This window comes from Hypanus sabinus, chromosome 6 (assembly GCF_030144855.1).
Source record: "Hypanus sabinus isolate sHypSab1 chromosome 6, sHypSab1.hap1, whole genome shotgun sequence".
NCBI classification, from domain to species: Eukaryota; Metazoa; Chordata; class Chondrichthyes; order Myliobatiformes; family Dasyatidae; genus Hypanus; species Hypanus sabinus.
This window is the reverse complement of record NC_082711.1, coordinates 148461468-148953509: the sequence shown is the minus strand read 5'-3', so window position 1 is coordinate 148953509 and position 492042 is coordinate 148461468. Positions and strand designations below refer to the sequence as shown.

At 40.9% G+C, this 492042-nt stretch overlaps 1 protein-coding gene across 2 annotated transcripts; it reads right to left on the bottom strand.

Annotated features, from left to right (window-relative positions):
• Positions 1–12284: 12284 nt before the first annotated feature.
• On the bottom strand, positions 12285–456378 carry caln1 (calneuron 1). Of its 2 annotated transcripts, XM_059971403.1 has the most exons (6): positions 456261–456378; positions 407877–408020; positions 370029–370141; positions 38161–38314; positions 23386–23388; positions 12285–12412 (listed from the first exon to the last, which is right to left on the bottom strand). In XM_059971403.1, exons 1-6 carry the CDS (start codon positions 456376–456378, stop codon positions 12285–12287), a joined length of 660 nt encoding a protein of 219 aa, XP_059827386.1. The 2 variants fall into 2 exon arrangements, with proteins under 2 accessions (XP_059827386.1, XP_059827387.1); XM_059971404.1 differs by lacking the exon at positions 23386–23388.
• Positions 456379–492042: the final 35664 nt, after the last annotated feature.

The following is a 492042-nucleotide window of genomic DNA, read 5'->3' as shown; positions in this document are numbered from 1 at the left end:
TTAATGGTACACAATGTATTGTCACGATCATCAATGTGACAAAATATTTGCATTTTTGATGGTTGAAGAAAGCATGACTGTTTGCCAAGAAGGGTCTTTCATCTTCTAGTGAGATGCCTGAGGTATTTGTTTCCTGAGCGAAAGAAGAAAAGAAAGGCCTTTGTTTAAAATTTCATCTGAAATCAGATATTCTTGAATGCCACAGTCTTGTTCTAAAACCACAGATAATTTTGCACACTCTACCATCTTGACCCAGTAGGAAAAGTGAGAGTCAATCTATCAGATAACAGATTGCCACAAACTGCACATTCAGCTTTGTAAACCATACAGACAGCACGAACCCTAACAGCAAATCAGAGTTTCACATCATGACAATATTTCCTTAAATGAAAAAATAGGCTGTTGTTATAGATAGTAGAAGGATTATGGAAAGTGTGATCATTCCTTTAATACTGTATAATGTAGCAAAATATATGGGCTAATAACTATAAATAAATCTGGTAAAGTATTTCTGAATTGAAATAGAAATCTCAGACCTAGAACATCAGATGTGTTAACAGCCCTGAACATGAATTAATTCTTCATGAATTTGACTTTGGTTATCTGTGTTGGCCTTATGCTCTACAAGAGAGAAATATACTGTAACAGCATAAAATTTGACAGCATTTTCTGAATTAACATGTCAACCTAAGCTGCTCTAAGTTTAAAAACCGTTGAAAAAATATTCAGTTGTACTGCACCAACGCAGTAGAGAGTTGTAAAGTGACATCCCGCCATTTGTTATTCAGAACACCATAATGGGTTTATCATAGACAAGAGATTACAGACGCCAGAATCTGGAGCAACAAACAAGAAACTACAGCAACTCAACAGGGCAGGCAGCATCTGTGGATGGAACTGGACAGTTGACTCCCAAGTCCAGATGAAGATTTTGACCAAACATTGGTTGTCAATTTCCCTCCATAAATACTGCTTGATCCATTCCTACAGCTTCTTGTTCATCGTAAGGAGTTGATTGTAATTGCTTAGTTGGCAGAAAGTAGGCAACAAATGTGGGCTAGCTTTTTTCCACCTTATATTGGTAGAATGCCATTGCTGATAACTTCTTTGAAGGTTCCATTCAGGATGATGTGATATTTATGGATCTAGTCTGAGAAATGAAACAATACATAGAAAAGAATGAGGGGAGATTTGATAGAGGTGTATAAAATTATGGTGGGTATAGATAGAATGAATGCAAGCAGGCTTTTTCCACTGAGGCTAGGAGAGAAAAAAACCAGAGGCATGGGTTAAGGGTGAAAAGGGAAAAGTTTAAAGGAAACATTAAGGGGAGCTTCTTCACACAGAGAGTAGTGGGAGTGTGGAATGAGCTGCCGGTTTAAGTGGTGAATGCAGGCTCACTTTTAACATTTAAGAAAAACTTGGACAGGTACATGGATGAGAGGTATATGGAGGGATATGGTCCAGGTGCAGGTCAGTGGGACTAGGCAGAAAAATGGTTTGGCACAACCAAGAAGGGTCAAAAGGCCTGTTTCTGTGGTGTGATGTTCTATGGTTCTAATGCCACAATCATACATGTCTGGAAATCACAATATAAAATGATTCCAGCATATTGGTTGTTTTAACTGTTATGTTCCCATTTTGATATTTTGATTTTATGTTCCCTTACTATTTCATGTTTCATCTTCCATCTATTCTATTCACCTTGACATTGTATTTTGCAAGAAGCAACTGTATGTATTCTAAACACATGTGCAATTATCTTGGAACAGTTTTCTGTGTTAAAAACAGTGCATAAATGCAAACTTTCTATCAACAAAAAATGTGTTTAAGGATGAGGTGAATGGTACTTGAGTGATCTGTTTGTAATTGGCAAAAACTTGGAAAATACTCAAGGGGCATACTGATAGACTGTAGGATGAGGCCAGATGGTTGACCATTCTTTCCAATCCAGAAACTCTGCTTGTTCCAACGTCAATAATCTTTCCTTAAATGTTATTTCATTAGTTCTGCTTGGGTTAATTTTTGCCTCACTCCATCTGCTGCTGAAACCCTCCTCCTTACCTTAGCTGTCTCCAGACTTGACCACTCCTCCCTGGGCTTCTGACCACAACTCTATAAACTATGTCCTAATTCACACCAAGTGAGGACAAACCTAGAAAATGCCTCAAACCTCCTGTTGACATAATTGGGTCATCAGAACTAACTTCCCTCTCACATAGGTAATCAGAAACACATAGAAGACAGAGGCCAAGGGAATGGTTAAGGGCATTTCATACACCAGTTCTGGTTCATAATTATTTTGAAATGTTTATTTTCCGTTGTCCTTTTTTCTGACCTTGTAGCCAAATAAGTCCAATGCAGTGAATGACTGAAATAGTGAAAGAAGCAGAAATTTGGATGAAGCCCAGATTTACAAAAGATGGACAAGAGGGATCCATTCAGGGACATAGCTGGGAGTGGAATCGTCTCAAATGTTTTGAGGCAAGGGAGGAGTAGTGCAATACACAGTAAAATTAAGTAAACTTATCCACAAGGAAAACAAAAAAAATGCAAATTTAAAGCTTGAGCTAGGCTGAGAGGAAAATTTAAAGAGTTGCCTGGTTCATGGAACATCAGAAGCTGCAGAATGAATGGTCCCAACATTAGTGTCAAAACTAGTCACGGCAGGATGAATTGTAATTCAAGGTTTACAATCAGTCTGCTTCAATTTCAGGCCAGTGCCAAGGAAAACAAGAGTAGAAAATGGCCTCAGACTTTTTAGTTTAACTGGGGGTCATTTCTGCTCTAGATGCTGGATAACAGTCAGACAATTCGGTTATACTGAGGTAGTGTGGATAACTTCATAACTCTGAACTGATTCTTAACTTAGGGACTCACTTTCAAGGACTCTACAACTCATGTTCTCAGTATTATTTATTTTTTAATTGCACTATGTGTCTTCTTGTGCGCACTGGTTGTTTGTTAGTCTTCGATTTTTGTTCATAAATCCATTATATCTCTATTTTCTTATAAATGCCCGCAAGAAAATAAATCTCAAGGTATTATAGGAAACATATGTGTACTTTGATATAAATTTATTTTGAGTTTGACATTAGATAAGTAAACAAAAAAGATGATCAAAGGGAAGAGTTAGGTATGAGAAAAGTGAAGTGTATTTTCATAAGATATCATGTAGATAAAAAATAGAAGAGTACAAGGTTAGATCCTAAGAGACCAGGGTAAATAGTAGTTGAATTTGATTGAGTAAAAATATAATCAGGAAAATTTAGCTCTGTCCAAGTTGCACAACAACGTAGGGAAAAGATAGCATGAGCAATCGACTGTGTCAAGAGTTGAAAATTATTCGAAAGCAAAGACAAGAAGAGTTAAGCACTTTCAAGGACTTCAGAAAGAAAAGGGGAGTTGGAAATGGAAGGGTTCTTCACTGCAAGGAGCAAAACATCAGGCTTGAGGTGAAGCTCTAACGCCTCGGGATGCTCACTTGTGGGTTGGAAGATAGATGCGTGCTCTCAAGTTCACTGAGATTGGGACTGAGGTGGCATGTTTCACTGACAATTATTGCACAAAGCAGACAAAAGACAACTATGTAAATTTGGGACTGGGGTAAAGCGGCTCCTTAGACATTTGGCCTAATTGATAGAAGAAGTTCAGCAGGTGAAGTATGAATGGTCTTGCCATTAGTGATGAAACAAGAAAAGGAGACACAGGCAGGATATTTAACAAGGTGGTTTCCTGATTTCAAGAGTTTCCTGAAGCAGAGAGCAGTTTTGGCAGATTTAGGTCTCCTAATCCTCTGTCATTCAACTCCTGTTGCTGATCACTACCCCTGTAGTGACCCTATTGAATATCATCTGTGCATTGAGGTCCAATGATGGCAGGATAAAATCATCTCAGATAGCTATGATAACCAATTAGCCTGTTGACAATCTCAGTCCCATAAAGAAAGAAAGACATTCATATTTAATTCCAGAGGTGGAGTAAATTTTACAAAATTTGCCAACAGTAAAATAAGTAATTCTCTGTGTAAAATTTCTTAATAATGTCAGACAATCTTAAAATCAAATGAAGCTTCTGATTATTTTATTAACATAAATAATTTGACAAAACCCTGAGAAATATTATTAAAAACAAAAACAAAAATGAACAAATGCATAAACGGGTTTGTTTTACAGATTTGCACGATACAGTTGTTGGCATGCTCAGCAGGTTAATCCAAACAACAATTAGGACATTTAGTATGATCTGAGAACAATAGCACATAGAAAGACATTTTGTGTTGTAAGCCTTAATTTATTCAGTTGACAAGTGCTTTCCAATCCCCTGGAGCAAATGGGAAATCAACACATTGAGGCATGCACAGTATGCTGTGAGAGGTTATATTTTCTTAGTAAACCAGATGCAAACGATATATGTTTTCCAGTTTTCTATATTTTTTGGTGGTCAGAATACATTTAGATTAATAAGCTTTAAAAGCAGGACTAACGATGTTTTTCAAATTGCTCTATTTATACTGCAGCTGCAATGATATCTTAGATGGTTAGAATCAGCATGGACTGACCAGAATCAACGATTGTTACTAGAATTACTTCAGTTTGGGTTATACACAAATGCAGTACACTGACAGCCTACACCGGTTTTGCCTACTCCCACCAGTCTGGCTTGAGTCTCCAGCATATAACATGTCAGCCTTGAGATTGAATGTGAGTACAGCCAATTCTATCATTTCTAATCCGTTAAACCAGCTCACAGCATTAATACCCCAACCATTTACCAGCGGTCAACATCAGCTGCAGATTCAAAGTAGCCAACTAAAGTAGAAGCTCCACTATAAACTGATTCTATCCTAACTTGTAATAGAGGTAGATTCTGACTTCATTGAAACATTTGCCAGACAACTGCCCATTTTACATCATACCCTTCATCATTAAATGTGCTTCACATTATTTCACAAAACCACATCAGCAAATTGAATCCTGTGTCTGTAGCATAGGTTAATTATGCCATAGCTCCTAGGATTCTCAGGCTGCTTCAGGTAGTTGGTAACAAAAGTGAGTTATCTTAGCATGCCCCTACCTTCACTAGTGATTTAGATCACACAATTATTAACAATTTTGACTTCCGTTGCTCATAATTATAACAAGTCGGAGTTTTGTGTTCCAGCAATGTAATGGAAATATTTTATTACTATTATGGTCAGCTCTTAAACATAATATTAATATTGCCCTTGTTCACTCAATTTCCCAGTATTCCACTCATAGATTCCTTAACAATATCTTTGCTTTGTAGGATTTTCTGTTTGGGGAGGAAAAAGCCTTTGCTCTACGGAGGGATTGCTCGATTCACATGCTTTCTCATCTTTAATTGTATAATGCTGAATTTTTAAAAATATAATTTTATATGTGCCCTTATGATTCTCCTCCTAGGTTCAAAATATTACTTTTTAGATCCAGGATAACCTTGGAAGGTTGTCAATACAAATACGCAGCATTATGTTCCACCCTTTCAAAACCTTCATTGTTTCAAAATCATCAGGTGTCTGGAGGAACTACACTTGACTTTGCCCCTCAGTCGACACCAGTACTGGAGCTGAACATAGCGCAACATATGAAAGGATTCACTTGCCAAAGTCCCTGCATTTGGTCGGGAGAAGGAAATGAGAAACTTTCTTAAAATCACAACTCAGAGCATTAAGACAAACACACCTGCACAAACTATTGAGGATCAATGACTGCTGGTATCTAGGTCTAAAGTGTAGAGTTGGGATTGGGAAGGGTGAGGGAGTTGGGAAGTGGAATCCTCTCAGAATAGCACTGAGCCCATTAAGTCACATCAAGATTCAGTATTCGTTAAACATTCTAATAAACTATTTTGGCCCTTTAAGGGCCACCTTCATCTCGTTACAGAAACTGCTCTGCACAAGTTTTACTTAACTTGGAGCTGAGAAAATAAAGAAGATATAGGGAGACTGGATTTATAAATGGGGAGGGAGATGACTACTTCTAACATTCTGCAATTTCCACCGAAATCTCACCAGGAGAACACACAACAATGAAAATTTGTGGAGAGTCACTTGTGGTCTTGCACAACACAAGAGGTAGGACAGGATGGAAACAAGAAAATAGTGAATTTTAACACAAATATATATGAGCATCTTCATCCATTGGTAAAGAACATATAGCTCTTACAATCATAAGACTGCAGCATATCCAAATTAATATAAAAATAATTTAAATTTCACATCAAAATTAGAATAAAAAAGCAGTTGCTTTAAGTGCTTTCATTCTGAAAAATGAAGGGTGGACGCTTTCATTGCTGGAAGTGTTAGAATGGCACATCATGTGATTGGGAAGGAACGTATATATTTATATAAGTCAGAATGAATAAATAGTATTCTCTCACATTATTTATTTAGTAAAGCATGCCAAAATTTACTATATATCTAATATTTACAACATTTAAACACTGTTTTGTCCTTTATTTTTCTTTTACTGAAACATAGAAGTACTTTGTAACTATTCTAAAACAGAAGTTCTGAATTATAGCCACCTTTGAGAATGGTGGAGTTTAGTTTGACAGTTCACAATGAAATTCCACCTTCAGTTCACAGTGATGATAGAGGTTTTTTTTGCTAACTTTCAACTGTCATAACATCATTGAATGCTACAGCAAAACAGTTTCACTGTATTCTATCCAGTACGTGCACATTCCCAGTTTCTGCTTAGCAAATTAATGGTGACTGTGGTAGATTGAGAGCACAGATGTAAAGTTATTCCATTGAAAATTAAACATCACTTTCTGCTGTGTGGAGATAAGAATGAATGGCAGAACTGCAGAGTTTATTTATGGGGGTCAAGGTAACATCGCCTGCTATTCTCTGCACTGTGCATACTAGATGTTTTTAAGCTTTCCTGTCTGACCACTACATCTCCTTTGTCATCTCCTGGAATTCTGTTCAAGGTGACCTATTTAGTGCTCTCCTTCATTTTGGGCCACCACAGAGAGAACCTAGGCTGAACCCCTGAGAATGCAGAGTTAGCCGATGACTGCAGTAGTAACTGTATATTGTGGGGAGAAAGATTAAGTGAGGTCATTAATCCCAATTTTCACTCCCTTCTGGAACATTTGCACTGTGGTCCATGAATACCCAATGTGCCTCATTAATTTGTATCATCAAAGGAGATGCCAATGCTTATGGACCTAATGAGCAAATTGCTTCAGTGGAGAAAGTGAAGACTACATGAGAATGCCTTCCTTGTTGCTTCCCAGCATTTGAATACAAAGAACTGGGAGCTAAAGTTGTGTAGCTTTTTAACTCGGGGAACAGTACAGAACTAACTTAGTCATTACATACTATAATTCATATGGGAAAGTTATTCAAAGAAAGACGATGAAAAATTCTTTGTTGGCTTGACCAAGATTCCAAAAATTTTCCTGTACTGGGCCTATATCAGAGAACCTAGACCAAGATCAGAAAGTTATAGCACAAGGGACTGCATTACTGGATTCCAATGGAGGCATCAACTTCAAACAAATAGACCTCAAACAACTATTTTTCATTCATAGGGTGGCATTCATATGCTTTGCAGTACAGGTGACCCAGATTCAATTCACACCCCTGCCTGTAAGGGATTTGTAAATGTCCCCAGTGACCATGTGTGTTTCCTTCAGGTGCTCCGGTTTTTTCTCACAGGCCTAAAATGTACCGATTGGTAGGTTAATTGGTCATTGTAAATTGTTCCATGATGAGGCTAGGATTGAATCGGGATGGCATGGCTCGAAGGTCCAATTCAGCGCTGTATCTCAAAAAATATATATTTTATTTGAAACGTGAAGGCCAAGCCCTCTTCTTTATAACAAAGAAGTAAATCTGCTAAGTGACCACAAATGCCTATCTGTCATTTTATTCTTAATGTCCAGTGGGAAATGTAGACATCTACAGTAGATATGAACAAATGGGGGTGTTGATGCTGGTCATTTTACATGTTTTCCAGAAATCCAACTGAGAACTGTATCAGCTGAACCAAATAACGTGTTGTGTAAAGGCTAGAGGAGGAATTGGGAATGAAAGAAAATTATGACAAGCAAAATGGAGACGACATCATTTAACCCAATTGGTATCATGACTGAAATGTGTAATATGTTGAATGAAGCTGAAACAGAAACAGGAGATGCTGTAAATACTTAGCAAATCAGGCACCTCCTGTGGAAATCAACTGAGTGAATCTTCCAGGAGACACGAGGGATGCTGCAGTCTAGAGCAACACACAAAATGCTGGAGGAACTCAGCACCTTAGGTAGCATCTATGGAGGGAAATAGGTGGTGAATGTTTCATGTCAAGGCCTTGCATTTGATAATTGAGTCAACAGATGCTGCCTGTCCTGCTGAGTTCCTCCGGCATCTTGTGTGAATCTTTTATTTTCTGTTTTTATTCATATTTCCAACAAGTTGGAGTGAAGCTAATTGTTTTTGACATATCTGGTGTGGTGGCAATGCATGCTGCCCTATAGGCACCACCCAACAAGGAATATAAGGTGCTTATGCCTCCAAGGTATCTTGCAGTATGACTGGGATGGTATAAATTATATCTGCCCTTACCTGAACACTAGATGGGGCACTTCACCAAGGCATTGGTTTACATCACAGTGAATACAGCTGAGGGTTGGATCTGTGTCTCACAGCTAAGAGTATTTTCGACCTTAGCAAGCGCAGCATAAAATTGAGCCTGTCCCTAGAGCTACAGCATATTAATCTTGCCTAGATTAGTCACCAGGCTCTTAATAATCTATTGATAATCACTGGGTAAAGGAAGATGAATAGGTCCCAAATGTTAAACAACTTTGTGAGTTTTATACAGAAAAAAACATTCAAACACCCTTATTTCTGTAGTACATTAAAATATGTTAAATAATAAATTATAAGCCATTTTTCAGATCTGTCATGAATCTTGAGTAATGTTACGTACAGCAAATTCACTGCTTCAAGTCTGATGAATTTTAAGTTAACAAAATATGTCATTGACAATAATCTGACTAACCTAATTCTTAACAAAGTGAAAATCTAGGTTTTTCAACAATATTCCACAATTTTGGAACAGCCTCAAAAGCTCACAGAGTCTTACTGAGTGACAGGAAGAAGGGTACTTTGGGAGAGGAGGGGAGAAGGAGAAAAGCATAACTGGAAGATGGTGGGATTAGTCTGGTAGCAATGCATTGTCCCCAGCAGGCTCCTCTCAACCAGGAATATAAGGGGTTTATGCCTCCGAGGTATCTTGCAGTGTGATTGGTGTGATAGTTGAGTTCTTTAAAGGATGAAAAATGAAGAAGAATCTGCAGAGCAATTGCAAATGGATGGAAATGAAAGAAATGCATTCCGTTCCAATGAAAGAAAACTGAAGAGTGATGAGAGACACACATCGGGATCAGAGAACACTGAACAGCACAGCTTTGGTGAAGATTGGGGATCTTTGGACTAGTGAAGCACTTGACGTACAAGAAGCTGTGGAATGGTGAAGGACGAAGCACACTGGAGTTGCTAAGCTATTGTTGCTCTCATGGTTGGTGTAAGTGGAAGAACCAGACATTTCACCTCTCCTGCAGAATACTGAATCTGCCTTGGATGTTCTTAGGAGCCTAATGCTCTATAAAAATTAGCCATGTCAGTCCTGGATGGAACCAATTGACACAATCCAATGATGTAATTTCAGTTCAAATATGAATAGGTAGAACTAGCAAGCAGGTAGCTGTTGCATAATACAATAGATTAGTATATCAAATAAGCATAAGTACATTCATCCAGCAATGAGTATACCAGTCTTATTTCATAGGGCAGGAAAAGCCCTGAGATAATAAGTCTGTCAATCTACAGGGTGGCTTTCTATGAAACCAAGTAGAGTAATGTGTTATACAGTAAATCAAAATGACAGATTTAATAGATAGGTTAATGCGATGGGCATCCTGATTTGGAACTCATTACCATAGCTATACATCGTAACATTGAGTACTTTTCATTTGTGAAGCTGGTGGCCATGTCGTCTGTTGTCTGCATGGAGGAATATTCACTGTGTTTTGGAAGATTGAAGACAGAGTCTGATTTTGGATGAATTACATTTATCTTCTACAGCTGGCTAGTGAGCTTTTACCCTTCCTATGGACATTGGCAGCACAATACCAGGAAGGTTAGCATGATTTTAAATGGTTTTGTGGTGCTGAAGAATGGGAGCTTAGCATCCGTGAAAACTATCAATATATATGCTATGTGAGCCAACCAGTGAGGATTCCAGTGAACAAGCATAATAGGCATTGAACATGGCAATGAATGGACCTTCTAAGCAGCATGTCTACAAATGAGTAGACACATGTAAAAAGATACCAAGGCCCAATAATCAATTATTTTTCCAATAGGTAACACTACCAGGAAATGAGTAAATCAATGATCACTGTCCCTCTAAGCTGCATGAGTGTGAGGGTGCCCAGTAACTGAAATGCTCCCATATACTTCACTTTTCTTGCCACGTAGCTGGAATTTTCTTTTCTATAATTGGGGTGCCATGGTAGCATAGTGTTTAGTACAATGCTTTACAGTACCAATAAGCTGGGTTAAATTCCCGCCACTGCCTGTAAGGAGTTTGTACGTTCTCCCTATTTCTGCATGCACTTCCTCTTTGTGGTTCAGTTTCCTCCTACAGTCCAAAGACATACTGATTTGCTGGGTAATTGTAAACTGTTCCATGATTAAGCTAAGGTTAAATTGGGGGATTGTTGGGTGACGCAGTTCAAAGGACTGGAAGGGCCTACTCCACACTGTATCTCCAAAAAAATTAATATGATTTTGAAATTATGTTAATATAATTTGAAATCTATGTTAACATAATCGTGAAATGTGTTGTAATTAATTATGTTTGTGAATGTAATCCATAAATTTTCTAAATAATAAACATTCCACAACCTTTAAAACAGTTCAGAGCTTCAATGTATTTACATTGACAGTTCTTCAAGTTTCAATTCCATTACAAATTGTAACAATAAACACAGAATGGAAGTCAGTAGCTCATTGGTAATAAACAGCTGGCTTGCAGAATGCTGATGCTATCTAGTCAAAACATTTTATTTTTGTCATTGTGTCTCAGCTATTTAGACTGCCTGACATTGTTTACTTGTGTTGTGAATTGTCACTTCTGTTTATTTGATTGTGCATATTACAAAAAAAAATAAAGTGCCATAAAGTTTTCAAGCCGTGTAAAAATTTCCACTCAGAGCCATGGTTTATCCATGCAGCTGTCAAAAAAAAAATACAGAGAATGTTGTCAATGATTGAGTATGGCACCAGATAAATTTAAATATGATTGATCTGTACTGAAAATAAATAATTTTACATTTACTGCTAGTTTATTTAGTTAGCTTGAATTAGGGGCACTGTTTTGTTTGCACATGTCACTGATAACAGCACTGATATTAGCAGCAGCACCATAAAGTAAATCAGGTAATACTGATTTTTCTGGAGGCAGCTTGAGCTATTGCTAAACACTGGCACTGTTTTAGGCAGTAAAGAAACACACTCTTCTTTGTGAATCAGATGAACCTACACATTTTTGCTCCATTTTTAGCCCCACTAGGTTTACTATTGCATCAATGGAGGACAGTGGTTGTCCAGTTCTATCCACTGGCAGGCGTCCAAGTCATGACATGAATGATGATACAAATCATTACTTCAATCTTTGTATCACTCCCAACATTAGTCTAGGGTCTCCTCAGCACCAGAAACTTGAATTGTATCTATTGCTTCTCCTAGTAGTTCGTTATTGGAAAACATGCACCAGATCCAATCGCAATCCAAAATTCAACAGAAATTGGCTGGAGACCATTATGAAGCTTAATTTTCATTTGTGGAATAATGTTGGAGAAAAAGTCTACATCAACACTCCGTAGTTACAATGACTGTATCTCCAACTTTGGAGAAAAATCCTAGGATCATGATGGATCCCACCTCCCTCATTTTGCTACTCCCAACCAATACTATAATTCAGAACTTCTGTATCTTATTGCATTATCAAAAGCAAGTCTTTTAATAATTCAGCCCTTTTATAAAAGAATGATCCCTGTCTGTGGGACCGCATGTTTGTAGAGTTAAAAGGAATCACTTCCATTTGGGCTCCGTGTTCCTGGTATAAATATGTTCCTCTATTTACATTTCACTGCGTTCCCAATCCAGGAGTCCACTGGAATTTACCCAGTGTTGCAACAATGTGCTGCCAGCTCACACCAGCAGTTGGTGAATTAGGAAGTTACTCCATGCCATTCCTGAGTATCTGATTGGCTGCAATCAACATGACACTTATGATGAAAGCCACTCCAAACGCACAGATCAGGCTCTTCCTCACACACGTCTGTCTATTCTTCTTTTGTGAATGCACTATCAGGAGAAAAGAAAAAATCTGTGAGGACCAGACAATTTCATCACAAGTCAAAAATAACTGACAATTGCCAGAAATTCAAAGAAATAAAACAGAAAACTGCGGAGGAACTCAACAGGATCGGTGGAGTGAGAAATTGGGTTAACATTTGTTCAGTGATCTTTCATCAAACATTCTAAGTAGCAGAGAAAGGTTAATGACAGTTTGAACATAGGGAATGTCTGTGATAGAGTGGAGACCAAAAGACACTGAATGGCTTTGACACTGAGTTGTGCAATGCTGCTGGATGGGACAGGCTGGTGGGGGTTCATTTATCACAGGTGATTACTCTAAAGGGGATGTAAATGAATGAATGAAAACTGAGATAAGGAGTAAAAGGAAGAACACAATGCGGGGCAAATCCCATGCCATTTTCTGAACGCAACATGTAGTAATACCCTGTTAATCGCTGTTAATCTCTGTTACTTTGCTTAGAAATACAGCACAGAATAGATCCTTCCAGCCCTTCAAGTCATTCTGCCCAGCCATCCCCAAAATTAATCCTAGCCTAATCACAGGACAATTTACATTGAGTAATTAACCTCCCAACCAGCGTGCCTTTTTCGACTGTGGGAGGAAACCAGAGCGCCCAGAGAAATATTCTAGACATTAATGCTCTAAAACAAGCATAGTTCACTTTTAATTGAAAATGTCACACAGTACCAGAAAAAATTGTCCGTTGAATGTGCTAAGTGTAAAGGGAGCACTGGAATCAGGGCTCTAGAGTGTTGAAGTGTGGCCAGGAACCAGCACCTGGGGGAGCCAGATGCCAAAATATCAGGATTTATGAGCACAGAGCAGATTGGTGAGGTTCTACGCTGCTTCTGTGTCACTGTAACAAAAGCAGACAATTACATTCAGTCCTTTGTGGGTGCAATCCTGGCTTTGTGCAGGCTGTGGTAAAAACCCCTGGATATCATCTGCTACAACCAGAGTGAATCACATAATAAGTGTACTGCCTGATGATGAGGAAATGAGTCAAACTGCTACAATAGGTCTCTGGCTTTGACCCATTCTGCTCTGAGCTAGAGCCATTAAATGAGGCAGTAAATTGTCTGCTTGCTTTGATGCTCATTAATGATCTCAAATCTGTATTTTGAAAGAGAAAAATGTGGTTCTATACAATGTCTCTCCATTATATATCTCCTAATCAACATTGTAAAACTCTCTGGTCATTATTAAGGGAGCTAGGGCTTTACTCTTTGGAGAGAAGGAGGATGAGAGGAGACATGATAGAGGTGTACAAGATATTAAGAGGAATAGACAGAGTGGACAGCCAGTGCCTCTTCCCCAGGGCACCACTGCTCAGTACAAGAGGACATGGCTTTATGGTAAGGGGAGGGAAGTTCAAGGGGGATATTAGAGGAAGGTTTTTCACTCAGAGAGTGGTTGGTGCGTGGAATGCACTGCCTGAGTCAGTGGTGGAGGCAGATACACTAGTGAAGTTTAAGAGACTATTAGACAGGTATATGGAGGAATTTAAGGTGGGGGGTTATATGGGAGGCTGGGTTTGAGGGTCGGCACAACATTGTGGGCCGAAGGGCCTGTAATGTGCTGTCCTGTTCTATGTTCTATTATCTAATGTGGGAGTCTGCTATGCATAGATTACTGTTGCCTTTCTTACATTACAGCAGTTACTAAAATCTATTTCATTGGCTCTGAAGCATTTGAGATATATTGAGAGTGCAAATAGCACAACGTAAATGCACAGTTTTGATTAAGTGCAAAGAATGTAAAGCTATTGACTGGAAATATTCAGCTCTCACAGATGCTGGCTGGCTCGCAGAATATTTTCAACATTTTCTGTTTTGATTTCGTACTGCCTGCTCTGGTGCTTCTGCATTCCACAGATCCAGGTATCGCCAGAAGAAGTGAAATCAGTGGAAATGCTTCAGGTGGTTACAAAGAGTTTCCACCCATATTAGAGAGCTGGTCTTGAATGTCATCATCTAGCAGTTGAATAACTTGACAACAGCTATGATGTCAGCTAGAAAGAATGGTTGTTTAAATAAAAAAAATTGGGTCCACTTGCATCCCTCCATTTAGCTCACTGATTCTGCTCAATGTTTGTTTCCAGTAAGGTAGGGATATCACAGCCTCATTCTACATGATCTACAAGTAAACTGAGATTTATTTTAATTTGGCTTCAACAAGTTCCAACTTCTAACTTGATTTAAGTGAAAGATCTTGGGGCTAAATATTATTGAAGCAGTAATAATCTTCTATTTTGTTGAAGATACAACTGTAAGCTTTTAGAAACTAGACACACACCTTGTTTTATTACAAAGGGGCAGTACCAGTAAATATGTTCATTTTATTTCAAGAGCAGAGCCGAGCTCCTTAACTCGTCCAGTTTCTAAAGGGGAGAACATTTTACATTTATTTAAGTTTTTAGTCAGGAACATAGCAAAACAAGCTTCTACTTTATTTTCAAACAATTGCAAGACTAAAGTGAATATCAATGGTGTGTAACGCTACACTTGAAATGCTTTGCTATTAAGAAATGGATGTTGTCAAATTCCAGAATTCATTGCAAAATAACAACTTCTCAGGATTGAAGACAATTTGTTTTCAGTCCTGTTCTGTAACTTCTGAGGTGGCCAATGAGACCAAGTGTAAAGCCTTAAATTTCTATGCTTCAGTGAAAGTGTTGGAGCCTGACCTCCGAAGGGACATAAACATGTTTGTCAACTGCATACTGCAGTCTAGTTTCTGAGGTTTAGTATGGGACTGCACTTTGCACAAAAAAAAAGCACAGATTGAATGAATACCTTGCTCAGTGCTCATAGCGAGAAAAATGTTTTTAAGTGGTACAAAAGTTCTGAGAGTTCAGTTCAGTTGTGAAATGTAAGAGGGAGCTAGAAAAGATAAGAAACACGAAGAAAGGAATAGATGACTGGTGTTATGTTCTCTTGGCCTGACCCCCATCTATGTTGTTGCGTTCCGTATACATACCGTGGGTTACTAAGAACAAACTATATTCTGGAATAACATGACTAGAACTTTTATTTACAACAGCAAACAGCAACCACATTTAACATACAAGCTTCTGGATCATTTTGTCAGTTCTGTGCATGCTCATAGCTCCATCCGATCACGTTCTTACACGTGACATGTGATACCACATCTTTCTTTCCTTAAAAAGAAAAACAATTAGCAACATTAATCAAAACAAATGTATAATTTAACATGTCTCTATCAGTCTCTCTGGGGGTTTACAAACACGAGTCGACCTTCTAAGTGGTTCACACAGTTCTAGTGTTTTGTTGTTATTTTCATGTTTTGTCTGATCTGCATCAGTTAACTGACACTCTGATGTTAGCTCTTTCTTGAGGTCTTTGCAATTTCTTCTTAACACTGCTCTTTCTTCTATTTGGACCATGTCCGATCAGGGTCATACTTCTTCAAGTACTGTAGCTCTCTGTGTCCATGTGTTCATTCTGTCTTGTATCCTAACTTCATCTCCTTGGTGCAGTTCAGATAATGGACAAGAACATCTGTCAAAGTATGTTTTCTGCTTTGCTTTGTGTTCATCTTTCCATCTTTTCACTTGTTCACCTCCCTCTGTTCTCAGAAGGCTCTCATCCGTTGGCAGATTGGATCCCATCAGGAGCTAAGCAGGTGAAAGTCCACATTCAAGTGGAGTACTATGGTAGGCTAACAAAGCTTTATAAAAATCATCCCCACTATCTTCTGCTTTGTGCATCAATTTCTTGATAATTCCTACCGACTTCTCAACTAATCCATTGGACTGAGGGAAAAATGGACTAGATGTTGTATGAACAAAGCGCCATTCATGAGCAAAATGTCTCATACATTCACCATTGAATTGTGGACCATTGTCTGTGAAAACTTCATCAGGTACACCATGTCTGGAAAAACCTGATTTCATGCATGTAATTACATTCTCTGCCATTGTTCTGCTCAAACCACACACTTCAGGATACAAGGAGCAGTAATCTGTTATTAATAGATAATATTTGTTGTCAGTTACAAACAGATCAACGCCTATTTTCTGATAAGGTCTGTGAGGTCTAAGATGTGGATGCAATGGCTCCTTAGGGTTGCTGGGTTGGTATTTAAAGCATATTCTGCAATTTCTTGATTCATTCTGGGCCAAAACGTCACTTCCCATGCCCTTCTCTTACACTTTTCAATTCCTAGGTGGCCGTTATCAATTTTCCCAAGAATTTCCCAAGAATTCAGAGACTTTTAGAAATTACAATTCTGCTACCTTTGTACAATATCCCATCCACAACAGAAAGTTCTGATCTGTCATTAGAATATTCTTGTATTTCTGAGGTACAGTCATGTCTATTACCTGGCCATCCATCCATTACTACTTGTATTACTTGACTGAGAATTTTGTCCTTCTCTGTCTCAAGACACAGTAGTTCCAACTTTTCGGGAGCAACAGGTACAGTTTCTATGACCATATCAATAAATACCTGAACATCAATAATGTTCCTGTGATTGTCTTTTGTTGTTGGATCCACATCTCTGGAAAGTGTGTCTGCCGTGTACATGTATTTTCCAGATATGTATGACACATTCAATGCATATCTTTGCAATTTGATCATCATTCATTGAATTCGCAAAGGACAGCCACTTAAAGGTTTGTTAAACAATGCAATCAAAGGCTTATGATTGGTTTCAACATCAATAGATTTCCCTGACACAAAATGATGAAATCTCTCGCAAACAAACATAATACTGAGCAATTCTTTTTCAATTTGGGCACACCTTGTTTCTGGATCGGATAACGCACGAAATGCATATGCCACTGGTAGCCATTCCTGATCATCTTTTTTCAGTAATGCTGCCCCCAAGCCTGCTTGAGATGCATCACAAGAGATTTTGATAGGTCTCAGCATCATAGAATTTTAACACAGGTTCTTTGGTGAGCATTTTCTTGAGATTTTGCCATGCATTCTCCTGTTCATGATTCCAGCTCCATTCATTTTCCTTTTCTGTTAGCTGCCTCAATGGAGCAAGCTGTTCTGAGAGATTGGGTATGAATTTTCCCATGTAGTTGACCATTCCCAGAAACCTTTGAACATCCTTTTTACATTTCAGTCTTGGAATGTTCTCAATAGCAGAAACCTTCAATGGATCAGGATGCACACCCTCTTTGCTGATTATATCACCCACAAAGGTAAGTTCAGTCACTCCTAGCTGACATTGATCTTTATTCAACTTCAGGTTTGCCTTGCGTGTTGCCTCTAAGATTTGTCTGAGTCTTGCATCATGCTCTTGTTTAGATGATCTTCAAACAATAATATCGTCCATGGAAGTATCTACGCCCTCAATGTGCTCATTGAATGGTTTTATGGTACACTTCAGGAGTTGTTGCAGTTCCAAATGGAAGCCTAAAAAAATGGAATCTGGCAAAAAGAGTGTTAAAGGTACACTACTTTGAACTTGGTTCATCTAGTTTAAATTGCCAGAATCTAGAGGATGCATCTAATTTACTAAAGTACTTTGCATTAGCAAACTGTAACATAATTTCTTCATGAGTAGGCAATTTGAAATGCTCTCTTTTAATAGTTCAATTCAAGGCTCTTGGATCTAAGCAAATCCTCAGTTTTCCATTTTTCTTATCAACAATGACAAGCGAATTGACCCATTCAGTCAGTTCATCAATTTTTTGCAAGACTCCTAACTGTTCCATTCTGTTAAGCTTTGTTTTCAGTTGATCACGTAATGCAAAAGGCACTTTTCTACATGGATGTACTACAGGTGGCACTGTGTTGTCAATTTTAATCGTGTGCTCTCCTGGAAGACAATCAAGCCCTTTGAACAAGTCCTCATACTCTTTTATCAAGTCACTGTATTCTGACTTTGTGTCACTGTCCAGGACTAATATTCTTTTCACCAAATTCAGTCTCTCACAAGCAGATAAACCCAATAATGACTGTACATTTTTTGGCACTACTACAAATAAAAACACGTGCTCAATATTTTTGGGTGATACTTTTGCCACACATGTTCCTTTAACTGGAATGTCTGCACCTGAATACCCAGTCACTTTTATATTTGTCTGATGCAACTCTGGTCTTGGCTTTAACGCATTAAACTCAGATTCTGCAAGAACATTTACTTGTGCTCCAGTATCCAATTTAAACAGAATAATGTTTTGGTTCACTTGCAATGGCATACTCAGGTCATTCTTACTTTGTTTGTTTTCACAAAGCAAAGCAAATCAATATAAAACAAGTACTGCATTTACATGTTTCATTTCCTTTCTACTTCTGCAACAGCGTGAAAAATGATTACTCTTACCACAGTTGTTGCACACTTTTGATATGCTGGACACATTTTAGGTCGGTGCTTCCACCCACAGTGATCACAAAGATTTTTTCTTTCAGACGACGCCTTGCTTCTCTGTTGGTTTTGCTGCCATTTCATTATTTTTTCTAACATGTTCGCAGTTACTCACAGCGTGTACGCCGCAGTTCTCAATAAAAAGCTCTTTAGCCTGTGACTTTACAGACTCCGAAGCTTTGCAGAGGATCAAAGCTTTTCCCAAATTTATATCTGGTTCTCTTAAGAGTCTTTCTCTCAGACCATTATCCAGAACGCCACAAACAATTCTGTCTTTAACAAGAGAGTCTGTCAGCTCTGCATACTCACATGTTTCAGTGTGATTTCTCAATTCCATAACAAATTGATCAATTGTTTGACCAGCTTTCTTCTTGCATGTAAAGAATTTGTACCATTCCCACGTCACATTGCGCTTCAGTATACAAAATGTGTCAAACTTGTCAATTATCGCTTATAAATTCAAATTATCTCCATGCTCAAAAGTAAAATGGTTATATACCTCAAGTGCATCATCACCAATCACGTGGAGTAGAATCGCAGCTCTCATTTATTCCAATTTATTTTCTGCTCCAATCACCAATAAATAAATTTTAAAATGCTGCTTAAATCTTTTCCATTTTTCGGCTACATTCCCATTCAGCTGAAGTATTTTCTGAGGTTGCAAAACTTCCATTCTTAAAGCTGTTAGCAAGCAACGGAGAAGATTGCGCTTTTTTTTTTGATTATCTTCCCTTCTCCCGTGTTAGTGAAACAAATTATTCTTCCAGACCAACTTCTGACACCATGTTGTGTTCTTTATTTGTACCATGGGTTACTAAGAACAAACCATATTCTGGAAGAACATAGCTAGAACTTTTATTTACAACAGTAAACAGCAACAACGTTTAACGTACAAGCTTCTAGATCATTCTGTCAGTTCTGTGCATGTTAATAGCTCCATCCAATCATGTTCTTACACGTGACATGTGATATCACCACATATATAATCATGTGCTCATCTGAATTTGACTTCTCACACTGTAGCCATCGTTCTGGTGTACATCAACCTGCATTGAGTTCTGGGCTAGTAATGCTGCAGTTGTAAAATGTTCATCTATTTCTCAACTGTCTCATAAATTGTACCCTCCCTGACCTTGACGTTCATTTCTTATCTAAGGTGGTGTTTTAGAAGAGTGCTTGCTAGGAGGTGATAAGTGGAGAAGGTAAAGGGCTGAGGAAGACGAAATCTCAGTGGACAGGAGTGTAGATGATGGGAGAAAGTGGAGGAGGGTTACCAGAGGGAGATGTTGGGCAGGTGAAGAGAAGGTATGGGGGTAAGAGGGGAGCTTGCCTTAGTTCTGGAATTCTCTCCATAAAACACCCCTCATTTCCTCCATTATTTCTATTTCTTCTTTGAGGCCCCATTAAAAATCGAAACATTTTTGGCCAAGCTTTTAGTCAACTACTCAAGTGTTTCATTATTTCAATTGTCAATATTTTTTCTGTAAATGCTCTTTCAAAGCACTTTGGGCAATTGTTCTTTGTTAGATGCATGGCAGCAGTGTAAGTGATTGTTGTTGATTTTTCAGTGAATGCACAGGCAGCTTGGTTAATGAAGAGTTCAATGGGATTGTTAAACAATAGATTTAAGAATCCCTCAATAGGAACTTTGTTGTTGGGAAAAGTGCAAGGAAATTAAATAGTGGGATGAGGGAAGGGCTAATTAAGTTTTAATGGATGTAAAAGCTCTTGGCAAACCAAGAGAGAAGAGTTATCTGTTGTGCATTACTAACTTTGCAAACAACACAGATAACTTTCCTTAATTATTGCTAGTGGAGTTAAAAGACTTTTGAAAAGGAGATTAACTCAGTAAGCTGATCTTTGAAACAGGAGGAATACATTCATCACATCATCTACTGTTCTGTTCATGTTAATAACGAAGCTCCCTGCATTTTAGAAAGGGATTTCTAGCATGGCCTGGTGACCAATTGCATTTAAAACAAGAGGGTGAATCATTAAATGATTTAAGTCAGTGTCCAATGATATTAGGAAAACCCATTGCAATCTATAGTTATCAACAGTCTTGTTAGTCAGTGATGACAACCTAACCAATAGATGTAAAAGGGATTAGTGCTGTTCATTTGATTTATTTTTGATATTAGAGAACCAGTTCAGTAAAACTTGCGTAACCCTCACTATTCAACTGCTCGGAAATCCCAAATGATACAGCACCTGGTTCACTTTCCCATTTTCCTTGTAAACACATCAGGCTTTTAAACTCGCAGGGGCCTTACTTAATCAGGGCAGTTGTACCCGATGTCTGAATGGAGATTTAAGCGCAGAGCTGAATTAGAAAGGTTGGGTACAGGCTCCGGGCCAGGACCCCCGGAGCGTACCAAGATAATCAAATCTGATGTTTGGACATCAATTTAGGCGCTGAGCTGGTTGAAAAGATCAGGGTGTTAGGGCCCATTCAGATCGCTGCTCCATGGCTTGGCTCTGCGCAGAAGTACGGGACTCTCTTTGCAGACTCTAGTTCAGAATGCTTTTTGCTTGTGGTTCTTGTTTGCATGATTTATTTCTTTATTTTCTCTGCACATTGGGTGTTCGATGGCCTTCTGTTTTTAATGGGTCCTTTTGGGTTTCATTGATCTTGGCTGCCTGTTAGGAGACAAATCTCAAGGTTGTAGAATGCATAGGTACTTTGATAATACATATGCTTTCAACTTTGAACTCCTCATGCTCTCTTTAAGCGCACCTAGCGCTACTTCCAGTGCTCTGTTAAGACTCTTTTTCCTCACTCCCTTTTAACTTTCTGGGGACTTGTTTCTTGTCCATTTAAACTCTCCTGGTTTTGCTTCCTACACTTACTTTAAACTTATCAAATTCACTGAAAAATTCATAATACTGTTATGTATCATCTTAAAAAAAAGTTAATTATTTTCATTGCATCATCATGCCTGAGGCCTGACATTGTTATTCTGTCAGAAACCTCGAAGTAGGTGGTCATGGTAGAACTGACAATGCCTTGGGAAGACTGGATTGTGTGGTGATATCACGTGTCAGAACGTGATTGGACAGAGTTATGAGCATGCACAGAAATGTTAGAATGATCTGGAAGCATGGCAGTGTTAAAACATGGCTGCTGTTTGCTGTTGTAAATTTAAGTTCTAGTTCTAATCTTCCAGAATATGTTTTGTTACTAGAAACCCATGGTACGTATAAAGAACAAAGGTTTGAATGTAAGAAAGCCAAATACCATGAGCTGGTAGAGCAGTGGCAGAGAAAGGGGAGGTGGGCACGACATGGGCCTATAGAAGTAGGGTGTAGAGACTTTGCAGAATCTACTCTCTCCTTGGTTTTAGTGGAGCTGCAAAGAAAAGAACCATCAGGACCATCACAAAGGCTGCTGAGCAAGTCTCCTGATGGCTATGGAGCAAGAGGTGTGACCCGTGTATTAATGCTGCTGGGACACAAGCCAGGGCTTGATCAACACTGGCTGGGTCACTTGGGTGAGAGTGCCGATGTTGAAAGACCCGAAACGACCTAAGGTTACATCATTGATGATGTGTCCCAGTGTATCCTGGGATGTATCTCAGCATCATAGACGAATGGGGTATTACAATGCAGAAAATCTGTATGGCCCCAGTAAAGTGCCATAGGGTGATGAATAATCAGAGATTTACACTATTAATCTTTTAGCTCCATTAAATTTGAACTGTACTTTGCCTTCCATTTTACAACAAATTTCATGCCATATAAGACACGTTTATTATGGTATCAGTGGAGGCTTGGCAAAAGTGAAGGGAATAAGTTCCATACTCTTGCTTATTTCCTGGCAGTTTGTAGCCTGGGACCATCAGCGGGCATATCTTTGTTGACCAATAATGGCACTTACTATCACTTCAGGATTACATGTTTGTTAGTTGCTCCTGGGTCGCCTCAGGCTTGCTCAGCTCATTCTCGTCTCGTCTAGGGGAAGCAGCCTTCGGCCCCGCCAAACTGGGTAATCAGCTGGTGTGGATGCTGTGTGATGTCCCCGCCTCGCCCAAAATCAGACAGTACACCATATGTGATTAAATGAGTACAATTTATAAAGGTTACTATAATTAAGTGATTAATAACAATACAGTATATATGAAGAAAAAAATAAAGAAAAGACGCCAAACTTATCAAAGTCCAAACCACTTCGTGCACAACCGTTGGAGCTCAATTACTGAAGTCTTCTGGCCACCATTCGATCCCCTCCGAACTCCTCGACTCTCAGCTCAGGACCCTCCGAAGTGGTCAACCAAGCACATCTAGCTTCATCCCCCCTCCTCGGAGTACCTCCTGGCCTCGGACCCCCACTTGGGGTCTGTTCCTCGCCCAGTTTACAGCATTGCGTCCTCTCTCTCGACCCCCTCACGCCGATCTGCCCAAAAGCCCGTCAACAACCGCTTACAAACTCAGAAGAAAGAACAACATTAATCCCCATTTGGTTTACAAAGGAATACAATTCTCGTTATCAGTAAATTTTAACCGAAACAAGCTTCCAGCACTCTCTCGCAACAAAGGAGCATTCCTGCTTTTAACAAAACAAAGAAGCCCTTTTGATTACATACACAGTAACAAAGAAAAAAGAAGAAACCCCCTTTACAATGGTAACTCAGTGGAGGCATGGTAAAAGTGAAGGGAATAAGTTCCATACTCTTGCTTATTTCCTGGCAGTTTGTAGCCTGGGACTAACAGCAGGCATATCTTTGTTGACCACTTAATGGCACTTACTATCACTTCAGGATTGCATGTTTGTTAGTTGCTAATAAAGGATCAAAATAAGGGATTTGACTCCTTCAAACATTCACTTCATTGGAGCTGAGGGGCGCAACTCTGAGGTCGCAATTGTTTTGTTTTGATTGTAGATTAGTATTTTTATCACCACACACCTGATTCTGAATCTGAATTGTGAATCTTCAATATTTGCATCTTTGTGCCCCTTCAGCAGAGTTGCTGTCCAACATTCACATCAGTTCACCCTGCTCCCCACCCCCAAGTCACTTTCCACCCTCAGTTAAAACGTTCAACTCTTGATCAGCAACATACTATCACCGGGAGTCTGCCTATTTAATTTGGTCATTATCACTTGCTAGCAGTACCAGGTGTACAGAACCAGTGGGTATACAATGATTATCAGCAAAACCAGATATTGGCCCATAAGTGTTCACAAGCTGTATTTCCCAACTTTTGACCTTTCAGCAGATGTCCACAACAATGAAAGCACAAAGATCTCACACGGCTCAGAAACCCCATTCCCTTTTACCTCATTAAAAATGAATTTGCAACATCAGGTTGGCAATTTTTTCATAGATTCACAAATAGCGTTATGAGTACAATACCACTGTGCTGCTGAATTAGGGTTGCAGAGATCATGGTGCTAAATAAACAGGTCAGCATCCAACAGCTGAAACTCACATCTTTCCCTTGAGGGCCTGGATAGTGGGCTTTAAATAAAGCACAGATGCTACTATATAAGACAGTTGAATGAGAGATCTGGAGCTCTGTTGTGATATTTCTGTATCTTAGTTATTGCCAAATTGTCTTCACGAACGCACTGAGACAATAATACGACAAAAGAAGAAAGGTTTATTGACAAGATAGCATCCTTGAATTATTTACACACATTGAGTCTTTCAGCTGACAGACTGAATTCCTGTGACAATGTTACATTGTTAAGAAGCAGACACACCACATGACTCTTCTGTCTAAACAGAATCACAGCTTGAAGACATACATGGGCACTCAAGAAAGTAGCAATTCCACGCTAAAGGATATGTTACACTTTGCTGCCCTTCTCCTAAAGCAAATAACATTGATGTATACATGTAATCAAACATTTATAAATATGAACTAGTTTCAATGGAGTTTTAAATTTCCTTTTGGCATTTTGGACTTTCATTCTGGATGTAAGATGGATAAAAGTTTTACTACTTAGTCAGAATTCCTTGAAACTGATACTTTCTGAAATCTACATAGGATTCAACTGAACCAATACTTTACGCTTCACCATCCCAAATAACACACACACAATGCTGGAGGAACTCAGCAGGTGTCTATGGAGTGGAATAAAGAGCCAATATTGTAGGCTGAGATCCTTTATCAGGACCGCAGCATCCTGTGGTTATGATTTGCTTCACCATCCTGACTTGCTTTATCTCTAGCAGTTCATCTATATGAACTTTGTAGAATCCATCACCAATTTCAAACAAATATCTACAAATCTTTACTGTGGCTCTTACCTCCCACTTTACTGAACTTAACTTGAAAGTTGGATTAGACCACAAGATGATATAACACAGAAGCAGAATTATGTCCATTGTGTCTGCCCTGCCATTTGATCATGGCTGATTTTTTGCATCCTCTTAACCCCATTCTCTTGTCTTCAGATGAAGGGCCCAAACCTGAAATATCTTCTGTCCATTTCCCTACACTGAAGCTGTCTGAGTTCCTCCAGTTTCATGTCTGTTGCTCCAGATTCCAATATCTCCAGTCTCCTGTGTCTAATCAACTCCTTACAGTGTTCTGATTGAACACTGGAGGAAAGTCACAGTACATCTCTCTACTGTCTTGGCACTGTACATTTCTTTCCATAACTGATATGCTTAGTAATCAAGAACCAACAGACTTCTGCCTCAAGTATATCCATTGACTTGGCCTCCACAGCCATCTGTGGCAATGAATTACACAGACTCACCACCCTCTGAATAATAAAAAAAAATGCCTTTTCATATCTGTTTGAAAGAGATACCCTTTTATTTTGAGCCTGTGTCCTCTCGCCTTGTGATGGATATTCACTGCTTTTTTGCAAGGGAGCCTTGCTTTTTCACTAAGCTCAGCTTTCTAAATGCAGCAGCTGACTCTTTTGAAGATCAAAATGTTGTTTTTGAATAAGTTTAACTTCCAACTAATATTGTTTGTTTAGCCGCTTGCTGTAAATGGGAGTCAGTCTTCAATACATAAAATGTAGACTGCAGGCAGTAATCAGTTCAAATATGAAAGGGCAGCATTGCAAAAATACACTATCTATGACAGAGGATGCCCCACAGCACCTGGCCTAATGCTGAAGAGATACAGTTTAAAACAACGGACTATTTAATTTGGTTTGTTTCAAACTAGACGCCACTGGCTGAGTTGGTTAGTTCAAGGAAGCTTGCAGACCAGATAGATAATATTACTTAGCATATCAACAGCTGATTTATTAATAAGATGGAAGATTTGTGTATTCAGGGAGTCAACTTCATGGCATTAATTGTGGGTACCTGGGATCTCTGTCTCCAGAAGCTTTTAGACAGTTTGTGTTAAAAAGTATCTGAAAGAATATCACATGTGTATGAAGTCATTGATGTAGCAATAAAAAGTATAAAGTTAGAGAGCAGTTCAGGCTTTTTAAGAATGTTCTAGGAAGGTGAAGAAGAATGAAAGAAACACGGAGTGAATTTGAATCTATTCCTTTGCCTTTGATTCCTGTGACAGACGATTGTTTCATCTGTAACTCATGGGTATGTCTATTTAGCTTATAGGAACTGCACCTGTGTTTTGGAAATGCTTTGCTTAGAAATGGCATGCAATTTTAAAATCGTATATAAGACAGAAATCCTCCGTGAGTTTTAAACTTGTTTTAAGAATGTTTGAATTTAAATGTGTACCACTGAAAATAAATTAACTGTGTTTATACAGCTCTGTTAGATGGAACTATCTTCTCCTTGGTAGGGAGGGGACACACACTGTTTAACTAGGGTATTGGCAGCTAAACTTGCTGTGGAGAATAAAGAGGGAAATGAACTAGTCTTTCAAAATTGGGTAGTTCCCTTTATTGATGGTACTTGTGACTATTCATATCGGTTAGGGTTTCAGGTTTTCATTTGAATTTAAAATGTCAAGGTCTGCAAACCCGATACCATCACAATCAATCTTGCACTCTCCCACTACTGGAAAAATCCTCTCTTCATCCACTAAATCTTTCAATATTTGATAAATTTTAAAAAGATCCCCCCTCATTCTTCTAAGCTTCAGAGAGTACGGGCCCAGAAACATCAAACACTCCTCATACGTTGACCTTTTTTCATAAGGTCAACGTATCATTTTCATAAACCTTTGCCAGTACACCTTTCTTTAGATATGGGGCTCACAGCTGCTCACAATGTTCCAAATGTGGTCCGACTAACTGATTATAAAGCTTCAGCATTGTGTCTTTCCTTTGATTCTACTCCCCTCAAAATCAATGCTGACATTGCATTTGCTTTGCTAACTACCGGCACAACCTGCAAGTTAGCCTTTAGAGAATCCTGCACTAGGACTCCCAAGTCCCTTTGCACCTCCGATTTCTCATATCTCTTCCCATTTAGAAAACAGTTTGTCTTTATTCTTTCAACCAAAGTGCACGACCATACACTTGCCTAGGCTGTATTCCATCTATCACTTGTTTTTCCCATTCTCCCAACCTAAGTCCTGCAGCATACTCCCTCTTTCCTCAACACTATCTAACCTCCACCTGTGTTTGTATCAGACTTGGCTACAAAGCCACCAATTTTGTCATTTATATCGTTAACATATAACAAAAAAAGAAGTACATTCAAAAAAGACCCCTGGTGAACATTACTAGTTAGTAGCAGTCAACCAACAAAGACCCACTTAATTCCTATTCTTTGCCTTCTGCCAGAGCATAGGAGTCCATAGCCAGTCTTCTGTCCCTGCTATAGACTCCTATCTTGTTAACAGCCTCATGTGCGGCACCTTATCAAAGGTCTTCTGAAAATTGTAGTAAACAACATGCATTGACTCTCCTTTGTCAACCTTGCTTATTGTTCCAACAGATTTAGCAGGTAAGATTTTCCCTGAAGAAAATTATACTGATTTCGGCCTATTCATCACCTGCATCCAAGTACCCCAAAACCTCATCCTTAAATATGGACTCTAACATCTTGTCAACACTGAAATCAGGTCAATAGGCCTATAATTTTCAATTTTTGCCTCCCTCCCATTTGCGATTTTCCATTTCACTGGAACCATTCCAAAATCTAGTGATTCTTGAAAGATCACTATTAATACTTCTATAATCTTTTTAGTGATCTCTTTCAGAACCTTTGGATTTAGTATGTCCAGCCCAGGGTCCTTATCCACCTCCAGACCTTTCCAATAACTAAGCACCTTCTGCTTAGTAATATCGACTACACTTAACTCCTGCCCCTGACTCTTGCTTTTCTTGAAACAGTTTTTTTTTCAAATTAGTGTTATGCTGACATATTTAATTAACTGTGTAGGTTCATCTCCAGAAGTTAATTCTGGTTGAACAAAGTGCAAGTGTTTTTGAAATCATTTCTTCATCCGGAGTTCTGTTGTGTTATACCCTGTGGCATGTACAAAGTTGTCCTATACTACAGCAGGAGACTGTCTAACAAATGCTTCATGCTGAATTTTGAATATCCATGAAACATGGGCTTCTTGAAAGCTTTGTCAACCAATCTGACAAACCTCTCAACATTTTCATTTGAAACAGAATACTTTGAAATTTATAATTATTCCACTGCAGAAAATCTGCTACTGTGGGGTTGTTAGCTGGAAATCCTCTTCAAGCAAGCTTCTCATAATAAATCAGAGCTCTGCTTGCTTCACCTTTCCTGTATTCATTGTCTGTCCTTGCCTCTTGCTCTACATCCATTTCATGTTCTTTTTCTAATACGATACGGTGACTAGAGCTGGAAAGAATTACTTATGACCCGGCACCATCCTTGGCAATCATCTGAGCTCATGCTGAGGTCACTATGTCTTCCTTCACCAGTTGGAATGCTATCCCTCAACCATTCTGACAAATGCCGCCACTTTTCCATTTGAAACGGAATGCTTTGAAATGTATTACCATTCCATTTCAGGGCCGTTGGCAGGAAAACCTTGTTAAGCTTAAAATAATGAACAAGGAGAATGTCACTTTTCTTGTATTCAATGTTTGTCCTTACTTCTTCTTCCAAATCCATTTCATGTTCTTTTTCTACAAATAATATATTGGCTGAAGCACCATTACCTGAATTGGAAAGAATTGCGTATAATCTGGCACCATCCCTGGGAATGGTCTGAGCTCAAGCTTTTGCATGAAATTGGCTTCAGCATCAAGATCTACTCATAGCTATATCTGTCTGCTGCTGTTTCATACTGTGACATAGATACTATACAGTACCACGCTGACTGACAAATGGTCATTAACCTAAAACATTAACTTCATTTCCACAGTTGCCAGCTGTTTTCTTTAAGGTTATTGTAACTGGGGGTGGTAGTGGAGATAAGCTCACACAATCTATTAAATACTGCCAATGGTTTGCACCTCAAATAGCCGCTGACAATCAATTCCTGCTCCTGGCCTTCATCTGTGGCTTAGCTACTAAGCCCTGGCAGAACCATTTCTACCGACAGGAGAAGGGGCAAAGACGGGTTACTGGCGCCTTAAAACCAGTCCCTTCAGGCAGATGGGGCTCATCAGCCGTGGCTGGCAGCTCATCGAGGAGAAGGAAAATTCTGATCTCAAACCTCCACTGCCTAGTGGCTATACCCACTCATGGGGAAGGCTTCGGGAATAAACCCTGAGGAGAAATCTGGAGCCATAGTCCCTAGACAGTCCTACGTTGAGTTCAATGCTGACTGGCATTGCCTGCGACACCGCTGCTGCCAAACTCTTATTGGTCACTGCCGTTCCTTTGGATTCATCAGCTGTGTAGAGGTGAAATCCTGCTACATGGGCAACAGCTTGCTCTCTGTATCATTCTGCCTTGGCTTGTTTATCATGTAGACAGCTGGAACACAACATTCATGGTTTACTCCTGCCAACAGGGGGGCCTCATCTGACCTGCAGAATGTTTTCACCAATCTCTGTTCTTACCTCATTCACTAACTGTTGAAATGAACTTCCTGTAGCAGTGTGCTACATGCAGCGCTGAAATAACGACATGGAGTCAGTAAACTGTGGTTAAAAAAAGATTTTATTTGAACTTCGCGGCCTCGCTTTAAAGCCTCCCTGATCCCGCCCTCCCTGGGCGCGGATGCTGTAGGGGGCACATATTCACAGTCCTGTCCCATGCATGGATGCTGTAGGGGGCACGTATTTACAGTCCCGCGCGGGCTTTTCCCTTTGTTGGTGAAGCAGACCTGGCGCCCTTTTGGGACTGGCCTTTATGCCGGCGCGCTGGCTATTTGTGAGCCGGTTCGAGTGCCCTAGGAAGTGGGTCGCCACATTCAAAGCCTTAAGGTTTACCTTTCTGTTGTCTTTTTCAATTGGCATTGAAAACCCTTTTTGTTTTTGTTTTTCTTGGCCTTGGATCTGCAAGCTGTAAAAGTTGTCCTTTCTTTGAGCAAATTAAGCACCATGGCAAGTAATAATTGCCACTGCAGAAATAACAACTGACCAAGCAGTATGTTTGAAGTATATTTACCTTTTGACTTCACTGCAGCTCCCAGAATATGGTCTTCAGCCATACCAGGCACTTGCACTGGAAAAACTAGTGGGTGCCTGTGGTAAACTATGTATACCTGTCCGGACACACTCCTCTGCTGACTGCTCCTGTGGCTCCTCCCACAGACCCCTGTATAAAGGGGATTGGGGCACTGCTCCTCCCTCAGTCTTCGAGATGTCATGCTCCCTTTTGCTGCTAATAAAAGCCTATCGTTCACTTCCAGTCTCCGGGAGTGATTGATGGTGCATCAGTGCCACAATAATGTAGTGGTTAGCACAGCATTATTACAGCTCAAGATGTCAGAGTTTGGAGTTCAATTGCGGTGCTGCCTGTAAGGAGTCTCTGTATATCCTTCCTGTGGAATGCATGGGCTTTTCCCGGGTAATGCAATTTCCTTCCACAGTTCATTGACCTACTGAGTAGGTTATCTGGTCATTGTAAGTTGACCCGTAATTAGGTTAGAGTTAATTGGGGTTGTTGCGGGTTGCTGAGTCAACATGGCTCAAAGGGCCCAATGGGTTTATTCTATGCTGTATTGGTAAATAAAGAAATAAACAAATTTCTGTTGCACTTTTGGACACCTTTTTTATTCACACAAGAATCTCCAAATGTGAATATCAGGCTTTGCATGCTTCTCAGCTTTTCCTGAATGTGTTTGTTTACCGGTCGACACACAAAAACAATTGTGTAAGGCATGATCTAGCAGGCATCAGAATTGCAATGCATCAATATCTTCTCAAATAAAACATTTAAAACACAATCTCACCTGATTTCTGGCTCCTTGGACCAGTCTCACAGTATTCAGACTCAGATTCAAGTAATTGTCATATTGTTCTGCATAGGGACATAGAGTCATAGAACTCTACAGCACAGAAACAGGTCCTTCGATCCATCTAGTTTGTGCCTAACTATTATTCTGCCTAGTCTCATTGACCTGCACTCCATAATAGTCCTCCATACCTCTCCCATCCATGTACTAATTCAAATTTCTCTTAAATGTTGAAATTGAACCTGTATCCAGCATTCCACTGGCAGCTTGTTTCACACTCTCACTACCCTCTCCCCCTCATGTTCCCCTTTCACCCTTAACCCATGGCCTCTAATTCTAGGCTCACTCAACCTCAGTGGAAAAAGCCTGTTTGCATTTACCATATCTATACCTGTCATAATTTTATATTATGTACCTCTATCAAATCTCCCCTCATTCTCTTACACTCCAGGGGAAAAAAATATCCAAGCCTATTCAACCTTTCTCTGTAACTCAGGTTCTCAAATCCCAGCAACATCCTTGTTCATTTTCTCTGCACTCTTTCAATCTTATTGCTAACTTTCCTGTAGGTAGGTGACTAGAACTGCACATTTGACTCCAAATTAGGCCTCACCGACATCTCATACAAATTCACCGGAACATCCCAACTCCTGTATTCAGTTCTTTGAATTATGGTCAAGGTGCTAAAAGCTGTCTTTATAGCTCTATCCACCATTTTCAAGCAATTATAGATCAATATTCCCAGATTCTTGTGTCCTACCACAGTCCTCAGAGTCATACCGCTCTCTGTGTAAGTCCTACCCAGGTTTGTCCTTCCAAAGTGCACCCCTCACACTTGTCTGTATTAAATTCCAACTGTCATTTTTCAACCCATACATCCAAAGCACACTTCACCCTGTGTGGTGTGAGCAGATTTGAGAGTGTGCCACCAGAAATATTGCTTTTTAACATATCAAATCATTTGAGCTCTCACAATGTCGTTTAATTAAATTTTGGCTAATACTGGCAAGGTCAGCATTTATTGCGGCCATATAAATGCTACGTTCTTGAACAGCTAGTTCTTTTTGTGAACATACTTACACCGTGTTGCTGGGGAGGGATTTCCAGGATTTAGACCCAGTGACAACGAGGAGTCAAAATTCCAACTGAGGGCAAGCAAACTGTGCAACTTGGAGAGAAACCAGGAGGAGGGTGGTTTTCACCTGCACCTGCTGCCCTTTTCTTTCTTGCCGGTAGTGGTCATGAGTCCATCAGATGCCATTGGGGTAGCCTTGGCATGTATTGTTGACAGTACACAAGGATGCTTATCTAGTTGGTTGCATTGGTCTGGATGATGTTGAGCTTCATGGAAGTTGTTGTAACTGGGCTCATCCATGGAAGTGGAGATTATTCCATCTTGCAGTGGGGAAAGTGTAGGGATCAGGAGGTGAGTCACTCAATGCAAGATACTCAAGCTCTGATCTTCTCTTGTAACCACAGTGGTTACATGGCTGGTCTAGTTTATGGTCAGTGGTGACCCACAGGATATTAATGATGGGTGACTGCTTGATGGTATTACTACTTATGTTAAGAGTAGGTTGTTATGCTCTGTAGTTGGTGATGGCCATTGTGTGGCACTTTAGTGGCATTTATTTCCTTTGCCACTTAGTATATAACAAGACTTTGAACAGGTCATGTTGCAGAGCTGCCATAGCCTGCTTCACCTACCAATGAGTGCAAATTCAGTTGACCATTGTATAATTATTGGCGACCATCCCCACTCAGATCTTATGATCTAGAAAGGTCATTGATGATGCTACATAAGTTTGTTGGGTCTAGTACTCTGCCCTATGGAACTCCTGAGGTGATGAGTTCAGATTCAGATTCAGTTTATTGTCATTTAGAAACCACAAATGCAATGCAGTTAAAAAATGAGACAATGTTCCTCCAAAATGATATCACAAAAGCACATGACAAAACAGACTACACCAGAAAATCCACATAATGTTTGGCAATCACCAATCCAGAGTCCGGAGAGGCTGCTGGATATTAATATCGTGCTACAATCTTAGCGCGTTCCCCGGAAAGGAGCTCCAATCCCACCAGACAAAACAAGACCAAAAACTAAAGCTGCAAGACCTGCACAAAACCACATAATTACAACATATAGTTACAACAGTGCAAACAATAACATAATTGATAAAAAAAAGACCATGGGCACAGTAAAAATAGTCCAAAGATGTTAAAAGACTATAAGTTCAAAAGAAACCACCACACAGTTTCCACAAGTCCTCAGGGTCCCGAAAGACTCATCATCCCACGCAGTCGGCAGAAGGGAGTACCCCTGCTATGGACTTACATGGCACTGCCCGACTCAGCCTCGCAGAGGCAGCACACACTGAAAGTACTCCGACCGCAGCAGACTCTGAGTCCGTCGAACCTCTGAGCCTCCAACCATCCCCTCCAGCACAGCTTCTCCGAGCACCATCCTCTGCCGAGCATATTAAGACGCCCCCGCAAACGGCCATCGGCGACACAATCCCAAGGACTGGGGGCCTGTTCTTCCCAGCAGAGACCCGGACCTCACAGCAGCAGCAGCAACGAAGAAGGTCTTCCTGGAGATTTCCAGATGTTCCTCCGTGCTCCCACGTCCATCATCTGATTATGATTGCGCACGGCACCCCCCTTCACAAATAACAGATAATCAGCTCTGGAGTGGCCGCTGTAAGCTGCGTCGTGCTGCCATCTTGGATTCTTGGAGTTGGGACTGGAATAATTGATCCCTGACAAATACACCATCTTCCTTTTGTAGTATAACACTAACTATATTTTCCAGTTGATATTATTTGATAGTAACAGTATCAGACTTCCTTATTGCCACACTTGGTCAAACGCTGCCTTGATCTTATGAGCAGTCACTCTCTGTCACAACCACAGATTCGGCAGCGCAGCAGATACAGCAATTGCTCTCCTGAATATGCGCAGTATCATTTCATTGTGAGAGCATTTAACTTCATTCATTCCATCGTAGTATTTGTCGAGACTTGGACACAGCAATGCTTCGTTGCCTAGTTGCATTCTGCCTTGCTTGAGAAATTGGACTGTCGAGTCAGTTGACTCTGAAGACTAGCAGCATTCATTTTATTCTTAGTTGCTCTTTTCAGCCGCAGTGTAGGCTTCATTTTCTATTTGAGAGTTTTATTTAACGGCCCTGTTTGGCCTAGCATTTATTGTTTTCTTTTCCCTTTTACACAGTTCGCATTAAAGTCTGTGAACTATCGGCCTGCTTCGGTGTCTCACATTCTGCACTTGGGCCATGTCCAAACCTGGCGACACTCTCACCTCACCTCTGGGATTCAACTCTGTACCCGTCTGGACTGGGCTATGGTGAGAGCTGGAGCTCAGTGTTCCTGGAGCATGGATAGCTTCATTCACTTCAACACTAAACTGATTCCACAACCAATTAGACTCCTCAATTCCTAGAGTCTAGTCTGACACCAACTTACACACAAACATACACTCAACTGAGCACCACTCCACTCCCTCTACAATATTTGCCCATTTCCTTCTCAATTCCTGTTAAAATATTGTTTACATTGTTTACATTTACATAATTTATTATTATATTGTAATTTGCCCTTTACTATGCCTATTGTCTTGTTTATTAATTATTGCACTGTTATGTGCATTTTATGTAGCCCCGTGTAGGTCTGAAGTTTAATGTAGTTTTGTGTTGTTTTACATAGTCTAGTGTAGTTTTGTATTGTTTCATGTAGCACCATGGTCCTGGAGGAATATTGTTTCGTTTTTACTGTGTACTGTACCAGCAGTTTGGTTGAAATGACAATAAAAGCAACTTGACTTAAGTTGACTTGAATAGGCTCACTTTCAAGGAATCTACCTTATTTTCCCAATATTAATTATTATTTTAATTCTTTTGTATTTCCACAGTTTGTCTTCTTTTGCCTAATGGCTGTTTGCCCATCTTTGTGTACAATTTTTCATGGTTTCCATTGTATTTCTGTGTATCAACTGTGAATGCCTGCAAGAAAGTAAATCTCAGGATGGTATATGGTGGTATGCTGTACACTGTTGTGTACTTTGATAATTACTTTGCTTTGAACTTTGAATTGGTGAAGGCCAGTAAATATCCTGTTAATTACTTATCTATCAGGCTATGCAGCTTTGACTTCTGCAAACTTTAGCCAAGTTTACAGACAACACAAAGATAGGTGGAGGTGGTGTTGAGGAGCCAGAAAGTCTGCAGAAGGACTTCGACAATTTGGGAGAATGGGCAAAGACGTGGCAGATGGATTGTAATGTAGGCAAGTGGATAATCATGCACTTTGGTAGAAGGAATAAGAGCATAGACTATTTTCCAAATGGGGAGAAAATTCAAAAATCAGAGGTGCAAAGAGTCTTGGGAGTTGTTGTGCAAGATTCCCTAGAAGTTAACTTGAGGTTGAGTTGGTGGTAAGGAAGATAAATGCAATGCTAGCATTCATTTTGAGAGGACTGGGATATAAGAGCAAGGATGTAATGCTACAGCTTTATAAGGGATTGGTCAGACTGCACTTGGAATATTGGGAACAGTGTTGGGCCCCTTGTCTAAGAAATACTGTGCTGCCATTGGACAGAGTATAGAGGAGATTCACAAGAATGATTCCAGGAATGAAAATGTTAAATGTATGAGGAGCATTTGATGTCTCTGGACTAGTACTCACTGGAGTTTAGAAGAATGGGGAAGGGGTGATGATCTCATTGAGACATATCGAACATTGAATGGCCTAGATAGAGTGGCTGTGGAGAGGAGGTGTTTCCTATATTGGGTGAGTCTAGCACCAGAGGACACAGCTTCGGTATAGAGGAAAGTCCATTTAGAATAGAGATGAGAAAAAATTTCTTTAGTAAAGGGTGTTGAATCTATGGAATTCATTGTTGCAGATGGCTCAGGAGGTCAAGTCCTTGAGTATAATTAAAGTGGTGGCTGATACGTTCTTGACTAGTCAGGGAGTCAAAGGTTATGGGGAGAAGGCAGGAGACAGCGATTGAGAGGGATGACGTGTCAGCCATGGTGGAATGGTTGGACAACTAGTGATGAGTGTTATTGATTCAAAATTGTTGGTGAGTCATGAGATAATTTCCTATACAGAGAATGTCTGGAATAGGGAATGCTTTGGCACAGGGAATATCTCAACTCACGATATTTGCATATTTATAGGTAACACCCGAGAAAAAAGAAAATTGGTCTTTGAAGATAAGAGAGGTAAAGTTCGACATGTCAGATTAGGGAGGATACAGACTTGCTTCTGAAAGCTACTGTTTTGGTGTGCACCCAAGCGGAGATTCGCCATTAGATTACACAAACCTAGCAAAGACAAATCGGTTTGGTTGTGATGCCTTACATGATAGAAGATCACACTGATAGTCACTATGCAATTATGCACATGATGAGTTCCCAGCAGGTAGATGTCGCATTAAAATTTCACACCAGCTAGAGTCTACAAGGTGATGCATAATGAACAGTTTTCACAATAGCTAGTGTCAACATGCCTAAATACAAGGTTATGCATATGGAACAGTATGAAGACTGGTAGTATACAAACAGACAGCAGATTTTTGGGGGTAATTGTAACTTTTTCTCCATCCCTATTGTTTTCTCTTTATGCTTCTATTTTCAGTTCCCCAGGCTGACACATCCCAGCCTCACCAACGGATTTATATACATGATTGGGTCATAAACAGCTCTGATCAGCTCAATCTCAACTTCTTTCTCTTTTTCTCTTCCACTCTGAAGCCAAGGCTTAGCTTTGTATATTTTTAGGTTTTATATACGTAGAAACAAAAAGGAAGATACTGGTATTGAATTTCCTCAGGGAAATGAGAAGGGATGAACTCTCCCAAATGCCAATGTGAAACAAGACTTCGCAGAACCCTACTAGCATTACAATCCCATCAAGATCATAAAATCTCAGGGTCCCAACAGGACCAGAATTCATAGTGGTATGGTTGCTATATTTATTTTTAAATTCACTGAGTGTGTGCACTTGGACTGCTTTACATCAACTTGGTTAAATTTTGATTTAACATCCTTTAGAAGTCACTACAGAAGACTTCAAACTAATTAAAACTTAAAGGCAACACTTGAGTTAGCAACAGAGAGAACTGGCTAAAAATCAGCATTACTTAACTGTCAATATCAGAGTGTATTAAAGCCATGGAAGTGCATAATCCTACAGCTTGAGGCAGTGTGTGTAGGACAGTTCCAAGTAATTGAGGGGCTTCTTGCATTCGTTCTTCCTAAACTCAAATGGATGGCAGCAATTTTAATTAATTTTGTAACTCATCATTATTTTCAAGCATTAATTCATTAATGAGTGAGCTACATGCAGTAAAGATCTGCCATTCCAGAAACCCACATGAGTTGTATATATTTTTTCATGTATCTTGCAATTCAATTTGGAGGTACACAGTTGAATCAATTCATCGGCAGACTCTATAGTCACAGAGGAGCTCTGAATCATTTCCCAGCTGTTAATGAAACCAAAGTTTCAACAAGAGTTGATTTCTTTGAGGGGAGTTTATTCAAACAAAATTGTTGATTTAACAACAGACTATGTTCTATCAAATGTCTCAATTGAATTGTTTATGGAAAATCGAGCTTGTGTGGTAAAGCTGGGATGTGATTGTAAAGTACCTTTTCTGTAATAAAATAGCTCAATGCACAAAATCAATACTTATTGAGGATACAGTATACAGGTAAGTCAAAAGCTATAGGCAGAATGAAAATTATGAAGGACAGGAATTGTAATGTGGTCGTGCTAAGAAACAGGTCAGCTACCAAAAAGCTGATGCTATCTGTGAAGTGATACCTCAAATTCAAATCTATTCTGAAGTTAGGTGATAGGAAGGAGAATAAACCATTCTTGTTTTGATTGAAGTATAAAGAACAACCTTGTAAGCAATCGTGCAGCACTGAATAGAAAGTGGCTGACAGCATTGAAGAAAATAAGCAGGATCTGTGACTCTGTCCAGTTACAAAATATCAAGGAAACCTAACTCATGTAAAATTTGTGGTGACCTTAATGTGATTTATTTTTATTCTTCTTTAGCTGAAAGTGACTCAAGCTAACTTTAAAATAATTAACTCAGTTTCTCTGTTCTGAATGTACAATGAGCTTACCTTCAAATTCAGTATGACAATTACTCGAACTTTCATTCAGGCTCTCCTCCTCTGTAATGATGATGTTCTCAATGTCTTTCATTGTCAAATGGTCCCGAAATGCATGAAATAATATGTGCTTCAATTCTTCCAGTGTAATCCTCTGCATATCAAACTGGTGGAAAAAAACACAAATCAATCAACGTCCACAACAAAATAACCTTTACTTAGTTTGATGAGAGAATGTTCAATAGTTGAAAGAAATTGTAACTGAATTATATTATTAATTGTCTTTTTTAATGTCATTTTCAATCTTATTTATTGCCTCCCTAGGTAGAAAGATCCCTGTCACGTTTCTGCACAGACTCTGCCATTGCAATCTTTGTGAGCTGGCCAACAGGATTCAATGCAAATCCCTCTCATGCTCATTAAAATTTGAGCTAGAAACCTAAACTGAAAATCAAACATATACCCTGTTTATGAGAAAAAAGGTTATTCATTTGAGTGTGTTGAAATTTACTTCAATATTTATACGGAAGGTGTATTTGTCCTTGGTCCCTGCAGGAAACTCCATTTCCTATGCATAACCAGGTTGGCTGGACTGGCAATCAGATTGCTAATCATATTAATATTACATTTAATTCTGAGATAAGATTTGCACTCTGCTTCCGCTCTCAGCAAACTTGTTTATTTCCTCCTTAATAACATCACTAATTTTACTCGTTTTGCCAAAACCTTCCACCATTTTGTCCAGGTTCAGCTAATCTCCTGGTCTTCCTCTCATCTGTCCTTACTCTGACCTTTTACTTCTTCTCACCTGTCTATTACTTCCCCCTGAGTCTCCTCCTCCTTCCCTTTCTCCTATGGCCCACTCTCCTCTTCTATCAGATTCTTTCACCAGCCCTTGATATTTTCCCACTAACCTGGTTTCACCTATCACCTTCCAGCTAGTCTCTTTCCCCTCCTCATCCCCTCCACCCCTTCCCTCAAACTTTTATTCTGGCATCTTCCTCCTTCCGTCTCAGTCTGAAGAAGGTTCTCAGCCTGAAACGCCGACAGTTTGCTCTTTTCCACAGATGCCGCCTGACTTTCTGACATCCTCCAGCATTTTGTATATGCTGCTTTGCATTTCCAGCATCTGCAGACTTTCTCGTGTTTTCAATCTACTAATCTCTGTAAAGTATCTTAGCAGTCCTACCATAATACAATACAGGAGTATTGTGAACAAAGCGGATGAGCTTAGAGCGTGGATCAGTACTTGGAACTATGTTGTGGTGGTCATTACAGAGACTTGGATGGCTCAGGGGCAGGAATGGTTGCTTCAAGTGCCGGGTTTTCAATGTTTCAGAAAGGACAGGGAGGGAGGCAAAAGAGGTGGAGGACTGGCACTGTTGATCAGAGGTAGTGTCACGGCTGCAGAAAAGGTGGACGCCATGGAGGGATTGTCTACAGAGTTTCTGTGGGTGGAGGTTAGGAACAGGAAGAGGTCAATAACTCTACTGGGTGTTTTTAATAGGCCACCCAATAGTAACACGGACATTGAGGAGCAGATAGGGAAACAGATCCTGGAAAGGTGTAATAATAACAGAGTTGCCGTGGTGGGAGATTTTACTTTCCCAAATATCGATTGGTATCTCCCTAGAGCAAGGGGTTTAGATGGGGTGGAGTTTGTTACATATGTTCAGGAAGGTTTCTTGACACAATATGTAGATAAGCCTACAAGAGGAGAGACTGTACTTGATTTGGTATTGGGAAATGAACCTGGTCAGGTGTCAGATCTCTCAGTGGGAGAGCATTTTGGAGATAGTGATCATAATTCTATACAATAGTATTAGAGACAGATGGGAAAAGACAAGTTAGAAAAATGTTTATTTGGAGTAAGGGGAATTATGAGGCTATCAGGCAGGAACCTAGAAGCTTAAAATGGGAACAGATGTTTTCAGGGAAAAGTACAGAAGAAATGTGGCAAATGTTCAGGGGATATTTGTATGGGGTTCTGCATAGGTATGTTCTAATGAGACTGGGAAGTTATGGTAGGGTACAGGAACCATGGTGTACAAAGGCTGTAGTAAATCTAGTCAAGAAGAAAAGAAAAGCTTAAAAAGGTTCAGAGAGCTAGGTAATGTTAGAGAACTAGAAGATTTTAAGGCTAACAGGAAGGAGTTTAAGAAGGAAATTAGGAGAGCCAGAAGGCACCATGAGAAGGCCTTGGGAGGCAGAATTAAGGAAAACCCCAAGGCATTCTACAAGTATGTGAAGAGCAAGAGGATAAGATGTGAGAGAATAGGACCTATCAAGTGTGACAGTGGGAAAGTGTGTATGGAACGGGAGGGAAAAGCAGAGGTACTTAATGAATACTTTACTTAAGTATTCACTATGGAAAAGGATCTTGGTGATTGTAGTGATGACTTGCAGTGGAATGAAAAGCTTGAGCAACTAGATATTAAGAAAGTGGATGTGCTGGAGCTTTTGGAAAGCATCAAGTTGGATAAGTCGCCAGGACCTGATGAGATCTACCCCTGGCTACTGTGGGAGGCGAGGGAGGAGATTGCTGAGCATCTGGTGTTGATCCTTGGATCATCAATGGGGACAGGAGAAGTTTTGGAGGATTGGAAGGTTGTGGATGTTATTCCTTTATTCAAGAAATGGAGTAGACATAGCCCAGGAAATTATCGACCAGTGAGTCTTAACTTTGGTGGTCGGTAAGTTGATGGAGAAGATCCTGACAGGCAGGATTTATGAACATTTGGAGAGGCATAATATGATTAGGAATAGTCAGCATGGCTTTGTCAAGGGCAGGTCGTGCCTTGTGAGCTTGACTGAATTTTTTGAGGATGTGACTAAACACATTGATGAAGGAAGAGCAGTAGAGGTAGTGTATATGGATTTCAGCAAGGCATTTGATAAGGTACCCTATGCAAGGCTTATTGAGAAAGTAAGGAGGCATGGGATCCGAGGGGACATTGCTTTGTGGATCCAGAACTGGCTTGCCCACAGAAGACGAAGAGTGGTTATAGATGGGTCATATTCTACATGGAGGTCGGTGACCAGTGGTGTGCCTCAGGGATCTGTTCTGGGACATTAACTCTTTGTGATTTTTATAAATGACCTGGATGAGGAATTGGAGGGATGGGTTAGTAAGTCTGCCGATGACACAAAGGTTGGGGGTTTTGTGGATAGTGTGGAGGGCTGTCAGAGGTTATTGGTCAGAGGTATGTCAGAGGACATTGATAGGAAGCAAAACTGGGCTGAGAAGTGGCAGATGGAGTTCAACCCAGCTAAGTGTGAAATGATTTATTTTCGTAGGTCAAATATGATGGCAGAATATAGTATTAATGGTAAGACTCTTGGCAGTGTGGAGGATCAGAGTGATCTTGGGATCCAAGCCCATAGGACACTCAAAAATAGGTGTGCAGGTTGACTCTGTGGTTAAGAAAGCATATGGTGTATTAATCATGGAATTGAATTTAGAGCCAAGAGGTAATGTTGCAGCTATATAGGACCCTGGTCATACCCTACTTGGAGTACTGTGCTCAGTTCTGGTCTCCTCACTACAGGAAGGATGTAGAAACCATAGGAGGGGTGCAGAGGAGATTTACAAGAATGTTGCCTGGACTGGGGAGCATACCTTATGAGAATATGTTGAGTGAACTCGGCCTTTTCTCCTTGGAGATGAGAGGATGAGAGGTAACCTGATAGAGGTGTATAAGATGATGAGAGGCATTGATCGTGTGGATAGTCAGAGGCTTTTTCCCAGGGATGAAATGGTTGCCGCAACAGGGCACAGGTTTAAGGAACTGGGGAGTGGGTACAGAGGAGATGTCAGGGATAAGTATTTTACGCAGAGAGTGGTCAGTGCATGGAATGGGCTTCTGGCAACAGTGGTGGAGGCCGATATGATAGGGTCTTTTAAGAGACTTTTGGATAGAGCTTAGAAGCATGGAGCTTAGAAAAATAGAGGGCTATGGGTAACCCTAGCAACTTCTAAGGTAGAGACATGTTTGGCACAACTTTGTGGGCCGAAGGGCCTGTGTAGTGCTGCAGGTGTTCTATGGTTCTATCAAAACCTATTTCTCTGTAATTCACTGACCTGCATTGTGTCTTTACAATTTTAAAATTCTCATCCACATTTTCAAGTCTCACCATGTCCTTAACCTTTTCTCTTTTTGCTCTTCCATCCTAACAGCATTCTGAGAAAACTCTCTTTCTCCTCTTTGACATCCAATATTAATCACTACCTTCCACTGCCAAAAGCTTAAGTTTTGTAAATTTCTCCATAAAACTCTCATTCTCTCTCTTTTCTTTCTAAACAACCCATAAAATCTTCATCGAGTGAGCTTTTAATCATATTTCCTTACATAGTTCAATCTCAATTTTTTTTTTATAAAACTCATATGAAGATCTTTGGGTTGTTTCACGTTAAAATACTTCTTAAATGTGTAGTTCTTGTTATGTTTCTCCATTATAGTGTGTACACTTAACTGAAAAAATATAAACATGAAATCGAGGCCCACAGACAAAATAACTGATTCAATTATTTATTATTTTTATTAATCAGTTTAGTTTCTCTTCATCACTTTGTTTAATGGCATTATCACTAGTTTTCTTTGCCTCAGAAAAAAAAAATTCCTTCACTTCAAGTTTCAGCTTTAAATTACCGGGTGTTAACATATCAGAAAACTTGTGCTCGGTCCAGCAGTCAGATACAATCAAAAGGAAGGCACATCAGCAGCTTTACTTTTGTAGAAGATTAAAGGAGATTCAACTTGTCAGCAAGCACAGTAACAAACTTGTACAGATTCGATAAAGTTTTCTGACTGGTTGCATCCTGATCTGGCACAGTCTTTCGAATATATAGGAATGTAAGAAGCTGTTGAAAACAGCCCAACTCAGCCCAATTCGGCGCTGGCACATCTTTCCCCACTGTCGGAAGTATCTACATGAAGCACTGCCACAAGAAGGCAGCATCTATCATCAAACATCACTGCCATCTGTGCCATGCAATCTTCCTGCAGTTACTATTGTGCAGGAGGAACAGAAACCTTAAGACACAGTCCATTAGGTTCAAGAACAGCTACTTCCCTTCAGCCATTCAGTTCTTGCACTAAACTGCACTCCCCTAATCATTTCCAGTACAGCAGCGCTATGACCGCTTTCCCTACAAAAGATATTTTTTTGTTCTAATTGCATTCATCCGTGTATAATTTTAAAAAATTCACAACTGAGGTCGATTCCCCAGTGTCGTACAGTCTACCGTGAGAGTACATCATGGAAGTTCCCTGCTTTCGAAGCTGATAAAATATTTTGGGTCCCACCTGATTATGTAAATATGAACAGATTTTCTGGCACAATTTTTGAAGAACATCGCCTTCTTGTGTTCTTCCAAAAGAAATATCTTCCCCAGACAACAGCAATGAAGTCAGATTGTAGAGCAATGATCTCGTGCTGCTTAGGCTAACATGCTGTGCACAAATTGACTCCCACATTTCCTAGGTTATAGCTGTGACTATACTTCTAAATACTCTGTCACACAGTGAGCATGAAAGGCATAACAGAAATGTTTATCTCTCTGCCTTCCGTGTACCTCAATTGCTTGTGGCACTTAGCTGACCATTAATTGAATTAAACTTTTACTGTAACATAGTCCTTCCACTTCAACAATAATTCATTTATTGTGGAAGTCTGTCCTTTTCATTCAGCATTTTGAGTGAAGAATTGAGTGTCTCTGCTGCCTTATTCATCAATGATAATGGAACCACTGAGATGGAAAAAAGACACTTCAGATGCATTAGCTTTGAGCAGTGCAGCCAAGACATTGGAGTTTTCAGTCTCAGGCATGTACCTAGGAGATATGCCAAATGCAGGCAGTCTTTTCCTCAGTAGCTGAACAGAATTCAGAAGATGGTCTGTTTTCCAGGTGTGAGTTTACAACAATAAAAGGTAAAGACCTGTCAACAGGTGACAGATCTGTTCATTTTTTTGATATGAATGATGCTAAATAACAAGGGCAAAAAGGAGACACAGGGCTGAATATCCTAGTGAGAATCTGGCTTGACAACTGTTCTGTGCAAGATATAAGAGTCCATTAAAATGAAGAAAATCAGCAGCACATGATGACAGAGAAGACTGAAAAAATCCCAGGCAACGGAGGTTCTATACCACAGGTTGGACCTAATAAAGACACTGGAATTCTTTAGCAATGCAACACATTATAAATGAGCAAAATTTTATACATTTTGACATTCAAAAAGCCCTTGACTTGGTCTTTCACAGGAGAGTTATGACTACTGTAAAACCTCTCAGGATCCAAGATTGTAAATTGGATAATTAGTTGGCTAGATAATAGGAACAGAAGGTAGACATTGATAGTAGTTCTAATTACAAGTTGTGTGCAGTGTAATCCCTTGGTAATGATCATATGACCTTTATTGATGACCTTTGTGACTGATTTGTAAATACAATATCTTACTTTATAGGTGATACACATGGAGAAAGTGGAATTTTCCAAGGTGAAGAATTATTCAGGGAGCAGTGTCGGCACTTAGCAATTGTGAGATCAATATTCTCTCTTAATGCTCAGTAATCTAATGCACAGCAGGAATACACGGGAGACATGCTGTTGAGTCGAGAACATCAGAACAAGGATTTCTATGTAATATTGAATCATATAGAAAGTGTTTGAAAGCAAAAATATCAGACTTGATAACAACAGCTGTCAAATGAAATCTAGAAAGTGAAGAAGATAATGCATGTTAAATCTGCACGCCATTATTAAAGTGTAAACAATCCAGATAAAGAAGAGATATGCATCAGGTTGCGAGTCACTGCAAATTGCTAAATTATTCACACAGTAATAATCGTTTCCCCATTTAACTTGATGCAGAACTTAGGTATGTACTTAATGATATAAAAACATCGGTATTAGTGAGGTGTTGGTTCTCGCTATGCCACTCAAACTCTAATCTGCTCAAAAGAATGAAATGGCTTTTCCAATCCTACAATGTACCTAGGGCCCTGCGGACCTGGATTCCTCTCTCAGTCCATAAGACAAAAAAAACATAAGACATAGAAGCAGAATTGGCCATTTTGCCCATTGAGTCTGCTCCACCATTTCATCATGGCTAATCCATTTTCTCTCAGCCCAGATCCCTGCCTTCATGCCCAAATCAAGAAACTATCAACCTCTGACTTAAATATACCCGACGACTTGCCTCCACAGCCACCTGCAGCAACAAATTCTACAGATTCACCACCCTCTGGCTAAAGAAATTCCTCCTCACCTCTATTCTAAATGGACGTCCCTCTGTCCTGAGGCTGTGCCCTCTGGTCTTAGAGTCCCTCACCACAGAACACATTCCCTCCACATCCACTCTATCAAGGCCTTTCAATATTTAATAGGTTTGTAAATCGTGTGTCAGTCCTCTGTCACAGAAAAATTTTGACTGTGTTCAAGTCTTGGGAGTTAATAATAACAGCAGGGTAGCAGCTTGAAATACGAATTATCCCCTTGCCTCCACAGATGCACCCTGACTCGCTGAGCTCCTCCTGCAGTTTGTTTTTTCACTCCAGATTCCAGCATCAGTGTTCTCTTGCATTTCTGTCTTAAACAGAGCACCCTGCTGATGCTGTTCCTTCATCATTCCTGGAACTCACTACACAAAAGCATTTTGGAAATAATTCCATCAGAAGATTGGCGAGGTCCAAGGAAGCAGCCCACTATCAACTCAAGTGTTTCAGGGTTGGACGGTAGATGCTGGCTTTGCCAGGCACTAGCCAGAAGTTGAAAGATTATTTTTTTCACTAAGTCAATGGGAGGTGTTGTTGTACCAATGACACACAAGTATTCTTTTAGATCAAAGTTGATTTGTTTCCTTTCTGGGTCTGGGATGATTAATGTGGTACCAGTTAGGGCAGGTGGTGTCATTTGTGGTGGGTGGGTGAATCACTTGTGATGTGTTGTACTCCTTCCCCTTTGGTGTAGTGCTCTCTGTGCTCCCAAAGCATGTGTTGAGGTTTTCAAAGGCTCCTTGAGTGCTCCTTCTCCACTCTTAATGATTATAGGTCAGATATCCTTGGAATCAGTGAAGTTGTTGCATTTCTACAGGGAGGCTTTGAGCAGATCCTTGTGTCTTTTCCTCTCTCCATTGCTAACTTCCTTCCTTGGCACAGCTTCTGTTTCAGGACTCTGGTGAGGGGGCATAGAGTGGTGTGGCCAGCTCAGAATAGGGACTGATTGTATCTGGGGCTTCAGTGCTATGAATCCTATCCTGGGGGAGGGGATTTATGTTAGCTTGTTCATCCTTCAAGAAAGCTTGGAAGATGTTGCAGAGACAATTGATTAAATATTGCACAGACACAACTGAAGCTGATAGTGATGTTTCCCATGGTGTCACTATAATCCTTTATTATCGGAAGGCAGTGTGATGCAGAAGTACTAAATTCTAAGAGTTGCTTCAGTTCCCAAATACGTTCTTGTTGTGATATATAATATTGTCATCAGACAATGCACATAGAGTTTCAGCATCAAACATCAAAAGTTTTTAATGATGAAACAAATATTTCACCTCAAATTTGATTTTATGGTGTTTTTCTAGGTACTGGGAGAATTTAAAACTTTAGAACATTATATTCTAAAATATAATGGCTCAAAACAATGGTCATTTTCAGGGTCTAGACATATGGTGAAAAGAAAGAGTGAGACAATGGTTGACACTACCAATATCTAGTAATGCGCAATTACTTCAGGGCTGATGAGTTCTGGAAGATTACATCAGAAATTTACACTCATGCCTTTCTGTCGTGATATCAGCAATTAGTGTGCTGCTGCTGGTTTTGAGGGTCATATGTGCATGTCAGTGGAATGGCTTGAAGCTTTCAGTACATGTAAAGAAATAAGTCAATTTCCCACCTTAGCAACCATCTCCCTTCTAGCCAAGTACATCAACACCATACAATATATTGTAAACTTGTTCAAACAAAAGCAGGATTCAGAAATACTGTGAATCATACCATCACACATACTGGCCCAGCAGTAACACCCACATCTCGGAATTACTCAAACTGCCAGCTATTCAACAAGGACAGGCTTCCCTCTCCCTCTCAGTGCAAACTAACACACAGTGTCAGCTAATGCCACCATCTGTGTCTACATATCCTCTGTGGTCTGATGAAGAGGGTGCTTTTAATCACTGAAGCTGCTGCTGCTGCAGAATCCACAGGCAAAGATGAAAGCATGGAGGCTGACAGCAGGCTCATGACTAATACTCCTCTGCACATTCCCACTTCACCATCGTCCCACACTCCATTCTCATTTACAAAGTGCAGCTGATGCTGGCTTCCCACCTCCGCACTCCTTCCCTCACCCATCATACTGCCTTTAGTCAAGCTCTATCTACAACCTTCATATTTCTTGTTTGGGGCAGATATTTATTGCTCCCATTCCTTCTCAGGACAGTCCAGACAGAGTGAAGTGTTATCAGTTTTGTTCGTGTGTTTTCCAGTATGTTTAGGAGTAGACCCCAGTGCCCCAGCAATTTAAAGCCCTTCCTTCTGTATCATCTCTAGCCACAATTTTATCTATGTTACCCTCTCAGCTTATGGCAAAGTGTTTGCATATCACTCTTTGGGACCATCTTTTGTCTAAAGCTTTAAAATCTGCCTGAATGCTATCAGGAGCTTTCTATTTAAATAGGTTAAGGGATGTGAAGAATGGCGAACAATTGTCCTGCTGGAAAGCTGAGAAGAACAGCAACATCCAACTCCAACTTTGTACAATGCTTCGTGTAGACCTAAGCATCTATCCATTCTCACCAGCATAGAAGTGCTGCTGAGCTTCACTTCAACATTATGCAGTTCTGAATGTAGTGTCACTGCAGCACGAGCAGACAATACCCAAAATCTGAGTGCAGTGAGGAAGATCAGATTGCTGCATTCCTCACTTGCAGCACACTATTGAATGTGGGTGTTGAGCCATGTCCTCCAGGTTAGCAGAATGATCCCTGGAGAAAGCTCATGCTGTCCTCTCTCAGGATTTCAGTTTCTTTCTGCCTATTCCTACAAGTCTACCAGTGACTCTTCAGTAAGTCAGCCACTTTCCAAATTGCTCCTGTTGACAGTGAGGCAGCACGATCTGGAACCAGCCATTCTCGGCCCTGTGTTCATCGCTGTCTTTGGAAAGAGCAAGAAAAATTTCTTCACTCAAAGGGCGATATACTTCTGGAATCCACCATGGCAGAGGGCTGAGGTGGACTTAGAAACCCAAAAGATTTCGAGTGGTCTGGAGAGAAGGAGAATCGAAGACTTGTAGAGACATATAACCTACGGAATCGAGCCATGTCCTTGCCAATCTTATTTCCTACTTACAGTTCATTAATAAAGTCCATGTTGTGCCGATCTTAAATTTCTGTCTAAATGCCTCTTAAATATAGTAGTTGTGTTTGATTCTACTACCCCCTCTGTCAGCATTTCAAATATCAATCACTCTCAAAGTAAAACTCCTACCCTTCAGATTCTCTTTACAGTTCCTTTCTCTCACCTTAAACCTATGCCCTTTGCTTCTAGTAACGAAACTTGTGGAAGGACAGAAAATGAAGAAGTGTTACAAAAAGCCGGAATAAGAAGACAGCTGATATCATCAGTCAAGAAACTACCACTGGAATTTCTGAGGCATGACCCAAGGAAAGAGAAGCTTGAATATCTTGCAGTGACAGGAAAAATTGATAGAAGAAAAAGCTGTGATCGACAGCACATAACATTAATGAGTTACATCAAGAGATGGACAAGCAAAAGTTTTGAAGAGTTTATGAGAATTTATCAGATCAAAGACAGATGGAAGACCATGATTGCCTATGGAAAGGCACATAATGAATGAAAGAGCTATGGAAAAAGATTTAGACCCTCTACCCTATCTATGTATCTCTTAATCATACCTACCAAGTCTGCCTTCAGCCTCAATCACTCGAGGGAAAACAAACCCAGCCTAATTGGCCTTTTACCGTAACTAAAGCCCTTCAATCCAGGTAAAGTACTGCTGAGTCTCTTCCACAATCGCTCCTGAGCAATCTCTTTTTTCTATAGTGTGTTTACCAGAATTTCACATAATTTTTCAAGTGTGGCATAACTGATGTCTATAAAGACATAACGTAAAATCTCAGTTTTTATATTCTATGCTCTGACCTGTGAAGGAAAGCATGCAATATTCCTTCTTTACCACACTATCGATGTGTATTAACTTTTTCAAGAAACTATGGACTTGGACTCCTTGGTCTCTTTGTTCACCAACATTCCTACCTTTTAGTGCCTAATCCCTACCCCTATCTGACATCCCAACATGCGTCACCTTGCACTTATCAGGAATGTGTAGTGAAACAGATGATCATCTATGATCAGTTCCAGTGGAACAGGATCTAAGAACCAAATAGCCTTCTTCGGCTCCTATTTCAATGTTTCTCCAAAGCTCTTTATAAGTACTGGTTCTTTCTTCTTTCAAAGGAAGAAGGAGATGAACTCAGTTCTCCTGGTGAACTGTGTGCACTGGACTCCAGATGGATTTCTTGCCTGCAAATTTCAAGGAGTCCACAGCTGCAGCCAGATAGTGCGTTAATCTGTGGAAAAGATTACCTCTTCTGCAATTGGATCCTCTGTTTCCTCACTTGCAGATCCCAGTCAGTTCAAATGGCAACGACATCTCCTCCACAATCTCCATCAGCACAGATGCACCACAAGGCTATGCGCTCAGCCCCTGCTCTACTCACTTTACATTTATGACTGCGCGGCTAATCACAGCTCCAAAGTCACATTCAAGTTTGCTGACAACTGAGCTGTCATAGATGAATCAGATCTAGTGACAGATCAGCATATAGGAGGGAGATCAAAAATCTAGCTGAGTGGTGCCACAATAACAACCTCTTTCTTATTTAATGTCAGCAACATCAAGGAGCTGATTATTCACTTCTGGAGGTGGAAACCAGATGTCCATGAGCCAGTCCTCACCAGAGGAATAGAAGTGGAGAGGGTCAGCAACTTTAAATTCTTCAGTATTATCACTTCAGAGGACCTGTCCTGTGCCCTGCACATAAGTACAATTACAAAGAAAGCACAGCAGCACCTCTGCTTCCTGGGGAGTTTGTGAAGATTTGGCATGACATCTAAAACTTTGACCAGCTCTTATAGCTGTGTGGTGGAGAGTATATTGACAGGCTTCATTACAGCTTGGTATAGAAACACCAATGCCCTTGAACAAAAAATCCTAAAAAAGGTAGTGGATATGGCCGAGTCCATCACCAGTAAAGCCCTCCCCACCATTGAGCATATCTACACCAAGTGTTATCGCAGGAAAGTAGCATCCATTATCAGGGACCCCCACCACCCAGGTCATACTCTCTTTTTGCTACTGCCATCATGAAGAAGGTACAGGAGCCTCAGGACTCTCACCACCTGATTCAGGAACAGTTAGTACCCCTCAAGCACAGGCCCTTTAAACCAAGGGGATAGCTTCATTCAACTTCACTTTCCCCTCACTGAAATTTTCCCACAACCTATGGATTTGCTTTCAAGGACTCTTAAACTCACCTTCATGATATTTGTCACTTACGTACTTATTATTATTATTATTTTCTTTTTGTATTTGCACAATTTATTGCCTTTTGACACACTGATTGAATGCCCAGTTGTTGCAGTCATTCAATAATTCTATTCTATTGAACATTTTAATGAGTATGCCCACAAGAAAATGAATCTCAGGGTTGTATATGGTGACAAGCAAGTACTTTGGTAATAAATTTACTTTGAACTTTGAATTTTGACATTCTGGGGCACTATCATCTTCAGAGCAGTGTAGTTCTGCCATTAATCTATGGCTATCACTTGTCTGCTCAAGAGGCTCCTGAGACACTACTCAACAAATATAAACCTAGAATTATTTCAGAAGTCCGTGAGTGGATATGGTCACCACTTTAGAGCTCTTCTCCCTTTCCTCTTCTCTTTGTAGTTTACCAGGCCCTCACATTAGCACCTGGTCATGAGCAACTCCATGCGCCATGCCCACTAGCAAACCCTTATTGGTTGCCGCAGTCTCTGAAGGTTCCAATAGAAGTAATTACCCTCTTACAACTTACCATTTACACATCTGTAAGTCAGTGAAACTCAAGTAATTAGGAATCTCTTTAAAAATATATAGGTCGGGGGAAGGAGGCGAAGAGAGGAACTTCTGCTAAATATCAGGTTCCATGTGCATGCTTAACACTGGTTAAAATTGGTGCAATGCTTTGTGGGAGTGCTGGCATGAAGTCAGCCTTGCGTGAGAGCTGGCATCTTCAATAGCCTGTTCTTCAGATATTACCTTGCTATTGATGTGTCTGGATGTTGCAGCCACATTGAGTTGCAAGTTATAGGAACTTCACTGCTCGGAATGCTGACAAGAAGGATCCTACTTTCTTTAATAAGTTTTTGAATTCTCAGTCATCTTTCAGGATAGCTGAGGCAGATCTAAAATATGAAGTAGGAAGGTGTTACAATAAGGTCTTTTTTGACTCTTGATACTGGGAACTTGAACTGAAGGAGCTCTCATATAAAAGTAATCCTGACATTGACCACTATGTTTCATTTCATCAACAATAAAGGTATTGGAAAACATTCCATCTCCTTATAACACTGCATCCGTCAAATCTATGCTAGCTCTCAGAGCAATCTGGTTTATCCCCTTTCACCTCATCCTTCCTTGTATTCTCAACTATGTCTGTTGTGTATTTAATATTTCAGTAATATAGCAAATATATTGTTTGATGAAGCATTCTTGTTCATTTAAATAATTAATCAAGGGTTATATGTAAAAATACATGAATTGCATATGTTATGACATTACCACATGATTGTGCGCTTCTTACTTAAAGTAAAAATAAAACTGTGACCCCCTTCTCCAGGGCTACCATCTTTTATTTGTAATTAGTTGTAGGTTTCCGCAGTTACAAAACATAACAGTGGCAATGAGGTAATTTTAAAACAAAGTCCAGATGTCTACCTACCTGTTGAAGCATAGCAAGATATTTGAACTTCTTAAAAAGCTCAGTGAGAAACAGTTTAAGTAAAAAAAAGCTAGTACAACACGTACTTCTTTGTAAAAGGAAAGATGGTCGAGTGAAAAAAAATGTACAATTACACAGGCTCGCAAACAGAGAATATAAGGTGATAGTTACAATTCAGAGTGGACTGTACACACTGGCCGGTGGCAAAAAAAGCATAACAGCACCTCTTCCACCTCAGGTGACTGAAGAAGATCGGCACGAGCCCCCAAATCCTCAAGTCTTTCTACCGGAACACCATTAAGACCATCCTGACTGGCTGTATCACCGCCTTGTAGAGGAACTGCACCAACCTTGATCACTGGTCACTGCAGAGAGTAGTACAGACAGCCAAGCACATCTGCGGATATGAACTTCCCTCCATTGAGGACAGCAGCAGGTGCGTGAAGGAGGCCTGGAAGATCGCGGGGACTTCAGTCACCCCAACCATAAGCTGTTTCAGCTGCTTCCGTCTGGCAAACGATACCGCAGCGTTAAAGCCTGGATCAACAGGCTCCGGGGACAGCTTCTTTCTACAAGCCATTAGACCTATAAATTCACATGTCTGTACATTGCGATGGAGTCATAATGCAAAGATTTTTACTCCCTCACGTTGTGGGATGGATGTAAGATTTTAAAAAATTCAAATTCATAGCATAAAAAAGAGCAAACATGGCTGGCCGCATCGGAAATATTGATGTGTTTGATTACTCAACAGATAACTAGATACTGTATATGGAGCAAGTTGAGCAGCAGATTAAAGTAAATGGAATGGCCAAGGTGAAATCAGTACCAGTTTAGCTGAGTGCATTGGTGCCGGTGCTGTATTGGCATCCACACCGGACTTCGAGGCAAGTGGTCTCGGGTTCAAATCCGGCCAGCTCCTTGCATGCTTTCCATCCATGCAGGGTTGAGCATTGAGCTAGCAACTTGGCCTCATAAAAAGCAGATGCTAAGGAAGTGGCAAAGGTTGCCACCAGATGCACACAAGGTGTGGAGGGGAACAACAATTGGGTTTAAATTGGGTTTAACAATTTGCTTAGAAATTTGGCTACTCCAACCAAACCAGCCAAAGTACCATTAAGGTAATGCAGGGACATTTACAACCAAAACCAGTCTTGACTGCAGAATGCTTTAACTTTCATAAGCAGAATCAAAAAGAAGGGGGGTCATCACAGAATACGTGGCTGAATTGAAGAGATTGTGTGAGCAGTAATGGGCTTATTGATGCACTGAGAGATCATTTATTTTGTGGAATCTTCCAAGGAAACATTCAAAAGCGGCTCCCAATAGAAGCAGAATTTACATTTAAAAGAACAGTTGAAATAGCTGTATCAATGGAAACAGTATACAGACACAATAAGTTACAGTTAGGAATGAAAGTGAGTATGAACAAAATTGCAGCATCTAAGCAGAAACCACCCTGGCTGAATAACTTGTGTTGTTGTTGTGGCAGGGGCTCACAAACATCGGACCAATGCAGTTTTAAAGGTGAACACAGAAAATATAAAGGTCACGTACAAAGATCACGTTAGGCATACAAAAATAAGCACAGGAAAGTTAAAAAGTTAAGAAGTCAAGTTGCAGATTCTAAAAGAGCACTAATCTGGATGCTGTTAATGAAAAACCTGATAATGATGAAAGTGATAAAGGACTGAGTAGCCTTGAGATTATAATGTAAAAATTAACAATAAACAAGCAATATGACTTACATCAGAAGTAAACTGCGCATTAACTGAAATGGAATTGAACACTGGTTCAGCTCTTTCAATCATTTCATAAGATGAGTTTGAATGGCATTTCAACTATCCAACTAAGAACTTATACTGGAGAAAAGACAATTTCTGTGGCAATGACACTTGTAACAGTGAAATACAACAAGCAACAAGCCAAACTGGGCTTGTATGTGGTTGCAAGAACAGGAGGAACATGAGGGCCAGCATTGCAGGGCTGTGACTGGTTGAGAAATCTACAACTTGATTGGAGATCCATCCACTATTTCCTTGCCACATCCCCTGTAATAGAATCAACTGAAAGCAAATGAAGAAAAGCACTGGATGATGCAACAACTGTTCCCATGCTGAACACATGTACCATTGCCCAACAGACGACAAGTGGTTGTTGGTACCAACCTCTGTCTGGAAAACATAATGGACCAAGGAAAGACTATGCTGCCTAGAGAATTCATGAAAGTGACGAAGGAAATGGTCTGAAAACAACTGTTTTTGTAACATATCTGAGAAAGCTTCTGATATGTTAATCAAACAGTTAATTGTGAAATGTGCTTTGGTTTAAGCTGGGAGAGAGTTCAAGCCAATTCAGGAAAGTTGCAAGCATTCAGTTTTTGTGATATAAGGAATAAGAATCTACTCCAAGTGCATTATTGAATGAATTTCAAATAAGAGACAAAAAGCTGCTGGTAAAAATAATTGCAAAGACCAAAAACCAAGGCCCAGCTGGATGAATGGTAGGTCAAAAAAAAAAGCAGGGAGTGAACGGAGGTACAAAACCAGAGGATTCGTCAGATGATGTTGTGAATGAGGAAACCAAGAGGAGAGATCAGAATGGTAATGGAAGCAAAGAAGGATTAATAAGAGAATACTCCAATAAACTAAAATCACCTTCCCAAGATCAAGATGCAATAAGCTGAAACGCAGAGAAAAGAAAGGATGTGAGCAAGAAAGAAAAAGGCATGAGAGAGAAGGCACATGAGAAAGAAAAAGAAGTGGGAATGAGAGCATGAGCAGGATTGAAATCATGAGCAAGACCATTTTAGTGATCATAAGAGAAGCAAGGATCTATGTAGATCTAGAGAAAAACCGAGAAAAGGAAAAGAAAGGCATCTGGAGTTGTTAGAACCTCTTCCTGCAGTCTCAGTCAACTCCTACAAACACAATGCAAGAGGCCCCATAACCTGAGATTGTTTCACTAACACAAGTTTCACCTGCCCCTTGTCAGGAAAGAAGTTATCCCACAAATATAAGAAAGCCTCCACAATGATTAATCTTTAGACCTGAATAGGACAATTTAAAATTTACAATGCTGTGACTGTCTGTATATAGAAGATACATTATATAGTATACTGTATATATAGTTGAGATGCATTCTCTATTGTGTTTCAGTTTATAGCTAAGCAGGGAAGAGTGTCGTATATTTAATATTTCAATAATATTCAAGTAATATTGTAAATATAATTGATAAAGCATTCTTGATTGCTTAAGTAATTTATTATGGGTTATAAATAAATTGCATACATCATGATGCTACCTTGTGATATGTGCACACCATATGTGTAAAACTGAAACTAAAACCTATTAGGAGTTTGAAGAGAATTGGTATGTCAATAAATACACTCAAAAACTTCTATAGTTGTACCATGGAGAGCATTCTGACAGGCTGCATCACTGTCTGGTATGGAGGGGCTACTGCACAGGACTGGAAGAAGCTGCAGAAGGTTGTAAATTTAGTCAACTCCATCTCGGGTACTAGCCTACAAAGTACCCAGGACATCTTCAAGGAGCGGTGAATCAGATAGGCAGCATCCATTATTAAAGACCTCCAGCACCCAGAGCATGGCCTTTTCTCACTGTTTTCCATCAGGTAAGAGGTACAGAAGCCTGAAGGCACACATTCAGTGATTCAGGAACAGCTTCTTCCCCACTGCTACATGATTCCCAAATGGACATTGAACCCGTGGATACAGCCTCTCTTCTTCATATATATTATTTCTGTATATTGCATGATTTTTAATGTATTAAATATGCATATACTGTAATTGATCTACTTATTTATTATTACATTATTATTATTATTATTATTATTATTATTATTTTCCTTCTTCTTCTACATTATGTATTGCATTGAACTGCTGCTGCTAAGTTGACATATTTCATGACACATGCCGGTGATAATAAACCTGATTCTGATTCTGATTCTGCTGGGCTCCTGTCTTTTTTTTAATTTTGCAATTAGTTTAATGTTTTTGGAGTTACAAAACACAGCAATAGTCACCAACGCTCCTCGATCTTCCCACTTGCCACCTAATCAAGAGGTAATATACAATGGCCAATTAACCTTACAACCAACAGAAACTTGGACATTGGAGGAAATTGGAGTGCGTGGAGGAAACACACACAAGACCAGAGTGAAGAATCAAATCCCTGTCACTAGAGATGTCTGAATATAAACAGCATAGCTTGACCTTTGTGATCTGTGTCCAAATTAATACGTCGTCTGAATATTCATAGTAAAATTGTTCAAGCTGGGATTTCTCTGGCACTAAACCTTCAACATATTAGTCTCCCCCAAGAATGAAACTGTGCTCTAAAATAATGAGTTTCAAACACAGGTCACAAAAAACTGAGACCAATAATAGAAAGGACAAAGGTTAGTGTTGTCTGGAAACTTGCTGAGATCTAGGGAATTCAAGAATATGAAAGTAAAGCTTTCCGGTGAAAACTGTGAGCAGTACAACTGAATTTTCCGATGGAAACTTAATGACCAGTTATACTGTACATTTAAAAAAGTTAAGAAAATACATTTATAATGAAGGACTTGTCAGGTTCAGTAGGAAGGGATGCAAGAGTGAAATTTCTGATCTCAGTTCATCAGCATGGTAATAAATGTAATGATGAGCACAACACTCTACAGTACAGACAACCTGGGTTCAGTTCCACAGCTGCCTGTAAAGAGTTTAAACGTTCTCCCCATGATTGCATGGGTTTTCTCCGGGTGTTCTGGTTTCCTCCCAGAGTCCAAAGACGTACTAGATAGTAGGTTAATTGGTCATTCTACATTGTGCAGTAATTAGGATAGGATAAAACTGGGGGATTGCTGTGCAGCACAGCTCAAATGCCTAGAAGAGTCCATTCCACGCTGTATGTCATTAAGCATTAAATAAAATAGACACACATAGTTTGGAAACAACTGGAATTAAAAATCTCTATTAGATTGAATATATAAATGTGTGGAATGCTGCCTGAGTAGCTGATCCAAATCAAATCAGTTCAAAATGACTCAAGGTAAATCACAGGCTGAAATGTGTAGAAATCTATCTTTTTGAAACACCTTTCCTAATTTTAGGGTGTCCCTGTCACCTGACAGCTGATGTAGTCCATACGAGCAGTGTCACATAGTAAAATGCAGCAGCTTATCTGCACACACACAGCAAGATCCAACAAAAAGCACTGACATGAATGACCAAATTAGTCAGGAAGACTGAATGATAAAAGTTAAGTTTGATTCTCTAGGTCATACTCACACTTAGTTCTGCTGGAATTGTTACAACGATCTGTAAAAGCTGACAAAGTATTTTAAGATTACAGAGGAATGATAGCATTAACATCAGTGTGGCACTGTCAGACCCTATTATTTAATCTCATTTCTATCGAAGAATACATAAAAAGCTAACTGAACCATACTTAGGAGAATTACTATTAAAACTAGGTACAATGAATATACATGTAACATTGGCCAGTTTATATAAGATGTTCCAAATGACCATAATTGGAAAATTATTTTGAACAGCACAAATAACCAGTCAAGTCAGTTGAATAGTTTGAAGGGGGAAAAAGGTCATATTTTTGAACAAGGATTTAAAAAAATACTGTACTTTTATCATTACAACAGATAAGGTACAGAAGCTAAGATAATGGTGGAAGTCAGAAACACATCAAAGGCTGAGCTCTGACAAGGAGTCTTTGACATGAAAAATTAACATACATGCAGTAGATACTGCCTGACTTGCTGACTATTTTCAACATGTTCTGGTTCTAATCACATTTCAATGTTCTAACGTTTTCTAAGAACTAAGGGGTGCATTAGAAGATCTATTTTTCATCTAAGAACATGAAGAAACATCAATTTAAGTAGAAACCATAATGATATTTCTCAACAAAAATGAAGAAGATTTTTGGAAAAGAATGGGAAAATATGTATAAATAAAGTGCAGAAAGAAGCATTAAACCAACAGTTTCAGTTAAAGACACAAAGCACAATTAACACTCTGGACCCATCTTTGCGTAAGCTTTATATCTTTTCTTAATCTGTTTGGTTGGCTGATTGAGTGCATCTTATTCTCTCTGCCAGACCGAAGTATAAAAAAACTCTACCTGTAAAATCCTTCAAAATGTTTATTTTAAAATAATTGGAGAAAACTCAGTGAAGAATTTAAAGCAGTTGCGACCGAGCTTGACAATCACTTCAGCAAAACCAGTCACATAAAATCTTTAACATACCTCAACCAGTGTTACCCTGAAGCCATCTGTGTGATTGCCTTGAGTGAGAATAGCAAGAGTTGAATGTTTCATTTTGAGATCCCAATGTGAAAATAGCATGAACATCCTCAGTTGCAACTCATGTTATAAATTGAGGTTTGGTTAACAGATTATAATGTTTTATGATGCAGAAAGAATTACAAATGAACACAATAAACTGATTAGAAAGGCTGGCTCTGTTATAGGTGTCAAACTGGAGACTGTGGCAGAACAAAGGACTCTACGGAAAATCTTGCAATTCTGGACAATGTTTCTCACCCTCTGCATGCCACCTTGGCTGAATGGAGGAGCACTTTTAGTAACAGACTAAGACAACTGCACTGCTCCAAAGAGTGCTATATGAGGTCATTCTTACCCTCGTCTATTAGCCTCTATAATGAGCCAACCTAGAGCTGGGGAAATGATGACCCACTCCTGCTAGACTGTTTGAGGTAACCCTTTTTATTCTTTCTTACTTCTCTTCTGATATTTGTATATTTTATATATTTGTGCACTTGTAATGCTACTGTGATACTGTAATTTCCTTTGGGATCAATAAAATGTCTGTCTATCTATCTTCCAAGATGTAGTTTTAATTAGGCTGATTTCATTATTAGCATGTTCTCCTGGTTGATTTTCTGCCTGGGTTTTAAAGATTAATTATTTTCAAAACTTCTTTGCATATTTTCACTGGGATGTATGCTTTCCCTTTATTTAAATGGATAGCATCCAAGAATGAATTTGCTAGTATATAAGCAAATTTGAGTAAAACTGATATGACAATGACTTTGGACATCAACATTTTTACCAAGGAAGCACAAAAGATCTGAGAGGCATGAACTTCTCCATAACTGCCAATATTATGCTCCCAGCTGCTTCTCTATAGATTTGCATGTGCTATGGAAGATTCAAGGTGGATAATGCAAAGGAGATAGTTGAATGAGTTGGTGTAACAGAAAACAAGTAAAAAGTTAAGTGACAAGTAACATTAGAGCAAGAAATTACCAAGCTTCCAACAATAACCGACTTAACCGACTCACCATCACTTATGTCCCTCACCATCAAAGTTCTGAGGGTTAAAGTAATGAGAAAATTACATGCAATTATCCAGTGGTCAGAAGGTAGGGCTGCTACCTTGATGATCTAATGATCTACTTTGGACCTGGTGCTGCAGGTTTGGATTTTGAATATTCCCTGCGAGTTAGGAAATTTCCAAGTACTCTGGTTTCCTTTCACATAAGGACATACTGGTTGGTAGACTAGTTGATTGTTGTAAGTTATGCCTAGGGTGGCATAATGGCATGTGACTGAGAATAGGGCACAGGGAAATTAGTGGGGGAATGGGATTGCTTTAAGAGCTGGCATTGACTCAGTGGAGTGAATGGACTTCCTCACTAGGAAATACGAGAAACATGGCAGCAGATCAGAAACTGAGTATCCCATCCTGAACAACATTTTAACCAACCCCAAAGCACGTCAGGAGTTTTCTTACTTGGTTTAGTCCTGGTTCTAAGTTCCCCTTTGGTCTCTGTGGAAATGAGTAACCACATCACGCTTGATGTAGTCAGTATGGAGCTAGTCCCAGATGTGAGTAGCAAATAGTGACAACAATAAACTCAGAAGGTTCAAAGTTCAAAGTGAATTTATTATCAAAGTACACATATGTCACCATATAAAACACTGACATTCATTTGCTTGCAGGCGTACTCAATAAAACTGTTATGTTTTGTAACTTCAAAATATTAAACTAATTCAAAAGACACAGGAGTTCAAAAATGCATTGCAGCTTTGCCTTTACTTTAAGCGAGATGTGCATATACCATATCAGGTGGTAGCACGATGATGTATGCAATTAATGTATTTTTACATATATCCTGTAATTATGTGAATGAACAAAAATGCTTAATCAACCAATATATATGTAAACACGATTACTAAAATATTAAATGCACAACAAAGCCCGTAATAAATAATAACCATAAGTGAGGAAGATCAGGCAGCATCTATGAAAATCAATAAACAGTCAACATTTCAGGCCAAGACCCTTCTTCAGGACTGGAAAGGAAAGGGGAAGACCCCAGAAGAAAATGATGCAGGTAAGGGAAGGAGAGTAGCTAGAAGGTGAGAGGTGAATCGAGCTGGGTTGGAAAGATAAAGGGCTGGAGAAGAAGGAATCTAATAGGAGAGGACAGAGGACCATGGGAGAAAGGGAAGGAGGAGGTATCTATCTATACCTGTTACCATCTAATATTCTCCATTGATTGTCTGCAAGGATAAAGCAAGGACAAAGCATTCATTTTGTAATTAGATTTATTTCATGGTGGATAAATATCACTGGTCTATTTATATTTCCTCAATTATACACCAGAAAATTTTCCCTGTTTAATCCTAAAGCCATTTTGACTTTGCTGATCTCAATTTGTAAGTCTAAAATCAGCCACATTGTCTTTAGTTTGAGAGCCAGTAATTATCTGGCGTTCCAACTCTTCCCTGAGATTCTGCAGGAGATGAGTTGATGCTGGGTGATGATAAAGCACAAGCAAAGTCCTACTGGAATAGTGAAATTAAAGGGATTTTAATAGTTTTCAACTATTGTAAATAGTGACTAAATTGAGCAGCTCAGTGAAGGCCAAGTTGCATCATTGAGAAACAGAAGTAACTTTTCCAGGAAATATTTGCATGCTTACAATTCCCAAAAATATTTGACACTCTAGTCACTCCAAATATTTCACAATCTGTTAACAGTACCATAATTTGGGGTCCTGGCCAAATATTTAACCCGGAGATAGAATGAATTTATACAGCACAGGCCCAGTTACAAGGCTTTTCATTCTACACTCATTAATTTACCAGTTTCATCAGTACAAGCAAAAGAGGTGATTCAGTTTAACACTTAATGAGCTAGGGAAAGTAAGCAGAACTCCAGCAGGCAAAAAGAACTAATTCAAAAAATGTGTTGCTCGGGCGGTTGAAGTTCTCTGATCCTGGCAACACAAGGTACTGTCTACTTAGGGTTTGCGTGTTCTCTCTGTGGCCCTCCAGCTACTCCAGTTTCCACCCAAAACACAAGATCCTATTGTGTACGTGTAGTCAAATCTGGGAATAATTGGTGGGAATGTGGGGAAAAATAAAATATAGGATCAGTGTAAATTGGTGCTTGAACAGTCCCATGGATTCTGTGTGCCTTCTCACTATGGTAGAACCATTGTCCTAAAATTCTAAAAGGGTCTTGATGGATGAAAGGCAGAACAGAATAAATAACTAAAGCGATGATGGCGCAGACTAAAAAGTAGCTGGTAATGGGAAATGTAAAACAAAAAGAAAAGTTATCCCAAAGGGACATACACATGATAACAGCAAAGCAGTGGCCTACATTTCGAACGAGAGCAGTAGAACTCTGAATTTGTGGAATTCAGAATTGAGTGTGGAAGACTGCGACGGGTTTAATTGAAAAAGGAAGTTTGGTTCACTGAGCTGCTTAACTTACTCACTATTTTCAATAGTTGTTGTTTCTTTTGCAGTACATCCAACAGTGATGCCCTTTTGTAATCAAATAAGATGAGATGGCATGTGAAACAATATTCCAGTCAAGTATCAATCACGGAACCCATTAAATGACCATATCTAACAGCCGGCCCTGCACCTCTGGTAAGGAATGCAAATATTCCACTTTAAAAAAAATCTCATAGGTGACATAAAGTAAATCCATGTTAGTTTTCATTGAATATGTTTGGAGAAGAAAGTCTCGATGGAAGATACTACCCTGTATAGCTTAAGACTGATTTCTACAATATTTACAATGCTGAAGAAGTTGTAAAGTGAGAAACTTAAACAAGCTTTATGACAAAGCTGTTGAGCAAACTGTATGAGGCTTGTCCCTTCCTTTATTTGTAGAGCTCAATTCCCAAATATGGAAGATGGCCAAATTCTTCTGAGAAGAGATCAAAGGAAATTCAGAAATTTTCCAGAAACTGTTTGCATGCTTACAATTCCTCACAATATTTGACAGTAGCTAGTCACTCTAAATATTTCAAATACTGCTAACAGTACAATCATCGTGGTCCTGGACAAATCTTTAACCCAAAAACAGAAAGATTTTATACAACGTAGGCCCTGTTACAAGGCCACACACACAAAATGCTGGTGGAAGGCAGCAGGCCAGGTAGCATCTATAGGGAGAAGCACTGTCGATGTTTCGGGCTGAGACCCTTCATCAGGACTAACCAAAAGGAAAGATAGTAAGAGATTTGAAAGTGTTGGGGGGGGTGGGTGGGGGAGATGCGAAATGATAGGAGAAGGCCGGAGGGGGTGGGATGAAGCTAAGAGCTGGAAAGGTGATTGGTGAAAGTGATACAGAGCTGGAGAAGGGAAAGGATCATGGGACGGGAGGCCTAGGGAGAAAGAAAGGGGGAGGGAGCACCAGAGGGAGATGGAGAACAGGCAGAGAGAGACCAAAAAGGTGGGGGGGAACTAAATATATCAGAGGAGGGGTAAGAAGGGGAGGAGGGGCATTAATGGGTTAGAAAAGTCGATGTTCATGCCATCAGGTTAGAGGCTACCCAGACTGGTGCTCCCCTCCTCCTTTCTTTCTCCCTAGGCCTCCCGTCCCATGATCTTTTTGCTTGTCCAGCTCTGTATCCCTTTTGCCAATCACCTTTCCAGCTCTCAGCTTCACCCTACCCCTCCAGTATTCTCCTATCATTTTGCATATCCCCCTCCCCCTCCTACTTTCAAATCTCTTACTATCTTTCCTTTCAGTTAGTCCTGACAAAGGGTCTCCACCCGTAACGTCGACAGTGCTTCTCACTATAGATGCTGCCTGGCCTGTTGTGTTCCACTAGCATTTTGTGTGTGTTGCTTGAATTTCCAGCATCTGCAGATTCCCCTTGGTACAAGGCTTTTAATTCCACACTCATAAATTTACCAGTAATAAACAATATTCTGTAGTAAATTTTATCTTTGCAGTTGAAACCAAACTCACTCATTTCATATCAGGAGAAGAATCTATCTTTGTCAGTATATTTGTTTAGGGTTTAGTATTTCAACTGTAAAATTTACCACTTCAAAAACAAATCTGACTCAGAATCAGAATCACGGTTATTGTCGCTGATATATGTCATGAAATTTGCTGCTTTGTTACAGCAGCACAGTGCAGGGTGTAAAAGTTATATAAGTTGTGAATAAATAAATAGTCCAAAACTGGAAAGGTAAGGTAGGGTTCATGGGTTCATGCACCATTCAGAAATCTGATGGCTGAGGGAAAGAATCTGTTCCTAAGATATTTAGCGTGGATCTTCAAAACGTTGAGTGTGGAGCAATAGAACAAACTTTGACAGCTATAATAATTCATGGATGAATGAACCTTGTCTAGACTAGACAGCACATAAAGAGTAGAAATGAACGGAGCCAGCAGAGCTGCTACCTCACAACTTCAGTAACTTTGACTTGTTCCTGACCTCTGGTACTTTCTGTCTGGCATGTTCTCCCTATGTTCTGACTATGTGAGATTTTCCTGAGTTCTCTGCTCCCCTCATACATCCAAAGAGATGTAAATGGGTAGGTTGTCCCCAGTGCTTACGTGAGAGGTGGAATCTAGGGGAAATAGATAACAATGCGAGGAGAATTTCAGGTAAAATTAGTGGGGAAATGGGATTATTCTCATGAGCTGGCATAAATGAGGGGTAGAAATGTCCTCTGATAATGTCGTAAAGAAACTGCAGTGTTGTTTTCATCTATCCTGATCGCCTTTCTGACAGACAACTCAGGTAACATTACTCAAATAAGATACTGTATCTGTTCCCCCAGATTGCTATGAAAGAACCTTGGTACATATTTAAAGAAAAGCAAGGGAAATCTGATTAATATTTATCCCTCAATCAGTTTCACTGAATAAAAAATTGTTTAGTCAGCATTGCATTACTGTTCATACACCTTGATGTTTGTAAATCAGCTGTTATGCTTCCTATTTTCTTACTTTACAAATGTACTTTACATACTGCCCACGACCATTTAGAGCAGCAATGAAGTTCTTCTACTCTGTCTGTCCTTGACCATCTTCTCTATTGTGTCCCAGGTGGGTTCAGGGTCCTCAGTCACACTCAGATGTAGAAGGATTCTTCATTGCTGTTTCTGTAACAATCTTGTTTGACCAGTTGGGGTTGTTAGCCCTGAGCCGAACCCCCAAACCTGGAGGACCTGTGGACCACTTTTAATCTGACCTCTACCCTTTGACCTGTTTGGCCTGGGTGACCTTACCAAGGCCTTGACTCCAGCCAACATAACTCTCCAGGTGATTTAGGCACGCGAGCCTCCAAAACCTATGCAAGGTTGTGGTCCTCTTGGAGGTTCCCAAAAGTGGTGACACATTAAGAGTAATCCATTGATTCCTTCGGCACAGGGTCACAGCCAGCAGGGCTGCTGCTTCACCACTCCAGTGTCCCGGGTTCAATCCTGAGCTCTGGTGCTGTCTGCATAGAGTTAATATGTTCTCCACGTGAACGCATGTGTTTCCTCCAGACCTCCATTTTCCTTCCAATCATCCCAAAGAAGAGAATTTCAATGATTTCCTACCTTCTGTTCTCCCCCTCATCTCAGTCCTACGTGGCCTCCTCCATTCCAACGTCTAACAACTGCAGGCACCTCAGCCTGAGGAAGCCTCTGCTTTGCATTCAGCAGGTCAAGTCCTGTAAGAATCCTGTCAGTTTTAATGTGACCTTCACCTGCTTTCTAATCTTTAGAGAATACAGTCTACTCATTGTGTTAGGTTTACTTTCATTAATTTATTACAAGTACATTGAAACATACAGTACTTGTTTACATTAACAACCAACACAAGGATGGATGTAGAAGCATTGGAAAGGGTACAGAGGAGATTTACCAGGATGCTGCCTGGTTTAGAGAGTATGGATTATGATCAGAGATTAAGGGAGCTAGGGCTTTACTCTTTGGAGAGAAAGAGGATGAGAGGAGACATGATAGAGGTATACAAGATATTAAGAGGAATAGATAGAGTGGACAGCCAGCGCCTCTTCCCCAGAGCACCACTGCTCAATACAAGAGGACATGGCTTTAAGGTAAGGGGAGCAAAGTTCAAGGGGGATATTAGAGGAAGGTTTTTTACTCAGAGTGGTTGGTGTGTGAAATGCACTGCCCAAGTCAGTGGTGGAGGCAGATACACTAGTGAAGTTTAAGAGACTGCTAGCCAGGTATATGGAGGAATTTAAGGTGGGGGGTTATATGGGAAGCTGGGATTGAGGGTCGGCACAACATTGTGGGCTGAAGGGCCTGTACTTTGTTGTGCTATTCTGTGATCTATGTACAACATTAAGTTGTGCTGGGTTATGTGTCACAGACAACTCAGCACCAACATTTCATGCCAACAAAGTTCAGCAGAACACTCAGAACACAGCAAGGCAAAGCACAACAGCAAAACAAACCCTTTCCTCCCTCATTCTCACACACCCACCCATACATCCACACAGGTCTTCCAACCCCAAGACAGCCTCTGGGCCTCTAGTGGACTGCCAATCTACATCCCTGGAACCAGTCAATCTATTTTTTTGTCTGCCCTCTATGGAAAAATTTCCCTTCTTTCGGAACAATATTCCAGATGCAGTCTCAAGCTGCCAGATGTAATTGTAATAAAATATCTTTTCTATTATACTAAAAGCCTACCATAATAATAGTCAATATACTATTCTCCTTGCTAATAATAGCTGCACCAACTATTTCCTTTTGTATCCCTTACTGTGCCGGCCCATGCACTTCCAAACAAGATCGCACATAATGCAGTACATTATAATGTCCATACATTATACTGTCTTCTAAGAGATCCACAACCTGCTGTATGGTTTGAAGGCTTGCCTGCCTCAATATGAGGACAGCTATGTTGGTTGGAGAGCTTTGCCTTTTGGTAGGGTCACCCATGCTAAACAGGTCAAAGGGTAGATGGCAGACTAAGAGTGATCCACCAGTCCTCCAGGTTTGGGAGTTCAGCTCAGGGTTACCAACCCTGACTGGTAAAATAAAACTGTTATGGAAAGATCAACGAAGAATCCTTCTACATCTGAGCGTGACAGTATTCCTGAGTCTCCACCCGGGACTTGCATGACTGACGGTAGTGAAAACCGATTGACTGACATGATGAAGGAAGCCCTGAACACCACCAGAAATGAAGGACCTTCATTGCTGCCCTAAACACTAGCGGCGTTACCGGGCAGTAGGTACTTTAAACTGCCCTTTTTATTCATTCCACTAAAACAAATACTTCAATAAAATGAACTTCAGTGGCAGAGAACAATCTGTTGCTATTATAGGACAGTAATTTTAGTTCTACCAGCAGAAGTTCAGTTTCCAAGGCACACAAGCCTAAGGCACCCATTGAGTTCCTTCACTCATCCTAAGACCAAAATAACACCCATATTCTTCACCATACCTGCCTGGAGTAATTCAATAAATATAAAGCATCTTTCCATTAACTTTATTCAAAAGACTTTAACTTTTTTTCATGACTTGGTAAATTTCCAACTGATTTGCGTTTGGCTAAAACAAAACAACCCTCAGCAATATCCATTTGTGAATGCAGACGGAGGTATGTGACAGGAATCTTCCACTGTCAAATCAGAGCAGGCTGCAAAAAGTCAATACTTGTGAATGATTAGTGGGTAAAATTCTATGAACTGCAATCTCAATTCATATCAGTTTTTAAACATGCCAGCCATTTATTTTTATCTGTTAAGGGTATAGTTATATATCATTTTTTTTTCTATATATAAGAAATAAATTATCCAAAATTTCCTATCATTTTTCAAGATTATTTGGCACAATGATATAAAACATAAAAATATTAAATCTGCAGAAATACATTATTAGCACATTTGCTTCCACATATGATCCAGACCTGCGGCAATACTCAAACTGAGCATTAAACAGACAATTGCCTCTGCAGGATTTGTCTGACTCGTGTTCCTGTTGATTACAGCTTCCATTAGGCAAATTTATTCTTAAAAATTTATTCTTAAATTTGCCATTCAACAGAAAAAAATGAGCCCAGCAGTTCTGGGTTGATGAAACATAGCCAGTTCCAGTGATAGCCAGTGGCTCTTTGCCTCAGGTTATCGTTCTTGCCTAAAATCTTGGCTTAAAACCCATCCCATCCTATCAGAATTAACTTCAGAAGCTGGAAATGGCTTTGATGTACAAAAAAAAACTCAGATGAACTAAAGTAATGTTAAGTGGTAATCTTCACTGGTTATCACTGTAGAAGGAGATTGAAAAAAATCAATACAAGGACAAGAGTTGGTGATCGAACAGAATCTCAAACAAAATTTTGAGGAATATGAGATGACTAGTATATAAGGGAGAACAGTTTCCAGTGGCAGCTATGCCTGCTCCTACAGAAAATCATGCAGTTAACAATAACTTCTTCAGAACAAATACAAGAAGTAATGGCAACAATTCTAATCCACTGGTATTTTTTAGATTATGAGCCAGGGACCACGAAGAACAGATTCTTGGTTGCTGTACCAAGGAAATCCATGAGAAGTTTAATAAGAATGACAAAGGGATTGAGGAACCAATCAACCACAAATATCAGGGGCTCCTGGACTGGAAGCTATACCTTTCCTCAAGGTATTGCCTGCTTTACAGGCAGCTGCAGGCAGAAGACCCTTGACCTAATGAACAAATAGTGCAGGGGATGAGGAGTGATTCAGCAGCTCTCCAAACGTCCTGACAGATGTAGATTATACTGTGCTTTCAACTACAGCCAGAACACACAAAACACCAAACCACTGAGAAGCAGGAGCTGGGTGGAACTCAACCAGGACAGACAGGCAATCCTTAACCTATGACAGAGCACACGCAATGCTGGAGGAACTCAGCATTTGCTTGTTTATTTATTTACTTATTGAGATACAACAAAGATTAGACCCTAATGGGCTTTTAAGCCACACCACCTCGCAATGCCCAAATTTAATCTGAGCCTAATCATGGAACAATTTACTATTTCCAATTAACCTACCGACCGGTAGGTCTTTGTACTGTGGGAGGAAACCCACGTGGTCATGGGAGAACATGCAAACTCCTTACAGGCAGTGGCAGGAATTGAACCCAGGTTGCCTGTGCTGTAAAGTGTTGTGCTAACTGCTATGCTACCATGCCGCCATGGAAGGAAGTGAAAAGCTGCTGTTCTTGACCTAGACCCTTCATCAGGTCCTGACGTCTGTTCTCAACCTGTAATGTTGGCTGTTCACTTCTCTGCATAGATGCTGCCTGACCGGCATCTGCAGAATCTCATGTCTCCTTAACCCAACAGATTCTGTCCCTGATGCAAGCACCGTGAATGCCATCCTACAACAGCCATTTGGAGGGACTAGTGAAGACAAAGAATAAACAGGAACACAGAAACAATGGAACATGAATGTGCCATCTAGGACCTTCAGCCTCTTCAACCATGCACTCAGGTCATACTTGTCAGATGATCGGTAACCTAACTCCATTAATCTGCTTTATATGCATTGTAAAACCACATATGCCTTTACCATAGTGCTGTGGCCAACCACGTTTAATAAAGAGAATTGTCCCAATAAGTATTGTTTAATGAATAATGACAGGTGGTGTGATGTATGAAAGCCACTACATCGCTATAAATTAATATCTAAACTGGAAGAAGATGAAGCAATTTCTGTACCCGATGCCACTTGTATTGGAAAGAGAAACAGTTCTCTGCTTTTCCAATTATATAGTTTATACACAGCATATACAGTAATTACAAGTGTGTTATTCACTGAGTTGATGATCTTCAAACAGCAGTTGATAACTGTCTCAGTATGAGTCCCTGGAAACAGCCAATAGATCATAGAGTCCTCTGTTCCACAGTTGCTCAGGGCAAAACTCTACAAAGATTAGTATTTTGTGTGTGTTGCTCTGGATTTTCAGCATCTCTTGTATGTATCCTTTTCCAGAACTTCTTGGCAAATACACAGTCCACAAGGAGGTGGACAATCATCTCGTCTGCACTGCAGCCACTACGAGGGCTGAGACTCTGACCGGGCACAGGGTGCAGCCCATTCACTGCCAGCCAAGTGAGAACTTTGTGCTTGTTTCTGAGTTCTGGCACTGTGCATTCTGTCAACTGATGCCAACAGTCTACTTCGGAAACCATCCCACAGCATCCTTTGTATCCTTCTCCAATGAGACTTGCAAGATATTCCATGGAGTCCAATGGACCTGTGGTCAAAGATGGGCTTTTTTTTGTGGAAACTTTTCTACAGAAATCAGGCAGTGTGATAAGATCGAACTGAATGACACATGGTATAGCAACAACACCAGACCCGTCCTTCAAAACACTAAACCTTGGTGTTTGCTTACTCAGGATCTATATAACTGCTCACAAAGGTAGTTGTCAGGATGAAGGCTATTTTGGGAAACAAACATCCAGTTAAAACAAGAGACTGAAGAAAACCATTCCTTCCTGTTCAACTCAGTCACGTATAGGACGTCCACACTGCCATTCACCACATGTTTATGCTGGCTCATTAACAGGGCTGTCAATTTGGTCCTTGTCCCTTGACCTTCCCTCACAAATTTGCATTTATTTCCTTTTTAGTTAGAAGTCCAGATCCACCAAAAAAAATTGCTGACAAGGATTTTAATTTATTTTCCAACGCTTTCTGTGCATGCTAAGCATTTTCAGAAAACGTACTGAAGTTCGTTCTGCACATCTTTGTCAGCTGCTGTTCTTTTGACCTAGGTGTCAAATTTCACCCTCCCTTCAACAAAGAGGCAGTCTGTTCTACTTTGCATGTAGTATTAATGGTAATTTTTCTCTACCTTCGTGATTTTATGGCCCATACCAATGAATATTGAAGAGATAGCTAATGATCTCCATTTTCACATCTGCAAATCCTGATCTCCTACTGCTCATAGATCACTTTAATGTTTCATTATTCACTGATGACAATAGCCGTTAATGTAAATGTCAGACCCTTCAATTCGTTCAATTATTGTGAGCAAAAAGCTCTTTGCAAAATATTTTTTGCTAACAGTGTATTTATAATTTATTTTAAGTTAATTTCTCATGTAATAAAATATAAACAAAAGGGATAGAATTTTGCTGGCTACTCTCAGCAGTTCCAAACAGAACTGGTTGTTAGGAACTGTTTAGAAAAATAGAGGGCTATGGGTAACGCAAGGTAATTTCTAAAATAAGTACATGCTTGGCACTGCATTGTGGGCTGAAGGGCCTGTATTGTGCTGTAGGTTTTTCTATGTTTCTATGTAGAGGAGGCTTGACACAAAAGCAGAGCAACGGAGACAATTCAGCAGTAAATGATATTTTACAGCAAAATAGCAAACCATAAGGGGCCATGGCACAAGAGAAAGCAGATACAACAAGACAACATGGTAACTGAACCAACTGGTTGAGGCTAGCTGGTTCGACGAATGAACAAGGACTATGGATGAGAACTGAGTTTAAATAGGCTGCAGGTGATGAGTTGGAAACAGATAGCAGCTAACTCCTGTTACCTGGGTGCAGGCTGGAGGTGCCTACTTGTGCAGGTAGACACTGGCAGTATTCAACTGTTGAAAGTGCAGCATGCACCAGGCCAGCAAAATAGGAATTTCCATTTTGCATAAGTTATGTGCAGGTTTGTAGTCAGGTGCAGCAAATTAAGGTGAGAGGTCACTGGGGAGAGGGTTTGGTACCAAGCTGCTCTTAGTGGGCTCAAAATTGAAGAGCTATCCATTAGAGTAACTGGTTAAGAAGCAGAAATCCCAAACATCTATAAATTTCTTGGTTCTTTCATAGTGCTTCATTTATTTTCAATATTTGTTCCACCAATCCCCATCAACAATCACCACCCCACACACACACACACACACACACACACACACACACACACACACACACATACATACACACACGCGCACGCTCACACACACACACACGCGCACACGCACACATACAGAGACACACAAATGCAGAGTAAATGCTCAATAATGTGATTACTGTCCATCACTCGGCAGACTAAATGACCATAAGACATAAGATCAGAATTAGGCCATTCAGTCCATCAAACCTGCTCTGACTTACTATCCCTCTCAACCCCATTCTTCTGCTTTATGCTTACAACCTTTCATATCCTTAATAATCAAGAATATATCCTCTGTTTTAAATATACCTAATGATTTGTCTCCACAATAATCTGTGGCATTGAATTCCATCCTTGGACTAAAAAAATGCTTATTTATCTCTATTCTAAAAGGATGTCCTCTGATCCTAACCCCCCCCCCCCCCCAACATTAGGAAGCATCCTCTCCACATTCACTCAATTTGGGATTTTCAATTTTTGATAGGTTTCAATGAGGTCCCCCCTCATTATTCTAAACCAGTGAGTACAGGCCCGGAGCCATCAAATGTTCCTCACATGTCAACCCTTTCATTCCCAAGATCATTCTTGTGAACCTCCTCTGGGCCTTCTCCAATGCCAGCACATCTTTTCTTAGATAAGGGGCCCAAAGCTGCTCACAGTGCTCCAAGTGAGGCCTCACCAGTGCCTTTTAAAGCCTCAACACTACATCCTTGCTTTTATATACTAGTCCTTTCAAAATGAATGCTAACATTGCATTTGCCTTCCTCACCACTGACTCAACAAGCAAGTTAACCTTTACGGAATCCTGCACAAGGATGTCCAAGTCTCTTTGGACCTTTGATTTCTAAAATTTTTCCCCTGTTTAGGAAATAGACTACAGCTTTATTTCTTCTACCAAAGTGCCTGACCATGCACTTCCCCCCACACTAAATTGCATCAGCCACTTCCTTGCCCATGCTCCTAATCTGTCTAAGTCCTTCTGCAGACTCCCTGCTTCCTCAACACGACTTGCCCCTCAATCTATCTTTGTACCTTCGGCAAAATGGCCACAAAGCCATTAATTCTGTCATCCAAATCATGACAGAAAGGAAGTGGTCCCAATAATGACCCTAGTGAAGCACCACTAGTCACAGGCATCAACACAAAAAAGGCCACCCACCTTTATTATCACTCTTTGCTTCCGGCCAAACAGTCAATCTTCTATCCATACTATTATCTTTCCTGAAATGCCATGGGCCCTTGTTTATCAACCTCATTAGTGGTGAACAAGTGTGGCACCATTTCAATGACCTTCTGAAGATCCAAGTAAATAACTTCCACAAACTTTCCATAGTCTTAGTCTAACCTGCCTGTTATTTCCTCAAAGGATTCCAACAGAATTTTCACACAAAATTTCTCCTTGAGGAAACTATGCTGACTTCACCCTAATTTACTGTGTGCTTCCAAGTACCCCAAAATATCATCCTTAATAATACACTCCAACATCTTCCCAACCACTGATTTCAAGCTAACTGGCCGATAATTTCCTGTCGTTTGCTTCCCTCCCTTCTTAAGGAGTGGAGTGACATTGGCAATTTTCCAGTCCTCTGGGACCATTCCACAATCCAGTGATTCTTGAAAGATTACTACTAATGTGTCCACAATCTCTTCAGCTAACTCATTCAGAACCTAGGGGTGAGGTATATTTGGTCCATTCAGATTACTTATCTAATATCTGACCTTTCAGCTTCCCAAGCACCTTGGTAATAGCAACTACACCCACCTCTAACCTCTGCCACTCAAATTTCTGTCACATTGCTAGTCTTTTCCAACATGAAGACTGATGCAAAATATTTATTGAGTTTGTCCACCATTTCTGCGCCTCCAATTACTACCTCTTGAGCATCATTTTCAAATGATCCAGTATCCATTATCGTTTCTCTTTCACTCTTTATATATCTGAAAATTCTTGGTACCCTCTTTTGTATTATTGGCTAGTTTATCTTCATATTTCATCTTATCTCTTCCTTATTGCCTTTTTAGCTATTTTCTGTTAGTTTTTAAAGCTTCCCAATCCTTTGGCTTCCCATTAATTTTTGCTGTATTATATGCCCTTTCTTTTGCTTTTATGCTGTTCCTTACTTCTCTACCCTCATCCTCCCTTGGAAATATTTTTTTCTTTTTTGGGCAAATCTACTTGGAGCCTTCCAGATTGCTTCCAAAAACATCAACCATTGCTGTTCTGCTATCAACCCTGATAGTGACCAGCTCCTCTTCCCTACATCTATACTCCACTTTACTCCACTGTAATACTGATCTACCTGATTTTAGCTTCTCCCTCTCAAACTGCAGGGTGTATTCTATCATATTATGATCACTGCTTCCTAAGGGTTCCTTTACCTTAAACTCCCTAATCAAATCTGAACAGATAATCACTGACTGTATGATGGTTTAGCATCTGATATTAAACTTTGCCAAAGGAAAAAGCTCATAAATTGTAGGCACCTGAATGCCAATAATCTCCCAAAGCTTCTGTTTGTAGGGACTTATGGCCCTTTTACTCTTTCATGGACATTTTCCAATCTCACTGGAACAGAGGGGCACCAGTAATTGTTTTAATGTGTATCTGTAGAAAATGTGAGTGGTATTCCTCTATAACAGGCTCTTTGGTTTGAGAATGACTTGCTTGTAGTTCAGTTATGACATGGCTAATGGAGCCAACGTGAAACCCACTGACCTCAAAGCAGATCAGCGAGATTGATGATAGGGTGTGAAGCCAGTGAAGTGGTGTGTGCCTTCCACCACTTATGCAGAGTCTCTGCAAATCCCCAGTACATGGCCTCCAGGTTCTCAATACCACCATGAATGTTCCTTCTCTATTTCGGATGGTGGAGGACAATAGTGTTCCTAAGCATCACTGAGAACGGTGTATGTCTTTCGGACGGCTTTGAGCACATCCTTGATTTTTTTTCTTTTTGTCTCCCTGTTCATATACAGTGTCTGGAAGTTCCAGTACATTCTTTAGGAATGTAATGTGCCAATCATTTTCAAAAGCAGAACTTAAATGCTTGATTGGATCATAAGCAAAAAATATACCCTTTCCTCTAGTGTGATGTCTTGTAAAATGTGCTGGGATCTCAGCTGAGGTATAGAGCATGAATCATACTTCAACTATAACTATAATTATCACTGGGCAGCATACTGTCTACAAATGGGACCTTGAAGATATACTTTAGTCTTAAGCACTGAGACAGCAGAATCACTATCATCTCACTACAAGAATATTGGCCTGTGGAAACACAGACCAAACGATACCCCGAGGATAGTGAAAGCTTGGCTGGTATCTATCACCAAGTTGCCAAATATGGACAGTCTTCACCGATCGACAGTTCCTCACCCAATAAGTGAGCTGCCAAGCGAGTGATCCGTCCTTCTTCACGAGCCCGTGTGGAGCTGTGTGATGCTTTGAAGCTGTCCCTGATGGTGAGATGCTCTTATGTTCAGAGTTCACCTAAAAGTTAATGCTTCCTAAGAGGGTTGACCTTCCATTCAGAAATATTAAATTTCAAATAATTCTATTTCAGTAACTTTCCACCTATGAAAAAAATTACATACATTATCACATTATCTAAAGGCTACTCCCACTCCACTAGAAGATACTTGGCTTGTGTCTTGTACTTGGAAGAGACAGACTGAGGTATGTGGTTAAAGAGAATTTCAAAACTGGTTGGGACTATAGCAAAGGTTCCCCAGCTATTTTTTTTTGCATTTTCATCTGGTTTGTTGTGTAGTGTGAGATTAGGATGATTAGTGTCGCATCAGAGTTTTCTCAATGCATTTGAGAAGATGCTGTGGAACACAGCCAGTCAGGGGAAGATATAGGCCCTCCACTGACAGTGCATGGAAAACATATGATATCAATACTCAATTTCCACCTTGCTTCCTTCAATCTCAATGGAACTCAATTTTTCACCTCATAGAAGATCAGAGACCAGTAAGTTGTTAGTACCACACTCTATGGTCTGCCTCTGCATCGGAAAAGAATCTCAAAAGGTATAAATGGTTTCTTCCTGGCCGTACAAGCAGTGCTGCTGAATGTTCCAAAGGCCACAACTTCTGGGAACTCTGCCAGAATCAGTGCCAATCATGATGGTAGAGGAGAATGTGGCTGAAGGCATTGGAGAATCTGTTTCTAAATGATTGTCATAGAGCCATGCAGAACAAAACAGGCCTTTCCGCCCACCAACAATCAAGGACCATCTGTGCCAAGGGATCCCAACCTTTTTTATGTCATGGGCCTTCTATAGTTCAAGGGTCAGACAGGCGATTCTGTGGACACAGGAAAGAAGCACGGATAGTAGTTTGCCTCCCAGGTGCCAGGGTCCAAGATGTTTCTGATCGCGTCCACAATATCCTGAAGTGGGTAGGAGAACAGCCAGAGGTCATGGTTCATATTGGAACCAACAACATAGGCAGGAGAAGGGAGGAGGTCCTGAGAGAAGACTACAGGGAGTTAGGAAGGAAGTTGAGAAGCAGGACCACAAAGGTAGTCACCTCAGGATTACTGCCTGTGCCATGTGACAGTGAGTATAGGAATAGAGTGAGGTGAGGATAAATGCATGGCTGAGGGATTGAAGTAGGAGTAGGGATTCAGATTTCTGGATCATTGGTACCTCTTTTGGGGCAGGAGGGACCTGTACAAAAAAGATGTGTTGCACTTGAATCCCAATGGGAACCAATATCCTGGCGGGAAGGTTTGCTAAGGCGATTGGGAAGAGTTTAAACTAGGATTGTTGGGGGGGGGGTGGTGGGAACCAAACTGAAGAGATGGAGGAAGAGGCGCTTGGCTCACAAATAGAGAAAGCTTGGAGACAGTGTGAGAGGGAGAATAGACAGGTGATAGAGAAGTGACGTGCTCAGAAGGTCGGTTTTAGATGTGTCTATTTTAATTCGAGGAGTATTATGAACAACACAGATGAACTTGGAGCATGGATCAGCATTTGGAGCTATGATGTTGTGACTATTACAGAGACTTGGATGGCTCAGGGGCAGGAATGGTTACTTTGGGTGCCAGACTTCATATGTTTCAGAAAGCACAGGGAGGGAGGCAAAAGAGGTGGGGGTGTGGCACTGTTGATCAGAGATAGTGTCACGGCTGCAGAAAAGGAGGAAGATATGGAGGGATTGTTTATGGAGTCTCAATGGTGGACATAAGGAACAGGAAGGGGTCAATAACTCTACTGGGTGTTTTTTATAGACTACCCAATAGTAACAGGGACATCAAGGGGCAGATAGGGAGACAGATTCTGGAAACGTGTAATAATTACAAGGTTGTCATGGTGAGAGATTTTAATTTCCCAAATATTGATTGGCATGTCCCGAGAGTGAGGGGTTTAGATGGGGTGGAGTTTGTTACGTGTGTTCAAGAAGGTTTCTTGACACAATATGTAGATAAGCCTACAAGAGGAGAGGCTGGATTGATCTGGTATTGGGAAATGAACCTGGTCAAGTGTCTCAGTGAGAGATTATTTTGGAGATAGTGATCATAGTTCTATCTCCTTTACCATAGTATTGGAGAGGGATAGGAACAGACAAGTTAGGAAAGTGTTTAATTGGAGTAAGGCGAAATATGAAGCTATCAGGCAGGAACTTGGAAGCATAAATTGGGAACAGATGTTCTCAGGGAAATGTACAGAAGAAATGTAGCAAATGGTCAAGGCATATTTGCATGGAGTTCTGCATAAGTATGTTCCAATGAGACAAGGAAAGGATGATAGGGTACAGAAACCGTGGTGTACAAAGGCTGTTGTAAATCTAGTCAAGAAGAAATGAAGAGCTTACAAAAGGTTCAAAAATCTAGGTAATGATAGAGATCTAGAAGATTATAAGGCTGGCAGGAAGGAGCTTAAGAAAGAATTTAGGGGACGTCACGTGATGATGTAGGATTGAGACGCTGGAACCCAGCTCTCCCGTAAAAAATCAATAAATTAATGTTTAAGTGAAGAAAAGTTAATCAATACTTTCTAAAAGTTACTTATAAACTACTCCGGATTGATTCAAGTTATGCCTCACAAACAGAAGACGAAGAAAACTACTACCGTGAAGACAACGCAAGTTGGAACAGAATCAAGGCCCACTTCTGCCAAAGAACTGCGGGCTTAGGTACATTACACCTCCAGCGATACAGAACAGGAAACTGCGGCAACATCGATCAATCCTAAAGAAAAAGACCAACGAGAACTGCGCAAACGTGAAGGAAGGAGCATGCGCAAACGAGAGCAACCAGAACTACAAATCCCAGTTACGACTGAAACCGAAAGTGAAAGTGAATCTGAGGGAGAGTCAGATTCTCTGGAAAAATTAGAGGAAGATGGAGGTAAAAGTTTTTCTGGAAATATAGAAAAGACTTTGATGCAAGTAATGCATAAATTAGGCGCATTAAAAGTAATCAAAAGAAATATGACAAATATGGAGATTATGTTTGATAAAATGACAAAAAGACAGGAAAAAATGGAAAAGAGAATTATAGATTTGGAAACTACAATGGAAGACATGGTTGAAAGAATGAATAAAATGGAAGATGATATTACTGCCTGGACATCAGAAAGAAAACAATTTAAGGAAAAAATTGATAAGCTTGAAAATTTTAGTAGACGAAACAATATTAAAATTGTTGGACTTAAAGAAGATATAGAAGGGGAAGATCCAATAATTTTTTTTCAAAAATGGATCCCTGAAAAATTGGAAATGGAAGGAGAAACTCTAATTGAGATTGAAAGGGCTCATAGAGCCTTAAGGTCAAGACCTTAAGCTGCTCAAAATCCACGATCAATTTTGATAAAATGCTTAAGATACCAAGATAAAGAAAAGATCCTGAAGGCAGCTGCCCAATGTGCCAAAAAGAGAAACGGGCCATTGATGATAGCAGGGAAGGCAGTTCTTTTTTATCCTGATATAAGTTATAACCTTTTGAAGAGAAAGAAGGAATTTAACCCAGCGAAAAAAGTCTTATGGGAAAAGGGTTATAAATTTATAATGCGTCACCCAGCAACACTGATAATTTTTTTGGAGGAGGGATTAAGAAGATTTTTTACCGATTATCGAGAAGCCAAGGAGTTCGCACAAAAACTTCCATCTACTCACTAATTACACATAGAGATTTCCAAGCATAATGGATTAAAGATGAAGATAGAGACAGTGAACGGAAGTGATGGATATTTAAGGATGATACAAGGGAGAAAAGCAAAATTTCAGAAATACTAATTGAGAATAGGTTTTTTTCCTTCTTATATATATACTTTTTTATGTTGCGGGGGGGGCTGGGGAGCTTTGGATCGGTTACTGTGGAATTCACGTGTGTAATCATGGCGATCGCCATGACCTGTACAACAGAGGGGGGTAATGTTGTGTTCTTTTTTTTCACAACATTAGTAGGGGGTATTTTGTTTTTTTCTTTATACTCTATTTTTCTTCTATCTTTCTGCCTGGATGATTGGAGGGGACACACATAGCAACATGGAGAATTTTAAAAAGATTTCCCAAGATACCACGAAAGTTGAAAGATTAGGTATTATTATAGATTGGAGTAACATACTTAAAAATAATGACTAACTTACTGAATTTTTAAAGTTTTAATGTTAATGGGCTTAATGGACCGATGAAAAGAAAAAGAATTTTAACATACATTAAAAAAATGAAAACAGATATAGCTTTTTCACAAGAAACACATTTAACAGACGGAGCATCAAAAATTAAAAAGAGACTGGGTTGGAAATGTTATTGCAGCTTCATTTAATTCAAAGGCGAGAGGAGTTGCAATTATGGTTAATAAAAATTTACCAATTAAAATAAAAATGTATTAATTGATTCGGCAGGGAGATATGTAATTATACATTGTCAAATTTTTTCAGAACTATGGACTCTTATGAATATTTATGCACCAAATGAAAATGATGTAAAATTTATACAAGAGGTCTTTTTGAATTTGGCTAACACACATGACAAAATATTAATAGGCGGAGATTTTAACTTTTGTCTAGATCCAGTTTTAGATAGATCAACAAAGGTTGTCACAAAATCAAAAGTAGTAAAATTAACTCTATCGTTGATGTAAGACTTAAATTTGATTGATAGATGGAGAATTAATCCTAAAGAAAGAGATTATTCATTTTATTCAAATAGACATAAAACATATTCAAGGATAGATTTTTTCCTATTATCAACAAATATTCTAGAGTGAAAAATGTGGAATATAAAGCGAGAATATTGTCAGATCATTCTCCTTTGATAATGATAGATAAAGAGGAATCAATTTATAGATGGAGATTTAATTCAATATTACTAAAATGTCAAGATTTTTGTGATTTTATGAAAAAGCAGATTCAGTTCTTTTTAGATACAAATTCACATTCAGTTGATGATAAATTTATATTGTGGGAAGCAATGAAGGCATATTTGAGAGGTCAGTTAATAAGTTATACTTCTAAAATTAAGAAGGAATATATGATAGAAATAGATCAATTGGAAAAAGAGATTACAAAATTAGAAAAAGAATCTCAAGGAAATATGACAGAAGAAAAACAAAGACAACTTATTAATAAGAAGTTACAATATAATACACTTCAGACATATTGAACAGAAAAAGCAATTATGAGAACTAAACAGAGATATTATGAACTAGGTGAAAGATCACATAAGGTCCTTGCATGGCAGTTAAAAACAGACCAGACTTCTAAAACAATAAATGCAATTCGAACAAGAGTAAATAAAATTACTTATAAGCCTTTAGAAATTAATGAAACTTTTAAGAATTTTTATTCTGAGTTGTATTAATCAGAATCACAAAATAATAATGTCAAGATAGAAAGGTTTTTATCACAAATAACTCTTACAAAATTAAATACGGAAGAACAGAAGGGATTAGATATGCCTTCTACATTGAAAGAGGTCGAAGAAGCCCTAGGATCACTTCAAAGTAATAAATCTCCAGGAGAAGATGGTTTTCCACCTGAATTTTATAAAAAGTTTAAAGATTTATTAATTCCTCCTTTTATGGAGTTAATACATCAAGCAGAAAGAACACATAAACTTCCAGAATCTTTTTCGACAGCTATTTTAATAGTATTGTCAAAAAAAGATAGAGATCTTTTAAAGCCAGCATCATATAGATCATATATCTTTATTAAACTCTGTTTATAAAATAATAGCAAAAATCTTATCTAACAGATTATCTAAATACTTACCAAAATTAGTACATATGGAGCAAACAGGATTTATTAAAAATAGACAATTGGCAGATAATGTAACTCGGTTATTTAGTATAATTCATTTGGCGCAAAAGAGGGAGGAAATGAGTGTGGCAGTTGCTTTAGATGCAGAAAAAGCATTTGATAGATTGGAATGGGATTTTTTATTTAAGGTATTGAAAAATATGGATTAGGAGTATCTTTTATAAAATGGATTAAAACCTTAAATACTAATCCCAAAGCTCAAGTAGTGACAAATGGTCAAATTTCAACACCATTTCAGTTAACAAGGTCAACTAGGCAAGGTTGTCCATTATCACCTGCTTTATTTATGTTGGCGATAGAGCCATTAGCTGAATTAATTAGAATGGACCCAGATATTAAGGGTTTCAGAGTTAATCAGGAAGAATACAAGATTAACTTATTTGCTGATGATGTTCTGCTTTATTTAACAAACCCATTGCACTCATTGCATAAATTATCCTATAGATTAGAAGAATATGGGAAAATATCAGATTATAAAATAAATTGGGATAAAAGTGAAATTTTACCTCTTACTAAAGGAGATTATAGTCAATGTCGATTAATAACTCAATTTAGATGGCCGGCAAATGGTATAAAATATTTAGGTATAAGAGTTGATAATGATATAAAGAGCTTATATAAATTAAATTACTTACCATTATTGAAAAAAATTCAAGAAGATCTTGATAAATGGATGGTATTACCAATAACATTAGTAGGTAGAGTAAATACCATAAAAATGAACATATTCCCTAGAATACAATACTTATTTCAATCACTACCAATACAACTACCCCAGAAGTTTTTTCAAGAGTTAAACAAATATGTGAGGAAGTTTCTTTGGAAAGGTAAGATGTCAAGAATATCGTTGGAAAAATTGATATGGAAATTTGATCTAGGAGGGTTACAACTTCCAAATTTTAAGAATTATTATAAACCAAATCAACTTAGATTTATTGTATCTTTTTTTGAGAGAGATAGACCAGCATGGATTAGAATAGAATTAGATAAAATAGAAAATACACCAGAAGATTTTATATATAAATGGGAATCTAAATGGATACGGGAAAAGAAAGAATCTCCTATATTAAAACATTTGATTGACTTATGGAATAAGATAAATGTTGATGATGAGACAAAGAAATCTTTATTAGCAAAGAGATCTTTAATTCAAAATAGATTTATTCCTTTTACAATGGATAATCAACTTTTATATAATTGGTTTCAAAAAGGAATTAGATATATAGGAGATTGTTTGAAAGGAGGTATATTAATGTCATTTGATCAAATAAAGAATAAATATAAAGTATCAAACAACACTTTTTTGTTACTTCCAACTAAGGGCTTATTTAAGAGAAAAATTAGGTTAAACAATGTTATTGCCGAAATCTAATGAAACAGAAACTTTAATTCAAAAAGGAAAGATTAAAAAATTTATTTCTTGTATGTATAACTTGATTCAAAAACAGGCAATTAAACAAGGAGTCCATAAGTCAAGACAAAAATGGGAAAGTGACTTGAATATTAAAATTGTAGAAACAAATTGGTCAAGACTATGTCTTGATAGTATGACAAATACAATAAACCTCGGTTAAGATTAGTGCAATATAATTTTTTACATCAATTATATATTACACCACAAAAAATAAATAAATTAAACCCAAATTTATCTGATCAGTGTTTCTGATATAACCAAAAAATCGGTACTTTTTTACATTCTACTCGGTCTTGTTCTAAAATTCAACGTTTTTGGACAAATTTAAAAGTTTTATTGGAACAAATTAGTGGAACACAACTTCCACATAATCCAATATTATTTTTACTAGGCGATATTGAAGGGATAAAACTGAAACCCAAATTGAATAAATATCAGAAAGAATTTATAAAAGTTGCACTGGCTATTGCAGTTACTTGGAAACTGGGTACATACTTAAGTATAGATCGTTGGAAGAAGGAAATTTATGGCTGTTGTAATGGGGGTTTCTTCTTTTTTCTTTGTTACTGTGTATGTAATCAAAAGGGCTTCTTTGTTTTGTTAACTAGCAGGAATGCTTCTTTGTTGCGAGAGAGTGCTGGAAGCTTGTTTGGGTTAAAATTTACTGATAACGAGAATTGTATTCCTTTGTAAACCAAATGGAGATTAATGTTCTTTCTTCTGAGTCTGTAAGCTTTTGTTGACGGGCTTTTGGGGAGATCGGCGCAAGGGGGTTGAGAGAGAGGACGCAATACTGTAAGCTGGGCGAGGAACGGACCCCAAGCGGGGGTCCGAGGCCAGGAGGTACTCCAAGGAGGGGGGATGAAGCTAGATGTGCTTGGTTGACCACTTCGGTGGGACCTGAGCTGAGAGTCGAGGAGCTCAGAGGGGATCGAATGGTGGCCAGAAGACTTCAGTAATTGAGCTCCAATGGTTGTGCATGAAGTGGTTTGGACTTTGATAAGTTTGGTGCCTTTTCTTTAATTTTTCTCTTCATATATACTGTATCGTTATTAATCACTTAGTTATAGTAACCTTTATAAATTGTACTCATTTAATCGCATATGGTGTACTGTCTGGTTTTGGGCGAGGCGGGGACATCACACAGCATCCACACCAGCTGATTACCCAGTTTGGCGGGGCCGAAGGCTGCTCCCCCCTAGACAAGAATGAGCTGAGCGAGCCTGAGGCGACCCAGGGGGTTACACTGTATTCCACTTGAAAAAATTACTTATAATTTAAGAGATAAATATGAAACATTTTTGAAAATTTGGCGCCTTTATTTACAAAAGACAGTATTAAATATATAGGTGCTCCGAAGATGAAATAATTGGTTATTTGGGGAAAGAAATAAATATATATACTAAAGTTATTACGAACTCCGTGGAGCATGTGGGGATCTTCTGATATCCAGGCACTCTTTCTTTTTTTTCTTTCTTTTTTTTTCTATAGGGATGTTAGGGGGAGGGGTTAAGGGGGGAGAAGGGTATTATATATTTTTTTTCATATGTTTATTTTATTTCTGTAATTATTTGAAAACACAATAAAAAAGTTTAAAAAAAAGAAAGAAAGAAAGCAAGAAAGAAATTAGGAGGACCAGAAGGGGCCATGAGAATGCCTTGGCGGACAGGATTAATAAAAACCCCAAGGCATTGTACAGGTATGAGAAGGGCAAGAGGATAAGATGTAAGAGAATAGGACCAATCAAGTGTGACAGTGGAAAAGTGTGTATGGAAACAGAGGAGATAGCAGAGGTATTTAATGAGTACTTGGTTTCAGTATTCACAACGGAAGAGGATCTTGGCGATTGTAAATATGACTTATAGTGGACTGAAAAGCTGGAGTATGTAGATATTATGAAAGAGGATATGCTGGAGCTTTTGGAAAGCATCAAGTTGGATAAGTCACCAGGACTGGACGAGATGTACCCTAGGCTACTCTGGGAGGTGAGGGAGGAGATTGCTGAACTTCTGGCGATGATCATCAATGGGGATGGGAGAGGTTCCAGAGGAATGGATGTTGCAGATGTTGTTCTATTATTCAAGAAAGGAAGTGGAGATAGCCCACGAAATTATAGACCAGTGAGTCTTACTTCAGTGGTTGGTAAGTTGATGGAGAAGGTCCTGAGAGGCAGGATTTATGAACATTTGGAGAGGCATAATATGATTAGGAATAGTCAGCATAGTTTTGTGAAAGGTAGGACGTGTCTTATGAGCCTGACTGAATTTTTTTGAGGATGTGACTAAACAGATTGATGAAGGAAGAGCAGTAGATGTATTGTATATGAATTTCAGCAAGGCATTTCACAATGTACCCCATGCAAGGCTTATTGAGAAATTAAGGAGGCATGGTTTCCAAGGGGACATTGCTTTGTGGGTCTAGAACTGGCTTGCCCACAGAAGACAAAGAGTGCTTGAAGACAGGTCACATTCTGCATGGAGGTCGGTCATTAGTGGTGTGTCTCAGACACCCCTACTCTTCATGATTTTTAGAAATGACCTAGATGAAGAAGTGGGTTAGTAAATTTGCTGATGACACAAAGGTTGGAAGTGTTGTGGATAGTGTGCAGGGCTGTCAGAAGTTACAATGGGACATTGATAGAATGCAAAACTGGGTTGAGAAGTGGCAGATGGAGTTCATCCCAGATAAGTGTGAAGTGGTTCATTTTGGTAGGTCAAATATAATGGCAGAATATAGTATTAATGGTAAGACTCTTAGCAGTGTGGAGGATCAGAGGGATCTTGGATCCGAGTCCATAGGACACTCAAAGCAGCTGCGCAGGTTGACTCTGTGGTTAGAAGGCATATGGTGTATTGGCCTTCATCAATTGTGGGATTGAGTTTAAGAGCCAACAGGTAATGTTGCAGCTATATAGAACCCTGGTCAGACCCCACTTGGAGTACTGTGCTCAGTTCTGGTTGCCTTACTATAGGAAGGATGGGGAAACCATAGAAAGGGTGCAGTGGAGATTTACAAGGATGTTGCCTGGAATGAGGAACATGCCTTATGAAAATAGATTGAGTGAACTCAGCCTTTTCTCCTTGGAGCGACAGAGCAACAGGTGAGCTGATAGAGGTGTATAAGATGATGAGAGGCATCGATCATGTGGATAATCAGACACTTTTTCTCAGGGCTGAAATTGCTAACATGAGAGGGGACAGTTTTAAGGTGCTTGGAAGTAGGTACAGAGGAGATGTCAGGGGTAAGTTTTATACTCAGGGGCGAGTGCGTGGAATGGGCTGCCAGTGATGATTCAGGTGGATACGATAGGATCTTTTAAGAGATTCCTGGACAGGTATATGGAGCTCAGAAAAGTAGAGGGGTATGGGTAACCCTAGGTAATTTCTAAGGTAAGGAGATGTTCGGCACAGCAATGTGAGCTGAAGGGCCTGTATTATGCTGTAGGCTCTCTATGTTTCTATATTTCTAATTAAGCAAGGGATCCGTGGACCCCAGTTTGGGAAATCTAATCTACTCTAATTCCTTTACCAGCAACTTAATCTGTAAGCTACTATGTCATGGTAATTCAAGTTCTCGCCTAGATATATTTTAAATGTTATGAGAGTGTCCGCCTCTACCATCATCTAAGTTTTAGCTTCAACCCATCTTTGTGTGAAAAACTCTTCTTCAGATTATTTCTAACGCTTGTATTCCTTACCTGCAATCTAATCCCTTTGGGTTTGTACATCTCTGCTCAGGGGAAAAGTTTCCTGCTCCCTCCCATAGGATCTGCTCTATGACTGCAGGTACAAGAGTTCATCCCGGGATTCCTGTTTCAACAATCCTCTCTCGCAACACCTGCCTGTACCCACAGTCACCACCAAATTCCCTCTGTCTAATTCTAAAGAAATAAATACCTGCTGGGCATAAATTGCAGCAATATCAACACTGTTCATGTGGATGGACTCGATTTATCAGAATTGATATGATTATGGTTAACAGTTCTGTTCTTCAACACTTTACCAAAGAACCTGAAGAAAATGTCCATAATCTCACAAAAAAAATCACTGCAAGAAGTAATGTTAAGGGACCAACAAATACACAAAAAATATCAAAAATCTGGTGATGAACTGATAGAAACTGAGAGAACTTGTAAATCATTTCAGAATGTTGGTATGTTGAGGGCCTTAGCTTGATTTTTAAAAATCCAGATGTTTTCATTATTCCTCCTTTCACATGAAAACAACACTTTTGGTTGGATTTTAATTCAGGGCTAGAAATTCATTCCCTCAACTCCTAAAATGCAGTGTGGTGCATTTGAAAAATCAGGTAAACACAGCAATTTTGTCCACATTGCTGGGTGTCTTAACAACCCATTGGGAAATCGATATTGCAATTGTTCATGGGAGTTTGATTCTCCCCTGTAATTTTTGTTCCAGCATAAAACTCACCTAAATGATGTCAACAATAGTACAACACAAATTTGCCTGGGGCAACATTTCCAATCTCACTGCTCTGAAAAATGACAGGACAATCAGCTTTCACTAACCCAGTTTTCTCTTCAGCCATGCTACTTAAAGGGCTAGTACCATAAATGCACTTGTGGCCACATTGGAATCTCTGATTCCTTCGACCTCAAATGCATCCTCCTTGCTTTTCCCAGGGAGGTGAGGGTCACAGCCATCTCAGCTTCCTGGCCCCAGTATTATTCCAGGCGGCTGCTGTTGTACTGTGACACATCTTAGTTTGCTTCCCCCAAACTTCATACTCAAGTAAAGAAAACATCATCCATTTCCCCTCAGTTTACAAGAGCAAGAAGAGCAGGCATAAACATTTGCTAGCCTTATGTAGTACTCAGCATGGGCTAAAGAGCATGTACTGTGTTCTATGTCCTAAAAGTGCAGGGACTCAGAGACTGTGCTCAAGTTATTTCAGACTCCTCACTGACAACTTACTGCCAGCCGTACCTGTTAGGCTCACAATCACCTCATGCCATGCTTCACGAACGTACTGTGCTTCATCCTCTTTAAGTTCCTCTGATCCCCATCAAGAACACAACCCCCATCTACGCTTACTAACATTCGCAGTCTGTTTATGTCCCTTTAACAGTGCTCTGCAAAGATTTCACATGCAGTAGCTGCACAATAGGAGGAACAAGTGCTAAAACCGACCAAGGCTCCCCGTGACGCTCCACAGGAAAACCCAACAACACTGTTCAGTTCCTGCTCTTCACTTAATATTTTCAATCAATATTGAGATAAGCTCACAATGCCATTTTAAAGGACAAACAGAAAATGGCTTGGAGCAGTTTCTATGCCCATGCTGCAAAATGGCGCAGAATTCAGTGTGACGGTCTTGAAACACTAGGTACCCGGATTCGATCCTGACAGTGTGAAGTTTCCACCTTCGCTGTTATAACATGGGTTCAGGTACTCTGGGTCTCTCCAGCATCCCAAAGACATGCTGGCAGGTTAAGTGACTGCTGTAAATTATCCCACAGCATAGGCTGATGGTAAAGGAATTAAGGGAGAGCTGGTAGGCATGTACTGTATGTGTCAAGGGTACAGTGACATAAAAATAAAGAGACAGAATGAAATGAATGGGACTGTTTCCCTTCATATACGGTAACAATGGATACAATGGGTCAAATCAGCTCCTTCTGAAATAAAGCAAATTACACAAGGAATTACACTCCTGATGAAGGGTTTCAGCCTGAAACGTCGTCACTAACTCCTCCCATAGGTGCTGTCTGGCCTGCTGAGTTCTGCTAGCATTTTGTGTTTTTACACAAGGAATGTTTTGTGATCTGCTGCACCATTTACGACTGAGCAAACATTGTGCAGACTTCATCAGACCCTCTGGATAAGAAAGGAAGAAATGATAACATGTTATCAAAAAGAAACTAAAGACGCTGCTCTCATTTAGTGATTTCATCCCTCTCTTACACAGCTGGTTCCTTAAAGTATCTTGATTCCTCCCCTTTGACTTGTAATCTCAGTCTGACGCACACATTCTCTTGCATTTGCTCTCGATTTGTCCTCACAGGGGCAAGAGAGAATCACAGAAAGATCACAGAAAGGGAGGGAGGGAGAGAGAGAGAGAGAGAGAGAGAGAGGAGGGAGGGGAGGGTTGTGTGGGGGATGGAAGAGAGGGAAAGAGAGAGAGGGTGGAGAGGGGTTGAGGGGTGGCAGAGAGGGGGAGGGGAGAAGGATTGAGGGAAAGGGGAGCAGGAAAGAGGGGGAGAGGGGGATGGGAGAGACAGGAAGGGGGAGGAGGAGGGGGAGAAAGGGAGACAGTGAGAGAGGGAGAGTGGGAAAGAGGCAGGGAGGAGGGGGAAGGGGACAGGAAAGGGGGGAGGGAGGGAGAGAGGGAGAAAGAAAAGGAGTGGAGAGAGATATAGAAATAGTGAATTTCAAAGGCACTCCAGAATGAAAGAGAACTAATAACAGAACCAGATTCATATTCCTATAGTAAATAAACAAACAGAATATTTGAAAGTACTAGATAAGGGCCTGGAAAATGGTGCATCAGTGAATTGATGCAGCTCCCTGATGAGAACACAATATGCTACATTCCAGACTTGGCTGACCATCAATGTTAATCTCACTTACACAGAATGTGTGAGCGCTTAAATTAGATGCTCAATTTTATGCAAATTGCCTTCTAATAATCCATTTCTATGCGGGGATTGTAAAGTCTGTCCACATTTATAAATCTTCAAAGACCATTTCTGTTTTAACCTTTTAAGAAGTGCTTGCTGAAATGTAAATAGTTGTAATTTGGTTACAACAACTCAAATTTAAAATAAGGGATGGTGCAGTAAGTACATCCTTCTGTTTTGAGTTTGATGAGGATGAGAGATTTTAATACAAGGGAGATTTGTTTCTACTAGAGGTGAATGGCTCACAGCCAACAGCTCGCATGGTTATAGAGGTAGATAAAAAGCGATTTTGACAAAAAAAAAGACATTGTTGACTTAGCTCAAGAGCAAGAGTTCAGAGTTGCACGAATTGCTGCATTCCGACTGAAGCAGCATCCTGCATTAAACATAGCATCTTTTACACTGTTACGTGCTATAATATTAACTTCAGCCTGACTAATGCCTTTACACAATAATGCTGCCACCATGCAGAGTGCCAATCCCTTGTGAGGGCTTCCATCCTACAAATAAAAGCTTCTCAATCAGTTGCTCATTAAAAGAAAATGAAAATCTGATGGAACCTCACTCTCACTGCAGTGCTTTCACCAAGTTCACCAAGTACAAACACGTACACCAGGTGCAACACCGCGGCATTCATCCATCTCCATTCAGCTCCGTGTGATTAGTGGTGAACAGCATAGCGTGAAGCAGGTTTAAGAACGACTTTAAGCAGGATTTATTAGGTATTTTAAGGTGCAGTTTTATTTAAAAGGGAACACCATTTAGGCCAGTTTCCATCAGTAGGGCTCCAAGTAGGGTCGCAATCACATAGTGCAGAAGTCAGGGATAGGTTATTAATGACAGTGGCATTAGTATTTCTGTTCCTGATACACCTCCTAACCCTCCCTCCTGCCTTCTCCCATCTCCATATCCTTCATTTCTCCTTCCTCACTCGTGCCCTTCGCTCTCCAACCCTGCTTCCTTCCCTTTTTCAGCCGTTCTTCCCTCCTTTCTCTCTATTCACCTTCATCCATCCATAATTACTCTTCAACCCACCCCCTCCCCAACCATTTCATCTGTTTGAAAGCAGGCCTGTGTGAAGAACTCAAATTCTAGATTGAGTGCCCTGGCAGGAAATATAGTGGGTATAAAATGCTTCAACCCTAATTTGCTACCCAACCTCCATTAGGAAATTCACCAGTGCTATGCCAAAAGATATGGTGTTGTTAAGTACCTTCTTAGAAGTTTGCAAAGATTCGGCCTGTCATTTAAACCTTTGACAAAATTCTATAGATGTGTAGTGGAGAATATATTGACTGGTTGCATCACAGCCTGGTATGGAACTGCCATTGCCCTTGAATGGAAAAGCCTACAAAGAGCAGGTGGATATGGCCCAGTCCATCAAGGGTACAGCACTCCCCGCCATTGAGCACTCTACACTGAGTGCTTTCACAGAAAAGCAGCTTCCATCATCAAGGACCCCCACCACCCAGGCCATGCTCTCTTCTTGCTGCTGCCATCAGGAAGGAGGTACAGGAGGCTCAGGACTCACACCGCCAATTTCAGCAACAGTTATTACCCCTCAACCAGCAGGCTCTTTAACCAAACTTCACTTGCTCCTCACTGAACTGTTCCCACAATCTATGAAGTCACTTTCAAGGACTCTTCATCTCATGTTCTCAATATTTATTGCTTTTTTATTTATTATTTTTCATTTTTTCTTTCTTTTTTTATTTGCGCATTTTGTTGTCTTATGCACATTGGTTGTTTGCCCCTCCCGTTGGGTGCAGTCTTTCATTGCTTGAATTGTGTTTCTTTTATTTACTGTGAATGCCCACAAGAAAATGAATCTCAGGGTTGTGGTTTGATAATGAATTTACTTTGAACTGTTGAACTTTAATATTCAACTGGGGTGAAGAAATGTTGTGAGCATTGCGGTGTATACTGATCACTCGCTAACATGATGTCCTCATTTTTGGACAAGAATAGTATATTTGCAAGCCCTGTTTTACCATAATCAGAAACATCTAATGACAAAATGGTGAAATATCCAAAATGCATCACTAATGGGATGTCATTGGACTGAAAAATAACAAAAAATGTTCACTTACAAAACTATCAGCTGTTATTAATATAGATGCTCAGGAGCAATGATATTTAAAAGGCCAATCTTGAGCAACTTGCATTCAAACCCAGATTAATGCCCATGCTCGCAGATGACCACACACACAACTCTCACTGGACTGAGATTTCCTTAAACCTCCAAACCTTGTGTGGTGAACTACATATACCTGTCTGGACACGCCCCCTGCTGCCTGCTCCTGTGGCTCCTCCCACAGACCCCTGTATAAAGGAGATGGAGGTCTGAGCCCGGCCTCTCAGTCTCCAGGATGTAGTATGGTGGTCACTCACTGCTTGTTCCTTCTTCCAGTCAATAAAAGCCGATATCTTGCCTTTACATCTCAGAGTGAGTTATTGATGGTGCATCACCTTGTTGCAGGCAGAACTGATTTAAAATGGGCATTTGCCCACACCTAACACTCCTCAACATGATGTTATTGTACAGCTACACAATTTCTGAGAAAATTTTGCCTCTGCAGAAAATCACCACTCTAAGCCTTTAAGCTATCTGCAAGAGTCCACTGTTACTGGAAGAAGCATTGTGCTGTTTCGGAGCCTGGTGATAATGGGCTGCTGTTGGCAGCATTGATTATTTTTCCGAGGCCAGACATGGGTAACAATTAGCTAGAGTTGTTCTCTCGACATGGCACCCTAGACTGGCCTCAAGCAACTCCATTCATTGTCCTTTGAATGATCACTGGAAGGTTATCTGGGGAATGGACAAGCATCGCCTAAAAGTTGGAGTTTAAATGCTTGCAGTGCATGTATCTATTTACACAGGCATTCATCTTGCGCCCTGAACTGACAGCTGCACAGACAGTCCACGGGTAAGGAACTGAAGGAAAAGAAAAGGTATTAAAAAAAATCAACGGCCAGTTATATTCGATGTTTTCATTCAGCTAGAGCGGCTCAAAAAGACGAACAACTTCAGTAGAAAAAGATATTTGGTTGTAAAGGAAATTCGTGAAGAGAATGAATCAAAATCTATTTGGCACTATTGTCTCCTAATTTTAGCCCTGCAGCAACGTTCACTATATTGCAGTGCTTCCCCCCGTGGCTGCAGAAGACTGGCTACATCATTTGCTTTTAGATCCCAGGATGCCCACAATCAATGTGTTCCAGACTGTAGGGGGCCATGTTGCATGCCTGGACGTCAGGGAAGCAGACTTGGGCGCACTGACAAGGCCAGTGCCTGACAGCCAGCAGCAGCAGAGATGCCCCAGGCACTCACAAGTTGGTGCCTCGGGGAACCAGTTTGCTCACTTGTTCAGAGTCAACAGAGCTCTGGAGGACTGGAACTGGGCCTCCACCGAGGCAGAAACCTGCTCACTCAGCCTTGGTACCACCATTGCTTGACACAGGGGAACAAATCACATTCAAGCTGGAAGTTGGGTTCTGGTGCTTTCCCAGCTAAAGAGTATGTGGACAAAAAGTCCTCCTATCTCCTGGAAATACATTCAGTCCCACTTTCCATTCCACTATTCACTGAGATTCACTGAGTAGTTTTCACTCAATATCAGTTTCCTAGACTAGGCCTACGTCAATTAATTCCTTTACTATTGAAGAATGTATTGATTTCTGCTGGGGATATACTCAGCAACTAATCATCCACAGCCCACTTCTGTATAGATTTTCAAAAATGCCTATACGCTAAGTGAACAAATTTCTTCTCATCCCTTAAGGACCTATTAAGTTTTTTCAATGCTACAGTTTTACTTATGCTAAATTGATTCAGCCCCTCAATAGTTCTCTACTATTTCTTGCTGGTTTTCTATGCATTCTCCCATAAAGAGTGACAGAAAAAATGTGTTTAATTTCATAGTGCTTTCCTAATCTCCTAAACAACTTCTCCCATTTCAGTTTATTAACTTATAACTTTCTTTATTCTAAACCTTTCCTTTTCAACTTCCAAAAGATGCGTTCAGAGTCTGTTCTTTTTTGGCATCTGCCACACTCATATTTTACTTCACTTTATCTAGGTTTTAACTTCCTTTCCTGAATTCTGAATTTCCCAATCCTCAAGCCTACTGGTGTTTTCTAACAACATTATAAGCCTATTCCTTTAATCTAATATTATCCGTAACTTCCAATTAACAAGGCTAACACACGTTTCCTGTCGGGCTTTTTTTGTTGCAAACAAAAAAATATAAATATTTGTTACAAACTAAATATTAACTCTTTAAATATTATCTATATTTTGCTTCCTTTCAATCTACCATAGCCAACTCATATCTCATAACTTTATTTTATTTTCAGATTGAAATAATTTTCAATCATTATATAAAGAATTTTATATACAGTTGTTTAGACAGTTATTCAAGTTGATTACCATTCAGCCATATACATGAATACCACCAAATGAAGCAATGATCTTCCATACCAAGGTGTGCAACACAGTACATATAACTCATACCCAACACATAAAGTAATATTACCACAAATAAATTAACAAAGAATAAAACTGGAGTAATGTCCTTGTTGCAATGGTCTCTAATTTCATGATTTATCCTATGATCTACTTTATAGTTAGTGCTTGGGTGGTTTATTCTGTTGCAGTTTCTGAGCTACAAGCAAACTGTTTCCACTTAAGACTTAAGAACAATTCTCCCAGCTGCTTTTATTCCAACCTTGGTGTTTTGGCAATCCCTCATCCTTTTCCATATTACTTAACTCTTCCGAAAAAACGAAGAATTTCATGGAATAATTAATTCACAAACTTAGTCACTTTGCAACAATATGATTAAGGTTGGCTGATCCTTTGGATTATATTTGAAAATAACCCATGGTTTGAAACTTATCATCTATCTGCCTAACAATGCAATCCTCTATCACTAGCAATATATCCAATAAAGTATCATTCAATATAGCTCTCTTATTTTGAATGGCTCCTTGTACAACAGTGAGTTCTTCAGTCTCTCATCAACAGAGACTTCAAGAACTGTGTACCTTTGGACAAGTGCAAGAGCTGGTTTCCGGATCTAAATTCCTGCCTCACTCATAATTATGGTCTCCAGCACCTACTGACACACAGTTCTGCGGCACGTAATCTAAAGGCATGACTGACCGGGCAAATGGGACTAACTTGCACAGGCATTTTGCTGGATAACCTGTTTCTGTGCAGTATGACTCTATGACTATGACTGCTTCCACAAAAGAAGTATCACCATCCCCAAGCTCATCGCTTCTTTTGTAAATATTAGCTTCCCCCTTCCTTCATGGTATACCATTTGAGTATCAAACTCTTGAGTTGAAATTCACTAAGCCTCCCACGATAGATGTGGCCTTTGTGGATCCCAGTGGCTTCTATTAACATGCTACAGCTGTAACACATCGCCTACCCCATATCTTGTACATTTTATTTGCTCACATATTTAGCTTCCCAAGTAGCATTACTTCTTTGTCAGGACTGAAGAGGGAGGGGGCAGGGACCCTATAAAGAAGGTGGGAGGAGGGTGGCAAGGAGAAGGCTGGTAGGTGACAGGTGAAAAACCAATCAGAGGAAAGATCAAGGGGTGGGGGAGGGGAAGCAGGGAGGGGATAGGCAGGAACGGTGAAGAAGGAATGTAAGGGGAAAGCACTATGGGTAGTAGAAGAAGACAGAATCATGAGGGAGGTGATAGACAACTGGAAGAGGAGGCAGAGTGAAACTGGGATGGGGGAAGGGAGAGGGAGGGAATTACGAGAAGTTGGAGAATTCAACGTTCATACCAAGGGGCTAGAGACGACCCAGACAGTATATGAGGTGTTGCTCCTCCAACCTGAGTTTGGCCTCATCATGGCAGTAGAGGAGGCCAGGTATGGACTCATCTGAATGAAAATGTGAAGCAGAGTTGAAGTGGGTGGCAACCGGGAGATCCTGTCTGTTGTGGCAGACAGAGTGTAGGTGCTCGACGAAGCGGTTCCCCAATCTGCGTCGGGTCTCGTCGATGTAGAGGAGGCCGCTTCGGGGGATGCAATAGATGACCCCAACAGACTCACAAGTGAAGAGTTGCCTCACCTGGAAGGACTGTTTGGGGCCCTGAATGGTGGCAAGAGAGGAGGTGTAGGGACAAGTGTAGCACTTGCAGGGATAAGAGTCAGGTGGGAGATCTGTGGGGAGGACGTATGGACCAAGGAGTCCCACACCCCGCACTGCTTGGTTTTACCTCCCCCCCAAGATCCACAAGCCTGACTGTCCTGGTAGGCCCATAGTTTCGGCCTGCTCCTGCCCCACAGAACTTATATCTGCCTACCTGGACTCCATTTTGTCACCCATAGTTCAGTCCCTCCCCACCTACATCCGGGATACATCCCATGTCCTCCACCTCTTCAATAACTTCCAGATCCCCGGTCCCGATCCCTTCATTTTCACTATGGAAGTCCAATCCTTATACACTTCAATTCCTTCTTCAATCAAAAAGGCCTCAAAGCCCTCTGCTACTTTCTGGACAATAGACCTCACCAGTTCCCCAACACCAGCACACTCCTCCGGTTGGTGGAAATGGTTACTCACACTTAATAACTTCTCTTTTGGCTCTTCCCACTTTCTTCAGACCAAGAGTGTAGCTATGGGCACTCGCATGGGCCCCAGCTGTGCCTGCCTCTTCGTGGGTTATGTGGAACAGTCTATGCTCCAAATCTATACTGGTACTGCTCCCCAACTTTTCCTCTGCTACATTGACGACTACATTGGTGCTGCTTCCTGCACCCATGCTGAGCTTGTCAATTTCATTGACTTTGCCTCTAACTTTCACCCAGCCCTCAAATTCACTTGGTCCATCTCGGACACTTCTCTCCCCTTTCTTGACCTCTCGGTCTCCATCTCTGGAGACAGACTGTCCACTGACATCTTCTATAAACCCACTGACTCTCTTAACTACCTCAACTATACCTCTTCCCAGCCTGCCATAAAAATGCTATTCCCAATTCCCAGTTCCTCCGTCTCCACCGCATCTACTCCCAGGATGAGGCTTTCCGTTCCAGGACATCTCAAATGTCCTCTTTCTTTAAGAATCGTGGTTTCCCTTTTGCGGTCATCAATGATGCCCTCACCCGCATCTCCTCCATTTCCCGCATTTCGGCCCTCACCCCATCCTCCCGTCACCACAACAGGGACCCTGTTCCCCTTGTCCTCACCTACCACCCCACCAGCCTCTGGATCCAGCACATTATCCTCCGCAACTTCTGCGACCTTCAACAGGACCCCACCACCAAACTTTCCCTCTCTACCCCTCTCCGCTTTTCACAGGAATCATTCCCTCCGTGACTGCCTGGTCCACACATCCCTCCCCACAGAACTCCCACCTGGCACTTATCCCTGCAAGTGTAAGTGCCACACCTCCTCCCTTCCAACATTCAGGGCCCCAAACAGTCCTTCCAGGTGAGGCAACATTTCACTTGTGAATCCATTGGGGTCACCTATTGCATCTGGTGCTCCCGGTGTGGCCTCCTCTACATCGGCGGGACCCGACGCAGATTGGGGGGACCGCTTCATCGAGCACCTCCACTCTGTCCGCCACAATAGACAGGATCTCCCGGTTGCCACCCACTTCAACTCTGCTTCACATTCCCATTCAGATATGTCCATACATGGCCTCCTCTACTGCCATGATGAGGTCAAACTCAGGTTAGAGGAGCAACACCTCATATACTGTCTGGGTAGTCTCCAGCCCCTTGGTATGAACATCGAATTCTCCAACTTCTAGCAATTCCCTCCCTCTCCCTTCCCCCACCCCACTTTCACTCTGCCTCCTCTTCTAGCTGCCTAACACCTCTCGCATGATTCTGTCTTCTTCTACTACCCATAGTACTTTCTCCTTACATTCCTTCTTCACCTCTCCGGCCTATCCCCTCTCTGCTTCCCCTTGATATTTCCTTTGATTGGTTTTTCACCTGGCACCCACTAGCCTTCTCCTTTCCACCCCCCACCTTTTTATAAGGCTCCTGTCCCCTCTCTCTTCAGTCCTGACGAAGGGTCTCAGCCTGAAACGTTGACTGCTCATTTCAACGGATGCTGCCCGACCTGCTGAGTTCCTCCAGCTTGTTTGTATGCATTGATTTGACCACAGTATTTGTAGTGTACGTTGTGCTTACTAGCATTACTTCTTAATGGCCTGATTTCAACTCACAAATTCTGTTTGGCTACTCATTTACCCAGGAGACTAAAGACTACTTGTTCATCACTTTATATCATCCCATTTTGAAACCACAAAGAAAACTTAACCATAAAGCAGGAGAGCAATTATTCAGCCCAAGAACATCACAGCAGGAGTTTTTTGAGGCATTGGTTAGGACCTAGCCATTTCAACTGCCCCATCAGCATTCAGTTGATGAAATGGTCAGTGCCTGGGTCCTCAGTGCACATGTGGAATCAGTCACTATGCTTTCAAATGATGTTCTCAAAGATATGCATGCAGGTGGGAATTAGAAGGGGGCCGGGATAGGTCCAAGCTTTCACCGGCACCTCCTCCCAAATGTGTTACCTCCAATGTTCCCAGCTGTAAGTACTGTTCCAATTCACAGAACAACCTGTGCTGGAAATACATGTTGGCTCCTTCATTGCACCAGCTCAAGATGACCACACTGAGGCATTGAGTGATAAGTGGCAAGTAATAATCCCGTAACACAACTCCCACACAGTGATGTCACCAGCAAGCACACCACTTCATCTGGCATTCAATGACAGTAGCATTGCAGAATCCTTCAAGGCAGTCAACAACCTAATGTCTCTAATGTCCAGAAACTTAACTAGACCACAAATGTAAATATTGTAGCCAGAGGAGAAATTAGCAACTGGGTGTCCTATGGTGAATAATTTGCCTCCCGGCCTTTCTGTGATATGCACAATGATGCTCTCTCTCCACTTGGCTGGGCAGTTGCTATTCCAGCAACACACGATATGTGATGCAGGATAAATAAGCTTCCTTGACTGATAATCTGTCTGCTACCCTAAAGATTCATTCCTGCAGGATGCACCATTTAGAAAAGCAGCAATTCAAAACAACTTACATTCATATAAGCTGAAATGTGATATATTTTAAAGAGGCAAAATGACACCAGGCCATATAAATGATAGATAACCAAAGACATGGTCAAGGAAAAAGGTTCTGAGGAAGACAGACATCCCACCTTGCAAAAACTCATTTCAGGGAGGTAGCACCCGCACCACCATCCCCCACCCCCCCATCAACCTCCAAGGGTGTATGTATACAGGACATTTGATTATGAAAGAACACAACTTATTTGATCATATATTGAAACTATTTACACACACACACACACACACACACACACACATATATATATACCGAAGGGCCAGTAATGTGCTGTACTATTCTATGTTCTATACATATATTCCTTGTTGAGTATTTTGCTAGCAGTTTCAATGCTAATAGCTAAATGCTAATACAAATAACTTTTCTATGTATTTCTAAAAGAAATAAAAGCATAAGCTGTATCCTTATTATATTGTCTTATGCAGAAAATGTGACATTAAAATATGTACTTTATTATATTATATTATCATGGAGTTATTTTTTTACTCTATTACAACTTTAAGCAAGTCTACAGGGAGTTTGGCCTCATCACATAGGACATCAATAGAGTGGCTCCTTAGCAGCCAGCCAGCTAGATTAAATAACGTTAGCTATGCTAATGAACGAATGACACCTGTTAAACTCACCTCAACATGTCTTTTACAGTCATTTAACCCACCATGGGCAATAGAAAAGACACTATTGCTAACAGTGCAGCGAGCAACACTGTCATTATTTCTGACCCTATTAGGCAGGGGTACACTGTAGTGTAGTCTGGGGTGAAGTACGTTTTATATTTTCTCTTTTTGGAACACTCTGCTGTGGCACTGCAGGACACTAAACTGAACTGATGGACAATGAAAGAGAGAGGTCGACTGTAAAGCCCGCCCACAGAGAAAAGTGATAGGTCTACTTAGCACAAAGAGAGACCAATCAGGATGCTCTCTCTCGCTATGTCTGTCACTTGCTCTCTCTGTCTCTCTCTCTCTGGGAAGAAAGTGATGCAGAGAGTCACAGGTATCTTTTAATTCTTGAAAGGTGTGAAGGCAGAGTGATTAGATATGCTGAAGAATAAGAATCTCCGGATGAAGTATCAAAGGTATTGAGGACTAATGAAGATTACCAACAAGGGTGGGTCAAGATCATGGAAAAAAAAGTGTCGTTTAACTGGGAATCAGCATATGGGGTACAGGAGGCATAGTATAGCCATAGTCCTGACGAAGGGTCTCGGCCCGAAACGTCGACAGCACTTCTCCCTATAGATGCTGCCTGGCCTGCTGTGTTCCACCAGCATTTTGTGTGTGTTGCATGATAGTACAGCCTTAGGCTTGTGGAAATTAAAACAAGGGAGATTGCCCAAAATAACTTGTTGGGTTACTGAGTCTGGATGAGGGATTAACTAAAGTTCAATGTAAAGTTTATAATCAAAGTACATATATAAAACCATATACAACCCTGAGATTCACTTTCTTATGGGTACACACAACAAATCAATGATTTTCTACAGCCCACAGAACGTCGGTGGTGATCACCTGCACCATCATGAAACAGCGAGAGTGAAATAACATCAGGGCCCACCTTGGAGGTGACACAGATACAAAGTTTAAAATTCAATTCTGAATCAAACATGACACCAAAGTTCCGATCAAGGTTTAGGGCTTTAGGGACAGAAATAGGGCAGAAGGCAAGTTAACAGAGCTTGTGACAGGTGCAGAAGGAGTTTTTACAAATATTTACAATAATTGTGGCAAATTTAGGCTAATCCACTCCTTTATGCAGAACAGCAGCCTGACAACTTAACGACAGAGGACCAGTCAGGAGAGGTGGTGGAGAGCCTGTGCTGGGGGTGGGGGTTCACCAGTGCACATGTAGAACCAGACACTACACTTTTAAATGATGTTCTCAAAGCAATGCATGAAGTTGAGAATTAGAAGGGGGATGGGATAGGTCCAAACTTTCATAAACACCTCTTCCCAAATATGCTACATTTAATGTTCCCAGCAGCAAATACTACTCCAATTCACAGAACAACCTGTGCTGGAAACAAATCCCTGGCTCCTTCATCACCACTGGGGTTGCAACAGCTCAAGATGATGGTGACTGCTGCTTTTCGAAGGTGTGTTTAGGAATGAGCATTATATGACAGAGTTGTCAACAACTGACACACCACAGAAATGAATAAATATAAGGTACTGCATGCTTAACAGTCTTTATTGACAGTGGACATGTTACTCATCACTTTCAGGAGTATAGTGTATAATGCATGAAAACATTGTATCTATTGATTATTGATGAATACCATAATCATGTGGCATTCAGCCAAAGTAAAAGCCAATTTCAAAAGTCAGTGGAAGGATCAGAACAGAAAGTACTGGATTATCCAGCAAGTGCTCTGAGAAAAGTGAAGAAGATATTATGCCTGAGGTGACAAAACGTCCCTCTGCAACATTCAGGATGCAAGGTAAAAGATTCTTATGATTATTAACTGATAATCAAGTGTTCAAAACTTTGGCAACAAATACTCTGCTAGAAGAACTCAGCAGGTTAAGCAGCATCTATGGGATAAAATGAATAGGTGACATTTTGGGTCAAAACCCTTCATTAGGATTGACTTTGCAACATACAATTTGTTCAGAAAGAAACTGCAGAATGAACAGAGAACAGGAAACATTTTCTGTAAGAACTCGTTTATGGTAGTGCAATTTTTAAAACTCAATAAAACATTCACTGCGATGGCACAGATAGGATTAGGGACCTTTCTATTGCAGAATGATGTATAGTGTGCCTTCAGTTCGCTTGTTATTGATGTCTGTTGCACATGTACTTCCAGGTGTGTGGAGAATATATTCACAGATTAAGGCTACACATTACAAACAACAAGCATCGAAGCCGCTCAGGGGCACCTTTTACATAGTAAACCCAGCTTTATCTAACTTTCCAGTTGTTAGCACTTATTCTACTTCAAATATATCAACAATAGCAAATTGAAAATATCCTGTATTTACTGAAAAGATGCAACCATGTATTAATCTTCCATGCCAGGATGCACAAGTTTGTCATACAATAACTAATCAAAATTATTTAAAAAGTCTAAAATGGTTGTGGACAAGGACCTTCTGCTCCATGTATTGAAGAGTCTTCAATTCCCAAACGGACTTTATCATTCACCTCAGAACTTACTGAGGTGTTTGGAACTCACCCTCCACTGAAAGGGACTACCTGTGAAGAATATCGAGGTCCTTCAGAGTAACTATCAGATGACTACAAAAGGAACGTTGCTCCATGAGGTATCAGGTTTTCCTTCATGCTCCATTGTAGTTTTTATTGTACTGATTGCTTTGAGAACAATGTGAAAAAAAAAATTGGAGCTGCTGAGGGAAGGAATGTCCTCAACATCTTGAAAGTGCAGACACAAAATCTTGAAGTTGAAGTAAAATTTATATCTGCAAGTAAGCCTATTAGGAGCCGATACACAAGTCCTTCATGTAGTGTCATCTTAGATGCATTACATTACAAGGGACGTATTTATGTATTTTTATCATTCACCAGTCAGAAGTCTCCTTCCTGAGCAATGGCTAAAGAAACCTCTTCTATCAGATGCAGATTTGCTTGTCATTTGTGCATAAGCCATTACTCAGGTACACGTAATGGTTCAGTAAGTGATTGTGGGCTTGAGGTGTGGCCAGACAAAGTCTGGTCATGCCACGAGCAATATGAGCCTTGTCAAAAGTATATATCAGAGAGTGGTTGAAGGAATAAGTAGAAAATGGAGATTCCAATTGAAAATATTAATTCAAGTGTGGAGTGAAGCCAAGCAACAAGATCCAAAGAGTGTGGATGATGGAGGTTGTTAACTTTGGAGGATCCTGAAAGGACACCAAATGATTGAATTGGTTATGGTCAGAGTATGAGTAGTAATAGGAGTAGAATACCAGTGAACAACTGCTCCAGTGAGATAAGCAGCCAGCCTGAATTGCAGAGCCAGCATTGCAAGTGGCATTTAAGGTCAGTTTGGAATCAGATTCAGAAACAGATCTATTATCGCTGACTTATATGATTTGACACTTGTTGTAGTGCAGCAGCAGCAGAGTACAAAAACATAAAAGTTACTATAAACTACAAAACAAAATAAATAGTTCAAAAAAGGAAACAGTGAGTTGATGTTCATGGGCTCATGGACCATTCAGAAATCTGATGGCAGAAGGGAAGAAACTCATTTTGAATCATTGAGTGTGGGTCTTCAGGCTCTGTTTCTCCCCCCAGCGTTAGTAATGAGAAGGGGACATGTCTTGGATGGACAGCGTCCTGAGTGATGGATGTTGCCTTCGTGAGGCACTATTTCCTGAAGATGTCCTCGATGATGGGGAGGGTTACATCAACCACCCTCTGCAGCCTATTGCGATCTTATGCTGTGATGCAACCAGTCAGAATGCTCTCCAGCATACATCTATATGAATTTGGAGGAGTTTTTGGCGACATCTCAGTAGCAAACATTCTTAAATGCCTAACTAAGTAGAGCGTGCCTTCTTCATGATTGCCTCAATATGTTGAGCCCACAACAGATCCTGTAAAATGTTGAACACCCTGGAAACTGAACCTGCTCACTCTTTCCATCACGGACTCCTCATTGAGGACTGGTGTGTGTTCACGTGCGGGTGATGTCTCCTGCCAAGTAGGCTACATTTCTTTCCTTTGACTAGAGTCCCTAAACGACAGTGTATCCTCATACCCCTTTCTTGTTGCAGCAACTGTACAGTGCCAGCTTCCCAACGACCGGACTGGGTGCTGCCTGATGCCGTCAGTCACCACAGAACACTCCATGCTTCCACATTGATCATTCCAGCGATTAGATCCTTTGTGCACTTTCATTGCCTTTCCGAACGCTGGAATTTCAATTTAGAATCTGCAGTGTTTGAGAAGTTATGATAGATTATTTGCCCCATTCTATGCTTAAGGTATTTTATGCACTTAAATTGGCCTGCTTTGCAATACCCACTTCCTCCAAGCTTGTTCTCCTTGCCCTACCTCAAGCTTCTGGCAGCAGTTAGCTTTGAAACATGGGTCATTCATTGTTCATGCTGCATTAACGCCCATTCCGGGAAACCCATGATGTATATCCAGATCTTCAACACAATCATCCCTCAGAAACTGATTGGAAAACTGAGCCTACAGGGCCTGAGCACCTCCCTCTGCAACTGGATCCTAGACTTCCTGACTGGGAGACCTCAGTCAGTCTGGATCGGAGGTAGCATCTCCAGCACCATCACACTGAGCACGGGGGCTCCCCAGGGCTGCGTGCTCAGTCCACTGCTGTTCACTCTGCTGATCCATGACTGTGCTGCAACACATAGCTCGAACCACATCATCAAGTTCGCCGATAACATGACCATGGTGGGTCTCATCAGCAAGAACGATGAGTCAGCATACAAAGAGGAGGTGCAGTGGCTAATGGACTGGTGCAGAGCCAACAACCTGTCTCTTAATGTGAACAAAACAAAAGAGATGATTGTTGACTTCAAGAGGGCACGGAACAACCACTCCCCGCTGAACATCGAGTGCTCCTCGGTAGAGATCGTTAAGAGCACCAAATTTCCTGGTGTTCACCTGATGGAGAATCTCACCTGGTCCCTCAACACCAGCTCCATAGCAAAGAAAGCCCAGCAGCGTCTCTGCTTTCTGCAGATGTTGAGTAAAGTCCATCTCCCATCCCCTCATCCTTATCACATTCTACAGGGGTTGCGTTGAGAGCATCCTGAGCAGCTGCATCACTGCCTGGTTTGGAAATTGCACCAGCTCAGATCGCAAGACTCTGCAGTGGATAGTGAGGTCAGCTGAGAAGATCATCGGGGTCTCTCTTCCCGCCATTACAGACATTTACACTACTTGCTACATCCACAAAGCAAGCAGCATTATGAAGGACCCCACGCACCCCTCATACAAACTCTTCTCCCTCCTGCCATCTGGGAAAAGGCACCAAAGCAATCGGGGCTCTCACGACCAGACTATGTAACAGTTTCTTCCCCCAAACCATCAGACTCCTCAATACCCAGAGCCTGGACTGACACCTCACTGCCATATTGTCTTGTTTATTATTTATTGTAATGGCTGCACTGTTTTGTGCACTTTATGCAGTCCTGGGTAGGTCCGTAGTCTGGTGTAGTTTTTTTTCTGTGTTGCTTTTTACATAGTTCAGTCTAGTTTTTGTACTGTTTCATGTAACACAATGGTCCTGAAAAATGTTGTCTCATTTTTACTGTGTACTGTACCAGCAGTTATGGTCGAAATGACAATAAAAAGCGACTTGGCTTGACTTGACAGATGAAACATATAAAGCTTTCATCTCCTTTGCAAGCCAACTTTTTAGTCTGTAATTTTAGCATAGTGGTCAATTTACAGGACCAGAATCCAGAAGCCTTGACTATTAATTAATCTGAAGGCAAGACTTTGAATTTAAATTCACATAATTAAACACTAATATCACACTAATAGAACACTAGTAGCTGCAATAATGACTGTAGAACTTATGGTCTGTAAATCTAATATCACAGAAGGAAGAAAACTTGAACCCTTTGTCCAGACTGAAATATGTTCATCTCCAAATCCATAATTGACTCTTAACTGCCTTTCTGAAATGGCCTACCAAACCATCAGATATTTGTGCAATAGGGAAAAGCAATAAGGTCTGCTCTAGACAATGGATTTCATATCCTGTGACACTGGAGCTGTGTTGAATACCAGGATAGCCCAGTAAAAACAATAACTGGCCAATGAGTAGTGTCCATTTCAAGGGGTGGACAACTTGGTCAGCACGGATGAGTTGGACTGAAGAGCTTGCTTCCATGCTGTATAACTCTATGACCTAAGTTGAGATTCCTCTAATATTCTATGTGTAAGGCTTTCTACAGATTATACTGGTTATTCAATTGCAAATGTCCAGCAACACACAATTTGCTAAAATATGTTTTGGTAACACACTTTCATCTGGTACCCTTCCAAGACTGAAAATCATTACTGGGGACAAACTGTGATGGATTTTAATGCATTAGTACTTTGCTTCAGTTTTGGAGACCTCTTACACTTTCACTGAATGCTAAAAACCGCAGATGCTGGAAATGTGAAACAAAAACAGAAAATACTGGAAACACTCAATAGGTCAGCCAGCGTCTATGGAGGACAAGCTGAGCTAACATTAGCATCACAGACCTTCTTGTGTTTATAACATTAGAGACTGATGTCATTTTTCATCAGTCAGAAACATTAAGTCTGTTTCTCTCCACAGATACAGCCTCAGCTACTGAGTACCTCCAGTATGTTTTCTGTTTTCCAGTTCTCCAATTGTGTGAATTTTATTTGCTCTTTGGTTAAAGGAGAAAACATCATGAGAAATGTAACAATAAATGAAATAATACTTGAAATATAATATCATTTTGATGATGGTCAGGAATTTCTACCTAATCTTTTAGACAGCACAGACAGAGAGGTGAAGAAGGCATACAGCTTGTTTGCCAGCATAGCTCAGGGCAATCAATATAAAAGATGGGATGGTATGATGAAACTACAAACACTGGCTAGACTCTGTTTGATGTATTATGTGCAAGTCTGGTCACCATATTGTAAGAAAAATATGGCTGCACTGGAGAGCGTACAGAAGAGGTTTACCAGCATGTTGTCTGGATGGGAGGAATTTTGTTATAAGGAGAGAATAGATAGGCTGGTTACTCATGAAACAAAGAAAGCTGTCTTATAGAGGTATATAGAGATAGAATATTTTCTGAAGACAGGAGAATCAAGACAAGGTAGGTCTCCGTTAGTCTCGATAGACCATGGATTTGCACCTTGGAAAGTTTCCAGGGCGCAAGCCTCCGCAAGGTTTTTTTTATGGAAGACCGGCAGTCACCCAAGCTGCAAGTCTCCCCTCTCCACACCACCAATGTTGTCCAAGGGAAGGGCATTAGAATCAAGATAAGAGGGCATAGCTGAAGGCATTAAGGAAGATGTTTTGAAGGGAAATTAGGAAGAAAGTTTATTACACATAGAGTTGGCTGGTTTCTGTAACTCGCTGTCAGAAGGGGTGGTGGAATCAGATACAAGCACATTTCTGAGACATTTAGACAGGTTCTTGTATAAGCAAGTCATAGAAATATATGGACCTAATGTGGGTAAATGGAATGAGTGAGATGGGGAAAAAGTCAGCATTGGCGGAAGGACCCATATCTATGACTCTATACTGTCCTACAGAATGAATGTGGCTTGACATGGTGGAAGTCCCTATGGGCCATGAAAATTTCATGCTGCTGGACAAGACTAGTCCATTATCTAGGGCAGAAGCAAGAGGGTTGCCTTTATTCCATCACACTTCCACCTTTGTTCAGCCAACAGCCAGCATAGATCCACCACTCTCACTGGAGAATCACATGGAAATAGCCCTGGAATATTTTGAACAATGAGGAAGCAGTGATCGAAGACAAGACTATTGTTCACTTTTATGGAATAAGGCTGACAACATTAGTATAACTTTGTTCTGAGTGTTCCGTTTTCATGATGTGGGTAAGGTAGAGATAGATGGAAGAATGAGCCAAGAATAGTGTAAAGGTAGGATAAATTATTACTATAGGTGCAGCCATCTTCTTTAGACAACACAAAGGACATTTAAGATACTCTTAGATAAGCATATGAATGAAAGAGAGAAGAAGGACGACGAGGGAGGGAAGGGTTAGATTGAAATTAGAGTAGGTTAAGGTGGGACCCGTACAGAAGGGATGGATTGCATCTGAACTAGGGCAGGAGGGAGACCTAATATCTTAGTGGGAAGGTTTGCTAGTGCTGCATGGGGGAGGGAGATGGGAATCAGAGTGCTAGAACAGATAGTGGAGTGCTTGCAGAGAAAGATGTAAAGCCCACATACAAAGTCAGGAATCGAAAGGCTCTGAGCTGAGTATATTTCAATGTAAAGAGTATTACAGGAAAGGTAGATGAGCTTAGGGCATGGATCAGTATGTGGAACTGTGACATCGTAGTCAATTGCAAATCTTGTTTGCAGGAGGGGCAAAACCGGCCACTCAGTGTCCTGGGGTTCCATTATTTTAGACACGATAGAGCCGGAGAGATTAAAGCTGGAGAGGTGGCATTACTAGTCAAGGAAAATGTCACAGCAGTGTTAAGCAGACCACCCAACAGTCCGTGGGATTTAAAGGAGCAAATTTGTAGAGAGTTCGCAGACTGTTGCAAGAAACAAGGTTGTGATAGTAGATGAGAGCTGATTTTAACTTTCCACATATTGACTGGGACTCTCATACTCTGAAAAGGATGGATGGAGAAGAATTTGTCAAATGTGTTCAAGAAAGTTCCCTTGATCAGATTCCAACTAGAAGGAATGTGATACCAGATCTCCTATTAGGGAATGAGACAGGGCAGGTGACAGAGGTTTGTGTAGATGAACACTTTGCCTCTAGTGATCATAATGCCATTCATTTCAAGGTAATTATGGAAAATGATAGGTCTGGTCCTTGGGTTGAGTTTCTAAATGGGACAAGCCCCACTTTAATGGTATCAGAAAGGATCTGGCTAATGTGGATTGGAGCAGGTTGTTTTCTGGCAAAGGCTTACTTAGAAGCCTTCAAAAGTGAAATTTGGAGACTCTAGTGTTTTTATATTCCTGTCAGAATAAAAGCCAGGGATATCAGCTTTCGGCAACCTTGGATTTGAAGAGATATTGAGACCCTGGTTAAGAAAAAGGAGGTAGATAACAGGTATAGGCAGGTAGGAACAAATGCATTACTTGAGGAGTATAAGAAATGCAAACAAACATTTGAAGGATATCAGGAGAGCTAAAAGAAGACATGAGGTTGCTCATGGTAAAGGAGAATCTTAAGGGCTTCTACAGATCTATTAAGAGCAAAACGAAAGCTAGGAACACAACTGGTCATTTGGAAGATCAGAGTGGTAATCTCTGCATGGAGCCAAAAAAAGATGGGGGAGATATTAAATAAATTTTTTGCATCTGTATTTATCCAGAAGATGGAAATAGAATTTATAGAAGTGAGGCAAAGCAGCAGTGAGGCCATGAACTCAATACAGATTACAGAGAAGGGTGTGTTTGCTGTCCTGAGGCAAAATGTGGTGGGTAAATTCCCAGGGCCTGACAAGGGATTCCCTTGGACCCTGTGGGAGGCTAATGCAGAAATTGCAGAGGACCTAACAGAGATATTTCAAGTAAAGAGTAAACAGTCAATTATTTGGGCCAAGACCCTTCATCCGGACCTGTATCTTCAGATTTTTTCATGTTAGAGATATTTCAAACATCTTTAGCTATGGGTGAGGAGCTAAGAAGGATAGAAGGATAGCTAATGTTGTTTTGTTGTTTAAGACAGTCTCTAAAAATAAGCCAGGAAATTATAAGACAGTGACCCTGATGTTAGCTGTGGTAAAGTTATTGGAAGGTGACCTAAGGGACTGGATATTGGATAAATATTTGGATACACATGGGCTGATTAAGGATAGTCAACATGGCTTGTGCATGGTAGGTCATGTCTAACCAAACTTATAGTTTTTGAAGAAATTACCAGGAAATTTGATGAAGACAAGGCAGTGGATGTTATCTGTATAGACTTTAGCAAGGCCTTTGACAAGGTTCACTCACTTGGCATTCAAGATGAGATAGTAAATTGAATGAGACATTGGCGTTGCAGAAGAAGCCAGAGAGTGGTTGTCAATGGTTGCCTCTCTGACTGGAGGTCTGTGACTAACAGTGTGCCACAGGCACTGGTGGTGGGTCCATTTTTGTTTGTCAGCTATACCAACACTCTGGATGATAATGTGGTAAACTGGATCAGCAAATTTGCGGATGATACCAAGATCAGGAATGTAGTGGACAGCAAAGCCAAGAATCAAAGCTTGCAGTGGATCTGAACCAGATAGAAAAACGGGTTGAAAAATGACAGGTGGAATTAAATGCAAACAAATGTGATGTGTTGCACTTTAAGAGGACCAACCAGGGTAGGTATTACACAGTGAGCTGTAGGGTACTAAGGAGTGCAGTAGAACAGAGGGATCTGGGAATACAGACCTATAATTCATTGAAAGTGGTGGCACTGGCAGATGGTACCACGAAGAAAGCTTTTGGCACATTGGCCTTCATTAATAAATGTATAGAGTACAGGAGTTGGGATGTTATATTGAGATGGTATAAGACATTGGTGAGGCCTAGGTTGGAGTATTGAGTCCAGCTTTGGTCACCCATCTACAGGTAAGATGTAAATAAGTTTGAAAGAGTACAAGAAAATTTACAAGGATGTTGCTCGGACTTGAGGATCTGAGTTATAGGGAAAGGTTGAATAGATTGAGACTTTATTTCCTAGAACATAGAACAACAAAGAGAGATTTGATAGTAATATACAAAATTATGAGGGGTATAGATAGGGTAAATGCAAGCAGGCTTTTTATAATGAGGTTGGCTGAAACTATAATTAGAGATCATGGGTTAAGGGTGAAAGGAGAAATGTTTAAGGGGAACATAAGGGGAACTTCTTCACTTAAAGGATGGTGAGTGTGTGGAAAGAGCTTCCAGCAATAGCGGTGGATGCAGTTTCAATTTCAACATTTATGATAAATTTGGATAGGTATGTGGATGGGAGAAGTATGGAGGACTATGGTACAGGTGCATATAAAAGGGACAAGATAGATTAATGGTTCTGCATAGACTAGATAGGCCAAAGGGCCTGTGGCTATGTTGTGGTAGTGTTTATGACTCTAAACAATCAGTACAACATAGTGGGTCAAAGGGCCTGTATAGTTCTATTCTGTTCTATGTTCTAGCACAGAATTTGGCAGGAAAATACACATTCCTAGCAATTTATGTAAATGTGTCATGAATAAAACACCCAACACATTGATCTTCTTAATTGAAACTAATTTCCAATTTCACTTTCTTTAGCTTCACCTTCACCGTAATGTCTGGTCCTTGTCTATAGCTCGTTGCACCCGGTTTGCATAGATACTTGTCAAACTGACCAAGAATCTGAGATTCTCCTTTATGTTGATCATGCTTCATGAAGGACCAGAAGGAGGCCTGGCCTCCTAATGCGAGGAGTCTGCCACTGGACAGCACAGTCCCTGGCAGATCAGGACGACATTAGAGACAAAAGTATTCTGGAAGTACAAAGCAGGCCCACTTATATCAATGATGTACTTCTGGGTTACAAAGGAACAAAGTAACCCTTTGCTCTTAAAATACCGGTAGCACAAAAGAGACTTTGACTGATACCAGGAGACGTGCATTCATTTGCATTGTTCATTCCCTATGTCCACGGCTCACAATTCTCACATGATGCCCCCTTTGTGTTCTTGGATAGCGGCCCAACTAGTGACATGAAATCCTACTGACTTTCCCTGGTGAGTGAATCAAGAGAGCACTGTGGAGTGAAGAATACTTGAATTAGTTCTTCAAGCATCAGTGTATCATAGACTTGGCAGAGATCACTGGCGCTAGAGTCAGTGAGGCTTCCAAAGCTTTTTCTTATAAATAATATTTGTTGGAAGTCTCACCATGAAGACATAGAGTCAGCTAGTGATTGGCTCCTCTATCACACTGCACCTCTTCTGACCACACCAGGAATCACTGCCTAGCTCCCCAAATCAGATCAAATCAAGATTGGAACCGTAAAATCTATAGATGCTGGAAATCTAGTGAAAACAGAAAATGCTGAATACACCCAGCAGGTCAGACAGCATGTAGAGAAAAAAAAACTGAGCTAATGTTTAACGTCCAAATCCCATCGTTAGAACTATTGCTGTGTTTATATCATACATAATCAAATTTCCATCACACGTGTTTTCCTCCTCCTCTAAATGAGGATATGAGGACCACACAGGAGAATTCATATTTTCAGACCATTACAGGTCCTCAATATATGAACACTAACACTAATACATGAACACCTGACTTACATACAGCCTGTAAATACGAACAAGCATTTAGCGGGATGGTTTTGCTGGATGCTGGATGCTGTGGGGCTGCAGGCATCTCCTGCTGTGCGGGAACTTGGTCTGTAGCCACACTTCCAACATGTGAAAAGTTCTGGTTATGGACAGTTAATAAGAATGGAACCCTATAGTAGCCTGGGGAGGATCTGCACATCATTGCAATTAAAAATTGCTTTCAGTAGTGATAGTATGGTGGAGAAACCAGAAAAGATAGTAACATTTCAACTATGAACAAGTCAAATGCAATGATTAATGATGAGGTCAGGTAATAAAGGAAACCAACCCAAAGCAGTTCTGAGCAATGGCAACACCAAATGGTACAATTCATCTTTAAGTATTCACTAATCAAAGGCAACAATTAGTTTCATTTTCTATGAATCTGTAAAGTTGCCTGTTTGTTTCTTGTGTGAATTCACAATAAATCAAAATTGACAGCTATTAGTGTTAATTTGCATTAATTCCTTTCTTTAATGACTTTGATGTGCTGTGCAGCTAATTCTCCTACTTGTAAATGTGCGGCATTTGAAACAGGTGAAGAACTAGCCTCCAGTCTTCTCGCTGACACTTTAATCTCTCCAGCTTCCTACCAGCGTCAGAACAAACCAGTGTAGCTGACTGGATGATCAATCTAGGATGAGAAGTGAATGCAAATGACAGCTAAAGTTATTTTACCAGTTTGATCATTTTAGCTGGTTCTTCCTAAATTTACAGAAAGATGGGAAGGTACAGTAAATCGGCAAAGAGGAGAAGAAGTTTGTGAGGATTGATTAAATACTAACTAAATTTATGGCAGTGAGATGACCAAGTAATACAATTAACAGGTTAGCAGATTCCCCATCTTGCCAACTTGATATTGGAGGGAACAAAGAGACAACAGAGTGGCACATAGTAATTTTACATCCAGGTTCATAACTGATAATATAAAATTATGTCTTAGATCCTTTGATGGTTCCTACATTGACACCAATGATATATTGAATAACAATCCAGAGAAGATGACTGGGTTTTGAGATGGTTATAGACCATATGGAGGCAGATGATATTAATTAGATTGGCTGCATGGTCAGCACAATAAAGTCGGCAGAAGGGCCTCTTCCTCTGTTGTACTGTTCTATGTTCATTCTTCTTTTCCAAGCAATGTCAAAAGTCTTCTCTGAGTTGATTGGCTGGCAACGAAAGCATACAGTGTACTTGCCAGTCTCTGGTTATTGCATTCAATTCTGGTCTCCCCATTATAGGAAGGATGCAGGGGTTTTGGAGAAGGGGGCAAAAGACGCTACCTCGGTTAGAGGACGTTCTATATGGAGAGAGTTGTTTTCTCTTGAGCAAAAAGACACCATGTTTCCTTTGCTGTTTTGATTAATTTTTGGAAATTCGTGGAGATTGAGAGGTGAGTTTGTAGCTTCAATAGATACAAGCCTAGAAATGGAATGTAATGAAGTGGGTATGGTTCAGTCCTCCTTTGCTAAATGTCTGTCATTGATTCAAAGAAGTGCCTGCACATAGCAGCTGCTGGAAAGCTCATGGCTGTCCTCAGCACTGGGCCTGTCCAAGTTATCAGAGCAGCCGAATAAAATTAAGATAAAGGACAAAGAGACAAAGGACAAAGTGTCCTCTACTGGCCTGAGATATATTTTATATTCCACATGTAAGGCTTTCTATTAGATTACACTTGTTATTCCATTTCTAGTGTCCAGAGCACATTTTTCTAGCATACGTTTCAATTACATTAGCATCTACAGTATACTTACATGAAACTCAGCATGTACAGGTCGAGTACATTTGAACCCACTCTCCGCCCAGTTCCCTGACAAGGCAGAGATACAATGCTGAAGCAAAATGTGATGGATCCATTTGCACCTCACTATAAATCTAGAGACCAATTGCACTTCTTTCATTGAAAAATTAAAAACTATAGATGCTGGAAGTCTGAAATAAAAACAGTGAACAATCTGAAGATGTTTAGAAGGTCAGGCAACATCTGTGGATATAGAGACATTCCTTTGCTATACACCAGAAGCATTAGATCTGCTCCTATCCACACACAGGGCACAACTAACTCCGTGTTTTCAGCCATTTCTATTTCGATTTCCATTTCAGCACTTTTTATTTCCCATTTCCTCAATTGTGTGAATTTCGATTGTTGTTTGTTAAAGGATATAAGAGTTTGAGAAAAATAACAGGAAATGAAATAATATTCACAGCACAACATTTATAATAATAATTCTCACAGTTATATGTTTCACTTCAAGGAGTCAGTAAACTTGCAAGGTCTATGAAACCTAATAATTATGATAGAACTATTGTAGCTGTCAGCTTTTTCCACAAACATCATTCTCAGAATTACGTCTACACATACAGATTGTTCCTTGTTGCAGAATAGAGATTAAACAATGGATTCACAACACAGATTTAACATCTGTGCAAACTAGATAGGCTTTCCACTCACAGTCAAATGATGAAGTGAAGGACTCCTGGACTAAGATTGATATTGACCCTAAACTGCATTGATATTCCTTTTTTCAAGACATCCATCTTTGCTTTGTTCTGAGATCTGCATTGAGTACTAAACTTCTTTTCATTGACAATGCAGATCTAGGAGGTGTGCTGATGGTAAGAGTGATTTGCAACAAGTTCAAGTTCTTGTTTCTGAGTTTTTGCTCTAGCGCACTAACACTACAGTGAAACAAGGCACACCAAAGTGACAAAAGTGGCATAGTTGTGTAGCGGTTGGCACAACTCTCGGCAGTACAGGTGATCTGGGTTCAATTCCATCCACTGCCTGTCAGGAACTTGTACATTCTCCTCGTGAAAGTGTGGATTTCCTCCTTGTCCACTGTTTCCCTCCCACAGTCCAAAGACGTACTGGTTGGTAGGTTAATTGGTCATTGTAAACTATTCTGTGATTAGGCTAGAATTAAATTCAGGATAGCTGGGTGGCATGGCGTGAAGGTCTGGAAGGGTCTATTCCATGCTGTATCTTAATAAAATAAAATAGAAATAAAAATAACATTAAGCTTGACTCTTAGTATGCGTTGCTTTCTAACTGGGTTTTAGCTGCAATGTGACATAGTATAGATGTTCTTTTAAAAATGGTTAGGACATTATGTAATGGGTAGTGATTACAAATATTCTACTGTAGCCTAAATAGCTAAGCACAGTGATTTAAGCATCAGTGAGCACTTCAATATCAATTAATAGTCAGCAAACGTCACAGAGATGTGATAAAAAATGGTTTATAAAAGCAGGGGATTTCACTTCCCCAATATTAACTGGCAATGTCTTTGTGCAAAAAGCTCAGAAGGAGTAGAAATTTTGAAGGGCATCCAGGAGAGCCTTTTGACACAGTATGCAGAGAGAAAAGGGAAGGAATATTATGGGACATGGACTTCCACAATGTAGCCAGTCAGCTGGAACGAGTGCCAGAGGGGAAGCATTTAGAAGATAGTAAACATGACCCAGCATATTTCAAAGTGATTATGAAGAAAAAATTCAGGCTAAACCTGAACTAAATATCTCAAATTGTGTTTTAATTAAAGTAAGACAGGAATTCGGAAGGGATGACTGACAGTAACTTCTTGCAGGTAGTTCTGCATCTGCACAGCAGGAAGCATACAAGAGAAAGAACTTCGTCACTCAGAGAGTGGTGAGTACCTGAAATGTATTGGTTTGAATTGATAAAAACACAAAATGCTGGCAGAACTCAGCAGGCCGGACAGCATCTATGGGAGGAGATGCCCCTGATGAAGGATTTCGGCCCGAAACGTCATCACTACCTCCTCCCATAGATGCTGCCTGGCCTGCTGAGTTCTGCCAGCATTTTGTGTTTTTATTTATTTCCAGCATCTGCAGATTCACTCGTGTTGCCTTTGAATTAAATTGACTTTATTTCTTACATCCTTTATATACACGAGCAGTAAAAATCTTTACGTTACATCTCCATTCAAATGTGCAATGTGCATGGATAGGAATTTATAATAAATATTATGTCCTACAGGACAGTCAATATAACATAGAAATACAACTGCATCAGCATGAGTTAAGCAGTCTGATGGCCTGGTGGAAGAAGCTGTCCCAGAGCCTGTTGGTCCTGGCTTTTATGCTACGGTGCCGTTTCCTGGATGGGAACAGCGGGTACTGTTTGTGGTTGGGGTGACTTGGGTCTCCAATGATCCTATGGGCCCTTTTAACACACCTGTCTTTGTAAGTGTCCTGAATAGTGGGAAGTTCACACCTACAGATGCACTGGGCTGTCCTCACCACTCTCTGCAGACTCCTGCAATTGAGGGAAGTACAGTTCCCATACCCGGCAGTGACGCAGCCAGTCAGAATGCTCCCAATCATGCCTCTATAGAAAGTTCTTGCAATTTGGGGGCCCATACCAAACTTCTTCAACTATATGAGGTGAAAGAGGCGCTGCTGTGTCTTTTTCACAACACAGCCAGAATGTACAGACCATGTGAGATCCTCAGTGATGTTTATGCCAAGGAATTTAAAGCTGTTCACCCTCTCAACCTAAGATTCATTGATGTCTATAGGGGTTATCCTGTCTCCATTCCTCCTGTAGTCCTTACAACATATACGGAGAGATTGTTTTCTTGACAGCACTGTGTCAGGGTGATGACTTCATCTCTGTAGGCTGCCTTGTTATTATCTGAAATTAAGTCAATCGGTGTAGGGTTGTCAGCAAATTTGATTAGCAGTTTGGAGCAGCAGGTGGTGACACAGTCATGGGTAAATAGAGAGTAAAGAAAGGGGTTTAGTCTTGTTGGGGAGGGTGGTAGAAGCAGAGGAGCTAACAGCGTTTAAGAGGTGCCAAGACGAGCACTTGAATCATTTGGCATTGAAAGATAAAAGTCCAAGTTCTGGGAGATGGAACCCACTGGCTGATTGTGAATGGGATTAGCTGATTGCCCATTTCTGTACTTTACGACTCTATGAGTCTGTGACCCTATAAGAAATAAACTAACCTGCTTTGCTCCACTAGACTGGGTGAGATAGTAACATTAACAATTGGTTAAAGTTTGATGAATGAACCAAACTTCAAGTTCCTTTTTGTTGGTTTAGAAATATCTTACATTGTTAGTGAAAATCCGCCCCTGCTAGCCTCAGGCACTTACTGTATTACAGCCGTACTGATATTTCCCATATGAGGATGATAACACAAATTATAATTCCATTGACCTTTTGAACAGTAAGAAAATATCTATGATCGATGCTGAGATATATAAAATATAGCATTCTGCAAGCAGTTCTGACTTCAGAGAGCAAGATAGTGAATAATTTGTTATATTACAGTCTGAAGGTGACCCCAAACACTGGAGCTGTTACATTACAGGCTCCAGGAGAGTTAAACATCGCTTTTTTTAAAAGATGTTCTTTCTCCTGTGGTAGAAAGGTACAACAGAATCTTATTGCCTGTGCCTATGAATAGTAAGTATCCTGTAACCAACAGGGTAATGGGGTCAAATAACTAGCGTTGACTCTCTTTTCTGAATGCTTTAATTCAGTGATGCCTCTCATTCAGGATGTCTACAGACACCTGACATAGGTTGGCCTTGTGATGTTGCAATGAGGATCTCCTAAGAAGTCAGAGTTTTATCTTTTAAATGCAATGTTCAATCGGAACTGCATCCACCCTCTTTGACAGACATAAAAGATTATATTCTGCATTTTGAAGAGTAGGGGAGTATTCTTAAGATCCAGACTAAAATCCATTCATTTTGCTTTCAACTTATTTCATCTAATTCTATCATCATTTCAGTCAATGTATTCCAGATCAAAGCCACTTACTCTATACTTATTTTTCTTTGCATCATCTTGGTTCACTTGTCGATTAGCTTAAATCTATGTTCTCATTATTGCTATTTCTGTCATTGGAATCAGTTTCTCTTTATTTACAGTTAAAACTAGTATTTGTGATTTTGAACACGGCATTCATTTCTTCTAATAAAAATTGTGGTTTCTCCACTCTCTCTCCCCTTTCTACTATACAGTCACATAGCATGAAAACAGGCCAATCAGCCCAACTCATCCATGCTAACTGTATTTGACAACTAAGGCAGACCCGTCTGCCTGTGATTGGCCCATAGCCCTCTAAACCACTCATATCCATGTATTTATCTAGATTGCTTTGAAATGTTGCTAATGTGCCTACTATTTCTGGCAGTTCTTTCCAAATATGCACTACCCCTGGCATGAAGCTGTCCCCGATGTCCCTTTTAAATCTCTCACTTCAGATATTAAATCTACACTCTCTTGATTTTAGCACCTCCTCTCTGTGAAAAAAAGACTACATGCTTTCACTCTGCCTATGCCCCCCATGACTTATATACCTCTATCAGGTCATCCAATCTTACATTCCAGGGAATAAATTTCTAGTCCACTCTCCTTGTATCTCAGGCTCCACAAGTCTGGACACAAGCCTGAAAAGTCTTCCTCTGCAACCTTCCAGTTTAATAACATCCTTGCTACGACAGGGTGACCAAAACTGTACACAGCACACCAACATCTTATATTACTGTATAATAACTTTCCAACTAGAATACTCAATGTTTTGATTGATGAAGGCCATCTTGATTGATGCTTTCTTCAAAAACTTATTTAATTATTTATTGGGACACAGCGTGGAACCGACCCTTCGAGTAGCACAGGCCCAGCAACCCCCAATTTCACCCTAGCCAAACTGCAGGACAACTTCCAATCAACAATTATCCTACCAAAGGATACCCGGACGTTCTCTCCAGCACTCATTGTTTGAGCATGAACAGACTATTTTTTCTTGTCATTATTCCCTAAACAATACATTATAACAACTATTTACATAGAATTTACATTGTATTAGGTATTATAAGTAAGCTAGAAATGACTTAAAAGTACAGGCAGTCCCTGGGTTATGAACGAGTTCCGTTCCTGAGTCCGTCTTTAAGTCGGATTTGAAGTCGGAACAGGTACATCCGGTATTATTTAGCATCAGTTAGTCAAAACTTTTTCTTAGTATATAGTACATATTTTACTTTTCTATGCATATAAAGCACTTGAGAAACATACGTATTTCAATAATTAAACCACTGCATTGCTTAGTAATAATTGTAGCTTTCATCGGGGCAGGGCCTTTCACATACTCCATTAAAATTGTTCCGATGTTGACCGACTGTAGCCTAACGCTTTTCCAATGACTGATGGTGTTTCACCTCTTTCTGATCGCTTTATTACTTCCACCTTATTCTCAATCGCGATCGTGATTATTTTCATGAACAGAAACACCACAGATTCAGAGCTACACCGGGTCCTAATGTCCACCGCACTGATTCAGGTTAAATAAGGGACTTGAGCATCCGCGCTTTTTGGTATCCATGGGGGGGATGGTCTCGGAACCAATCCCCCGTGGATAAGGAGGGCTGTCTGGTTGTCTGTACTTCACATTTATCTGGACTGAATGCTATTTTCCAGTCTTCAGTCCACATACAATACCTTGCTGTAATTTTTCATTATCTTCCACACTATCTACAACAGCACCTATTTTAGTATCATCTGTGAACTCACTAACCATGCTTTGCACATTCACATCTAAACTGTTTATTTAAATTACAAACAAAGGTTCCGGCACAGAGCCCTGTGGTACACCTCGAGACACAGACCTCCAATCTGAGAAACAATCCTTAACCATTACCCTCTGTTTCCTACCACTGAACCAATTATAAATCCAATTTGCTGTCAGATTCTTCCATCACTTGCCCCACCTCATTCCCCAGCAGGAGGCCCAGTGTTGCACCTTCTCTACTGGGTCCCTTCTTATATTGATCAAGGAAGCTTTCTTGAACACACTTTACAAACTATACTTCATCTCAGCCTTTCACGCTATAGTTGGCTCAGTCCATATGAGGAGAGTTTAAATTTCCCGCTAATGCTACTCTATTATGTTTACAATTAGCTGCAATCTCTCTAGATATTTGCTCTTTCAATTCCCACTGAGTATTTGGGGCCTGTAATACAGTTCTGTTAGTAAGCATCTGCTTCTTTTTCTAAGATCTACTCAAATTCCCCAAATATATCCTCATTACGATCATTGTTATGTCCTCCTTCATCAAGAAAGTAACTTCCCCTCCTCTCTTACCTGCATCTCAGACATGCCTCTAGCATCATTGAACTGCCAATCCAGCCCTTCCCTCATCAATGTTTCTGCTATGGCTGTGATAACTCAGTCCTCAGAACCAAGTTCATCCCCTGCCTGTCAAGCCACTTGCATTAAAATAAATGCAGCTTAAAGCAATGGTCTTTCCTCTCCATTTACTGCAGTGCCTGACAACTAGATTTGATCTCATTAGCTATGGTATTATCCCTTGATTTCTCATCAGCCATTCTACAGCTCAATACCACACCACAGTGCCAATCTACTTGAAATCCCCTGGAGTAAAACTAGTAAATCACCCAGCCAGGATATTGGTCACCCTCCAGTTCAGGTTCAACACTTCTCTCTTGTACAGGTCACTTTTACCACAGAAGAGATCTCAGTAATCCAAGAACTTGAATCACCTCCACCTGCTCCGCAACCACACATTCATCTGAATTTTTTTTTCTCGTTCTATTTTCACTAGCCTGTGGTATTGGAAGTAATCCTAGGATTACTACCCTTAAGCGGCTGCTTTTTAGTTTCTCCCCAGATGCCCTACATTCACTGTACAGCACCTCAGTCCTCTTTCTACAAGCCAAGGTTTCTACTGTGCTTCCCCAGTTAAGATATTCCCTTCAGCCATGTGCTCCTGCATCCCAGACTTCTCTGTAATTGCACATTTCATTTATTGTTTATACTGTCACTCAGTACTCAGCAGCTCAGGTAGCACTTGAGGAAAGAGAAGTGCAGTTGGCATTTCAGATCATTCCACTCCACAGAAGTGAGCGTTTGTAGCTTTTTGAATTTGTATTTCTTCACACATTTCCTTGCATTCAATTTCATCTGCTGTACGCCTATCTAGTTCAACAGTCATGTAACTTACAGGAAGATTGAATGCATAATGATCCACTGTGACTGAATTGCTCTTTCTATCCCATTTAAGGCTCTATGCATTATGTGCAACGAATACATTTTCCACAAGACTTAACAGCTTAAATTCTGCCCAGCTTCCATTCTCTCCATCTAAGGAATACTGGGGCTAATTATAGTGCCCTATCCTGACTAACCAATTCAATTATGACCTGGGATTAGATCTCAAATCTGTTCAGTCAAAATGGCTCAGAACAATTTTTTAGGTGTTTAATGGTGCTCAATTTAATTAATGTTTTAAATAAAATCATTACATCTGCACATCTTGCTTAATTATACATACAATAATACAACTTACTAAGTATAATTTTCCATATGGAAATTATTCTACAACAGGAAAAATAAAAACAATGAATAATCTAATTTTCTTAATAGTGTGAGAACATTCAGCATTAAATTGCACATAATGGGCTAGATCATGCTTAATCCAGTTCACCCCTGGCATTCATCCCCAGAGAAACTATTACACTTGAGGCAGAGCAGGCCACAGTCAGTGACATAGCCTCAGGCTGTATTGCTTGATTAAATGCTCTGATGACCTTTGACAGCTCTGATAGATACAGAATGATTTAAGTAACATCTAAAATCATTGAAAATGTAAAATGAATTAAGTTACATAAAATACATTGAACAAATGTAAATTAATTTCAAAAGATTAATATAAAGAAAAATAAACAACAAAACCAAACTAGAACTTCAATGAAGATTGACTGCCTTATTCAATAAATGGCTGTGTTAAAGCTGAGGGACCATGTGTGAAGTGCATCCTATTCCTTACTCCAGTATGATCAGCTATCAGCAATATTGATTGTTAGAGAAGATCAGATATCCAGGTAACAGATCCCCACCATATTCCTGACTTTAGTGTTCCTGTGCACAGCTCTAGAGGATGAAGATGCAATGAACATCAGAGGGAAAATGGATGGATAGTAAATCCCTGTGGAACTAGTACCCAATTCAGAGCTTGATCTATTCCAGTGTTTGAAACACTTGACCTTCAGAAATACCTTATGCTATCATCAAAATAAATATTTTATGAAAGCTAAGAGGATGGAATTAAAAGATAGGATTAGATTAAAAAAATATCCATCGTCCTAAGAATAAAAAAATTGCAGCAGTGAAGGACGCTCCCAATCTTTTGAGAGACTCCATTTTTTACCCCATTTTCTACATAACATCATTATACTTTTAAAATCTTTCACTGATTAAAACATTATTTAGAATGTTTGAGCTTATGAAGATGCAACATAAATATAAGTTCTTTGCTCATAGTCTCCCACATTCCTGAACTGTAGAACCAAACAACAGACAGATGTGTAAGTAGCAAGGCAGCAACTGGTATGAAAGAAGCAAAAACTGCCTTGTGGACTAACAAAAGAGGGAGATTGATAATCAAGCACCTTGGATCAATCTCTGAGGAAGGAAAATTCCCATACGGCCACAGTCAGGGTGGGGAGCTGAGAAGAGAAGCAGTGTGTTCATAATAGCAAACGGTCAGAAAAGAACCAATTCCTAGAAATTATTTGGCCTTATAGTTCGCAAACACAAGAAAATCTGCAGATGCTAGAAATTCAAGCAACACGCACAAAATGCTGGTGGAACACAGCAGGCCAGGCAGCAGCTATAGGGAGAAGTACAGTCTTCTTTCACTTCTTCCTATAGATGCTGCTTGGCCTGTTGCATTCCACCAGCATTTTGTGTGTGTTGGCCTATTCAGTGCTACAGTCACTATTGTGTTTCACATTGTGTTGGCAAAGCTTGGCATGAAATAAGAATCATTATATCATTAGCAAATTCATTTACAGTACATATGGCCCCTTCAGCCAAATTAATATAGATTACGCATATCTACATCCCCACTACTGATTACTGTGGCACTCCACTAGCTACTGATTGCTTATCCTAAAGATAACCCATTTATCCCAATTCCTCATTTGCTGTTAGACAGCCAGTCTTTTGTTCATATTGTTAAAGCCAACCTCATAAGCTTTAATCTTGTGCCATAACCTTATTGAATTCATTATGAAAATCCATGTACACCAGATAAAGCCATTCTCATTTCTCCACCATGTTTGTTACATTCTCAACAACTCTAGGAAATACTTCAGACACAACTTTACTTCCATCAAAAACATGTTGACTGTTTGCTTGTGTTGTAATTTTCCAAATATCCTCAATAACTTGCCTGCCATTTCGTCAGTAGTGCTTCTAGCAGACTAGCTCTTTGATACAATAAAAAACCAAAGGTCATAACAGAAGGGACAAAAGCTGACAACTTAACAACCCTGATCTTGAGACATTGATGGGTTTAATGTGGCTTTGCTTGGTGAAATCCAGGAATATGCAGAAAAAAAAGCTACTGTGAGATAGAGCCAGAGCCATGAGGAGTGTATTGCCAAAGACATATTTCAGATGCTAAATTGATTGTAAGATCAGAAAAGCGATGATAAACTCACCTGGTTAGGCAATGTAAGAACGCTGTGAACTGCCACACGATGTGCTGCTACTTTGGTAGCTGCATTCTGGTGTCAGATTAGTTACATTCACTTATAAGGCAGAAGGTTTTACAGTCCTGCTCGTAGATCTGAGCACTATGATCTTGATTGATAATTATTACACTGGCGCTTAATATCTTTTTTTTTTTTTTTTTTTTTTTTTTTTTTTTTTTTTTTGTATCCAAATTTACTGCTGAATATCCCACATTACAGTGAAGGGTGATCCATGTTTTTTTTCATACGCACAGCAGTTTAGTATGTTTTACAGCTGCTGAACAGCAATTCTTTGATTTTATTTTTATATAACCTGAAAATCCACAACTCAAAACATACATATACCAAATGCTGGGTAAACTCAGCAAGTCAGGCAGCATCTCAGCCCAACACATTGACTGTTTATTCTACTCCATAGCTGCTGAGTTCCTCCCAGCATTTTGTATGTGTAGCTCTAAATTTCCAGCATCTGCAGAATCTTTTGTGCTTATGAGCTGGAGATACTATTTGGAAATCCATTCACCAGTTTTTGATGTGCATTAGGCTTTAAAATTGCAGCCTCTCACTTCACATAGTCCCTTAGCAATCAGCTCTCTGCTGCCACCTGGGAAATTCATCTAATAATCCTGCTCTTGTTCATTGAGCTCGTTCCAGCCAGTTGAGAAGAAAGTTCATTTGAAGCCAAAACAGCCATGATGACTGCTTTATACACTAGGTCTCCGTTAATTCAGCTGTGCATCTCATTAAATATGGCCAGATACTAAACAGAGAGGGAAGGATAGTAGTTCATTCTTACACTCAGAACCATCCTGTCAGGTTGCAAGAGTCCTTTCAGCAATTAGAATCCAATTCATTTGCTTACCTAAGAGAAAACAATTCAAAAGGCACTAATACCTGCGTACTGAGGCCCCTCCTTTATTCCTTGTACACCCATGACGTATCACCACCCACCGCTCCAATCTGCTAATTAAATTTGCTGACAATACTACATTGATTGGCCTAATCTCAATCAATAACAAGGTGGCCTACAGGGAAGAAGTCATCTCTCTGACACAGTGGTATCAAGAAAACAACCTCTCCCTTAATGTCACAAAAACAAAGGACCTGTTTGTGGATTACAGGAGAAATGGAGACGGTCTAGCCCCTATCGACATCAATGGATCTGGGGTTGAGAGGGTGAACAGCTTCAAGTTCTTCAGCATCCACATCACCGAGACCCTCACATAGTCTGTACATACCGGCTGTGTGGTGAAAAAGGCACAACAGCTCCTCTTTCACCTCAGACAGTTGAGGAAGTTTTATATTGGCCCCCAAATCTTACATCACTGCCTGGAATGGGAACTGTACATCCCTTGCAATTGCAAGACTCTGCAAAGAGTGGTGCAGACAGCCCAGTGCATCTGTAGCTGTGAATTTCCCATGATTCAGGATATTTTCAAGGACAGGTGTGTAAAAAGGACCCATAGAATCACTGGGGACCCAAACTATCCCAACCACAATCTATCCAGCTGCTACCATCCGGGAAGCAGTACCGCAGCATAAAAGCAAGGACCAAAAGGCACCAGGACAGCTTCTTCCACCGGGCCATCAGACTGATGAACTCACGCTGATCTGAGTGTACTCTATATTATGTTGACTGTTCTATATATTATAAATTATTATAAATTACTATGATTGCACTTTGCACATTTAGATGGGGACGTAACGTAAAGATTTTTACTCCTCATGTACATGAAGGATGTAAGAAATAAAGTCAATTCAATGTATTTCCAGGAATGAGAGAGCTAGTGGAATCATAGATCATTTTACTATTAAAAGAGAGGCGTTGCTAGGACCACCTCAATGCAAGCAACCTACTGCAAATGAGTACCTTCCTTGTCAGGGCTTCATGAGTTGATGTGTCGCTCACAGACGTTGGTCTCTCTCACACAACACTGTCAGATATAGTGAAGGCTATTATCTCACCAGGATATATTGACTTCGGAGGCAGTGCAGAGTTGATTCCAGAGATAAGGGGGTTAGGCTACGAGGAGAGGTTGAGTCGCCTGGGACTGTACTTGCTGGAATTCAGAAGAATGACATGAGTTCTTATAGGAACATATCAAATTATGAAAGGGATAGTTAAGGCAGAGGCAGGAAGGTTGGTTCCACTGGTAGGCGAGACTAGAACTGGGGGACATTGCCTCAAGATATGGGGGAGTAGATTTAGGATGGAGATGAGGAGGAATTGCTTTTCCCAGAGAGTGGTAAATCTGTAGAATTCTCTACCTAATGAAGCAGTGGAGGCTATCTCAATAAATATAGTTAAAACAAGGTAGGATAGATTTTTCCACAGAAGGGAGATTAAAGGTTATGGGGAAAAGAGAGGTAGATGGAGATGAGTCCACGGCCAGATCAGCCACGATCTTATTGAATGGCGGAGCAGGCTCGACAGGCCAGATGGCCTACTCCTGCTATTTATTATGTTCTTATGTTCCCCACCATTTGTTTGGCATCAAATCTCTCCCCAGCCCAGGGACTTCTCTATAAAATCATGCTCAATGGCCAAGAGATCATCCATCAATTTGTTACCACTGAGACATCTCCAGGCTGGGGAGAGCTGTGCAGTGTACAAAGAGAAGGAGAAAGGCAGTTTCCAACAAGAAGTGATGAGAGAAACCATAGGACCTGAGTAGTCTGCCAACCCATGGAGTCACTGTTAGTTCCAAGTGAGGGCAAGATGCAGCCACACATTCCAATTCCAAGTGGCTGCAAAGATCATTCCAACCAACACAGTATCAGCCTTCATAGGCAGCCCTTGCACATTGTCCTGGAGGTTTGATATTTGTGATAGGTATAATCCACTTGGGTAAATTAGATAGGTGGGTAAGTTTGCAGATAACACAGAGACTGGTGGAGTTGTGCACAGTGAAGGAAGTCAGAGGATACAGCAAGATATAGATAGGTGCAGAGAAATGGCAGATAGAGTTTAATCCAGGCAAGTGGCAGATGGTACACTTTGGGCAGTCAGATGTAAAGGGAAAGTATAAAGTTGTAGCATTAATGAGCAGATAGATCTTGGGGGTGCAGGTCCATAGATCCCTGAAAGTGGCCATCATAGATAAAGTGGTAAAGAAAGTATATGATATGCTTGCCTGCATTGGTTGGGGGCATTGAAATGGAAAAAGGAAATAATGTTGCAGTTATATAATCTTTGGTTAAGGTGCACCTGGACTGATTGCCACATTACAGGAAAGATGTGGAGGTTTTGGAAAGAGGGGAGAAAAGGTTTACCAGGTTGTTTCTGAATTAGAGTATATGAGCTGCAGGGAAAGGTCGAATTCTGGAGCAGCGGAACCTAAGCAAAGACCTGGTAGACGTTTAGTAGATTTTGAGCGGTAGAGGTAGATGAGACAGTGAGAATCTTTTCCCAGTGTAGGAATGTCAAGTATTACAGCACATGCACTTAAGGAGAGAGAGGGAAAGTTTAAAGGAGATAAGTAAGGCAATTTTTCTTACAAAAAGAGTGGTGGGTGCCTAAAATGATCTGCCTAAAAGAGTAGTGGTGGAAGCAGATTTGACAGCGGCATTTAAGGGGCAGGGACTGGAGGGATAAGGATGATGTGAAGGTGAAAGGAATTTAGGTTAATTTGGTATTATATTCAGCACAGGCATTGTGAACCAGATTGCCTGATCCTGTGCTGTACTATTCTGTCCAATTCCATTCCCATTGAGATGTTCTGTGACATGGCCTCCATTTCATTACAGTCACACACCATCAGCTGAGGTGTTAGGTACTTGACAAGTTCCCTGTGCAATCCAAAGCGATATTTCTCTCAACGTATTGGTGGAACATATTATGAATGTTCAGACACCATAACCAAATACAGTGTGACTAATCAGCATTCTTGGGAGTAATGTTAGAGGATGTACCAGTCCTGAGAAACAGCCAAACTTCTCCGAGCAGTGAGCTCAGTATTTTTCCCTGGAGCAGCTTACACTGATAGACATAACCTCTTCTTTGTCGTCATACTTCATACAATACAGTCAGAATGTTAATGATAGGAATTTGCATATAAAATATTGTCCAGTAATAATAATACCCTTTAAATAATAACAATTTTAAAGGGCAGGTGGAGGAAATGTCTCACTATACAATTAGCAAAAACTGCATTAACATTCAGACATTAATTGTACATTAAACTCCCCGCAGAAACTTATTTAGCAATTATCAGCACAAGTACCCTTTTAATGACAGAATAATTGTTAATTACTGCCAATCAGCCTCTTTCACAGAAATTAAACAATTATGTGTTTCAGTTCTTCAGGTTGTGAATTATTTTAGGATATTTTAAAAATGTCAAATTTTCCTTTCTCTTAATCGCTCCTTTCTTGGCCCCATGACATTTCTCTCTCAGTATACAGTTGAACATCGAATTTGTTATGTTTTGTAACTTCAAAACTGATCAAAAGAAAAACATGCAGAGCCCAGGGATAAATGTGTGTATTCCGTTTCTCCTTTTAGCAAGGTCCGCACATTTGACGTGGTGGCGTGACAATGTATACCATTCACATACTTTTACATATAACTTGTAACGAATTATGTAAATAACCAAGATTGCTTCGTCAAACAATATATTTACAATATTACCTTAAATATTACTGAAATACTGAATACACAACATTCATCCTCACAAGTTATCCATTCTCATTTCTGTATATTTTTCTTCAGTTTTCAATGGGTCTGGGGATTAACTCATTGATACCTTTGGAGTCAAAGATGCACAGTTGTTCTTTGTAAACAACTTACAAATAATATTTCCCGCACCTTCTTATTCAATTGCAAATTTAAATAATAAGTGTGGTCTAGAGTCTTGTGGTTCTTCAACAAAGCCAGCCACATCAACATTGATCATCACCTGGTCACTTCCAGCAATAATCCCCCACCCAGTGCTCCTGCCAGTACCTACAATACAGGCAGTTCATTATGCTCAATTAATCTACCAACCAGCTCATCTTTAGGATGCAGGAGGAAACAGGGCCATCCAGCAAAATTGGAACATTAAAAGGGTGCAAACTGCGTGTAGTTACCGCCTTATATCAGCATCAAATGGTGGTCTGCAGAGCTGTGAAAGAGTAGCACTAGCTGCTGTGTCACTATGTCACCTCAGCAAGATAAGGTTCGATGAAGTTGTAGTTTAGTTTAGGCATTCAGTAGTATAATATAAAGATTGCTGAATTAGTAATTTAGAGACATAGACGGACTAGTGACATTAGCAAATTCAAACAGCTAGTTAAGAAAATTAATCTAGAATGTGCAAACAAAGCTAACTGTAAAATGATGACCATGAATCTATTAGATAATTGTGAAATTCATCAAAGAAGGAACTCTCCCATATCTACCTGCTTTGGGCTACATTTGACTGGAGTCATAAAGCACTGCAGATGACTCTTTGCACATCTGTGAAACAACCAAGCAAGCCATTTTATTCAAAGATAATTAGCATGGGAAATAAATCTTGGCCTTAGCAGCAACATGTGCATTAAAGAACAAATAAAAAAATTAAGTAGAATCTTAATGTACCCTTGTGGTGACTTGAGATGTCATACTTTATAACTGAATGACTTCTTAAATGTCATTGCTGTTCTTAGAAGTTGCCAATGTAACTTTGTGAAGGTTTTTTAGAGGAATTAACATTCATCAGCTTAAAGTAAAACATTCCAAAGACTTTTCTGTTTGTGAGTCCATCGTCATTCATCCGTGCCTCTTTAGGGATATTTTGTATTTTTAGGAGGATGAAAATGGATCTTCTTGTTAAAGGTAGGCAGAGAAAAGTGATGGGCTGTACACATCACTCATGGAGAGGTGAGGCAAGGAGACGACAGACGTTCTTAGTGTCAGTGTCAAGGGTATATGCAGGTGAGACAAACAATAAGTGTATAAGCACCACCACAATCCTACCCTCTAATCATTAAACGTGTTACATACACATATTGTGGGTATGTGTATGATATGTTTATATAAATTTTATAAATTACAGATGCTGGAAATCTAAAATAAAAACTAAAAAATGCTGGAAATACTCAGCAGGTGAAGCTCCAGCGTTAATATTTCAGTTCATAGACTCATCATCAGAATGGATTCAACGTTTTCCATTTTTGTTATACAGTACCTGTTTATGTTAATGCTTAACATGCCCTCCAAAGTCAGTCACGTTAAAATTCTTGCACAACCTCTAGCTAAAATCAAAGAAAAGATTCAGGAATAGGTTAAAGGGTGATTTTATTTCCAATAATTTCATTACAAAATTTCGGTGAAACAGAGTTCTCAGATTACATTTGTTGTGATTTACATGTTTAAAATTAAATGCTCTGTCATAAGCACTTAACTCAGTATAAATGGTCCAGGGCAGTTAACTGAGAGGAGAGAGTATTGCAAGGAACAGGCTGTTGTGTGGGATATGCTTTTATCTGCATGGTTACCAGAACACATCACCAGTCTTAGCTAGGGCAAACAGAATGGGTAACAAGTATACCTAATACCACTTACATCTCTAATTGCAAAAAGAACATGCCAACAATGAAGGTTCTTGTTCCAAAATATAGCTTGTGCCATGTTCATAGCTACCAGGATCAAGTACTAATGGCTAGTGGTACTTGTGGAGAAGAGATTTGCTTAAGTGGTTATATGTTTAAGAAACAAACAGCCAATTCTCTTGGTTTCTAGGCTGCTGTACAGTGACTTTCCTTAGAATATACCGTACATATCTTCAGAGATTTGGAATCCAGTTGTGCTGGAATGCTCACATGCACCTACATCAATTCAGTGTTTTATGCTGACAGTATTATGACTGTTATTACTGCTTCACCTTATACTGAAGACAATCACTCTCAGCCAGTCAAGTCAGTTGAACCATGGGCTGGAAACCTGTCGGAAGTTAATGGGATTAAAAGACTTAAGTTAATAATGACCCACTGTGAACTAGCCCAGTGTCAGTACTATCCCAACCCATCTTTTCAACTTGTAAGCAATCTATCATTATGCATTACCACTTTTCCTCATTGTTACTCTAATCCCTCTGAAATACTCAACTCAACTACAGACACTTGGACAGATACATGGGTAGGAAAGATCTGTGGGAATATGGGCCAAACAAGGGCGAATAGGACTCACTCAGATGGCAGCTTGCTTGGCATGGATAGTTGACCCAAAGGATCTGTTTCTGTGCTGGCTTTACCACTCTAGAACTATTTGAGAATATAAGAGATAGCTGCAGGCATGGACCACTTAGTTACTCAAGGCCTGAAAATTAGATTTCGTGTGCTGTTTTCCCTTAATATATGGCAAGTTCTCACAGCTGCCTGCATTTGCCAAAGCATTCACGATTTGTAGTACATCAAGTTGCAAACAACACTTAATAGTGGAAAGGTGTCCCCAGGAGATCTGAGTGGCATGGATAGGCTGATGAAGAACAGTACCTGGGGGGCTGGGGGGGGTGGAGGGTGGTAAGAGATCAAATAATTGGCTGTGTTGTTTTCACAGTTCTGCTTCAAAAACCAGAAAAAGCTGCAAAATCCTTTAGCACAGTGTCCAAAACAACATTAATGAACTTCCATTTATGATGTTGTGCCATTTCAGGAATAGTAAACATTAATGGTTGAATTACCAGGATTAGTAACTGCTTTCTTCATCACTTTGAACTCAGGAAGGAACTTCTAAAGGGCCAGACCATAACAGCACTTGACCAGTTGGATTACTCTTGAATTCAGCAGTGCAGAAGTGAGCAACAAAGTGTCATGTGTTGCATGTCACAGCAGAGACAACCTATTTGGATCATGAAGAGTGTTGGGGGCCTTGACTTTGGGCTTGTTTACTTCCTTATCGCTACTTTGCAGAAATCAAAGTGCACACTGGCAAAATGGGAAAACTTGCACTTTTTGAAATCTGTGGTGTTTGCATTCACATCTGAACTAGATATCTGAAGAACTCCCAAAAGTGCAGGGATTCACTGGGGATATCTATATGCTCTTATAGATTCTTCCCTGACAACATTCTGCCAATAGTGCCTTTTGCACGAGGAGATAGTCTCTTGTATACACTATTCTTCAGAAGCGTATGTCTTCAGAAGATTCGACTACTTCTTCCCAGCTTCATGGAAAGATTTGTTGTTTGCCAGCTTTTACCAGTAGCATAAAGGGTGCTGGTTGTATTATGGCCTAACCCTTTAAGTGTTACCTCCAGAATGCTGAAGAAAGGACAAAAAGGTCTTTAGTGCCAACTCTTCTGTCGCACATCTTTCTCTAAATTCTATTCATTTCTGATCTGATGAACTTGGAATTACTTCTTTTGTGTAAGAACTGATTCTGGAATTTTGGGACACTTATATTTGAGTTAGACTATTTGAGGTTGGAGTCCCCAGGTTGGACTGTGAGAGAAATGCGGTTGACCCAGTAAAAATTTGCTTCCTGTGATGGAGCGGCTTGATTTAGATCAATGTGGCTGGGGGTTTCACCAAGAGCAAACTTTGGGAACCACACTGCCATTGGCCTTGGTGAGCACTGCAAATCAAGGTGAGACTACACAAATTTCTCACACCAAGAAATCCTTGCTATTAAGAGGGATACAGGCCTAATGCATGCAAGTGAAATTAGCACAGATTACCACCATGTTCAGCATGGATGAGATGAACTGAAAAGGCTTGGTTCTGTGCTGTACAATCCTACAATACATTCAGGAATACTGGTTATTGCAGAATAGGTTAATGCAGTCTTCAATGGCTTAATGTCTGCTTTTTGTATGCCGCACTGACAAACTTCTAGGCTATGTTCTTTGAGATGAGGAGGTCATGGAAACCATCGATTCCTACCAACAGGGCGGCTGGTAGGAAGATGCGTGAGTTATAAGTAATATGATAACTAGTCAGCGGAAGCCTGCAACATAGGCAATTGCCTGTACCTGTTCTGCCTGCTCCTGTCAAGGATGAGAAATGTAGATGTTGACTTCCCTCCCCATATATGGGCTTTGGGCGTCCCTTCTAATGCAGTAGTGGGAAATGCACTGTGAGATATGACAGAGATCTCAAGCAGAAGACTAGAATGACCCTGAGGCTGGGAATCTGCAAATAACTTTGACGCTGATCTAGGGAAGAACACAGTTTAGAAACACTGGTGAAGCTGCATTGGAAGCCAAAGGAGGTCACTGAGCTCAGTAAAAAGAACAGAGCTTGAGTGCTGATTCATTAAATGGCATGGTTTCAAGGGCAGGAGGGTTTGTAAAAGTTGCTTGTTCTGTGAGCATACTAGAGCAGCTCTCTTTCAGAGAAGTGAGGGTGACAATCTCACTGTGGATCAATGTTTGCATGCCTCATCATTTGAGGGAAATGTTGCTTTGGTGAAACGGGGAAAATAATTCTGCAAAAAAAAAACGGTGGCTATTTTGGTCAGAGGCATAAAGGAACTACCTGCTATGCCTGCAAAGTCTGCAAATTTGGTCTATCCCAAATTAAATTAATTCTCACATTAGAGTTGTGTGAATAGTTTTCTCATCTTCCATTGCCTAGAAATTTTATTTCACCAGTCTTTGCAGCACTTAAATATCATGACAAATCAGGTGCCAAATCAGGAACTTCTCAAGGAATTTATAAAATAGGTCAAAATCCAGTGAGTGAGCTTCCAGGTTGTTTATGACCAAAGTCCAGGCCTTTGTGTCAGTCATGATAAGACATCACTCAGTTTGGCACAGTTCCTGATACTTGGCTGAACAGCAATCAGCACACAGAGTGGTGAGTGTATAGAATAAGCTACCAGAAATGTGGAAACAAGTACAATTCTGACAATTAAAATACATTTGATTGGGTACATGGGTATGAAAGCTTTAGAGGGATATAGGCTAAAAGCAGACAGTTCAGTTAGGGAATAGTTGATAATGACTAGAAGGACAGAAGCAAGAGAAAATCTACAGATGCTGGAAATCCAAGCAACACGGACAAAATGCTGGGGGAGCTCAGCAGGCTAGGCAGCATCTATGGAAAAGAGTAAACAATGGACATTTCAGGCCGAGACCCTTCCTGACTCTACTCTTTTCCATAGATGCTGCCTGTCCTGTTGAGTTCCTCCAGCATTTTGTGTTTGTAGATACAACAAAGGGCCCATTTTTCTTATCTCTCCAAGGCTCAATGACTCTACTGATACCAGGCAACAGAAACCTACATTACAGCCAGCTTGGTTCGGACAGAGGGAGCAGCAGAGAGGGAGAAAACTCATAAATACAAGGAAAGCATTGGACACCTTAGCGGCAAGAATGCCTGATACATTTTCATGATACTTCCATCCAGAAATGTCTGCTCAGATGAATTTTAACTCCTATAACTCAAAACAAAAGCAGCTAAAACCTTTGAAGTAAGTTCTTCTTTTGATCTCTGTCATTCTGAGTTAATAACTATTCCTGTGGGTATTTTTAAAAAATTCTTATATGGCAGTTGAAATCACTGGATGTGGTCCTTCTGATCTTGCTTTACCAGCTAAGATGTCCAAGGTGTGAACCCTGACCTTCATTGCTAAAAATAAAATGAAGACAGGTAGCTTCCTTTGATTTTTCAGCGACTGCGCCTCCTCTGAAATATGGATGTGCTTCCATTAAAACATAAGTTAGATGGGATTTCAGGTGGATTATTTTATCCCATCCTCCCATCCTCTTCAATTACCATCTCTCCTTTGGAGTTAAGTCTTAACGTCAATGACATCTGCTTCCTGTAATTTAGTATGATCATCGTGTCTTTGAGACGAAAGCATCATATCAATACCAGGCTATCTGCTTGAGGAGAGCCAAGCTATGACGTTTAAGTCAGGTCAAAAGCAATTGACTCACATCTGCTTTGGGAAGTCTTCAAGGTCACATTCCCTCTGCCTGAAAGGTAAAATTGATTATTAAAGTGCTTTATCTGCCAAGAGCAAGAGGACAGCTCTTAGGGGAGGCTGTCAAAAGATCGTGTGCATCAGTGTGGTTCTGGAAATTCTTTATTCTGCAGTTCAACAGTTTAACTATTTTTTTCCAAACTGCAGCAAGAGTGGGAATCCAGAGAGAACAATTGTGCATATTAGGTTCATCAAAGTCTTGATTAAAAGCCCTTCCAAAAGTCAACAAAGTTTGATGTTATGCCTAGAATTTCATAAACCTGCTTGTGAGTGTCGAATGTTTCGTATTGCCATTGACTGATCCTGTGCCCCAGTCTCACAGCCCTGATAGCAATCAGAGCCTAGTCACAGGTTCTTAACCCCAACGGCAGTGCAGATTCTGGCATTAACTTCATCCAGAGGCAAGCAGGTGAAGGAAGCCTCCTTCCAGTACTGCATCAGAAGAGGTGGAATACATCACTTAAGTTGCAAAGACACTGTCAACTTTACACATGGCATTGGAAAGAATCAAGAGTTAGCATGCCTTAGATTGGGAACTGTTAAAGACCAGGAGAAGATAACTAATAAGGGGGTACTGGTGGTGGGGTGGGGGGGGGTAAGAGGGTGTTTCCAGGTATGATATAGCAGGAGTGGCAGGAGAAGAAATCAAATAGTGTCCTGGATCTTGCCACCATCACAAACAAGATTTACATTCCGCAGGGGAGGGAGAAGGTGCCAGTGGTTATTGTGGGGAGCTGATGGAGGGGTTAGAATGGCTACTGAGGACTGTTCTCAATATTTTACCTGTTCATTGAAGTACCAGCTGATGTGAAAAAAATGGGACCAGTAAATCCAGGCTTCCCGGGATTGATGAAGCAAAGGATGTTACGCAATATATTCCTGCTCATACTGCATCCTGGTTATAATCCTAGTCAGTATAATTGACTTGTATCTTTGTCCTGAAGTACACTGCTTGAGGGGAAAAATGACACAACGATTAGATCTGCTACCTCTCAGCTTCAGCCATCTTGGTTCAATCTGGACCTCCGGTGGTCTCTGCGTGGCGTTTGCACAGGCTCACTGTGACCACATGGGTTCCCCCAGGTGCCCGGTTTCCTCCCCCGTCCCAAAGTCATGCAGGTTGGTAAACTAATCATTCACTTCAAATTTCCCATATGTGCTCAGGTGAGGAGAAGAATCAGGGAGAGTTGATAGAAATACAGGGATAATAAAACCTCGGCTCGTGTAGAATGAGATTAAGTTGGAGCTGAATGGTCAGTGGGGACTCCATGGGCAGAAGGGCTTGTTTCAGTGCTGTATTACTCTATCATTGTCTACCTTTAGGAGCAGACAGGCTTGCAAGCAGGCATCAGTGTGTATGTTATGGATCAGAACTGTCGAAGTCACAGATGGAACATTGAGAGTCTGAATTGTAATGGCAAGCTGTTGCTTTGCATGAAAGGCCATAACTTGGACCCACATTCTTCCTAGGATATGGGAGATGTGAGAATGCATCATTGGGCTTTATCTGAACATTCATCTTATGATGATGGCTTAGGAAGAGAAGGAAGGAGTGCTGATTAAATATGAAGTGTCATTTTCAATTTAAAAGTAATTCACTCCCATGTTTGGGATTTAATTACAGGAAATTGCTCTGATACATGCTGCAGATCATTAACTGTTTTGTTAGTGGGTTACAGCTAATTACTCTCTATAACCTTGGAACCAATTTTCAACCTACACACCGGTGGAGGTAGTCCATTGGTGGTTGCCACACTTAGCCACATTGCCTGCATTAGATTTTATAACAACTCCAGTGAAACACCAGAGGAGTGAGGATCAATATACGTATAATAGGTTATACGTTAGGAAGCCATGTTCACCTGAGGACAAAATGCCACCTCCCTCCAATCAGATTTGTATGTGTCAATGGTTATTTTAGTGAATACAGAACCAGGAAAATAAAAGTTTCCTAACAGTGACATTGATACAAGAAATTAATGTTGGTCATTATAGTGAACGAGCCCTTTGCAATTATTTGCCGTTAATCGAGGAATTAACTAGTTTATTCTAAGTGGATTAAGATCTCCGTTTAAGTCAGGGCACCAACACAAACACATCTTTAACTCTCGCTGCCAATGCAAATATTATTCTAGTCATTTCTCAATAGTCTTCACATAATTATCAATTCATTGAGCAATAAGATCTGTACATCTGTCCACATTTGAACATATCACAAGCTTAGTGTCAACTCAATTCAACATCATAGATCAGGAGGACTGTCAATTAATTGCTATTTACACGTAAGGAATATGCTACAAAATAACAAATTTGAACACATTAATGATGAAAAAGTGCACTGGTGTTCTAAACCAAATTGGTTTCACTTGAATTTTTACAGGCTGGATGTGACCACACTTGTTGCATCAGATGTCAGACACCTGTACCAGCCCACCGCTAATTCCCACTTATCAGCCATCCACTCCCTCCCCTCTCTTTCAGTCACTACTGCTAAATTCCTCCTGTTAATACTTGCTCCCACCCTCAATGTCACACAAAGGCGCCTATTCCTCCATGTCAAGCATCCAGTCCAAACTTACACCTGTCAATCACCCACTCCTATCCTCCCTCTCTCCATCTCTCTTCCTCTCCCCATATCCCCCCTCTGGGTTTGGAGTGGATAAATAAGCAGAATTCCAGACCTCAGTGCACAGAGCTCACCACGCAACTAATCAGCAACGAGATTCCCTCCCTATCTCACAACTGAGTTTCCATAACGATAACCAATCAGCTAATTGATAAGTACATAAAGGCCATGCATGCAGAGGACACACCTGATGATGATGTCACAAAACATTTGCAAACAGATTGCCAAGATAGAGAACAACTCAACCCAACCATCAACCACCCGAGCTACATGTTTTCCGAGTTATTTCCAACATCCCCCTCTGTTCCTATCTCTTTCTTTCACCTTCTCTCCCTTCCTCTGCTGTTTCAACATCCCACAGTGCTGGCATTTTCCCCTCTCTCTCCCTTCATCATCCCTTCTATCTTATCATCACTGTTTTCCCATTCTTTCCTAGTATCTCCCTCTCTTTCCCCACCCCTTCTTTCTGTCTACATCCCTTTTACTACCTCCCAAATTCCACAATTTATAACAATAAACCCTCAGCAACTCAAGGACTTGAAGGCAGGAAATCAAGCAGCTGTCCAATTACTTCTCTCACAAACTGCAATTAGAGTAAAGAAAGTTTTGCAACAGGAATGGGGAAGCAGTATTGAAGGACATCAGGCAGCAGAAGTCAATGGCAACAATACACCAGAAACACACAATGTCTTTAAATCTCTTTGTTATCCACAGCTGAGATGCTAAAAAATTGGACTATACTCGAGGTAATGCTGTTATCTTTTCCAAGAAGAGCAGCAGGTATGGGTTAGGTTACGATAGGCCGGTGACTTTGCATCCATGGTAGAGAAAGTATAAGATTCATGTACATTTGGGAAGGCAGGATTGATCAGGCCTGGCTTTGTATGGGAGAAATCCCATCTCAATAATTTGAGTATTTTGAAGAGATAACAAAGAAGATTGATAAAAGCATGACAGTCGTTGATGTCCACTTGATCCTTTATGATAGTCTGGTCCAGAAAGTTAAGGCATATTGTATCCAAGGTAAGCTGGTCAATTGGATGTGAAATGGGCTCTGTGATAGGAGGAATACAGTAGTACTATAAAGATCTTCTACTGATTGGAAGTCTGTCACTAGTAGTGTACCTCAGCAATCGGTGCTGGTGCTTGTTATTTGTGATACATATCAAGGGCTTCAATATGAATATATAAGTTATAACTAGAAAGTTTGGGGACGACACAATGTTGTGGGCGATGAGGAAGCTTGTTCAAAGCGACAAACAGGACATAGATCAGATGAGAATTTGGGCAGAGCTTTACAAGATCATATTTAATCCTGACAAGTGCAGTTTAATGCATTTTAGGAAGACTAAATGGTAAGATACTAAGAAATGTGGAAAACAGAGGCATCTTGGGGTCCAAGGCCACAGTTCCCTGAAAGTGGCCACAGGAATAGACAGGGTGGTGAAGGAGACATGATTCCCTTTATTAATTAGGGCACAGAATACAGTATAAAAGCTGGGATATTATCTTACAATTTTATAAAACATTGACTAAGCAGTTTGCTGTATTGTCCACTGTTATGCTTACAACACTATAGACAGGATGTTGCCTGGATTGAAGGACTATAGTTATGGTGAGATTTTGGATAGGTTGTACTTGTTTTTCCTGGAACAAAGGATACTGAGGGGTAATCTGAAGGAAGAGATATCTATAAGAGAGAGTCAAAATCTTTTTCTGGTATTTATTTATTTATTTATTGTTTTATTTATTGAGATAGGCACGGAATAGGCCCTTCCAGCCCTTTCAGCTGCACCATCCAACAATCCCCCAATTTAATCCTAGTTTAATCACAGGTCAATTTACAATGAGCAATTAACCTACCAACTGTACCTCTTTGGACTGTGGGAGGAAACCCTACACGGTCATGAGAAGACCCACAGCAGGGGTGGGAACTGAATCCCGGTCGCTTGTACTGTAAACCATTGTGCTAACTACTACACTACCATAGCAGGGATATCAAAGCAAGGAAGGTGTAGATTTAAGGCAAAAGAAAAGAGCATTAGAAGGGGATTTGAGGAGAGAGATTTTTTGACATGGTGAATATTTGATGTCTGGAATTCACTGGTGTAATCGGATTCAATCACAATGTTCAAGAGACCTTTAGACACTTAAATAGGCAAGGCGAAGGAGGATATGGATTTAGTGCAGGCAAGTCGGATTAATATGGATGGACACAAAGGTTAGCATGAACGTGGTGGGCCAAAGGTCTAGTTTCTCTGATATAGAACTCTGTGACTCTATGACACTGTGAGTTTATGAGACCCCGGGAATACCATTAAGCCAACCCCCCTCTTGACAGTCTGCCAACACATACAACCAAGGGTTAGCGAGCAGAAACAGTAAATGCTTATTTTCCTCCCATGCTCACTTACACACATTCACGAGGCTCCCATCTGTTTTGAAAAGATATCTTCCTCCTCCAGGACTCGTGGTTGCTGAGGAATCAGCAGAGTGAACTGCAAAGCTCCGGCAGTGACTTAACGCTGGCTCCGCTATCGGCCCCTTCTTTGAGGGTGGACATACAGATCGCAAAGCAGCCGCAAGCCAAGGAAGACAGAATTTGGACTTTTTAGGGGGCTGCTACCCTGTAATCTTCCTTGGGATAAACTTCATCCCTGGCAAACACAGTACAAACTGTTATCATTCAGGTGAGTAACAACTAAAGATTACTATAAGCAATGTTCCATACAGTTGCACTTCATTCTAATTCTTTGTCTTCATGCATCATAAGGCCCACATTTAGAAAGATGACTGCAGCTGTCAGATTTTTCAAGCTGCATCAGTCATCGTGAAATTGTTGGAACATGCTGTCCAGTTTATTGGACATATGGTCAAACAGCCATCAGGCATTAGATTAAAGAAGCTAAAGTACCAAGGGGTACTTCCACAGAAATGGAGACAACATTACAGAATTACTTATGGAAATAGTAAAACAGAAGTGAAGTTACAAGAGCAAGTCAAATATGTTGGGAGAATTATTAAATCCTTACGTCTGTGGTGGGAAAGCTGTTGGAAAAGATTCTTAGAGATAGGATCTTTGGGCATTTAGAGAATCATGGTCTGATCAGGGACAGTCAGCATGGCTTTGTGAAGGGCAGATCATGCCTAACAAGCCTGATAAGAGTTCTTTGAGGAGGTGACCAGGCATATAGATGAGGGTAGTGCAGTGGATGTGATCTACATGGATTTTAGTGAGGCATTTGACAAGGTTCCACATAGTAGGCTTATTCAGAAAGTCAGAAGGCATGGGATCCAGGGAAGTTTGGCCTGGTGGATTCAGAATTGGCTTGCCTGCAGAAGGCAAAGGGTCGTGGTGGAGGGAGTACATTCAGATTGGAGGGTTGTGACTAGTGGTGTCCCACAAGGATCTGTTCTGGGACCTCTACTTTTATGATTTTTATTAATGACCTGGACATGGGGGTAGAAGGGTGGGTTTGCAAGTTTGCAGACAACAAAAAGGTTGATGGTGTTGTAGATAGTGTATAGGATTGTCGAAGATTGGAGAGCGACATTGATAGGATGCAGAAATGGACTGAGAAGTGACAGATGGAGTTCAACCCAGAGAAGTGTGAGGTGGTAAACTTTGGAAGAACAAACTCCAAGGCAGAGTACAAAGTAAATGGCAGGATACTTGGAAGTGTGGAGGTGCAGAGGGATCTGGGGTTACATGTCCACGGATCCTGGAAAGTTGCCTCACAGGTAGATAGGGTTGTTAAGAAAGCTTATGGAGTGTTAGCTTTTATAAGTCGAAGGATAGAGTTTAAGAGACGCAATGTAATGAAGCAACTCTAAAAAACTCTAGTTAGGCCACATTTGGAGTACTGTGTCCAGTTCTGGTCGCCTCACTATAGGAAGGATGTGGATGCATTGGAAAGGGTACAGAGGAGATTTACCAGGATGCTGCCTGGTTTAGAGAGTATGGATTATGATCAGAGATTAAGGGAGCTAGGGCTTTACTCTTTGGAGAGAAGGAGGATGAGAGGAGACATGATAGAGGTGTACAAGATATTAAGAGGAATAGACAGAGTGGACAGCCAGTGCCTCTTCCCCAGGGCACCACTGCTCAGTACAAGAGGACATGGCTTTTAGGTAAGGGGAGGGAAGTTCAAAGGGGATATTAGAGGAAGGTTTTTCACTCAGAGAGTGGTTGGTGCGTGGAATGCCCTGCCTAAGTCAGTGGTGCAGGCAGATACACTAGTGAAGTTTAAGAAACTACTAGATATGTATATGGAGGAATTTAAGGTGGGGGGTTATATGGGAGGCAGGGTTTGAGGGTCGGCAAAACATTGTGGGCCAAAGGGCCTGTAATGTGCTGTACTATTCTATGTTCTATGTTCTATCCTATCATGAGCAATGAAGATCTGGTACAAGTAGAACTATCTACACTAGAAATGGCTGTAGTGGAATTAAAACACTTCTGAGGTTACAATACACTGTAGATCATAACTATGTCTTTTAAAATATACGTTACCTCACAGCAATGATAAAAGCATAAAGCTATATAGGAATTACTAGGTTACAATTGCTACATTTTACTAGCATGTTTGAATGGGCAATAAGTCTAAAAGCACAGGCAATGCTCTTAAAAAGACTAATAAAATTGTGCTAATATTTAAGTATAAACTAATTTGCCTGTTTTTGATGGGCATTTATTCTAAAGGGTCCATATAATAAGTTGGCAAATGTATTTATATCCAGTCTGTACTTCATTGGGAGTTTGAAGAGATTTGGCATGTCAACAAAAGCACTCACAAACTTCTATAGATGTACCATGGAGAGCATTCTGACAGGCTGCATCACTGTCTGGTATAGGGTGGGGGGGTGCTACTGCTCATGACTAAAAGAATCTGCTGAGGGTCATAAATTTAGTCAGCTCCATCTTGGGCACTGGCCTACAAAGTTCCCAGGACATCTTCAAGGAGCAGTGTCTCAGAAAGGCAGCGTCCATCATTAAGGACCTCCAGCACCCAGGGCATGCCACTTTCTCACTGTTACCATCAGGTAGGAGGTACAGAAGCCTGAAGGCACACACTCAGTGATTGGACATCGATCGCATGAATATTATCTCACTTTTTAAATATATATTATTGCTATTTTTGCATGATTTTTAATCAAGCATTAGTTGGTATATCTCGCTGCTGTACGCCCTCTTGTCACCACCTGAGATTCTACTAACAATGGTTGCATCATCAGCAAATTTATAGATGATATTTGAGCTATGCCTAGCCACACATTCAGGGATATAAAGAGAGTAGAGCAGTGGGCTAAGCACACATCCCTGAGGTGCGCCAGTGTTGATCATCAGCGAGGAGGAGATGTTATCACCAATCCGCACAGATTGTGGTCTTTCAGTTAGCAAGTGGAGGATCCGATTGCAGAGGGAGGTACAGAAGCCCAGGTTCTGCAACTTCTCAGTCAGGATTGTGGGAATGATGGTGTTAAATGCTGAGCTATAGTGGATGAACAGCATCCTGACATTGTTTGTGTTGTCCAGGTGGTCTAAAGCCACGTGAACAGCCATCGATATTGCCTCTGCCATTGACCTATTGTGACGATAGGCAAATTGCAATGGGTCCAGGTCTTTGCTGAGACAGGAGTTCAGTCTGGTCACGACCAATCTCTCAAAGCATTTCATCACTGTCGATGTGAGTGCTCCTCTCCACATCTACTCTATTAAGGCCCTTCACCATTTGATAGGTTTCAATGAGGTCACCCCTCATTCTTCTGAGTTCTAGTAAATAGATTGTTTTGTACATATCTCCAGATAATAATATACATTAAAAAATAAACTCAATTTAGTGGTACCAAAACATTTTAAGGTTATTCATGAGTGTAAAATGATCAAAACTGATATCAAGTCAGAGAAGATACTTGAATAACTCATTCAATGTTCTGTCAGAAAAAAACAATAATAGAAAATACATTTCTGATTGACTCAGCATATATTTTTGGCACTGCTACCTCCATTATTTTTCCTATGTTGCTGTTTTAAGAGAACAATAACTGTCTTAGTGATAAGACCAGAAAACAACATTAATTCCACATTACCGTTTAGTAACCATTTTCTAATATTAGTCAAAATGACTGCAGAAGATGATGTGATTAATTTTGACCTTTGAATGATCATGGCAAACAGACAAATGCAAGCTACTGAATAAAATCCTGTGCACCTCGCCATAATGGCAACATGATTAAGTGAGCAGGCAATAGAAATTAGAGAGTGGGTGCTTTTCCAGGAAAGTAACCACAGCTTTGCCACAGCTATATACCTGCTACAGCGTATACTCCTGCCTCCACCAAACAGAAATAACAGTGTTAGTGCCATCACTTGAGTTGAGTTTGCTGTGCTCCTAAGTCAAGTCAAGTCAAGTCACTTTTTATTGTCATTTCATTCACAACTGCTGGTACAGTACACGGTAAAAATGAGACAACGTTTTTCAAGACCACGGTGCTACATGAACAGTACAAAAACTACACTGAACTATGTAAACCAATACAAAAACTACACCAGACTACAGGCCTACCCAGAAGTGCACAAAGTACACAGAACAGTGCAGGCATTACAATAAATAATAAACAAGACAATAGGCAGAGCAGAGGGCAGTAGGTTGGTAGTCCGATGGCTTGGGGCAAAAACTGTTACTTAAATAAACAGCTGAATGGCAGCATCTGGGATTCCGTCCGCTTCTGTACTCCTGCCGAGTATTTCAGTGCCAAAGATGTAGTCCAATTTAATGTCCATTGGAAAGCAGAGTGGATGGAAGAGCTGGCCAGGTAGGGCTTACTTTTCTCCTGGCATGGACTACTGCCCACTCGCCTCGCTTCTGCTTCCTCGCACACCGCTTACGATGTCACCAACTCCGGCCACCAGCGTCAGGCGACTCCGAGGACTGCAGGCCCGATTCCCTCAGCAAGCCGAGGTCGCGCAATCTAACCAGCAGATTTTCATGAAGATTTGTATTTGGGCGATCTCTGTGCTGTAGCAGTATCTGGCAATGGTAGACAGTCGCTCTGTTATCCATTGCCCTAAACCAGGGGTCAGCAACCTTTACCACTGAAAGAGCCATTTGGACCCGTTTCCCACAGAAAAGAAAACACTGGGAGCCACAAAACCCATTTGACATTTAAAATGAAATAACACTGCATGCAACGTTTTTTTTGCCTTTATGCAATGTATAAACAAACTATAATGTGTTGCATTTATGAAATCGATGAATTCCTGCAGAGAAAACAAAATTACATTTCTGCATGCAACAAAAACATTTTGAACTCCAAAAAAAAGATGTTGGGTTGAAGGTTACTTTTAAGTAAAATACTCAATGTCTATTTGAGTCCTTCTTGTATTTATGAAAAACGCCAAACTTAAATTTTCTGCCAGCAGCAAACCAAAAATAACGTCAGCCAGCTGTCAACCTGAAAAATAAAAGGACTATTTCACTGAACAATGAAAAAATATGAATATACATAAAATAATAGGCAATTAAAATATTTATCATACTTGGTTAATGGGATTTCTGCTCCTGGACCTCAGCGCTCAGCGTCTGCACATCAGGGCTGTATGACGTCACTTCATCTTTACACAGGATCGCAGGCTGTCATCTATGAGGCGTGCGCGATGTTTGTTTTTAATGAAGTTCATGTTGGAGAACACCTGCTCACATACATATGTGGATCCAAAGATCGACAGGACTCCAAGCGCATACTTTTTAATGTTTACATAAATGTCGGGGATAGCATTCCATGTTTCGAACACAAGTTTGTCCGTTTGGGGAGGTTTTCAATATCACTCCATTTGTGATTCTGAGCAAGAACGGCCTTCTGATGGGCAACATCTTCAAGGTCTGCTGTCAAGCGTCTAAACTTGGACACCCATATGTCTTTGTCGGCTATGTCGGCCAGTTCCATCTCAAGATCAGATTGACTCACACCTGCCAATGCAGTCGTATTCAGTAGGGATGGATCGATGCTTAGGGGAGTGACTGGGAAGGATAATGTGTTTTTTTCCTCTCTGAAATCACAGAAGCATTTCCCATACGATGTTTGCATTGCGATGATTGCAGAATGTAAATACTCCGAATTTATCATGTCGTGACCTTGTTTGAACTCTCTCAAATTGGGGAAGTGAGACAATGTGCCTTTCTGTAAATCTCTGGCAAGCACTGTCAACTTGCGCTCGAATGCCAAAACATCCTCCAACGTGTGTACGTCCTTTCCCCTGAAGAGCTGTGTTCAGCGTGTTCAGGTGCGCTGTCATGTCTACCATGAAGTGTAGATTTTCCAGCTACTTTGGCTGTTCCAGCTCAGGAAAGGTGAGCCCTTTGCTGCCCAGGAAAGTTTTCACTTCTTCCAGACACGCAACAAAGCTTTTCAGCACCTCCCCTCTGGACAGCCAGCGATAAAAACACGTTGTAGCGGTGTGCTACACGCAGTCAGTAAAATGCAGTCAAAGATAACTTTATTCGAACTAAACAGCCTTGCTTTTAAGCCTCCCTCAACCCACGCCCCATGGGCGCAGATGCTCCAAAAGACACGTACTCACAAACCCCCATAGGCTATCTCCCTTAGCCTGAACGCTGGCTAATTGTGAGCCGGTTCGGATGTGCCAGGAAATGGATCGGCACAACGTTTTATTTAGATTGTACAAGATCACCATAATCTTCAAATTTAGAATTACATTTCAAAAACTAACAAACTAACATAAAATACATTTTAATTAAATACTGACCATTTATTTTCCAAAGCCACAGGGAGCCGCAGCACAGAGATGAAAGAGTCGCATGCGGCTCCGGAGCCGCGGGTTGCCGACCCCCACCCTAAACCCTAATTGTGCCTTAAAATTAAATTAAACTAGAATCAAAATTAAATTAAAAAACCAAATTAAAGAAGCACCAGATCTGAAAGGCTGCTGCAGCCGTGTGCCGCGCCACCTACAGGAAGTAGGCACCTAACGGGTTATCGATTGCTGGGTCCTGTAGAGGCCAATACAGGATATGCATATTCGGCCTCCTTAATGGAGAACACCTGTGTGTGACTTTGTATAACATGGGAAAGCAGATTCACAGGCAGCCACCACAGGGTCAGTTTCCAGAGGCTTGGAATGCAAGATGACCGGACCCTTCACAACTGCAGCCTCTCTCCCCCTCCACTGGCATTGCAGTGCATCACCATCTGCTGTGAGCTCCACCAATGAGATCGCTCTTTCATTGGAGCCTCCTCCCTTGACCTTACCTTTATAGGCGACCCTACCAGGCACTAAGTGAGCACCAAATGGATAAACTCCAGACAGCATCGCTCTCAAGATCTCAGGAACTCACAAGTCTCTCCATCACTACAAGGTGACAATCTGTGTAGAAGAGAACTAACAGAGAACTGCTATCAAAACTAAAATCGGAACTTGTGGATCACAATTTTGAATGCATCTGCAGCAAACTCATCAACTGATATAGGGTTACCAATTCTACTTTGAACCCACGGTTTTAATGCCAGCTAAAAAATAGGCACCAACCACCCCCTCATCATGTAGATGATCCACTTGTGGATAAATAAGCCTGCCAGCCTGGAGCATTTGATATAGGTCCTGAGACCAAAGCATATCCGAAGCATTGTATTCGATCTTCAAGTGCATTTTATCTGCACTTTCCAGAGAGTGCAGCAGTTGTACAGCAACAATGAGTATCTGTTGATCTGGTTTCTTGCATCTGATGCACACTTTAAATTCATGCACCAACAGGGTGCAGAATCAAATAAACCTCAGCTTAAAGGACCATAAACGCTTGTGCTTATTTCTCAAAAAAGATTGTGGCAATTGAAATAGATTCCAGTTAGGATCCAAACCAGTAAACTTGGATGCTGTTGCGATGGGATGTGAGGCCTAACTTTGTTCTTCCCCTTTTCTTACATTCTCATGGAAGACTCCCTGGTTTTAGTGTCTCATCCTGTGTTTCATGTTCTTCATGAACAGCTCTTGTGATCCCCATCCCTTAGAATTGCCATGTATCAGCATGCATGATTCTGCTGATGCACTTAAGCTATATAATAAGGTAGTTCACAGTTAATATACCAGTACTGAACATTCAAAAGAAAGAACAACAGAAAAAGCTGGAAACACACATCATGGTAGCTTCCGTGAAAACTGAAGCAAGTCTATGATTTGAAAAGTTAGGCTCATTCACAGATGCTGCCTCACCTGCTGTTTCCAGCATTTTCTGTTTTTATTTCACATTTCCAGTGTATGCAATTTTAATTTCAAAGGAAATATTCCCGTTTCCCTCTGCCTCACCTCATTGTACAAGAGACAGATAAAATTGCCCAAGAGCAATATGCATCTGCAGACTGTACTTCACTGTACCTGTCAGCCAGAATAATGATGAAGTTGATCAGTAGCTTCTGACAGCACCAGTCCAGAAGGAACAGACGAGAGGACACAGGTTCCAGTCTACTTCAATACAACAGCACTGCAACCAGAGTCCCTCGAGTATAAATACTTGCCCTGACTCCAGAATCAAACCTACAGCTATTTTCCACTAGATTTTTTGAAGGCAGCCAGAATTAACATCTTCAACGTGATGTGCTAAACCAAGGATTGGAGTTCTTAGGGATGGATTCTATATCTTCCTTTTTCAATCACTAAGGCTCCGTCCACACTAGACCAGATAATTTTGAAAATGCCGATTTCGTGTAAAAACAATAGGCGTCCACACCAAGCATTTTTGAAAATACCCCTGTCCACATTAAAATGGGTATTTGGGCGAATCTCCTCCTACTGGGTATGCGCAGGACACATCTACAGAAGGCAAACGACATGTTTGGTATCAAATCTTGCTGTGGAAGTCCACGTTTGTGCAGTTACAGACTAGAAAAACTTAAAAGGAAATAGCCAAATGATGGACAGCTGTTGGCTCTCGCGCAGGAGGACTTAAAAGTAAAAAAAAACAAACACTGGAGCATATGGAGGCAACTGACAGGGAGTTCACGGATAGTATGACCCAGCTGACGACGAACATTGAAAAACTGACAAACTCTGTTGCATTAATAAAGCACCTTGTTAAATGTATAAAACATGTCTGCATCAGTGTTATCTTGTATTTCCATACAATGTTACATTAGGCTGTTACACATCTATTGTCAGAGAAGTACTTGCATAAATAGGTAAACCACCTTCCTACAAGCAAGGACAGAAAACAGGCCAAAGTGAGTATACTTATTTATTCAATAAGTTATGGGTCAAAGTATTTGGTGAGTACATTTCTAACTCTTCTGGCTTCAGTCTCATTGCCTTCTGTTCTGAAATTGTTAGGTTGTGTGGGGGGTTGCGTTCAGGAAACTATGAGATGCCGCCATCTGTTCCGGCACATCATGACAGCGTTTCTAGAAATCTCCAGTTACCCCGTCCACACTACTCTTGCCCAAGCAACATTTTCAAATTTACACACTCTGGAAGGCATTTTAGAAAAGCTCCATTTTCGGGGGAGGAAAACACTGTTTCAGTGTGGACGGAGGGTCAAAAAGAGAAAGAGAAGAAAAAAAGCTTCGGTTACGGATTTATCTGGTCTAGTGTGGACATAGCCTAAGCTTCTTCTCAGAATCAGGTTTATTATCATAGACATATGTTGTGAAATTTGTTGATTTCTAGCTGCAGTACAGTGCTAGACATAAAAAAAAGTGTCTGTCGCAAGAAAAATAAACAAGAAATACAAAAGTGAAATAACAAGGTAGTGACCATGGGTTCATGGACTGTTCAGAAATCTGATGGCAGAGGGGAAAAAGCTGTTCCTAAAACATTAAACGTGGATCTTCAGGCCTCTGTACCTCTTCCCTGATGTTTGCAATGAGAAGAAGGCACGTCCTGGATGGCGTCACCTTCTTGGAGGGGGTTCTAGAAATGCCCTTTCCATTCTTACTCCAGAGTCCATCAATCTGTTCTTATATACATAGGGTTATGTCTGGAGTTGTTTCACTACTCACAACCGTGAGTTGAACTCAAAATCTTTCAGCTCTTCATTTATCAAAAATAAATGATCAAACTCTGAAATTATAAAATTTTCAGAAACTGGTTCCACCACCCGGTACAAAGAAAGTTCAAAATTTTCATAAGAACAGAACTATCTCATTTTGATCTTAAAATTTTTTAACAGTAATTCCTAGTTCAAGAATCTCCCACAAGAGGAAACACATTCATCCTGTCGAGGCCTCGCAGGTACTTAATTATTTCAAACAAGTTCACCTTCACCCTTCTAAACTCCAATGGATATAAGTCCAGCCTGTTCAAACTTTCATCATAATACTTTCAGCTATTCCAGTTATCAGTCTGGTAAACCATCTCTAAAATTCTTCTGACTCTCCTCTTTAAATAAGGAGATCATTAGTGTACTGAATACTCCTAGACCTGGGACTCAACACCTCTCTTTGCAACTGGATCCTTGACTTCCTGACTAACAGACCACTATCTATAAGTATAAGCAGCAACATCTCTGCCATAATTATTTTCAACACCGGTGTCTCATAAGACTGTATCTTCATTTCTCTACTTTACTCCCTGTACATTCACTATCGCAAGGGTAGATTTTGCTTAACCCCACTTACAAGTTTGCAGATGATAAAATAACAATCAAGTGGAGACAGAAGGAGATTAGTGATGTGTCTACAAAAAGGAAGAGCTGTCTTTGACTTCAGGAAGAGGGCAGTGGACATGTACCCTGTTGACAGTAACGGCATGAGAGGTTGAGCCAGGAGTGAATATGACCAATAGTCTAATCATGTAGACACTGTGGCCAAAAAATCCTCAACAGCTCCTCAGTTTCCTCAGGAGATTTAAGGAATTTACATGTTCCTCTTGATCCTGACAAATTCTTTGGTGATGCACCATTGAAAGCATCCTATCTGGAGGCATCATAGCTTGGCATGGCAACTGCTCTGCCCATGACTGAAAGAAGCTGCACAGAATTGTGGGCACAGCTCAGCACATCACAAAGACCAGCCCTGCACTCTTTTCAGTGCCTCAGTAAAGCAGCCAACATAATCAAAGACTGCACCCAGCCAGACATTCCCTCTTCTCCCCCTCCCATTGAGCAGAAGATCCAAAAGTCTAACAACATACCCTGCCAGACTCAAGATAATTGCTCACCATAGTGCAATAGTCTTGTAACAAAGTGGGTTAGAAGTTGTTATAATAACTATTATAACAAGCTTCAAACTCAATATTAGAAAACTACTGCATTGACGCGTAGGACAATATGCTACACTCTTGACCTCATAATCTATATCATTATGGCCTTGCACATTTTCAGTAACTCTCTTCTGCATTCTGCTATTGTTTTACAGTAAGTTTTTCACTGTAACTTGATACGTGCAAAAGGGAACTAATATCCCAATATTGTCTTTTCAATGTTCTCTGCAACTGAAGCATAAGCTCTTTATTTTGCATTCAATTTCTCAAGAAAGGAGCAATAACATTCTGTTTGCTTTCTTAGTAACTTTATTGTACTTGCATATTAGCCTTTTGTGAGATATTCGCTTGGACATAATGATCTTTCTGCAGTTTAGTACTCTGCCATCTCTCATCACTCTAATAACATGCTCATTCTTACATTTTTTCTACAAAATAAATAACTTCGTGTTTTCCCATATTATACCTCACTTTTCATATATTTGGCCATTCCTTTAACCTATCCATATCCTTTTATAGCCCCCTGTGACTATGTCAATAGCTGACCCAATTTAATAGATTAAAGTGAAACTAGAAGATGTGAAGCTAGATCATTGAAAGTGGGCCCTTTGGTCCATCTCGTCTAAGCTGAAAATCAAGTGCCAAGAGTAGGATTAGACTTACCTTAAGTCCATCCATCCACCTTGGTTATTTAGATCTTCTGAAATAAACTGTCAATCCCAGGTTTACAATAATTTATTGAGCTGAGATCTATATATCTCTTATAGGAAAAAAAAACTTCTGAATGATCTGGTTCTGTTTATATGGTTATATCTGCCTGAGCCAAACTTGTTTACTAAGAAAAAGAGTTCCCAGTTAATCACATAACTTTCAAAATCCTAAAACCAATCAAGTCACTAATTCTCCTTTCAAGCGAATACAACAGAATTCTTTGCTGATAAACTAACATTTGGGACTCTGGTAATAACTTCATGTATAAGAGAGCTGCACTCCTTTCAAGACCAAAATGCCTTACATAAGTGTCCAAGATGTGATCAAACAGTTTGATCAGTTTGTACAGCAGTAATAAAACTTCCTTCTCTTTTTAATCAAGTCTCCAGTTATAAACCTTAACATTCCAAGTGTTGGTGCATGGCCAAGTGGTTGAGGCTTTGGGCTAGCGATCTGAAGGCCTCAAATGAAGCAGTGTGTCTCCTTGAGCAAGGCACTTAGCCACACTGCTCCTGTATGATTATAGCCCAGTGGTGGCGGTTGGTGCAGTATGGACAAGACAAGACAATTGCCTTTATGATTATTTTTATAGCTGACTACTACACTTTATTGACCTGTATAAATGAACCCTATAATTCTTTTTGGACATGTTAGCTTTTTTGAAAGTGATGACAGCTTTTCATCATTTAAAGAAGATTTAAATTTATTCTTTTTTGTTTCAGAGTGGATGACCTCATATCTGGTCCAATTTTGCCATCTAATTTAATCAATCAATGGCACTTCGTAAATTCATGCTTCTGTCAATATTACTTACTCTGCCACCAATCTTTGTGTCATCAATAAAATGGACCTTAAGAACCTGAGGTGAGGAGATTTAGGGAGATAGTTCCAGAGTTTATGGCACAGACAGCTGAATGCACAACTGCACAAGGATGTGCAGGAGCCTGGAATTCAATCAGTTTAACAATTAGCAATTTGCATTCACAGCAACCCAAGGTTGTAGCCCCATAATATAGTACATAAGGGAAGAATTAGCAAGTGCAAATAGGCCTCCCTTCTTCTACTCTCTGTAAAGCCAACCTCCCATGTCCTTACCCTCATTATTCCCATCAACCACAGAACTGACCTTCACGGGCAAAGTCTCAAATTTAAAAGCCTCATCCTGGTTTCCAAATCCCTCCATGGCATCACACTTCATGAGTTCTGTAATCTTGTCCAGCACTGCATTCTACAAGAGACCTGCATTCCATTAATTCTGGTTTCTCAGTCATTCCCTGCTTTAATCACACTGTCAATTTGCCACACCCCTAAACTCTAGAACTTCTTCTTTGCCCCGTAGTTACCTCTTCCCCTTTAAACTTTGGCAAAGCTTTATCATTCATTCTAAGGTAATTTGCCACCAAGTTTTCTTTGGCAAGTTTACGGTTAGGTGTCTTGGGTTAATCTGGTTCATTATAGGTGCTATACAATAGGAAGCTGGCGGGATTCTGGTTGTTACTGCATCACACAATGTCTAGACTGTACTGCCCAAAGCTACTCCCTTAAAAAACAACAATCTAGCAGCTTGTGACAACCACATTCATGCTATTATCTTCCTGCAGCCCTTGATTCTGATATTCTTGGTAAAGTAAATGGTAACTTTACTAATGCATTTCATTTTATTTTATTAGTAGAGGGCCTGTCACATTATTTATGTTCTCATTCATCATCTGACTACTCCAGAAAGCTGCCAGTGTGTAGTCCATATAACACAATGTTGCTTATGGTAATTCAGATGATGTGACATTTGATGGAGTGAGGTGCATTAAGCCAAGTGTTCGTCTGTTACAAAAATGTAAGTGCCTATAGCTAGACCTTTCCCGTTAGATTTGGAGGCTCTGAAATTCTGAAATGTAGCTCTACCATCAGAAAACCTCTCATTACCAGAGCGGAATCAGAAAATCAGGTTTAATATCTCCGGCGTATGTCATGAAATTTGCTGTTATGTGACAGCAGTACATTGCAATATAAAAAGGTTTTTAAAAACATGAATTACAGTAAGTATATGTATTTGTATTTGTATAATATATATTTGCTGTATTAAAAAGTTAAATTAAATAAGTAGTGCAAAAAATGCAGTGAGTTCATGGGTTCAATATCCATTCAGAAATTTGATGGCAGAAGGAAGAAAGCTGCTCCTGAATTGTTGACTGTACCCATTTCTGGGACAAAACATAAAAGGCTGGATATTTGATTAAACACAAACTAGCCACTTCCACTTGAGTATTTCCAAAGCACTTTCAAACACAAGTCTGGGCACTTCCAAGTACAAATCGCTCTTACATCAACAGCATAATTTTAATGTCTGTGCTACAGAGGACAATATCATTCCATACAAAAATGTTCTTTTTCAAGATTGCCGAGGTAATTATGCTGTATTATGCTAAGGACGCCCTATCACTAGTCAAAAACACAACAACCAAAGCACTGTGTCTCATTTACCATTTTAAAGGGTCCAGCCTCACACTAGAAACCCAAATGATTAGATCATTCATAACTACTTACAAAATTATCAGCTCACCTCACTAATTATGTTAATCCTACAAAATCTTCTAAAGATCTACCCAGCCACTGACCTCATGAGCGAGACCCTTTATTTTATTGAATTGTGAAGCAGTGGACCCACAATGGAAACTCTGCTGGGCTATGGAACATTCGACCTGCATGAGTCTAGCAGCACACATCAATTTTCTAGAACAGAAGGACATCACTTTAATATCCTAGAAAACTCATCACAATCAATAGCCTGGAACTTCCCTCTCAACTTGGAGGGTATTCAATGTGGCAGAACTGAGGCAAGGCAAGGCAGCAGGCCCATCGCCAAGAGTAAGGAAGGCCCGAGTTTCGATCAATTTAAGCGCTAGGCCAAATTGGAAAGTTCAGTACAGACCGAATTGAGGCTAGGGGTCCAGACTCCAGATCATATCAAAGTAACTGTACTCAATGCATGGATGACAATTTAGGTGCTGGGCCAGATTGAAAAGGTCAGGGTGTCAGGGCTTAAGGAGAAGGTTGAGCCAATTCAGCTCACTGATCCACTATGCGCTGAATAGGGGTCTATGGACAGGACTGTCTTTGTGAACTTCAGTTCATAATGCTATTTGCTTGTATTTATTGTTTGCATGATTTGTTTTTTTTTTCTCTGCACATTTGAGCATTTGAATCTTTCTTAACATTTTTAGGGATTTCTTTGTTTCGTGGCTGCCTATTAGGAGACAAATCTCAAAGCTGTATAACGTATACATACTTGGAATGTACTTGGAACTTCAAACACGAGGTTAATAGTCATGAACAAGAAAACTGCTGAATTACAGGAATTTTGGATGGTAAGTGTACAAAAGATATCAAATAACAACACACACAAAATGCTGATGGGATGCAGCAGGCCAGGCAGCATCTATAGGGAGAAGTGCTGTCAACATTTCGGGCCAAGACCCTTCGTCAGGACTAACCGAAAAGAAAGATAGTAAGAGATTTGAAAGTAGTGGGGGAAGGGGGAAATGCGAAATGATAGGAGAAGACCGGAGGGGGTGGGATGAAGCTAAGAGCTGGAAAGGTGATTGGTGAAAGTGATACAGAGCTGGAGAAGGGAAAGGATCATGGGACAGGAGGTCTAGGGAGAAAGAAAGGGGGAGGGGAGCACCAGAGGGAGATGGAGAACAGGCAAACAACTAAATATATCAGGGATGGGGTAAGAAGGGGAGGAGGGGCATTAACGGAAGTTAGAGAAGTCAGTGTTCATGCCATCAGGTTGGAGGCTACCCAGCCGGTATATAAGGTGTTGTTCCTCCAACCTGAATTTGGATTCATTTTGACAATAGAGGAGGCCATGGATAGACATAACAGAATGGGAATGGGATGTGGAATTAAAATGTGTGGCCACTGGGAGATCCAGCTTTTTCTGGTGGACCGAGCATAGGTGTTCAGCAAAACGGTCTCCCAGTCTGTGTCGGGTCTCACCAATATATAAAAGGCCACACTGGGAGCACCGGACACAGTATACCACACCAACTGACTCACAGGTGAAGTGTCGCCTCACCTGGAAGGACTGTCGGGGGCCCTGAATTGTGGTGAGGGAGGAAGTTTAAGGGCAGGTGTAGCACTTGTTCCGTTTACAAGTATAAGTGCGGGGAGGGAGATCAGTGGGAAGGGATGGGGGGGGATGAGTGGACAAGGGAGTTGCGTAGGGAGCGATCTCTGCAGATGGGGGGAGGGAAAAATGAGTTTGGTAGTGGGACCCCGTTGGAGGTGGCGGAAGTTACAGAGAATTATACGTTGGACCTGAAGGCTGGTGGGGTGGTAGGTAAGGACAAAGGGAACCCTTTCCTAGTGGGGTGGCGGGTGGATGGGGTGAGGGCAGATGTGCGGGAAATGGGAGAGATGCATTTGAGAGCAGAGTTGATGGTGGACGAAGGGAAGCCCCTTTGTTTAAAAAAGGAAGACATCTCCTTCGTCCTGGAATGAAAAGCCTTACCTTGAGAGCAGATGCGGCGGAGATGGAGGAATTGTGAGAAGGGGATAGCCTTTTTGCAAGAGACAGGGTGGGAAGAGGAATAGTCCAGGTAGCAGTGAGAATCTGTAGGCTTATAGTAGATATCTGTAGATAGGCCATCTCCAGAGATGGAGACAGAAAGATCAGAAAGGGGAGGGAGTTGTCGGAAATGGACCAGGTAAATTTGAGGGCAGGGTGAAAGTTGGAGGCAAAGTTAATGAAGTCAACGAGCTCAGCATGCGTGCAAGAGGCAGCGCCAATGCGGTTGTCAATGTAGTGAAGGAAAAGAGGAGGTTGGATACCGGTATAGACTTGGAACATGGACTGTTCCACAATGCCAACAAAAAGGCAGGCATAACTGGGACCCATACGGGTGCCCATGGCTACACACTTGGTTTGGAGGAAGTGGGAGGAGCCAAAGGAGAAATTATTGAGAGTAAGAACTAATTTTGCTAGACGGAGGAGAGTGGTGGTAGAGGGGAATTGGTTAGGTTTGGAATCCAAAAAAAGTGAAGAGCTTCGAGACCATCTCGGTGGGGGATGGAGGTATATAGGGACTGGATGTCCATGGTGAAAATAAGACGGTGGGGGCCAGGGAACTTAAAATCATTGAAAAAGTTCAAAGCATGAGAAGTGTCACGAACATAGGTGGGAAGAGATTGAACAAGGGGGGATAAGACAGTGTCAAGGTATGCAGAAATGAGTTCAGTGGTGCAGGAGCAAGCTGAGACAATGGGTCTACCTGGACAGGCAGGTTTGTGGATCTTGGGTAGGAGGTAGAAACGGGAAGTGCGGGGTGTGGGAACTATGAGGTTGGTGGCAGTGGATGGGAGATCTCCAGAGCTGAAAAGGTTGGTGATGGTATAGGAGACATTGGCCTGGTGCTCCTTAGTGGGGTCATGATCAAGGGGTAAATAAGAGGAGGTATCAGAGAGTTGTCGCTGTGCCTCGGCCAGGTAGAGGTCAGTATGCCAGACAACAGCTCTTCCCTTATCAGCAGGTTTTATAGTGAGGTTGGGATTGGTGCGGAGGGAGCGGAGAGCAGAGCTTTCGGAAGGAGTGAGGTTGGAATTGGAACAGGGTGTGGTGAAGTCAAGATATCAAATATATCAAATGACAGCTTTCCCTCTTTTAGAAATGTTATCATTTTGATATGAAACAAGGTCATTGTGAATTAAAGTGTCATTACTATTATTATATAGGCTATCGGGTATTATCACAGTAGATACATCACACTACATATAGCACTGGTATGTTACTTCTTGGTCAATCGATCTATGTCTCTTCGTAACTAGCTACCAAATAAAATTGTTTTTCTAAATAGAAATAGGTAAGGGTAGCTACTTGGTTCTAATATGCGCAAAAGTTTTTCATTTGGACTTTCCAATTTGTCTTCTCTTCTGCACTTTCCCGATGAGCTAGTAGAGTTTTGTTTTTTTAACATATGTAATAGCCTGGTTTAAGACCATGCTTTATTTTATTACTACAGTTATGCTATTGGGTATTTTATTTTCTGCTGATTTTCTCAAAATACAATGAGTTACTTTAATTACATTAAATAATCGAGTATTTCATTTCTGCTGTAATGAAAATTCAGTTGATTGACAAGTTAGACTTGTGGAATTAGCAAAAGGATTTGTCTTGGGAATACTCTAGAGAGAGCACAGGAAAAGAGTGTGGTAGTCTTTTTCTAGAGCAAGAGAATGGGATTGAAAGAGAAAGAAGGAAAATAGAAACAGAAGAATATGTTGAAACACTCACACAATCCATTTTGAAGGGCAGATGCCGCTGTTGGAAAGTACTCATGCAGACAATGATCTCACAGAGAATGTGCAGATAACTTTTAGTTACCTAGTTAGCACACGAGGTTGGAGAGAGTTCAACGCCTTTTCCTTGGACGTTGCAGGAATATTTTTTTCCTGGGACAAGTTCTTCAGCAAAAAGCTGTTTCAGTACTGTGAGTAAATGAAGTGAAGCCAACTGGATTGATAATGAAACATAGAGTGTATATATATTTAGTATTACTGTGTTTGCTATAGTTCAATATAGGTTGTCAGTACAATTCTGATCTAAATTTATACTGGTGTGAGTTAGATTGTTGCATCCTGGCAAACAGTAAATTTGCATGGGTATGTCAGTATTCATACAAGTGACAGTCTTACTTTCTCTTAAAGGGACATTCAAACTTTTATGTTTGTGTTAAACCAAATCATATTTACCCTAATTGTGTTTATTTACTGCAAATGGCCTTTTATCTTTATTGCCATGCATTATCAAGTTATGTTGCTTTTAGCTTGTATTCACAATAATAATGAATTCATTACAAGCCTACAGTGAGAGGGTACACATATAGTTATTTTAAGGTGATTGGCAAAGGAAACATACCGACCCTTTGTGATCTAGAATGCACTCATTAAGTGTATTCAGAAAAGAAATGGTTCACTTGGAATGAAATAGAGAACTGTGGAGAAGAAGTGGGTAGTGGTGATGAAAGTTTAGAGTTATAGAAATACAGAAATATGGAAAAAGAGCATTTAGGCCAGATCTGCTGATCAGTGGGCACCCTTCTATATTAATCCTATCAACCAACTCTTAGTCCTTAACAAAGTGACTCAGAGTACGAAACTACCCCCCCTCCCCGGATAGGATGCCAGTCTGTCATGAGGTTAACCCCCAGCATTTTGCCGGTACCCATTTTCAGCTGGGTGGACTGGAGCAATGTGTGGTTAAGTGCCTTGCTCAAGGACACAACATGCCACCTCAACTGAGGCTCGAACTCTCGACCTTCAGATCGATAGTCCAATGCCTTAACCACTTGGCCAATTCAAGTGCTCACATAAATATTTCTTGATTGCTGTTATTAAACCAGCTTCAATATTTTCTCAGGTGGTTCATTTCAAATGAAGGTCCATTTCATATACTACATAAATCTAAGTCCTCTAGTTTTACCTACCTCTGATAAGAGAAATAATTTCCTGCAGTATACCCTATCGATATCACACATAATTTTACATAGCTCAACCATATCTCCTTTCAATCTCTTCAATCCAAGAAGAACAGACCTAGCTTCTCCAGTCTCTCTGCATGAATGAATTGCTCCATCCCAGGCAACACCCTGGCAAAACTCCTTTGCATCAATGTGGCCCTTCTGCTGTAGATGCCTCTACATTACTGCTGAGAAAGGATTCTGGGATTTATACCCAGTGACAATCAAGATGCAGTAACACTTTTCCAAGTCAGGATGGTGTTTGACTTGGAGGGGAAACTGCAGATGTCTACATTCCTGTCTTCAGACAGAATAAACTAGGTAAGTAACTGCAATTCGTGTAGGAATTTAAGGTGGGGGGGGGGGGTTATGTGGGAGGCAGGGTTTGAGGGTCGGCACAACATTGTGGGCCGAAGGGCCTGTAATGTGCTGTACTATTCTATGTTCTATTACATGCTGGAGGCTGCTTTACACTGGATAGTACTGAACTTCTTGTCAGAGCAGCTTTCACCTAGGCAAATGGAGAGCTTCTATCATTTTCACAACTTGTGCCTTAAGAAGCTGAAAATGTTCTGTGATGTCAAGATCTGACTTGTTCTGATTGTCAAGTATACAGTACTTAAATGAAAAAAAAATCAAATCTTTGATAGAACTCATTGGGTTAAGTAGCACCTGTAGGGTGAACGGATTTGGTCCAAATGAAGGATCTTGACCCAAAATATCTACTTGTCCATTTACCTCCACACAACCTCCAAGAACAACTGAGACACTCCAACAACACACACAAAATGCTGGTGGAACACAGCAAGCCAGGCAGCATCTGTAGGAAGAGTACAGTCGATGTTTCCAACAGCTCTTAGCTTCATCCCTCCCCCTCCTGTCTTCTCCTATCATTTCGGATTTCCCCCTCCCCCTCCCACTTTCAAATCTCTTACTATCTTTTCTTTCAGTTAGTCTTGACAAAGGGTCTCAGCCCGAAACATCGACAGTGCTTCTCCCTATAGATGCTGCCTGGCCTGCTGTGTTCCACCAGCATTTTGTGTGTGTTGTTGTTTGAATTTCCAGCATCTGCAGATTTCCTCATGTTTGAGATCCTCCAACAGTTCATTTTTTGGCTTCAGATGCCAGCATTGGCATCCTTCTCTATCTAGATTTTTTTCTTTTGTTTTAATGTGCTGGTTAAGCTTTTGATTTCATCCTAAAGGCCACAGAAACCACTTGATTTTCATAAGTACCAAACAAAATCATCTAACAGATAATTAAAAGGTCTTCAAAATATGACTGTTCCAGTATATTAAACATTATGTCAAATGAATTATATTATACTGTTTATTGTTTGTGCTATTATTTTAACAAATCAATTTACTTTTCACATTCATCCAGTGAAATTTTGTCAAATTACTAACAGTTCCAGCAAACATAATTTTCCACTATTTTGCACTACAAAGCAAAATTGAAAATAGAAACAGTTGTGATTAGCATGGATAGCAGTTAAATCAGAATATTCCAAGGAACAGTCAGCAACTCACATCCTGCCTGGAATATATACTGTAAACTGAGATATAATACAAAAACGCACATTTTCAGTAGTGAAAAATAAACATTTCTATGTTGGTATTGTAACTACAGTAATTAATATTGTTGATTTATGCAGTATGATTAAACACAGAAAGTTGTCTTATTGTATTCTGCAAATGTTTCCAGGAAAAAAGACGGAAATCTGAGACAGGTTTTACTTACTCATCTTTTGGAGCATAGATAACGCCAACAAGCATAATCTTTACTGCCCACCACTAACTGCCCTGGAATCGAATAGCTTGTTAAGTCACTTCAGAGAGCATTTTAAGAGAAAACCATGTTGATACATTTGAAGGCAAATATCAGACAAGCAAATGAGGATGCAAGTTCCTCTCCTGAAGGCATTAGTAAACCAGACGTGTTTTTCCAAGAGTGCGGTAGATTTGTGACTGTCATTATTGGAATCTTTTCCAAAACAAAACTTTGATTATTGGATTTGAACTCCTGCCTTACATTAAGAGAAAGAGAGCTGCATAGTTGTAAGTATTCAGTGGAAAGTATTTGAGGCATGAAAAGGCTGTGCAACTTGTGCTGAAAACAATGAACCAGACTCATCAAGAAAGTTCTTAGTAGAGTTCCACATGAAAGAACGTCAGCAAAAAAAAAAGAGTATGAGGCTGGCCTAGACCTGTTAGTTATTTGTTGTTCATATTCAAATTATTAAAATCACAAGTTCACAAATTTACATTTTATTTTATAACAGATGAATTTCAAGCTATAACAAAAATAATTTGGAAGAAAAGTTAAAGTAACATTCTACACAAAATCTCCAATGGGTCATGTGCAGTCCAATATAACCATAGAGTCTTTGCCACTCTCTGTCTCAGGTATATCTGCCAGCTGCAAATTGTTGGACCTCTGCATCAGAAACATTCACCACTTTTTCCATTTAACTGTCAGATAAGGGTGAAGACCATTGGACTGAAATTAAAGGCAAAATACATGATTGCACAGCATTTACTTCCACTTCCTCAGTGATAATTTCAAAAGCTAACACTTTCTACACCATTGAATGGACAAAAAATAGACGTAAATTTTTGACACAGGTCATGAGTAAGGGCCATAGATAAATTCAGTAATTGGTATGATGAAACTATCTGAAAGAACAAAAACCTTTACAGTGACGTTTACTGTTATCACAAAGTAGATGGCAAAATGGGCAATGTTGATGGGTGCAAAACGCTGAGAAGAGGCATTAATAGATTGTTACCATGCAACACTATGACAAATAGTCCAAAACAGAGAAGTATAACAAAAGTAGAACTCACTTCCAGAATTGTGTGATACAAGGAGGACAGAGGTAATCCATTCAAGGGGAAGCAAGATAAGCATATGAGAGAGAAGGGAGTAGAGTATTTGTCTGATCGATGTGAGATTATAGTCTCTTGTGAATGACTCAAAGGGCTGAGTCAGAACCAAGATGCATTCCAGCATGCAGAACCAACTCATTTAAGTAGCAATGGCTCTGGAAAATTCTGTAAATGAGACAGGAATTAGAGCTGCTTTTTTATAAATACCTACTGTGAGAACAGTTTTGAGGTTGGTTCTGCAGCATTGGGACAGAAACAAAAAACAGTAATACATCTAAGCTTGTTTATCAGAAAAAAAAGCTTTGGAATTTGGTCAAATAAGAACCATTGTGGTGATATTATTGTTTTTGGCTGAATTAAGGATGCTTTGCTGATGATGGAAGATCCAATTATAATAACAATAATTAGCTTGGTGACTACCAACAGCATAGAGAGGCTCTTCAATTGATCCTCAAAGCCTAATAAAATTATTTCCTATCCATTGTCTAAAGTTTGAGAATGATTACTAAAGATTCGTTCTTCCCTTTAGCTAATTGAACTATTTCTCACCTCTAAATCATTTTCATTATTTATCAAGTATTCAGGATACACTATAATTTATGCAATTACTCTAGATTTTCCAATTACCCCTCTGAATGTTTGTCCTCTCAAGATAATTATATTTGCCCATTAGTATGAAAAAATAATTTTTTATTGAACACTTAACAACCTCATTTTAAGTCACTATTCTTAACGATCGAAGATCCGCTGTCTTAGTATGGCTTTAGTGTAACGTTTTATAATATAGTTCATGCTATGTTATTCCAAATCTGAACAAAATTCCCCACAGGAATTTATAACAGTCATTAGATGCAATCTAAAATGTATTTATGTTTATCTCAATAACCTCTTCATGTCCTACAGCACTCTCAAGTCTTCGGCTCTTCCAGTACCGGTCTCTTGTACATCTTCAGTTTTAATCACTCCACCACTGGCAAATGTGTCTTCAGCTGATAAGACTCTGGAATTCTTTCTCCAGAGCTTACCAACTTTATTTCTCTTTCCTCTTTTAATGTGATCTTTTGCAATTTGCTGTTGTGGAGACAAAATCATTTAAACGCAGGGGCTTAAGCCCATACCCTCCACCGAAATTCGGCACAGCAGTGGACTCTGCAGTACATCATCAGCCCTCCCTGCCCGCCATCAATATGATCTACGGGAGATGCTGCTCATCAAAGATCCCCACCATCCCCGCCATGCCATCTTCCAGCAAGCAGGAGGTACAGAAGTTTGGAGTCTAATGCCGCCAAGTTCGAGGACAGTTATTTTATACATTCGGTTCTTGACCACAATCATGTGGGTTTCTTCTGGGTGCTCTGGTTTCCTCCCACATTCCAAAGATATATGGGCTAGGTTAGCAGGTTGTGGGCATGCTACTTTAGCACCAGAAACATTGTGACACGTGCAGGCTCTCAGCATATATTTGGAATGTTTAGGTCGTTGTTGCAAATGACACATTTCAATCTATGTATCAATTTTTCAATGTGCACATGACATATAAAGCTAACTATTAACCTTAATCTTTAATCTATCTGACAGTGCTGTTGCTGTAAGTTCTTCATTGCATGCGTGTATACATGTACTTGTGCATTTGACAATGAACTTGACTTTTAACTTTGATTGAAATCTCTACCCAAGGCAGATTGTATTGTAAGAGCACAAAATCCAAACCTCACAGAAGAAAGCAGATTTGCTCAGTACAACATACTGTATAGTAATACAATATCATCTGCATCATTGCTGCGAGTCTCTACAGCCAGCCAGCAAAATAATGGGCCAGATTTCTGCTAGTTCTTCTGGTTTGGCTTTTTTCCAGGACAAGGCCTGGTGTTCGGCTTTGCTGGCACAATCTACAAATTATCACATTATAACAGATCATTAGCTCTATCTGTCATAAAATTCAGGCAAACAATTCACCCCAGATTTCCCTCGAGCATCTGGAAGCAAACATTGTGGAGAAATGCCAATCTGGGACCAAGGTGCAAACCACGGTACCAGCAGTCACACACAACACATATAGTTACAATAATAGAAAAGCATGCAGTTACAAAAACTGTGACTTCGTGTGTGTATATATATCTGAAGTCCCTGAGAGTCATGGCTAGTAGATTGTTGGTCCAGCAGTCTTCATCACGTGATAGTCCAAATGCAGAAAAAAAAAGCACAATGCAAATTCACTGAGTGAACACTGGAGGACCGGGCACACTGTCAGCTCCCAACCCAGGCAGACTCCAGGCCCCTCACACACACAGGCTCTGGCGACTCCTTCCCTGAGTGGTTCTGACAGGCGATCCACAGCATGAGGGTCTGGACTGCACAGCAAGCGGAGCCACACAGCTTCCCCCGCCGTCGGTTTCACCAATGAACAACTGGAATGGTAGTATTCTACGTTAACAGGGTCTTGGAGATCACAAGGAAAATGTTTGTTGGACTGCGCACCGTCTCGGACGCCTTCCTCCTGGGGTAGCTGTGGCCGCCAACAACACAGTGCGTGTCAAGTCCAGCTCCACCACGGTCGAGCAACACACCACTGGGGCAGTCCTGTGGCATTTGATGTTCTTAATATCCAGCAATCTCTCGCATGAAACACGCAAATGATAAACCTTCACTTGGACTCAGAGAAGCGCTGTGACCGAGCATGCTGTCATCTTGCCATAAGTAACAGGCCATAAAGACAGTTGATAACATTACAATCATTTGAGGGTGTAAGCTAATAATAATATGACGTGCCGAGGTAGATAGTTGCCTCTAACCTCATGTTAATAATATCTACCCAACTAAGAGAAACACAGATTTTGATATGTTGTATACTGCAAATCAAGTTAAACAATGTTTCAACTCTCAATAATATTCACCTCAGTCTGTTCCAATACAACAGCCTTCCACAAGGGATATTTATCAGCTCTGAGCATTTTCTAGAGGTCAGTGCATTGTCTGATGCAAAGTCTATTAGCTATCATATGATAGCCAGATTTGAGTTTGGAAAGATTGGGCATGGACACAAGAAAATCCATAAAGTATATCTTATTGATTTTACCAAGGAGGAGCATGGCTCAGGAAAGAGGATTAAGCATTTGCTCAGTTCTCAGGATGAGGTAGTAAACTGGAATAGACATTGGCTTCATGGGAGAAGCCAGAGAGTGGCAGTAGAGGGTTACCTCTCTGACTCGAGGCCTGTGACTAGCAGTGTACTGCAGGAATTGGTGCTGAGTCCTTTGCTTGTCATCTGTATCAATGATCTGGGTGGTAATGTGATTACGTGGATCAGCAAATTTGCAGATGACACCAAGACTTGGGGTGTAGTGGACAGCAAGGAAAGCTATTGCGGCTTGCAGAGGGATCTGTATCTGTTGGAAAACATGGACTGAAAATTGGCAGACGGAACTTAATGCAGACAAGTGAGAGGTTTTGCACTTAGGTAGGGCCAACCAGAGTAGATCTTACACAGTGAACATCAGGGAACTGAGGAGCATGGTAGAACAATGGGAACTAGGATACAGGAAGATAATTTGTTGAAAAGGGCATCACCAGTATATAGAGTCACAAAGAAAGCTTTTGGCACATTGGACTTCATATATCAATGTATTGAGTGTAGGAGATGGGATGTTATGTTGAAGCTGTATAAGACATTGGTGAGGCCTAATTTGGAGTATTGTGTACAGTTTTGGTCAACTACCTACAGGAAAGATGTAAACAAGGTTGAAAGAGTTCAGAGAAAATTTACAAGGATGTTGCCAGGTCTGGAGGACCTGAGTTATAAGGAAAGATTGAACAGGTTAGGACTGTATTCTTTAGAATGTAGAAGATTGAAGTAAACAAAATTATATGGGGTAAAAGTAGAGTAAATGCAAGCAGGCTTTTTCCACTGAGGTTGGGTGGGACAACAACCAGAGGTCATGGGTAAAGGGAGAAAGGTGAGAAGTTTAAGCTGAACATGAGGGAAATTTCTTCACTCAGAGGGTAGTGAGGAGTGTGGAATGAGCTGCCAAATCAAGTGGTGCATGTGAGCTTGATTTCAACATTTAAGAGAAGTTTGGGTCGGTACATGGATAGTAGGGATATGGAGGGCTGTGGTCCTGGTGCAGGTCAATGGAAGTAGGCAGTTTAAATGGTTTCCACATGGACTATATGGGGGCATAGGGTCTGTGCTGTGCTGTATTTTTCTATGACTCAAAGACAAGTATATATTTGCTGCCTCAGCAGTTGCTTACTTTCATTATTAAATAGATGTTGATGAAGCAGTATGTATAGTCAAAACGGTAAGATACACCTAGTCTAACCAGCTTAGAAACAATAAAGACCCATCTAAGGTCTCTCAACATAATGAGCTAAAGCCATCTTTAAGGAAAACGACAACACACACAAAATGCTGGTGGAACACAGCAGGCCAGGCAGCATCTATAGGGAGAAACGAAATGTTAGTTTTTCTTCACATGTCACAGACAATATGAAGTTGAGTTCTAGGACTCGAACGGTTGCTATTGATGTTGTTCCTCTCTCTGCCTTGTGGCAAATCAGGCAAAAACCTGACCATTTCTGTAACTTTCGTCTGTTTTTTAAAAGGCCAAGATGCTAGCTTGATGCTCAACCCAGCATGGATGGATAGCGTGCAAGGAGAAGGCCGGATTCGAACCTGGGACCACTCACCTCAAAGTCCAGTGCAGATGCCACTAAACCACTCGCTGGCAGTTACTATTGAGTCCATGGGTTTCTCATTCATTATAATCCGGTGAGTTCTCAATATTGTCCCACAAGGAATCAGCTTCCAGCTTTATTATAGTTTTGTCACATCATGTGGAGAATAGAGATGAACAAACAATTGATGATGCAACAAAACCTCCATCCAAAGCAGAGCAATGACCAGTCTAATTTGTAATTATCTGTGAAGTGATGGAAGTCTACTAGTACTTGTGTAACCTGAACATTAAAAATCATAATCCTCAAGGGAGATTTTTTCATAAGTACAAGGGCATCTCTCAGATGGCCTTACTCAGAGTGCAGAGATGGATGCTAACGTCTGCATATGACTATGTACTCTACTAGAGTACAAGAGTGACCATTGAAATCAGAATGCAGTTGCATAGCTGCAACACCCATACTGGGTGAGATTGTGATATTGTTGAATTATAAATGAGCTATTCCAGTCACAGCCCAACAACTTTCCAATACCAGCCCCACCCCCCACTCTCAGGCTAATTATCCAGAATGGAATGAAGCCTTTGAATTTGAACTGGTGCATGTCAAAATAATCACGTCGCCGTCATCTGCTTGTCTAAACCCGTCACCCTGGCCAAACAAACAACGACAGAGGATATAGTGAATGCTGTAGGTCCACTTACGATCAATGTTATCATGATCGTTGTATATGCACATTCATAAATACAGTTTCTATGAACCTTCCTCCATATCAGCCAATAATTTGAGAATGAACTTCACTGCACAGGGTTAATTATGATTGGTTACTAACTAATAAAGTGAATACTCCATTGTTAAAGTAATTTCTACTCTGTATGGAATCTGTTCAAGGGACCATTATATTAGTGTACCAATTTAATGCAGCATGAACTTCTGTGCCAAATTGTTTTTTTATGCAGGACAATAGAGAAGAAAGGTCATAAAGGCTGAAAATAATATAGAGGGGTCTTCATCAAATGTCTGTTCGGTGTTGCTACTTGTTGTATTCGAAGTGAAAAATCACTGCCAGGTCTCTATTGATTGCAGTAATAACACTGTTACAAGATCAATGAATATTGATCTGTCAACCTGTGCAATGATGTTGTAACTTGATTGAATGGATGGCTGTCTACAATGGGAATGTGACTGGCTCTTTATTAAAGCAAAAGCTGGAATTTTTGAAACACTGACAATAGACATGATTCTTAGCTGATTCTTTCTTAATGCATAATCTTTTAAAAATGAGATGCAGAGTGGAAGATGTATATCAACTGCATAGCCTGCATTGAGAGAACCTACATGAGATCAGCTAGCCTAGCTGAAGGGACTTTTGATGAATAGGTGATTTCACTCAGAGCAGATGGAGTGAGACCATGTCAGGCGCATCAATTGTTTAAACTGAACAGATATTTAGCAGGCTGATCAAACTTCAGCGAGAATGGATTTGTTCCACCATCTGCTGGCCTGGTACCACAGTCTAGACAGGGTTAATATCCCAGACGACATCAGAGAGTGCATATCAAATATTCGGCCACCCACTGCCAGCAACAGCAGGTCGAGAAACATCCCCTAGTGGAAGTGATCCGAAGCTGGCGGCATTACAAATGGCCTAGGCAATGTCGGAAACTGAAAACAATGCCACAGCAGTTTGCAGCACTCAACCAAACCCCTGCTCCTGAGAGCCATGGTCTCACTGCAAATGGTATTTTTCTATCCATCACAGTTCACTGAAAGAATTTTAATAAACCCAGGCCCACTCTCTTTTGCTGGTAGTCAATACCACAGCAGAAGTTAATGGGCTGCGTATAATTTGTGTTGTTGATATAATATTCACACAGAAAGTTGAGGGACCATGGTTATTAGTGTAAATTAACTGGGTGACAATCTGAATCTTCTGCTCCAACGTATTCTTGCCCAAGACCCCTGAACTCTGCAAATCCTTATCTTTTCCAGTTTTCTTTTCATCTGACTATGTTTTAAGGAAAAACTTTGCATTTCTGTAATGTCTTTAACAATTATCTGAATGATACCCCGAATAGCTTTAGAACAAAGAAAATACTCCTGAAGTGCAGTGCTGGGGAATGTATTGATCTGCTAGTGAATAGCAGTAAATGACTAGCAAAGGTACAAGGTAAAAGTTTGTGGAGAGGACATGGAGGAAGGAGAAGCAAGAAGAAGTAAAGAATCACATACACACAGGACCGATGCCTCAGAATCAATGCCCACGAAGTGGGTAAGGCTGTTCCCCTTTAAGAAGCTCAGAATTAGAACTATGCTGCCTTGCCATAATCTGGTTCTGTCGGAGTGGCCCACACCACTTAAAGGCTTCAGACGCACAAAGAAGCTTTGCCCATGTGGCAGAGATGTATATTTAATCTCTCATCTCAAAGAAAGCACCTAGAACTTTATAGCACCTCCTGGGTACTGCTCCGGTAGTACACTGTGGGATAGCTTTGAAGGCAAGACTTCAAGCTACAACTTACTCCATAAAAAGAAAACTTCATTTTAAAATACATGCCCAGCATTACTTACTTTCCCATTTTCACCTAAGGTGCTCAAATGTTGTTTTTGCCAAGACAGAGATTCAAATGCCCATAATGAAATTTTCCTCTCTAAAAGGTGACAAATAAATTTCCCAGGTACTTAAGAAATATTGCAATTCCGATAAGTAATTCAGGATATCCTCTGGTTGTTAAAAATGTTATATAACATAAGATAAATAAGATAAATGCAGACTGGAAGGAATACAGGGTAGGATATGGAATGACAGAAATCCAAGGTGCTGGGTAAGATTCTGTTGCTAAGTGACCACGTTTCTGCATCTTTCCACATGTATACTATATCTATAGCATATACTGCATTACTGTATATCGAGGTCGTTAATTTCTGCCATAGAAAAATGTTACTCACAGTCCACATTCTGAGTGTTATCCTACATTGCATAATAAACTACAGCTGTCTGGATCCCAGCTCAGAACTAAGTCAGCTTGACCAGGGCACCCTGCATCTTTGGGCATTTTGCTGGCATAAATATGCCTTTTGATGTATAACCTTGCCTGGTGCCGTATTCACCTTGATATTTAAATGTGCATGTTGCAGAAGGCAAGGAAGTTCCATTATCTGGTCTAATAAATTCATCTGAATGATACTGGTTTGCCAGCATAAATAATAATAAGGGTTTGGTACAATGGCTAGTGCAGAATAAGAAGAATTTTATTAAACATAGAATCCCATTTGTCCTTTGTGAAAATGAAACCACATTGTTTTTGATGTTGGTAGGTTACACAATGAATACTAATGAAGAATCATGGGTGATCCCTATTTCACTGACGCAGTCAACACCTTCAAAAGAGAGGGAGAGCAGATGAAAGAAAAAGAGATTTGATCAGGTGATCAGTGTGACAAAGAAAATTGTTCGGGTAATGCCACAGCCTTGCACTGGCTTCCATTGTGACTGATTTTGTTGTAGATCCATTAGGTAACGTCACAACTTGCATGCCATCATGGAATAGACACAAACACATTTCTATGGGCAGTTGAATTAGTGTAGGGTGGTCCACTTTCAATTGATGGAATCAACAGATTTAATGAGATTGGAAGAGGATATGTATAATGGTTGGTGCTGTTTATTCAACGCTGCAACACCTGGACATACATCAGGATGTTCTTTATCGGCAAAGCTCGACAATCAATACCATCATCCCCTCAAAACTAATACATTTCAAGACCTAGGGCTCAATACCTCCCTGTGCAATTATGTCTTCGATTTCTTCACTTGCAGATCCCATTCACTTCGGACTGGCAAATGCATCTCTTCTACAATCTCCATCAGCACAGGTGGATCACAGGGCATTTTGCTTAGCCCCCTGCTCTTCTCGCTTTACAGTCATGACTGTGTGGCTAAGCACAGCTTCAGTGCCATATTTATGTTTGCTGATGACACCACTGTGTAGGCCAAATCAAAGGTGGTGTCAAATCAGCATACAGGAGGGACAACAACAACCTGTCATTCCATGTCAGCAAAACCATGGAGCTGACTATTGATCAGGAGGAGGAAACCAGAGGCCCATGCGCCAGTTCTTATCCGAAGATCACAGTTGGAGAGGGTTAGCAACTTTAAATTCCTTGGTGTTATCATTTCAGAGGCACTGTCCTGGGCCTAGCATGTTAAGTGTAATTACATAGAAAGCAAGGTAGCGCCTCTACTTGCTTAGGAGTTTGCAAAGATTTGGCATGGCATCTAAAACTTGGACAAACTTCGACAGATGTGTGGTGGAGAGTATATTGACAGGCTGCATCACAGCCTGATATGGAAATTGGAAAAACATAGATTAAGAGACTGCTTTAGCAAGCACCTACCAGAGAAAGTGGGATCTCCCAGTGGCGGCCAATCTTAATTCCACCTATTCCTATTCCGACATGTCAGTCCATAGCCTCCTCTACTGTCAGGATGAGGTCACACATGGGTTGGAGGAGCAGCATTTTGTATTCCATCTGGGTAGCCTCTGACCTGATGGTATGAACATCAATTTCTCGAACTTCCAGTTATTTCTCCCCCTCAACATTCCCCATTCCCATTTCTCTCTCTCACCCTATCTCCTTGCTGCCCACCATCTTCCTCTGGTTCTTCTCCCCCTTTTCTTTCTTCTGTGGCCTTCTGTCCTCTCCTATCTTATTCCCCCTTCTCCAGCCTTTATTTCTTTCACTATTCAACTTCTCAGCTCTTTACTTCACCCCTCCCCTCCTTCCTCCCTTCCCTCCTCCTTCTTTCTCTGACTGCTCATTTTTTTTCTCCAGTCCTGATGAATGGTCTTACCCCAAAACATCAACTATACTCTTTTCCATAGATGCTGCCTGGCCTGCTGAGTTCCTCCAGCATTTTGTGTGTGTTGCTTGGATTTCCAGCGCCTGCAGATTTTCTCTTGTTTGTGAATGGAAACACCAATGGTCTTAATGGAATGCCTACAAAAAAGTGGCCCAATTCATCACAGGTAAAGCCTGCCCCACATCGACATGGAGCATTGTCATAGGAAAGCAGCATCCATCATGGGACACCCACCACTCAGGTCATGCTCTCTTCTTGCTGCTGCCATCAGAAAGAAAGTACAGGAGCTTCAGTACACACACCACCAGGTTCAGGAATAGATATTACCCATCAGCTACCAGGTTCTTGAACCAAAGGGGATAACTTCACTCAACTTCACTTCCCCCATCATCTCATGGTCATAAGCTTTATTGGTTATTTATTTTATTATTATTTCTTTAGTTTGTGTGTTTGCAGTTTGTTGTCTTTTGAACACTGGTTGAGTGCCCAAGTTGGTGCTGTCTTTCCTTGATTCTATTATGGTTATATTGAGTACGCTCACAAGAAAATGATTCTCAGGGTTGTATATAGTGACATGTATGTACTTTGATAATAAATTTACTTTCAACTATGAAGAACCCAACATCTGCCACTGACTTCCAGGGATCACTGACCCATGAACACACAAAGTGACTAAAGGGCACTTTTGATAATGTGGAGAATCTCAGGACAGGTGCACATAGAGGCCCTACATAAGCACAAAGGAACAGACCATCTTGCAATCTATCAAGCTGCATACCCTGATAGCCACTGTGTGTGAAACAATCCATGGTTTCCGCATTGGCCTCATTAGCCATCTCAGAGACATAGAAGCCAAGCGGGAAGTAAGTCATCCTTGACTGGAGGTTCTGACAAAGAAGATGAAACCTAAACAATTCAGATTTATTTTAACAAACCACCAAAATCTTGTATCATTTTACAAGCAACACATGTATCAATTTTCTTTCCTTTATTTTCACACCAAATTGTAAAGCTGCTTAAATGCAGCTATGGTACATAAGCAGGAGGAGTCTTATCTACTAAAGAGCAATGATGAGCTCTGGTACTCTATCACAGGCAGGATGTCAATTGGCTTCTCTGTTACTGGTAATGAAAGTATTACGATTAAAATGCTGAGCAAAAGTATTAACAAGATTTTGGGCTGGACTCACTCTTTAGAGATAAAAAATTTAGAAAATTTAAACCAAGATTCAAGATTATTTATCATATGTACATCAAAACATACAGTGAAATGTGTCATTTGTATTAACAACCAACACACCCATGGGGCAATTTGTAAGTGTTGTCACACATTCTGGCTCCAACATGAAAAAAATATTTTTTTTTGGGTATGGATGTTAACATGAAATAAAAATTTTCTTAAAGATGCAAACCATTCCTTTTTGTGGTCCAATCCAGTTCCTCTTATAAACTTTACACCCATTCATTCTCCTGAATTCACCTTCAGTACCTTTCTAATTCTCAGTTACAGTTCATCCATGGAAAATAGAAATTTAGAGCAACAGGTAAGATGCTGGAAGAACTCAGCAAGTCAGGCAGAATCCATGGAGGGAAATGGACGATAGATATTTCAGGTGGAGGCCCTTCCTCTGGCCATTTCAAGTGTTAAGAAGCAGTTCAAATGCAGTACATCATAACATACAAAATGAGAGCAGACATTGTACGTGCAGCCTCTCGAGATGATATAACCACTGAACTGGCCCCTCTTACCCTTGGCTGTCTTAAATTCCAAAACCCTTCTCAAGTTTGAATATACTGAATGATTCGACATCCATAGCTCTAGAGTGGAGAGTCCCAAAGATTCACAACCATCAGAGACAAGAACCATCTTAAATTCTGAGGTACTGCCTCATCCTAAAACAATTGAAGATTCTCAATTCAAGATTGTTTATTGTCATTCTTCAGTACACGAGTGTAAAAGAGAAATGCTTCCATATTTTCAATCTCTCCAAAAGAATATTATTTGGGGATACTTACGATTTTATAAGTATGAGATTAGATAGCTTTAAGAACACAAAATTAGTCAATTCTATATGTTTGAATAAATTAAACAAATAATTTATTTTTATTTCCACCCTGTGAAAATGGTATAAAGCTGATTTCATGATAAATGATATGCAGAAAACAATTACGATACAGTATTTTGGAGGTAATTTGTGTAAAATGCCTGGAGTTCAATCAAATAAGTGCTGTTATAGCTGCCATTAAGTTTCCCATTTATTGCTAACGGCACTAATGTCAACATCAGAATACTAATGTATGTAGCCTAGTGTGTAAAAAAATGGTGACACGAGCTACTCTAATATTGCCCTGGTTAATGTCACCTGTCCTTCATTTCTGTCTGACACAGTGGGGGGAGGGGGGGGAACTAATCAAGAGAAAGGAAGAGTTTATAGAAAGCACCAGGCTACGATCTTGAGGTAATTTAATCTTTCTTTAATTTGGGCATATGAAATTGTAATTTGAGAATGAAGTTCTAAGATATGCCTGGGACAGTTTCCTGGAACAATACAATATGAAAACAAGTAGGAAAGCTGTGAGCTTATATCTTACAAGCAGTCCCTTAGATTAGGGAGCTGGGAATCAGTGAAAGTTAGTCGTAGTCTAGTGGATGATCCAAAATCCACAAATCAGTTGGAGCAGACATTCATTTTGAGCTGAAAGCACAAGAGGCTGCAGATGGTGGAATCTGGAGCCATGAACAAAATGCTGGAAGAACACAGCAGGTCAGGCAACATCTATGGAAAAGAGTAAACAATAGAAGTTTCAGGCCAAGACCCTTCATCTCTCATTTATCTACGGAGGGAAGTGGACAGTTGATCTTTCAAGTCAAGACACTTCATTCAGTTTGACTTCACCAGTAATGATACTATGATAATAGTTGTTAATGATCGCAAAGTAGCTCTATCGAAAAAGGATTAAATAATGATTAAATGCTTAATATAAGTATTAGCCGCAGAAAAAGAAGCAATAGAGAGACAGACTGGATGAAATCTACATTTCCTGCCTCTACCTTATTTGGACAGTCACAGCAGGAGTATAAATAACCCTCATTAGCTCCACCCTAGTGGTCAACAGTGGGGAACTTCAACAGCATCCAGCAAAGCCAGCAAGGACAACAGTCAGTGAAGGCCGACAGCTACAAGCAAGGAAGCGAAGATGGTACTTGAGGCCAACCTTTGTGAAGAACAGAGAACCTGAGCCCAGTGGAGATGCCCGTGTCCAGCCCCAAGCATTACAAAGAGTGTTTCAGGTAATTAGACATTAAGTTAAGTATTTGTGTTTGTGTGTTTGTGTTTGTGAGAGAGAGTGAATAAAGCTGTGTTTGCACCAAGATCCAGATGGTGTCCATTTGTTTGCCTTGGAAGTAAAACATACTTTAAAAATATTGTTGAAGTGTTCAAACATGTTAGGAGCAACATTACTTTGTATAATAAATCAGAATTAGCAATCTGTTTTCAAGGGATGCTCCAGGGAAAAATAAGCACAATATGATGCAATTGTTTATTGTACTCAAGCGAGAGTAAAAGAATCAATAGACAATAAACAATAGACAGTAGGTGCAGGAGTAGGCCATTTGGCCCTTCTAGCCAGCACCGCCATTCACTGTGATCATGGCTGATCATCCACAATCAGTACCCCGTTCCTGCCCTCTCCCCATATCCCTTGACCCCGCTATCTATAAGAGCTCTATCTAACTCTCTCTTGAATGCATCCAGAGACTTGGCCTCCACTGCCTTCTGGGGCAGAGCATTCCACATATCCACCACTCTCTGGGTGAAAAAGTTTTTCCGCGTCTCTGTTCTAAATGGCCTACCCCTTATTCTTAAACTGTGGCCTCTAGTTCTGGACTCACCCCTCAGCAGGAACATGCTTCCTGCCTCCAGTGTGTCCAATCCCTTAATAATCTTATATGTTTCAATCAGATCCCCTCTCATCCTTCTAAATTCCAGTGTATACAAGCCCAGTCGCTCCAATCTTTCAACATGTGACAGTCCTGCCATTCCGGGAATTAACCTTGTGAACCTACGCTGTACTCCCTCAATAGCAAGAATGTCCTTCCTCAAATTTGGAGACCAAAACTGCACACAATACTCCAGGTGGGGTCTCACCAAGGCCCCAGAAGCAGAAGGACCTCTTTACTCCTATACTCAATTCCTCTTGTTATAAAGGCCAGCATGCCATTAGCTTTCTTCACTAATTCCCCACTAATCAGTCAGGAACTACCCATTTACATAGGCATAGGGGAGAATTGATTACAGTGGATCAGGAAATCTGATTAAAGGGCTTATCAGTAGTTAAACATTAGGAACACTTACAGAAGCACTTCATTGTGCTCAACAAGAAATAAACGCTTGATCTCTTGCTGATTAAAGAAGCTACAGTTAGTCCCAAGCGTAACTAGTCAGCTACTTAGCCCCAAGATGAGTTGAAATTTATTTAGGGCGGTTGTAAATCATTGCAATTCTCTCTGCAAAGTATTGTGCATATTCGGTTTCCGAATATAGTTAAGGCAGAAAAACAAAGGAAAAAACATAATCAAGTACCATTTCCACCTAGATATTCTCACTTCACCCCTTCCCATCGAGCAGAAGATACAAAAGCCAGAGAACACAGAGTACCAGGCTCAAGAACAGCTTCTATCCCACTTTTGTCAGACACTAAAACAGCCTTCTTATAAGTTAAGTAATGAATACTTGATCTCCCAATCTACCTTGTCATGATTCCTACACTTTCTTTGCCTATCTGCATTGTACTTTCTCTGCTACTGTAGCACTACATTCTCCATCACAGACAAACTGCTAGAAGGGCTCCTGATGAAGGGTCTCGGCCTGAAGCGCCGACAGTTTCTTCATTTCCATAGATGCTGCCTGACCTGCCGAGTTCCTCCAGCATTGTGTGTGCGTTTTGTGCCTTCCAGCATGTGCAAAATTTCTTGTGTTCACAATATTCTGCATTCTGTTTTCTTTTTACTTCTGTGACGCAATTACGTGTGGCATAAACTGTCTGGATGGCACGCAAAACAAAAGCTTTTCACTGTATTTCAGGGCATGTGAGAGAAATAGATGAATTAGTAATGAAACAAAAACCCTCCCTCTCACTCGATACTGCCAGAGGATTGTGCTGGTCATGGCAAGGTTTAATCAACGTGGTTTGTGGATTGGACTCTGTGCTACTCTCTGCCCCAGAAGGCAGTGGAGGCCAAGTCTCTGGATGCATTCAAGAGAGAGTTAGATAGAGCTCTTATAGCTCTTAGTTTCTTACTGTGTACTAAACTGGGGGTGGGGTGGGGTTTGGTGTTTTTATTTGAATGGGTTCCAGGGTTTTCTTTGTTTTCTGACTGCCTTTGGGAAGGCAAATCTCAAGGTTGTACACTGCAGACGTACTTTGATAATAGATGTACTTTGATGTACTTTTAAGTCTTTGAATACATGGATTAAGCAAGAAAATAACTGGAAAACAGGGTCAGCTACGATGCTACCGAGTGGCAGAGCATGCATTAAGGCAGAAGGACACCTCCAGCTTGTTTTCCTCATGTATGATATATTCTTCATAGCCTGATTTTCTTTAGTTCTCTCTTCTCCTTTGTCTCAAGTTTGTAATTTTCATACTCACATTTAAACCCATCCATGGATTGTTCCATCTCTTTAGCCCCACAGCTTTTCCATCCCACTCCATCTTCTAATTCCATTCCAAGCATGTTATTCACTGTTTTGCCTCCCTCCCTCTGTTCCATCATTGAAATCTGTGCTTTCAATGGCCATGTCCCAAGCTGGAATTCTCTACCTCTTCACTCCTCTCTTCCTTTTGGAAAATCTTATCATCCATTTTTCAATACTTAGTCTCGGTGACAAATTGCTTTCCTCACACCTGGAGATATGTTAAAGGAACCATATAAATTCAATTTATTGCTTTAGTTGTTGTTGGTTGTGGAAACAGACAGTTGAATGACCACATTAAATGGCATATCACTGGCAACACAATTATAATGTCTAGACTTAGCATGCATAGATTCTCTGCTGTTACGTTAAGATGTGACACATTGCATCTGTCCGTGAAAACTGCAGTTATGAGGCTCCTGTGATTGGGTAACCTGCTCCAAGTCAGACTAATAGCAAGTTTGCAGAAGGTTTTAACAACATGTATTGTACCACTGGACTTCACTGCATTCCCCAGGGCACCAGGTTAAGACTGAAATCTTGCCAGAACTTCTTTTTCAGAATGTTCCCCTGACACTAGTTGTCTAAATTTCTAGCTGAAGAGTAGTGAACAAGGATTGAAAGAATTTCCAGCAGCACAGCACTGTCTCCATGAAGGATTCAGCACCTGGAGCAAAAGATGATTGAAAATGACTTCTTAAAAGTAGGACAGCAAGAGAAGAACTGAGCAGGGATTCAGACAGATACCAACAGTCCCATAAGACTCACTGAATTCAACATCAGGATCCAATTAGAATTCTTAAACTTTTTCTTGGATGTAGCCAAGAGAAGGGAGAAGGTTATTAGTCACAAATTCAAAGATCAAAGTTCAAAGAAATTTATGTCACTATATATTACCCAGAGATTCATTTTCTTGTGAGCATTCACAGAAACACAATAAACCAATGAAAATCTTCTTTCACAAACTGCCAATGAGTAAAAAACAAGCTGTTCAAATGCAAAAATAAAAACAAATAATAACAATAACAAAAATAATAATAATAATCCCCACAATCTGAGCACACAGGTAGTGTCGAACGTCTAGCTCAGAGTTGGAGACCTCTTCCCAGAATCCGAGGGGTTCCTGGTGGCAATACAGGACCAGGTGGTTAACACAAAAAAGTTATCAAAAATACATAGCAAAGGACCAAGATGATAAATGCAGGGAATGCCAAGAGAAACCAGAAACAATCTAACACATTACAGGATCCTTCAACAGTTTAACTCAACCTGATTACATACACAACCACAATCAAGTGGCGAACATCATTCACCAAAATCTTGCTTTAAAATACAAACTCATAAAAGACACCATACCTTACTATAAATACAAGCCTGGTCCAGTTTTAGAGTCAGAGTCCTACAAATGATATTATGACTAATACTTATTACAGTTAACATATTAGATGTAATATTACAGGATAAACAAGAAAGAATAATTACTTAATACAGCTATTCCAAATACATGTAACATACAGAAATCAATAGGTGAAAAGCATTAGAAATATGCTGAATTAAAATAGGAAATTGAAAGACAATGGAACATGAACAGGGTATACATTGTCCCAATAGTAATATCTACGATTGGTATCATCCCAAAGTCACCACACAGTAACATTAAACAATTAGGTCTACTCAGCAATATTTATGTATACCTTCAGAAAGTCACAATGCTAACCACCACTAGAATAGTCCAAAAGTTCCAAGCAATTGAGAAATGTGTGTACTTGGCTATGTCTGCACCTCAGTCTTTACCAGCTTGTGCTAAGAAAAAAACAAAAGATGCAATGATAAGTAAGTAATATTGAGACCATGAGTTGTAAAGTCCTTGAAATTGAGCCCATAAGTTGTAGAATCAGTTCAGTGTTGAGGTGAATGAAATTATGCACTCTGGATCTGGAGCCTGATGGCTGAAGGGTAATAATTGTTCCTGAACCTGTTGGTGTGGGACCTAAGGCTTCTGTACCTCTTTCCCAATGGCAGAAGTGAGAAGAGAGCATAGCCTGGAGATTGGGTTCTTTGATAATTGATGGTGCTTTCCTGTGGCAGTACTCCTTGTAGATCTGCTCAACAGAGGGGAAAGCTTTTCCTGGGATGGTCTGCGTGCCAGGCCTCCCAGTCTCTACACAGCTAACAAGAGTCACCTGACATTTATTTCCAATTCATCACCTACAGCTATTTTAAACCCAGCTCTCATTCACCCCTTGAACCAGCCTGCTTCAACCAGTTGCTCCTAATCTTCAATTATTTTTGTTGCCTGTTGTGTTAAGTATCCATTCTCTTTTGTGGCCCATCATAGCTTGTCATTTTGCAGTTTATTTGTAAAGTGGCATTTACTACTAAATCATCTCTGCTTCTCTACTCTTGTGTCAAACCTTCTCTGCAGTTCCTGCCGGGATAAGTGAATCAGCGATTTAGCCAGTGGAGTTTGCTTGCCTAAAAGAGGTCATCTGTTGACTTGAGCACACGATCAACAGCAACAAGACACCTTTGACCATCTGCTCACCACTCTCAACCAACCCTCCATCTCAACTGAGCAACCCTGAGCCAGTCAGCATCTTCCCTCAAAGCCCCAGAATCTGGTACTAGAAAGCTTCAATGGATCTCCAATCCAATGTCGCAACTTCTTGTCCCAGTGTGTCTTGCACTTTGAGCTCCAGCCATCTCTCTATTTTATGGACTGAGCCAAGTTTGCCTTTGTCATCTCTCTCAGGGTGAGCTCTGACCTGGGCCATCGCTAAATGGGACAACAAGATCCCTACTTGCAACAGATATGAGGACTTCACCACAGAGATGCACTAGGTTTTTGATCATCCAGGAAGTGGAAAGGAGTCAGCAGATCAGATACTTTGCCTATGACTAGGCTCAACCTTGGCATTGGATTACACCATGGAAATCAGGACACTCGTGCCGGAGTGCAGCTGGAAAGTGGAAGTGCTGCTGGCCCATTACCATCACGACCTCCCAGAGAGCATGAAAGGTGAGTGGTCTACATGTGATATGCCCACTGACCTCAAAAGCCTCATCACTCTGGCTCTCTGTATTGACAAGCATCTTATTGAACGACACTCTCGGGGGGTGGGGGAGGGGGGTTCCCAACCTTTTTTATGCCATAGACCAATACCATTAAGTAAGGGGTCCAAGAACATTGCAGCTGCAAGATCTATTCCCAGAACCAGTTCAAGCCATGGGATCCTCATCAGCAATGCCTTTAGAACCCATGCTGTTAGGGGGAGCTCCTTTAACCCCCAAGAGCACGTGCATCGTAGGAGAAACAACTTGTTTGCTTACTGTGGAGCCGCCATTCACCCATGCATCAAATGCCCACTGTGTACGGGAAATGACACCACCAGGTAGAGGAGAAGGGCTTTCTATCTGGTAAGCTGCCCCCAACCAGAACCTTCTTCCAGCACCATAGCCTGACTCACACTCCCTGTCCTCCTCCATACCCCAACGGCTCAGCATGCACAGGAGTCTCTGGCAGATTCTGGTGCAGAAGACAATTTTCTGGACTGGACTCTGGGTGTGCAGCTTGCATACCCTACAAAGCCTATCTCTCGCCCTTTTTGCATCATGACCATTGATGGATGTCCCATGGGGTCTGGGATGATCAGAGCACGCATACGGCCTATGCACATGAGCATCAGGGAAAACTGTGATCCATCTAATTTCTCCTGATCGATTCACTCAACATTCCTCACATCTTGGGTTAGCCTTGGCTCTCCAGTCATGACCTTCACTTCGCCTGGTAATCTGGTTCACAGATGAATTGGGAACCCACCTGCCTGTAACCTCAGTTGACTTCACCTGTAAATCTGTGGAGACAGATGAGACTCTCAGCCTCACCCACAGAAAAACCAGAACTTAGCCATTTTCTTCAGTAAAAGGGAAGCCAGCATCCTGCCACCTCAAAGAGCACACAACTGTGTGATTGACCACCTCCAGGGCACCACCCCTCTCCAAGGTCATCTGTTCACCTTACCCCTCCTGACAACCAAGTCAAGAATGACTATGTTACCAAAGTGCTACAGCACGGCTTTATTTGATTGTGTCAGTCTGCTGCCAGTGCTGGAATTTTCTTTGCCAAAATGAAAGCTGGGGGTCTCCAGCCCTGCAACAACTACAGTAGATGGAATAAAATCACCATTAAAACTCACTATTCTTTCCCGTTGAAGGATCACGCATAGAAGCACTCCCAGTGTCCTAGATCTTCACCAAATCTGATCAATGGAGCACATTCAATGTGATCCTCATCCGCTGGGGGATGAGTGAAATATGGCATTCATGTCACCACTGGCCGCAATGAATAATTAGTGATACCTTTTGTTCTTTCCAGTAGTCCAACCATTTTACAAACCTTCATTAACAAGATCTGCTGAGACATGCTACACAGATATGTGCTTGTCTACCTTGACAACATCCTCATCTTCTCCAAGGAACCCAAGACCAGATGATATCTGTTCAATCCTTCAGCACCTCCTCGAAGACCAACTGTACTGAAAAGTAGAGATTTGGCCGATCCTCACCCCAGTCACTTCCGTCCTGGGTTACATCCTTTTGCCCCATGCTTAACCATGGACCTGGAGAAAGTGTGCACCATCGCTGAATGGGTCTGCGCGCACTCCCTCAAACAGCTACAGCACTTATTAGCCTTCTTCAACTTCTGTCCCCATTTCTTCACAAACTACATCCAAATCACTGCTCCTCTCATCTCCCTCACTAAGTCACCTACGTCATGGATAACCTGGTCTGCTGCTGCACACCACACTTTCAAGGTGTTCAAGAAACGCTTCTCACCACTTCCATTCTCCGCCATCTGAACCCCTCTGGACATCTGGTGTGGAGGTGGACATATCGAACATGGGCACCTGGGCCATCCTCTCCCAGTGAGGACTGGACATGGAAGAGACACCTTTGAGCCTTCTTCTCGAGCAAACTTAAGTCTGCACAGCACTGTTATGGAGCAGGAGACCAGGAGCTACTCAACATTAAATGGTCCTTGGAGGAATGGAGACATTGTCTGATGGGAAACATTGAGCCCTTCCTGATCTAGATTGACCACCAAATCCTCATATTCATTCAACAGACCTGTTAACTCAACCCTCTTCAGGCTTGCTGGACTCTCTTCTTCGAGCAATTCAACTTCTCCGTCTCCTATTGACCCAGCTTCAAGAATACTAAGACAAATACCCTGTTGCGATAGTTCGACCCAGCAGAAATGGAGATTGACCTTCAGCCCATCATTTTTTCCTCTCAATTCCTTGCCCAATCACCTGAGACTTGAGAACCAGATCCACCAGGCCCTATAGCATGAGCCTGCTCTGGCCTACCCATCTAATAACTGCATGTATATGCTTGCAGCTGTACATTCTGAGGCACTCCAGAGGGCCCAGTCCTCACCTCTCCTCGGCCATCCAGGTGCACGATGGACTCTGGATTTTCTGCAAAACACTGGTTCCGGTGGCCCTTTACAATTGCAGATGTGTGTTAGTTGTTGATACCTGACCTCAATGTGCCCATTCACATTATTCTGAATGGGGTGTGCAGTACTTGGTCAACTGGAAGGGTGCCACCCAGATTCATATTCAATCCATTACTCATCAATGAGTTCCACCAGACCCGTCCAAATCATCCTGGGCCATTGATTGTTGTCTGTGTGGGGGAGAGGGTCCTCTCAGGCCTACACAGGTAGGTACCTCCCAGTCTCCCAGTCTCCATCCAGCTAACAAGTTACCAGCCACTTATCTCTAACTCATCACCTGCAGCCTATTTAAACCCAGCTCTTGTCCAAAGTTCTTTGTTCACTCGTTGAAACAGCCAGCCCCAGTCAATTGCTGCTAGCCTTCAATTATCTTGTTGCCTGTTATGTTTAGTATCCAATCTCTTGTTCTGTGGCTTTTCGTGCCTTGTTATTTTGCAGTTTATTAGTAAAATGCTGTTTATTGCTAATCATCTCCGCTGCTCTGCTTTTGGGTCAAGCCTCCTCTACAATTCCTGACATGGGTCTGGATCCACTATTTTTCACAGTCTTTACCATTCATGGGTATTGGTGTTTCCATACCAAACAGTGATGCAACCAGTCAGGATACTCTCGATTGTGCATCTATGTGCAGATGGGGAGAAAGAAAAAAGCAGACAGAAAATAGAAAGAACAAGATGATGGCAAAAGGGAGCCTGGGGTCTCAAAAGAGAGATTAGAGGCAAAATGGGAGATTAGAAGCATAATGATCGGGAAGGCCAGGAGCTAGAAGGAGGCTTCAGAAGCTGAAGCCTGGGTAGGTACAAGAAAGCATAAGTGTTGGGACGAGAAACAAAAGATGGAAACGAGGAAGGTGAGGTAGGAGATGAGCGAAGCAACTAAACCAAATCCAGCAGTCCTATTAGGTTCCTGAGCTCAGAAATTTCAACAAAGCCATGTCAAATTTAGTTGTTGATTAATTATAAATTTTTGGATGTTATGACATTTATATTATCATAATCATTTAATGTGGAGTGGTTGACTACCTGTCAGACTCCATTAACCACAGAAGAAGAGAGTCTGGGTTACGAGTCAGATTTTAAACACAAACTCCCTCTATTCATTTCTGGGTGTTAATATTACAACTATTGTTCTTTTTATTGCTAGATTATAATTTTTTGGTAAGAAAAATTGAGCCACCTTGAAAAGAAATGTGAAGCAAGCAATCAGTGATTGACATGTGGTTGCGCTTAATATATTGCCATGGCCTCTATGACATTTTCCTCATTGGCAAAATAACCAAATCAAATTTTTATATTTTCTTTCACAGCAACTATCCCTCACCACCACCCTGGGGCCTAAACAGCTCTTCCAGGAGAGGCAGAGTTCATTGCACTTCATTACTACATTTGGTACTCTCAAGGTGGCTTCTACATTAGACAGAGGAAAGCGTGGATCAGGGAATTGCTTTGCAGAGCACCTGCAAATGTCTACCCTGGCTTTTTGAGCTCCCATTTGCATCTCATTTCAACCACTCCCCACACCCATTCTACCCAGTCTGTCCTCAGTCTTCACTGCCATGATGAGACCAAACACAAACTAGAAGAACAGTACTTATTTTCCAGTTAACACACATAAAATGCTGGTGGAACACAGCAGGCCAAGCAGCATCTATGAGGAGAAGCACTGTCGACGTTTCGGGCCGAGACCCTTCATCTGGACGAAGGGTGCTGGCCCGAAACATCGACAGTGCTTCTCCCTATAGATGCTGCCTGGCCTGCTGTGTTCCACCAGCATTTTGTGTGTGTTGTTTGAATTTCCAGCATCTGCAGATTTCCTTGTGTTTGCTCTTATTTTCCAGTTTGTGTTTTGCGTCAAGCACTGGGGAGAAATGCCCAAGGTATGAAGGTATGTTCACTCTGAAGAAGTTTTTCCTTCCAATCCGGATGACAGGTCAACCTGAAAAACTGATTGTCCACTTCCCCCACAAATGTTGCCTGACCCGCTGAGTACTTCCACTGTTTATTTCCATCTGGATACCAGCAGTTGCAGACTCGTGTGTCTTGACCTCATATTCCAATTGGGTGGCCAACAACCCAGTGATATGAATATTGAATGTTCCATTTTCACATAATTCCCACTATCTGTGCTAAATTTTTACCTACTGGTCCAGCCATGTTCTCCCTTTGTTCACCTTTTCCACTTTCTATCCCCACCTTGTTACCTGGATCCATTACACTCAATAATCTGGTTCCATCTACCTATCACCCACCACAGCTGAGTTTCTTCCATCTTTTGTTTTAAATGCTTCTGAACACCCAACAGCTTGTGTCTCTAAACTCCTCTTCTTGCTCACTAACTGGTCTCCACTTCACTCAATTCCATTTATCACCTCCCTCTCTACTCTCAGTCCTGATACAGGATCTCAGCCCCAAACATCAATCATCCCTTCACCTCCACTGTGAAAAGTTGCTCCTGCAATTTTTTTTAACTCATTTTTATTATCAATGCTGCTTTGCCACCAATTTTCAATTAATGTAGAATATTCAGCAAATCATCAAGAATTTCCCCATTTCCAAGAGGAAAAGCAGCATTGCCCATCCACTTTTATTTATTTCCACTTTATGAATTTCAACATAACCAGTGAAGTTAAAATTACTTTGACCAATATGATATATACCCCACAATATTGTTTTGGCTTTTAAACATTAATTAGTATTTGTTTCACATTTCTGATTAAAGTACATCTAAAGGGTTCTATAAAATTCTGGGTACAACTTCATGCCTTGCTTCAGCATTGACACAAGATGTTTTCCTTTCAATCAAGAGGAAAATATCAGTTTAACTAAAAGTCTCCTCAGTTATATTCTGAATACAGGGAAATGCTCCCACAGGCATCAGTAGTCTGTCTTATCTGACAGTAAATGTTGTAAGGATTATGTTTGTGAAAGGGTTGACAACTGAAACCAAACCTTTTCAATCTTAAAAGTAAACTTCAGCAAAAGGCATCAGATAAATTCAAGAACAAGCAGCATTCATGGTTTTTCCCCATCTATCTCTGTTAACTTGGCTACATAAGAATGTAAAAATAATAGAACACCAGAGGAGACACAATGAGCATTGAGACTCGTCCAATATTCAAAGAGATCACAACCGATCTTAACATTGTTTTTAACTCCATTTTCCTATTTGTCGCCCAGAGCCCTCAATTCCTCTTTAGTCCTAAATTCTGTAGCCTGACAGTGCATATACTTAATGACTGACTATCCTCCATTGTCTGGAATGGCGAATTCTGAAGATGACCATACACGGAGGCACAGCAGTTGGTACTGCTGCCTCATAGTTCCAGGGACCTGTTTACATCCTAACCATAGTGCTTTCCATGAGAGTCTGCACATTCTCCCCAAGGGTGTATGTTCCAGTTTCCTCCAACATGTGCCAGTAGGTTAGTTTGCTACTGGAATGGCCTCCTCATAGGCAGGTATCGAAAGAATCAAAGGAGAGCTATTGAGAAAGGAAAAACTGCCGAGCTCCAGTTTAAGATAGCATGGGTGAACATCAGCGACTATTTGCCAACAGCAAAAACACCGAAGAAAAATACCAACCACTTTATTAATCACACTTTTTCTAGTAAATAATTCCTAGCATCAATAGCCTATAACTTCTATTCTGGAGTTCAGCTTTAGAATCGCTTGTGTGACCTGGCAGTTTTGCGTTGTGAACTGTAGTCTTGAAAGTGCAGGATGGTTGTGGCATGGTGTGGAGGAAATGAATTGAGGCAGCTTGGTCCAGGCACGAGTGCGGGGAATAAGTCAAATGTCTGGCTGTTGCTGGGGTAGACTTGGTAGCAGTCCGATGAAGTAGAACAGAGACGAGGCAAAGCCTAAGCCTGAGAGTGAGGAAAGACCCAATTTTTTTTTATTGATTTAAGCACTGGGCCAAATTGGCAAGGTCAGGTAAGGCCGAATCGAGGTTCCAGGGCCCGGGCCCAGAGTGTATTGAAGTAGCAGGGCCCAAGTCCGAGAGTGAGGGATGACCAAATGTTTGAATAATTTGGTCACCAGGCCAGATTAAAAAGGTTAAGGTGTTAGGGCTGGAGGCAAAGGAAAGGCTGGTTCAGCTCACTGCTTCGTGAGGTTTACTCGTCTCTGCGCTGGACTGAGGCTGTGGCCTGCAACTAACAGGCTACTGGATTGGCTGCTGGTTTCGTGTCTTTGTCGTGAACTTCAGTTTTGAATGCAATTTGCTTACTTTTATTGTTTCCATGATCTGTTTGTTTTTTCTTTGCTCGTTGGGTGTTCGATGCTTTTTTTTAAATGGGTTCACTTGTGGTTGCCTGTAAAGGAGACGAATCTCGAGGTTGTATATAATATACATACCTTAATAATAAATGTACTTTGAACTTTGAAATAAAGAGAGGGGGAATGGAACTGACGGGATTGCTTTGCTAGGGCCCAGCATTGGACTGAATGGTCTCTTTCATTTTGTTGCAAGTAAGGTTCACAAACCCCTGGGAAGGAAATCTCCTCATCACAATTTAAAGTGGTCATGACCTCCAGTTCTAAGACTCCTCTATAAAGTGAAACATCTTCAAGCCTGCCAAGACCCCTTCTGAATACTGTATGTTACAATGCAGCCACCTCTAATTCTTCCAAACTCCAGGGTATACTGACCTAATCCATTGAACTTTCATAACGTTCTTCTTCCATAAATAAGGAAATCAGGACCATTAATACTCCAGATTTATCTGCTGCAATACTTTCTCTGTCATCTACACCATCCATCCAACACCGACATGCCAAGATGCCCATCATTTTCTTCATTACACTAACATTGCTCATAATTTGGAGACTTGAAACAATCCATATTAAAGAATCTGTAGAATTAATGTAAACTAGCACCTGATAGAATTTTACTAGGTTTCAGTTTTCCTTCATAATAGGATAAATCCAAGTTCTAACCTTTATAAACTTCAGTCTAAGATCCCGATATATTCACCTAAAAAGACATTAGTTTTCCTTATTTAATGCAACACATTTTATTCTTGACATCTTAAAAGATCACCTCATTGCTAAAAAAATTGAATATATTTTTGCGATACATATGTTTACACATCAGATTTTACAAATCTACAACATGATCTATCTTCTGCAAGGAAGTTTTAAATGTTCAGATAGGGTAAATATTCATATAACCTGAATGTATACATGGCCTTCATTACTGCAACAGCAGCGCTGGAGGAACTCAGCAGAGCTGTCAGCATCTATGGAAAAAAGTAAACAGTCAACGTTTTGGGCTGAGACCCTTCATCAGGACTGAAATACTCTTTTCCAATAGAAGCTGCCTGGCCTGCTGAGTTCCTCTAGCATTTTGTGCATGTTGGTTTTATTTCCAGCATCTGGAAATCCAGATTTTCCTGGCCTTCATTACAGTTCAGTTAAAAGGTCAATATCTGTGCTTTTAGGACTGTTAATCATTAGACAAACTTGTATCTCATTATGCTTTTGTTATAAAATATTACCATGGGCTCTTATTTTGCAATACTGCAGCACAATGATCACTGTTCACCATTTCCTCTTTACCATCCATAGCAAATAATAATCAAGCACCCATAAACTAATACAGATATCTGGTCATTATCACATTGTTGTTTGTGAAAGCCTCATTTCCTAATTACACTATGACTACACTATTAAAGTACTTCATTGGCTACAAAGCCTGATGAGGCATACTGTTGTTGTGAAAGGCGTTTTATAGACAGGCTAACAGCTGTGCTTGAAGGCTCAATGCGGTAGCATTCAGTGAAGCATAGTGCCCAAATCATCATGTGCTTTCGAACTAGCCCTACAAAATCTTTCCTTCATAAGCTCTTCTAGTGTGGAGTCAGAGGTCAAGGTAGGAGAAAATTTAAATTCTGCCCTTCCCCTCAGTCCTTTTCTCCCCTCATCATAAAGGGAGATGCAGAAAGCGTGTTTCCATGGTTCTGTATGAGTTTATGTGCAAAGCCCATGTTGCTGAATCTAGTATACCAGATATCTCAATACAAATTTTTTCTTCACGCACTGTAGAATTTTGAGGCAGTTACTTTATAATTGTATTTCTTCCATTAACATCTAAATTAGAAATTGTATCCATTATTTTTATTGGTAAATCTGTCCTGTCTTCTACTCTACCACTGAATATTTTCTCCCTTCCCCCACACATTTAAGTTTATGTTTATAGATGTACTGTATAAACTCAATGAAATATAGCTTTTTGCAGCAGCACAGTACATTAGGTCCTTTAACATCTGCTGGACGACGCTGAGGATGTTCTACAAGTCTGTGGTGGCCAGTGCTATCATGTTTGCTGTTGTGTGCTGGGGCAGCAGGCTGAGGGTAGCAGACACCAATAGAATCAACAAACTCATTCGTAAGGCCAGTGATGTTGTGGGGGTGGAACTGGATCCTCTGATGGTGGTGTCTGAAAAGAGGATGCTGTCCAAGTTGCATGCCATCTTGGACAATGTCTCCCATCCACTCCATAATGTACTGGTTAGGCACAGGAGTACATTCAGCCAGCGACTCATTCCACCGAGATGCAACAAAGAGCGTCATAGGGAGTCATTCCTACCTGTGGCCATCAAAATTTACAACTCCTCCCTCGGAGTGTCAGACACCCTGAGTCAATAGGCTGGTCCTGGACTTATTTCCACTTGGCATGATTAACTTATTATTGTTTAATTATTTATGGTTTTATATTGCTATATTTCTTCACTATTCTTGGTGAGTAAAGTATCAATAAAGTATGTCTGTCTGTCATTACAAACTTGACAACATAGACTTAAATTAACATAAATTATATTTGATTAAAACCTGCTGCATTCCTGATTTTTGCCAGGTCTGATAAAGGGCTACTGAATCTGTGCAGTAAATCTGCTTCCCTCTCCATGGATGCTTACAGACCTACTGAACATTCCCAGCATTTTCTGCGTTACCGTTAGATTTCTAGTATTAACATTGTATTGTATTATACATAATTGCCTTTGGCTGTCTTTCCTTCAGTTCCAGCTGGGTGTAATTACATGTCCCAAAACAGCATAATTTGGATACTGATTGGTTTTACGTGACAATCTCACTCAAAGCTCCCCATGAGTCCCAGAGTATTAAACGTAAGATATTGTCAAAGATTAAGAACTGATAGTTTTCTCTAACTAGTAATAAGGTGCACTGTGAGGACTTCATTTTCCAGCTGGCTGACATTTCACATGAACTGAGGAAGTTTGATATTGATATTAGGTAAATGAAAATTCAGTGTAAGAAATGGTAAATGCGAGTCATCTAGATGTGATTAGTCTTCTGAGACCAACTATTCTAAGTATTATTCCCCAACTCAAGTAGCTCCAACTACCTTCTAATTATAAGTGTATTACAGTAGCAGTTTAAATCCCAGATCGCTAGAATTTCTCTATCTTACTTTTTTTTATAACACAAAGCCTGAAAAATTTGGAAATGCCCAATTTCAGTTTCATTTTCTCCTACTAATCCTAATACATCCCTGTTTTGTACTCTAATTAGCAATAGTGAATAAAAATTCATATCTGATTGCACCTCCTTTTGAACACATGAATTGTGAGCAAGATAAGTCTATTATTCCATTATTTAATAAGATGGCTGATCCAATAACCTCAGTTACAAACACCTATTGCTACCCTTCACCCTCCGGCTTATCAAGAATCCATCTACCTCTGCTTCAAAAGACACTGCTTCCCCCACCATTTAGGGAAAAATTGTTCGAAAGACCTACAGACCTCAGAGAGAAAAAATCCACATCTCTCTTTAAATGAATACCACCTAAATTTTAAGCAGCAGCACCTAAATGTGGTGGCTTTGACAAGAGGAAAGATCTTCTCCATGTGACATCTCCTAAGGAATTTACATCTTTCAATCAATCCCTCTCACTCGACTAAACTCCAGCAGATACAAGGCTAGTCTCTTCAATGTCTCATCATAAGATCACCTATTCCAGTTATTAACTGATAAAACATTCTCTAAGCTGCCCCCCAATGCAGCTATCTCTATTCCTTAAATAAAGAGATCAGCTCAGAACATAGTATACCTGATGTGTGATCAGTGATACCTATACATTCCGTAGCCACTTTATTAGGTACATCTCTACACCTGCACACCTGCTTGTTAATGCAATGATCTGATGAGCCAATCATGTTGCAGTAACTCAAAACAAACACGGTGAAGAGGTTCAGTTGTTATTCAGACCAAATATCAGAAAAGGGAAGAAAAGTTACATTGACATGGAATGATTGTACAAATAGTATTTGGGGTACTGCAAGTCTGTGTCTTTGCTGAAGCTTTGCTGCACACTCGAGTGCTCGGTGGTGGGTGCTGATACTATTTTTTCCTGGTGGGGGAATTGTTGCTTTGCTGCTGGTTAGGTGTGCGAGAGGGCAGCTGGGAGGGGTGCTTTGGGGTTCTAACATTTAACTGGCATTTATTCTTTCGAGGTACTCTTCTGTTTTCGTGGATGGTTGCAAAGAAAAAAGCATTTCAGGTTGTATATTGTATACATTTCTCTGACATTAAATGTACCTTTGAAACCTTTGAATGATTTGTTGATGCCAGACAGGGTGGTTTGAGTATCTCAGAAACTGCTGATCTCAGGGGATTTTCAGGGACAACAGTCCCTATAGATTACAATGAATGGTGGGAAAAAAAGTAAAATAAAAATTAGTGAGCAGCAGTTCTGAGGGCAAAAATGGCTGGAGGAAAATAGCCAGAGTGGTTGAAGCTGACAGGAAGGTAACAGTAACTCAAATAGCCACATGTTACAACAGTGCTGTGCAGCACAGCATCTCTGAATGCACAAAGCATGTCAAACCTTGAAGTGGATTGGATACAGCAGCAAAACATGAACATACAATCAGTGGCCACTATGTGTATTTGCCTACTGGCCATCTTTGTATCTTCCATTTAGATATCCAGATCTATCTGTGTCTCACAGCTCTGCAATTTCTCTCCATTAACAGAGACATTAACATGCCCATCATGTTGAACACTTGCTAACTGTTCACCTTCCTACCCACCTTTGTCCTACCATTTCTTCATCCAAGTCAATTACATAAATTGTAAAATGTTGGGCCCCAGCAATGGGTCACTTTCTGCATGACATGCAACTCATGTTGCCAACCAGAAAATTACCCATTTATATTTACTTTCTATTCACTACTAGACCGTAAGAGCATAAGATATAGGAGAAGAAGTAGGCCATTTGATTCATCGAGTCTGCTCCACCATTTCATTGTCCATTTCCCGCTCAGCCCTCATCTCCTGCCTTCTCTCCATATCCCGATCAACCAAACCTCCTGAAAAACACCAATATATTAATTTCTACAAATTAGAAAATCTTCAGCTTTTATTTCCTAGAATAATTTTTGGATTTAGTATTTCAAAATATAGAAAACCAAAATAGTGATTAAGTGACCTCAACAAGAAGCAGAATCCAAAGAGAATACAGTCCATCAGTATTGGGCACACATCCTGAATAAATAGTATATTATGTGTTGATCATATCAGATTTCCAAAGATATATTAAATAATGATTCCAAACAGGGTGAAAGGGATATGTCCATTGAAATGCAATGAATGTGTGTTACAATTACCAACATATTAGGTTGCTATGTGCTGATTTTACTTGTTAATTTTTAATTGTATGTTCATAGATTTGTTTAACACTGCACAAGTCCAGACACAAGGGACTGTAGGTGCTGGAATCTGGATGAACTACAAAAGGTCTGAATGGATGAGTGTGTGCCTTTGAGAAAATACCAGTCATACCCAAAACAAAAGTTATGGAAGGACGAGGAGATTCGTAGACTGCTGAGGGCTGGATCTGAGCTATTCAAGACTGGTGACCCAGAACTATACAAGAAGACCAGGTACGACCTACAGAAGGCTATTTTAAGATTGAAAAAACAACTCCGATCAAAGTAGAGACAAAATCAGATGCAGTCAGATCTGGTAAGGTGTCCAGGCCATTACTCCCTACAAAGTAAAACCTAACATCGTGATTGGCTTGGATGCTTCATCGTAGATGAGCTCAATGCCTTCTATGCACACTTTGAAAGGGGAAATTAAACTACGCCTGTGCATGTTCCTGCAGCATCTGGTGACCCTGTGATCTCTGTCTCAGAGACAGATGTCAGAACATCTTTCAAGAGGGTGAATGCTGGCAAGGTGCCAGACCCTGATGGTGTATCTAGTAGGCCACTGAAAACCTGCTTCAACCAAATTGGTTGGAGTATTCAATAACATTTTCTATCTTACTACTGCAGTCACATTTTCCCACCTGCTTCAAATGGGTGATAATCATACCAGTGCCCAAGAAGAGCAGGGTCCCTGACCATCAACGACAATCACCCTGTGACACTGACACCTACTGTGATGAAGTGCTTTGAGGGGTTTGTCAACTCCTGCAAAGCACCTGGCCCCTCTGCAGTTTGCCTATCATAACAATAGGTCTACAGTGGACGCAATTTTATTGGCTCTCCACCTGGCCTTGGATCACCTGAACAATAGGACTATCTATGTCAGGTTGCTGTGCATTGACTACAGCTCAGCACTCAACACGATCATACCCTCAGTTCTAAGCCTGGCCTCTGTACCTCCTTTGCAACTGAATCCTTGACTTTCTCACTGGGAGAAAACAGTCTGTGTGAACAGAAATAACATCTCCTCCTTGCTGACAGTCAACACTGGCACACCTCAAAGATGAGTACTTAACGCACTACTCTACCCTCTCTGCACCCACGATAATGTGGCTAGGCACAGCTCCAATGCCATCTATAAATTTGCTGATGGTACAACTATTGTTGGCAGAATCACAGATGGTGACGAGAAGACGTACAAGAGCGAGCTAGATCAGCTGGTTGACTGGTGTCCTAGCAACAACCTTGCACTCAACATCAGTAAGACCAAAGAGTTGATTGTGGACTTCAGGAAGGCGAAGTCGAAGGAACACACACCAGTTTTCATCAAGGGATCAGAAGTGGAAAGTGTGAGCAGTTTCAAGTTCCCGGGTGTCAACATCTCTGAAGTTCTATCCCAGGTCAACATGTTGATACAATTACCAAAAAAACAGCATGACAACAGCTACATTGGGAATTTGAAGAGAATTGGTATATCACCAAAGGCACTCGCAAATTTCTGCAAATGTACCATTGGAGAGGGGCGACTGCACTAGATCAGAAATAGCTGCAGAAAGTTGTAAACTCAGACCACTTCATCCTGGGCACCAGCTCCCCAGCATCCAGGATATCTTCAATGGTATTGTAATCTATAGTTTTCATTATTATGTATTTAAATGTATTGCTGCTCCAAAACAACAAAGTTCATGACGTATGCCAGTGATATTAAACCAGATTCTAATTCTGTATGACAACAGGTCAGTAGGACGAACCATATTGGATCATTTGCGAGAATGTGGCAAGTGCACAAGTGGACGAGTCAGGATTTTGTCTGAATTAAAAACAGATAAAGATGAAAGTGTGAGAAATAAAAAGGCTTGGGTTTTGTAAAGTTCTTGTAGAGACTGCTGCAGTGTTTGACATAGAGATAAGAGAAACAGTGCATTGCATTTTAAAAATTATACCTGAGTGTTTGGTTCATCTTTTCCAGACACACTCTGTCAGCTCAATTTTATATTGCATCACAGGACAGATAAAAGGCAGTATTCAGTTGATGGGAACTAGGAGATGTTGAAAACAAGAAGAGGGCAAAAAGAAACCAATCAAATAATAAATTTGCCCAAATTTTGCAGCCTTGATATTATTTTGACATTGAGTTCATTTGAACCTTTAAATGTTTGGATTTTCAGAATCACCTGTGGCAACAACAACATCCTTTTCACTACATACCACAATTAGCTGGCTAGGTCTTATCAGTTTGAATTTGTACTCGTATAGCATTCGATAAAGCCATCAATACCTACTAAAATGCAGCCGAAACCTCAGATACTATATTGTGGCATTTTGTAACAATTTATGTTGTGAGAAGAATAGAACTATAGCTAAAGAATAGAAGAATAGAACTATTCTAAAGAAGTTGAGAGGTGCATTGAATTTGACAGAGCAAGTAAAGCATAGAGTAGGGTTGAAAGGTTGCTTTTTTAAACTGTGGAAGAGAAATCAGTAAACGTACCTTTTTTTTGTTGAATCCAACTGCTCTTTTTGAGATACAATGCAGAATGTAAATTCTAATTCTGACTAAAATGGGTAGTAATAGACTTCACGGGTGCAAAATTGGCCAATAGAAAGGGAATAGATATGGAATCTAATACAGAGATGTGTGAAGTGAGGAGAGGTCATGTTAATTGGTGCCCTAATAAAAGAGTTACAGGAACAGCCATGGCTGTATATTATAAAACTTTTAAGTGGGTATGAAATATATTGATTAGGATTGAGATCAGGATGTATGAAGAATAATTAAACAGACTGAGCTTATACTCTCATAGAAAAATGATAAGTGATTTTATTTTCACATACTTGACAGGGTAGATATGGAGTTGATGATTCCCCTAGCTGCTGTGTTTAAAAATAAAGAGTGGTGAACCTGTGAAATTCATTCCCACAGATGGCTGTGGAGCCAAGTCATTAGGTATATTTAAGGCAAAGGGTGATAGATTCTTGATTGGTCAGGACATGAAGGGAAATGGGAAGAGGCAGGTGATTAGGGCAGAGTGGAGAAGACTAGATGGGCAAAATGGCCTAATTCTACTCCTATATCTTATAGTCTAATTCAGAATCAGAACCAGGTTTAATATCACTGGCATATGATGTGAAGTTTATTGTTTTGCAGCAGCAGTACATTGCAATACATAATAATAAAAATTGTAAACTCCAATAAGTATATATAAAAAGAAGAGCATTAACTTAAATAAGCAGTGCAAAAAGAGAAGAAAGAATTACTGAGGTAGTGCTCATGGGTTCATTGTCCATTCAGAAATCTGATGGCAGAGAGGAAGAAGCTGTTCCTGAGTGTGTGTCTTCAGGCTCCTGTGCCCTCTCCTTGATGGCAGTAATGAGACAAAGGCAAGTCCTGTGTGATGGGGGTCCACGATAGATGCTGCCTTTTTGAGGCAGTGCCTTTTGAAGGTGTCCTGCATGCTGGGGAGGCTAGCGCCCACCATGGAGCTGGCTGAGTTTACTATTTTCTGCAGCTTTTCCTGACACTTTGCAGTGTCCCTCTATACCAGACGTAACAGATGCAATCAGTTAGAATGCTCTCCATGGTATTTCTCTAGAAATTTGTGAGTATCTTTGGTGACATATCAATTCTCATCAAACTCCTCCAAATCCGTCTTCCCATACAAAAAAAACGAACAAAATGGATCAGGCACATCGACCTCAAATCCCCCTCCCTGCACAAAAAAAACAAGAAGATTCAGCAAAAAAAACACAGAATATAAAAACTATAAGGCGGGGGAAAAATGTCTATACTCCAAGTCCACACACAAAAACGTAGAAAAAACCTGAGCAGCACTCCCCAGGCACAGCAGCAGGCTCTCCCCACTCTGGTACAGAGGGATCGATCAAAGAGCAAGCATCCAGTGCTCACCCTTTGCACTCGCTTCGGTGCTTCAATCTCGCTCATCGCACAAACAATTGATGAAATGGAGCCAAACATTGGCTCGCATGCCATCCTGCAGCCTGCCCGCTATGAGGTTCATGCACACTACCACTGCCTCCTAGAATACTCTCGGAGACTGCAGAGTGCTAGACCACCGAAACGATCTTCAAACTTCTACACTCGCCTTGATGTGTTAATCACTTTAGTCAGCAAACAATGTAAGCTATAATTAGCAAAACTGGGTCAAACATCGGCTCGTGTGCCACCCTGCAGCCCTTTCACCATGAGGATCACTCATGCGACCTCTGCCTCCCAGAATCCTCTTGGAGACTGCAGAGCACTGAAGCATCCAAACAATCTACAAACAGCAAAACATGGGCTCCAACAGTTCCAGGATCACATTCAAGATGAGAAACAAATGTAAAAGACATAAAAGAAGTGAAACAGATGGTTTCGTGATCTATCCAGAAGATGTCGACCAAAGGAGCATTGTACGTAGGCACCATCTTGACCAGGACCATTGATTATGTTGAAAACAGACAGCAAAAGAGTTTTGAATACTAAGTGATTCAAAAATGTGTGATTAGTGCAAGAAATTAGTGCTAAGGTAAATTTGGGACTTACTGTTTCCACAACAGGAGGGTGCAGAATCAACATTGATTTAAGATGTCAAATAATCAGGGGAGCAAAGTCTTTCAACAGCAAGCTATTATAATGTGAAAATTGTTGTCTCAAATGGCAAAGGAAGCTTTTGCAACTTTGAAGAGGGTTGGATATGACAATAGATAGCACTTTTCACCCAGGGAACCTGTTCATATTCTATATCTTCACAGTATGGTCCGGGTCAATTTTGACCTGGCCCAAGAATCCCCTCATAACAAGTGTCTATACCAAATTTTGAACCACAGATCTATTTAGAATGTATAAGTAGCCTATCTGACATTAATAAATGGGTGATTAATCCTTAATTAATGTTTCAGAGATCTTAAATCCATTTCAATAGATACGGGTCAAATTTGACCAGGAACAGCCTCAATGTATGAAAATTTGCAGCACCTGTACAAAAGTATAAATTTTTTAAATATTTTCATTTTTGTGCATTTTGGGTCAGTTGAGGAAAAGTCCTCAAATTTCAGCTAAAAAAATTGGCATTTAGGGTGTTTTTGCTGCTGTCAAATATCAAAACGGGTCAAATTTGACCCGCACAGTATGTAAGGGTTAAAATTGGTGAGTGCCCAGGGACCAACTAGTCTCCATGTGTGTTCACTGCAATCAATTCAGAAATCTCAATATGCTTTTATGCTGGTCAATGCAGAGTGAAGAGGTACTGCAGTTGTTTCTCTGAGTCCTTGTATTTAATTGGTTTAAATCAATGACTATCTGTCAATGGCTTAGTGAATGAATGAGATGCTGAAACATGTTTGAGGAGACAATGTAATCTGGATACCATGGGTGAATCAAAAGACATAATTTCAGGTCTGGTCTCTCCCAAATGAAGCAACTCGGGGACATGAGCCAATAGAAGATGAACTGTGTGAGATGGGATATAATGATAATATATATGATGAAACAAATAAAGCTACCAAATTCACTGCATTTCCACGCAAGTGATCAATCAGCCTGTTTCTTTACTGTGGTGCTCTACGACTCGAAGGGTGCAGACGATGAAGCGATCATTTATATTATATATTGAGCCAGCAATGCCAGATTAAACCAAAACAGATCAGAGTAAATGTGTTACCATATCTCACTGATCACAAGGGATGAAAATGCACTTCCAAAGTGCACTCATTTGACCCAGAAGAATGTGAGATGGGTCTCATTGAAACCTACCGAATGCTGGAAGGACTAAACAGTGTGAATGTGGGGAGGATGCTTCCTGTGGTGAGGGTATCCAGAACTGGAGGGCACAGACTCAAAACTGAGGGGCGACCCTTTAGAACAGAGGTAAGGAGAGTAGCTAAAGAGTAGTAAATATGTGGAATGCTCTGCCACAGACTGCAGTGGAGGCCAATTCCGTGTGTATATTTAAGGCGGAAGTTGATTAATTCCTGATTGATCAGGGCATCAAAGTATATGGTGAGAAGGTAGGTGTATAGGGTTGAGTGGGATCCAGGATCATTTCTGCTCCTATGTCTTATGGTCTTATGGTCTAAGAAAACATTAAATACATTACAATTACATTGTAACCAACCCAAAAATTAAATAGTTGACTGCAGATAGTTCTTTACAAGCAACCAAAAGCAAGAAGAATCCTTTCCTAATAGGGTAAAGTTCTTCCCAAACAATTGGAGTTTCACATACTTAAAGGATTCACTCATTAGAAGGTGGGCTTTTTGTGGAATTTGGGAGTCCAGTCTGAGGGATTGGATACTATATCAGACCGAGTTAAATAGCAGAAAAGTGCAGAGGGTTATGCAAAACTGAAGCCATACTAGAAGAGAGTACAGGGGTGGGATAAAAGGAGTAGGGGAGGGTTAACACAGCCAAATTGGCCAACAAGTGCAAAGCTTTCTGGAGAGCAATGTGCGCAGTTGAAAAGAAAGCCCCCACATGTGAGAAAATTGAGTGAACGTGGATGATTTCAACATACAGTGCACATCAAAAGTTTATGGGATAGATATGGTCCAAAAAATAATCAGAATCACATTTCAGGTCTCAGTGGAAAACAATGTATCTGGTGCCAAAGGAGGCCAGTTCAATGGAGGAATTATCCACTGGATATATTAGCAAGGGCAACCAGTGAAATGTCAATGTTGCTTAGCAGCAAGATGTAACATCTTCCAGGAGCATGCAGTCAATCTCAAGCTGAAACCAACAAGTTTTATGCTATTAATTAATTTAAATTAGTAAGTTGCTTTCTTATTGCCAGATGTACACTGACAATGTACAGCGAATCACAAAGATTGCTTCAATGTAAGCAATCAATTTATCAATGGACGCAGACTCATTTGACACGGAACGAAGAAAACAGAGGTTTGTGGACGCACACTGATACCACGCAGGTGTTGAAGAGATGCCTCTGTCAGGGGATAGAGAAATAATGAGGATGAGGCAGCAGAAAGTATCAGTGACTCAACACACAACACAGGACAGGTTGCAAAAGATCATGACTGAGGAAGAGGGTCCAATTAATTAAATTATTATTTTTATTTAGAGATACAGCACAACAGGCCCTTCCGGCCTACGGGCCCGCCACACCAAATTATACCCATGCAACCAAATAGCCTACTAACCTGTACATCTTTGGAATATGGGAGTCAATCAGAGCATAGGGTCACAGACAAATTCCTTACAGACTGCAGTGGGAGTTGAACCCAGATCGCTGACACTGTAATAGTGTTGTTCTAATTGCTACCATGCTGACCTATGGCAACCTATAATTAGAGTCTGGGAGATTTTGTGCTAAAGTAAACTACACAGCGATTGTGCAACTACTTTGGATGGTCCCATTTTCCAGCACCTGACCCATAGTTACCTGTGATTTGGCAATCAAGTGGCCATCTAGACACTTCTCAAATACTGTGAGAGACCCTGCCTCCACCAGCTCTTCAGGGAATTCATTCCTGACCCCAATCATCCTCTCACCAGAACACGCTGAACCTCCTATCCCCTGATCCTAAACAGTGTCATAGACCCATAAAGCACCACAGCACAGAAACAGGTCATTCAGCCCATCTCGTCCTTGCTGAACTAATATTCTGCATTGTCCCATTGACCGCCACATGGATGATTGCCCTCCATACACTTCCCTTCCATGTACATATTCAAATTTCTCTTAAATGTTAAAATAGAACCTGCAACCACCAATTCCACTGGCAGCTCGTTCCACACTCTCACCACCCTCCGAGTGAAGAAGTTTCCCCTCAGGTTCCTATTAAATATTTCACCTTTCACCCTTAATCTATGACCTCTAGTTCTAGTCTCACACAAATTCAGTGGGGGAAAAACCTACTTGCATTTAACCTATCTATAGGTACCACAATTTTGTATACCTCTAGCAAATCTCCCCTCCTTCTGCTATTTTCCAGGGAATAAATTCGTAATCTAGTCAACCTTTCTCTATAGCTCAAGTCCTCATGTCCCAGCAACAGTCTTGTAAATCTTCTCTTTCAATCTTATTGATGTCTCTCCTCTAGGTAGGTGACCACAATGCTCCAAATTAGGCCACACCAATGTCTTATTCAACTTCAACATAATACCCCAGTTCCTGTACTCAATACTTTGTCTTATGGAAGCCAATGAGCCAATATGTTCATGCTTTAGACTATGCAGAAAGATTTTTTGACTATCTACACTATCTCTAGAACATAGAATATAAAACAGAACAAGCCCTTCGGCCCATTATATTGTGCCAACCTTTTAAGTTACTCAAAGATCAATCTAACAAAGCCTCTCACAAAGCCCTCCATTTTTCTTTCTGCCTCTACCACCTTCTTTAGCAGCGGGTTCCATGCACCCACCAATGTCTATGTTAAAACCTACCTCTGACATCCCCTTATACTATCCTCCAATCACGTTAAAATTATGCCTTCTCATACTAGCCATTTTCCATTCTGGGAAAAAGGTTATCAACATCCCTTATCATTTTACAAACCTCTATCAAGACCTCTATCCTCTTTCGCTCCAAAGAAAAATGTCCGAGCTTGCTCAGCCTTTTCTCAATGGCATACTTCCAAATTGAGGCAGTCTCCTCTGTACCACCTCTAAAACTTCTACATCGTTCTTACAACGAAGTAACCAGAACTGTATGTAATGCTCTAAGTGTGGTCTAACCAGTGTTTTATAGGTCTGTAATGTTACCTCACAGCTCTTGAACACTTCCTCTCGGCTAATGAAGGCCATCACACCATACACCTTCTTAACCACACTATGAACTTTGAGGGATCTATGGATGTGGATCCCAAGATCTCCCTGTTCTTCCACACTGCTGAGAATCCTTACATTAATTCTGCACTCTTCCTTGAAGTTCAGCCTTCCAAACTGTATCACTTCTCACTTCTCTTGATTGAGCTCCATCTGCCACTTCTCAGCCCAGCTCTGCATTCTGTTTTCACCTATCCTTTTACAACTTCTTTTACTGTCTACAACACCACCAACCTCTGTGTCATTTGACAGTTTACTAATCCACCCTTCCTCATCCGAAGGCATTTATAAAAGAATATATGCCTAAATAATTTTGTATGCCTCAATCTGGTCCTTTCTCCACCTCCTCTACCTGTTTTGTGGTGGAGAAGTAGGAAAAGAGCTAAGTCTGAGAATAACCATAAACTCCTTCAAGACCTTCTACTTTCATGGAGCACCAGAAACCAATGGGATAGGTCCACATTATCCCACAACAAAAGGAGAAAGGGTCAGCTCAAAATCTTTTTGCCGCCAATACCTCATTCCACACAAACTTCAAAAAAATCACTTAACAATAGTAGATGAGTGTGCATAGAACAGTGGCAAAGAGCACACTTTCCTGTATATATCCTTGCCCTGTCCTAGCTTCAATCCTTTGAATTTGAGATGCCGAAAACTATTAAGCCTACAACAAACCTAACTCTTCCTCTGGACCCAAGCAATATGTGCACAGCACATAACTAGAAGCTCAAGGAACCTCCACTGCTTCCAGAATTAGTGACTGAACACTACAGAACCAGCCTCCTGGCCTCCTGCAGTTCAGTCACACTCCTCTCCCCTCCACGCAGCAAGAAGGTGACAGGCCATTGCCACATCAGTCACAATGCCTGGTCCGAAATGAGTCAAACAGACAAGCAACGTTCACACCATTTTTACTGAGAAAATTCATATCTAAAAAATACAATCAAATTTCATTCAGGATCACTAACATGGTGCTTTAAAATAGGTGTTTAAAAAAGAGTGAAAAGAGTGCTTAAATCTTTCAAAATTATATAGCCTTGCGATTTAAACACAATCTTTATGCTGACTAAAACCTGACACTCAGTGAATAATGAAGCATCAAAATGGCATGATAGTGCCCAATGAGTGACTGGCATTTATGGCAATTATGGGCATCATTCTGCTGTCTAAGTACATCTCAAGTGTCTGAACTGTAGGTTCTGACTGTGGGCTATCATTACCATGACTACCTCTGGGAGAAAAAAAAGTATAAAGCAAATGTCATTTTTAACCACAGCTTTTCAACAGCTTTATATAATTTTTTTTTAAAACAAGCAATAGTGATAACATAATTAGTGGTCACTGGCTTGGAAATTATTGCACCACACGGTGCATGGGAATTAAGTTAACAAAGACACTTAAATTTTAAGAACCAGGGGTTAGCAAGTTAGTAAGCTCTTCGATAAGTCAAATAAGCAATCTTGCTAAATCAACCAGAAAATAATTTAATGAAGGGTTTATTGCCCATCACAAATCTCACAGCACAACAGAATCCATTTTACCTGTATCAAAGTTAGTCTTCAACTGGGACTACTATAAATTCACTTCCCTGTAAGCTATTGCATTCTGCTTTCAAATACTGATGCCCTTCAAATTCGACATTCGTGCTGCAGAAATTCAGTCCAAATATCAGTGGCATGAGACTTAGGGACATATAACTCCCATTTCTCATGTATAATATTCCTGTCACTCATGCTGGTGATAAAGTAAGTCAGAAAAATTCACTGCGGATGCGGAGACAATGTTGAGCAAGAGGGATTTCAGGTTATGTCTTATAAGAATTACCATGACCCTTACATCTGTGACAATGTTGATGTGGAGGAGTGTTGGGTGCACAGAGAGGAGTCCTGTTCAAATTCAGATTCATTTATTTATCAGGTGTATATTGACACATAGGAAAATGTTCAAAGTTCAAAGTACATTCATTATCAAAATATGTATACATTTATACAACCTTGAGATTCATCTCCTTACAGCCAGCCACAAGACAAAAAAAATGCAAAACAACCCATTTTAAAAAGACTGTCAAACACCCAAAGCGCAGAAAAAAACAAAAAAAAATGATGCAAATAATAAAGCAAGCAAATAGCGTTCGGAACTGAAATTCACGAAAGACAGTCCATCCACAGACCCGAAGCTACAGCGTCAGGACAGCGCAGAGCCAACTAAACGTCATGGAGCAGCGAGATAGACCGGCCCAACCCACATCTCAGGCCCTGACATCCTGACCTTTTCAATCTCGCTGGCGTTTAAATTGTCATCCAAACATTGCGCTCTGTTGCTTCGGTACGCTCCGGCACCTGGAGCATGCCAGCTCGATTCAGCCTGTACCCTGCCGTATCAAGTCCAAAAGGGAAGTTACAGGCTATCGTTTGCGGTGATCGTTTAGCGGAAAAAAAGTGCGATTAACAAATTATTTAGCTGAAAAAGGATCTAGTGCTTTCCTGGCGTATATGACAAATAAACTCTTCTAGGGGTTCCAGCCGGGTACAGATATTAATTAAAACCGACATTTTGATGGCCAACTCTGCCATCTTCATTAGACATCATCCCTTATGAAGATGGTAGAGCTGGTTATCGAAACATCGGTTATCATCAATACCTGTAGCCAGCTGGAAGCCCAAGAAGTGTTTATTCGTCAAAGTTTTCAGTTGTTTTCCTTGTTTCCTTGGCCACCAGCAAGTAGTCACCGAGTTTCACCAGCACCGTCTTAAACCAGAATGTATTGTTTGTGTTAAAAACCAACACAACCTAAGGATGTGCTATACTTCTTGAGATGGCTAGTTAGTGCATTTCTGCTGCTCCTGACATATAAGGAATCCTTTGTTATGGAAACCTCTCTCTTTAGGTATATTTCCCCAGGTTCCACTTTTCACTAGGTTTTATTCAGGTTAAAAAAACTGAACTAACATCTGCCAGGTCAACCTGAGGTTAAAGAAGCCGTCACACTCCAATAACATGATTGGAGCCCAATATGCATGCTTAAAGAAAAGTTGCATCAGTTTTCAGGTTTGGCCTCATATGCTCGGAAGACCAAGTTAAAATCGGAGCTGCAGATATAGAACAAGATCTTGAGCGGATTCCACAGTGGAGTTTAGCTGTCTGGCCACTCAGTTCAGAATGTGAATCAGATTTATTATCACTAACTTATGACATAAAATTTGTTATTTTCTGGCGGTGCAAAAAATAAATCTCTATAAATTTAAAAAATAAATAAATAGTGTAAAAAAAGGAATAATGAGTTACACTTCCTCCCTCACCATCATTCAGGGCCCCAGACAGTCCTTCCAGGTGAGGCCACACTTCATCTGTGATTCAGCTGGTGTGGTATACTGTGTCCGGTGCTCCCGATGTGGCCTTTTATATATTGGTGAGACCCGACGCAGACTGGGAGACCGTTTCGCAGAACACCTACGCTCGGTCTGCCAGAAAAAGTAGGATCTCCCAGCAGCCACACATTTTAATTCCACGTCCCATTCCCATTCTGATATGTCTATCCATGGCCTCCTCTATTGTCAAAATGAATCCAAACTCAGGCTGGAGGAACAACACCTTATATACCGGCTGGGTAGCCTCCAACCTGATGGCATGAACATTGACTTCTCTAACTTCCGTTAATGCCCCTCCTCCCCTTCTTACCCCATCCCTGACATATTTAGTTGTTTGCCTGCTCTCCATCTCCCTCTGGTGCTTCCCCCCCTCCTTTATTTCTCCTGAGGCCTCCCATCCCATGATCCTTTCCCTTCTCCTGCTCTGTATCACTTTCGCCAATCACCCTTCCAGCTCTTAGCTTCATCCCACCCCCTCCAGTCTACTCCTATCATTTCACATTTCCCCCTCCCCCTTCTACTTTCAAATCTCTTACTATCTTTCCTTTTGGTTAATCCTGACGAAGGGTCTCGGCCCGAAACGTCGACAGCGCTTCTCCCTATAGATGTTGCCTAGCCTGCTGTGTTCTACCAGCATTTTGTATGTGTTGTTGTTTAATAATGAGTTGGTGTTCATGGGTTCATGGGTTGTTCAGAAATTTGAAGGAAGAAAGGAGGAAGCTGTTCCTGAATCAGCATGTGTGGGTCATCAGGCTATTTTACTTCCTCTTTGATGGTAGAAACAGGAAGAGGACACGTCCTGGATGGTGAGGGTCTGTCATGATGGATGCAACTTTCTCAACGTGCCGTCTCTTGAAGATGTCCTAGATTTTGGAGAGGCTTGTGCCTGAGTGGAGCTGGGTGAGGCTATAACCCTCTGCAGTATCTTGAAATCCTGTACACCAGGCTGAATGCCCTCCGCCATCCCTCTAGAGAAATTTGTAAGAGTCTTTGGTGACACACCACATCTCCCAAATTCCTAAGGAAGCTGGCATGCCTTCTTTGTGATTCCCTTTAACAGTAACCACCAATACAGTCACTATCTGTGTGACTTGTTGTCCAATTCATAATTTCGTTCCTTTGGTGAAAATCTTGAGTCTATTCCCCATCAGTCTATTGCTATTGCGATTAATGAAAGTCATCTTTCACAGAACTCTCAAAATCTTTCAAAATTTTGGAAATCATGTAAGATACCATTTTAGCCACATTTGGATCCCAGTTTTTAGTGCCTTTTAATAAATACAACCTTTATCATTCTGATAAAATGATTTTTCATTGCTCTGATGATAATAAATAAAGTATACAAAACCACATCTCGACCATTTAAGACAGTCCACTCCAAAGATTTATTTATTATACCCCATGATTTGCTTTTCTCTAACTTCATCAGCCAATTTTCCACTTACAAATATAAGCACTGGCTCAAAAAAATCAATTTTTTTATTATTTCAAGGAACTATCACTGAAGTCAAAGTACAATGAAGCATTCACTTAGAAGCACTATACTGAAAAGATTTAATGTGTAAAATGGCACCCCGTGAGATGTACGGCACTGTGATCTGACACACAATTTGTGCTATCTCAAAGATCACAGTTATATATGTTAAATAGTACACAGTATGTTAGCTTTGATTCCATCAGACACAGTCACAGATTGTGGTCACAGATCTTCCATAATGCAACTCATAATGGGATTTCTATGGGCACAGCATCAATTTTTAATAAACTAACTTTCTTTTAAATAGTCGAATCTTTGTTCTGACTTTAATGTTGCCAATCCTCCCTGTGTGAAAGAATTGAATTCATGGCATACTCTTATTTACTATGCTTTTCCCATAAATAAACATTTTTGTTGCATCTGCTGTGTATTTCCCTGCCCTATTAATCTGCAGTTTGCCGAATTCTTCTCAGAATGAACAAAACCTGTGATGTTTTATCTTACATCCAAATCACTTACAAATAGGGAACAGGTATGGAAAATCAGTTCCTACCTATGTGAACAAAAATTTCACTTCTGCATGAAAATTCCATCTTACTTCTTATTCGTGAGCAAAAATATGATTTGCTCTCAGTTGGACAAACTGGACCCAACTTGTTCCTTTCTCCTCCCTCTGAAAATAGCCAGCATGTAAGGTTATCTCTTAGTGAGCCTCTTGAGCTTAATTTCTTCATTCTATACTCTCAGCTTTGAGATCATTGTAGGTCGATTGAATAAGTCTGCGTCTACTACATGAGGCAGCTAGGATTAGTTTCCCACTGAAAGGCATTGTACCGTGTAAGCACTGAAACAAATTAGAATTATCATAAACCTTTCTAGGATGAATTATTTTTTACTTAAAAGGCTGACTTCTAGGTCTGAAATGCTGGGACAAGAAGTTGAAGATACAAAAGCTGATTTTTCTGGGATGGTAGCAAAAACCATCAGTAACTCTCGTGTTAATTAGGTCTAAATTTAATACCACTGTAGACAGTACTGTTATGTATTTCATCTTCCCTCAATGCACAAAAAATGAGCAATGTTTGTAAGTCCATTAGCTGTGAGCTGTTGCCCTGCTGAATTTTCAATCCTGAGGTTTTGCTTATGTGTTAGGTGAGGCCCATATTCAATTCTGTGATTCATCTCTCAGCTTCTGAGCTGTGTCTTATACACATCCAACAAGCAATTTGTCAGTTTTTTTCTCATTTTTAGGATTGCGGCTTATTCTAAGTTAAGAGGAGAACTAATATTTAATAGCATTTTTTAATCGCTTTGCTCCTGATCAGTGGTCTGAAACCTCATTGAGTTACTGCAACATTGTTCCCTGACATATCCCCAGCACTCCCCTCTCCCTTTCTGGCCATTACAAAATTTATGAAGAATGTGGATTTATGATGCACAGTGAAAGAAAACAGGATCTGCAAATTCAAAGCAGTGAAAAATAATTGCATAAATTATACAAATCCATTTAAAGCTACAAATAATTTTTTTCCTGTATTTGATTACAGTTAAAAACTGTTATGTTTTGCAATTTCAAAACATTAAACTAATTTAAAGGAAGACAATGGAGTCTGGGAATGCGAGTCTAACTTTGAGCTTACTTTAAGCAAAGGCACACACACAGCCCATGGTAACGTGATGACATATGCAATGTATAGATTTATACATATAACTCATAATTGATTATTTGAATGAACAAGAAAGATTATTAAATGAATATATAAAAGATTACTCAAATAATTAATACACAATACTTCTCCCTGCTTAGCTGTGAACTCCAACTCAATAGAGAATGCATCTCAACTATATACACAGCAGTATATTATATAATTCAACTATTATATACAGACACCCATAGCATAGTAAATTTTAAATTATCCTATTCAAGCCTAAAGATTTAATCACTGTGTAGAATCTCTTACTCTTGTGGGATAATGTCTTTGCTGATAAGGGAATCACTCTGCTTGGCAGGTGAGATTTGTGGCTGCGAAACAATCTCAGGTTCTGCAACCTCCTCTGTGGTGGTTGTAGGAGTTGACTCTTAGATTGCAGGAAGTGGTTCTGACAGCTGAGGATACCTTTCCTTGCCTTTTTCTTCTTTCTAGGGTGTGCATCGTGATCTTGGGAAGGTGCATTTAGTTCACTGGAATATTCTTTTATTAATCCTTCCATTGTTCCCTTTACGATCGGATCTCTCCTTTTGATTTCCTTATTCACGATATAATCTGATGAATCCGCTGTTCTCATACCTCCACTGACTCTTTTCTTTTTTTGCCTTCCATTCATCCAGCTTGGTTTTGGTCTTTGCATCTACTGTTACATCTTTTGTCTTCCTCTTAAAGTTCATTCAATAGCCTTAAAGCATGCAGAGTAGATTCTGGTCCTTAATACTCAAAAAAATCGAATGCTTGCAACCTTCCTGAAGCTCCTTCAACTCTCTTCCAGATTAAAACCAAGCCAAAATTCACACGTAACTGCCTGATTAACATATTAGAAGCTTTCTCAGGTATCCTGCCTAGAAAAACTATTGTAGTCGGACCACTGATTTCGTCACTTTCACACTCCCGCTGAGTAGCATGGTCCTTCCTCGGTCCAATATGTTTTCCAACCAGAGGTGCAGACGTTTGTTCCAACACCTTTTCACCCTCTGTTGGGGAACAGTGCATGGTCCATAGCATGGAGACAGTTGTAGTATCATTCAGTATCTTTTTTAATTCGCTTTCAGTTGACTATTACTGTATAGGGGATGTAGCAAGCAAATGGTGGATGGATCTACTGCCCCACAATGCTGGTCCTCCTGTTTTTAACCAACTACAAGCCCAGTATGGCTTGTTGATTGTTGTATTTCACTTTTGTGAATGTCATTCCCACAGGAAGTATCTTTGCTCCGTTCTTAGTTCTTTGCTCCGTTCAAGTTCTTAGTTGGCTATCAGTAGGTTTCAGTTCAGTATTTTGAAATGCCATTCAAACTGTTTTTTGTGGATTGACTGAAACAGCCAAAGCAGAGTCGCATTCTATTTTAATTAATTTGCCTTTCACTTCTGGTGTAAGCCATATTGCTAGTCTATTGTTAGTTTTCACATTATACATTACAGTCTGTGGCATTCTCATCATTATCAGATTTTTCATCAACAGCATGCAGATTAGTGCTCTTTTTGAAATGCAACTTGACTTTTGAGCTTTTTCTCTTCCCTGTGCAGTCCATTTATTTTTGTCTGCCTTACATGGTCTTTGCATGAGTCCTACTTTGCTGCATTTTCTGCAAGTTTTGCCTTTAAATTGGCTTTGGTCTGGTGTATGTGAGCCCCTGCCACAAAGGCAACACAGTTTGTTTGACCAGGCCATTTTCTGTTTAGATGTTGCAATTTTGTTCACACTCATTTATATTCCTGCCTGCGGCTTCCATTGAAACATAAAGTTCAACTGCTCTTTTAAATGTAAGTTGTCCTTCAAGGAGCTGTTTTTGAGTGCTTTTTAGTGAGTTTTCACAAACTAAATGATCACTCATCGCATCACTAAGACCATTACCAAACTGGCAAGGCTCAATTCACCATGTATGCAAAAATAGACTCCCCTTCTTTTAGATTCCACTTATGAAGCTCACAGTGTTCTGCAAACATCAGTGGCTTTGGTCCTAAATGTTCCTCCATTTCTTTGACAATATCAGCAAAGCTTATTTCTGCTGGTTTGGTTGGAACAGTTAAACCTTGAAGCAAACTGTATGCCTTTAAACCCAATGCACTCAGCAAAATTAGTATTTGTTTCCCATTGGCTATTTAATTTGCTTCAAAATGCTGTTGAATTTGCTCAATATATAAAATCCAATTATCTGTTGTCTAATCAAATGTGTCTATCTTTCCAACATAGCCAGCTATTTATGCTTTTTTTATGATCACTATCACCCGGTACTTATTCTTTATGAACCCATGAATTCTTCCATTTTCTGACTTTTCTTTAATACTCAATTATGTCTTCTCTTCTGAAGAACACATGCTGAGCTGCTTTTATTTTTAACTCAAACAGCTCTGTACTCAATACGTTTTTTTTAGTTTGAATGTCTTGCTGTGCTTCAACAGGTCAACAGCAGTGTCTGGTTCATTTTTAAAATACCTCATCGCCAATGTTTTATAAATTCAGGACATTAAACTAATTCAAAAGGACACATGGGAGTCCAGGAATGCAAGTCTAATTTTGAGTTTAGTTTTAGCAAGGCACACATTTATCACCTGGTAATGTGATAACCTATGCAATTCACATATTTATACATATAATCCATAATGAATAAATAAATAAATAAATACAGTATATACATACAAGATTACTCAAGGTTACTCAAGTATTACTGAAACATTAAATACACAATAAAAACACTTTTCATCAACGATTTTAAAGCATACATTAGTAGTCCAACTATTCACTACTTCTTATGAAGTCCTGACGAAGGGTCTCAGCCCAAAACATCGACAGCGCTTCTCCTTATAGATGCTGCCTGGTCTGCTGTGTTCCACCGGCATTTTGTGTGTGTTATTCACTACTTCAGTGCTTAATCACCTTTCAATGGATGGATAGGCTTGGTGCAATGATACCAACTTCTCAATATCAGGCTGAATGTCACACAGAAGTTCAGATTCCCAAGTTCAGTCATTTGTAGTCTGTTTCATTGCTTTGAAAGAGGTTGGGTGACTGCACCGAAACCATGCTCCACTAAATATGATGTTGCAAAGGCAATAAAGAACATTTTGACCTTTTTCCATAATACAGGATAGCACTCAGAGATTTCTTTCTTGATATGATTTTTTGACCCTTGGCTTCAACTCAAAGTCGTTCTATAGGGGGATCAGTTCTTCCTCCATCCGTCCTGTTAATTACAAGTGTAATTAACATTATAAGCGCTCAGGTATGGATTTATTACCCCACCTGGAATTTGGATCAAGAGAAGATCCTGAGATATCTCTGACACACCTTTATGCAGCTCACCCAAGTGAGCACAGTTTACTTGAAGATGGTCATCTGGTATTATATCTTTCTCTTCCAACTCAGAGAGGAACAGATATTAGAAAAGGTTATGATGGTCAATGTTGCACTTAAATAGGACTTGGACAGAAATGCAGTGATGACTGATTTGACTTTGATAGGATTCATTATATTTCCTTGTATTTGAAGGCTGATTTCATTAAATTTTGCAAATAATTCTGACAAATAAGCATGCCTAATATTCTCAAGTCAATAACTGCATGGAACAATCAAGTATTCAACGCAGTTTCTAAAACTGCATGTAAGCATATTAGGCAGTTTCCTTTTAAGAGCCATCTGACTTCTGTGTGCAACAGGAAGTGTTCAAACAGCTCATTATTCCCAAACCAATGCTCAAAATAGTCAAAGATTTGGAGCATGGAACCTCACTTTATTTACTGCTGTAATAACAGTATTTAATGATTTATGCAATCAATTACTTACGTTTTTGCTATTAAGATGTTGTCTCTGAATTACACAGTGACTGTTAGGTACAGCTTATTTCAAGAAAGTAATAACCCTGTGAAGACATCCTGTCATTGATGGTGCCCCAACCATTGCAGAAGCAAGAATGTTGGTGAGCAGAATGTCTTTCTCTTTGAAAAATTGCTCAACAACCTGAAATATTGACTCCCACTTCACATCTGTTTTTAGTCCCCTTGCAAATAACAACCCTTAAAACATGCTTTCATCTTTTATTAAACAAACATGTAAAAGATCTGTTGCCTGGCAAAGCTGACTCATCCAACTGCAGAACAAACTTTGTTTTTCTCATTACGTTGCACAATGTGTTCTTCCAAGTTCTCAGACATTTCAACTATTCATCTTTGAACAGAGTTGTCTCTGTATTTGGTCTGGTGATTTATGCAAAACTATAGTCAGCACCTCCCTTACTGCTGGCAGAATTAGTTCTTCCCCAATTGTAATAAGCAATGAAATGTTTTATGAAGCAGAGAAACCATCACTGTTTTGTTGTGAGTTGCTGACAAACATGTTTTAAAGTGTTTTCCATTTCTGGATGATTTCACAATGTGACTGAAAAATGCCTAGTTCTTGTTTGCTTTATCAGAGTGTAGTCTTTTCAAATGTTCAAGTAGCTTTCAAATGTGTACTACTGCAGTAGTGAACAGCAATAATGCACAAGGCCGGGCCTGGAAATACCATTATTTCTTCAGCCCAGATTTCGCATGACATGCCAGACAGAGAAATATCACATTGCTTTCCAACAACAATAACACGCTTCGAGCAAAGTCTAAGAGAATGGTGGGTTAGCAAGTGATAAGTTGATTAAGTGATCATTGCAATCAATTATGATCAAATGCTTATAATAAGTAATTGATGTCTTAAATTAAGCCCTCAGCTACCCCCCTTGCTACTGAGCACCCCCATCAACACTTTAACTTTATTGGCCCCTTAGAAACTCCCACCACACACATAGGGGCAATATCGCCCAATTTGGGAAACACAGCTCGAGATGGTCCTGTGGTTTTATAAGGCTCCTTCATTCACCATGGAAACTAAGATTCTGGGAAAACTGCAGTGCCTCCTATCGCAAATACAGAAGGAGGATCTATCAGTGTCATTTAAAATTATCAAACGGTTCAGCAGATAAATACAGAGAAGATTATTTTTTTATTAATTTTATCCTATATATAAATCACTGGCAAGTCAGCATATATTGCTGATTTCTGACAGCCCATAAGAAAATATATTATAAAGTCAGAGAGACATAGAGCAATACAGCACAGATAAAGGCCCATTTGCCCAACCAATCCATGCCAACAATGGCTCCCACACAGCTATTCCCACATTTGGCCCTATCCCTCCATCTACCTATCCAAGTGCTTTTTAAATAATACTTTTGTACCTGACTCAACCACTTTATCTGTTTCCATATATAGACCAGACTCTGCATGAAAAAGTTGCCTCTCATGCCCCTTTTATATCTTTCCCAAAGCAATGCCCCTGCTTTTGGTCTCCCCTATCCTGTAGAAAAGACTGTTACCATCCACCTTATCTATGCCTCTCATAATTTTAAACATTTCTATAAGGTCACCCATTATTCTTCTACACTCTAAGAAATACAGACCTAGCCTGACCAACCTCTCCCTCTAACTCAGGCCAGGTCATCCTGGCAATATTCTGTAAACTATTTTGCACTTTTTCCAGTTTAACCACATCTTCTCTATAATGGGCTGACCAATACTATACACAGTCCTCCAAGTGTGACTGCTGTGACTTATGCAACTGCAACAAAGAGTCCCAACACCTATGCTCAGTGCTATGACTGATGAAGATCAGCGTGTTAAATGCCATTTTCACCACTCTGTTTACTTGCAACTCCATTTTCAAATAACTATGCACTTGTACCCCTATGTCCTTCTGTCCAATTACACTCCCTAGTGCACTACCATTCAGAGTATAATTCCAACACTGTTTTGGCTTTCCAAAACGCATCACTTCACACTTACCTGTATTGAAATCCATTAGCCAATTCTCCAACTGATCAAGGTCCCTCTGTAATCTATGACAACCTTCTTCACTATCAAACACCTCCTAATTTGTGTCATCCACAAACAGACTAATCAAGCTTTGTACATTTGAGGTCCAAATAATTTACTGTATCTAAATAATGAATAACAAGGTCCCAACATGACCTTTGTTGCATACTGTGAACTTCCATTCTGAGAAACAACCCTTAACCAGCACCAGCCAGTTTTTGCAGACCTTGGCAACTTCTTCTAATTCATCCATGAAACAGCTTACTCTTCTACTCTTGTGTCTTTCTTTTCTTTTCAAGGTGGTTTTGGTCCTGTCAGAGCTCGTGATCTACAGTTCAATCTACTGTTCTTCGCATGCAGTGGGTTTTTGGACCAGCTGTGCAGCCTGGCACTTTGCCACTTCAAGGGACAGCCTGACAGACGTGTGCCTTCAGGGAGCTGCCCCGTAGATTACCCAATTCCTTACCAATTTTGCTGACTGAAGCATCGTGAGTTTCTGAAACATCACAACACTAGGTGGTGTGTGCTGCTGCTGGAAGAAAGCCTCTGTACTCAAGCAATCCCTCACTCTCTCCCTAATTTGATGTGAGTGTGAGCCTGCCATTGTCCAAGATGGGAGCTTAGAGAATCAACGCGGAAGATTCTAACATCAGAACAACGAGTAGCTGGTCTTGGCTCTCTTTGTTGCAGGAACAACCTCACACTCCCTCAATAAAGAGAGAGAGCACCTATTTGAGATATTGAAGTGCTAGGTTAAGGACTATAGAACTCAAAAAGGTTTGTCAAGGAAAATGTTACATGTATAAAGTCATGCTGATGCCTTTGAATTAGACTCAGTCTGTTCAAATGCTGATAAATCCTGTTCCTCAGAATTCCCTCCACAACTTCACCACTGCTGATGTCAGGCTGACTGGCCTGTAGTTCCCTGGCTATTTCTTGGTGCCTTTTTTAAACAATGGAACAACATTAGCCACCTCCTAATCAATGAGCTCCAAGGGTTAGGCCTCAATACCTCATTTTCTAACTGGATCCTTAATGTCAACACTTGTAGATGCCTGTCAGTATGGATTGGCAACAACATCTCCTCCATACCACAAGGTTGTGCGCCCAGCCCCTTGCTCCATTCGCTTTAAACTTATGATTGTGAAGCTAAGTAGAACTCCAATGATGTTGTCTAACTCAAAGGTGGCGACAAATTGGCATATAGGAAAGAGTTTGAAAATCTAGTTGAATGGTGCCTCAACAACAATCTTACACTCAATATCAGCAAAACCTAACAGTGATTATTGTGTACAAGATGAAGAAACAGCTGATCCATGAGCCAGTCCTTATTAGGGGATTGGAGGTGGACAGGGCCAGTAACTTTAAATTCCTGGTGTTATCATATCAAAGGATCTATTCAGAAACCAGCATGCAAGTGCCATTTTAAAGAAGGCTCACAGTGTCCATAAACTCTTAGACGTTTGTGCAGAGTCAACATGTCATCCAAAACTTTGACAAACTTCTATAAAAGCACAGTAGAGAGAATCCTGACAGTTGCATCGTGGCCTGATATTGAAACACCAATGTCCAAGAATGGAAAATCCTACAAGAAGTGGTGGATACAGTCCAGTATATCAGAGGAAAATGTCTCCCAACCATTGGGCACATCTACACGGAAAACTGCCACAAGAAAGCAGCACTCATCATTAAGGATCCCTACCATCCACACCACGCTTTGTTCTTGCTGCTCCCATCAAGAAGGAGGTACAGAAGCCTTAGCTCCCACATCATCAGATCAGCCATAGTTATTACCCTTCAACCATCAGGCTCCTAAAGCAGCTTAGATAATTTCACTCACCTCAACACAGAACTGATTTCACAACCTATGGACTCGTTTTCAAGGACTCTACAATTCATATTCTCCATAGTATTGATTTATTTATTTATTTATTATTTGTTCTTTTGTATTTGCATAGCTTGCTTTTGTTTGCTTCTTTGTCGTGCTTTATTGGGGTGTGGTTTTTTATTCAAGTCAAGTCACTTTTTATTGTCATTTTGACCATAAACTGCTGGTGCAGTACACAGTAAAAATGAAGCAACGTTCCTCCAGGACCATGGAGGAAACATTGATTCTCTTGTATTTCTTTGATCTACTATGAATGCCTGGATGGGAATAAATCTCATAAGTAACATACACATAATTTGATAATAATTTTACTTTGAACTTTACCACTGACAAATAAAAAGAAAGCATCCTGCAAGGCCTCTGCAATTTCTTCTCTAGCCTCCCAAGCATGCTCTCCATCAGGCCCTGGGATTTATCCACCTGAATATGCTGTAAAGCTGCACATACTTCCTCTCAGGAAATATCCTAATCTCTTGAGCAACCATGGCTATTTCCTCAATAAACACTGAGGAGAAATATGTGCTAAATCCCATCCACCTCATGCGACTCAAGAAAAAGACAGCCTTGCTGATCTCTAAGGGGACCTTCTCTCTCCTTAGCAACTCTTTTACGCTGAATATTGGGAGATGCATCTTTATAAGAGCTGCAGTCTCAGTGACAAAATGCTGTTATGCAGTAACATTTGTTATTTGTATCCAGTGCCAATATTTGGTATTTAGTTACAGTGATATCTGACATGGAAGGGAAATTGTATGCGATGATATCCTTGTGCATCTGCTAAATTTGACCTCATAAGTGGTAAAGATCCTGAGATCGACTCTGAGGTTGTGGTGAGTTGTTCTTGGTGAATAACGCTCTTAATGAATGATATCTATTGTAGCCACTGGGCTGGTGGTGAATATTGGTAGCTCGGGTTGAGGCATTCGATGTTGGGGTGTTTACCGAGCTTGACGTTCTCAATGCGCAGTCATTGGTGGTTCTCTCTGGGAGTGTTCACGTTTATATAGGCAAGCGAATGGGAGTCTATATAAACAGAAGCGCTCCCAGAGAACAATAGCAACAACTGCACACTGAGGATGTCACCTCGTCTGGTGACAAAACATCTGCAATCTAATTGCCAAGCTCATCAAACACCGCAACATCAAATTACAGCCTCTATTTGAGATAGATCAGGAATGTGGTCAATTGGGTGCCAATCAAGTGGGCAGTTTTGTCCTGGATAGTATCAAACTTTTGAGAGTCATGAGTGTTCTGTTTCATTTCTGATGCACTTTGTAGATAAATGGATAAGCCTTGAGCAGTCAGGAGATGAATCACTCCTCTCAGGTCACAGAGACACAGTATTAGTTTGGCTGCTTGGTTAAGTTTTTGGTCATTACTGAAACTCAGGATACTGATCAGAATCTAGATGATGCTGCTGTTGACTGTCAGAGAGAGATGATCATCTTCTGACAATGGCGCAGAATGAATACTACCTCCTACATTTAATCCATGCATAAATAACATCCAATCTTTCTGTCTGCAGGCATGGTCTGTGTCATTACTACGGAGCTGCAACACTGAACACTGTTCAATCATCAGAAAAATAATCTGCATCTCTGACCTTATAATGGATGGATCACTGATGAAGCTACTGAAGACTATTTGGGCCAGAACATTCCACTGAGGAAAGTGCCGCTCTGAAAATAAATGAGCAGGCATTAACAACTACCTTCTTCTGTGCTGCTTAACATTCCAGCCTGTGAAGATTACCCCTTCTTCCCGATGGCCTCAATTTTATCAGTGCATATTAACGTTCATGAATGCCTTTGACCTTCAGTCAAGTGCTGCCTTAATGTCAAAGGCATTCAGCCTCACCTTGCCTTAATATTCAACTTTCTTACCCGTGCCTGGAGTCAAATTGTCCTGCTGGGCCTTAAAGTGTAACAATAATAAAATAAGTGCCATTTACTTGGGATATCGTGTGCAGTTCTGTCACCACACTTTAGGAAGAATGTGATTAAGCTAGAAAGGGTGACGAGAAGATTCAGAAGGATATTGCCTGGGCCGCAGGGCTTGAATTATTCAGAGAGATGGATAGTCTGTGTCTGCTTTCTCTGGAGCAAAGAAGGCTGAGTGGTGACTGCATAGAAGCTTATAAAATTGTGAAGAATATTGATAGAATAGTCAGAGTCTTTGGCCCAGATTAAGGGAGCTTAAAACTAGAGGGCATAGTGAGAGGGGAAAGATTTGAAGAAGATTGGAGGGGCAGGTTTTCCACACAGAGAGTGGTGGATATATAGAGTGAGCTTCTAGAGGAAGTAGTAGAGACAGGAGCAGTTACGTTTAAAAAATATTTGGACAAGGACATGGATAAGAAAGGTATCTCTCTAAACTTTTCTTATCCATGACAGCACAGTCAAATAACAATTACAGTACAGAAACAGGCCATCTCGGCCCTTCTAATGTGATGAACATATACAGGCATCTTATCCAGTATGGATGAGCTGTGCCAAAAGGGGCTGTTTCTATAAGTAGGTCTTACATATGAACATACATAGATGAGCGCACAGGCTGAATGTAACCAGAAGGGGGTGAGGAGATTTGTTTAGTGAACACCAGGAAAGGACACTTGACTCAAATGATTTGCTTCTATGCTGTAAGTTGTTATGTATTTCAGTGCAGAAACGTAAACAGAGCAAAGATTAGATTGATGTGAGGTTTTATTTACAAGGTGTGCAGATGGGAAAGAAAAATATTAGAACAGGAGTCACATGTATGTTTCTTCAACAAAAGGAAATCATTGTTTCTAGAGGGGTTTTTGGTTTATAATTTTAAAAGGTTAAATGTTTTAGTATTTTACGCCCTGTTAGCATGGAAAGATGTCACCTTGACAGCCGACAGACATTGCATCTAGAGGCATGAAGACAGCTTTTCTTTCCCCATACAACTCTCATCATCACCTCAATCACAGTACAGTGCAAAAGTCTGAGGCACATATATATAGCTGGGGTGCCTAAACGTTTGCACTGTACTGTAGTAATTTAATGTATCGCACTGTACTGCTGGTGCCAAAAAAATTCATGTCCTATTTGGGTGAAGATAAACCTGATTTTGATATGGGTCTCTATTGTGGACTGAGAGTGGGAAGGGGGCTGGGAGAGGGAATCATGGTTGCTCAAAGGGGAAGGGAGATGAGAGGGAGTGGGAGGCACCAGAGAGACATTGATCAATAAACCAATTGTTCGGAATCAAATAACCTTGCCTGGTGGCTTAGAGCTGCGTACATCTACACACGTGCCTCCTCATGCCACTAGTACGGCTTCTCTGCCACTGCCCCACACACCTCCCATGGCGTTCCACCCTCGTCATTCCCAATATTCTTTACTCCTGCTAGATTTCCAAGCTCGCTCTCCGTTCCAAGTTGACAAAAACAATCCTGTGCAAAAGTCTTAGGCACCCTGCCTTTATGGTTATGTCCAAGTGACCACATATAGAGACAAGTGTAAAAAAAAATGTAATATCATCTTGTACCCTGCAGTCAGCAAAGCGTATTTGATTTAATCCTTACACCATTAAGTGAAGTTGCATGTGTTACTACATGTCGAACGCATCTTCTTGACATTTTTTTCTATTGAGTTCAAATTGCCTAGGGTTTAAAGCTGAGGGAGGTTTTTCTGCATGAGACTAATTAGTTCCATAAGAAAACTTCTAAAATTCTGGTTCGGGTCTGTAATTTCATACTTTTGTTTTTGTTCCTTTTCTACCATTTTTATGACTTAAAGCTGTTAACTGCTTATTGGGAAACTAAACATCCGTTTAATATCTTAACTGAAAAGCCATTCTTCAGTGTAAGTCTTATGCTGATGAGGTTAAAAGACAGTTCAAACACAGGGTGTGTATAACTAACAAAATATCATTTTGTACTTTGCCTCATAGCCATTCTCCAGTCAGGGTTTATGAACAGAGCTTTGTTGGCAGTGGGAATCTTGGTCACTGCAAGCTGTTTATAGTCGTCCTAACACTACTGTTACAGTCACCATGAACGCAGAACAAGAATTGCATGGGCGACTCTGTAACTCAGCATGGCTTCACTACTGGCTTGCTTATGCACACAGCTGGAATGGTTTTAATGTAATTCAGTGGGGGATAGAAATCTATAATAACTCAGAAGCCGCTGGACTCGGCAGGTCAAGTAGCATCTGTGGAGAGTGAAACACAGTTCACGGTTCAGAACTCTGCTTCATTCTCTACAGATTAGAACATGGAGAAGTCACAGATTAAACAAGCTTTAAGATACAGAGAAATAAGAGAGGGGAAAGAGGAAAGAACACAAGGGAGAATAAATAAGAATGATAACATGGGGTGAGGAAGGCTGGGAAAGGATGCAGTGCATTTGAATCATGGTCTTACAGTGGTGTAAATAAGAGAAACCAAATAACACTCCCGAGAATAAAATTACAAAAGCTGGTAATGCATATGCTAGAATTGTTGATAATTTGAAATTGCTGAATTAATTGCTGGAAAACAATGGTTGCTCAGCAAAAAGATGGCGCATAGTTTCACAAATATGCAGAATTAACATTACATACACCAAAATTTAAATGTTAAGATTTAAATAAATTCTAATTCTAAACCTTAGATTTTTAATTACGCTATTTAATTTATAATCACTGATAGATTGGAAGTTTAATGAATCTAGAGATTGTCAATTATCTGTGAGAGATTTAAACCTGTAGACTGATCCATCCAGTTCCTACTCAGTGCTTCTACTGCTCTTGGGCAGAGACTTGGTCTGATAACAACACTCAGACAGCGAACTGAGTTTTAAAGCTCTCCAACTCTGTATGGTTCTAAGCATAAACTGTGACCTGCTCAACAACTGGCATTTCAACATCGGCTTGCAGCAGATGAAAATAAAGCAACATGAGTTTAAAGCAATGTGAAAGGGAGCTGAAACTCAGAAATGCAATGGTGAGATACACGCCAGGGTCTCTCAGCATGCACGCAGAATACTACATGGGTCACCCAAAGAACAAAGAGAAAGCAGCACCTCAGTGAATGATACCGTGCCTTCAGTAAAGCCTCTGCAGCAACTTTTCCTATTTCATTAAAATCAAGGCACGCTCATTAAAGGAGTTTGAAATTTAGAATGAATTTATGTACAGTTCACTCATAGATGAAGCAGCAGTTCTTTTTTCACAGCCACTTAAACATCAAATATATTATTCTCTAGAATATGGGTTTTCACTTGCACATTGAGACAGAATTCCTGCAACCTGAAAGTATGAGAGACATTTCTAAAGATGCACTGCCCTTCTAAGCATGTCTGCCTGCAATTAAGTACAGGTCCACAATCCCTTAGTGGAAATTCTGAAATCCAAGAAGCGGCTCTGAAAACTGAAGTTTTTTCCACCAACAGCTGACGTCACTCAGGTGTGATATAGCAGCACTAGCAGATGCCGCCAGACATCAGTTGTGGCTCAGCGCTCGTATTGGTTACACGTGCATTTGCTGTTCGCTGATATTTTGTGTTCACTGTTGACTGTGTGTTTAATTTCACCGTGAAAATGTCAAAAAGAGCTGCAGATACCCCTATGGGTAACAATAAGAAAAAGAGAAGGAAGCATCTATCATTATCAATAACACAGAAAGTGGAGGTTTTGCAGAAGCTTGATCATGGTGTGTCTGTGAGGCGTCTTACTGAAGACTATGGTATTGGAACTATCACTGTATATGACTTAAGGAAACAGAAAGGCAAGTTACCGAAGTTTTATAGTGACAGTGACGTTCTACATTTATTCCAATAAGTCATTTACCATGTGTTTGATTAGGTTCATTTGAAGCAGTATATTTTTATGTTTTATTGAATGTTTTTGTTGTAAATAAAATATTTTTTGTCATTATTCCCTATACAATACAGTATAACAACTATTTACATAGCATTTACATTGTATTAGGTATTATAAGTAATCTAGAGATGATTTAAAGTACAGGAGGATGTGCGTAAGGTCAGGAGCTCCACCGGGTCCTAAAGTCCACCAGCACTGAGACAGGTTAAATAAGAGACTTGAGCATACATGTTTTTTGGTATCCACGGGGTGGGGGGGGGGGGGTCCCAGAACCAATAAACAAGGATTCTGAAATCCGAAAAACTCTGAATTCCAAAATGCAACTGGCCCCAAGGATTTCGGATAAGGAATTGTGGACCTGTATTTTAACTATTCTGTGACTATATCTAATTAGTCTGTTAACTTATACCCAATTAGTCTGATCAAGTTTCTCGATAAGTCTGCAACTACTGACCTATCAGAGAGCTCATCACTAACGGTGCTCACTCAGGGAATGAGCCAGATGTGAGAACATCTTCCCCACTGCTATCACCATCAAGTATGGGGGAGGGGGAGGTGGTTGCTGCTACACAGGATCGGAATAAGCTGCAGAGTGTTGTAAACTTAGTCAGCTCCATCATGGGCACTGGCCCCTGGTCCCCATAGTATCCAGGACATCTTCAAGGAGCGATGCCTCAAAAACGCAGCATCCATTATTAAGAACCCACATCACCCAGGTCATGCCTTGTTTTCATGCTATCATCAGGAAGGAGGTACAGAAGCCTGAAGGCATGCACTCAACAACTCAGTAACAACTTCTTCCCCTCTGCTACCTGATTTCTGAATGGATACAGAACCCATGAACACAACCTACTCCTTTTTTATTTCCATTTTTGCACTATGTAATTATTTAACTATTTATATATGCTTACTTGCGGTAATTCAAACTTTCTTTAAACCTATTATTTTGTATGCATTAAACTGCTGCCGCAAAGTCATCAAATTTCGCAACATCTGCCAGTGATATTAAACCTGATTCTGATTCTTATTCTATCAGACTTTTGAACCAATCATCTCTTTCACACCCACTTCCCAGCAGTGCTGCCATGCTCTCAGATTTCTAATTCTACCTCTCTTGGTTAGCTCATAAATCATAAGACATAGGAACAAAATCAGGCCATTCAGCTCGTCGAGTTTGTTCCGCCATTCCATCATGGTTGCTTTATTATCCCTCCCAACCCCATTCTCTTGCCTTCTCCCCTTAATAATAAAGAAAAGATCAACCTCTGCTTTAAATATACCCAAATACTTGGCCTCCATAGCCATCTGTGACAATGATTTCTGTGGATTCAGCACCCTCTAACTAAAGAAATTCCTCACATCATTCCATTATTGTCACTTTAGCATTTATTTTTGTTAAGAAGCATGAAGGAAACATGGGGTGAACTAGAGTCCATTCCTCTGCCTTCAGTTTCAGCAATGGACAACTGGTTTGTCGGCATCATTGGTATGCCTTTTTAACTTATAGGAATTGTACCTGTGTTTTGCAAATCCTTTGTGTGTCAGAAATGGTTTGAAATTTGGAAGTATTTTGTAAGATAGACTCCTCTGAGAGTTTTAAATGTGTCTTAAGATTGGTATTTGTATTTAAATGTGTATCACTGAAAATAAATGGTCTGTGTGGAAACTTCTTTGTTAGCCGGAACTATCTTTTCCTTGGTGGGATGGAGGACGCAATGGTCAAAGGTGGCAGCTAAACACAGCATGCAAAATAAACAGAGAAGTGAACTAATCTTTGAAGATTGAGTAGTTACAGGATAACATCCCTTTACTGAGGATATTCTTGGCTATTTATATACAATAGGGCTGAATGTCTTTATGTGAGTTTAGAACTTTGTTGTCAGTGAACCCAATACTTACACAGTTAGAGCCTGAAGTCTCATTTTACCAGAAGTAATATTTTAGAAAGAATTACTACTTAGCAGTAGTCCAACTCGGAGCATGTTCGACAAATGCCAAGCCAAGTACTACAAAATGGCTGATATCCTGGTTCCAATTGTTGCACAGGCAAATGCTGGTCAGTATTAAGAATGTGTAAATAGTATAGCAGAAATATGGGATAATACCTCAACTGCTCCTCATCTTGAACATGACAAATGTTTTATTTTCCAGGCCAGAGACTGGAATGATGAAAGGATAGGACATATAGTGGGATGTAGATTAGACAGACTAACCCCTATGTATGACACTGCCATTTTGATGTAGGCACAGACATTTCAAAGATATTATTCAAGGCAATATACTAGGGGAGCCAACAGTGAAATTAAAATTGTAGCCATACATGGAAAGAGAGTAGAGTGCCCAACTTATAATGTTCCTGTACATATATATGGGAATAAACAAGCAATAAAAGTAGCTGTAAAGTTTTTACACCAGTTTGTCTGAAATATATTGGCATAGATCTGGCCACACCCACTTCTTGAAGATGACAGACATTACACAGCCTTTACAGCACCTGATTGCTGACAGGTGGATCTTGGAATAGCCGACAAATATTTATTTCAGGAGTCATTCAGACTCTATAATAAGTGTCTTTACTGATGCTTTGCTGCATCCTTGAGTGCTCGGTGGAGGGTGCCAATGCTCTTTGCTGGTGGGGGAGGGGCTGTTGTTGCTTTGCTGTTGTTTACGTGTGGGAGGGGGAAGTTTGGGGCGACTGAGGTTCTAACATTTAATTGCCATTCATTCTTTGTGGCACTCCTCTGCTTTTGGTGGATGTTTGTGAAGAAAAAGATTTTCAGGATACATATTGTATGCACTTCTCTGACATTAAATGTACCTATTGAAACAAGGAATACCAGACAGTTGTGTGTAAGCTGATGATGTATATTGCACAACTGACACACTGGATCAGCACTTAACACAGGCTTAGACTATCATTAAAGTGATTGCAGATAGAGGTTATGTAATTAACATTAAGAAAATCTCAACTCTGTCATACAGTAGTTAATTTCCTAGTGTTTGACAATCACCAATCAGGATCATGGTTTAAGCCCAGAATTTAGACCAGAAGTTGCTCGAGTAGGATATTCTAAGACCTTAAAACCATTACAATCAACTCTAGGCCAGTTGAATTATGCTAGAGCTTTCATACTTGACAATGCTCAATTGTCAAAACTATTATACAACAGATGTACAGTGAAAAATAAAAATCCTTTTGTTTTTACCTCAGAAGATGATGCACTAGAGAAATCAATGAATGCAGTTCCGCCAGTAATAGACCTCCTGACAAGAGACTAAATAAAAGCTCTTGTTCTGTGAATTTGTGTTTCTACAAAAATGCTGTAGCTGTCTGTTTTGAGGGAGAAAAAAAACAGATCCTATACCCTATGCCTCAAACACCTCCAAGAATAGAAATTTACTGCCTTAGAACAATGTGTTACCATGTTATTCCATACACTTATTGCAATAAGACCACTGCAGGGGACAAATCAATTTTTATACAGAGTTTGTGGCTTTGAAAAATGATAGCAGATTACCAACAAATGAATGGAGAGCTACCATAACTGGATATGGGAAGTAGCAAATACAAGGTCACACCTTACAATATTATTACATTCCTGAGAGCTAAGACTTACAATCCTTACCTTTCATAGAAGATGCAGAACTAGCTTCTCCATGACTCAATGTAACTTGCTTTCCATTGAAACACTATTATTCTTAATCATGGCACTGTTATGGATCAGCAAAGAAAATCCAGAAAGATGGATCCACTCAATTATAATCCCAGCTATTGAGTATAAAAGGAATTTTTTTTCAGAGACGAAAGTTGCAAGTGCATCCTTTAGGGAATCAGACAGCTCAATCTGCAGAGCATAAAGCCCTAAAATAATGTCTAAAACAATTACAACAGAGTCAGACTTGATATGCAGTGACTCGAATTATGTTAGGAACACAGTAGAAAGAGATCTTTTCATCTAGTCAACTACCACATGGAGAACACACAGAAGAAAAATGCTGCCTTATTTGTCCAAGTGAAAGAATATTTATGAATTATTACTCAACCATTAATAGTTACACATCCCAGGACATACTGCTGACCTCTTACACAGCTGTGCTAATATAATAGATAACAGACATGCAAAACAAGCTGTTGGAATGGACCCCCCCCCCCCTATGGTAAGGGAGACAAGGGTTTTGCTAGTAACTAAGTAGCAAATAAAAAATAACCAGGATGACATTTTGAGAATTCTCCTAGATACTACTGAACCCAATTCTAAAGGATTTCCAACACAGTACAAATGTGAAGCTGATGGTGGAAGGTAAATTTTGGGAATACTGCCGGATAAAAGATAAGGAAGTCCTGCCCACAAGTAGGAAGCGCTGATTCAAGAAGCCCTACCAAGAATTTGAATACAATAGTGGTGGCGGACAAGCCACTCATGCAAGATTAGCCATGATATACTGGTGGCCTTATATGTTGAGTGGTAGTTGCAAGTTGTAAAGAATGACTGGTCGATAATAATGGAGCAGTCACTGGACCACCTTCTGTAAGAAAAACAAAACCAACTGTACCCGTACAGGTATGGTAAATTGACTATCTGGGCCTATTTCTGGTATCACAAGGCAACCCACCTTCTCTGAAATTCAGTATTGTTGTGATAATTGATCTTTGTATGGGATAAACATGACTTCTTGTAGTGAGACCACAACCACCACAGCATTTCAAAACTCCATACTCCCATATGCTGGCACCCCCGCCTACATACATTATGACAGAGGGCTTTCCTTCAGCGGTAAAGGCCTTCAAGCCATGAGTGAACAAACAGGCAAACAAGGGGAGTACAGCAATTCACTCTGCCCTCAATCAAGTAGCATGGTGGACCGATTGAGAAATTAAGGAGGTCTGGCAAAACTGTTCTACTTGAGAGGCTAAAAGCAGGCTACACTTGTCCCTGAAGTGCAACTGTCAGTAAACTGTCAGTAAAGTGCCAAATGCAAAAACTGGAGTGCACAAGAATATTGCACCTTATTTCTTAATGTATATGGCCACCTAAGCACACCTCTAATCACTAACTCAAGCCAACCATCACCTACCGATACTCGCTACAACTCTCCTCTAGGAATTGAGTGAGGTTATGACATGGATCTTTCTACACTTGGAGAAAAGCATAAACAACTGTTGTATCATTGAATGATCTCACTCATGGCACCATGACATTGAAACCATTAGACTAGAATTTTGTGAAAAAATATTTTTAATGAAGACATATATTAGACAGATATCTCATTGCACTTTCCCTTTATGGGCAACAAGTATATGAACACAATTATTACAAAGATTTTAGATGTTTGCATTTCTCCAACTATGGCCATCATTCCACTCCATTGTTAAGTGTTAAGGGAACACGATAATTTTCAACATTTCTGAGTTATGTTCTAAATGGTTCAGCAAAGCCTTTGATCTGGGATCTTGCATGGAAAGATAAGACAGAAAGAAGCAGAATGTATGATAATTGATTGGCATCTCCCTAGAGCAAAGGGTTTAGATGGGGTGGAGTTTGTTAGGTGTGTCAGGAAGGTTTCTTGACACAATATGTAGATAAGCCTACAAGAGGAGAGTCTGCACTTGATCTGGTATTGGGAAATAAACCTGGTCAGGTGTCAGATCTGGTGATGATCTTTGCATCATCAATGGGGACAGGAGAGGTTCTGGAGGTTTGGAGGGTTGCAGATGTTATTCCTTTATTCAAGAAAGGGAGTAGAGATAGTCCAGGAAATTATCGACCAGTGAGTCTTACTTCTGTGATTGGTACGTTATTAGAAAATTCCTGAAAGGCAGGATTTATGAACATTTGGAGAGGTATATCATGATTAGGAATAGTCAAAATGACTTTGTCAACGCAGATCATGCCTTACGAGCCTGAATGAAATTTTTAAGGATGTGACTAAACGCATTGATGGAAGTAGAGCAGTAGATGTATCGTATATGGATTTCAGCAAGGCACTTCACAAAGTATCCCATGCAAGGCTTATTGAGAAAGTAAGGAGGCATGGGATCCAAGGGGTCATTGTTTTGTGGATCCAGAACTGGCTTGCCCACAGAAGTCAAAGAGTAATTTTAGACAGGTCATATTCTACATGGAGTTCGGTGTTCTATGGTGTGCCTCAGGGATCTTTTCTGGGATCCCTACTCTTTGTGATTTTTATAAATGACCTGGATGAGGAAGAGGAGGTAAGGGTTAGTAAATTTGCTGATGACACAAAGGTTGGGGGTGTTGTGGATAGTGTGGAGGGCTATCAGAGGTGACAGTGGGACATTGATAGGATGCAAAACTGGGCTGAGAAGTGGCAGATGGAGTTCAACCCAGTTAAATACGAGGTGCAACACACACAAAATGCTGGTGGAACACAGCAGGCCTGGCAGCATCTATAGGGAGAAACACTGTCGATGTTTCAGGCCAAGACCCTTCTCAGGATGCTGCCTGGCCTGCTGTGTTCCACCAGCAGTTTGTGTGTGTTGCTTGAGTTTCCAGCGTTTGCAGATTTCCTCCTGTTTGTTTTTTAAATATGAGGTGGTTCATTTTGTAGGTCAAATATGATGGCATAGTATTAATGGTAAGACTCTTGGCAGTGTGGAAGATTAGAGGGATCTTGGGGTCTGAGCCCACAGGACACTCAAGTCTTCTGCACAGGTTGATTCTGTGGTTACGACAACATATGATGCATTGGCCTTCATCAAGTGGGAACAAGTTTAGGAGCCGAGAGGTAATGTTGCAGCTAAGTAGGACCCTGGTCAGACTCCACTTGGCTCAGTTCTGGTCGCTTCAGATGTGGAAACCATAGAAGGGGTGCAGAGGAGATGAGCTCAGCCTTTTCTCCTTGGAGTGTCTGAGGTTGAGAGGTGACCTGATAGAGGTATATAAGATGATGAGAGGCATTGATTGTGTGGATAGTCAGAGGCTTTTTCCCAGGGTTGAAATGGCTAGCACATGAGGGCACAGTTTTAAGGTGCTTGGAAGTAGGTACAGAGGAGATGTCAGGGGTAAGATTTTTACTCAGAGTGGTGAGTGCATGGAATAGGCTGCTGGCAACAGTGGTGGAGGTGGATACGATAGGGTCTTTTAAGAGACTCCTGGACAGGTACATGGAGCTTAGAAAGATACGGGGCTGTTGGCAACCCTAGGTCATTTCTAAGGTAAGGACATGATTGGCACAGCTTTGTGGTCCGAAGGGCCTGTATTGTGCTGTAGGTTTTCTATGTTCTGTGTTCTATAACATGAAAATATTTTCCTCCTTGGTCAACTGAAGCTGATAAGTCTAATAGGGTAATTGATAAGTTCATGGCCTAAGGTAGAAGGAATCAATTTTAGAAAACCTAGCACATTTATTTTTCAACATAGTCCCCTCCTACATATACACACTTAGTCCAGCGGTCGTGGAGCATATGGATCCCTTCTTTGTAGAAGTTGGCATCTTGGACCTGCAGAAGTGGTCCACAGCAGGGGTGACTGATAAGTTCACGGCCTAAGGTAGAAGGAGATGAGTTATACAGCTCTCATTACATGCACGTGCAGTTACCATTTTCACCAAAATGCAGAAAGTTTGGTTAATAACTCATCTCCTTCTACCTTAGGCCACAAACTTATCAATCCCCCCCTGTTGTGGACCACTTCTGGAGTTCCAAGATACCAACTTCTACAAAGAAGGGATCCGTATGCTCCACAACTGCTGGACTAAGTGTGTAGATGTAGGAAAAATAAATGAGCTAGGTTTTCTAAAATTGACTCCTTCTACCGTAGGCCTCAAACTTATCAATCACCCCTTGAAAACCTTTTAGAGATTTTAGTCCCATGAACCATTGTATCTACCCAGGTTTTCTATTTGCCCTTAATCAAACAGTTGTGAATAGTTCATACCATAGTGCGAATAATACCTTGCAACAAAAAATTAGTTCATAAGTATTGATGTCTGTACAAATTCAATTATATTTCAGATAGACTTCAACTACAATTTGGAAAATGGGGAAACAAGCCAATGTTAGAGATCAATTAATAATGTTTAATTCTGGAGTTATACTGATAATATTACTCCTCAAATAGACTATGTTGCATATACAGGCAAACTGTCAATATATAGCTGTGTATTCATTTGGATGGTGTTATCATCAACAGGTGAAAAATAAACTATTTGGCTCTTACAAATTTCATGATTTTTTTTCAATATTAGAGTAAAACAACCATGCTTTAACAGCACTCACTGTCATAACAGCCCTGAAATGATCAGAAGTTCACTCAGAAGTTTGAACTTTCTCATAACAAAGTTGTTCAAACACATTGCTATCAACAGATCACCTATGTTTTAAAGTTTATAGAGAAGTGACTCCTGGAGTAATTGGATTATTTTATCTATTTTACATATCTGAAGACAGAAATGCAAATCCAGGTTTAAGGAACTATTTATGATGGATACAACAAAGATTATTAAATTCATCAACAATGAGTAGAAAAAAACTCAGACTAATTAAAAGAATATTTTTCTTTACGTTCACTACAAGAGTAACTGAACTGACACAATTATATGAGCGAGGCACATCCTTTCACAAGTTTCCTTTGCAGACCCATACTAAGCCCTGACTGGCTTAAAAATAGCTAAGACCTTTCTAGTTGTTGCAAACTTAACTTTCACAGCAGCAATTACAGTTTCCAGGTAGATTAGCACTACTTTAATTTTTTTTTGCAATTTTCCTAGCCATTGGAATTATTATTTTTATAAAGCTCCTTCTGTTGAGACATTGAGGCCTGCAAGGACTAAAATTTGCAGACTTCTGCTTTTTGTCTAATGGCTCCACTCTTAAGACTCCGCTAACTCCCATACCTGTGGTGTGCCTCAGGGATCTGTTTTGCATCCCTTACTCTTCATGATTTTTATAAATGACCTGGATGAGGAAGTGGAGGGATGGGGTAGTAAGTTTGCTGATGACACAAAGGTTGGGGGTGTTGTGGATAGTGTGGAGGTCTGTCAGAGGTTACAATGGGACATTGATAGGATACACAACTGGGCTGAGAAGTGGCAGATGGAATTCAAACCAGATAAGTTTGGTAGGTCAAATATGATGGCAGAATATAGTATTAATGTTAAGACTCTTGGCAGTGTGGAGGATCAGAGGGATCTTTGGGTCCAAGTCCATAGGGCACTCAAAGCAGCTGCGCAGGTTGACTCTGTGGTTAAGAAGCGTATGCTGTATTGGCCTTCATCAATTGTGGAATTGAATTTAGGAGCCGAGCGGTAATGTTGCAGCTATATAGGATCCTGGTCAGACCCCACTTGGAGTACTGTGCTCGGTTCTGGTCGCCTCACTACGAGAAGGATGTGGAAGCCATAGAAAGGGTGCAGAGGAGATTTACAAGGATGTTGCCTGGATTGGGGAGCATGTCTTATGAGAATAGGTTGAGAGAACTTGGCCTTTTCTCCTTGGAGTGACAGAGGATGAGAGGTGACCTGATGGAGGTGTATAAGATGCTAAGGGCCTGTATTGTGCTGTAGGTTTTCTATGTTTCTATAAACATATTTTTGTTTAATGGTTGATAAAATCCCATGATTTGACAGAATAGACGGGTAGCCCTTGCTCAGTTAAAGTTTTCTGGGAAAACATAGATGTTGTTAAGATGTGTCAATTCTTCTCAGTTAGGCTCAGTCCTTAACAAAGTAAAGGGGGAAGAGCTGGACAACCATACAGAACCCAGAATCACAAAAATGGAAAGAGACTTAAGCAGATATTATGGTTGGTATCAGAATGCTAAGCTATGACATACTGATGGGTGTTCACTCCCACTGGAGGGTCATCACCAACACCCATGTTGAGACATCTTGTTCTGGAAGCTCAGAATTAAAAGCTAAGACATAAATTTTCAACAGAACTATACTTTTCCTTACCTCATTATACATATCGAGGTAGGTTATTTTTATAACTGTATCATTTTCTAAGTATATTATTATATTGTGAAATCATGTAACCGATGGATATAATTTTCTGCAACTAAAATTTTGGAGTACTAATCCTTAGGCAAAAGAAGGCAGCAACACACTATAAGTAGCTTATTTACAAGGCTCATTTTCAGAAAACCTGAGTAGCTGTGCCCTGCATTGAAAGCAAAGCAAGAACCTCTGTGAAAGAGATGAACTCTCTCGTGCTCATCGAAGGACGTTGCCATCTGACCTCATGAACTAACAGTGACTAAACTTGTTCCAAAGAAATAGTAAGAACTGCTTCTGAGGAAGGAAATCTTAATGGTGGGGTAATATGGTCTTATAATATGGACATTGATGCTTTATTGCTGCGTGTTTATGGAGAACTGTAATGGTGACAATCCTTTGAGATTTGGAAAATTCATGTAGCTGAGGTTGAGGAAGTGAATACTCTTAAAGAAAAATCACACAGAAATTCCTACATTGGGAAGTAGTCAGTGATTTCTTTGAGTTTGGATTGAAGAGAGCTTTTCTTGCACTAGTAACATACTGGAATGGTTGGTGCAGTGATAGTCTGTCCCCAAGAGAAGTCTTGGCAGCAATTTTATCTTGAAACTGATATCCATAGGAAGAAGCTGGGTTAGAAATCTTCGCTTAGCAAGAGGGGGTATGATAGATATTTGCTTCCTGGGCCATGGGGCTTCTAATTTTTTGTCAAGCACAACAGCTGCCATGTATTGTATAAAGGTCAAACAGTTGTAAGTTAAACTTCCAGTTAATGCTCATTGTTTAGCTTCTGGTCATAAACAGGAGCCAGACTTCAGTTCCTGAAATGTAAATGGCAAGCAGTAATCAGCTTGAAATTGGGGGGAGAAAAACATAGCTTTCCAAATATGCACTGTGTATAGTGCAGGATGCTGTCCATAGAACATGCCTTATTTCTCAAGAGGTGCAACATAAGACAATAAGTTATTTAATTGGTTTTGTTTCCAAGCAGACAATGTTGGCTAAGTTGATTAGTTCAATGATGCTTGAGTGTCAGATGGAGGCAATCACTAAGCACATCAATAACTGATCTATTAATAAGTTAGAAGGTTTATGTGCATAGGGAAGTTAGTTTCACAGTATTAATTGTGGATACGTGGGATCAGTGTCTCCAAGAAGCTTTTAGATCAATTGTGTTAAAAGTAATCTGAAAGAATATCACATACTGTACATGCAAAGTCACCCAAGTGGGAAAGAAACAGCATAAATGAACAGAGCTTATCAGGATTGGGGTAAGGAACATCAAGAAGCATTAAAGAAACATAAGGTGAACAAGAGTCCATTCCCCTGCGTTCGATTTTTTTATATATGGACAACTGGTTCATCTGCATCTTTGGTATGCCTTCTTAGCTTTTGTACTTATGTTTTGGAAATCCTTTGCATGTTAGAAATGGTTTATTATTTGGAAGTTTTTTATAAGATAGAAATCCTGTGTGGATGAGTGTGTGCCTTCAAGAACATACCAGTCATACCCAAACCAAAAGCTATGGATAACCAGGAGATTTGAAGTCTGTTGAAGGCTACATCTTTGGCACTCAAGTGATCCAAAACTACACAAGAAGTCCAGGTACGATCTACGGAAGGCTCTTTTAAGAGCAAAACAACAATTCTGATTGAAGTTAAAGACAGACTCGGATGAAGTCAACTCTGGCAGGGTTATTTGCAGGCCATTACATGCTACAAAGTGAAACTTAACACCATGAATGGCTGGGATGCTTCACTCCCAGAAGAGTTTACTGCCTTTTGTGCAAGATTTGAATGGGATAATAAATCCCATGCGGCATCTAATGACCCTGTGACCTCAGTCTCGGAAGCAAACATCAAAACATCTTTCAAAAATGTGAACTCCTGCAAAGCATCAGGACACTGAAAACCTGTGTTAATCAACTGGTAGGAGTGTTCAAAGATACCTTTAATCTTTCTGAGCTCCAGTGGGAGATTCACATCTGCTTCAAAATGACAACAATTATACCACTGCCCAAAAAGAACAGGGTGAGCTGTCTCAATGAATATCACCCAGTTGCACTCACATCTTCTGTGATGAAATGCTTTGAGAGGTTGCTAATGGCCAGAATCAACTCTTGCCTAAGTAAGGACCTGGACCCACTGGAATTTGCCTATCGCCACAATAGATTCAATCTCATTGGCTCTCCACTTGGCCTTGGATCACTTGGACAGAAGCAATACTTACATCAGCATCCAAAACAATCATACCCTCAGTTCTAATCAATGAGCTCCAAAATCTGTACCTTTGTCTACAATTGGATCCTTGACTTCCTCACTGGAAGACCACAGTCTGTGGAGATCAGAAATAACACGTCCTCCTTGCTGACAATCAACTCAAGCACACCGCAAGGATGTTTGACTAGCCCATTGCTGTGTGGCTAGCCACAGCTCAAATGTCTTCTATATATTTGCTGATGATACAATTCTTGTTGGCAGAATTTCAGATGGTGATGAGGAGGCATATAGGGGCAAGATGGATAGGCTGGTTGAGTGGTGTCACAACAACAATCTTGCACACAATGTCAGTAAGACCAAGGAACTGGCTTTGGACTTCAAGAAGGGGTGGTCAAGGGAACATACACCAGTGCTCATCGAGGCATCAACAGTGAGCAGTTTCAAGTTCCTGGGTGTCAACATCTCTGAAGATCTATCCTGAGCCCAACATATTGATGCAGTTATAAAGAATGCACAACTGTATTTCATTAAATGTTTGAATACACTTGCTGTGTTTTCAAAGACTCCCACAGATTTCTACAGTTGTACTGTGAAAAGCATTCTAACTGGTTGCATCACCATCGAGTGTAGTGGGACCATCGCAAAGGATGAGAAAAAATGGCAGGAAGTTGTAAGGTCAGCCAGCTCCATTACGGGCACTAGCCTTGCCAACACTGAAGACACCTTCTAAAGGTGATGCGTCAAAAAGGCAGCATCATCCAGGACATATCCTCTTCTCATTGCAACCACCAAGGAGGAGATAATAAAGCCTGAAGACACACACTCAATATTTCAGAAACAGCTTCTTCCCATCTGGCATCAGATTTCTGATGGACAATGAACCCATGAACACTACTCCGCTATATTTTCTCTCGTTTTGTACTACTTATTTAATTTATTATATCTATCTATCTATATCTGTATCTATATCTACAGTTCCTATAAAAATACTGAATCACAGTGGATTTAATTTGGATTTTTTTGACACTGATCAACAGAAAAAGACTTGTGGCAAAGTGAAAATAGATTTCTACAAAGTGATCTAAATTAATTACAAATATAAAACACAAAATAATTGATTGCACAAGTATTCACCCTCTTCAAGTCAATATTTAGTAGATGCACCTTCGCAGCAATTCTGTGCAGATAGGTTTCTATCAGCTTTGCACATCAACATTGCAATTTTTCCCTATTCTTATTTACAAAGCTGCTCACACTATGTCAAGATAACATGTGGATCGTGAGTGACAGCCCTTTTTAAGTCCAGCCACAAATTCTCAATTGGATTGTGGACTGGGCTCTGACATTGCCACCCCAGGACATTAACTTTTCATGGAGTTGCCCAGAGTATTCTTTTGTCTTCATGGTGTAGCTTTTGCTTTTGACTCACCAGCAGATGGACTTTCCAGATACAGATGTACAAACATTTGTATTTTTACTACAAGCACTTGAAACACCTTGACTGCACACTGTAATCTCTATTTAACTAATTCATAGGGAGGGGGGCCCACAGCTCAAATAGTGGGTATTAGCAGCTAAATTCGCTGAGGAGAACAAACCAGGATGTGAGTTAGTCTTCGAAGACTGGGTAGTTATAGTATAACCAGACTTTAGTGAGGGTACCCGTGTTATTTATATATGATCGGGCTGAATGTTTTTGACTGAGCTTAGAACCCTGTGGTCAGCAAATCCATTTCCATCACACTGCAGGGCAAGAGCTGAAAAGTGAGAGGGCATGGTACTTAAAGAAATAAATACATGAATTAATTCTGCATACCTTTCTCAGGGTGCCCCAAAGTATTTTATAGCCAACAGGGTACTCTTTAAGTATAGTCACAGCTGTAAAATAGAATTTAAAGCAGAAATTTGGGCCCAGCAAGAACCCATGAACAGCAAATGGATAATATGTTTTAGAAAAAACGATTAAGGGGCAATGACTGTCTATGACACCGGAATAACTCCTTTTTCCTCTCATAATCTGCATCTTTTTACATCCAACTGAGAGAGATGGCAGAGCCTTGGTTCAACATCTCCCAGAAAAAAATATCACTTCTGAAAGTATAAGACTCACTCCAAACAATGCAACTCATATATTGTAACACTGTATAAACTTGATCTGTCTACACTTTGCTGCCTTGAAAAGTTGGCCAACACAAAGACCCCTTGCATCCTGAACATTCTTCCTTATTTCCCCTTCCGTTGGGCATGAAAAAATCTGCAGATGCTGGAAACCCAAAGCAACACACACAACACTGAAGGAACTCAGCAGTTCAGGCGGCATCTTTGAAAAAGAGTAAACAGTTGACATTCAGGCCGAGACCATTCTTCAGGACTGTAAAAGAAGGGGGGAGATGCCAGAATAAAATGATGGTGGGAGGGGAAAAAGGCTAGCTGGCAGATGATAGGTGAAGCCAGGTGGGTGGGAAAGGTCAAGGGCTGGAGAAGAAAGAATCTGATAGGACAGAAGAGTGGGCAATAGGAGAAAGGGAGGGAGGAGGATGCCCAGGGGGAAGTAATAGGCAGGTGAGAAGAAGTGAAAGGTCAGAGTGGAGAATACAGGAAGGGGTGGGGGGGGGTGGATGAAGGAGAAATCATCCCCCAGAAGGGGAAATCAATGTTTATGCCATCAGGTTGAAAAGCACCCGGACAGAATATAAGGTATTGCTCCTCACAAGATCTTGACACAAGAGGAGGCCATGGATCAACATGTTGTCCACTCCCTCTATCAGATCCTTCCTTCTCAATTTCGATACCAACATTGAATAGACTTCTTGTAAATTAAAGATGAAGTCACAAATAACTTCTTCACAGCCTTGCCCCTTCTTGCACTGCACTTTCTCTGCAACAGTAACTGTAGTACTAGATTCTACATTCTGTTACTGTTTATTTCTTGAAAGTTGTTTCGTGACACCCTGACACAGTGGTGTCAAGAAAACAACCCCTCCCTCAAAGTCACAAAAACTAAGGAGCTGGTTGTAGATTACAGGAGCAATGGAGACAGGCTCACCCCTATTGACATCAATGGATCTGGGGCTGAGAGAGTAAGTAATTTTAAGTTTCTTGGCATAAACATCACTGAAAAGCTCATGTGGTCTGTATATACTGGCTGTGTGGTGAAAAAAGTATAACAGCACCTCTTTCACCTCAGACGGTTAAAGAAATTTGGTATGTGCCCTCAGATCCTAAGAACTTTCTACAGGAGCACAACTGAGAGCATCCTGCCTGGCAGCATCACTGCCTGGTATGGGAACTGTACTTCCTTCAATTGCAGGACTCTGCAGAGAGTGGTGCGGTCAGCCCAGCGCATCTGTAGATGCAAACTTCCCACTGTTCAGAATATTTACAAGACAGGTGCATAAAAGGGGCCGAAGGATCATTGGGGATCCCAGACACCCCAAGTACAAAATGTTCCAGCTGCTACTATCTGGGAAAACACTTTGAGCTTCTGCATGACAGGAACTTTGCAGCATAAAAGCCAGGATCAACAGGCTCCGGCACAGCTTCTTCCACCAGGCCATCAGACTGATGAATTCATGCTGATAGAATTGTATTTCTATTTACAAACGTATATTGACTGTCCTGTTGTACATAATATTTATTATAAATTACCATAAATCGCACATTGCACATTTAAACGGAGATGTAACGGAAAGATTTTTTCTCCTTGTGTCTATGAAGGATGTAACAAATAAAGTCAATTCAATTCAATTCAATTATCTGTAATGAAGATTTTTCATTGTATCTTGATAGACGTGACAATGAGAAATCAATTTCAATCTCAGTTTCCTCATTAACTACTAGACAGGCCAAGAGAAGTTGCAATTATACAAATTAGGGCAAGGTAGGGATGCAGCTGCCCTTCCCCCCCTCCCCCACCCAAGTACAGCTATCACGTCATTGACAATCCCGGAATGGCTACGGCCTTGGATGATTCATTACTTCCACTCTCTCTGGCCATTTTACAGATGCTGGAAGAACTATTAAAAAAGGTTTCTCCTTACAGCAGCGATGCTTAAGGAAGAAATGTTCCCTAGACTGAACACCAGTAATAAACATCCAGAATGCCAGGCCGATGTTGATCAAAACAATTAACAGCCCCATAAGGACGTGCCAGTTAATGAGAGTCAGCACTGCACTATATAAAAAATAGACCTCCATTTAAAAGATACTTTTCCTAACCTAGGATGTCCCAAAGCCCTTTACAGACAATTAATTAGCTTTCAATTTTAGTCTCTCTTGTCCTGAAGACAGCTCACTGATATATTCTCAACCTCCTTCTTGTGAGAACACAGGCAATTTACATAATTTATAATCATTTTCTCCTTAGGAAATGTGAAGTCAACATTGAATGCACTGAGTTCCATCTTCCTGGTTCTATTCAATACAGCCGCTTCAGTGATGAGCTATAATTCAACCCATACCACATGGAATTGGCCATGTAGTTTCTGGAAGTGGTTGCATTAAGCAGTAAACAACTTGGGAAAGGATTTATTAAAGTATTTTAGATCTTCAAGGGGCAGATAGAATATATGGTGGAATGATATGTACCGGAAAGATAATAGCCAGGCCAGGAGCAAATGAAATTATTCTTAGGAAATGGGTGAATAATTGTTAGAGCTATTTGCACAATCTTAGTCAGCCCCAACATGGGCACTTGCCTCTGGAGAATCCAAGACATCTTCAAGGAGCAATGACTAAAAAAAGGCAGCTGCCATCATTAAGGACCCCCAACAACCAAGACATGCCCTGTTCTCATTGCTATCAGCAGGAAGTGGGTACAGGGGGTACAGAAAGCACACACTCAATGATTCAAGGACAGCTTCTTCCCTTCTGCCATCTAATTTCTAAATGGACATTGAAACCTTAAACACCACCTCACTACTTTATTTGTACTTTTGTATTACTTACTTAATTTAACGAAAGAGAGGGGTGAGAGAGATAAAGACAAAGAGAGGGAGAGACATATGTACTTACTGCAATTCAGTATTCACATTTTTCTCTATTATTATGTATTGCATTGTACTGCTGCTGCAAAGATTAATAAACTTCACAACATATGCTGGTGACATTAAACATGATTCTGATTCTGATCCCACGATAACAGTCCCACACCAAACACATGGTGAGTCTTGGAATAATTCTGAAGCAAGATTAAAGATTATAAAACTGTGAACAAACAACACATCTGAGGATGTGCTGGGGGCAGCCTGAAAATGTCGCCATGCATTCCACTGCCAACGTGGCATACCCACAATGCTTGGCAAGACAACACACAACTAAAGAGAAAACAACAAGCAATAAAACCGGCAGCAAAACAAGGCCCATTCCTCCCTCCCTCACACCCACAAACATAATCAGGACAGGCTGTCTCCTTCAGCCTCCAGTGGACTCGGGCTCACAGACACTGGCCCTTTGAATACCCCAGTAGCCACCCGGTGGCAAAAGCACCGGACTTTGAGGTGAATGGTTCTGGGTTCAAATCCAGCTGGCTCTTTGCATGTTTTCCATCCGTGCTAGGTTGAGCATCTAGCTAGCAACACAGCCTTGTAAAAAAACACAGACAAATGCTAAGAAAACAGCAAGGTTGCCACCCAATGCGCTACAAGGCGTGGAAAGGAACAACAAACACCCCAGTGGGCTCACAGAGAGTCACAGACTCAGGGCTCAGGTTAAATGTCTTCAACTTAAACAATCATTAAACTTAGATTCTGTAACCATGTACTGTAAGGTGAAACTGCACAGTCATAAAGAGGTTGGGAAACAGTGGCGTAAAACAGGGCTGTGTTTTAGCTCCTACGCTGTTTGGACTATTCTTCACTGCTGTTCTTCAGGATGCCACATCAGACCTGAAATCAGGGGTCTTCCTACAAATGAGGGTTGATAGCGGTCTCCTCAACCTCACAAGACTGAAAGCAACAACAAAAGTCAGGGACATTGTGGCACATGAGCTACAGTTTACTGATGACTGTGCACTGGTTGCCCACTTTCTCGAAGACATACAGGAGATCACCAGTCGCTTTGCCAGTGCAGCCAAAAGCTTCGGACTGACAATCAGCCTGAAAGAGACGGAAGTTTTGTACCAACTGTCTCCTGGCTCAAGCTATGAAGAACCAACCGTCCTCATTGATGACACTCGTCTCAATGCTGTCAGCAAGTTTTGCTACCTGGGCAGCATAATAACATCCTCAGCTTCTCTGGATGGAGAGATTGAGTCAAGAACCAGAAAACCCTGCTTTGCCTTTGGTCAGCTGAAAGATCGAGTTTGGTCACAGAACATCAGGTTGGCCAGCAAATGCAAGGTATGCGGGGCTAGTTTCATATCAGCCTTGCTATATGGGTGTGAGACGTGGTGCCCATATCAGAGTCACTTATGCCAGCTTGTCCAACTGCAGCAGCGTCACCTACATTCTCTGATGAAGACCACCTGGCGAGACAAGGTCTCCAATACCAAGGTCCTCTCTCGAGCTGGATTGCTAGCAGTTTCAACTTTGGTGATGTCAGCCCAACTGCGCTGGGCAGGATATGATGTCAGAATGCCTGATGGAAGACTGCCCAAGGACATCTTGTACGGCCACGAGGAGGCCAGCGACTAAGGTACAAGGGTGTTTTGCAAGGGAGCCTCAGGAAAGCTGACATTGCCCCATCAACATCTGGCTCAAGATCACTCACGGTGACGCCATCAGAAAAGAGGTGGACACTGCTGAGAACAAGCTCATAGAGGCAACAGAGGAAAGGCACAGGAAGCGCCACAGCAGAGCTTCTGCCCCTGTTGCCCCTCCAGGCTTCACCTGCCAAGTATGTGACAAGCACTGTACAGCCACTCCAGGATGCACATAGCAAACCCCACTAACTGACTGAAAGGAACCATCATCATCCTATGTGATGGTTAGCCCGAGAGTGAAATGACAAACAAAACTAATAGGAAATGAAAGTGTTATTACCCATTTTAATGGCTATTGAATGCACAGAGTAGAACTTCGTTGCTATTTGCCAGATTTAGCATTTTGAACACTATTCGGACCTGGGGAGGATGGAATACAAGATTGCATTGGTGTAGTGAATCACACATATGGAACGTTTGTCATTAGGAGTCAATAAACTAGAAATTCAATCAGAGAAGGCTTTTTTTTTTAATCACAAGATGCATAAAAGTCAATATTTTCTCCAGAATGGGACACAGTTACAGGTTTTTTTTTGAGATAGAACGTCTTACCAGAGAATTGAACATGCAATTCCAGTCGCAAATTGTTCTTGTATAGATAGGACTTTTTTTCCATGTCAGGTAATCATGTAATTCAGCAATTTCTCATGAAATACTATTTTAGAGTACCATTGGTAGAAATGTGGCTACAAGGACCTGAAGGTTGTGGACAGATTCTGTGGACAGTCTCTTTCCCCACCCAGAGAGATTCTGCTTGATCCATTGAGTTCCTCCAGCAGATATTTTGTTGTTCCATATTCCATCACCTGCAGTCTCTTGTGTATACAGAAGTACATCTATTGTTGGACAGCCAAAGACCAGCAACAGGGCAATTTAAAGAACACTGCAAAGAGTGCAACACAGTCCTTAAATATTGAAGATCCAATATTTGTTATTTTTAAAATTATTAATATGCAGCCTCTCTTACCCTATCCTCAGCCTGCTCCGTTGTTTAGATCTGCAGTCATCCCTTCAACTTTCTGACCATTCCCCAGTCCTTCCAAATTGCAGCTCTGATCTCTGCACAGTCAGGCCCATATTAACCCTCAGGCTCCAATCTCCTGTAAGTGTACTGCCGAGGCTCTGTTAGGCATTGGATAGACTATATTTGGAACATTGGGCCCTGATCTAAGGACAGATGCACTGACACTGGAGAGGAATGATTTTGGGAATGCAAGGATTCACCTATGAAGAACTGTCAAAGGCTCAAGGCCCGTACTCGATGGAGTTCAAAAGGATGAAGGGAGTATCTCATTGAAATGTACTGAGTACTGAAAGGCCTGGAGAGAGTGGAAGTGGAGAAACTGTTTCCTTAGAAGGAGAGCCTAAGCTCTGAGGATACAGCCCCAGAATAAAAGGACATCCCTATAAAACTGAGTTTGAAGTAATTTCTTCAGTCAGAGGGTGGCAAATCTGTGGAATTCAGCGAGCAATGGAGGCCAGTCATTGGCTGAATTTAAAGCAGTGATTGATGGGTTCTTGTTTAGGAAGAGTGTTAAGGCTTACAGGGAGAAGCTGGGAGAATTCAGTTGCAAAAAGAAAAGAAAATGGTGGTGCAGAACTGATGACTGAACATCTTATGGTCTGTGATCTTACAGTTCTGATGTCAAGCCAGGTATTTCAACCATCAGAACCAATCTCTCAAAGACTAGGACCAGACCTCCTGATCACTCCCCCCTCCCCAAACCCGGACTTCCGATCTGCAGACTCATGTTTCCCAAATCCCACCCCCAATTTCTTGATCACAGATTGTCAGATCCCTTGTCTCCCAGTACCTAACCACTGGATCTGCAGTCCATGTTTATACAAAGTCAATTATAAGGGCACTAATGCAAAACCAGCAGAAGCAATTTCAAATCAGTTAAAGGCTCAGCAAATAGAGATTCAGCAGCAAGCACTTGAAGAAGATCTTTCGTAATTCACAAATCTGACACAATCCTATGGGAACAAAACAAAATCCAAGGGAAGCACACACTGTGTTAGTTAAAAGAAGTTGTTACAGGTAATATCTCTTTAAAGGAAAGGTACAGTATATAATTGTGCAAAAGATATGTGGCAGATCAGGAGATTAGGCAAAATATAATAAAAATGCTATGGATTTCTGAAAGAATAATAAGGTAAACTATAGGTACAAGAAAGCACTGGCCATAAAAATAAAATCAAGTGTTATGAGTTGGAACATAGAACATAAAAGAGTACAGCACAGTAAAGGCTCTTCAACTCATGTTGTGCCAACATTTTAACCTACTCAAAGTTCAATCTAACCCTTCCCTTACATATACTGTAACTCTCTATTCTTCTTTCATCCATGTGCCAACTTAAGAATCTCTTTAATGTCCCTAATGTGTGTCTCTAGCACCACCTCAAGCAGAGTGTTCCATTCACTTATCACTCTGTGTAAAATAAACTACCCCTAATAGTTCCTCCATATTTTAATTTAATTACCTTAATTTATATATTCTTTTCTCTCTCTGCAACTTGTGGAGCAATGGGCGGCAACTTTGCCATTTCTTTGGAATTTAACTGTTTCTCTTACGAGGCCAAGTTGCTAGCTCAACGCTCAACCCTGCATGGATGGAAAGCATGCAAGGAGCCGGCCGGATTTGAACCCGGGACCACTCACCTCGAAGTCCGGTGTGGATGCCACTACACCACCAGCGGGCCAACCATAAATTTACGCCTTCTCATATTAGCCTTGCCGCCTTGGGGAAAGGCGCTAGTTATCCACCCTATCAATGTCTCTTATCATCTAATGCACCTCTACCAAGTTATCTCTCATCCTCCTTTGCTCCAAAGAGAAGAGCCCTAACTCATTCTACCATTTCTCATAAGGCCATGTTCCCTAATCCAGACACTGTATCGGTAAATCTCCTCTACACCCTCTCTAAAGCTTCCACATCTTTCCTATAATGAGCTGAGCAGAACTGAACACAATACTCCAGGTGCGGTCCAACCAGAGTTTTACAGATCTGGTACATTACCCTGTGGCTCTTGAACTCAATCCCCCAACTAATGAAAGCCAACACACTATGCTTTCTTAATCACCTTGGGAACGTCAAGGGATCTATGGATATGGACTCCAAGATCCCTCTGTTTCTCTGCACTTCAAAGAATCCTGCTATTAACCTTGTACTCTGCTGTCAATTCAACCTTCCAAAAGATATCACTTCACACTGTTTCTGGGTTGAACCCCATTTGCCACTTTTCAGCCCAATTCTGTATCCCATCAATGTCCCATTGTAACCTAAGTCAAGCTAACACCACCACCTTTGTGTTATCTGCAAACTTACTAGCCCACCCTTCCTCTAAATCATTTATAAAGAAAATCACGAAGAGCTGGGGTCCCATACAGATCCCTGGAGGACATCAATAGTCACAGATCCAGGCTTAACACACTATACTATGAGCCTTTGCCATCTGTGGGCAAGTCAATTCTGAAAACACACAGCCAAGTCTTCCTGGACCTCATGCTTCCTGACTTTCTGAATAAGCCTACTTTAGAGAACCGTGTCCAATACTTTACTATAATCCATAAAATGTACATCACATCCACCACTCTATCTTCATCAGTTTGTTTTGTTCCTATTGGTTATTTAAAAAGAAGCTAACAAAGTTAGGAAGTAAAGGTCTGGAGATTATGGTGACTTTAAAGAGATGTTGGATGAATTAGACCATAAAACCATAAGACATAGGAACAGAATTAGGCCATCCAACCCATCGAGTCTGCTCTGCCATTCTATTATGGCCGATTTGTTATTCCTCTCAACCTAATTCTCCTGTCTTCTCCATTAACTAGGTCTTTTAATATTCGATCGGTTTCAAGAAAACTCGCCTGATTCTTGTAAATTCCAATGAGTACTGGCTCAGCGCCATCAAACATGCCTCATATGTTAACCCTTTCATTCCCACAATAGTTTTTGTGAACCTTCTCTGGACCCTCTCCAATTTCAATACATTATTCCTCAGGTAAAAGTCTCAAAGCTGTTCACAATACTCCAAGAGCAGTCTGATCAATAACTTTTAAAGCCTCAGTATTACATCTTTGCTTTTAGATTCTTGACCTCTCAAAATGAATGCGGATGTTGCATGCATTTGCCCTCCTTACCACAACTCAAACTGCAAACTAATTTTTAAGGTGTCTTGCACAAGGAGTCCCAAGTCCCTTTACACCTCTGATTTCTGAATTTGCTCCTCAGTTAAAAATAAGTCCACATCTTCATTACTTCTACCAAAGTGCATGACCATACACTTCCCTACACAGCATCCCATCTGCCACTTCTCTGGCCATTCTCCTAAAAAGCCAAAGTCCTCCTGCAGACTTTCTTCTTCCTCAACATTACCTATCCCTCCACCTAACCTTCTATTGTCCACAAACATAATCAAAAACACAGCTATTCTGTCGTTTAAATCATTGATGTAAAATGAGAAAAGAAACGGTCCTATCACTAACCCCTGCAGAACATCACTAGCCACCAGCAGGGCAACCAGAAAAGACCCCCTTTATTCCCACTCTTGTCTCCTGCCAGTCAGCCAATCTTCTATCGGTGCTAGTACCTTTCCTGTCATACCATGGGCTCTAATCCTGTTTAGCAGCCTCATGGGTGACACCTTGAAAATCCATGCAAACAGCATGGTCAATGGTGGGTAAATTAATGGAAAGTATTTTTAGAGCTGGCATATATAATTACCATGATAGACAGGGCCTGATTAGGAACAGTCAACATGGATTTGTGCATGGAAGATCATGATTGACAAATCTTATTGAACTTTTTTAAAGATGTTACTAGGAAAGTTGACGAGGGTAAAGCAGTGGATGTTGTCTATATGGACTTCAGTAAGGCCTTTGACAAGGTTCTGCACAGAAGGTTAGTCAGGAAGGTTCAATCGTTAGGTATTAATATTGAAGTAGTAAAATAGATCCAACAGTGGCTGGATGTGAGATGCCAGAGAGTAGTGGTGGATAACTGTTTGTCAGGTTGGATGCCGGTGACTAGTGGTGTGCCTCAAGGATCTGTACTGAGTCCAATGTTGTTTGTCATATACGTTAATGATCTGGATGATGGGGTGGTAAATTGGATTAGTAAGTATGCAGATGATACCAAGATAGGTGGCGTTGTGAATAATGAAGTAGGTTTTCAAAGTTTGCAGAGAGATTTAGGCCAGCTAGAAGAGTGGGCTGAAAGATGGCAGATGGAGTTTAATGCTGATAAGTGTGAGGTGCTACATTTTGGTAGGAATAATCCAAATAGGACATACATGGTAAATGGTAGGGCATTGAAGAATGCAGTAGAACAGAGTGATCTAGGAATAATGGTGCATAGTTCCCTGAAGGTGGAATCTCATGTGGATAGGGTGGTGAAGAAAGCTTTTGGTATGCTGGCCTTTATAAATCAGAGCATTGAGTATAGGAGTTGGGATGTAATGTTAAAATTGTACAAGGCATTGGTGAGACCAAATTTGGAGTATTGTGTACAGTTCTGGTCACCGAATTATAGGAAAGATGTCAACAAAATAGAGAGAGTACAGAGGAGATTTACTAGAATGTTACCTGGGTTTCTGCACCTAAGTTACACAGAAAGGTTGAACAAGTTAGGTCTTTGGAGCATAGAAGGTTGAGGGGGGACTTGATAGAGGTATTTAAAATTATGAGGGGGATAGATAGAGTTGACGTGGATAGGCTTTTTCCATTGAGAGTAGGGGAGATTCAAACAAGAGGACATGAGTTGAGAGTTAGGGGGCAAAAGTTTAGGGGTAACACAAGGGGGAATTTCTTTACTCAGAGAGTGGCAGCTGTGTGGAATGAGCTTCCTGTAGAAGTGGTAGAAGCAGGTTCGGTATTGTCATTTAAAGTAAAATTGGATAGGTATATGGACAGGAAAGGAAAGGAGGGTTATGGGCTGAGTGCAGGTAGGTGGGACTAGGTGAGAGTACGCCTTCGGCACGGACTAGAAGGTCTGAGATGGCCTGTTTCCGTGCTGTAATTGTTATATGGTTATAACATCCACCTTCTCCTTTCCTTTCTCTATTCTACCCATTATTTCCACAAAGGTGGTTAACGGGTATGTTTTGTCCATTTAGTGAATAGGGAAATCAGGAAACATCCCAAAAACAGAAATCCGAAGGGAAGGACAAAATTTGGAATAAAATATAATCAGCAGGGACATGATACCAAGTAAATTAATAGAGCTGTCGGCTGACAAGTGTCCAGCTCTTCACCCATGGGTTCAACTGGCTAGTAGGTGTGTTGGCTTTAATTTTTGAAAGTTTTGTTAGACTGCAAAATAGCTAATATAACTCCATTGTTCAAAAAGGGAGGGGAAACAGAAATCAAGAAACACCAGACAAGTTAGATTTACATCTGCCATGATGAAAATGTGAGAAGCTATTTTTAAAGATGTTATAGAGAGACACTTGGAAGCTGGAAGGTAATCAGGCAATTAGTATCATTTAGTGAAAGAGAAATCATGTACATTGGAATTATTTGAAAAGAAACATGTGCTGCGCTAAAGGTGAACTGGTGGAGGTCTTATGCTTAAGTTTCCAGAAGGCAGTTGACAAGATACAGTGTAAAGGGGGTTTCTTTTTTTTTCTTTGTTACTGTTGCGAAAGGGTTTTCTTTTGTTAACTAGCAGGAATGCTAATTTACTGATAACGAGAATGGTATTCCTTTGTAAACCAAATGGGGATTAATGTTCTTTCTTCTGAGTCTGTAAGCTTTTGTTGACGGGCTTTTGGGGAGATCGGCGCGAGGGGGTCGAGAGAGAGGACGCAATGCTCTAAGCTGGGCGAGGATCGGACCCCAAAGGGGGGTCCGAGGCCGGGAGATTCTCCGAGGATGAAGCTAGATGTGCTTGGTTGACCACTCGGAGGGTCCTGAGCTGTTTGGAGAGTCGAGGAGTTCGGAGGGTCCTGAGCTGCGAATCGAGGAGTTCGGAGGGTCTTGAGCTGCGAGTCGAGGAGTTCGGAAGGTCCTGAGCTGCGAGTCGAGGAGTTCGGAGGGTCCTGAGCTGCGAGTCGAGGAGTTCGGAGGGGATCGAATGGTGGCCAGAAGACTTCAGTAATTGAGCTCCAATGGCTGTGCACGAAGTGGTTTGGACTTTGATAAGTTTGGCGCCTTTTCTTTATTTTTCTCTTCATATATACTGTATCGTTATTAATCACTTAGTTATAGTAACCTTTATAAATTGTACTCATTTAATCGCATATGGTGTACTGTCTGTTTTTGGGCGAGGCGGGGACATCACACAGCATCCACACCAGCTGATTACCCAGTTTGGCGGGGCAGAAGGCAGCTCCCCCTAGACGAGAACGAGCTGAGCGAGCCTGAGGCGACCCAGGGTGTTACAACAGCATCGAAGGTTATGGCAGAAAAGCTACAGGGTGTATCATACAGGTGTATCAGATTGATTTTTTTTTAAATCAGCTAACAGGAAATAGCATTGACATGAATTAAGATTTTTCTTGTTGACAAGCTGTATCAAGTGGTTTACCACAGGGATATATGCTGGAGCCTCATCTTGCTTACACAGAACATAGAAAATGAGGCATGTAGAAATTTACAGCATATTACAGGCCCTTCAGCCTACAATGTTGTGCCGACCATGTAACCTACTCTAGAAACTGCCTAGAATTTCCCTAGCGCATAACCCTCTATTTTTCTAAGCTCCATGTACCTATCTAAGGGGGTCTTAAAAGACCCTATGGTATCCCCTTCCACCACCGTAGCCAGAAGTGCATTCCACTAACCCACCACTCTCAGTGTGAAAAACTTAGCCCTGGCATCCCCTCGGTACTTATTTCCAAGCACCTTAAAACTATGCCCCCTTGTGCTAGCCATTTCAGCCCTGGGAAAAAGCCTCTGACTATCCACATGACCAATGCCACTCACCATCTTATACACCTCTATCAGGTCACCTCTCATCCTCCGTCACTCCAAGGAGAAAAGTCCAAGTACACTCAACTTATCCTCATAATGTATGCCCTCCAATCCATGCAACCTCCTTGTAAATCTCCTCTGCACTCTCTCTATAGTATCCACATCTTTCCTGTAGTGAGGTGACTGGAACTGAACACAGTATTCCAAGTGGGGTCTGATCAGGGTCTTATATAGCTGTAACATTACTTCACAGCTCTTAAACTCAATCCCATGGTTGATGAATGCCAACACAGCATACACCTTCTTAACAACACTGTCAACCTGAGCAGCAGCTTTGAGTGTCATATCAACATGGACCCCAAGGTCTCTCAGATCATCCACATTGCCAATAGTCTTACCATTTATATTATATGCTGACTTCAAATTGGATCTATCAAAATGAACCATTTCACACTTATCTGGGTTGAAGTCCATCTGCCAATTCTCAGCCCAGTTCTGCATCATATCATTGTCCCTCTGTAACCTCTGACAACCCTCCATGTTATCCACAATACCCCCAACCTTTGTGTCATCAACAAACTTGCTAACCCACCCTTCTACTTCTTCATTCAGATCATTTGTAAAAATCACAAAAAGGAGCAGTCCAGAACAGATCCCGGAGGCACACCACTGGTCACCAACCTCCATGCAAAATACAAACCATCTACAACCACCCTTTGCCTTCTGTGTGCAAGCCAATTCTGGATCCACAAAACAAGGTCTCCTTGGATCCCATGCCTCCTTATTTTTCTTACTTGCATGGGGAACCTTATCAAATGCCTTTCTGAAATTCATATACACTACATCCACAGCTCTATCTTCAACAATGTGCTTTGTTACATCCTCATTGAATTCATAAAATAGTAGTTAGCACAAACATGGTAACATCGTAGTTAGCGCACGCCTTACAGTACACTCGACCAGAGTTCAATTCCCGCTGCTGCCTGCAAGGAGTTTGTACATTCTTCCTGTCACCAAGTGGGTTTCCTCTGGGTGTTCCTCGCACACTCCAAAGACCTACTGGTTGGTAGGTTAGTTGGTTATTGTAATTGTCCCGTGATTAGACTAGGATTAAATCGGGGGATTGCTGGGCAGCGAGGCTTGAAGGGCCGGAAGGGTCTATTCCATGCTGTATATCAAAAAGTAAATAATAAATAAATAAAATATCCAACCATAGCAATCTGCTAATTTGCATGCTACAATAAAGAATATCATGAAATCATGAAATTATGCTAAGTAAATATAGCACGCTTGAGTACACATTGTGAGAACCTGAAGATAATACTCCAACAAAAAAGCCAGGTGTTCACTGGGTTGTGAATATTTTTTTAGTTCTTAAAGAGCTGTCGGACATTAAGCAAATTATCTTCCCTCGTTTTTACATTACATCTATAACCATTGGGAAGTGTTTTAACTACATCACAAAATGGGAACAATCCTACTTCATCTCAATTAACCTTCTTACTTCATCAGAAACAATGCATTTCCAGAGTTGAGCACGAAGAAAAGGGGAAAAAATGACAAGGATCTTTGAATTCATTAAAACAAAAATATTTTGCACTTTAGAAATTAGTTCAAAGCCTGACCAAAAACTTGCTTGTAATCTGCAAAATACTGCAGGATCAGGAACATGACTTGACCCAAATAAAATTAGATTAGATGAGATTATCTTTATTTGTCACATGTACATCAAAACAACAAACACACGGGTGAAATGCCTTGCTGGTGACAACCAACACAGCCTGAAGATCCTTCCAGTACCAACCTACTAACCGCAACTCATTTATCTTACTCAGGATGTGGTAGGAACCGGGGAACCTGGGTAAAATCTATGCGGACTTAGGGAGAAGGTGCAAATCCCTTACAGACAGCAGGGGTTGAACCCCAATCTTCTGATCGGTGGCACTGTGAAGTATTACACTATTACACTACTCGGCCATATGTTTATATTTAGAGCAACAGTTTTAGCACATTTCCACAAGGTACATGTGGGTGCAGATTTATTGACATGACATTGTCATGCCAAAAAAAATGTTAATTTCCTGATAGGTTTTATCTTTGAATTAATTTGTACATAAAATTTAAAAATGTGCCGCTTCCATGCATGTCACCCTTGTGAATGTTCTCCTTTTCTGGGAATGTACAAGTCATTCTAAATTACAACACCCTGATGAAATATCATAGACCTGAAACATTTCTTCTTATTCTGTCCCCACAGTTTCAGATTGACTTGCTGAGCATTTCCAGATTTTCAAGTTTAATTTATTGCAATTCAATTGTATACATGTACACTGCCAAATGAGACACAATTCCTCCAGAGTAAGGAGCACACAACACATAAAGCAATATCACCACAAATAAATTAACAAACAATAAGGTGCATTTACGACAAGTTATAAAAAAAGTAAATGGTTTAACGCTACTGGTGCTTCATACATAATGAGACATGTATGGTGGCAGGGAGTTCAGTCGTCTTACTGCCTGGGGAAGAAGCTGTTTCTCGCTCTAACAGTTCTTGTCCTAATGCTACAGTACCTCCTGCCTGATGGTAGGGGGTTCAAAGAGATTGATGGACAGAAGGGAAGAATCATTGACAACGCTAAGGGCCCTGCATACTTTCACTAAGGAATTCACTAAGGAATGTCCTTAAGAAAAGATTTTGCTTCAGAAAAGGTAACTATTCTACCTACTGCTTTCTCTCCAACTCCACTCCTCTGCATTACACTTCTTAAGCCAAAAGAAGCCCTTTTTCATCCAGAGAGTGATGAGTAAATGAAATACGCTACTTGAATAAGCAGTGAAAGCAAAGTCACTGACACCAACTAAGCAATCTCCAGACAAACACCTGAATTGCCTTGACATGGATTATAGTCCAAGTCTGGATCACAGGATTAAAATGGGTGTCCACTGGATAGCATGGATTTGATGGGCTGAATGACCTGTTTCCCTGCTCTGTAACTCTGTGGTTCAATGATTTTAAGGCATCATTTTCATCATTTGGGTTCGAATTCTTCAGGATAGGAGTTGCATCCTATGCCTCATTCAAGCAGTCCCTGAATCACCCAAACTATTCAACTCCACGCCACCCTTAAAGGGAAAGTTCCCATTCCTGATGTTTGCAAAGCTGCAGTGAGCAGCACAGAAACATGTCAACAGTGACAGCCTGTAAGATTCCAGAAGCAAACTTTCTGTCGGTAAAGGTTACTCTGATTTTGGGAGGAGTACAGGCACTTGCTTTTCGCTGGTCAAGGCTCTAGCAATTTCACGCAGGTGAGGCCACTGCCCCTCAAGTCAAAGTTAAGGTCAACCTTGCTCTTTAGAAACCTTGTTTCAGGACACATATAGGCCCTCTCTGTTTGAACATGCCACTTTGCTACTTATTGTTGTAACACAGAAGCCAGGATTAGTTTTACCAGCAAAGCAGGGAACCTTTGATTTTTGATCAATGTAATATTTATGTTCTCATCTGGAAGAACCATTTGCTGCACTGTTTGATTACAGAACGTACAGCTGCTTACAGAGAACATTCCAGCTCTGACAGCCATTTCCCTGGGAACTTTCTGTCAAGAGTTCCCTTCACTCCGGGATGCTGCCTTCTCTGTACACTGTCCTTTAGACATCCATGCAGGTTCCTCTGTTCTCTCGGAACACTTTGTCACTCCTAAACACTGCTCCAGCATGTACTTACTTTTTGCCATCTATCAACGGTTTTAAGAATACTGATTGCTTTATGATGTTAAGAAGTACCTTCTGTGAGTAAAGGTGCAGGAAATCCAGGCACTATCACCTGTTGTTCTAAAAGTAGGTTAGTATGACATGAGGCAGCTCACTAGCACTGTTTCGGGACTGACATTACTCAGTTTCATGGATTTTAAAGACATGATTAAAAGCATGACTGGGACCGCTGATATTACTCTGAAGCCATAAAAGCATCATGAATAAATTTCAAATCCTACCCCTGGTTCCCTCTCCATAGTTATTTCTTCACCTACTGAGTGCTTCTATCATCATCTGTTTTATTACAGCACATACCTGGAACTGAGTCTTTTCAGCAAAGTTCTGTAATAGAAACATTGCCCCCAAATTAGTGGGATGGACATAATAAGAAGTTTAACTGTTTCATGCAGTGCACAATTGAATCATTTCTCCCCGGTCTTTAAGTTATTAAATCATACACCAACTTCTTCTCCAAATGACAGCTATATTTAGGCCTAAATCAAATAGGTCCACAACAGGAAAATCTCTCCACTAAGCAGGGTATGTGCCTAATTATCTTTGGGGCACCAAACATTTTAGTGTACTGCGTATGTTAATCAAAATGGCTTCTTTGTTTGATAAAGTAAAACTGCTTCTTTGTTATGCTAACTGGTGAGGGAGTGTTTTCTTGCAGAGCATTCTCGAAGCTTGTTTAGGTTAAAAGTTGTTGATAACGGGGATTGTGTTCATTTGTTAACCAATTGGGTTGGATGTTATTTTCTCTTGTGGATCTGACAGCTGGGATTGCGCGGTCTTTTCAGGAGTCGGGAGAAGACGGCGAGGAAGGTGGACGGGTGCGGCACTGTTGGTCAGTCACCAAGGGTGGTCCCAGGTGCACCGGCCGTGCAGGTCGGAGAGGAGCGAAGCGTGGTCGCAGGGTCGAGGATTGAGCTCCAACGATGTGCACAAATTGGCTGAACTTTGATAAGCTTTGGCGCCTTTTCTTTATTTTCTTTCCCTTCATATATATTGTATCGTTATTAATCACTTAGTTCTAGTAAGATTTATAAAGTGTATTCTGTAAACGTACCTGGTGTGAGCTTGATATTGTGTGTGCGACGTTACATTAGCGTGTATTCACAGCATCCACGTATACAGGAGGCGGGATTTGGCGGGTGGCTAGAATTTTCCCCTAGACATACACAAGCCTGTCGCATAAGTGTTATATTAGAAACTTAATGAAGTTTGTTTTTCCCTATTAATTTTGGAATGTTCAGCATCCTGAAATAGGGCAACTAATGCAAGAAAGAGACACACCATCTTTTACGTCACCAGAAAGTTTCAAACCCTTCCCAAGGCAACAGAATGTTTTTAAAGTAAAGTCTGTGAATAAGTGGGATAACCAATCTGAGCACAGCAAAATTTTACAAAATTCAACAAGACTAACAACTAATTAATCAGAGTAAAGCCCTTCTCCATTCATCCCTCCACCCCCGCAAGCAGTCAAAGTGCTATACTTGCCTGTATTCTTCCTCCCACTCCTCCTTTCAGAGCCTATAAACAGTCCTTTCAAATGAGACAACTCCACCCACAAATCTGCTGGGGGCATCTATTGTATCTGCTGTTCCCGATGTGGCCTCCTCTACAGTGGTGAGACCCGTCGTAAAGTCAGGGACTGCTTCTTCGAGCACCTCCATTCCATCCGCCAAAAGAGGAACTTCCCGGTAGCCATACATTTTAACTCTGATTCCCATTCCAACAAGTCAGCCCACGGCCTCCTCTTGTGCCACAATGAGGTCACCCTCAGAGCGGAGGATCAACACCTCACATTCCATTTGGTTCGCCGCCAACCTGATAGCCTGAATTCCTCCTTCCAGTAGAAAATATTCCTCACCCTCCCCTCTTCTTCTATTCCCCACACTGGCCTCTTACCTCTTCTTATCTGCCTATCACCTTTCCCTGGTTCCCCTCTTCTTTCAATGTCCACTCTCCTCTCCTATCCGATTCCATCCTCTCCAGCCCTTTACTTTTCCTATGCGTCTGGCTTCACCTATCACATTCTAGCTATCCTCCTTTCCCTCCCCCCCCCCCCCCACCTTTTTATTCTGGCATCTTCCGCCTTCCTTTCTAGTCCTGAAGTAGGCTCTCAGCCCTAAACGTTGACAGTTTATTCATTGCCATGGATGCTGCCTGACCTGCCGAGTTCCTCCAGCATTTTGTGTGTGTTGCTTTGGTTTTCCAGTGCCTGCAGAATGTCTCATGTTTATAAATAATCTGCTTGCTATTGTTAGCTGAAGGGAAGATATTGGGCGTAAACTCTTCATTTTGTTTAAACTCTGAATAACACTGTGATCATTTTCAGATTGTATTAGAATGATAAACAGTGGGATGTGGTGCATCTCTGTTCAATATGAGGTGAGGGACAAACAAGGAAATCACTGATTGAATTGTCTTATAAATACCAACAGCAGTTATTAGAGGCTGTAATTAAAGATACAATAGAGACAAAGACAGACATCAGCAAATGATCTAATAGAAATTATAAGCAGAGGCAAGGCAAGAGATTCAATTTAGATGGACTTTTGGAAAGCATTTGATGAGGTACTGCAGAAGCAATTAATTGAGAATCTTGTAGCCTATGACATAAAATAAAATTCAACAATGTGGATAAAGGAAATGACAGATAACAAAAGGTCACTTGCAAAAGGATGGTTCTCAATACTTCATATTGTGCCTGTGGGCTATTCTGGAGTTTGATTTTGGCACCAATAATGTTCTCCTGGCCTTTGTGTGAGGTGATGAATATCAGCATTAGCCAATTTAGTGCTCTGCAAGAAGAAATAAACCACTCAGAGAAACATCGATGGGGACAGGCTAGAAAGAGGCAGCTCAATGGGTGGCTTTGTATCCAACAGTAAAATCAAGGTCATATGTTTTCAGAATAATAAAGGAAGGAAGTATGGCTATCTTGTCAATTTCCCTTTGCAGCAGAGCCAATACTGAAGGTAAAACATGAACAGATTTTCCAGAAATGCAAAGGTCATAGCCATAGACCATAAGACCATAATAAGTAGGAGCAGAATTAAGCCATCTGGCCCATCCAGTCTGCTGCACCATTCAATCGTGGCTGATCCTTTACATCCATTCCATTACATTCAGCCAGATACTCATTCCACTGAGATGTAACACTGAGTGTCATAGGAAGTCATTCCTACCTGTGGCCATCAAACTTTACAACTCCTCCCTCGGAGTGTCAGACACCCTGAGCCAATAGGCTGGTCCTGAACTTATTTCCACTTGGCATGATTAACTTATTATTATTTAATTATTTATAGTTTTATATTGCTATATTTCTTCACTATTCTTAGTTGGTGAGGCTGTAACGAAACCTAATTTCCCTCGGGATCAATAAAGTATGTCTGTTTGTCTGTCTGTCTGTTCTTCTTCTTCTTCTCCTCAACCCCAGTTCCCGGTCTTCTTCCCATAACCTTTGATGCCATGTCCAATCAAGAACCTATCAATCTCTGCCTTAAATACACCCGAAGACCTGGCTTCCACAGCTGCATGTGGCAACAAATTCCACAAATTCACCACCCTCTGGCTAAAGAAATTTCTCCGCATCTCTGTTTCGAAAGGGCACCCCTCTATCCTGAGGCTGTGCCCTCTTGTCCTAGACTCTCCCTCCATGGGAAACTCCTTTTCCACATCTACTCTATCCAGGCCTTTCAATATTCAAAAGGTTTCAATGAGATCCCCTCCATCCTTTTGAATTCCAACAAGTACAGACCCAGAGCCATCAAACGTTCCTCGCATGATAACCCTTTCATTCCTGGAATCTTCCTTGTGAACCTCCTCTGGACCCTCTCCAATGCCAGCACATCTCCTCTAAGATGAGGGGCCCAAAACTGTTCACAAAACTCAAGGTGAGACCTCACCAGTGCCATAGCATCACAACCTTGCTCTTGAATTCTAGGCATCTTGAAATGGTGGGGGTAGCTCACTAATCCAAGTATGCTGACTGACCTACAGGGTGTTTTGGGGGTTTTCTGTTTGTCTTGGCATTTCAAACATTTGAAATGATGAAAATTCATACGGCAGTGGAAAGAGAGCAACCTGGTTAAAAAGAAACGCTTAAATGGGAAATGGATTTTGAACTACAATCCTGGTTGTCATAGAGTCATACAGCATGCAAGCAGGACCTTCTGCCCAACTGGACCATGCCAACCAAAATGTCCAGCTAAGCTAGTCCCATTGTTTGGCCTATAACCTTCTAAATCTCTCCTATTCATGTATCTGTCCAACTGTTTTTAAAAGTTGTTATTTTAACTCCCTCAATCACTTCTTTTGGTAACTCAATCCAAATACATACAGCCCCCTGTGTAAGCAAGTTGGCCCTTAAGTCCCTATTAAACTGTTCCCCTCTCTCCTTAAATATATCTGCTCTAGTTCTTGATTTCCAAGCTTAGCAAAAAGTCTGAGTGGATTCACCCTATCTATGTACATTGTAATTTCATAAACTTCCAATGCTCCTGTCCATATACAAGCCTTCAAACAGTCCAAAGATGTAATGGTTGGTAGCTTAATTGGTCATTGTAAATTGTCCCATGATTAGGCTAGGGTTAAGTTGGGGGATTGCTGGGTAGTGGAGCTTGAGGGTCTGGAACGGCCTATTCTGTGCTGTATCTTAATCAATCATGAACAGATGAGTAAATAAGTAAACCTCACCTTTAGCTGACATTATCATATTGAGATTATCTAATTGTTTAACTTGCTGGTGTGTGGCATCTTAGGTCTTGTTTTTTTCTTTTCACAGGTGAACTCCTTCCTACCTAACTTTCTAACCATTATTTATCATGGCGCTTGAAGCAGTTAGAAAATTAATTTATCAAAGGTAGAATTTTGGCATGAGCCATATATTTGAGGCACGGAGAGAGGAAGCAAAAATACAGTACCATTAGGGAAACAGAAGATAAGGTATGTTATCTCTCAGTGTTAAAGTTCATTCATTGGGCTTTCTAGCAACTGCCTTTAAAACCTATTCTTTCAGCAGAGAAACTGACCGAAGGAGATTGATGAGGCTGTTCAGCTACTGGGTATAGTGGCCCTTTACGGACTAGTGACAAGGAGTCTTATTCGGTATCAGTTGTTAGTGACAGATTGTGTGGCCTTGGGCTGCATTTATCTAGTATTCATATGGGAGGAGGCTGGTAAAATTCCTAAATGCAGCCATATGTTTGGGAATTTTAGGAAGGGAGGGCTAAAGAGAGAAAGGAAATGGGAAATTAATTGATGTGCAGGATATCAGGATGTTCAAAATGTTTTACAGGCAATTGAATGTTTTTGTAGGGTAGTTACAAACGTGTGGAAAAATTTAGCTGTCAGTTTAAACATAGCAAGAGTACAATAATAACCACATACACATTTTGAGTGATGCTTATTTATCAGTCACTCATTACCTGGGATCTGGGATACTGGCAAGGCCAGTAATTATTGCCCAAAGCTATTTGCCTTTGTGAACCTTTAGTCCTTGTGTTGAAAGTGCTCCCGAAGCACTGCCTGGGCTATTGTACATTTGCGTTAGAGGGAATGAAGACTTAGGATGGTGTCGAGGTGTCTTAACTTGAGTTTGGTTGATGAGAATTTTCTTGAGAATGATCGCAACTACAACCATTCAAGCAAATGGAGAGAATTCCATTGCATTCTTATTGTGACTCGTTGATAGCAGCGAGTCAGTCGGTGAAACAATTGTCACGGAATACCCAAATTCTGTACTGTCCGTGAAGGCCTGGTATTTATGTGGCTGGTCTCCTGTCAATGGCTGCATCAGGATGTTGATCGGGACTTAGCGATGGTAATGGCACTGAATGTCGAGGGTAAATATTAGACCTTTCCTTGTTGGAGTGACCATTGCCTGGTTGCATACAGGCAAGGATTGGTTCATCTGCAGAGGAAGTGACCAACCACACTTCTCAATTTTATGATGGAAAAAAAGTAATTGTTGAAGCAATTTAAGTTGGTTGGGTTTGGACTTTACCCTGAGAACGTCTGCACAGATACATTGAGGCTGGCAGAATTTATTTGCCATAACTACAAAAACACTCCTTTGTGTGAAATTTGACATGGAGCATGAGAACGTCTTCCTTTCAATGCCCATTGGACTTAAATTATACCAGAGCTCCTTGATGGCATTGTCACCTCGCCTCTATATCTCAATTTTTTTATTACGTATTTAAATATTTGTGTGGACCTTCAAAAAATTGCCATGGAGCCACACATGACCACACAAGATTGAGTCTCAGTTTAGTGACTTATCCAAAAAAAATCCCTTTACTGATGCTATGTTTACACTGGTGAGATCTGTTCTGGATACAACAAAAACACAAAGTGCTTGCGATATTTAGTGCTAAGTATTACTCCATTTAGAAGATTTGGAAAAAATAAAGCTCACATGGGAATGAACAAGTGCGTAAGGTAACACTATAAGTTGAAGTAGGGAGAAATATTTCTGAAAGTGACTCAAAAGATTTGGCACCAGCGAGGAATTTATTCTTATAAATATCAGGGACACCACTACAAATGTCAGGTCTCCTCATCAAAATGCCATTAGCAATGCTTTCTTGAATGATTTTTGATATGGCACACCTTCCTATGATCAGGAGTATTAATCAAAGAAGAAACCATTATTGCAACAAATCTAGTAACTTGAACTATGTAGGAGAATTTCAGCTTCGGGGTTTTCAACACAGACAGTGCATGTTGGGATATAGCAAACTAGCCATGAATTCCTGTTCCTTTAAATACATTAATGGAAAAGCTTGAATTGGCTATGTCCATTGCTTATGATGCATGTTCCTTTTTGGAGTCTTGACATTCAATGTAGAAAAACTCTCTTATAATTTGCTCCTAGCACCTCATTCACTTACCACCTAGTTTCCCATTACCCTCTAATTCTCTTCTTCCTTCCTATCATTTTTTTTCAGGTCCAGCTCTTGTAAGGCTCTAATTTCATGGGGATTGAAACCAGTGGATTTTTTTTTTTGCTATTACCGAATAGCCATTAAACCGTCAAAGTTTTGTTCTTCTCCCTGCCAACAGTGAACAACTATGTTTGTCCAATTCTAATTGCCACCCTGCATAAAATACATGAACTAGCTGTTCTATCCAGACCTCAGTAAGCCTCTGTTCTCTAACATGTATCCTGTAGTTCCGCCAGAAGTAGTGTCTATGAGCATCGATTCAGCTGGGTGTCAATGCATGAACACTAATCCAGGGGCCTGCAGTGAAACTCTTAAGTCTTTGCAAATAAATTATCAATTAAATCACAACCCAAAGCAGCAGGGTCTCACATTATCTCTTCCAGTTTAGATGGTTCTAATTAATATTTTGTACAGGAATATTCCTATTTATGCCAGAGGACACTGCTGCACATGCCAGTGACTCATAAAAGATGTTCTTAGTGCATAACAGATAAATTGAAAAAAAGGATAATGATCCATGTAAGACTGCCCATTCAGAAAAAGAAAATCATTATACTCTCCACATTGCAGCATTCACCTGTTTTATTTATTTATTTTGCTTTTATTTACAAATACAGAATGGTACAGTCTCTTCTGGCCCATGAGCCCATGCTGCCCAATTATACCCCTGTGACAAATAACTTACGAACCATAGATCTTTGGAGTGTGGGAGAAAGCTTGATCACCCAGAGGAAACACACACGGTCACAGAGAGAACATACAGATTCCTTACAGACAGTGGTGGGAATTGAACCCAGACTGCTGATGATGATTTTATGCTAACCACTATGCTACGATCATTTTCAAAGGCAAAAGCAATGTTACTGTGCCTCAGCTCACACAAGCCAATGAAAGGGTTTCATCTACTGCAGATGGAAAAATAAGGCATGTGCAGTCTCACACAACCCGCCCACCAATCCCACTCATTATCTGTTTACCTCCATCAGGTGCCCCCCTCGGCCTCCTTGAAAAACCCAACCTATGCAATCTCTCCTCATAGCTCAAAGAAACTATTCCAGCCAATGTCCTGGTAAACTTCCTCTGCACTTTCTTCACATCTCTCCTACAGTGAGGCAACCAGAACTATACACAATATTCCAGGCACAAACAAGAGAAAATCTGCAGATGCTGGAAATCTAAGCAGCACACACAAAATGCTGGAGGAACTCAGCAGGCCAGGCAGCATCTATGGAAAAAAGCACAGTCAATATTTTGGGCCGGAACCCTTTGGCAGGACTGGAGACAAAAATGCTGAGGAGTAGATTTGAAAGGTGACAGGAGGGGAGGTAGAAACACCAGGTGATAGGTGAAACTTGGAGGGGGAGGGTTGAAGCAAAGAGCTAGGAAGTTCAAACAGGACCTCAGTGAGAAACACCAGACCATTGTCCCCCACACCATCACCAACCTTATTGACTCTGGGGATCTTCCATTCACTGCCACCAAAATCATAGTTCCTGCACCTTACACCTCCCACCCAAAATTCACAAACCTGCTTGTCCAGGTAGGCCCATTGTTTCACCTTGTTCCTGCCGCACTGAACTCATACCTGCATATCTTGACTCTGTTTTATCCCCGCTGGTTCAGACCCTACATCAGTGACACCTCACAAGCTCTTGATCTTTTCAAGGATTTCAGTTTCCTGACCCCATCATCTTATTTTTACTATGGATGTCCAGTCCCTGTACACCTCCATCCCCCACCAGGAAGGTCTCAAAGCTCCCCATTTTCTTTTCTGGACACCAGACTCAACCAGTTCCCCCCCACCACCCCCACTCTCCTCTGTTTAGTGGAATTTGTCCTCACTCTAAACAATTTCTCCTTTGGATCCTCCCACTTCCTTCAAACAAAAGGTGTAGCTATGGGCACTCTCATGGGTCCCTGTTTGTTGGCTACATGAAACAGTTTATGTTCCTGGTTTACATTAGTGACCATCCCGCAATTTTCCTACACTACTTCGACAACTGCATTGGTGCTGCTTCCTGCACCCATGCTGAACTCGTTGATTTCATCCACTTTGCCTCCAACTTCCACCTGACCCTCAAATACACCTGGTCCATTTCCGACACTTCCCTTCCCTCTCTCGATCTCACTGTCTCTATCTCCATTGACACCGATGTCTATTATAGACCAGCGGACTCTCACAGCTACCTGGACTATACCTTGTCCCACCCTGCTGCTCGTAAGAATGCCATCCCCTTCTCTCAATTCCTCCATCTTGGCTGCATCTGCTGTCAGGATGAGGTTTTTCATTCTAGAACGAAGGAAATGTCCTCCTTTTTCAAAGAAAGTGGCTTCCCTCCTCCACCATTAACGCTGCCCTCAACCACATTTCTTCTATTTCATGCACGTCTGCACTTACCCCGTCCTCCTACCACATTACCAGGGATAGGGTTCCTCTTGCCCTCACCTAGTATCCCACCAGCTTCTGCATCCAGCACATCAATCTCTGAAGCTTCCGCCACCTCCAACGGGATCCCATCACCAGACACATCTTTCCCTCTCCGCCACTTTCTGCTTTCCCCAGGGATTGCTCTCTATGCAACTCCCTTGTCCATTCGTCCCTCCCCACTGATCTTCCTCCTGGCACTTATCCTTGCTACACCTGCCCCTACACCTCCTTCCTCACTACCATTCAGGGCCCCAAACAGCCCTTCCAGCTGAGGCGACATTTCACCTGTAAGTCTGCTGGGGCCATCTACTATGTTTGGTGCTCCCGGTATGGCCTCTTGTTTATTGGTGAGACCCAATGCAGATTGGGAGACTGCTTTGTCGAGCAACTATGCTCCATCTGCCAGAACAAGCAGGATATCCCAGTAGCCACCCATCTTAATTCCACTTCCCATTCCCATTCCTATATGTTCATTCATAGCCTCCTCCACTGTTGTGATGAGGCCCCATTTAGGTTGGAGGAACAACACCTAATATTCCATTTGGGTAGCCTCCAACCTGATGGCATGAAGATCGATTTCTCAAACTTCCAGTAATGCCTCCAACCCCTTTCACCATTTTCCATCCCCTTGCCCCTCTCTCATGTTATCTCCTTGCCCGCCCATTGCCTCCCTCTAGTGGTCTTTCCCACCCCCTTTCTTTCTTCCATGGCTTTCTGTCTCTTTCACCAATCAACTTCCCAGCTCTTTGTTTCATCCCTCCCCCTCCAGGCTTCACCTATCACCTGGTGTTTCTCTCTCTCCTCCCCCCACCTTTCAAATCTACTACTCAGCTTTTTTGCTCCAGTCCTGCCAAAAGGTTTTGGCCTGAAAATTTTTTCCATATAGAGGCTGCCTGGCCTGCTGCATTCCTCCAGCATTTTGTGTGACTTGCGCAACATTTCAGGAGTGGTCTAACTAACATTTTACAAATTTGTACCCAGTCTCAATGCTCATGTATTCTATCCTTGAAAAATGGCAAACATTCCATATCACAACACACACAAAATGCTGGTGGAACACAGCAGGCCAGGCAGCATCTATAGGGAGCAGCACGGTCGACATTTCGGGCCGAGACCCTTCGTCAGGACTAAATGAAAGGAAAGATAGTAAGAGGTCTTACCTGCCTGGCCTGCTGTGTTCCACCAGCATTTTGTGTATGTTGTTGTTTGAATTTCCAGCATCTGCAGATTTCCTCGTGTTTGCTCTTTAAAAACATCCATATGCCTTGTTTACTATCCCAGCTACCTCTACTGCCTCTTTAGGGATGTAGATTGTACAAAGCTCCTTCTGTTTTTTAGCACTCCCACCGTGCTACCATTCATGGTATATATCCTACAGATATTAGAGTTCCCAAAATACATCACCTCACAATTTTGGAATTAAATTCTGTTCCCAACCTATCGTCTGATCAATCACATTCTGACACTATCCTGCAATCCCACTGATTTTCAAGTGATCTACAAACCGCACAACCTACATTTGGTCCTGATTATTAATGTATATGACAAAGAACAGGGATCCCAGCACCAAAACTCCATGGTACACCATGAACTCCATGACATCCAAACACAAACGTAACCTTACCACACTATCTATTGCCAAGCCATCTAAATTCTGAATTTGCCAAAGTGTCTGAGATCCCACGGAGTCTAACTGTTTGAATCAGCCTGACATATAGGGCCTTGTCAAAGATGATTAAAACCAAAGCAAGTCGCACCAACCACATTGCCCTGATCAATATATTTTGTTACTTTTTGAAAAAAAGCTCAAGCTAATTACTCAGAACGGATCTCCCACCAACAAGCAATACTGCCTCTCCCTGATCAAACTCTGCCTTTCCATTAGTTATGTGCCTCAAACTCTTTCCAATACCTTCCTTACCACCAGTGTTAGATCCACTTGCTTATTCCTGTTGTCTGTTGTGAATAAAGTTACCATATTTGCTGTCCTCCAGTTATCTGGCATCTCACCAGTGAAAATGTACAGACCCCACCTTCCCCAGAAATGGTCCTGGTGATTTCAACATCCAAAGCCCTCTCTCCTATACTTTGAGCCATACATTTATCTGAAAAATTCCTGTACTTGGGAGCATGGGCCATGGGAAGAAATCCAGTGATTACAACCTTACAGATCCTGATTGTTGAGCAATTACCTAGCTATCTAAATTCATCCTTTCTTTCACCTATAGCTTGTCAGAGAATGCTCAAAGTTCAATGTACAAAGCAATTTTATAATCAAAGCACATATATGTCACCATACACTAATCTGAGATTCATTTTCTTGCAGGCATTTGCAGTGGAACAAAAAGAAATACCACAAAGTGTGCGAAAGGGGAGAAACCAGCTTTTTAGGTTATCCAGCAGCCATTCTATAGTCATCCCTAACTCTGGCACTAGGGGGAAGCAACATATCAATGGCAAATCTTCTTGGCGGTCAAAAGATACCTGACTGTCCCCCCGCCCCACCACAATCAAAGCTCTTCTCACAATAGAGACACAACAGATTCTGCAGCTGCTAGAAATTTTCAGCACGACACAGAAAATGCGGGAGGAACTCATCAACTCAGTCAGCATCTATAGTGGGAAATAAATATTCATTCGCTTATTTCCCTCCATAGATGCTGCCTGACTTGCTGATTTTCTCCAGCATTTTGTGTGTCCTTCTCACTGTAGCTCTCTTGGCCTTTACTTGCACCACCGCCCAACCCCTGTGCAGTACAGCCACAAACTTAGCTATTGCTGCTTTACCCTGACAAGCCATTCCTCCTCCCCCAAAAGCACCCAGCAGGGTATATCTGCTTGAGAAGGAGATGCTCATCTGCACTACCTATCTTTGACAAATTTTCTCCCTTGTCTTGAAATCTCATCTCTAAAAAATGTAGCACAACTCCAATAGCAGGCACAATGCTTTACAGTACAGGTGACCTGGTTTCAAATCTGGCTGTTGTCTGTAAGGAGTTTGTACATTCTCCCCTTGACCACTATGGTTTCCTCCACTTTCCTCCCACAGTCCAAAGACATGCAGTTGACAGGTTAATTGGTCATTGTAACTTGTCCTGTGAACAGGCAGGATTAAATCAGGACATTGCTGTGTGACGTATCTCAATAAATACACAAAGCATACTGGGTATTTATGCTGCTGTTCTTTGATGAACAGAATAGCTTGTCGTTATATGTATTTTATGTTTCTAGGTAAAGCAAACTAACTGAAAGAAGTATCATTAAATATATGTTGAGCTACAATTATAATTATTTTTTAATGAAATTGTTTGAACTTAATGATTTTGCTGTCTTCCACAGATAAGGTTTTCTTATCTGCAAGTCAGTCTGAGAAACTGGTATTATCTGAACAGGCTTCTTTTATTCAATATTAAATCTATAAAAAGATTGAAATCACTCCCTGTTGTGTAAAGAAATGAGTTCAAGACAACTTGAAACAAACAAACCAATAATATATTTTGTGAAAATAGGAAAAGAAATAGATGCAAAAATCAAAGAGGTGTTCATAAGCACCAGAAAGTCTGCAGATGTGGAAATCGGAAACAACACACACAAAACACTGGAGGAACTCAGCAGGTCAGGCAGCATCTATGGAAATGAATAGATTATCAACGTTCAGGGCCGAGACCCTTCATCAGGACTGGGAAGGAAGGGAGAAGATGCCAGAATGAAAAGGTGTGGATAGGAGAAGGAGACTAGCTGGAAGGTGATAGGTGAAGCCAGGTGGGAGTGGGGAAGGTCAAGGGCTGGAGAAGAAGGAATCTGATGGGATGCAGAGTAGACCATAAGAGAAAAGGAAATAGAAAGGGACCCAGGGGCAGTAATAGGCAGGATGAAGAGAGGTAAAAGGTCAGAGTGGAGAATAGAGGGAGGGGGGGATGATTTGCTTATTGGAAGGAGAAATCGATATTCATGCCATATAAGGTGTTGCTCCTCCAGCCTGAGAGTGGGTTTCCAGCTAGTCTCTTTCCCCTCCCCCCACTTACTAATCTGATAGCTGGAGAAAGCCAACAATGTTGCCTTCATATTGGCAGTGTAGAAATTGGAGGACTATTTCTATCCACGAAAAGTCTGGCATCTTCCCCTTCTTTCTCAGCCCCGAAGAAGAGTCTTGCCCTGCAACCTCGACTATCTATTCATTAACCTGGATGCTGCCTAACCTGCTGATTCCTCCAGCATTTTGTGTGTGTTGTCAAGGAGGTATAGCCTCAAAGCTGTAAAGAGACATATTTATTGTAATTCTTCTTCCAAAATTGTGAGAGAAAAATGTTAAATAATGCTGGCGTGGAGAAAAGTAATTGTAAAATTAATTAATAAACAACTTTATGCCACAATAGATTAGAGCTAAGAGAGGAGGGAGAGAGTTCTTACTTCATTTTTAACTGGCACAACCCAAACAGGGCATCATTGAGAAGGTTATTTGAGTAAGCCTACTTGATAGCACTGTCGAAGACACCTTCTTCACTTTGTGAAGATTGAGAGTAGATGCCTGTTGAGTCTGAAAATAAGCTCTCTGCTGATCACAAACTCAAGCTTTGCTGTTAATTAGTATAAGGAGAACTCAAAACTGTACATTCAGGATAGACAAAATGTTTTGGATGTCTAAATCTTCCTGGGCATACAGGGTTCGAAAACTTGTGCAAGCTGGCAACAGGAATGTAAAGGTCACAACGGTAATTAGTAGTACTGAGAGAAATGTCAACACACAGTGAACTAAACACACAAGAGAACCTTGAGAAACGTGTGCAGCAACATCGTTGCTTCAATAGAAAATGACATAAAATTGCAATTCAACCACAGATAGGATATAAAGGCAGCTTCAGCTTTCAGGAGGTACATTAAGAGGCTAGACATGTTCTTTACTGCTAAAGATATTTTCAAAGTAGAAAATCATTAAAAATACCTACTCACTGAAAGCTGCTGTAAAGGAGGGTAAGAAAGCTTTTCTGCTAAAGGAGATCCTTACTAATCTGATAGCTGGAGAAAGCCAACAATGTTGCCTTTGTATTGGCAGTGCAGAAATTGGAGGACTATTTCTATCCACAACCATTTGAAATTGCAACATGTTGCAAAACTGGCATGAGGAATCAAAGAGCAGGAGAAGCAGTTGGCATATTGTTCTGTTGAAGGATTAAAAGATAGATCTAGACATTACAACTTTGGTGCATTCTAAAACTATGTTCTGTGGGATAGATTTGTGTGTAGCTTAAATTTATGATTGGATTCAGTTCAAATTATTGACCACGCAGTCTTACTTTGGCTTGTAAATTACAATCTCAATGGAAATGGTAGTGCCATCAGATCTTCTCTCTTCATAGATGCTGGGTGGCCTTCTGAGTATTTACAGTAAATAAAAATCAAAAAGAAAGGGAAAATACAGATACTGAAATTAAATCAGAAATGCTCAGCAGGTCAGAATACATATCAGGGAAGAGGAACAGAGTTAATATTTCAGGTTAAAGACTAGAAACTAGAAACATTGCTCATCACACATAGTATCACAGCAGAAAGAAAGGATACTCTGGACGGATCAGCTGCTAAGTCCGTGTGGTGGAGGTCAGAAACAGGAGCAATCACTCTATTGGGAGCATTCTAGAGACCTCAATAGCAACAAGGATGCAGAGGAACAAATCTTGAAGCAAGTATTGGAAAGATACATGAATAACAGGATTGTTGTCATGGATGACTTCAACTTCCCTAAAACCGTTTGGCATCTCCTTAGTACAAAAGGATTAGATGGTGCAGAATTTGTTCAGTGTGTCCAGGAAAGACTTCTGACGCAACATATGGACAGACCGACTATAGGAGAAGCCATGTTGATGTAGTGCTAGGCAATGAGCATTTTGGAGACAGTGATCACCCACATCCTGACTTTTACCATAAGTTTTGGAGAAGGATAGGAACAGATGGTATGGGAAAGTATTTAATTGGGGAGGGGAAAATTATGATGTTAATAGTCAGAAGCTTGAAAGCATAGATCAGGAACTTCTGTATTCAAGGAAATGCATAACTGAAATGTAGCGATTGTTCAGGAAGCGCTTGCATGAGGTTCTGAATAGGTTTGTCACATTGAGGCAGGGAAGGGTGGTAGGGTGAAGATGGTTGACAAGAGATATGGAACATCTAGTCAAGAGGAAGAAAGAAGCTTACTTAAGGTTTAGGAAGAGAGCATCAGGCAGGGCTCTAGTGAGCTGAAGAATGGACTTCATAGAGCTAGAAGGGGGCATGAGAAGTCCATTGGGAATAGGATTAAGGAAAACCCTGAGGTGTTCTACACATATAAGAAGAATAGGTGCATACCTTGAGTGAGGGTAGGACTGATCAGGAATAGAAGAGAGAACACGTGCCTAGAGTTGGAGAAAGCATGGGAGGTTCTTAATGAATACTTTGCTTCAGTATTCACCAGTGAGAGGCATCTTGGCATTTTTTCCGCCAGTGTAAAACAGGCTGATATGCTAGAACATGTTGGCGCTAAGAAAAAGGATGTGCTGGAACTTCTGAAAAATATTAGGATATATATGTCCCTGAAGCAAGACAGGATATATCCAAGGTTACTATAAGAAATGAGATAAGAGATTGCTGCATCTTTGGCGATGATCTTTTCATCCTCACTGGCCACCCGAATAGCACTGGATGATTGGAAGGACGCAGATGTTTTTCCTTTGTTCAAGATAACCCTTTGAATTATAGATCAGTGAGTCTTACTTCAGTGATGGGCAGATTATTAGAGGGAATCCTTAGAGAGGGGACTTACTAGCATTTGAAGAAGCAAAGTCAGCATGGCTTTGTAAGGGGCAAGTCAGGCCTCACAAGCCTGACTGAATTTTTTTGCAGATGTGACAAAACATAGTGATGAAGGTAAAATAGTGGATGTGGTGTATACAGATTTCAGTAGGCAATTGATAAGGTTTCCCTTGGTAGGTTCTTTCAGGGGGCATAGGATCCAGGGGAACTTGGGTTGCACGGGTACAGAATATAAGGCAGAGGGCAGTTGTAGCTGGAGACTTTTCTGACCAGAGGTCTGTGACCAGTGCTGTCCTGTAGGGATTGGCTCTGGGACCCTGCACACTTTGATCTTTAGAAATGGTTTGGATGAGGAAATAGACGGGTGGGAAAGTAAGACTGGAGGTAACACAAAGGTTGGTGGAGTTGTGGATAGCGTAGAAATTTGTCAGAGGTTAGAACAGGGCACTGACAGCATGCAGAGCTGGGCTGAGAAGTGACAGATGCAGTTCAACCCGAAAAATAGTTAAGTTATTCACTTTGGAAGGTTGAATTTGAAGGAAGAATGCAAATACAGGGTTAGCGACAGGATTCTTAGCAGTGTGGAGGAACAGAGGGCCCATGTCCATAAATTCCTCAAATTTACCAAACAAGTTGATAAGGTTGTTAAAGCATATGATGTGCTACCATGCTTTAGCTGGGGTATTGAGTTCAAAAGTCACGAAGTAATGTTGTACCTCTATAAAACTGGTTAGACCACATTTGGATTATTGCACTCAGTTCTGGTTACTTCATTATAGGAAGGATGTGAAAGCTTTACAGAGCATGCAGAGGAGATTTAACAGGATGTTGCCTGGACTAGTGAGTATGTTTTATGAGGATAGGTTGAGTGAGCTAGAACCTTTCCCTTTGGAGCAAAGGAGGATGGGAGGTGATTTGATGGATGTGTTCAAGATGATAACAGGTATAGATCGAGTGGATAGCCAGAGACGTTTCCCAGTATGAAAATGGCTGATATGAGGGCGAAATAATTTTACGGTGATTGAAGTAAAGTATATGGGGAATGTCAGAGGTATGTTTTCTATACTTCAAATCAAATCATGTTTAACTATCATTTAAATTATACATAGATAGAGATGAACAAGGCAACATTCCTCTGTGGCCTGTGCAAAATATTCAAAATAGCAGGCAAACATGCAAAAATAGTGAGTAACATAATTCAGAATAGTGAGCAAAGAAGCATATTCACTCAAAAAACAAAACGTGCATCTAACCCAAGACCCTGAACAACAACGTCCAACAATTGGTGGTACAGACCCCCAGCAGTGTGCATAAGCACACAATCCAGCCTGTCATTCTATCATTCTACTGCTCAAACACAAGACAGTACCACTGACAGGAGAGGCCATGACCCAGCCGAGCTCAGATGGCTCTCTCTCCAACATAAAAGCTCACTCATTCGATACCTCGGTCGGCTCTGTCTCCACCATTCTGGCCTCAGCTGGCCCTTTGACAACTTGGCCAGCTTTTTCACCAACATCACAGCCAGCCCTTTCAGCACCTCAGCTGGCTCTCTCTCCAACATCAAGGCTGGCCCCTTTAATACCAAGGCCGGCTCTGCCTCCGACACCAGTCCAGCTACTCCGATCAATGAGTAGCTCACTGATGGAGTAGCCCTGCAGTACCAGATGTTTTTGGAGTAGAATTGTCTTTGGGTTGTGAAAAACAAATTTTACTCCTAGAAGGCCACCACATTTGCCCATGCCGGCATCTTACTGGAAGTGCTGGGTGCATGGAAGACCCTGCCTTGGGTGGTGGTAGGGGCAGATATATTAGGGACATTTAAAATACTCTTAGATAGGTACATGGATGACAGAAAAACTGAGGGCTATGTTAGAGGGAAGGATTAGATTGCTCTTAGAGTAGGTTATAAGATTGACAGTACATTGTGGGCCAAAGGACATGTTCTGTGTTCTATTGTCTAAAATACTACAGATTAATTGGAAGGAACTACTTGTGTCAGCATGGATACTGACCAGTCACACTTGAAGTCACTTCTGCAAAAATGTGAAGGTGTCTTTAAGGATGCTTTTACTACTATTACTATTCACAAGACACACATAGACAAGAAAGTAATACCAACTGGGAGACTATGAACCTCAACCAGTGTCATATTTCCCTAAAATATCAAGTGAAGACCATAAGATATAGGAACAGAATTAGGCCATTTGGCCCATCAAGTCTTCTCCGCCATCTCATCATGGCTGATCCCATTTTCCACTCAGCCCCAATCTCCTGACTTCTGCCCTTATCCCTTCATGCCCTGATCTATCAACCTCTGCCTTCAATGTACATGAGGACTTTGCCTGCTGAGCTGCCTATGGCTAAAGAAATTCCTCCTTATTTCTATTCTGAATGGACACCACTCTATTCTGAGACTGTGTTCTCTGGTCTTAGACTCTCCTGCCATAGGAAACATCCTCTCCACATCAAGGCCTTTCATCATTAGCTAGGTTTTAACTTCTTCTCTTTCTTCTGAATTCCAGTGAATACAGGCCCAGAGCCATCAAACACATTTCACGTGACAAGCTATTCAATCCTGGAATTATTTTCATAAGGCTCCTTTGGACCATCTCCAGTTTCAGCACATTCATTCTCAGATAAGGGGGCCCAACCCTGCTCACAAAACTCTAAGTGAGGCCTCAGCAGTGCTTTATAAAGTCTCAACATAACGTCCTTGCATTTATATTCTAGTCCTCTTGAAACAAATGCTAACATGGCACTTATCTTCCTTACCACAGACTCAACCTGCAAATTAACCATTAGGGAACCAAGCACAAGGACTCCCAAGTCCCTTTGCACCTCATTGTTTGTATTTTCTCTCCATTTAGCAAATAGTCAACCTTTTCATTTATTCTACCAAAGTGCATGATCAGACTCTTCCTGATACTGTATTTCACCTGCCATTTATTCTCCCATTCTCCTAATCTGTCCAGGTTCTTCTGTAGTACCTCTACTTCCTCAAAGCTACCTGCTCCTCCACCCATCTTCATATTGTTTGCAAATTCTGTAACAAAGTTATCAATTCCATCATCCAAATCATTGATATATAATGTAAAAGTATCGGTCCCAACACAGATCCATGAGGAATACCACTAGTCACTGGCAGCCAACCAGAAAAGACTCCCTTTATTCTCACTCTTTGCCTCTTGCCAATCAACCACTGTTTTTATCCATGCTAGAATCTTTCCTGTAATACTATGGGCTCATAGATGTTAACAGCCACATGTGTGGCACCTCGTCAAAGGGCTTCTGAAAATGCAATTACACAACATCGGCCAATTCCCCTTTGTCTATCCTGCTTGTTATTTCTTCAGAGAATTCCAACAGATTTGTCAGGCAAGATTTTCCCTCGAGGAAACCATGCTGCCCAGGTGTGCCTCCAAGTACCCTGAGACCTCATCCTTGATTATCGACTCCAACGTCTTTCCAATTACTGAGGTCAGACTAACTGGCCTATACTTTCCTTTCTTCTGCCTCTTCACTACTTGAAGAGTGGAGTGACATTTGCAATTTTCCAGTCTTCCTGAACCATTCCAGGATCTCGTCATTCTTAAAAGATTGTTACAAATGCCTCGGCAATCTCTTCAGCCACCTCTTTTGGAACTCTGGGGTGTACATCATCTGGTCCAGGTGACTTATCTACCTTCAGACCTTTCAGCTTCTCAAGAAAACTTCTCTCTAGTTATGGTAACCACACACTTCATGACCCCAGACAACTGGAAATCCACCATACTGCTAGTGTCTTCCACAGTGAATACAGACACAAAATATTTATTCAGTTCATCTGCCACTTGCTTTTCCCCATTACTACTTCTCCAGGATCATTTTCCAGCAGCCTGAAATCCATTCTCACCTCTCTTTTACACTTTATGTATATGAAGAAACTTTTGGCATTTTTTAAATATTATTGGCAAGCTTACTTTCGTATTCCACCTTTACTTTGCTAACGACTTTTAGTTGCCTTCTGTTGGTTTTTAAAAGCTCCCCAATCCTCTAACTTCCCACTAATTTTTGCTCTTTTACATGCCCTTTCTTTGGCTTTTATGCTGGCTTTGACTTCTCTTGTTAGCCGCGGTTATGTCATCTTTCCTTCGGAATACTTCTTCCTTTTGGGATGTATATATCCTGTGCTTCCAAATTGCTTCCAGAAATTGCAGCTATCCCCACTCTGACTTCACCCCTGCCAGTGTTCTTTTCCTATCAATTTTGGCCAGCTCCTCTCTCATGTCTCTGTAATTCCCTTTATTCCACTATGATACTGAAACATCCGAGTGTAGCTTCTCCTCAAATTTCAGAGTGAATTTGATCATATTATGATCACTTGCCCCAAAGGGTTCTTTTACCTTAAGGTCTCTAATCAATTCTAATCAAATAAACAACACCCAGTCCAGAATATCTGATCCCCTAGTGGGCTCAAGCATGAGCTGCTGTAAAAGCCATCTCACAGGCACTCTGGAAATTCCCCCTCCTGTATTTCAGCACCAACCTTATTTTCCCAATCTACCTGCATATTTTAAATCCCCCATGACTATTGTAATACTGCCCTTTTGGCATTCATTTTCTATCTCCCATTGTAATTTGTAGACCACATCCTACCTACTGTTTGGGAGTTTATATGCAACTCCCAACAGGGCCTTTTTACCTTTAGCTCTATCACAAAGATTCAATGCATTCTGACCCTGTGGCATCTTTTCCTATGTCCCCTCTTTGAACAATAAGATGGAAAAGCTAAAAATGGGGACCTTGAACATAACTTTTAAGTGAACAGGTAATCCCAATCATGGAAGTATTCAAGATTGATGGGATGTTTAAATTATGCCACAACTATTAAGTAACTCTCAACCAAATGGTTATCGATGACTAGTACCCCAATACCAATGTCTCAATATCTCAATACAAAACTTATACATTACAAATTTTTACCAAATTAGACACATGCATACACTTGTATATATTAAGAAAATCAAAATTATTTCACCATCAATAATGTTAAGGGTCAATATTCTTTGTACTTTAGTACCATATAGAGTAAATTCAACTTTGAAAAGTTTCTGGTCAACACCAGAGAAGATCCTGCAGGGTATAGGCTTCTTTTGAAACCAGAATTTCTGTAATGAGAAAAAAAATTGATACTGTACATGTGCTTTTGAAAAACTACAAATTAAAGATTGGGATGTACAGTTTACAACTTATCAAAGACAAAACAGAAGCCACTATAAAAAGGAAAGAGACCAAAAATATATAAATTTTTTTGGCTGTGATTTAGTACTTCAGATTTGTACCAGATTTACAAACCATCCTTACAGCTCTGCATCAACTAACCAAAATGTATGGCATATGGAGTTAGACTGAAGAACAACAATGCACAAACGGATCTTAAGTAGCAAATACTAATTAGCATCTAATCACACGACAAATACATTGACGTTCGCACTATGGAGGGAGGGCTGTTGTCTATCATGTTATGGCCAGGCAGCAGCCAGTAGCATTGTGTCTCATGTTTAATAAAAGTGAACATACTTATGTGCAATAGAAGATGAAATGACAGCCATCAAATTTGGAATAAAGATGTTTTACCAGTTTCAACTAGAAAAAAAAATTCACCTTTATTATTATAAATTTGTTGTTCATGCATGTCAGTTGCTAAATGTGGAGGTTGGCAAGATTGTCACTACCACTGGAAACTGTGTCATGCCGTTAACTATTCCAACATTATATATACCATGTTTCAAGTTCAGTTGCATGTCAGCTGCCATAACAAACAATAGAATTTTCATTAATAAGCTTATTCTAAGTGAATTTATGTTATATTCAACAGCGCCATTGAAAATCTACGCAGTACACAGCAGTCATAGATCACAACCCTATTCACCCAATTCTAGGACCAAAATTGGCTATTGCATATACAGCAGCTTCAAGAATATAGAGATGAGTAATGTTGTTTCAAAAGGGCCACATGGTTAACTATAACTCTGAAACAACATTAAGGTCATAGGCCCTTTATCCAGAATCCAAGAACATTCCAACATCATCAACCAAAACTGAATGCTTAACTTATAATTACAATATTTAACTAATCCATAGAAACTTCTGACACAACACAATATGGTTCTGAAATGAGTCAATGAGCTCATATGAAGCATTGGATCAATTCAGAAAAGTTCCCAGCTAAGGACTTACAACAATTCTACGATAGATTGTCCACTAATTGAGAATCTGAGGTGAGGATACACAATAATTTTTTGACAATTTACAATCAGAATTTAAAATACTGCCAAAGGCTTCCTTATTTGCTTGGTATAAACAAAAATCTAGATAATTTAGTGTCCACTTCTTCACTTTGTCTAGAGTGCAGAATGAAACCTTTAAAGACACCCCTGTAAACATGAAGATGGCTAAACTCTCATTTCAAAGAACGCACTTTAACCTTTATGAAAATGGCAAGCACCTTTCTGATCCTTATCAATACTCATTTGAAATAGATTTAACATCATCATGTGGAATCATGCATAAAAACTGAATGAAAATTTCAGAATCCAATCTTGATATTTGCAATTAATAAGCACACTTGAAGGAATAATGACAGATAATAGACTTCATTACATGTCATGGGAGAAGCTTTGTCAAGTACTCACTAATTTCCCCCACATCATTAACAGTGCAGCCAAAACGTCTGAATTCATTCTTAAGAATGGCTTGAAGAGACAATTTGTCTTATAATTGTCCAAGTTTAACGATGATTCATCATTTGGTTAACAATGATTCATCATTTGGTCAATTTTCTATTCAGGTATCATAGAATGCCAAATTCTGTCACGGCATTCATCCTAGAAAAGCCATTGATGCACTGCAGACTTTGAATGAAGATGAGTTCACTATAAACTTGTTTGGAAGGGGGAGGGGCCCACAGTTGGAAAGAAAGCAAAATTTCAGGTCATCCCGCCTGAACAACTCTTCATTAAGAGTAAATGGGAGGAATCTCAGGCAGTACAAGTAAGGATGACACACAGAATGGAGAGATTGGTAGGAAACCACCTGCTGCCCTGCATGATAGCTTGTTCAACTTGGAGAGCAGTTCATAAGTGTCCATACTGACCAAATGATTGTAATGACAGACATAATGGAACAAACTTAATAAACGTGTTGATGAATTTATTACTGAACTGTGTGCAGAACCAACATTGGAGATGAGACACATGTCAACAGCAAGACAGCCATATCCCTCATAGCAAAAGAAATAACTTCATAGCACAGGCACTACCATAATTCAGAAAATCCAACCATCTGATAACACTGGGTAAAAGACTGAACCTATTACTATACATGCGGAACACACTTTCAAAAAGGAAACACAGTGCTCCTATGCAGACAAGTGCATCAAAATCAAAGTACATTTATTATCAAAGTATGTATATCATATACAACCTTGAGATTCATTTATGTGTCTGATATAATTACACCATTATAGGCATGATGTATGAACGTTCAGTGGATGAGATTGAAGTAAAGTGATACACATGGTCTTAAGATTAGTGTATTGCCTGGTGATTACTCCCAATGGCACCTATAAGCTCTATAACACCAAACACCAGATTCAACTACACCACATTGGAAGAATGTAAAATTTAATAATTTTAAAAATTATGCAGGATGGGAATGGATTAGCTAAAAATTTTGTCCCAATACCATTCAACTTCACTTTGTATCATATCATAGCACTTTAGCCATTTCACCCCTCTTTCCCACCACTTATTCATAAACCTTACCTGGAGATCCCACCTCACTTCCATCATAACATTTTCTTATTTCCAAAACTTTGCTGTTATGATGAAGACCATTGACTGGAAGCATTAACATTTTTTTCCCTCCACAAACTGGGCTTAACCTGCTGAATATTTCCAGCATTTTTATTTTCTGTTTATTTTGCATCTCCAACATCTGCAGTATTTTATCATTGTGAAAGCAGTGTAGCGGTGTGCTACATGCAGCGCTAAAATTACGACACGGAGTCGGTAACTGCAGTCGAAGGAAAAACTTTATTCGAAATCCTCAGCCTCACTTTTAAGCCTCCCTCAACCTGCCCCCCGTGGCGCAGAGACTCCAAAGCTCTGTGCTCGCAAACCCCCGTAGGCTATCTAATTGTGAGCCGGTTCGGATGTGCCAGGAAATGGGTCGCCACATAACCCCCCCCCCCAACCCCAGAACCGGCGATACACCCCCCAATGTCCACAGTCTGGGCCGGAACCTGCTTGGGAGGTCGGCCTCTGCGCCGAGGTGCCGGAAACTCGACCGGTTGCGCCAGGTCCACATGGGCCGGTTTGAGGCGGTCCACCGTGAAAACCTCCTCTTTCCCCCCAACGTCCAGCACGAACGTGGACCCGTTGTTCCGGAGCACCATAAACGGCCCCTCTTATGGCCACTGCAGCGGTGGCCGATGCCCGCCCCTTCGTACAAACACAAACTTACAGTTCTGTAGGTCTTTGGGTACGCAGGTCGGGTTCCGCCCGTACTGTGAAGTGGGTATGGGGGCCAGGTTACCGAGCTTCTCGCGTAGTCTGCCCAGGACTGCTGCGGGATCTTCCTCTTGCCCCTGTGGGGCTGGTAGGAACTCCCTGGGGACGACCAGGGGCGCGCCATATACCAACTCGGCCGACAAGGCGTGCAGGTCGTCCTTGGGTGCTGTGCGGATGCCAAGTAGGACCCAGGGAAGCTCGTCCGCCCAGTTGGCTCCTCGCAGGCGGGCCATGAGGGCCGACTTCAGGTGACGGTGGAAACGCTCCACTAGCCCGTTCGACTGTGGGTGGTAGGCAGTTGTGTGGTGCAGCTGAGTCCCCAAAAGGCTGGCCATAGCTGACCACAGGCTGGAGGTGAACTGGGCACCTTTGTCGGAGGTAATGTGGGCCGGTACACCAAAGCCAGATATCCAGGTGGTGATCAGGGCTCGGGCGCAAGATTCGTAGGTGGTGTCGGTGAGCGGGACCGCCTCTGGCCATCTTGTGAACCGGTCCACGATAGTCAGGAGGTGCTGCGCTCCGTGCGACACTGGCAGAAGGCCCACGATATCCACATGAATGTGGTCGAAACGCCGGTGGGCGGGATGGAACTGCTGCGGTGGGGCTTTGGTGTGCCGCTGCACCTTGGCCGTCTGGTAGTGCATACACATTTTGGCCCATTCACTGACCTGTTTGTGGAGTCCGTGCCAAACGAACCTGCTGGAAACCATCCGGACAGTCGTCCGGATGGAGGGATGTGCCAAGTTATGAATGGAGTCGAAAACACGGCGCCGCCAGGCTGTCGGGACGACAGGACGGGGCTGGCCGGTGGCGACGTCACAGAGTAGGGTCCTCTCACCCGGGCCTACGGGGCGGTCCTGGAGCTGCAAACCGGAGACTGCGGTTCTGAAACTCGGAATCTCCTCATCTGCCTGCTGCGCCTCTGCCAGCGCCTCAAAGTCTACCCCTTGGGAAAGGGCATGAATGGTAGGGCGAGAGAGCACATCCGCCACGACATTGTCCTTACCCGAGACGTGCCGGACATCTGTCGTGTATTCAGAGATGTAGGACAGGTGGCGTTGCTGGCAGGACGACCAGGGGTCGGACGCTTTCGTAAACGCAAAGGTAAGCGGTTTGTGGTCCGTGAACGCGGTGAAGGGCCGACCTTCTAGGAAGTACCTGAAATGCCGGATTGCCAGGTAGAGCGCCAACAGTTCCCGGTCGAAAGCACTGTACTTGAGCTCGGGTGGCCGCAGGTGTTTGCTGAAAAACGCCAGGGGTTGCCAGCGACCTGCGATGAGTTGCTCCAGTACCCCACCGACTGCCGTGTTTGATGCGTCCACTGTGAGGGCGGTAGGGACGTCCATTCTGGGGTGCACTAGCATTGCGGCGTCAGCCAAAGCTTCCTTCGTTTGAACGAAGGCGGCGGCGGACTCCTCATCCCAGGTAATGTCCTTGCTCGGACCCGACATCAGGGCGAACAGGGGGCGCATGATCCGGGCAGCTGAAGGGAGGAAGCGGTGGTAGAAATTGACCATACCTACGAATTCCTGAAGGCCTTTGATCGTGGTGGGTCGGGGGAAGTGGCGGACCGCATCTACCTTAGCGGGCAGAGGGGTTGCCCTGTCTTTAGTAATCCTGTGGCCCAGGAAGTCAATGGTATCGAGTCCGAACTGGCATTTGGCAGGGTTGATTGTAAGACCGTACTCACTCAGTCGGGCGCAGAGTTGACGGAGGTGGGACAGATGCTCCTGACGACTGCCGCTGGCTATGAGGATGTCGTCCAAATAGATGAAAGCGAAGTCCAGGTCCCGTCCCACGCGTCCATTAACTGCTGGAACGTCTGTGCGGCATTCTTCAGGCCGAACGGCATGCCGAGGAACTCGAAAAGGCCAAACAGGGTGATGAGAGCCGTTTTGGGGACATCGTCAGGATGCATCAGGATTTGATGGTACCCTCGGACGAGGTCTACCTTGGAGAAGATCCGTGCGCCGTGCAGGTTTGCTGCAAAGTCCTGAATGTGCGGCCCAGGGTGGCGGTCCGGTGTGGTAGCCTCGTTCAGCCTGCGGTAGTCGCCGCATGGTCTCCAGCCTCCTGTCGCTTTGGGCACCATGTGCAGGGGGGAGGCCCATGGGCTGTCGGACCGCCGGATGATCCCCAATTCCTCCAGCCTCTGGAACTCCTCCTTCGCCAGTCGGAGCTTGTCCGGGGGAAGCTGCCGAGTGCGGGCGTGGAGGGGTGGTCCCTGGGTCGGGATGTGGTGCTGTACGCCGTGTCGGGGCATGGCCGCTGTGAACTGCGGTGCCAGAACCGATGGGAAATCCGCCAGGACCCTGGTGAAGCCGTTGTCGGACAGCGTGATGGAGCCGAGGTGAGGGGCTGGCAACTGGGCTGCACCCAGGGAGAATGTCTGAAAGGTCTCGGCGTGTACCAGTCTCTTCCCGGGCAGGTTGACCAGTAGGCTGTGAGCCCGCAAAAAATCCGCACCCAGAAGCGGTTGGGCTACGGCGGCCAGTGTAAAGTCCCACATGAACTGGCTGGAGCCGAACCGTAGCTGCACCTGACGGGTGCCATAGGTTCTTACTGTGCTGCCATTCACGGCCCTCAGGGGGGGCCCCAGTGCCCTGCTGCGGGTGTCGTAACTTGTCAGAGGTAAAACGCTGATCTCGGCACCAGTGTCGACCAAAAACCGGCGTCCCGACCTTCTGTCCCACACATACAGGAGGCTATCCCGATGGCCAGCCACCGTAGCCATCAGCGGCGGCTGGCCCTGGCGTTTCCCGGGAACTTGCAGGGCAGGCGACAACGGCGGGCTTCTGTGCCCCAGCGCTGGTGGTAGAAGCACCAGTGTTCGTTGGGCCGGGGGTTGGCGGGCTCTGCGGCCGGGCCTGGACTAGTTTGCTGCCGGGAGCGTGGCTGGGAGATCCGTGCTCACCTTTTTGGCGTTCCACAGCAAGTCCGCTCGGGCTGCCACCTTCCGGGGGTCACTGAAATCCGCGTTGGACAGCAGCAGGCGTATGTCCTCGGGCAGCTGCTCCAGGAATGCCTGCTCAAACATGAGGCAGGGTATGTGTCCGTCGGCCAGAGACAACATCTCATTCATTAAAGCCGATGGAGGTCTGTCGCCCAAGCCAACCAGGTGCAGTAAACGGGCAGCCCGCTCGCGCCGTGAGAGTCCGAAAGTCCTGAGGAGCAGAGCTTTGAATTCCGTGTACTTGCCGTACGAACTCCGCGACCTGGGCCGCTGTGTCCTGGTTGAGGGAGCTCACCACGTAGTAGTAGCGGGTGTCTTCTGAGGTGATCTGGCGAACGTGGAATTGGGCTTCGGCTTGCTGGAACCATAGGTTCGGTCGCTGTGTCCAGAAACCCGGCAGTTTCAACGAAACCACATGAACAGAGGCGGCGTCGGTCATTTCTGGTCCAAAAATTGTTTGGACCGTCGGGGTCACCAATTGTAGCGGTGTGCTACACGCAGCGCTAAAATTACGACACGGAGTTGGTAACTGCAGTCGAAGGAAAAACTTTATTCGAAATCCTCAGCCTCACTTTTAAGCCTCCCTCAACCTGCTCCCCGTGGTGCAGAGGCTCCAAAGCTCTGTGCTCGCAAACCCCCGTAGGCTATCTAATTGTGAGCCGGTTCGGATGTGCCAGGAAATGGGTCACCACAGCAGTTTCATTTTCTCTCGGCTTTCAGTGGCTACTTCCCCCCACAGATAAAAATCTGGAACTCTCTCCCCAAAATGTTGAACTTCAGTCAAGTGAAAAGACCAAAATAGATGTTTTAGACAAGTCTACAGAACCAACATGGTAAACAAAATTGGAATGAATTGCCTGTATAAATTAAGGAACAACCTTGAGTTGATTGACTTAAGTCCTGAAGAAGGATTCAGCCTGAGGCATTGTTTGTTCTTTTCCATGGATGCTGCTTGACCTGCTGAATTCCTCCAGCATTATGTGTGCATTGATTTGGATTTCAAACCTCAAAATTCAAAGTAAATTTATTATCGAAGTACATATAAGCCATCATTTATAACCCTGAGATTCATTTTCCTGGGGGCATAGTCAGCATATCAATAGAATATGAACGATAACAGAATCAATGAAAGAGCAACCAGAGTCAAGAAGATAATAAACTGTGCAAATGCATCTATAAATAAATAGCAATAAGTAACGTGATACTGAGATAATGAGATAAAGAGTCCTTGAAATGAGCTCATCAGCTGTGGGAGCATTTCAATGATAGGGCAAATAAGCAAGTAGTTATCCTCTTTTATTCAAGAGCCTGATAGCTGAGGGGTAGAAAGTGTTCCTGAACATGGTGGTGCAAGTCCTGAAGCTCTTGTACCTTCTACACAATAGCAGCAGTGAGAAGAGAGTGTGATCTGGGTGGTGGGGATCTCTGATGGTGGATGTTGCTTTCTTATGACAGCACTTCATGTAGATGTGCTCAGTGTTTGGGAGGGCTTTATCCATGATTTGCAAGCATCTGCAGGATCTCTCATGTCATTGATTGACTTGATCCTGTTTAAATTTTCCCAACTACAACTTCGTTTACCTTGCTGTAATGTTTCAGGGGACTAAGGGAATCAGTAATTAAGATAAGTGAATGCCTTCATGCAAATAACTCTGAAAATGGATGCTCATCCTGTATCAGAGAAAGTGAATCTTGCCGAAAGAACCTAATTATCTTATGTTAGGAGTGACAGCTCAAATGTATTGGGAAACTATATGACTTGAAGCTTGATGACTGACGGCAGCATAGGAAATTAGGATCAGTGGTAACATAGGTAATAATTTAATGATTGCCTTAAGTTAAAGAAAGTGTTCCAAGGTCTCTGATGAAGTCCTTCATGTTCCTGGTCTTAAATTACTTTAAAATATAGTTTCCATACCTTCACAGATAAACAAAACTTGAGAATCAAATGATGCAGCTAAGATTTTACAAAAAACAAAAACAAATGATAGCTTCAAGCCTGCCTCCAGATTCCTTGATTTAAATTGTGAAGAAGTGGCTGATCCATAAATACTTTATCATTGGATGATCATGAAAAAGTCCCTATAAATACAGAAACATCCTTCAACGTATTAGTTGTATTCATGTCATAAAGGCGTAAAGTTGTAAAGAGTTCATCTATGTTGTTGAACAAGCAACGTTCAAAACTTGGTATTTTAAATTCTGTGAGAAGCTTTTAATACCTACAAAGAAGAGAAGTTAAAAATAGGTCCACTCACAGCCAAAACAGCATCAAGAAATGCGTGCAGTGAACAATGTGGGTAAGGTCCTAAATTAATACTTTGCACTTGTTACTGCAAAAGAAGGGGAATGTTGTCAGTGTTGTTAAGGGGTTGGTGTGGGGAATACCAGAAAGGATAAACATGGTAAATATAGAGGGTTAACAGATCTAGCATATTTGAAAGTGAATTGGTCACCAAGTGCGGATGAAGTGCATCTCAATCTATGCAAAGGATCAAGGAAGGAAACTGGAGGTTTATGTCATGAAATTTGCTGTCTTTCAGGCAGCAGTAAAATGCAATACATAATATTAGAAAACATCATGAATTATGGACTATATACAGTTAAATTAAATAAGTAGTGCAACAATAGAAATAGAAATTAAGGTAGTGACTCTAAAGATTATTCTAATCTTCCTCAGCAATAAGAGTAATACCACAAAAATAGATGACTTTTAACACTGTGCCACAAATTTTAAAGAGAGAGATAAACCAAATACTTTAAGATAAGTTGTCATAATTTTAGTGCAGGGAAAATGATTAAGGGACAATATGCATTCACATATAGTTTAATTGAGGATGGTAAGAACTAAATTGATAAGGAAAGGTGCTTAGTAACTACAGTGAGTTTTTGAGACAATCACAGGAAGGGCCAAAAATAGCTGTGGTAAACACAAAAGAGTCTGCAGACACTTGAAATTTTGAGCCACACACAAAATGCTAGAGGAACTCAGCATGTCAGAAAATATAAATGGAGAGGAATAAACAATCAATGCTTCAGGCAGAGACTCGTCAACAGGCTTGAAAAGAAAGGGGGCAGGAGAAAGAATAAGAAGGTAGGGGGAGGCAAAGGAGTACAAACTGGCAGATGATTGGCAAGACCAGGTGAAAGGGAAGGTAGGTGAGTGGGGGGAGATATAGGTGGAAGAAGTAAAGGGCTGAAGATGAACCAGAAGCCCTGAATGAGTCATGAGATCCACAATCTGCTGAAGGCCGGTTCAGTAGCATTCAGGTTTGACAACCAGGTAAAATATAAGGTCCAGGTATGATCTTCAGAAAGACATCTCACACGCGAAGTGGCAATTCTAGACCAAACATGAATCAACACCCAGGCCATTGCCACCATCAGGAAGAAAGTACAGGAGCCTCAGAACCCACACCACCAGGTTCAGGAACAATTATTAACCATCAACCAAGAGGGATTTCTTGTAGGTCGGCGGTGGTTATTTGAAAAGGGAACTTCGAGAGCATTTGTCCATTGTATATGGCCTATCAGTGGCAATAACTGGAGCACCATTTGTGAGTTAAATAGCAGGGAAACTTCAGGCATAAAAGGGAGACGCTGCCTAGTGGAGCAGCCATCAAAGAAGCTATCATTGACAGAGTGATCCAAGGCAGAGTGGTAGGGCTTTGATCATTCGGACTTTGGCGATAAGGGTTCAAGGCAAGGTAAGCTACCTGTGAGGAATAGAAACAGGAAGTATGTCTGTGAGACCGGTGTTCTGTACTGGGTGTCAAATGTGGGAAGTCCAAGAGGTACCCAGCCTACCGGACAGCCACACCTGTGCCAGGTGTGTCTAGCTGCAGCTCCTTAGGGGCCACCTTAGGGAACTGGAAATGCAACTCGATGACCTTCGTTTGGTCAGAGAAAGTGAGGAAGTGATAGAGAGGAGCTATAGGCAAGTGGTCACACCGGAGCCTTGGGACACAGATATGGGTAACAGTCAGGAGAGGGAAGGGCAAGAATCAGATACTGGAGAGTACCCCTCTGGCTGACCCCTGAATAATAAGTACTCCTGTTTGAGTGCTATTGGGGGGCGAGGGGGAATGTCCTACCTGGGGGAAACAACGGTGCTCTGGCACAGAGTCTGGCCCTGTGGCTCAGAAGGGTAGGGAAAGGAAGAAGGCAGTAGTAATAGGGGACTCTATAGTTAGGGGGTCTGACAGAGGATTCTGTGAGTGCAAGAAGAAACACGGATGGTAGTTTGCCTCCCAGGTGCCTGGTTCTGGGATGTTTCTGATCATGTCCATGATATCCTGCAGTGGGAAGGTGAACAGCCAGAGGTTGTGGTTCATATTGGAACCAACGACACAGGCAGGAGAAGGGAGGAGGTCCTGAGAATAGACCACAGGAGGTTAGGAGGGAAGTTGAGAAGCGGGACCTCAAAGGTAGTCACCTCAGGATTACTGCCTGTGAGTGTAGGAATAGAGTGAGGTGGAAGATAAATGCATGGTAGGGAGATTGGCACAGAGAGCAGGAATTCTGATTTCTGGGTCACTGGGACCTCTTTTGAGACAGGCGAGACCTGAACAAAAAGGACGGGTTGCACCTGAGTCCCAGGGGTAAACAATATTCTGGCAGGGAGGTTTGCTAAGGCTATTGGGGAGAGTTTAAACTAGGATTGCTGTGGGGGGGGGGGGGGTTGGAACCAAACTGAAGTGATGGAGGAAGGGGCGGTTGGCTCGCAAATAGAGAAAGCTTGGAGACACTGCGAGAGGGAGGATAGAGAAGGGATACACTCAGACCGATGGTTTGAGATGTGTCTATTTTAATGCAAGAAATATCATGAACAAAGCGGATGAGCTTAAAGCATGGATCATTACTGGGAGCTGTGATGTTGTGGCCATTACAGAGACTTGTATGGCTCAGGAAGGACCGGAATGGTTACTTCGAGTGCCAGGCTTTGGTTGTTTTAGAAAGGACAGGGAGGGGGGCAAATGAGATAGGGGCATAGCACTGCTGATCACAGATAGTGTCACGGCTACAGAAAAGGAGGAAGTCATGGAGGGATTGTCTACTGAGTCACTGTGTGTGAGTCACTACAGGAAGGATGTGGAAACTATAGAAAGGGTGCAGAGGAGATTTACAAGGATGTTGCCTGGATTGGGAAGCATGCCTTACGAGAATAGGTTGAGTTAGCTTGGCCTTTTCTCCTTGGAGTGACAGAGGATGAGAGGTGACCTGATAGAGGTGTATAAGATGATGAGAGATATTGATCATGTGGATAGTCAGAGGCTTTCTCCCAGGCCTGAAATGGCTAGCACGAGAGGACACAGTTTCAAGGTGCTTGGAAGAAGGTACAGAGGAGATGTCAGAGGTAAGTTTCTTTACGCGGAGAATGGGCTGCCGGCGATGGTGATGGCAGTTACAATTGGGTCACTTAAGGGACTCCTGGATAGGTACATGGAGCATAGAAAAATAAAGGGCTATGAGTAATCCTAGGTAATTTCTAAAGTAAGTACGTATTCAGCACAGTATCGTGGGCCGAAGGGCCTGTATTGTGCTGTAGTTTTTCTATAGTTCTAACCATCAAGCTCTTGAATCACAGTGGATAATTTCACTCGCCCCATCACCTAACTGTTCCCACAACCCAAGGGCTCTTCATCTCATGTTCTCAATATTTATTTCCCTTTTTTCGTTTTGTATTTGCTCATTTTGTTGCCTTTTGCACATTGATTGTTTGGCTATCCTGTCGGGGGTGATCTTTTGTTGATTCTATTGTATTTCTTGTATTTACTGTGAATGCCCAGAAGAAAATGAATCTTAGTTTTGTATATTGTGACAGAGATGTATTTGATAACAAATTCACTTCGAACTTTGATGAGGGGATCTAATAAGAGAGGGCAGTAGACCATGCAAGAACAGGAAGGATGAAGGTAATCAGAGAAAGGTGAAGGGGAGGTGAAAGAAGGGAAGGGGTGAGAGGGTAACCCAAATGAGGAATGAAAAAAAGGAGGGGGAGAAATTATTGGATATTGGAGAAATCGATGTTCATGCCATAATAATAGAAGTGAAGTAGTTGTCAACATGGTGCCAAGATGCTGGACTTTTGAAGTCCAAAGATTCCAGAGGAGAGTGGTGAATTAGATTCAAAACTGGCTTTGTGGCAAGAAGTTTGTGTTTGATGAGTATTTTTGTGACTGGGAACTCTTCTGTGTCAGTTCCACTAGGCCGGGGGTCGGCAACCCGCGGCTCCTGAGCCACATGTGGCTCTTTTACGTCTGTGCTGTGGCTCCCTGTTACTTTGGGAAATAATTGGTCAGTATTTAATTAAAATGTATTTTATGTTAGTTTGTTAGTTTTTGAAATGTAATTCTAAATTTGAAGATTATGGTGATCTTGTACAATCTAAATAAGATGTTGTGGCGACCCATTTCCTGACACATCCGAACCGGCTCACAATTAGCCAGCGTTCAGGCTAAGGGAGATAGCCTACGGGGGTTTGTGAGTACGTGTCTTTTGCAGCATCAGCGCCCAGGGGGGGCGGGTTGAGGGAGGCTTAAAAGCAAGGCTGTTTAGTTCGAATAAAGCTATCTTTGACTGCAGTTTACTGACTGCGTGTAGCACACCCCTACAACGTGTTTTTATCGCTGGCTGTCCAGAGTGGAGGTGCTGAAACGCTTTGTCGCGTGTCTGGAAGAAGTGAAAACTTTCCTGGGCAGCAAAGGGCCCACCTTTCCTGAGCTAGAACAGCCAGAGTGGCTGGAAAAGCTACACTTCATGGTAGACATGACAGCGCACCCAAACACGCTGAACACAGCTCTTCAGGGGTAAGGACGTACAGCCCTGCACATGTTGGAGGATGTTTTGGCATTCGAGCGCAAGTTGACGTTGCTTGCCAGAGATTTACAGAAAGGCACATTGTCTCACTTCCCCAATTTGAGAGAGTTCAAACAAGGTCATGACATGATGAATTCGGAGTATTTACGTTCTGCAATCATCGCAATGCAAACATCGTTTGGGAAACGCTTCTGTGAGTTCAGAGAGGAAAAAAACACATTATCCTTCCCTTTCACTCCCCTAAGCATCGATCCATCCCTACTGAATACGACTGCATTGTCAGGTGTGAGTCAACCTGACCAAGTATGATAAATATTTTAATTGCCTATTATTTTACGTATATTCATATGTTTTCATTGTTCAGTGAAATAGTCCTTTTATTTTTCAGGTTGACAGCTGGCTGACGTTATTTTTGGTTTGCTGCTGGCGGCAAATTTAAGTTTGGGGTTTTTCATAAATACAAGAAGGACTCAAATAGACGTTGAGTATTTTACCTAAAAGTAACCTTCAACTCAACATCTTTTTTTCGGAGTTCAAAATGTTTTTGTTGCATGCAGAAATGTAATTTCGTTTTCTCTGCAGGAGTTCATCAATTTCATAAATGCAACACATTATAGTTTGTTTATACATAGCATAAAGGCAAAACAAAACGTTGTATGCAGTGTTATTTCATTTTAAATGTCAAACGGGTTTTGCGGCTCCCAGTGTTTTCTTTTCTGTGGGAAACGGCTCTTTCAGTGGTAAAGGTTGCTGACCCCTGCACTAGGCTCAGCTGTCAGTCTTTGTTTTTTTATATATTATGTCTTTATGCTTTCAACTGAAATGTAAGAGGTAAGATGTAAAAACTGGTTCTGTGGTTGAAAATGTTAAAAAAGCTTTTACACTACAGGAAGGTAGAGATGATTGAGGCAGATGATTAGAGAAGAGGTAAATGGAACTTAATTCAGAGAAGTATCATATAATGCATTTATGTAATGTGGAAGTGGGTTCACTGGTTTGGTGAGACAGAAGACAATGCATATAAGCATATACAATATAATATACAAATAAGCATATTAATCGTTTATTTACAAATAGTAAGAGATTCAGCCAAACATCTAAGTCCCTCCAAATTACACAAACTACAAAACTTGATATCCAACGAACTCACTTCGAACTCACTTCAGTTAGAAGTGTGAGTCTGGGGCAAAATTCCCCAAAGGCTCTTCAGCACTGGTCACGACCTCAGTGTGAAGAGGAACCCCTGGAGACAAAAGGAAGAAGAGACCAAGCCTCCCACATGCGCTATTCTTATACCCCCTGGGGTGGCTGTAACCAGACACTGATGCCGTGGCACATAAGGCAATGAAAGAGAAAGAGTAGCTGCATACTTCAAACGGGCCGATCGGTGACCAGCACAGTAGAAGCATTCGGGAAGGGTATCGTGGATTTATGAAACAGAATTCTTGTTGGAACGTTTTGTCCAAATACCTTACCAAATAGGAAAGGTGGAAATAAGTGGTAGTGGTATATTTGTACTTCAAATTGGCCATGGATAAGCTATAACAGGTTATTAAACAAGAGCACATGGGGTTGGGGGTAATATATTGGTGTGAGGATTAGTTGACAGAAAACAGTGAAGCATTAAAAGCTGACTACTGGGGTGCAGCTGGAGTCTCAGCTGTTCACCTTGAGATTGGCATCCATTCAGTACTTAGATAAAGAACAAGAGGGGCCCCCAATTTGTTGTGTTCGGCAGCTGCTGGAGGAACTCGTTGGGTTGAGCAGCATCGACTGGGGAAAGGAATTGTTGATGTTTCAGAATGAAACCCTGCATCAGCACTGAGAGTTGGGAGGGGAGAACTGACTCGTGATTGAGGAAGGGTGCAAGATGACTGGCAGGTAGGGATACCTATCTGTCACCAATCACCATAGAGTCCTGTTTCACCACTTCCCCTTCTGTTGCTACTGGCCGTCTCCCCTCACCACAGCTAGTCCTGGTGCGGCGTTTCAACCAGGAACATACATAACTCCTTTCCTCCTGTTGATGTGGCTCAGTCCTCTGAGTTCCTCCAGCAGATTTTTATTGCTCCGAATTCCAGCACCTGCGGGCTCTTGTGTGTCTTGCTGTGCTGAGTTGTGCAAGCACATCTCAGACATGGAGGTTTTGGGAGTTGGGACTAACCACTATAATAACAAAGCCAACAATAAATTCCAGGTCATTTACTATTGACCTCCAGTGACCAGTACTGTTCACAGATTTGGGGTGATGATAGAGTTAGTCTCTCAAGTATATTCCTTTCGGATCTGAGAGTTGTCAAGTGTGTGCCCACCACATCATAACACTGGGGCACAAAGAAATCATTATCCATAGGAAAACTGGTCAGGGAACCAATACACTGAATGGTAACTCCTCATCCATGGAAGCCCCATAATAACCCCATTAAAACTAGTGCAGTTCACCTCAATACAAGCATCGGAACTTGACATCACTTCAACCAAGGAATGAAAGCCCTTCACTAAAGTGAATCAAGAGTTCAGATGAAGACTCGCAGGCTTTGGAAGCTTTAGGGGTTGAGATGGGGAGAGGGTGAAGGGTAGTGGGCAGTAAGAGTATGTGGTGGCTGGGCAAAGCAAACCTTTTTCATGTTCCCATTCCAGACTTAACAAGAAAAGGAATTCTCAATTGGCTAATAAAACTTCATAAATTTTAGGGACCAAACCTTCAATGTACCAGGAAGAATAATAATTCCTGTTTGATTATACACTCTACCTGCCTCAGCAGAGATGACAGAGTCATCCCCAAGGTGGCTTAAGAAGAGTCATGGAACCATAGAGTAATATAGCACAGAAACAGGCCCTTCCACCCAACTGAGACCACAGATTTCTCCCTGGTCGTCCCAGTTGCCTGTGTTCAGCCCATAACTCTCTAAGCCATCCTCCCCATGTACCTATCCAAATACCTGTGACACATTGCAGTTGTACCTGCCTCGAGCACATCCTCATTCCAGGTACTCAGGAGGAGGAGGAGGAGGAGGAGAAGAAGTACTCTATTGATCCCAAGTCGGGAATTATTTAACTTAGGTCTCAGGTTTCTTAAACCTCTCCCCTCGTATCTTGTATCTGTGCCCTCTAGTTTTGGACTCCCCAACCCTGTGGAAAAGATCATGGCCATACACTTCATCCATCCCGCTTGTGATTATATACAACTCAATGGGGTTAACATAGTCCTGACGAAGGGTCTCGGCCCGAAACGTCGACAGCGCTTCTCCCTTTAGATGCTGCCTGGCCTGCTGTGTTCCACCAGCATGTTGTGTGCGTTGTTGGTTGAGGTTAACATATGGACCTGTTCTGTCTTTTTCCATAACAACTGAATAGAATTGTGGTCACTGGACCCATAGTGCTCCCCAAATGCCACTTCAGTTACTTAACACATCTCATTCCCTAACAGGAGGTCCAGATTGATCCTTCCTAGAAGGTTGCTCTATGTTAAACGCAAAGTACACTGCAGATGCTGTGGTCAAATCAAGACGTACAAAAAAGCTGGATGAACTCAGTAGGTCAGGCAGCATCCGTTGAAAGGAGCAGTCAACGTTTCAGGCCAAGAATTGTGTTTCCATCCGCCACAACAGACAGGATCCCCCGGTTGCCACTCACTTCAACTCTCCTTCACATTCCCATTCGGATATGTCCATACATGGCCTCCTCTACTGCCATGATGAGGCCAAATGTGCGGGTAGGTGGGACTAGGTGAGATTAAGAGTTCAGCACGGACTAGGAGGGCCGAGATGGCCTGTTTCCGTGCTGTGATTGTTATATGGTTATATGGTTAATATCCCAGTCCCTAGAGGCAATCCACACCCTTGGTTCATCCACTTTACCTATTAAGCTATGGGTATTGAAATAGTTGCAATAAAAAGCAATAGTCCTATCTGCCTTTTTACACAAACATGGCTATCCTTACTCTCACACCGACACTTACTGGTTGATGCACGTATCCCTGACTTCTTACTGACTTCACTTTCTCAAATCCCACCTGCCTGCCAGTTTAGTTTAAACCTTCCCTGATGGCAACACAAAATTTATTTGTTGGGATATTGATCCTCCTCCTGTTTAATCACAACCTTTCCCTCTTGTACAGGTGACCACTACGCCAGAAGAGGACCTGAATCTCTGATCCATGTACCAGCCTCTTAGCTACACATTCATCTGGCCATCCTTTTAGTCATGGACTCACTAGTATGAGGCATCAGGAATAATCCAGAGATGATTACCCTTGAGGTCCAGAATTTTACTTTCTTCCCTAGTCCCCTATACTCATCCTACAAAACCTCATCCTTTGTTCTGCCGAAGTCACTTATATCAATGTCTACAATAAACTCTCGCCTCAGGAATTTTCTGCAACTGCTCAGACATTCTTGACTCTGGCAACCGGGAGATAACCATTCTAACATCTCTTCTGTGACCACAGAATCTCCTGCCTGTCCCTGTCGCTTTCGAGTCTCGTATCACTATCACCCTGTCTGACTGCACCCTTTCCCTCTGAGCCTCAGGGCCAGTACCAGTAGTCACAGTGACTCCTACGCTAGGCCCTGAAAGAACATCCATTCTAACAGTATCCAAGGTAGTATACCTGTTAGTGAGGAGATTGGACACAGGTGAACATAGCATACTCCCCTGACTTCTGTTGGTGGTCACCCATCTATCTGAAGCCTGGGTTGTGACCACCTCAGTAAAAGTCTCATCTATGAAGCCCTCAGATTCCCGGATTATTCCGAGTACCTCCAAATCCACCTCTAGATGGGAGCAATTCACACAGATATAGTCATCAAGGAGACTGTGAGGTTCCCTGACTTCCCACACCTTGCAGCTGGAGGATCCCACTGCCCTAACACCCATACTGCCCCCACTGAATCAAGGATTAATGGTAACAACAAAATAAAACCTTACCTATTCTTACCTACACCTTATCTCTGAAGCCTTTGTAAAGAGCTTCTCTCACTTCCCACACTTGGACCACTTACAGGTGATCTAAGTGTTTTATGAATTTGTTTGCTGACAGCGAGGATTTCCTTTGTACCATTTCCAAAATCAATATGCTAGAAAACAATAATAAATTAGCTGTCCAAACAATCAGCTTTGTTTAATCCCAAGATTTATATACCATTAGAATTTGTTTACTGGTGAACCAAAGGAAATTACTTCACCACTCCAACCGTCCCCTCTAAGAGAAGTAGTGAAGAAAAGAGGTTATATTGAAAGAATATCTTCAGTTATCAAAATGACCATGGAAAATATAGCACAGGCCCAGCAGCTCTAACAGCCTTAGTTCACATTATGTACACCACTATAACATAATAACGCATAAAGGTCAATTTTGATTGATTGTGTTTACAATGAGTCATCTGTTGTTGAAAACCTTTACTGATCTCAGTCTACCACCAGTAATAATAAAAAGGTTTTCCTGTGTAAGGGGAAGCTTGCAAGTGTAATGATTTTTATTCAAAAATATATGAAGCTGGTGACTTTATTGTCAAGCTGTCCATAAACAGTTTGAAAGAATACTTAAATTAAGAATGCGTACTAAATTGTGGAAGAAACTTAGAGACATTTTCTTAAACATTTTCATTTGTGACAAATTCAGATTGGTCTTTCTTACGTAAAGTTGAAAATAAAAGATTGGATTCAGAAGTTTGATCAGTGTATCTCACAGTGACGTTTGTTTTATTTTCTTACAATTCAGCACACAGCAAATTACTGAAAATTCACTGCATATTCCAGTGGGGTGCTCAGAATTCAATGAGTGGTACAAAACATAGTCATGCTCATTATAAATGTGATTTAGCAACAGAGAAACAAATAGATGCACCCAAGGAGAACTAGAGTTGATTACACATCACCTATTTTACACTAACTGGGATGTAGTGACTTGGTTATTTCCTTTGACTTTGGTCAAATGACAGGAGAATATCAAGAGGAGAGGCTGCCTTTTGTACATTTGTTTACTCCGGAAGAAATGAAACATAGAAGCAATTTTACTGTGGTAAAGAAGATTGGGCAGTGTAAACAGACAGGACCTAATTCCCATAGCAAAGCCATCAATAAACAAGAGATCAGATGCACAGATAAATGAGGTGCAGGTGTCAGGAAAAAATATTTCATTTAACAAGTAATGAGGATATAGAACTCACTATCTGGAAGGAAGACTGGGACAGAAATGCAAAAACGACTTTTTATGTTCTAAGTCAATGATGTAATTGATGGCTTTGTGGCCAGGTTTGTGGATGATCCAATGATAATTGGAGGGACAAATATAACTGAGGTAGCAGGGAGTCTGCAGAAGGACTTAGATTGGGAGAATGGGCAATGTTGTGGCAAATGGAAGAGGAAAGTGTGTGGTCATGAACTTTGGCAGAAGGAATAAAGGGGTAGGCTATTTTCTAATTCAAAAATCAGAGGTGCAAAAGGGCTTAGGAGTACTTGTGCAGGATTCCCTAAAGGTTACCTTGCAGGTTGAGCTGTTTGTGAGGAAGGCAAATGAAATGTTAACATTCTGCTCGAGAGGACTAGAAGATAAAAGTAAGGATGTAATGCTGAGGCTTTATAAGGCATTGGTCAGTCCACATTTAGAGTATTGTCAGCATTTTTGGGACCCCTTATCTAAGAAAGGATATGCTGACATTGGAGATGGTCCACAGGGGGTTCTCAAGAATGATCCTGGGAATGAAAGGGTTAACATATGAGGAGCATTTAATTGCTCTGAGTCTGTACTCACTGGTGTTCAGAAGAATGAGTGGGGATCTCATTGAAACCCATCAAATATTGAAAGCCCTTGATAGAGCGGATGTGGAGAGGATGTTTCCTATAATGCGAGAACCTAGGACCAGAAGGCACAGCTTCAAATCGGAAGTATATCACCTTAGAGCAGAGATTTTTTTTAGCCAGAAGGAGGTGTGTTTGTGCAATTCATTGCACAGATGGCTGTGGAAGTCATGACATCGAATATATTTAAAGCAAGGGTTGATTGGTTCTTGATTAGTAAGATTGTCAAACATTATGGTGAGAAGGTAGGAGAAAGGGGTTGAGAGAGATAATAAAGCAGCCATGATAGAATAGCCGAGAAGACTCAGTGGGATGAATGTCCTAATTCTGCCCCTATGTCTTTTGGTTTTATTGACACTCCGTCATGTACAAAGGAACAGACAGGAACCCAGGTGGAATTAACTGGAATTCATTCTTGGCCACCACGTGCCTGATGAGCCAAATGTCTTTTTCCTTAGACATAAATATCTTTGGTTCTAACTGCAATTATTAAGCTAACAGGGGAAAGAAGAAAAAGATTTAAAAGGGACCCGAGGAGGTAACTTTTTCATGCAGAAGGCAGTGAGTATTTGGAATAAGCTCCCAGTAGAAGTGGTTGAGGCAGGTACAATCATATCATTTAAGTAGCACTTGGATAGGTACATTGAGGGCTGGAGCTTAGAGGGGTAATGGCCAAACACAAGCAGTTAGATGGATTTTGTGGGCACTGGGGTCAGCATGGACTCATTGGGCCAAAGGGCCTGTACCCATGCTGTCTTGCTCTTTGACTCAATTAAACAGTAACAACAATGATGGAGAGAAACTAAGAAGTCAAGCAATAGTGCAGGACTGGTACATGGATAGGAAAGGTTGAGGAGGCTACGGACCAAACATGGGCAAATGGGACTAGCTTGGCAGGGACCAGTTGAGCTAAAGAGCCTGATTTCATCCTGTATGACTCTATACTTATAAAATTATCCCACCTTGTAACTCAAGTATTGTTTATGAAATGACTAGGTAGTACATTTGCCTATCTATATATTATACCAAAAGACTGACTTAGCTGTAAACAACTGGAGCACTGGGTGATAAAATATTTGACAGTCAAGAACATCAAGTAATTTGTTTTTGCTCCACTTGGGATTACTTACATTGAAGAATCTGCCCATAAGGAGCTCTGTCTGAAAACAGCAAGGTACCACCCTCATGTGGAGAAGTGTCTGACTTAACAGTTGGCAATACAGGTGCCTTAAGTGTTTTGAGTACGGAGCAGATAATTTCCTTTAAATTAACATTTTTTTTTAAAAAGGCACTGGTTTTATTTGTAGTATCTTTAGGTACTGAGGGAACTATGGTAATAATAGATGAAGGTCATTGCCTTTAAATGTGTTAAGTATGTTTGTGATCCTTTCTGCCACAGCACACACTAGCACCGCAGCAAGCTAAGAAATTTCAGTGGATAGTTCACAATGTCTACACTCAACATCAGCAGGTTTTGTGAAGTAACATTTTATGACAAGCCTCCCCTCCCTCACACACCATCAATCTGTGATCCAACATTGAAAGTTGCCATGGAAGTGAAGCTTGAGCTTGCTGTGAATGCACAATCCGGACTCACTGAGAGAAAACTCTCCCCATCAAAAGTCTACACTCCTGATTGGTCAAGAATGCTGGGAGACTTACTCTTTTGTCAAGTAATTGCAGAAGCAATTTCTACAATTGATTTTTGTTTTACATTCCCTCTCGGGTTTTGTCAATTTCTCTTATATTCGAAAAATATCAAGAATAATTTTAGCTTTTGGGTTGACTGACCAGTGAATGAAGCTGATCAGACATGTGTTTGTCTATCGGAGAGACATCAGGAACTTCAAGGCTGCAGTTCATGGTAGGACACCTAATTGGCAGTCCCCAAGTAGTATTCTGGATGTGGCCAAAGGTGACAGGCCGGTGCTGCAGGGCAGCTGGGATATATTATTCCCTAACTGAGAGTGGTCCAGAATATATGTGTGCGTATGTATGTATGTATGTGTGTGTGTATAGATACACACACCCTTGCTCCTCTGAAACTTACGTATTAAAAAAGATTCTTTGATTTCAGGGGTCTCTTCCATTGTCTCTGGAACTGATCAGAAGCTGTAGAGTACATGCATTTATAAGTTTCTGCACAAAATGGCAACACAGTTTTGATTTCTATATTAAAGGAGCAGATTGTCCCAATCTTACAGGTGCTATGTATGGCTCCTTTTAAGTAGGTATGTACATGAGCATGGTGAACTATCAAAACCTTTTCTAAGGCTGTCTCACCCAATTTTGTTCAAGTGATGTTTCATGAAATTAACATCATCAACTCTTTAATATAAGCAGGCTTGCAAATTGATGTCAAAACTGATCAGTCCCGATAACAGGTCATCAACCTGTTGCATTAACTCTCTATATATGCCGATTATTCCCAGCAGTGCGATCAGCAGCCTTCGCCACTTTCTCTCAGTCAGTATTTATCATTGCTATTTATTTAGAGACACAATGCAAAACAGGCCCTTCAGCCCCAACAAGCCACACTGCTGAGCAACCCACCCATTTAACCCTAGGCTAATCACAGAACAATTTACAATGAGCAACCCACCCATTTAACCCTAGGCTAATCACAGAACAATTTACAATGAGCAACCCACCCATTTAACCCTAGGCTAATCACAGAACAATTTACAATGAGCAACCCACCCATTTAACCCTAGGCTAATCACAGAACAATTTACAATGAGCAACCCACCCATTTAACCCTAGGCTAATCACAGAACAATTTACAATGAGCAACCCACCCATTTAACCCTAGGCTAATCACAGAACAATTTACATGAGCAACCCACCCATTTTACCCTAGGCTAATCACAGAACAATTTACAATGACCAACTAACCGGTACGTCTTTGGATTGAGGGAGGAAACTGGAGCACCCAAAGGAAACCCACGTGCTCACAGGAAGGGCCTGCAAACTTCTTACAGTGGACGTCAGAACTGAACTCCAAACTCCAACACCCCAAGCCATAATAGCCCCATGCAAGCCACTAAGCTACTCACAAAGCAATCATAAAGTTACTTTTCTCTTGTATTTCCTCAATGTGATGAAATGATCTGTATCGATGCACGGAAAGCAAAGTTTTTCACCAATTTACCAGTTCACCAAATTCTATGCCTCTATTTTCATCCACTTCTACAAACATTACTGTATGGTTAACACTGGTTCAATTCCCGCCACTGTCCATAAGGAGTTTGTATATTCTCCTTCTGACCACACAGGCTTTCTCCAGGTGTTCCGGTTTTCTCCCACAGCCCAAAGACGTACCGGCAGGTGAGTTAATTGATCATTGTAAATTGTGCCGTGATTAGACTAGGATTAGATGGGGGGGTCGCTGGTCAACATGGCTCGAAGAGCTCGCGGGCCTATTCTGCACTGTACCTCAATAAACAAATTGCCCATTTTACTCTAAAACTTAATGTTCACCAAATTTCCAATGGAATATTTTATGACTCAAGGACACTCCATGTAACAAACAAATCTTTCCAAGTCTCCCTTCAATCTTTTGTTGATGATTCTAAATTAGTGCCACCGAGCTCTTGTTTCACTGATCAATAGGAATAGTTTCTCATGACCGCATTGGGGTTCCTTTGCACCTATTGTTTTCCAGTGCAGAGAACCCTTTTTGTTCTGTCAGTCCTCTCACATAAAGTCTCTCATCGATGTAGAATTATAGAACCATTGAGCATGGAAACGGGCCCTTTGGCCCAAATCATCCAAGCTAACCACCTTGCTCAATGAGTTACTCCTATCTGCCCACGCTTGGGCCATTGCCCTCTAAGCCCCACCTATTCATAAGTGGTTGCTAAATGCTAATGTGCCCACCTCAACCACTATTTTTGGTTCCTTATTCCAAACACACACCACCCTTTGTGTGAAAAAGCTGCCATGTGGATCTCTGCTGTGAACTTTCTATGGCTTGGATAACTTTTTAAAGAAGAAGGGATCAGACACAGTATTCAGTCTCACAATACTGGAGGAACTCAACAAGTCATGCAGCATCAATGGAGAGGAATAAACATTCAATATTTTGGGCTAAGACCTTCATCAGGCCCTGATCACAGCCTTAAATGTTGACTGCTTATTCCCCTCCATAGATGTTATTTGACTTTCTAAGTTCCTCCAGTATTTCATGTGTGTTGATCAAGATTTGCAGCATCTGCAGAATCCCTTGTGTTTTCAGCATTCAGTCAGTGCTTTTTGCACTGATTTGCATGGGTTGAGCACTTTATTGGCTTAATATTCCATCACCGCAACATGGTATCAAACCCTTCCCTTATCTCATTTTTCCCTTTCCTTACACTCTTTTGCAGGACAAGTGCCCTCATTCTTGCATATTTGGCCTTTTTAGAGTATATCTGAATGGTATTATGTCATCACTAGCAACCACATTTCCACTTGCTAAGGGCCTCAGCTCTGAAATTTCTTCTCAGATTTCCTCAGTACCTCTCCATATCTCTTTTCCCCTTTAAGGCTCTCCTTAATGCTTCTCTTTTTCCAAGCTTTTGCCAGCTATTCTTATGTCTCCACTTGAAGCTTGGTATTAAATATTTTTATTGGCTGTTGTCCCTATAAAGTCCTTGGGTAAAAGTCCAACTTAAACATTAGTTGCTCTTAGGATACCATCATACAAACAGTTTATGATAGCCCTGGCATTATCCCATGGGATAGACAATAATAAATTGACATTAATTCACTCTATGTTACTACCATGAATTGTCAAGGAGAAAAAACTTGGAAGTAGCAAGGATTAGTGAGAATCTTGATCATAAATGAGAGAATAAAGTAGCCCATAAAGTTTTAGAAATGTCATAACTCTTGTCTATAATGCAATCTATTTTCCCCACATAGATTCTGAAATATGCTTCAAATGCTTCATCCACAAAAATATACATTGAACCACTTGACAGAAAGTATCCAACAGAACAATATCTATTAAATTTTCAGGGATATTTGACATTACTTCCCTGTTGTGTGTTTTAGAATAGTTGCCAGACAAAGTGGACTTTGTCCCTTCCATTCAGAAATTTCTGTGATTTCATAAATATCCCACTTCCAACCATCCATCACTTCAACAATATGAACTAACATTATGTACTTACAATGTTGTAAAGTTACAAGAAAATTAAAAGTAGGCTAATAGTGCTGAGCACAAGACAATTCAATTCATATCCATGTGGCAAGGAAGAAAATGACCTCTTTTCATATCTCTGGATATTAAACTGAGAATTGTTCATGACTGCCTTCAATGTCAAATTAATAGCTTATATAAAAAAGAGAATTTACATTTATATGGCATCTTCTCCAACTCAAGATGGCCCAAATTGTTTTTTTACAGCCTATGAAGAACGTCTGAAGTGAAATCACTGTTGTAATGTAGGAAATGTAATTTTTTCCTTCTCATACAGTACTATCCCAGAAAAAGCCAAGAGTTTATCTGCTTTAACGACGACAATATAAAGTGTGCTTACAAGTTCAATTGTGTTGGATCCTATGTCATCAAATAAACAGAGTTAAAGCTATAACCTCAAGGAGGATCACAACTTTATCATGGTTTGGAGGCTTGCGTGCCTCAATGACCTAGAGAGTTATGTTGGCTGCAGTCAGGGCTTTGGCTCTTGGTAGAGTCACCCATGCCAAACAGGTCAAAGGGTAGAGGCCAGACTAAGAGTGGTCCACTGGTCCTTCAGATTTAGGGGTCCAGCTCAGGGCTAACAACCCTGACTGGTAAAATTAAATTGTTACAGAAACAGCAATGAAGAAGCCTCTACACCTGAGTGTGCCGGTATTCCTGAGACTCCACCAGGCCTTGCATGACTGACAATAGTGAAAACTGAGGGGGAGCTACTGACAAGATGAAGGATGCCCCAAACACCACTAGAGATGGAGGAGCTTCATTGGAGCTCTAAACACCAGCAGCATAACAGGCAGTAAGTAAAATTTATAAACAGAATATCCTTAATTGTAAGTATTCATTCTTATTTAACAGGTGAATCATTATCATCACATTACTTTCTGTGGAACACAGGAGAGACAGCAGATGCTAGAAACCCTGGAACATCACACACAAAATGGAGGAGCTCAGGCAGCATCTATGGAGAGGAATAAATAGTCAATGTTTTGGGCCAAGGTCCTTCATCAGGAGGGAGCTTGTTGTGTGAAAACCACCAGTTGCATATTCTCTCTCTCTCTCTCACTCTGAGTGATACATAGAATGGTCTTTGTTTCAATGCTATTTGGAGACCCTTCACTACTTTACCGGTGCATTGATGAATGCTATAGTGCTGCTTTCTCTGCCCAAATACTCAAAAATGTTGTCATCTTTGCGACCATTTTTTACTCTGCTCTCACTTCCACATAGCCTATCTTTGAATTTTCTCAAATAATGAAGAGTTGGAGTACAGGAAGGAGGTAGAAAGCTTAATAGCATGGTATCAAGATAACCTCTCTCTTAAAGAGCTGGTCATCGACTTCTAGAAGGAGGACAGTGCACATGCTCCTCTCTACATCAATGGTACTGAGTTTGAGAGGGTTGAGAGCTTCAAGTCCCTTGGAGTGAATGTCACCAATAGCCTGTCCTGGTCCAACCACATAGATGTCACCGCAAAGAAAGCTTACCGACTTCCTTGATTAGTATGGGCATCAAAGGTTACGGGTAGAACGCAGGAGAATGAGGTTAAGAGGGTTAATAAATCAGCCTTGATGGCTATTTCTTCTCAATGTCTTATGATCAATGCCTTTTCTTCCTCAGCAAACTTAAGAAATTTGTTGAGTGCTTGGCAACCCGTACTGATTTTTATTGATGCACCACAGAATGCATTCTGTTTGGATGCATAATGGCTTGGAATAACAACTGACTACCCATGTCTGCAAGAAATTGCAGAGGATTGTGGACACAGTTCAGCACATCACAGAAACCAGCTTCCCTCCACCGACTCTGTCTTCACTTCTCACTAGCTCAGTAAGGCAGCCACCATAATCAAAGACTTCATCCACCTTGAACATTCTCTCAGCTTCCTCTTCCATCAGACGGAAGATACAAAAGCTTGAAAGCATGTACTACCAGACTCAAGTATAGCTTCTACTCCACTGTTAGAAGGCTATTAAGCAATTCCCATGTGTTAGGGTTATTATTCTATAGATTTATTCAGTATGCCCACAAGAAAATGAATCTTAGGGTGACTATATGTACATTGATAATGAATTTAAATCGCTACACCTCACAGTTTTAAATGACCCACACTTGTTTTGTAACAACATCCCCTTATTCATGAATCTCTTTTGAGAAAAAACATTTCAATATTTACTCTATCAAGCTCTCTTAGGATGAGGTCACCCCTCATTTTCCTGAACTCCAAACAATACAAGCAGGGCTACTCTAACTCCCTTCCTCCTTTCCATAGTGAATATTTTTATCTCACAGTTTTTCCAGTTCTGTTGTATTTGTTCCAATGATGAAACTTCTTATACCTGTACTTATGATATGTTATCTTTCTCTTCATTGTAGTTGGTAGATCTCTCAAGCATATCTCTTCCATTCTCCACGCTTCTGCTCTCAAACCATCAACTCTTAATCAGAGCAAGGATAAAGTTTTGCTTGTCCTCATCTTTGACTCTAGTAACCTCCACATTAAATAGATAGTCTTCCATAGCTTATGCCACTTTCAATGTGATGTCATCAGACTTAGCTTTTCTTTCCCTTCCAGCATTCTAGAGGAACCATTTCTGTTGCCAATTCCTGGTCCTCTCCATGTCCACCCATAGCTGCTTCCAGCACTTCTCCATGTAACTGCTGGAGATACCCACATCTACTCTTTTGCCTCATTACATTGCACCATCTAAAAACTTAGATACTTCTTTCAGGCAAAGCATCAAATCGCTTTTACTCTTTCCAATGTCAGGTTCTGAATTCAGTGCCATGACGTAGTCTCCTCTGTTTTGGAGAAACCAAGCGAAAATGGTGACAACTTTTATGCACTTCCTCATTCTGTCAGCAAGGGTAAATCTTAGCTTCTAGTTACCAGTGAATTTAATTCTGATCTCACTCCCATTCTGACGTCTGTGCCTTTGGTATCTTACACAGTTCCAATAAAGCCTAACAAAGCTTAACTTCGGATCAGGCATTTTACAACATTTTTCAAATTCTGAATTCTACTACTTCAGGTAACCAGCACTGCCAGATTATATAAAACGTGGATCTCTGATGAGAAGCCATCAACTTATCATAGTAACTCATTTTTTTCATCTCCATATGTGCTTCCTGACCCTCAAAGTATTTCAAGCTTTCTTCTTTATTTCAAGCTTCCAGCTACCGCGGTGTTATATATCTCACAGTTCCAGCTCCATTTTCTCTCTCACCCCTCTGTTTTCATTCATGTCTTAGTATTTAAATCTCAAACAGATCACCTGTGACTACAAGCCTTAACTCCCTCTCTCAGCTGGCAACCCTGCCATTTGCTTCACCGCTAGAGGTACCACTTTCCCCCATTACTTCCAACCATCCTATCAAAGTCATTCCCATTTTAGGAACATACTTGATTTCTACCTTGTCCTTGTTCTGATCACCATCCTAAAACGTTTACTCAGTTTCTCTGTTTGTGTATTTCCAGCATTTTTTGTTTTAATAATAAAACCTGCATTGAATCGGGTTCAGCAATATATCAAATCACACACCGTGCTATCAATCGGCTCTAAGAATACTCTGCAATATACACATTACTAGGGGAGATAGCTATCGGTTAGAACAGTGAGAGAACTTCTCTGCACAGCTTTTAAAAGTTCTCATAAGATCTGCTCAAGAAAGAAGATAAAATTTGACTTTACATTTCAAACAAGACCAGCTACTTCAATGGGGTAGAGTCTCTTAGTATTTCACTGGAGTATTGTCTTAGGTCTTGAAGACAATGGAGTTATACTTAGTTTCTCACTGCCCATTATGCCACTGGCATTTAGGGCAGGAATGAAGATCCTCCATCTTCGCCGGTGTTCAGGCCTTCCTTCATCACTTCAGTAGCTTCTACTGGGTTTTCATTACTGCCAGTCACGCAAGTCCCAGATGGAGACTCAGGAATACTGTCACAATCAAGTGTAGAAGGATTCCTCATTGCTGTTTCCATAACAATTCTGTTTTACCAGTTGGAGTTGTTAGCCCAGAGATGAACGCCCGAACCTGGAGGACCCCTGGACCACTCTTAGTCTGGCCTCTACCCTTTGACCTGTTTGGCATGGGTGACCCTACTAAGGCCCTGACTCCAGCCAAAATAGCTCTCCGGATCATTGAGGCACGCAAGCCTCCAAACCCAATGACAAGGTTGTGGTCCTCTTGGAGTTATACTTAAGCCTATAATATTCTAACTCTCAGATGAGAATGCAGGTATTAAGCTAATCTATCCTTTGCTTGGAAGATTTCATGTTACATGTGGAGTTTGCTTATCAATCCTTAGATACTACAGCAAGCAGTGGAAATAATCTATTCATTATCTGCATAATTCTTTGAAGTGATACTTTGACCAATAACTACATCATCATGGCAATGGGATTGTTCATGGCATATTGCTGGAGTCAGATACAACTTCAGACATTTTGAAATCCAAACAACATTTATAGAAATGGTGTTTGCAGACAGTCAGACTGATAAAGAAACATTTACCCAGGAAAACCAATTACCACAGAATACACACAGACAGTAATCATCCCCAATTTAAAGGATTATTGGAGGATGTGTTAATGGTGAATCAAAATCCACTGCCGAGCTCTTCCACAAATGCCAACACATATATGAATCCTGCATAATAAAATTCACAGAATTAAATTTAGGATTATTCCTTCAGATGCTAATACAAAATCCTACTTAACTACAATACCTTGCAGCATTGCATGCATTTCGCATCCACAGACACAGGCAGCTTCAGGTTAGATAACAAAAGGTATTGTCTACAAATGAAATTGCAACAACCCCAGCTAGAAAACAGAATGATCACAAAAGTTTGACTATAATGATGTTTTGCAAATGAACTCAAAAAAGAAATATTACCACTGTCTCAATTTTATGAAGCAGAGCAAAGAAACACAATACTCTTCTGAACCTCGGAAGATTAAATGCTTTGCAAGGCTTCAGCGATTTAAAATAAATTTTTAGTGTCAAGATGTGATCGGCGCTAGAGTTGAAAAACTCTGAAATTGCTGCATTGCGTCAATAAAATCATTTGCGAGGTTTAACAGGATTAAATGATATTTCTGTGGTTGGTGATATTCAAACACGTATCAATTCTGATGAGACTGTAGATTGTCAATATATAAAAGCAATTAAATCTGGTTGAAGTGTGATGTGAAACAGTGACATTGCTCTCCAAAGCGTAATGTTAAAATCATGTGACAAACAGTTGGTGTGGGGGAGAAGTCAAGCCTTTGTTGACAACACAAAACTGGTATTTGTGTCTGCTTGGGTAGGCCTTTGTGTTCTTTTCTTTCCTAAGGGTTTCCTTTAATACCTTGGGAGATGTTGAGGGTGAACGTTCTGGTAAGCTTAAAGAACTGAGAATATCTCCTGAAAGGAGATCGGAATCAAGAGCCACTAATCTCTCACCACTCTTCATTTTTATATTTTGTAGCAAAGAATTGATTCCACATTCTGAATAAAGACATCATTTCCACTATTTTAATTCTCTGATAATATCTTTAATTTGCGCTCCTTTCCAATATCTTGCTGACCACAGGGGGAAAAAATCTATTACTATTTATTTCATCCATAAAACAGGAGATTCGTATCTCAACTTTACTGGATAAAACCTTAACTTTTGATGCTTGGCAGCATTTCACTGGATTTTCACTGCACTATTTGAAGATCAGGTGAGTTCTCCCTGTATCAGCACCAATGTTCTTAATGTTACAATTTAAATAAAACCAACCTATTGTTTCAGGTCATTGAGACACACAAGCCTCCAAACCCCTATGACAAGGCAGTGGACCTGTTGTAGGGGTTGTGGGGGGGGGGGAACAACTTACAGGAAACAATTAAGCTAAAAACAAAATGTGTTTGAGATCTGGGAGGAAACTGCAGCACCCAGATCAAACCAATGTGTTCACATAGCAAACCCCACACTGACAACACCAGAGATCAGAGTCAAATCTGGGTCGCTGACACTATAAGACTACAGTGCTTTCAGCTGAACCACTGAGCCACATTATTTGAAAATGAAGTGACGGCCTAAATGATGCACTCAAGTCTCTGAACTGAGAATTGAACATGGACTGACATTGACGCTCATTTAGATTAATCAGGGATATAATGGGCAAATATAGGGTATTCCATATTTATACCTGAACTAAATTTGGATTGAATTAATTACAAATAACGACGAAGCAGCATTAAGAGAGGAGATGCAGAAACTGCCTGAATGGTGCAATAACTCTAACCTTTCACTCAACATAATAAAACCCAAACAAATGATTATCGATTTCAGGAAATCAAAAAGGTATGAACAGGCTCCACTACTCATTAACAGTGGAAAGGGTCTCCACCTTTAAGTTCTCGGGAGGGGAGAAGTTCGCCTGGACCTCCAATGTCTCGAAAATTAGGGATCGCTCAGCACTGTAACTGAGAGCATACTGACCTGCTGCTGGACAATATGGCACACTAGTTGCAACAAGATCGACCAAAAAGCACTTCACCAAGTGATCAGTACTGTACAAAACATCACTGCGATGCAACTACCAGATATGGAAACTATCTACTAGTCATAATGTCTACAGCGGGCTCACATAATATTGATGGACTCATCCCACCATAGCAATAACCATATAACCATATAACAATTACAGCACAGAAACAGGCCATCTCGGCCCTTCTAGTCCACCACCTACTAACTCATAATGTCTACGGTGGGCTCACAACATCGTGATGGACTCATCCCACCCTAGCAATAACCATATAACAATTGCAGCACGGAAACAGGCCAGCTCGGCCCTTCTAGTCCATGCCAAACGCTTACTCTCACCTAGTCCCACCAACCTGCACTCAGCCCATAACCCTCCATTCCTTTCCTGTCCATATACCTATCCAATTTTTTTTTTAAATGACAATATCAAACCTGCCTCTACCACTTCTACTGGAAGCTCGTTCCACACAGCTACCACACTCTGAGTAAAGAAGTTCCCCCTTGTGTTACCCCTAAACTTTTGCCCCCCCCAACTCTCAACTCATGTCCTCTTGTTTGAATCTCCCCTACTCTCAATGGAAAAAGCCTATCTATGTCAACTCTATCTAGTAACCTCTTCAAAAACTTCGATGCTGCTCCAAGTAACTTGAACTTAATTTTAAATGTCATCATTGTGTTTTTAGTCATTGCATTGACACTTTGCACCAAATGAAGTGGCAATGCAATCTCATTGTCTTCAGCAATGACAATGAAGTTCTATCTGGCGAACTCCACCTACCAATACTGTCCCAACAGTACTCCCACATTTTGACATTGCTCTCCCACTCCCTGCATCATCAGACCCCACGTGCAGCAAGCGGGTGGATCTGTTTCAGTATGTTACAGATACAAATACATGCACCTGCTGTTGAAGTATAATATCAGATGGCAACCATCCTCTCTGTGAGGAAGAAATAATCCTGGAATTCAAAATTCTCCAGTTTGATTCCAGAGATGAGGGGTTAGACTGTGAGGAGAGTTTGAGTCGCCTGGGACTGTACTTGCTGGAATTCAGAAGAATGAGAGGAAATCTTATAGAAAGGTATAGATAAGGCAGAGGGAGAAAAGTTATTTCCACTGATAAGTGAGTCTAGAACTAGTTAACATAGCTACAATATCGGAGCAGTAGATTTAGGATGGAGTAATTTTAATACCTAGGTAAGTAAAATAATCTGTAACAATTTTATATGATAAATGTTTATAAATTGGAACTTGCATATTTAATGGAAATAGTTCACTCTTGTTAAAATACAATTTATAACCAGAAAAATTACTAAATTGAGCAAGCAAAGACAAAATAGCAGGGATAGATCTTTCAGGGTCAGATATATATAATAATAAATCATCAGCATATAATGATACTTTATACGTCCTCTCCCCACGGGTAATACCCAGAATATTAGGTGATTCACGAATAGCTATAGCCAACGGTTCTAAAGCGATGTCAAATAGTAAAGGACTTAAAGGGCAACCTTGCCTTGTACCACGAAATAGCTGAAAAAAAGGGGATCTTTGATTATTGGTAAAAACCGAAGCTAAAGGTTTATGGTATATTAATTTAATCCATGATATAAATTTTGAACTAAAATTAAATTGTTGCATTGTAGTAAATAAATATGGCCATTCAACTCTATCAAATGCTTTTTCAGCATCTAAAGAAATAACATATTCTGGTATTTTAGATGAAGAAGTATAAATAATATTAATTAATTTTCTAATGTTAAAAGATGAATAGTGATTTTTAATAAATCCAGTCTGATCTTCAGAAATAATTTGAGGTAATATATTTTCTAATCTAATAGCCAAAATTTTACTGAAAATCTTAAAATCCGTATTTAACAAGGATATAGGCCAATAGGATGCACATTCAGTAGGGTCTTTATCTTTTTTAAGAATTAAAGAAATAGAAGCTTCATAAAAAGATTGTGGTAATTTACCTACACATAAAGATAAAACATAAAGATTTATTTAAGGTTAACTTTTTACCTTTAATTGATCAAATTAAGCAACTTGCTATTAGGTGGTCTCCACTATCTTTGTCATTGGTTGGTAGAGTAAATGCTATTAAGATGATGATACTACCTAAATTCTTATATTTATTTCAAGCATTACCAATTTTTATTCCTAAAGCTTTTTTTGATACTATTGACTCTGAAATATCTTCTTACTTGTGGCAGAACAAAAATCCTAGATTGGGTAAAAAATATTTACAGAAGCCTAAGAAGGAGGGCGGCTTGGCTTTACCAAACTTAAGATTTTACTATTGGGCAGTTAATATACGGTATTTAATATTCTGGACACAAGAATGGACTATAGCTACTTGCCCACAATGGGTAAATTTGGAATGTAAATCTGTGCAAGATTTTTCACTGATTTCAATCTTAGGATCTTCACTTCCTTTCTCTTTATTCAAATTGAATAAACAGATAACTAATCCAATAGTCAGATATACATTACGAATTTGGTTTCAATTTCGTAAATTTTTTGGTTTGAATAAATTTATTTTATCATGTCCTATAATATCTAATTATTTTTTTCGGCCTTCATCTATGGATCAAGCTTTTCTTTTATGGAAAACAAAAGGTATAACATGTTTTCGTGATCTGTTTCTGGATGATAACATTATGTCCTTTGAACAGCTATCTAATAAATATAATTTACCTAAAACCCACTTTTTTATATATTTGCAAGTTAGAAATTTTTTGTATAATGAGTTACAGTCTTTTTCGAAAGAATGTCCATTGGACATTACAAATAGAATTTTAGCCCTTAATCCTTATCAAAAGGGTTTAGTAGCCATCATTTATAAGATGATCATGAATTTACAGTTAGATGTATCAGAAAAAATTAAGAAGGAATGGCAAGAAGAGTTGCATTGTCCTATATCTACTGAGCAATGGGAAAAATTTTTATTATTGGTAAATTCGTACTCTATTTGTGCTAAATATGCCCTAATACAATTTAAGGTTGTACATAGAGCTCATATGTCTAAGGATAAACTGGCTCGATTTTACTCTCATCTTAACTCAACCTGTGATAGATGTCATTCTGATGCTGCTTCATTGACTCATATGTTCTGGTCTTGTCCTTGTTTACAAAATTATTGGAAAGATATTTTCAGTATTATTGAAAATATGTTGGTTAGTGGGTTTTTTTTTTGTTGTTTTTTTTCTCTCTTTTTTGGGGGTTTTTCTTTTTTTTTCCTCTTTTTACTTCTTTGTTCATTAATGTTCTGAGTTTGAGAGGTTGTATATTTTATTATTATACATCTGAATGTCTATTTAAACTATTAATTATGTACTCTCAAACATTTTGTATTCATGTTTCATTTATGTTTGTTTAAAACTAATAAAAAGATTTAAAAAGAAAAAGATTTAGGATGGAGATTAGGCTTTTCCCAAAGAGTGGTCAAACTGTGGAATTTTCTGGCCAATGAAGCAGTGGAGGTTACCTCAGTAAATATATTTAAGACAAGGTTGGATAGATTTTTGCATAGTAGGGAAATTAAGGATTATGGGGGAAAGGCAGGTAGGTGGCGATGAGTCCCTGGCCAACCATGATATTATTGAATGGTGGAACAGGTTTGATGGGCCAAATGGCCTACTCCTGCTCCTATCTCTTATGTTCTTATGAAAAGGTTGGTTTTTGAACTGACCTTTGATAACTGATCTGGGCAGTCAAAATGGTCCTCTACACAATACTGCAGATTTTAGGATTCTTAAGAAAGAAGAAATATGATAATAGAGTAATAGTTGTAGAGAATTACAGAATCCAAACAGGCCCTTCAGCCTATCAAATCCATGTCAGCCATCAAATGCCCACTTACTTCATTAATCTTCCATTAATCCCATTTTAGCTGTTCTGCTTATGTTTCTCTTTATAAAGATATGAATAGTAAAAAGTATATTCAGAGGAATTATGGGACTAATGAGCAATTAAAAAAAGAGGCAATTGTGTGGGAGGCAGAGGACATAAATGATGTTTTAGATGAGAAACTTGCATTGTCTTTGCTGGAGGAATCTGCCAATGGGGAGGCTGGTAAAAAAGAGTAAAAATGGCAGAGATGGTACCAGCTGGAAGGTGCATGTCGCTAATTGTGAGGGATAAAAAGTCAGAAATCAGAGAAAATGGGACTGCAATTTTCTGATTCTTCTTATATTCAATAGGTGTTCCAGAAGCTGGAGGTTTGGAATTGTTCTGTCACTGTTTAAAAATAAAGACCAGCAGACAAAATGCTGCAACTCACTTGGGGAAACTTCATTGAACAATAGTCCAGGGCAAAATCAATTGGCATTTGGAAAAAATATAAATGTTGAATTCATGTCAGCATAGATTTGAGGCAAACTATTTCTAGAGGTGACAAATATAGAGGACAAAGCTTGTGGTACTGAGTGAAACTATCAGATTAATCTGTCTGTTCACTCCAGAATCAGGTTTATTATCACCAGCATGTGATAACTTAGCAGCAACAGTTCAATGCAATACATAGTCTAGCAGAGAGAGAAAAAAATAATAATAAATTAAATTAACATAGTAATAAATAAACAAGTAAATCAATTACGTATGTTGAATAGATTTTTTTTAAAATGTGCAAAAACAGAAATACTGTATATTAAAAAAGTGAGATAGTGTCCAAAGCTTCAATGTCGATTTTGCAATCGGATGGCAGAGGGGAAGAAGCTGTTCCTGAATCACTGAGTGTGTGCCTTCAGGTTTCTGTATCTCCTACCTGATGGTAAAAGTGAGAAAAGGACTTGCCCTGGGTGCCAGAGGTCCTTAATAATGGACACTGCCTTTCTGAGACACCGCTCCCTAAAGATGTCCTGGGTGCTTTGTAGGCTAGTGCCCAAGATGGAGCTGACTAGATTTACAACCTTCTGCAGCTTCTTCCGGTCCTGTGCAGTAGCTCTTCCATACCAGACAGTGATACAGCCTGTCAGAATGCTCTCCACAACTATAGAAGTTTTTGAGTGTATTTGTTGACATGTCAAATCACTTCAAACTCCTAATGAAGTATAGCCGCTGCCTTGCCTTCTTTATGACTACATCAATATGTTGGGACCAGATTAGGTCCTCAGAGATCTTGACACCCAGGAACTTGGAAACTGCTCACTCTCTCAACTTCTGATCCCTCTGTGAGGATTGGTATGTGTTTCATGACTAGACTCCAAATGAATTCTATTCTGGAGACCACTGTCGACTGTTTGCTCTTTGCCGTAGATGCGAACTGGCCTGCTAAGCTCCTCCAGCATTTTGTGTGTGTTGCTTGGGAGTCGTAAAGCAATAGCTTATGAAATCACGGAAAAGGTAACTTACCTATATTTCAAATGATCTTACTTTAGGTTAATATGGTTAATCATTTACGTGCTTTGACTAAATTTTGGGTAACTTCAATTTTTTAAACTTTTATGTTTTTTTTTAATTTTTTAGATTATTAAATTTTCATAGCCTTTAAATTCCTCTGATTTTTCAGAGAGGTTTAAAGGCTGTTAAAGCCCTGAACAGCTTCTAAAATCAGGAAAGCTGCACATAGGAGCTATTTGTCAGCTGACTAACATAGTCAAGGAAATTTCAAGTGCACCATCCTCACTACATTGCTTCTGGCCTGTGAGGAAGACCCTCCACATCCTGACCAGGGAATAGAAGACAATTCTAGATGAGCCTACCAGCTCAGAGAACCAGAGGCAGGATGAAGAATCACTTTGTTTTACAGAACAAACTGTTACAATCTTTAATCATTTCCCTAAATAAATCAGTAGAGACATTCAAAATCAATTTGACTGAGGAGGAATTAAGTGAAAGAGCAGGGAATTGGATTTAAGCTGAATATAAGACCAGTCAAGTGCGGTGGTCAAATACTCTCCTTCTGTATCCCACTGTGCTCTTTACATGCTTCTCCATGTTAATGAGTACAATTGAATTCAGAAGATCCACTACCCTCTTGTTTGGAAATCCCAATGTTTCAGCATTTGGGTCAACAGCTTCTGTTTCCCACGATCTGATCAGACTCAATCGGACCGCTTCCCATATCGCTTTTAAACAATGTGTAGCCCCATTTCTGCACTCCACTTAAACTCGCTGTCAAATTTATTACATTGCTGAGTAACACCTTAAAAGCTTTAAAAGTTGTGTTGGGCAGGTGTGTTATCCATTCGTCCAGAAAATTGTTGTAATGTAGGACCAGAAAAAAAACTAGCCAAGTACAGGTAAAGGGATTAGTACACTGCGTAGTCCCAACCTCCTGGTCACTCGATACAGGATCTGCAGCCTGAGCACCTCATGTTGGATTCAGTGCTGGAGCAGTGAGCTGTAGTTACCTCACGTTATGAGAAAATTCTTCTTAATTTGGAAGAAGACAGCGAGGCTTTGAGAAGAACTGCGGCGGTGGCCAATTTCAAATTGCTTCTCAGATCGGAGTTCTGAGAGGCGGGACTGCGCAGGCGCACGAAGGAGGCCTGGGAAGGAGGGAAGATATAAAAAGAACGCAGCCTTAAGCAGCGGGCAGCGGAGTGAGCCGGGAGCAGAGTGTAGGGCTTGGGCTCAGAGGGCTTAGGCGGATGAGGGCACAGTAGGCTTATCTTTTAGTTCTCCTTGTTATTTTCAGTTATCTGGGAAGTATGAGTGTGAGGGCAGCTTGTTGTTCTTGGTGTCGGATGTGGGAGATCCTGGACTCTCCGAGCCTCCCGGACGTCCACATCTGCTCCAGCTGCGCCGAACTGCAGCTCCTGAGGGACCGAGTTAGGGAACTGGAGCTGCAGCTCGATGACCTTCGCCTGGTCAGGGAGAGTGAGGAGGTGATAGAGAGGAGTTACAGGCAGGTGGTCACTCCGGGGCCACGGGAGGCAGATAGGTGGGTCACGGTCAGGAAGGGGAAGAGGCAGGTACTAGAGAGTACCCCAGTGGCTGTACCCCTTGACAATAAGTACTCATGTTTGAGTACTGTTGGGGGGGGACAGCCTACCTGGTGGGAGTGACAGTGGCCGGGCCTCCAGCACAAAGGACGGCCCCGTAGCTCAGAAGGGTAGGGATAGAAGAAAGAGGACCATAGTAATAGGGGACTCGATAGTCAGGGGTTCAGACAGGCGGTTCTGTGGAGGTGATCGGGAGTCCCAGATGGTAGTTTGCCTCCCTGGTGCCAGGGTTCGGGATGTTTCTGATCGCGTCCAAGATATCCTGAAGTGGGAGGGTGAGGAGCCAGAGGTCGTGGTAAATCTAGGTACCAATGACATTGGTAGGAAAGGGGAAGAGGTCCTGAAAAGCAAGTACAGGGAGTTAGGAAGGCAGTTAAGAAGAAGGACCACAAAGGTAGTAATCTCGGGATTACTGTCTGTGCCACGCGACAGTGAGAGTAGGAATGGAATTAGGTGGAGGATGAATGCGTGGCTGAGGGATTGGAGCAGGGGGCAGGGATTCAAGTTTCTGGATCATTGGGACCTCTTCTGGGGCAGGCGTGACCTGTTCAAGAAGGACGGGTTACACTTGAATCCTGGGGGGACCAATATCCTAGCGGGGAGGTTTGCTAGGGCTACAGGGCAGACTTTAAACTAGTAAGATGGGGGGGCGGGAATCAATTTGAGGAAACTATGGGAGAGGAGGTTAGTTCACCAGTAGAGTAAGTAAGTAGACTGTGTGTGAGGGAGGAAAGGCAGGTGATGGAGAAGGGATGCGCTCAGCGTGAAGATGTAGGGGAGAAGAAAGAAAAGGATAATAAATTTGAATGCATTGTTAGGGATGAAAAGAGAGGAGGAGGTGGAGAGTATCTTAAATGTATCTATTTTAATGCTAGGAGCATTGTAAGAAAGGTGGATAAGCCTAAAGCGTGGATTGATACCTGGAATTATGATGTTGTAGCTATTAGTGAAACATGGTTGCAGGAAGGGTGTGATTGGCAACTAAATATTCCTGGATTTAGTTGCTTCAGGTGTGATAGAGTAGGAGGGGCCAGAGGAGGAGGTGTTGCATTGCTTGTCCGAGAAAATCTTATGGCGGTGCTTTGGAAGGATAGGTTAGAGAGCTCCTCTAGGGAGGCCATTTGGGTGGAGTTGAGGAATGGGAAAGGTGTAGTGACACTGATAGGAGTGTTTTTTAGGCCTCCTAATGGGGAGCGTGAGTTGGAAGAGCAAATGTGTAAGGAGATAGCAGATATTTGTAGTAAACACAAGGTAGTGATTGTGGGAGATTTTAATTTTCCACACGTAGATTGAGAAGCTCATTCTGTAAAAGGGCTGGATGGTTTAGAGTTTGTGAAATGTGTGCAGGATAGTTTTTTGCAACAATACATAGAAGTACCGACTAGAGATGGGGCAGTGTTGGATCTCCTGTTAGGGAATGCAATAGGTCAGCTGACAGATGTATGTGTTGGGGAGCACTTCGGGTCCAGTGATCACAATAGCATTAGCTTCAATATAATTATGGAGAAGGACAGGACTGGACCTAGAGTTGAGATTTTTGATTGGAGAAAGGCTAACTTTGAGGAGATGTGAAGGGATTTAGAGAGAGTGGATTGGGTCAAGTCGTTTTATGGGAAGGATATAATAGAGAAATGGAGGTCATTTAAGGGTGAAATTATGAGGGTACAGAATCTTTATGTTCCTGTTAAGTTGAAAGGAAAGGTTAAAGGTTTGAAAGAACCATGGTTTTCAAGGGATATTAGAAACTTGGTTCGGAAAAAAAGGGATGTCTACAATAGATATAGGCAGCATGGAGTAAAGGAATTGCTCGAGGAGTATAAAGAATGTAAAAGGAATCTTAAGAAAGAGATTAGAAAAGTTAAAAGAAGGTTGGTTTGGCAAATAAGGTGAAAGTAAATCTGAAAGGTTTCTACAGTTATATTAAAAGCAAGAGGATAGTGAGGGATAAAATTGGTCCCTTAGAGAATCAGGGTGGTCAGCTATGTGTGGAGCCGAGGGAGATGGGAGAGACTTTGAATGATTTCTTCTCTTCGGTATTCACTAAGGAGAAGGATATTGAATTGTGTAAGGTGTGGGAAACAAGTAAGGAAGTTATGGAACATATGACAATTAAAGAGGTGGAAGTACTGGCGCTTTTAAGAAATTTAAAAGTGGATAAATCTCCGGGTCCTGACAGGATATTCCCCAGGACCTTGAGGGAAGTTTGTGTAGAGATAGCAGGAGCTCTGACGGAGATCTTTCAGATGTCATTAGAGACGGGGATTGTGCCGGAGGATTGGCGTATTGCTCATGTGGTTCCATTGTTTAAAAGGGGTTCTAGAAGTAAGCCTAGCAATTATAGACCTGTCAGTTTGACATCAGTGGTGGGTAAATTAATGGAAAGTATTCTTAGAGATAGTATTTATAATTATCTGGATAGACAGGATCTGATTAGGAGTAGCCAGCATGGATTTGTGCGTGGAAGGTCATGTTTGACAAACCTTATTGAATTTTTTGAAGAAGTTACGAGGAATGTTGATGAGGATAAGGCAGTGGATGTAGTCTATATGGACTTCAGCAAGGCCTTTGACAAAGTTCCACATGGAAGGTTAGTTAAGAAAGTTCAGTCGTTAGGTATTAATGCTGGAGTAATAAAATGGATTCAACAGTGTCTAGATGGGAGATGCCAGAGAGTAGTGGTGCATAATTGTTTATCGGGATGGAGGCCGGTGACTAGTGGGGTGCCTCAGGGATCTGTTTTGGGCCCAATGTTGTTTGTAATATACATAAATGATCTGGATGATGGGGTGGTAAATTGGATTAGTAAGTATGCCGATGATACTAAGGTAGGAGGTGTTGTGGATAATGAGGTGGGTTTTCAAAGCTTGCAGGGAGATTTATGCCAGTTAGAAGAATGGGCTGAACATTGGCAGATGGAGTTTAATGCTGAGAAGTGTGAGGTTCTACATTTTGGCAGGAATAATCCAAATAGAACATACAGGGTAAATGGTAGGGCATTGAGGAATGCAGTGGAACAGAGAGATCTAGGAATAACAGTGCATAGTTCCCTAAAGGTGGAGTCTCATGTAGATAGGGTGGTGAAGAAGGCTTTTGGAACACTGGCCTTTATAAATCAGAGCATTGAGTACAGAAGTTGGGATGTAATGTTAAAATTGTACAAGGCATTGGTAAGGCCAAATTTGGAATATTGTGTACAGTTCTGGTCACCGAATTCTAGGAAAGATATCAATAAATTAGAGAGAGTGCAGAGACAATTTACTAGGATGTTACCTGGGTTTCAGCATTTAAGTTACAGAGAAAGTTTGAACAAGTTAGGTCTCTATTCATTGGAGCGTAGAAGGTTGAGGGGGGATTTGATCGAGGTATTTAAAATTTTGAGAGGGATAGATAGAGTTGACGTGAATAGGTTGTTTCCATTGAGAGTAGGGGAGATTCAAACGAGAGGACATGATTTGAGAGTTAGGGGGCAAAAGTTTAAGGGAAACACGAGGGGGTATTTCTTTACTCAGAGAGTGATAGCTGTGTGGAATGAGCTTCCTGTAGAAGTAGTAGAGGCCAGTTCAGTTGTGTCATTTAAGGTAAAATTGGATAGGTATATGGACAGGAAAGGAGTGCAGGGTTATGGGCTAGGTGGGACTAGGTGAGATTAAGAGTTCAGCATGGACTAGGAGGGCCGAGATGGCCTGTTTCCGTGCTGTAATTGTTATATGTTATATAATAATTGATAGAAAAGCCTTTAAAGATGCAAGTTTGAAGCACTATTTAGATGACCAAATGTCTGCTCTACTATTCATTTGCCTATGATCCAATGACTGAGTCCATAAGACTACAAGGCATTGGAGCAGAATTAGTCCATTCAGCCATCAAGTCTGCTCCACCATTCCATCATGCCTGATTCTGGATCTAATTCAACCCCATTCACGTGCCTTCTCACCATATCATTTGATGCCCCAACCGATCAGGAAACTATCAAGTTCCTGCCTTAAATATACACATGGCCTTGGCCTCCCACCACAGTCTGTGTCAGAACATTTTACAGATTTACTACTCTCTGGCTAAAAAAAAAATCCTCCTTACCTCTGTTCTAAAGGGACACCCCCTTAATTTTGAGGCTGTGTCCTCTTGTTCTGGATACCCCCACCATAGACAACATCCTCTCCACATCCACCCTATCTAGTCTTTTCAACATTGAAGAATTACTTGACTTTGGTATGGTCCTTGCAGTGAATCCAAAACTTAAACTTCAGTACACAGGATTCCCCAAAGCAGTTGATTTAAGTACAGTACCAAAGTTCATCAGAGTCACAGAACAATACAACAAGGATGCAAGCCCTTTGGGTCCAACAAGGCCATGCCGACCATGGTGCCCACACAAGTATTCTCAACTTCCTGCATTTGGCCAATATCCCTCTAAGCTGTGCCCCTCCATGTACCAATCCAAGTGCATATGAAATACTACCATATCTGCTTCAGCAACTTCCTCCGGCAGCTCATTTTATACACTCATCACCCTCTGTGTGAGAATGTTGTTCCTTAAATTCCCTTCTAAATCTTTCATTTCTGACCCTAAAGCTATGCCCCTAGTTTTGAACTCTTTACCATGGAGAAAAGACTGTTACCATCTACCTTATTTTTGCTCTGCATTTTATAAACCTCTATAAGTTCACCCCTCATTCTTCTTAGCTTCAAAGAACAAAAATCCTGCCTGGCCAACCTCTTGCTAAAACTCAGTCCTTCTAGTTCTGGCAAAATACTTGCAAATCTTTTCTACTCTCTTTCCAGTTTAACAATGTCTTTCCTAGAACAAGGTGACCGAAGCTATGCACAGTACTCCAAGTGTGGGTGAACTAATAACTTATACAACTGCAACATACTGTCCCAACTCTAATACTCATTGCCCTAACTGATGAAGGCCACTGTGCTAAATGCCTTTTTCATGTCTCTGTCTACCTGTGACATCACTTTCAGTGAGGTACATACCTCGTCCATTGCACTCCCTAGTGCCGTACCAAACTCATACACTGGTTTGATTTTCCATATTCCAACACCTCACGCTTAACTGTACTGAAATCCAATTGCCTCTGCTCAGCCTATTTCCCTAACTGATCAAGATCCCCCTGTAATCCTTCACTATCAAAAGCACCTCCTAACTCCACGTTATCCACAAACTTACTGAGAAGGCTTGTGCATTTGCATCCAAATCATTTATATAAATAACAAATAACAAGGGCCTAACACCAACCCCTGCGGCACACCACTACTCAGTGGGCTCCATTTCAAGAAATAACCTTCAGCCTACCTCCAAGATTTTTTTATAAAATCCGTCTAACTACTGTAGCTCTCCCTGAATTCCTTGGGACCTAACTTTCCACGCTAGCCTATTATGCATGACATTGTCAAAGGATACCCTAAAATTCAAATAGATGACACCCACTGCCTCTCATCTACATTTTTTGGCTACCTCGTGTAAGAACTCTAAAAGGTTCATTAAACACAGCTTCCCACACACAAAGCCATGCTGACTAATTCTAATCAGATTCTGCCTACCCAAATGCTGGTAGATCCTTCCTTCAGAATTCTCTTCAGCAACTTCTCCATGACTTATATTATTCCCTCCAGTAACTTCCCCATGACTGATGTCAGGCTGACTGGCCTATATTTCTCTGATTTGTTCTTGCTAACCTTCTTAAACAATGGAATATCATTAGCCACTGTCCGGTCTTCTGGGACTTTACCACTGGCTAACAATGAAGCAAATATCTCTCCCGCAGAAGGGCCCGCAGAATTTATTCTCTAGCCTCACACAAAATCTGAGTATGCACTCAGTCAGGCCCTGAGATCTATCCACTTAACGTGTTGCAAGGCTGCAAATAACTCCTCCCAAACCTCCAAAATATCTCTACTTGTTTCTCTCATCTCTTGAGCAGCCATAATTTTCTCCTCAATAAACCAAGGAATAATATTAATTAAGATTCCCACCTATCTCCTGTTGATCTTTAAGGAGACCTACTCTCTCCCTAGACAATCTTTTACTCTTAATATAGTCATAGAACTTTTTGGAATTTTCCTTAACCTTACCTGCCAGATCTATTTCCATCTTTGCCCTCCTCATTTCCCTCTAAAGAGTATTTTTAATCTTTTTATCATCATCAAGGAATTCATTCATCCCCTACTTCCTAAAACCAATGTATGCTTCCTTCCATTTTTACCAGAGCTTCAATATCTCTTGTTAGGCAAGGCTCTCTAAACCAGGTTTATCCTTCACCCGAGGAGGAAAATGCTGCTCCTAGATACTTGATTTCCTGCTGCAGCATGCACATTTTTTTTATTTATTCATTTACGGGATGTGGGCATTGACCAGCTATGCCAGCATTTATTGCCCTTCCCTAGTTGCCCTTGAGAGGGTGGTGATGAGCTGCCTTCTTGAACCGCTGCAGTCCCTGAGGTGTAGGTACACCCACAGTGCTGTTAGGGAGGGAATTCCATGATTTCCAGTGACAATGAAGGAACGATGATACGTTTCCAGGTCAGGATAGTGAGTGACTTGGAGGGGGTGGTGGTATTCCCAAGTATCAGCTGTTTTCATCTTTCTAGATGGTAGTGGTCGTCCATGAAGTAAATACATAATGTTCACAACACCTTATTCCTGGTTTTAAACATTCATCTCACATTGAGAGGGAACACATTGAAGTGCTTTGAACTGACATCTTCTGCGTAACTATTCTCCATAGTTTTGCAAAGGCTAATGAATATCCTTATGCCTAGAGCAGCAAATTACAGCAATGACATTTTTAGCTCATGGTAAAGCATTAAGAGTCAGCAATGCATGAGAAATCAGAATGGGACAAATATGGGGACCTCAGAGAAATTTTTCAGGTGGGATTATATAAAGATAGGGAGAGCTAATACACTGAAAATAGTTGAAAACCTGAATGAGAATTTAAAAATCAAAACATTTCCATGTCCAGAGCCAAAGAACACAGAAGTGATGGGTGGTTAGAATGTGGTGCACTAAGATATTGGCTCCAAGAGTTTGGAATTAACTCAAGTATTTACACAGAGGAAAATGGCCTGAAACCACTTGTCTAGACGAGAGATAGTAAAATCATGATGAGTTGTTAAGAAGCAAATGAACTGAGATAGGATGTAAATGGCCGCAAGTTAGAGGCACGAGAATGGATGAAGGAGCGCAAATGTGTTCAGGGGATCAAGTAGTTGTGAGCTGTCTGGCCCAGACTCAGACACTGTTGGAGAGTGACATGGCATAGAAATAAAATTTATGGACAATGGGTTTAATTTTATAACGGTTTATGGATTTTCGTATTGCGAAGCAAGGAACACAGATGGGTGAATGGGGTCTGAGATGACCCAAGACATTAGGCTTGGTTCCAAGAAAGGAGATTTGTCTTCCTTACCCCATGTAAGGCTTGAGAAGATAAAGATGTGTTTGATTTTTTTTTACTGCCTCCTGAATTCAGGAGAAAATAAGGATTGGCAATTAATAGTAGTACTATTAGTATTACAATCAGTCATATTGACATCCTGTCAATAAATAAAGGAAATTTTTTAAGAGCAACGCATACAAAATTCTGGAGGAACTCAGCAGGCCAGGCAGCGTCCATGGAAAAAGTCCACTGTACATTTTTCCATAGATGCTGCCTGGCTTGCTGAGTTCCTCCAGCATTTTGTGCGTGTTGCTCAGATTTCCAGCATCTGCCGATTTTCTCTTGAAAGACTTGGATGGCTCAGGGGCAGGAATGGTTAGTTCAAGTGCAAGGCTTTAGATGTTTCAGAAAGGACAGGGAGGGAGGCAAAAGAGGTGGGGGCGAGGCGCTGCTAATCAGAAATAGTGTCATGGCTGCAGAAAAGGAGGAAAACATGGAAGGATTGTTTATGGACTCTCTGTGGGTGGAAGTTAGGAAAAGGAAGGGGTCAATAACTCTTCTGGGTGTTTATTATAGACCACCCAATAGTAACAGGGACATTGAGGAGCAGATAGGGAGACAGATTCTGGAAAGGTGTAATAATAACAGGGTTGTCATGGTCGGAGCTTTTAATTTTCCAAATATCAATTGCAATCTCCTTAGAGCAAGGAGTTTAAATGGGGTAGAGTTTGTTAGGAGTGTTCAGGAAGGTCTCTTGACACAATATGCAGTAAGCCTACAAGAGGAGAGCTGTACTTGATCTGGTATTGGGAAATTAACCTGGTCAGGTGTCAGATCTCTCAATGAGAGAGCATCTTGGAGAAAGTGATCACAATTCTATCTCCTTTACCATAGCATTGGAGAGGGATAGGAACAGACAAGTTAGGAAAGCACTTAATTGGACTAAGGGGAAATAGGAGGCTGTCAGGCAGGAAATTGGAGGCTTAATTTGGGAACTGATCTTCTCAGGGAACTGTACAGAAGAAATATGGCAAATGTTCAGTGGATATTTGCATGGAGTTCTGTATAGGTACGTTCCAGTGAGATACAGAAAGGATAGTAGGATACAGAAACTGTGGTGTACAGAGGCTGTTGTAAATCTAGTCAAGAAGAAAAGTTTACGAAAGTTTCAAAAAACTAGGTAATGATAGAGATCTAGAAGATTATAAGGCTAGCAGAAAGGAGAAATTAGGAGATCCAGAAGGGGCCATGAGAATACCTTGACGGACAGGATTAAGGAAAAACACAAGGCATTCTATAAGTGTATGAAGAGCAAGCAGTTAAGACGTGAGAGAATAGGACCAATCAAGTGTAACAGTGGAAATGTGTGTATGGGAACGGCGGAGTTAGCAGAGGTACTTAATGAATACTTTGCTTCAATATTCTCTATGGAAAAGGACATTGTCAATTGTAGGGATGACTCACAACAGACTGAAAAGCTTGAGCATGTAAATATTAAGAAAAAGGATGTGCTGGAGCTTTTGGAAAGCATCAAATTGGATAAGTCATTGGGACCAGACGAGATATACCCCAGGCTACTGTGGGAAGTGAGGGAGGAGATTGATGAGCCTCTGGCAGTGATTTTTGCATCATCAATGGGGACAGGAGAGGTTCGAGAGGATTGGAGGACTGCAGATGTTGTTCTATTATTCAAGAAAGGGAGTACAGACAGCGCAGGAAATTATAGATCAGTGACTGGTTGGTAAGTTGATAGAGAAGGTCTTGAGAGGCAGGATTTAAGAACATTTGGAGAGGCATAATATGACTAGGAATAGTCAGCAAGGCTTTGTCAAAGGTAGGTCATGCCTTACGAGCCTGATTGAATTTTTTGAAGCTGTGACTAAACACATTGATGAAGGTAATGTAGTAGGTGTAGTGTACATGGGTTTCAGCAAGGCATTTGGAAAGGTACCCCATGCAAGGCTTATTGAGAAAGTAAGGAGGCATAGGATCCAAGGGGACATTGCTTTGTGGATCCAGAATTGCCTTGCTCACAGAAGGCAAAGAGTGATTGTAGACAGGTCATATTCTACATGGGGGTTGGTGACCAGTGGGGTGCCTCAGAGATTTGTTCTGCGACCCCTACTCTTAGTGATATTTATAAATGACCTGGATGAATAAGTGGAGGGATGGGTCAGTAAGTTTGCTGATGACACAAAGGTTACAGGTGTTGTGGATAGTGTTATGACTGTACCACAGCTCTGAGGGGCCGAAGGGTGCGGGGTAGCCCCCTCCTTTGTGAGCATCGCAAGATCACTATTGAGTTGGGTCAGGAGACCCAGGAAATGAGAGAGAGAGACATGCAGAATGTCTTGTCCCCCCCCCCCCCCCCCCGGCAATATAAAGCTACGGGAAACAGCCATTGTCTCTTGGAGACGGACTTGTGTATTGCAATACTGTGCTATGTGGAAGCCCTCAGGCAAAGTGGGCTGGTTGAGGGAGGGATTGCATCACCCCAACCTGATTGACATCTGAGACCCTGTGAGTCAGGATAAAACAGGGTCTGTGGGAACAGCCCCTCAGATGCACCAGAAGAAACGCTAGCGATCTCGTAATAGCGGAAGCCAATGGGAGGAGGCCACGTGCGTTCGGTTCCATTTGCCCTGGAACCGGTGGCTTTTACCACGGAAAAACGGCTTTTAGCTAACAACGGGGAAACCAACTCCCCACAGCTCGAAGGATTGGCATCATAAAAGAACTGGGCAAGTTTAACCCGTCTTTCTCTCAACCCCAAAACGCTGCAGCGTGAACTAACTAACAGTGACTTTTATATTTCCATCGGACAATACATTATCCCCTAGACATCGATAGAGCTATTTCTTATTGATTACTATTACACCCGCGCTTTTAGATTTAGTATTGACGACGTATATTACCTGTATGTTTGCGTTGATCTTATTTTGGTGTATTTTTATCAATAAATACTGTTAAAACTAGTACCATCAGACTTCAACGGACCTCTCTATCTTTGCTGGTAAGTGACCCAGTTACAGGGTTCGTAGCAATAGTGTGGAGGGCTGGCAGAGGTTACAATGGGACATTGATAGAATGCAAAACTGAGCTGAGAAGTGGCAGATGGAGTTCAACCCAGATAAGTGTGAAGTGGTTAATTCTGGTAGGTCAAATATGATGGCAGAATATAGCATTAATGGTAAGACTCTTGGCAGTGTGGACGATCAGAGGGATCTTGGGGTCCGAGTCCATTGGACACTCAAAACTGCTGTGCAGGCTGTCTCTGTAGTTAAGAAGGCATATGGTGCATTGGTTTTCATCAATCATGGGATTGAGTTTAGGAACCGAGAGGTGATGTTGCAGCTATATAGGACCCTGGTCAGACCCCACTTGGAGTGCTGTGCTCAGTTCTGGTCGCCCAACTACATGAAGGATGTGGAAATCACAGAAAGGGTGCAGAGGAAATTTACAAGGATATTTCCTGGATTGGGGAACATGCCTTATGAGAATAGGTTGAGTGAACTTGGCCTTTCCTCCTTGGAGCAACGGAGGATGAGAGGTGACCTGATAGAGGTGTATAACATGATGAGAGGCATTGAGCGTGTGGATAGTCAGAGGCTTTTTCCCAGGGCTGAAATGGCTAGCACAAGTGGGCGCAGTTTTAGGGTACTTGGAATTAGGTACAGAGGAGATGTCAGGGGTAAGTTTTTTTAACGCAGAGAGTGGTGAGTGCATGGAATGGGCTGCCAGTGACTGTGATGGAGGTGGATATGATAGGGGCTTATAAGAGACTCCTGGATGGGAGCTTAGAAAAATAGAGGGCTATGGGTAAGCCTAGGTAATTTCTAAGGTAGGGACATGTTCGGCACAGCTTTGTGGTCCAAAGGGCCTGTATTGTGCTGTAGGTTTTCTTTGTTTCTAAAGTTTAAAGAGCATTGTTTAAGGTTTGTGACAAATGTGAGACAGAAGTGCAGTCAAGAGATACAGTGGTAAGTTAGAATAAGGAACTATCTGTGTGCATACGTAAACTGCTAACTAGAGATGAACCATAGGAATACATCATAGGGAAACAATTCTTCCCATGCTTAAATCTTCAATTATTTTGCCTGACATTTTAAATCAATCTAAGCTCCCTGTACTTCTCAAAATGAGCAAGTTTGCAGAGATCAAGATAAATGAACCTCATGCACTGTTTGGTAACTACCTCATGGCTTTGAGTTATTTCATACCATTCTAAATTCTTCCAAAATAGTCATGTGACTATATCTAAAGTTGAAGATTGATAAAATTACAAAACAACTAAAAGCAATTAACTTAATAATGTTATTTATTCTTCTTTATTTTAAACTAGAAGCTTTCCAAGCAACCATGTTCAGACAAAGTAATCGTATGTTCTCTTTCTAAGAACAAATTAAAATACTGAGTGCACATGCATTGAAGGTCATTTTGGCTTTATTACTATTAATGAGTAATAGGGAACTAGGAATTGCTTTTTTCTTTGTGAATTCTGTCAAAATGAAAATATCCCACAGTAGCTGGCCAAGATTCTTGACCATTATCAGGCTAGTCTGATTTCCTAATGACATTCAATTAGTACTGTCTTTTGAGGATAAAATATTGAAATGATATGCAATTATTATAAATATTCATCCTCTGGGTTGTCTGTATTTAGTCCCAGAACACAACAACAGGATCAAGCATTGTAAAGTTAGTATAGGATAGTTAAAAAGCTTTTTATTTAATGTTACCAGCTTTTTCAACAGCTTAGAGGCTGCACTAGGGTTGACAGGGGGGGAGGGAAGGGTCCAACAGCTGCACCTGTGTGACAAGAAGAAATCCATTCACACCCTGGACACGTCGCTGTCTGGAGGTGGAAAAGTTTTGGCTCGTGTTTCTTCGGGGAACAGCCGTGAGGAAACTGAAAGAACAGAAGCTTGTACCTCGCCTGCTCTCCTGAGGGCTCCACAACCACCAACCGCTCTCAGCAAGAGGGAAAAGTAGAAAGTTGGGCATTTGCCAGCCCCATAAAACTCAAACTCAATGGTAATATCTTAATTTAATTTGCTAAAAGGGTTAATTATGATAATTAATATTAGGAAATGTTTTTGTACTTTCAATTTAACTACAAGAAGAACGATCATCTAAGCATTTAGAGATGTATTGATATGGTTAACCCTTTCATTACTATTCCATGCCATATAGTCATACTAAAATACTTTCTTGTATAATTTAGTGAACAAAATGCCAGAACCGACTTAGAGGGGAGAACAGTGGATGTTAGTATTTTTAAATGTTAGTCGGACATGCTCTGAATCAATTTTCTTGTAATTTGTGCTAATTGTGCAAAACTGGATTTAACATGTCCTCTTCATATGGGTTTCTCAATGGCTGCGGATGTTAGTGCATTGAACAGCAAAATGCAAATGAACAGCTGTGGTCTCAGCCTTGTGTTGAAATAGCTCAATGTAGACAGGAGAGAAAGTAGCCACAGGAGCTAGCCTCAGTATCCTGGGATTATGAGGAACAAGGTAGTATTAAAACTCAGGTTGCTTTCTAACTTTTGTGCATTTTGTTGTGATTCCCATTTCATTGACCTTATAGAGGTATATAAAACCAGGAGGGGGCAGGGTGCAGAAGTGGGGGGGGGGGCATTGATAAGGCAAATGGTTACAATCTTTTTCTAAGAAGAGTCATCTAAACTAGAGTTCACAGAGTTTATGCACTATGAGAGAGGAAAGATTTAGTACTGCCACAATAAAGTATCATCCACCAAGGACCCCCACCATCCAGGCCATGTTTTCTTCTCACTACTACCATCAGAAAGGAGGTACAGATGTATTAGGCCCACACCACCAGATTCAGGAACAGTTATTATCCTTCAACCACCAGACTCCTGAACCAACCTGGATAACTTGACACACCTCAACACTAAACCGATTGAACAATCTACTGATTTACTTTGAAGGACTTGAAAACCCATGTTGTCAGATCTATCTGTCTATTTTTTTTATTTGCACGGTTTGTCTTCTTTCGCACATTGTTTGCCAGTCTTCATTTGTGTGTAGTTTTTTCACTGATTCTATTACTTTATTCTACTGTGAATGCCTGCAAGAAAATGAATCTCAGTATAGAATATGGTGACATATATACACTTCGGTAATAACCTTACTTTGAACTTTGAATTTTGATTTAAAAAGGACCTGGGGAGAAAAGGTTGATAGATAAAAGATATTTCGACAATAGAAGGATAGAAAAGCTTTAGAGAAATATGGATTAAACATAAGCAAATGGGACTAGCTCAGAGAGACATCTGGGTTGGCATAGATGAGTTGGGCCGAAAGGCCTGTTTTCATGCTATTTGACTAATGTGCTTTTTTAATTTTTTTCTTTCTCTTTGTAGACGTCTTAATGCAAATACATTTTACAGACCAGTTAGATTTTTAAGTACAGCTCTAATGATGCATTCATGTCATATTTATCAATGCTATTTTGCACTCCAATAGAAAACATGTAAATTTAAAACTGTCCATGATAATACCTGAATGCAATCTAAAATTATTTCTGCATTGTTCTTTTAAGAGCTGCTTTGTACATTTAAACCCATTACCTCAGCATGCTTAATTTTGATGGCTTTCATTATTAGGGATTAAAAGTGGCTACTCACATTAATATGTGAGGAGATAATCTCCAATATATAGCTTTATGGTCTGTGTCATAGTCCATGTACATCAGGTTACTTGTTCCCATGTCAACCCATCTGTCTTCACGCGTTGTGCTTCCCCTGAGAACGGAAATGCTGTGAGGGTCACAAATGACCTGGATTTTCAGGCAACAACTGCTTCAGTTCTCCTTTACTCCTTCACTGGGTGTGAGTTTCACTGGCAGAGCCAGAATTCGACAGTTCTTCATTGTCCTTGAACTAATGACTTCTGATAGCATTTACGAGTCAACCATATGCAATGCCAGGTAAAGATATTAGCTAGGCAGTCTGATTTTCATGGCAATTCAGGAGTTACACATATATTTTTACTGATACAAGCTCTTTATTTTTGATTTATTTATTTAGTTAACTAAGTTCACATCACCAGATCATCAAAGGCTTCAGTTTACTGGTCCAGTAACATAAACACCCAAAATTGACCGGTGCTGTTAGTTCAAAGGCATAAAGAAATTAATAGATAGATTGTCTCTTAAATATCCAGGACAGCAAGCTTCCTTAGGGAACCAACCAGTCTAGTTTTACTGAGTAGTTGAATTCTCCTGAGTTTGAGATTAGACCTCCATGTGTAAAAGCGCCGGTTAGATCAATCCCATCAAATACATCAACGGTAAATGGTTCTACCATTCAATGTTAAGATAATTGGAAAAAATAAATGCAGGGAAGATGAGGAAAAATTACTTTAGACAGCAATTTGATACAACTTGCAATATAATCCTTAGGGCTATGAAAACAGATAATTTCAACAGCTCTTTTGAAAAGCTGGCTGTGCTACAGCAGTCTAACTGACCTGTTTTGGGGATCTGTAAAACTGTAAGGTTGTCCAGTTCATTTGGAATTTTGCACTATATATCTTCCCAAGTCAATACACAATTTAAAGTAATTCTCCCAATGCCATAATAAACTAGTCTGCCATTCCATTATATTTTCTTCAGAAAAATATACTTTTGAATGAATCCTTGGATCTTAATGTTACCTTTGGAAACCCCAGCTAATAAATATTGTGCAGTTCACTGGATGCAAACTGAGTATTGTGACAATGTGCCCAAAACTCTGGAGGAGAGCTTCAACCTTCTGATCCCAGCTTTTCAAATATCTCTATCAATCTGACACAGACCTTCATTTGCTCTCTTTAATAGCAGATCCTTAAGGCTCCCTAACATTGTTATAGCCAGGGGGTGGTAATGGGGACAAGTTCCCATACCTATTAAATACTCTAAATGGTGTGCATCTCAAATCGCCTCTGACAACTAAGTCCAGCTTCTGGCCTTCACATGTGACCTAGCTACCAAGCCCTGCGGAACCATTTCTAATGACAGGAGAAGGGGTAAAGGCAGGCTACTGGCACCTTCAAACCAGTCGGTTCGGGCAGCTGGGGCTCATCAGCCGTGGTTGGCAGCTCATCTAGGAGAAGGTCTGATCTCAAACCTTTGCGGCCTTGCGGCTACACCCACTCATGAGGAAGGCTTTAAAAGTAAATCCTAAGGGAGCTGGAGTGTGGTGAACTATATATACCTGTCTGGACCCCCCCCCCCCCGCTAATTGCTCCTGTGGCTCCTCCCACAGACCCCTGTATAAAGGCGGTTGGAGGCACTGCTCCTCCCTCAGTCTCCAGGGTGTTGTGTGGTGGTCTCTTGTTGCTGACGGTGCTTTCTTCCAGCTAATAAAAGCCTACCTTGACTCATGTCTCTGAGAGTTATTGATGGTGCATCATGGAGCCCCTAAGGCAGTCCTGTATTGAGTACAATACTGATTGGCAACACCTGCAATGCTTCTGGTACTAAAAATCAATCGGTCCCTGCCGTTCCTTTGGGTTCATCAGATGCATGGAGAGGGGGAGCTTGCTACATAGACAACAGCTTGCTCTCCATATTGTACGGCACAGACTTGCATACCTAGACAGCTAGGACACAATTTCCATGGTCAGCTTTGTCTGATGGAGGCCTACACACACATTAACAGATCCCATCCCCGTGTTCCCACTTTCCATCATTGTTCATTATTTCCACTGTAGTCAGTCACATTACAGGCCTTCTATTCAAACAAACAAATCAAACCATTGCACTTGAAAACACATCACCTCTGAGCATGTAACTTCAATGCAAGCATAATTTCAATGGAAAAAAATGTCTGTGCATCCTTCATTTCTTTTGGCACTTCAGTTATTATTGGGGTTCATCTCTGGTGTGTCCTTTCCAACTATCTCCTAACCTCATCCTTTTTCTTAAGTACACCATGGAACTAAATTGGCAATCGCAGCAGAATCCAAAGAGGGATCTAATGTCCCCTGCTGGACAGATACAAATTTCAGAGAAATATAAAGGGAACACACCTAATGTAAGAGAGAGATTGATTGCAGCAAAAGAGATTGAGAAACAGGAACAACCAAATATAAAGCAAACTTTGCAAACAGGCCAAAGGCAAAATAACACCAAACACAGTGATCAATGGATGTATATTTTCCCAAAGTCAGACAGCTTCATCTATTTATGCAGGAAATATTTTAAGCCTAGGATTTTGAAAGTAAGTCTTATTGATGCAGTCACAGGCATGATATGTATAAACTATTTTAAGTTTCAGCAGAGTTTAACTAAATCAATAAATGGCAATTAAATTATTGGATTGTTGATTTCTCTTCAACATGTAAATAATTACTCTGCAGCATAAATCAACAAAAATAAAATCAGAACAAATGTTGCATTAACACATTATTTGTGATTATTTCAAAGCACATTGTATGATTAATAATTTTGGAATGCAATAACAATCATTCTTCAAACAACTATGCAGACATTTTGTGCACTGTAATAAAATGAATGAGCGTTTAATCTATTTTTGATAAGGGAAGAATATTACTGGATTCTATTAGATTTTAGATAATGACATATGAGGTCTTTAACACCTACCTGCCAAACTCCATTTGCTCTAACAATTCAATACTTCCATTTAGCAATAAAATATTTGAGGTCACCAGCCCAAGAAAGATGAAATCCCCTCACTCAGAGTGACCATAATCTCCTTACTCAGTGAGAATCCTACCAACTGAGGTAATCCAGCTCAAATCTGACACTAGCTAAAATGCTTAAGTCATTACCTTCTCCAAAGATTGTCACCTTGTCATGGTGGAGATACCTGTGAGTTTCTGAGGTCCCAAAAGCGATGTCATCTGGATCTTAGCTCCTGGTAGGCTCGCCCGTGGCAGTAAGACCAAGGGTGAGATTCCAGAGAGAGGGATGCAACCAAGACCTCAATGGTGGAGCTGGCGGAAGATGATGGCATATTGCAGCAGCCGTGAAGGTGGAGGAAGGGTCCAGCAGTGAAGGGTCCCCAAGACATCTTGCATTTCATGCCACCGGACCCTAACTCCGATGATCAAAGACTGTGTGTTAGCTGCCTTTTCATCAGCCTCCCCACGTTAGAAAAAGTCATGCACAGGCCTTCTCCCTGAAGGAAATCCTCCCTTAGGAGAATATCATACTTGACTCCAGTGATCACATTACTAACGCACTAATCAGATAGTTAAGCATTTGTAACTCCCAGTGTGGCATGTTAATTTGAATTCTATCTCAATACTTAGCTAATTCTGATGCTGCCTTATCAATGCCACTTGCAGCACATTGTAATTAACATCACTCCATAAAGCTGCATTTATAGGGACTCATTACATATATTGAATATGCCTTACTTACATCATCCTTGATTCCAAATGCAATATAATGCAAAAGACAAAGTCTAGAGTTGTTCACTGCCAGGCAATATTGTTTAGATCTTTGGCCCATTCTTTCCCTGAATGCCCCAAGATAAATCTGGTTCAACAGCAGCCTTCTGAAACCTTGAATGTTGTACTGTCCTGAAATACCACCCTCAACAACTACTGTAAGTGGACAACTGACCTTGAAAGACCGTGTAATAGGGCATGAGGCTCTTATTTTCAACATAGCCTACTGAACAATCATCAAAGCTCCTGGCAAATGTTGAGCCTTCCATGTTCAGGATGCTCAAAGCTAAGAGCTTCCTTTTCTCAAGATGGATATTTAATGAAAAACTGTCATGACTTGTTTTTATAAATTTAAAGAACTGAAAATATTTGGACAGAATTGGGAACAAACTAGCTAAGTGTTGTCTTGACACTCGCAAATAATTTCTTTCAATACACAACCTATTTTAATGCATATCATTTTCAAGATAACATACACCCTCATTTATATGCTTGTGGTCTGTTTCTGCTTTTTTGATCAATAGATGTGCTGATTCTTGTTATGCAAATACAATCATGGAGGGGTAACGTTCACAGGTAATGGTGCTACAAGCACAAAGGGAAAATGAACATGGAGAGGCCATTAACTCCAAAGACTGAATTAAAATAGAGGACTGACGTGACTTAGTGCAGTTGGGTAGGAGGGCAAGTGTTCATAAATACACAACAATGAATAATTGACTATCGAGTTCTGTATCAATGGATAGAACATAGAAAAGTGCAGCTCAGGTAGAGATCTTTCAGCCCAGGATGTGGTGCCAAAATAATTAAGCTAGTGACACCCAATCCCTTCTGCCTGCACATAGAGTCATAGAGCCCAATAGCACAGAAACAGGCCCTCTGGCCCACCTAGTCCATACTGAAATGTTATTCTGCCTAGTCCTATCAATCCACACCAGGACCATAGCAATCCATATCCTCACATCCATGTACTTTTTTTAAATGATATAATCACACCCGCATCTAACACATCTGCTGGCAGCTCTTTCCTCACTTGTACCACCCTCCGAATGAAAAGTTTCCCCAACAGGTTACCCTTAAATATTTCACAAACCCCCCTAATTTTCCTACAGTCCAGGGAATAAAGTCCTAATCTGTTCAACCTCTCCTTATAACTCAAGTTCTCAAGTACCAGCAATATTGTTGTAAATTTTCTCTGCACTCTTTCAATCTTATTTAGATTATCATTATCATTTGGATGATACAAATTATCATCTAAATCATTAATATAGATGACAAGCAACAGTGGACCCAGTACTGATCCTTGTGTCACACACCTAGTCACAAGCCTCCAGTTAGAGAGGCAATTATCTACTACCAAATTCTGGCTTCTTCCACAAAGTCAATGTTGAATCCAATTTACCACTTCATCCTGAATGCAAGCAACTGAACCTTCTTGACCAACTTCTCATTTGGTTCTTTGTCAAAGGCCTTGCTAAAGTTCACGTAGAGTAGATATCCTTTTCTTTATCAACTTTCCTGAAAACCTCCTCAAAAACTATATAAAATTGCTTAGAAATGGCCTAACATGCACAAAGCCATGTTGACTATTCTTAATCAGGGCTTGTCTATCCTGTCCTTTTGAATTCCTTTGCCCACGACTGATACCAAGGTCAACGGTCCATAATTTCCAATTTTTTTCTTAGAGTTTTTTCTTGAATAACGGAACAAAATTTGCTTTCCTCTAGCCCTCCAGCACCTCACCCCTGGCTAGGGACATTTTTAATACCTCTGTAGTGCCTCTGACATTTCTGCACAAACCTCTCACAAGGTCCAAGGGGACACATTGTCAGGCCCTGGGGAATAATCCATCCAAATTTTACTCAAGTCAGCAAGGACCGCCTCTTCTATAATCTGGATATGATCCATGGCCTCACTTCTACTTTGCCTTAGTTCTATAGACGCTGTGTCCTTCGTGTGAGTAAATACAGATGCCAAAAATCCATTTGAAATCTTCCAGATCTCTTTTGTCTCCATGCATAGATTACCATGCTGATCGACAATTTTGTTTCTTGCTATCCTATTGCTCTTAGTATAGCTGTAGAAGTCCTGGGATTTCTCCTTCACTTTACATCCCCTGCAACTATGGTTTAAATTCCCCTGAGCAGCACTAACAAAACTTCCCAAAAGGATATTGGTCCACCTCCAGTTCAGGTGCAAACCATCCTGTTTTTGCAGGTTCCTCCTACTACACTGGTAGAGAGCCCAAAGATCCAATGCTTTGAAGCCCTCCCTCCTGCACCATCTCCTTAGCCATATGTTAAACTGTATTATCTTGCTATTTCAAGCCTCACCAGCATGTGGCATAAGTAACAGCCCTGAGGTCACCACCCTGGAGGTCCTGGAATTTAATATAACACCTCTCTCAAATCACTTTGCAGGATCTCATCAACCTTCCTGCCTATGTATTGGTACCGACATGGACCAAAATATCTTGCTGCTCTCCCTTCCCCTTAAGAATGCTATGGAATCAGTCCAAGAGGACCCTGACCCCAGCACAGGGAAGCAACATACTCGTTCTAATCCACAGAAAGTCCTGTCTGTTCCCCTAACCAATGAATCCCCTATCACTAGCACTGCTTGCCTCCGCAATGACTTCTATGCTTGCATTGACCGTCAAAACATCGATGAACCATCTCGAATTCCTACATCCCTGATAATCCTGTGATTTCCATCTCTCAGGCCGACATGCAAGCAGCCTTCAGGAGGGTGAACCCACAAAAAGGATCTGGCCTAAGCGGGGTACCTAGTTAAATACTAAAGACCTCTGCTGATCAACTGGCTGGAGTGATCACTGGGATCTTTAACCTCTAGCTTCAGGAGTTTGAGATAGCCGCCTGTTTCCAGCAGGCTTCAGTTATGCTGGTAACCCACCTCAATGACTATAATCCTGTAGCACTTACATCCATGGTAATAAAGTGTTTTGAGCGGCTGGTGATGAAACATACGAATTCCTGCTCGAGAAGTGACTAGGATCTGCTCCAGTTTCCCTACTGGCGCAACAGGTCCAACAACAGATGCCACCTCATTAACTCTTCCTTCAACTATGGAAGGTCTGGACAGCAAAGATACATACATCAGGATGTTCCTTTTCAACCACAGCTCAGCATTCATTACCATCATCCCCTCAAAACTAATCAAAAATCCTCAAGATCTCCTTATGCAATTGGATCCTTGATTTCCTCACTTGTAGACCCCAGTCAATTCAGATTGGCAACAACATCTCCTCTGCAATTTCCATTAGCACAGGTACAACACAATGCTGTGTGCTTGGCCACCTGATCTACTCACTTTACACTTATGACTATGTGGCTAGGCAGAGCTCGAATGCAATATTCAAGTTGCCGATGGCACTACTATTATAGGCTGAATCAAAGGTGGTGACAATTCAGCATATAGGAGGGAGATTGAAAATCTGAATGAGTGGTACCACAACAACAATCTCTTACTCAGTGCCAGCAAGACCAAGGAACTGATTATTGACTTCAGGAGGAGGAAACCCATGGTCATGAGCCAGACCACACCAGACCAGAGGTGGAGAGGTTCAGCAACTTTCAGTTCCTCAGTCTTATCATTGTCCTGGGCCCAGCACACGTCCAATTGCAAAAAAAGCATGGCAGCACCTCTACTTCCTTAGAAGTTTGTGAAGATATGGGATGATATCTAAAGCTTTGATAAAAGTCTACAGTTGTGTAGTGAGAGTATATTGACTGGATATAACACAGTCTGATATGGAGACACCTATGCCCTTGGATGGAAAATCCTATGAACAATAATGGATAAGGCCCAGCCCATCAAGGGTAAAGCCCTTCCCAGCATTGAGTACATCTATAGGAAGCATCATCACAAAAAAGCAGCATCCATCATCAGGGATCCCCACCACCCAGGACACACGCTCTTCTCACTGCCACTATCAGGAAGAAGGTACAGGAGCCTCAGGACTCACACCACCAGGTTCAGGGACAGTTATCACCACTCAACCATCATGCTCTTGAACCAGAGGGGATAACTTCACTCAGCTTCACTTGACCCATCATTGAAAAGTTCCCACAATCACTGGACTCATTTTCAAGGACACTTCATTGCATGTTCTTGATATTTATTGCTTAATTTTTATTATTATTATTATTATTATTATTATTTCTATTTGTTTTTGTATTTACACAGTCTGTTGATTTTGCCCAGTGGTTGAATGCCCAAAGTGGTGTGGTCTGTCATTGAATCTACTATGATTATTATTCATGGATTTATTGAGTTTGCCCACAAGAAAATAAAAGCTCAGGGTTGTATATGGTGGCATATATGTACTTTGATAACAAATTTACTTTGAACTTTGAACCTTCTCAGTGCCAGAGATCTAACTGCTGTGACCTTCTCTGCTGTTTCATTGCACCGCCAATGTTATCCAAAATGATATATCTGTTATTTGGGGAACACTCTGCTGCGCTGACATTCCCACTGCTCCAACTGTGCAAAATGAAACAGAGAAAGAAAGAGAAAAAAAAAGAGAAAGAAAGAGAGAAAGAGAAAGAAGGAAAGAGAAGAAAGAAAGAAACTTACCATAATCTCAGTCTAGCCTCTGACTCTCCTTGCCAAAGCCTCTTGAGCCAAAACATCAGGTCCCCACTCCAACACTGGCCCACTTCAACAACAGCTGATCCCAAAATGGCTGCTCCGCTTTAACCTTACTTCTTTTTATTAGCCACTGATAAGTGCATAATAACTGAAATGATCTGAAGCTTCCCAACAAGTCCCGAAAGGTCCTGCTCACTTTACAAATCAAACGCTAAATGCCACGAACAACAGTGCAATCTCAAGTGATGTGATCCATACCCTCCATTCTCTTCATTGCTGTGTGTTTAATATTTCAGTAATATTTGTGTAATTTGTAAATATATTGTCTGATTAAGCTTTCTGTGTTGTTTACATACCTTGTAATTTGTTACCGGTTATATGTAAAAGTATATAAATGATTAAGGTCATTACGCCACTACATCATAAGTGTGTGTCTCACTAAAGTAAACTGAAGTAGACAAAACATGCCCTGTAAGACTATAAGACCGTAAGATAAAGAAGCACAATTAGGCCATTTGGTCCATCAAGTCTTCTCCACCATTTCATCATGGTTGATCCATTTTTCCTCTCAGCCTTCTTCTGCCGTCTCCCTGAATCCCTTCATGCCCTGACCAATCAAGAATCTATCAACCCCTTCCTTAACTATACATAAAGATTAGGCCTCTACAGCTGCCTGTGGCAACAAATTTCACAGATTCACCACTCTCTAGCTGAAGAAATTCCTCCTCTGTGTTCTAAAAGGACGCCCCTCTAATCTGAGGCTGTGTCCTCTGGTCTTGGGCTCTCTCATCATAGGAAACATCCTCTCCACATCCACTCTATTAAGGCCTTTCAGCATTCAAGTGGTTTCAATTAGGTCACCCCTCATTCTTCTAAATTCCAGTGAATACAGGCCTAGAGCCATTAAATGCTCTTCATATGACAAGTTGCTCAATCCTGGAATCATTTTCTTGAACCCTCTCCAGTTTCAGCACATCCTTTCTAAGATAAACAGTCCAAACTGCACCCAGTAGTCGAAGTGAGGCCTCATCAGCGCTTTATAAAGTCTCAATGTTAAATCCTTGCTTTTATATTGTATTCCTCTCAAAATGAATGCAACCATCACATAGAGTCTGCTTAGAAGTTTAACTGCTCTAACCAAACCAGTTGGAATGAGCTTTGCTGATATCATGAAAGTAGTGCAGGAATATTTAGAACTGAAAACATTGTTGATTACAGAATGCTTTAGGTTTCATAAGCAGAATCAAAAGGAAGGAGCATCCATTTCAGTGTATGTGACTAAATTAAGCAAATCATCTGAGTGTTGCCAATTTAGTAATGGGCTTACTGAAATATCACTTAGTTGAATCTTAAAAGAAAGCATTCAAAAATGACTTTAACTGAAGTACAACTCATCTTTAAAAGAGCAGTTGCAATCATTACATCAATGGAAACAGCAGACAGCGATGCAATTGAGTTGCAGTCAGCAATGAATCTGAGTGTAAACAAATTGCAATGCCTAAACAGAAATCTTCCTGGCCAAACAAATTTGGTTACTGTTGTGGCAGGGATTACACACACAAGTGTAATTACTAATGCAAGTTTATAGGCAAAACTTGCAGAAAATGCAACAAAATATGGCACATACAAAGAGGACATCCGACAGACAAAAACAAATGGATGCACGGAGTAGAAAAAAAAGAAAAGTCAAGTTGCTGTTTCAGAAAGAGCACTAATCAGCAAGGTGTTGATGAAATATCTGATAATGCTGGTACAGGAGTGGGTCACCTTAACCCAATGTGCAAACTTTTAGGAGACAAGCAATACAGCTTACAACAGAAGTGAATGGCAAATTAATTAAAATGGAATTGGATGCCATCATGGCTGTTTCAGTCATTCCACAAAATAAGTTTGAATGGCATTTCAAAGATAATGAAATGAAACCTGCAGATATCCAGCTAAGAACCCACGACGGAGAAAAGATTATCAGTGAAATACAACAACCAATAAGCCATATTAAGTTTGTATGTGGTAAAAAATAGGAAAGTTAGCATTGTGGGGGTGTGTGATTGGCTGAGACAAGTACAACCTGATTGGAGATCCATCAACAATTTCCATGCCACATTCCCTGTAATAAAATCAACTGAAAGCAAATTAAGAAAGATAGTGACAATGCCACAACCACGTTTTACAAAGACTTCCATTCTTTATACTAGCCCTGGTAAAATAGCCAGTGAGCTAGATCACTTGCAGTCCGAAGGAATTCTTACCAAGGTTGACTGGAGCCATGGGCAATGCCACTTGTCCCAGTAGACAAGAGAAATGGGGCTGTCAGGATCTCTGGTGATTTTAATGTCAAAATGAACCCAGTACTGAAAGTAGATCAATACCCTCTGCCCACGTCGGAGGATATACCTGCAAATCTTTCTAGAGGTCTACCTACAGATAGAGATAGAAGAAAATTCCTACGTGTTTCTCACCATAAACACTGACAAAGGAATTTATCACTACAATAGGGTTATTTTTGGAGTAGCATCTGTGCCTGCACTCTGGCAGAAAGCTATAGAGCGGGTGCTGCAAGGCTGCCTAGGCCCTCAGTTTTGCCTGGATGATATCATTGAGGATGACAAGGAACATCTCCTAAATCTCAGAACAGTGTGAAAGAGATTAAAAGTTTATGGGCTCAGAGTACGATGCAGCAAGTGTGATTTCTTATCACTTACTGTCATCACACCATTGACGTACAGAGTACAGAGAAGATTTACTAGAATGTTACCTGGGTTTCAGCACCTAAATTACAGAGAAAGGTTGAACAAGTTAGATCTTTATTCTTTGGAGTGTAGAAGGTTGAGGGGGGACTTGATAGAGGTATTTAAAATTATGAGGGGGATAGATAGAGTTGATAGTGCTTTTTCCATTGAGAGAAGGGGAGATTCAAACAAGAGGACATGAGTTGAGAGTTGGGGGCAAAAGCTTAAGGTAACACGAGGGGGAATTTCTTTACTCAGAGAATGGCAGCTGTGTGGAACGACCTTCCAGTAGAAGTGGTAGAGGCAGGTTCAGTATTGTCATTTAAAGTAAAATTGGATAGGTATATGGACAGGAAAGGAATGGAGTGTTATGGGCTGAGTGTGGGTCAGTGGGACTAGGTGAGAGTAAGCGTTCAGCACGAACTAGAAGGGCCGAGATGGCCTGTTTCTGTGCTGTAATTGTTATAAGGTTATATGGTACCAGAATTACAAAGTACGCTAAGAAAATTCAAACAGTGGTGGATGCCCCAAGGCCAAAGCGCATGTTACAGTTGTGGTCCTTTTTAGTACTTGTCAATTACTATAACAGGTTCCTCCCAAACATGGGCACTGTGCTCCAGCCCTTGAACTCATTACCACAGATGAGAAGAAATGGCAATAGACAAAGTTGGTTTTCAAAAAGGTAAAGGAAATGGTAACATAGGACACTGTGCTCACTCATTATGAACCACATCAACTGACAAAGCTTGCCTTGATGTGTCATTTTTTGGTATAGGTGCAGTCATGTCGCATGTTATGAGTGGTGAAAGTGAATGCCCCCCAAAGCCTTTCATCATGTTCCCTTACCACTGCAGATAAAAAGTGCACACTGATTGATAGAGGGCTTTGAGCCTGATGTGAGGTGTAAGACATTTCAACTAGTACTTGTATGGAAGAGAGTTTATGCTCATCAACCACTAGTGTCCATTTTCAACCCATTTTCACTAACAGCAGCAGCACAAAAGCAGAGATCAGAATGCAGAGGTGCAAATTCAAGAGGATGACTAATCAAGAAATGCTGGTGGAGTGTCTCGTTTATGCTTGGAAAAGGAAATACTTGAAAAATTTACAAAACAGGGTACCCTTCTAGGCATATTCTCCCTGATGCAAATTCAAAGTCTCCCTATTACAGCAGAAATATTCCAAAGAGCCCACACTTATTGGGTCACCATGGTAACCCAAAATGGCTGGAACGTGCAGTAGAAGTTCTAGCACCCCATTTCTACCAGCAACAGCATGAACTTACCCTTGACAGAAGTTGCCTTATGTAGGGATTTTTCTTGTGACGTTCAAGCTGAGAGCTAAATTGTTGGAACAGCTACATGCTGGTCATCTAGGCGTGGTCAAAATGAAAGTTTTGGCTCAAAGCTTTGTCTGGTGGCCTGGGATAGATCAGCAGATGAAGGAGCTTGCCATGCATTGTCCAGTAAGCCAACACATCCAGAAGATGCAAAGAGCAGCAGCACTCCATCACTGGGAGTGGTCTTCATTACCCTTGTAGAGGATTGTAGCCCCATGGTGTCCGGCCTCTCCTGTTGGTGCTGCCCTCCAGCGTTGGATCAGTGGAATTACAGGCTGGACTGCCAATAACCATCAATTTGCAGGTCTTGATCTAAAAATGTGTTTTCTTACGTGTTTATGGTCTTTATTTTTCTATTCTTGCTATTTTGAATGCATGTATATGGCTGTGCACCTTGGCCTCAGAAGAATGATGCCTCACTCAGCTGTAACCATGTATGACAATTAAACTTGATTTGATTTGATTTTGGGTACTAGAAAGAGAAGTTCAGGGGGTTCAGGAAGGGAAGTGAGGTATCATAAGTACAAACCAGACCTCTGAAGATGTGGATGAGGGCTGTTGTTGGATTGTGTGTGGAATATGATTGGAAATGGGGTGTAGACATAGTGGCTAAGGGTAACCATTGATAGCCGAGGGTAACCATTGGTAGCCAAGGTTTGAAGTAGGTAGTCAAAGTGCTGAGTTTGAAACAGAAAAAATGGGTTGATAGCTGGAAGGATTTGATTTGTTCGGGGAGGGATGGGGAGCCTGGATGGGATAATGGGACTGGTAATGGAACAGTTGTAAGATTATAACTGATGGTGTAATTAGTGATTGAGAATATGACTGGTGGTCTGAATGCAAGACCTTTGGTAAGCACAGTGGCTGTTTCAGTGAATGGTGATATAAAATCCTGTGGATGTTCAAAGGAGCATGGAGAGGGTGGTGACCTTACCAAGGCTGACGGTCAGCTGACCAGTAGATGGGTAGGTGAGACTTGCAAACCTGATGTAAGTTGTTTAAGGACCTCAGTGAATGGTGTGGGTGCAGCAGCCAGGTAAGTCTGCACCTTAATGAAGGCCCTGCTGAGTTGGGTTTTCAGTGCCAGTGTGGGTCCTGCTCACACGTTCAGAGAGGACTCCTTACTTATGTAACTCAGCAGGCGCCATGAAGGCAGCTTCTTTTTCTTTCTTTCTTTCTTTCTTTCTTTCTTTCTTTCTTTTCTTTTTCAATCTTTTTATTAAATTTCATATATAAAGAAAAACATAACATAATATTAAATAGGTTATAAATACACTAGGCTTGAAGTTAAATTAGTAATAAGATAATAATATCTTATTAAAATATCAGCAAAAAAAATCGTACAATAATCGATCAAACCTATATTGATTATACATGAAAAAGAATAATCACCAAAAGAAAAAAAAAGAAAAAAATACAAAAATGCAAGAAAAAATGTATATTGAAAAAAAAATAAACCTAAACTAACATGGGCAATAATAACAGTTTATGTGTACATGATAGTGTCAAGAACTCCGGAACTCCATACCAGAACAAGAATAAAAAGAGAAAAGGTCTGGAAGAGGCCAAATTAATTCATATGAAAGAGTCGAATGAACAGTCCCCAAGTTTCTTCAAATTTAATTGATGGATCGAAAATAGTACTTCTAATTTTTTCTAAGCTCAAACAAGAAATAATTTGAGAGAACCACTGAAACGTAGTAGGAGGATTTACTTCTTTCCAATTTTGTAATATAGACCTTCTGGCCATTACGGTTGCAAAGGCGATCATTCGTCTAATTGAAGGGGAAAGTCGATTACCATCCTCATTTGGTATACCAAAAATTGCAGTGATAAAATGAGGTTGTAAATCAATATTCCAAACTGAGGAAATGGTAGCAAATATGTCCTTCCAATAGTTATGTAAGGTGGGACATGACCAAAACATGTGGGTCAACAAGGCCACATCTGAATGACATCTGTCACATTGAGGGTTAATATGAGAATAGAATCGAGCAAGCTTATCTTTAGACATATGAGCTCTATGTACGACCTTAAATTGTATTAAAGCATGTTTAGCACATATAGAAGAAGAATTAACCATTTGTAGAAATTATATTGAAGTTCTTTTTCCCACTCTTGTTTAATTCTGCCTGACATTTATGGTTGTATCTTCATAATCATATTATAAATAAGAGCCACTAATCCCTTCTGACAAGGATTCAAGGTAAAAATCATGTCTGAAAAATCTATCGGCGTTGAATTGGGAAAGGATGGTAAAACTTTATATAAAAAATTTCTGATTTGTAAATATCTAAAAAAATAATGTTTAGGTAACTTAAATTTGTTGGAAAGTTGGTCAAAAGACATCAAACTACCTTCAGAAAAAAGATCACAAAAACATATTATATCTTTCCTTTTCCATATGCTAAAGGCTTGATCTGTTAAAGAAGGTTTAAAAAAGAAGTTAAATAAGATAGGGCTGTCAAGAACAAAGTTTTTCAGAGTAAAAAACTTATGAAATTGAAACCAAATTCGTAATGTGTGTTTGACAATAGGGTTGGATATCTGTTTATTGAATTTGACTAAATCAACAGGAAGAGAAGAACCAAGAACGGAGAATAAAAAATATCCTTGTGCATCATTACATTCTAAATTTACCCACTGTGGGCACAATGGTGAATCCAAATCTAGTTTCCAATATATTAAGTTTCGAATATTATTCGCCCAATAGTAAAATCTGAAGTTAGGTAAAGCTAAACCACCATCTTTTTTAGATTTCTGTAACTGTTTTTTACTTAACCTGGGGTTTTTATTTTGCCACACAAATGAGGAAATTTTTGAATCTATGTTATCAAAAAAAAGATTTAGGAATAAAAATTGGTAAAGCTTGAAATAAATATAAAAATTTCGGTAAAATCATCATTTTAATAGCATTAATGAAGGCAGCTTCTTGACAGTAGGTCACAGTCTCTAGTTCACGCTGCACTCTTGGACACCAAAGCATGTGTCCAGAATCCCCGTCCTGGCCACGTTAGCTACACAGAGGAACAAGAAAGTATGTCAAACGTCAATCACCTCATATGAAAGCCATCAAATTTTGAATAATGCTCCAGTCTCCTATGAAAAAAGGAACAAAGCAAAGCATAAAAATATGCTTTCTACAATTCCAGGCAAAGATATATCCACTGGTAAGATGAAGTGGAAAAGAGACAGGACATTGACTGAATTAAATATATTGCAAGTGGTAATCTCATGAAGGGAATCTTAAACTCGGTATATTCAGTAGGGTTTGACATTTCCTTGGATCACATACAGCAACTAAGTTGGCACAAGTGTATGGTAAATTTGCCTTCTTAGTCTGCTCAAAGATTAATGAATCGTGCTCTACAAAAGGAGGTCATTCTTTCTTGCTCTTGCCTTCCTTCCCTCCGTTTTAATCCATTTTTCAAAGAATTATCCAATTACATACAGACATACTGTATGAACACAAGAATAATGAGTATTTAGTAAGACCATGGCCGATATAATCATAACTTCAGCTCAACGTTTACTTCTTCCTCATCAAAAATGTATAAATCTCTGCTTTAAATATATTTAGTTTCTGCTTCTACTGCTTTTTAAGAGAGTTCAAAAAACACATTACTCTGGAAGAAAAAAATTGACATCTCCCTGTCTTAAATGGATGACATTTTACTTTTAAACAGTCACCCCCAAGCTCTAGATCTTCTGTCAAATATAAACATTATCTCTACATCCATGTGTCATGACACCACACTCTTTAATCAAGTCTTGTTTCTTCTATCTCACTTTTCTATTCTAACCTCACAAGCATCTGGTTTTCTTCCCTTCAACGATACATCTAACTCTTTAGTAAAGTCACCATTACATCTGCTTCCATCGACACTTCATGCAGTAAATGGCACATAATAACCACCCACTGCTTAAAAAATTGCATTTTCTTAAGATGGCGTTGGTGAAGCACAGTGATAATTTGCTGGTAGCAAACAAAACAGACAAACTATAAATTACTCTATTAATCGTACTTTGTGTCTGATACAATCACTGCAATCAATAGGTTGGAACTTCCCTTTTGTAGCTGAGCTTTTGAACTGCCTATATGCCCTGCCATTTTTTTTCAAAGTTTCAAGTTTCAATGTTTCTAAGTGCATTTATTAGCAAAGATCGAATAAATTATACAACCTTGAGATTTTACGTGCTTACAGACAGTTGTAAAGCAAGGAACCCAAAAGAACCCGTTTAAAAAATAAGATCAACCCCCACCCCCGCGCGCCCACAGAGAAAGAGTAAAAAAAACGCAAAACAAATCACATAAGCAATAGAAGCAAGCAACAACAACAGCATTCTGAACCAAACTGAGTCCTTAGATTCAAATCCCTGTAGCAGCCTGGATCAGGCCCAAAGCCTCAGTATTCAGTACATCATATGAGCAGGGCATATCACTGCAAAGTTCACAGACACAAAGCATAGCAGTCTATACGGGCTGGCACTTAGATTGTCCAAAGAACAAATTGTACCTCGCATCAGGACTTAGGCATTGCCATGGCGAATCGCTCCCAGCCTTGGCCATGACAGCTTGAAATCAGCTCAGTGCTTACAGCAATCCACCCTTGGACCTGGATTAGTTGGATGGGCATCGGAACTCCTCTGTCCCATCTTCTCCCCTCCGAATCATTCACTCCAACCAGCAAGGCTCTAACTCCAAGGGCGTCAATTTTTCAGCGCACCAGCGGGTCAAATCTCACAAATTCGCTTTGCCTTTGATCGCTTCTTCATTGTTTGTAGTGATAGTTTACCACAATTTACTTCAAAAGGAGTGTTATTAGTAATGGTTTTAATGGAATTCCTTTGCTTTCGGACTACCAGTAAGTTGTGGCACGTCTTCGGTCGCGCCATCTTAAATTTTTGCAGTGTGAACTGAAGTCTCGAAGGTGCAGGATGGTTGTGGTGTGGCATGTACGGGCTGAATCAAGGTGGTGGTGCCCGGGCCTGAGAGTGGGGAATGAGCCAGTGTTCAGCCATCGCTAGAGTGGACTTGGAAGCAATTTGATGCAGCGGAAGCAAGGCAGAGTCAAGGTGGTGAGGCTGGGCCCGAGAGGAAGGGAAGTTCCAAGGTTTGACCAATTTAAGCACCAGGCCGAATTGGAAAGGTTGAACTGCAACAACGGGGCCCAGGCTCAGGAGCGTATCGAAGCAGCAGGACCCAGGTCCAAGAGCAAGGAATGACCTGGGGCAAATTGGAAAGATCCGGGTATCAGGACCGGAGGTGCAAGATGGGCCAGTGTTCAGCTCGCTGCTCCACGAGGTTTACTTGTCTCTGCGCTGAACTGAAGCCAAGGCCTACAACTAATGGGCTCCTGAATTGGCTGCAGTGATGTTTGGCTTCCTGGCTGTGGATTCACTTTCATGAATTTCAGTTCTGAATGTTGTTTGCTTACTTTTATTGTTTGCACGATTTGTTCTTTTTCTGCACATTGGGTGTTTGACAATTCTATTTTTAATGGGTTCTCCTGGGTTTCTTTGTTTTGGGGCTGCCAATATAGAGACAAATCTCAAGGTTCTATATAGCATACATGCTTTGATAATAAATGTAGTTTGAACTTGGATTATTTTTTGCCAGTTACCTAAGTCAATTTTATTCATTACCATCTCTTTGGCTGCTTAAAATTCAGAAACCCTCCATGATTTTAAACATTTTCACTTATTTAAACATTTTAAACTTATTCACCCCTTAGCCTGCTCTTTTCGGAATGGAACTTATCTCAGATATTCTATTCACTTCACACAATTTAAATCCCCACATCCCTGATGCCATTCTAGTAAATCTGTGAGTACTTTTTTTGCTGGAAAAGCTGATTTGTGAGTGTAGATCTCCACCATTTATCATCTGCAAATTAACCCCCACTGTAACCAACATAATAACTGAAATATTGACCTTTACATTGACCACTATCATTAGTACAATAATCACTCATGGTTTTGAATTCATGGAAGAGCAGCTACCTATAAAAATGTAAATACCCGTAACAAAAACATATTGTGTTTTTAATTTAGAAAATTCCTCCCCTGTGGCATCAATAAAAGAATCAAGGACTACACTAAAGATTGAAAAGCAAAAACAAAACAGAACTGCGGATTTTGGAAAACGGAAATTAAGACTGAGATGCTAGCAATACTCAACCGGTCAGACAGCATCTGCGAAGAGAGAAACAGAGTTACTGTCTCAGGTCTATAATATTTCATCAGAAACAGGAGAAATGAAAATTCAAGTATTTTAAGTTGTAGAGAAAGGGGAAGGGCGAAGGGAACAAATGGAATATTTGCAGAATGATGACCAAGAGAGACTGAGTGACACATATGATCCATAAGCAAGAGATACAAATAGAAAGAGATGAATGAGAGAAGAAAGGCCATCCTGGAATTATGGAATACAAATAAGTGTAGCTGTCGGGAATCTAAATACTGGTGACTCCATGTTACAGAAGTGGGATAGGAGCATGTGTTCCAAGAAAATTGACAGTATCACTGTTTTCCATATTTTCTGTGCCTAAGTCAATAAATGCAAGTTGGGAAAAAGTAATTTTGTGCTTATTTGTTTGTTTTCTTATTTCACATGCATTCCATGAGAATGAATTTTTGTACTGCCTCTCGGATTTTTTGGTAACAAATTGAAAATTCCATAAGGGCAAATTTTCATTCCCCAAAATGCTGTAACACAGGGGTTACCTTGAAAGGCAACCTTGTAAACAACCAGCAGAACAGACAATACCAGTGATCTTTCATCAGAACTGGTCAGCTCCAGTTCTAACTAATGAGGAGGATTATCTGAAACTGTTGGGTCGTTGTTGAGTTCTGAAGTTTGTAACTGGTCCAGTCCGAGGATGATATGCTGTTTCTCAAACTTACGTTGGGATCAGCTTAAACAGTGCAAAGGACCCAAACACAAGAGAGATCTGAGCAGGAATGGAATGGAGAATTAAAGCAACACACAGAAAATGCTGGAGGAATTAAGAAGTGTCTTAATGGTGATGAGGGAGATGAGAAAAAAGAGAGATAATGGAAAGGTCACTGCAAATCTACAGCTTAAACAACAGAAGATACATCAGACTACAACACGCAGTCCTGCATCCTCACAATTCCAGTTGACCCAGTTCAAATCCGACCTCTGGACGTTGTCAATAAGGAGTTTGCACGTTCCTCCTGTATTCATGTGGATTTGCCCTGAGTGCTCCAGTTCCTTCACACATCCCAAAGGTGTGTGATTTGGTCACTATAAATTGGTAAACTGTCCCTAGTATACAGAGAACAGACTGCAGGGGGCAATTGCTCTGAGAATTGCCATGGACTCAAATTGCTCCCATCAAAGCCCAACCAAGATTAAAACAATGCTATCAGTAGGATCCAAAAAGAAGGGCCATGTAACTGAAGTTAATTTCTGGAAGTGGTGCTAAGTGGGTTTTTAAATGTTGCTGCTTTAACAAAAGAACTTCCCACTCGGGATCAATAAGGTACTTAGTATTATTATTAAATTGGGAAGGGCAGGATTAAGGCCAGTAGGGACTACTCCAGGAGGATCTTTGTGAACAAGCAACAGGAAAAGTGCTGTGGCTTGGGGAGCACAGAAGGGTACAGGGTGTATGCAGGGCAAAGTGGAAAATTTTGGGGAGAGGTTAAGAAAAACACAAAGCACAAGTGAAGCTGTTCCTGATATGTATCATGAATATCCTACTTTGAAATTCATCCTGATTTTTCTTGATATCTGAGCTTAGAGCTTCGGAAAGCAATGATCGTTCTGTTATCTGGTCATCACATAGGCCAGTATGCCACTCTATTAGCGTGAATCTTGAGAGTGAGTGTTACCATATGGCTAGAACGTACCTGACCACATCCTCAACCCTAATTCATATACACATAGAGCTCCTTCACAGGTACTTATTGAGAGAGAAAACCTGTCTGACTGTTCTCTTCCCAATATCTCCTTACACAAAACAGAACATGTTGGAAGAACTCAGTGGGTCAAGAAGCACTTGCTTCCTGATAAACATTAAGTTCAAAGTTCAAAGTAAATTTATTATCAAAGTACATACATGTTGCCATGTGCAACCCTGAGATTTATTTTCTTTTACTTCTGAGTATTCACAGTAAATACAGGAAACACAATAGAATCAATGAAAGACCACATCCAACAGGATAAGCAACCAATGTGAAAAAGACAACAAACTGCAAATATAAAAAGGAAAATAAACTGTAATCATAAAAAATAAATAAAGCAATAATTATCCAGAATGTGAGATGGACAGTCATTGAAAGTTAGTCCAAAGACAGTAGGAACACTTCAATGATGGAGTGAGTGAAGTTATCGTCTCTGACACAAAAGCCTGGTGGTTGAAGAGTAATAACTGTCCCTGAACCTGGTGGTGTGGATCCTGAGACTCCTGGACCTTATTCCTGATGGCAGCATGGCCTGGATGATGGGAGTCCTTGATGATGGATGCCTCTTTCCTGCGACAGCGCTCCATGTACATATGCTCAATGGTGGGGAGGGCTTTACCAGTGATGGACTGGGCCATATCCACTATTTTTTGTAGGATTTTCCATTCAAGGGCATTTGTGTTTCCATACCAGTGATATAACTAATCAATATACTCTACACCACTGAAATATAGAAGTTTGTCAAAGTTTTAGATGACATACTGAATCTTTGCAAACTTCTAAGAAAGTAGAGGTGCCAGAATGCTTTCTTCGAAATGTCCTTTACATGCTAGACCCAAGACAGTTCCCTGAAATGATAACACTGAGGAATTTGAAGTGTCTGACCAGCCCCAATGAGGACTGCTCATGGATGCCTGCTTTCCTTCTCCTGAAGCTCTTTAGTTTTGCTGACATTGAATGAGAGGTTTTGCTGTGGCATCACTCAGCCAGATTTTAAATCTCTTTCCTATATACTGATTCACCACCACCTTTGACTCGGCTAACAACAGTGGTGTTGTCAGCGTACTTCAGTAGGGCATTGGAGTTGTGCTCAGCATCACAGTCATAAGTTCAAAGTGAGTAGAGCGGGGGGCCAAGGACACAGCCTTGTGGTGTACCTGCACTGATGGAGATTGTGGAGAAGATGCTGTTGCCAATTCAAACTTACTGGAGTCTACAAGTGAGGAAATCAAAGATCCAATTGCAAAATTAGATATTGCAGCCAAAGTTGTGAAACTTATTGACTAGTTTTGAGAAGATCATAGTATTGAGTGCTGATTGATAGTTAATAAAGAGCATCCTGATGTGCAGTAGGCATCTTCCCAGTTCAGAAGATCTAGGGTTGAGTAAAGAGCTAATGAAATGGCATCTGATGTTGATCTGTTGTGATGGGAGGCAAATTGGAGTGGATCCAAGTAATTTTTCAGGCAGGAATTGATATGTTTCAACACCAACCTCTCAAAGTACTTCATCACAGTAGATGTAAGTGGTACTGAACTATAGTCTGAGGCAAGTTACCACATTCTTCTTAAACACTGGTATATTAGAAAACTGCTTGAAGCAAGTGGGTACCGCGGACTGCTGAAGCAAGAGGTTCAAGATGTCAGTGAACACTCCAGCCAGTTGATCAGCACAGATCTTTAGCACTCAGCCAGGTACCCCCTCTGAGTCCGAAGTTTTATGTGGGCTCACGCTCCTAAAAGGTGCTCTCTTTTCGGTATCAGAGACTGAAATTAATTAATTCCATGTTTCAGGTAAAGGGACTTCTGTCAGAAATGGATACAGTTAGACGGGGAAAGAAAGAAGTTGATAGAGACAGAGAAAGGGGAAGAGGAAGAAAGAATATATGGAGAGGCAACAGGTGAAAAATGAGGGGAGATTAAATGACAAAAGGCAGGATAGTGCAAGGTAAATCAGGTTGGTAAGAAAACACTAAATGGACACAAGTATAAGTGGTGGAAGTATTATTGGAATTGTTGAGTATGGAATGCAATGGTCTGTTTTCATGAAATATAAGGTTCTGTTTCTTACAAGTAAAACCAGTACTTGTTTTCTATTTCATATTTCGAGCATCCATGCCATGGCACTTTGCTCTTGTGTGGGTACTTTTACAATTGGCTGAGACCAGCTAATGCATCTTAAAGTAGGGAATAAGATCATAAGACCATAGGACATAGGAGCAGATTTAGGCCATTCAGCCCATCAAGTCTTCTCCACCAATCCATCATTGTCGATCCCAGACCCCACTCAAGCCCATGCGCCTGCCATCTCATCATATCCTTTGATGCCCTGACTTATTAGGAAACCATTAACTTTACTACTCTCTGGCTAAAACAATTCCTCCTTACCTCTGTTCTGAAAGCTCTCCCCTCAATTTTTAGGCTGTGCCCTCTACTTCTGGACACCTCCACCAGAGGAAACATCCTCTGCACATCCACCTGATCTAGTCCTTTCAACATTAGGTAGGGTTCAATTAGATCCCCCGCATTCTTTTAGAGTCCAATGAGTACAGGCCCAAAAGCTGCGAAACACTCCTCATATGTTAACCCCTTCATTCCCAGAATGACAGAGGATTTTTCTATTCTGTGTGGTTTAGCCGTTCACTGAAACCGGTGAAACTGGCATAGCATAGCACAGCAAGACCTTTACAATTCAGAGGCTATATATACATCTGCCACCTTAATGTCAGTTTGTTTGAACATTTATGGAATCTCCATTGAACTTCGTACAATTCAAGTAAGGATTTTGAACATCCATCTAGTAGCACTTACTAAAGGAACACTGTGTGTGCTAAGGTGAGAGATATGTGCTATGAAAAATTTTCCTTTGGCTGAAACAGAATGGTTTCCAAACACCAAAGAACATGGAACTGAGGAACAAAAGATATATTTGAATTAGGAACAAAGTAAGGCTCTTTGGCCTAGAGAGCTTTCTCCACCTTTCAATAAGATCGTAATTAATCTGATTCACCTTAAAAAAATAAACCACTTCAGGGACAAATGGTGTATGATCCAGTTACTTAAAGGCCTTTTTTGAACTACCAAAGCAAACAGGAGGTAAGAGTGGGCAGAGCTGGTTGGGATTTTCTGAAGCCAGATTTCTTGACCCTTGCATTCTATATGTAAATAAGCATTTTGAAATCTTAAAGAAATTAGTTTAGAAACTCAACAGAGGGAAATTTTTTGTGAGAGCCTCAGGATCTGATGATTACTTCTTATGTGCTTTATAGAAACATTATTATAAGTTAAGCCTCTGACATTTTAATATATTGTACTCTCTGCTGATACAGAGCATGAAAGGAGAAGAATTGGCTTTTATTGACCAGCCATTAAACTGTCAAAATGGGCAAAATGAAATTAGTATTCTGCATCTGCAAAGTCAGTATGACAGGTATGATGAGCCACTGAGAATTTCTTCTCTGGTGTTTCAGCTTCCTGCCTTTTCCTCAATGTCTTGTTTAATATTCATATATAATATTCCTCTTTGTTAACCAATCATCCGATTTGAATATCAGTATAACACAATTAGGACAACTTCTGTAATTACTGCTAATCCTTAAATCATTTTTCTACTTTGAAATGCATTCCATCAAAGTATTCTAACTATATTTACTTAACCATTTTTATTATTCTGAATGCATCAATGAAGGCATTAAATCCCTCCTGCAGCTTTCACAGTGTGACTGAATCATCACTAGTTGTTCTAGCCTTGGGTCTATCCTTTAAGTACCTGGTAATTCTGTGCTACACATTTTTTTCCTGCACTATTGTAATGTCTCTGCTGTCAAAAGCCCAAAGTGATACACAGTATTCCAGATACAACCAAGTCTTTGTTTTGTGATAAATTCTTGGCTTTTCTGGACAAGTTTTGAAAAGCATTCAATCAGAGATTGGGAGTGAGAGAAGAGGTGACTCACACAGGTTGGCAAGTGCGCATTAAAAAGCAGCACTTTGCGGGAGTTTTGGCACTTGAACAGCAGCAAATCATAGATTGGGATTCATTAGCAAAGGCGAATAAAACTTGGGCAGGGACAAGTGGAGCGGTCTTTGCTGGAGCGGACAGTGTTAGAGTGGGGATTTGAGGCTTTAGCTCTTCGAGGCTTCAATGAGGAGAAGCTTATGTGGCAGAAGCCAAAAGCAGCACGTAGAGTCTGGTTTTTTTTTCAGTTTATTTATTGTTTCCTTCTTTATAACTGCACAGTTACAGCAGTAGAGATGCCAGGCAGGATAGTTGAATGCTCCTCTTGCAGGATGTGGGAAGGCAGGGAGATCTCCGGTGTCCTTGACAAATTCACCGGCAAGAACTGTATCCAGCTGTAGCTTCTAACACCCTGAATTCAGAGTTAGAGCCCGAAATGAGTAGATTATTCATGATTTCAAGGGAGTGACAGACAGGACATATCAAGAGCTAGTTACATCCAAGGGGCAGGAGACAGAAAACTGAGTGACAATCTGGAAGGGGAAAGGGGTTAAAGAGCATAAAGACCATTATATATAGGAACTCAATTAGGCCATTTAGCTCATTGAGTCTGCTCCGCCATTTCATCATGGTAGATCCATTTTACCTCTCAAACCCTATCTCCTGCCTTGACCCTATATCCCTTCATGACCTGACCAATCAAGGATTTATCAATGTCTGCCTTAAATATACATAAAGTCTTGACCTACACAGCTTCCTGTGGCAATGAATTCCACAGATTCACTACTCTCTGGCTAAAGAAATTCCTCCTCATCTCCAGTCTAAAAGGATGCCCCTCTTTTCTGAAGGGCATGCCTCTGGCTTAGACTCTCCCACCATAGGAAACATCCTCTCCCCATCCACTCTGTCAAGGCCTTTCAACATTCGATAGGTTTCAAGTAGGTCACCTCTAATACTTCTGAATTCTACTAAATACAGGCTCAGAGCCATTACATTTTTTTCATATGACAAGCTGTTAATCCTGGAATCATTTTCATGAACCTCCAGTTTCAGCACGTCCTTTCTAAGAAAAAGTCCCAAAACTGCTTACAATACTCCCGATGAGGCCTTGCCAGTGCTTTATAAAGTCTCATCATTACATCCTTGATTTTGTATTCCAGTCCTCTCAAAATGAATGTTAACATCACAACACACACGTGCTTTCTGCTCCACAGACTCAACCTGCAAATTAAACTTTAGAGTATCCTGCACAAGGACTCCCAAATCCCTTTACACTTCAGATTTTTGTATTTCCTCTCCATTTAGAAAACTGTCAATCCTTTCATTTCTTCTACCAAAGTTCATGACCATACACTTCCCGACACTGCATTCTATCTGCCACTTCTTTGCCCATTCTCCTAAACTGTCTAAGTCCTTCTGTCACCTATTTACTCAAAACTAACTGCCCCTCCACCTACAATATATTTATATCTTCTGCAAACTTTGCAACAAAGCCATCAATTCCATCATCCAAACCATTGACATATGACGTAAAAAGAATCAGTCCCAACACAGATCCCTGTGGAACACCACTAATCACTGGCAGCCAACCAGAAAAGGCTCCCTTTATTCCCACTCTTTGCCTCCTGCCAATCAGCCACTGCTTTATCCATGCTAGAATCTTTCCTATAATACCATGGACTTCTAGCTTATTAAGCAGCCTCACGTGTGGCACCTTGTCAAAGGCTTTCTGAAAATCCAAGTATGCAACATTAACTGATTTTCCTTTGTCTACCCTGCTTGTTATTTCTTCAAAGAACTCCAACAGATTCGTCAGGCAAGATTTTCCCTTGAGGAAACCTTCTGACTATGGCCTATTTAATCACGTGCCTCCAAGTACCCTGAAATCACATCCTTAACAATCAACTCCAACATCTTCCCAACCACTGAGGTCAGACTAACTGGCCTATAGTTTCCTTCCTTCTGTCTGTCTCCTTTCTTGAAGAGGGGAGTGACATTTGCAATTTTCCAGTCTTCTGGAACCATTCCAGAATCTAGTGATTCTTTAAAGATCATTACTAATGCCTTCACAAACTCTTCAGCCTCCTCTTTAAGAACCCTAGGGTGTACACCATCTGGTCCCTGTGACAGCCAATGCAAAGTTTACCTGTGGCCATCCCTCTCAAACAGAGGCATATCATTTTTGATAGTGCTGGGGAGGTGACCTAGCAGACGAAAGTCAGAGCAGTCAGGTCTCTGGTGCTGAGTCATGCCCTGTGACTCAGAAGGGAAGGAGGAAGAAGAGGCAAGCTGTGGCAATAGGGGGTTTGTTACTTAAAAGAACAAAAAAGAGACTTTCTGGATGAGAACAAGTTTCCTGGATTATTATGTTGCCTCCCAGGTGCCAGAGTCTGGGACATCCTTAAGTGGGAGGGTGAGCAGCCAGACATCATTATCCATTTAGGTCCCAATGACATAGTCAGGAAGAGGGATGTGGTTCTGCAAAGAGAGTTCAAGGAGTTAGATGCTAAGTTAAAGGACAGGACCTCCAGGTTTGTGATCTCAGGATGTGCTAATGAGGCCAGAATTAGGAAGATCATACATTTTAACATGTGCCTAAGGAGTTGGAGAATGAGGAAGGGATTCAGATTTTTGGAACAGTGGGCTCACTTCCAGAGAAGGTGAGATGGTTTGCACCTAAACTGGAGGGAGACGAATATCCTAGCAGGAGTGTTTTCTGCTATTGCACGGAGAGAGTTAAACTAGAGTTGCAGGAGACTGGGAGCCGGAGTGCCAGAACAGATAGTAGAGTGGTTATGGAGCCAGATGTTGTTAAGACCTCAGATGAAGTCAAGAATAAAAAGGTTGAGGGTGGTGAAACTAATGTTCTGAGTTACACATATTTCATTGCAAGAAGTATTGTAAGCAAGGCAGATAAGCTTAGGGCATAGATCAACACATAGGATTATGACTCCGCCTTCCGCTCACGGACATGTAAGACATAGTTTCTTTCTGTCCACATTTAATCCCTCCCTTTTCTCCCTTTTCCAACTTAAAATTTGAAATGTCAACTTTATTCAGTCGGATTTGTACAGCAACAGTTATAATTATGGCTACTCTAAGAAGCACCAAAAGAACCCGGACCCAGGCAACGGAAAGCCTAAAAAAGCTGACTAGTTCTTGGAGGAACCCCCTTGGGTGAAAAGATTAGAGTCTCAAATCAGTAGTATCGGCACTGAAATAACTCAACTAAATGAGAAATTTGAAGAAAAACTTGACTCTCTGAGCCTCGATCTTCAAGAAGTTAGTCGAAATGCGGCTGCCCTTTCTTCTCGTTTGGAAAAGGCTCAACAACGAATCGTCGATCTGGAAGCTCGGTCGCGTCGGAATAATATTCGAATTGTTGGATGAAAAGAGAAATCAGAATCTGCCGACACACTGGATTATTTTGCTAAAATATTTCAGTCTTTACTTCTGGAGGTTTGTTCACAACCTCCAGATATTGAAATGGCTCACAGAACCGGTGTTTTAAAACTTTTGGATCAAGGTAAAAACAGGCATATTGTTGTGCGTTTTCTCCGTTTTAGAGACAAGGACAGCATTATTAAACTTGCAAAGAAAACAAAGGTTGTTTCAATTTCAAGGTTTGAAGACTCGCTTTTTTGAAGATTTTCCACGCAAAATTGTTAAGAAGGATGCTGGATTTGCCTCGACCATGAGATTAGCTTACCAAAAAAAGCTCTTTCCATCACTCCAATAACCGGCTAAATTAAGACTTTTTTCAAAAATTCTGGAGCTCGTATTTTTGATGACCCAGCTGAAGCATTGCGTTTTATTAACTCTTTGCCTGACGAGTCTGAAGCCTGAAGTTTGAATGATTTACAACAGTTTGATTGTCTCGCGGCATTAAGGGTGATGAAATTGGAAGATTTGATGGTTATAGAAAGACCTTACCTTAAAATGTATTTTTATCTCTGAAAAAGACTGGTTTGGATGGTTTTAACTCAGAAGACATAGTGGGAGAACTGTTGAAAGACTGTAGATAATTTTGAACCATCTAGAATTTGTTCTCTGTAGCATTTAAATAAACTAATTTTTTTTGTTCTGTATGCTTTTGTAAAGATCTTTTAAGTAATTATTTGGATTTCCTTACGTTTTAAAGATAGATTTGATAATTTAAAGATGGCAAATGTTTTTCTTTTGTGCAAATATTTCAAGAGTTGCTTTGGATGTGTTCTTCCCTTATCTAATATTATGAAGGTTACTTTCAAAATTGAAGGTCTTTTTGTTTTACAAAAATAAACAGTTCCTTCCAATTTAATTATATTGAGATATATGTCGACTGTAACAAGTTTTATATTCGGTAGGGAGAGACAGATTACTTTTTTTCATTTTTAAAAATTTTTATTTAGGTAGGTGGAGTATATAATTGCTTTCTATGCTTTTCTTGGAGCTTGAGTCGATCGATATCGACTTATTTCCGGGCTTTGTAGTTTGGGTGGGTTTTTCTTTTTTTATCCCCATTATGGAATCCTGAAGCATACACAAATTATTATTATCGTTATTCATCTCTGCCATTTTCATCTACTTTATCCTGACATGCGTCTAACTACTCTTTTTAGATACAAAGTCTCATGACAATATCTAAACAGTTAAATGTTTTAACTTGGAATGTCTGTGGTTGGAATCATCCTATTAAGCATAAGAAAACATTTAAAATTATTAACCAATTCCAACCTGATAAATTCTTTGCTCAAGAGACAGATATCAGGTTATGTGATAAAAATCGATTTTTTAAATCTTAGAAGAATCCTCAGTTTCATGCAAACTCTCAGAGTAAAATTAGAGGTGTTTCTATTTTTATTGATTCCAATATCCCTTTTAATCAGGAGGATATTATAGCCAATATTAATGGCACATTTTTGATTGTTAAAGGAATAATTTATAATAGGAAAATGGTTTTAGTTAATATTTATGGACCAAATGTTGATTATCCCTCATTTTTTAAAGCTGCCTTTCCTCTATTACCTGATTTAAATGAATATATGTTATTAATGGGTGGTGATTTTAATACTTGTTTAAATCCTTTAATGGATAAGTCATCATCCAAACATCAACTCACTAATCGTTCTGCATCACTTATTAATTCCTTTTTTAATTGATTATGGTTGAATTTAAATTTGGAGGCATATGCATCCTAGTGATAGAGAATACTCTTTTCTCTCACATGTTCATAATAAATATTCGAGAATTGACTATTTTATAGTCGACCCCCGACTTTTATTTAATGTTCAGAAATGTGAGTACGATGCAATTGTTATCTCTGATCATGCCCCTTTAAACCTAATATTAGAACTGAAAGATGTTGCTTCTACCAGACCATTTTGGCGTTTTCCAGAACACTTATTACAAAGTTCAGAATTTGTTGAGTTTATTGAAATTCAGATAAAAGTGTTTTTTCTCTTTAATAATACAGGAAACGTCTCAAAGTTAGTAATTTGGGATAGATTAAAAGCCTATTTACATAGTCAGATTATTTTGTATATAGCTAAACTGAAGAAACAAACAAGAATGGAATTAGATAAAATCTCTAAACAAATTAAAGAATTAGATAACATTAATGCAATCTCTCCAAATGTTGTTTCATTTAAAAGATGAGTAGAATTACAATCACAATATAATTTATTATTAACATATCCTATTGAAGGACATTTGCTTAAATTGAAAAGTCAATTTTATATTTTTGGGGATAAAAATAATACGCTCTTAGCTTCCCAATTAAGAGCAGCTAGAGCTAAAAGACAAATTTTAAAGATTTGTAAAAACAATGGAGATACAGCAAGTAACCATGAAGACAATAATACTTTTCAAGATTTTTATTCTGATCTTTATAGATCTCAATTTCCTGCAGATTCCTCCAAAATGAAGGCTTTTTTACATAAGGTTAAATTTCCTCAAATTTCTGTTGAAGATCAACAGATGCTTGATGCTCCAATTACCAAGCATGAAATTCAGAAAGCTATTTTACTAATGCAATCAAGTAAAACTCCTGGACTTAATGGCTATTTGGTAGGATTTTACAAAAAAATTGAAAGATTTCTTTCTCCGTATCTTTTGGAAATATTTCATGAATCCTTTGAGAAAGGTAGTTTACCACCTTCTTTTTATGAAGCATCTATTTCCTTAACCCTTAAGAAAGATAAAGACCCTACTGAATGTTCATCATATAGACCTATTTCACTATTAAATGCGGATGCAAAAATTCTCTCTAAGATAATGGCTAACCGCTTGGAAAATATTTTAACTAAAATCATCTCTATGGATCAAATGGGCTTTATTAAAGGCCATTACTCTTTCTCTAATGTTTGGAGATTGATGAACATTATATATTCATCATTATCTAAGCAACCTCAATGTGTTATCTCACTCGACGCAGAAAGGGTATTGATAGAGTTGAGTGACCATATTTGTTTAAAGTATTAGGAAAATTTGGTTTTGGTAATAATTTCAATAGGTGGATTCAAATGATTTATAAGAATCCTATTGCCACGGTTATTACTAATAATTTCAGTTCCTCATTTTTTTCACTTTCTCGTGGTACGAGACAGGGATGTCCATTAAGCCCGTTATTATTTAATCTTGCATTGGAGCTTTTGGCCATAACACTACGTGAAGCTAAAAATATTCATGGTATCTCTATGAACCATACATAAGATTTCTCTTTATGCAGATGATCTTTTGGTTTTTATTTAGAATCCTGAGGAATCAATTCCTAATTTTTTGGAAACACTAAAAGATTTTGGTAATTTTTTAGGATATAAACTTAACTTGAATAAAAGTGAATTGTTTCCATTAAATACCTCTGTTTTTATATATAATGATATTTCTTTTAGAATCATTAATACTTTTAAATATTTAGGTATTATAATTACTAAAAAATATAAATATAAAGCTAATATAGTTCCTTTAATAGACTCCATGAAATAAATATTTTCTAGATGGAATCCACTTACTCTTTCTTTAATAGGTCATATCCCTGCAGTGAAAATGATGATTTTACCTAGATTTTTATATATTTTCCAAACTATACCTATCTTTTTAACTAAAAGATCTTTTGATCAAATTAACTCTCTTATTTCTTACTTTATTTGGAACAATAAGAGACCAAGAATTAATAAGTATCATTTACAAAAATCAAAAAAAGATGGTGGACTTGCACTTCCTAATTTAAGAATGTTTTATTGGGCTGTTAATATCAGACAATTATGTTTTGGGCTATATTGGCTCGACAAGAGCCAAAAACCACTATGGGTTGATTTGGAATTAAAAGCTGTTAAACAATTCCATTTAACTTCAATATTAGTAGCTCCATTACCTTTACAGCTCTCTAAAATTCCAGATTTAAATCTTTACCCTGTTATTAAATAGTCCTTACGGATTTGGTTTCAGTTTTGCAATTTTTTAAATTTTAAACTACTTAAGTTGTCTAGTTTTTTATATCAAAACTTTTTATTTAAACCTTCAATAACTGATCCCATTTTTCTCCTATGCTGAAATAAAGGGATCCATTCTTTTACAGATTTATTTTGTGATGGTCGATTGATGACTCTTGAAGAGTTAATTAACAAATATTCTCTTGCTCAAACACATTTTCTGCAATATCTTCAGGTTAGACATTTTTTACAACAATATTTATCTAAGTTTCCATATTTGCAAGAATCTGATTTGTTGGATACCATTTTGAAGTTGAATCCTTTAGTGAGAGGTACCATTAGCAAAATTTATAATTTATTTTTGTTACAAAAAGAGAACCTCTCACTAAAGATTAAACAAAATTGAAAGAGAGAACAATATGACCTTTGTTAATAAAGATTGGCTGCAAGTTTTGAAAAAACATGAATTCTTCTTTTATATGTGCCAATCACTGTTTAATTTGTGTTTAAAATTGTTCACCATTATTATTTAACTAAGGAGAGACTAGCTAAAATATTTCCTAGTATAGCCAATTATTGTGATAGGTGTAAAACTGAAGTAACTACTTTGTCACAGATGTTCTGGTCATGTTCTTCATTAAAATCGTTCTGGAAATCTTTATTTTCTACAATTTCTTCTGAAAACCTAACAGATTGACTGTTCTATTTAGAGTAGTTCCGCATCATATTCAGGGTATTTCATCTTCAGATCAACATGTAATTGTATTTGTTACATTATTGGCAAGAAGGGCTATTTTATTAAAATGGAAAGATAACTCTGTCCCTATATTAATGGAATGGTTTTCTCAAGTAATGTTATGTCTCAGTTTGGAAAAAATTAGAAGTAGAACTTTTGATCCCCGATTCAATTTTGAGAGAAGATGGGGCTCTTTTGCCAAATATTATCATATAATTTGAATTATTTTATATGGTTCCCTTCCAGTCTTATTCTATATAAATATGAATTGGTGGTTGATGATTCTTTTTCTTTATATGTAGATGATGGTAAGACGTATTGCTCTGGGGGTTGATTCCTAATGGGTTTTTTCCCTTTTTTGTAGTTAGTGGGGGGGGTTTTCTTAGTTAGATGGGGTTATTTTTTTTCCTTCTTTTCCTTTTATATAATTTTTTTCCTTCTTTTCCTTTTATATAATTTTTTTCTTTCATTTGTATATATTACGATCAGCTTTTTTTTGTTCTGCTTTATTAATTGTATACATTTTAACTGTTGAAGTTTTGTACAGTTTTATAGCTGTAGAAGATTATGTACCAACAAAAAGATTCTAAAAATGAAAAATGAAAATGATATTGTAACCATTACTGAGACTTGGTTGCAGGATGTACAGAACTGGCAACTCAGTATTCCAGGGCTCCGTTGTTTTAGACATGATAGAGTGGGAGGGATTACAGGAGATGTGGTGGCATTACTAGTCAGGGAAAATGTCATAGTAGTGCTCAGTAAGAACGGGCAGGAGAACTTACCTAGTGAAGCTTTATGGGTGGAAATGAGGAATAAGAAAGGTATGAACATGTTAATGGGGCTATATCATAGACTACCCAAAATCAGCAGGATTTAGAAGAACAAATTTGTAGAGAGTTTGTAGACTGTTGCAAGAAACGTAAGGTTGTAGTAGTAGGTAATTCTAACTTTCCACATATTGACAGGGACTCAAATACTGTTAAAGGGCTAGATGGGATCGAGATCGTCTAATGTATTCAGGAAAGCTTCCTAATCAATACACAGATGTCCCAACAAGAGATTGTGAAATACTTGATCTCCTAATAGGGAATGAGTCAAGGCAGGTGACCAAACATTTTGCATCTAGTGATCATAATGCCATTAGGTTCAAGGTAACTACCTTGAAATTATGGAAAAAGATCAGGATGGTCCTCGGGTTGAGAATCTAAATTGAAGAAAGGCTAATTTTGATAGTATCAGAAAGGATTTGGCAGTGTGGATTGAGACAGGCTGATTACTGAGAAAGGTGTACTTGGTAAGCGGGGAGCTTCAAAAAATGAAATTTTGAGAATACAAAACTTGTTTGTGCTATCAGAGTAAAAGACAAGAATTCAATTGAACTGACTTTATTTCTTACATCTTTCACATACGTGAGGAGTAAAAATCTTTCTGTTATGTCTCCATCTAAATGTGCAATCATAGTAATTTATAATAACTAGAGCAGTCAATGTAATAAAGAATACACTCAAATCAGTCTGATGGCCTGGTGGATGAAGCTGATCTGGAGCCAGTTGGTCCTGGCTTTTATGCTGCGGTACTATTTCCTGGATGGTAGCAGCTGGAATATATTGTGGGGTGACTTGAGTCCCCAGTGATCCTATGAGACCTTTTTACACACCTGTCCTAGTAAATGTCCTGAATCGTGGGAAGTCCACAATTACAGATGCGCTGGGCTGTCCGCACCACTCTCTGCAGAATCCTGCGATTCAGGGAGATACAGTTCCCAGACCAGGCTGTGATGCAGCCAGTCAGGATGCTCTCAGTTGTGCCCCTGCAGAAAGTTATTAGGATTTGGGGCCCATATCAAACTTCCTCAACCATCTGAGTTGAAAGAGATGCTGTTGTGCCTTTTTCACCACACAGCTGGTGTGTACAGACCACGTGAGGTCCTTGGTGATGTGGATGCCAGGGAACTTAAAGCTATTTTGGGAATCTTGGTTTTTGAGAGATATTAAGGCCCTGGTTAAGAAAAATAAGGGGGTGCATTGAAGGTATAGGCAAGTACAAACAAATAAGGTTCTTGAGAAGTATAAGAAATGCAAGAGAACACTTAAGAAAGTCAGGAGGGATAAAAGAAGGCACAAGGTTGCTCTAGCAGACAAGGTGGAGGAGAATCCCAAGGGTTTCGACAGGTATGTTAAGAGCCAAAGGATTGCAAAGGACAAATTAGGTCCTCTGAAAGATCAGAATGGTAATCTTTAAGGAGTGCCAAATGAGATGGAGAATCTTAAATAGATTTTTTGCATCTGTATTTACTTGGGAGATTGACAATGGTGTCTATAGAGGTGAAGCAAAGCAGCAGCAAGGTCATGGACCCCGTACAGATTACAGAGGAAGCGGTGTTTTACCATCTTGAGGAAAGTTAGGGTGGATAAATCCCCTGGGTCTGACATGAGTTCCCTTGGACCCTGTAGGAAACAAGTGCAGAAATTGCAGGGGTACAAGCAAAGATACTTAAATCATCCTTAGCGACATCCTTAGTGTACCTCAGGATTGGAGGTTAGCTAAGATTGTTCTACTGTTTAAGAAAGGCTCACAACATAAATCAGGAAATTATAGACCAGAGAGCCTGACGTCAGTGGTGGGTAAGTTATTGGAAGGTATTCTAAGGGACAGGGCATATAAATATTTGGAAGGACAAGGACTGATTAGGAATAATCAGCATGGTTTTGTGCATGGTAGGTCATGTCTAACCAATCTTATAGAGTTTTCAAGGAAGTTTACCAGGAAAGTTACCAGCAAGGCAGTGGATACTGTCTACATGGACTTCAGCAAGCCATTTGCCAAGGTCCCACTTAGGATGTTAGTTATTCCCTTGATATTCAAGATAACATAGTAAATTGGATGAGACATTAACTTTGTGGGAGAAGCCGGAGAGTGGTAAATGGGTACCTCTCTGACTGGAGGCCTGTGACTAGTGGTGTGCCGCAGAGATTGGTGCTGGGTCCATTGTTGTTTCTCAACTATATCAACAATCTGGATGATAATGTGGTTAACTGGATCAACTAATTTGCAGATGATATCAAGACTGGTGATGTAGTGGACAGCAAGGAAGACTATTAAAGCATGCAGTGAGACCTGGACCCAGCCGGAAAAATGGGCTGAAAAATGACAGATGGAATTTAGTACAGACAAATGTGAGGTGTTGCACCTCCATGTTGGTCTTACACAGTGAACAGTGGGGCACTGAGGAGTATGTTAGAATGATGTGATGTAGGAATATGGGTCCATAATTCATTGAACGAGGTGTCACAGGTAGATGTTGTTGTAAAGAAAGCTTTTGGCACATTGCCATAGATCAAAGTATTGAGTATAGAAATTGGGATAATGTTGAAGTTATATAAGACATTGGTAAGGACTAATTTGGAGTATTGTGTGCAGTTAAAGATGTAAACAATATTCAAAGAGTGCAGAGAAAATTTACAAGGATGTTGCTGGAACTGGAGGGCCTGAGTTATCAGGAAAGTTTGAATAGGTTAGAACTTTACTCCCTAGAACATAAAAGACGGAGGGGAGATTGGGTAGAGGCATTCAAACTTATAGGTAGGGTGAATACAAGCAGGTTTCTTCAGCTAAGGTTGGGTGAGACTACAAGTAGAGGTCATGGGTTGGGGTGAAAGGTTAAATGTTTAAGGAGAACATGAGGGAGAACTTCTTCACTCAGAGGGTGATGAGAATATGGAATAAGCTGCCAGTGCAAATGGTAGATGTGATTTCAATTTCAACATTTAAGAGAAGTTTAGATAGGTACATGGATGGGACAGGTATGGACAGCTATGGTCTGGATGCAGATTGATGAGGATAGGCAGTTTAAATGGATCAGATGGGCCAAAGTGCCTCTTTCCGTGCTGTAGTTTTCTATGACTCCAAGTCTTCCAGAGGTAAATGTAAAAATCTCAGCTGCTTTCTTAATTACTTCACATAAAGCTTATCCAATAAATTTTTAAGAAGTAAAAACCATATGCTAGAAATACCCAGCAGGTCAGGCAGCATCTGTGAATTGTGAGGCACAGATAATATTGCAGATTGAAGACTCTTTGTCAGAAATGGGAAACAGAGGAAACAAATTAGTTTTAAATTTCAGAGAGGTGGGAGAAAGACAAAAAGGAATGTCTCTGATAATAGCATATCCAGGGTTGGCCCTGGAATAAACTGTAGATAAAGTAATCTGGGTGAAAGCTTAATGCAGGAAGTCTGGAAAGAGAACAAATAGAAACATAGAGCTATGAAATGTAGAACAGCATCAGAGATATTTCATTTGCTCTATTTATCAGCCCCCTACCATCCCTCCTCAGCTTACAACCTGTTTTCCCCCTTTACCTACTTCGAAACGAAGAGTCTTCAACCTGAACATTAACTCAGTTTCCCTTTCTACAGATGCTGCTTGATCTGCGGAATGGTTCCAGCACCTGCAGTTATTTTGATTTTCAATTACTTTTAAGTAGGCTTGTGCAAGGTATAAACATGTTTTCCAGCATTGTACTTAGAAACCACTCAGCAGCCCCTGCTCAACAACTGTCCTCCTACAGTTTATTTTATTCTTCCTAGACAGCTTGACCAGGTAAAATATTTCTATTGGTAGATGACTTGAAAGCCAGAGATTACAAGGAACAGCAAATAATGTGATTTACAGGGACAAACAACAGAAGTTAAACTTTATGCCACTGCTTTATGCCACTGATACCACTGCTTCAGGAGCTAGAATCCATTTTATATTTATTAACAATAATTGTCAATACTCAATATTTCACTATGAATAATGATTGTTAAAATGTAGTTCATACAAGCTCTCCTCCCTGTATTGACATATAAGAGCTTCCACCAGATACATAAACAAATTGAAAACAATAGTGAAGTCATGGAATACACTGAGTGCCTCACTTCCAAATGTACAGCTCAGACTTCCATGGCACATGAAATGATTATGTATTGTCGTGGAGTCTGGATTCAGGTACACATATTTTAAATGAAGCCGCCACTTCGACCCCAGCAGCTGAATGACTGCCAGATTCTGGGAAACCTGCGAGTGATGACAGAGAAATGCTCGTGTAAAACCAGTTAACGTGCTCATAGCAGCCTGCTGCAAAAATGTGAGTCCTGCTAATCCTGAGGAAAATAAACTTTTGGGTAAATTAACAGCTGCTGAAATATAGTTTTAAGGAGCCGCAGTTTAACAACTAATTTGCTTTATGTTACTTCTCGGGCTCAGAAAGGAAATAAAAACATCTCAAAATGTGGCCTTACAAGGCCATTGACATATCTTAATCTGCAGATACATGTACATCCAATTTTGGAAGAAATTGAAATCAGATTTATTCTAACCAGAACAAATTTTTGCCCAGATTCATTTGTCTGCTACCAGCTCTACATATGAATTAATTTGATATTACAACTGCCAGTTCCAAGTAAGATCAGTGAAATACGTCCATGCCAACACGTCACAAACTGCATATTACTTTCTTACTTACTTACTTAACTTTATTGTCACCAATTGATACTAGAGCGTACAATCATCACAGCAATATTTGATACTGTGCTTCACGCTCCCTGAAGTACAAATCAAAGTAAATATAATAAAAATTTAAGTTATAAATCATAATTAGAAAATAGAAAAGGGAAAATAAGGTAGTGCAAGTCAGGTCCGGATATTTGGAAGGTACGGGCCAGATCCGGGTCAGGATCCATTCAGCAGTCTTATCACAGCTGGAAAGAAGCTGTTCCATTACTTAAAAACCAGGTTCTGATTGTGTCAGTTATAGAAGCCAAATGTTAGTGTTGGAATAAAAAAGGAAGATGCTGATGCCCTCAGTTGGAAAAACAGTCCTGAAATGAAAACTGTTTGTCATTCCACAAATGTTTCCTGACCTGCTGAGTGTTTCAAACGTTTTCTGTTTTTATTTTGGATTTCTAGCATCTAGATTGATTTAAATTTTCTTTTGCTGTTGGAATATCAACTCCACTGTTGTGGCAGTGAATGTTTTGACCTCTTACTTCTTTGTCTTATCATAAATTGATGAGTGTATATGGAATTTGATAATAAATTTTGTTACACCACTTTTAATATTTGTTTTTCATTGCTAAAATGTAAATCGGGAAGAATTCTTAAACCAATGTAGCAGGAATCAGGAAGTATATATGCTGGCTTTTTTTTAAAGAACTATCCATTCTTTGCTCTCCTCATGGCATCAGAATTTCTTCCTTCTTACATAAATATACACTTCTCTTGTTAGTTAATTGCCAGTGTAATATTATGTATGCATAATTACCCATAAACTGTAACTGGCTTCCTTGGGCTATCAATATGCAATTGGAGGCATTCTGTGAGCACAGTAGGATGTGGGTAGCATACGCAACACACCTGCTGGTTTATTCAAATTTATGGCTGTTTTAGATTTTTTACTGTTCTTGTGCATTATTTGAGACACTATTGTGAGGTGCTCATTTTGGTTATCCATACAAACTCAATTGGCACTGACCTGATGCAAATTTGTATTTCATAAGTATTCCAAAAAGACAAACTACAGTTTAACTGAGTAACTAATTATGTATTTAAATGAAATACGGAATAAGTTAGAGCACTACCAAAACTACTACAGTACTATATGACTCTGTCTTAGTTCCGAACAGTTATCGATGGAAGAATTCAATGTGTTCTTTTGATTGACTGGAATTGAACAAATTCAGTGCAGACACCTAATGCAAATAATTGACTGTCTTCAAACAATGCTTTTGCCAGTTGCCTTCTCCACATCTTCACTTTCACTGGAACATTCAAGGTAGTTTTCAATACTTTCAAATTCTTCATCGTGTCTAACTTGTTGAAGTAATGAAATCATTTCATTTTCACTCCTGGCTGTTTCTGGCATCTCCAAGCCTGAATGCTTGAAACTACAGTGGGTAAAACAGTTCTGAACTGTTTTACTGTTTATTACCCACCAGCTGTCAGTGACAAAAATCACTGCCTTTTGAATGCAAACGTGCAAGTGAAGCTATTTAAGAACTGTTTGCTCAAAGCATGGTGTAGTGTCTAATGGCTACACGGCGTGCTTGCGACTGACTTATTAGTTCAGCAATAGTCTCCAGTCCCCATTAAGGGGTATAGTGTCATAAATAAAGGGAATCCCAGCTACTTTCTCAATTTGTTTTTGTTCTTTGAGTTGCCCCAAATAAGCAGCTTCCCGATCAACCAATGGCCCAATTAACTGAAACTCACTGTACAGGTACTTTCTTCTCAGATCTCCTCCCTCCCACCTTAAATGCATGCCTCCTTTATTTCTGATGCCCTAATCCTGGGAAATGTAATGCAAGTAATCTAGAAACCACAGGATACAGGAAATAAAATTTAAAGTCTAAAGAACATCAATGATGAGCAAGAGTAAGTTACTTACTTACTTTAATTTATTGTCGCCAAACAATTGATACTAGAGCATACAATCATTGCAGTGATATTTGATTTGCGCTCCCTGGAGTATAAATCAATAGTAACGATAATAAAAAATTTAAAATTATAAATCATAAATGGAAAAGGGAAAGTAAGGTAGTGCAAACAAAAACGAGAGACAGGTCTGGATATTTGGAAGGCCCAGCCCAAATCCAGGTCACGATCCATTCAGCAGTCATCACAGTTGGAAGGAAGCTGTTCCCAAATCTGGCCGCATGATTCTTCAAGCTCCTGAACTTCTCCCGGAGGGAAGAAGGACAAAAAGTGTGTTGGCTGGGTGGGACTTATCCTTGATTATCCTGGCAGCACTGCTCCGACAGCGTGCGGTGTAAAGTGAGTCCAAGGACGGAAGATTGGTTTGTGTGATGTGCTGGGCTGTGTTCACAATCTTCTGCAGCTTCTTCCGGTCTTGGACAGGACAACTTCCATACCAGGTTGTGATGCACCCTAGAAGAATGCTTTCTACAGTGCATCTATAAAAATCAGTGAAGTTTTTAGGGGACAGGCAAAATTTCTTCAGCTTTCTCAGGAAGTAAAGGCACAGGTGGGCCTTCTTGGCAGTGGATTCTGCTTGGTTAGACCAAATCAGGTCATTTGTGATATTCACCCCAAGGAACTTAAAGCTTTTGACCTGTTCCACCTGCACACCACCGACGTAGATGGGGTCTTGCGGTCTGCTACTCCTTCTGAAGTCAACAACCAATTCCTTCGTCTTGCTGACATTGATGGATAGGTTATTGTCTTTGCACCATGCCACCAGGTTCTTAATTTCCTCTCTGTACTCAGACTCATCATTACCCAAGATACGGCCTACAATTATGGTGTCGTCAGCAAACTTATATATTAAGTTTGATGGAAACCTGGCTACACAATCATGGGTGTACAGTGAGTACAGCAGGGGGCTGAGTACACAGCCTTGAGGGGCACCAGTGCTCAGAGTGATTGTAAAGGAGAGCTTGTCCCCTATTTTTACAGCCTGGGTCCTGTCTGTGAGGAAGTTGAAGATCCAGCTGCAGATCTGAGTGCTAAGGATGGGAAAGGAAAGGAAAGGAAAGGGGCCGAGAAGGAATTGGGATGTTAGTTGAAGGCTGGGAACATGTCGATGTTTTCATACATGCTATTTTCCAAGATTTATTTTTCTGCAGATCCCAAGTGCACCACAAGCCTGATTGATCTGCTGGAGGTCTCATAAAAAGAATTCCTATAGAACAACTACAGAATCTTGCTGGGCTATCCACTCACACAGATGAGAGAGCAGATGGAATTCAAAGGAAATGCTCCTCCTGTGCTTCAAGCAGTGTTTAAAGTTATTTACCTGTGGATTCAACCTTCCTGATTTGACCAAGTTTTTTTTCAAGTGTGGTAAACCCAATCACAATGGTTAAAATTGGAACATGGACATGCATAACATTACTTAAAAACTGAAACAACTAACATGGTTTCTGCAGCCAGATGGTCGTTGAACTTACCTCACACTTCCATTAAGAGTGCATGAGTCTGGGTCTGCATGGATTTCTGATGTTTTAAGGTTTTTTACCTCCTGACCCAATCACCTCTGTGAGTTAAAATTTCTTATTAACTCCCACCAAAATGTAAATTGTTGACATAAATAAATTACTGAAAGTGATATGCTTCTCCAATCACTCTCAGAAACAAAACTCTGATAAGGCTAGTTTAGTGTCCATGGAACTCACATCTTTCATAGAATCATAGAGCAACTGCCCATTGTGATTCCTTGAAAGAGCTACCTAAGTACTTTCAGTCTCCCTCAATTTGCTCATGGCTTCTCTAATGTTCCCTTTTAAAAGATACATCCAATTTCCTTTGGAAAGTTACTATTGAGTATCTTTTGACTGTTGTTTCAGATCATAGCAGCTCAAATAAAAAAAAATTCTCTCTTGCTCTTTTGCCAATTATCTTGATATCTGTGTCCTCTGGTTACTAACCCTTCTACTAATTGGTGTTATTTTCAGTGAGTTATTGTCAGTGCTAAAACGCCACTGCTCAGAAAGTCTTCATAGCTAATTTGTTAAGGACATGATGACATTTGGGAGAAAAAAAGTTGGCCTGTTTTCTGGATTGCCAGAGTTGAATAATTTATTCTTAATTTGAAGGAGACAGTTGCAGGCTTTCAATGACGTTCTGAACTTCTTTGCCAAAGGAAATCTATTTTCCCTGATGTGTTCTTGTCTTGTTAGATGCAAGACATGGTGACTAATGGTTGACTTGTAACAATACACTATCTGCCCTCCCTGGCTGAATTGATGATAGTAAATACAGGAGTACCATTGTGACCATGGAAACAGCACTCTTCCACCAGCCACTCTTCACTAAGGAGCTCTTAATCATGATATATGCAGGCATGGTTAATCCTTTCTTCAGGGTCATTTCTGATGTATCGCCACGATCAGAAATTAGCTTCTTGACTTCCATAAAACTTCAAGATTGAAATTAACTTTCACACCTTGGGTAGATTTTGACTTTGTTTAATAGTATAAGTAGAAAAGAGACCTACTTGATATGAAATGGATGGAAATGGGAAATAGCTGAAATACATAGTGGAATGCTGACTTTGCACCAAGCTCTACGCCACTGCTAAGAGACTCCAGAATGGACCTCTTGCACAACAGAAGGGGAATTCTCAATTTACCTCACTGCGGCCTTTGCAACTTACTATTTTATGTGAAATGAAAGAAAATCTGCAGATGCTGGGAATCCAAGCAAGACACACAAAATGCTGGAGGAACTCAGCAGGTCAAGAAAAGCATACAGTCCATGTTTCAAGCTGAAACCCTTCATCGGGACTAGAATAAGAGATGCGGAGTCAGAATAAGAAAGTGGGGGGGGGGCAGGGGAGGAAGAACCACAAGGTAAGAGGTGAAACTGGAAGGGGCTGGGAAGTTTATTGGTGAAAGAGATACACAGGGCTGGAGAAGGGGGAATGTGATAGGAGAGGAAAGAAGGCCATGGAAGGGGGAAGAGCACCAGAGGGAGGTGATGGGTAGGTCAGTAGAGAAGGTGAGAGAGGGTAATGGGAATGGGGTAATGGTGAAGGAGAGGGGCGTTACTGTAAGTTCGAGAAATCAATGTTCATGCCATCAGGTTATTATTTCATTTATTTGTTTATTGAGATACAGTGCGGAATAGGTCCTTCTGGCCCTTCAAGCTGCACCATCCAGCGATCTCCCGATTTAACCCTAGCCTAATCACAGTACAACTTACAATGACTAATTAACCTACCAACCTGTACATCTTTGGACCGTGGGAGGAAACCAGAGGAAATCCATGCGTTCATGAGGAGAACGGAGAAACTCCTTACAGGCAGCTGCAGGAATTGAACCTGCATCTCTGATACTGTACAGCATCGCACTAACCACTGCACTACCGTGCAGCCTGTTGCACTATAATTTGCATTCCATTATTGGTTTTTCTTTTATACTATTCAACATAGTTTTATTTGAAACGATCTATTGAATGCATGCAAAACAAGGATTTTCACAGCATCTCAGTACATGTGACAATAATTATACAATTACTGTCCATTTTACATAAAGGTAATATCATTATGATCCACCCCTTTAAACCTACCCCAATACTGCTGTGTTTATATGTGATTTACATCATTTTCTGTTAACATAGTATCAATCCTACACACACCTGAACGACAAAAATAGTGAGGTTAAACTGGATGAATTAAATTACAGCACAGATTGAGCCCAAGGGCAATTGCTACTGAATTTTGTCACATCACTATGTTGATGCTACCATTTTAGAAGTAGAGCCTTGTGTAGAATTTTCAATGGAGTGTGAACAAGATATCTCAATTGTACGGAAGCATTGGTATGGTTTCTTTATGACCTGACAGAGTGGCCCGCAGTTGAGACGGCAACAGCTCAGGTTGTGTCTATGAGCTTCTCATGGCAAAGGAAACCTGAGCAGCAAATGGCAACAGGAAAAGCAGAAAAGCCGCAGCCTCTAAACAAAGTGGGTTTGAAGTAAAACAATCAGACATCCCTCTTACAGTTCTTACTCCATGAGTCGAACTCCTGATGTTCAGTTCATGATTTTCAGGCGGCCCATCCAAGCAGTACACACAGTCTAGGTCGTCGGCAGCTGAGGGTTCTGCCTAGCGGGCTGCCTGCCCCTTTTCCATGGTTATGTTTGTGCCTTTATATCCCTGGGGAAGGAACACGCAGTTTCCACAGGTATAATGGGAGATTTGCAGGACCTAATGGACACTACAGGAGCCTGGGTGATTCTGGATAGTAATGACCGTGTTATAATTTGAAACTGTGAATGGCGTGTATCATGATGTACTGCAATATTGTGATATTACATAATGTGATCCTGAAAAAGCAACCTTAGAAAAAGGGGGAGAAAACGGCACAGTTTGCATTTGTAAGTAGAGCTTAACATGATCTTTTACTGCTGCAAACAAACCACATCAGCGTTCTCAGGTGTGGTACGGTAACCCATTTTCTCACCTGAGTTCCCAACATGCAGAATACACAAAACAGCATTTCATCCATAAGGACAACGACCCATACACCATTCTAGACAAAGCCTTCAGCATTGAATAAATGTCTTTACAGTGCAGCAGCCTGGCAGAGCATGCCTCCTTAATGCAGACAATACTGAGAAAGCCAAGAAAAACGTTCAAAATAATGAGATGTTTTGAAACAGTGATAGAGTAAAGCTATTTCCTTTGATAAATCACCATTTGTAACAGTATTTTTTTTAACTTGGCAAAAGAACTAGTGAAAATACATGGAGGGACACTTCATGAACTGGAATACATTAACTGTCAGAGTGGTTTAAGTAGAGTCTAAGGTAACTTTCAAAATGCAACTAGGCATGTACTTAAGCTTCTGTGAAGAAAATCACAGGTAACTGGAACTAAATTAGACATCTCTTAAAAATGTAGCATGTAGACAAAACAGCAAATCGGCTCATTTTGTGTTATCAGTTTCTTTGATGTCATGTTTTGAACATTTGCAAGTGGTTCTGCTCCACAATGATACTGGCAGTTCACCATTCAACACACAAGTCATTCCAGTTAGGATTCCAGTGATCTATTGAATAATTTGTGTAAGTCGTCCCTGGAGACCAGGAGGTAGTGAGGGGCATTTCTTTGCAGCCAGGTTGGGTCCAGTCCCATAAAAATTATTACCATATTTTTTTCATGACAAGTGCACGTCCATAGCACATTCTGGCAGTTTGTCACCATTCTGCAGAGGGTGTACTTTCCACTGAACTCAGCAGCAAAATAAACAAAATGCCGGAATAACTGAATGGCTTCTACTAACACAACCAGACATCATATAGAAATTATGCATGAAAAGTCAATGCAGTGCCTCAAAGTGCCACAAACAAGATGGGCAAATTCGCAAAGGTCTTCATAAGATTACTTCTTTGTTAACAACGCTCTCAAATAAAAAATCATAAAATGTGTTTTAACAGAAGCATCACAGTGCATTCTGCCAATCTTCCCTTTTTATGTTTCATAAGTACACAGATTACCAAACCAGTCTGTACTTCCTCACACATGATATTTGTTGTTTTTATTAGAAAGATAAATAATACCTTTTTAAATATGAAACATTGTTAATACTACATACATCCAATCCTGCTCAGAATGTCAGCTTAAAAATATAGCTTACTTATCTTCATGTATAGAATAACTAATTACTCAAAATTAAAGCTAATTCTTAAAGGTTTACAATGAATTCATTTGCTTCATGTTGCCCCAGAGAAACTGATCATATGACCTTCACTTCACAAGTAAATGAACAATTTTTAAAGAGCATATTTTTAATGCAATAACAGAATATAGATCTCGTTTCACTTTATTTGGTGTTGATCAATCACTGCTTGACTCTGTGCATTGGGCTCTCAAACACTGTGAAGATACACCTTCTGCATCTGATTTTACTGTCAAGTAGCAACCAGTTCTGCTTGAAAGTAAAATCAAACGGTTGCTATGTTACATTGCACAAGATTTTTAACTTGAAAAAAAATCCTGCCTGTTACCACAAAGCATCAAATCAAATAAACTTCTTACCTGCCAAAATATCGAGTCTATTGTGCTGCCATGAAACCCTTCTCGCGCTTCAGATGACAAAAGTTTAGGGCCGAGTATTGTCATAAATTCATCAAAATCCACTTGTCCATCACCTGTAACACGCAAGAAATACACGGTCATTCTTGATGAAACTCCTCTTTCAGGCATAAGTAAGGTGTGAGTTTTCTCCAGACTCCTGCCCTTGTATCAGATCACTTCAGTTCATTAATTGTCCATGCCCCTTCATGGCAGATTAGGAACAGAGACGAAAGGTGGTAAGAGATAAAGAGGAAAGGTGCAATGTGACCACAAGAAACTACAGGGGGAGTCATGGACACAGCTCAGCACATCAGGGAAACCAGCCTCCCCCCCCCCCCCTTTCATTCCGTCCATACTTTTCACTGCCTCTGTAAAGCAGCCAACATAATTGCAAAGACCACACCCACTCCAGATATTCTCTCTTCTCTCAGATAAGGCAGAAGCATAAACCTGAAAGCAAGAACCGCTGGGCTCAAGGATGACCTCCACTCTGTTGTAGTAAGGCTATTGAATAGTTCCATAGTATGATAAGATGTACTCATTCTCATAATCTACCCTGTTATGATCTTACACCTTATTGTTCACCTGCACTGCACTTTTTTCTGTAGCTGTTACATTCTATTCTGCATTCAGTTATTGTTGCACCTCGTTCTACATCAATGCACAATGCAACGATTTGAGCTGTATGAACAGCATACAAGATAAGCTTTCCATTGTATCTCTGTATATGTGACAGCAATGATAAACCCACCAACAAAATGGGTTTGCATTCCAATTGCTTTGGTGCCAACTGGTTATTTGGTCAAGTTCACATTTGAGTTTATTGTCACATGTATACAGCCAAATGAAACAATATTCCTCAGGGACAAAGGTGCAAATCACAGTGCATATATCACACACAATGCGGAATAATATTAACAGAATACTATCAACAGATTTTAAAAGGCATTCTGTAAATGTACAAGTTGGTATAATGTGCATATACAACATATAGTTAAGTATTAGTGTTGCTGGTGCTGTCATAGATGATGTGTGCTGAATGGTAACAGGGTGTTCAGAAGTCTCACAGCCTGGTGGAAGAAGTTACCCAGCCTAACAGTCCTTGATCTCATACTGAGGTAACTTCTGCCTGAGGGTAGGGGGTGAAAGAGATTATTAAACTGGGAGGGGTCCTTGACAATGCTGAGGTTCTTTCCAAATATAGCACTTCTGGTTATGTCCTAGATGGGGAAGGGGGAGGGACAGAGAGAGAGGGAGGGGGGAGAGAGACGGGGAGAGAGAGGGGGGAGAGGGGGAGACAGAGGGGGGAGAGAGGGGGAGAGAGAGGGGGGAGAGGGGGAGAGGGAGAGGGAGAGAGAGACACCCCCCCCCCTCCATCCAGGACATTTGAGTTCTGTCTATCTGTATTTTCCAGCAATGAGCTATCATCTGATGAATGATCAACTTAGAGTGGCCTCTGTTCTGGGAAGAACGAGCATTACTAAGCATAGTATGAGGGGGTAAAGATGTTGAAACATCTGGGCTCAGTTGGCAGGTATTACCAGATCGGTTTTAGGAAAATAGATTTTCTAAGCCTAGGAAATACAAAGATGACTCAGACGGAAACACCGTCACTTTGACCTCCTAATAGCATCCGCAGATGATGCGTTTGCCTGCCTACCTGGCCAGGCGATCAGTTTGGCCCTGTTTGTACCTTTCTAGTTGGCAGTTTACAGAATTGTCAGTCCACCTTATCAGTAATCTGCAGAGAGACACGCGAGACTGTGGAAGCTGGAATCTGGAACAACACACAAAGGGGAACTCAGGGGGCATCTCTGGAGGGAAATGGACCTTTCGGGTCAAGACTCTTCAACTGGACAGGTGGGTCATCAGTAAATTCTGGAAGTGTGGCAGCTTCTCACCATGATCTGCCCGTAACTTATTAAAGAGATTTAGCAAGTGATCTCGGTCTTTCAACCCTCCTGCTGTGATCCCTATAGCTCTACATTGCTGATAGCTCCTCTAAATCTGGCTGTTATGACCAGTGCCTTGAGTGGCACAGCATCACAGCAGTTATTGCTATTACACTGCTCGGGGAACATGGGTTTAATCTTGAACTACGATGCCACCTCAGTTCGTACATTTTCCCTGTGGTTGTCTGGGTTTTGCCCATGTCCTCCAATTGCCAAATATCTCCTAAAGACTTGCCGGCAGGTTCACTGCCTGCTCTAAATTGCACCTGGCATGGTTGAGAGAAACGGAGAAACAGAGAGGAGCTGATGGGAGATTGAGTCACAGCAACCATAAATCAGGGAATGTGACTGACAGTAATCTGAGGGCTGGCAGAGACTTATAGGCCGAACATCCTCCTGTGTCTGAAGAAAATGAGAAAGGAAGAAGTAAACAGAACTGGAGCACTCTACAGCCAAATATCAGCATGGTTTCACAACAGTTCTCTTGAGACAGCACAGGCAGAGCCACCAGCTCTTTCCATCATCCCCAGCCCATTCCCCTTCATACAATAAGCTCAGATGAGGAACTGATGAGCAGAATCCAGCACCTCATCCAATATGCCACTCTTTAAAATGGACAGGCACAAACTTCAGTCCCATAAAGCACACTTAGAACGTTATCATTCATCTGACCTCCAAGCCTTTGAGATACAGGTCTAAGCACTTGCTGCCTCGGCACCTTCACATTTTATAGCACGAATTCTGGAAACCCTGGGTCCAGTCTGGGGAGTCCCCTGATATGGTACGAGTTTGCATAGTAAGTCTAGCCCAGGGTTCCAAAGAAGGTCCTCACAGACTGAAAAACCCTGTTGGTATATTCCATGCCTCTAATACTCGAGATGAGATGTTATTGATACGATACTACACTGTTCAATGCCTTTGCTTTTTCAAAAGGTTCAAAGGTTAATGTATAATCAAGGTATACCTAAGATTTATCTTCTCCAGATAGCCACAAAACAAAGAAAACCATGGAAGGTGTTCAAAGAAAAGCAGCAAATCCATGGCTTTTTAATCATCCACCCACGAATATTCCTGTATTGTATCATATTTCTTTGTGTAATTTTTGCATTCCAATGAACTGTCTCTTAATTTGAGTTCAGCTTCATTTTCTGCTATTTCCTCCAGTTTTCGAACATTAAGCACTACCACACAGTACAGGCCTTCAGCCCACAATGCTGTACCAACCTGTTAACATACTCTAACATCAATCTAACCGCTCTTTCCTTAAAATCTTCAATTTTCTATCATTCATGTACCTATATAAGAGTTTCTTAAATACTCTTTATACATCTGCCATTACCATCCACCTGACAGGTCACTACCTGCCTGTTAATTTTCCTGATTCAATATTTATTGGGAGCACTGGTTTCCCTCATCAGCTCCTGAAATTCCTCAACTGACAATCACTTCACTTCAGATAATCCATTAAGCAGTCATCCAATGATATACATACATAATGCCATTTTTATAAGTACTACATATATGATGATTGGTTGACTACAGAGAGGATTGCATTTAGGACAATATCTGGGCTGAATCGTTTCATCTAGAAATGCAACCTGCAGCCCTGGTCACAATATGCATTGTACTGATAACACTGTTTCGCTGTCAGACATGCACAGAATGACATAATTCCCAGTGCATCCACTCCTTTCAAGTATATCTAGATAATTAAGATCATTTGGTACTCTCAGGACCATTTTAACAGCACTGTTCTCGAAGCAGGTCCCAACCCAGGTCCACTCAGGTGGGCCTCTAGACTTACTTCTCCCTTCACGCTCCCAACTGCTTCTTGCTCCACAAGGTACTAACTAGCACCTCCACCTAGCAATCACACACTCCCTGACTTCCCAAATACTCCCTGACCTCCCTGACATGATCCCCAAATTCCCAACCAGGACATTCCCTAAACCCTAAATGATCCTCCAAACTGACCACTGACTGAGGCTCCAAGGATCCCATTCCCCAAACAAATTCTGAACTAAGGATTTAATACATCACCTCAACAAACTCTAATCATTCCCTTGATCTGATTGCTTACAACACACGCCACAGTCACTGTTCAACACAGGATTCAACTCTAGGCCTGACCTGACTTCTGACTGTTAACCCCAGTGTGAATAAAATTTGTCGGAGTGTCATGTCTGAAATGGCCAGAGGCAGACCCCTTGCAACAGCGTTTTGTCTCAGCTTTCCCAGTGCAAATAAACGCCTGAGCCAAAATGTAAAAGAAAAATGTTCTCAGCACTTGATATATTTGTTAGGTTTATCGGTGGCTTTCAGCCAACATCTGCTTAATTTTTTTTTAATTGGCTTTTGTTTCTACAAACATATTTTACATTTTTTCTACTTTGAGGTTATCGAATTCTGAGATAGGAATGCATTTTGTATAGAACAAATTCTGTGGAGCTAACTTGATGAAAATGTGTGCTTTATTTAGAGACACAGTATAGTAACATTGTGGTCCAATGAACCCGAGCTGTCCAAATACACCCATGTCACCAATTAACCTTCCGTCTTCGGAATGTGGGAAGAACCGGAGCATCCGGAGGAAGCCCGCATGGTCTTGGATGAACGTAGAAGCTCCTTACACACAGCAGCGGAATTGAGCACAGGTCACTGGCGCTGCAATAGCATTACGCTATCGTGCCACCTCTTGTTATTTAAAGCTGCCATTTTCCTGTAGTTTGCATCTTGTGCAATAACTGCACTTTGAGTGTTTGGGATGTCCAGAAAGGGGTAGGATCTCTGGTGAAGGGGCTTGCTGGGTCCTTTCTGGGCCAGCTCACCCCACTTTAGCCAAGGCCAGACACTCAACTCTCACCTGTGGCTCCAAGTAGCTATTTGCATGTGTACAGGGGCCACACCCCTTTGCAATGCTTCGACAGGCAGGCTAAACCAGATAATGGTAGCCAGGGGTCTCATACCCTGTGAGACAGGGGCGTTGCTATCTGAACATACAAAGCCAGCTCCAGCGGGCTAGGCAGATGAGATCAACAGTGAGATCTAATGGCCAGGAGAGGGTACTACCCTCTCCTGAGTGAAGGACGTGACAAGGCACAAAGGATGTCATGGTCATCCACTGGAATATTTTACGACACTTGTTCGTACCACTGGAACTGGTCTTCAGAGTTCAAGGGAGTGGAAATGTCCCAGTGCAACAGACTTTATCTCAACTAACCTGCTAAAATCTCAAAAAACAATCTTCAAAAGTTGTCAAAATAATAATCCAGAGTTTGTGATTAGCGGACTGTCCACCAGTCATCTCCAAAGAAAATTTGAGCTGACTTTATGTGGTTCCCCTACTGGGAACTTGCAGCGTAGTTTGATCTCTCAGTGCGGCCCCCTGTGACATTATGGAATCATGCCTACACAGCCTGGGATGGGGTTGGCTGGAAACAAGCCCTTCTTGTAAAATAGCTGTAAAAAAATAGGCAATCTTCCCATCTTGGCTGATGGTCAAAGCTACGAAAAACAATGAATGCTTCAGATCATTCAAGAATATGCAAAACTTATTTAATCTGTTAAAAAATGATTAAAGTTGTTTTCAAACTCTTAAGAACTTAAACACTTAGAATTTTAAATAAATAAATTGTTAGACAAGAGTTCTTTCTTAAATACTATTTAAAAACATTGTAACTAATTAATCTCAGACCCCTAGAGCTTTCTCTCTCCACTGAAATTAATAGAGAAGCTGTCCCTGATGCGTAACAGTGCATTTCCTCTCTGTGGATTCAATATCAAAGTCATTCAAGAAAAAAAACACATCTGTCAGTATTTTTTTAGTAATTTCATAGGGATGTGCCTGTCATGGACAAGGCTAGAAATCACTTTAATTTCATTTGAAAAGGGAACGTTGAGCCAAATTCTTGCATTCCAGGTGAAGTCCAGTTGAGCGCATGGGTGTAGTTTGAGCGTTGAAAGACATTAAATGTTTAGGGTGGTGAATGCAGCTCTAATCAAGCAAGCTATTTCGTCTGGCATGGAATAAGAATGAGAATCGGGCTTGATATCACTGGCATACAGTACGTTATGAAATTTGTTGTTTTGCAGCAGTAGCACATTGCAATACACTATAATAAAAAAAACTATAAATTGCAAAAAGGAATACGATTTACACTGGTTCATTGGGAACATTGGGATCAGTTGCTGCAATTGGCTCAAGTTTAATGGGAAGAGCTAAAAAGGTATACAACTAACAAACTAATTTTATCTGAGTAACAGATATGCATTTCAATGAAATACAGAACTAATTAAAACACTACTAATACTACCTCACTACTATCAAACTGCGTACTGGTTCCGAATAGATTTCGACAGATGGTACACTATCATTTTCTCTTGATTGACTGTAAATGAACAAAATTAGCGCAGACACCTAGAGCAGATAATGGAGTGCCTTCATACAATGCTTTCAATGATTGCATCCTCCAAACTTTCATTTTCATTGTAACATTCAAGATATCTCAATACCTTCAAACTCTTCATGGTTTCTAACTAGCTAAAGTAGTGAAATCATTACATTTTCACTCTCGGCCATTTCTCGCATTTCTAAGCCTGCATACTTAAAACCACAGTGAGCAAATCAGTTTCGAATTGCCTTATTGCTTATTTCCTCCCAACTATCAGTGACAAAAATCACCGCTTTTTGAAGACAAACACATACAACTGAAGCAATTTAAAAACTGTTCGTTCTAAGCAGGGTGAACTGTCTAACGGCCACACAACTGCCACGAGATTGATGTTAGTTAGAAATAGTTCAGCAACAGTCTCTTGTTCCAGTTAAGCAGCATTGTGTCCCAAATAAACCAAGAGAATCCTGGCTATTTTTTCAATCAGACTTTGTTCCTTAAGAGTTGTCCCAAATAAGTGGTTCCCTTGATTAACTGATGGCCCAACTAACCATAATCCAATATATGTATATTAAATAAATACTAATTAGTGCAGAAGAGCTGAAAAATGTAAAAAAATAATTTGGTAGTGTACATGGTTCATTGTCCATTCAGAAATCTGATGATGGAAGGGAAGAAACTGTTCCTGAAATGTTAAGGAGTGCGTGTCTTCAGTCTCTAGTACCTCATCCTTGATGGTAGCAATGAGAAAAGGTCATGCCCTGGGTAATGGGGTTCCTTAATGATAGATGTCGCCTTTTTGAAATGTCTCCTTCTGAAGGTGTCCTCAATGCTGGGGAAGCTAGATGGAGCTGGCTGAGTTTACAACTTTTTACAGCTTTCTCTGAACCTGTGGCATGCCTCCCCCCCCATACCAAATGGAGATGGAACTAGTTAGAATGCTCTCCATGGTACATCTGTAAAAAAATGTTCAACCTTTGGTGACATACTAATCTCCTCAAACTCCAAATGAATTACAGCCCCTGTAATGCCTTCTTTGGAATTGTATCAATATGTTAGGCATGAGATAGATCTTCAGAGATGTTGACATCCAGGAACATGAAACTGCTCACTTTTTCCACTTCTGATTCCTCAATAAAGACTGGTGTGTGTTCCCTTAACTTCCCCTTCCTGAAGTCCACAATCAATTACTTGGTCTTACTGATATTGAGTGCAAGGTTGATGTTGCAAACACCACTCAACCAGCTGATCTCTCCCACTCCGGTACGCCTCCTCGTCACTGCCGACTATAGTTGTGTCATTGACATGGTTACAGATGGAGCTTGAGCTATGCCCAGCCACACAGTCGTGGGTGCAGACAGAGTAGGACAGTGGGCTAAGCTCACATCCTTGAGGTGAGCCAGCATCGACTGTCAGCGAGGAGGAGATGTTGTTCCTGATCTGCGTTGACTGAGGTCTCCCAAGAGGAAGTCAGGAATTTAGTTGCAGAAGGAGGTATGGAGAGCCAAGTTTTGGAGCTAGTTTATTAGAACTGAGGGTTTGGTTGTGTGGACATGACAAACCTTTCAAAGGATTTCATCACAGTGGATGTGAGTACAACTGGGCAATAGTCTTTGAAGCAGCTCACGCTGCTTTTCTTGTGATTGTCGCCCATTTGAAGTAGCTGAGAACCTCCGACTGCAGCAGTAAGAGACAAGATGTCCATAGCCACTTTTACCAGTTGACTGGCACAGGTTTTCAGTGCCCTATCAGGCATACCATAATACCTTGCAAGAGTTCACCCACTTGAAAGATATTCTGATGTCGACCTCTGAGACAGAAATCACAGGGTCATAGATGCTGCAGGGAATTGCACAGGTATAGTTTTGTTCTCCCTTTCAAAGTGTGCATAAAAAGCATTCAGCTCATCTGGGAGTGAAGCAACACGGCTATTCATGATCTTAAGGTTTGCCTTGAATGAAGTAATGGCCTGCAAACCCTGCCAGAGCTGATGTGCATCCAATTCTGTCTCTAAATTCAATCCGAATTGGGGTTTTTTCTCTTAGAATAGCCTTTTGTACATCATTTCTGTACTTTTTGTATAAATCTGGATCACTGGTCTTAAATGACACACATCAAGCCCTCAGCAGACTACAAATCTCCTTTTTCACCTTTGGCTTTTGGATTGAGTATGTCCAATATATTTTTTTTTAAAACTTTTTTTATTGCATTTTTAAATGGTTACAAAGTATGAAAAAACAATGTATATAACCCATACCCCCTCCCCTTAACCCCTCCCCCCTAACTGCCCTATAGAAAAAAAAGAAAGAAAGAAAGAAAGAAAGACAGAATGCCTGGTTGTTGGAAGATCTCCACATGCTCCCTGGAATTCGTAATAACTTTAATATGTATATTTATTTCTTTCCCCTAATAACCAATTGTTTCAACTTCAGAGCATCTATATATTTAATCCTGAAACCGAAACTCAAACTAAATAAGTATCAGAAAGAATTTATAAAAATTGCACTGGCAGTAGCCAAAAAAGCTATTGCAGTTACTTGGAAATCGGATACACATTTAAGTATAGATTCTTGGAAGAAAGAAATCTATGGTTGTATTCCATTAGAAAAAATTACTTATAATTTAAGAGATAAATATGAAACATTTTTGAAAATTTGGAGTCCAATATATTCTTGAAGGGACACACTCATCAGCACAGGTCTTGGTGAAGTCAGTGACAACTGTAGTGCATTCATTCAAATTTGAGATGAATCCCAGAATGTTGTCCAGTCTACCGACTCAAAGCAGTCATGTAAGCATTCCTCTGACCTCCCTTGACAATGCTTTCTTGGTCCTTACCACTGGAGCTGAGATATTTCATCTTTGTTTGTACATCCAGAGTAGAAGTACAGGCATGTGGTCAGACTTTCCAAAGTGTGGGTGGGGGCTAGTGTGGTAACTATTCTTGATGTTGTATAACAGAGGTCAAGTGTGCTGGCTGCTCTGGTTCCATAGGTGATATGATGATGGCAGCTGTTCACAGACTTCTTTATGCTGGCCCAGTTGAAATCTCCCACAGTGATGGGGGATGCTTCAGGCAGTGCTGTTTTGTGTCTGCTGATCACGGTGCTCTGCTCCTCCAGTGCATGCCTGATGTTGGCCAGAGGTGGAATATACACTACCAGGATGATGGCAGAAAAATCCCTCAGCAGATAAAATGGATGAAACTTGACTACTAAGTGCTCCAATCAAGCAGGCTACCTTGTATGGGATGGTGTCAAGTATTTCAACATGGTTGGGGTAGCACTCATCTCCAACAATGGGAAGTATTATTTCACACTCCTGATTTGCACCTTGCATGTGGTGCCAGCTGGTGGCGTAGTGGCATCAGCTCTGGACTTCGGGGCCAGAGGTCCCGAGTTCGAATCCGGCCAGCAAAAGTCAAAAGTCTCTTGCTGCAGGATCCCCAATCTCTGACCTACACTTGTAGGCAACACATTGATAAGGACAATCCTGGTTTCTGGTCAGCTGCTGATAATGTTGGCTTCAATGTCATTAAGGGTAGGTAGTTTGTCAAAGGTGGTCATCCCCTAACAATTACATGGCATAAAGAAGGACAAGGACAACATGGGCAGTACAGGAGAATTCTCATGAGTCACGTTCCAGCCCACACATCCTCCCCCGTTCTTCCTTTGCAATCTAGAAATTACTGTCTCTCTCACCTGTCCATCAACTCTCAGACACCTCCACTCCCTAATGCTCTGTGCTCTCTATTGCTTACAGTAGTCAATTAATCTACTGACAGGCACTTAGGGTCATAGAGTCATGGAAAACTGTGGCACAGAAATGTTCCCTTTGGCCCATCTAGTCCTTGCTGAACACATAAACTTCACCCATCCACCTGCACCCAGACATGGTCCTCAATACCTCTCCCATCCATGTACCTATCCAAACTTTGTCTAAATGTAGAAATCAAACTCACATCCACCACTTGCACTGGCAGCTCATTCCACACTCACAACACTCTCAGAGTGAAGATGTTTTACATGTTCTTTGGGATGTGGAAGTGAACTAGAGCACTCAGGGAAATCCACGTGACCACAGACATAACATGCAAACTCCACTCAGACAGAATCCTATATCAGGAATAAACCTGAATTGCAGGAGCCAGGCAGTACCACCTTGCTTCCCTAACATATTGATGATGGTGCAGGAGACCACATGGTGCACCCTTGCTAACTCCCAGCAAAGCAACTCACTTGACCCATTTCCTGCTCTCTGAAACCCTGCAACTTACTTTTCCATTCCCAATGATTTTTCCTTTAGGATTCTTTTTTTCCATTTGTTAAAATAGGGCGATATGCTATGGCCAGTTAATCTATGAATCAATTATCAAAGTTCAAAGTCAATTAATTTATTATCAAACTAAGTATACATCAACAGATACTAACCTGAGGTTTATCTTCTTGCAGGCATTCGCAGTAGAACAAAGTACAACAGAATCAATTAAAAACTACATACAAAGAATAATTAAAAATACAATCTCAAAAAGAAACAAGTAATAATAAATAAATAAACTGAGAATATGAATTGTAGAGTTTTTGAAATTAAATCCAGAATTTGTGCTCAATGATCAATTCAGTGTTGTAGTGAGTGAAGATGTCCATGCTGGGTCAGTAGCCTGATGGTTGTAGGGTAATAACTGGTGGTGTGGAACATTAGGTACCTCCTTCCTCATGGCAGGAGCAAGAGCATGGCCAGGATGGTGGATGATGGACCTTGATGATGGATGCTACTTTCTTGTGGCATTGCTCCTTGTAGATGTACTCAATGGTCGGGAGGGTTATTCCTGTGAAAAACCCTCTATGGAAGAACTTGGGTATATGAAGAACCCGGGGAAAACCCAAACCATCTTGGGGAGAGCATGTAAGTCCCACATTAAAAACACCTAAGATCAGGATTGTACCTTGTTCCTTGGAGGTGTGGGGCATTAACACTTACTGCTGTGTCAGAATGGTGTAATCAGTACTGGGTGGTCCTTGTAGTGTTTTATGATTTGATTGCCTATGCCAGAGTCTTGTTTACAGTTTAGCCACAACACCACAGCTTGTGTTCAATATGACTTGGGGACATTTCTATATAAAATGCAGGCTAATTAGTCCCGCATTAAAAGTGGGAAATTGAAATCAGGAACTGCTTCAGTCCGGATTTATATGAATGCTCTTTCTTCATTGGTCTCGATATATTTTCACCCTCCTGAGAACCTCACAGTTGTGTTTTATACCTCGATATTGCAGTGCACCATGCCAAAATGTGAACAGTACAATACTAATAAAAGTCAGAGTAAATTTATTATCAAAGAGCGTATGGTACTATATGTCACCATATACTACTTTGAGATTCATTTTCCTGTAGGCACTTACAGCAAAATGAAGAAATTCAATAGAATTTATGAAAACCCTTGCATAAACAAAAACTGACAACCAATGTGCAAAAGAAAACAAACCGTGCAAATAGAAAAAATAAATACAACTGAGAACTTGAATTGTAGAATCCTTGAAGGTAAGTCTGTAGGTGCGGAATCTGTTCAGAGTTGAGGTGACTGCAGTTATCCATGCCCCTTCGGGAACCTGATGATTGAGGGGTATTAACTGTTCCTGAATCTGGAGGTGTGGGACCCAAGGCTCCTGTAATTTCTTCCTGATGACAGTAACAAGAGAGCATGGCCTGCAGAGTAGGGGTTCCTGATAAATGATGCTGCTTTTTTGTAGCATCAGGATGACGCTGGAGAGATACAGCAAGGTTTTGTGGGCAGCTCACAAAACTACCAGATATATATCTTCTGAACTGTTATCACTGCAATCTGCAGTCCGTAATTTCCTTTTGAAACACACTCATGAACCATCTAAAAGCACTCACAGTCCCCTGACGAGCTTGAAATTTGGGCAAACTTAACTCTCGTGAATATCCTCAGATACATAAAGTGTAAAGGAGATGTGAGAGTAGATATTTGAACACAGGAAAACGGTACTGGACAGGGACATGGCAGACAAACTAAGTATTTTGCATCAGTCTTCACTGAGGAAAACACTAGCAGTATGGTGGAAGATCCAGGTGTCAGGGGTCACGAAGTGTGTGAACTTACCATTACTAGAGAGTAGGTTCTAAGGAAAATGAAAGGTCTCAAGGTAGATAAGTCACCTGGACCAGATGGTGTATACCCTAGGGTTCTGAAAGAGGTGGCTGAAGAGGTCGGAAGAATTAGTAATGATCTTCAAGATTCTGGAATGGCTTCAGAAGACTAGAAAATTGCAAATGTCACTCCACTCTTCAAGAACAGAGAGAGGCAGAAGAAAGGAAACTATAGGCCAGTTAGTTTGACCTCAGTGGTTGGGAAGATGTTGGAGTCGATTATTAAGGATGAGGTTTCAGGGTACTTGGAGACACATGATTATATAAGCCATAGTCAACATGGTTTCCTCAAGGAAAAATCTTTCCTGACAAATCTGTTGGAATTCTTTGAAGAAATAACAAGCAGGATAGAAAAAGGAGAATCAGTTGATGTTGTACACTTGGATATTCAGAAGGCCTTTGGCAAGGTGCTGCACATGAGGCTGCTTAACAAGATAAGAGCCTGTGGTATTATAGGAAAGAATTTAGCATGGATAAAGCAATGGCTGATTGGTAGGAGACAAAGAGTGGGAATAAAGGGACCAATTTCTGGCTGGCTGCTGGTGACTAGTGGTGTCCCACTGAGGTCTGCGATGGGACCAATTATTTTTACATTATTTGTCAATGATTTGGATGATGGAATTGACTTTATTGTTAAGTTTGCAAATAATACTAAAGATAGGTGGAGGGGCAGATAGTTTTGAAGAAGTAGAGAGGCTGCAGAAGGACTTAAACAAATTAAGAGAATGGGCAAAGAAATGGCAGATGGAATACAGCATCAGGAAGTGTATGGTTATGCACTTCAGTAGAAGAAATTAAAGGGTTGACTATTTTCCAAATGGAGAGAAAACACAAAAAACTGAAGTGCAAATCAGCTTGGGCGTCCTTCTACAGGTATGTGAAGAGCAAGAGGATTAGACATGAGAGAATAGGATCAACCAAGTGTGACAGTGGAAAAGTGTGTATGGAACCAGAGGAGATAGCAGAGGTACTTAATGAATACTTTGCTTCAGTGTTCAGTATCTTAGCGATTATAGGGATGACTTACAGCAGACTGAAAAGTTTGAGCATGTAGGTGTTAAGAAAAAGGATGTGCTGGAGCCTTTGGAAAGCATCAAGTTGGATAAGTCACCAGCACCGGATGAGATGTACCCCAGGCTACCGTGGGAGGTGAGGGAGAAGATTGCTGAACCTCTGGCGATGATCTTTGCATCATCAACGGGGACGGGAGAGGTTCCGGAGGATTGGAAGGATGCAGATGTTGTTCCATTATTCAAGAAAGAGAGTAGAGATAGCCCAGGAAATTATAGACCAGCGAGTCTTACTTCAGTGGTTGATAAGTTGATGGAGAAGATCCTGAAAGGCAGGATTTATGAACATTTGGAGAGGTATAATATGATTAGGAATACTCAGCATGGCTTTGTCAAGGGCAGGTTGTGCCTTATGAGCCTGATTGAATTTTTTGAAGTTGTGACTAAACACATTGATGAAGGTAGAGCAATAGATGTTGTGTATATGGATTTCAGCAAGGCATTTGGCAAGGCACCCCATGCAAGGCTTAGAGAAAGTAAGGAGGCATGGGATCCAAGGAGACATTGCTTTGTGGAACCAGAACTGGCTTGCCCACAGAAGGCAAAGAGTGATTGTAGATGGGTCATATTCTGCATGGAAGTCAGTCACCAGCGGTGTGCCTCAGGGATCTGTACTGGGACCATTACTCCGGTATTTTCATAAATGATCTAGATTAGGAAGTGGAGGGATGGGTTAGTAAATTTGCTGATGGTGCAAAGGTTGGAGGTGTTGTGGATAGTGTGGAGGGCTGTCAGAGGTTACAGCAGGTGATTGATAGGATGCAAAACTGGTCTGAGAATTGGGAGATGAAGTTCAACCCTGATAAGTGTGAGGTGGTTCATTTTGGTAGGTCAAATATGATGACAGAATATAGTATTAATGGTAAGACCCTTGGCAGTGTGGAGGATCAGAGGGATCTTGTCATCCGAGTCCATAGGACGCTCAAAGCTGCTGCGCAGGTTGACTCTGTGGTTAAGAAAGTATATGGTGCATTGGCTTTCAACAATTGTGGGATTGAGTTTAGGAGCCAAGAGGTAATGTTGCAGCTATACAGGACACTGGTCAGATCCCACTTGGACTACTGTGCTCAGTTCTGTTTGCCTCACTACATGAAGGATGTGGAAACCATAGGAGGGGTGCATAGGAGATTTACAAGGATGTTGCCTGGATTGGGGAGCATACCTTATGAGAATAGGTTGAGTGAACTCAGCCTATTTTCTTTGGAGCGACAGAGGATGAGAGGTGACCTGATTGAGGTGTACAAGATAATGAGAGGCATTGATTGTATGGATAGTCAGAGGCTTTTCCCCAGGGCTGAAATAGCTAGAACAAGAGGGCACAGTTCTAAGGTGCTTGGAAGCAGGTTCAGAGGAGATGTCAGGGGTAAGTTTTTTATGCAGAGAGTGGTGAGTGCGTGGAATGGGCTGCCAGTGACAGTGGTGGAGGCGGATACGATAGGGTCTTTTAAGAGACTCCTGGACAGGTACATGGAGTTCAGAAAGATAGAGGGCTAGGGGTAACCCTAGGTAATTCCTAAGGTAAGGACATGTTCACACAGCTTTGAGGGCCAAAGGGCCTGTATTGTGCTGTAGGTTTTCTATGTTTCTATGTTAATTTAAAGGTTGAATATGTGGTGAGGCAGGCAAATGCAACGTTAGCATTCATTTCAAGAGGATCAGGAGGTAAAAGCAAGAATGTAGTCTTGAGACTTTATAAAGCACTGGTGAGGCCTCACTTGGAGTATTCAGAGCAGTTTTGGGCCAATTATCTTAGAAAGGATCTGTTGAAACTGGAGAGGGTTCAAAGGAGGTACACCAAAAAATGATTCCAGGATTGAACAGCTTGTCAGATGAGGAGTACTTGATGGCTCTGGGCCTGTATTCAGTAGAATTCAGGAGAATAAAGTGCGACCTAGTTGAAACCTATCAAATGGTGAAATGCCTTGATAAAGTGGATGTGCAGAGAATGTTTCCTATGGTGGGAGAATCTAAGACCAGAGGACATAGCTTCAGAATAGAGGGGCGTCTTTTTAGGAAGGAGATGTGGAGGAATTTCTTTAGCTAGAGAGTGGTGAATCTGTGGAATTCTTTACCACAGCTGTGGAGGCCAAGCCTTTATGTAATTTTAAGGCAGAAGTTGATAGATTCCTGATTGGTCAGGGCAACAAAAAAGTACAGGGAGAAGGCAGGAGATTGGGGCTGAGAGGAAAATTCCATCAGCTATGATGAAATGGCAGAGCAGACACAATGGGCCAAATTGCCTAATTCTGCTCCTATATCTTATGGTCTTATGGAATACAGGCATGGCACCAGGAATGTTGTTGAGGGTGACAATAACTAAACTTTATTTACTTATTGAAAAGGTTCTTAATTGTAGCCAATGCCAAATGGTACAAACTGTATCTTGAAACCACTTACAGTTGATTGTCCAAATCAATTCAGCTTTAAAAAGTCCAACAAGAGGAACTCTGTGCAACCCAAGCAGATGCACTACCTGTGTTGCTTGATATGCATGTCCCGTCTGGCCAATATACACTGCTCCACATTCACAGGGAATCTAGTAAATGGGAATCATCCTGACTCCCAGGTCATCTTTGACCTGCATAACCTGTCGTTTGAGCTTTCTTACAGGCTTGCGAATGGTATTAATCCACGAATACGCTCCCAACATAGAGCAGTTCTTTCCACTTTGATTAATCATGTAAAAACTATTTCAGACTTGGAGAGTCTCCGCAAGGAAATAAGCCGATTACAGAATGGCTACAAGGTGAAGGAAATTGAAATCAATTGGGAACTTTAAAGGACCGATGGAAAAATTAGGAAATCTAATAACGAGGAGGAACCCATCGCTACCGCCTGTCTTCCCTTTATTTCTATGGTTTCTGGAAGGATCGCTAGGATTGTGAAGAAATACTGGATTTATACTATCCACAAAGCTGTAAGGAAGCTCAAATCACAGTTTATGTATTTCAAGGATGACTTGGGACTCAGGACAGCTGGTGTTTATAGGATTCCCTGTGAATGCAGAGCAGTGTATATCGACCAGGTGGGACACACGGTGGAAACCCGCATCAAGGAGCACAGGAGGTGCATCCAATTCAGTTACCCAGAGAAATCAGCAGTAGCAGAACATTGCGTTCACAATGTTCACAAGATTGACTTCGATGGCATAAAACTGCCGTGCCTTGCTGCGCCATGAATTCTGGGACCACCTGGTGAAGGAAGACATTGAAATAAACCATAGGAAAAGAATTTTAACAAAGATGAAGATCTTGCTCTAAGTAAAAAATGGAATTTGGTTGTAAACAAGGTGGGACAGCAGAAACTTGATTGGATAAGGACTAACCAATCAGGAGGGATGGATGACAAGGACATAAATACCACTGGACTAGACATGTCTAGGCATCATCCCTGATGAAGATGGCAGAGATTGTCATTGAAGCATCGATTAATATCGATACCTGTGCCTGGCTACAATCCCAAGAGGAGGTTATGTTGACATAGAAAATACGTCAGCCAATTTACACAGAATAAGCACCAGTGAAGTAGTGATCCCAATACCTATTTTTAGAGATATAAATATCACTCGGTTCCATGGATAACTCTTCACCTCAAAGTAAAAATATCTCACTGAATCTTTTAAGTCCACATGAGAGATGAAATTAATAAGATATCCAAAAGCCAGCCCATTCAGCTATGTAGCAATCCCACAGAAATACAGAACTGCTAATAAAATGGAACCAATAGGGCATTCTTTGCAAAGAAATATGCACAGATTCTTGATAAGTTATAGTTGCAGAATCCTTTGAATGTTTTCCCAGGGTATACTTCCAGAAAGAATAAAAGATAGAATTATATGACTCATTATTCAGGCAAATGCATCAGAAGTTGGAGGAAATTATTACCCATGAGGTTTCTATACTAATTAGATATTCATGAAGGAATGCTGACAGCCAGTCATTTAGATTGATGGTAGTCAAAGCTACTCAGCTGATTTTTTGATAGACTATTAATGTAAATGTGTTTGTAATGGAAACTAAAGGAGGAAAATCCTGGGGGATCATCCTATAACATAAAGAAGTGTATTACACATTTATTATTATTAGTATCCTTGTAATAGTGCAGTTTTTCTTGATTTAACCATAGCCAATTATCTTTACAGATTACTTGAAAAACAATGGAAAATTCATACCTTCAACTAAAACAAATCTAATTTCCACATACAAAATTTGTTTGATCAATACTGCATATTCATTGAGCTAGATACTTTAAAGCATCTAAAATGTAGTATTATAAAGCATTGTATTCCACTTTTAGAATATATAAATTAATGATCACAAAACTATTTCTGTTTAATTCCACCTGTTCTTTTGGTGAATCTTTAACTGCAACAACAAAGTAGAGAACAATTACTAAATCAGAGTTTCCGCAAGTTATTTTGCAGCAACATCATCTCTCAGAGTTTCAAATTCAGCCTCATTAAGAAATTGATATATGTATAGACAGATAACTAAAGATTTGATCAAATAGAGATTTTAAGAAATATGATTATAAGCAGGATATCAAAAATATCTAAATTAATAGCAAATAAAATTTCACAGATTCCAGTACATCACTGGAAAAAAATACTTTCAGTGATAAAATAGAAGGATACCCATATAACAATTACAGGACGGAAACAGGCCATCTTGGCCCATCTAGTCCATGCCGAACGCTTACTCTCACCTAGTCCCACCGACCTGCACTCAGCCCATAACCCTCCATTCCTTTCCTGTCCACATACCTATCCAATTTTTTTCTAAATGACAATATAGAACCTGCCTCTACCACTTCTACTGGAAGCTCATTCCACACAGCTACCACTCTCTGAGTAAAGAAGTTTGCCCTTGTGCTACCCCTAAACTTCTGCCCCCTAACTCTCAACTCCTGTCCTCATTTGAATCTCCCCTCTCAATGGAAAAAGCCTATCCACGTCAACTCTATCTATCCCCCTCATAATTTTAAATACCTCTATCAAGTCCCCCCTCAACCTTCTATGCTCCAAAGAATAAAGACCTAACTTGTTCAACCTTTCCCTGTAACTTAGGTGCTGAAACCCAGGTAACAGTCTAGTAAATCTTCTCTGTACTCTCTCTATTTTGTTGACATCTTTCCTATAATTCAGTGACCAAACCATACACAATACTCCAAATTTGGCCTCACCAATGCCTTGTACAATTTTAACATTACATCCCAACTCCTATACTCAATGCTCTGATTTATAAAGGCCAGCATACCAAAAGCTTTCTTCACCACCCTATCCACATGAGATTCCACCTTCAGGGAACTATGCACCATTATTCCGAGATCACTCTGTTCTACTGCATTCCTCAATGCCCTACCATTTACCATGTATGTCCTAAAATGACAATTAAGGAACACACACAAAATGCTGGAGGAACTCAGCAGGCCAGGCAGCATCAATGGAAAAAAGTACAGTCAAGCTCTCGGGCCAAGACGTCAACTGTACTTATTTTTTCCATAGATGCTGCCTGGCCTGCTGAGTTCCTCCAGCATTTTGTGTGAGTTGCTTGGATTTCCAGCATCTGCAGATTTTCTCTTGCTTGTGGATGTTGAAGGAAAATGAACCTCCTTCTGAGATAAGAAGACAGTCCTTTAAGATTGAAAAGAAAAGGGCTACATTATCTGAGCCTTTAAAAAAAATGAAGAAAATATAAAGGGCTTGATACAGTAGGTGGATTGCTGAGAAGCTATTTCCCCTGACTGTGGGGTGTATGAACTGGGGAGGTGTACTTGCGGCAGCTGTGATTTAAGACCTATTTTCAAGTTGAAGGAAAGGACTAGGGGGTGAAATTACTAAGCAATACCAGTATAGTATGTAAGCCTGTGGTTACAAGAACATAGCAATGATAGGATTGGAAGCTTTAAAAGGAATACAGGAACTAAAGGAGAGTAAAAGAATTGTTAGCACATGACCATGTACTTGTTATTAGTATTTGATTTATTCCTAAAGCACTTGCCAAGTTGAGCTACTTGGTGCTTTCGTGCTTTGTGTGGATACAGACAATGTGTAGATGAGTAACCAGGGGACAACAAGATGCGCACTACCTCACTGTGGGTCATCGGATTTCTGTCTTTGTGGGCATCGCTGAACATTGGCCTTTGTTGTTCAACCCATTAGTAATCACAGCATTCTTGAGTCAAAGTACCCCAGATGCGTCATAGTCATAGAACTTCACAGCACAGTAAAAAGCCCTTCAGCCCATCTAGTCTGTGCTGAACTATTATTCTGCTGAGTACCACTCACCTGCACCTGACCCATAGCCCTCCATATCCCTCCCATCCGTGTACTTATCCCAACTTCTCTTTAATGTTGAAATTCAACCCACGTCCACTACTTCCACAACCCGCTTGTCCGGCACTTTCATCACCCTCTGCGTGTAGATTCCCCCTCATGTGCCCCTTAAACATTTCACCTTTCACCCTTAACCAATGACCTCTAGTACTAGTCTCCCAATCTCAGTGAAAAAGCCTCCTTGCATTACTCTATCTATATCACACATAATTTTATATAACTCTATCAAACCTCCCCTCATTCTCTTACGCTCCAAATAACAAAAGTCCGAACCTATTTAACCTTTCCCTGCAAGTCCTGGTCCTCAGGTCTAGGAAATATTCTTGTAAATTTTCTCTAAACTCTTTCCTGTAGGTGGGTGACCAGAACTGCACACAATGCTCTAAATTGGGCCCCATGAGTGCCTTATCCAACTTCAACATGACATTCCAAATCCTGTACTCAAGACTTTGATTTATGAAGGTCAATGCGTCAAAAGCTTTCTTTTCAACCTTATCTACCGGTGACACCACTTTCAAGGAATGAAGAATCTGCATTCCCAAATCCCTCTGTTCTACCGTGCTCCTCGGTGCCCTACCGTTCACTGAGTAAGTCCTACCCTGGCGTGTCCTCCCAAAGCGCTACTTGTCCACCGGCACGCAGTAATATCCATCTGCCATTTTTCAGCCCATTTTTCCAGCTGAGGACATAATGTGATTTGGAGTTCACTTGGCAGGCATTAGAATGAACAGTCCTGAAGAAGGGTCTCGGCCTGAAACATGGACAGTTTACACTTCTCCATAGATGCTGCCTGGCCTGCTGAGTTCCTCCAGCATTTTGTTGGTGTGTGTTGTTTTGGATTTCCAGCATCTGCAGATTTTCTCATCTAAGTCATTGCCTCAGCAGGTAGCTTTGCACTAGAAATGTAAAGGTACATCATCCCTTTTTTTATTTTACTATCTTGTTGAATAACGTCTTCACACAAGTCAAATGTGATTTTGAATGAACTAAAATAGTTGTCAATTGATGAAAAGACCTGCAGAACGCACAAATTGTCAAAATGCCATCAGCACAGTCATTTCCCCTGCCTGTCACCTTGTCACCTGTTCTACCTTGTGCAACCACTGCAGCAGCAAGGTCACGTGCTGGACAACTGCAAAGTGCAATTTCAGCATCCCATGAATAGTGTCCAGTGCATCCAGCCCAATAAATCCACATACGTGACAGATGGCAGTAATAGCAGAATATTAAATACGTTAGCAACATGACATGGAGATGGTCCTTGTTCTAATTTCGTCCTCACTGAGTACATAAACCAGGTAACATACCCTTTGTGCGTAAACCAAGGGAATTAAAATACCACATTACCAGTCCTGCTACGCTTGACAGAGAGGTCCCACATCACAAGATGGAGTGGCCCATTGCCTACTGTGACACAGGGTGCTCTGCACCAGCTCATTAACGTCTCTGAAATTAATCAGACTACCAGATGGCTGAGCAGTACTGTGTATGCATAAGGAAGTGCGACATCCAGACAGAAAGCAACTTTTCAAACACTTTCACCACCTGATGTGCGGGCGAAACAGCAGCACGGGCAAACCCGTCAAGATTTGACACTGGGGGAAAGTGCAGCCTCTGTCCTGAGCCCTCCCCTGTGGGGGGTGGGGGGGCAGTGATACCGCAGCAGCAGCTTTTGAGAATTCAAATAAAGTTGGTGTGTGTGGCACTAGAGAAAGGTAGGGAGATGATTGGATGGAGTAGCATGGTAGCTTATTGGTTAACACAACATTTTACAGCACTCGGTTAAGGCTTTTCTACATTCTCCCATGACCACGTGGGTTTCCTCCATGTGCTCAGGTTTCCTCCCACATTCCAAAGACATCCAGTTAGTGGGTTAATTGGTCATTGTAAGTTGTCCTGTGGATGGGTTAGGGTTAAATCTGGGGTTGCTGGGCAGCATGGCTTGAAGGGGCAGAACGGCCTATTCCACACTGCATCAGATAAACAAGCAAATAAATAAATAGATAGATAGATAAAGGAGTTCGTCGGTGGGTCACCTCGTATTCAGCTCTCATGCAGTGTCTACAGCGAGTACTTTTCCTTTAAAGACTCCTTACTTTAGTCCTTTTGGTGGTTTAATCTAACAAATCAATGAGCAGTTTTGGAACCCATATCCAAGAAAGGTTTTTCCAGTATCAGAGAGGGTCAAGAGGAAGTTCACGAAAATCATCCCGGAAATGAAAGGATTAATGCATAAGGAGCGTTTGATAGCTCTGGGCCTGTACTTAGTGGAATTTAGAAGAATGGGGGGGGGGGGGCAGGGTGATCTAATTGAAAGCTACCAAATATTGCAAGGCCTAGACAGAATGGATGGGGAGAAAATGTTTCCAATAGTGGAAGAGTCTAGGACCAGAGGGCACAACCTCAGAATAGAAAGGGTCCAACACATCCCTTTAGAACAGAGAGATATTTCTTTAGCCAGAGGGAGGTGAATTCATTGCCAGGGACATTGTTGAAGGATATATTTAAAGTTTAAATCGGTTCTTCATTAATTAGGGTGTCAAAAGTTACTGGGAGAAGGCCAAAGAACGGGATTTAGAGGAAAAATAAATCAGCAATGATGAGGTGGTGGGGCAGATTCAATGGGCCGAATGGCCTAAATTCTACTACATCTTATGGTCTAAATTAGAAGCAAGACAGCAAATAATAAACAGGAAAAATTCTGCAGGTGCTGGAAATCCAAAGCAAGCTCCACAAAATGCTAGAGGAACTCAGTAGGTCAGGCAGCATCCATGGAAATAAATAAACAGCCAACATTTTGGGCTGAAATCCTTCCACACATCCAACATATCATTCTGTGCAACTTCCGCCAACTCCACAGGGACCCTACCACCAAACATATCTTAACCCACACCCCCCCCACCGCCCGCCGATTCACCACTTTCTGCAGGGATCACTTCTTCCATGATTCCCTTGTCCGTTCGATCCCGCCCCCCCCCCTCCACTAATCTCCCTTCTGGAACTTATCCCTATAAGCGGCCAAAAATCACACCCGCCCATTCACCTCCTCTCTCACTTTTATTCAGGGATCCAAACAGTCCTTCCATGTGAGGCAACACTACACCTGCAAAACTGTTGGGATTGTCTATTGTGTCTTGTGTTCCCGATGTGGCCTTCCCTACGCTGGTAAAGCCAAGCATAAATTGGGGGACTGCTTTGGCAAGTACCTCCGCTCTATCCACCAAAAGCAAAATCTCCTGGTGGCCAAACATTTGAATTCCCATTCCCATTTTAACACATCACAACATGAACTCCTCTCTTGCCAAGATGAGGCTACCCTCAGGGTGAAAGAGCAACATCTTATATTTCATCAAATGGCATGAACATCAATTTCTCCTTCCTCACTCTTCTATTCCCCACTCTGGCCTCTTACCTCCTCTCATCTGCCTATCACCTGCCCCGGATCCCCTCCTCCTTCCCTTTCGCCTCTGGTCCACTCTCCTTTCCTATCCTATCAGATTCCTTCCTCTCCAGCCACTTGGCTCCCTTTCCTACCCACTTGGCTTCATTCATCACGTTCTAACTATCCTCCTTCCCCTCCCCACCCCCCATCTTCCCCAGTCCTTTCCAGCCCTGAAGAAGGGTCCCGGCCTGAAATGTCGAATGTTTATTCATTTCCATTGACACTGTCTGACCAGCTGAGTTTAATTTGTGACGGATAGCAAAGGGGGTGGTCGCTCTGCTGTTCACTGGCGTGTAAACCAATGGGAAACGGTGACTATAAGTCAAACAAAGGAAGCACAGGCAAGAATTTCAGAAGACCCCAGAAGGCTTCTACTCCTTCATGGATTGATAGGGAAGGATATTGCATCGGGAAGTGTAACAAGAGGCAATGGGTAGCTCAGCCTCAAAAAATTTTCCTTTGGTGTCCTCACCCTCAATAGTCTTTCTTTTGGCTCCTCACACTTTCTACAGACTCAAGGGGTAGCCATGGGCACTAGCATGGGCCCCAGCTATGCCTGCCTTTTTGTTGGCTATGTAGAACAGTCCGTGTTTTAAGCCTTCCCCAGTAACTCTACAACTCTTCCTCCATTACACTTTGGTGTTGCTTCATGCATCCATATTGAGCTCATCAACTTCATCAACTTTGCCTTCAACTTCCACCTTGCCCTTAAATTCACTCAATCCATTTCTGACACCACCCTCCCCTGTCTTGACCTCTCTTTCCCCATCACTTGAGGCAAACAGTTGACTGATGTCTTTTAAAAATCTAACAATTCCTAGTTATCATGACTATACCTTTCTCCTGTAAAAATGCTTTTCCCTTTTCTCAGTCCCGTCGTCTCTGCCACATCCATTCCCAAGATGCAACTTTCCTTTCCAGGACACCTCCTTCTTCAAAAATGGGGTCACCTTTCCTCCACTCTTAATGCTGCCCTCATACATCTCCTCCATTTCGTGAACATCCACACTCACTCCATCTTCCTACCACCTTAACCATGATAGAGTTCCTCTTTTCCTTATCTGCTGTCCCATGAGTTCGGCATCCGACACATCGTTCTCTGCATCTTCCGCCATCTCCAAAGGGACACGACCATTAAACATATCTTTATCTCCACCACCCTCTACGCTTTCCACAGGGATCACTCCCTCCATGACTTTCTTGGCCATTTGTCCCTCCCCAGTAAGCTCCCACCCGGCAGTATCCCTGCAAGCAGCTGAAGTACTACACTTGCCAATTCACCTGCTCCCTCACCTCCATTCAGGGGACAAACAGTCTATCCAGGTGAGGCAACACTTCTCCTGCAAATCTACTGGTGTCATCTATCACGTGTGGTGCTTTCTCCACATTGGTGAGACCCGCTGTAAATTGGTAGACTGCATTTTCAAGCAACTCTGCTCCATCCACAGAAAGCGGAACTCCTCGGTGGGCAAATGTTTTAGTTCCAATTCTCATTCCGACATGCCGGTCCATGGCCTCCTCATGCCGTGATGGGGCCACCCTCAGTGTGGAGAAGCAACACATTACATTCCGTCCGGATTGCCTCCAACCTGATAGCATGAATATCTATTTCTCCTTCCAGTTAAAAATAATTCTCTCCCTCTCCACTCTTCTTTCATCCCTCACTCTGGCTTTTTAACTCTTCTCACCTGTCTATAACCTTCCCCTCCCCATTCACCCGGGTCCCCTCCGCCTTCCCCTTCTCCTTTAATTTACCTACCCACCTACCTTCACCTATCACATTCTCCCTCTCCCCCTCCTTTGTATTCCATAGTCTTCACCCTTCCTTTCCAGTCCTGAAGAAGGATCTAGGCCAGAAACGTCGACTGTTTATTCATTTCCACAAATGTTGTCTAATCTGCTGAGTTCCTCCCAAATTTTGTGTTGCAATGGGTAGTTTAACTGAGAAGGGAGGGGAATGGCTATAGTGAAATTTTTAATCAGGAAAACTGTCACTGTTTCTGTGGCTGCAAGGGCCACTCCAGAAAGATATATTTCTATTTAATACCGTGTCCAATGGTACGATTGAGCAGCTGCAGTGCCCTCTGGAGGTTGCGGGTGCCAACAGCAAAGGAAAAAACAATTGGGCAGTCGATTATGTCTGTTACAGCACAGGAGGAGGTTAAGCAACTCACTGCATTTGTGCCTACTCTCCTTCTTTCTCTGTTCATCTGAAGCTTATTCTCCCTCACACTTACTGACCCTCTTTGATTCGTTTTGCCATTAATCTACAAGGTAAGGGATGTGCGAGGAATCAGGAGTACCCAGTGAAGGTGTGGCTGGGTATACAAACAGCGCCTGCTATCAGGATCAAACCCAGGCTGCTGGGGCTCTGAGATAGGAACACTAACTACTGTAGCATCATTCCTGACTTTAAGGAACCAGCAGAGAACTTAAGAACACCTGGATAGGTGGAAATCAGAAACAGACGAGATTCTGCAGATACTGGAAACCCAGAGCAACACACATGGAATGGTCAGCAGCTCAGGCAGTATCTTTGGAAATGAATAAGTACGCGACACATTTGGGCCAAGATTGGAAAGGATGCCAGAACAAGCAGGTAGGGAGACAAACTAGAAAGTGACAGGTTGAAACCAGGTGGGTGGGGGAGGGAGGATGGAGTAGGAAGGTTGGAGGTGAAAGCTGGGAAAGATAAGGGAGGAGGCCCTCCTGAAGAAGCTTGCTGGACATCTTATGGATTGAACTGCATGGCTTTTGCAAAACAACTTAGTTTAAGACATTTGCCAGTGACAATAAGCCTGATTCTGGGACAAGTAACCTACTAACAACATTCCTAGTATATGAAAAGTCTAATGCTCACGGAAGGTGGCAACACAGGTAGTTAGTACAGAGAAAACAATTTGTGCCATGCTTGCCTTGTTAGGCTGAGATGTTGAGAAGAAGGCAATGTTGTGCTGCAGTTGTACAAAACGCTTGATTGACTACACCTAGAGGACTGCATATAGTTTTGGTCTACCAGTACCTGTTTTGGTAGTGATGGAGAAGGTGCAGATTAGATAAACCAGGATGATACCTGAAACGGAGAGCCATACTTATAAAGGACAAATTGGACAGGCTGATTTTACTTTCATTGGAATGTAGGGGGCTAATGGTGACCTTATAAAGGCTTATAAAATTATGAGGGCCGTAGATAGGATAAATTATCAATTTTTTCAAGGAAAAGAATCCAAAGTTAAACTATGAGGGAAGAAATTTAAAGGGTAACTGAGGGGTAAGTGTTTTCACCCCCCCCCCCCCAGAGAATATTTGGAATGAGCTTCCAGAAGAGGTAGCGGAGGCAGATATAATTACAATGTTTAAAAGCATTTGGAAGGGTACTTGAATTGGAAAGGAGTAAAGTGATACAGGCCTATTTCAAGCAAAAGCAATTAACATGAATAGGCATCACGATCGACGTTGATGAGGTGAGATGTAAGGGGCTGTTTCTGTGTTATGTGATTCTATGATCCCTGGGCAAGAATGGGGAAGGTTGAAACAGATTTGTCAGGGTGAACCGCTATATTGTAGCGAGTCAAGAAGGCAGCTCATCACCACCTTCTCAAGGGCAGCTAGGGATGGGCAATAAATACTGGCTTAGCTGGTAATCCCCACATCCTGTAAGTGAATAAATTAAAAAGAAATGTGATCGAAGTGACTTTGACCACGGAATGATTATTGATGGCAGGTGGGGTGTTTTCAGCATCTCAGAAACTGCTGATCTCCTGGGACTTTCACATGTTTTGGCTTTGCAGAGAATGGTGTGAGAAACAAAACGTCCAGAGGCCAGCAGTCCTATGGGTGAAAAGGCTTTGTTGATGAGAGAAGTCTGAGGAGAACAGCCAGACTGTTTCAGACTGATGGGAAGGCAACAGTAACTCAAAGAAACACATGTTACAACAGTTGGGCGCAGAAGAGCACCTCTGAATGCCCAACACATCGAACCTTGGAATGGATGGGCTAAAGCAGCACAAGACAGTCGGTGCCCACTTTACTAGCTACAGGAGTACCTAATAAAGTGGCCACTGAGTGCAGAGCTTTTAAACATTCATTACTTTTCCACTAGACCATCTGAACAATGCAAACACCTACGTCAGAATGCTGTTCATCAACTATAGCTCAGCATTTAACACCATCATTCCAGCAATCCTGATTGAGAAGTTGCAGAACCTGGGCCTCTGTACCTCCCTCTGCAATTGGATCCTTGACTTCCTAACCAGAAGACCACAGTCTCTGTAGATTGGTGATAATATCTCCTCCTCACTGACAATCAACACCGGTTCACCTCAGGGGTGTGTGCTTAGCCCACTGCTCTACTCTCCATATACACATGACTGTGTGGCCAGGCATAGCTCAAATACCATCTATAAATTTGCTGATGATACAACCATTGTTGGTAGGATCTCAGATGGAGATGAGAGGGTGTATAGGAGTGAGGTATGCCAACTAATGGAGTGGTGCTGCAGCAACAATCTTGCACTCAATGTCAGTAAGATGAAAGAGCTGATTTTTGACTTCAGGAAGGGTAAGACAAAGGAACACATACCAATCCTCATAGAGAGATCAGAAGTGGAGAGAGTGAGCAGTTTCAGGTTTCTGGGTGTCAAGATCTCTGAGGACCTAACTTGGTCCCAATATATCGATGCAGCTACAAAGAGGGCAAGACAGCGTCTATACTTCATTAAGAGTTTGAAGAAATTTGGTATGTCAACAAATACACTCAAAAACTTCTAAAGATGTACCATGGAGAACATTCTGACAGGCTGCATCACTGTCTGGTATGTGTGGGCTATTCACAAGACCGAAAGAAGCTGCAAAGGGTTGTAAATTTAGTCAGCTCCATCTTGTGTACTAGCCTACAAAGTACCCAGGACATCTTCAAGGAGCGGTGTCTCAGAAAGGCAGCATCCATTATTAAGGACCTCCAGCACCCAGGGCATGTCCTTTTCTCACTGTTACCATCAGGTGGGAGGTACAGAAGCCTGAAGGCACACACTCAGCGATTCAGGAACAGCTTCTGCCATCCGATTCCTAAATGGACATTGATCCCATGAACATTACCTCACTTTTTTAATATATTTCTGTTTTTTTCACGATTTTTAATCTATTCATTATAGGTACACTGTAATTTATTTATTTTTTTCCTTCTTCTGTGTTATGTATTGCATTGAACTGCTGCTGCTAAGTTAATAAATTTCACAACACATGCCAGTGATAATAAACATGATTCTGATTTTATTTCCTCCTTTGCTGAAACTCTAGCTGCATTGATATCCTTATTAAAGTCACAGTCAGTAGTTTGGCTATACCTCAGCCTCTGTGAATTGATCTTTCTAATCCCTGATCGGCACCACTACTTCTTTTACTGCCTGCTTTAATGCTGATGGATTCTATGTTATCATTGATTGCCTGTCTTTTCTCATAGTCACTCGTCATTTTTTTACACCTTCTATGAGCTCTCCTTAAATAGCCCACCACGGCTTCTTCTGTTTCTACTCCATCAAAACTGAATTTTTTTAACTCTTCTTACTTCAGAATGGCCAGCTTCCTGTTCTGTAGCAATTCCAAACCTCTTGTCATCATGATTATTGATCCCTATGTATTCCCCACGACCACTGATTCAATTTGGCATCCATCATTCCCCAGAACCAAATCTAACAATGTCTGCATCTTAGCTTGGTCAAAAATATACTGGTCAAGGAAGTTCTCCAGAGCACATTTCAAATTTTCTTCGCTTTCTGCCCCCTTCCTCACCATCACAATCTATATTACAATGCTCCTGTTATCATTAAGATTCTTGAAATGTCTGCAGATTTGCTGCTCCTGGTCAAAGACACGGATCATATTTCTTCCCCAATCTGATGTTTGCTCTGAACAACAGCTGAACCACTTGGACATGGCTGCATACTTTTATGCATTGAGTTGCTATGACATGATGTGCTAATTAGAGAGTGACAGTAATGATCATCTGTACAGGTGTACTTAACAAAGTGCCCATTGAGTATGCGTTCTCTGAGTGAGAGGCAAATATTGACCAGGAAGTTGGAGGAAGCTTCCCTCAATCGACACAACCTATCTTTCCCCAAATAGCCTTTCATGTTCATGTTAAAGAGCACATCTTCAATGTTACTTGCAAAGTATGGCACCTTCAGCTCTACCAGCTCAGCACAGCATTATCCATCCAATTTATGTTGCTTCATCCTCTGAAGTAGAGCTGAATAAGACACGCCTGCTTTTTCATTCCCCTCTACATAAAAATTGTCCAGAAAGATTGCAATGATGTGAACAGGCATGCACTCAGTTAGAGTTGAAGAAGAATAGCCCTTAACTCAGCAGTGGAGTCATCGGGGCACCATCTTTTGACGGTGTTTCCTTAGCAAGCTATTCTTATTTTTACGAGGCCGAGTTGCTAGCTCGATGCTCAACTCAACTTGGATTTGAACTCTGGAACCTTCACTCCGGAGTCCGGCGCTGATATTATTGCACCACCAAGTGGGACCAGTTAGAGTTGGTCTTTAGATACTTTCTCCAAAGCTGGTCAGCTAACACTCTTTGAAGTGACCAAGATCTTCAAAACAGGACGGGTCAGTCCCCTGTAAACCACCTGCAGAAAGGGAGAGCAGTCACAGCGGTTGGGGCTACCCAGGTGAGCAGCAACTTGGTCTTAAAGCTCTGGTTGTTTTCAAAATATTGGAACTTTCAATTACCTGCTAGAAGTAATGTGCTAAGATATTTCTTAGACAACATTCAAGTGCAGCATTAGCAATGGAATGCCATTGGTCTATTTGGCATCTATGTTCTATATAACCCAACTTTTCAACATAAAGGGAGGCACATACCTCAACAAAGCATTGTACATAAATATCCACTACCCTTCAAAAACTGTGACATTTCAAAGTACTGCTGAGCCCTATAGATGAATGCTTGCAGACCATGGTTACCAAAGTTTTGTTTTGAGACATTTAAATAAAAGAGGATTTTAACCTGGTATATTAAAAAAAAACTCTGTAGGCTTTGTTAGAGTAGATGGCTGCAAAGCTTCTGCATGGAAATGAAAAAATCTTTATTTTCATTGTGCTTTTTAAAAGTGCTCTGACCACAGAAATTTAACAATTTAAGATGATTATTTCTTCATCACAAATTGCTTTGCCCACAAACTGCAGAAAAAGTGCATATTTGTTTTTCTATATATTTGTTTTTCAAAGCCAATTAATCATGATGTTTTTGATTTTGTGTTGAGGTTCAAGGTGTTAAGCAAATTAGCAAAGAATACCCATGATTTCAGCCAAACTACAGAAGTAGAAATTTTGCTCCACACTGCACTAACTACAAAATGAAGTGCACCAAGATTTCTTCCATAGGTTTTCCCAAATCTAATACCATTACTATCTGAAAAAACAAAAGGCAAGTGATGTTTAAAAATGCATCTCCCCTCAAGATTCCTGGCAAGTCCTATATAATCCCTGCCTAGAGAATATCACTATCCTTTCATCATTCCTGAAACAAAATTCTTTGCTGAGAAGTTGATGTGGGTGTTGTATAGGAAACAAGGTTATTCACGTTTCTCTAGGGTGAAGCTTTTGTGACTGTTCTCAGAGACCTCTTTGGCAGACTCCTCAGATTTGCAACTCTGTTATTGGCCTCTGTAAGGCCAAATTTGGAGTATTGTATAGAGTTCTGGTCACCGAATTATAGGAAAGATGTCAACAAAATAGAGAGAGTACAGAAAAGATTTACTAGAATGTTACCTGGGTTTCAGCACCTAAGTTACATGGAAAGGTTGAACAAGTTAGGTCTTTATTCTTTGGAGCATAGAAGGTTGAGGGGGGACTTGAGAGGTATTTAAAATTATGAGGGTGATAGAGTTGACGTGGATAGGCTTTTTCCATTGAGAGTAGGGGAGATTCAAACAAGAGGACATGAATTGGGAGTTAGGGGGCAGAAGTTTAGGGGTAACGTGAGGGGGAAGTTCTTTACTCAGAGTGACAGCTGTGTGGAACGAGCTTCCAGTAGAAGTGGTAGAGGCAGGTTCGAGATCGTCATTTAAAGTAAAATTGGATTGATATATGGACAGGAAAGGAATGGAGGGTTATTAGCTGAGTGCAGGTTGGTGGGACTAGGTGAGAGCAAGCATTTGGCACAGACTAGTAGGGCCGAGATGGCCCTTTCATGCTGTAATTGTTATATGGTTATATGTTGGTATCTGTGTCCATTTTATCTGTATTAAGCTCTCCGATGAACTAAGGCTGTGGCCTGCTCCAGTTGCAGTGATACCTGGTCTCTTGTCTGTCATAAAACTTCAATTCTGAATGTTATTTGCAAACTTTTATTGTTTTGTGGTCTCTCTCTCACTCACTCTCCCTCTTTCCCTCTCCTCACTGAGTGTTTGATGGTTTTTTTAAAAATGCATTATTTTGGGGTTTCTTTGTTTTGTGGCTGTCAGTATGGTGAAGAATCTCAAGGTTGCAAAATGTATACATCAATTTACTTTGAACTTTTGATATGGACTATGTTTAAGTTAGGGCAGTTCCTTGACCATATTAGTGTCTGAAATATGTGTATCAATTAAAGTCAGCATACAGTGAACATACTGCTTCTCTTTCACCACATGCCACAGGAGGGAATAATCAGCACCATAAACTTTAATATATTTATACTGGATCAGCATTATCTTTTATTAGCAAAAACATTGTGAACTATTAGTAATTGTTAACAGTTACATAGTATACCAAAGTAGTTTTAACATCCAGTTCTTGCAGTTTGATAGCCAACATGCTGCTTTGGATAAGAGGCAAAATATGCTTATTGAATTTTAGCTTTTTCACATAGGACAGTTTGACCTTTGCAAAAAATTAAACTAATATATCATCTATTAAAATTCCACTTTGGAATCTGACTCTTAAAATACTGATCTGTTTAAGTGAAGCCATTTTATTTAGGGCCATTTAACTGTTATATATGGGTGGCGAGTGGAGGTATATTTCTACCAAATGAGGTGTAAGGTGTTCCTTCCCTCCGCTAGCCCACGGGTCACCCTTGAGTAAAAGGTATAGCACCTGCATAGCCCTCCAAGCCAGGTCACATGAAGCCATGTGATCGGGTGGCGGATGGTCACATGAGCAGCTGATGCTCATCCTGGTTATGCGACCACTGACGCCGGGGAGACAATCTTTGAAGAGTGCTGATAGTGGCTGGGGTCACCCATCTTGTAAAGACACTGCCCAGAAGGCGGCTCTGGCAAACCACATCGGTAGAAAAATTTGCTAAGTGCTATCATGGTCATGAGACCATGATTGTCCACTTCACACGACATGGCACATAATGATGATGATGAATTTGTGAGCTGGATGGGTGGAATTTTCCTTTTGAAGTAGGCATGAATAATTGCTACTATATTAATTAGACCTTAAAAACTAGTTTTGTATGCTTACATCATTTGAAAGTCAGGTCAGTGTGAGAATTGAATGAAGTTAGCAGTTACATTATTTAATAAATGGCATGGATGAATAAACCTGATTCCAGAGTGTTCTGGGTCCATGTATCAGGAGTTAATAATTTGACCTGTGCTTCTATTTGTTTGATCTTCCTCTGGTACAATAGATTAATGATACACCCCAGCTCAGCAACAGCTCAAACATACTGCCAGCAACAGCTGAGCTCAGGAGGTCACTTCTTTGAAATACTTTGATGAAGATCCCAGTATTTTAGTATTTGCAATTTTAAGAGGAGATAAAGATTAGAATGGGATTTAAGATGATAAGAAGGCTGACAGTGGTGATAAAGATATCTAAAGGAATGCGTTGGAATGGGAAAGCAAATGGCTGGGACTGAAGTGCATAATTTACTCTTTGTTATGTTTTTTCTCCTGTTGGATGATTGTGGCAAAGGATGAGACTCTTTGGGACAGAAACCCATGCAAAGACGTCTGAAAGAACCCAACAGATGAAAGGGATAAAGTAGGTTCATGTGGCCCATTACCTGAACCTGTACGGAGATGTGCTGAAGAAAGGTCTCAGCCAGAAACATTGACTGTTTATTCATTTCCGTAGATATAACCTGAGCTGCTGAGTTCCTCCAGCATTTTGTGTTCATTGCTCTCTGGATTTACAGCATCTGAAGACCTTCTCATGCCTAGAAAATGACCAAAGCCTTTTGGTCTGTTAAAAGTTGCCATGGTAAGCTATGCAAATATGGCACTCCATTTTAATACTTTGCTTTACAAAGCTTCTTTATTCCTCTCCACTGTTTACTCAGAACATCAAAGAGGTAGACTGTGGTACACTTTGTCAACTAGTGACCTTTGTAAATGTGCCAACAATCTGTTTTGTTTCCATGCCAACCAGTAAATGTGGCAAATACAAAGCATGAAGTTGCATGAGCTTTCTCATTGCTGAATATTCATACAAAGTGGGCTACTGTCAAATTTTTTTTAACAAATAGCACAGATCTGAGGCTTTCTTAGCAGCTTCCAGCAGCACATAGACAGGGAGAGCCTGAAATCTACAGCACTCAACTGCGGAAGGCAATGGAGATAGTTATCAGATTGGAAGAGGAAGATAATACTTCTCAGCACTGAACATCTTCCTTGTGTTTTGTTTGAGGCTCTGATGGGAGAATTGGGGGAAGCGGTTGGGTTGCATAGTGATCCATCTGGCCATTCGCTGGGCTCTTCAATGAGCCACTATCTTACTCAGTAATGACCATGTTAGCTCCCCAGACCCTACCACACTTCCATTCATCCCTGCAATGTGTACTGTTAGATCACCATGAGCTAAAAGGTTATCAAAAGAACCATTATGAGGCAGTGGGAATAATGTCCTAAGCAACAGACCATTTAAACCTATCTAGCCAATTTTGGGCTGCTAGCACATCATGACATCAACATAGGAATGCTGGCAACTGGCACGTTCCAGGGTGCAGGAATAAACGGTGAGGAACGCAGTGTTATTCAGTGTAGTCACAGCAAGAGCTCAATGGAGGAGGAGCCTCAGTATAGAGTCCTTCCCCTAGTGGACATAGTTGGGCCAGATTAAATGAAGAAGCCCTCAAATATGGAAGAAATGTACCACTTTATGAATAAAGTTTATATTGATTAAAAAAAACAGCATATTAATGGTTAAAATCTCCTAGTTATGCAATTTATCATACGACAACATTGTACCCTCAACGTTGTTCAGTATTCTGGATATTTTTGAAACATGAAGGAATTGGAACCCTCTTTTGTTGCCTTGTTTCATGAAGAAACCAATAAAGATATTTGAACATTCACAGTGAATTGCTCGATACATTTGCACAATAGTCCAGGTGAACTGCAATTCATTTTCCACCACATAATGCATCTTGATCACTGTTCTCCAGTGATGTTAAAGCCTGTTAAAGCAGTTGTCTCCAGGCATTTCCAGATACTGGTGTTTGGATCTGAGCAGGCAAGAATGGGCTTGAGCACACAGCCTCGGTAATTCACATTCCCTGCATTCCCATTGCAGCAATCAAAGAAAAGAGCTTTGAGTAATCATTTTCTGAAAGACCAGACCTCACTTCCCACTGATTTTAATAGCCTTTCTCTTCTGGAGGGACTTAATAGACAGCATATCCCTGATGTGAGAAGTAGCAAGTGTCAAAGAGGTCATAACCATACAATCTGAATCAAGACAGTATACCAATTAGGTGCCTGTATTTTTATGCAGAAGCGTATTAAAAGTCAGAAGAGTCAGATGCAGAATCAGCAAATTTGCTCCATGTACAATCTCATCAACTCGAAACCCAGCCAATTGCACCCCACATTCTACATGTGTTGCTCCTGTTCACATAATTACGGGTATATAACACAATTATATTTCTAAGTATATTACATTTTTTGCAACGCTATATTCTTCAAATACTGGGATCGAATAAGTTTGCCTGCAAGGAACATAAATAATTATGATAAAGCAGTTACACATAGAGCACCAGGGCACTGTATCAAATTACTTATCCCATATTTGTCAGATTTTTGTAATATAACAAATTACTTTAATACACAAAATGATAAATATTTGAAATCTCAGTCTCCATTTCCTTCACAGATTCTCGAATCCTATTTCATGTGGATAATACAATCAAATAGAAATTTGGCCAAGTTATTTCTTTAACAAGGATCCTTCCTAAAATAAATCTCTTTTTTGTCATCATCTGGATCAACATAATACTTCGAAATGAATTCTGTTTTACAAGCCTTTAATGCTTTGCTCAGGAAGTGTCCATCTTGCTATAAATCTCAAAACCAAATTATTTGTTTAGGCAAATTCAGGTAATGAAATAAAATGCAACCAAGAATTAGACACCATTGGCAATAAATAATTCATTGCCAAAAGTTGTGGAACACTTGAATAAATTTATTTCTGACTTCAAAGAAAAGCCCTTAATTAGACCCTTTAATATAACGACACTGTATTGGCCCTAAGGATGGGCTTTAGTCTGTGGGTTATTTCGTGTCAGGGTTGCATTACCCCAATATTGTCTCACTGCTGTTTCCTTTACCAACTACAATAAATGTTACTATTTCACTTAAAAGCATCTCAGCCCGAGATGTCAACTGCTTATTCCTCTCCAGAGAAGCAGTCTGACCTCCCGAGTTCCTCCACCGCACTGCATCTGTGTTACAATTTCACTGGACTCCCGAGGCAATTTGTCCCCTGGCATTTTGTCCTGGATGCTGTCGGGCATCCTCTGAGAACACAAGCATGTCTATCCCGCATCTGGCCACCATCTTTACCTCTCTCTCCAGTATCCATTGATCAAAGCGAAAGCGACAGCACTTTGTGAAGAGCGGTCATCAGTAAGACCCTGGGCGCTGATACAGTATACTGCAATCTCCTCATCACCAGAAGAGTAGAGTACCCAGAAATTACTCAAGCATTACTTTCGTACCATTGTGAACCTTGTGGTATTAAACCAGGGCAGACACAATCAGGACATTAAGCAGAATGGTCATTCAGTGTTACAGATGATTTACTTATTTAATTTTATTGACAGGTATGGCGCAGTAACAGGCGCTTCAGGAACAATGAGCCTGCATCCTCTTGGCCACCCACTTCAAAGCTACAAGTGGTGGTTAGCAACGTCCATATAACTTGCAATGTCTGTGCATCCAACTCTTCATGTAGTTAGCCACCTATGCTCCTCTCTGCTCATGGCTGTTGAACCCCTCATGATTTTACTCCATATTTTCACAAGTTTCCAAATGAAAACCCCTGTAGACTAAACTGTCATAAATTCCCTTTAATGCCAGGGTACTGTCACAAAACCAGCTATAACCATCATACAGCACAAGAAATAACTAATGCAAGGACTATAATGGACTAATACAAAGATATAAAATATTCAAGTTTGCACAGAAAATCATTAAAGTTATCAGAAACAGAAAGAGGTTTATTGTCGCTGACATATGTGGTGAAATTTATTGTTTTGTAACAGCAGTACAGTATATAGGCATCCATTAGTCTCATGAGACTATGGATTTGTGCCTTGGAAGGTTTCCAGGGCGCAGTCCTGGGCAGGATTGTATGGTTGCCCATGCTGCAAGTCTCCCCTCTCCACACTACTGATGTTATCCAAGGGAAGGGCACTAGGACCCATACTTGGCACCGGTGTCGTCACAGAGCAATGTGTTGTTAAGTGCCTTGCTCAAAGACACAACACGCTGCCTCAGCTGAGGCTCAAACCAGTGACCTTCAGATCACTAGACCGATGCCTCATCCACTAGGCCACGTGCCAACACAGTACAGCAATACAGTGCAAGACCTAAAATTTGCTAGGTTACAAGAAATAAAGGAGTGTGAAAGAGGAATAGTGAGGTAGTAGTGGTGGGTTCATGGGCTGATCACAAATCTGACTACAGAGGGGAAGAGGCTGTTTCTAAAACAATGAGTGTGGGCCTTCAGGCACTTACACCTCCTCCCCAATGGTAGCAGTCGATGCCACCTTCAAGAAGCATCGCTATTCTGGACACCCTCCCCCCACTTCCCCGCAATTCTTCACTTGAATAGAATTCCATTGGAAGCCTACTGGTGAATCCGTGTCCACCAATCTGCCAGGATGTACCTTCTGAATCTAAACTAAACAATAATTTTTTTTTTAAAAAAATGAACATTGCCCCCGAGTCTTTCCCAGCCATTTAAATTTTAAATCTGTGCAGGGGATTGAAAACTGCATTCCACTGAAATTCTTCATGATTTGAAACACTTCTCTTATTTTCTGCTCTGAGGAGAACAATCCCAGTTTTTCCATTGTAATAGTGGAGAAAACTGTCCTTTAACTTTTCAGTAAGATGCAATTAAATAATTAAGTATTGAAATGTTTTAAAAATCCTTTACTCCATCCCTCACAAATACAAACTCACATTCAGAAAAGCATTGTGTAAGTATGCTCTTACCATCCATATCCAGCCTCTGCATGATGATTGCAAGTTCCACCTCACTGGGCATATAGCCCAGGGATCTCATGGCCATGCCCAACTCTTGCTTTGAAATGAACCCGTTGCCGTCTCGATCCAAAACTCGAAAAGCTTCTCTTATTTCTGTTGGAGTATGCAAAGAAAAATATAAGCGCCAAGCTAACAAAATGAAGAACAAACTTACATTTATGATAGTTCCTCAATATCCACAGGCTGCCTTGGGTCTCGTGGACACCAGGGGTTCCCAATCTGGTGTCCACATCCTCTTGCTTAATGATATTGGTCTATTGCATAAAGAGGGTTGGGAACTCCTGCACTGGGGCTACCGAGTACTTACAAAAAGTACTAAATGTAATGTGGAAAACAAGGAAATTTACAGGAAAAACACCAGAAACAACAGTGTGCTCATGACCAGATTATTCACTACGCGGAGAAGTACTTGGCGGGGTATGTTACCATTGGGAGTAAGTTACTGCACTGACAGATAGAATGTTGGACCTCTCGTCCAGAAATCTGTTTAAATCCCACTATGCAGCTGGGGAAATTAATTAAATAAACAGAATTTAATTAAATAAGCCTGTTAGACTCCGTGAAACAACTGGGTGCGGTAAATTACATCTAGTTCATTTAGTTCTTCAGGAAGGTAACCTGTCATCCTTAGTTTAGTCTGAACGTGATTCCAGACCCACCAATGTAGTTGACTCTTAACAATCCCTTTAGTTCGGGAGAAAATATGAAAGGCAATAAATACCCATGTTGGCAGCACTTGCAGATCCCCTGAATGCATAACAATGCTAAAGCAATCCCATGTTCTGCTTACCATATTGCTGATCCAACAGAATATGGAAAGTGCACTTTAACAGCAAAATCATAAACAGACTTCAACAGACAGCTTTACAACTTCATTACCACACAGAACAAACAATATTCTCCTATGAAACCCCCATTAAAATAACTTATGGCTTCGTTAAATAAAATTGATGTCAGTCCTGACAAAAAAATAAACTGAAAAATAGTACAGCCCCTGTGTCTTCATCCCTATCAGTAAAACCAACCAAAGGGTCACCAGCACCTGCCTACCCGCCATCCAGGACACATATACAGATAGCTGGTGGGGAAAGGCCAGCAAGATCATGACGGACCCCACCCACCCTGCTTATGGACTGTTTGTCCCACTCGCATCAGGGAAGAGCTTACGCAGCATTCACACTAGGACCACGACAATCAAAAACAGTTACATCCCCCAAGCTGTCAGGCTGATCAACACCACCACCAATGCTCCACATCTTTTGCTACTAGCACACAAAGGAATTTGAACTGCACACAAAAATTTGTCACCTTCTACCTCGTTGGCATGTTAAGTATATTTTGCAATCGTGCACAATCACATTTCCTTTTCCGGTTTCTGATGTGAACGGTGCTGACAACTTGGGGTTTGAGATGAATTACCTACAGATTTCAGAACTGACTTATTAATACTGTTCTTACTGAAGAAATTATTCTTTGCACTCGTTGTTGTCACTGGGCAAAAAACTGAACAGCACAAGATTTTTGCACACACTGGTCATTACAAATTAAATGGAACATTGACTGCCACTCATTAAACCACCCCAACATCCACATCAGGCACTCCTCTCCACAACCCATCCTCCCCATGTACTGCCATTTTACAGTTACTTGTAAAGTGTTTTTATATAGGATTGCTAGTACATTTATATCAATTGTGTTTTCATGCTCATTGTGTTTTTTTATGCTGCATCGGATCTGGAGTAACAATCATTTCATTCTCCTTTGCACTTGTGCACTGGAGAATGACAATGAACAATCTTGAATCTTGAAATGACGAATGCAGGCAATAGCTACAGAAACAAAGGTAGCATCTGTAAACCCCAGTAGCAATATCTGCTCGTGTGATCTCAGTGAAAACACTGAGATTAGTCTCAGGGCTAAAGAGGAGAAAAAACAGCTAGCTTGCAGTTGTAGTTTCCATCAACTGATTGTTGCTGTAAACTGTGTGTTGCCTGGCAATATCCAGAAAACAAAGCATCGCCCTTAACTAACATATTCCTTCACAAGGAAATATTGTACACACAGGTTGGATTTGATTGAATGCTGCATTATCACCCACCAGTTTTTGGGATGGAATTTTTTTTAGTGCTTTGGGTAACGCGAAGAAAAAAAAACTGATGGGAGAACTCAGCAGGTCAAGCAGCATCTGTGAAAGCAAAAGGAATGTGTCAGTGTTTCTGATGGAAGCCCTATGTCAAGGGGAAGGAGGAACGAAGGCCATTATATTGGTATGTGTGTGGGGGGGGTGTAGGGGGAGGTGTTAGGATAGAAGTTGGCTCCTGATGGATGGAAGCAGGTGAGGATGGAAATAACAGATAAATGGAGCCAGGAAGAGGAAGGGAAATTAACTCAAAAGGTGATCAAAAGGAAAGAGAACCAGGTGGACCGGTGGGAGAAGAGATAGAACTCAACAGGTGTGGGTTACCTGAAACTGGAAAATTCAACTCAACATCAATGGCTGTAGATGACCCAAATAGAAAAAGAGCTGTTCTTCTAGTTTTCATTTGACATCACAATAGCCATGGAGAAAGTTGAAGACAGAGATGTCGATGTTGGGATGGGAAGGGCAGGTGAAGTCATTTGTAACTGGAACCTCCAGGTCATCATTGCAGACAGAGCCTAATCTGTAATTGATCTCACTTATATTGAGGAGACCACATCCAAATGTAATAGACTGGGTTGGAGGAATTGCATGTGACAAGTAGAGTCCATCTTTTATTCTATACACGTTTCCCAACTACTGGAAACTCCATAATGTAGATTCAGCAGATCAGGGATTCCTAACCTAGGGTCCACTGGCCTCTTGCCTCAGTTAATGGTAAGGGTCTATGGCTTAAAAAAGGTTGGGAATCCCTGCAGTAGATGGATTGGATTACTGGTTCTCAGAGAACTCCTGACTCAAGAGGGTAACCAACAAAAAAAAATTCTAAGAAGTCTTTTGTTTGTTGTCCTGAGCCAACTCTCTATCATTGACCCTGTCATATAGCAGTCTTAGGTATGCCAAACTGCAGCTTAAGTCAAGTTTATCCTCTCATGATAGATGGGGTTCTTATTTAATTTGAAGAGGAGGAAGAAAGCACTCACTTGAATTTATAATTCCCTAACACGTATGAATCCTAGTATGAACAGTGGAAGCTGGAACAATGAATGGGATATAGGAAGCATTGTGATCTCACAGTCAGAGCTTTTCAAAGTACCCAAACTTTACCCTTCATTCAGGTAACTTGCTGATGCACCATCAATAACTCACTCTGAGACGTGAAGGTGAGATATCGGCTTTTATTGACTGGAAGAAGGAACCAGCAGTGGTTGACCACCATACTACATCCTGGAGACTGAGAGGCCGGGCTCAGGCCTTGATCGCCTTTATACAGGGGTCTGTGGGAGGAGCCACAGGAGCAGTCAGCAGGGGGCGTGTCCAGACAGGCACATAGTTCACCACACTTGCATCAGACCAGCTGCCCCTCATTGAAGGAACATTTGATGTCCCTTCTGTGGCTTTAGCCTGCACCTCTTCACTGCATCTATGATCACTGTGTAAATAATTTGTACTTTATAAACTCACCAGATTGTTGCAGGATTTCAAAATGCTGCAAAAAGTCTAGCAGACCCCATACCTAAAACACATGACTTGTATCTCCTGCTCTTTGTTGTCTGGACAGCTGCTCTTTTCTAGAAGACTCCAATAAAAATGCTGGGAATGTTTGCTTAATTGCCTTAAATCTATTATATTCCTGATCTGAAAACTACATTTTTAAACCATTTGCAACTTTCCCCAAGAACTCAGTTCTTAGTCTGCCTTGTTTACAATATCCAAGCAGAGCTGAGCAGGGTGCAATTTCCAATTCAGCCTTCAATTTCTTGTATAACCCAAGTGGATTTGTCCATTATTTTGTAACTGTTCTCAATCTTCCACTAGATATTGAATTACTGGATCAATGCAACAAAACAAAGGAAAGAGTCTTCCATTTAGTGGCATGATCAAATCATTGCAGAATTATCTACATTCCCTTTGCAATGTCCAACTAACTATTGTGAGCCATCACCATGACGTGACTGGGAACGCCCAGAGCATGAAGATGTGTTTTCGACATCAGTGTGAACAATGGTGTAGAAAAAAAAGACATGGGCATTTCAAAATAATTATGTTTCCATTTCATTTTAATCATTTGAGATTATTGTAATTTGGAGATGGGCTAATAATTAACTACCTGCCAAACTAGTGAGAGAGCTCAGTGTTGGATTGGCTGGGAGAGGTTGCACGTAAAATGTTGGACAGTTCAGGTGACCAAGGCCAAGACAAGTCTGGCATGGTGCATAAAACCTCTCCCAACCAAGACAATATCCAATCAGTAAAGGTAACCACACTAACCATTTTGAATCACCAAAGGAACTTCCCTCAATTTCAGCATTTTATCATAATCAAAGGGGAAAAAATCTTAATGCACAATAAATAGCTTGAAATATAGTGTCAGGAATTACACCACAACATAAACCCTCATAATCTGCTCTCCATTAAGGGTTTCAGCATCTGCCACATCAAAAAAAAACTCATGTCTCAACAGGGGAACAATGAACTTGAAACACGAGGAAAAGGAGTTTGAGAATGCAGTCCTTCAGAAATAATTCAGCTGCTGGAAGCACCCAAGAAAGGTTTCAATTTGAACAGAGTGATCACAGTGTTCAATGATCGACAGTCCAAGCACTAGTGCACCAGGACCTCATTATCAGCTCCACTGACTCCCCCATGATATATTGACAGAACTTCACAGATCTTCTCCCTTGCCTCACAAGAGCATCTTTGACAGTCAGTCCCTGAAGATTTATTGATTCTGAAGACATCCATGCAAGTGAAAGCAAGCTAATTTCAGATCATCCTATGATGCATGACATGTCACTGGTATTTTCTCTGGTGAATACTTTCAGGAAATAATTATTAAATGTTTTAGCCTTTTCTGTTCAATCCAGCTTGCTTCGTTATGCGATCTGAATTCTGCGTTGATTAACTTCAAAGTCAGAATCAGATTTAATATCACTGATATATGAAATTTATTTTGTGGCAGCAGGACAGTACGTTAAAAATACTATAAAGTACAATCTGAAGCAGTGTAAAAAGAGAGCAAAAAAATAGTGAAGCATTTGGTTTAAATAGTGAAGCTCATTGGTTGGTTCATTGTCTGTTCAGAAAGTTGCTGGCAGAGGGAGAGAAGCTCCTGCACCTTCTCTCTGATGGTGGTATTAAGAAGACAGCGTGTCCTGAGTGAGACTGTAATAATTATGGATACTGTCTTTTTATTCTTCTCTACAATATGGAAGAACTATTTACAACCCTGGTCAATATCTACAGGAATGTTTAGTTGAAACTTGTCATTGCTCATCCAGCTTCTTTTTTTTCTGCATTTGGTGATCGTATATCATACACCTTGTGTTGGCGCGTGGCCAAGCGGTTAAGGCGTTCGTCTAGTGATCTGAAGGTCGCTAGTTCAAGCCTTGGCTGAAGCAGCGTATGTGTCCTTGAGCAAGGCACAACCACACTCTGCGACGACACCAGTGCCAAGCTGTATGCGTCCTAATGCCCTTCCCTTGGACAACACCAGTACCATGGAGAGGGGAGACTTGCAGCTTAGGCAACTGCCAGTCTTCAATTAAAAAAAACCTTGCCCAGGCTTGCGCCCTGGAAACTTTCCAAGGCGCAAATCCATGGTCTATCGAGACTAACGGAAGCCTACTACATCATACACCAACAATGAAATGTACAAGTTATATTCATTTATGTTTGTGTGGCTAATTTTTGTGACATTTATGCCTCAAATATGTACGCCTACGACAATAAATTTGTACGTGGAGTTATGAACAGCCAATTATAACAGGTTTCCAGGATGCCATACCCTGGGCTAACCAAAATCTTTCAAGTTCAGATCTCAGATTTTCAATAGCCCAAGTTCAAAAGCGCTTTTTTTTAATATATTTTCTCAGAGTGAGTAGGTTTGGTACCTGAGTGATAACAGATTATTATTAACACTTCTGTACCCTCTGGGAGGGTTTCAGACCAAAGGACACAGACTCAGAGTACAAGGGCATCCCTTTGGAACAGAGATGAGAAAGTATTTCTTTAGCCAAAGGGTGATGAATCTGTGGAAGTCACTGCCACAGACAGGTCTGGAGGCCAAGTCATTGGGTATGTAACCCCCTGGGTCACCTCAGGCTCGCTCACCTCATTCTCGTCTAGGGGGAGCAGCCTTCGGCCCCGCCAAACTGGGTAATCAGCTGGTGTGGATGCTGTGTGATGTCCCCGCCTCGCCCAAAAACAGACAGTACACCATATGCGATTAAATGAGTACAATTTGTAAAGGTTACTATAACTAAGTGATTAATAATGATACACTATATATGAAGAAAAAAAATAAAGAAAAAGGCGCCAAACTTATCAAAGTCCAAACCACTTCATGCACAACCGTTGGAGCTCAATTACTGAAGTCTTCTGGCCACCATTCGATCCCCTCCGAACTCCTCGACTCGCAGCTTAGGACCATCCGAAGTGGTCAACCAACCACATCTAGCTTCATCTCCTCTCCTCAGAGTACCTCCTCGCCCAGCTTACAGCATCGCGTCCTCTCTCTCTCAATCCCTCACGCCGATCTCCCCAAAAGCCCGCCAACAATAGCTTACAGACTCAGAAGAAAGGACAACATTAATGCCAATTGGTTTACAAAGGAATACAATTCTCGTTATCAGTAAATTTTAACCCAAACAAGCTTCCAGCACTCTCTCGCAACAAAGAAGCATTCCTGCTTTTAACAAAACAAAGAAGCCATTTTGATTACATACACAGTAACAAAGAAAAAAGAAGAAACCCCCTTTACAGGTATATTTAAAGCAGAGGTTGACAGGATCTTGATCAGCAAGTGCATCAAACGTTATGGGGAGAAGGCAAGGGAATGGGATTGAGAGGGATAATAAGCTCTGTGGTCACTGTACTGATTTCCTGCTGTACCTAATAAAGTGGCCACTCAGTATATGCTCGTGGTCTTCTGCTGCTGCAGCTCAATCACTTCGAGGTTCGAAGTGTTGTGCAATCAGAGATGCCCTTCTGCATACCACTGTTGTAATGTGTGGTTATTTGAGTTACTGTTGCCTTCTTAGAAGCTTGAACCAGTCTGGCCATTCTCCTCTGACCTCTCTTATTAGCAAGGTTTTTTCACCCCATTCTCTGTAAACTCTAGAGACTGTTGTAAGTGAAAATCCAGGAAATCAGCAGTTTCTGAGATACTCAAACCACACCATCTGGCACCAACAATCATTCCATGATTAAAATCATTCATATCAGATTTCTTCCCCATTCTGATATTTGGTCTGAACAACTGAAACTCTTGACCATGTCTGCATGCTTTTATGCATTGAGTCACAGCCACATGATTGACTGATTAAATATTTGCATTAATGAGTGAGTATACCTAATATAGCAGCCACTGAGTGTAAATGATCAAATGATGGTGCAGAGTCAATGGCAAAATGGCCTAATTCTGCTCCTGTGTTATGGTATTTTGGTCTAAGTTGGAGCCTTGAAACTCATGCCAGGTCAACTGTGTTAAAGCAAAACATCAGCTTCTGTACTTTAGCTCAAGGTTTATTTCAGTGACTTCATGGAATGAATGCCATGAGCATAGCACCATGCACTAATACAACAGTATAGCATACTTAGTGATACTACACCGGAATGAATTTTCAGCCAGTGCTTCTTGATTAATAAGTGATCAAACTAGAGATTTTACAAAAAAAAGATTACCAAGGAAACTTGGAGGGCTGGAGTCAAATGGTGAGATTGGATAGGTGCAGTCTGTCTTCCTTGGGGCAAAGGAGGCCAAGAGATGATGTGACTAAACTATGCGAGACATTGCTAGAGTAGATACCTACACTTTCCTATGGGAAACTAAAACTAAAGAGACTAAAACCAGAGGGCACAGGGTTAAGAAGAGAGGGACGATGTTTAAAGGAATTAGGTTTTCATATGCAGAGTATTAGTTAGCTGGAATAAACTGCCAGAGGAAATGGTGGAATCAGGAACAGCAACTAAATTTAAAACAACGCACACAAAATGCTGAAGGAACTCAGCAGGTCAGGCAGCATCTACAGAAATTAATCAATAGTCGACATTTTGATCCGAAACCCTTCTTCAGCACTGGAAAGGAAGGTGAAGAAGAATAGTCAGAAGGTGATAGGTGAAGCTGGGTGGGTGAGGAAGGTAAAGGCTGGAGAGGAAGGAATTTGGTAGGAGAGTGGACAGTAGGAAAAAGGGAAGGAGGCAGCGACCTGGGGGGAGAGGGTGATAGGCAGGTGAGAAGAGGTAAGAAGCCAAAATGGGGAAGGCGTGGGGAGGAGAGAAAATATTTTTTAACCAGAAGGAGAAATTGATATTTGTACCATCAGGTTCATGGCTACCCAGATGGAATATAAGGCATTGTTCCTCCACCCTGAGGGTGAACTTATCTTGGTGCAAAAGGAGACTATAGACCAACATGTCAGAACATTTAAAAGATGTCTGGACAGGTACCTGAATGAGTAAGGCAGAGACTGATATGGAATTAATGCAGGAACACAAGAGTAGTATAGGCAGCACAGATATAGTGGGCTGAAATGCTGTTTCTATGCTTTACAACTCTAAGACTATTTTGTAGATCTAAAGTTACACTAGCAGTAACTCACAATGTGCTATATAGTCCTGCTTGCAGGTTGTACTCAGATTCTGAAATGCCAACTCACTTCCAAAACTCCTATTTTAGGTTCCAGGAAAGATCACACAATAACCTGGCAAATATTTAGCAATTTGTAAAGACAGGACTGATTACGGACAGTCAACATGACTGTGTACATGGAAGATAATGTCTCATGAAGTTGATTGAATAGTTTGAAGTAGTAACCACGAAGGTCATTGAAGGCAGGGTGGTCTATATGGACTTCAGTAAGTCTTTGATAAAGTCCCTCGTAGCAGGCTGTTATGAAAATCAGGTCCCATGGATTCCAGGGGGAGCTAGCTGATTGAATACACAATTGGCCTTAAGGTGAGAAGCAGAGAGTAATTGGGGAAGGTTGTCTTTCTAGAGTGGGAGCCCATGACTAGTGGTGTGCCCCAGGGGACAGTAGTAAGTCCATTGCCACTTCTCATCTTTGTCAATGATTTGGCTGTGACTGTACTAGGTGGTGTGAAGGTGGTTATTAGAATTAATAGTGGGATCTTGATCATATGGAGTTTAATTTGGATATGTTGAAGGTATTAGATAAGTCAATGTTGGACTTTCACAGTGAATAGTAGGACCCTGGGAAACGTTGTAGAATAGAGCAACTTAGGAGTACATGTACATGGCTCTCTGAAAGGTAGACGGGGTGGTGAAGAAGGTATTTGGCATGCTGGCCTTCATCAGTCAGGGCACATAGTTAACATATTATGTTGTAGTTGTATAAGACAATGGTGAGGCTACATTTGGAATATTGTGTTCAGCTTTGGCCACCCTCTTATAGGAAAATGTCATTAAAATAGAAATAGTTCAGAAAAGATTTACAAGGATGTTGGACTGAGTTCAGGCTCAAGTTCAGCCTGCAGACAGCTTATGAAACCACTTCTATTTCGTCTTCTTTTAAATATGCTTCTTTTCCTGAATTGCAGCCTGCAATTTCCATTCTGAGGATATATATCTGGGCTGACTGAGCAACCTGCTGCTTTTGCCTCTACTGGGCAGATCTTACAGCCATCCTTTCCTGATGGCAGAAGGCGAACCTATGGTTGACTCCATTACTCCTCGCCAATTAAAGCGCCGAGCAAGACCGAAATCAACGAGGATGAGAGAGGAAAAGAAGCAGGTGTTCAGCGCTGTCTGCCTGCGTTTGACTGGTTTTCCTCTCACTGCTGCTGGAGGAAGGTGCAGATTCAGTCGCCTCGGTGCAGCTTGTGGCTGTGGGACTCTATTTTGTGGGGAACTGCAGTTTGATATTTAACGCTTTTATCACGGCACACATCTGCAGATGTGGACTCATTTTTGTAGGACCCTGCGGTTCATGGTCCATGCGTTTTTGTTACTATTTTGTTATTATTTGTATGACTTGATCAAGGCGCTTCAGCGCGGAACTGGCTTTGCGGCTGAGGCCTGCAGTCGTCGACACAATGCTAAACTGAACTGTGGCTCTAGATCCTGCACCACTTCGTGGACTCTGAGGTTTGATGTTTAAGATTCTGTGTGTTATTTGCTCGTTTTTTGCAGCTTGTAGGATTTTTTCCCCCTATTTTCACACATTGTTTGATGTTTTCTTTAATGGGTTCCATGGTGTTTCTTTGTTTCATGACTGCCTGCAGGAGTGTGATTTCAGGCTTGCACGCTGCAAACATACTTTGAAACTACACACGTGTGGTATACCGCCAAATGAAACAACGTTCCTCCAGACCAAGGTGCACAACACAGTACATATAACACAAAGTAATGTTACCAGAAATAAATTAACAAGGTGCATGCATGATAAAAGTTAAAAAGTAAAGAGGATAATGCTAGTGGCCCATCATATGTGATGAGACTGTATGATGAGATTCATATGTTGGGGCAGGGAGTTTGTAGCCGTACAGCCTGGGGAAGAAGCTGTTTACCACCCTAACAGTTCTTGTTCTAATGCTACAGTACCTCCTGCCAGATGGTAGGAAGGGGGTCAAAGAACTTTTTAGATGGATGGGAGGGTTCATTGACAATGCTAAGCATCCTACATACGCAGCAGTCCAGAGCAGGTTAGGACTTTATTTTTAATTGAAGCATAGGAAAATGAAGGATCATCTTATAGAGGTGTACAGAACTCTCAGGGACATAGTTGTGGTCAATGCAATAGTCTTTCATTCATGGAGTAGGGGAAATCAGGAACTAGAGGTCAATGTTTTAAGATGAGGGGCAAAAGGTTTCATAATAGCCTGAGAGGCAACTTTTTCTACCCAGAGTGGGTGAAAAAACAGTGGATGGAAAGAGCTGCCAGAGGAAGTGGTTGAGGCAGGTATATTAATAACATTTAAAAATACTTGCGACAGGTATATGGAAAAGATAGATTCAGGGGGATATGGTCAAATGGATTTAGATTAGATAGGAATCTTGGTCAGCATGGATCAGATGGGCTGAAGGGCCAGTTTCTAGGCTGTATGATTCTATGATAACTACCCAATCAAATCTGTGATCTTTTCCAGAGACAAACTCGCATTGGTATCGCAAGTGAAAATGATGGATCCGGGTCTGAAAGCCTCACATTCCACCTATCACATTTATCATGGTCATGACTGCCCCTTCTGACATGCATTATGTTTCTGAAAGGTTACCTGTGCTGAGAACTCTGCAGATGAAGCCCCTTTGCCAACTTGTCCTCGTGCATCTCAGATAAGTCAAAATTGGGCAAAAAGGGAAGATGGGTGCACCTTTCAATCCAATAAACTCAAGCATGAAGAAATCCAATCAAACTTTAACCCGGACATGGTTCCAGTAATTAATGAGCATTTCTTACTGCTCTGGTGAAGTTACCAAAAATGTAAAGCATGGAGGTCAAACAGACTGTCCAATTGCTTATCTATTTATTATTATTTCTTTCTTTTTATATTTTCAGTCTTTTGCACACTGATTGAACGCCAGGTTGGTGCAGTCTTCCATTGATTCTATTATGGATTTATTGGGAACACCTGCAAGAAAATTAATCTCAGAGGGTGTATATGGTGATATTTGTGCATTTTGATAGTAAATTTACTTTGAACTTTGAAGTGGCAGATCAAATTTGAGGTGAAGGGAAATGGTTGGGGTTGAGTTGGATGGCAGAGTAATGAATGTCATCGAATGAGCCACCTATTCTGCATCCTATCAACAAACATTCAGTGTGACAGCTTCATCAATATGGCAAGTGGTGTAACCCACATGGCTGACCAAGAGAATGGATACCAGCTTTGATCTACAGAATTCCCGGAGCATCCAAAAGCAGCCCTCTTAAGTACACTTTCATCCTCAAATGTTTTTTAGTTGATGCCGAAGTCTCAGAAAAATTCAAACTCAGAGCCAGCACTCATAAGGGAGAAGCTGGGACACATTTTTTTTCCCATAGAATGGTGTCAAAAGACTGGATCACTCTCATTCACCATGTACCACAGTCTGCCATAAGTTAATTTTCCACAAGATTGCCTGGAAAATGCTCAAAGCCATTTATGTAGCAAAGGTTAACACCAGGTGTAGAGTTTTGACAAATATGGTGTGTTGGACACCTCAGGTGCAGAATGGTGGTGGGGGTGCCAAGCTGAAGATTTGTGTGTCATTTTACTTCCACAATAAGCTTGTGTGCCAACAATTGTTTAAGTATAAAACCACAAGCGGAATGTCCATAATTCAAATACTTGGAGGCCTCTGAAAATCCATCTGATTCAATCACCTGCTCTTTTAGTGGTCCCTTGCAGCCTAAAATGAATTAAGACATTTATTTAAACCTTGTTGCATGCACTGTGGATGATTTTCACACATCCAAATGTACAGAATGTAGCCAATGAGAATCTGGAAATGATAAATTCCCAGAGAACTGGTTAAAGACTAAATATACATCTTCATATGCAGACACTTGAAACAAAGGTCCACATGAATAAAATCATCATGGATATGCTGCCTACAATTCAGCCCCAGTTTGGTATTCTGGAGATTTTTCCAAAATTCTTTGGCAGCAGATTGTTAACTGTCAGGCATTATTCAAAAAATTCCCAAATCATCATAAAAACAAGCACATACAAAACTTAACATAATATTTTGGTACTTATCTCAGCAGAGTAGGTATATTCTAAAACTCAGCCTGTCATATTTACAAACTGGCATTTCATTCTTCAATTGCTGTATGCTCTGGCAGTCTCAGCCTCCTCACTGACAATCAACACGAGGTTCACCTCATGGAAACACATTAAGGCCACTGCTCTACTCTCTCTCCGCTCACGACAGTGTGGTTAGGCACAGCAAAAAAAAATGACATCTGTAAGTATGCTGATTACACAACTGTTGTTGGAGAATCTTACACGGTGACCAGGAGTGAGAGAGATCAGTGGTTGAGTCATGTTGCAGCAGTAACTACGCACTCAACAGCAGTAAGACCAAGGACTTGATAATGGATTTAATAATGGGGAAGTCGAAAGACTACATACCAGTCCTCATTGACTGATCACCTTCGGAAGTGGTGAGCAGCTTTAAGTTCAGGGGCTTGATATCTCACAGGATCCATTTTGGGCCCAACAACCTGAGGCAATCATGAAGAAGGTACACTAGCAGCTATCCTGCATTAGAAGTTTTGAGAGATTTGGTATGTCACAAAGATTCCAGTAAATTTCTACAGATGTACCATGGAGAGTATTCATCACCATCTGGTATGCAGTCTCCAAGGCACAGGATTGGAAAAAGCTGCAGAGTGTTGTAGATCAGCCAGCTCCGTCATGAGCACTAGCCTTCCCACATATCTTAAGTCTTACGTTCTATGTCACATCAAGGACATCTTCAAAAGGTGGTGCCTCAAGAAGTCAGTTTTCATCATTAAGTATCCTTGCCATCCAGGACATACCCTCTTCTCATTACTACAATCAGGGAGGTGGTACAAAAGCCTGAGGACACGCACCCAACATTGCAGGAACTGTTTCTACACCGACATCATCAGATTTCTGAATGGCCCCTGAACACTGTCTCACTATTTTGTTCTCCTTTTTTACCATTTATATTAGGCATCTCATTTTTTATGCTTTGCACTGTACTGCCACCACAGAAACAACATTCACAACATATGTCAGTGCTAATAAACCGGATTCTGAATTTTTATTTCATTGCTGGTACTTTTTGTCCTGACATTAAAATGTTATTAAATCTACCACTGATGTAGTAGGTCCCCACCTTAATTCAAGAGGTGAAGTCACTCTTGTAAATTTTACTGTCTGCAGTTTCTTTCATTGCTGCATAAATACCAGTGAAGGAACATTTGATAAGATATCAATTACTGGACCATCAAACGCAGACCTTCCCTCCAAATGGAGAACGTATTTCTCTGTCTACAGCAAACAGATCTCAAAGGCAAGCATGATATTTCATCAAGTCATCATCGTTTTCGGAATGGCTTTAAGATTAAAGGAAGCTTATTTGAATCTGAATACTTGTAGAGCTGCCTTGAAAGCAGCAGGAACCTACGGGCAAATTAGCAGAGAGTGACTGAAGTTGCCAGGTTTCTTCTGGCATCAAAACTGGAGGTGCAAGCATCCTGGAATGTTTCATTCTGCAGCAAAAAAAAATCAGCGGATTTCCCAAAAAAAAAGAGCCCCAGTCAGGCTCAACTGTGCTAAATCTATTGCTAGACAAATGGGCTTTGCAGAAAACCCAGCGGACCATCTCATCTCCTGCACTGGGTTCTTTTATCAGCTTATTTTCAGAAATTATTGATATAAATTATTGAACATGGTTACTCAGGCTATGGATTCTCATTATTGCTTGAAGGAATCTTGCTTGAATGTTTACAGTATATTCTACATCAGCAATGCTACACACTTCATGATAGGATGAGCTTTTGTACAAAATTTCTCCACTGTCCTTTATTTTTCTACAACTTGGCAAGACTAACATGGCTCGACTTCTATTCCCAGCATGTTGGCAGAGACTAAGGACTGCAGTATCAGTATGGAGGACTGAGAAGGCATGGTCACTGATGCAGTCTGAGGTCCCCAAAAGGAGAGCAATCATGCCAGTGCCCAAGAAGAGCAGAGTGAGCTGCCTCGGTGACTAACAGCCAGTGGCATGTTCATTTAACTCCTGCATGAGCAAAGACCAAGAACCACTGTAACTTGCCTACCACTGCAACAGGTCTACAGTGGACACAATTGCAGTAGACACTCTCTACTCAATGTTGGAGCACTTAGGCAATGGCAAAACTTACATCAGGCTGTTTGTTTACCAATTACAACTTAGTGATAAACACCATCAACCCCTCGATATTAGTCACCAGGCTTTGGTCTCTCCTTCTGCCACTGTATGCTCTACTTTCTCACCAGGAGACTACAGTCAGCACAGACCGATGAGGACATCTCCACACTGACAATCAACACAAGCATGCTTCAAGGATGCATTGTCCTGTCTCTACACTCATGACTGTGTGGCTAAGCACAGCTCAAACACCATTTAGAAATTCACAGATGGGAACTGTTGCTCGGATGGAACATGCACGAGTCCATATTGAAGGATCTGCGCTGGAAAGGATGAGCAGCTTTAAGATCCTGTGTGTTGATACCTCCAAGTAGCAATCCTAAGCCCAGAACGTTGATGAAATCACAGGGAAGGTGTGCCAGCGGCTCCACTTCTCGTGGACATCTGACTGATAAGGAGGCTCCAATGCAAAGACTTGCAAGAGGTTACTCTGCATTGTAGACTTAGCAAGTTATAGCATATAGGCGTAACTCTCCCGACTAACAAGGAAATCTTCAAGAGGTGGCGTCCCAAGAAGGCCACATCCATCATTAAGGACGTCACCATGCAGGATATAACCTCTCATTACCGTAATGATGGAGGAGGTACAGGAGCTTGATGACCTGCAGTCAACAATTCAGAAACATCTTCTTCCCCTCCATCATCAGATTTCTAAATGGTTCATGGACCTATGGACACTACCTCTTTATTCATTTTTTGCACTATTTTATAATTTTAATGTCTTTGCACTGTACTATTGCTGCTATTAATATAAAATGACATGAATCAATCTGATTCTGGTTTTCAAGCACAAAAGCTGCTCCAGCAGTCATTCCTGTATATTTGTATCTCCTTTGCTGTCATCACTTGCAAGACGTTAATATGTCATAAAGTATTTTCTATTTCCCAGCTGAAAGAATCTCTGGTAAGATTGATGCATTAATAGGTAATTGTGGAAAGGTGGCTCGAGAGTAGTAGTTCCAAACTTTTTTATGCATTGAGCACCTACCATTCACTAAGAGGCCTGTGGAACCCAGGTTGGGAATCACTACTCTAGAGATCAGAGTTACCCCAACAAAAGGCAGACAGGACGAAGATTGTAAACTCTGTCACCCACTTGTATTGACTTAAGACACTCATATACTCCCTGCTAATTATACATACCCATATTGATGAGAAATGATGAGAAAACCAGCAACATTTACAGCAGCATCATTATAATGAGAGACTGAGAGCAATTTTGGGATTGCTGCGGATGCACAGTTAAAGACAGAGATTTCATGGATGCTATCATTCATTTTGCAGTCTTTCACAGTCTACTGAAAAAATTTGATGAATGGATAAAAATTTAGATATTACTGAATGACTCCCACTTTAAAACCCTCTGATCTGTTGTGTGAAGAGCAAAGTGAAACTTCAGTAACACTGAGTTTTTAGTGTAACAACGGCACAGCTAATAGAACTGTTGCCTCACTGTTCCAGAGACGGGGTCGATTCTGATCTGTGATACTGCATGTGCATGTGCCACATGGCTTCCTCTCACCTTCCAAAGATGTGGACTGTAAAATTGCCCCTAGTGTAGAAGAGTGTTAAAATCTGCGGAGAACTTGTGGGGGTGTGGCGGGAATAAAATGAGTTTAGTGGATCTGTGTAAATCAGGGGTACCCAAACTGGGGACAACTGACCCTTCAGTTAATAATAGGGCCCATGGCATAAAAACGGTAGGGAACCCCCAGTGTAAATGGATGTTTGATAGGCAGTGTAGACTCGGTGGGTCAAAGGGCAGGTTCTCTGTGCTGCATATGAGGAGATCTCATGGAAATGTACAAAATAATTAAATGGGCTTGACAAGCAAAATGAAGGAAGGATGTTTCCTTTGACTCAGACATCAAGAGTAAGGGATAGGCTATTTAGGATATGACAAAGAGAAATTTCATCACTTCATGGTGCTGATTCCCTAAAATTCTCTTCCCTCAAGGCTCTGGAGGTTTGGTTGTTGAGTTCTTTCAAGACTACCATCACTGAAACTCCAGATGTTAAGGGCTAAGATGACGATGTAGGGAAATGCCAGAGGTAGAAGGTCAGCCATAACTTTGATACTAGATGTGCTTCTTCTCAACTACAATCACTGCAAGTCACAGCCTGTAATTTCCATTTAAGAAATATACCTTTGAACCATCTGATCAAGCTACCAATTTTACGGTCTCCTGAAGGAATTGGCAAAGTTGACTCTTGAGAATGCAGGTTATGGCAATCGCTGGGGGTACATGCTCCGACAAAGCTCGAGAGCAGAACACAAACACATGCCCAGCTCCATTACGCTGCACCATTTAGACTGACAAGCTAGATTAAAGCGTCGAAGCCCAAGAGTGGAAAACCATAAGACCATATGACATAGGAGCAGAATTAGGCCATTCAGCCCATTGAGTCTGCTCCACTATTCCATCATGGCTGATCCTGGATCCCACTTAACCCCATACACCTGTCTTCTCGCCATATACTTTGATGCCCTGACCAATCAGGAAAGGATCGACCTCCGCCTTAAATACACCCATAGACCTAGCTTCCACCACAGTCTGTGGCAGAACATCCCACAGATTCAAGACTCCCTGGCTAAAAAAATTCTTCCTTACCTCTGTTCTAAAAGGTTACCCCCCCAATTTTGAGGCTGTGCCCTCTAGTTCTGGACACCCCCACCATAGGAAACATCTTCTCCACATCCACCCTATCTAGTCCTTTCAACATTTGGTAGGTTTCAATGAGATCCCCCCACATTTCTGAAGTCCAGTGAGTACAGGCCCAAAGCTGCCAAACACTCCTCATATATTAACACCATCATTCCTGGAATCATACTCGTGAACCTCCTCTGGACTCTCTCCAATGACAACATCCTTTCTGAGATATGGGGCCCAAAACTGTTGACAATACTCCAAGTGCAGCCTGACTAGTGTCTTATAAAGGCTCAGCATTATCTCCTTCCTTTTATAATCTATTTCCCTTGAAATAAATGCCAACATTGTATTTGCCTTCTTTAGCACAGACTGGGCCCATTAATTAATCTTCTGGGAGTCTTGCACAAGCACTCTCAAGTCCCTCTGCACCTCTGATGTTTGAACTTTCTCCCCATTTAGATAATAGTCTGCTCTATTGTTTCTTTTACCAAAATGCATCATCATACATTTCCCAAACTTGTATTCCATTTAGAACTTTTTTGGCCATTCTTCCAATTCATCCTGCTTCAATCGCATTGCTTCCTCAGAACTACCTTTGCATCATCCACAAGCTTTGCCACAAAGCCATCAACTACATTATCCAAATTATTGACAAACAATGTGAAAAGTTGAGGTCCCAATACTAACCCATGAGGAACACCACTAGTCACCGGTAGCCAACCAGAAAAGGCCCCTTTTATTTCCACTCACTTCCTCCGGCCTGTCAGCCATTCCTCTATCTATGCCACTATCTTCCTTGTAACACTACAGGAGTTTATCTCGTTAAGCAGCTTCATATGTGGCACCTTATCAAATACCTTGTGAAAATATAAGTAAATAACATCCACTGCCTCTCCTTTGTCCACACTGCTTGTTATTTCCTCAAAGAACTCAAAACAGATTTGTCAGGCAAGGTTTCTTTTTACAGAAACCATGCTGACTTTGACTTATTTTATCATTGTCTCCAAGTATCCCAAAACCTCATCGTTAATAATGGACTCCAATATTTTCCCAATCACTGAGGTTAGACTAACTGGCCTATAATTTCCTTTCTTTTGCTTTCCTCCCTTCTTAAAGAGTGGAGTGGCATTTACAGTCTTCCAGTCCCCTTGGCCAAGCTAGAACCAAGTGATTCTTGCAAGATCATGACCAATGCATCAGACATCTCTTCAGCAACCATTCTCAAGACGCTGGGATAAAGTCCATCTGGTCCAGGTGACTTATCCACCTGAAGACCTTTGAGCTTGCCTAGCACATTTTCCTTTATAATAGCAATGGCATGTGCTCCAGCTCCCTGACACTCACCGACCTCTGGCACACTGCTAGTGCCTTCCACATTGAAGACTATGCAAAGTGCCCCTTTAGTTCATCTGCCATTTCTTTGTCCCCCATTACTACCTCACCAGCATCATGGTCCAATATCGACTCTCATCTCCCTTTTACTCTATATAAATGAAAAAACTTTTGGGATCCCGCTTTATATTATTGTCTAGTTTGCCCTCATGTTTCATCTTTTCCCTTCTTATAGCTTTTTTAGTTGTCTTTTGTTGGATATTAAAAGCTTCCCAATCATCCAACTTCCCACTCACTTTTGCTACCTTATATGCCCTTCCCTTGGCTTTTATGCGGTCTTAACTTTCATTGTCAGTCACAGTTCCCTCCCCTTGCCATTTGAGAACTTCTTCCTCTGTGGGACATATCTATCCTGCGCCTTGAAGCATCTCTATCCCAGAACCTTCAGCCATCTCTGCTCCGCCTTCATCCTCACCAATATCCTCCTCCAATCCACCAGGGCAAGCTCCTCCCTCTTTCCTCTGTAATCCCTTTTATTCCATTGCGATACTCATACAAGTGGCTTATGCTTCTCCCTCTCAAACTGCAGTATGAATTCAATCATAGTATGATCACTGCCTCCTAAGGGTTCCTTTACATTAAGCTCCCTGATAAGATCTGGGTTATTACATGACACCAAATCTAAGATAGCCTTTCCCTGAGTAGGCTCAAGCCATCTTGAAACCATTCAACAAATTCCCTCTCTTGCAATCCGACCCCAACCTGTTTTTCCCAATCCCCTGGCATATTGAGATCCCCCATTATAATTGTGTCATTACGCTTATTACATGCCATTTCCAGCTCCTTTTGCAAACTCAATCCCACATCTTGGCCACTATTTGGAGGCCTATATATATGATTCCCATAATGGTATTTTCACCCTTGCAGTTTCTTAACTCCACCTACAAAGATTCAATATTCCCTGATCCTAGGTCATCTCTTTCGAAAGATGTACTGTATCTCTTACCAACAGAGTCACACTACCACCTATGCCTTCCTGCCTGTCCTTTCAATACAAAGCATATCTTTCGATGTTAGCTCCCAACTGTGGCCTTCTTTCAGCCACAACATCATACCAACCAATCTCTAAATGCACGACGAGCTTGTCCACCTTATTCCCAATGCTACACACATTCAAACAAAGCACCTCCAGTCCTGCATTCTTCACCCTTGCAAATTTTGCCTGCGATACAATTTAACTCTTTGTTCTGTGTGTATTTGTACCCAATCATTGGTTTGTCCTTCCTTACATTTATGTTGCATCCATCATCTACTTGTAAACCTGCTGGTTCCTCCTCAGCTCTATCACACTGGTTCTCATCCCACTGCTATATCAGTTTAAGCCACTCCCAACAACTCAAGTAAACCTGCCTACAAGTATATTGGTCCCTCTTGGACTGAAGTAAAACCCATCCCTTTTGTACAGGTTCCACCTGCCCCAGAAGAGGTCCCAATTAACCAGAAATCTGAATTCCTGCCCCCTGCTCAGCGCACTTATCTGCCATCTCATTCTATTCCTTCCTCACTGTCACGTGACACAGGCAGCAATCCCAAGATTACTACTCTTGAGGTCCTGCTTCTCAGTTTCCTTCCCAACTCACTGTATTCTTCTTTCAGGGCCTCCTTCCATTTTCTACCTATGTCGTTGATACCAATCTGTACGACTTCTGGTTGCTCACCCCTTTTCAGGATATTGTGGACACATTCAGAGGCATTGCAGATCCTGGCACCTGGGAGGCAAACTACCATCCGTGATTCCTTTTTCACCTATCAGCCCCCCAAAAACGAACCGGTGTTCAGTGTCATCTGTCTGCATTTGACCCATCTCTCTATCCTCCCTTCTCGCAGCTACCCTCAGGCGGAAGGTACAGGAGTCTTCAGTCCTACACCACCAGGTTAGGAACAGTTGTTGTCCTGCAGTCATCAGGGTCATGGACTGGCTTCACTTGCACGACTTGTCCTTTTTATTTTACGGTGGAAGTTTGTCAGTCTTTGTTGTGCGCGATTTTTCAAGGATTCCACTGCATTTCTTTGTATTGTGGGTGCCTGTGAGAAGACGAATCTCAAGGTTGACAATAAATTTGAAATCTAAACATTGAACTTTGAACAACAGGACGAATTGCAGAGCATAGGAGGACAAGTAGAAACAGGAAATAGATGATGACTGAAATACCACAAAGAACTGCCAAAAACACACAGTTGGAGACAGTGAGGAAAAAGCCTGGAGCAGTTTCACACTAGACACGACAGAAAGCGGTAGAGTTGCAACATGCCTAAGATCATACAAGGTTATAGATGGAGGGAGAGGTCCCCCTCTGAGGAATATCATTTCACAGAAGCAGACAAGGAGTTACAGTAATTCTGCAAAGAAAATCACAGCTTGACACAAGTGAACTGTCAACAGTCCCACATCTAGAAGAACAATCTGTTGACCCAACTGCTCATTATATATATACACTACTAAAGTAACAGGCACATAAATGTGAGCTATTGTTTCTTCTGACATTATGGATGTTTTTTCAAGTTTCATATAGTATTGGCTATTAACTGTAGCTGCAGATGTTTCTGTTTGTGGTCACAAGGCTATGGTTACCCACCACAGAAGAGGGCTGGCTTTTTCCCAATGGATAAGGAAGGCATGGCTCAAAAAGCTTCCTTGTCACTTGTACTGTACTCGAGGAGATTTTAGGAAGGACTCTGGCTTATGGCCAAGGAGATGGCATTAATCACATGCAAAGTTAAAAAAAGGATTTCCAATCCCTTGCTGTTCACCTTCAGCAGGAAGTTTTAATAAATTCATGGTCGCTCCTGAATAATGATCAGTCACATCACCGCTGTGTAGAACTTTCCCTGATGCCCCGTGGTTCAGAAATGTAATATTTGATGCTGTTATGAATGTACCACAGCTCTGAGGGGCCAAAGGGTGCAGGGTAGCCTCCTCCTTTTTGAGAATCGCAAGATCACTATTGAGTCAGTTCAGGAGACCCTGGAAATGAGAGAGAGACGTTTGGAATGTTTTGACCCCCCCCCTCCCCCCGGCGATATAAAGCTACGGGAAACGGCCATCGTCTCTGGGAGACGGAATTGTGTATTAAAATACTGTGCTACATGGAAACCCTCAGGGAAAGTGGACTGGTTGGTGGAGGGATTGCATCATCCCAACCTGATTGACATCTGCGACCCTATGAGTCAGGATAAAAGAGGGTCTGTGGGAACAGCCCCTCAGATGCACCAGAAGAAACGCTAGCGATCCCGTAATAGCAAAAGCCAGTGGGAAGGCCACGTGCGTCCGTTTCCATTTGCCCCGGAATCGGTGTGCCTTGACCACAGAAGAACGGTTTTTAGCTAACAACGGGGAAATCAACTCCCAACAACTCTCGAAGGATTGACATCATAAAAGGACTGGGCAAGTTTTAACCCGTTTTTCTCTCCTACCAAAAAGCTGCAGCTTGAATGAACTTAAGTGACTTTTATATTTCCATCGGACAATACATTATCCCCTGGACAACAATAGAGCTATTCCTTATTGATTATTATTATACCCGCGCTTTTAGATTTAGTATTGACGACGTATATTATCTGTATGCTTGCATTGATATTATTTTGTGTATTTTTATCAATAAATACTGTTGAAACTAGTACCATCAGACTTCAACGGACCTCTCTATCTTTGCTGGTAAGTGACCCAGTTACGGGGTACTTAACAACTTGGGGTTCTCATCTCGGGATTTAACACCAAATTGGGGGGGCCAGTGAATCGGGCTTGTAAGTCCAAACTTGGATCTGGTTACGCGGGTAGCCAGACGGGAAACCAGCAAAGATGGACGTGGGTGAATTTATAGGAAACCCGACTCTGGAGGCGCTAGAGGCAGCCACCAAATCGGACTTGATAAATTTGGCGAAGGGGTTAAACCTCGTAGAGGTGAGGTTGTCAATGAAAAAGCGGGAGGTGTGAAGGGCAATAACTCAGTATTATATTGGGAAGAATGTGTTTGCAGCTGAGGTATTGGAAAATATCCCTGAAAAGGTACCAGCTAGTGGGATGGCTCAGTTAGAGTTGGAGAAATTAAGGTTGGAATATGCAATTAAGTTAAAGCAGCTGGAAGCAGCTGAGAAGGAGAATGAAAGAGCCGAGAGAGAGAGGGAGCATGTGCTCCAGCTAAAGGAGTTAGAGGTGAAACGGGAGCAGGAAAGAGCTCAGAAACAAAGAGAGCACGAAATTCAGTTAAAACAGCTGGAAGCAGCTGAGAAGGAGAAAGAGAGAGCCGAGAAATAAAGAGAGAGAGCCGAGAAGGAGAGAGAGTATGGGGAGGCAGAGAAACATGACTTGGAGATGGAGAAGTTAAGGCAAGGGCGAAGAGATCAAGGGTCAGACCGAGAGGAGCGGTTTAATGTTAGTCGGGAGTTGAGGTTAGTACCTCCGTTCGAGGAGACTGATGTTGATAGTTATTTCTTGCTTTTTGAAAAGGTGGCAGTGAATCAGAAGTGGCCCAGAGATCAGTGGGTGGCGCTGTTACAAAGTGTGTTAAAAGGGAAGGCACAACGAGCATATACGGCATTGTCCATGGAGGAGGAAGAGGAGGAGAGTGATGACAAAGTAAAGGTGGCCATTCTCCAGAGTTATGAGTTAGTACCTGAAGCTTATAGACAAAAGTTCAGAAATTTAAAGAAAGGGTGGAATCAGACGTATACCGAGTTTGCCTATGAGAAGGGTGTGCTCTTGGACCGGTGGTGCACAGCAGAGATAGTGGAAGAGGATTATTGGTGACTCAGGGAGTTAATTCTGATTGAGGAATTTAAAGGTTGTGTTTCGGAGGATATCCGGATGTATTTGAATGAGAAGCCGAATAAGTCCATCTCAGAATTTGCTAGGTTCACAGATGAATATGCCCTAACCCACAAGACAAAGATTTCCTCGAATAAAAGTTCCCAGAGAGACCGTGGGAATGATCGAGAAAGCCCGCCGGCTGAGGCAGAGGTCCCGCCAGGAGCTAGTCGTAAGGTTGAGGGGGAAAGGGCAGGCGGCCAGAGATTGCTGGGCTTGATCTGTTTTAATTATGGAAAGGGGGGGCATATTGCATCTAAGTGCTTTGCTCCGAGGAAAGAGAAGGTACAAGAAGGGTCTGAGACTTGTATGTCAAATGGAACCATGTCTGTGAGGGAGGGAGACACACCAGTTCCAGTACGGATCTGGAGAGACACGGGGGCTGAACTATCATTGATCAGCAGTAAGGTACTAGATTTTGGTTGCAAGACGGGAATGGTAGCTGTGAAAGGAATAGGAAATGGGTCGGAAATGGTGCCCTTGCATAGGGTCATTATGAATTGTGAGCTAGTCTCTGGACCAGTTGAAATGGGGGTGCAATCAGAATTCCCGAGAACTGACGCAGACATCCTTCTGGGTAATGATTTAGCCGGTGGTAAGGTTTGGGCAGCAATAACGCTGACAAAACAGCCTGTGAGTGTTGAGGCTCCGCCCCTAGATTCCCAGATCTATCCCGCATGCGTGGTCACTCGCAGCATGTCGAGAAAGGCAGCTGAGACAGAGAGCAGTTTAAATCAGGCCGGTATCGATTTGGCCGAGACGTTCTTACTGACCCTGTACCACAAGGGTTTAGAGGGTGGTAAAACAAAGAGTAGTAAAGTGAAAGAGAGTAAGGGAGAGGAGGTAGACCTTCCCTTAGCGAGGAGAAAAGTTCTAGAGGCAGGAGATAAAGATGAGAAACAGATAGAGCTGTTAAAGGGTCCATGTTGGACATGGATCATCTGTCTGGTTTGGCAGAACTGTTTGAAGAAGTTGAAAATTCTAAAGGTGTTCCCAATAATGAAATGAGGGCAGTCCTAGATGAAAAGGGTGCCCTTACCTTGAAGAAGTCTGCTGGGTTGGCAGATGAGGTTGTTTCAGCCCGCGGGGTTGAGTTTACTCCAGAAGGGAGTTGCCCAGAGAGTAGCTGGGAGAATCAGGGGAATTTAGAATTTGGACCGGGTACGGGTATTGAAAGCCTGGAAGAGGCAAATGTCCCGTTTGAGTGTGTCCAAGATGTGGATGCATGTGGTACTGAACCTAGTAATGGAGCTCAGAAAAAGTCTGAGGTATTTGATTCAGTTGAAAAGGAAGGCAGTCCTTGTGGGTCAGATAGACTTGGTTCAGTGAAGAAAGGGTTAAACTTGGTAATAGTGGGAGGTGAGAGTTCCCAGGTGGTTGTGCTCGAAGGTGTATTAAAAGTTAATGCGGAGATCAAAAGTGGGGAGATGAATATTAGTATTGAAGGAAATGGGAAATATGTAGTTCCCAAATCGAATGAAGAAAATTTAAAGGCTAGATTAATATCAAAGGCAGCAACCAGGCTCCAGTCATTTCAATGGCGTGGTACCACAAAGCCTGCGGATCACTTACAGGTTGAGCTGGAAGATGACGGGGGGGGGGGGGGGCATGCTATTGTTATTCCAGAGTGTGGTGTGAAAAGGCAGAATTTGAAATGCAGCTTGAACAAAGAGTTCGAACTGAAAACTAATAGCCTGGAGGGTCCTGAAGAGAAAGCTAACAACTTGCGTAAAATTAAAGAATTGGGTAGAAATTCAGAAGATGGTCTAAGTTTGGGACACAGTGTTGATAAAATAACTCCTATGAAAGAAGCAGGTGAAAGCCTATTTCGCCAGGGTACCCAAGCTCCCCATGTGGGAACTAATCGGAAAAGAGGCGAGGGTTAATGGGGACGCCATTTTTAAATAGCAAAAGCCGGTTTTACGGGATTTCGACAAAGCATGTGAATAATAAAGGCAACCCCGTGGAAGCCTGCCTGTTAAGTTTGACAGCAACATAAAGATTAGTAATTGCATGCTTTTGTAGTATACACGTAAGCTTAAGATCACAACTCTTTAGTTTTGTTTGCTGAAGGAAAGAAAAAAATAGGTGGTTACTAAATTGGAGTTTGATGCTACAAGACTTTAGTAGGGTACAAGATGTTAAGATATTAAAGGAAGTGACAATGTAATCGGTAATCATCTAGATACTGCATTGAATGTATAACTGTATTACTCTGTAAAAAAAACTTTTGTATTGTGTTAGATTCTAAAATCCTGTAAGACTCTGTACAACTTTGTTTTCACCACTGGTGAAAACGCTTTGAAGAAAGGGGGTGTTATGAATGTACCACAGCTCTGAGGGGCCGAAGGGTGCAGGGTAGCCCCCTCCTTTGTGAGAATCGCAAGATCACTATTGAGTCAGTTCAGGAGACCCAGGAAATGAGAGAGAGACGTTTGGAATGTCTTGAACCCCCCCGCCCCCCCGGCGATATAAAGCTACGGGAAACGGCCATTGTCTTTGGGAGACAGAATTGTGTATTAAAATACTGTGCTACGTGGAAGCCCTCAGGCAAAGTGGGCTGGTTGGTGAAGGGATTGCATCATCCCAACCTGATCGACATCTGCGACCCTGTGAGTCAGGATAAAAGAGGGTCTGTGGGAACAGCCCCTCAGACGCACCAGAAGAAACGCTAGCGATCCCGTAATAGCAAAAGCCAGTGGGAAGGCCACGTGCGTCCGTTTCCATTTGCCCCGGAATCGGTGTGCCTTGGCCACAGAAGAACGGTTTTTAGCTAACAACGGGGAAATCAACTCCCAACGACTCTCGAAGGATTGACATCATAAAAGGACTGGGCAAGTTTTAACCCATCTTTCTCTCAAACCAAAACGCTGCAGCTTGAATGAACTAACAATGACTTTTATATTTCCATCGGACAATACATTATCCCCTAGGCAATGATAGAGCTATTTCTTATTGATTATTATTATACCCGCGCTTTTAGATTTAGTATTGACGACGTATATTATCTGTATGCTTGCATTGATATTATTTTGTGTATTTTATCAATAAATACTGTTCAAACTAGTACCATCAGACTTCAATGGACCTCTCTATCTTTGCTGGTAAGTGACCCAGTTACGGGGTACGTAACAATGCAGTGTTGACCTTGACTGTGTTATCAATGGAGCCCGATTGTAAATGTTGGCAGAGACCTACCTGAAAGACATGGCAAAGCTCAGCCACAGCGTCCTCACTAAAACTCTCATCTCATCAATTTTCTGAGCAGTTGTTTCAGTTACCAGGTACAAATGCCCATGATATATTTGAAATTCTAGCAGGACCCAGCTACAGCAGAAGCAGGTACAATATCTAAAGAACCACTTAAATCACCAAGTGCTCCTTGAAGGCTCCAGTCCAAAACTGGTAAATGAGATTAACATAGAATGGTACTTGATGACCACAGTGGAGATATATGGGCATGTTGCAATGCTCTATATTCTTTCTTCTGCTCTCTGGGAGACGATGCAGGAGCTTCAGAGTCTAAAAGACCAGGTTTAAGAACAACTTTGTCCCCACTACTGTCAGACTTCTGAACTCTTCTTTCACATCCCCTGACTCAGACTCTTAATTTTATCTCTCTGCTCTTCCATTCCTCCGAGAGGACCTCAATCTTGTCCTTGTTTGGAGACTTGCCGTGCCTCAATGACTTGGAGAACTATGCTTTGGCTCTTGGTCGGGTCACCCATACCAAACAGGTCAATGGGGTACAGGACAGACCAAGAGTGGTCCACCGGTCCTCCAGGCTCGGGGATTCAGCTCAGGGCTAACAAATCCGACCGGTAAAACAAAATTGCTACGGATAAAGCACTAAAGAATCTTTCTGCAACTGAGTGTAATGGTATTCCCGAGCCTCCATACGGGACTTGCATGACTGACAGTACTGAAAACCGAGAAGAAGCCACTGATGATGAAGGAAGTCTTGAAAACCGCCAGCGGTATAACTGGCAGTAAGTAAGTAGGTTATTCCATTATTGCCACTTTAGATTTTTTGCGCTGTAGGCTACACTGCTATCTTTGCGCCATTTTGCCCTCTGTGCGGAATTTATTATCATCGTGTATACTGTTTACTTTGTGACCTTCACACAAACAAGGAACTTCACTGCACTCAAAATCAAGTTTACTATCACTGATAAACTTCTCTTTTTTGTGTGTCATGGCAGAAATACAAGTACAGGATATAAAAATCACTCTGTTAAAAGAATAATTACATAGTCCAAACGAGGAATAGTGAGGTGGTGTTATGGACTGTTCAGAAATCTGACGCCAAAAAGGAAGAAGTGGTTTCTAAAATGTTGAGTGCGTGTCTTCAGGCTCCTATACCTCCTCCCCCCGGATAGTAATGAGAAGAGGGTTGCCCTCAATGGTGAGGGTCCTTAATGATGGATTCTGCCTTCTTGAGACACCATCTTATGAAGGTATTTTCTATGGTGGAGTGCGTTGTGCCCATATTGGAGCACAACCCACCCAACAACTGGTTGTAAATGACAATAAACTGATCTGAATCTGATTCTAAAAAAAAGGAGCAAAGAGTAATCGAGTACTGACAATAGTCAACATTAATTCACTTGAGTCACAAGTAATTTAGAGAGATAAAAGGTAGTGGAACAGATGGTAAAACAGGTGGTAAAAGTGGTCCAAGATCAGATGAGCTTAAAAACAACCAAGGTTACAGAGTACCTGCCATTAACAGAAAGTATGTTTTTATAATTGCAACACACAATATATCAAACTTGCTCATGATATAGAAGGCAAAATTATAAAAGTTAGATAAGAAGGTCTCTCTCTACATGTTTAGAATACTGGTGAGACAAAACTCATTGATTCTTATCCGTGAAATATCACATAGACAAGCTGAAGAGTCCTTACTAAGAACAGGATCTATAAAATCAATTGAACACTTCACGTGGAGTCAAGTAAATTAATTAGCGAGTATGATAAGTGAAGAATAAAAGAAAGCAAAGGAGTTGCAAAAGGTAAAAAGCAAACTGCTGGAGGGACTTAGCAGATCAAACAGCATACGTGGAGGCAAAGTAGTACACAAGGCTCACTCACAAACCACAGTTCAGTCTATAATTCAACCTTTCATGGTTTTCTCAATTCAAGAGATAGGTTGCATTTCTATTTTATACGTAATACATTGCTAATTCTAGGTCCAACTGCACAGTTTCTTTTGTTCCTTCACAGTAGGGCTACCCACCCTTTTTTACCCCATGGACCAATACAATTAAGCAAGGGGAATGTGGAGTCAAGGTTGAGAACTCCTGCTTTGCAGCATGTATTTCACTTATACATATGGAGAAAGTCAATGCCCTTTCACTGGTCACCAGCGTCCATAGATCTACAAGCTGCAGCCTAAAGAACTCTGCCTATAACTTACAACTACCCTTCATTTAGCCGACTATCACAAGCTTCCGTTTCAACCCCACCCCCATGGGTGGGGAAGTGGGTGAGGCACGATCCAGACCCACTATGGGTTCATGCACAAGGCTCCTCCATGATGGAGCTTGTCTGGACCATGGGGTGGAAAAGGGGAGAGTCAGCTTATCTCAGATTGTCCTAACTATGCATGTTACCAGTGCTATAATGTTTATTTATTCCTGGAGTCATAATCCTTTGACAGCGCCAAACCTTCCTGCAAAAATCACCATTAATCAGATGTACCAGAAAGATGGCGGCACCCTTAGTAGCAGCAGCCTCTCTGGGCCCAAAGAAAGGTGTAATCATTCATCCTTTCCTTCTTTTTTATGATTGAAAGGTACTGCTGGATTAATAACACCATGTTCTGCAGATCTACCCCACAAGTGAGTTCAGTAGTGGTGGAGCTGAACTTGTTGGGGACAATGTTGCCACCAGTTACAGGAAGATGTTGCTGACTGCAGGTGGTCGAACAAATGGTGCGAATGATTGTCTTGAACACTGTCTTGGAATTAGAATGTTACTGGCTTGCCATCGAATTCACCACTCTCTCACCACCAAGCCTTGTATCATTCCCTCTGGTTTGGGTAGAGAGTAAAATATAAATGTCACCCAGGAATGGAAAGAGCCCAGGCTTTGTGATGAGTATTCATGGGACTTTCCCTCCCTCTCCATGCCTCAAGTGCACCTTGAGTTAATATTGGGTCTTCTGGAGTTTAATAACAATGGAGTCAGCCATTCACGTCAATACGGTCAGATTATGTTCCTGTCAAATTTATTCTCCTCCTTATTTCCCATCTCATTTAATACTTGTTTTATTTAGTTTTTTTTTAAATAAATTTTGCTTTCACTCACTGCTTCAAGAAGACAAGTATCCCAACCACCGTATGTGTAAATTAAACTCCCAAACTGCCCTCTCATCATTTTGAGCTTCTTCTACATAGATTTTTAGAAGTCTATTGATCTCCTTTAATGAATAAAAAAACATTTTTCTGTCACTGTGAATAACAAAAGCCTTCAATATCCAGTATTGTCTAAATTAATCTCTACTGTGCTCTAGCCGTGGCCCCCATATCCCAGTAATGCAAAATGATCAAACAGTATTTCAACTATAATCTGATCTCTTTTCTACTATATTCAACACCCTAATCTTAAAAATCTAGGATCTGGAATTAAGTTTAAAGTTCAAAGTACTATATATAATAGACATGCTTGAGATTCGTCTCCTTACTGCCAGCCACAAAAACAAAGAAACATAAATGAACTTAAATTAACTTACAAAAAAAACGACAAACACTGTGTGTGTGTGTGTGTGTGTGTGTGTGTGTGTGTGTGTGTGTGTGTGTGTGTGTGTGTGTGTGTGTGTGTGTGTGTGTGTGTGTGTGTGTGAGAGAGAGAGCAAGAAAGAGAGACAGAGAGAAAACAAATTGTGCAATCAAAAGTAAGCAAGTGACATTTAGAATTAAAGTGAGTTGTCAGATGAGAAGCCTGGAGCAGCCACAGCAGGCCACAGCCTCAAGCGCAGTTCAGCGCATAGTGGAACAAATGTCGCAGAGCCCACAGACACGAGGCTCAAAGCTGCTGGTTTAAGATGGTGTTGCAGAAGGCAAGCAAAAAACTTACTAGTGATTAACAAAACAAGACATACCACTGAATACTTTATTATTACACTTTTTTCTGTAAAAAAGTTTATAAAACAATGCTATTAATATGTAATCATACTTTGTAAAAGATATGAATGTTTGAATTCATAATTTCCTTCTATGTGTCTTTTTCTTTCCATTAAATATTAGCAAACAGTTTACCTCTTTTTTTTGGAAAAATTATCTGCCCAATCTTCTGATTTGTATCATCAGAACGTTTTGACGTAGACCCTGTAAGACAAGTCCAGCTCACTTATGTATACTGGGGTATAACTTCAGAATGATTCCCATGGATACCACTGTTTATACCCCTCAGTTTCTCAAGACAGTAACCATGGAGTGTTCGGGGTAGGGGCCTGGTGCTCCTGCGGGCTCCAGGTCGCGGACGGAGACCGTGCCCTCCTGCCCATCAGGTAAGATCACGTAGGCATACTGGGGGTTCACATTAAGTAGGTGAACCCTCTCGACCATCAGGGAGTATTTATTGCTCCTTGCATGTTTCCGGAGCAGCACTGGCCCTGGGGACTTCAGCCAAGCCGGTAGTGTGGTCCCGGTGGCAGACTTCCTGGGAAAAGAAGAGTTGCTCATTAGGGATGGCATTGGTGGACGTGCATAACAGGAAGAGGATGGAGTGGAGCGCCTCAGGGAGGACCTCCTGCCAGCGAGAGACAGGCAATCCCTTTGACTCAAGGGCTAAGAGTGTGGCCTTCCACACAGTGGCATTCTCCCTCTCCACCTGTCCATTTCCCCGGGGATTATAGCTCGTGGTCCTACTAGTAGCAATGCCCCTAGCCAGCAGGTACTGGTGCAGCTCGTCACTCATAAAGGAGGACCCTCTATCACTGTGGATATAGCAGGGATATCCGAACAGAGTGAAGAGCTGGCGCAGGGCTTTTATGACGGACGTGGCAGTGGTATCGGGGCAGGGGATGGCAAAGGGGAACTGCAGGTATTTGTCGATTATGTTGAGAAAGTAGACATTGCGGTTGGTGGAGGGAAGGGGGCCCTTAAAGTCGACACTCAGTCGCCCAAAGGGGTGAGTGGCCTTGATAAGCTGTGCCTTTTCAGGACGGTAGAAGTGCAGTTTGCACTCAGTGCAGACTTGGCAGTCCCTGGTCATCGTCCTGATGATCTCAAGGGAGTAAGGCAGGTTCCGGGCTTTCACGAAATGGTAAAATCGGGTGACTCCCGGGTGGCAAAGATCTGCATGGAGGGCGTATAGCCGGTCGAGCTGTGTGCTGGCACATGCTCCCCGGGATAGGGGATCGGGGGCTCATTGAGCCTCTCAGGCTGGTACAGGATATCATAGTAGTAGGTGGAGAGTTCCATTCTCCACCACAAAATTTTATCATTTTTGATTTTGCCCCACTGTTGGTTGCTGAACATGAACGCAACTGAGCGCTGGTCGGTCAGCAAGGTGAACCTTTTGCTGGTGAGATAGTGCCTCCAGTGCCTAATAGCTTCCACTATGACCTGGACTTCTTTCTCCACTGCGGAGTGCCGAATTTCAGGGCCTTGAAGGGTACGAGGAAAGAATGCTACTGGCCTGCCTGCCTAATTGAGGGCAGCAGCCAGCGCGAAGTTGGAGGCGTCACTCTCTACTTGGAAGGGAACTCTCATCCACCACATGCATCGTTGCTTTGACAATGTCCCCTTTAATGTGGCTGAAGGCCGTGCGGGACTCGGCAGAGAGGGGAAATGTGGTGGACTTGACCAGGGGGTGGGCCTTGTCTGCGTAGGGACCCATTGGACATAATAGGAAAAGAAGCCCAGGCACCATCTGAGGGCTCTGAGGGAGGTGGGAAGAGAGAGTTTCAACAGGGGGCGCATACAGTCGGGGTCAGGGCCAGTGACCCCATTCTCCACGACATACCCAAGAATAGCAAGTCGGGTGGTTCCAAACACACACTTGCCCCTGTTATAGGTAAGGTTAAGAGCTTTGGCCGCTTGGAAAAATTGTTGGAGGTTAGTGTTGTGATCCTAACAGTCGTGACCGCAGATGGTGATGTTATCCAGATATGGGAACATGGTCTTCAGTTGGCACTGGTCCACCATCTGGTCCATTTCCCTCTGGAAGACAGAGACACCATTCGTGACACTGAAGGGGACACGCAGTAAGTGATAGAGCCTGCCGCCCGCCTCGAAGGCGGTGTAGGGACGGTCTTCCGGATGGATGGATGCTGATGGTAAGCAGATTTCAGGTCTATAGTCGAGTACACCTTGTACTGAGCTATCTGATTGACCATATCCGTGATGCGGAGTAGGGGGTATGCGTCAAGCTGCGTGAACCTATTGATGGTCTGGCTATCCATGACCATCCTATTTTTCTGCCCTGTCTGAACAACGACCAGCTGGGCCCTCCAAGGACTTGTGCTTGGCTCAATTATCCCCTCCCTGAGCAGCCACTGCACCTCCGACTTAATGAAGGCCCTGTCCTCCGCACTGTACCTCCTGCTTTTAGTTGCCACAGGTTTACAGTCGGGGGTCAGGTTGGCGAACAGCGGTGGGGGAGGGATCTTGAGGGTGGAGAGGCTGCAAGTGGTGTCAGTAGCGTGGCTGTTGGCATGGTGCTGGGTGGGATGTGCAGGTCAGTGTGTGTGTGTGTGGTCAGTAGCGGGGTATATGACAAAGCCCCACAAAACCGAGGATTTCTGACAGTGATTGGTGGGAGGGGCCCGTCATACGCCATTGTCACAATTTTCAGGTGGCTCTGGAAGTCGAGCCCCAATAGCACAGGGGCACACAGTTGAGGCATGACCAGTAACGCAAAGTCCCGATATTCTGTGCCCTGCACCACCAATGTCGCTACACAACCGCCCCCCCCCCCCCCCCGGATGTCTGTGGAATGCGATCCAGAAGCCATGGTGACCCTCTGGCTTACCGGCCGTGTCACGAGTCCGCAGCGTTGCACCGTGTCCGGGTGAATAAAACTCTCAGTGCTGCCCATGTCAAACAGGCAGCTAGTCCTGTGCTTCTCCACCAGGATGTCTATCATTGACCTTGCAAGCTGGTGTGGAGCGCTTTGGTCGAGGGTTACGGAGGCCAGAGTTGAATCGCTGTCTTGATGCCCGGTAAGCACCCGTGGGTCGGAGGCGGGGCGAGGTGGCGCCAACAAAGCTGGCCGTCCCCATGCCTCGCACAAGGCGGGCAGGAAAGATGATGACGACCAAGATGGCCGCCCCCATGCCTCGCACACGGCACTGCTCAACCCCGCTCGTGGTTTAGACTTACAGGCCTTGGCGAAGTGGCCCTTCTTTCCGCAGCTGGAGCAGGTAGCTTCTTGGGCCGGGCAGCATTTTTGGGGGTGCTTTTCAAGTCTGCAGAAGTAACACTGCACGGACTTGCAACTGGCAGCAGCCGTGGTCGATTCGCTGGAGGGTTGTGGGGAGTTCACGGCCTTGCGAGTGGCAGCAGCTGTGGTCGATTCGCCGGCGGGTGGCGGGGTCTGCAGCGTCCATGGGATTGGCGGGAGATCGCGCGGCTGGACAGCATCAGCGTTGTGCAGAGCAGCCTCCAGCATGTCGGCCAGCTCAATCGCCGACTGTAAGGTAAGATCGGCGTTTTCCAGCAGCCGCTGGCGCACGTACACTGACCTGATCCCCGTATTCGAAGGTCTCTCGTATCAGGAGCTCTGCATGCTGTTCTGCCGTCAGCCCCCTGCAGTCACAGGCCCGCACGAGAGTCTGTAGGGCTCGGACAAATTCAGCGCTCGACTCTCTGGCCCGCTGCCGCTGCATCACTAAGCGATTTCTTGCATAGACAGTGTTCACCAGCCACAGGTACTGTCTCTTGAGGGCGTCCAGTGTCCCTTGGTAGGTCGGCAGGTCCCTGATTGGGGAGTATACCCGCGGACTGACTCTGGAGAGGAGAAATCTGTGCATGATAGCAGGCTCAGTCACGTGAATATCTTCCAGGTACGATTGGAAGCATGCAAGCCAGAGTTCAAAGGTAATGGCTGCTTTGGGAGATTGAGGATCAATGTCCAATTCGTCCGGTCGTAAAATGCTCTCCATGTTTTAAAATTGCAGCTAATAGAATTGATGCACCATCAATAACTCTTGGAGATGGGAGGCGAACGATAGGCTTTTATTAGCTGCAAGAGACCACCACACAACATCCTGGAGACTGAGGGAGGAGCAGTGCCTCCAATCGCCTTTATACAGGGGTCTATGAGAGGAGCCACAGGAGCAGTCAGCAGAGGGGCATGTCCAGACAGGTATATATAGTTCACCACATTGCTAAAAACAGAACAGCTGACTAATGAGATCAGTTACATTGTTTTTGTTGAATAATGAAATCCAAAGAGAGCAAATGGTTGACCCTGAGGTAGACACTACTAACTGATACCCCCTGCAGAATGCAAGAGAAAACAGAAAAACTCCGTTCTGATCAACCTTCAAGGACCCAACACCTGCTCACAGCAAGGGCTCAACAAAAATCATTAGACTTGGCGGTGGTTCTGAGGAAAGTAGCGAACTGCATTGCATAACCTAACTCAATCTACAAATGAGGGGAAATGAAACATAGCTTGACTTCAAAAGCAATCAACTGAAAATAGAGCAGGGGTGCATACTTGCAGGCGAGGCCATCTGATATTGAAGACAGACTGCAATCCACCAACAAGCACACTGACATGTTTACAAGGAATATGGTGCTAGCTAATAAACAAGTAGACTTAGTGAATTGCTCAAAGACAAACAATATTCAATTTACTAGAGCGGCTAGACAGAAACCATGCATAGCCTCCTTTCAGCTTGCATAAAAGTTGGAAAATTATCAGGTCTATCACAAGCAGTCATTTGCAGACTGCTCTGGTTAAAGGATACATTGTGAATCTCTGAAGCAGCAAGGAAGAAAGATGAGTCAAAGCAAAGGAGCAATCAGTCGGAAAGCTAACTGACACTCTATCCCACCGAAAAAAACACCAGACTCAGGTTAGAAGAATTAAGGCAATTATTTACAATGGTGGTGATCAACAAGAACTTAAAAGGTGTTTGTGCTGTAGCGCTGAAGAGGTCTCTTACACTCAAGAGCAAGCCCATGGGTCAGAAGATTGTTTAGATATATTTTAAACAAAGCTTGATGCAATTGTATTTGAAAAGCATAAAATGTAAAATACTGTGCAATTTAGTACTGGGTGACTATTGAAGAAATGCTTAGATGACAAGCATCAACTTTGTACAGAAAAAAAATATTGGGCCTAGGCATACGTGCTTCACTTGAATCTAAACCTATTGGTCCGAAGCAACTCACCCATGGTAACTCACTTTTCCATTTCCCCTCATTTGCACACCCAACTTCTTTCTGTAAGTATCTAACCTGCTCACCTCAACAACTTGCCATATTTCCACTCTCATCAGTCTCTGAGTAAAGATACCTCCCCCCACCCCACCAAAGTCCATCTTTTGTGTTGATAATCCTCTGGGGTTCTGCTCTCCACCATAAGTGTAAATGGTCTAACTATTCTCCCAGTAATAATTCTTCCATAATAATAAAGATCTCTATAAGTCATCTTCTCTACCCTAAACAGGTCCAACCTTTAGTATTGTCCTGGCAGATTATTCTTTACACCCCCTCTACAGTTAAGAGTTGTCAAGGAAGATCAGGTTTTTGCACGGATATTGAGGAATTGGATGTGGTTGTGGAGGATGACCTAACCGAGGATCACCATGGCGATCGGGTCTCTGGCACTGAGCCCGGTTCTGTGGTGCAGTAGGGAAAGCGGAAAAAGTGGAATGTGGTAGTCACAGGGGATTCCATAGTGAGGGGAACAGACAGGAGGTTCTGTCAGCCTGATAGAGATACCAGCATGGCGTATTGCCTCCCAGGTGCCAGGGTGCAAGATGTCTCTGATCAGTTGCAGAGTATTCTGAAGGTGAGTGGTGAACAGCCAGAAGTCTTGGTACACATTGATACCAATGACATAGGTAGAAAAAGGAAGAAGGTCCTGAAGAGAGAATTCAGGGAGTTAGGTAGTTAGCTGAAAAGCAGGACCTCTACGATAGTAATCTCAGGTTGCTGCCTGTGCCACGTGCTAGTGAGTGCAAGAATATTATGATCAAGCATATTAATGTGTGGCTGAGATACTGGTGTAGGGGGCAATGCTCCAGATTACTGGATCATTGGTGCCTCTTCCGGGGGAGGTACGACCTGTACAAATAGGGTGGGTTACACCTGAACCCAAAGAGGTCCAATATCCTAGCCTGCACATTTAATAGAGCTGTGAGAAAACTGATTTAGCAGGGGGATGGGAACCGTAGTGATAGGGTTGAGAAAGGGGAAAACAGAAATAAAGCAAAGATAGCATGCAACAGAAATTATAGAAAGACCAGGCAGGAGATGAGGCTTAATCACTGCCAGTGGCATGAGTTACAGGGCAACAGAGGTGTGAAGCAGTTAGGTCGGAAAGCAACAAATACCAGACTGAAAGTGTTATATTTCAATGCACACAGCATAAGGAATAAAATGGACGATCTTGAAATTCAGCTACAGATTGGCAAATATGACATTGTGGCCATCTCTGAAACTTGGCTAAAGGATGGCTGCCATTGGGAATTGAACATCCAAGGACATACGATGTATCAGAAAGATAGGATAGTAGGCAGAGAGGGTGGCATGGCTCTGTATAAGAAATAATATTAAATCAGTAGAAAGAGATGACATTGGATTAGAAGATGTAGAGTCTCTATGGGTTGAGTTAAGAAATGACAAGTGTAAAAGGACCCTAATGACAGTTGTATACAGGTCTCCAAATAGCAGCCAAGATGTGGATTACAAATTATAGTAGGAGATAGAAAAGGTGTGTCAAAAAGGCAATGACATGAAAAGCACTGGGGATTTTAACATGAAAGTGGATTGGGAAAACCAGGTCAGTACTGGACCTCAAAAGAGAGAATTTGTAGAATATCTACAAGATGGCTTATTAGAACAACTTGTCGTTGAGCCCACTAGGGGATGGGCTGTGCTGGATTGGGTGTTATGCAATAATCCAGAGGCGATAAGGGAGCTTAAGGTTAAGGAACCCTTAGGGAACAGTGATCAGAATATGATTGAGTTCACATTGAAATTTGAGAGGGAAAAAATAAACTCCAATGTGTCAGTATTTCAGTAGAATAAAGGAAATTACAATGGCATAAGAGGGGAACTGGCTGAAGTTGACTGGAAAGGGACATTTGCAGGAAGAATAGCAGAGCAGCAATGGCTGGAGTTTCTGCAAAAAATGAGGGAAGTGCAAGAGAGAGATATTCCAAATAAGAAGTAGTTTTCAAATGGAAGAGGGACACAACCGTGACTGATAAGTGAAGTCAGAGCCAAAGTAAAAGCAAAAGAGAGGGCATACAAGGAAGCCAGAACTAGTGGGCAGATAGAGGATTGGGAAGCTTTTAAAAACCTGCAGAAGGAAACTAAGATGGTCATTAGGAAGGAAAAGATAAATTATGAAAGAAAGCTGGTGACTAATATCAAAGAAGATACTAAAAGCTTTTCTTAAGTATATAAAGGGTAAAAGAGAGTTGAGGGTAGATATAGGACTAATAGAAAATGATGCTGTTGATATTGTAACGAGAGAAGCAAAGAAGGCAGAGAAACTGAATGCGTATTTTGCATCAGTCTTCACAGTGGAAAACATCTGCAGTATACCGGACATTCAAGAGTGTCAGGGAAGTGAAGTATGTGCAGTGAAAATTACAACTGAGAAAGTGCTCAGGAAGGGTCTGGGGGTGAATAAGTCTCCTGGACCTGATGGAATGCACCCTCGGGTTCTGAAGGAAGTAGCTGGAGAAATTGCGGAGGCATTAACAATAATCTTTCAAGAATCAGTAGATACTGGCATTCTACCGGATGACAGGAAAACTGCAGATGTTACTCCGCTATTTAAGAAGGGTGGGAAGTAGCAGAAAGGAAACTATAGACCTGTTAGCCTGACATCAGTGGTTAGGAAGTTGTTGGAATTGATTGTTATGGATAAGATGATGGAGTAGTTGGAGGCACATGACAAGATAGACCAAAGCCAGCATGGTTTCCTGAAAAGAAAATCCTCCCTGACAAACCTACTGTAATTCTTTAAGGAAATTACAAGGAGGGTAGACAAAGGAGATGCAGTAGGCGTGCTGGACTTGGATTTTCAGATGGCCTTTGACAAGGTGCCACACATGAGGCTGCTTAGCAAGATAAGAGTCCATGGAATTACAGGGAAGTTACTAGCATGGATGGAGCATTGACTGATCGGCAGAAAAACAAGAAAGTGGGAGTAAAAGGATCCTAATCTGCTGGCTGCTGGTTACCAGTGGAGTTCCACCAGGATTGGTGTTGGGACCACTGCTTTTTACAATGTATGTCAATGATTTGGACCAGGGTATTAATGGATTTGTGGGTAATTTGCCGATGATATGTGGAGGAGCTGGTAGTATTGAGGAAACAGAGAGCCTGCAGAGAGACTTAGATAGTTTAGGGGAATGAGCAACGAAGTGGCAAATGAAATACAATGTTGGAAAGTGTATGGTCATGCACTTTGGTGGAAGAAATAAATGGACAGACTATTATTTAGATGGTGAGAGAATTCAAAATGCAGAGATGCAAAGGGACTTGGGAGTCCTTGTGCCAGATACCCTAAAGGTTAACCTCCAGGTTGAGTTGGTTGTGAAGAAGGAAAATGCAATGTTGGCATTCATTTCTAGAGGAATAGAGTATAACAGCAGGAATGTGAGGTTGAGGCTCTATAAGGCACTCGTGAGACCACACTTGGGAGTATTGTGTGCAGTTTTGGGCTCCTTATTTTAGAAAGGATATACTGACATTGGAGTGGACTCAGAAGATTCATGAGAATGATTCCAGGAATGGAAGAGTTACAACATGAGGAATGTCATATGGTATGAGGACTGAGTGTTATGAAGTCATTCCTGCCTGTAGCCATCAAACTTTACAACTCCTCCCTCGGAGAGCCAATAGGCTGGTCCTGGACTTATTTCCACTTGGAATATTTCACTTATTATTATTTAATTATTTATGGTTTTATATTGCTATATTTCTACACTATTCTTGTTTGGTGCAACTGTAACAAACCCCAATTTCCCTCGGGATCAATAAAGTATGTTTGTCTGTCTGTCTGTTGGGCTGTATTCCCTGGAGTTCAGGAGAATGAGGGGGGATGTCATTGGAACATTCCGAATGTTAAGAGTCCTGAACAGATTAGATATGGGGGTTATTTCCCACATAGAGGATCCTAGGACAAGAGGGCACGACTTCAGGATTGAAGGACATCCATTTAGAACAGAGATGTGGAGAAATTACTTTAGTCAGAGGGTTGTAAATCTGTGGAATATGTTACTACAAGCGGTTGTGGAGGCCAAATCATTGGGTGTCTTTAAGACAGAGATAGATAGGTTCTTGATTAGCCAGGCATCAAAGGGTATGGGGTGAAGTTAGGGGAGTGGGGATGACTGGAAGAATTGGATCCGCCCATGACTGTACAGTGGAGCAGACTCAATGGGCTGAATGGCCTACTTCAGCTCCTATATCTTATGATCACCAAAGCCACAATTGTATATTAGGAACATAAGTGAATTTTAAGAACACTAGTGAGTCAAGTGTTTTCTATTTAGACACAGGAACAAGGGTGATCAGTAAACTCTGCTCCTATCAGCAGAAGTAAGTTACTTGTTGCAACTACAAGATAAACTACAATGACAGGAAATACTTCAGGGCAATAGAACATTCATAGGAAGCAAATGGCTTGAAGTAGAATATACAGATGTTAGTTGCATCCCCCACCTGATGCCACTGATAACATTTTCAAGAAATAACTAAACAGAGCTGTATATTTCTTCTGTTCCACTTACCCCAATATTACAAAAAGTAAATAGTGGTTCCTGTGTTGAATAGTATCTCTGTTCTTTGTTAAGACTCCTCTTCATCCATCCTTGGTTTCTTCATCTGTCCTGCTATCATCATCATCACCTGTATTGTCATTTATTCTCTCCTATCATGCACCAATCACTTTTACCCTTCATATACCTCATTTCCTCCTTTCCCTGTTTCTGAATGTACTTCAAATCCTTAGCATTTTCAGCTTCTGCCAAATCTGGTAGAAGATCATTGACTCAAGACTTTGTCAGTTTCTCTTCAAGCAGAAGTTGTCTGACGTGCTGAGTGCAAGGCTTTCAAAGGGACCAGAGCGTTCCTTCAGAGACATAACTGATTGCTAATATACAGCTGCAGGAAGCAAACGGAAAGGTACCTGGTTTAGAGGAGGTGCAGTGAAGAATCGCCAAACTAGTTCCTGGAATGGTGTAAGACTGTCATTTGAGGAAATATTGAGTAAATTAGGCCTTGAGTTTAGAAGAATGAGGTGTGACATTCAAAACAGAGGTTTTGACAGAGTGAATGTCGCAAGGGTCTTCACCAGGGCTGAGAAATACAAGACAGTCAAACTCTCAGAACGAGAAGCTGCCCATTTAAAACTGATTTTTTTTTTCCCTTTCAGAGGATGACAAACCTTTGAAATTCTCTACCTTAGAGAATTGTGTGAGCTCAGTTATTGACGACACTCAGAGCTGAGATTGATATGTTTCTGGATATCAGTGGAACCCTGAACTGTAGAGATTGGGTAAGAAGAGGGTGTTGAGGTAAAGGTCAGCCACGAACTTGCTGAATATTGGAGTACTCAATATTGCTGAATACTCAAGTGGTGGAAATGCACATCTCTACTTCTATCTCTAATCATCCCAAGTCCCTACTATTTTCTGTTCTAATTTCAGAATTCCAGATTCCTCAGTATTTTTTTGTCTATGTTCTGCTATGCCCTGTATCAAAAATGGAAACTGAATTTGATTCCGTCCTTTGTCAGTACTGGAGAAACTTCGGAACATGCAAAGTTTGCTCCAACATTCATTTACACATATAAAACATTAAAATTTTTCAAACATTTCCAAACTAAAAATAAGAAGTGTTCAAAAAATTCAGCAGTTCAGGCAACATCTGTGGGGAGAGAGAAACAAAGTTAATATTTCAGATCAGTGACATTAACACTTCTTCTCTCTCCACAGATGCTACCTGACCTGTTGAGTATTTTCCAGCTTTTAATAAGTATCTGCAGTAATCCGTTCCAAGAACATACTTCCAAAACTGCATTATGAAATTTGGATATGGAAAACTGGATGATAAAGTTTTTATTTAATTGACTAAAATAATTACTTAAGAAGCTTTAACATTGCATTAGAGTTAATTGTATATAAGTATTGCTAAATCCTAAATGCTGACACAAGGGTTTGCATTAAATAATAAACTTCCATAAATTACATCCTGCTGTTCTGATCATAATTAACAAATGACTTCCTAGATATATAGGCACCAGGTATTCTGTTGGTGGAATATTTTGCATACATTCTTAGATTAGAAATAAATAACAGAGAAAAGAAAAAAACATGTTTTGAAGTGGACCACAAATCACAATATGCATAAATTAATCATGATGTTCAATATCTACACCTCCCTTTCAGTTATCTAATAACAAGAGAGATCAGTAATTACTGATAGGTGAATGCCTCATGTTTATGAGGTTATTAATGTGAAAAAGACATTGTGTTGTATTCACAGGAAAAGCACATCTGAACTTATTGTCAGCATTTTAAGAGATGAGAAATCAAAGGCTCACTTATTACATATTAATAAGGATGCTTAATTAGTCTGTATTTCTGTTATGCTTATTAGATTTAGCACTGGAAGCTGATGGAGTTCATCTGATAAACATGAATCAATACTAAAGACTGCTTTCATGTTATCTCACTATTCACGGTTTATGCCAAGCTTCTTCACACCATTTTTTTTCTGAGGAATATTACAGGGCAATTGAACAGCTCGGAATCGCGTCATAAATCTGATTACATGTTACTAGTGCTCATTCTTTAAACAAAGTGAATTATGTCCATAACAAAGATAGAAAGGTTATTTTCAATTTCCCTCTGATTCCTTCCCTTGCGTTTCCTATTTTACCCAAGGCAGTGATTCATGTGAGGATTAAATTCCATGATCATCTGCAGCCCTCCAGTACTTTGCCCAGGTGGCAATTCAGAAATGGATTGTCAATATCACCAGGCTTAACCTATTCTTCAGCTGCCACCATGTGTATTCCAGTGTGGAAATTGAAAGTCAGAAGAGCAGTTTAAATGTATCCTTTCTAACCCCAGAGAAATAGGGGGAAAAATCACCACAGCGTCCCTTATTAATTGAACACAGACCCAGGAGTCTAGTCCATGATATTCATTACCTGGAATCCTCAATACCTCACCCCTATGTACATTTAACTATCAAATCAGTCAAACATTATTCTCTTATACTCAGTAGTCATCTCTCTTCTGAGCCTTTAAACTCCCCGTGTTAATCTCCCCTCACCTCTACCTCATCTATTTCCTCAGAGAAATTCCTTAAAAATCAGCAGTTTGATCAAGAATTTGCTCATCTTTCATAATATGGCTCATCACTAAATGTTGATAAATAATCCTCTTGTGCTTCACTTTACATAAAAGCAGTTAAATAATATTGACTCTGCGTTGAGGAAATGCTCACCATTTGTTTCTACTGGATTTTTTGCGTTGTTTAGATGTGTGATTGTGTTGAAACTTTAAGTTCACTAATGTGATCAACAACCCCACCCCCAAACCCCTCCCCCAACTCCAGCACAAAACGCAACAAGATCATCCCCCAAATTCCCCTCCCTTGCACAAAAAAAACTAACAAAAATGCAACAGGAACATTGACCACCCCCCTCAAACCCACCCTCCCCGCACAATAAAACAACAAGAAAGAATGGGTGACAACACAGAATATAAAAACCATAAGACTAACTATGTAACTTTCAACTCAATTCAAGGATCATTAGACATAAGTACCAAATATTGGCCTTCCCAGAGACACCCACATTCTTTGAAAGAATTAAATTCTGTCCTCCAATGTATTCACAAAAACCCTTGTGAAAATCTGGAATAACGTTAGAAGTGTACAACAGGTATCTCAGCACAGAAAGGGATACGAACTATTCCCTATCTTACATTTCTTTCAGATACTACCCATTACTTGCGCACGTAATATTCTCTCCCCCTCCCCAATTACATTGCTTTTAGCTCTTTTAACAACAATTATAAAATAAGTATTATGCTTGCAAATGAATTATTGTTGGAAAACTGTATAGCATGTAAGTAGACACTTTAGCCCATTTACTCCATATGGCCATCAAGCATCTCCAACTAGACTAATTACTTTCTTGTTCTCTTCATTTTTCCATCAACTTCTCACGGATGCTATCACTCATCTACACACAAGGGACAATTTAGATTGCCCATTTAACCTGACAGCCCCACTTATTTTGGATGTGGGAGGAAATCACAGCTTCCAGGAGAAACCCACGCTGTTACAGGAAGAATGATTAGATTCCTTCTGTGGTTTTCAATGTTGCTCCAGGAGTTTCTGGCTCTCCAAATATATGGAAAAAGTAAAGAACAAGAAGAAGAAAGCTATCTTATTAAAGGCGATTAAGAATGAATCAATTTACCTGTCTGCTTGCATGGATACACATGAACAATGTTAATAATTTCCTTCAAACCTGATCTGGCATATTTGCAATAAATTGTAAGGACGAATTTCTAACAGTATAGCAGTGAGTGGAGTGAGCAGTTCAGGGATGTTTTCAGACCAAATATCTAATTGATAACTATATTGCAGCAGAGCAGAATGAGGGTGAGGAGAAATAATGATATGGGAGTGCAGGAAGTTTGGTTGCTCAAGACTCATAGTAGGAACCACCATGGTCCCCTGGGCATACAGAAGCAGTGAGTTAGGTGACTATTCCTTGGCAGACAGGCTGTGCCAGAGTATCGCCTGGTTTATTCTCAACTCTACAGCAAGTACATCTTCCACACTCAACCCTTTTGGCCTCATGCAAATTATATTTTCATTAAAATTGCAAACCAAGAAACTTCAGGCCTTTTTCATTATTTCCAGAGTCCTCCGATCAAAAGGAGGACAAACTGCATAACAGTTTTAATGCCTTATCGCTGATCTTTCAAACACAGATTTGGGCAACGATTCTGGAATGTAATTTGCATAATCTTGCTTTTTTTACCTCTATGCATTTTTTTGCCTGTATCTTTAATGATAACACTTGGTGTAATTGTTATTCTAATGCATGTAGAAACTAAGGTAAACCTGATTTATTACATACAATTCTTTGTTCAAATAAGTTCCCTGATTAAAATAATTCCTTTATAAGCAGTGATACTTACGCTGTGCTACCCTATCACAGATAGCATTCAAAAATGGATTGTCAATATCACCAATAGAGTCAAACTTCTATAGATTCAAATCTCTCTTGAGAACTTCACTGTTGTACACAGTCACTAATGCAGCACTGGAGATGTGCTGCATTATCAGAGACAACGCTTCTAGGCACGGTATTAAAAAGGTATCAGATATGTTTTGCAATTTCAGTCATTCCATTATAATAATCACTAAAGCTGCAGAATACAAATTAATCTAGGGACAGGAAGCTGCAGTTAGGAGGGAAGTGCTGAAGCTGAGAGATTATTTTCTTTGGAGAACAAGAGACTAGGAGGTTTAAAAAGATTTATTTAAAAATTCTGAGGAAATGGACGGAGTGGAAGTTTACTTCCTCCGCTTAAATTTGGTGTACAGGGATCACTGATATAGAGAGTAAGATTAAGGGAAATGTCCTCACATAAAGACTTCTTCACTCTGAAAAACAGTTGAGGAAGAGACCTTTGCTGTAAGGAAGTGGGCAGTCATTTGAAGTACAGCAAGACACACAGATAGTGTTACAGCAAAGAATTCACGCTGACATGAAAGGCTAAATAGCTTCCTTTAATACTAATTTTGATGGTCTTATTACTGCATACGGTATAAGGGTTTCTTTTGAGTTTAGCTGTGCTCTCTCTAATCTGCCAGTATCTTGTGCAGTTAACAGGCATAGTGGAATATTCAACTCATCAACACAAACCCTGCCAAAACTCAAACATCTACATCTGCCCCCTCCATCCCGCTGGTTTTCTTTCATTTTTTTTTATTCTTTTGCAACTTTATTGGGCTCTGGATTCTTTTATTTTTGTTTTTAAACCCAAGAACATTGGCAATTTTTATTTACATTAAGCTCATTCCCAAAAGCAAAGGAGTACTTTTCTAGATGCTGCTGCTTTAAATCTTGGTTACATCATTTAAATCATCTTGATAAACTATCATAGCTCTTAAATCATTTTCTTTTCCGACTATCAGAATAATTAGCTTTGAAATACCATATCATCCATTCCTGCAGATGTATAACATCTGAAAGGAGATAAAGACATCGACATCACATCATTTTATCCATTGCTAGCTCAATCTGATTATTAAAGGTATTTACATTTATCTGTGGGATTAAAGAACGGCACTCCAGAAAAATGGGTCCAACATTTTGAAGCTATTACAAAGAAAGTACATTAGCAGCTATATTTCATCCAAAGTTTGAGTTGATTTGGTATGCCACCAGACTCCAGCAAGTTTCTACAGATGCCGCCTGGAGTGCATGCCAGCTGGTTGCATCACCGTCTGGTATGGAGAGGCCACGGCACTGGGCTGGAAAAAGTTGCATACTGCTGCAAACTCACCCAGTTCCATCATGGGCACCAGCCTCCCAGCATTGAGAACGCCTTAAAAGGAGAGGCCACTAAAAGGCAGCATCCATCATTAAGGGCCCCCATCACCCAGGTCGTGCCCCCTTCTCATTGCTACCGTCCGGGAGGTGGTATAGGAGCCTAAATACACGCACTCAGTGCTTTAGGCACAGCTTCTTCCCCTCTGCCATTAGCTTTCTGAATGGACAGTAAACCCACCCATGAACACTACCTCACTATTTTTGCAATTAGAAATATATATTTATAAGCTATATACATATATATATTTCTTATTGTAAGTTATAGTTTTTATGTATCGCACTGTACTGCTGGTGCAGAACAGCAAATTTCACAAATATGTCAGTTATATTATACTTGATTGTGATCTTCCCCTTTGAATCAGGGTTGTAATATTTCCAGGAGCCAATTAGTTTACTCCTGTATTTTTCTTTTGGTTCTTCTTGCAGCTTTCCATGCGAAGATTGAAATAACATTTTTAATGCATTCATTCGTTAGATGCAGAGTTTGGGTGATGAATTAAGTAACAACTATGTTTTTTTCTTTCATTTTGAATTAAAATGGAACAAACTGTACGTGCAATTCAGCCCTGGCATCCTTGGAGTAGAAAGAGACCTTTTAAAATTTATTACCCACATTCCAACTGTAGTTCTTCAAATGTAATAACAATTTTTCGTGACAAATTGAATATATTACTAGAAGCTTTGATTCCTTGTAAAAAGAAAGCAAAATTAACGATGAAGACTAAATCATAAATGTATTATTCATGAATTAATAATCTGCCCTTTATCAGTAGAGGGATTCCTAAAGCCGAAAATAATGAGCACTACCTATCCTGATCTTAATTAAGACTGACCTTATTACATCGGATTTTTTGTACACGTTAAAGGTCTGCTGGGACGAGCACACTCAGAATATTGAGTTAACCCTTGGGAAATCGCTGTAAATCTGTCCATAGCTCCACGATCATGTCACCGAGTTATATAACATTGGCAGTCATGTTAAAGAAATTCACTTATGAGTAAGGGCAAAACCGAGAATACTTTCTCCGGAGAACACTTGTGTTTAAAATCGCCCAAGTTCATCTCGAACATTTGATTCCCTGCCGAAACAACTTTGCTAAGACACCGCCGATAAAACTCACAAATTAAGCACGTTTAATCTCTTAATTTAGATTGTTCAACATAAACGAGTCGGAATTTGGTTCGAAATTTTTTTTAAAAAAAATATTTCATTTTCAGCACCGAAGTTACTTGCTGCATCTTTCTTATTCTGCGCTTGAGAACAAAATGCACTGGGATATTGCATTTTAACGCACAGTGGGTGCAATTCGAGATGCAAATCTTTTTCACGCAATTGATGATTCCCTTTGCATCAAAAGTTGACCGTTAACAGCACTGACAGGTCGACCTGCTGCTTCCTGTTGCGTTTTCCTACCGGAATTACACTGAAAGCAAAGCGTGGGTAAGGCCATTCAGTCCAACCGGGTCAGTCTATTGCAGCAAAGTTCCACATCTTGCATATTCACTCACAAAAACAAATATATCATTTTTGCGACTTACACGCAAGCCCATACCATGTTCCTACCAACTGTGAATACGGTGTGTCACTAAAGAGGGAGAACATTGCCAGTACCCGCACGCTTGTTGCAACGATTAACCCAGTAAAGGGGTCGGGAAAAGCTCCTACCATCCAGTTCCTCCTCCGAGATGTTGGCCAACTGTTCGCTCTCGCTGCCGTCGGACAGCGATCCGCTCAGGTAATTCCCTTTATACAAGAGGCCGGTATGGACAGGGTGGAAAGGCATTTTTCACCCCTCTGCAAGAGAAATCAAATGCAATGGTCAGCCCTCGTGAAACTCGCAGGGTGGCTTCAGCCCCATTCTGGTTCGGTCGGACGCAAAATATCTTTCAGCCAAGCGGAGGGAAGGGGAGACCGGTTGAGAACCATCTCTAACTTCCTGCACCAGCAAGGAGGCGAGGGTTTCCAGTAAAGGGCAGCTGACCACGTCTCACTTGTTACGAGAACCTGCACTTGAAGCAGAGCTTTTTTTTTCATTGAGCAATCACATCTCCAGACAGGGAGGGAGGCAGAATGAGGTGAGGTAAGGTAGGTAGGTATGGGGTGTGGGGGGGGGGGGGTAGCACAATATAAGGGCCATTAACCCTGATAGATTTCAGCCGCTGTCTCTACAGTAGCTTCCTCAGCGAGCGGGTCAGACACTGGAGACGGTCCCGGTTACCTGGTGTGGCGCTGATTTACTTGTAATCCGGAGAAGGACGCCTTTCACCTTCCACTGGATCGAGCGGTTTTCTCTCGGGAGAGCTGGACGAGGAGGGGGCAATCGGCAAGCAATAGGACCAGCGCCCCAGATGGAGAGGGTCCAAGCGGTTGGGGCGGGTGCCGACCCCCCTCCTGGGCGGCGGGTTGTGGGAGCTCAGAGTCAGGGATTGACCAACTCGCCACTGGCTTCACTTCCCCATTTCCAGTCGGGACCCAGTGCCGGCGGAGGAGTTCCATTCGCTTAAAACTCCCATTTATCAAGCGGATGCCTTGGATTTTTCCCGCACAGCCATAGCCAAAGTTGCCCCGGCTCCCACGTCGCTGCCTAACATCGGGGCAGGTCTGGGACCGAAATCCGTTTGCTCCTTCGCTGGATGACCAGGTTTTGCGCTGCAGCCTGCCTACTAATAAATGTTGAATCTGTGAAGGGGCGACTTTTATCTTGTCACCGTCATATTTGTGGAGAGCGCTTTGCGCATGTTTTCAGCGGCATCAATTAAACCAGCGTACTGTTGAAATCCGAGCACATCTCCCCTAGTTCCTTAAGCACTAACTGGACGTTCATCAAGAATGCTTTTGTCCCGTTAACATTAAAATGGTGCCAGATCTTTTTTTCCCCTCCCTCTCTGAAGCAGAATCAACTGTTCAAATTAATCCTGAAAATAAACACAATTAGAATGGAGAACAGGTTAAAAAGCAGCAAAGCGTGGTCACACCAGAATCTCCCGTCCGTTCTTTCCACCATAGAAGCAACAGCGGGGAAGGAACAGGCCATTCAACCCGTTGAGCTGGATGGCCAATCAGTAAGACCTGTAACTCTGTCCTCTTCCCCTCGTTTTATACTCGTAACTAGCTCCAACTAGCAAAATCTATTGAACCCAAGTTGTAACTAATTTGACGTCTACAGTTGTTTGTTTGTGAGAGATTCACCCCTCCCAGCCTTTGTGTGAAGAAATATTTCCTCTTCTGCCAGGCTTGGATTCTGAATTAAAGACAATATCTCCTTTTCCTGGACAACCCCAAGTGCTGGAGAACTAAAAAAAATAAATTCATTCAAATTACTGAATGTATCTCTCTCCTGGCTGCCACCCAAGTCACCTCGTCCCGCCGTATCACACATCAAGCACCTGCTGCAGTAGCACTGGAATTCCCCGTTGATGTCTTCTTCCTGAAATCACAACAGCTGTCAGTCCTGGCTCAGCCATAGCCAAACTGATGGAGTATTAGCGGCCGTGTGTGTTAACAAAAAACATAGCATGTGTGTGTTGGTAGTACAGTGAGCAGTGTACATGTGGTGGAGTGTGCCTTACTGACAATGTGTTAGAACCCTGAGTCAGAAGGTAATGGGCTCACGTCCTGTTCCTGAGACGTTCATCTTCTGCCCAGGTTACTGATTCTGGAGAGGAGGGCAAAGATAGACAGATAGAAAGAGACTTTATTGATCCCAGTGGAAACTGCAGTGCCGCAGTAGCATAACAAGTACACAGATATACACATATTAGAAGGAAGTAAGAAGGAATTAAAAAATAATAAGTTACCTCAAACAGTAACAGGTGGGGGGGTCATCGCTTCCCCGGCTATAGGTCGCCTCCTTATAGAGCCGAATGGCCGAGGGTAAGAATGACCTCTTTGGAGAGTGCAGTTGTCTCAGTCTATTTCTAAAAGTGCTCCTCTGTTCAGCCAAGGTGGAATGCAGAGGGTGAGAAACATTGGCCAGAATTTTCCTCTGTTCTACCACGGCCTCCAGTGCTGTTTTGAAATGTGAAGGGGGAGAGAGGAGAGGAAACTTTTACAATATTGGCTAGCCCGGGGGCTGAGAGGGACGGTAGTCTATGACTCTGGAACTCCGTGGATAGTTAGCGTTTTCGTGGAGATGGGATTCGTGGGGGGAAATGGCAACGTGAGGAGAAAGAAAAACTAGATAAAGGAAGATGACAGAATAAGAAGAGTCCAGTGCAGGAACAGACCCTCGGACTCATGATACCTGTATCATACACGATGCTGAATTACACTAAACCTCTGATTGAGATAATGATCCAGGAATGAGGCAGAGGAAAGTTTTGAGCGTTTTGGCTTGGTGAGTGATTGACACCGTGTTCTGACTACTTACCATTAAGTGTCCGCACGGGCTTCACGAAATTTATCATTTCACTATGGCTGAGGAATTACTCTGGTCAGTCTGGGCATGAAGAATTACAAAGAATTTTTTAAAAGAAGCAACATGTAAAATGAAGTCCATTGAGTCACAGAGCAACATGGGTACCGACAAATATGGCTGCCACTCCTGCCTTGCATTCTCTGTGTGTTTGCACAGTTTGTTGTCTTTTGCTCATTGGTTGAACAGCCAAGTAGGTGCGGTCTGTCATTAATTCTATTTTGGTTATTATTCTATCATGGGTTAGTTGAGTATACTCACAAGAAAATGAATCTCAGGGTTGTATATAGTGACTTTGGTAGTAAACTTACTTTGAACTTTGAACTCCGTGGAGAAACTGGTCACCAATGATGTGATATCTGTTTGGAATGAAGGAAACATAGGAATAGTTGTACAATAACTATTATCAAAGTAGTAACCTAGAGACTGAACTGAGATCCAAATTTCACCATGGCACCCAGAAAATTTAAATTCATTCAGCGTTGTCAGTGAACTCTGAATCACAGTCCACTGCGAAGAGAACAGATTTATACACGTGAACATATGGACCCTGAGCTGAGCTTCTGTAGAGTATTCAAGAGCCTTGTGCTAAGTGTCAAATAATCATGGAGTCATAATACATGAAAACAGTTCCTTTGGCCCACAGTGTCCATTGCAACCACCAACCATCCATTTACTGAAATCCTACATTAATTCCATTTTATTTTCTCCACATTTCCAGATTCTACCATTCACCTACAGGCTGACGAGCCTTATATGACTGGTAGGGGAAGAAAATTGGAGACAATTCTGAGGAATAGGCTTTAAGTATATTTGGACATTTGGGCAATGATTGGGAATCACCAGCATGGCTTTGTGCATGGGAAATCCCATCTCATTAATTTGACCGAGGTTTCTTGATGAAGTGACATAGGAGATCAGTGAAAACAAGGCAGTAGTCTGCATGCATTTGACAAGGTCTTACTTGGCAGACTGGTTTGGAATGTGGAATCCAAGGTGAGCTGGCTAATTGGATCCAAAATTGGCTTGGTGATAGGAGACAGAGGGTAGTGGCGAAAGAATGTTTTCCTGATTGGAAGTTCAATGGTTCAGTTTAATATCAGAGAACGTTTAGTAGTTTTCCAAATGACACAAGAACTAGTGAAGCTTTAGATAGCATGGAAGGATGTCTAAGGCAACAGCAGATATAGGTCAGATAGAAATTTGGGCAGAACACTAACAGATGAAATTTAATCCTAACAAGTGTGGGGTGATATACTTTGAGAAGTCAGACAGAGGTCGGACAGTACAGGAAGTAAACACATATACTGAAGGACAGGAAGACTTAAGAAAGCATATCTTCAGTTTTGCGGAAAGTGGCAAAACAGGTCAATTGGATGTTGAAGAAGACATTCTCGCTCTCATTGTTTGGAATAGAGAAATATAAGAGATAGACATTATGGTGCAACTTCACAGAGCACCAGCTAGACCACACTTGGAATATTGTTTGCAGTTCTGGTCACCTCACTGATGGAGGGTTGTGATTGTACTGGAGAGAGTGAAGCGAAGGTTGCCAGGATGTTGCCCGAACTAGAGGACGTCAGTTATGGGAGGAGAGTGAATAGGTTGGGCCTATTTGCACAGAACCAAACAAGCCAAAGGAGTGACGAGAATGGCAGAGGTAATGTAGAAAGTCAAAATTCTGTTCCCATCTTAGAAATCTCAAAAACGTGAAATGATGAAAGGAATGAATATTAAAGGGGGGACTGTGGAGTAAGATTTGTTACACAGAATGTGGTTGATATCGGGAACATGCTGCCTAAATTGGTTTTGGAATCAAGTACTGTACAATTATTATGTTTATGATTCATTTAGACAGACACTGAAATAGTCAAAGCATAAAAAGATGCAGTCCCAATACAGGCAAATAGGATTTGTGTTGTTGGGTTGGCATGATTGTGATGGGCTAAAAAGCCCATTTCTGTTCTATCACTGGCACATGATGTGATTAAATAAGCAACCAATCCCTGCACGTCTCTGGAGTGTGACAGACAACTAGAGGATCTGGGGTGAACTCCACACTGACAGGACTAGGCCCAGGTCACTGCAAATGCAAGGCAGCAGCTCCATTTTTGTGCCACCATGCTGCTCTACCTTAATATTTTCTGGACTTCCTTATGACAAAGTGGCAAAGATTTAAGGTGAGGGGGATTTCTTTCACACAGAGGGTGTCTGGAGTCTTTTGGTGAAGAAGTGGTGGAGGCAATACTCTCATGATATTTAATAAGGATCTAGAAAAGGTGTGGAACTAATATGAGTGTAGTGTAGCATAGGCATGATGGGCTGAAGGGCCAGTTTCTGTGCTGTATGACTTCATGATTAAAAGAAGCCATTCAACCCATCAAGACTATGCTGCCTCACCATGCAATCCAATTATTCCATTAACTTCCCTGTAAACTATTCTCCCAAAATTCCCACCAACTCTCCCCAGAGACAACACCCGGCCTGCACTAGGGTATAATTTACAGTAGCCAATTAACCTAACAACCAGTGTGTCTTTGAAATATGTAGAGAACCAATATAAACCCACACAGTCATAAGCAGTGATCAAGCTCCACACAGGCAGCACCAAAAGTCAATATTGAACCTGGGTCAATCAAGCTGTGAGGCAGCTGCGCTTCCGCTCTCTGGAGCCTTGTTCCAACCCAGACAACAATTATCACTTAACACAATCTTTAAAAGGGTGGCAATCTTAGGGAAACTCTAATTTTCTTTGGGATCAATAAAGTATCTATCTATCTATCTATCTTAAATTGCTAATAATTGTCACAACTAATATTAGGATATTACACTGCCTCCGTTTATAATGTAACTGAGTCAGGTGATTTGGCAGCCTCTTTGATCTTTGCATTTAGAGGTGTGGAGTCATGGAAATGCCTGGTATTGTTGGAGTCTGCTAATGGCCTTAACACTGCCTTCTCACCTTGACATGCATTGGAAGGATTACGGTGATTTTTCACGAACGATAGTTGCACTTACCTCAGAAGTAAGTTCAAAATAATAGTTTTCCTTGCTGTTTTCTATTATATAATTCCTAGGATTTGGTGGTCAATGGGGATTTTACTGTAATTTTCTCCAATCTTCACATCTCCCAGACTTGTATCATTCTATTTTGTTCCCCAATGTCTCATCTCCTTCTCTTCAACTTGCCATGGATGTTAATAAACAAACTTTGACATGCAGTCTGAACTCCCTAAGTCCTAGTTGTTTTCACTACTGCAACGTATAAATTTTGTTTTCTATATTTTTAAATGCTTCATGGAGGAGATATAATGTATAACATCAGAGTTGTGCTGAAACAAATGGCTGACCCACTTCTCCTTCCTTGACGTTGCCATCATGTAGAAAGCAGACTTTAGTCGCAAAATGGCCCACACAGCTTGTGGTTGGTAAAATGCATTAATAATCTTTCTAACAAAACAAAATGATGAAACCTTGCAACTCCAAATGTAATCACAATTCATTTATTAGCATATAGGATGATGGTGAATATTGGTAGCTCAAGCTGAAGCTCGAGCTTGGCAATTAGTTAAGGTGATATCCTCAGTGCACAGTTGTTGGTTTTCCTCTCTGGACAAGGGCCCTGTTTGCTTCCCTTGGTCCTGATTAGCTACCTCTATAGTTGATCTTTGAATTCTCTTTGGCTTTTAAGGGTTCATAGATGGTGTCTATTTTGACATACACACATAATACTGGAGGAACTCAGCAGGCCAGGCAGCATCTAGGGAAAGAGTTCTGTCAACATTTTGGGCCAAAACCCTTCAGTAGGACACTACCGAGGGGTTTCGGCCTGAAACGTCAACTGTACTCTTTTCCTAAATGCTGCCTGGCCTGCTGAGTCCCTCCAGCATTTTGTGTGTGCTGCTTGGATTCCCAGCATCTGCAGATTTTCTCTTGACTTTTTTGATATGTCTGTTTACAGAGTTATCAGAAGAGAACCACGCTTCTAAAAATTCTTGTGCCTGCTTTGTGCTGGCCTGCGCCAGCACCTCCGCGGTGTCCCTGTTAAAGTGTTTGAGTAATATTTGTGTTCAGTTTTGGTCAGTATGGATGATGTAAGCAATTGGCCTGTTGTAGCATGGCTAATTATTCCACTCAATGCATCACGTATGTTTCAGCCCTCAAGTGGTGTCATTGTTCACCAAAGGTGACTCACTCGTAAGGCTTTCTTTTACATAGATTTGCAGGTTTAGGTGATTTTTTTGCTATGACTCATCTTTCTTTAATAGCTGGTGAAATAGTGAGAACACTGAGGCAAGGTCTCTTCAAAATGTAGCATTGCTTTGGTTCATCCCTTAGAAATGACTGATGCTTAGCAACATCTTTTTTGAATGTTTTGATTCTAATGATAGCCTTACTTTCTTATTAATTGTCTATATCTTGTTTTCATTTACTGTCAAACTTAAATGAAGTACTACTTTTTCTTTGCTTTTTAAGCTTCAAGTTATAGTGATGCAGTTTTCTAAACAGTTCCACATGTACCTCTGTGACTGATACAATTAGAAACTCATTCTGATCGGACAAAATTGGTTCCCCTGCAGCAACCTCTCCATTATTGCTTGGAATATTTAAAGGACAATTTTATCTCATACACTAGCCTATATATGTACATGCAGATAACCTCTTGCAGGTGTTATTTATCAAATAACATTAAACCTTTTCTTCAACATTAAGCCTGACATAAGTATGGGACAGATCTAATTCTGTACAGATTTTTGTTTCCAGCAAACCAAAGTAGAAATCTTTCAGTTGTGAACAGGAAAAATTGTTCATCATCCACTGAATTTTTGGAATTGCTGTTTTCTTTCAAATGTATTCCCCACATACACTCTGTGGCCACTTTATTAAGTACCTCCTGTACATAATAAAGTGGCCACTGAGTGTACATTTGTGGACTTCTGCTGCTGTAGCCCATCCAGTTCAAGCTTTGTCATGTTGTTCACACCACATTTGTAACATGGGATTATTTGAGTTACTGTCACCTTCCTGTTAGCTTGAACCGCTCTGACCATTCGCCTCTGACCGCCCCCATTAGCAAAGCATTTTCGCCTTCAGAACCGCAGCTCACTGGATTTTTTTTTTTGTTTTTTTTTGCATCATTCTCTGTAAACTCTAGAGACTATTGTATACGAAAATCCCAGGAGATCAGCAGTTTCTGAGATACATACTCAAACCACCACATCTGGCACCAATGTTCATTCTACAGTCAAAGTCACTGCGATCACATTTCTACCCCATTCTAATGTTTGGTCTGAACAACAACTAAACCTCTTGACCATGTCTGCATGCTCTTATGCATTAAGTTGCTACCATATAATTGGCTAATTAGATAGTTGCACTAACAAGCAGGTGTACATGTGTTCTTAATAAAATGGCATTTGCCTCTGTGTTGTTCCTTTTGTGTTTTCTTTCCTTTGGCAAGCTTCTTAACTGTCACTGTTTAGTCTTCCTGTGATTAGCTTCCCACACTGAGATATGTGCTTCAGCATCCTACAGTTCGATCATCTTGTATCTCCCCTCAGTGACGCACAATGATTCCCGCTGGTACAGTGGCAATGCTTCCTGTTAGATCTGTTTCAGTCACCATTCTCGCTCACAGGACCCAAACCTAATGTCAGAGCTCCTGTCATTATTCCTGTTGTTGGTTCACATACCACACTTGAACTGTTGAAAAACCTATTGTATTTTAGGCACCATTTCCATTGATGTTTAACTAATTTTCTCTTGATATGTCCACCAATTGAAACACAAACAACAATGAACTAGAAACATATCAATATTAAAATGTTGTAACATATCTTTCAGAGAAACTGTATTGTGGCATTTCTTCCCTTTATTTCTCATTACAGGTTCTAAACTGATAACTCCCCACAATCTTTCATGCTGTGTTTCAAATGAATTTATAGATTCTCTATTACTTCCTTAACTAGGTCATGATTGATCTGTGGGGGTGCATGAGTACCTCAATATTGGTAAATATCTGTCCTTACTTCTTTTAACAAGAAAACCTTTTACCTTTTGTGAACAGCTTCATGTTGAGCATCATCTTCCAAGCCACCTACTTCAATAGTGTTATCTGCCCAGCAAATCTTTGCATTCTTTGGATGTATGTACGTAAGAAATTCTGTGCCTAGTCATAATCAATAAGGTTTCTGAGATTGGGAATTGGCCTGCCATTTTGTATTTCCTACCATTTCAACAATTACCAGGCTTGGCATTTTATGTATACTTAGTTTTGCAAGTGCTAAATGTTTTGGCTTTCTTCTTGCTCATGTCTGTACCTCAGGTTTGTTGAGATTAATTGTGAACTTCAGAGAGCGCCACAGCCAAAGCAGTCACATAGTCATTGGTCATCCACATTGATTTTTGTCACTTTTAAAGCAGTGATTCCCTCTTATCCTCATCACCACTGGCAACTGTGTTTGATCAGTAAGATTTTTACTGCCATCAAAGTCCTCTGCTAAATGCACAAACATATATACATGAAGAATTTGAACAAAGTGCTGCAATTAATGCGAGGGTTCTTCACAGATTGTCTTGGAACATTCTGAAACTCTGAGGCAACCCGGAGATCAGTTAGTTCCTTAACACAATCCTTAAAGTAGTGACAGTCTTAAAGTCCTAATAAGCAACATTTCATATTAATTAAGTAATCTGGAAAAAAATAATAGATCTCATTCATGATATCTGTGCAACTACTGAATTGCCATAAATGTAACTGGTTAACAAATGACTTTTAGAGAAGTAAGATTGATACTCTTACCCAAACTAATCAAGTTATGATTTGAGATATCAGAGCATAAGGACTGAGGCTTAACTGCCCTTTTGAAAATGGCCTAATAAGCCACTCAGTTGAATCAAACTGCTATATCAAAATATAGAAAGATTAAAATGAAAACAGGACAAAATACTTGACATCAATTTAGACAATGGATTCAGACACAATAAGTATCCCTCAGTCAAATCAACCATGCAAAGTCCTCCTCATAAACATTTAGGTACTTGGACAAGCTTCCCCGTGGATTTACAATGTCACAATGCTCACAATGCCAAGCCCTTCAGCCAATCTCTCAGATTCCATCCCTGTCTCATCAGCTGGTCAGGCCTACTGAAGATGGCAGGAGAGCAGGTTGGAAGTTTGGTATTTTGCAGTAAGTGAGTTACTACATGTTGTGTCTGAAGTTTCTCAACATTCATGAGGTATATCAGGAGTTGAAAGATTCTTCCTCACTCGACAAGAAAAAAAACAACCCTTTTGTTGTCACCTAATCTAGCACCCTTAACCTTCTTTGCGTCAACCAATGACACAGCCTGCCAAAAATGTGCTCCATTCACAAAATCTACTGCTGACACCCATCAAACTCTATTTGATACCCACTTCCCAGCCTGCAAACTCTACACTAGGGACAGCTGGTAGATGGTAATAATGCCAAGGTTCCCCTCCACATTACCCACCATGACTTTGAAATATATCACCAATTTTTCACAACAATCAGGTCTAAATCCTGGAACTTAGTACCCAATGGTATGTGACGGTGGTTTCACCACATGAGCTACTGTAATACAGAAGTTGGTTCACATTATCTCTTCAAAGATAATTGGAGTTTGGCAAAAAGTACTGATATTTGTACATCAATTTTACAATCTACATTTTTCTCATTCCCTAAAACCTATTCACAACTTTTTAAATGATTGACCACACTATCCTTCTCCAGTGCCTCAGGATCTTCTTCCAAAAGGATAAGATATACTCATATAGTTCCATTCCATCTAACCAGACAATTATCTCACAGCTATAAGATAACTTCTAGCCTTGCCCCTCTCTTTTACATCTACATGCTTCTTTTTTTCAATATTATCTAAAAACACAGCATCAATGTCCACATATGCATGGCCAACAACCAGAATCATTCTATTATCATTTATCTTCACCCATTTGCTCTTCCTAATTTGATTTATTGCTTGGCCAACATCCAGTTTTTCTTTCAAGCAGACGAAACCTATTGGTTTCAAACACTGTCATAAATTCCATTCATTAGCAACCCCTAATCACTGGACCAAACTGTTCACATGCTCATTGTTATTCTTCCCTTTGGAATTAAAATCCAACTTCATATTTTTGCCTTCACTAAGTATCACTTCTATCTTCAGAACAGAGCAAACATAAGTGATGAAGTTCACCACCACTTTCAAAGGACCGACACTGTATTTGGTCAATTGAGTAAAAAGGTATTTGAAAATCAAGCCCTCATACCTGGCACAATATTCAAGGTCTACAGGGTAGCAGTGATCTCTGCTTTCCTGTATGCTTCTAAGGCCTAGAGCAGGCTTATAAATGGACTGAAAAAATATCACCTACACTACTTCAGTAAAATCCTTTAGAATCAATGAAGGGATGGTTAAACCGACATTTCATGGGCCAATATCCCAGACATCAGGAATATAGTTACACACAGTCAGCAACTTTAGGCATGCCAGTCACTTATTGGCCCAGTGCCAGTCTCCTGAAACAGGCCCTCTATTCCAAATTTTGACTTAGGAAGAGATTGATAGGTGGACAAAGGAAAAGTTTCAATGTATTATCAAAATCTCCCTGAAGAAACTCTTGGGATCTTTGACTCAGGGCTTAAAGTGAAGAGGAAATAGTTAGATGTTATTAAGGACCTCAAGTCTAAACCTTGGGAGCACAGAGAATCCCTGCATAAGTGGCAGAAGAGGCAGACCACCTCAGAAATTACTCACCCTGCTACATCTTCTGTCCCATCTGTGGAAGAGTCAGTAGCCCCTATTTTAACCACCTCAAAACCCATATAACCAGAGTGAAGTAGGATCCTCATTCATGAAGCTATTGATCTGAAGAGCTTCCAAGTGAGCCTGAATGCTTGTTCTTTCCCCGTTCCATTTGTTTTTCAGTTGGCCTATTATGAAGAAGAAGACTCTACGTTATGACAAAGGGAGATGAAACAGGATTGGGTTACATAAATGACCTCTTACATCCATAAAAATTAAGTATGCATTCAGAACTATTGCTCATGGTAACGGTACATAATTGTGAGTTGGTGCTTTCACACTCTTTTATAGCTGAGTGTTGAAGGTCAATGGTCCTTGCTCTCCATATTATTCTCCCCATTAACCATAACATTATAAAATCAATCATAAATGAATGAATATAATTAAAATGTTTTAAATGCTGAAAATGAAGGTATTTTAATGGATTATGTGACGACTTCATTTTTATGCAAAGCACAAAGATTGGATTGGGTATTTGGCTCAGGGATTTTGGAAGGCTATTTCAAGCAATATAACTCATTCGCTTTCTCCTGGCACAGCCTTGACAAAAGCGATTCATTTCAATGGTTTGCTGGAGTAAAAGTGAGAGCATTGAAATTGTACTATTCGATTTAAAATATACAGTTTTTAAAGAACATTTTTGCTCTGAATACTCTATTTCTTGCGCTCTTTCATGGCACGACCAGAAAAATGTGTTAAGTGGCTTGCAGCCAACAAGCATTACGTGGCCACAGTCCCAGCAAGGTGCAGTGGGGTAGAGGCAGTGGAAAACAAAAGGCCTGTTGCAGGTTCATTAGTGCTAATTGCAAAGTAGCACTAGATAAAGGCAGGACCTATCAAGTTCACATTAAGGAAGAGTAGAGAACTACCATATAATCCAGGAAGAAGTGCAAAGGAAGTAACTAAGCAAATCTTTAGTTACATTGCAAAGAGAACATATAGAAGAGCTGATAGTCAAAGACTCCTTCACCCCAACATGAACTAGGATTACAAATGTAAATGGAAAGAGTAGAAGGAATTCCCAAAATAAGTCCAAGAGAACTTTATTCATCTTCATGTTCCTAGTACTCAAACTGCTTGTAGAGAAGAAAGTTGGAAGATCTTGATCGAGTGTTCAGACTAGGTACGGAAATGAATGAAGTAAACCGAAAACTAAAAATATTCAACAGCTAGTTTTTATGAGTTGAGAATAATAATTTCAAAGGAGGCTTAGGTAGAAACTTAACACATTCATATTAAAGGGAATAAAGAGCTTTCAGTAGAAGAGCACCTTGGATGAAAGGGTATGAGAAGACCTATGATAAATATCATGTCTGTAGGAGAGTAGGAAACTGAATACAGAAAGTGGAGAACTGAAAAAAAGGGATTGAGAGAATACATGAGAAGTGGTCAGATGGAAAAGAGAAAGGGAACTTAAGAATTCTTTGGCAACATAAAAAGAGCTAATTGTAACTCAGTGGAAGCATGGAGCAGGTAGGGTGCCAAAGATGGAACTTTCTTGAGGAAACCAAGATAATAAATACAACTTTCTTTACCACGCAATAAGATATTGTCAATATGAGTGTAAAGGATTTATCAGACACATTGGATGGGGTAAACCTAAAAGAGATACTTCATAAATGGAAAAAAAAAGTCTCTCATTTGTTGCTGTGGGATGGCTCATCAGTGTACTTTCCTCATTGTGAAGACAGAAGCTCTATGATGGTCGCCTAATATTCAATTCCATTTGCACTTCCTCTGCAAAAGAAGTTCACACCTGCATACTGTGAGCAGGCATGAAAACGTATGCAGCAAACAACATTCACATCACAAACATGCCATGTTCAGAAAGAAAGGGCCTTCCCCAGTGGTATATACTAGCCATGTGTCCAAATATCAGCAACTTGTGGTAGTCATAATTGAGCAGAAGGTCAAGAGGTCCTCTAAACAAATACTATGGCTATGGCAGCACACTTTATGCAGCAAGAGACTCATCACCCAACATATGAAAGCTATAAGATATAAGTTAGCAGCCTGATGGAATACTCTCTATTTCCTTGGAGTTCAACTCAGGTGACCCACAAGAAGCTTAACATCATTCAGGACCAAACAGAACAATATCAGTCCTTCACCATGAACATTAATTCCTCATAGGTTCCTTCAAGTCACACAACATCCTGACTGGGAAACGTATGCATCATCCCTTTCACTTTGCTGCTAACTCCACTGTGGGAGCACATGCACCAGAAGGATTTAAGCAGCTTAAGAAGGCAGTTAATCAGCACTATCTCAAGTACACTTAAGGATGGGCAATAAATTCTGGTCTCGGAAGTATACTGCAAAAGAAAAATAGAAACTAGTCAGAAATTGTGGGAGCTCTATTCATAATTTTACAATTTCCTTCATTGGGGGAATGACACCCTTGAACGGAAAAATTCAAATAATACACCTCTCTTCCTAAAAATGGCAATGAACTTGCAACTGGAGGCCAGTCCATGTAATATTCATTTTGCAATATCATTTAAAAGCAACAGCTCAAGACAAAACTAATCAGCATTTCAGAAAAAAATATTGTTTTTTGTATTAAATGAAGCCAGCATGGATTTCCAAAGGCAAATTGTCTTTGACTAACATAACCCAATTGTTTGATAAAATATGGAGAACATTGGAGAAAGTCAATGTGATTTATGATTTGTGCATAGATTTGCAAAAGGTCTTTGATAAAGTACCAGATAATAGATTTTAACAGAATTGAAACCTACTGGATTAAAGTAGCAGTCTACAGATATACAAAATATATTGAGGAGGAAAAAGCAGAAAATAATAATCTTGAAGTGAGCAGTATTGCTGATATACATTAGGGATCTGGACTTAAATCTACAAAGTAGAATTGCAAAACTTGCAGCTGACATGTAACTCAAAAATGGAATGAACTGCAAAGAGAATTTTAACAGACTTCAGAAGACAGCAGACTGATGAGATGGGCAGAATCATTCCATGTGTAATTTAGTAGAAAGAACTGTATTGTGATATATTTTGGCAGAATAAACAGATGGCAATATGAGCTAAATAGAGTCAGAATAAAGATTTTTGGAGTTCTTGACTTTACAAAAAGAAACAGAGAATTCAAAAACAAGTAAAATGTGTTAAACCACAACAAAAGACTGACCAGAGAACAGGATACTGTGGGAAGGATGAGACCATAATATATAGGAGCAGATTTAGGCCGCTCAGCTCAAGTCTGAGCTGACCATTGCATCATGGCTGATTTATTATCCCTCTCAAACCTTTTCTCCTGCTTTCTCCTCATAACCTTTGATGCCTTGACTAATCAAGAAACTATCAAGCTCTGTTTTAAATATACTCGATGACTCAGCCTCCGAAGCTATCCATCTCAATGAAACCCACAGATTCTCCACCCTCTGGCTAAGGAAATTTCTTCTCATCCCTGTTGTAAATTAACATTCTCCTATTCTGAGGCTACATCCACACTAGACCAGATCATTTTGAAAATGCCGGTTTCACATAAAAACGATAGGCGTCCACACTATGCGTTTTTAAAAATATCTCCGTCCACATTGAAACGGAGCTTTTGGTGAATCTCCTCCTACTGCGCATGCGCAGGACACATCTACCGAAAACAAGCGACATGTTTGGTGTCGAATCTCACTGTGAAAGTGCGTGTTTGTTCAGTTACAGACTAGGAAAACTTAAACAATGGGCAGCTGTTGGCTCTCACGCAGGAGGACTTAAAAGTGAAAAAAAAACAAATACTGGAGCGTATGGAGGCAACCGACAGGGAGTTCACGGACAGATTGACCCGGCTGATGACGAACATTGAAAAACTGACTAACTCTGTTGCATTAATAAAGCACCTTGTTAAATGTATAAAACATGTCTGCGTCAGTATTATCTTGTATTTCCATACAATGTTACGCATCCCCATTTAGACATCTTCCCTGCAAATCTTGCCACTGTCAGTGATGGGCACAATGAAAGGTTTCGCCAGGACATTGCGGTCATGGAGAAATGGAGTCAGGGGTTGGTTATGGTACTGCTTCTTTTCATGTTGTATGTCAATGACGAATGACAGATTTGGTGACTTTCTGGCCAAGTTTGTAGATAATATGACAATAGGTGGAAGGGCAGGTAATGTTATGCATCTATTGTCAGAGAAGTACTTGCATAAATTGGTAAACCACCTTCATACAAGCAAGGACAGAAAACAGGGCAAAGTGAGTATACTTATTTATTCAGTAAGTTATGGGTCAAAGTATTTGGTGAGTACATTTCAAACTCTTCTGGCTTCAGTCGCGTTGCCGTCTGTTCTGAAATTGTTAGGTTGCATTCAGAAAAACAATGAAATGGCACACTGCCATCTGACAGCGCTTTCAGATCTCTCCAGTTACCCCGTCCACACTGATCTGCCTGAGCGGCGTTTTCAAAAATACACACCTTGTACAGCATTTCTGAAAAGCTCCGGTTCCTCAACATTACCTGCCCTTCCACCTATTGTCATATTATCTACAAACTTGGCCAGAAAGTCACCAAATCTGTCATTCGTCATTGACATACAACATGAAAAGAAGCAGTACCATAACCGACCCCTGACTCCATTTCTCCATGACCGCAATGTCCTGGCGAAACCTTTCATTGTGCCCATCACTGACAGTGGCAAGATTTGCAGGGAAGATGTCTAAATGGGAATGCAGAAAACGAATCTTTAGTGCCATGTTTCACTTGAAGCTTTTGTATGCTTGAAGTATGTTTTCAACCCTCTGCACACAGTTTGGTGCTCTGCAGTTGCCAAGAAAAGGTTCAACAAAATCCTTGAATGCCTTCCATGCAATATTCTCTGATCCCTCTAGAAGTTATTCAAATTACTTGTCCTTGTAGACCTGTTTGATTTTTGAACCAAAAAAAATGCCTTCTTTAATCTTGGCATCAGTTATTCTGGGAAACATCTGTGTCAAATATAAAAATCCTTTACAGAAGTTTTTTTTTGCCTGGTGACAACAGATTCCATCCTTGCAGTCTTGAACCTAGTAATTCCGCTTTTGCATTAGCCTAAGACTCTGACCAGGTCATTTAACTCAGATTGAAGCATGTTGTCAACCAGCTTCACATGGTTTTGTGATCTGTGGTTGGAAAATTTTCAACAACTTTCTTTAATGCCTTCCATGTGATTTTCTCCGGTTCCACAGTAGTGTGTGTGTGTGTGGTGCTTTTACAGCTTTCCCTAAACTTGTCCTGCCATGCAGCATCCGCCCGGGCAAATAGAAACTTCTTCAGCTTACATTGTGGGCATTTTAATTGATTTGAATTCTGAATTGAGATTTTTTTTAAATAGACAATTTCAAGTAAAATAGTGTGTGATAGGGAAATTTCATCATAATTTTCATGATCAGCAGCCCAAAATCCGTAATGTACACACAAAAGTATTCAGGAAAAAAAATCTTTGTTGTCCAGTGTTTGTGAAATATCATTACTAATACCTCCACAATCTCTTTAGTTACCTCTTTCAGAACTCTGGGTGTAATCCACCTGGTCCAGGTGACTTATCTACCTTCAGACCTTTCAGCTTCCTAAGAACCTTCTCCTTAGTAATAGCAACTACACTCACTTCTGCCCCCTGACACCTCGAATTTCTGGCATATTCCTAGTCTCTTCCACAGTGAAGACTGACGCAAAAAGCTTATTAAACTCAGCCACCATTTCTTTGTTCCCCATTACTACCTCTCCAGTGTCATTTTTCAGTGGTCCAACATCAATTCTTGCCTCTCTTTTTCTCTTTCTATGATATATCAGAAAAAAACTTTTATATTATTTGCTAGCTTACCATCATATTTCATCTATTTCTCTCCTTATGATTTTTAGCTGAATTCTGTTGGTTTTTAAAAGCTCCCAAATCTTCCATTTTCTTACTAATTCTTGCTATATTATATGCGCTCTCTTTTGCTTTTATACCGTCTTGGACTTTCCTTGTCACCCATGTACCTCATCCTCCCTTTAGAATACTACTTTGTCTTTGGGATATATCTATCTTGCACCTTCCAAATTGCACCCAGAAACACCAGCCATTGCTGTTCTGCCATTATCCCTGCTAGTGACTCCTTCCAATCAACTTTGACCGGCTCCTGTCTCATGCCTCTGTAATTCCCTTTAATTCACTGTTATAAGAATACATCTGACTTCATCTTCTCCTTCTCTAACCACATGGTCAATTCTATCATACTATGTACACTGACTCCCAATGGTTCCTTTACCTTAAGCTCCCTAAACAAATCTAGTTCATTATACAACACTCAATGCAGAGTTGCCTTTCCTCTCATAGGCTCAACCATAAGCTCTAAAAAGCCATCACACAGACATCCTAAAAATTCCCTGTCTTGGCATCAAGCACCAACTTGATTTTCCCAATCTACCTGCATATTGAAATCCCCCATGAATATTGTAACATTCTCCTTTTTACATGCTTTTTCTATTTCAGAATCAGTATCAGGTTTAGTATCACTAGCATGTGTTGTGAAATTTGTTAACTTCGCAGCAGGAGTACAATGCAATAGTTAGTAATGGAGAAAGGAAAAAGCTACAAATGACAATACTGTATGTATATTTGTATAATAGAGTTAAATTAAATATGTTGTGAGCAAAGAATTAAGTAGTACATGAAAAGACATAAAGAAGCAGTGATGTAGCATTCAATGTCATTGAAATTTATATCCCACATCCTTGCTACTATTCAGGGGCCTGTATATAACTCCCCTCAGAGTCTTCCTACTTTTGCATTTTCTAAACTCTACCCACAAGGATTCTATATCTTCTGATCCTATGTCACCTCTTTCTAAGGATTTGATTTCATTTTTTACCAACATAGCCACCCCACCCCTCTCTTATCAGATACCAGATGTATCCTTGGATGTGAAGCACCAAATTACGACCTTCTTTCAGCCATGCCTCAGTGATGCCAAAACATCATACCTGCCAATCTCTAACTGCACTACAAAATCATCTGCCTTATTCTGTGTACTGTGTGTATTCAAATATAACACCTGCAGACCTGTTTCCATCAATCTTTTAAATGAAACACTGCACTTCCTCCCACTGGCTGCTATTTTGCTCTATCATCGACCTATCCATCCTCACAGTCTCACTACACACTGCATCAACTTGTAAACAAACTACCTCATCCTCGGCCTTCCGGGTTCCAACCCCCTACCAAATTATTTTAAACCCTCCCCAACAGCTCTAACAAACCTGCCTGCAAGGATATTGGTCCACCTCAGGTTCAGGTGTAATTCATCCTTTTTATACAAAGCATTTTGTACCATCTGCAGGAGAGATTCCAATGATCAGAAATCTGAAACCCTTCCCCCTGTACCACTCCCTCTGTCACTCATTTATCTGTACCATCATCCTATTCCCACCTTGACTAGCACGTGGCACTGGGAGCAATCCAGAGATGATTAGCTTGGAGGTCCTGTTCTTCAGCCTTTTCCCTTACTCCCTACACTCACAGCGCAGATGTGAAGATATCAAGGTCTTAGTAAGGATGGAAAGGGCTAAAATACATTGGCCATATGGAGGAATGAGAGAAAGGTGGTTTGTTCCTGGAAATGAGGAAGTTAAGAAAGCATTTAATAGGGTTGTCCAAAGTCATACAGGGTTTAATAGAGGAGATGCTTTCTATGGCAAAAGGCTAGCAAACAGAATTTAAGGAAAATGGCCCAAGGGAAAATGTAATAATAAGAAGAGTAACCTGTCCACCTATTTACATTTGTGGTCACAGTTTTTAATCTGCACAAACTGTCCATAACAGACATAGAAAAAAATGAGTCAATTCCATAACCCAAGAAGTACTTTGCCTTTTATGACTGTATCTGAGTGTAACTTTTAGCATTTCAAAATATTTTGACATTTTTCTGAAATACAATATCTGAAAGACCATGTGATGCAGATCAATAATAAAATTCATAAACAAATTAGATAAATATTTGAATTAGAAGTATGTTCAGAGTTATGGGAAAAGGAAAAAGGAATGGTTCTGATTGGATAAGTCAGGCGGAATGGACCAAATATCTGTGTTCTGTGCTGTATCATTCAGATTCTAACTAATCATTTACATTCCAGTCGAGCACGTGAGCACACAAACTCCACTGAAACTCAAAATCAGCAGAGCAAGGGAAGTGCATTGTTGGAGAAAGATAGAAACCATCATAAACTGTTGATATTAAATATCCAATAAAACCATTTTGAGAAAGGCAGTTGGCATACAGCTTCTGATCCAAAAAGCACCCTGTTCTGTGAAGCAGGCAAACTTCTCATTTCATGGCTGCTTTCAGTGGCAGATGAGACTTTGCATTCTCAGTTTCAAATCCAAAATCATAATCATTGATAGAGAGCCCAGCACAGCAACTTAAACTCTAGTTGCAAAGCCCCAAGGGGAAAAATATTAAGATATCTTCCCATCTACGGTAATTATTTGATCTAAACTGCAGTTCTGAACCATGCGTCTCTTCTGATTGTGTGTCTGATCACAGAGACGTTGCAGAGTTGCCACCAAATTGCAGCTGTACTCTGCTGCCTTCTAGTGATCAGATTGGCAAAGGGTATCCTGCCCATTTATTTGCATTAATTGCCACAGTTTGTAATCTGAACCAGCTGTCCATAAGAGAGTTAAAAGGAAATAAAGGAGTTCCATTACCACAAGAAGCAAATTGTCATTTATTTAAAAAAAAAAATCCAAGCCTGGGTGTTAATTGTAGCACTTCAGAATATTTTCAATTTTCCTCAGAGAAAAAAATTGATATGGAGCTTCATTGATTCGAAGGGCAAATCGCCAGTGTTTGTAACCATAGAATATTTATATATGATCAATATTCTGAAAATGGATTAGTTTTGCTTCCAACTGTGTGAATCACCAGCACATTTATTTTGAGGACTAGTTTGAAAATTGCTACACAGAGCAAGTGGGAACCCAATCCCTCTTAGGAGGTAGACATGTACTGAAGAACTGTATAATGTAATGAGATTAATTCAAGTGTTCTCTTTTATAGGAAAGCATATTTCTTTAGAATAAACAAGCTACAGAATAAACAAGTCTATTTACTTCCCTATATATTCAGTCATCGTCACTCTCATCTTCACATCCATCGAAAGAGCTGAGCTTGAGTTATTTCTTCGTTCTATGACTGGATTTCCTTTCATGGCAATTCTTCTAATACTTCTTCCCCAGATGTCCCCAAGCTGAATCAAGGCTATTAATGGTTTGAAATTTTTGGTCTTCCCAAAAGTTGTAGGAGCTCATGGTATCTTATTCCATGAAAAACAATGTATATATATTTTTTAAAAAGACTTGGTCCAATATTCAAATGAAATAGAAAGGCATATCCAGAATATCTAGTCAGGAAAGAAGACAGTGACAAAGTCAAATGCAACTTGGAAAAAAGCTAAGAAAACAAGTTGCAATCAAAGAGAAGCTGAAAAATTAAATTATCAAGGAACAGTAAATGGAAAATTAAATTATTCTACAGACACATAAATAATAAAATCTAACGAACGCTTGGCCATAAATGATGAACAATGAACCCACCTTCTGTATTAAAAGGACTAACACTAGATGAAAAAACTAAAAGGAGTTGTAATATTTATGATTTGATTTAATTTTAATTGATTTATAAATAATCTATTGATAATATGCATGCATTGCTTCCATATTCAAGCTAGTTAAGAGCAAATGATGGTTCGATTACACATACTTAAAAGTATTTAGGGTTAGGGTTTTTAAGGAAAGGAAGATGGCTGGTTAACAGGAGGACAGGCAATATTTATATACTGTATGTATATATAATAAAAAGGAGCAAGTAAAATAAAACTAGAACCCAGCTACCTGAATTCCAGAAGTACAAAAATAATAGGACATTTACTCAAGGATCTGATAGAAACTGGAAATATGTTAAAGAAAAGTCCGCATCGGCAAAAAGTGAAACTCAGACTTGAGAATCTTTATTTGTTTAAGATGGAGGTGGGTATAGTCATGGGGCAGGGAGGGGGATTTTGGAGGAGGGTAGGTGACTCCTATGCTGTCACAATCATTAGATTTGTCAAAGAAACATCTGAACTCTTCTCCTCTTGGCATGCACATGGAGCTCCAATTCATTTCAAATTCATGTTTAGTATTGCGGGCATACATACCCAGGGTATAAATGCATGAAAATAGAACGTTTTGTAGCAGCAACCCAATACATTATAAGCATGACAAACAGAAATTAATATGCACTTTAATTAGGATAATTTATAAATAGCTTACATGACAAAACAAGCAAAATAAACTTAACATTACTGCAAGCCAAGGGAGAGAGAAAAAGAAATATAGAGAATATAGAGTGAGGTAATGTTAGACATTTTAAGTCAGTTCCAGAACCTTTTGGCAGTGGGGAAGAAGCTGTTGTTGAATCTTCAGCCTCCTATACCTCCTGCCTGAAGGAAGCAATGACAAGCGGGTAAGGCATGGATGGTGGGGCCCTTTGTGATAGATTCTGAGTGTAAGGGAGCATCAGATCATAAACACAAGAAAGAAATCCAAGACAACACACGCAAAATGCTGGAGGAACTCAGCAGATCGGGCAGCAGCCACGGAAGTGAACAAACGGTCAATATTTCAAGCCGAGATAAAGTAGGGTCTCAGCCCGAAACATCAACTACTTGCTCATTTCCATAGATGCTGCCTGACCTGCTGAGTTTCTCCAGCATTTTATGTGTTGCTTTGTAAAATTAGTCTGCTCCATCTTGGGTACTAGCCTCCATTGTATTCAAAACATCTTCGAGGAGCAGTGCGTCACAAAGGCAGCGTCCATTATTAAGAACCGACATCACCCATTCGTCTCATTGTTACCATCAGGAGGGAGGTACAGTAACCTGAAGGCACACACTCAGTAATTCAACACAGCTTCTTCCACTCTGCCATCTGATTTCTAAATGGACTTTGAACCCACGAATACCAACTCACTATTTTTTTAGAGCAAACACGAGGAAATCTGCAGATGCTGGAAATTCAAACAACACACATAAAATGCTGGTGGAACACAGCAGGCCAGGCAGCATCTATAGGGAGAACCACTGTCGACGTTTTGGGCAGAGACCCTTCATCAGGACTAACTGAAAGGAGAGATACTAAGAGATTTGAAATTAGTGGGGGGAGGGGGAAATGCGAAATGATAGGAGAAGACTGGAGGGGGTGGGATGAAGCTAAAAGCTGGAAAGGTGATTGGCGAAAGTGATACAGAGCTGGAGAAGGGAAAGGATCATGGGACGGGAGGTCTCGGGAGAAAGAAAGGTAGGGGGGAAGCACCAGAGGGAGATGGAGAACAGACAGAGTGATGGGCAGAGAGAAAGAGAAAAAAAACAAACAACTAAATATGTCAGGGATGGGGTAAGAAGGGGAGGAGGGGCATTAACGGAAGTTAGAGAAGTCAATGTTCATACCATCAGGTTGGAGGCTACTCACCTTATATACCGGCTGGGTAGCCTCCAACCTGATTGCGTGAACATTGACTTCTCTAACTTCTGTTAATGCCCCTCCTCCCCTTCTTACCCCATCCCTGACATATTTAGTTGTTTGCCTGTTCTCCATCTCCCTCTGCTGCTTCCCCCCCACCTCCATTCTTTCTCCCGAGGCCTCCCGTCCCATGATCCTTTCCCTTCTCCAGCTCTGTATCGCTTTCGCCAATCACTTTTCCAGTTCTTAGCTTCATCCCACCCCCTCCGGTCTTCTCCTATCATTTCGCATTTCCCCCTCCCCCCACTACTTTCAAATCTCTTACTATCTTTCCTCTCAGTTAGTCCTGATGAAGGGTCTCGGCCTGAAACATCAATGGTGCTTCTCCTTATAGATGCTGCCTGGCCTGCTGTGTTCCACCAACATTTTGTGTGTGTTGTCACTACTTTTTTTATTATTTCTGTTTTTGAACAACCATTTTTAAAATAACTATTTAGTCTACATTATATACTAATTGTAATTCATTTATTTTTTCTATATTTAACATGTATTGCATTGTACTGCTGCCGCAAAGTTAACAAATTCATGACATTTGCCAGTGATGTTAACCCTGATTCTGATTCTGAAAGAGAGTGTATTACCTGATTGCACTCCCCAAGTGCCCACATGTGGAGGATAGGGAAGAGGGAGAGAAGGATGGTGGTTCAAAGCAGAGATATAAAGTAGCCAATGAATAAAACTGTGTGGGAATTCAGAAGAAATTCCTTTCCCCAGCAAATAGTGAGATTGTGAACTTGTTAATGCAAGGAATAGTTAAGGCAAATAGCAGAGAGGAGAGGCTACATAAACACATTAGAATAAAAGCTTGTTTTGATAGGTTTAGATAGTGAGATGGAGAAAAGACAGATGAAGCATAGCATTTAAAATTATTCATTTAAGATAAATAATCCTTGTCTTTTGGCTCTATATAACACTTCCCAAAATGTGTCCTGAGTTCAAGCATCTGCACGTACCATGTCTGCAACTATTGTGAATAATTATAAATAATTGTGAGAGGACCACAGAAAAAATGTATTCACTCTCCACACTGCATTGCAGGTGAGTCTTGTACCTATGTGAGAAAATCTCAACTAAAATGTCAAATGACTAACACTGTGCTGTTATTAATCCAGACTCCACTGAGGAAAAAGCAGATAATTGATCTTAATAACCCTGTATTACAATTAGAGCTAAAAATTAGAGTCTTTCACCCTCAGACCAGGTTGCAAAATTATTAATTATACAAGGCCTTTGTTTAATTCTGTCTTTTAAGTGTATTTTGGTGTAAATAATATGAATGTTAAATAATCATTGTGTAACATGGCTTGGCAAAAATACTCTCAACTAAAAATAACATTGAATCTGACAGCAAAGCTTCTGCTTGCTTTCCATTAATGTCGATTCATCTCCTCCATGTTAAATAGCCCATTCACTCTGTTTGCCCCAGTGATATAATCATAACTCTTTTTTTTAAATTATCTACCCAATGAAAAGTTGGGACTGTTGTTGCCTCATCAGTTTTGTTGCCTCCATTGTTCTTATGAAAGGCCAATAACCTGCAAAGTTAACTCTGTTTTTCTAACCACACATACTGCCTTCCTGGCATTTTCTGTTTTAATATTCTGCTGACATTTTCCAGCAGATGGCTTATATGAACAGATGGTTCATGTGAAAGAACAATAGAGTGACTTTCATGATTGAAGCACAAGTCAGAATAAATTTGCATAGAACAATGTTGAATTTTGAACAGTAGTAATGACCTTTGATGCTGGTTAGTCAAATGCAAATTTATTTCAACGATTGATTACATTAATATGAACATTTTTCTGCACGTCACTAAATTGATTTGTTAAAAAGTCCTCATTCACTGGCTGACCAAACAAGATGTAAATCATGAATAATTTCTATATGTACTGATAATTATTTTGCAATATTATATTCACAAGTGCAAAATCTTCCGCTAATGAGTTAAAATTTACAATTTAAAAGCTGATGGTGCTAAACAGGTTTAGGAAGGGCATCAACATGTTTGAATGGAGGCCATACTTCTATGATTTTGTTGGTAGAAGGAAGCCTAAGGATTAGCCTGATTTGCAAAACCAGAGTATTTCATTTAATTATCATCCAACTACATTGCTGAAGTAATGATAATTGATGATTTTTGATCCCTCTGTGTTTGGCTATAACGTGAGGGCAGTAGTGTGAAGATCAGCTGACCTATCAGATACACCTTCATAAAGAACATACACTGTACTATTGTATGGAAATTGAGATTCTTTTACCTTGCATGTCATTGTCTGTATTTTCCCTGATGCATTTGACTGTGTTTATTGCAGCTAAATTTGTGCATTCACATCATCTTATATCCAAACCCTGCACTCAGCTGGTAGAGTTGTCTCTGATAACCAAGGTGAGTGGAATGCATATCCTTTGGGAAGTCTGAGATAAAGCCCTCCCCACCACTGAGCACACCTACACAGAGCACTGTGGCAGGAAAGCAGATTCCACCACTCAGGTCATGTTCTCTTCTCGCTGCTGTCATCAGGCCAAAGGTACAGGAGCCTCAGGACTCACACCACCGGGTTCAGAAACAGTTGCTACGTCTGGAACATCAGGCTCTGGAACCAAAGGGAATAACTTCATTTGTTCCATCACTGAAATATTCCCACAACCTAGAGACTCACTTTCAAGGGCTCTTCACCTCATGTTTTTGATATTTATTGCTTATTTATTTACTGTTATAATTTCTTTCTTTTTATATTTGCACAGATTGTTGTTCTTTGCACACTGGTTGAATACCCAAGTTGATGTGTTTTTTCTTTGGTTCTATTATGATTATTATTCTATTGTGGATAAATTGAGTATGTCTGCAAGAAAATGAAGCTCATTGTTGTATGTGCTTTAGTATCTTGAACTTTGAAGGTCCTTCTGAGAAAGAATAAGAGTTCTTGAGCAAGTGTGAAAAATGAGGGGTGATAGCATCTCATATTATAAATGTATTCTGGTGTATCTGGAATCCAAAGAAACAGAAATGGAAACCTTTACTTTTCTTTTAAAGAGTGGACTTCTTTTACAAATACCACTCACTTAATCAGTTTATGCAGAAACTGGAGTCTAAAGTGGAGGTAATTACTATTCCAGGGTTAGGTCTTCCAATAGGGCACATTAGATGTTTATGTCATGGTTCTTTTCAAACCATCATCAGCAACCTAAGCTGGTGCCCACAGATATATCATTTCAGAATGGACAATAAGGAAGATGGTTTCTGTTTGACAGAGCACAGATACCTGCCAAGTATCCTATCCATACTCTCATGCAGGATTTTGCAAAGATCATCACAATTTGCTGATTATAATCCCATTAGTGTCATGGTCCCATCTGGCAATTCCCCATCTTGCTATTACCTCCTTAATTGGGCCTTAATCCCCTCATCTGATTTCCAATCATTCCCAGTTCCACTAATTACACCACACCTGGTTCCCATCAGCGAACACAGGAAAAAAAACTCAGGCGTCACAGCCATGCTTTGCTAGTTCGTTGGTTGACTCTATTGTGAGTAATGCTTGTTTCCTGATTCCTTAGGACTATCAGTTCTAAGCTCCGCATCATTCCCTGGATACTCCATGTAAACCTTGTCTCCGTGTAAAGAATCTCCTGGATACCAGATCCCCATTTGTGACGGTGCTAACGCCTCACGACTCTGCCTCCGCGCCTGTGTCCTGCACTTGTGTTCGTCCTCAGCCTCGTCCTTGCACATTCCAGCGGTTCCGTCAAATCCAGATTGTTAACATATAGAATACAGTCACAACACAGACTTGTGTCTCACAGAACTTATTATGTCTTAGCAGCAGGAGAAAATTTCCTATCTTTAGTATCAGAATCAGGTTAATATCACTGGCATATGTCATGAAATTTGTTAACTTTGTGGCAACAGTACAATGAAATCATGATAAATATTTTTTTTAAAGAACTAAATTATAGTAATTATTTATATGTATATTAGATGGTTAAGTTAAAATAAGTAATAAGTAGTGCAAAACAGAAATTTAAAATAAAAGTATTGAGATTGTGTGTCTGGGTTCAATGTCCATTTAGAAATTGTATGGCAGAGGGAATGAAGCTGTTCCTTAATCACTGAGTGTGTGCCTTCAGGCTCCTGAACCTCCTTCCTGATTGTCTGAGTATGGGAGTCCTTCGTGAAGGACGCCATCTTCATAAGGCATCGCTCCTTGAAGATGCCCTGGATGCAATGGAGGCTAGTAACCATGATGGAACTGGCTCATTTTACGACTTACTTCGATCCTGTTCAGTAGCACCCCCCCCCCCCCCATACCAGATGGTGATGCAGCCAGTCGGAATGCTCTCTATGTTACATCTGTAGAAGTTTTCGAGTGTTTTAGGTGACAAACCAAATCTCAAACTCCTAATGAAGTATAGCGCTGTCTTTCCTTCTTTATAGCTGCATCATTATGTTGTGATCAGCTTAGGTCCTCAAAGATATTGACACTCAGGAACTTGAAATTGATTACTCTCTCCACTTTTGATCCTTTTATGAGGATTGATTTGTGTTCCTTTGACTTACTCTTCCTGAAGATCCACAATCAGCTCTTTGGTCTCACTAACAGCAAGTTTGTTGCTACCACACCACTCAACTAGCAGGTACATCTCACTCCTGTCCGCCCTCTCATCACCATCTGAGATTCTGCTAACAATGACAAACTTATAGATGGCATTTGAGCTGTGCCTAGCCACACATTCATGGGTGTAGAGGGAGAGCAGAGCAGTGGTCTAAGCACGCAATCCTTGTCGTGCGCCAGTGTTGATTGTCAGCAAGGTGAAGATGTTAATTCCAATCCATACAGATTGTGGTCTTCTGGTTAGGAAGTTAAGGATTCAGTTGCAGAGGGAGGTACAGAGACCCAGATTCTGTAGCTTTTCACTCAGGACTGTTGGAATGATAGTGTTCAATGCTGAACTATTATAGTCGATGAACAGCATCCTGACATAGGTGTTTGTATTGTCCAGGTGATCTAAGAACGCATGAAGAGCCAGTGAGACTGCATCTGCTGTAGACCTATTGTGGCAACAGGCAAATTGCTGTGGGACCAGGTCCTTACTGAGACAGGAGTTGATTCTAGCCATGACCAACTTCTCAAAGCATTTCATTACTATAGATGTGAGTGCTACTGGATGATGGTTGTTAAGGCAGCTCACACTGCTCTTCTTGGGCAGTGGTATAATTGTTTAATTAATCCACGTGGCTGCAAGTCTTCAAGTAATTATCTTTACTCAAATCTACATTCCAGAGCCTCACAAAAAGCATAGAATTTCCAACTCACTTTCCAAAAATATCTGAAATATCTACAACCTTCAGCAGCCTGTGCCAGCATCATCTACTAAAATCATGCAACTTCAGCTGCATCCGACATCAAGGAGACTCCAGCAGACTCATTTTCAGGTGGTATAGCAAATAAATCTTTTTTAAATTTTTGCAGTGTTCCCATAATATGCTATATTATACATGTAATGTTCTAGTTGCTTTGATTTCTCTTTGATCAGGCCATTCATGTGAATATTCACAGTTCCAGAGAGGGATGGCAAGTTTCAGACCATTTCCCACTGACAACTCTCTACAAAGTTTCAGCAGAGGCTTTCTGAAGGCCATGCTAAGGTAATTTGTTAACCGGACTAATACTTGGACATCTAAAACAAAAACATGCGGCGAGCATCCATAAGTCTCCTTTCACTTCATTAAGCACAAGAAAATGAATGACTGTGAAAAGATGCCCTGCTTTTGATTTACATGAGGCTGATATAAGAATGTGGGACTGAGGCAATATTGAAGCAGTTGATCCGTGACAGGCAATGAAGAGAAACATAGTTTCACAAAACAAATATTTTAATTAATAGCTTTGCTGACTGCCTAATTAATTAATATAGCATGTGTTTATTACGTGAAAATAATTGCTAAGGTCTTTATTATTCATAATAATATTGCTTGTTTACTTATTTACTAACTACTGTAAATGCTAAGATTAAAATGTACACAATGAAAATAGAAAAGCAAGTATTATTCCTAGAAATAAAAGGTTTGATATTTGATTCACCTGATTATTCAGAATGAAGGAAAAAATAGAAGACTATGGAATTTTATATGATGCCATCTCATCAATTGTGCCTCCCAATTTGCTGGAGATGTCCACTTACTCTTGTGGCAATCCATAAATTTTGAAGGGAGGAGACAGTGGTGAACAAGTTTAGGAGCCTGGATGAATTTCCTCATTCAAAGACTCTGAATTCAGAGAAACATCACAATAAGCAGAGAAGCAATTTGGTCCAGCCATCTCCATGTGAGCAGTTTGCCCCCAGTGTTCAACTGCAAAATGAACAAACTGCCCATCCTCTCAGTCAGTGGAACCGGGTGTGTAATGCGGAAATTGTTTACTGTATTTGACCTGGTCCAAATCAGGAATGCCCAAAAAAAACGGCATGTTTAATTACTGTGTAGTAAACTATGTGAATACCTGTCTGGACACACCCCTCTGCTGACTGCTCCTGTGGCTCCTCCAACAGACCCCTGTATAAAGGCAATTGGAGGCACTGCGACTCCCTCAGTCTCCAAGATACTGTGGTCACGTTTGCAGCTAATAAAAGCCTATCTTTTGCCTCCCATCTCCGAGAGTTATTGATGGTGCATCATACTGATGAGCCCACAACAAGTACACTCAGTGTCCATATTATTAGGTACAATTGTACAGCCAATTATAGACCAGTGAGCCTTACATCTGTGGTGGGAAAGCTGTTGGAAAAGATTCTTAGAGATGGGATCTATGGGCATTTACAGAATCATGGTCTGATCAAGGACAGTCAGCATGGCTTTGTGAAGGGCAGATTGTGTCTAACAAGCCTGATAGAATTCTTTGAGGAGGTGACCAGGCATATAGATGAGGGTAGTGCAGTGGATGTGATCTACATGGATTTTAGTAAGGAATTTGACAAGGTACCACACGGTAGGCTTATTCAGAAAGTCAGAAGGCATGGGATCCAGGGAAGTTTGGCCAGGTGGAGTCAAAATTGGCTTGCCTGCAAAAAGCAGAGGGTCATGGTGGAAGGAGTACATTCGGATTGGAGGGTTGTGTCTAGTGGTGTCCCACAAGGATCGATTCTGGGACCTCTACTTTTCATGATTTTTATTAACGACCTGGATTTGGGGGTAGAAGGGTGGGTTGGCAAGTTTGCAGATGACACAAAGGTTGGTGATGTTGTGGATAGTGTAGAGGATTGTCAAAGATTGCAGAGAGACATTGATAGGATGAAAAAGTGGGAAATGACAGATGGAGTTCAACCCAGAGAAGTGTGAAGTGGTACACTTTGGAAGGACAAACTCCAAGGCAAAGTAAATGGCAGAATACTTGGAAGTGTGGAGAAGCAGAGGGATCTGGGGGTACATGTCTACAGATCCCAGAAAGTTGCCTCACAAGTAGATAGGGTAGTTAAGAAAGCTTATGGAATGTTAGCTTTCATAAGTTGAGGGATATAGTTTAAGAGTCATGGGGTAATGATGCAGCTCTATAAAACTCTAGTTAGGCCACACTTGGAGTACTGTGTCCAGTTCTGGTCGCCTCACTATAGGAAGGATGTAGAAGCATTGGAAAGTGTACAGAGGAGATTTACCAGGATGCTGCCTGGTTTAGAGAGTATGCATTATGATCAGAGATTAAGGGAGCTAGGGCTTTACTCTCTGGAGAGAAGGAGGATGAGAGGAGACATGATAGAGGTATACAAGATATTAAGAGGAATAGACAGAGTGAACAGCCAGTGCCTCTTCTCCAGGGCACTACTGCTCAATACAAGAGGACATGGCTTTAAGGTAAGGGGTGGAAAGTTCAAGGGGGATATTAGAGGAAGGTTTTTTACTCAGAGAGTGATTGGTGCGTGGAATGCACTGCCTGAGTCAGTGGTGGAGACAGATACACTAGTGAAATGTAAGAGACTACTAGACAGGTATATGGAGGAATTTAAGGTGGGGGGTTATATGGGAGGCAGGGTTTAAGGGTTGGCATAACATTTTGGGCAGAAGTGCTGTACTATGCTGTACTATTCTATAATTCTATAATTCACTCATTAATGCAAATATTTAATCAGCCAATCATGTGGCAGCAACTTAATACATAAAAGCATGCAGACATGGTCGAAAGGTTCTGTTGTTCAGACGAAACATCAGAATGCAGAAGGAACAGGAATATGAAGGAAGTGTATCTGACTGTGAAACAATTGTTGGTGCAGGATTGTTGGGTATGAGTATCTTGGGAACTGCTGGGATTTGCACACACAACAATCTTTAGCATTCACAGGGAATGGTGCAATAAACAAAAAAAAACATCCAGTAGGCAGCAGTTCTGTGAGCGAGAGGTCAGAGGAGAATGGCCAAGTTGGTTCAAGCTGTCAGGAAGGCAACAGTAACTCAACACAGTACAACAGTTGTGTGCAGAAAAACATCTCTGAAAGCACAACATGGACTAGAGCAGCAGAAAGTCATTCAATGGCCACTTCATTGGTTACAGGAGGTACCTAGTAAGGCGGCCACTGTTTGTGTCGTGTGTGTGCAAATCCGCAAGCTCAGCTTGCCCTCACTTTCTTCCAATTAACATGAAGGAGATGGGTAAAGGTATTTACATCATCATTGAGCTTTTCACACCTACCGGTAAGCCAAGAGATCCCATACAATGTTGTCACTTTAGACACTCCTCACTCACTCATAAATAAAGTGACTCTACAACCCGGCATTTTTGCAGTGTGAACTGATCCACAACTCGAGGGTGGCGGGTATGGGCCGAATCGAGGCCACAGGGTCCGGGCAAGAGTGTGGGGATGAGGCAATGTTTGGTGGCCATTGCTGGAGTGAACTTGGAGTTGATTTGAAGCAGCAGAATCAAGGCCAGGCAAGTTGAGGTGGTGGGGCCTGGGTCGGAGAGTGAGGAATGACCCATTGTTTGACCAATTTATACACCAGGTTAGATTGGAAAGATTGGGTACAGATCTAATTGAGGCAGCAGGACCCAGGCTGAAGAGTGTGTTGAAGCAACAGGGTGCTGGTCCAACAGCAGTCAAGATTTGGCCGATTTAAGTGCTGGGCCAGAATGAAAGGATCAGAGTGTTGGGGCCAGTGTTCATCTCTCTGTTCCACAAGCTTTATTCATCTCTGCACTGAACCTAGGCTCCGGCCTGTAACTAAGAAGGCTCCTGGATCAGCTGCAGTGATGGCTAGCTTCATGTCTGGGGACTTACTTTTGTGAGCGTCCGTTCTGAATGCTTATTTTTATTGTTTGCGCAGTTCGATTTTTTTTCTACACATTGGGTGTTTGATGGTTTTTTTTAATGGGTTCTATTGTGTTTCTTTTTTTTAGTGGTTGCCTGAAAGGAGACGAATCTGAAGGTTGTATATAGTGTACATACTTTGATAATAAACATGCTTTGAATTTTTCAACTTTGAAATATATTGATTCACGTTTATTGACCATCCCTTAATTCCACCTGCAGTCTGAATGGTGAAGGTACCAGAGAAGATAGTGATTGCTGGGTAGTGGGTGCTGGGGACCGTGACACAACGATGAGAAAGCCTAGGTATATTTATGAGTTGCATCCTATGTGGTTTGTTGAGAATGGCTTCCTCTGTGCCTTTCTAGGTAGGAAAGACCATAAAACCATAACATTTAGGAGCAGAATTAGGCCATTTGCCCATCGAGTCTGTGCCGCCATTCTTTCATGGGTGATTTATTGTTCTTCTCCTGCTTTCTCCTCATAACCTTTGACACCCTGACTAATCAAGAATCTGTCAACCTCCGCTTTAAATATATCTAATGACTTGACCTCCACAACCATCTATGATTTATCTACCTGCAGTCTTTTCAACTTCTCCGGCACCTTTTCCTTAGTAGTAGTAGTAGTATCTACACTCACTTCTGCCCCCGGACAAATTTCTGGCATACTGCTAATGTCTTCCACAGTGAAGGCTGATGCAAAACATTTATTAAATTAATCTGCCATTTCTTTGTCCCCCATTACTTCCTCTCCAGTGTCATTTTCCAGCGGTCCAATATCCACTTTCACTTCTCTTTTACTGTTTATAATTACATCTGAAAAGCTTTTGGTATCCTCTTCTATATTATTGGCTAGCTTACCATTGAAATTTCATCTTTTCTCTTCTTATTGTTTTTTTTTTTTGCCTTCTGTTGGTTTTAAAAACTTCCCAATCCTCTAATTTCCTTCTCATTTGCTTTTATACTGTCTTTGACTTCCCTCGTCAACCATGGTTGTGTGATCCTCCCTTTGAAATACTTCACCATCTTTGGGATATATCTATCCTACAACTTCTGAATTGCCGCCAGAAACTCCAGCCATTACTGCTCTGTCATCATCCCTACTAGTATCCCCTTCCAATCAGCTTCAGTCATCTCCTCTCTCAGGCCTATGCAATTCCCTTTATTCCACCGTAATACTAATACATCTGCCTTTAGCTTCTCCCTCCCAGCTGAAGAGTGAATTCTATCATATTACAGTCACTGCATCCTTAGGGTTTCTTTACCTTAAGCTTACTAATCAAATCTGGTTATATTACAAAACACCCAATCCAGAATTGCTTTTCATCCAGTGGGCTCAGCCACAAGCTGCTCCAAAAAGCCTTTTTGAAGGCATTCTACAAATTCCCTCTCTTGGGATCCAGCACCAACCTGATTTTCCCAATCTACCTGCATATTGAAATCCCCAGTAATGACCATAACACTGCCTTTTTTACATACCTTTTCTGTCTTTCATTGCAATTTGTATCCCACATCCAGGCTACTGTACAGAGGCCTGTATCCAACTCCCTTCAGGGTCTTTTTACCCCTGCAGTTTTTAACTCTACCCACAAGGATTCAATGTCTTCCAATTCTATCTCACCTCCCTCTTTCTAGTGCGGCACGTGGCCAAGTGGTTAAGGCGTTAGACTAATGATCTGAAGGTCACGAGTTCAAACCCCAGCTGAGGCACAATGTTGTGTCCTTGAGCAAGGCACATTCCTCCAGTCCACAAATGCTGGGGTTAACCTTGCGATAGACTGTCCTATCCGGGGGGGGGGAGGGTGGGGGGAGTCTTCACGCCACGGAAACCGGTATAAGCACTGGCCTGGTAAGCCTATAAGGCCTTGGGACAGACATTAACTTTAACTTTTAACCCTCTTTCCAAGGGTTTAATTCTAGTTTTTACAAACAGTGCCACCCCACCCACTCTGTCTACCTATCTGTCTTTTCAACACAATGTGCGTCCCTGGATGTTCAGCTCTCAAGTATGATTGATAGTGAAACTCACAATGTCATACCCATCTCTAACTACACTACAAGACAATCTACCTTATTCCATACTCTGTGTGCATTCAAATACAACATCTTCAGTCTTGTATTCATCACCCTTTTTAACTTTGCCCCCATGTTACTCTCAACTTCTCCTACTGACTGCAGTTTTGGCCTGTCATCGGCTTGTCCTTCCTCCCAGTCTCACTACTCACTGTTTATAAAGCATCTCCCCCATCCTCAGCCCTATCACTGATTCTCATCCCCCTGCCAAATTAGTTTAAACCCTCCCCTACAGCTCTAGCAAACCTGCTCACAAGGATATTGGTTATCCTCAGGTTCAGGTGAAACCCATCCTTTTCGTACAGGTCATCCCTTCCCCGGAAGAGATCCCAATTAATGATCCAGAAATCTGAAACCCTGCCCCCAGCACCAATTCCTCAGCCACACCTTCATCTGCCAAATTTTACACATCTCACCCTTAATGGTGATGGACTCTGACAGAAATCCAGAGATTACTACCCCGGAGGCCCAACTTTTTAGCTTTCTACCCAACGCTTATATTCTCTCTTCCAGACCTTTTCCCTTTTCCTATCTATGTTGTTGGTATTGAATTGACTTTATTTCTTACAACCTTCACATATATGAGGAGTAAGAATCCTTATGTTATGTTGCCATCTGAATGTGCAATGTGCAAATTAGTAATTTGTAATAAATAGTATAGCAAGTAGAATAGTTTTGTAATATTACAGTAAGATATACAACAGGACAGTCAATATAGCATAGAAATACAATGGTGTCAGCGTAAATTAATCAGTCTGGTGGCCTGGTGGAAGAAGCTGTCCCAGAGCCTGCTGGACCTGACTTTAATTCTGTGGTACCGTTTCCCGGATGGTGGCAGCTGAAACTCCATGTTTGGGGTGACTCGGCTCCTCAGTGATCCAATATGTACCCCAACTCCTGGCTACTCACACTCCTCCTTTAGAATGCTGTGGGCTCAGTCTGAGATACCCCGACAATGGCTCCTGCAGGGCAACATTTCATCTGGGTGTCTATTTCAGAGTCTACTGTCCGCTCCTCTAACTACGGGATCCCCTGTCACTACTACACTCCTCTTCTCCCCACTTCCCTCTGAGCCACAGATCCAGACACCATGCCAGAGGCCTGGTTCCGCAGCTACCCCCAGTAGGTCCCCCCCCCAACGGTATCCGAAGAGGTATTTTTATTACTGGGGGGTAGTCTGCATTGGCTGCCTATTCCCTTTCCTTCTCTTGACAGTCATCTAGGTACCTGCCTCGTGCAACTTGGGGGTGACTACCTCCCTGTAACTGTTATCTATGTTCCCCCTCTTATTTATCA

Coding starts and splice junctions, on each gene's coding strand:
- caln1 (XM_059971403.1), bottom strand. CDS start 456,378: ATGCCTTTCCACCCTGTCCATACCGGCCTCTTGTATAAAGGGAATTAC. Junction 370,142..407,876: donor GCAGAGGCTGGATATGGATG/GTAAGAGCATAC, acceptor TGCGTGTTACAG/GTGATGGACAAGTGGATTTT. Junction 38,315..370,028: donor TAGACTCGATATTTTGGCAG/GTAAGAAGTTTA, acceptor TTTTTCCACCAG/TTTGATATGCAGAGGATTAC.